General features: G+C 41.4%; 1 protein-coding gene across 1 annotated transcript; it reads left to right on the plus strand.

Annotated features, from left to right (window-relative positions):
- The first annotated feature begins 39,091 nt into the window (after window positions 1-39,091).
- SEMA5A (semaphorin 5A) lies at window positions 39,092-441,367 on the plus strand. The gene is made up of 23 exons (XM_080933845.1): window positions 39,092-39,110; window positions 132,351-132,451; window positions 189,031-189,228; window positions 229,393-229,492; window positions 243,008-243,053; window positions 303,280-303,342; window positions 312,102-312,200; window positions 313,615-313,828; window positions 325,737-326,022; window positions 329,278-329,413; window positions 335,551-335,755; window positions 362,734-362,941; window positions 372,086-372,203; window positions 381,197-381,378; window positions 384,276-384,419; window positions 393,904-394,051; window positions 422,916-423,141; window positions 425,211-425,429; window positions 429,865-430,035; window positions 432,181-432,336; window positions 432,995-433,042; window positions 437,111-437,322; window positions 440,125-441,367. The coding sequence occupies exons 3-23, from the start codon at window positions 189,105-189,107 to the stop codon at window positions 440,242-440,244; spliced, it is 3,225 nt and encodes a 1,074-aa protein (XP_080789971.1). The 5' UTR covers window positions 39,092-39,110; window positions 132,351-132,451; window positions 189,031-189,104; the 3' UTR covers window positions 440,245-441,367.
- The last annotated feature ends 135,349 nt before the right edge of the window (window positions 441,368-576,716 follow it).

The following is a 576,716-nucleotide window of genomic DNA, read 5'->3' on the forward strand; positions in this document are numbered from 1 at the left end:
TGGCTAGTGGAACTCTTTTTTTTTTTTTTTTTTAGTTGAACAATTTATTCTAAAAAACAAATATAAATGTGCAGATTTTAAAAGCATTTTTGTACAAAAGTATATGGATACATTTTTGTCAGTACTTGATTTTTTTTAAAGGTTTGATGGTATGCCTTAAAATCTTACTAGTTACAATGAGCATAAAGTACATGTAAAACAAGATGTAACCTGGAAATAGTCAAAGTTTTCTTGGTGTGTAAAGATTAAGCATAATGATTTCTCTTTTTGGCCTTTGCTTTTCCTGAACTTCATATAGTCTGTGAGTTGTTTCTGGGGTGTTCAGAGCTTTCTGGGGTTAGTATCCATTTATCAGTGACTGCATATTATGTCTGTTCTTTTGTGACTGGGTTACCTCACTCAGGATGATATTCACTAGATGCATCCATTTTCTTAAAAATTTTATAAAGTCATTGTTTCTGATAGCTGAGTAGTATTCCATTGTGTAAACTTACCACAATTTTTGTATCCATTCATCTACTGAAGGATACCTGGCTTCTTTCCAGCTTCTGGCTATTATAAATAGGGCTGCTATGAACATTGTGGTGCATGTGTCTTTGTTGTATGTTGGAGTGTTTCTGCGGTAAATGCCCAGAAGTGGAATTACTGGGTCTTCAGGTAGTACTATGTCCAATTTTCTGAGGAACCACCAGACTGATTTCCAGAGTGGTTGTACCAGTTTACAACCCCACCAACAGTGGAGAAGTGTTTCTCTTTCTACAAATCCTCACCAGCATCTGTTGTCATCTGAATTTTTGATCTTAGCCATTCTGACTGGTATAAGGTGGAATCTCGGGGTTGTTTTGATTTGCATTTCCCTGATGGCTAAGGATGTCCAGCACTTCCTTAGATGCTTCTCTGCCATTCAATATTCCTCAATTGAGAACTTTTTGTTAACTTCTGTACCCCATTTTTTAACAGGGTTGTTTGATTCTCTGGTATCTAACTCCTTGAGTTCTTTGTATACCTTGGATATTAAGCCTCTATCAGATGTGGGGTTGGTAAAGATCATACCCAATCGGTTGGCTGCCATTTTGTTTTCTCGACAATGTCTATAGCCTTACAGAATCTTTGCAATCTCATTAAGTCTCATGTGTCCATATTTGACCTTAGAGCACAAGCCATTGGTGTTCTGTTCAGGAAATTTTTTCCTGTAGCTATGAGTTCTAAGGTTTTCCCTACTTTCTCATCTAATAGTTTCAGTGTACCTAAATTAATGTGGAGGTCTTTGTTCCATTTACACTTGAGCTTTGTACAAGGAGATAAGAAAGGGTCTATTTTAATTCTTCTGCATGCCGAGTGCCAGTTGTACCAGCACCATTTGTTGAAGAGGCTTTCCTTTTTCAATTGAATGTTTACAGCCCCTTTGTCAAAAATCAAGTGACCGTATATGTGAGGGCTCTTTTCTGAACCTCTATTCTATTCCATTGATCCACATACCTATTTCTATACCAGTACCATATAGTTTTTAACACAATTGCCTTGTAATATAGCTTGAGGTCAGGGATGGTGATTCCCGCAGATATTTTCTTGTTGTTGAGGATGGATTTTGTTATTATAGGTCTTTTGTTATTCCAGATGAAATTGCACATTGATCTTTCCAACTCAGTGAAGAACTGGGTTGGAATTTTGATGGGGATTGCATTGAATCTGTAGATTGCTTTAGGTAAGATGGCCATTTTTACAATGTTGATCCTTCTAATCCATGAGCATGGGAGATCTTTCCGTTTTCTGAGGTCTTCCTCAATTTCCTTCTTTAGAGATTTGAAAATCTTGTCATAGAGGTCCTTCACTTGCTTAGTTAGAGTCACACCAAGGTATTTCATATTGTTTGTGACTATTGTGAAGGGTGTCTTTTCCCTAATTACTTTCTCCACATGTTTTTCCTTTGAGTAGAAGAAGGCTACTGATTTGTTTGAGTTAATTTTATATCCAGCCACTTTGCTGAACTTGTATATCAGCTGTAGAAGTTCTCTGGTGGAATTTTTGGGGTCACTCAAGTACACTATCATGTCATCTGTAAATAGTGATGTTTTTACTTCTTCCTTTCCAATTTGTATCACTTTGATCTCCTTTTTCTGTTTAATTGCTCCAGCCAGGACTTCCATTACTATGTTGAATAAGTAGGGGGAGAGTGGGCAGCCTTGTCTAGTCCCTGATTTTAGTGGGATTGCTTTAAGTTTCCCACCATAAAGTTTGATGTTGGCTGTTGGTTTGCTGTATATTGCTTTTATTATGTTTAGGTATGGACCTTGGATTCCTGTTTTTTCTAGGACTTTTTACAGTGAATGGTAAATTTTGTCAAATGCTTTCTCAGCATCTAGTGAGATGACCATGTGGTTTTTTCTTTGAGTTTGTTTATATTATCAATGTGGATTACATTGATGGATTACCATATATTAAACCATCCCTGCATCCCAGGGATGAAGCCTACTTGATCATGGTGAATGATCTTTTTGATGTGTTCTTGGATCCGGTTTGCAAGGATTTTGTTGAGTATTTTTGCATCAATGTTCATAAGTGAGATTGGTCTGCAGTTCTCTTTCCTTGTAGGGTCTTTGTGTTATTTAGGAATGAGAGTTATTGTGGCCTTGAAAAATGAGTTAGATAGTGTTCCATCTGACTCTATTTTGTGGAATAGTTTGGAGAGTATTGGTATTAGGTCATCAATAAATATCTGATAGAATTCTGCACTGAACCCATCTGAACCTGGGCTGTTTTTGGTTGGGAGGCTTTTGATGACTGCTTCTATTTCTTTAGGTGTTATGGGATTACTTAGATGGTTTACCTGGTCCTGGTTTAACTTTAGTGTCTGGTGTCTATCTAAAGAATTCATCCATTTCCTCAAGATTATCCAGCTTTGTTGAGTATCAGCTGTTGGAGTAGGATCTGATAATTTCTTGAATTTCCTCAGTTTCAATTGTTATGGCTCCACTTTCATTTCTGATTTTGTTAGTTTGGATACTCTCTCTTTGCCCTCTAGTTAGTCTGGCTAAGGGTTTATCAATCTTGTTAATTTTCTCAAAGAACCAGCTCTTGGTTTTGTTGATTCTTTGAATGGTTCTTTTTGTTTCTATTTGGTCAATTTCTGCTCTGAGTTTGATTACTTCTTTCTTTCTACTCCTCTTGGGTGTATCTGCTTCCTTTTGTTCTAGAGCTTTCAACTGTGCTGTCAAGTTGCTGATGTATGCTCTCTCCAGTTTCTTTTTGGAAGCACTCAGAGCTATGAGTTTTCCTCTCAGTACTGCTTTCATTGCATCCCATAAGTTTGGGTATGTTGTGTTTTCATTTTCATTAAATTCTAGAAAATCCTTAATTACTTTCTTTATTTCTTCTTTGATCATGCTATTGTTTAATAGAGCATTCTTTAGTTTCCGTGTGTATATGGGCTTTTTGTTGTCTTTGTTGTTATTAAAGACCAGCCTTAGACCATGGTGATCTGATAGGATGCATTGGAGTATTTCAGTCTTCTTATATCTACTGAAGCTTGTTTTGTGACCGATTATATGGTCAATTTTGGAGAAGGTGCTGTGAGTTGGTGAGAAGGTGTATTCTTTTGTTTTAGGATGAAATGTTCTGTAGATGTCTATTAATTCCAATTGGTTCATAGCCTCTGCTAGTTTTACTGTGTCCTTATTTAGTTTCTGTTTCCATGATCTGTCCATTGATGAGGGTAGGGTGTTGAGTTCTCCCACTATTATTGTGTGGGGTGCAATGCATTTTTTCAGCTTTAGTATGGTTTCTTTTATGTATATGGGTGCTCTTGTATTTGGAGCATATATGTTAATGAATGAGGGTTCCTCCTGACAAATTTTTCCTGATATGAGTAAAAAGTGTCCTTCTTTATCTTTTTTGATAACTTTTGGTTGGAAATTTACTTTATTCGATATTAGAATAGCCACTCCAACTAGCTTCTTGGGGCCATTTGCTTGGAGATTTTTTCCCTTTTACTCTGAGGTAGTGTCTGTCTTTGTCTCTGAGATGAGTTTCCTGCTTGCAGCAAAATGCTGGATTCAGTTTATGTATCCAGTCTGATAGCCTATATCTTTTTATTGGGGAATTGAGTCCATTTATGTTAGCAGATATTAAGGAACAGTGGTTGCTGTTTCCTGCTATTTTTGCTTTTAGATGTAGAATTTTGCCTGTATGTCCTTCTTCTTTTGGTTTTCTTGATTAGGTATTTTCTTGTTTTTACTAGAATGTAGTTCCCCTCCTTGTATTGGGTTTTCCACCTATAATTTGTTGTAGTGCTGGATTTGTGGTCAGATATTGTGTAAATTTAGTTTTGTCCTGGAATATCTTGATCTCTCCATCTATGGTGATTAAGAGTTTTGCTGGGTATTGAAGCTTGGGCTGACACTTGTGTTTTCTTAGGGTCTGCATGATGTCTCTCCAGGATCTTCTAGCTTTCATAGTCTCTATTGACAAGTCAGGTTTGATTCTGATTGGTTTGCCTGTATATGTTACATGACCTTTTTCCCTTACTGCTTTTAGTATTCTTTCTTTGCTTTGGGCACTTGGTGTTTTGACTATTATGTGTCAGGAGGAATTTCTTTTCTGGTCCAACCTATTTGGAGTTCTGTAGGCTTCTTTTACGCTCATGGTCATCTCATTCTTAAGAGTAGGGAAGTTTTCTTCTATGATTTTGTTGAGGATATTTACTGTGCCTCTTAGTTGATATTATTCTCCCTCTTCTATTCCTATTATCCTTAGGTTTGGTCTTCTCATTGGGTCCTGGATCTCCTAGATATTTTGGGTTAGGAGCTTTTTGGTTTTTGCATCTTCTCTGACTGTTTTGTCTATGTTTTCCATGTTGTCTTCAGCTCCTGAGATTCTCTCTTCCATCTCTTGTAGTCTGTTGGAGATGCTTGCATCTATGACTCCTGATTTCTTTTTTAGGTCTTCAGCTCCTGAGATTCTCTCTTCCATCTCTTGTAGTCTGTTGGAGATGCTTGCATCTATGACTCCTGATTTCTTTTTTAGGTTTTCTACCTCCAGGGTTATCTCTTTTAGTGTTTTCTGTATTGTTTCCATTTCCATTTTAAATTCCTTCTTCAATTCTTTCATCTTTTTCGTTCTGTTTTCATCTAGTTCTTTGATTTCTTTGAGTGTTTTTTTTTGTTTCCTCTTTAAAAGCTTTTATTTCTTTATGCTTTTCCTCCCATTCTTGTTTAAGGATCTCTATCATTATCTTGAGGTATGATTTTGGGTCTGAGTCTTCTTTTTCTGGAGTGTTTGGCATTCTGCTGTTTGCTATGATGGGAGAGCTGGGTTCTGGTGTTGTCAGGTTGTCTTGGTTTCCATTGGGTAAGTTCTTTCGCTTTCCTCTTGCCATCTTGTTGTCTGTGATTATACATGATCTTGTTGTCAGTGATTGGTTCCTGTCTCTCCTGTGTACCTTCTCTATGTCCCTGGATCTCTGCTGTTCCCAATAGCAGATGGCCTGAGCGTTTGATTCACATGCACGGGCCCTTTGGGTAGAAACCGAATCCCTAAGGCAGATTTCCTGCTCCCCTGAAGGCAGAGTTTCTGTTCCCCTGTACCAACGGGGAGGGACACTTTCTGCGTGCTCGACCCAGACCTCTCTGCACCCCGGCTACTCGAAGCACAGTCTCACCAGACCTGTGTCCCTGGATCTCTGCTCTTCCTGGTGGCCAGTGGAACTCTTTAAATTAATTAAATAATTATCCCTTATAGCCAAGCCAGAGTGGCCATTAGGGTGTTCTTTGTACAGATGTGCATTCTACAGGGTCAAGGGTCTAAGGAAGCCAACAGACATAGTCTCAGAAAAGGATACATTGCTGGAATTTAAAGTGCCATTTCCTAAATACAGTTAAAGAGAAAAGTGGGTCCAGGTGGCCAGTTTTCTGGGGAACTTGGGAATGTCAAGAAAACATGTCTTTGAAGAATATGGTGTTTCTTGGAGAAATGAGGCCAGTGTTGGTTGGCCATGGGCAAGTTCCCAGTGCATTGAGGGCTGTGGTAAGGTTGACAGGTGTTACCCATCCTAGAAACAGTCTTCAAGCATACAGACTAGATTCTCTAGCTGGCAGGCAATGTTTTCTCTCACACACTTCCACCCACAAACCTTTCCCTGTCACGCCCCTACATGCTGACATTTGAAATCTTTGCCAGTATCCTAAAAGGAATGTTGGCAAGACTCAGCTCCAGTTCCTTCTGCCACCTCTGTAGCCTACGCTGTGCTGAGCTGTGCAGGGTGAACGGGAGAAGGAGGAAGTAGGCAGAGATCAGCAGAGGCGGCACGTCTTCTGCCACCAAATTCTTGGTGGTGTCATTGGTATGGATTTTATAGTCACCAGAAAAAATTCACATAATCTGCAGAAGACTGGAATGATGCACTGCTCAAAAAATGTGGAAAATATGGTTTCTAGGCCTTGGAAGAAAGCTGACTGGAAATGAAGCCCTTGTTCTCAGAAGCAGCTTCAGTGAAATTGTCTACTTTAATTAAAGGCAGAACACTACAGCTCTCAGACCCACACTAGCTAGTTGTCTGCTAAATCCACCATCATCCTAAAATGCTCAAATACAAGGAAAGAAAGTAAGACACTATTAGCAGGACAAAGGCTAGTTGGGAAGACAGGAAGTGGAGGGAATTTCGTAAACCAAAGCCACATCTAGACACTTCCTATTGTCCTACGTCCCCTACATCAGGTGACTTAAGGCTTCCTTCCAAGTAGTCCAGAAAGAAAGAAATCCCTCAAACAAGCAGAGAGAGAAAAAGCTAAACATGAGGTGTGGATGAGCTGTAGTAGCTTTATCAGGGTTTGCACAGGTTACATACCTCCATCTTTGGCTTGATTGGTTATGTCATTTACACAGACTGGAAAGGAGTTGAACTGTTTCCAGCCCAGCCTAGCAAGTTCTGTCTGCTGGGTCTGTCTCCTGCTTCCTCTGAGACAACAGAAGGAGGAATGGAAGTAACCCCGTCAGGGTGTATGATGCTCCTGAGACAGTTTCTGGAGCTTCCCTGTGATCTAGGAAAGAGATGTTATTTCCACTTTACAGCGAGGAATCAGGTTAAGAGGTAAAATCACAAGCAAAAAAACTCACAAGTAGCAAAGGCAGGAAGATAAGGGTTCTTTTGTCTGACGAGTGAAGTCAGACTTTCTAAAATGTGATGACGGCTGGGAATTGGGCTGTAATTAACCCCGTGAGTCACTCCATCATTTCCTTCTCAGATAGCTTTAAGGAGGCCGTGGGAGCCTTATGGTGACCCTTGCCATGTTGACGTTTGCGCAAGAATCTCTTAAACATTTCCTCAGTCAGAAAATTTACCTTTGTCTTCTCAAATTTTATCTTACCTGGCAACTAACAATTATGTAGGTGCAATGTTATATTCTTATACACGTATGCATCGGAAAGGTGAGCAGATCAAGTTAATTAACATGTCCATCACTTCCCCTGCTGGGATGGTTGGTGTTAATTTTTAATTTGACAGAATATGAAATCGCCGGAAGGACAGATTCCTATGGGGGTTACCTTAATTGCAATATTTTATTTGGGAAGATCTGCCTTAATTGTGGCCAGGGATCCTAGGTGTACAAATGGGGAAGGGGGGCTAGGGAAGACTGGGAGGGAACATCATCCCGTTTCCTAAGTCTCAATGCCATGTGAGCTTCTGTTCCTGCTGCCTTGGATTCTACCTCATGATGGACTCTGACCCCAAACAAATCCTTCCTCCTTTAAGGAACTTAATCCAGGGGATGTAATGACAGGAAAAGAAACTAAGACAGGTTTTAATTTCACATGGGGAGAACACCAGAATCTGCTTTTTTTATGGTTTTGAGACACATTGTTAGCATTAGCTATGGTCAGTCCCCGTCCAGTGGGTCCTGTCTGATTGAATTTTGTACCCACTCAACAGCGTTGTTTTTATATCATGAAACAATGATTGGAAGCAATTTCCAAGTTTTTAGATTATCTGATATATTCTCACAAGGTTGCTTTGTTTTGAGAGGAGTGGTTCTTTTCCTCAGAATTTCATGGTAATAAACTAATTGACAATAGCACCATATGCTTCGATGTGCCATGGGATCAACTAATTCACGTGACAGATGGCCATCTTGGTTCTATCAGAAACATATGATCCTAGGTGCTCCCCAAACATATGATCCCAGGTGCTCCCCACTCATATCTGCACCCAGATCTAAGAGTTGGAACTGAGCCAGCCACAGCTTGGCTTGGATTCTACAAGGCTCATCTGATTCCACACAAAGCGTCCAGAGAAACCAGCTTCCTCATGCCCTGTCTGCAAATGGATTATTGATGGGTTTCTCATAGTTTAAGTACATCTCAGTGCAAACAATGCCTTGAAGTTTCGAAGCTGTTGAGTCTGCAGTACTTCAGCTGTCTGGATAGGAAGGCATGCCAAGAAAGGAAGAGGGCCATATGGACCGTGAGATTGTGTAGTATAGAGGAATTACCTGCCTGGGAGAATGAGGTCTAACAGTGCCAGCGAAGACCAGGCCCTCTCATGGGGTTCACCGTAACCCGCCCAGCTTAAGCCTGTCAGTTATGAGGAATGCATGGCAAAGAGCAACTACTTAACTTTGTAGAAAGCATTACAAAACCAAAGACTGTAAGTAACTAGCTTATGGCCACAAATCAATGCAGGAAACCCAGAATAGAAACCTGTCTTCTGGCTGCTCAGCCAGAACTCTGTCACCCTGTCTCCTTGGGACTGAAATGCATCCTTTTCCTTAGAACGGGAGCCATATTAACACAGTGAAAATGGAGGGTCATTCCTGTGACTGACATCACAGCAGATTAAGAATCCAAAATAAAAATTGTGATTATGTATGTGTGTGTGTATATGTGTGTATGTATGTGTGTAGATATATGTGTAGGCACATGGATATGTGTGTATGTATGTATATATATGTATGTGTGTGAATGTATGTTTATATATATGTGTGTGTGTGTATGTGTGTGAATGTATGTGTGTATATGTGTGTCCATGTGTGCAGGTATGTGTGTATATTTGTGTATGTATGCGTATGTGTAAACAGAAATCAGAGATAGTTATAGTCCATGATGAAGAACAAGGTTTAGTTCTTGTAGGACTTGTATGGGGAGCTTTATTAATCTGAGTTCTAAAGTTTTTAGAGGGCCAAACACAATTTATTATTGTTATCATAATAATTATTACGCCACTTCTCTTTTAACAAAATAATTTTCAATGGTGAAAAATATCTCCGTGCATCTTGACGCAAACCCTCTTTTAACCTTATGGGTGCCCTGGCTGTTTTGAAACCTGGTGAGGGAATTCGGAATGAGTATACATGCAGTGCATTTTCAATAATTTCTATTCTCTCTTTGCATACATACATTTATTTATTTATCTATTTATTTAGTATGTGTGTGTGCTCTCATCCTTATCTATCTATCTATCTATCATCTATTTATTGTGTGTGCTTGTGTGTGTCTGTGTGTGTGTGTTTGTGTGTGTTCTCATCCTTCACACTGTGTAAGTGGAAGTAGCGGACATCCTGCAGAAGTCAGTTCTCTCCTCTGGTAATCCTGGTTTTTCCCTCAGGTCAGAGCTTGGCTGTGAGGTTTTTAAATGCTGAGCCATCTCACAGTAAAACAGCAGGACTTCCCAGTTGTCTCTTCTCAGCCTGTCTCTCCCCTCTTTTCCTTAGTAATGCTAATCCAGTTTTCCTCTATGTACTTTGCCACCAACTCAATTGACTTCTTTGTCATGTCTCTCAAAGCAACATGTGGCCACATGTTTGGCCCAATACTGTATAAGCAGGAGTGTTTTGTGTGATTCCCAGAAGTAGCTCTGAATACAGCACAATCCCCTTCTTCTGCCCTGGGCTGTAGTGCCAGGGAACTGTTAGTGATCCCCAAAAAAACAGACAGGAGCCAATTTGATGCAAGTCATAGCAGGGTCTTTATTCTATTGGAGCTGGCCCTTTCAACATCTACTGGGGCAAAGCTTTCTACTGAGCAGCAAGTATGGAGGGGTGCTGGGGGGTTGTGAGTATGCAAGCATCTAATTGGGAAATTACTATGGCCTTCAACATAATTGGCTGCTTCTGGGAGTCATATCATGAACTTAATTTCTGCTTCTCTCTGCATTGGTGGTCATTAGGCAAGGGTACAAATCTGTTAGGGGAGTAACCTGAAGACACCGGTCTTGTTGGGGATTAGCCTAGAGACTGGAGCTAGGCTTGGGTTTTGTTGGGGGGCAACTTGGAAACTAATGCTAGGTACGAGTTAGTTTACCTAAATTCAAACTTAGGTCAGGTTCTCTAAAATAAAGTTTGAACTTAAAATATTTGCAGTATCAATCAACCAGAGCCCCCAAAGCTTCCAGGACTAAACCACCACCAAAGAGTACAAAGGGAATACCCATGGCTCCCACTGCATATGTAGCAGAGGATGGCCTTATCTGGAATCACTGAGAAGGGAGCCCCTTGGTCCTGTGGATGCTTGATGACCCGGAATAGGAAAATGCTAGGCCGCTGATGCAGGAGTAGGTGGGCAGGTGGGGGAGCACCCACATAGAGGCGGGGGCGAGGGAGGAGAAAATAGGGGGCTTGTGGAGGGGAAACTGGGAAGGGGGGTAACAGTTGAAATGTAAATAAATAAAATAACCAATAATAAAAACTAAGATTTGTCCTCTCAGACCATGTTTGCGACAGGTGGAACTCTGGGTTACTGTCTGGGTGCTGAAATCGTGAGATAGATACATTCTTAGGATAACAGGAGTTATCAGCGGGGCGAATGCAGGCTCTTGTTTGTCCTGTGCACCAATAATTGAGCCGTTATTACCAGCTTGGTTTTTTTTTTTTTTTTTGTTTGTTTGTTTTTGTTTTGTTTTTCCTGTTCATGCTAGTCCTGCTAGTTTGGGCTTTCCTTTCCATGCAGCTGAACCTGATCCTAGCTGATTCAACATATTCGATGGTGTTATTATTATCAATTGGGTCATCCTGTTAAAATTTGAGTTTCCAGGGGCAGGGAATGTGGGTTTTTCACCTTCTCTCACACGTCCCTCTCTCTAGGGAGTGATTGGTCATGCAACAGGTAAGAGGGATTAGGAGTCTTCTCTGCAATGTCTTGATAAGGATATATTCCCGTTAATCTAGCTTGCCTGGTGAGTGGGGACAGCCATGTGCTTTCTCAAGGTCCAATCCCCTAGTGCCGAGCCCACCTCCAGAAGTTTAGTACAAATCACTCATGATCACTTCTGACCTTGGGTTTGGTTCAAGCAAGGAATGGGCTCCTAAATGGAATTAGGGATCATTCTGCATGCCCAAGCCTGGTGCACTCTTTGTCCAATCCAAGCCAGTGTGCTGTAGTGACCCTTGTCTTCAGAGCATCCCATGAGGGATGCTATGTGGAGAGCAACAGCTCCTGGCCTTTGGGAGGATGATGGCTGTGTTGGAGAAATGGAGACAATTGCCTTTGTGTCATAGATAATCCAACAAAATGACCTGACCTGAGTCACTTTGTCATGGAGCTTTGCCCAGCAGATGCTTTTTGTCTCTCAGTGCAGGCTGGGAAGCCAAGGTCCTGAAGTTTCCCCACGTCACTGAAGATGTGCAAGTGACTGGACCAGATGTTGGAAGCTGTTCTCAGTCTCTCCCAGGCACTTGTGAATCTTACACATGCAACTAGGGGACAGGGCACAGGTGTGCCAGTATCTGCCACACGTGAAAAATGTGTATGGTGAATGGGGTGATAACCAATCAAAACAAAATGAGCCATGTCTCATGGGAGCATCACAGAATGAGTGTGATCGGGACACAACGGGACACGTGAAGGGAACAGGAACATGTGAGTAAAATGATACAGAGCTATGAAGGGGATTGGAAGGAATGGATTTCAAGGAACAGCATCTGCAAAGTGAGAATACAATTAATTAGAAATTGCTGTGTTCCAAAAGCACAAAGAGGGACCATATGAGCTCTAACCACAAAATTACCCAAGAGGCCATGTTTGCCTCAGTGAGGTGGATGCAGCCACTCGCAGTGTGCAAGCCCCTCAGACACAGGGCAATGAGAAGCACACACTGCTGCCCATTGAAATGAGGACAGTTGAGCGATCTCGCGACTACCGCCCAGCAATGACGATCGCCTGCACAGGTCGCCAGGGAGATGCATGAGTCTGAAGGTCAGCAGCCTCCTAGGCACCTTTTGACCCTTTGAAAACTAGCAGCAACAAAGCATATGTCTGTACATTGAAATGTGAAAACTGATCCAGAGAAAATACAATTTAACAACACCACTTAAATAGGAGACCTCTGTCTGAATCCAAAAGCAATTGTACAAAATGATCTAGATGGTAGCCATGCAGAGATAATTATGCTATGAGCAGAGATGTTGTCTTTATTTGCTTTACATTTGTGTGGGTGTTATGTGTTTGTGTATGTGTGCATGTGCACGTGTGTGTGTGTGTGTGTGTGTGTATGTGTGTGTGTGTGTGTGTGTGTGTGTGTGTGTGTGTGTAGGCTAGATATCAAATGTCTTCCTCAATTTCTTTCTACCTTATTTTGGAGACAGACTCTCTTATTGAACCTGGAGCTCACCAATTCATCAAGACCAGCTCACTCGCCAGCACCAGGGACCCTCCAATGTCTGCTCCTCCAGTGTAGCGGTTACAAGCTCGTGCCGCCATGCCTAGGTTTCCACACCAGCTAGACACTGAACTCAGGGTCTCCTCGCCTTGCTCTCCCTGGCCTCTGTTAGTGCCAGTCTTAATAATATATAAGTATAAATTTAACATTTCAGCTCCTCACAACTTCCACTTCAGTGGTAAGGCATTACAGTTGCAACTCAAAGATCAAGCTGATTTTCAAGCCTCTGAGGATATTAATGATCCTAAGAGTTCTGCAGGGAGAGAGATTACTGTCGCTCCTCCTTGAGAGCCGACTGAAGTTTAATTGAATACCATTTCCCTCGTCTCCTATGTTTTACATGACTTAGCAAGTGGAATGAGTATTCTCTTCAAAAGCGTTTGCTCTCAAAATACAGAGGCCAATAGTTTATCACTGGTAAAATTTATAGATGCTGGAAACTTTGCCAAATGTGTACATGCCTTAGTTCCAAGCCATGGCCGATTGGTCACGCTTGACTGAGTGTATGTCTTGAGAATTCATCCCTTCAAGCATCATTTGAAATGTGTCCAGTTCGTATTGCTGAATGACAAGCATTCAGAAGGAAGACAATGGCTTCTCAAAAAACAAACAACAAACAAAAACACAAACAGAAAAACCCATTCACCTAGAGTGATGGCTTTTGAGTCAAGTGATTTAACATAGAAGACAAGAAGGAGACAAATACCAGCTGTGGAGTTTGGGTGGGACAAACAGAAGAACAGCAAGAAGAAGCTTGGGATGTTGCTCTGGAGAGAGGGGGAGGGAGAGCATCCTAAAAGGAGAGAAATGGTGATGGCTCATGTGAAGCAGGGAACTTAGTTAATCGAAGCTTGCATCTGGGGAGCACTCTTCAGCTCCCTGGTGGTAAAATTTCTTTCACTCTTTGCCCTTATTTGGCTACAATACTTATTATTAGAGAATTCATCTCCTTTCACAAATATGTACTTTGTTTTCTTTTTAAAAGAGAGGGTAAGTGAATAAAGGCACCGACTCTGCAGAACCAATCAATTGTTCATGCATCTGTCCTTTTGACTTCTGGGAGATTGATTGATTGCCTTGGGTACCTGATTCCCTTTACATACCATTTCTATCGCCTTGAGAATCAAACAAACACCTTGCTCTCAAGCCCTGTGAAGATCTATGAGATGTATCTGAATTTAAGTTTCCTTGCCAGATCCTTCTCATCCAATAATCAAGGTGACCTGCGATGGTTATCTAAAATGCAGTCAGTGAGAACACTCTGTGTGACACCATACTGGTAGAAACATGTCATTTGTCAAAGCCTAAAGAACATACACCACTTACTGAGGAGCCTAATGTAGACTGTGTACTCAATTGATGCTGGCGGGCCATGGCAGGCTTGTCGGTAGTAAGGATGCTCCATCAGGTGGTGTGTGGACATTAGAGGCGGCTGTGCATGTTTGGGAGTCCAGAGGCATGCGACATGTATTATCACAGCCTTTTCTGCTTGAGGGGATATCAACACTTCTCTTCAAAAAATCATTTTAGAAGACGAAGGGAAAGTTTTACCTTTCCTACAACCTGAACTCGAAGAGTCACTTTGATGGCCTTAAAGTGACCAGGAAAAACCACACTCTCAAGGGTAAGAGAGAGAATCTTTGTCTCAATGGCAGAAGCGGAAAATAATGTGCCACCACGTATAGCCTAGCCGGATGATACAGGCTCCTTACTCCCTCCAACTTTAGACTTCCCGAAAGGAACATGGTGCCTGCACCATCTAAACCATTACATCCTTTGAGTTAAAAATGACTAATGTGGTGATAAACTACGGTTTAGGTAAATACCTGTAGGTTGATGTCTATATGCGGGTAAAGGCTGGCACTAGTTAGATCAAGGAGATACATGATTGGATAGTAGAGAGTGGGGCGGGGACAAAGTTTTGGTAAGGTGGAGGGAGAATCAACAAGAAGCCAGTGAAGGAGTATTTGGACCCAGGTGATCTTAATTGGCACGAGGTAGATACGATTATTTCTAAGGGTTTCTATGGGTCAATTTGTTTTATATAGGTGGGTGGTTTACATCTTTGTCAAATGGTTTGTAAGCTTATCCTGTGGATGTACTGTGGATTGAGAATTTAACATATACATCTGATTGTTAAATTATTGATTTTTGAGTCATGATTTTACTGGGCTGTGGAGCATGAGAGAGAAGATTCCGGATGGTAGAGAAGCAGCCGGGGTGAGCGGTTCCTGCCAGGTGGCCCGAGGCTCCGTGCAGATGTGCGCAGGGGGATGCCCGGGATCTGGCAGCCGCAGAACCGGCTTTTATTTATACCACCACAAATACTCAAAATATCTGATAAGAAATTAAAATTGTTGAATGAATATAATTTTAAATATTCTAGAAACAATAAAAATTTTAAGTAACTTTTTTTTTTTGTTGTTTTCTTTAGTATCTCACATTCTAACGTAGTTTGTTATTCGCCAGTTACTATTTTCAAAACTACATACGGGACGATCCTTTTACGGGAGTTTCACACCACTTCTTTTTCTCATTAAATTTGCATTTCCATTATATTTCTCTTCAGTATAAATGCTGGTATGTGTTTAAACTTAATTTTCTAAAATACCATATGATATTTAAAATGTCCTGTTCTGCAGTCTGAATAATTACTTCTGGATTTAGTTATCATTAAAATAATTACCACCAAATGACAGAACAATCGTGAAACCTGCTCACGAAATCCTGATAATTATAGGAACAGAGTATTTTTCCTGAACCAGACGCTTCCTTAGTGAGATGATTTTTTTTTCTATGCCTTATTCAATTTTTTCCCCTTGGCTCACATGTCTCTGGATGATATTGCTTATTGCTAAAATGAAAAGGGGGGTCCGCATTAATTCTCTTCCTACTTTTCAGTTCTGTGAGTTCAAGCGCCTAGAAAAGTCATCCACATAAAAAGATGGAAATAGAATCAGATGGTAATAGGTCTGTCACTCAGTTCTCTGAACTGCTTTCAAACACTGCTCCAGGAGTCATACAGCAAATCCATCACCCAAACTCACTTTTAATGATCTATCAGTTGACAATTCAATTAAGTTCTCCCTCAATTCAGCTGAAAACAAATCAGGAAACTAGAAAGCGATCTGACTGTACCAAGGAATCAACAGCCTGAGCTTCTCCCCTTCTCCAAGCCCCCCTTCCCACCTTTCTGATGTCATCAATAACAGAGAGGTGTGCCCTGCCCCCAGTCCCCCTTGCAGAGGACAGTGGATCTGCTCTGAGGTCCAGTGACTGTTTTCTAAGGGATGGTGACCAGCTAGCTCGATTCTCTGACTGTGCCGCAGGGGACACCCAAGTGGCCATCAGCAGGGGCTTTGAGGAGATGGAGAAGCGGGTGAACATGTCAAGGAGATTACATTCAATCTACTTTTTTTTTCTTTCAGGAAGTCCTGAACAACTTTACAGTAAAACAGATCGTAGATAGTTAACTTAAAATTCACACCCAGCAGAGAAATGTAAAAGGGTCTTCATGTCTGCCATTTAAGAGGAGGTCAATGAGTAACATCATCCAAGGACATGTAAGCACAGAGGAAAATGGGATAAGGCATAAATTTTAAAATCCAAGAAATTGTCTCACCAAGGAAAGCATCCTATCCAAGAAAAATTCAGAATAAATGTATGGATGGAAGGAAGGAGCAGTTGGGAATTATCTAATTTCTTTTCCGGGAATACATTTCTGGGGTCATCCTATTTAATATTTGTATTGTCTCTTAGGAGAGGAGCTTGTGCTTGGCGTGAGACACTGTGAGTCCTCAGCTCAAAATGTGGCTACAGTCTGAAACTCTGCAAGTGGGCTCAGGAGAATGAAAGGAATATTAATTAGTCAGTGTTACACAACAATGCATTGCAAACTAGAATACAAATGATTTGTGGAGAGAGAGTCAGAATGTTACTGTTGCAAAGCTGTTTGTGGAAGTTACATACTGAATTTTGAAGTAGCCCTACCATAATTTTGACATTCAGAGAAGGCAAGGTATAGAAGTATGTGGATCAGTACTTAGGAAATTTCCAGATGTGATGGTTGCCGGGCTCTCAATCCTAGCACTTGGGAGGCAGAGGAATTGGGTTTGAGGTTAGCAGCTCTATGTGGTGAATTCCAGACCAAGGCTGCTCAGGGCTACATAGAACATGTCTTATAAGACAGAAACAAAAGTAACACACGGTCTTTATGCAACTGAAGCTAACTAAGGACACCAGTGCTTTTTCTTCTGTAGCATAGAGTTGTTTGACAGAAATACTTTTCCAACTTGGGACCACATTTTCCAGCTAAACTTTGCATCTATATCTGGCCATAAACTAGGTTGTTGTTTTTTTTTTTTTTTTTTTTTTTTTTGTTGTTGTTTTGTTTTGTTTTAGCAACAAGCTACAGGAGAAGTTGATGCCTTCTTCATTTCAAAAATGGACCTAAAAGAAGATCTATCTTTCTCACTAATGTTCACTCAGTAGGCTAAATACAGGTGGCTTCCTGGAGCTACCACAGCATCTGGATGATAGGGGAACGAACCATAGAAGGAAGGCTTTGGGGTCTTTGAATTACAAATTGGTGGAAAACTCCCTATTTACCAGTTGTTTCCTCATGGGATTGATCAAGAACCATCCTGAAACCATTGTTTTACACATCAGAATGTCCAGCTTGCTACATCAGCTAGCAGCCCTGACAAATATGGGGATCCACTGAAAAATTCTACAGGCCAAATATTACTGAAGAAAACTAATTGATGCCAAGTTATTTTATATTTAAAGGAATATAGAGTATTTCTATTTACAGAAATCTAATGTACACACGTACTGATGTTTTTCAAACTGGCTTTTGGGAATCTGAACACATGTATTTTCCTATGAGGCAATACTCACACACATAAGCTAGCATGCAAATACCTGTGACCCAAAGCACTCAAGCACAAATAAAGGGTGAGTCTATCTAACACACATTATGAATGACTTAAAAAATATATTGTAGTTTCATTGTGTACCAAACAAACAGAACAGTGTTCTGTCCTGGTAACAAAAGGGTTAATATGGTTAATAATTGCCAGTAAATCAGATAGATTTGATTTGGGTGAGATGTAGAGAAACTAGTTTGTCTGAAGCATTTATTAATGAAGTTTGGGTCATACAAATGTGCCCATAATCAGCAGAGGAAATCCTGGACTGTCCAGAGCCCTTCACATACCTGTCTCCGTTCAGCCTTCCTTCCCCAGAGCCAAGTTCATTGATCCTCTAATGAGAACAGAGCCAGGATGAATGGCAGTTCTACTTAGAGCTTGCTGCTCATGTGTTTTTCATACAATTTATACACTAACTTTAAAAACGTGGGGTGTAATGAGTCTCTTCTCCGCCCCCCCATGTCTCTCTCTCTCTCTCTCTCTCTCTCTCTCTCTCTCTCTCTCTCTCTCTCTCTCTGTGTGTGTGTGTGTGTGTGTGTACATGAATGCAGATAATTCTAGGAAAGTATTAGGGGAAAAGGAGACTAACAGACAACAAAGCATGTTAGTCATCAAACATCCTCCGAAACTAACTGAACTGTAGCAGGAGATAAGTTGAACTACACTTGAGTCACTTACACTGGGCATCCCTTCTAGATGTATAGACTTCAGCCAGCAGTTCCCAGGTTTCGCTTCATCATCTAAGAAGTCAGTTCTGATGGCTCCCTGGGAAGGTCTCATGCAGGGCATGCTCATGCTATATTTGGTTCTACTTGAAGTATAAGTAAGTCCCGATGACCAGATGTTCCTAGAGCCAAAGGCAGCAAGGCTTCCTCCCAGCAGAGTCCTTATCAACTGGTGGGCTGTGTCCCTTTGGGGGATCAAACAACCTTTTCACAGGGTTGTTTCACATAGGTTTATAGATGGGAGGTCTCCACAGCATGAGGAAGTGTATTCAAGGGTCCCAGCATTAAGAAAGTTCTAGCACATAGCTGTGGTCAAACAGATCTAGTGCAGGGCACACCCTCTCTCTGTGAGCTTCTCAGCAATGCAGATGTCTAGCCAAGCTTTCCTTTTTCAGATTTTTATGGCTTTGACAAAATCCTCTGACCACAGTGACTGAATGCTTTTGAGGTTCAGCGCTCCCTGCCTTCCTGGTTATGTGAGTCTTCACCCTAGAGCTGACCATCCTCACTGTATTTTGCTGCCATACCAAATTAGTCAAATCTCAGGCTGATTTCCAAATGGTGATCTTCAACATCGCCTGTCCTTCCAGAGAAGTCCTTGAGAATGCTGTGATCATTTCCAAATAGGACAACTGAGGGTCAAAATGACAAGCCACAGAGCGTAAAGGTTTGGCTTGGCACAGCCTGTGTCGCCTGTCACAGCTGCTGGCAAAGCATTCCACAAGGTGAAGTCTGACTGAGGGAAGTAAGAGTGTGACAGTCTCACAGGAAGAGAGGCCGGGCTTCCCAGTGATAAGAGCTTGACATTACTCTGTCTCAGCCAAAACATTCACTTTCTCCCCCATAGGCAACAGCTGTCAGTACCTTGATTTAAAGCACCCCAAAACCCCTGTAGATCATGGCATCCTGTAGTTTTCTGCGTCCAATCTATACCCAATCAGCTCGACACAGACCTGCAAACACCACACCAGCAGCAATAACAGAAGTTAACTTTGGAGAAAAGTTGCCCAGTGAATGTCTCCATGAATCAAATCAAAGGATGGCAGGAGGTGTACTTCAGCCCTTACCTGGAGTCACCATCCCAGGGATGTCCTTGCAATTCTTCAGCTCCACTACTACTTCTTCAAAGTTTGCTGCAAAGATGGCTTCCTTAACTCCTGTCAGGACCACTTTCCAAGCCATTGGCCTGGAGTCTGAAGCAGGGCACACTGGGCTGAAGACCTTTCTTCCCGACTAAAGCAGAGACTCCACGCCCCATGTAGTGACCTCAAATCCCAATGTGAACGAATAGTCAGAGCTTCTCCAAGCAGTGATCGGTTCATCTACATTCTTAATATTTTCCATCTTTAAGAGGATTCTCTGGTGTGATTCCCTTCTCTCGTGTGACTTCACCTAGATACGGCTGCGTCCTTCACTAGCAGGGAGCCGAGGAACTGAGGGAATGATCTAGAATACAGGAGGAGAGGTTATCCTCTCCACGGCAGCAATGGAGCAACCTTTATTCTCAGAATCAAGACTTTTAAAGCAAGAAATGATGTATGGAGGTTTGAGAAGTGAAGGATCAGGACAAGGGAACTTTTTATATACTTTCTTTTTTTCCATTTTCTGTTATTCTCTTATCTTGCTGTAGCAGGCAGCCAGAAGGAAGTATATAAGTCACACTTAATGTTGGTTCAGAGCACTAGTAAAAGATACAAGGCTAAATTCTCTGGATGGATGGCTATAACTTTTTCAAGTAGACCGTCAAGAACAGAGACCTCACGGAATGTAGGTTGGCCTCGAATTTCCTTCATCTGCTCTTTCCTCCCATCCTGAAGTTTAACAGTCATAAGCACCAAAACAGAGAAGGAAGAATATGAGACTGCTAATATCTACACAACATCTGGAAATGGTAACTCACCTTAGACAGTTAGGTCAGGGCAGCTGGGAATTCTGGGAAAGCAATGGCATCCAATCCTGCATCTTTCCTTTCTTCCTGCCTTTTGTGTCTGTCTTAGTTTGGTTTCTATTGTTCTGATAAAACCTGCAATCAAAAGCAACATATCCTAGGTGACAGTCTACCTAGGCAAGTAAAGGCAGGAACTCAAGTAGGGCAGGCACCTGGAGGCAGGAACTGAAGTACAATCCATTGACCAGTGCTGTTCAATGGCTTGCTTAGCCTGCTTTGTGGTGTGTGTGTGTGTGTGTGTGTGTGTGTGTGTGTGTGTGTGTGTGTGTGTGTATCTGTATGGGTGTGTCTGTGTGTTTAAGTGAGAGAGATACAGAGACAGAGAAACTTCTTAACTAACATAGGACTACCTGTCTCTTTGGGTGGCACTGCCCATAAAGATCTGGACCTTACCACACCAATTATTTCCTCTCTGACTGCCTACAAGTTCACCTGACTGAGGATACTTCCTTAACTGGGACTCATTGTTCCTAGAAATGCACAGTTGTGCCATGTTGACAAGAAACAAACCAGTAGGGTCTTTGGACATGTCCCTTTCTGGGGCCCTTTGCAGCAACATCTCTCACCCCACTCCTACCACTCCACATACACCCTGGCCTCCCTGCCAGACAATTTTTGAATCTCAGAATCCCTGAGACGCATGGAATCTGAAAGTCAGTCATTATCTCTCTTGAAAATCAGGGTGAGAACCACTTTAGAATCCTGAGTTAAAAATGACACCGCAGCCACAGATACTCATGGCTGCTTTTATGAAATCAGCCTTTTAAAATGTCACCATTTTCCTCTGCCGGGTCAGTCTCCTGTTCTCCACTTTCTGTCGTTTGTGGTTTTATGCTAAGATAACTTTTGTTTTTCTTTGTTTGTTTGTTTTGGTGACATTCCTGTTTTCATGTGTGGTCTCATAACCGGATGAATTGATATGCTGAGATCCATCTTACACAACGTCAACCCTTGGTCTGTATGCATTTTAAAAGGGAACTGCCGGCATCCCACTATACAACAGAACACTTGCTTCAAGAAGAGATGTATCTATAGTCAGGAATCCTCCCCTCTCTGGGGAACTATTGACAAAGTTTAATTTATCAGGTCCAGCCTGTGTTAGCACCCACTATCCAGCCGGCAGATGCTGAGCACTAAATGTAGATTTGACACTAATCTCAGAACAGAAAGCACAACAGTTCCTGGCCTTGAAGAATCTACTTACCAGTCAGAGGGGGATGACAGTTGCCACAAGGAAAGGAAAGTTTGTAAGACTGGAAAGTTTGGTCCCTGGCTTACAACAACTCAAGTTGTAAGTTTTCAATTTTATGAAGCATAAAAGGATTTATGCAGGGCCAGAGCGATGGTTAAGAGCTTTTGCTACTCTTGCAGAAGACCCAGGTTCTTTTCCTGGCCGTTCCCAGCACTCACGTGACCCATTAGTCATTTGTTACTCTAAGTCCAGGGGACCTGACACCCGTTTCTACCCTCAACAAGCATCAGGCTTGAGTGTGGTGCACCGAAATACGTGCAGACAACAAAACACTCATATATATTAAAAAATAATATGATGAATTCAATGAAACTGATACATGTTGAGGCTGAGGAGTATGGGAAATAATTAAAACTGGAGAGCCAGGGGCAGGAGGATTAAAAGTTCAAGGCCAGCCTGTACTGTATTGCAAGAGTGTCTCAGTAAGTAAGTAAGTAAGTCAGTAAATGTCATTTGCATTTTGAATTTGGATGCCGGCCATTATCAGTAAAGTGTTTTTCTCATTGGCCACAGCCTACAGTGTGCTGTGGGACTGAGCTCCGGTATTTTCTGGGCTGAGTGTGGAAAGGTAGGTAAGGAGTTTGATAAAGAAGACAGATCCCCAAGAGGTGTACTTCCTGACACAGGCCTTTTAGCAAGGCACCACCCAACCAGTTGTCAACTCTTAGTTAACCATGAACTAGAGAAACAGCTTGAGGCATTTACCTGTTAGTTAAAGATGGACCAATGGCAGAGGCTTTGAACTGACTGAAAAACACAAGTGTAGACAGGTATCAGCGGATGGCTTTATACTGCCTCATGCCTAAACATATCTGCGTTTAGGGGCTACAGAAGAGCCTTCGGTGAACTGCAAAACCCAAAATCAACACTTAATGGAATATTATTCATTTCTTTTCCATCTGTTTACCCAAAAGATAAAGCCTGAACTTTGTACACATGGGTCTGTTTTCACGTTCAGAGCCTGCTGCCCTGACTCTTTTTTAACCCTCAATTAAAAAACTACCAGGAATAAAGCCCAGCGATTGTTTCTTTGTTCTGCTCCCTCTTTATCTCTCTTGGCCTCTGAACTCTGCCCTATTGGCTTTCAGTAGTCCTGTTTCACTGAAGCTCATTTAACCTTTCTTTCTGTCCCTTCCTTATCTTTGCTGGGAGAGACGTCTTAGTCCTTGGGAACTTTGCCCAAGGACCAAGTGTTTGTGCTCTGGGAAGAGAGCCTTGACTCTGTAGTTCAGAAAGTAGGTATGTGGGAGAAGGGATGAACACTTAGCACGGACAGTTCAGTTGGCATCCCTGAGATGCAGTAAGCAGACAGACAGAAGGAGGTTTAGAGTCTGATGTCCAGAGTCTGTCTCCACTCTCGGTTGCTAGGCTCCACTTGCTTTTCACCGTTCACACTGTGGTTGCAGGTTCATGGTTCCAGGGAGAAGCTGAAACCACTCAGGCCCCAAGCTTTACTGGAATGAGACCACACTGGAATGGCCCCTGAGCCATTACAAGGGGCCTCAGTGCTGCCTCCCGTGTCTTGCTATTGGCATTGAAGTCCTTTGGTGTTTTTGAGGAGGAAACCAACACTCATGCTTTGGCTTGTCAAGTCTACAGTGCAGCCCTGATCTCAAAGGAATTCCAAAGTTCAAGTTCGAACCTGTCCTTCCCAGTCGTTCACACAAATGCTCCTCTGTAACTCTTGACCTGCTTGGGATGATGAACCTGAGACACTTACAGAGACAACTGTCCTTGCCTGTACGTGTGAGGACATCTCCAACATTCCCAGCTACCCTGTGTTCATTCTTTTCCTGTGCTAACACTTTCCATTTAAACACTACCATTTTCTAAGGTTGTTGTCCTCTTTGATAACAGGCTAATTTCTTCTGTTTCTTAAGCATTTAGATCAGTGGCTCTCTTCTTGGACCAGCCGGTCCCAATGAATCTGGATAAAAACATTGCCATTGAGCTGTGACAGTCTTTGAGAATATCATTTTCCCATTGCTCCAATCATCTGCAGTTTCTAAGGGCACCAAAGCTGTCCTTGTGAAGGTCACCAGTGACCTTAGTGTGACTGCCTGCAGTAGGCCAGTCTCTCTTTGAGGAGCCTCACAGCAGCAGCAGTGGAGCTGACTTCTGCCCCATCTCTGCTTCTGTCTAGACATGTCCATTCAGATCTGTACACCCAGCTGCTCATTGGAGGAATACTTCCAAGCACCCTTCCCTGCCAACACAATGCTGTTTCCTCAGCCATGGGTCAGAGTAGCAAAAGGTTCCCCAAAGAAAGATGATGGAGCCAACCACTAATCAACCCCCTTGCTAAGTTTTAACAAGAGCTGCCAAAAGTCAGCGTTTGTTACTGGGTTTTATTCTTCATTTACTTTGGGAACAGTAGGAACAACTGAGAGCCACATTTCTTCCACTCCAATAGGAAGCCCATATTTGAAAATTGGATGTTGTGTGTTCGCATGGTGTCTAGTTATCTGGAGCTCTTGACATTGTGAATGAGGTTTTATTTTCAACACACCTAAAAGTTAAATCATCTCACTTACACTTTGTGAAAGCTGCTGCTCTTCCATTTTTTATGCTTAATATTTGTAAACAAAAAAAAAAAAAACTGGAAAAAATTCTGCAAGCGATATAAATGTATTTCACACAGATGCACCACACACAATTTTGAGGTGAGTGCTTTAATATGACTCAGAATTCTTTTTAGTTTAGACTGATTACTGAAGAGGCATTATCCTAAAAGTATCCAACTAAGCTTGTAAAGTCCACCAACTTGTGTTCACATAGGAATAACACTTGGGGCCCTTCTAGCTCTCCACACAGCACCACTGCCTACAGGAGGGAGAAAGTCAACTCTCATTTTTAATAAGCCAGGCAAAAGAGCCTTCCTTCTAGTGGAATCACTTAGGTAAAAGGACGTGATTCAAAGCAGACGAGAGCAGTTTCTACAGAAGTAAAGCCAGATGATACATTAGCAACTTGATCTAGATTAGCCTATTGTGCATACTACAATCAATTCAAGGGATGATGAAATTCCCAGGCAACAAAACAACTGTCACTGTCAGTGTCCCCCATGGGCCCATGTGTTTGGACATTTGGGCACCAGCTGGTGCCTCTGGTTTGGAATTCCTCAGAGTTGGCGCTTTGCAGAGGAAGTGAATCTCTGGGGTCCATTCTTTATGCTTTAGAGCCTGGCCATACTTCCTGTCAGGTTTCTGACTGTAAGGCACTATGAGCTGTTGCTTCCGATTCCTGTTTGGTCAAGCTGATGAAGCATTTCGATGGTGGGCAGTAAAGATACACACTGGGGTGACCAAGGAGAGGGTGTACATGCACAGGTAAGCTCAAAAGCTAGTGGACCAGCAGAATACATCCATCTGGCAAGTGGGAGTCCACGGATGTTTATATACAAGTGTCTTCTTCTGGGTTTTCTAGGTGGCAGATCCTAGGGTATATGCCAATCCTTGGGGTCTGTTCAGAAAGTTTGCTACTCCATTAAGCACCCACCCCACCATTGTATATTAGCTTTAATTGGTGGACTGGAACCTTGCTTCAGTTTATAGCAGCTGGACCTAGAGAAGCAACCATAAACCTCATGAAGAATGCTGCGTTTTGTGTGGAGGTCACACACGTGGAGAGAAGCTCTCACATCAGGATCACTTATCTTGGGCAGGGGTGGCTGAGATCGCTATACAAGCCATACATATTTGAATGGTTCCTTATACCACAAATCCCTGGTTCCTCTTCCTCCTCCTCTTCCACCTCCTCTTTTCTTTCCCCTCTTTCTCAAACACATGTTAGCATGTGTGATGATTGATATTGACTATTGACTGCCAACTTGATCTAGAATCCCTTGTAAGACACATCTCTGTGAGTGCCTGGAAGTGATTATCTAGAGCTTAACTGAAGTAGGAAGAAACTCCTCGGAAGTGAGGTGTGCCGTTCTATTGGCCAGCATCTCAGACTTCATGTAAAGAAGAAAGTAGGATTCTGAGCAAGGCGTTCATCCCTCTCTGCTGCCTGAGTGTGGCCGCCATGTGACCAGCTGCCTCAAATTCCTGCCGACATGATTTCTCTGACACGATGTGTCGAAACCTCAAACACTGAGCCAAAGTTAATGTGATTTTCTCCCTTAATTTGTATAAATATTCCTTAACTTAATCACAACAATGGAACTGCTTACATGAGGCATTGATAGGGACACCAGTGACTGCTGAGGGAGGAACAGGTCACTTGACAGGAACCAGGCAACTAGTATGTGGTGTGGCTTTGCCCCTAGTTAGATCTGCCAAGCCAGGAGGGACATGCAGCCATTCCAGCCATGGTATCCTTGCAGGTATAACACTGAAAATCGAAAGGCTTGAAAGTCTCTCCTAGTGCTTGATGCTGATCTCGGTGAAGTGATAGTAATTCCAGTTTCCCAATTTTATATTCCCGTCTTCAGTTCCATCTGCCTGCTGACCTCAAGGATGTAGTCCATTAACTTTGGAAGGAAAGAGCTTAGGCGATAAGTTTTACCCTTCATTATGACATGGAATCAAAGTTCTCAGAAGTTTCTGTCAGCTCACGTATGCGGCCGACACAGCAAAGCCCCATCCTTGTTCAGGGAAGACTGTGTCTCTTCCGTTCACTCTGCCTCTCAGTTTTTCTCAAAGTGAAGGGGGGATGGAGAAATTGCGTTTTGAAAGGAAATGGCATTTCTTCTCTGTCTAAATCTCAGTAGTTTAAAGAATATTTTAATTTTCCCACCCATTTTCCTAAACACAGTGAACCATGGGTCACGGGTGCTCCTCAGTTCATCTCTGACACTGAGCTATTTGTAGATATGTCTAGTCAGCCTGATTCCGATTTTACAACATGGGACTCCCTCTTTCCAAGAACCAGGCAGTGCCTTCTGCGAATCCCTCTGCCCTCTCACTCCCGTTGTCCACAGTCTCCAAGGAACAGTGTCTGTCAGGCAAAGGCTTCTTTTGTAGAATAGTACTTCATTAAATGCAACTTGAACAAGACTGAAGACTATATGATATAAAAACCATCTGATTTTCTCTAATTGCGTGAACTAGAAAAGGTTGCTGTACAATAGAAACACATTTTCTAGACTAGGATATGCCAGTCTTTGATTCACAACTGTCTGCCCACTGCCTCGGTACCTTCGGCACATATTGAAATAGTTGGAAGCAATCTAACATTGTGATATAGTCTTTCTTTTCTTTTCATAAGTAGGCCTTTCTGAGTGCCTCATACACAGAAGTCACTGTAACATCCAGTGCTGTGAATAATAAAAGGACCAGCTTCCAACTCTGATACTCCAGAGCTGACATCATGGATTTAAAAGCCAGACTTCTGTCCTGAGCATCAGTATGTCCTAGAAAGTAACTAAAGACAGATAATTTGGAAACTTGTCCATGAACTAATCCATTATAACAAGGTGAGGTTTTCAGACATTAATCTGAATTTAATAAGCTGTCTCTATGACTTTAAAGCACACTCAAATTTTAGAACTTTTGATCTGGAGTTGGGATTGGCCCACAGTGACCAGAGGCCAAATCTGGTATGTTTTTAAAAAATAAATTATTATTAAAACACACATTGTTTTCATATTATCTTGAGTTGCAACAGAGACTGTCTGACTCACAGACCTTAAAATATTTACCCCTGGCCCTTGATAGAAAACGTTTGCCAACCCTGATCTCATGCGGAGGAGGTGGTGAGGGCCTGATCTTTGGTTCCAGCAGTTGAGGGTGACTGCTTCTATCTACACCTCCCAGAGTCTAACCTGAGGAAATGATCTAGTTTACCTGTGCTTTGGTACACTCACCTGTAAGTTGGTGACAGGGACAAGTCCCACCACAGTCAGTCAACGTGAAGGTCAGGTCATGGGTATTCATATCATCACCTGGCCCTCAGAGGATCCTCTGCACCTGTTTGCTATTAGTCAATGAAGACAGGATGCACGGATACTTCATGGGCATAGCTATGGTCCCCTGGCATTCATAACTTAATTTATCCCACATTCTGTCTGTGCATCTTTGCACTTCCATGAAACAGAAGACAATTTACCCCAAGGAATGAGTGGAGCAGAATTCCATGTTAGCAGACCCTGGAAGATTCCAACACCCTCATGGTACTCCAGGGTGTGTTGGGATGACAGGGTTCCCTGGGGGCAGGTTCAGGCAAAGAGACTTTACTGTAGGTTTGCACTGGCACGGTCAGACAACCATGAGTTCTTACTGAGCTGGGAAGCTGGGATAGAGTCATGTGAGCAGTGGTCAGTAGCCTGGGTGCTACTCAGTGGGGAATTCGTTCTTGGCCATAGTACCGTCTTCCTCCACTGCTCCCTTCTGTTTCTGAGTACAGCTGTGAAATTGCATGTGTGTATGTGTGTGGGTGTATGTGAGTGTGTGTGTGGTGTGTATATGAGGGTGTGGTGGTATGTAAGTATCTGTGTGCTGTAGATGTATGTGAGTCTGTATGTGAGAAGTGTGTGTGTGTGTGTGTGTGTGTGTGTAAGGGGAAAAAAAGGAAGTAAGTGACAGAAATGGGGAGGATGGGGAGGAAGAATATGAATGTAGATATTCCGTAAAGAAATAAATTTAAACATTTTCAGAGCCTAGTACTACTATTAAGCAGAATACTTTAAAAGTCAGTTGATAAGGTCAATAGTTTTCCTGCTCTGAACAAGGGAGCAGGTATGAGAAGTCTCCTGATTGTCTAGGATTGTCAATGGGAAGCTTGTTTCAGTGTTGTCTGGGCAGAATGAGACACTCCGCAGGAAGCAGGCGAGCTTTAGAGACAGGAGGGCCACTGGGCACCAACATCTTTGTTTTTAATTTTAGAAAATTGTATTCATGTATGTAACTACCCCTGTTTCTTCCTTTCAAATCTCCCCTGTATCCATCTGTAATTCCCCCTCCTAAATTCACGCCTTTTTCCCTTATTTAAATTAAGGTTTCCCAATCTGATGGACTCTGATTACAGTTTCCGCTCCTCCATTATTTCCCCCTTACCTCCCCTTCCATCTGGATCTACTCCGTTTCTGTCTCTTAGAAATGAACAGGCTTCTTAGGGAAAATAATAAAGTAAAATAAGATAAAACAAAAACTAATGAATTGGGACAGAACAAAACAAGTGAAGGAAAAGAGTCTAAGAGAAGGCAGCAGGGAAAGATGCAAATGTAGAGACACACCTCTGCACATTTGGGGATTCCATAAAAACTCAAAACTGGAAGTCATAATATGTATGCAAAACCTGTTAGGTAAAAATAAATAAGCAAATAAACAAGCAGGCAAACAAACGAATGAATGAATGAATTAAAAAATGAAATAAAAAGTCCTGACAGTAATATGAGTCAAGGAACCTTAAAAAATGCGACTGAATTCATTTTCTATTGGTCACCAACTACAGGGCATGGCAGCTACTCTTAAGAGTGGATCGTCTGACCAGTCAGTCTTCCTTAGAAGAGAGTAAATTTGTATTTGCAAGTGATTATCAATTAGAGGCAGCTTCAGGTAACTCATGGGGGCCTGTGCCCACATCAGCAATAAGAGGTGATGATTTTTAATGAGTGTTCATCATGCTTGTCAAATTCTCCTGAGGAGCTTTTCTGAAATCAGAGGTCTGGACCCTTCCCCACGGAGATGGTGTGTATAAGGACAGCGATGGCGTGTGGAGGTTAAAAAGTCTCCAGATACTTCTGATCAGTCCAATCGGTTCAGGTTTATCACCATGTCTGCCAAGGCAGGGATGGAGATTAACATCAAATTCCATTGTACGCTTATTCACGTTGACTCTGTTGAGACTTGCAGAAGCGATTTGATGCAGTATCGAGGATAAATGGTTTGGAGTGATAACTATATACTTCTGAATTCCCTAGGTTTATAATTTAGAGCACGGAAGTCTTTCTGTTTCCCTCTGCATCACATGCTCAACATTATAAAGTGATTTTTGTCTGTTGAACTTCAACACCGCAGTCACTTACTAAAGATTTCTAGAATCTCAACATCAAAACTGAGCCTGCATCTGAGATTTTCTGTTCCAAAACTAATTAGTTATCTATCAGTCTCAGCCAACACAGGCCTCTCCTTTCTAACTCCCATTGACAGAGCTTGGAATACCATGCTCTCATGACAACAGTTCTCAGGTCTCAGCTCCTGATCTGCTTTCCAACCTATTGGCAGCATCATCAGTTATGTGTCTGGATGTTTGAGAGCCAGTTTACATCGCACAGTGTTCCTAAAAATACTTCTCACACATGTTCCCACTGAGCCTGCTGGTCCTGCCTCCTGTCTGGGTCAGTCATCTTCTGGTTGGGTCCTATCATTCCCACACCCTTACTGGGGATGCACAGTCATGTGGAGAGAACCCACCAGGCTGAGATGGAGTTCGTCTCGGGATAACAACCATAACCATCATATAGAGCCATAGAGGACTCATAAAGGCATAGGGCGGCTCCCCGGGGAGTTCATTTTTCTGACGTGCATCCCTTTTCTCTTTCCTAACATTCATACCCATTCTCTGCCCCACAGGAAAATCTTTCCCATGCCTCATTAGTTAGAAAACCCTGTTAGTTAGAAATCCTCAGCTCAGGTCTCTTTGTACATAAATAAAGATTCTATTCCCACCTCTGCCTGGTCTCCCTCAGGTCTACTTTCTCTTGGTAATTCTAGGAGGACCCTGCTCTCTCTAAACACGAGTCGTATGGTTTCTTAGCTCAGCAAGGCCATTGTCCTGGGATTACCTTGTTTTCCTACTACAGGGACACTTTGACCCTGTCTATAGATGCATTTCAAGCAACGTAAAACCACCCTTCCAGTGACCCACTTTAAAAAATAGCCCTCTGTGTGCATGTCCCTCCAGCTGCTACAGACTATTTCTCTGCAGGACAAAACACTTTAATGAGCTTCCTGCACCGACTCTCTGTGCTTCCTTTCTTCCCATTAACCCTCTTTATTGAATTATGAAATCCTTTGAGGATTAAGGAAAGGGTAGTAATCTAATGAGCGTCTACCAAAGCTGCCCTGTTTGATCTTAACATTTTTCAATATCTGGACTATTTTTTCTTTTTATATTAATGGTAAAACAAGATCACATATAAAATTGGTGGCCTTTGTGTACCTCTCTACAATCTTTCCCTCTCTTCAAAACCGGAAGTCATAAATTTAGCATTTATCATGTATGAGCCACTTAGCTACTGTGCATATATCCATAAATTATTCACGTAAGCTATTTGGGATTAGTTTTTTGTTTTTAATAAACTGACAGTAGTCTGAATGTCTCCCTTGCCCAAATGGTGTAACAGGATGTATATTTTCACCATTGTAAAAATCCCCGAATGCTTTCCCATGTGATTGTAACAAATCACACTTCCAAACTTTTTTTTTTTTTTAATACAGTATTTGGTGTTAGTTTATATTACCAGACTGCTCAATTGTGGTCAATCTGGCTGATATTAAATAACCCCTTATTTTAATTAGATTTTGTTGATTTTACAAAGGTTGAGTGATAGTTTTATGCTGATTAGCCATTCTTTCCCAGTGGACTGTAGGAGATTGAGAATCTTCCCTGCCTCCCATCTTTTGTTATTGTGTGCACTGATAGATCCCTAGGGCAAGGGCTTGCCTTTTAAGTTGTGTATCCTTGCATGGAAGATCTACACTTTAATGTGGTTTGCCGCATTGATTTTTCTTTATGATTGGTCTTTGTATCTTATTCTAAGAATTGCTTCCCTAGCCAGAGGTCATGTGGATGGCTGCTCATGTGTTTTCCTAAGTATTTAGTGTTTTGTCTTTTTAATTTTTGATTTCATCTACTTCGAAGTTATCTGAATGAATGGCTTGAAGGAAGCAACTCAGTCAATACTTCTACATCTGGAGAGTCAGTTGCCTTAGACTATGTTGTGAGTCCCTCCCCTCTGTAGCAAGACACATGCCACCTTTGCTTAAGGCCTACCTTGGTCATTCATGGACTTCTGCTATGCCATTGTCTTTGTTGACCCCTGGACTGATAGTTCAGTGTTTTATCTTCTTTAACTGTATAAACATTATTCAGTGGCTCCTACCAGCCTTTGTCATCGTCAACAAAAAAATCCCCCCCTTTTTTCTGGAAACTTTCTCCTGTTTTGCTTAATAATTATAGATCTTCTTCAGTTATGCAGAAAGATGAATGCGGGGTGTGTTCAGTATACAACATCCCACATGGTTCTTTATGCCAACTCATTCAGGCATGGTGAGACTTTCTAAGTTTACTCATGGTGGAAGTCTTCTACAATGTGCTCTTTATTTTGAGACTCTCTATTTTCCTAAGGATTTGTACTGAAGACCATTCACTGTATCCTCCATAGTTAAAGTTCATCTTTTAAAAGTCATTATTTCAGTGTTTAAGAAAAGTAGCCATAAGAAAGATCCTTCTCTTGACTTTTTAAAAAATCTTTTATAGAACAAGAATAACAGTATTGAAATTATCTTTTTTTTTTCTTTCTTCCACAGACTACACAGAGGTGTCCCCCTGCCACCCACATGACCTTCATGGTAACTTATTTACTGGGTGGTTTTGTTAAGGTTAAACATTGATTTGGGTCATCATTCCTTCCTTAGTATTTAGAAGCCAAATTTTCAAGGGAGTTATGTAGGTTGCCAGAAAGTTCCTCTTGTGCTCATCCGTTTGAGAAAATAAAACATATTTTATGTGATGCATGTTTACAGTCTGCTTTACTGCCTTGACACCAAGTTCCACACGTACATCCTACTCTTGATCTTTTTCTGACTTTTAGAGTCACATACTGAGCGCAGATCTGTTCTTTTTACGCATTCGTAGCTACGTTGTCCCTGTCCCGTGTTCCTCTACCTGGACCACAGAAGCTTCCCTTGCTGGCTTTTCACGGGATCAGGATGTTGCTAGACCACTGTATGGTAAGCTCATTTTAATAACATTCTGGATGGGAATGAGGAAGAGGTTGGAAGAGGGAAGGCATCCTTGTTGGAAAGGAGGCAAAGGACTCAGCTGCTTTGCGTCCCTACCTTAGTGCCTTGTGAACAGCTTCATGTACAGACAACGAGGAACCTCGAGGTGGTATTAGTCTACTGTTACCCATGTTCATCATGACCCCAGTCAGGACAGGATACAGGCCCTGTGTGGTTTTTGCTTTTGATCCCAAAGTGCACTGGGTGTCTGCAGTGCTATTCAGTAAATTAGGAAAGCAGGTAGAGGAGGGGAGGCCCAGGGCTGATGTTTAGGGAAGAAGTTTTGGAATTGCTACATTTTCCTGGTACCCTCGCTCAGCAGGATTTGCATTCTCAGATCCGAAGCAGATGGGCTGAATGAAACATGCCCGGAAGCTCCTGTTAGTTGGCTTCTTTTGCCACAGTGCCCAGACCTGAGAGAGACAATTTGAAGAGGAAAGATGTTACTTATCATCTGGGATGTTTCAACCTCTCATCTTGGGGAGTTGGGGTGGGGGCAGGGTGGAATAATTCACACCAGGATGCTTGGGGAGTGGTTTGTTAGTTCTTTGATGCTTCTTTGGGGAAGAAAGGGTTTCTTTCTTCTCACATTTTTAGTTCATTAGTGAGTGGAGTAAGAGCAGGCACGCAAAGTCTGGACCGGAGGAAGAAACTTAAACAGAAACCTTGGAGGAGTGCTGCTTACTGGCTTGCTAGCTCTCTGGCTTCTGCTCAACTACCTTTTGTACATAGTCCAGGACCAACTGCCTAGGGATGGTACCACCCACAGTGGGCTCGGACCTTCTATCTTAATCATTAATCAATACCTCACAGATATGCCACTGGCCCATCTGAGGGAGGCAGTTTCTCAACTGAACTTCCGTCTTCCCAGGCAACTCTGGTTGTGTCAAGCTGACGGCAAAGACTCATCAGTGTAGTGAGCCTTTCATATTTAGCTCACCTCCAGCAGTCCCCTCTCAGGCATACCTGCAGGTTGACTTTACTAACCCTCCTGTCTCCTCTCAAGGTGAAGAACGCAGAACTCCTGAGATTGCCAGGATTTATTTGAGAGTCCCTTTTACTGTCATCCTTGGCTCCTGGCCTAAATCCTGTTACAGAGCAAGATCTTGCCTGCGATTCAGCTGCCACACAGATCCAAGCAGAACCAGGCAGGGGAGAAAAGCAAAAAACATCACATCTATAAGCCAGTGTCTGCCAGACCCTCACCCAGTGTTCACCTTGCTGTCCCCAACTGAATAGCACAGCTTCATCTGACAACAAGAAAGTCTGCTTGCTTGTTTGTTTTAAAGCCAGGTATTTTGCAGTTCGAATAAAATCAGGTCTGGTGTCATTAGAGAGGATGCTTGTTGTGGGAGTGATGCTGTTTGAGGAGCCATCACTGCTGCCAATATGAGAGGAGGTGTTGGCATTTGGGGTGAGTGAAACTGACATGCTGAGTTAAGGCAGAAGTAGAGGAAGAGGAAGGAAGAGCAGAAAAGAGTGTTGACAGGGGGGCTGCAAGACCCCAGCAGTCTTTCTTCCTCACAACTGCTTGAGAAAACATGTCCCCTTTGGCTTAAGCCTACAAATGCCCCTTTTACTGAATTCAATGTCATTATGCTAAATTTAGTTGGTAAATATTGAAATAAACTGAAGGCAGAGAAACTGTGCTTCAATCTGAATGCATTTTCTTAGATTTATTTCTGAAGGTCTTCATGTCACCTGAAAGCTTCATTTCTAAGACGGAGGAAGGTAGAAGACATTAGTAAGTACAGAGTATCTTTTTCAAATAAGTACAGACACTCTTTGCTTATAAACACTCAAGACATATATGAGTCTCAAAGTCAGAAAATAACTCCAAGGAAACCCTAAGGATACTTTATCTTCATGTCAGAAACCATCTGCCTTTCCCGAAGATTCTCCAAGAGCCGTTTAAACTTAGCATCTTTCGTCTCCCTGTTCCATATTTCTAAAAGACAACTTGAACTGTTTTAAGGGCACCAGTTTTTTCTTAAGGAAATTGGGTTGCCAAAAACTAGAAATCTAACCACATACACACACAGAAAGATGAACCAAAATGCTTGTAGGTTTCTTGGATGCTTTGATTTCTGGAAATGCAGCCTAAGTACAATGTGAGGTCCCGCTGGAAGCTGGAAGAATCATCGTGTGGAGGAAAACACTTGTAAATGTTACAGAGAGCAGGCTCGCCTTCCTGAGTGTGTGTCTGGGTACATCCTGAAGCTACCAGCTGCTGTGGCCTGCACCCTTACCTGGGCCTCTTCTTTGTATGGGGTGAAAGAACCCCATTCTTAATGTGGGTTGAATTTGAGAGGACACAGAGAAGCAGAACTCACTTGGGATGGGGGAGGGCAGATTACTCTGTGTCAACCATCAAGAACAATCAGGGACAGAGTCCTTCTGATCAGCACTGGGAAGACAAGCCAGACCCCCAGATAAGACACAAGTCTATGGAGAGGATCATGCTGGAGGCTCACACATCCTAGCAGCCTGGAACTTTTATCTGAAGGATGGAGAGCCTGTGCCTATGTATTATATTCAGTTATGCTTCTTCTTGTATGTGTGTGATGACAACTTCTAAGCTCCCACAATGTTCTTTTAAAACAAATCTAGTCTCCTTAATACCACTCAGGGAGGGGGTACCAAAGGCCAGAGAGCTTTCTTGGGACAAAGGAACAACACTAAAGGGGCTTTGGTGAATCCCGAGAGACCACAGGAGGCTCTGGAAGTTCACACAATCTGTAACCTCTCTTGGTTAAAAGCCTTCCTCTGTGATAATACCCATGATAGCCACCATGGTGACATCCATAACTGCAACTGTGGATCTTCAGAGGACCACAGAGAACCTGAAACCGAAGCAGCGCTGAGCCATACTACAGTGACATCAAGCTCCCAGACTTGGAGCCAGTGTCTAGGCATGGTAAAATGGGCAGGGTCAGACAACAGAGGGAACCAGAGTGAAAAAGAAACTATGGAATGGTTACTGTAACATATGCCCAGTTTATCTGCAAGGAAACATAATGTAAAGAGGCCAGCACTGTTTTCTTCCTTCCTTTCTTTTTTTCTTTTATTAAATAACTTAATAGTAGTCTTGTTACATCGTAGCCTTCATGGTTAGGAAGCCTTCCCAGGAAAGTCGCCTAGGGTCCACAGCTGTGTCTTCATGTCTCCTGGCCACGCCCTCTTAGGCTCCTCCTTGCTCCGTTCTCTACGTTTTCATCAGGTACTGGTGGGGGAGTGGGGGTGGATATAAAGAGAAGACAAAATGGTTGCATTAGTTCAAAGCCATGCACGGCTTCATGTTCCTGAGCCGGATCTCAGGTGAGTCAGGAAATGGATGGCGTTTTTCAAGTCACATGAATCAGCGCCCCAGAATTCATCATTTTCACCGACTGCTTTCTTTCATAGTGTGTCTCAGTTTTCGCCCTGTACATAGACTTTCCTGAAGTACCTCTCGGTAGGTGGGGAGAGTGGGGAGCCTTTGGGAGAGGGAAGAAGGAAGGGAGGGGGGAAGGGAGGGGGAAATTTTTATTTTGATAACAACCAAACATTCTTGGCAAAACAACAAGTTCGTTTAGTTAAAAATCTGAGGATTCAAGGTGCCTTTAACAAGGATTGCTTTCTAAGAGGGGGAAGCAGATTCTGTTAGGAGAAGGAAATATTTACATATACTTTAAAACAACTGCATTTCAGAGCACCTGCTCGGTGCTAAGCCTCAGACATGTCTGGTTTGGCCACTTTAGTGCTTGTGACTGACATTCCTGCTGAGCTGGGTCACACTGCACGAGAAGACATGAGCTCAGAGAAGTTCACAGACTTTCTGCAAGTCCGTAGCAAAAGCAGTCTTAGTGTAGAGCCATGTTCCTTCCAGCGGTTCTCAGCCTTCCTAAGGCTGTGACCCTTTATTATAATTCCTCATGTTGGGAGCCCAGGGATAAAATTGGGTTCCTGCTACCTCATTACTGTAATTTTGCTGTTTGGAATCATAATGTAAATACCTGACCCCCGTGAAAGGGTCATCCACACGCAAAGCGGTTGTGACCCGCAGCTTGAGAACCACTGTTTTAGACCAAGAAATCACTCTAAACGAGAATTTGGTTTCTTGTTTATTAAAGATCTGTAATTCATTACCAGTAGCACAGAGTTTTATCAATGGCGCCTTACAGTCTGTAAAAGGTAAATCCAAACCTACACCCTGCCCCAGCAACACAAATTCACCTCATTTAGTAGGTGAAATTCCGTGGGATAATCATGGCACACAGTGCTTCTGCTTCCAAGTTAAGAGTGAGTTTCTTTGTCTGCTTGTACATTTATGAGATAAGTTATCTCTACGAGGCTACAGGCTGGCCTTGGACTCTCAATCCTTCTGCCACAGCCACTAGAGTGCTGGGTACACAGGCTCACTGTGCTGAACTCCTTTCTTTAAAAAAAAAAAAAAAGTGTTTTAAAAAGATGTGTTACTTGTTTTTAACAATTGACATTGAGGGACAAGGACAAAATTAGTTAAGTCCATTTGAGTCTTAATTTGTCTTTCTTCACCCTGTTAGGCTCCACCTCCCCACCCAAAGGCTATAAGGTTCAAGTGTAAGGCTGAGGTCTTCCACTGCCAGTCCCAAGAGCCTCTCAGGCTGTTGTGCCACGCAAGCAAGAGAAGGGGAATGTCGGGAAGGGTGCCAGTTCCCACCCACTTCTGAACCAGGAGGGAGAAGCACAGGAAGCCTGCTAACTTTTCCCTTCTAGGTCCTGAAGCCAAGAACTGCCACCTCAGAGCTGGAAGGGAGCCAAACAACTCTAGTAGATGCTTCCCAAAGAAGCCCCGGGAAGATGTCTGAGTTGGAGCCTTACCTATCAGGCTCCACGGTTCTAGACACAGCACACTCCGGGGTTGACACAGGCTCCCATGGACTCTTTCAAAAATGGCTTCCCTTATTTCTTTCATTTGAAAGGTGACAGAAACAACAAAGGGGTGGCAATTTGAGCTTCTACCCACCTCTTCTTGAATCTCAGGTCCTGGGTGAGCTGTGACACATTCCAGCTATGACCTGATCCCTGTTTAGCCCTATGGAACCCTCACAGATGCCCTGAACTGTGACCAGCTCCCCTATTCCTGAAATACCAGGATGTGAATGTGATCCTGCAGCTAAGAGGGTCGTCGATGAGGTTCCTTATGCAAAAGCACCCTGAAGCCACCAACAAGACTCATCATAAGGGAAAACGTGCACTGAGGGAAGGGGATCACATGTGGCTATAGGGGAAGGGACCCGCGTTTTCTTTATCCTGTAACTTTCCCTCTCAACAACCCTGTATGTTGTTTAGAACTTGGTGAGTTGATCACTTCCTTAGAAGGAGAACTGAACAACGCGTCAATAAAACAGCCTTCCCAAGGCATTTACTTTGTGTTCCAAGATAAACTTTTTGCCAGGATGCTCACTCAGTAAAGACCCATTTTACATGCATTAGTGCCAATGAACCCAGCTGGGTCTGCCCCTCTCCTAATGCCTATTAGGGCTACTTGGGAACCCTCTAGCTCTGTTTCCTTGGATGGCAGATTTATTCACTTGTCTCATCTATCCTTTTCAAGAACTAGCTAAAAGCCTTTCCAGGCCCAACTTGCCTGTAAGAATCCGTGGCGACTCCCTCAACACCCCCAACACTCACCCTAGTCTTAAGACGACACAGAAGAACTGAATCTTACACTCCCACCTTCTACCCACCCGCGGTCCGCCGAGGGGCACGCACATACCTGGAGCCTAGGCCGGCCTAGCAGATGCCACGTCTCTGGTTTGGGCTGAACTGCCTCCAGCCCTTTATACAGCCCATCCTACAAAGTAGCCACGTCGGAGCCACAGGACAAGGGGGCGGGTAGCCAAAGAAGGTCTCTTCCAGGCGAGGAAGGGAGCCCGTTAAAACTCACCACTTGGGTTAACTTGCACTCGGGAGGCACAAATATTACTCCTGGGGTGTGGAGGGAGCCCCCTGGAGTGTGTTTGGGGTGGGGGTCGTCCCATCTCGGGAAGAGGCGGGGCCAGAGGAGGGGCCTGGGAAGGTTAGGGGCGGGTGAGGTGCTCAATTTGCAAGCGGGAGGGGCGGAGTAGGGGAGTGCGGCTGAGGGGGCGTGGCGGGGGCGGGGCGAGGCGGCCCAGTGCTCCCCTCCCCGAGCGCTGGGCCCGCTCACCCAGCCCTAGTCTACTCGCCAGGAAGGCGGCGTCGGCAGCGGCTGCTCACGCTGTGTCCAATCCCGCGCGCGCTGCGCTCCAGCCGCGGGTGGGCTCCTCAGCCTTTGGCTGGAGGTGGCCCCAGCCTTGCGGCGGCCTCTGTATCCCACCTTCCTACTGCGGGGGCGTCCGGTCACGTGCAATCCTTCTTTGGGGTGTTCTCTGTTCCCACGCGCAGCTACTAAGCAGAAGGGTACCCAACTTTGCCACCTCTCCGGTCGCCCTCTCTCGGCGCGAGCCTGCCCACTCAGCTGCACAACTGGAGACTCCGGCAGGCGAGCTGGTCCCCAGTCTGGCGCGCTGTGAGCGGAGGATTGCTCTGGAGAAGTGGCGGGGTGCAGTGGTGGTTGCTGGCTCGACTTTTCTCCTTGCGCACTGAAGAGGACCCTTGGAGCAGCTCCGGGCCCCGGGGCGCTGGATGACTAGCAGGAGGAGCGCGCCCAGCATCTGGTGAGCTCGCCCCTCGCAGGGTCCCTGGGTGAAATAGCTAAGATCCTGCGCGTGTGTACTGGACCCGGGGCAGCATTAGTCCATTTGTGAGTGGTGTAAGTGGTGTAGGGTCACTCTGCAGACACCTGGGTGGGGACAACCTGGCAGAGGGGCAGGAATAGGACTAAGGCCAGAGCGGGGGCGGTCGCAGTGGAGATAGTGCACCGGCTGGAAGTTTGTCCTAGCCTTTCTCTGCATCCGAGCGTGGATTGGGAAGGTCCCGGTGCATCCAGCCAGTGGGCAAGCCTGCACCTTGGCCAGCACCTTTCAGGTACGCGTGGAGGGACGTGCACGTACTTAGCGCGAGGGAGGCCAGGCTCACTTGGTGGGATCTGGAACCAGGTTTGGTGGTCGGAATCGCCTACCTCCCTGCCCGGTGGACTAGGGGACATGTTGTGGCTTTCTGTACAGGGGCTTTGCGCTGTTCGTGAGAATCTGAGGGTAGTGAGACTAGGGCTCAACTCCGCCAGGGTGTTTTGCCAAGGAAGGGCTAAGGAAGGGGTAGCGAAGCCTGGGAGCTCATCAGCAGGGTGAGCTCCATTCGCGGAGCCCGGGTCTTCAGGCAGCCCCGCCGCATGTGTTCCATACTCGGGCTCCAGTCTGAAGCCAGGCGAAGATCGGTGCTCAGGATGTTCAGGGGAACTGTTGGCGGGGATTGATCCCCGGCGATCACCCCTGGTACTGGGCCAGCGCGGTTAGGTCCCGGTCCTGTCCTGGTCCTTCTCACCCCCCGCCCCGGGCTTTGGCGGGAAGCGCGTTCACCTCGGTTTTTTTTTTTTTTTTTTTTTTTTTTTTTTTGTTGTTGTTGGTTGTACCTGGATGCGGTTGCCTAGAGTTGGGTTTTAACTTTCCTGCGCCTGCGGCATCCCGCAGATCCCCGGCAGGGGGCGCCAAGAGCGAGCTTTCGGAGAGGATGCCACAGCTTGTTGGTGTTTTTGTCCTGGGCAAGTGGGTCAGGGGTCCTAAGCAACAGTAAAACACAAATTTTGCGGTGATTTCACCTTAAAAGGAGAAGAGTTGAGAGAGGTGTTCTTTTTACCCCGGAGAGCTTTTAGCCTAGTTAAGCGACGGAAAAGTTGGACGGAAGCCGTCTATCTGGAAAGGTCTCCTCGTAAGACAAATTCCTACAAACTCCTCAGGGCACACATCTTTCTCCTCTGACAATTGGACTTAACAAGATGGCAATTGAAACTGCGCGAAGGTATAAGAATTATGTCTAGTACAGAGAGGAGGTTCTGCTCCGGGGGAGCACATTGGTTAAAACACCGGGTGTTAAAATTGTTGCAGTTTATTTATCTTTATATTTTTAAAAATAGCTGTGTGCCTAGGCTTATCGGGAAGAGCCCTGTTTTTGAAGAGCAGATTGTTATTAATTACAGAAGAAGTCTTTTATAAGGCGACACAGAAAGATAAAACTAGCTCTTAATAGGAAACGTTTTAAATACCCAGTTAGGGTTGTTGAATTAATTGCTGATTAATGTCGATTTTCATGTTTTGCGAGAGGGAGAAGTGCCTTTCTTGGAGTGGAAAGTTCAGTGTTCCACTTCAGGCTTAAGCAGACATCTTCTGTTGTAGATCATTGAAACAACTTTTCTTTCTTGTGTTTGTTTACTCCAAAAGAAGTGTGCGTTTCTTTCTGCCCACTCACATTTCTTCTGCCTGCTTGTTTTACATAAAAAAGCAGTTTCAAATATAGGTTTTTTTTTTTTGCACAGATTTCCTTTGTCCTGAGTTTGCTTATTGTAAAAACTTTTGAGACAGTGGCTTACCCAAGATGCTGCCTGTAGTCACAGTGTGTGCTCATTCAGCTGTGAAGTCTATGAACTGGGGATCGCTTTTATGAGTCTGTAGTCAGTACATACTTTTCCTCACTTGGGGGGGAATGAATGATGCTCGTCATTTTATGCCTTTTAGGACGCTGCTAACTCATTTGGTTGTCTTAATGGCAAACAGCTGCAGGATTCCTGCTGAGAGCAAAGACTTTGGTCTTCTGGGTGGGGGAGCCTGCCTTTGACCGGAGGAAGTATTTAAGGTGTTCCGAATCTGCTGAAAATAAGCTAGTATTCATTCTGCCTTGTGTGTGTCTGTCTCAAGTGACATCCTAGTCATGTCTGAGGAGAATGAGAGAAATGGAAAAGCACGGAGTAAAACTGTTGACAATACCAGATGAATACAAGCATATTCCAAGTTTACCAGGAGCCTAGGTTTCATGGACCACTGGGAGTCCTTGTAGCTACTGGCTTCTCATAGGAAATTCTTTTCTATCCTCGCTTTAGCCTCTTGCTGGGGGACAGTTGTTAAAACCAACAAGCTCAGAATAGATGTCAGCTTCTTGGGGGCTCTATCCAGTGACGCTGCTCATGCCAGAGAGTACTACCTAGTTGAACCATTGCTTAGTTCCAATTAACTGGATAATTTATCCAGTCAACTGGATGCTCTTTCGTTTCATAAAATCACTGAAACAGAGGCTTTGTAATTACAAAATACAGGAAGGTGGAGGAGGGATGGGCAGGGCTTTGCTAAGAGTCCAGCCAAGGACACCAGACATTCCGCTGGCTAAAGGAGTGAGTACAGACTCCAGTGTCTGCAAATCAGAACTTTGCCCTAAAGCAAAGGCTCCTGTTTCAGATCATGCCATGTGCAGCACTGAACAAACGCCATTGTTCGAATTAAGTCCTAGTCAAATAACTCAAAAAAAAAAAAAGTAGAATTGTGCAACCATTGGAGAAAATTATTTCTTCCTATAAATCCGCTACAATTCTTGATTCTAAAATTATGCCAAATTAGTGTTATAAAATGTATCTGAAATTGTTGCTATAGTTACCCAGACAAATTACTTAGGATATAATTATAATACCAAGGTGACAAGTTTTTTGTGTTTAATGTTCAATAATGTTTGAAACATAAATTACCACGTGTAACAAATTGAATTACAACCAAGTATCTAACAGAGAGGCTTTTCTACCTTCTCTGCCCACCTGCACCTGCTTGCAAATCTGTGTGTTATGTTCTGGAAAGGTTTCTGGAATTCCCAGGTGAGTGTGTGTCAGTCTCTAAATAGTTTTACAGTGTTGGTGCTGTGGTCGGCAACATGGAGATTTTCATAGATGTTCCTTGAGTGCCTTCTATTGAGATGGAAAAGTCTAGTTGAGAATTACTCTTTTTTTTTTAACCCTCTGCCACTCCACAGCAATGGTCGGCCACAGATGGTGTGCCCTGCTGTTTGTGGTCCCCACCGATGAGGATGAGAGCGGCATGGAGATCGGTGTAAGTTATAAGCACCAACTCTGGGATATGCGTGAAGGTGGAGCTGGCATACATTTTTTATTATATTTGTGTGCATGTGTGTGTGTGTGTGTGTGTGTGTGTGTGCTATACATGACACAGTGCACGTGTGATGGTCACATGGCAGCTTCTGTGTCTGTCCTCCCAACATGTATTTGAGAGCCAAATTTGGGTCATTAGGTTTGGTGGCAAATGCTTTACCAACTGTACCATCCCATTTAGGGTACTGGTTATCCACATACACAAAATCTGTCCAAAACGCTTGTTGGTTCAGAGTTTAAGCAAGATGGAACACAACAAACGGAAAGCTTGATCCAAGAGAAGACACTGAGGCCTAAGTAATTTATTTTAGCACACTGGTATCTAGGTCAGTCCAGCAGGGGACTCAGACAGTCCTTGGAACATTTTGCCCAAAGTATAGCTGTCATCTTCTTCTCTTTCCTTCTTTGGTTCAAAATTTATGGTTGTTTGACAAGAGCAAAGATGAACACACTTTATTCCCATTCTGGGGTCCTCACATGTTTTCAAACATGCTCAGTATTGAACATGAAAAAGTAATTCAGTTACTCCTCTTTGTGTGTTTTGGCATTGGCTTTCTGATTAACAATCAATAAGAAACTATTTCAAAGGAAAATACCTTTGTTATAGGATGAGTCTCTTTTCTATTTGGCCTTAAGCCCACCTGGTTTTTATCTTCCAGTCTTTCATCCCTTTCCCTTTTGTCTCTGCATTTTTGTGGAATTGGCTGACCTGGAGTTCAAGCCAAGTGACAAAGAAGCAGACAATGGAACAGTTTTACTTTGCGTTGCATTTTTATGTACATTTGAGAGTAAATCCCATTACTGCACTGGGTAATTCAATTACAGATATATGTGATAAATAACCAGCCAAGTGATAATATCAGCAGCCGGCACTGCTGGAGAAATAATACTGTATTTCTGAGATATAAGATTAAACTAAAAAAAAAAAAGTTGTATGCAGGTGACAGCCAGAATTGTACAAGGACAACTTGGTCACAGGCAGTGAAGTCTCAAACTCATTTAGTTTGCATCCACTCAGTGTCTGGCAATGATGCATAACATACCCGTGGAAAGGAAAACAGTCAAAGACAGTGAGGATGCTTCTACAAAGCACCTTTTTCTGCTTTGCCTGCATTCGCCAAATAGCCACCGGTTCGCTCAAACTTCTGTTGGATCACAGGAGAGGTGGGCCGCACACGCTCTATCCAAGCACAGTTCCAGAGTGGGAAAATCTCTTTATGTGAAAACAGGTAGACAGAACGAACACCAGAGCTGCTTTATCTTTGGGAGAAGGCCCCGAAAACTGTCCCCATCATGAAGGATGCCTGGGGAAGGTTGCAATGTTGTATCCTGAAGCCAAGTGGATTTCAGAAACATAACTGATTTCTGATTTTATTCCAGGGAGCGAATACTTACATTTTCTGTACTGATTGTAATGTTAAGGAAGGAGTGGTCACGAGTAGCATACAGCAAAACTGAATAAGTAAAATTTAAAAATAGAATGGAAGTTGCTATGGATGTTAAATTCCTTTGGTCTAGCCAAGGCAACAGATTCAGCCATCATTCATTCTGGTTGGCCCATATGTGTCCTCCAACCATAATTCACTTAAGCTGTCTTGTCACTAAAGTCCTTACACTTTCTAGCCACATGCTTGACTTTAGGAAAATTCCCAGAGTTCCTGGTTTAGGGAAGCAATTTGCCCAATTGTGAAATGGAGTAGGAGAAGCTTCATTTAACTTGGGGTTCTCTGGTGACATTATGCTTCCAAAAGCCTGGCTCACCTACTTGAACAGAATGACGGTGACGACATCTCTGGCTAGAGATTCTGGCAGATGGCAGTGAGTGTCACAGGTCGGGGCAGGTAACACCACTGGCCCCATGTGACTCAGAGGCAGGGAGCAGTTTTATGAGGGGTCAACAGAGTTATTGACTGTCCAGACAGACTTGGAAACGGCTGAGAACCCCACGTCCACATTGGCTCCTCTCCCAAGAAGATGGTAAATGGACTGGGATGGGAAGCCAATGAGGCTCCCTGGCAGGATGGCCTGATGGTTGGTTACCAAATGGGGTCTCAGAAAGGACAATGCAAAACCCAGTGTTATGTTGAGGTTGTGATCTGGAGAAATGTCATGGGGACACAGGAAAGAGGTCCCAGAATTCAGAGACACCAATAGAACCATGTGAGCTTGCCTGTGTGGCTTTCCCCCCAATTTATGTCCACCATATGTCACACTCTTTCCTTTACGTGCAGACTGGGTCCATAGGCTTGGGCTCTATCTGAGGAGTAGTGAAGGTGACCTGGCTATAAGACCACATGGCTTTATGACCTGTTCATGGCTACCCCTGCCCGTTTCTAGCAGCCTGGTTATAGCATTCCTGTTTGGAATGCTCTTGGTGTGTTTGTCTGTGAGGCTTTCTGCCTTTGTATCTGGCTGCTTTAAGGTCCTTACTCATGCATGCCTTCTTCAGAAGGAGCCTCCAAATACACTGTCTAAAGCATCTCTTTTCCCTTTTCCTTCCATCAGCCTTCTTATGTTACTTTCCCATTGCCCATGTGTTGTGTATGGCTCTTCCTCGATTGCACTGACACAGATTGATTTCTCTGTTTGCATCTCCGTCCTGTGGAGTTCCTAGAATGGTATTTGGCATGCCTGGGGTTCTCAAGCAGCAGTGGGTCAATGGATGAGTGAGTAAATACATTTACACTGAACACACTATTGACTACAGTAGAGCATTGGCCACATATGACCTTAGCTGACTTACACAACACTATTTTCTTTTTCAGGTAACATGGTGGGTGAGCACTGTTTATACTCTTCATAGAAAGAAAAATGTTCCCGTAAGCTCAAATTGATTCATGATCACAGTCTTGGAATACATTGTTGTTTGAAAGCCAGGAACCGGAAGGACTGTGCACTCAATATATTCTAATATATGCTAATTATAGATTAAGTAGGTACTTGGTAAATGAATTGATGACCTTGCTTGGCTTGGCATTAGTATAAAATACTTTGTGTCTATTAAAACATAAAAAAAGTGAGACACCAGGAGGTTATTTGCTTATTTATAAACACTTCCCACCCACACAAAGTTCCAGGGAACAAATTGTATCCTCATTCCATATTTTCACACATTATGACTTCAGAATATTTTAGAAATATGCCAGGCTTTTCCATTTCATTTCTGAGAGCAGGCCAGTAAGTCTTGCCAAGTAGTTGGATGTATATATTTAATAGGCTGAAGCAGGCAAGTGGCTAAACGGGTTGTTTATTTCTGTGTAGTGGGTGCTGCTCAACAATGACCTGACTGAGCTTTTGATGTATGAGGGTGTGAGCCTCAAAACATGGAGGTGGGTGAGAGCAGCCAGCCACAGAAGACCACACCCTGTTTGATTCTATTTATAGAAACTTCTAGAAGAGGCGAAACTATGAAGATGGGAGGTAGATAAGTGGTTGCCGAGGGCTAACAGTCAGAACTGGAAGGAAGACAAATGGGATGCATGTCTCTTTCGGAGAATGGTGTGTGTGGTCTAAATGTAGGTTGTGGAGGTGGTCACCCACATGGACATTTAGCCAAATTCACTGACTTGTACACTTACAATGGGTCAGTCTCATAGTATGTAATATACCTTAGCCATCCAGTTCTAAATGGAAATTTGGGACATAAATTCTAAAGTTAGAGTGAATTATTAAACTTCTGGCAGCCTGAACGTAGTTCATGCTGCATTTACTGGAGGTTTTATTCAGCATTCCCATACATTTTTATAGAGTTAGTGTTGAGACCACTGGGCTCCAAGATGTACTATTTCTTTGATGCAAAGAATGTTCTTCTGGGAGTCTGTGGCATTGTGGTCTCAATTAGGAATATAGGTAAACACATGGGGCCATATAATCATGCTAATCAATCAGCTAAACTCATCATCGAACATAACTATTTTGGGGAAGGCTGGGTGAGTCCACTGATTCCGACTGATCCTGCTGTTTGGAGGGTGTGGCTTAGAGGAACACAGTGGACAACACAGAATCACATTGTATTCTGTGTTGTTGGAGCCTCCATCAAGGTCTGTAACTGACAAGGCAAAGCCTCTTCACTAAGTGAAGATACCCTTCTCTCAATGATCAAGGCCACCATGCCTGTGCCTGCCTGTGCACTTCTGAATTTTAACCCAGTAATATGGCTGCTCTGGCAAGGGATGACATCCAAAGCCCTTATAGGTCGGTTTGTCCTGTCTGGAATACAGATATGCCTCCAATCCCTGTGGCTAGAATACAGATATACCTTAGTACACAACTTTAATCCCAAACAATGTAGGTAAGGTTAGTTTGCAGAAGGCAGCAGACATATTTGAAAGTGACATCTAATTGACCAAGTGATAAATCAGAGAAAGTTTTGACAGAATGAGTCAGAAATAAGATATAAACAACTCTCACAAGAGCATAGGAACAAAAGGGTATTTAAGAGAGCCATGCAGAGGGAGAATGGGAAAAGAGGCAGTTTTATTGGGACAGTTTTACAGAGACCAGCTGTGGGTAAAGACAGAATGAGCCAGAAAATAAAGGAGCCAGAAGATCGAAACAGGTTGCCAGAGTTAGTTTGAGGTCAAGAAGAGCAATTCAGTGGGAAGCGGAGAGAAGCCGGATTGAATCAGTCAGCTTGGAGAGGAGTCTGAGCCAGAGCAATTGAGTTGAACCAGCCAGCCCAGAGTTCAGAAAGAAGTAGAAAGGGTGAGCTTCTTCAGCAGTAAGCCTCTGAGACAACAACAGCATCTGGCAAATGTTCACACTGACAGCTTGTTGGCATTTGTTTCGTGAGGCAGGCAACTTTTTTCTTCCTGTGACAGGGTCTTGTTATGTGGCTCAGCAGCAGGTATCTTCCAACAGTCAGAGCAAAAGACAGAGCACAAGGGCTCACATTGTTTCGCTCTTTCCTTTTCTCCAGCCATCCTTCCCTCCCTCCTGTCTTATTCTCTCTGCTTTTTGTCGGGTTCTGCCTGTGTTGCTCAGGCTATCCCAAACTCCCGGCTGAAGCAGGCCTCCTCCCACTTCAACATCCTCAGGTGAAAGGCCTCATGCCTGGCTAGAAGACAAGTTTTAAAAATGCTCCCAACCTACTCATATTTTATTTTTTTTAAGAGTCATGGAGCCATTTCTAGCTCTATCTATTTTGCTTCTCCCTTGTTTGGCACTTTTCTTCTTTGGTTAAAGCGTACTGCTGAAAATAGAGTCTGGGTGGAAATACATTCAAACTGCCTGTATTTTGCATCCTCTCCTATTGTCTCTTGGGAAAATGAGTGAATTTAGCCCTCTCCTATTGTTTATTGAGGCTTCCATCTGTCCATCGCCTTACAATTCCCCGTGCTTCCTGCCACAGGCTTGCTCAGCTCTCCTGTGGGTACCTTGCTCTCCCCACACCGGTTGGCTTCCACATGGTGACTTTATGTGGAAGTGTTTACTTTGACATAAGCAGTCTGTGCCAAGAACACCCTGCCTGGCTTTCGGAATTTGCCAGGGGCTGGTTGACCCTTTAGCTTGTAGACACCTCTTCATGAGTAAGGGAGCATTTGTATTTAGCTTTGTGCAGGGAATAGCAATGCATTTCTTCAATCCACACCCTGCTCTCCCTTCCCCACCCCATTTTGTTAGTCACTACAGTTGTGGGGAAGTTGAGATGGGCCATTCATGTCAGCATTTTTATAGAGCTCTTGGAGTTTATTTCTCACTGACTTATTCTCAATTTGTTCCTCCCAAAAAAGTTTATATAATCTAAGGCAACTTAAGAGTAACATTTGTAAACAGGTGACACTTTCTATTGCCAGTCCTGACCTATTGCCCCGTGGCAAATGGTAAGGAGGTATTTGTGACACTTATCTCTTTATTTGTGCCCATGGTTCAAGGATCAGTAGAATCCTATTGATGTAGCCATGATTTTTCCTGTTTTGTTTTGTTTTGTTTTGTTTGTGATGATATAATGCTCTCTAGATTTTCAAAGGAACTGGTTAGGCATTTTGTTAAATAGGTTGACTAATGATGACATGTCAGAGTAAATTTCAAGTTGTCAAGACAGACTTTTAGGTACAGAGTAACCAAACTATGAGGTTTTTCTTGCTTAAGAATCTGCAGAGGAGTCATTGACTTGTTTTGGCTCAGATAGCTGGAGTTGATCACAATCGTGTGTTATGTGCTGTGTGATGTGGAGCCATACTTCTGACCAGGAATAGCATTCTTACCTTAGGAAGTATTTACTTTTCCTAATTATTTACTTTCCTAGAAAGCATCTAAGATCTCACATCAAATATTGATTTTTGGATACTAGCAGATGTGTAGGATCCTAACTTTATCCGGGATTTTATGAGTTCACTTTCTTGTGAATCAGAAGACACCTTCTTCCCACTTTTTTCGGAAGTTTATAGTTTATGCACTGGTTCTGCATAAGCTGGTCCATACCTATAACTCCAGCATTTCAGATGTGGAAGCTGAAGGATTAGACATTTCTTAACTAGATAACAAGTTGGAGGCCAGCCTGGGCCACAAGAGATCTTGTCACATCCTGACACATGAGATCTTCCTCATATGTCAACAAAGGAAAACTCTTAACTCACAGGTAGGAGTTAAAGGCAGACATTAATTTAAGTTTAATGTTCCCAAGCCCCCAACAGTGGTTCACAACCTTCCTAACGCTGTGACCCTTTAATGTAGTTCCTCATGTTGTGGTGACTCCAAAACATGAAATGATTTCTTCGCTACTTCGTAACTATGGTGGTAAGCTCTCCAACCCAAATAAGCCTGTGCAAAGAAGACACAGCTCAATTAATGTGAATACAAGCTGTGCCTAGATTGAGCAGATCAACCACTGCACTACTCTGTTCCCCAGCTATGAGAACCCTTAGAACTTGTGGTTTCTCCAGGCCACGTGCTTCAGCTCCATCTTCCTTCTTCCTCCTCCACTCTCCTCCCCTCCTCTCTCTCCTCTCTCCTCTCTCCTTGATAACTCTTCAGCTTCACCTCCCCATCCCCTGCCCAGTCAGTGGCTCTAGCCTTTACTTTACAAGTTAAAATGGGGAAATGGGGAGAAAGCTCTCATGAAGTCACCTGAGTACACAATTCACTCCTCATCCTAGGCAGCTCCTCTTGGGGCAGGCATACTTATCATCAAAACACAAACAGCACCAGGGCAACGGACACATAACTGTAATCTTGCTATTCTTATGAATTAGAAGGTAAATATCTGATATTCAGGATATTTAATAAATGATTCCTGAAAGGATGATTTGACTGTCCCCCTTCCAAAAAAGAGTTACAGGTTGAAAAAACACTGCCCTACATAGAATGTAAAAATGATGTTTTTTTTTTTCCAGTGAATAACCTTAGTTTTTCAAAGGTTAAACTTTATATTCTTTAACACCATACCTCCCCCATTAGTATGATAAGGTGACTTTCTCTGTTAACTCTTCAGTCTTTTGTGTATGTGTGGGCATGTGCAGTGTCTGTGTGCTCACTGTGCGCATACTTATATTTTTGTATGTGTGGGCATTTGGAGTGTCTGTGTTTTCTACATGCTTTGCTATGTACATACATGTCTATGTGTGTGTGCTTGTTTTGTGCACACCAGTATTTGTGTGTGCCTGTGGAGGTCAGAAGTCAAACTCATTAACATATAGCTCCTCATGACAAAACTTGTTATTAGAGACCCATTTCTACCTTCCCAGAGCTGGCATTACAATTTCAAACCACAAGCCACTACCTGCAGTTTTTTTTAAAAAATTTTATATGAAAATATTTTGTTGCTACTTTCTAACTGTAATTTTGCTACTCTGGGCATTGGCCTCAGGTCTGCAGGCTTTTGAAGCAAGCATTTTGGCTGACTGAGCATCTCCCCAGCCCTCAACCAGTCTTCTATGTCGGCATGCTCACCGGAAAGGACCAGTGTGAGCCATCTTCCCTTACTCAACTATGCGGAAGGGGGTATGCAGGAACAACTGACCCAGGTTTGTCAGAGTCGGTGGATCTGGGAGCTGCTGCAGCTGACGTGCCAACTAGCAAGCCCTTGGTTTTCTGCCCAGTCTTCATCCGGGGCTGCTCTTCATCAGCACACCCAGTGCCCATTACTGGCACGGCAGGAATGCAGTGGCTGTTAAGTCCCATTTGTGTTCCAGGTGCTGTGCTGCCTAGCTGGGGAGGACCCATGTGTTCCCGAGGTCACATTCTCTTTGCTTGCTGCAGAGTGATGGAAACCGGTTTCAGCCTGTTTCCTCATGAAAGAGCTCCGTGCGGTAGGGCTCAGTGCTTTCCCGCATCCGGTCAACCATCCTTCCTTCGCTTCTGGTCACACCACGTGGTGCTGGACTGGAAGTTGATGTCAGGGATTCTCTCTACCTACCAGCCCGAAATTTTGTCCCAGTGCACAGCTAAAACCATCGACTGCATACCGTTTCTTCTATCTCAGAGTGTTCCCTGAATGCGAGCTGCTCAGAGAGGTCCTGGTGGGCAGGGAGTGGAGTTCAGAGGTCTGGGAGGGGGAGGAGTCTGAACACAGTTGTACGAGTCCAGACAGCATAGTTTGGTTGTTGTAGTTTCCAAGTCTGCTCTGAAGTCAGGCCCAGAGCCAAATTGACTTTCTGTCTGCCAGCAGTGATGGAATTCCTCGGTCCCATCACCAGCTTGTGAAGAGAAATCATTCAGGAAAGAGCGAGCTGGCAAGGAAGAGTCCCGGAGATTCAGTCACTTGAAAGCTTACGCCTGCCTGCAAATGGTGTTTAACTTGAGCAGTTTCTCCAGGCCCACCTGCTGAGTTTCCATCTCCTGGAGGTTTATTTTGGTACTTGGGAAAGCCAGTGAATGACACACTGTGGGGAACTTACAGGACATGTCTGAGAGGCAAGAATAGCAGAACGGCTTTTAGCGGTCTGCACTCCCTAAAACTTCATGAAGTCCGAGCGTGTCAGTCCATTTTCTATTACCTTAATGTAATAGACAAGACTGGGTAACTTAGTAATAAAAGAGGTTGTGGTTCTGGAGGTAGAAGGATGTGACACCAGGGTGGTTTGGCGCGGACGAGAACCTTATGATGGGTGGTATGGTAATGGTCGGAGAAATTAGGCAGGAAGTCACAGCCATGGGAGGAGCCAAGCAACGTCCCACTGTACTCCATCTCTTAGAGATCCTACTGCCTTCCCATCACCTCATGAAGGACCAGACTTATAACATGATCCCTTGGGTGACTACTTCATCTCGCCATAGCTTGGCGTTTAGTTCTTGCGGCTTTAAGAGGACGAAGTAAGACATCATGATGCTGTATCCTGATAAACAAACACCTGGGAGACATATCTTAAAGGAAAAGACACACATTTCTCACTATTTCTAAATGTATACGAAAGGAGCTTAATGGCTTGAATTCAGACCAAAGGTAGAGAGAAAATTGACTTACCTGGTTTGTGGACAATATATCCTGAAATTCAGATGGGAGGAGGCATTTCCAAGTGTTGATACCCTATGGAAAAAGAGAAGATGTTCTCATGTAGATTATAATAGAAAACATAGACTTCAGGTGCACACAGTGGGGTCACTTGATTGGTAAGTTCTGGTTGATGAAAAGGAACAGGAGAGACTGGAACACAGCACCCGATAGGTGAACTTCATTTCATCTCTGCGAATCTCTTAGAAACACACATACACACACATGCACACATACCCACACATACACATATACACACACATACACAAATACACATATACACACACAGACGCACATAGACACACACACACACACATACACACACATACACATATACACAAATACACATTTACACACACAGACACACACATACACACACATGCACACACATACACATATACACACACATGCACACACATACACATATACACAAATACACATACACACAGATACATGCACACACACATATACACACATATATACACACATACACACATATACATATAATACACACACATACACATATACACACATACACATATATACAAATACACATATACACACATACACACATATACACACATAAACACATACACACATACACACATATACACAAATACACATTTACACAGATACATACACACACATACACATATATACACATATACACTCATATATACACACATACACATATACATACAATACATACACATACACACATACACGCACATGCACATACACACACACAGACACACACACACACACACACACACACACACACACACACACACACGGTTTTTCTCATAGTATCTAAATACCTTGTTCTGTTTTCCTACTAGGAAAGACTCATGCTCTCCCAGTAGTCATGTTATACAGAAACCTAGTGATATTATACAGAAATGTGCTCTCGTTTCATTGTTCTCTCTCTCACGACACCAAGCACTATCGGCTTCCTTTCCTTTCCCACCTCCACTGAGCTTGCTCACTTGGTCGCACGGTTAAGGGTCAGTGTGCAAAGGCCTTGAGAAGCAAAGGACCTGCCAGTTAGGCAGCTGCCACGTTAGTGGCCCCATATCATCTCTCTTCCTATCAAGTTAAATAAATCTGCGCCACATACACTGACTCTTTCTGTTCTTGCTTTCCAAGCAGATTTGGGGTGTATTTAAAGGAAATAATTGCAGCTTGGATTTTTCTAGCCATTTGTGGTCCTATTAACTGCAGAAGAGCCAGGATGCATCACTACCCAATTTGGCACCTACTTCTGGAATATTGGCAGCCTCTGTCTTAGAGTGGCTCCATTGTGTCCCATAAAATAGGGTTGCAATTTCACCCTCAATCCACAATCAAGAGCACCTTTAAATTAGTGGTGCCAACACACACACTTTAACAGGATTAAGATTTGCTTTAAGTATCTTTCAATGATCTTTGGGCATTTTGTGTTTTAATTAAAGTTTACATTCCTCAAAGAGTTAGCTTTTGGGGCCAATCTTTGGGCCTTGAGGTTTCGAGAGATGGCCCCAAGTAGAAGAATTAGGGTTGGAATTGAAGGCACGGCACATTGTCATTAAGAGACCTAGACAGAGGGGTAATTAGCACATTGTTCATGGTAGGGACTTTTGAGAGGCCTTCGGGGGCCATGTGTCCTTGGGCTCTTCCTTAATTGCACTTTTGAATGAGCAAAAAGTTGGCTACTGGGTTTAATTAAGCCTGAGGGGCTAGCCGAATAAAAGCAAGTCCTATGCACTTTAGGAATGGCTGCTTTCTGCATTGTCTGTAGGATTATGTACATTTCTCTTTGTTCCTCTTTTTTACCCAGACACTAGGGTGACTCCGGTCACCTGGCTGTTTGGCCTGATAATTGTGGCATGACCCAAACACCTTACAGTGGATGTTAAGTATTTTAAAAGGGTAAAAGGAGTATTAGTGTCACATTAATTGATCTTTTCTTTGCAGATGCATACAAAACTAAAAACACAGATGCATTTATACAAATGAGATGGTAATAGAGTTAGAGACTGGTAGACAGCTGAAGGAATATGTCAGTGGTTGAAATACATGCTTGTCCTCCTGAGCAATTGGAGCTTTGTTAGCTGTCTCTCCATGTTTTAACTTCATCAATTCATTAAATTTACTTAACCAAAGGCACCACCTTTCAGTAGTTAGAGACTGATATGGGATATGGGAATTTGTATTCTTTTATGGTGAATATTTGAGGTGAATATTTGAGATGGCATTTTGTACCCCAGCTGTATAAAGTCCTCTGCTTACAATTGCAAACATTAAATCCTGTGTTAATAATTGTAACTCCCGAAGGAGACATCTATTAAAAAGTAACCTGTGGAAGATCCCTCAGACCTCCTTAAAGAATTCCTTCTTGCATCCCGGATGTGTCATCTTATTTGTAAGTAGAGGTGCATCTGTTGGTCTCACCGTAGGTTTTGAGAGTGGCTGGGCTATTTTCATCAGGTTCCAATGTGTTCAGAGCTGGATGGTTTCCAACGATCCAAAATTAGTAACGGCAGCCTAGACATCTCAATGTTGAACACTCAGACAGTTCAGCACATTCAGCGTCATTGGATTGTCACCTGAAATCCAACACAATCAGGGGTGGCTTTGTTCAAACTAATATATGGCTCTCTGGAGACAACCAAAGGTTAATCTGCAGTCTTGAAGTCTCTGTGCTGTGTAAGACTGGAGCCTGCACCAGCCACTAGAAGACTGTTAGATGCACAGCAGGGACATTCCGTGACACGGTGAAGGAGCATGGAGAACAGCTGAAATCTGCTTTTCTTTCGCTATTCCAAGTACATGAAAGAGAGGTCATAGGAGAAGGGTGGTGGGCAGAAAGCATCTAGTTGTCATAGCGACCTTTCATCTGCAGGAAAGGGAAGGAGATATACTGTTACCCTTGTGAAAACATCTGTGACTCATGTGTGGCTCCCAGTCATCTTAGACACACATAATTCTCTGGAGAGCATCATGTACACATCCCCCATGTGTACTGACAGACACACCACTATCACACACACAGCACAGTCTCCTCTACCTTCTCCATTCATTCTATTTTCCCCTAGATCTTTGTTAGTTTGTTTGTAAAGTAATCCAATGTTTACAAAAAGTCTGGGCTGATTTTAATAGCATTAGTCTGACGATTTTTGTTGCCTTACTGGAAATTCGCATGTAGGGAGGGTAGAAGAAAAAACGTCTGTGTCTGATTTGTGGAATACCCACTGCCTCCTAGTTGATGTTAACATTCCACGTAGCCCTGAATCTGGGGGACACTCTTCAGGATTTTTAGTTCCGTGTGTCTAGGCAGCTTTTTCTAAACATTCACTGATAGATGGTGTTCTCTTATATTTTTAAAGAGGAGCTTACACTGGGGTCTTAATACTACTGGACCAGTGATTTACTTTTATCGTGGCCTAGCCCCATGGAAGACACTGGGAGGAGAGGGGGCCATGTTGACTTCCAGGACATATGTCCTAGTTATTGGTCTAGGCTGGTGTTGTACCTGACCTATTGAGTCTGTGCAGGACCTGGGCATAGTTTCAGTCCCGCCACACCTGTTTTACAGGGGGGGGGGGTATCCTTTGTCCTGGCACAGATGCCATTTCTTTCTATTCTGCAGTGTTCCCAGGGAACATAAACCGATGTTCCAGGTTCTGTTCAGCACTGTGGAGTTGCCAGGAGGCTAAGGCAGGGTCACAGTGGTAAGAAGACAGAGGAAGACTGGTGTGGGACAACAGAGGAACACAGAAGTGTCCTTTAGTGTCTCCTCACCTTGGTGGGGCTTCCTCGCTGGGGTAAAACGGCTGGCAGGGATCTGGGGGAAGTGGCAAAGTCACCAGATTTCTGTCTTCCTGGTCTTTCAGGAGGCCCCCTGATGTAGCATTCCTTAAGTTTTCTCCCCATCTGGGTGTATACTGGAGACTGAGCTGAGGGTCTTGTATGTTCTCATTAACTGCTGTACTCCTGAGGTACATCCTCAGTCCTGTTTTCCCCTTTAACATGTGGCTGTTCCTTCACAGATAAGCCAACAAAGGACTAGTGCCTTTGCCTGCTTAAGATGTCATCTGTGTGTTTTAGCCAAAGCTTGAGTCTCTGGCATTTTGTTGTCTGTTTGCACATCTGCCTGCCTGTCTGCCTGCCTGTTTGTCTGTCTATCTGTCTGTCAGAAAGCACATACCATTTAACCATGCAGTTTTCTCCACGTAGATAAGTCCTTAAGTAAAAAATGGCTTAAGGGTTACTAAGGAAATCTTTTGCTACCCGCAGTCTTCTTTTGGGTGGAAATTACAGGGAAGTTTGGGGCTTCTCATCTTTTTGTGACATATGGTCTGTATGTCTCACAGAGTCCCCAAGTGAGTGCACAGCGGGTTTCTTAGCATCTCTCAAGGGACCAGGTTTGTGAATTCACTTTGGTGGCAGGATGCTCGTCCTTTGTGAAGGTGGCCGGCGGCCATGCGAAGGGAGAGGAAGGTGGGCTTTGCAGAAGTGTATGAGCTTCAGTAGGCAGAGTGCAGCAAACTGCGACCTGTGCCCCTTCCTTCACTGCAGCTCTCTAGCAGGACGTTTGGGCAAACTGGAATGCCTTTTATAAAGCCCAGCGTGCTGGTGAAGATCCCCAGTTAGTCTCTAGTCTGGAGAAGAACCATTTCTGTTTCCCCAGGCTCTCCTAGTGTGTACATGCCAAGGGGAATGTTGGACTGGGGCTGGTATTCATGGTGTCACCATCATGAGGATGGCACATGGCATTTATTTCCCAAGTTGTGAGCAGGATCAAGGCATGCAACAGCTATCTTTTTCCTCCCTTTGACTCAGAGAAACTTGAAAGACAGCCATTTCCTTAAGGGTAAATTTTGGCCAGTCCTTTAAAAATAAGGAACAGAACATTGCAAAAGAGTTCTTACCTCTTCTCCATGCAGGAACATTGTTACTGCTTAGAACTTCTTTCTCAGTTGGGTCTGTGTTTTAGTGTTGGGTATTTAGTTTGTATATGTGTACCAATGTCCCAATTATCCACCAAATCCTATACATTCTAGAGAGACTATGTGTAAGTATACATCCCGCCTATTAAATGATACATGCACATTTAAATGGGGTGTCTCGGTTCTGCCATTAGTGCCAGATCTGTGCATATGACTTTCCCTTAACTCTGAGGGACACCCTTGGCCTTATTTTGTTTTGTTCCTCGTAGTATAAGCCATATGTAGAGAAGGGTTAGGGGCTTCACATGTGATGTGCACCTTTAGGTTTGTTCCACTCTAAGAAAGCGACGAAAGCAAAGCTCCAGAGCAAGGAAGAGATTGTCCTGGCCCATGTCCCTGATGGGATGCCTCCCTCTGTGGCCTCCCAGCGCATTCCTGGCATTTTCCCTCTCTTTAGAATTGCGGCTGGCAAGTGAGCCTCCAAAGATAATAGCAACTGAGTATCCGAGTGTGATGCCCTCTGGATTTAATGGTCCTTGGGTTTCAGGCATCCATTCAGAAGGCAGGCTAGTCTGAATTGTCTGCTGGAGCTGGGCAGTTCACAGAGGAAAGAAGTTCACTGTCCCATGGTTCTGAAATCCGTGTATGTAAGAACACTATACACACTGTAGCACACTCATGTACTGTGTATCTAGTGAGGCCTCACCACTATGTAGTGCAAGTCTGATGAGCAGGGATCGAAGGGAAAGGATGCTTGCTGACAGCCTTCTTTGTGGAAGAAGTATGCAAGTCTTTCTTTAAAACAACCCGACCGCATCTCTAACTACCTGTTAGTACTGTCCCACTGATGCCAACCTCTCTACCTCCCAGCACCATCACACTGGCAGTGAAACTTCAGTCTGCATTCCGATGGGAACAAGCACAGCCAAGCCAAATGATACCTTAAAGTTCAAAGGACACCAGCAGGTACAAAAGGAGTGTCTGCGCATTTAAAGGCAGAGGACATAGCAACCACTGGGCTTATCAAAAAAACGACTCCTCGTCCGTGATCCATTTCTGCTCCAGAAAGCTTGTTCCTGAAAAGCTTTACGCAGAATAAATGAATAAAAATAACCTAAACTCATGGTCACTTACTTGCAGGATTTCACAAGGATTTGCGTCCTAGGAAAGGTGGTTTTGATTTGTTTATAATGCGGTGGGAAAGTTTGGGCCCAGCTCAGCCCATTTCTTTACACCAGGGTTAGTGTCTAGAATAGTCACTTTATCAGAATTCTATGTTTTTATTTATTAAATTAAATTACTGGAAAATTCTAATACATTTTTTAGATTGAGATGTACTAAGTAACTTTGGTTAATGGCTCAGGAAGAACATGAAGCTAAGAACGTGAAGTACTGTAGAAGGTGGAACTGTGTAGCTCCCGGTAGGCTGCAGGACCTGGGGCAGCTCTCCAGTAGGGCAGTCTGCCCACCAGGGCGGCAGAGTGGAACCTGTGACCTCTCAGAAAAGTGCTGACATGTGTTGGTAGCCAGGAAGGAGGCTGTGAACTTTTGCTTCAGGCCTGCAAAGAGAAAATGGCAGGAGGCAGACTTGGCTGCCTCAGATCGGAAGCCTGTTCCCTTAAGGGCTGCCTGCCATCCCTGTAGTCCAGTTGCTGTGGTCAGGGGTTCTGGGAGGCTGTGGCATGACAGCTGGTAGGGCTTTCAGAATCCGAAGAGCAAGGATGATAATAACCAGAACACCAGAACCATGTAGGCAGTGCAACAGTAGGCTCAGCTTGATGGCTTTCCCCTAAGTACCAAGTTCTGCAAATAAAACTGCCACACCCAAATACTGCCTAAGCTTGCCCATCTTGCCAAAGCTCAGCATCTATACTGTCCTGAAAGTCTGTGTTGGCTTCTAAAGCATAAGGGGGAGATATTTCTTCTCTTTGGCAGGAGCTTCTTATTTTGTTGCTCCTTTTGAAAGAAAACAGTAGAATCAATAATTGCTTGTAAACCCAGTTATGCAGTTCAAGCTGCCATTATATGATACCACGCTGCATGGCCTCTTGGGGGCCTGGACTCTACTGGGTAGTTTCTTGGGTCTCATCCAGTTGCAGCCACCTATGAGCTGGCCCTGGAGTCAACACGGCTGTCCTCTCACAGCTGGGTGTAAGAAGAGGCCTCATTTACATGACGGATGCCCATCTATTCTAGCCATGGCATCTATCCTTTATGCAAAGATGTGGGCTTCAAGACACAGGAAATGGAAGCTTCCAGCCTGTGCCCAGAAACTGAGTGTGTACTGACGGGTGAGGGGCAGAGTCCACTGCAAAGGAACATGTGGGCGTGGAGACTGTGTGGAGGCTGTCTGTGGGGAAGGTCATCTGCCCCTCCGTTCCTCCTGTGCAAAGTCTGAGAACTGAACAGATCGCATGTAATCCTGTGGGAGCCAACACAGGGTGACTTGAGCAAACACAACTTGTGAATGCCAAACGTAGCCCCTATAGAGTGGGGGATCTTTTGTGCTCTGGTGGTTTTTGTTTCATAAATATAAGCTGCACAGTTTCCTACAATATCAGTGCCTTCTAGGTGATTTCAATATATTGGCGGGACAAGGTAAGTATAGTGGTCATGAGGAAGGACTTTGGATGCAGGTTGTATTTGAAGCACAGTCCTGATGTGTCCTCATGGAGACCTTTGGACATCTGTTAAGTTAGTGGCTCATGGTTTGTGTTAGTTCTGTGAGCACTCGAAACTGTTCATGTTAGTGTGGGAGCATACCCCACAGTGAGCAGTCTTCAATGCCGATGGCTCTGTCTGACTCTTGGCATGAGCCAGTGAACAGAAACTGTTATAGCAGCACAGCGGTTTGATGTCTTTCTCAGAAACACGTTCTCTGTGCAGCTGGGTTGCTTTCCTGGCTGGGTCCACCACACATGGGAGCACCTCCACAGAGAAAGTGAAGGGATGGGGAGACAGCAGCGACATTGCTAAAAATATAACCAGGGCTGGGAGTTGCTGCTCCATTTTGCATACGAGCCGGCAGCTCAACGTTATCAAAAGGGCAGCCTTGGTTTCTTATCTACTCCTGCCCCATCAGATCCTTTGCAGACCCCAGGCTCCTGAGCACATCAAAGTTTTGCTTCGAGTGTACTTTCTACCCTGGAAGCTGTAGAGAGGAGGTGAGGAAAAGGGGCTCATGGCTTTAGGTATGATATAGATAGATACGGTATGGGTAAAAGCTGGATCTGCTGCCCAACACATTGGAGGTCTGGTCAATTCTCTTCCTGCTCCATCTGGCCTGAGTTGCTTCTGAACCCCCACAACTCACGCAGCTCTGAATTTCCTGTGTTCAGCCAGCACTTGAATTGCATTATCTTACAATACTCACAAGGACTGTGGTGTGCCATCTGTCCCCGAGAGATGGCTAATGTCAACGCCTGTCCTGCAAGCATAGGGAAGGAAGGGAGAAGCTCTACTCTTTACTCACGTGGAGTCTGTCACCATCCTGTTAAGGAGCTGGCCTCTGACTGCTCCCCGTCCAGCACCTCCTCTGGCCATCAGCAAGAAGGGAAGCTGGGATCAGAACATGCATGAAGTGATGCTACCCAGTACCTTCAGCAGCTCTCAAGACTATTGCTGCAGAGACTACAGGGGGCTCATCAGCATAAGGTGTCAGAGGCCAAGGTAATTTTCATGAGAAGTTGGGAAGCATCAATGCTGTTAGTTAGCCTCCCTGAGCTGGATAATCCTCATTTCTAAGCTGACATCTTTATCAGACAGTGGACAGCTATTTACATAATTGAAGGCACCGGTGAATTAATTTTGATAAAATCGAGGAGCCGTATTACCTGGGGACAGGCCTCGTAAATGCAATCTCCTTTATCTAAACATGCAAATGTCTACTTGGATATTGGTTTATGCACGCACATCCCACTTGGCTTTTAGGTAATCCTAATCTTAAGGGGTTCATCCCCACATTTTGTTATGCGGTAGATGGTTGGAGGTAACGGAAGGAAGCAGGCTGTCTGTGTGCAGTCTTCTCTGCCTGTTAGCTTCATCTTACTTCCCAGACATGGCTTTCAACAGCGCACACTTTGCTATGAGAGATACAGTGACTTACAGCTTTAGAACAGTCATGGTTTTAAGTGGAGTGGTTTATTGACAAGGAAAAACACAGCCTTTTTGGCCTCTCCTCTCTCTGACAGTGATGTGAATGGATTCCAGGGTTTCTGGGCCTCTTCGTAGCTATTAAAAATGGAATTGCCACAGTCATTACAGTTATTAATCTTCCTGTGCAAACCTCGAGTAAGATTACAGATTCCGAAATGTACTTTTTGTTCCGCTCTCCACGATTTTACATATATCGGAACAATTTTTCCTAAATCCCTGAGATTCTATCTCCATCCCTGTCTTAGTCTGTACTGAAAGAAAAGGCAATTCTCAGGTTCCTGCCCTAGGAAATTTGGATCTGAAGCATCCTTAACCACTTCTCCCACTTACAAGGTTCTCATTGAGGACAGGCCTGGAAACAAGTGGGGACTTTTTTTTTTTTGTTTTGTTTTGTTTCTTTGTCCCACTGCTTGACTGCTTGACTGTCCTGGCACTTGTGACAGGGCCAAGCACAGCCTTTATCATTTTTTTTTGATAAAGATGTCTGTCTCTTTGCACCTGTGTGTGGGCTGCTGCTCTGGGACTTGTGTCCTTGAATCCTAACAGAGACAGCTTAGAGGATGTGGCCTTGGGAGCATGCAGGAAGCTTCTCTTCCTTCTCATGGTGGATTAGGAAGCAGAGAACAGGAACGGTGAGTCAGGAGCTGTGTTCTGTGACCTGCCCTCAGCCAGCCATTTCTGCCAGCCAAGCTCCACGGCTTCCGAATGGTGAGAACAGCTTGATCTGTATGTGAGCCTGAGGGCGTTTGACATCTGAACCTGCACGTGACCTTCATATCAGCCTCTTCCTCAGGTTCTATGGCTCTAGGTCACCTCCGAACAAGCTGCAAACACAGTCCTAAAGATGTATTTTAAGCCAATTTCATCCTCTCTTAAAATTCTACTCTTGTGGCTTGAAAGCAGCCATTGGAAGCTTTCGTGTGTGTGTGTGTGTGTGTGTGTGTGTGTGTGTGTGTGTGTGTGTGTGTGTGTGTATGTGTGTGTGTGTATGTGTGTGTGTATGTGTGTGTGTGTCTGTGTGTGTGTGTGTGTGTCTCTGTGTGTGTGTATCACTGTGTGTGTGTGTCTGTGTGTGTGTGTGTGTATGTGTGTGTGTGTGTCTGTGTGTGTATGTGTGTGTGTGTGTGTGTGTGTGTGTGTGTGTGTGTGTGTATCTCTGTGTGTCTCTGTGTGGCCATGTTTCCATAAAAATGTATTTACACAAACAACAGTAGGCTAGGGGTTGCTGAGCAACCACAGTTTCCAATTTCTATCTAAGACCTTCTGAAGATGTTCTTCCGTTGTTCCACTGTAGCACACACTAGTGGCATCTTTGTGTAATCCACTTTAACATCTGCTGCTTAGCTGGTCACCTTATCTTCATCTGCATTGTGTGTGCCATTTGTGCTTTTTTCCTTCTTCCTCTATTTTGTTAGCTTGTTTTCAGACAACACTGTTGCCTTTAGTATCTTCAACATCCAACACACACACACATACACACACACACACACACACACACACACACACACACGCTTAGCATGTAGTTGACGAAAATGTTCATGTTTCTTTGTAATTGTACTAATAATACTTGAGAAGGTGAAAAGTCCTTTCAGTCTGAACAAAAGTCTTCATTATTTTGGATGGTTACCAGTAACATTTGTATTTCTTACCCTAGGCTACTAAACGAATAATCACCCCACATTTGGAGTTCTTTGAAAGCAGCAGTTTTGGATGTCACAGTTTCAGAATCATGGTGTTGCCTTTTGCTTCCTTTAGGAGAGCATTCTGAGCTCCGGACTCCACCACCCTTACCTATTCCACCCCATCCCTCACTCCTAGCTTCATGTGTTTGGAGACTAACATTTTTTGGCTTGTAGAAACAAGGATTCAGGATCTACATCTGTGGTCACATGCAGTTCTCTCTGTGTGGCTGGTGCCTTCACATGGGTTTTCTACAGAGACATCAGCAATTGGGTCCAATTTAATCCAGCATGACCTCACTGTAATTTAATTAACTGCATCTGCAAACTCCTTTTTTTCAAATGAAAGGGTCTTTGAAGTTCCAAGTGGACCTAAATGTGGTGTGTGTATGGGGGAAACTGTTAGACTTTATGCACCATCAGATGGTCATGTCCCTGGGGAAAGGAGCAGGAAATCCACACATTTTGATGTATGCTGCTATAGGGCCTAGTAGCTTCCCTGTCCCTTCGGTGCCTCCTGGCTTCCTTGCACTGCATGTGGTTCAAGGAATGAAGTTCCTGGTGCTTGCTAGCTGTTGCTCAATTTGTTCCTGCTGTGTGTCTGCTCTTTCTCTTGCCAATTGTCAGACACAGGTTGAGGAGGAGGGTTATTCAGTGGTAGTTTGTGATTTGTTGATATTGAGTCCTTCTTTCTCCTCTTTATTCCTTCCTCTGGCCTTTTGCGTATGTGTAAAAAGAGAAAGGGCTTAGATTGCATTTGTTTTGATTTTTGAGCTTTTCTAAGTCATTTTCCACCACAGTATGGAATAGTTGTGATTTTAGCTGCAGCATGAAAATGCTGTGAAGGTTTTGAAGCTCAAATCTTTCTTGGGACTGTGACAAAGCTGGAGGTGGAAGCAAACATCTGATATCACCACATTTCAAATGGGAACAGTGGGCAACTAGTGCTGCCTCACAGTAGCCTCTGGGGCCATCTGGCCACCCCACATCTCTCCTTGGAGCTTTAATTCTTGTCCCCATTAATATCTTGATTGAAGTCATTAGTTTCTATCATATAAATAAAGAATGGGATTTCTTGAGGTGGTATTAAACATTCTTATTAGCTATGCAAATCAAATAACTTTAATCACTCTCTAATTGCTTTATCACATTTGACAAAACACAAAAACTCCAAGAGCATACTTGCATAGTCTTTGGAAAAGAAAAAAAAAAATGTAATGCTATCTTAATAGCCAGCAAAGGTTAGCTGCATCTGTCCATGTATGTAAAAGGCTGGGCAGACTCAATTTCAATTGAAAAGCAGTTTTGTCAAGGGTGAAGAAGAATTCTACATCTGAGTGCAAAGGTATGACATAGAACCTTGCAGAAGTGACATAGAACCACACAGAGCCTTTTGTTGAGAAGCACACTTAATATGCACCAGTGTCTATTAAATATCATTTTGGTGCTTTTGCTTTGGATGAATGTTCCAGTTGGAAATCTTTTTCTCTTCTTCTCAGAAGGTGGGGAGCAGAAACCTGTAGGGGAGACTTTGTATGAGCTGCTTCTTTGTGAACTCTTCTCTTTTTCTCTGTGGTCCACACAGCCAGAGTACTCCTGAGGCGTGTGGTCCTTCATGACATCAGCCTGATTTTATCAAGGTTGTCAGCATCCTTCATGTTGTAATCTGTGGCTGTGTAAGTTCTGTGTGGCTGGGGAGATGACAGAGGAAAGAATTGAGTTCTGTTAAGGAATTTTTTGCAGGGTAGATGGGGTCAGTTGCATGAAAGGCTGTCTAAGACCCTTCTGGAACCTAGCTAGTCTAGATCTGCAGGAGACAGGTGGGACCCTGCTGATCCCTAAACCCATAGGGACAGTGAGGAGGAGCCTGATGGACAGCAGAACTTCCTTATGAAATATGATGCGTGACTCGTGTATTCACCAGCCAAGGCCGTTGTCCTCTTGGATGGATGGTGCATCAGTCACCTCCATGGAGATGCAACAGCATCCTCACCCTAAACACTGCACAGTGATAGGGTAACAGGGACTCAGGGGATGAAGGACAGAAAAGGCTCTTGCTGGAGTGGACCATGAATGTGGAAAGGATTGCTAAAGTTTTCCTGATACTTCGTAGGCTTAGAGGACAGAGCTAGAATCAATGAGAGTTGGTGGGGGGTGGTGTTGGTGTTGGTGGTGTGTGTAGGTACTTAATAATTCAGAGCCTTAAGGAAATGCAGTGGCTGGCTTTGGATCCTCTAATTGATCTGATTACCCACTTAGCGGGAATATACTGAACGGTATTAAATCCTGGATGATTCATCTCTGAGGTTGCTTGGCATTCATCCTTTGTGTCTGTTTGTTGAACTTTTTTTTTTTTTTTTTTTTAAAGTGTGGAATCAGTATTTGTGGGCAGAAGATATTTGGATCTCTTAAACAGGACATATTTCAAAGAACATTTTGAAGTACTTTGAAATATGTAGATGAGCTGCTGTTAGTCAGGGAGTTTCTGTTCATCCACTCACATCGCTTTGCTGTTTTCTCCTTGTGAGAGTTGCCTACTTGGTCTGAGCACTGATGGTGTGCCATTGATGAAATCAACACTTCAGTCAGCTTCCTCAGGTCACCCCCCTATTCTTCTTCTGTCCAGGACACCATGGGGCATATGATCACCATGTCTTGAGACCCTGCTACTCTGTGACTATTTGTCAGACGTTAGTTTTGGTGAACTTGCCAGCCTGGAGAAGCTTTGACTTGAGAGTTTGCATGGTGCTTCACAGTTGGGTTTGTATGAGTTTTCCTTATGAGTAGAGTGGAATTTTGGTTTTAATTAACTAACTTACAGTCATCTTTTGTTTTTATGTACACTTGTATCTCCATGTGCATGTGGACACATTTGTAGGTGTGTCCACATGCATGCATGCACACATACGCACAGCACACACGCATATGCAGAGCGCACACACATACACAGATGCACACATACACACAAATGTACACACATACATATATGTACACACATGCACAAATCTTTGTGCACATACACACAATCATTTTAGTGGTCGTATGTGATGATACACTCTGTCAGTATAATTTCTCCCTGATATTGCTAAGCAGCTGCTTCTCCCTCTCCTTCCCTCTCAGCTCCTACCTCCTCTTCTTTCCTCTCATCCCTCACCTTTCTCTCTCTTCTCTCAGACCTCACTTCCTGCCTGACCTTTCCCAAGTGCCCCCTGACTCTAACCTCCTTCACAACTGTGTCAATATCCGCCTCTTCAAAAGTCTCAGCCACCTTTTCTCTGCTCCCTCCCTCCCACCCCTTTCCTTCTACTTTTCCGGTTTCTGGTATGATTTGTCTCTTTGGGATTTTTGTCCTCTAGAGTCTGGCTCAATAGGATGCACATTTTTCATTTTTCTGGATTGAGCAGGTGCTCAAAAGATATTAAACAGCTGAGAGCTATGTGTCAGAGGTCACCACCTCAGTTCATGGTTCTTATTGTGTGTATACGCACATGTGTGCACATCCGTGTGTGTGTGTGTGTGTGTGTATGCATGTGTGCATCTGTGTGTGAGTGGTGTATTCACTCTGGACTCCCACAGGACTTCCTGAGCAGCCACAGTGAGACCTGATATCACTTGGCACCTTCACCTGTCTTTCCCACGGACTGGAGTGCCAAGGATTAGGAGACAGTGTGCTCCCCAGCACTTTCCTTTGTGAAGGTCAGCGTGTTGGTTATGGTATGAGTTTTGATACCATCTGCAGAAAGACATGCTCTACAAGAATAAGCAAGTGCTTTAATGAGGGAAAGGCATCAGAATGAGCCAAGGGAAGGGGAATCTGGCATGGAATAGGGTGGATGGAGCACAGGCTGATGGGCAATCCTGAAAAAGCAGCCTGTGCTGGTCTGAACTTGGTGTTTACAGTCTTGGCCTGTGCTGCCCCGCTCTTAACTGTGTGGATTTTGTAATAGTTTACTGTGCTGAGTTGTTAGTTCTTGGCTCTAATACATGATGCTGATTGGAAACATATCTGAGGAATTTTCCCTTCCACTTAAGACACAGAGTGCCCAGTGGTGAGCCTATAAAAGACTTCCTTCAGCATTAATTATGTGGTTTGAGAAAAATAAATGGGTAAATTAGAGAATTAGCACCGGATGGAAGCTCAGCAAAAATGGACAAACAGCTGGCTCAGGCTGGCTCAGGCTGGTTCTGGAGTTGATGAAATGCTGTTGCTTTTCTGGACCTGGAGTTGGATGGTGAAGTATGTCCGTCTTCCTCCCTTACACCAAGTGAGAAAGCGGTATCAGATTTACACACTCACATATGTGCTCACATACTTATAGGTGCTTATTTATTTTGGCCTCTTCATTAACAACATGCCCTGGACAGTATTTTGCCAAGGCTTTAGCATTACATTTGGATTGTAGTTGAAAGTAGGATTCTTGCTTTAGGAAAGTCATAGCTGGAATATGACTTTATGTGACATGAACTTTCTATCTTCTGGTCAGTATGCAACAATGAAGTGATGGCCAGTGATGACACGCTTTACAGAGAGTGGAAGACACGGCAATCCAGACAGGTGTGGGTGCACAAGTGAGTGCGCACATGCTTGTGCACAAACACATACACACACACACACACACACACACACACACACATACACACACACACAGAGTCAAAACCTAGCCTACTATGATGCTAGGAAGAGCAGAGCACAGCATTATATTCACGAATTTATAACATGCTGGAATCACTCATTTAGCCATGACAGTGGTAAATTCAGGTTGTAGGTGACCTCAAATGAGCCTTCACCCATGAAGCCTTTCGGGTATTTTCTGCTTTTGCATGAAATGAAAGTACACACTTAGATCAAAGATGACCTTGTCATTTTGACTATGAAATGACCACTGGGACTGACATTTTTAAATGGCCCTTCACTGTTCTCTGCTGTGACTCAGCATCTTATCAGCTTTGAAACAAAGCATCTGTTTGCTCCGTCTGTCCCGTGTGCATACTAAGCAGTACACACGCTTGTCTGAACAGAGAGCAAAATGGAATCTGATAGCAGAGCAGAGGCTTGGGAACAAGTACATAGGACAGGAGTGAGGGCATCTGGAGAGGCACATAGGAGGATGGTTGGGGGGCAGGGTTTAGTGGAGATCCCTGAGTTTGTCTTCCAAAGAAGACTCTGCTTCATTGGAGGACAAATAATGTCCTCCTTATTTTAATGTTTAGGTAGGAAATTCAAAGGAAAGGGTGATTGAGAGCAGTAGCAGAGATCTTGGGGGCCATTCATCTTCCCTAGATATTAATTATTTTTGAATTTTCTTGTCTTTAAAGCTGATGGTGTTCCACTGTCTTTACTTAAAAGTTAGCTCACCTCCAAAAGGAAATGGTTTTCAGTGAACAATTTAGCCGACTCAAACATTCCTTATCTTTTTTTTTTTTTTTTTTTTTAAATCTTCTGGCTACATGATTATTATCTTCTGGCTACATTAAAATGTAGCTTAGGAGTGACTCATAACACAGGTGCAAAAATATGATCTACCAATTCCACAGCAAGTGCTGTCACCGGTGGTGCCTGGGTGACAGGTCTATGTGACTGTCTTCTGCACAGTGGGCTCTTCCTTGGGGAATATTTGTTCCTGGTTGATTGTTTCTCAATTGAAAGAGTTACTTTGCCCTTTGTAAATGGCAAGGCATTTTTGAGTTTTGTCTGGTTTCCATAGTTACTACTTATTATTTTTGGAAGAGGCAATGAACTCATCTTTTCTCATGATGATACGAATCTTCCCTTATCCCAGCCTTTCTTACCTGTTGCTACCAAAGCCATGAGCAGAAGAATAAGACCCTTTAGAATAATTTGCTACTGCTTTTGTGTTCTAAATCTGGAAACTGAGTTGCTTTGGTTACAGGAAACCAGTATGGAAGGAATCAGCTCATGGCTAAGCTGCAGCCTACAATCTCAGTTTGCCTCTGTCTGTCTCTCTCTGTCTCCGTGTCTCTTTCTGTGGTGTGTGTGTTTGTACATACATGTGTGCTTGTGCACATAGAGCACATAGAAATCAGAAGTCAATGTCTCAGTCATTTTCCTACTGTTGTTCTGAGACGAGCTCTGTCAGCTGGATTGGCTGACCAGTGTGACTCTTGGGATCAGTTGTTTTCAGCCCCTCACCAACCCTGGGCCTTAAGTTGAGTGCATCTTGGGCCAGCTTTTATGTAGGTGCTGGGACATCCAAGCTGAATTCATCCTCATGCTTAGGTAACACAACAAATATTTGATCCACGGAGGCACCTTCCCAGCCCCACCCCTAGATTCTTTGGTGATATTTTCTTCACAAAATTGCTGGGCAAAGAGTCACTCACTGTAGATTTTTTTGAGTAGAGTAATGTTTTCACATAGTAATTAAAGACCTTTTGTCTAACTTATCCTTTGCCTCATCGATTATGGGACCTGATTGTCAGTGTTTGGAAGAGGAGACACAGAGTGAAGCACTTTTAGCCACTAACTTGTCCTCTCCATAGTTATCCCTCAGTTTCTCCCACCATGACATTGATACTATGGAAATGCAAAACCTGACTGAGGGCAATATGGAAGGAGTGAACTGAAATGTGTTCTCATTCACATCTGCCAGTTTCAAGGGGGTGAGCCAAAGTGAGAGTAGCAGGTGGGGCAGAGTCTAGTACTGTGCCTCTTACGCCTTTGTGGGGCCATGGTTCAGATTTCAGAGTAAACAGCTATGCTTCTTTTTATCATCATCGTCATCATCATCATCATCATCATCATCATCATCATCATCATCATCATCATCATCATCATCACCATCATCATCATCAGTATTTACCCTGCAGGTTGTTTGTGTATATACAGGATAGCTTCTGTTTCTGTGTTTTTATGGGATTCTTGAATTCCTGAGGGTGTCTCTGTATCTGTCTTAGTTAGGGTTCTGCTGCTGTGGACAGACACAATGACCAAGGCAACACTTAATAAAGGACACCATTTAATTGGGGCTGACTTACAGGTTGAGAGGTTCAGTCCATTATCATCAAGGCAGGAACATGGCAGCATCCAGACAGGCATGGTGCAGGAGGAGCTGAGAGTTCCACATCTTCATCTGAAGGCTGCTAGCAGAATATTGGCTTCCAGGCAGCTAGGATGAGGGTCTTATAGCCCATACCCACAGTGACACACCTACTCTAACAGGGCCACACCCACTTCAACAGGGCCACACCTTCTAATAGTGACATTCCTTGGGCTGAGCATATGCAAACTATTTCTGTATCTTTGCCTGTTTCTTGTACCTTTTCTTAGGCTCCTTTTCTTTTGTTTAGTTTGTCCTATTGCAATGTGTTTATTTTATCATCTTATATTTATTTTATTATTTTGTAGATGCCCATTTGCTCTTTAATGAGAGACCAAAAGGGGTGAATTTAGATAGAAGGGGAGGTGGGAGGAACAGAGAGGAGAAAACAGGGGAAACCTTTATCAGGATATATTATAGGAAAAAATGATTTTCCATAAAAGAAAAAGGTTCCTGTGTATATTTATGTTCTATACCGCATCTTTATTTCTGCTATTTGTATGTATATGTATATATTCATGGATGTATGTGTATGTATGTATATGATGTGGTATATGTATGGGTGTTTTTGTATCTCTGTAAAGGCAGGGCTTCACTTAAATTTAGTGATGTGTCCTGCTAAATGGATCTATAACATAATTAATATTAGTTGTTTGGTAATTTTTTTTTAATGCACTTGCTTTGGGTTTAAGAGTAGTATGTTGGGTAGGAAAAGAAAGAAACTGTGTTATACTGATTTCATGTCAAACAACTGCATGCAGATACGCACAAATGGTTCATTAAGAGAGGAGTTTCATCAGCATCCATTTGTGAGACAGCCCTGGTTACCTTGGATGCAAGGCTGATGGCCTCTGAGTACCTCACCGCTGCTTCTGGACATACCTGGATTTCAAGCATACTGCTTTGGGGAATACTAAAGAATTAAAAGCACAGCATCCCCTGAGGTTAAGATTTTATACTCACTTTGAAGCATTTCTTTTTTGTGAAAGTTATCACAATCTGAGCAACCTCGAGGCAGCCGTACTTTTGGGATCTCCACCAGCACCCCTGGGACTGGTTCAGGCTGTGATAACCCGTGTCTGTCCTGCTGTTAGCAACTGAGAGTGCTCCTATTTGTGCAGTTCTTAGATAACCTAGGAGTAATTAGGAACATTGCACATTATCCCAGCCTCTCCAGAGATTTCTCTGTTGCCATAACCTTATTAGGCATGCATTTTTCACACTTATTTCATGGATCTCTGTCAAACTTTCCACACACTTCCAATGTTACATAAGCTTCCCTCCACCAGGCTGTTAAGGAGTTGCTAATTTTTGTTGCTTTATGGACTAATGGCTTTTGGAAACAGTCTCTCATGAAGCACATGTTGGGTTTTCTCAGGCCCTGCTTAAGTGAGTTTTAGACATATATATATATATATATATATGACAAAAAGGAGGTATCCAGGCAAGTAGGGCTTCGTGATGTGGGATGCATGGGAGAGAGGATGTCTCTAGCCTCATGGCTGCCATTCTATGCCTGAGATTCTATAAGTCCATGCATCAGCAAGGTTTGCTAGAGATAAAGAAATGATAGGGTATAGAAATACCTCTCATATGCATGAAAACGAAGCATTGGCTCACGTGGCTATTCGGACTGAGGGAGGTCCTGTCTTTGGCTCTTTGAATGCTCAGTAACCAAGGAGTCCTGTCTCCTATTCTCTGTATGCTGGGTAACCAGGCAAGATGCTGATCCAATTCAGTTTAGGGCCAAAGACTCCAAACCTGGAGAGCTCATCCCCAAGAGTCAGAGGAGGATGGATGTACCAGTTCAGAGAGAGAGAGTGCATTTCTTCTTCCTCCCTCCTTGTTCTGTTTGAGCTTTCAGTGAATTACAGGATGGACAGCTAACCTGCTGAAGGCAGATTTCCATTACTTAGTAAACTGCATCGGTCCAGTATCTAATCAATTACTTGTGAGTATAGCGATGGTAAATTACTAAACTTTGCTCTTAAGCACGTCTCACAAAGAGTAGGTAAAGAGTGTAATTTCCTTTTGTAATTTCTTTGCTGTTTTTTTAAAAAAATGTGACTTGAATGCAATATAAAACATTTTCAGGAATATCACTTTAAATTTTATATCTCTGCTGGAAGAATTAAAAAAAAAAAAAACCCAAAGATTCCATTTCACAAGTTTACTTCTGAATGGTACATGGTACATAAGGATAAAAATTAAGTTTGAATGGAATCTGGATTCACAAAAGAGCACAAAAATATGGTCTTTTGTGAAGGGATCTTCAAAACCACACTTTCTTCTGGGGAATTAAAGTGGCTGAGATGAGGAGATAAACCTGTTCTGCTCTCAGAGCAGAAGAATGACCCAAAGGTATCCACATCTCAGAATTGCTGGATATGACCTTATATGGGAGGAGAAATCCGGCAGATGTGATTGGAGGTCCGGAAGCAAGTGATGGATGACCCAACATTAGCTCTGCCCTCAGTGTAACCACAAGCACACTGACAAGAGGGTAGAGGGGATTTGGCACTGAGGACAATGTGGGGGATTCACAGGCAGACTTGAAGAGGCTGCGCTATTGCCTCACGAGGATGAAGGAGCAACCGCAGGCAAGGGCCCAAGAATGCATGCAGCTCTGGGTGCTGAAGCAATCAGGGAGCAAAGATTCTTCCCGAGCCTCTGGACAGAACATGAACTTGCATGGAACCCATTTTGGATTTCTGGGAACAAGAGAATGAACTTGAGTTGCTGTAAGCTACCGAATTCATGATGATTTGTTAGTGTTAATGTACTGCCCAGGAAACTAACATGCTCTCCCAGTGTCTCAGTAGTGAACTTTAGACCTATGGGTGTTCAGCTTTTAAAATTATATGTAACATTCACATACAAGGCCTATGCAAAATTAATAGCTTCAATACCAATAAGTGGAGAAATAAAATGCAAAAAGAAGTTGCTACATTAACTCTGAGGTACAGATTCTTTTCAAAAGCTTCACAAGTAGAAGGTTGCCGTAAGACATGGCTCTTTGGCATTTTGCTATGAAGCCCTGTCTTGTTCCATAATGTCAGACAACTAGGGACTGTAAATTTGACTGAGTTCATTCTGGCCTCCCCTTCCTAACCTTCCCCTTGTCTTCCCAGCTCCCCTTTTCTTCCTCCCCACTTTCTCCCCCCCTTTTAAGCACAAACAGCGGTTTTCAGCCGACTCAAGTTTTCTGAAGGACCACTCCACGGGCTTTGAATATTCTTTTGACCTAGCAAAAGCTTCTGGAGCGTCCTGGGGGAGACATTAAACAGGAGCTTTTAGCTCTTTAATAACTTTATGGGAATCGAGAGGAGCTGTAGTCATTTTAAATGAAAGGCAGGCACGATTATGTCTACTGTCTAAGGGAATCTGAGTTCATTCTGGTCTCTCCTTCCTACTCCAGATAATTATATCATGCAAGAGGGGCTCTGCAAAGTTCTTAGAGGTCTTGGGACACACCTGTAACCTTGATGGGTGTATGAATTGTTTTCTTGACCTTGGAGATCTACTTTCAAATTACATCAGTGGAGAATGCACACTAACAGCATAGGGGTTATTTTAACCCCCACCTTACCTTTCCATCTTCCTTCTCTGAAATCAGGCAGTGTTGTTCCGACTTGAATTTGGTTTCCTTTTGTTTTTTCCCTTTCCCTTAATGACCCTCCCGCACCCCAGTGCAGAAGCACTGCACGATACACAGCATTCTAGAGAAATTCTGATTTACTGTGGGACCCTGACAGCAATGTAGGAATAGCGCACAGAAGAACACACGTGTTTAGGTTATGTTTATATGTCTTCTAAAATTAGATAAGAAATAATCTGCCGCCCGATGAAATCGTTGTTTTTGTGGAAGGGTTTGTTTGTTGGTGGAATGGAGAGCCATGGCATCTGAGGCCTCCTCTAATCCCAACTGCCTTAAAAGGAAAAGCAGGAGCAAAACAGAGCTTCTGCTGGAATAGGTCCAAGCTCTTCTTGAGATTCTTCCAGAATATTCTGCAGAGTGCAGCCAGATTGAACCTGAACGTTGACTTTTAAAAGCATTCTGCAGTTACTATAAGCACATAATTTAAAAAAATCAAGAAAAATAAGATTGCATTATGAATCAGATGACGAGTTTTTCATACTGGGGTCATTACTTCCTAGCCATGTAACTTCACACAAGTCCCTGTGATGCACTGAACTTCAGTGTCTCCTCTGGCAAGGAGCTCTCCTTATTTTGTTTCCTACTCAGGAGCTTCTGGAGGCCTTTGCCACTAGGTGCCTGGAAATAGTAAGGTATGCTGTGTCAAACAGAAGTGCTCAATTATGAAGTTCTTTTTCTTCATTGCTGGTTTGATAGGATGGGAGACTTTTGATGCACATGTTTTATTTTATTTTATTTTATTTTGGTGGGGTCACAAAGAATTAGGGTTTGCGATTAAATTTTGTCAAGCACAGGTGAGGGTTGTGCACATTCTTCAGCTCCTCACCTTTCTGGAAGCAACAGTCAAGAACCCCTCGCTTTGATGCCAGGAGTCTAAGGCCAACAAGTGCCTTCATTTACCCCCAATCTGAAGTACAACAGCTTTCTAAGGCTGTTGAATCTCTGGTTGAGAATAAGATGTCTGTACAAGGAAGAACCAAGCAGAGAAATAGCACATGCTAGGAGTATTATTCACATGCTATTTTTTGTGCTATTATTTAGCCTAATTTCTTTTCCTGCTGTTTTCTGGTTTCTAGCAGGGGGCTGGGGGTGGGGAGAGAGTCTCACCTTCAAAATTCCTAGTTAGAAATAGCTTCTGTGGATGGGAGGCTCTTAGCGTCTTTTATTGGGATTTCTGACTCTAGAAAAGTATGACTTGAGGCCCGATGGAGACGTTAAATGCATGTCACCAAATACGTGCTCGAAACTTGTTTAGATCAGCCCCCCTAAAGTCGTATTCTAAAGTTTTTCTCCTCTAACACTTTAAAAAATGACTTTGGATTTAAAATCCTAGTTAGGAGGAGACTTGATTACAAAGAAGAAAGTTGATGGATACTTGTGTTTCTTCTTGCTTGATCATTATAGAAAGACCATTTCAAGTCCAAGTTGAAATCAGGGGAAGACAGAGCTGAGGATGGCAGTGGTGAGGGATAAAGGATACAGGGTGATGAGTACAAATCTTTGCATCTTTAGACTCTGCCCAGTGACTCATCAGCTGCTGTGAGCCCCATGGGCAGGGAAGAGTCCTTTTGGTCCTGTGTTTCTGAAGTTTCTGTCTCTGCCATCATGGCAGACACTTCTAGGGTGGAAGTCAAGTTCTGCCTGGCTTGCTCCTTGACCTCGCCTTCTGTGGAAGACTGTTGGAGAAAAGGCTGTATTGGGAGTTGCCTTGTGGAAGCTTGGAAGTGTGGAAAGAACTCTGAGTATGTCCTAAAAAGATTAATTATCTTTTAACGCCCATGTTGTGTGGAAGGCACAGAAAAGCAAGTTTGACGTGAGAGTTGGTGCATTCCTGAAGAGATGACGAAGATCTGTGTGGGAAAAGCAGGATAGTGTCTAGATGGACTGTTAATGGGGAACCATTCTGTGCCAGATACCACATTCTCTGTACTACTGTGCACACACTTTTCCTCTCAGAGGCAGATACCACATTCTCTGTACTACTGTGCACACACTTTGCCTCTCAGGAGCCTGTTGACACAGAAGCACACATTAGAGGATAACCTGAAACTGATTTGAAGGTAACAGAGACAGAGTTACTAATACTGCCACTTTTGAGAGAGATTCTAGACACAGTTGACCCATTCCCATAGATTTAAGTGCTCGTGTATTTCGGCAATAAAACATAATTAAGTCAAATTGTGAAGGAACACACCCTTATAATGTACTGAAATTGTTTCCTTCCCGAGTTAAATATAACCCAGACTGAACACCAACTTTATTCTTTTCTAATAAGAATAAGCATCACATCATGAAGAATCATCTATTTGATTTTCTTATTCATTTTAGCCAGCCTAAGGCCAACCATTAACACATGTTCAGTAAGTCTCTCATTTGATGGTTATGTAATTCTTCCGTAAACGTTTATGTTTGAAACTAGTAATTCACAGGGGTTCCCTGTGACACCCATGGTAGGTGGTCTTGGGATGGCACGGAGCATGGCTTCAGTGTGACGGTGACCCCAGAATTGATGTTGGTTTCCCTGTGTGGCTCAGTAACGGGTCTTCTGTGTTGAAACTCTCCTTTTGCGTTGGCTTTTACAAAGTTTGTTTGTGTGGATTTCATCACATTCTCACAATATTCACTTGACACAATTGTCACTGCACAACACCACACAAGGAGCTTTTCCACTTCTTTTCTCATTCTACTTCTGTTTTCATGGTGCAGAACACACTATTCCCAGGGGGAACGCACTAATTTACAGCTTAAATATAGCTTCCTTCTTAAATGGCTTCCCCCTGCAGCAGCCTCCTTAACAACTGAACTGCCACATTGTCCCTGGATAGGTATTTGTGACCTAAACTAAAAAGGCTTCAATTACCCTTTATATTAATTATTTTGTTAATAATTTGGAAGTCTTCCTAAGCATTATAGCTTAATAGCCCATTGAAACCTTAAGTATTTATTAGTTTGTTTTATGGCAGCTAAATGTAGATATGAATAAAGGTGTTAGATAATTTTCAGAATGCCTAACCACTGGTTTGAAGTTAAACCAACATATGTGATTGCTTAACAGAATATCTCTATTACAGATAATATGAAATTAAATGCTTTCAACTGAATTGGCCCATCTCTAATGCTAAGTCCATCTCCAAGCGAGGCCAAAGGGGAACCTGAGTTATCTGGTCTCTTTTATTATCTATTTATTTTTTGTCTTTCTGAAGTTGCCAAGGACTTTTTGCAGGATCAGCGTCATGCCAGGTGACCTGTATTATAAAAGAAAGCTTTAGGTGAAGTTGAAGACCGTGTCCTAAAGGGCAGTTCCTCTTGATATCTTCCCTTGTTCTTTCTAGCTTCATTTTTGCCAATTTTCACCCTACGGTGTCTTGTGACAAGAGACAAATCTCTGCTTCAGTGAGTCTTGGTCTACAAGACACATTTCCGAGTGCTCTCTTTGAAACGGTTCTTAATGTTGATCACTGCAATTATGAACCAGAAAGCCAACAAACAGGGACGGTAAGATGTGGTGCCTATACAGAAGCCAGCACTGACCCCCCTTCCGGCAGCTAGAAATACATCACTGTCTGAGCTTTAGCAAGCTGGTCTTTTGGAAAAATCTGCCGGCAGAGAAGTTTTGGCCACCCTTCCAAGACACTGCTTCATCAGCAACCTTACCCTTGAAGGGCTGGGTGACATAGGTCTGGTCACTGGGACTCTAACTGCCTTTCCATTTGAAGAGGGAGAGGGAGTAATCCCTTGCCTGTGCTCGAGAGAAGCCAGAGGGACCGAGGAGACCTGACAAGTGTCACCGTGTCATCATAAAGCGTCCCTATTCCTAGCCTGTAGATCTAGTCCCTCTCTCAAGGGGAATGCAGTGATGTAATCCAGCTGCCTACACTTCCTGTTTCCCAAATGGCTGTACACTTGTAATTAGTGGACAAAAGTGATAACGTTTGGGTACAGAAAAGTTTTAGTTATACACATGTAGAGTATGATTCTTAAGAAGACAGATGCTAAATGGATTTGCTCATTAGGAAAACCAGTCCTACACGATATTTCTTATGAAATGAATTGCTTTTCCCGTTTGTCTTCAGTGAGCTCACTTGATCCAGGAGAGGAAGGAGAAATTGATCATCACATCCTTAGCTCCCCCCGCCCCCCGTATGACATTTGTTGCTCATTACTGTGCTCACACTAGATACTTCCAGACATTTTCTTTCAACTTATTGTAGCTTTTTTTTTTTTTGGGGGGGGTCGGAATAACAATTTATCTTCTGTCAAAAATTCATTTGTGAGACTTTGAGGGAATGGAGGGTTGGCTGTCTGTCTGGGTAGCAGGCACGGGGAACTGCTTGGGATAGTTGGACCCCTGCCTGAATACCAGACACGGTATGGGTTAGTGAAGGGTTTGGAAGAGATGACAGATGGAACAGTAGTTGTGTGCTCTGAGGGACCAGCTTGTCTGTCATCCTCCTATTGACACCGTGCAGCCGTCCAGCCACATCCTCGGTGTTAAGACACCATCTCTGCTTTGTGGACTGTGTCATGACCACATGCTTGCTTCCTTGTCCCCCTTCACTGGTTTTTCCCTCCTATCTTTACTTCAACCACGCTGCTGATCTGATTCTCTAGCACACTGACATTGTCCTTACAACTGCTGGGTGCCATAGCTACTTTCCTTTCTGGAAGCATCTCTCTCTCTTCAGTATTATATCCTGGATGTTTAATTGGCTGCTGTATTTAGGGCCATTGAGTCTGATCAGTCTGCCCCCTCCATTGTCTGTTTCTCACACTGTCCAGTGACACCTACTAGTTATGGCTCTGGGAAGGGGTGCTGTCATAATGGTGACCCAGGTCATTCCCCACCTCCTCGTGGGAACACATCCCTGCAGAACGTGGACTTTGACTTGCTGTCTTTGGCTGCCAGCAGTTCCTGCTGATTTAACCATGCTCTGCATTGGTTAAATACGTGGGAAAAATTTATGTTGAACTTTGTGACAATTATCTTTGTAAAAACAAATTATCTTTGTAAAAATTTTTTCTTGGCTTTCCCAAAACTTGCAAAGGGAAAAGATCATAATTTAAAATCTGCAAACTAAAAATTATTTAATAATGGAAGAAAATAGTTGGTGTCAATAGTCATTTATTGAGCCCAGTCTCTGTACTAGACATGATTCTGTACACTTGAGGTCTTAAATGATGGTAAATATTGGGAATTTAAAAGCATCTATGACATTTACTTTTACATTTACATTACAGGAAGCCATTCATAGTGTTCCTGGTATTTGAGGCAATGAGTTTCCCTATCCCCAGACATGGTGATGCCATAAGGGTGGCGTACTGGCCTTTCTTCATCACTGAGCATCATCCTGTGTTGAAAGTGTTTAATTAGCCAATAACAGTTTTAGGATGTTATTTAAATGTAGAAACATGACTTCACCCACTCCAAATTAGCCTTAGTCTATGCGTAGGTTGCCCAGTAGTACATGGCAGTGAATAGAGACACAGTCTCTACCTCTCTAAGCCAGTATAAAAATATGCTATATCTACTATATTCATAGTATATTTAGACAGCACTCTATGTCTCTGGCCATCTAGACACTGTCAATCTTGCCCTGGGTATCAGTTACTTAAAATCTCATGTGCACCAATTGAGTTGACATGGCCATGCATTTTTACTCTGGCTAGTGGGGCCAGTGAAATGGTCAGATCAGTGAGACCGTTCCTTAACCTCCGCATGGAACTCACTCCTGTCCTCCTTTAGTTGCCACAGAACCATGAGCTGTTGCCCTTTGGAAAAATAATCCTTGGTGAGATTATATATATATAATTATATATATATATATATATATAATCTCACCAAGGATTATTTTATACACACACACACACACACACATATATATATATAAAATGTATATTGTACATCTTTAACTAAAGATACTCAATATATATATTATATGCTATACATTATGTATAATTATATAAAATTAATATATTATATGTTATATATACTATATATAGTTATAACCATATAGTTATATACACACATATATAGTTATATCTATATATGTTTATAAATGTAAAGTTATGTGCATATATAGTATATATATGTAGTATATATGTATATATATGTAGTTATAACTGTTTATATCTCCCTCTCTGTATACATATATAATCTCATAATTATATATATGTGCATATATATATATGGAGGTATATATACATGCATATATACATATATACATTTACACACACATATATGTATGTATACATATGCAGACATACAGACACACACATATATGTATGTATGTATGTATGTGTGTATATATATATATCTCAGAGAGGAGAGAGAATAATAAAAGAAGAGCTCAATAATTTGAGTATTTTGATAGTGCTTGAAGAGGACATGGGAATAGGAGGAAGAGGAAGGAGAAGTGATATAAATAGAATTTCGTGTATGAAATTGTCAAATATTTAAGTTTAAAAGAGCCAAAACCCAAAGCAGCTGTAGCCACCCAGGTGCTGCATGCTTTCACCTCAGCTGTAGCAGCTGCTCCTGTGTCCTTGCCCTGTGTTTGGAGGCCTGGGCTGCACACCATGGTCTGTGCAGGATGTTCAGGGCAGTAGTCTATCCAGAATAGGGGTGAGCTTCTAATCACCTTGTGCCTAGGGTTATAGTGCAGGAAAGAGCCCAGGAAGTCAAGGAATAGAACCGACTCTGCTGTTTCTCCCCCTTTGTCTTCCTCCCGCCAGACCCTCTCGAAAGGCAATTGAAAGGGTTAGTTGGCTCTGCTCTTTTGCTGTAGGCATCCCGTCTGATAGATTTCAAAGACTTGCTGCCCTCCTTGAAGTTGACGCCTGTAGCGTGAGGGTTGCTCACCAGAAACATGCTTTCTGGTTTCTCTCGGAGTGGGCCACGTGCCAAATGTAAGAGGAGGAGATTAGTTCTAGGTAGGAGTGGCCTGGCTGGAGGCAGCCTATGGGAACTCTGCAAGCATGAGATTGCCTGCCTGGCTCCCGGCCAGGGCTCTTTGTCTCTGCTGGTCTGGACATGGTCAATCTTCCCCTGGGTATCAGTTTCTTAGAATCTCATGTGCACAGATTGAGTTGACATGGCCATGCGTTTTAACTCTGGCTAGTGGGGCCAGTGACATGGTGAGACCAGTGAAGCTGTTCCTTAACCGTAAGGAACACTTGGCTCATGTTGCAAAGAGGAGATTGCTGCATACGGCTTTTATAAGTTCTACCTCCACATGCAACTCACTCCTGTCCTCCTTTAGTTGCCACAGAACCATGAGCTGCTGCCCTGGGGAAAATAGGCCTTGGTGAGTGCAAGGGTAAACTGAATGTCTTCAGTTAAGAGACCTGGATACAGGAAACAACTCTCGACCATCTGAAGCTCAAAAAGAAGAAAGAGCAAAATAAAGAAGCCGTAGTCCTCCTTAGAAAAACAAAAATGAAAAAACAAAAAGAAAAAGAAAGAAAAGACAAAGGGAAAATGTTGTGTATTCATATATTATTATGTAACAAATTTTGTGTGCTATAATAGTATTTTATAAAATAAATAAATTAATAAAAAAGAATTCTGGATACTTCATCTTTCCCTTTCTTTCCTTCCTTCCTTCCTTCCTTCCTTCTTTCTTTCTTTCTTTCTGTCTGTCTGTCTCTCTCTCTCTCTCTTTCTCTCTCTCTCCCTTTCTTCCTTTCTGTAACAAATTCGTAGGGAATGGGCTCCAGCAGCTCTGGCTCTTCTCTGTTAGTCCTCACGAAGTGGGCTTCTCTGGGTGGTACAGGGTGGCACTTCAGCTGAACCCAGGTGCCCATCTCCTTGGCTTCCTTTGTCTTCTGATTGTTCTCCTTCACCTGCTTCAGGAAGCCATCTCTGCTCTTCGAGTGCTTGATGGCCTTAATCTGCACACTGAGGCTCTTGGACAGAATCTTGCCCTTAACTTGCTTGTTTACAATGATGCCCACAGCATGCTGGGTGACACTGTAGACTCTTCCAGTTTTTCCATGGTAACACTTATGGGGCATTCCTTTTTGAACAGTGCCCATTCCCTTGATGTCTACAATATCACCCTTCTTGTAGATTCGCATGTATGTGGCCAAAGGAACAGCTCCATGTTTCCTAAAAGACCTAGAGAACATATAGCGAGCGCCTCTCCTCTTTCCCTCTGTGTTCGTCATGTTGGCGAGTTAACTGGAAGATGGCTGCCGTGGCTGAAAAAGCACATTTCTCCAGATATTATTTTCCTGAAAAGAAATTTCGTGTGGAAATAACAGAACTGGCCCACAATGCTCATAAGTAGGTACTTAATCTATTTTGGTTCCCATTGTAGCCCTGGTAGTTTAAAATACTGACCCCAAGCCAGGAAAAAGTACCATGAAGATGTTTCCATTCTTTCTTCATGGTTAGTAATTACAGGGACAGTTTAGAAGTTAAACAAACCACAGTTTATATATGGAAAGTTTTGCTCTTTGTAGCAGTTGGGTAAATGTTTAGCTGTGTGGACCTGACAGTTCTCTAATGGGAGACAAGACCAATAAATGTTTTCATCCATCCAGGTGCACATACAGAGTCCTTGGGGGTGGTTTGTGTACAGAGTCATCTGGGGTTATCTTTGGAACTTGGACTCCTTTGCTGATTGTTGGGTCATCTTGGGTGTGTGGCTTCTGTCTTTATTCTTGATGGTTAGAGGCTGGAAGCTATCCTTTATCACCAGAGTGTATTTACAACCAGCAGGTGAAGAAGGCAGCAGATGAAAGGGTCTTATTTTAAATACTACTGTTTTTTTCAGATACTCTTTATAAAGATTATTGTAAATAATAAAAAAAAAATCTGTAAAACGTTCTAGTTCTATACAATGACCACTAACTCAGTGCTTGGTTTCTTTTTCCCCAAAGTCACTAAAAGGTTTTTTTTCCTCCTCATTACACTATTAATTTACTTTTATATTTATTTAGTTGTTTGGCTTCCAAAACTATTGATGAAGGATTCACAGGGAATGAAGACTGTGTATAGAAGAATGTTTAGGAAAACTCCAGGAAGTCTGGCAACATCTCAGAGCTGTTCTGGGGACTATGCTGTGAACATCTTCCCTTGAGGCAGATACAGTGTAGCTGAGACCTACCTACTGATCTCAGTCTGCAGCTATGCATGCAGGTAGTCAGGGCTTGATTTTGAATTTAAGCCTGTTCTCCATGTTGAATTATCTCTTGCCATAGCATCTCTTGTTGATTATCTACAGTGAAGACTGAAAAAGGGCCATGGGTTTTAGTGGATGTCCTAATTTCAGGACACTTTGCTGTATACCACAGTATGGGGCAGTTCTGTGAAGTCACCAGTGATGGGCGAGAGAAGCCCGGATCAGTTGGAGGAAACTTTGCATCTTGGTTTTATTATAAGGCAGGCTTTGAAGACACCCATGAGAAGCTCCTGTGATGAAACCTTGGAAATTCTGTGATTTCTTCAGACTGGGCTTCACCATGTCTTAGGAGCAGAAGTTTCCTCTTGGCAAGGCAGGCTCTCTGGGGTTGCCAGTCTTTTTACCTCGGTCTTCTGTGTGTGCTGAATCTACAAATGAACATGAGGCACACATCGTCATAAATACCAGGACCCGAACTAAAGAGCAATCTAGACTTTATAAATGGGCGATGAGCTGATGTGAAGATTTACATCTGGATGACGTCAGGCTGTGCCTGGTGATAACAGCCCATCCCGAAGAACACCTCTCAAGGGCATATGTCCTGATGGATGGTGAAGGTTTAAAAGAGAAGTGTCAAGTGGATGTTCGCTGATGAATTGTTTTATCCTGTGTATGTCCTTGTTTTTCTATTTATTTATAAACTTTTCTGTCAAGTAAAACTTAAGGGTGGCCGTCATTTGTTGTTGTTGTTGTTTGTTTTCCATTTTGGTCAGTGTCTCTTACCTCAGTATTTTTCTTCTCCTGTCTCCGTGTGCTCTGCAGACTTCACACGGTTTGTTTTCCTTTATTAGGGGTTACTTAACAAGTCCTCAATAGTCAGGGCACTTTGGTAAGTGCTGATGATTACCTATTGATGATCCTGGCTGCTTCTTTCCTGCTATAATTACAGCTTCCCCATCTTTATTGACAACAGAAAGCTAACACGCGATGAACTGAATTGTCTGATTCTTGATGTTGTATGAAATGACCACCGCCATGTTTCATGTTTCTTTATAGGTATTGTCCATGGAACCCACCCTGTATGTAAGGCCTGGCCTGGAGTCCAGCGAATACATTTCTCAGACCGTGAAATGTTTGGTTTAATGTGGGGAGACGCTGTAGCCAGACATTTAGGCCAGTGGGACACTCTGCATGGCCCCTTGGAAGCGAACCTCCCATGTGTGTTTGTTAAGTGGGCAGATCCCTGTGGTCCTGTCAGGATTGCATGCATCACCTGGCACGCCCATCATTGTCAGCCATTCCTCACTTCTGAAATGTGGTAATCAGGGACTTCTTGAGGATGAAAAGGATATAGTGAGGTTAGACAGGGAAACGTGGCATTAAGTAATTTGATACTCACTCTTAAGGTCATTGTTCTCTAAGTATTCCCTAGAAATTTATAAGAATAAACCTTTGGATTTTTTTTAAAGATTATATCTAAGCCCAGCCATCACTGACCCAATCTTCCCTCGGTGGCTTCTGAAAGTAACAGGAGGGTCCTCTTTACCCTGGGCATCCAGCAGGACATTTTGTGCTTTGATTTATATCTCTGCCTTGGGTGCACTCCTTTAGTGGCTGGGTTAGTGTAATTGCCACATACATGTATAGAGATCACATCCCATGGTGACTACAGCATGTGTCCCCTTCCCATCACTTTCTGTATTATTTGCAGCAGCTAATGGATCAGTTTGATGGAGTATATACACAGGACAAGTGAAATAAGTTCAGAAACAAGACACATACTGCCTAGTCAGTATTCAATACAAAGCAACCCATGACTGACACATCATGGGGGATTCATGGTTCAAGGTAATTCAGATCTTCAGTCTTGACTTGTAAAGGTCCCAGGTAAGTCAGGAAGTCGGGTCAGCCTTGGTGATTTTTGTTCTTGTATGGTAAACCCACTGGGACACAACCAACCAAAGTGTGTATAGCACGGTGCCAGTACTCCTGTGCTGTTTTTTGTACTTCTGCCGTGTGGTGGAATGAGACATTCTTGTGAGCACATATCAGAGATGAACTCTGATGCTAAATTTTCCCCAAACAGGAGCGTGGACACACTTGTAATCCCAGCACTTAGGAAGCTGAGGCAAAAGCATAGTGAGTTGGACACCAGCCTGGGCTACGTTAAGATCCTCCTAGAAAGAAAAGAAAAGAAGCACCCAGCACTTTGTCTTATTTGTTATACCTTCTACAAGTTCTGCAGGAAAGTTTGAAAAATGTTTTACCGCAGGGAAATATGTATGTATTGCAAACTTTGGTGTTTTCTCCAGAGTTGAGTGGATGGCGAATTCTTTCTCTGGCACAGCATGACTTTCTTTCAGGCTCTTTGTTTATTCACGATAGTGATGCTCCTTACAGATGTGTTGTTATTTAGGGACTGTCATGCACTGGAGGTAACAGACATACCTTAAGCGTGAGCCCAGGGCATGTGCTGTAAGGGCTCATGTACATGTGTCTGCATGCACCTCCTAAAATAAGCAAGTCCACACATGTGTGCAAATTATTTCATCGGGGGGACTTCATGTTAACCTTTGGTGTACTGGATAATGGAAAAGACTTAGGAGCATTTGACTCCATTTTTAAAGGATCTGCCATTGGCTTCCTTCTGGAAGGATTAGCTGAAGCCAGACAAACCAAACCTTAATCCTGCCACCTCTATTGCTCCCTAAGCCTTCCATGTCTCTTTGGACTACCCTTGGCATCATACAGTGTGAGACAACACCATCTGGGAAAGTATGATTTTGCTGACCAGAGCCTCAATCCCAGAGCAGGCCAAGTTCCTTCACTCACCTACCTTGTTTCTGATGTTCTCTTGCAACCTGCCAATCATAAAAAAAGACACCTTGGGTTAAATGAAAGATAGGAGGAATACATAGTTGGAATTGCTTGGAGCTGTCTAGCCCACTGCATGGAACCTGCCTACTTCATAGCAGACACCGAGCTTCTCTAGTGGTACAAAAGAGAAGGAGAAGAGCCTAAGAGCTCATGCCTGACCTGGAGAAAGCAGCCCTACAGTGAGTGACCAGCGTCCTCCTGACCATATCCCCAGCTATATGACCTCTAAAAATGGCCCTTGCCCCATGAATCATGGCTAAGGGCCCTGTTCTTCAGAACACATCCATTTCAACACCTCTGAAACTGAATACTCCTGTGTCCTTTAAGCCTGCCCAGCTTTATCCTATTCTGAGCTACAATTGGGGCAGAGGAATACCAAGGAGCCCTTGGCACATTGTGAATCTCATCAAAGAGTAGTGGCAGAAATCCAGCCTTTTCCAGTTGTCTCAGCTACTTGTTCACTTGGGAAAATAATAATAAGAGAAACTAGCATCAAGGTTAAAGGGTACCAAATTAATTTTCTGTTGTTCAACATTTTAAAATCAGCTGCATCTTTCAGTGAGGAGAATAAAGTCTCATTATAATGGCTACTTTTATCTTGGGATTAAATATGATGAAAAGTAATATTCTCTTAAGTATACCTAATTAGATACCAGTAGGTCTGAGGGAATATAGCTTTTTTATACGTATAAACCATAATGTCAAGATGCACAACCATCCTTGCAGGGTCAGAGGGTGCTGATGAGGAAGACAAGAAGAGGAAGACCAAGCCCTTAGTTACGTTTCCATAGAAGCAAAAAGGAATACAGGACAGGGACATAGTTTCTGATTGGCTAGTCCTAATACATATCTCTTTGCTACAGGGATGGGTATACTAATTACTATGTCTAGGAGTGATGAATACTGAGTGGGACCATCCCCTGGAGGATACAATGATAAATATATGGCTTTAGATTATTTAGTTCAGAAACATGGGGATGATTCAGCAAGAATTGACCAGCCTGGGGAAGTACAGTCTCCCTCAGCTGCCCTGTCCAGCTGGAAAAGTGTGTGAGGTAAAGTATTCACTTGTGTTCTTATATGGAAGTTTAGATGGATGATATGGAGTCTGGATCAGTGTCCCTGGGGTCAACTTTGTCTGTATTTTATCTCTAAGATCTTGTATAGAATGTACCATGGAGAGCTTCTGCCTCTGAGGATTATCCAGGAACCAAACTGCTCACATTCAATGGTCAGAATTGGGCCATACATTTAGTGTGAAGCTTTATGAACATAAAGACCTTCCTGGTTGAGTCCTGGTTTACTCCCTCAGCTTGCTGTGTGATGGGCAAGCATTTGATTTCTGGGTAGTCTATGCTCTTTGGTTGTGGTGAAACTTCTTCATAGAGCCATTTGAAGTTGACCTGACCTGCCTAACTCACTCACATGCCTACTCTCTTAACATGATGACTGCACAATCACAGATTTTGAGGAGCTGATTTCAGCAAATGTCTCTCACATTTCTCAAGGTGTGTTAAGAACTCGAAATTGGTTTGTTCTCTGTCACTACTACCATCAAAGCACTCATTCCCAGCAAAGTTGTCCCAACAGATGGCTATGCACTTGGACATACTAAACGACGTTATCAGTAATAAAGCATGTAAAAACTTTTAATGAAATGATGCTTGAAAGTAATTTAAGATACCTTAATAAAAACCATATGTTAAAACTCTTTATTAATACTAAGGTGAAATTAAGCTTGAAACATATTAGACAGCCCCACTGTGACAGAGCTAACCTGGATTAGAATCTAAACATTGTCAACCAGCTTCATGGATATGAGGTTATCATCCTAGTCTATAATTTCATGACTCTCAGAAAGTTGTGGCAAAAGACTAGACTAACTGGGCCAGTAAATGTGTTTCTACACAAGCCTGGAGAACCAAGTTTGGTTCCCACAACCAGAGTGGAAGGAGATAACCCACTCCTTAAAGATGTCCTGTGGCTGTCACATGTGCACTTTGACACACTATTGCCTCCATGTACACATGTAGAAATCACACACACACACACACACACACACACACACACACAGAATTATGAAAAGGAGAGAGTGCAGTCACTGTTCACTGCCAGCTCAAGGATTTGATTTTTTAACTGCTTGTACTGTTATTCATCTGCCACAATTTTATAAACACTGGTAGAGTAGTCAAGACTTGTAGGCTACAGGTAAAAAAGTCTAATTTATCAAACTCCAGACAATGACTTTTCATGCTTGCACGGACTATTAGTATCCCTCAAGTGTCCAGGATGGCCAGAGGTGACTGCAGTCCTTGCCAGCAGTGGCACCACACTGAACTGAGAAACCCGATTTCCAAAAGTCAAAGTCTTTCATGATGGCTGCAAATACTCATCCACTGCTTGCTCAAGCATGCAACTCTCCTCCCACTTTTTTTTGAGCATTAAACAAGCCTGCCCTTTACATTGCAAGGAGCCTCCATTTCTGTCTTCAAAGACTGAATACTTAACAAACATCCTTGAAAAGCCAATCTTCACAAAAGCTATGAATGCCTTCTCTCAGGGCAAGGCAGCCTTGAAAATTTCCCCTTGGAGTGTGTTAAAGCCTCTCCTTAGCTACCTGTGACTTTGCCCATTTATATCTTCAGACAACTGGTCGACCCCCAGAACTTCTACAAATGCTTCTTTTATTTTTTTTACACAGATGGTCATTCTCATCCTTCCCATACCCTGCATCCCTAGTTACTTTTCACTTACATGAAGTGACTGACTTATTTGCCTTTCCCACATCCCATAACCCTCTCAAGGCCTTCACGTCTAACTGCCAGTTCTAGGATTACTACTTAGCAGGCTCGCAAGAATAAATGTATACCTAGTGAACTGAGGAGTAAGTATGTTCCTGATATTTAGTAGCAAAGAGAAAAACATTGTTTATATTATTCACTATGTAAATAGCAGTGTTATATGGGAAATTACTTTTAAATAATTTGCAGTTCTTTTTCAATTGCTGATCTGAGATCGACCTGGTGAGGTCTAAGAAATGGCCAGATTCCCATTCTTTTATGACTGATTTTTAAGGTTTAGATATTTCTTCTTACTGCAAGTGTGTTTCATGTTTAGGCTGCTAAACTTCTACCAGTTGATTGGTGAGTGAGGCAGGAGGTGCTGGGTGTGGAGGAGCTTCCACCAGGCACTCATGACTGTGTGGCTTATTCATGGCTGCCAAGGCAAACATCTTTGATGTCTCCTCCGATATGGCGATATGGCTTGAGTGTCTGTGGTCCGTGGGCGAGCTGGATCACAACCAAACCCATGCCTTCTAACTCAGTCATCAGCAGTCTGTACATTCTACATTTCACATTGATTTTTCTCACTTTGACTCTGATAACAAGTTTTCAGGTAACACAGAACTGGAGTACTCAGAAGATGTTTGCAACATGAATATACACTGTAGGCTGCTGAATAGGTAAGGTGGAAATTTTCAGTAAGGAATGACTAATTATGTTTGGGATATCAAAGAACAAGTCACACATTTCCCACCCATTAACTGAAAAACAGATGGATAATACTCAGAAATACTAGCTAAAGTGATTACAGTCAAAGCCTGTCTCCTCATTCTTAGGGATAAAATTCGGGTAAGGATAAATATTTAAACTAGAAAAATGGAAATAGGCTTCTATTAGCCATTAATATTTATAACAAAGAGGATTTGGTTTAGGAATTTCCTTGGTAGTTTGTGACCATCCTTAAAGCACCTGGACTTTGATGGTCCCCTGGTGCTCTGGTCCTCCCTTTACCTTGGTGAAGACATTCTGCTAAGCATATCCCTGTCTCATCAGTGTGACATGTTAGGCTGGCTCTTCAATCATACAAATTTCCTAATGGTTCCTCAGTCTTGTTCCTCGGTATTATGTTGCTCATTATACGGCTTTAGTAGGAAGTTAGGAACTATGAATTTACTAATGGGGTACATTGATTTCTGACTGGGAGTAAATATCAATGTCCCAATAATTTCTCAATGTAACTGCAAACGAGGATTCCCCTTGTCTTAACCCACCCCCCCCCAAAGGGACTTAGGTCACCTATAATAATGACAACTTCAAAGAATGGAAAATATTAATCCATAGGACATTTCTCAAGGTTTAATTTTGCAACTAAATGCTGATAAAGCATGTATTATTTCTTGTATCTTGTCCTTTGTAGCTAGAGATTTTGGAAAGTGTAAATTTTCGATCCTGAGTCAGTGTTCTAGTGTACGGAATGACTTACTTGTGTGTGAGTTATCTCCCACAGAGTAGGTATTTCATCTGCATATTTATTATTAAAACCTGTGTTTTCTCATCTAAAAGGTGTACTAAAGCTCCTGCACAAAATCAAAAGATATAAGTATCAAGGGCACCTTGCACAGTCAACAGTGCTGTGTAAATGATAGTTTGATGGGGGAGGCTTTGAGGGGGAAGCCTACTCATTAGTGGGGTGTGTAACACAGAGCGGCAGGAGCTGGGCTGGGATGATGGCTGGCTGGGCTTACAGACCTCCTAGCTGCTCAGGGTGAGCAGCCTGGCTGGGGAGTCACCCAGAGACTGCTGATTGCCGTGTATGCTGAATTGCTTCCGTGTGTTCCAAGTGTCTGTTCAGAAACCCACATGGAAAGCAGAGATTATACTTAGATGTAGGAGTGGTCTGCTCCACCCTGGGTTTAGATTGGAGGTTGGACTTTATTGATACCCCTACTTCTGTGGCAGTCATCTTGAGTCTGAACTTCGGATAGGCTTTGGTATATACCCTTTGAGTCAGGCTGGGTGTCCCTATCGTAAACACTTGGAGTTCACGGTCTTTTCCCATAACACCCGGGTAAGGCAAGCGAGCATTAGCGAGAGTTACTGGCTACACTTGGCTCCATTTAAAAAGCATCAATGAAGTGCAGTTTTCATGGAGGATCTTTGCAAAGGCATATCTGGAAATGAACACAGTCCTTTCATATAAAAACTTCATATTTTAAAATCTAGCTACAAACAGTATTCGGGAGATACTGGAAATAGAGATCTTCTTTGTGAGTTTATTTGTGGACATTTTAAGAGATTAATTCAAACAAATTGTGCTAGAAGAACGTTTAGCTTCTTAAAAGGTCATTTCTTAATGGCTACTGGTAGATGTCACCTTTGTAAGTCTGGCATCTCATGGTATAAAAGTCATCATACACTCTGCTTTCTGTATGTACAGGTTTCTGGTCCTGGAATTTCAACCAAATGAAGATTAAAATTATTCCAGGCAAGGCTGCATCTGTACTAAAAAAAGGGGGGGGCTCCATTTCTCTAGTTGTTCTCATAATAACACAGTATAGCTTTCGATTCAGCATTATATGTATTTTAATATATGTTGTGTTAGACACTGTATGCCATCTAGCCGTGATTTAATGCACAGTGGAAGATGTGTGTCGGTTTAATGCAAATGAGATGTCATTTTGTGTGCTTCTTGAATATTCAGATTTAAATACCTAAACTGGTCAAGGATCCACTCCACTCCAGCCTTGGTTACGGAAGGACAGCTGCTTGTGTTTCCCTGGAGTCAGAGACAGTGGTAGGGAGAAGTTACTTGTAGGCATATCACACAGATTTCTAAGGAGAGACAAAAACAGTATCAGCTTTACATGTTTGTAGTGAGGAGAAATATAATTTTAATTCCATTATCAAAGGCTGTCAGGCCCCTAATTAGATTTTTTCTTTCTTATTCCCTTGCCCCTCCGCTTTCAATTCTGCTTTATAAATAGAAGTCTGTACCGACATTCTCCCCACAGAAACAACCAGTTAACAACTAATTAATCTTACCAGGGCACCATCCTTGGTGGGTTTTGTGGTGATCAAACTAGGCATGAGGGATTAAGACAGGAAAGCCATTGCATAAAAGCGTGTTGTTGAGTCTGTAACTTTGTGAATACACATGAATACATGGAGATGGCTGAGCTTCCATCAAGCTTTTCATGTCACATGTATGTTCATATTCGTTAACAGGCTTTTAAAAGGGGCAGTTTTATGTTCACAGCACAATTTGGGAGGAAGTCCAGATAGCGTTCACAACATCTGTGTCATGCGCCCCCACGTGAATGGGGCGTTTGGGACTGTTGCACATCCCCTTCACTGAAGCACTGTTAGCACCCAGCACCAGGCCTGGCCTGTGTCTCAGCTCTTTTGTGGGGGTGGTAATGTGCTGGCAGTGACCAGCATTGTAGTGCTATACAGAAGAGACTCAGCGCTGCGGTATTCAACCAGCATGTCCCTCCTGCCCCTCTGTGATTCACTACCGCTGGCCTTTCCAACTTTCTTTTCTGTTACTATGGTTTTTCTTTTTCTTGAATGTCACGTAGTTGGATATGTTCAGGATGTAACCTTCTCAGATTGGCTTCTCTCGGTGATTTGCACTGAAGGTCACTTCATGTCTTCTTTTAGGGTAGTCTCTCTCTTCACTCTCTCTTTCCCCTCTCCATCCCCCTCCTCCCCTCCCCATGTCCCAATTTTCCTCCCCATTTCCCTCCTCCTCTCCTCTCACCCCCTTCGCCTTTCCTGTCCTGTCTTTTCCTTTCTGTTCTGATTTTTGTGATAAATAACCTTTCTTAATTGAGCTACATTTTATACATTCATTTCCCGGAAGACACCTTGGTTGTTTTGGTACTTGTGAATGAGATAGAATTTTTCAAAGGAAGTTTCTTTTAAATAAAGGTTTTGTAAAACTGGTAATCAAATGGAGGAATAATATTACCCTCTCAGAGGCACATTGATGCTGTACACATTAAGTTTAGAATCATGTAGGAAACAAATCTCAGGACACATTTTTGAGGTCATTTCCAGGAAAGTGTAACCAAGGTAGGAAACCTACCCTAAAGGTTGGTAGCACCATCTCTGGCCTGGGGTCTGGGACTAAATAAATAAGAGGAAATGGATAGAGATCCAGCATCTGTCTCTGTGTTTGCTGGCTGTGGATGCCATGGGACCGGCCAGCGCACACTCCTGCTGCCATGCCTGTCTCCATGATGGGCAGCACCACCCAGCTGTGAGCCTGAGTTGAGTCCTTCCCTCTGCACTTCCCTAAGTGGCCTTTATCAGGTGTTTTGTCACAGGGAGCTTGAGAATTCAGCGATCGGTCCTTGTAAATGTGTTTCTTACATGCCTGGCTACAGGATTCTGAGCTCCCCTGTTCTGGCAATCACTGGGGTCTCTTCCAATCATGATCCTAGTTATGGAATCACTCACAAAGAGGCCCTGGTGGCACTTACCAGTTATTTGAGTTTAGAAAATTCCTGACCCTTCCTGAACCGTAGCACTCTCTTCTCTAGAGAGTTCGGTAATGTCGTATTGGCTCATCACACATCCTCTGACCAGGGAGCTGGTGAGTGGCTGAACTTTTTAAATGAGCTTATGGGTTTCAGGGGGCCTTCTCTCAGACTTCCATTGAATTCCAGGAAGGCTGACCACAGGGACTGTGAAAGAGAGCTAGAAGTGTTTGCCTAGTAACTGATAATCACACCAGTTAATTAATTGAGCCAATTAATTTTCATTTGTGGTTCCTTCTCTCAATAAATATATTGATTAAAGAGATCCACCAGTGATTGTAACACCATCTACTGGTGCCCTGGAGGACATTTGTGTGTCGTCCCCTTTTCCGATGGGTGAAAGGCAGTGGCAGTAACATTTCCTCTAATTCTTCGTTATTATCTTATGCTTATTATTAATTTGCCCTCTGTTTTGGCAGTGCTGGTGGAAAAGCGTTCGTACTGGAAGGGAACATAAAGGGATGATAGGAACTTCACTATTGCAGACAACGGTTTGGAAAGTCACCTTTGACTTGTCACCTCGGCTGTCACAGCACAGTAACTACAGGCTGGCATCTGTTTATGTATGCATCCTCTCCTTGCTTGAAAAACACTTCTGATAGCATATGAAGTTGACAGCAAGGTTGGAATGGTTTTTGCTTTTCTTTCTTTCTTTTTCGATCCTGCCTTAAAGAAGCAGTAGGTGGCTGACAAAAAGGAAAGGCCCGTCATCTTATTTTCACCTTCCTTATTGCTCGACATTGGATTTATGTTCTTCAAAAGTTGCAATGTAAGGATGGAGGAAGCTACATCAAAGCTTGGGTCGATTTAAATTAGATGTACTGTCCTTGTCTTTGTGTCTCTTTGCTGTGTGTGGTCTTTTGTGAAGTCAACTTGGATATATTTTTTTCCCCTTTAAACAATGTATGCAAGCTGTAAACATGGCTATGCTCTTAAGTAATTAAGCAGAAGAAAAGACAATTTTATTTATTATGTCTTTACTCGTAAAAAGGAGTTCAGATATTTTATATACGTTTGATTAGATAGGGATTTGGGTTGTTTGCGAAAGAAAGAGACATACTCTCTGTTCCAGTTTAAGTCCTTTGAGTGTTTGTTTCAGATTGTTTGTTAAATACCTTACTTGTATATTGTACCAAGAAAAGAGACATCTGTAGAAGCTGCTGGAGCCACAGGTTCAGGGGCTGAAGGTGTTGCTAATGAAGATTCAGTATCACATAGCCAAAGAGTAGAAGTTTTGAGAGGTACTTGAAAGTGGTCCACTTACAGCTAATACTCTCTTGGGTATTGTGCTGGATAGAAATTTGCACTTTGGATGACACTGTTAGAAACAATATACCCATCAATATGCAGTTTATCACAGCCACTCCCACTCAGAGCTCTCTCTTTCTGCTCTCCTCAGAGCCTCTCTTCAGGGATCCTTTTGTTTTTAAGTGTTAAACACCTACTTCGAGTTAGACAATTCCATCTGATTCTTTTCTGACCATGCTATTTGAAGAGCAATTTCCCTCACAATTCCTGATGCACATGGTGAGTATTGAAGATTGGACATGTTCACAGCATAATTGACCATTTCTGGCACATTCTGCCTTAGTAAAAATACATTTATTACCACCTCTGTGAATTCCCTGGGCTTCTACCTGCCTCATATTTTGTCCTGGCATAGGGCCTGTGTCCTAGGAAGAATTCTAAGGCTAAATGCATTTCATTTTGGCATCCTGACATTTCCTACCCTTTGCCCCATTTTTCTCAGGATAAAAGAAACTTTTGTGCCTGAGGCCTAGCATAACACCTGCAATTTAGTGATTATTCTGAAAACAGGTTTTATTACAAAACAAAACAAAACAAAATGAAAGTTCTGTTCTATTTTAAACCATTTTCATTTGAACTTGAGGAACCCACTGGAGTCTCCATTCTCCCTTCCCATCTAGTGTCTCCCACTTGGGCCAAAGCTGCTGGAGGACACACCTCTACACAGTTACTACTCAGAATGCCCCCAGAGCCTTCCAAGAAATGGCATGCAAATCTACCCATGGTCTCAGGCTATTTGGAGAGACAGCACAGTTATGAAAATGTTAACTGACCCCCTCTGTAACTAACCACAAAGTAACCAGCAGCCAGAAATGGCACTAATCAAGTCAGCAAACCACCAAAGATCTCAAAAATGGGATTTTTGAGGACCAGAGTGTATAGACTCAACAAATAGGTCAACTAGGAAATAGTCCACATTAAAATTCAGCCCTGAAGTAACCCCAGCAACGTATGTCATTCCCCTTCCACAACCTTGTAACCCGATGATGTATTTCAGATGTTATGAATGTGTTTCTGTTTTCAGAAAGGACCACTGTGGGCACATATCTATCTTAACCATAGCAAATAAATATGTGTCGTGGACACACACATGCCCTGTGAGAGAGTCAGACCACAACTAGCAACAGCTCTTCCCTAGGCGTGTGCCACATGCCCTGTGGCAACAGGCGTGTATACCATTCTCACTCAAAGTCAAACAGTGACGGTGCAGTAGCAGATCAGCCTTGGCTCTGCATCTTTCCTCGGCTGCTTCCCTGGATAAGGCAGTTGAATGATGTGGAATCACATCTTCAGTTGGCGCTTGTGCATCTTGTAGGATGTATGAAGGCCTGCATCCTTCCATACTTTCCTGAGTGATGTATGGTGATGTGAAATCATAGTTTTCAAGTGGCCTTTATACATCTCAAACATACGTCATGCATACATGTGATATGATCCTGGGGGCGTGGTTTCTATGCTTTCCTCTCACTTCCAGTATAAATGGCTGTGCTGATTCAGGCATATCTGGTGTGTCTGAAGTCGCTGCTCGGACACAAAACAGACTAAGTGGGGATCACATCACCTCTTCACCTCCTCTCCCTTCCGAAGGCGCTTCCTGCCTCCCCCTCACCTCTGCTGTGGAGTTCCATCACCTTCCACAGGCTTCTTCACACACTGCTTCCCTGTGTTCTGTGCGAACCTCTGTCCTGCACACTCTACTGTGCCCACTTCTTTTGTGTTTGCATTATCTCTTTCCGTCCACTCCTTCTCGTCTTCCGCTCAAACAGTTCATCCTATGGATTCTGCAGCTCACAAATGCCCCTTGTCTCCTTGTCTCTCTTTTATCTTGGAGGTAGACAACTTGGCAGTTCTCTGTGTTCATGTCATTTACGCCCTGGAGTATTCGTTTTATTTAATTGTCGACATTCTTATTTTGTGATGAAAAAACAAACAGTTTTACCTGCACTGTAGTCTTCTGTCTTTCCCATATGCAGTATGCTACCACCAACATCTGAACAAACCGAATATGTTGCTTTTGAGGTCTGCTGGTATCTGCTTCAACTGTTCAGTCCCATTTTAATTCATCAGCCTTTGTTCATGTTGATGCCGAGATCCGTAAAATTCTTGCGTTTCTTTTTCTCTTTTTTTACCCCTCTCTAGGGCAGCTTTTCCTCCCCTGTAGTTAGTGTTCATTGCTTTATCATGAAGGAACGGATCTCGTGGCAAGCTCCCCTTTCAACACCCGTCAGTCACCTCGGATCCCCCTGGAGGATCAGTCCAGGTACTTAAACTGCTGCTATCTGGACAGCTCTGGACACCAGATACATGCGGTGGGCATCCTCCCTTGGAGGTTCTGGATGTGGTTCCACAATTACACTGACTGTTTATCTTGGTCACCGTTTCTTATGTGTCTACATTTAGAGCACTTCGCAGGCAGAAGCTTTTCCTTTCGGCTGTTTAGTTCCAGTGTGGGGAAGTGGTTTCTCTGTTGGGGAATCTGTTCTCTGCATGGTTTCTATCCACACAGCACTTTCCCCTTATCCTCTTGGTTTGATTCTCAAAGCACCTATCATTCTAGTCATTTCTAGGGTCCTGATTATGGGAGAAGAGTAGGTCCTGTGTTCAGACAGTTGTGATTACCTCGCCTCAGGCCTGGTTTCTGACTGGACCAGATTCCCATAGTCTCCACAGTGCAACATGAAATACAATGTCCTCAGAGTTACAGTCCCAGTAAACAATGAATAATTGTGTTAACATAAAACCGATTTATGTTTATGCTAGTAAATCTCTCCTAATTTACATTTAACCCCAAAAAAGCGGTTGTTTATCTGAAATTTGAATCCCATTGCAAATCTTGTATTCCTATTTGCTGTGAACCCATCAGCCATGGCCAGCTGTGGGACACTTGCTCCTGACTCCAGAGGTCCTTGTACTAGGGTCAGAGGGCAGAGAAGAGAGCGACCTATGTTACAGAATCCCAGCCGGCAGCCCTATGGATATAATCCACCTGGGACCATGATCATGTGAAACTTAGTTCAACCAAGGCTGACTTGCCTGGTCTAGATGACTCTCATAATTCGAACTTCCAAGTGAGCTGTACCAATTGCTCAATAACACTGAACTGTGAGTTGGTTTCTTTTGATCAACATGCTGACACTTGACCACGAGTAATGTGTATAATGTCGTAGAGTCTACTGAGTTGCTGCCTTGCTTGAAATATAAAATATTTCTTCTATATAATTATTAAAACACATTCTTAAGTTGCATGGATACCATTCCCATTTAGTGTCCTTAATATCAAAGCTGTTGAATGTTGACAGCCAGTAAACTAGCTGTTTGCTTACAGCCTCCTGATGCCACGCTGAGTGAGAACTAGTGTGTTAGAAAGGGGAGCTTCTTTATAGGTTTTTGTTGTTTTGTTTTTATATTTCCTTGACTGTGGGTGTCCAATGAAATAGTGGTTGAAGCTAATTGCTGTTGACATCCTTGTCAAATGACCGTAAAAGTTATAAGCAAAGCTTTCTTGTTTCAGTGAGAGACATAGCACTCTTCCTTTGCCTTAATCTTCGAAAAGAATGTTAATGTGGCTATTAACAATTATTTTTTCTTTCGTCCACATGGAGTGATAGGAATTGTTTTGCTTTTCTTGTGGACTCTGCCTTACCAATCTGAATCCAGTCAATGGGAGAATCAGCTAAGGTTGTATTCATGGGGCTTCTCATCTGTTCAGGCCCCCGTGACTATGTTGACAGACTAGAATGGCTTTTCCCTCGATACGTTGGAAGACAGGGGACTCCTGTGCTTTTCGCAATAGAATAGATATGTGCTAACTTGCAGCCCTCAGCGCTGAGTGTTTTAATCAGTGTCCACATCTCTAGGTGACTGACATTGTTGATGGATAGGGGGAGAAGGAGAGAGGGAAGGAGGGAGGTAAGGGATGAGTGAGGAAAAGATTGAGAAAAAGGGAGGAGGAGAGGGAGAACAGGAGAGAGGGAGGGATGGAAGGAGAGAGAGGGGGAGGAAGCGTTGAGGTTAATAACAAAGACAGGTATTTAGGAGGTCAGCGAAATGAAGCTCCTGTATTTTACTTAGAGAATCAGTCATTTAATTTCAGTGAAATAAACATGTTTTGGGGAGACAATTTCTACATTTCACTTTCTCACAGGCATCATCTGCTGGATTCAGTGTCACTAGAGAGGCTGCAATGGATACACATGCATGTCAGCAACTGCTCTTCCTGTGGTAGCTCTGTCCTGCCTGTGATGATGAGAACAGGGCACAGTCAAGGGACTTAGACATTAAGTCATTAGACACTTGCCAGAGGCATTTCGGTGAGCTCCTGGTCTCGGTGTCTGTAAGTGCTCAGATCGTGGGGTCTCCTCCAATTATTGTAAAAATCAGGCCTCCGAACAGATGAGTGGGATTTCACAAGATAAAACAGAAACGAAACTCAAATAAAAGGAGAGAGAAAAGGGAGAAAGAAATAGGCACGGAAAGTACAAATGGAGGAATGGGAACTCCAACTGACAAGAAAAAAAAAATCTTTAATTTCTAGAGGTTCGTTCCTAGGTGCAGGACTAGCTGAGTTCCAATGGTCTATTCTCTTAGTGGGGACCATCCCCCAAGCCAGGTCTATTAGCTGTTAACAGCAGGAACTTGATAAGGACTTGTTTCACTGCATGATCCAGGATAAGACCGGGCACCAGGTTGTGTGTAAAGTCCACACAGGAGTGACTTGGGGCCACCAGTGCAGTGTGCATTTTCTGCCTCTTCATCCCGGTCCCAGAGGGGCCAGGGGATTGTTCGTCACTAAGAGTAATACATAGAATTTCTGCCTGACGGTGGCTCTAAATTTTACCTGGTGTAATTCATCCCCATTTGGGTCTCGGCGGAGGATGGAAAATGAGAAAACAGAATTAGAGAAGACCCCGGCCTAAGGTCTAATTTACAGGCTTCTCCAAGAGTCAGTCCGTTCCAGGGAAAGTGTGTGAATTATGAGGCCGCTGCTCTCGGAAGTTCATATCCTCTGCTTCTTCAGGCTTCAGGACCGCTGTGCTGCACAATTTCCATCTCAAAGGCAGTACGAGCGGATTTGTGATGTACGGTTTTCCTGATTAATTGAAGAATTCGCATGGTTTATTCGTATTCCCCAAAGCAGGGTCACCACCAAAAAATGCACCTAATTGGTTAAATAAATAACTCTAAGTTTCTCTGCCTGCAGCCTTTCCTTTATTGAATTATTAATGCTGTGTCCCCTCCAGATCAGCCGCAGCTAATGACGGGTTTGCCTCCAGCGGTTAATATTCTCCGATCACTTGTAAATTGTCCTGATGACTTACTTTGCTAACGTGTAGCTTGCATTATTGGCTCAGCTTTCAAAATGGCTTGGGATTCAAGAGCATCGTAAAAATTAAGCTATTTTCTGCATTGCAATTTTTTTGGTACCGAGTGTAAAATCTATCGAGTGTCTTTTTATCCCACAGGAATACTTCTTACCCAGGCCTCATTTCTCCCAAGAGTCCTGTTGATATGAGTGTCTAGAGATGGCTCTCGTTGTCATAGCAGGGGAGCAGGTGTGGTATTAGGGGTCTCCTAGCTAGTGGAGGGTGTATAGTCCTCCATAAAAGAGAACTTTCTGGGGTTGTGGTGGGGAGGGGACAGATGGGGCCTGTGGATCTAGGAGGAGTCGAGGGAGAGTTGAGTGTGATCAAAAAATATTTTACAAAGTTTTCAAAGAACTCATAAAGAATTTAAAAGGAGAAATATCTGCTTCTAAACATCCGCAATGCTAGGGCTGAGAACCTTGGTCTACGTTCATTCTAAAGGCAGAAGACGGACATTTGTTTGATGTCTGACTCAAGCAGTATTTGACGGGTACCCATTAGACTGTGTGTTGTGTTATTTTCATCTCTTTAACTCGTCCTCAGCATCTTCTGATGGGGGCGGGGTGGGTTCAAGTGAGGAGGAAGTCATCACCAAGTGCTCCACAACCTGAGGTGCTAGACAAGGCACATTTACTCTGCTCATGTCTCATGCTAGGAAGTGAAGCCGAGTTGGTATCTGAAATACTCAGGACCAGAAGTGCTTCTGATGGGCTTTGAAATATTAACATAAGAAGAGTGAGATATCTTGGGGATGGCACCCAGGTCTAAATGCAATATTCATGTATGTTCCACATACATCTCAAGCCCAGAACTTGAATGTAATTTGATAGAATATTTTTGGTGTACCTGTCTGCCTTAGGGTTACACTGCTGTGAACAGACACCATGACCAAGGCAACTCTTATAAGGACAACATTTAATTGGGGCCCAGCTTACAGGTTCAGAGGTTCAGTCGTTATCATCAAGCTTGGAGCATGCCAGCATCCAGGCAGGCATGGTCAGAAGCTGAGAGTTTTACTTCTTTATCTCGAGGCTGCTAGGAAAATACTGACTTCCAGGCACCTAGGGTGAGGGTCATATAGTCCACGCATACAGTGGCACACCTACTCCAAGGCCACACCTTCTTTTTTATTTTTATTTTTATTATTTTTTTATTTATTTTTTTTCTTGAACTTCACACAGTCTATGACTTGTTTCTGGGGTGTTCAGAGCTTTCTGGGGTTAGTATCCCATTATCAATGACTGCATATTATGTCTGTTCTTTTGTGACTGGATTATCTCACTCAGGATGATATTCTCTAGATGCATCCATTTTCTTAAGCATCTCATTAAGTCATTGTTTCTGATAGCTGAGTAGTACTTCATTGTGTAAATGTACCACAATTTTTGTATCCATTCATCTACTGAAGGACATCTGGGTTCTTTCCAGCTTCTGGCTATTATAAATAGAGCTGCTGTATACATTGTGGTGCATGCGTCATTGTTGTATTTTGGAGTGTGTCTGGGGTATATGCCCAGAAGTGGAATAGCTGGATTTTCAGGTAGTACTATGTCCAATTTTCTGAGGAATTGCCAGACTGATTTTCAGAGTGGTTGTATCAGTTTACAACCCCACCAACAGTGGAGAAGTGTTCCTCTTTCTCCACATCCTCGCCAGCATCTGCTGTCATCTGAGTTTTGGATCTTGGCCAATCTGACTGGTGTGAGGTGGAATCTCAGGGTTGTTTTGATTTGCATTTCCCTAATGGCTAAGGATGTCTAAGGGCCACACCTTCTAATAGTGCCACCACTCCCTTGGCCAAGCATATACAAACATGACACAGTTTTTTTTTTTTTTAAATATAACCTTCACAGAAAGTCAAGTATGTAGTTTGCACTGTGCTATCCTATATGTGCCCATACAGTTTTGCAACAATTTGGACAAACTACACACCATTTATACCTGGAGAGGATATTTATACCTTATCAAGAAGCTGTACCTTGTCAACAATTAATAGTCATATGAATAGTCCCCATGGATGAGTGGTTTTCTAACTATACAAAATTCCTACAATGTTCATTGCAAAGAAGTGTCTGAGGTTCAGAAATGTCAAGACATGTATCTGTCTCTCTGTCTAGAATGCCGTTGTCCTCCATTCATGACTGAGGAACGCTGCTGCTGCTGCTAATAGATTTGTTATTGAGCTCATTAAAAGCCATAGTGAAGAATGATGGAGAAGTATATCAACTGACATCATGAGCACATTTCAAAAAACAATCAGTGATGCTACCCAGGAAGAGTTAGGTCAACTTGGCTGGACAGATACTGCATGTCGGCCGAGCACTCTCTGAGGAGAACTAAGCCTGCATAGCCTACTGTTTACAGTCTTCTTTCCAACAACCCCCTCAAATGCCAACAAGTAGGGTTCCCCCACCAGCTGTCAGCCACAAATACAGTTTTTGATTATAGCCATTCTTACTGGGATGAGGACATCCTAAAGTAGTTGGATTTTTACCTCTTCCATGACTAGGTATATTAGACACATGAATATAGTTATTGGCCGCTTAAGTTTTTTCTCTTGAGGACTCTTAGTTACTAACCCATTTATTGCTTGGTATTGCTTCTCTGACGTTGAAGTTTTTGAAGTTCTTTATAAATTCTGGATTATTTGGCTCTGTCTGACATGTAGCTGGTGTTAGATTTTTCCTATTCTGTGGGGTGTCTGCCTGCTTGGTTGATGTTTCCTTTGCGGAGAAGAAACTCTCCAAGTTCATATGTCCCTCTCTGCTGATCCACCAGGATGAACCCTGTGCCACTGGAATTCTCTTCAGAAAGAGCTTGCCTACTTTAGTGACTTAACAACAAACTCCATGTCTCACTTTCTATTTTCAGTATTTCCCATCTTACATTAAAGCCCTTGTTCCACTTTGAGTTAAGTTTTGTACAAACTAAGAATGTTAATCTAATTTTATTCTTCTAAAAGAGGATGTTCAATTTTGTCAGGACCATTTGTTTAATAGGCTCTCTTTCTTTTTTTCTCAATTGTGTGTTTTCTTGACTTTTGTTAAAAATTAGGTAGCCATAGCTTTCTTGAGTTAAGAGTTTCTATATTATGTTTCATTGGTCAGATTATCTGTTCCCATGTTCCCATGCATGTTAGCAGCATGTCTCTGTTAGTCTAGCTCTCTAGTATAAGGTGAGGTCAGGTATAGTGATACCTCCACAGCTGCATTCCCACTCCTTAGGACAGCTTTACCTATATGTGACCTTTTGTTGTTACATATGAAGTCTTGGGTTATTTTTTAATACTTGTGATATATGACACTAGAGTTTTGATGGGTATTTCATTTTATAATTGAATTTGCATCCTTTAAAAACAATATCCGATCACTCTTCTACTCTGCTATTTGATATATAAACTATTCGTGAAGTATGGTTTCAAAAAATTCAAAAGGAAATACAAGAAGCAAGTGAGAACAGGAGAAAGCAGCAAACCTCTGTACATAGGGAACCACAACAATGAGACAGAGTGGCCAACCTTCTGAATATAGAAATACACATTGCCATCTACCTGTCCACCAAAACACTGGCAAAGGAAAAGGGTTTAAAAAAAAAGAATAATTAACACGGGAAATGGGCAGTGTGTACCAGAATTAGTATGCACGTGACAGACACTGATGGATATTAATGGAGTCTCAGTTCTGCTTCTAGGAATTTCCTTCCTGTAAATACCCACCTAATTATGCCAGAGCACACGTATAAAACATCCTAAATGCCCACAAATAGGTTTCTGGTTAAATTAAGTAAGACACAATAATGACCCTTACAGAGAGCAGCAGACATTCCTATGAACTCCGAAGCACATGCGTGGCATGTGGATAAACTGACCACATGTGATGAGTACCTGTATCCTCCTAGCTCTTTGTATACTTTTGGCTTCATGAACATACATGGGTGTATCTGAGAGGATGGACACCAACCTATTCTCATTTCCTGCTTCTGGAAAGTGATCTGAATTTGAAAATGATGAAGAAATGTGGGCTGAATTTTAATTTTTATAGGTCCTACTTTTAAAGTTAAGTCATCTGGGCAGGAAATTAACTGTAAGCTCATTTACTGAGCACCAATTAATTTCCATGTTAATTAATACATATGAACATATGAACAGGACACTGGGAGCTTTCAACAATAGTCATCATCCATGTTCACCTCATCTCATAATTTTGGATTCTTAGTTAGTTTCTCACTCTTGACAATTAGGTTAATATAAATAAAGGGTTCTGCGGAGGTGAAATTGTCATATTTATTTCTAAAACTATGAAGGCCCCTCTGAGGGCATGAAGAGGAAGAAGGGCCAGAGGCTTAAGAATAGATATTGATTCTAGCAGGTAACGCCCTTCATGCACGAGAAGGACTGTATTTAAAACTAGTGGCCTCTTGGGCGTGGTATTGCCAACCCTTAATCTAAGCACGTGGGAGGGAAAGGCAGGCAGACTTCTGTGAGCTCAATGCCAGTCTAACCTACATAGAACCTTCTAGACCAAACAAGGTTACACAGTGAGAGGCTATACAGTGAGATATCATCTCAAAACATCAAGAAAATCAAGTCAAGAGCAGGAGAAAATATAGGGTGTTGATGGTCTTGGTGAGGAGTTAAGGGCAGCAAAGGTAGGCAGGGGGCACATGGTGGGGGAAAGTGTAGATTTGGGAAGTTCTTCACTGAACTTTCATTGATACCCCTGCAGGGTGGGAGTAGCCATTTCTCTCTTGGTAGTGGAAATACTAAGGTGACTGTCAACATCTCATAGACTCTGGCATGAAGACAGATCCCACTGTACCTTGACCATTGTTGGGTGGATATTTCTTTCCAGAGTCTTAGTGAATTTATACAATTCCTTAATATTTTGTAGAGACTGGTCAAAAATTTCTGGACAAATACCAGATTTCTAATAACCTGGGAAATAAATGTATTTCTTGGATGGTTCTGCTAACTCTCAGTCTTTTTCAAATGAGATTTGGACTACCTGGTGGGAAGGTCCTCTCCTGTCCTCAGCTCATCTCCCACAGTTGGCATCAAGGGGTTGCGTGCCTCCCGTGAAACTGTCCCAGCCCAGCAGAGGATTTTTGTTTAGCCTTGACTTCTGGCTCAGCCAATTCTGACTGTTACATGAGGACTTAGCCTCACTAGGTACCCAGCAAAGCCTTTCCTGAGATGCTTTGGGTCATCAGGAGTCATTGACTAGTCTGAATGTTTGGACCCCAGTTGAAGGAATCAGTTTTTCACCTTCCAAGGGTTGATGAATTAGTGCCTCTTCTATCACTAATGTTTCTTACAGTAAACTCCTGACTTTTTCTTTTCTTTTGAAAAAGAAAGTCTATGGCATGAACTTTGCTTGATTTGTAAGAAACAATGGCCTGTCATTGGCTCTGACACTTTCTTCCCGTCGAGTGGCCTGCCTTTTCACCAGCACCTTTGAAGTTTGACTTGGCACTGAGGAATTCTCACCTTGGGTTCTCTGCTTTTCTAGTATCTTGACTCCTGTCCAGCTGACATGGTTCCTGTCTGAATTATGAGAATGTAACAGTTCTTAGCACAGGGGCTGATCCCCCGACTTCCCTGTCCTGAGGATCATCTGCTCCAGAGGCCTTCATGCCTGGGCTGAGCTGAGCTGACCATGGTTCTGCAAATCTATCCTTCCACGGTTGTATCTTCTCCTCATCCATGAACCTTCCCTTCAGTCTCCTATGGCTCCCTTTCTTTTCTGTCTTCTCCCTTTCTACCCATTGTTCTTCTGAGGTCAGGCTCTGGCTTTGGATTTCTCACCAGACAAGAGTTGTCTGACTCATGTTGTCCCTGTCATGAGGAGATACTAAGTTTTACTGGGCCTATTGGTTTGTTTATATTATCCATTTTCTTCTTACTAATTTCCAGACTTATCCAATAGTTTGCATTAATTTAAGTCATACAGTTTTAACATGAATGTATTTATTTTCCATTAATGTTTTCTTTTGTATTTTATTTTAAATTATTTAGGTTAATTGATAGATATAGTAATTGTTTTTCTTATAGTTTTTTTTTTTTTTTTTTTTTTTTTTTTTTTTTTTTTTATTTTGCTGCTGTATAACTAGAAAAGACAGGGGAAAAAAGATTCAACAAATAGAAGAGCCAGTAGTTGTGGATGAGGAGCTGAATGTTAGGTAGACATTAAAAATCCTACTGTAAAAGGATTCACTCTGTCTGCATCAGACTGTTTCTATGTAAGTCTCATCCAATAAATACAAACCTAGCATAAATGCGCTTTAAGTATACCATATACGTATGCATTTCTAAAACCAACTATGAATAGGGAGCAGATAAGAAAAAATGTACCATAGTGATAAAACCAGCCTTTGTTGGTCTGACTATATTTTTTTCCCCTTTTGAGAGATACACACTACTCTTACGATTGAAGAAAAATACAGCTAGGAAGGCATTAGTAAAATATCTGGATTTGAACAGAAAGTATCGATATGCAGGACTGCTCTGGTCTCTTCTAACACTCCTCTCCCTCTTGATCTGCTCTGTTCTGTATTTTCATTGGCTGTTGCCCCAGTTGAGTTGAGAATTTCTCTGTGTTGTCAGAACAACACAGGAAGATGGCAAAGATTTCACAGAGCTTGCTGTGCCCTCTGAAACCAGAGCAGGTGTCTTATTGCATTTATGCTCAGCATAGAATTAGTTTTCGGAATCACCACAGCACTACGAGGGGTGCCACAGAATAACACAGACCCTAAACCAAAAGTATTCCAGGTCACTAGGGGATACATTTCCTATAGTTCCTAGAAGCAAGAGACAAGTAGGAGACAAAACCAAAGAGCAAAACCCAAAGCAGGCACTGCTACATTTTACAAAAATGTTCATAGAATGGACACTTCTGGAAAAGAGAGAATGTTTCCATTTTGAGAGGCAGAAGCAAGAGGTGCCTATTTTTCTTTAAAGTTAAGAAATATTTGTAATAATTGTAGATCCTTCACCCTAGGCAACACCCAAGCACTCAAGGGTGCTAAAGTTATCTTTCTACTTTTTCTGCATTCTTTCTTCAAGCAAAATTGAATGTAAAAACATGCCACAGAGCATTGAAGTCTGAGCAAATAAATTTGCTTGTAACTGTGTTTTTCCACATGGAGTATAATGAGTTTTGTTAGAGGGGGTCCACACTGCCTCATTCCTGAGAAGACTCCTGTTTCACCATGAAACCGATGATTTATAAATCCTAATGATGCACATTTTAAAATATTTCAAAAAGTCTCATTTGTTTTCTAATCAGACCAATGACCATGGCTTTGACAGTTACAGTTTAAGTTTTCTAGAGGGACATCAAGACATGTCAAACACTCCTGCTTCTTGTCATTGGCACTGGGGCCTTCTAGTCTTTCTAGCAGTACTTAGAAGATAGGGTGATGATACTATTTCCCTGATTGGTCCAATTCCTGGTGTAGAGACCTGGAGAATCTGAGTGTGTACCAGGGAGAGGCACGTGCATTCTCTTCAGAGACTCCTAGCTAGGTCTCGAGGTTTTCCACTGGCTACCATTGCTATGATGGAGAAATCAGCACATCCTTTTAGACTTCATTTCCTGCCCTCTTCGAGCCTCTTGTTTCAGCCTTTCCTCAGACAGAGGAGCCTGGGGAACTGCTCCCCCTGTTCCTAGACAATGCCTGTCCTGTTTTTCTTGTGCCCGAGTAGAGACCAGAACCAGTTCTTCACTTGACCACTTTGTCACTTCAGCTTTCCTTTGGCTTTCTCCTCAGCCAGCTACCCTCACAGGTGATATAATAATATATAATAATAATAATCACCACAATAATAATTATTAATATTTTGATTTCTAAAAGCTCGATTTTTAACACTGACTTGGAACGATAAACGACTCATAGCTGCAACAGTGCTACTGGGTCTTATTATAGTGGAAAAATGACTTGGAAATCTCTGTTCATTCACATCGCAGATGCTTCCATTGATGGCCGGTTGGGGGTTGCTTGATGCTTGATGTTTTGTGTGGGACTGAGTGAGTGATCACTGCCATTTGGTAGAGCTGTGTGCAGCCACCACAACCCAGACATTTGAATACTATTCAGGGTTTAGAGCAAGACTAGAGTGGCTGGAATTTAAACTGATAGAGATGGACCGACATCATAAATGTATCTAGGCTAATGCCCCATGTAACCTAAGGTCACACGTTTTATTTTATTTTATTTTTTTACCATTTTTTCTTTTTTCTTTTTTTTTTTTGTGTGTGTGTGTGATTCAGTAAGTTTTGACAATAAATGTATATTCAGAAAATACTGTAATTCATTTAAGGGTGGATTTAACAAAGTCACACAATGAGGGCTGTTTAGTACCTACACCTAAAGTTATCAGTTGTCCTGGAAAGACCTAGACTGTAGGAAATGCCATCAGGGTGGGTCCCCGGGGGGGCCTATCTGCTGCTGGAGTCTTGTTAGAATCAAACAGTGCGCATTGCAGTCTTAGTGCTGAGTGCTCAGCATCCAAGCCAGACTCTGCTCAGTTAGCAAGTTACTAGTGCTTCCTGTGAAGCCACAGCACAAAACAGCCTTACTTCTCTTCCAATTAGACGGTGGATGTTGATGGCCCCTTTGTCTGGGCCCCCCGACTGCTGTGGGGGCAGCACATGCTAGTGAGGCAACGGGAACTTGCTGTTAAGTGTGGACTGAGATCGAAGTCACTCCTTGCACTCTGCTTTGAGATCCTCGTCCCTCTTTACTTACCTGGCCCTCTGGGGTATTCTAATGATTAAGTTAGAGTGAGCTGTCAGAGGGCTTTGAAGTTTTAGTGCCCTGAATGGTATTAGTACTAATAAAACTGTAGAACTTTCACCCAGAGTGTTTCCCTGTGTGTAGTGATTAGTAACTCCCTAGGTGGAACCAGGCTCTGGCGGGCCCCTTGCCAGGGCAGGCTGAGGCCCGTCTAGACCCTACACCCACCTGGGCTTCCTTCTGCCTGTAGGCCCAGGACTGCTGCTGCCTGCCCCAGCTTGACTCTTTCTGAGTGGCCTCAGGGGTATATTTACTTGATCCTGCTAAGGGGGAAAACCACCCAGGCTTGCAAGCCATTAACTCTTATGTCAGGAAACCCTTACTGGTGTGTGGCTAGCTACAGTGCATCTCCTTCACCCATCACACAGCTTCACCTTGGCACCCTCCTGAGCGTGCCTTGGAGGTGGCTGTTACTCAGTCAGTAACCTAGGAAGATGCTTTTCTGCCTGCAGAATGTTTTGTGCTAGGTATGATCCTGTTCTTGGCATCTGGATCCTTTTGTTTCTCATGTAATGGTTGAAGTAGGGAAAGGCTGGATGAAGCTGAGGAGGAGGGCTACCCTATTGGGAGACCAGCCGTCTTGGGATCTCTCAGACACTGAGCCACCAACCAGGCAGCCTACCTACACACCAGCTGATATGAGGCTCCCAACACATACACAGCAGAGGACTGCCTGGTCTGGACTCAGTCAAAGATGCACCTGACCCTTGAGAGACTTGGGGCCCCAGGGAGTGGGAGGTCTGGTGGGATGGGGGTAGGGTGGAGGACATCCTCTTGGAGATGGGGATGGGAGGAGGTGGTGTGGACGTGGAACAGAGGGTGAACCAGGAGGGGCTTAAAGTCTGCATTGTAAAAAAAGAGTAAAGAATAATTTTTTAAAAAATTAAAATAAAATGTTAAGTGAAAAAAACAGAATGGCTCCCATTTCGTCTCTGGAAAAAAAAACACTCTTTGGCCATTGAGTACTCATGCACAGGTGCTGAGCAAGAGGAAAGACAGTCACCTCTGCATTGCTACCTCAGCTGCCATCCCTTCCATTTGTCCACACCCCTGATGTGCTGTGATCTCAAGGACATTGGTTGACACCGTAGAGCCTCTCTTTGGGTATGAGTGGTTAGTAGGGTGGGTGATATTCTTTAGCTGACTATGTGGGGAAAACAGGTGTGGACAGAGCATTGGCCGCCAGCTATTATGACAGACTGCATTTAATCTCTACTGTAACTAAAGGGTAGAACGGATTCCTTTCACCCCTCTGGCAGGTGAGTTCCCTTGTCTTTCCATAGTTTCCCAAGTAGGAAATGTCAGAACCCACTTTTGAACTTTGCTCTTCTCTCTGGGTCATTCGGGTACCCAGTTCTGCCTTACCGGTTCTCCCATGTCTTCCCATCCACTTCAACCATATTCACAGTCTGGTCATGACATCCTCCTTACACCACTGGCCATTTTCACTCCTCTGGCTCATGCCTGCTTGCCAGTGTTGGCCCACCACTGCGCTCACATGGTCCCTGGGTCAGACTCAGGCCTTTGTTATCCCAACTCCTGACTCTTCTCCTTTGCATAGAATGTTAAATGGACCTTCCTTGTTTGCATGGCCCTTTGATGCTATTGAGAAAAATCTTCCTAGGTGAGTTACAGAGGTGAGAGCCTCTGGGATGATTGCAACACAGTATGAAATCAACATCAACTGTGCAGAGACAAAGCACAGGAACCAAACCTTCCAGGCACTGACCCTACTGACAGAAAATATGGGAGGATGTCTGCCAGGGTTGCTCTTGTCATTCGCCATCTGTATATCTGTATTTGCTACTGATGCTTAATCAAAGGTTGACTCCTGCCGTTCCTTCAAGGTTGAGTGATGTCTTGTGTTAAAAGTGACATTCCACAGGAGGTGGCTCCTAGATTCATGAGGAAAAGAGATGGAGGTCATACATTTGGCAAGAGCCTAGGGAAGGTTCTTATCCCAAAAAGGAAGGGGGTGGAATTTGCATTGGCAAGCTTTCTCAAGTAAGGGCTCCAGGAGAAGGAAAGCCAGAGGCTGGGGGTCAAGAAGAAGATCCTCTGTTGAGTGTATTGAAGCTGAGAGGAGCAGTGAGGCCAACTTGGTCAGTGGGCAGCATGATATTCTTTCTCTCTCTCTCCCTCTCTCCCTCTCTCTCTCTCTCTCTCTCTCTCTCTCTCTTTCTCTCTCTCTCTCTTTCACTCTCTCTCTCTTTCTCTCTCTCTGTCTCTCTCTGTCTCTCTCTGTCTCTCTCTCTGTCTTCTCTCTCTTTCTCTCTCTCTGTCTCTCTCTGTCTCTCTCTCTGTCTTCTCTCTCTCTCTTTCTCTCTCTCTTTCACTCTCTCTCTCTTTCTCTCTCTCTGTCTCTCTCTCTCTCTCTGTCTTCTCTCTCTCTCTCTTTCTCTCTCTCTCTGTCTCTCTCTGTCTCTCTCTCTGTCTTCTCTCTCTCTCTTTCTCTCTCTCTTTCACTCTCTCTCTCTCTTTCTCTCTCTCTGTCTCTCTCTGTCTTCTCTCTTTCACTCTCTCTCTCTTTCTCTCTGTCTCTCTCTCTCTCCGTCTCTCTGTCTCTCTCTGTCTCTCTCTGTCTCTCTCTCTCTCTCTCTCTCACCAGTGCCTTTATGTTACGTCATTCCTAGCTTTACATCAATGTTTTAGGAACACATTTTCTCTGACTTCAGGGTTGGGCTCACTCCTTTCCTAGTTTTAAAGACTTCCAGATGTCATCTTGTCACTCTGGGGTGACTCATCCATTTGTCTCAGCAAGTAGTATGTGCTACAGCAACACCATGCCTACCTGGCAGTCAGCCCGTTGACTTTAATTGAAACTATTTACCCTATTTTGACACATCATGAACTCATAAAGCCCTTTCTTAAGAAGTGAGTACATTTCTACCAACAGTTTCAAGTCAACCATGGCATTTATTTTGGAAAAGTTATTAAATTTCAGCCCTTCGTAGTCTTATTCTAGTTTTCAGAAGGTTACTATTTTCTCACATGAAAATTCAAGACATTCTGAAATGTTGACTCACAGATAAGCAGAGAGTCATAGAGGTCTCTAGTAATCAGCACTCACCAAGAGTATCTCTCCTCTTTCTCCTGTTTCCTGAATCAGTGAGTCTAGGGTGGGCCTCTGACTGGACGCTTTGACATTTTCTTAGTGATGTGGATGGGAACTGCTTTGTAGTTCATTCTGGACAAAGGGAGCTCAGACCTTCAAAACTAACAATGGACTGTCCCACAGGTGGCCCATCCATTTGCATGGCCACTGACCGTCACCAATAGCTGAAGACAGGCAGGACATGTCACCTGTTTGAAATGTAACTCTGATCCCTCAAGGCTAAGAATAGACCAGCAAACAGTGCTCACCTGGGAGACTGCTGGTAATGTCTGCCATGGTCTCCTGGCTTCCACACAGAGTAGGGAGTGACGGTGAGCATGCCTCACTGCCCATGTTGAGGCAGCAGCTGCCCAGTTGGCACTGGAGACTCCCTCCATTGAGGCTTTGCAACTTTAGATGAAGTGCAGAATTGGTTTGCACTGTAATTTACTAAAAAATCAAATTCAAAGCAAGACCTGGACTGTTTAAAAATACATTGAACATGATGCTAAAAATGTGAAAAGATGTTAAAATTATTTAAAAATAACGAAAAGGGGGCATGGGAGGGTAGATAATTCAGAGCAGAAAAGTACATGTTACGTCCTTCTCTGGAGACAGGAGTATTGCCAATGCCCACTTCTTTGCAGCTTTCCGAAGCAGGGAGGATGCACGCCCCTTGAAAAGTCGGACTTAGTTTGGGGTTCTGTCTTCTCACATAATTGCTTCTTCTCCAGTCATTCAAGGGTTGCAATAGACTATCTCTGGGTTGCATTTGAGGGCTTGCTTTTGTACAGACTGAGAACACTGCCTTTATTCAGGGGCAATTTTGTTTCCTTCAAGACCCTTTAGAAATACCTAATGAAGTTTTGTTGTCATGATTCAGGGTAGGGAGATGTTCTACTGGTATGTCAACAGACGAAGCCATGGATGCTGCTTATCACATAAAATGCACGGGAGAGATGAGAGACCCACGGCAAAATTACCTGGGGTCAAGTAATTCGGCTTGTGTGAGATTCAGAAACCTAGTTATATTGTTACCTATTTTAAACACTGCTGTAAATTGGCCTGCATTCTCCTTATTGCCACAAATCGAACACAGCAGGGGCACCATCCAGCTCTGGAGCCCTCCTTCCCCCTCAGGGCCAGATGGGAACACATTGCATCTAGGCTGGGAAGAACTTCAGTGCTCTCAGCATCTGTCACCAGCAAGGCCAGAGCACCTCCAATGTGCTCCTTGGTTTTCTTGGAGGAGGGAGTACTGCTCTGGAATAGTGGTGGCCTTCTTGGCTCAGAACACCTGCTGAACCCATAATTTTGCTGCAAAATAAAAGTATCCATGTTTAGCCCCACAGAGACCTTTTGTTTTGTTTTCCTGCTCCATACAGTTTACTTTCTGCAGCTTTATTTTTGTAGCAAGCCGACTACGATTTCTGCAGACCTAGAATAAGAGATCCTTTCTTGGGAGGTAGATTGCAACTAAGTTCACTTAAAAAGGAAACAAGTTGCTATGGAAGTCATTTGTGAGTCTTAGGAACTTCTTGCCCTCTTGACACCTTTCAGCGTAGGAGCTGTTATCATAGTTTTGTTTGCTTTTGCAAAATCGAAGTAAAGATTTCAAGGCAGTTAATAACAAGATTTCCCTTCACCTTGGTTGTTTTAGGGAACTTTTATTTATCACCGGTGTATAAGAAACTGTTTTACTCAGCAGAATTTCTCTATTTGACTGTGTCTTCCACAACAGAACTGTGTAAAGTGAAGAGTCCTTGAATGCACAGATAGACAGTGGACGCCTTTCATTGAAGTCATTATGGAGAAAGCTCACTGAATGTTTCTTCCAGGCTTGGGAAACACAGGAGTTCACAGATGAAGAATAGGGGAAAGTCTATGGTTTGGAGTAGAGTAGGGCTGTGTTGCTTAACCCATGTGTGTAGGTTACTGTGTAGTGAGGTATGGAAACCTGTGAGGTAAAAAACAAAACAAAACAAAAAAAAAAAAAAAAAAAACAAAAAAAACCCAAAAACTGTTTATTTCCTTCTTTGGAACAATTATCTCCTTATGGTTTTGGCCCTGTTTTTCTAATGAAGAAAAACTAATGTAGACACTATCGTTTAGAGTGGATTTTCTACCTGTGCAATTAGAATGGCAAATTCCATAGGTTTAGTGTTTGTGTGTGTGCATGCGTGTGTGTGTGTGTGTGTGTGTGTGTGTGTCTAGAACCATCTGCCCCTCTGCTGACTTGTTGCCCATCAAGAGCAACGTGTGCTGCCCAGACTTTTCTTTGATTACAGGTCTATGACTAGGAGTGGGATTTCCTGCCTAACTCCCCTCTGCATTCTGGGATTTGCTCTGGCTTAAGGTTTCTCAGGTCTTATCTGTGCCTTCACTGCTGAGAGTTGAGATGCACTGTTGTCCAGAAGGCCTTTTTCTTGGGTAGTCATCCACTGCCTCTAGCTCTTAGACCGTCTCCGCTACTTCTTCTGTAGTGATCCCTGAGCTGTGAGAGGAGATGTTGGTGATATATGTTCCATTTAGTGCTAACATTTTGTGTTCTTTATGTTCTGTGTCTTAGCCAGTAGTGGAGTGTCAGTAGTAGGCAATCACCATCGACTGCAAATAAAAGCTTCTTTGACAAGGGTTCAGAGATGCCGCAATCTATGGGTATAACAATAAGCCATTAGCATTTAGTTTTAGAGTGTTTCCAATTAGCAGAAAGAGAGTAGTATTTTCTCCCCTAAGACCTATAGCCTGTCTAGCCACAGGGTCTTGGACAGATACTGTGTCAAGTATGGGTTTTATCTTATGGAGTAGAACTTGATGCCAATTAAAAAGTGTTTGGCTACTCCTATGATGGTACCAAGAAGTCATATGGCTGCCTACTACTGTAGAGACTCGTATGTGTGTGCGGGCACACGCATGAGTGCCTGTGTGTAGGTATGCACATGCACACACATGTTCAAAGGAAGTTACATTATAATGAGGAAATCGTGACCCTAGTAGACACCACAGACTAACAAAGAAAATCCAAGTATCAGGAATTTGGTACCACAATTTCTTGTACTGGTAGGCATGCCTTTCTAAGTAGGTTGTTACTGTACGTAGCTCACTGTGTCCACAGCTGGTAAGACAGATGATCACTTTTCTCCTCTAGTAGCCTACATAGCACCTTCCAACACTATGTGTGCTAGTCTGCAGGGATAACCTTTCCAGGTCAGTACCAGTTTGATTTCTCCATGTTTAATGACTCAGGGATGTGGAATCTTAGTATCAGGGTATTGCATTAAGTTTTGTAGAGGAACCAAAAAGCAGTGACATTTGAGTATGTATGGCATCCCATTGGCCAACAACTCCAAAACGTTCCCCATTCCTGGTGCATATGTTTTTATTTGTTAGTCTATGTTGTCTAGTAGAGGAATTGTTACCCCATTATAATATAACTCCATTTTAATTGTGTGTGTGTGTATGTGTGTGTGTGTTTGTATGTGCCCACACATACTACTAGAGTAGTGACTTTTTGAAAAGGATTTTGGTGTTATTTATCCTTCCTTATATTATTAAGAATATTGATGTCTTAATTCACCGCTGAAAATTCTCAGATTCCTTGAGTGAGTTTTCATCTGGTACAGCTTCCTTCTCCTGACTGTAGCTGAGGGTCTTCTGCTGGGCTTTATGGAATGTCACTCTGAATCCAATCCCAATCATAAAATGAAAGTTTCTGCTATGGAACTCCTCAGCTTTCAGCAGCCCACTGCTTACTGGATCTCAAAGATGCTGATACTCACATGTACGCCCAAGTTGACAAGGCAGTTCAGGGCTTCTAAAACCTTTCACAGCAAACTTGAATCAAAGCAGGGGTCCTCGTTCCTGCAGTCTTTTCTTACTGTCCTGGGAGTGTCAGTGTCCAGACCCCTGATCCAGCTCCGGGGAGGAGCAGTGGCTTGCTGGACAGTCTGTATAAACCTGTGTGGATGACAAGGGCTCTGTGTGTTTGAGTGCCTGCCACTCAGATATCATTAATAACAACTTTATTATTACTTGAGTGTTCTCAGAGTTGGACAGCTAAAATCTGAGGGAAGGGTGTAGTTCACAAAGACTTGTCTTAGTCTTAGTTGTGTTCTTCCCAGATCTCGAACCACTGGAGTATGCAGGGCTCAGGCTTTTAGAAGGTCACAGGCTTGAAGATTCAGAAGGAACGTGGAGTCAGTAAGGAAGGATGTGTCATCCTCTCGGTCCCTTGTTCTCTGTGACTTGTCATTGCTTTATCCATCCTCACATAATAGCAACGCTGACTTTTAGACAGTGCATTTTCTTTCCCTTTGTCTCATTTCAGAGTCTTATCCTGTGACCCTTTTAAAATGGGTGAGCCAAGAGGAGCATCAAATTGATGTTTTTAATTTTCATCTTGAAAAGTTGCTAGCAAAAGCAGTGAAGTTCCTGATGGGGACAGAACCAGGGTTGGCAGTCACAAAATACTGAGGAAGAAAGTTAGGTAAATCGATCACCCCCCCCCCCCCATCTCTAATATTAATCAAGCGGTGCTCAAGTCAGCCATGGTTACCCTGTAGTAGATGACTTCTACATCCTTGGTCTTCCCTTAGCGTCACCAACAATCCTCTTTGTTAGAATCATCATGTTGTTGTTTTCTTGAGCCACGCTGTATGGAAGCAGAAACATCACATGCTTGTTTTGAAATCCTAATAACCTGCAACCTGGTTGCTAAAGAAGAAGCTCAGAAAATCGACAAACTGTCTCTTCTGCACATGGAACACAGGTGACCTTTGAACTCAGGTCAGAGAACCAGTTCTGTTTTGTTTTTTGTTTTTTATTTTTTTTTTGTGTTTGTTTTTGTTTTTGCAATGCTTTCCAGAGTTGTTTGTTTAAATAAGAAAGTGTGATTCCTCCAGAGACATTGTGGAGGGCTGGCATGTTCCCGTTTTTTTAAGTATCATTGGAAATTTGGGACCATAGATTGTATAGAATTTAGAAGCCATAGGCTTTTAGACCATTTCTTTCCAACTCTCTGAAACTGGTTTATATTTGGGCCAGTTCACTAAAATGGAGTTAGGACATTTGGGGAGGGAAGGGTATTACTTACAGCTCTAGAAGCTTGAAGTGTCCTGGGGCTTTGAGGAAGGAAGTATGCACTGGAAGATGAAAGGGAGCTTGTGGGCCAGTGTGAGCGGACAGCACTTTCTGAGAAGAACCATGATGCTAGCTGTCCTTAGGGAAGGGGAGGCCTCTCCACTGTCTTTTAAATACCTCTTTGAATGGCAATTTCCAGTGCCTTGGCCAAAATGATGTCTGAGGGGATCCGGTGCTTCTTAAAGTTTCCCCAGACCTGTATGTGGCCTCCCCTGCCCTTGCCTTGAATTACAGTGTTTATTTTTAAAAGCTTTTGTGGTTTGAGCCTTCTGCCTTTGTTATTGCAGCTGACTGACTGACTCAGCCTTCCTCCATTTTTCCCTCCTCCAGCCACTTTGTGGTTTGGGGTCCAGTTGGGCTGCATGAAGACTGGGCTAAAGGGACGGAAGTCAAAAACTGTGGCTATGTCTGCTGTTTGCTATCCAAAGTCTCAGGTGCCCTTTACAGTGCTTGTTCTGCTCATTAGAAATGTCCTCTTCTCTGTCCCACTGTCGGCTTGTTTCCTCCGAGTCTCCCGTGTTGTTATGCTGTGTGCCTTGTTTCTAATCACCCCACCCCCTCCTCCAACCCCAATTCTTACCTGTAACCTGGAGCCAGATGCTTGTCTGGGAGATTGTCATTAGCTGCTTTCAGAAGAGTGCCTTAGCTTCCCAAAAAGGCAGAATGTCATAGAGATAAACAATTCTTTCCTCTCCTGGCTGTGCTAGGGATGGAATATCCTCTTGTCGAAATGGCATATAGAGACGTATAGAGCGGGAATTCTTCAGGGTACCCAGGAAGACTTGTCTTATTTGGGTTGATGCCCTGCTTAAGCACTGAAGCTGTGGGCCTTAGAAACGAAGAGCTGGTCCTGCTGTCTCCAGCAGAGACAGGAGGCAGACACTTGACTCTCTATAAGGGCTTTCTGAGCTTGTCCTCACATCCTTTTGATGGCCTTCCTCCTTTATGCATTTTGTGTGCCAGGCTCTCAGACAGTGAGTCTTTTACCAACTCAGCCTTGTGTTTTAGAAAGAAACATTGTCTGTGGGTTTTAGTTGGATCATCAGCCATTCCTGTGTGTTTTGGAACAAAATTTGAGTGGGACTGAAACCTTCCTTTTCTATTGCCACAGAATCTGCGTAATGGCCTTTTAACTGGCAGACATATACATCCCAGTGTTAATAGAAGCAGATGGTATTTTAGAGACCGTTTGGATGGGAAAGCCTAGTAGGATGCTTATTTTAAAAGCATTGCTATGCAGTGCTGCTAGAATTGTAGTTTGAAAGCACTGAGGTCTACTTCAGCCCCTTTTGTAACATCACACTGCATTTCAGTTTTGTGTTGATGTGATTAGTCGGAATCCTAGAGAAGTGGCTTCAGTTCACAGTGATTGGACAAGAAAAAGCCAGGGCCAGTGCCGGTTGGATGAAAACTTGGTAACTGATTCCTGTCCAAAATATTAGAGTTCGATACGCTATTTATGTATCTGGTAAGCTTTTATCCCTTTTATGAGTGCATTTATAGCTAATTTATGTTTTTGTGATCACAGGCAGCATTCTATCTGACGGAAGAGGAGTGCGTGCACATCTGCAGAGTGTGTTTTGCTGGTGTTGACACATGTGAATGTATTCTTTGAATTTGGCTCACCTTTTAGCAACTGACAGTCTACAAATGGATGTAGAGAACAACACCGAATTTCTGTTGTTGTTTTGTTTGCTTCAATCACTAGAATGGGAGCCATGGGTTTGAAGGAAGCCAGTTCTGCCTAGAAGGGGTGGCTTGAGCTCCCATTGTGATGCAGAAAAGATGCAGCTGGAGAGGAGAAAGGAAGACCAGGAAGCTGTACAGCATAGACCTGTGTCTTTTGATTTTGTTTTGAATTTATTTACTCTTTGTTTTGCTTTGCTTTTTAAATATTAAAGATCTCGCTGTACCAGAGTGACTCAATTAAATTAAGATAAGATGTTCCTGGAGTGGAGAGCCATCAAAGGAACAGGGCTTGCTGTTCTGAACTGCTTTCTCAGTTTCTCTGTTGTACTGTGTGTTAGGAACACCTTTTCCCATCAGATGCACAACAGATGGGAATACATTAAAGGGGTGCTGTATGACCTGTGTTGGTATTTAGAGGTTCAAGTTAATGGCCTGAATCATCAGGAATATATTATCTCCAGCATAATGAGACACAATCAGTTCTTTTAGATTGTAATCATTGCTTAAATCCAGGGAACAAAGATTGCCCTTCTCTAATGAGAACTGGATTAGGTGGTTCACACGGCATTGGTGTAATTAAAGCCATAAGAAGCCCTCTGAGCCAAAACCTGGGCTCTTATTCCGCTGGTGACCTTAGCCACCAGCCCGTCCTACCTGATGCCTATTAACCGTCCTGATTTCTGTTTCTTTGGGGCCTCATTTTCACTGCAGGATGACTTCACAAAGGTCACTGTGTATGGTAGTTAGCACTGGCTCTCCCAGGTTGTTGGTAGCAAGGTGAGTTATGAACTCCTCTAAGACACAGAGCCACAGCTTGCATTGAGAATGTGTAGGCAGTTGTGTCTCTTGAGTTTCTGTTCTGTGACCCGCTGTCTCCCACTGTGCATCTGAGCTGGCTAGTCTTCTGTGTCATCTGTACTGACCCTACCCCCTTTTTTCCCCATCCCACCGTCTTCCTTCATCTGCCTGTGATGTTCTATGCAGAGCTGGGGAGCAGGTGCTGTTTTTCAGCTGTTGCCCATGCCCTTCAGCACATAGAACCCATTCTGTCATCTGTGGTATTTTCTCTACAGGGTCTGTGAGTAAGGAGGACTGAGTGTATTGCCTTTTCCTGCTGAGAAGTTGTTTTTCTACAAGAGAAACAACATTTAGAGATACTGATGTTGAAAGTTGTGCGCAGATGTAGGAACTATATTCTCTTTCTAACCTCATCCTTGCTCATTAGACATCACCTGAGAGCCATATGGGACCTATTTTGACTCTCTTGGTAGATCTCCCTACAAGACAGCTCTCAGCATGTTTCTTCTCCCTGGATGATCAGTAGCATCCTTCCGGAGTGGATTCTAAACTCTCCAGCTGCCTTCTGAGGCTCCACTGGGCAAGAACCTCATTGCTCTGTCCTGGGCTTGGTGGACTTTGGAGTGTCTGTAGTAGCTTCTCCAGGAGCTTGTTGAATGATGAAATTTGGGTAACTCCTTTTTTATTGTTTAATCCTTGTCTTGGTTATGGTTTTATTGCTGTGAAAGACATCATTGGATTGGGGCTGGCTTACAGTCTGTGGTTTAGTACATAATCATCATGGGAGTGTGGCAGCATACAGGCAGACATGGTGCTGGAGAAGGATATGCGAGTTCTATCTGTATCCACAGGTGGCAGGAGAGAGAGTGAGTCACTAGGCCCAGCTTAAGCTTCTGGGATGCTAAAGCCCTAGTGATTTGTATCCTCTAACAAAGCCCCTCCTACTCAATAAGGCCATTCCCCTAATAGCACCACTCCCTATGGACTGATGGGGGCCATTTTCAAATCATCACAATACTGTGCTCCAGATGACTTTGATCTCAAGTTGTCTTGAAACTTAATTACATTAAAAAAACAAAACAAAACAAAACATGCCCATGTCTCTGTCCTGTGTTAGTTTTTTTCTCCCAGCTGCTGGGGGAAGGTCTCTATGTACTGTAGAATATGAAAATAGCACATGGCAGATTTGGAGGAGTAGGCGCTGGCTCATCAGCAGTTGGCCAAACAGTGCATCTTTACCACACCCTAGCGTTTCCTGTAGAAGTCCTTGAACTATGCAGTTGTCACTAAAATTCCATGCTATGTCTTCAGACCTGTATCTCTTTTGCAGCACTTAAAAACAGGTTTCAGGTTAGGTAATTATCAGACAGTAATGACAGCAATGCACCCCCCCCCCCTTTTTTTTTTTTTTTTTTTTTTTTTTTTTGCAGAGTGATCAGATACATATCAAGGACTAAACAGCCCACAGGGCAAAAAATTTCTCCCCAATATCTTCTTCCCCAGTGGTCTCAGCTTTTTATTTGAATATGGAGTTTTGTCTATTATTTCATTCCCCAGAGTCTTCGGTGAAAGGGTGATCTGTGATCTCATAGTTTCTCTCATGGGCTGTGTGAGGAGCGATGGGCGGATTTTATATTAGCAGTCTGCTGAGTCGCTGGATGTCTGCTGCTCCAAGAGAAGAGATGGATGAGAAGCATGATGTGGCTCGAGCCTTGTAGTTTAACACTTGAGTTTATAGGGTTTGAGAAAGCAATCTCAGAACAAAGGAAATTCTGCGGATTGCTGCAGCTTGGCTTTATTTCTCCCCTCCTGCCTCCTTCTCTTCCAGAAAGTTATCTGAACCTTTCTTTTCACCTTTGGGGTCCATCCAGGCTTAGGCATGTTACTCTTGTGGGGTGCTCTTGCGTCTTTACATCTGAAAAGTGGTTGATGAGAATTGTTACCTGTGAATGAACCAAATCAAACCCATAATAAAGTCAAGGTTAAGAAACACTTTTGGAATAAAGCACAAAGTACTTGAAATATTTGCAAGAACTCTGTTATTTAATGGCTCCTATTAACTTGTCTGTTTATTTTTAACAAGAACACATCCATTTCTTCTAAAGCCAAATATTAAATCGGAGCTGGACAGTGACTCCAGACTTTTATATTTGATCTTATCCAAGAGGACCAGAAGCAGTGAAAATGATTCTTTTATATAACGCTAGCTGGGAAAAAAGCATGGAGGCTGATGGATCCCATTGGAGGGATACTCAGACAGCCAGGATTGGATGGGTTTAGAGCATTGGTGTACAAGGAGCCAGAGAACCTGAGTTCTAGAAGCAAAGTTGAAGTTTGGAGCAGGAGTTGAAGCTGTGGTGATGTGCTTGCTTCGTAAGCACAAGGCATGCATGCATGCTGCAGGGTTCCACATATAAACAAGAGGGGTGACAAAACCAGATACTAAGTTCTCATCCATGACCACCATGGATTTACTCTGTGACACTGAGTTTCATTAACAGGAATAATTCTCATCTATCAGTTACCTGGATATCTATACATACTGGTTTGCTAAGGGAACTGAAACATTCAATATAGCCTTTCAAAGCTAATGTTTATATTACAATAAGAAGCATTTTCCCCCAACTAGATACTTGAGCCATAAAGTTGCTCTTCTTGTCTCTTTCTACATCATCATGTGACAGCCCTGACAAGTCTTCTAGTCACTGAGACTCAGAGTGCGGAGGATGTGAAGGAGGGGAAGGGTCCATGCATGTATCTATCACACTTGTGGATGGACAGAAGAAGAGGCCAGTTTCTTTGCACTAGAATGTCTCCAGAGAGTTGGAATTTCATTCTTGAGTGGACGGGACACGGCCCAGCTACAACAAAAGCAGAGGGCTTGTAATAAACAGCACCAAAAAGCATCTTTGGTGACTAGAAACACTTGGGTGGGGCTGGGAATAAGCTGAGACAGAAGCCTCTAAGGTTGGAGTTGTGACTTTTCTCTCATTATCTGTGACAAATTAATCGGTGCACAACCCATGTCTACAAACGTTTGTCTGGACACCTACCCAAACAGTGTTCTAGAAGACCTGCACGAGGAGGGGACGATCTTTAGAATCCACTGGATTTCTTTGCACGGGTTGTTCTGAATAACACTGGAAAGGTAGAGATTGGGCTGGATAAAATGGCATCAATCTGGAAGGATCCCTTTAGAGGAATGCATTAGGTCAAGCTGTGCTGTGAATATCTATGACCAACATGAGAGGTGAAGGTGCACTGTCCTCATTTCGTCTTCACTGAACCCTCCTGTTTACTTTACCTGCTGTCAGGATCCAAAGGCGACTACTGACAGATGCCCGTCTACTGCAGGTCAGTGGGATCCCGGAGTGACATGGACATTGTAGCTGCTAGAGGCACCAGTTGCTGAGGAGAGAAAACTGCCTTCCACCAAGATGCTGGGGACATGAGGCTTTGAGGGAGACAGGAAGGAGGGCGAACAACTTTCTTGATGAAGCCCCTTAAGTGTGATATTAACCAAAAGGGCAGGGAAAGTGAGTTCTGGAATGTAGTCGTTGCATGGGCTTCATGGGAACCACCGAGGGCTTCAACCTTCCCGGGGGAGTGCAGAGTGGATGGAGAAAGGAAAAAATAGTAAGCCAACAGCGACAACCAGCTCCTGCTGCCCACGCTCATGGAGGTGGACATCTCAGGATGGGGAACCCTCCTCCTTATTGCTCAGCTGGGGAGCGGGAGTGCAGACTCAGGAAGTATGGAGTCTGGGTGAGCACTTTCAGAACTTTTAGTTTCTGTAATGTCCTTTCCTTCTGTCTTTGTTGACTCACATGATAGGATTCCATCGTTTTTAAAACCTGGATAGTATATGTGTTGTAGGACATGTGTTTCACATTCAGTAGTCGATGGAAGCTTGGACTAATTGTACTTCTTGTGATTATGAAAACTGCTTCACGCAATGTGACAGTTTGGCTGTCCCCTCCTCATACTGATTTCCTTCCCTTTGGATGTACAGCCAGGCACGAGAATTCTGAGCCATTTGGTACTTCTAGTTCTGAGTGTTCTACATGTGGTGTCTTATAACGATCATACCTGGACTGAAGACATAATTATATTCTCTTGGGTCCCTTGAAGAGTGTCCCTTCCTCAAGAGTGTTTGGATGTGGACTGGCACCTTTTGCTAGCAGGTAGTGTATTCATCTTCTCTGCTCAAAACCTCCATGATGGGTCTTTGGCCTGGGCAGATGGCATCATGAGTAATCAAAGGCAGGAGACACTAGTGAAGCTGCCTGGTGTCTCCACTGGGAAGGAAGCATCAGTACAATTGGTGCCGAGAGTAGGACGTAACTAAGAGCTGAGTTAAAAGAATCGCTTCTCTCTCTCTCTTCCCTTTCTCTCTCTCTGTCTCTCCCTCTTTCTTTCCTTCTTTCTTTTTATTCTTTCTCTCTTTCTCCCTTTGGTCACAAACAAGTATAGATTCAAGATACAGGAAGATAAAATCCAGCTGGTCTATTGCAAAGTAGCCTGCTTCTTATTTTTGTCACTAATTTATATTGAGAAATGACAAATGCACAGAATAGCATCTTTGAGGCAAGATACCCACCCATGCAGGGTTACATTCTCAATAAAACGTGAACAAGTGTTTGGGTGGAAGAACTCTTACTCCTGAGCAACTTGACTGTGTGTGGACCAGTGCTCAAGCGAGACACGGGTTTTACTTTTCATGTCTTGGAGAGATGACTATTCTGGAAAGACTTCTCATTATCTGCCTGGATTTGCAGAAACATCATCCCATAGAGTCTTCCAGGCAAAATAACTTGAGAGCTCAGATTACCTTATCTACATAAGGCAGGGACATTTGGCTCATACCTATGAGACAAACAAAGGTGCTGATGAACCAGAGCTGACTGCACACATGGCTGCTTTCTCTTTGTAGGTTTCGGTTGTCTTTCTGTACACTGAGTTGAGGAGAAGCATCTTTTTTCATTCTTTATGCTGAGTTTGTAGCAAGAAACTTGGTACAAACCTCCTACTTGTTATTTTTGTAGGAAAATGTTTTACTGAATGACTTAACACTTGTCATTTCATTCACAATTCACTGGAAATCTCACAGCTAGCCAACTTCCCAAGGCTAAATAAGCCTTATTTCTCATCAGCCCCACCACCCCTCAGCAGCAGACGTCTGTCTGCCTTATGGCTGGGTTTGCTTCTTATACTTTTATAGAGGACTGTGATTAGGGTCAGCCTGGGCCTTTGCTTTTCTGTTCAGCAGAATTTTGTTTCGATTTTTATTTTGCACGCGAGTGTGTGCTTGCGTGTGTGTGTGGGGGGGGGTACAGCCAGTGGCCTTGTGCATTAGTAAACTGGGCCAATGACCTCTAACCTCAGTGTTGCTGCATCTTGATGTAAAATTAGCTTGCTGTTTCAAGCTGCTGCTCACAGGTTGAGCCTTGGTAAATAAGTTGTTCTGAGTCTGCGTACTCAAGAGGCCACGGTGTGAGCGGGCCTCTGCTCCCTTTCTTTCTCAGTGTTGACATGCTAGCCTAGAAGGATGAATCAATTTAGCTGTCAAAATAAAAGCTAAAAGTCCAATTGCCCATGCAAATTAACCACTTTGTGCAAACACTTCAAAATTGCCTGCATGAAAAACAAGCTTGCTCTTTGAGAATTTGGCTCATGGTAACCTAAATAAGGATGTATTCACTGTTACAAAACCCTGTGTCCTCAGAAAGTCAATTCTGAAAATCTCTTACTCTGAACAGTTTCCTGATCTTTGGGAACACGTTTGCTTTAGTAGTGGCTAGTGGCCCTCTCTTTTTTGGTCTATTCCCATGGCTCTTTGCAGCTGAGAACATAGCTCTCTGCACTGCCCCACTGGGAGGCATTCGATAGCAAGTGTTTTTCTCTAGCTTTATTCCAGCCATTGAGGCAATGCATTGGTTCCAGGGTCAGCAATTACTACCAGCTCCAAGTGCTCGCTGAAGGGTAATCTTCAGGAAGACTAAGTGGAAAACAATTGGATTTCTTTCTTCCCAAATGTTTTCAGGATTGGCCAGTACTCTCAGAACGGAAATTGTTTCTGTCTTCCCTTTTCTGTAGATTCTCGCCTGTGTTTATTGTTTATAAGCCACTGCATGCTAACTTGACTCTTCTGTAATGGAGGGAGGCATCTCAGGCTGGACTTGGGAAAGAATACTCTTAAGAGGGAAGTAGGAATTTGTCTGCTGGGCTTCTCACTGTCTAGATGGAACTTTTAGCAGTGCCCACAGCTCTGTCCAGAAGTTAGAATTAGTCTCTGAGGGTCTCAGAGCCCGACTGTTGGATTATTACATTGTAGGTTGATGTAAGGTGATACATGATTGGACAGTAGAGAGTGGGGTGGGGACAAAGTTTTTGTAAGGTGGGAGACAGGAGGAAGGAGAGAAGAATCAAGATGGAGACAGCAGAAAAGGATGGTTCAAATCAAGATGAACTAGATCGATTTTATCTTGTCTAGGTCGGAAGTTTGAATCTTTATTAATTGGCAGTGAATTTATTGTTTGGATGCATTGTGGGTTGAGAATTTAATGTATAAATCTAATTGCTGAATTACAGGTTCCTAGCACTTTGATTTTACCGGGTTGTGGGGAACAGTGCGTGAAAACAATGGCTGAGAGGCAGGTGGAGCATGTGGATCCAGCTGTTTCCCACATGGAGTGAGAATTCATGAGGCCCATGGCCCACTGAGCGATATGTGTGTGTCCCAGGCATGATAGCCACCTGCCTAGGGGACCTCGTGGAGAGGGCAGCTTTCACATCTCTTGGCAGAGTAGCAGCTGGTTCCTCATGGTGCTGGCACTAGTGCTGGTTAAAAGGCTACTATTTTAAATTACTGCAATGTTACACGTTGGCCTGGGGTCACAAGTAGTCACATGGAAAGGGGCTGTCCATGAGGCCTTGGTTACTTTGGTTGCTGGCCTCTAGGCTCCATGAGCCCATCCCAAGATATCTAGAGATCTAATATTGAAATCTGAAGATTTCAGCATCTAACCATTGTCCCTTTCAAAGACAGAGGAGACAATTACCAAACAGATTATTAAATGGTTTTGATTAATGTCTAGTGTTATTTCTCAAGAGCACAGTTAGCTGGCTACCCGGGACAAGGTTGTAATTTGGCAGGGCCAGCTTCCAGATGAGGAATTTCTGAAGATCAGTGGCCTGCCCTGTGGTGCTTTGCATGCAGGTCTTGGTCCAATCTTGAAGTGGATGCATAAAAATGGCTGTTGAGCTGCTGGACAAACATGGGTTTGCTGTCTTAGATGTCATGTTTTCTTATTACCATTCTCACACCTTCTTTTTAGATGCATATATATTACATTGTGTGTTTGTTGTGTAGGATTGTGGCCTCCTACAGTTTGCTTTGTGTGAACCTATGCTTTTGAGGGTGCTCGTTGGGGGTGCGAGAGATAGCTGGGAGAAGAGGTTCTGCCAGTGCAAGCAAAAGCCTAAGAGGCTCTGAGAGGTAGCCCTCACCTTCCTTGTCTGCTCATCCCTGCCTACTGCTGGAGTCTGATCCAATGGGATCTAATTGGTACCGTGTGGACATTAGTTAGAAACTGTAGTGTAGTTGCGATTCTTGTTAATTCTAGCTGCTCCTGTCACTCAAAACCAGGTGACAGATTATAGACAGCTTGTTCCTCTGTAGCTACCACTCCACTCTCCTTGTAAACTTTGTGTGTGGATGGTGAAATTTACTTTAGAATGTAAGTGATGCGAATGTGCTCACTATGGGAAAGTGTTCGATAGTTTAGAGGAGAGGGCTGTGCCGTGCTCTGTCTTTTGTACCTAGACTTTACTCCCTTATCTCTCCCCCTTCTCCACCATCCACTCTCCTCTCTGACCTTTTTCTCTTTACGGCCTTTACTCTGTTTTCTTTCCACACCTTCCTTCCTCCTGGATGACAGACCATGCTAATGACAGCATCCTCTTAACTCAAACCCCAGTGACCGGCCCCGTTCCCACCATGCTGTCTGGTAGGACATACCTTTCTTTAGAGAGGGAACAAAGCAGAGCGATGTGCCCAGGCCTCATTATTCAGTTTATCATTTCATCTCTGTGAGCCGTCTGCATGTGCATCTGCATGTGCCTCAGAACCTTTTCTCACTTGGACATGTGACGTAGTGGCACCATGGGTGTCCCTTCCCTGCTTGGCACTGTTCTCCCAAAGCCATTCCTCCCACATCAGCCGACCTCTGGGTTTCATGGTCACCAAGGCAGTGCCCTGGAGCTCACACACTGGGAGGCTATGGTCCTCCAGTCACACCATGTTTCACCTCATGGACAGAAGAGTCAGATCCTCATTGTTCATCTTACTGTAAAATTCAAGAGCATTCACTTCTGATACAATGCATCTCGAGTTTCCCCCAGATAGAGCTCATGGTTTTCAAAATAAATGGGCCACGGTTGATACTCCTGTTTTTAAAAAAAAATGTTTAAAAATTTATTGTAGACAGTTAAAGTTTATCTAGGAAGGTAAAATATATTTTGTTTATGGATTCATAAAATAACTGAAATGCTATTTCTGATTTGTGAGCTTTACATGTTGCTTTTCTGGGTCCAAACCTCACAGCTGGCCATGAGGGAACCCTTAGCCAAGTCTGCAGTGAAACCTTTAATAGGAGTCTCTTTCTTCAAACCTTCTCATTCCAGACTTATACTGTCCCTGACATTTCTCCTGTGTGTTTTACATTTCTATGTAGTGATGGAAATTCAGCCTTAAACAAACAAACAAACACCAAAACCTTTAAGGTCTTTGAATTTGATCCTTCCTTTTTCAGCATTCTTCTAGACAGGTTCCCAATCTAACCTGAGGATCACTGAAGTTTTTCCTAGACTCACAGGACCTAGAAAAGAAGTTATGGCTATGGTTGATTCTAGTGAAAAGAAAAGGAAAGGCCAGAAGTGGAAAATGTGTGGTAGGAGGGGACCTGGGAGAGAGAGTCTTACCTTCTGCACGCCTCCTCCTCCATGTGGGGTCAAATGAACAGTTCTAGTACCAAATTGTCACTCAAGGAAGTTTTTTATTGGGAATGGATCAGATAGGTGTGGCTGATTGTCCATGTGGTTGACTATAGTCTACAACCCAGACTGAAGTCAGGCACATAAGTATGGCACAAAGGGTGGTACCGATTCCATTGTTACCATAGAGTATCTGCCGTGGATTATAGCATTATGAAATTCAATCAGACAGATGTCAGGCAGAACATTAGAGGATAACCCTCTGGAGCTGGTGTGGACCAGACTCATCTTTGCAATTTGCAGTGTCAACAATTTCTTCATATCTTCTAATAATGAAAGGTCTGGTTTAACCACTAGCCTGCCTCATGTCTCCCTGTCCTATCCTCAGCAGAACTGCCATGATTAGGTTTTTCACACCACACTTACCATGATATTCTACGGAACCCCAGTGCCTCTTTTTTCCTTTGGATCAAGTCTCATCTCTTTCTGCAGTTGAGTTCCCTATAGTCTTTTTGTCATCTCCTCTGCCCATCTATCAGAGGCTAGTGTGGCTTCTTTCTGTCTTTATTTTATTGGCTGTGTGTGGAGGTAGCTTCGATGTGACAGTGGACACACCACCCTGCCTGGCACTGCTCTGCTGTCTGGACATCTGGGAAGAGGTCAGCCCTCCTTGCTCCTCAGCCTCTTACAGGAGATTCTTTGTAGCTTTGCTTATTTCTCATGATGCATGATAAAAATGGCCGTCTTTCTGATTGTGGTCCTTAGTTCTCTGTAGTCCCAATTTCCTCCTTAGCAGAATTGCTTTCTTTTAACCATGTCTTCTTCTTGTTTATTCTTATGGAGCCCTTTCTGTGGTGGCCCTTTGCAGGAGCTCCATCAATACACCAAGCATAATTGATGGTACCAGGTCCTCATGCTCCTACTAAGTGTGTGTTGACCAAGATGGTTCTTCACTTCCTGCTGATGATCCTCAGGCACTGCTGATGGGTTTGCTGTTTGCTCCGCCTGTGATTTATCTGTTGGGCATAGGACATACTTCATCACCTCCTTACATAGTCTACTTCCTTCTCTGTCATCCATCGAAGCCCATGTCACCTGGCATTTCCCCCCAGGCAGCTTTTCTTAACTATTTTATCTGCAGATAATGTTTCTTCCAGCTCCCCAAAGAGTTTCATGGCATTTATTGAATTATGTAACAGAAGTAACACACAGTGTCTGGTGTGATTGCCTGAGAGCATAGTTCCTGCCAGGTTTGTATTCTAGCTCCTTCCTGTATACTGATATCAGGATGTGTTTGGGGTATGGACCTGCTATATAGGATATACACACTGTTGCCAAGATAGTCCCTCTGGTCATTTATAGTTTTCTTAAACCTTTATTTGGTAAAGTCTCTTTTAGATACAATAACACTAGGTAGAAAGTGTCTACATTCATTTAATATCCAGCGTGAGCCCAATAATTAATAAGTCCACTCTACCTCCTCCTGAGCAGAGTGGTCAGAGAGAATAAAGCATGTATATGTTAAAAGCCAGACACTGATGTGTACTTAGCAAACTGTACTGGATGCTCACATTTCACGCAGTCACATCCACGTGGAGACATTTTAAGAACCCATGGAGGTAGTTATGGGATGAAACTTCTGGGAAAGATTATTCGCGTATCAACAAGAGTTCTAGAGATGATGCTGTATTTACATTCCCAAAGACAGGTCTTTCCCCTACAACACTTCTGTAAACCTCAGAGGCTGCTCGTATCCAGGTCAACACCAAATAGAAAGAGAAAAGAGTGACGTCAGTGGGCCATAAGACCAATGGGCAACTGATGTTACTAAGTCAGGTGTGCATGCTTCTGGGTTACTGTAACCTCTTTCCTTTTGACTCCCTTCAGGTTTCTAGAATACCTTTGAATGATCTGTTACTTATAGATCTGTTCATTTATGTCTTCACTGTCACCAAATCCTGTGAGCAAGCTAGGCTTTTCCATATGCAGGAATGCTCCTGTATCTTGGCTCCTGCTAACAGCATGGCAAGCTGCTTCGGACGCTGCACCTGAGCCCATGCATTCTTGCCTACACTGTGTGCCTTTGACCTGTTCCGAAAGCTGTTTAAGGCCTGGCTGGATAATTGGGGAGACTCAGGTGAAGGTTGATGTTGCTAGTTTAGCTCTCTGAAGTATGGCTCCTAGCTCTCCACCTCCCTGTTGGGACAAGCATGGCGCTGTTGCTGGCATTGTATTTGTAGTCATCTGTCAGGTTCTGAAGAGAGCTGAGCTTTCCTCAACCACGGGAGGTCTGTCTGTTACAGTTGAATATTCAAGAGGGAAGGGGGCAAGGTTTTACAGTGAGATGTCCCCTTTTGGGCTGTCCCCTCTGGGGCTGTCCTGTTTGAACTGAGCAGAGCTGCTCTTCTGCAGTACCAGTCTCTAATTCTTAAATTGATCTTTTTGGCTTCATCTTCTATGTCAATTAAGAAAATGTTTTGCTCCACAGGCGTCATTCATGTGCTCAGTGAAGTCCTACATCAACTTATCTCTGACCTCCAGACACAAGCCCCATTGTCCACTTTTAAACGTTAATCTTATGTGTTGGCACTAGTAGATAGCCAGAGCCATAGTGGGTACCAGTGGATCTGTCCAATGATGTTACTCATGCCTGGACTATGATCCAAATAAGCAAATGTAAGAGAATTTTAGTAGTCATTGTTATAAAGCATATTGTAGGGTTCAAGAGAATTAACTCATATATCCAGATGTGCTGTTTAATATAACTTCCTAGTCAACATTTTGTTCTCCTGCCATTAGGAGATATTATTGGTGATGAAAGGGCGGAAAGGAAGGAAGAACTGGAATGTTGTACTTTATTTTCCTGGGCTGAGCATTCATCTTTACCGTTGGGAAAGATTTTTTGACCCTTCCTTTGGCCTCAAAGAGTTGCATCTGTACCTTATCCCTTCCAAACATGATGTCACGGGCCATGAAGACCCTACCGAGACCTTTAGAGTTGGCAGTGTTGCAGGGCAGAGCTGCACCTGGCCTGCTTGGACTCCTTAATGGCCAGCACTTCCACACGCTGCTCCCAGTCACCTCTTGGCTTCTCTCAAATTCTCCATATTTTCCATTGGGCTTTCCTAGAAGCCAGAAGCCTTATTGAATCACTGTCCCTGTGTCCCTGAAATCCAGGACTCCCCAAAAGGCATGTCAGCAGATTGCATTTGGTAATCTACAGCTTCCAGCAGTTGTATTAAACTTTGGGCTATTTTATGGACCTTGGCTTTAAGCTGGTTGGCTTTTGATCATCACTGATATGTGCCACATGGGGCTCATTGAGTGGAAGAGTTGCCGGAATGTTCTGGAAGGATCTTCTCATTTTTATCATCGTCATCCACAGCTGCTCCCTATTGTGTGGGTGAGGAGTGAGGACATCCGCGTACTTCACATGTACAATGGCTAGAAATTAATGAGAGAAGACGAGAAAGACACGTGATGAATAAAGAGAAGGGAAAGACATGAGCTGTTGTTGAGCAGTGGACAGGGCAAGTGTCACCTTATGCCATCAGTGAAGGATACTTGCTGTGTCCACTGCTGTCCAGTGAAGGACATCAGAGAAAAAGTAGGGGGTCACCTACTTCAGGTTCTGGTGTATATGTCTAACATTACAACATGGCTTTCCTGCTTTGACAGAATCAATTTATGGGGAGATCCAGTAGGTTTTCTGGCTTTTGGTAAAGTAGATTTATTCTGTACTACTGGATAACTTTTCTTATCAAACCTTATAATTGTACAGGAAGCACAGGGACATGTGACAACGCAAACTCAAACCCAGGGGCAGTTTATACTGTGCATACTCTTAAGACCTTTGTGCAACCCTTTTTTTCTGAGTATTTGTGCATAACCCATGCAGTGCACGGGCACCATTTGGTTTTCAAACTTTTAAAGGTAATCCCATGAATTTGAAATAACGGTCCCTTTGGATGTTTCATGAGCATTTTTTCACATGTTGAACAGCACTAAAATTTTTATTTTCTTAGCATGGAGAAACAGCTCAGCAGTTAAGGGAGTGTACTGCTCCCGCAGACAGCCTGCATTTAGTTCACAGCTCACATATCAGGAAGCTCACAAGTGCCTATACCTTCGGCTCCAGGGACTCTACAGCCGCCAGCCTCTGTGGGCACCCACAGTCATTCGCATCTACACCTGTCCCTCCAGGCAAATAATTCAAACTAAATTACATCTCGGAAGAAAACCATCAGCATTATTTTTTAACGTTATCCTTTTAAAACTGATAAACCCAGCAGTGTCTCTAACACTAGGCTTCCCATAATCACACTCACCAAGCTCTCCTGCTCCTCCCCAGCGTTTGTACAGGGCATTGATGGAACTTTCTAGCATTTATAAGCAAACTGTGGTGATTTTCAGTATGAACTAACTAGATCTCCATGTCTATTTCTCTCTCTCTGTTGAAGGGCTGGTGTGTGACAACTGGGCTTGAGTACCCATGTGGCTGTGCAGTTCAGTGTGATTCATGACGGAAGCCACACGTCTGTCTCTACCCTCTCTCTCCTCGGTAAGTGAGCCTCCTGAGTGGGAAGTGCCTAGACCCAGAGAGAGTGCTACACATTTAGACTAGACGTCTCTTCGGTTAAAAAAGAAATGGTGGTAAATGACAGCTTTCAGAAAAAAGAACCTTTATTTTAAGGTAATGCTATTTGGGTCCGAGTGTAAAACCACTAGGGAACCTCTGGGACAGGAAGAGAGCGGGTGACTCACGGTGACCCCCAGTCACAGTGTGATTGCCTAGCAGGATTTCAGTTTTGTTGTTGGAGCGGTGTCCCTCCTCATTGCACTTTCCTGTTGTGGGGCTTCCTCAGATATCCTGTACCTTCCGAGAAAAGCCACCAATGCCCACCATGTAACGCAGGGACATGCTCATTCTGGTAGCACAGAGACCAACATCTCGCCTTCCAGAGCTCAACTTCCCATCAGCAGTCCTGACTGTTGAGACATCGAAAAGTTCAGCTCAACATCCTGCATTTGTGGGAACCCATCTTAGGAGTCTCATGTGAAGCCTGTGGCCACCTTCAGAAGGACTAGAAGAGGGAGGGAAGGGGGTGGAGGTGCTGGGGGAGAGGGAGTGAGGGAGGTGAAGGGGAAGGAACAGGGAGAGGGAAAGGGACAGGGACAGGGGCAGGGAAAGGGAGAGACAAGGCTCTATCCTGTATAAACTAGTCAGTGGGAACATTCCACTTTATTACGTTGTTTCTCAGTGCCACCAAACCTCATTGTAGGCAAGTTTATTGTGCTTTACAGTTTAAAAGCAATTGCTAATTCGGCCATCTATGCATTCTATGTACTTTGGACTCACAGTTGCGAGACAATGTCTTCAGGCCCTGTTGTTTTACATCCTGGTCTCTACTAAATGGATCTTAAGAGCTCAGTTTCAGGTATGCAGAAGAACACTGTGGACACTGAATGTCCTGTCCAATTCCTACATTTCCCAGGACTAGCCTAGCTGCTGCATTTTGTGTCTTTCTGTAGCCCATATAAGTTCAGGTTCACAAGGTATCTAAGCACAACTAACTCCAGCACCAGAACATCTCAGTCCCTCCTCCACAGAGAACCACAGAGCCAGAGAACTGGAAAAAGCCCCAGGGATATTAAGGAGTCAGGAAGCTGTGATTTCGATGTGCAATGGCCAGTAAATTCTAGGAGGATATTATTAGCTCATGCAGATTTCATGGGTTTCCAGGCCCTGTGCTGGGGAAAAGTCATTTCATTCTTGCTTCCAGTCTTCGAAGCAGGTGCTTTCATGATTCTTAATGATAAGTAAACTGAGTCTCAGAAAGAGTTCATAATTTATCTAACCAGGGAAGGGCAGAGACAGGATTGGATTCAGGACTCCTAACACTAAGTCCAGAGGCCAACTTAAAGCATTGGGCATGCCATTCTGAAATGAAGACAGACATGCACTATTATTATTATTATTATTATTATTATTATTATTATTATTATTATTATTATTATTATTATTTTATTCTGAAAACTTCAGGGCCCTTAAAGAAAAGTATACAACATGTACTAAGGAATTGATTTTTTTTTTTCAAATGACTGATTTGTCAATCAGAAATTGGCAAAGTTCTCTTTTGAAGAGGTAGGGGAAAAGCATGTTACTGTCTACAGGTCTCAGATTCTCTGCTATGTCAGCTCACCTCTGCCTCTGCAATGTGACAATAGCCACAGGCGGTATGTAAATAAATGAGTCTGACAATGTTCCAGTAAATCTTTATTTACAAAGTTAGGAAGGAGGCCGAATGTGGTCCCCCAGGCTGTCTTTTGCTGAGCTTCTGTCTTTGTGTTCTGTGGATTGCTTAAGGATCTCATCACAAAAAAGATGAGAATGTATCAGTAGCCATTAAGTCTCCTGACAACATTTAGCGTGGCCGCATGGAATCTTATTACAAATTTTAATGAAGTCTCATTTGTTCCTGCAAAACCTTGGAAACACAGGCATAGAGGCCTCCATCCCTTGATGAAGTCTACATGCCCCAAATGTGTTAGGCTAAATTTTGGTATTGAAACTATAGCTATGTAGAGTAAAACATGAGGAGTATTTTTCACTGGGCATGCTTGCACATACTTACTCATGCTTACACATGCTTACACTTGGCTTTGTTACATACATGGCATGCGTGGCTCATTTACAAAGCAAGCTGAGTAGCATCTCCTAATTACCATCTTGGGCCTTTTCAGTTCTGGACTGTGTTCATACTGCTACTCATACATGTAGGAGGACTATGAACTGTACTTATTTTGCTGAGAGCAAAAGTGGGTATCTACTGGACTCACGGTTTTTAAAACAAGAGATAACCAGGCAAAGAGGTGGTTTTGTTTGTTTTTGTTTTCTGATAGTCTACTTCTTCTTCTTCTTCTTCTTCTTCTTCTTCTTCTTCTTCTTCTTCTTCTTCTTCTTCTTCTTCTTCTTCTTCTTCTTCTTCTTCTTCTTCTTTTCTCCTCTTCCTCCTCCTCTTCCTCCTGCTCCTCCTCCTCCTCCTCCTCCTCCTCCTCCTCCTGCTCCTCCTCCTCCTCCTCCTCCTTCTCCTCATCCTGCTCCTCTTCTTCCTCTTCCTCCTTCTTTTTACACATACATACAAGTAAGGGGATACAACCTGACTAGGTTATATTTACATATTTGGAATATGCACATAATTCTATATGATGACAATAGATGTAAACAAGGTCATGAATTTGAAAGAAAGCAAGGAGGGGGAGTGTACCCAGGATGGCTTGTGGGGAACAATTATATTACAATCTCAAAAACTAAAGGAATAATTTTAAAGTACTATTTTTTCTTTTAAAAGGGCACCCAGGTGTGTTTGGCTGTAGTTTATTACTGGAAGCTCAGTTGCTCTGCTTCTTTGAGGAGTTAAGTCAGACTCACTCATCTTTACATCCTGATAGAATATAGCTCCTATTACATGCCTTTGCCAAGGAGCTCCTCACTCCTGGAAATGAGCTTTAGTAACAGTGGGACAACTTTGTAATTCTGACTATGAAAATAAAAATGCTATGGCATCTAGAGCTGAGGGAAGCAAATTGTAATTTACTATTTCTGTTTATTTTACGATATATTTATATTTATGTAATTTCTGTACACAGTTTATATACCTAGTGAAGTATACTAGACTATATGTTGTACTTTGAATATGATATCTCTGAAGTTGAGGGGTTTATATTCTTAAAAATATATTTTTTAATACTTATGTATTTACTCATCTCATATGTGAGTGTGTATGAGGCGTGTGTGTGTGTGTGTGTGTGTGTGTGTGTGCACATGTGTGTTTGTGTGTGTGTGATTGTGTGTGTGTGTTTGTGTGTATGCTTGTGTGTGTATGTGTGTGCACATGTGACATAGTGCCTGCAGGGAGTTCAGAATGCAGCTTGCAGGAGTCACTTGTCTCTCTATCATGTGGGTCCTGGTAACTGAGGACAGATTGTGAGGCATGGAAGGAAGTGGCTTTTGTAGGCAACATTGTTGTTCTAATTGTGAAGCATAGATCTTGGGTGCCTAAGCAGTGCTGCATGAATCCTAACATCTGCACAGAACCTTCGTCTAACTGAGGGTTGATTCATTAGGCAGAATAACTGTAGCTGGTTTAGACTTTCAAAATAAGGGTCTCAGACTGTCAGTTGGCTTTTAGACGTGTTAACAGATAATTACCCTTCATGAACAATGTGCTAGTGAGTCTGTTTTGATAAAACATCAGTCCCGCTGGGTAGCATCCGTTCACAATTGTTTCCGTATGATGACACTCATTCCCTTTTCATATTTTTCATTGTTTCTCGTTTTGTTGATGTTATTTAAGTGGTAATTAGCTGCCATGCTAGGATGGAGGATGGAAGCAAGCATGCATGAAGATACGCTCATGGATATGCCTAGTTAGGAAGACCCAGTGTTTTGTGATAAATATTTTATAACTAACATTTTAAGGGTGATATTAACTCGATGTCATTGCTTCATTCTTTTTGATCATTTAACTTTTAAAAATCCCACATTAATGGCTTTTCCTATCTTTCTTTTTCTTTTTTGCTCACTTTTAAAAGAATATTTAATTGTATTATTTTAAATTATGTATATATGTATGGGTTTGTGTGTGAGTATGTATACGTCTATGAGTGTAGGCACCTGCAGAGACCAGAGATCTTGGATCTCCTGGAGATGGAGGTACAGGTGGTTGTGAGCTGCCCAGCAAGGCTGTTGGTAACTTACTTTGGGCCTTTCACATGAGCTCTTAACTCTTCACTGATCATCCATCTCTTTAGATCTTCTCTTCTTTACTAGTAAAAATCACCCTCTAATTTTAGTATCAAAGAATATGGGGGCACCCAAATACCTATGTAGGTAGGAAAGGCTTGAGTTTTTCTTTCCTTTATCTTATGGTGGAGACCCATATTACTAGGCTGTTGACATTTCTCTAGTATTTTGTTAAGTCCTCTTTGTTCAGAAAAAGAGTAACTTCTGCACTTTGGGGTGTTCTGCAATCTTTCCCTATCATCCAGAAGTTGTAAATCTAAGCATAAAGTAAATATTTATAGACATCCATGATGTTGGCCATCAGATCTGGATTTTTTGTTGGCAAGCTTTAATGCTACATGACATGTTTCACTGGGGCACACACACACACACACACACACACACACACACACACACATAAACACACACACACATACATACACACACACACAAACACATGCATACATACATACACACACATACACACAAATATACACACACATACACACAAATACACACACACATACACACATACACACACACTCAGGATTAAACCACTGTAGCAGTTTTGCTCATTGTCCCTGTCCTGTGTATAACTTCCCCCAGTGTTTATATGGTATGTATAAAGCTCTAAGACCAAGTTGTGAAACTCACATGTGATGCTGATGTCTGCACTCTGGTCCAGTTACTCATCTATGTTGACAGCCAATGGTGGACTTTCGGTGATGGTCTGGACACACATCTTTGTGCTCCCCGGAGGCTGAGTCTCTAAGGGACCACAGCTCAGCATTCTCACCTCCTTTGCTACTTCTTGAACATAATAGAAAGGACACAGGTTTACCAGCTGTGAGATAGGCCATGACTTGCTTATACAAGAGGGAGCACTGGACAAAGAAAGAAAATACCAAAATAATGTGCTGACCTGGAGGGAGTCTTTCTTTTGATGCCCTTTCCCCAGTCTGGGTTTTATTTCATGGTATTCGCATGTGCACTGTTGGGATAGGGTACATTGCTTGCTTACACATGCTGAATGGTCATATCTTAGGGTAAAGCTTTAGCCTGCCATTCTGAATAATGTCACTCCTTATTATGCCTGCCCTTTTATCTGTCCATCTAGTGGAAATTCTCTGCAGTGTGATCCAGAGAGGCCTGCATAGACCTGTTGGTTAGCCCCATTCATTTCGCTCTGTGCTACTGAAGTTCTCCAGTGGGAGAGTTGTCTACTCTCATTATTCACATTAGGATGCACCAGAATTCCCATCCCTCCCCCGTGAGCCTGGCCTCCCTCTCCGTTCTCTTCAGTTAGGGCTAGTAGCCTTCCTCCTCTTTTGTTTATGTGAGCGACCGCCTGCAGGTCACCAGCTTTATGACTGTGCTGAACATCTGTGAATCCTCACAGATGTGTGGTGAAGCCCACTGTCCATTGTCTGTCCAGGATGCACTTTTCAAGGCAGGGTTGGGGTGTGTTTACTCTCAGACATGCATTAGTAGGGCAAATGTGTATAGGGTTAAGTGCTGAGATTTAAAGGTTTTCATGTGCCCAACATGGCACTGCCCTTGTCATTGGAACTGTAGTATCCCTTGATAGCACATACCCCGAGAAGAAAAGTGCACGTGTTTTGGGTTTAGGTTTCATTGCCCTTGGGAATTTCCTGCACCATCTCCACATCAGAGGACTGTCAAAGCTTCTTTGCTGCAGGGGTGTGGTCTTGAACAGGTCCCACTTATCCTTCACTTTCATGTGGCTTTTGTGTATCCGTGTCTTTGTCAGTCAGGCCACAAAGGGTTGTCATTTCACCCCATTTGCTTTTGCTTAAAGCCTGGAAAACGATCATTCTGGAGAAGCCAAAAGCAGAAAAAGCAGCAGTCGGAAAGATGGTCTGGCGATTCTGGGAAGTAAACAGTGCTGTGATTGCCTCACACGGTATCCAGGAATATTTAGCTCTTGTATTTCATTGCTAAGGAGGAAGGGGGCAGATCTAAGGTAGTTGCAGTCTATAAAGACTTTAGACTATTTTTTTACACATAATGTATAAATGTGGGTGACTGCCCTGTTCTTAGCCCAGAGGCCACACTTCCTGTAAGGACCATTGTTTCTTCTTCCAGGCTGGAGGTTTCCCTGCTATAGGGTAGTGAAAAGGCAGGTACCTATTGAGTTGTACAATCCCAGCAGCCCACTTGGTGGCTACTCTGGTTTATTCTGGTCAAGACCATGACCCAAGTGTTACTGAGCTGTGTTTGTTCATTTGCTCCTAGAATTTTTTAGGGCTCCTTCTTTCTTTGGAGGTCATCAGCTTTTATTACCATCCGTCCATTATTTTTCTAATAAGACTGGGGCCATCTACAACCTTAAGCACTGATTTGTGAACCCTAATTTCTGGTGTAGCCATGGCCCATTTATCCCCTGTTTTCTGCAGGGAAAGATCCTTAAAAGCATTTGCATCACATGTTTCCAGGCCTTGCCTTCTGTCCAGCTTCCTGGGAGCCCACCCTTTACCCTTCTGCAAGCGCCTCTTTGCTGCTGACACGCTGCTGCTAAATTTGTGTGTTGAAGTTCAGTTGACTTCTCACTAAGTGGTCAGCAGTATTTGTGTCCTCGATCCCTCCTCTCTCCTCGATGGAGATTCCCATTTGTTTACACACCTCATTCACTCTTTGCCAATTTCATACATGAATGGTGTGAATGTCTGCTCCATCTTCATCCTTATTTCTTCTCTTTCTCCCCCTCCCCCGTCAGCAAGTCTTCCTCCTCCTGTCTGTGTGGCCCACGGAGGTTAGTAGAGTTTCTTGCCTGACCGTGGGTGAGAGATCACGTACTGGAGCAAGAGAAGTTTTCCAGCGGCTGCACCACTCACCCCGCTTCCCAGACAGCTGCTGTCTTCTCCTTCACACCCCATCTCTGCTCACTTTGTCTCAGCCTTGCCTCTCTGCCATCCAGCCATGTGAGTCCCGAGTGGTTCAGTGCCTGGCTCCACGGTTCTTACTGCTTCGGTATCTGTTGATTTAGTGCCATTTAAACACGAATGTCTAGCCCTGCCCGGGCCTGCAATCCCACACTCTAGAACTGTCCATTTAATTGCCTATCTGGTCTCACAGATTGCATATCCAATTATGGTTTTGAATAAGTAGCATGCTAAACCTGAGTTCCTTTCCTTCTTCTCTTGTTCTGTCTTCTCCATTATACTAAAGGCAAGTTCATTCTAGTTGCAAAGGCTCTTGAACTGAAATAATGTTTGCTTTTGCTCTTTGCCTCCTGAATTATACTTAGGCTATCAATAAATCTCAGAATTGATCCCCAGAGATTATCTACTACTTCTCAGTACGTTCTCCTCCTCCTCCTTCTTGCTTTTTTTTTTTGATATTTTATTTCCTATTCCCCCTCCCCTTGTTCTTATGAGGGTGCTCTCTCACCCTCCTGCCCACTCCCATCTCCCTGACCTGGCATTCCTCTACACTGGTGCATTGAGCCTTCCCAGGACCAAGGGCCTCTCCTCCCATTGATGTCCTACAAGGCCATCCTCTGCTACATAAGCAGCTAGAGCCATGGGTCCCTCCACCTGTACTCTTTGGTTGATGGTTTAGTCCCTGGGAGCTCTAGGGGGTCTGGTTGGTTGATATTATTGTTCTTCCCATGGGGCTGCAAATCTGAGGATATTTTTCTTAGTGATGTGAGTAGATTCCTCATGATCTCCCCACATCTGCTGCTCTTCCAGCCTGTGGTCAGTCTCCCTTTGCCTTCTAGATGTTTCTGCAGAGAGTTCTGCTCAGGGTGCTCCACTGACTGCAGTTCATTCAGGTAATACTTTCATTGTCTGGAGACCCCCACCCCTTCTTCATCCCTCACCCTTCTTCTCACTGCTGGTCCCTTATTTCCTTTCTCTACTGTGATGTGGCTACTGGCTCTTTACAAATTATGTTTTGTTGGCTGTGGTATTCTATTTGTATATCAATTAGACTGAATGACAGCTCCTACTCCAGGTTTTCTCATTCATAATTCCTGGTGTTACTCCTGAATAAGTTACTAACTCTAAAACAATCTCACTAACTTCCTTTTCTGACTTGTTTTTTTTCCACCTTAAAGTATTTAGCAGTCTCTGATTTATTCAACATATTGTTTTATAAGTTAGTCTACCTCCTGATCTCCCCCACAGTAAGCTCCACTAAGGAAGGGTGTTTGCATATTTTAGTTACACATTGCTTCATCCTTTGGATGAGAATGACCTCAAAACATAATTGGTGCCAATAAGTATTTAATGTATAGATAGATTCATTGAAAAAAATGGCTGACTGATGCATTTGGGAGGTTTACCAAGCTGAATAGATAAAGACTTGTTTCTAATTTGGTCGCACACAGTTGGGACATCTGTTAGCTTGTGTGAAAGAGGAAGAACGGGGCTCTTCCTGAATCTCAACCAATTAGCACATTTGCTATGCTTTTCCAACTGTTTTCTAGCAGGTAGACCAGTTCACCAGTCCGAACTCCCCACCCTCCATGGGCTTCCCTCTCCTTTTTACGCCCAGATAAATTAAGTAACACTTCATCTCCATCATTTTGCTTGTACAGTTTTATATAAAGTTGCAGCTCTTGTCAGACTGTGCATGCCTCTTTCCTTCTTTTTAAACTGCTCGGTCCCAGGCCTCATTACCGTGTTCATCTCCTTGGTACTGAAGAGTAGCAGGTGCTGGCCTATGTCACATGTGTTATTTAGTTAAGTTACTAGAATGGAATTTTATGATGTTTAGCTTATCTAATCATTTGAAGTATGATAAAATGTGGTCCCTTAGACTCCCAAGAGTGCTCCCACTTATGTGATATGTTTATTAGTCGATTTTACAATAAATGAATTAGTTAGGTTTGCATCTCAGCCTTGTCTGCTCATTGTTGAACTCTACTGTCTTTCTGTCTGGTCTTTGAGGATTTCCAGTGTGAGTGACCACCCCTTCATGACCATATTGTTCCAAAATCTTTGTCTTGTTTTAACGAATGCTGTTTTGTTCTTGAGTAGGATTCTTTTCAATTGCAGGCAGCCCTCAAACTCATCACCTTCCTCAGTTTTCCTGGCCCTAGGATATTTGTCCTAGAGCTCTGTGCATAGGCTGACTATTCATTCTGACAAGGAGTGAAGTGGAGGTGATGTGTGAGACATACATAACCCCGTGCGGTCCTCCCATGAACTGGAGGGTCAGGTGTCAGTTCCTTCCTGGAGTGTAACATTTCATAAATCAAGTACTTGGGCTACTATCAGTGTCACAGCAGAGCTTTGTCAGGATCATCTTCAAGGAGTCTATGTTGTTAAAAATAGCCCAGCAGGGCATGGCTGCTAGGTCACGGGGTGAGGCAAGCTCAGAACTCTCAAGTTGTTGTTCCCGTAACACAATTAACTGGATGTCCACGTGCAGAGAACAGTATTGATGTGAAGGGAGAGAACATGATGTTCAGAACCAAGCACTGTCTGAGGTCAACTGGATGGACAGGAAGATATTGATAGGTCAATGAATAGATAAACAGCTAGAACAGCTATTAGTATAGGCATAGATACATATGTATATATATATATATATATATATATATATATATATATATATATATATATATTCTTTATTTCAAATTCAATTACACATTCCCTTTCTGTGTTTCTTTTAGAATTCCTTCCTTCTTAAATCAGCTTGATACAATAAAATATTCCCCTGACCCTACAGTTTTTGCAGCTTTTTTTTATCCACTAACTTTATATCTTATTTATTATGTTGCATTTTCTTAATATTATGCTATAATTTCTTAATATTATGCTCTAATTATATATGACATAATTGATATTATGTCAATAAGGTCTTAGAAGTGCCTTCTGGAATGAATATCTTACTAGTACTGAAGATAAAACATGAACCTTGACAGCCGAGATAGCTACAGTCATGTGTGAACATCTGTGTACATCCTCTTAGGGAGTGTTGCAGGGGTTTGTTCTCTGCGGGAGATGATTTGTTCTCTGGAGCAAATCCTAAATGGTCAGATACATTCAAAACTAACCTTTAATGAGATGCTCGTAATTTGTGACGATATCTTTGATCAGGAGCAGGGCGGCATTTTTTTTTTCTGAAGCACATACACATCTCCCATGTATAGGAAGTATCAAGTAAGAATACAGTGTGTCACCCACAGTGCCCTGTCACCCACTCGGGATCAGAGGGAAGGATCGGATGCCTTGGAATGTAACAATGATTACACAGTGAGATGGCTTAGTGGGTAAATACACTTGCTTCAAGCTCAGTGGTCGAAGTCCCTTCCTCAGAACCTGGTGGAAGGAGAGAACCAGTTTCTACAGGTTGTCTTGTGAACACCACGTGTGTCTGTACACATTCCATGTATTTACATCTATACACATGAATAAATAAATTAAGGTTTCTTAACAGTAACAGCAATCCACACTTTAATAGGTTTATTCTCGGAAATGGTGTAATTCTGATAGGTCATTCATAGTAACGGCCACAATCATTTGAGGGTTCCCAGCACACCAAGCGCTGATGCGTTGGTGTCCTTTCAACAGTCTTATATCGCTAACCCTGACTAATGGTATCCCCAGTTCAGAGATGATGGGGGAAAGCTGTGGACACTAAAGAAATGCACCAAGGTTATGTCAAGATCACTAAGGTGGCAGAGCCTAGTGCACAATATTGAATTTCTTTCTTTTTTCTTTTCTTTTTAAAGACATAGTTTATTCAGTGTCATGATCAGACTGTTACATTTAGCACTCAACAGCGCAGGTGGAAAAGGTCTAGAGTAAACCTTTCGTTGGAATGCTTTAGACTTTCCGCAGAACAGAAACTACAATAACATGTTATATGATTAGTCACAAATACAGTCCTGAAGTTTTTGCCCACACACATGAGTATTGTATGAAACATGTCTTCTCGGTAGAAGCTAGGCCCTGTCGCCTCTGTGCTGGGCTGAGTTCACAAATCTGTTGTAACCTGTAGCTTTCCTGTGGCTTCTTTGGCTCTTCTCTCCTGCTAAGCTTTGTTTCCTGGATACAATGAGAACCTCCTCCCGCTGCCATAGCTACTGCTGCTGCTGGAACCGCCATGGCCACCTTGGTTTTATGGTTTAGCAAAGTGCTGGCCTCTGCCACCATAAGGGCCAGAGCTCCTGACTCCAGAGTTTCCTCCCTTCATCAGTCCAAAATTTGAAGACTGGTTGTTGTAACTGCCAAAATCATTGTTCAAAAATCTTTCCTTTATCGACAAATCCATTATAGCTTTCCCCACTGCCACCATATCCACCACCACCACTACCACCACCAAAGTTTCCAGAATCACTACGACCTCTCCTGCTGGATGAAGCAATAGCCATCTCTTGCTTGGACAGAGCCTTTCTTACTTCACTGTGTGGCCATTGACAGCATGGTATTTCTGAATCACCATCTTATCCACAGAGTCACGGTCATCAAAGGTGACAAAAGCAAAGCCCCCCTTTGTTCCACTGCCTCTGTCAGTCATAATTTCTATCTCTTCAATTTTCCCATACCGCTCAAATACTCTCATAGGCGATGTTCTTCTGTGTCTTCTTTAATACCGCCAACAAAGATCTTTCTCACAGTTAAGTGCACACCTGGTGTCTGAGAATCTTCTCTTGACACAGCTCTCTTGGGTTCCACAACTCTTCCATCCACCGTGTGTGCTCTTACATTTATGGCAGCATCCACTTCATCCACAGTGACGTATGTGACAAACCCAAAGCCCCTGGGTCTCTTGGTGTTTGAATCTTTCATTACCACGAGGTGGGTGAGTGTTCTCCATTGCTCAAAATGGCTGCCCTGACTCTGGTCGGTTTTCCAAAGCCCCGCCCTCCGATGAAGAGCTTCCCCTGCTGTTCAGGCTCCTTGGGAGACTCTGACTTAGACAAGCTGGCAGGGTGATGAGATCCTTCAGCAAAGCTTCCTCAGCAGTGTGAAAGAACAGAAAACAATATTGAATTTTTAAATCTAGCCTGTGTTTTTACTGCGTTTACTTCCAAAAGGTCTCTAGGGAATGCCCTTGGGAGAATATTATGATAAAACAAAACAAAAAATGAAAAAATAAACAATCAAAAAACCCCAACAAACTATAGACTATTAACCCCTCTATCTATTTAAATGTTATTGATCAATCAGCTAGCTACAGATTTCTACAAATACAACTTTAGTTTTATTTCTTGGAGCTTGCAAATATTTTGGGGATAGGCCCTCACTCCTACTATATAATTATCTTGTAGAAAACATATGATTGGTGGTTGATTTCACATAAAAATCCCACATGCAGACATCTGTATAAACAAATGGTGCTTCTGACCCATCTCTTCCTGGACATGGGGGTCACCAAGGACTTGCAGGCATCCCATTTACCACTTTCTTGAAAATTATAGGAAACCACATATTGAGAGCTCCCATCCTCCCCCCTTTCTAAGCAGATGTTTGGTGAGCATACTCAGTAGGAGTCTGCTGTCGGCACTGGGATGTAGTGGTCACTCACACTGATGGGCTTCTGACTCTTTTAGTGTGCCTCAGGGCATCACAGCAATTACAGTGAACAACAGATGTGTCATACCTGCATTCATCTGGTAGAGTATGAATAAGAGGCAATCTGGAATCACCTTGTAGAGAATGAGGAGGCAATGACCCAAAGAAGACCAATAAGGCAATTATTGTATGGGGGACCCTGTCAGCCAGGACGTAAAACTTATGTGTTTACTGCGGAGTTGAGGAGTGCTTGGAGAAGGTGGTTGGACAGGATTGGTTGGCATTATCAATTCGTTCTTTAAACTGGCGTGGTTATCACCAGGACAGTAAGCCATAAGGTAGAAGGGATGAAGCATGAAGGCTTAGGACAAGTCTGTCTGCCAGAGACCCTCCCTGTGGCACGGGTGAATGTCTCAGTGGAGGTAGAAGAAAGTGGGTCTTGATAGTTTTAGAAATTGCATCTTTGTTACTCAGCCTGAGTACAGATGGGAAAATAAAGCACAGGAGACGGTTGGGAACGCAGCAGCATGGAGGTCTTTGTGCCCACTGATCTCCAGAGAAACCAGGATTGGTAAGCAGGCAGCCTTGTCTTTTCAACGGGAAAGTTGTAGAAAACAAAGCAAAAACAAAAAACAAAACAAAACAAAAAAATAAAATCAAACAAAAGGTGTTCTTCCATTAAGAATGCTAGGGTAAGAAGCCTGGATCTATGGTACCTGTTGGTCCAGGCCATTCTGAGCTCATACAACCAGGACTGGAGTTGGCTAACAATCTAAATGACCTGTATCTTATGGTTATGACCAAGTCCAAGCCAGAGCCTTCCCTAGGCACTCGATAAGTACAGGTAGCTTATCTCTAGAACTCATCTTCATGGACAAAATGGTGTCCTACGACGAGTTTCCATGTCCTTAAGCATTATTGCATACCGAGGATTGTACTATACTAGGAAATTCTATTTTACTGTGTTTTAAGTGTGTTGACAATGAACTGCCTGGCTTCAGACTCCCTCAAGGCTTGGTCCAGGTTTATGAAGTCCGTCTACACTGAATTTCCATCTGCAGCTCTGCAGCTCACTTCTCTGCCCACCACAAGCACTGGCAGGGTCCCTCTCACCATAACAACCCCGAATTTAAACAAGTAAATAGCAGACCATGTCTGAAGATAGAAAAGCCCTGGGAAGGTATAGATTTAGGATAGACAAAAATCCTTCCTGGGCTGAGATAACATTTCTTTTGAAGGGGTTCATTTCTTATTCAGATGGAGTAAGTGCTTAGTCCAAGCAAGTGTGGGCTGTTGTGAAATAATTGGAGCGTAAAGTACATATTTGTGGTCCCTCCTCAGTGTCCTTACCAACAGGAGTGACTGTAGAAGAGCCGTGTGCTTCAGTCAGAATTAGAAGACATAATTAGGGTGCTGGCACCAGTAGGAAAGCTCTTGATAATATTTTGTTTGAAGTTTGATTCTTCAGAAATGATCGCAAATGTGACAGAAAGTTCCTGAGGTTATTCTGTTCTTGAGAGATGCCACTAAAAGTCTTAGCAGTGGCAACCTCTCATGTTTTACTACTAGATACCATTCTGGCTATGGGAGACAGAGCAAGTGAGTATTTAATGTGAGTTTCTTTTAGTATCAGTCTCCCCCTTTACTAATTAAATTTCATTATTTCTAGGGAGGCACAGGTCCAGGTATGCTCTGAACTCAATGTTTTTTTCCAGTTAATCTGTTATCAAATTGCACTTTTAATAACACATCAGTGTTTGCTGCATGCTTCTCTTTTACATTGTTTTCACTTTAAAAGTTACGTGTAAATGTGTTTTGCTTATACATATACCTGTGAATGCGCTGGCTAGCTTTTGATCAACTTGACACAGCCTAGAATTAATGGAGAAGAGGGAGCCTCAATGAATGAAATGCCTCCATAAGATGGTAGGGAATCCTGTAAGAGATTTTCTTAATTAGTGATGGGTAGAGAAAGGCCCAGCCCAGTGTGGGTGGGGACACCCTCCAGGCAGTTGGACCTGGGTTCTATAAGAAAACAGACTGATCAAGCCACAGAGGAGCAGTCAATAGTGACACTTTTCCATGGCCTCTGCATCAATCAGCTCCTGCTTCCAGGTTCCTAGCCTGTTTGAATTTCTGTCCAGACTTCAGTCAGTGATGGACTGTGACGTGGAAGTGTAAGCCAGATGCCTCTCTCTCCTCTAATGTGCTTTTTGTCATTGTGTTTTAGCATAGCATAGATGCCCTATGACAGTGTGCCATTTCCTGCCTGGTGACTACAGAGGCTGGGATAAGTCATCTCTTCTTCAACAGTTTAAAGTTGGCAGCTGCCAAGTTGGATGCTGGGAATTAAACTATGGTCCTCTGCAAGAATAGCTAATGGTCTTTACCAAGGGGCTATCTTTGAAGCCCCTGCATACTGCTTTTAACTTTCTGTGTCTCTCTTCCCCTGCTAAGGATCTCTTATCTCAGAGACGCCCAATGAGTTCTGTGAGTGTGGTCAGTGACCTCCTTTCTGGCAGCAGCATAACAGCACGTAAGCTGCCTCTGCACATCTCCATGAGTGCTTGATATGATGGGATGGGGGTTTTGTCCAAAGTTGTTAATAAAATGTAGCGCGTGGCAGTGCAGGTAGGAAGCCAAGAGTCTTTCTTACAAAGATTTTAGTTAAGTCTGCTCACGTTGTAAGAAGATCAGTCCTGTGAAGAAAGGATGCCTGGGTTTTACCAGTCGTGTAGAACTTTGATTTTCTATCACAGAAGAAACAATACATTTTATCACTATAAAGCTAATGACCCACATTTCTCATTGTTAGTGAAGATGAGACTTGGGGTTGGCCACTGAGTCCCTGAGGCAGATGTACTTTACTGTAAAGTAGGGTGTATGGCCGGAAGATGAGAAGTAATGGCCTGTGAACTTTCAGAATCCATGGGAAGTACTCTGGCGTTAGGATATGCCTCGCTTGTACTGTGTAGTCAGTGATCAATAGTCTTTTCAGTTAGTGTTACTGGGAAAGTCGATATCCAAAAGCACAAAAGTAAAACTAGGTCCTCCAATCTCTTCCCAGCTCTACCGACTCAGAGTGGCTCACAGATTTCCATGCAAAGTCTATAATAATGGAACCATTAGAAGGAAATGCAGAGTAAACACAATGTGCTGTCCTAGTTAAGGTTTCTTTGCTGTGAAGAGACACCATGACTATGTCTTATAACAACTCCTATAATAGCTCTAATAAAGAACAACATTTAATTGGGGCTGGTTTACAGTCTTGGAGGTTTAGTTCATTATCTTCATGGTGGTAAGTATGGCAACATCCATGCAGACGTGGTCTGGGGGAGCTGAGAGTTTGACATCTTCATCTGCAGGCAGCAAAAGGGGACTGTGTCACTGGGGGTAGCATGACACACTTCCTCCAACAAGTCCACACCTTTATTAGTGCCACTCCCTGTGGACCAAGCATTCAAACACATAAGTCTTTGGGGTCCATACCTATTCGAAAAACCATAGACAGAAACCATCAAATGAGATGGATCAAAATATGAAGCTTTTACAGAGCCAACTGAAAGAAGCATCTGAAAGGATAAAGGAACAACTTGTACACTAGTAAAACAAAATGGCAAGTATGAGTCTGACGAGGGGTCCATCTCCAGGGCATGTAAAATACCCTCTACCACAGAGGAATAGTCTGATTACACATGAACAAATGATAGAGTAAGCTCTGTCACAAGGGAAATATACAAATGGACACTGAATAGAAGAACACGTCACTCTCTCTAAATAGTGTTTATGGGAAGGTGAGTTCCATGGTGGAGAATGGTAGGACGGCTGCTCAGTAGGTGGAAGAGAACTATGACATCATTCAGCAATCTCCATTCCTTGAATACTGTCCAAAGAAAGTTCATCAGCTTATCCAAGAGGTAACCACATGCCAATTTATTGCTGCACTGTTCACAAGAGCAAGACATAGCACCAATTGGGCTATCCTGTGGTAGATGCGTGGGTTAAGAAAATACGTAAAATGTGAGATGGAACATTAGTTAGCTGTAGTATATAATGAAATCCTTTCCTTGGTGATAATATAAATGTATCTAGAAGACAGGCATTAAGAAGAATAAGTGAGGGCCCCAAAGACAAACGCTGTGTAGTCTTAGTCATCTGAAAATCAGTAAAGCTTGATCTCCATGAAGAAATATAATGACTAGGGGAATGGAAAATAAGAAGTGTAGCAGAGCCAACCAGAGCCATGGAAGATGGTTGTTATGGTGGGAAAGTCTAGGATTCTCCAACACAGTGGGGTAACTGAGGATGACAACAGTATGTAATTCAGGAAGAACTAGATTCTAAGCACACAAATATCAAAGCATTGAGGAAAAAGTTGAAAATGTTCATTAACATGATCATATATGATTACCATGTATCAACTGAAAAAAAACACACTGCGCGTTCTAACCATTTCCTGGCTCAAAAGAGAGACCTAGGTAGAAATTGCCAGGCTGCCTCTCCAGTTTGTCCAATGGTTGGAGATACTTCTAGAAGAGGCATAGGCTCTCTTCCAACTCTTTCTCTGTCGGGCATTAAGTTTCTGACACCAGACATCCTCCTTTGAACCTCTCCTTAGAAGATCAAGCCAGCTCGCAGGATTAAGACCCTGCAAGTGCCCCCTTAGACATTTGATGTAAGATACCTGATACTTCCCCCTTCCTTCATAGGAAAACCCTGCACAAATCAATTATGCTTCCTGTGCCACAGCGTGTTCTTCTCATGTGTGTGTGTGTGTGTGTGTGTGTGTGTGTGTGTGTGTGTTATAGGATCTGATGAACAGTATCATTCAAGTAAACTCTAGTGGAGAATGTTTGAGGGTTTACTCCAGGAATTGGGAAAGAAGACTGACTCTAACATTGACCCAGGCCATAGCTCCTTTGTTGGCCAATGTTGCTGCTGTGGTTTACAGAGTGGAGGTGCTCATGAGGCTTAGACTGAATGGTGCCTGGTAGAGGTTCTGCTGGGCTCATGTGTCTCCTGCTGGGGCATCTTGTGTGCACATGTCTCAGCAAGTAACAGAGAAGCAAAATGCCTTGGCCCAGCTACAAAGACCCTTCATGATTTAGCAGCATCTTGAACCAACATGGCCACCAAGGCCCCCTGAGCAGATGCTTCAGCTAGCTGTCTGTCTGGCTACACATGTGCCAACAGGATGTTGGGGGATTCATATCAAACAGCGTCTTCAGCAGACATAAGTTTTCTCTTTGTGATATCACTGATGGATGAACGTTGCTCTGTGTCTTTATCTTGGTTTGCTTTTGTCAGTTCTCTGTTGATTCTACGAAGCTGAGTCCCTTGTCAGACTTTGATTCTTAACAAAAATGAAGTGATTCGTAGATGAATAATCAAAAGTACCTTGGGTGTCATTTATAATAGTACCACACTTGTGCCTACATTCAGGAAGAGGTGAAGCCTCTTTCCTCTTTGCCGTTAGCACAATGTGAGACAACTGAGGTGCTGGAGGTTTGAACCATCAGAAGAGGCTGTCTCGTTGAGGCATGTTTTAAATCAGTGTGGGAAGGGAAGCCACGGGACAGTCCACATCTAATGATTTTTGCTTCCTTGTGTTTTTTTTTTTTTTTTTCTGGACTCAGAATTTCAACTTTTCCTTACTATGTTCTTCAGAGTGATTGTATGTCTCCCTCACCTCTGTCCTTCCTCCAGAATTGAGAGCTCTCACCTTGGACAGGTTGTGTGTGGGAACTTAATATATATATATACAGTGACTCTTTCTTATCAGTACCAAAGACAGGTTCAGTACAATTTTATTTCTTTTTTGGGGTGTTTGTGTGTGCATGTGTGCAAGTGTGTATATCAGATCTCTTGTTCTTTTTCACACGTAGAGAACCTACAATTAGTAACCCCTCCCCCCAAGTATCTGTGAACTGTGGATTATCAGATAAACAGGATAAGGAATATTTTTTGCAGGCCAGTAGGAATTTCTGGAAAAGGCAGGGATTTGACTGCCCCGTGGGAAGGGCACACCTCATGACTATGCCATTGAGACTGGGCACCTGGGAAACACTGAGTCCTTCTTCTGCATCTGGGAAGTGCTGACGACCAAATGTCTGTGCAGATTTGGGGATTCTGAGACTCAGTGTGATGAGATGTGGGATGTTTTTTTCTGTGACTTGATCATGAGAAGAGCACTCCCATAGTGGGAACACATGTAGGAGAAGAGATCATGCTGAGCGGCTATCTGTTCTTTACCACATGAAGATGGCAGGAGAGATATCTGACTTCACACTAGGCAGCATGAGGTTAAATCTTCCTGTGCCTTGAACTGAGACATTTCATTCTCTAGACTAAAAAAGGACATTTTGAGATTTTAGGCCACTCAGTCCCCTGCCATTTGCTACAGAGACTGTTCTCAAGTAGTTGTCATAATGAGTGGCAGAGAGGCAAAGGTTACATAGACCTAAGTCCTGTGGCACAAAGACATGGCATAAAATTGAGGAGGGGGTTGTCTCAAGAGGAGTGCCTAATTATAAAACCATAAATTGAACCTTTGCAATCCATCTTGTTTGCAAACCACTGGAGTTAATCCTTCATACCTATTTGACAAATTAGAAGTGGATCCAGGGACCAATTGGCTTAGAAGCTGTGGAAGTTAAAAAAAAGCACAAAATTAAAGACACAGATTTATATGAGAAACTAAAACCATACCAGTGCGGATGATGTCCATCAGTAAATGGTCAATCTCTTTGCCATATGAAACCAAGTGAGGCTACATGTCCAATTAGAACTTACGGTACGTAATGTTAGTAATGTTAAAAATGTTATCTTAACATCATATGCCCAAGGATGACATTCACTCTTGAACTCTACAGAAACTCCTGGGTACAGAGAAAAAGCCGTGGCCTGTTACAACCATATGCCTTAGGCTCGAATTCTCTCTAAGCTGTGCTTTTCTTGCTTTGCATATAGGAGAATGAAGAGAGACAGTGTCTAGAAAAGCTGCTCAGTGACTCTGTCTGTCTTCCTGTTTTAGTAGCCTGAAAAACTTTTAGTGCTAAGAGCATCTGGACCCTCCAGTTTCATTCACTCTTAGAAAGCAAAATTTTCCAAGATCATGTGCATTGTGTGTATGTGTGTGTGTGTGTGTGTGTGTGTGGGTGTGTGTGTGTGTGTGTGTGTGCATAGTGTGGTGTTTATAAGCCTGGCTCTGTTGACATTTTTTATTAGACAGTTTGTTTTCGTATGGGAATTTCTTCTGTCTGGTTTTGAGCACCCCCAGTCAGTGCTTCCTAGTTCCCATTGCACCAATGTATGTGACAGACGAAATTGTTTCCAGACACCAAACACTCCTCTTGGAGAAGTAGATCTCTGTTTTGAACCATTAGTCTGAGTGTTCCTAGGGAATTAAGGCAAAGGGAGATGCAGGGCATGATGCCATGCTCATTTGGATGGTTGGACATCTGTGAAGGCCAGGCCTTGGGCCCAGTGGATTACTATTTGACATTAGTGTTGACTTCGGGACAGTAGCTGGCACAGGGGAACTGCTGTGCAGGAGAGACTGTATCTTGGTGACACCTCCTCGCAGGTTTGTGGAAGGTGCCCTGCCTCTGGACCTTGCCGCTCAGATGAATAAGGAAGTGTCAATGCTGATGGCTTATGTTGAGGTCTTTCCTAGAGATGTGTGAAATCAGAAATAAGTTTGCTTGGACTCCAAAGCACCAATGCCCAGTGCTTGTATGTATCTTTATGTGAATTACCTGGACAGAGGGATAGGACAACAGAGCTCACCCTTTAATAGGAGGCATGCAGAGAATTTCTCTGGACGTTCTGAGTTATTTTTGTATCGGAGGACCCCACTTACTATCACTGATTTGCCCCCCTCGTTTCAGGAGCCTGTCAAACAGCCCACCATATGCTGCCAAGTGTGTCTCTTAATCAGGGAATTCTGTCACTTCTGAGGTAGCGTCTCCTACTGAGCTCAATGCCACTTTGTGTTGCCTTTGAAGTGGCACATTATATTGTGCTCAACTTCCTCAATTCTGCTCCAAAGGAGAAAGTCATACAGCAATAGGTTTCACAGTCTATCTTCCCGGAGACGTCTAAGACTCGTTGCCAGTTCTAGCGCCGCAGAGCATTATATGAGCCTTATATGAACAGGGGAATCTCTTTGAAATACAGCGAGGCCATAAACCAGCCAGTGAATTATAAGATACCGACGGTAGTCTTCTTGATTTGATAGGTGTTCAGTGGGGCTTCTATTACATATATTTTCCATTCGCTTTAAAGGAAAATTCCACCCAATTTGCTTAGCCCAGCCATCTGGAAATACTTTCCCTTTTTCTTGACTTTTGACACTATGCCAGCCAAAGCAAAACTAAAAGGGGCTAAGAAAATTATTAAAAATACTGATTTAATGCAATTAGTGTAAAATGAAAAACAGTTTTTTTTTCTCTCTTTTTTTTTTTAAGTACAGGATATATTTTGAGTTAGATTAAGCTTCTCTAAGACTTTTGAGGTAATTATTTGTCCTGCCTATGTAAGTGAGCAGTTGGTTTTCTTACCTTGATGGGCTGTTCACTCCACACCTCTAGTGTCCAGCCCATTTTACACACATCTGGGCTCAGTAAGCACAGCTGCTTGATTAAGCAGGCAGCTTTATCTCCCAAACAAGCCACAGCTGTCCAGTTGAGACCCCAGGAGTGGAGTCAAGGTGCTTCTGTTCTGCAAAGGGACCGCTGATTCTCTGTGACAGAAAACTGGCTTCAGATCACTGTGTCTTAATAGTAACTCCTCAGAGGAATTCCTTGGGAGTCGTTACCTCACCATTCGAAATACAGAATGGTTGAGTCACATGTCCTCTCTGCTCTCACATCTACCCAGTGCCAGGGTGCTTAGACCTTTGCTTTCTTTTTATCGAGAATAATGGTTTTGGTGGGAGGCCAAGGCTGTGGGACACTGAGAGCCATTGGTGAGATGGTACAGCTGGAGAGTGTCTGGAAGAATAGATGTCACAGTGCAGGTGTCCCATCCTAGACACGTCTGTCTGTTACTTCCACCTCTCATCATGGAAACTGTGTAAGGCTCAGGGCCGTCTGTGCTTCGTGTATAAAGGTGAAGCACATGAAGTTGAGCAGTTCTTAAGAAATGTTCAGACAGTAGGGATTCATCCCTGTCTGTCTGCGAACCTTAAAGGTGATGATCTCCGTTCAAGGGAAAATCCCCAACACATTGATTCTCTTGGTTCTGACTGACTGTGGTTGATATTCTTTTTTTTTTTTTTTTTTTTTTTTTTTTGATTAGTAAGCCAGGCAGGCTTTGCTATAACCTTTGGGATAAGGTTTTTGTTGCATTTTGGGTGATATTCCCACTAAAGAATGGACATTCTCATTTGTGATTGGTTGCAAGTAGAAAAATGGATGGAGTCAATGACGCCTAGTCATTTGCAAATGTACCTGTTTCCTTCTGCTAATATTTATACAAAATCCTGGGTAGATAGAGCCCTGAATATAGATCAGTCATCACATGTAATCAGAGGAACATCATTTTATCTGATGCTCATGCAGTGTAACTGAATTGCACAGAGATCATTAGAAAGAACCAGCGAAAAATGATCACAGAGAAAAACATTTTTTAACATGTAGTTGAATCACTAGATCTTGAAGGTAGCTGAATAATTTTCCATATCATGCTTCATTTATTATAAAGGGAATTATTTTTGCTCAAGACTATTCTTTGAAGTCAAACATTATTAGCATGATATACGATGATTATAATAGGACCCGTTTATGCAAGTAATATGAGTTTTCTTAAAATAATTACATAATCAATTTTCACATCACAGTGACAAAGAATTCCAGAGCCCTTTTAGCTTTCACCCATTTAGGTCAGAAATACATTAGCTAAGTATGAGTCAGATCCTTTAGATTAAGAAAATAAGTGTCCTGTCTCATATTTTCCAATGACTTCCATTGCTTCTATGTAGATTTCTCACATCTCTTTGAGGATCTACCTTGCTTGAATGTATCGTGATTTACTGAGCTGAGCAGAAATGTAACTTCCTTGTGAACTGAGATGTTGGGATCACTTAGACCACAGGGACTGATGAAATATATGTAGAATATTATGGGATTGGGCTGTCATTAAGTTTTGGGTTTTATCGGAGCCTTTGTTGTCCATATATGGCATTATGACCTTTCCGGTGCTGTCCATAGTGCCCCTCCCCCTCAATCTTATCACCGTGAATACATAGCTAAGAGGAAGCACAGATAGCAATTTGATTTCTCCAAGTTATGCAGTAATTTGCAAAACTCATTTTGGGAGTTCCTCTGAACTGCTCTATGCTGATCTTCTTTCTGCCACACCCCAGGAGCCCTTACTACCTTTCCCAATCCATCTTACTTCAGGGCTTAGAGACCTTTCACCATGAAGATCCTCTGTGTTGCATCCCAGTGGCTTTCTCCATGTCTGTGGGTATCAGTCTATTAGTGTGAGTTCTACTCCACCCTGCCAATAGAATGAATCTCTGTACATGTAGAAACACTCCTCACTTTCCTCAATCTCTATCCCTCCCTTCTCTTCTCCCTTTCTTACATCCCAACTTTCTTATATTTGACTATTAGTGACAGAGTCTTACTGTATATCTCTGGCTGGCCTTGAACTTACAATTTAGGTGTACACTTCGAAATCCACAAAAAAAAATTTCCCCTATTTCTTTGTAAAAATAATTATTTATTCTCGTTAGCCCATAGAAAAGCCACATGGTCCCTGGTATTTTATTTACAAGCTGTAATCTTAGATTGGGTAAGCTTTGAGCTATTTTAACATACATTCTAACCATATGTCCCTTGTTACTTAATGTTTCTTCTGGTCCATCTCTCTTGATGGCCTCCTGGTCTCTTGTTTTCCTTTCTTCTTCTTTGGGTGTCTCCTGAGTTCCCTCACTTGATTTTTAAGTCCCACCTTTCTTTTACTCCTGCCCAATCACAGTCTGTAGCCCTTTATTAACCAATTAACTTTAAACAACGGAGCAGGGTACACATAGCAGCACTTGGAACACTTGAGGTTCTCCTCTTCAGGAGTGACCAGTCTTGGGCGCCAGTATTTGAGTACATTTGAAGAGCATTTGAATACACAGGAGTACCAGTCCAACCCCCAGCATGCTTTGAGCACACAGTTACATTCTTATCTTACCAGTTTTCAGTCTCTCATTTCTAGTTTTCCCTGTATGTGTATCTTGTGTGGGGTCGTGGGTTTTTCCCCATAGATGGCATATATCCAGTTAATTTGTGATCTGTATTGTCAGAACATCATTGGATATTTTCCGGGAGGCAACCCCATTTCCCCCAAAGTCTTCTTGATCCCTAAGAAACCTGTACCTGACAGTGTGGTCTAGATCCTCTATCTTTGAGGATAAAGATTTTGTTTAAAGTCATGCACACATTTACTTTGCAGGCCTTTCACATGGTGGATTATCTGGAATGACACAGAGTTAGATCAGTAGCCACTGCTGACAGCTGGATAGAAGGGCGGTCTGTTATCGCAGTTTGCTTTATTTCTAGGAGAAAAAAAAAATACTGGGTGAGCTTGATACAGAAGAAGATGTGCATTAAAGAAATATGAATTAAAAGTTAATGGGCCTTTGTTTTTGTTTTCTTTATGGCTTTGTGATCTGACATTCTGAGTAATATTATGTCAATCAGACTAATGCAAAAGCATCTTCATGAATACTTACACAGGATAATCTAGACGACGGTGAGTAGCAACTTATTTGGTTGAAATAATTCTGTAAGCTTAATGAGAACAATCAGGAAGAGGGTTGGGAAAGGGAAAGAACTAGCACTGGACCATGTTCACAGTGGCGGTTTGCACTTGGAGAGGGGTCTTGACTATCACTCTGGGTGATGTGACGGACCTGAACAATATGGGCGCTGGGGACTTTGTATAGGATACTTGGATGCGAACCTTGTATCTTCTTAGGGCAGTTCGAGACTGTAGACTGAGAAGTCCTGCCACTGTAGTACTTGGAAGCAGGAAAGCCATAGAGAGAGCACGTAGGGCTCATGTGCAAATCTCTCTTCATGTTTGTTTTATTCTCATGGTTGAGCTAAGTGGTATCTAATTAAGAAGATTTATTAAGCCCAGGGGCCTTTCAAGATAATCAGTAGCGCATCTCACATGCTAGGCATGCTATTCTATCTCCACATTTCCATTGTGCGGCCATCCCATCCCGTTCTTTTGGGACAGAAATAACTAGCTTTGTACCCATGAAAATCAAGAATAGTTTTCAGACTAGTGTTGCAAGTTATTTTAGTTATGGTCGCGAAGTGTACATACTTTTTCAAATTATCACAGAATGAAACAAGAAATGTCATTACAAAAACCAAAACCAAAACCAAAAAAAAAAAAAAAAAAAAAAAAAAACCCAGTCCAGATGGAAGTTGTCATTCTCAATAACTCAAGAATAAATATAGTGGAGGGGTGGGGAGTGCTCCATTGTGGAGATGTCGGCAGTGCATATGTCTCTGCCGTAGTTACAGATTGTTTTATTTACTTATTTATAATCAGTGAAAAGAGAAGTTTGGATGCTTTACAAGATAAAGACAAATGGGGAAAAAGAAGGACCTGGGAGATTTAGTGCTGAGTACTCCGGGGAATCAGGCAATAAACCAGCAGCAGGAAAACGGAGCAGGGTGCTTTCAGATGTGAAGAAACGGAAGGGCCCAGCTCTTTAAGTTTTATGTCTCACCAAATAAAATGTTTAGCTATACATTCAGTAATTTTAATCTCTTCTTGGTGGCTTGTAAGAGTGTACTGCTGCTATTCATCTTATTAGATTTTCCTACTCATAATGGACCCACACATTCTGTAACTCCTTGTAGAGTAGGGGATGGCCTTGCATACTTAATCTGAACCAGAGCCATTGAAGATCCCAGTTGTGGAGGCTACAGTGTTTAGAAGTCTTATCTCTGCCCGGAGGCTTTGGTTTGGGTGGCTGTCTGGGTGGCTGAGGGTTGAGTGTCTCCCTTTAATGCTTCCTCTTCCTGTGTCTGAGCAGGTTTTTACCTGTATCCCAGTGCACTAACGAGTTCTCAGTCCCCAAACAGAGAAGAAAAGGCTTTGCTACCGGGGGAAACTGACAGGTATTAAGGTCTCTGAAGGTCAGCCAGCCAATCAGTTACAGACGTGCCGTGGGAGCGTCCACTGCGTGCTTGCCTGCACACAGGTGACTATCCCTTCACAGGTACGGATGGAGAGAAACAAGATGCTGGTGGCTGGTGTATGCACCTGAATACACACAGGGACTTGCAGTTCTCACTAGTTCTCATCCTAGTAGGATACCAGCGATTTTGTTACACAGTGTCTTTGATGTCAACTTGTCTAGGCAATCATTTCTTCATCATGGCATTCTATGAGGGTCTGGGGACTCCTTAGATAAGAGACACACAACTTAAAAAAAACTCTGTGTGTGTGTGTGTGTGTGTGTGTGTGTGTGTGTGAGAGAGAGAGAGAGAGAGAGAGAGAGAGAGAGAGAGAGAGAGAGAGAGAGAGAGAGAGGAGGGATTGGAAGGAGGGAAAGAGAGTATTCATGTATGTGTGTCTCTCTCTGTGTGTATAGTGATATACGTGCATAAATGTACCATGTTGCACAGGTAGTCAATAGGACAACTCTCTCCTTATGAGTTGGTTCTCTCCTTCTATCATATGGGCCCCAGGATTGAACTCAGTGGCTATTTTTGTGGCAAGCACTTCCACCTGCAGAGCCACCTTGTGAGCATAGCAGTGATTCTGAATGTGGAGCAAAGGTGACTCTATCCACCAACCTCCAACTGTAGACACGTGCCCAAACCTAGAAACACTGTTCTGATTGTCAGTGACTTTTCTTGTGTTATGGGTGTCTTATGATCAGAAGTAAGCAGTATTTTCAAGCTTTCCCAGCTAACTAACACAGAAACTTAGAACCTGGTATGTGGTACTTACTGCAGGAAGCAATTCTCTTTTCTTCATATTATCTAAAATTCACTTCAAAATCTATTTGAAATCTGTATTATACAGAAAACATACACAAGTTTATTTACACATATACAAACACACACACATTCACACACAATCTGTGTCTTAGAATACTTTTGTACTTTTTTGTTTTGTTTTGTAGATACATATTTTAATTTATCTTTTAGCGCTAATGATTTCTTATGATTTTTTAATGTACTATTTTATCAGTTCTTAAAAGTAAACTTTTGATTCATTTTCCAAATTTGGCAGTAAGTTTTTTTAAAATAGTTGGTAAATATCAAAAAAGATTTATTTTTATTTTTCAATATATTTGTACAATATGGTCTTGTAAATGTGACTGCAGCTGCTTCTCTTGTGCACAATAGAGAATTCTATCCCCTGGAACTGGAGTTGTGGGTGGTTGTGAGCCACCTGATAGTGTTCTGGGAGCTGACCACTGAACACTTTCACATTGTTAAAAAAACGTAGCCTAGAGCTACACATACTTTAAGTAGCCAATAAATATTTATGCTTAAGTTCAGTGTAAATACAACTCAAAATGTTGTCTTGTATCTAGAATTCTTTTCAGTGAGTAGGGAAATTGGTTTCCTTTTAAATCTTTTTCTGAAGTAGAAATGAGTTCAGATCTCACTGGATTTGATTACTGACATGAGGTTGATTTGTTTCATGTTTGAGAAAATAATTCTGGCTTTAGATGTTCCTGGGCCTTAATTATTGTATTTAGTTTAAGATAAATCCAGAGAACAATCTATACGAATATTCCCCATAGCCAACCTTGCTGAAACCAGTGCTATCTTATTTAACAAGTTATAAATTAATATCGATTTTTTGCTGAACTTGACAGTAAGAGATTGCCATTAGGCAAATATTCACATTTTGACAAATCTGTTGATATGGTTGCATAGTCCTTTGAGACAGAACCTATTTGCTGATGATACTTTAGCTATGTTCTATGTATTTCTAGCAAGTTCTTTGCTGTTTCTTTGGTCACATAATGCAAAAAGAAAACAGCATTGTCACACCGCAGGAGTGGGAAGACAGAACCCTGTTGCTTCCTGCTTGGTACAGAGCGAACTTGGATAGTCTACATTTTCACTTGCCTTTCTTATCAGTCTGTGATTCACATCTTGCTCAGCTTGTTCACTCTCGCCGTGTCCTGCACATCTTTCAAGTGGTATATTGTGGTGGTTTATATGATGGTTTGTATATGCTTGGTTCAGGGAGTGGCACTGATAGGAGGTGTGACCTTGTTGGAATAGGGCTTAAGAGCCTCACCCGAGCTGCCTAGATGTCAACATTCTGCTAGCAGCCTTCAGATGAATATATAGAACTCTCAGGTTAGCCACACCATGCGTGCCATGATCCTACATTGATTGTTATCGGATTGAATCTCTAAACCTATAAGCCAACCCCAACTAAATGTTGTTCTTATAAGAGTTGCCTTGGTCATGGTGTCTGTTCACAGTAGTAAAGCCCTAACTAAGACAATTTGAATGAGAAATGCCTCCCACAGGCTAGAGTTTGGAAACTTGGCCTCCAGCTGATGATGCTGTTTGTTAAGGTCATGGAACCTTTAGGTCATGGAGGCTTGCTTGGTAAGGTACATCACTCAAGGGCAGTTTTGAGTGGTTTTGAGTAGCCTCATGGCCCCACTAGTGATCCGTTTTCTCTGCATTCTTCTGTGGTTGAAGATGTAGTCTCTCCTCTTCTCTGGTACTCCAGATGCCTCCTGCTATACCTCCCAGTCATGATGGATTTTCCTTTGTAAATCAAAGGCAAAGTAAATGATTTCCTCTATAATATTGCTTTTGATTTTGATATTTTATCACAGCAACAGAAAAATAACTAGTACACAGAACAAGAATATCTGAAGTCTCCTATTTAAAAGAGACATAGACCATCAACTGTACAATCTGGCCTTTGAACATCATCTCTCACGGAGGCAGTGGGGTTGATGAGGACGTCCTTATTGTACCTGCAGATGTCACCTTGCAGGGGAGACTCACTTGACCATTGGCATTTGTCTTCTGTCTCTCTAGCATTAGCTGTAGTATTTAAGTGCCGATTGCCCCCTTCTCTGTCCATGAGGATCTTTAGGTCCTTATTTTCTGTTATTCAATTTAACAAGGATGGGTGGAGGTAACACAGACCAGCAGAACTGCTACCTTAGGATATTCAGAAAATGGAAATGTAACTCTTGCTTAAAATCAGAAAAGGTATTGTGGATGAATGAAAAGCATGGGGAGCCCTGAGTTAGAATTCATTAACAATATTTATGGGAATTTTTATGCTGTCCAAATGGTGAGCGTTGTACACCCTGGGGAATCTGTGTTTCAATGTGGCCACTGTTGTGCAAAGCCAACAATGCTATAATGAGGAGCATCTTTTGCATACTGATTTGTTCCTGACATGTATAAACACAATCTCCAAGAACATTCCAGGACTCAGTGTTGGGGCCTGTTGCTTCATGGAGTGGTAAAATAATATCTTGCGTAATACTCTGTAACTCTAGAATTTGCTTCCAAACCACAGGGCTCCTCATTAAATGGGTGAGAGAGTGTGCCCTGGGGAACTCCTCACCTGAGTCACCCTTTCCTTGGGTGGCTAGATAATCTGTTCTGGAACTTAGTACCCATTGAGAGAGAAAGAGAGGCAGTGTGCTGGCTCATTGCTTGTTGGCTTGGGGTCATAAAAGAACATTCTACTTACATGGGTTCAGTTAGACCATCCAACTAGCATTTCTTTATTTATCTGCCACTATTTCCTCCCTGTGACCTTGTGATCTAGCTGTGAGGAGCTGGTATCACCAAGCCTAGTCAGATGCCCCTGACAGTAAGGAATGACTTTTGATGGTCGTTTTACTGTTTCTTTTGTTTTTGAGAACACAGTATAATTATATAATTTCCCCTTTCCGTGTCCTATCCCAGGAACTCCTTTATATACGTCCCTTCCATTCTGTTTCAAGTTCATGGCCTCTCCTTTCATTCGTCATAATTACATGCAAATTCATAAATCCACATACATTCCTGAACACAACCTACTCCATCTATATAAGGTTATCTTTAAAGCATGCTTTAGTGCTGACCATTTGGAATTCAATAACCAGTTTGTGGACTCTTCCCTGAGATTCCTCAGTTGCCTACAGTTCTTCAACTAGTCTTTTATAAGGAGAGATTTGCAGTCGCTCCTCACTGCAAATGCAGTTTGAGGTAATTTGATTAAATATGGATCCCGAAGATAATAGCTTTAGAGATTTGATCTGTGTTGCTGAGTCTGTAAATGGTTAGCCTTGATTGAAACATTTATTGCTGGTATAAGAAAATTATGGGCTCCTAGACGACAATTTGTACTCTATTTTTCTTGAATTTAACACAATATACTGTAATACAATGAATGATATAAATTTATTTTCAAGCATTTGAGTTTTATGACTTAGATTACAAAAAAGTAATCATTGGTACATTCTGGCTGGGCTTCCTGTCACATAGCTAATGAAAACATGCATCAGGAATGTTTGAGAGTTACACATTTCACAGGGAGAAAAAAGGAGCTTAAGCAGTTGGATGTCTCCTATGGGGTCTGGGCACCACAAGTTTCTTCCTTGGCGTTTGCACTGGTAGCGTCAGCATCAGTAGCAGGAGCTACGTGTGCAGTTCTTGCTTTTCTTTTTGCCTGAAGGTTTTCTTTTGCTTCATTTTCATTGTTTATAAAGTTTACTCCTCTCCACGCCGAAAAGGAGAATCCAAAGAGAAATGTGCTATTTTTTCAAAGTACGAAATAGCTTTACAGTAAAGGTTCAAATCCCCACGGTATTGTGGCGATGTGAATGTGTTAATCTCTGCACTGAGCTGAGATACGTGAAGAATTCAATATTATAATTGTCCAGAAGCCACAGGGAAACAAATAATGTCTGAGTTTCATAACCAGGCAATTGGGCCTTAGAGAAGTGGACACTTGTGCATCATGCGGCCAGTGGCCTGATCAAAGAGCTGTCATTTTCGGTCATATAAAAACATATATTTGGGTTTTTAAAGGCTGCATGAAACAGTGCTGATTCTGCCCAGAGCCATTGGTGTGGAGGAGGTGGTGAGAGTCAAGAGAGTGGCTACTATTTGCTGTGACTCCGGTTCAGCTAGTTACACTGGACCAATTCTCATCTTTTAAATGCCTCAAGGAAACCCTCATCCTGTGATGAGAGTGTTTCCCAGAAATCCTTCCATATGCAGAAATCTAGCCCAGTGGTCGAAGGATTAGTTTGTTATGGATTCCTAGAATGGTGATCGCAGGCATGTATAAGTGTTCTGTGATCTGAAATAATCTTGACAGTTTCCCTCAATCACAACCTCATGGCCTGGGAGGACAGGGGAATGGGTGGATTCATGGGTAAGAGCTGACCAGAGGCCCTAAACATCTGTGAGGCCTTACCAGAACACAGGTGCCATGTGCCTGGGGTCTTGGGTCAAGAAGAACAATGTGGTTCCTAAGATGGCTACAAAGTTCCAGGGCAGGAAACATTGTTTTCCTGACACATGGTGTCCTGTACTCTGCACCATAAAGATCCATCCGTAGGGTGATTTACTCATGCAGGAGATTGGATGTCTAGAGACTTGGGTGAAGCTTTGCAGGTATAGTCTTTCTATGGTCACCAGTTTGCTCTCCGTGAGGTACTGACTAAAGAAAGGCTATCTGCTTTCATTTCTTTTAAATCTGAGAGATTTCATGGGTGCACGTTAGTTGAGACAGCTGGTCCTCCTATTGTATTGCCCCCCCCCCCAACTTCTTCCAGCCTTTTCCTAGTTCGACCACAGGGGTCCCTGTTGTCTGTCCATTGGTTAGTCAATACTTACTTCTGTCTCAGTCAGCTGCTTGTTGGGCCTCTCTGAGGGCAGCCACGCTCCTCTCTGTATGCACACCACAGCGTCAGTAACACTGTCAGGCCTTAGAGCCTCCCCTTGAGCTGGATCCCAAGTTGGGCTGACCACTTCACCTCCTTTCCCTCAGTCTCTTCTACAGTTTGTCCCTGCAACTCTTTTAGACAGGAATAATTCTGGGCCAGAGTTTCTTACTGTGAGATGGCAGCCCTGGCCCTCTATTTGAAGCCTTGTCTTTCTACTGGAGGTGGGCTCTACAAGTTCCTTCTTCCCTCTGTTGGGCATTTCATCTAAGGTCTTTGAGTCTGAGAGGCTCTCACCTCCCAGGTTTCTGGTACATTCTAGAGGGTCACCCCACCTCCTGCCTCCCAAGGTTGCCCCGTTTCTATTCTTTCTGCAGGCCCTTAGGGCTTTACTCCTGCCCCCTCGAATACCTGATCATGTTCTTCTTTTTCCCTTCCCCTTCTCTCTCCCACTCAGATCCATGACCCTGGTAATGCCAGAATGAAAGAGGAAATTGCTACTGTGTTGAATTTGACAGAGAAGTCTGTATATAGGTACTGGGGATTGTCTGAGGGGTTGCATGGTACATGTTTGGGAGATGAATTCCTGAGTACAGAGCTGGGTCTCTACCAGCACAACTATTAAATAACAAAAATAGGTAACATAAATTATCAGGTAATTTTAAACTTTAGTTAATATAAATTTTAGCATAATTGGCAATTTAAAGTACTGCAAGGTGTTTAAAGTAACTGGTAAAATCAGTTCCTTCATGAATATGTATGTGTTAACAAACGTGTTGATAAAATGCAGTTAAAAATATGCTTTGAGCTAAAGCTATCGAATAAGGTTATCAAGTTTGCACTGATTTTTAAATGACCATCCAAATGTTTTTTTAAATATCAATAGCTATTATGAAGATTCATGAAATTTTATATGAATATTTTTTATTTATTTCAGGTATGTGTATAGGGATGAGGCTATGGGGCCATTAGATTGTAAATATACAGGGACTATACCTATCTGTTTGTCTATGTCTGTCTGTATGTATGTATGTATTTTTCTATCTATGTATGTATCTATCTATCTATGTATATATCTATCTGTGAGGGTAACACACAGACACAGACACACAGAGACACGCACACACACACATACAAATACACACAGAGACACATACACATATACTCAGAAACACACACAAGCACTCACGTAAAGCACACATGCATACACACACGCACACACACACACACAAACATGCACACACACATACCATATGTATGAGTAACTATGGAGGCCAGAAAACAGCATCATATCTTGTGGAGCCAGAGTTACAGATGATCATGAGCTTCCCAATCTGGCTGCTGGGAATCAAACCTGGGTTCTTCTGTCTCTCCTTCCCAGGACAAATATTTTAATAGCACTTTACATTTGAAATGCACTGTGTATTTTTTAAAGCTGAAAAGTATCACCTTTCCCCAGTGGTGATGGTACAATATTTTCACAAGATTATCAGGCTGTCTAAGGATATATATCTTTATGCATAGAAGGCACAGTGGTTCTCAGTAAAGCACACCCATGTATAAGGCTTTACGATGCACTTTGTAAACAGCTCAACCCTGGGGACTTGGCGATTGATCTCTCTGAGTCAGTTTCTTGTCTAAATTAAAACATGTCTGTTTTTGTCAATGGAACATAACTTCTCATCACACTCTGCCATTGCATCAAGACAATTATTGGTGTGTGTGTGTGTGTGTGTGTGTGTGTGTGTGTGCGTGTGTGTGTGTGTGTGTGTATGTGTGTGTGCTTTATGCGGGTGCTTATGAATTTGTGTTTCTGACTATGTGTTTGTTTGTGTGTGTATTTGAGTGTGTGTGTTTGTGTGTGTGCTAGTGAGTGTGTGTTTCTGAGTATATGTGTGTGTGTATTTGTGTGTGTGTGTCTGTGTAAAATGCTAATGTTCATGTGGAGAAGACTTTTCACCTGGCAGATGGAAGGGATTTGTAACTGGCAGTTCTGAGATGAGATGCTATACATTTGTGCCCTCTGGAAGACTCCTAAGAGATTGGTTTCTCTGTACATGCGCAGCCTTGGCTTTGCCTCTAAGCTTCCCTCCTATAATCTGTAAGAACAACCATTAGACACAGGAGAGAGAGAGGGAGATTGGACTATAACGTTATTTTGAAGGTTGTGAGCACATTTTATATTATCTACAGCATGATATGAATGGGAAACTCACGTGATAAATGAGATGCTGGCCATGATGTATAGAACAATTTAGTTCTGACTTTTACTTTGGGACTTACAGGTGGATGCCACCAGTACACTTAATTTTGGTCTGAAATTTGGTGTCACACTGGTGTCATATTTCTCTAGGTTTCTGGGCTTCATAATGTTTTTTCTTGATTTGTGTATTACTACTTTTGCTTTTCCAAGTGGGTTTGTTATCAATGTACTTGTTGGATGAAAAAAAAAAAACCCACCAATTTAAATTCTAGTTTGCCACTGTATTCTTGTAGAATTTCTTGAGAGAAGATATAATATGTGCTTATATTTTAACTCTCTCTGTTGATAACAGATCAGCCCCCCCCCACCCAATAGAAACAGGCAAATATCAATCTATGGGTACCTGGTGTCTTGGTGCCATTGAGTAAGGATGATGTCATTTGGGTTATGATCCATCTTTGTCAAGATAATTAAACATTTTATTAAAAAGAAAAAAAATCTTTGACACCATATTCCAATTTTTGCACAATCAACAATACCCATGGGTCACACATTTTACTAAGGAGGGAAGTTGCAGAGGCTTTCTTTATGGACCTGCAAGTAGAGTGCTAAGGATTCCTTTCTATATCACTTTCACAGCAACATAATACAACATGCACTTTACAGCAATTATATATAAATATCACAGTGATATTTACTTGGAGTAAATGTGCCAAAACACCCCAAACACCAAAACTTATACAGAATTGCATATTCTAAAACATTCTGATGACCAGACAAATTTCCTCCACAAATTAATCAAAACAGTTGAGGTCCGTACTGTCATGTCTAATGGTTGCTATGGTTTTCCAGTGCACTTCCGTGCTTCATACTGATTTGTTACATAGAGCCTTTCTTGAGTATGGGAAAAGCTCAGGGATTATCTCTATTTGGAGATGGAAATAGAAGACGTGCCATCAGGTAGCAGTTCAGCTGGAATTTGAAACCTAGGAGTCAAAAGCCCAAGACCAGGACGCTAGGAATTTTAAGGATTCTGTTATAGAATTCAAGAAATGGTCTCATTCTCTAGTTAGGCTGTTTTGGAACTTGTCCTGTTATCCTTATCCTCACTGTCCCAGAACTTACGCCAATTTGTCCACCTTAGCCTCTGACTACTTGCATTTTCAAACTTGAGCCTGGTTGTTTATAGGTTTGAATGCACTTAAAAATGTGGTGTGTGTGTGTGTGTGTGTGTGTGTGTGTGTGTGTGTGTCTGTGTGTGTGTCTGTGTATGTGTGTGTGTGTGTGTCTGTGTGTGTGTGTCTGTGTGTGTGTCTGTGTGTGTGTGTCTGTGTGTATGTGTGTCTGTGTGTGTGTATCTGTGTGTGTCTGTGTGTCTGTGTGTGTTTCTGTGTGTGTGTGTATGTGTGTGCGTGTATCTGTGTGTGTCTGTGTGTGTTTCTGTGTGTGTGTATGTGTGTGTGTGTCTCTGTGTGTGTGTGTGTGTGTGTGTGTGTGTGTGTGTCTGTGTGTCTTTGTATGTGTTAGGGGTGTGGAGTATGTGGCCCATGTGCCCTCATGCCAAGCACAGAGGAAGGCATTGGATGACTTCCTTTATTACTCTATGCATTTCTGCCTCACCACAGGGTTCCTCATGCCCATCTTCTTTGTTGGAGGAGTAGGCTGGCTGATGTGACCATCAAGTCTCGGGATTTATCTATTTCTGCTCCATCCTCCCAATGCTTGGAATTGTACTTACAGGTGCACACAATTATGTCCAGTTTCTTATATGGGTATTCGAGAATCAGAATCCTCTTTCCTTCAAAGAAAGATTTGATACCTGTTGAACCATTCCTCTAGCTCCACGGATAGCTTTGTTTTTACATGATGCATGCAGTATTAGACCTCTACCTTACACATGCATTATTATGGCTTGAGAATATACAATGAAATTTCATGTTAACAGAATACCCTGTCTTCTTTCTGTGTCTACTCATTCCTGCTTTACTCTTCTTATGAGGGGATCAGGGCTCAGTAAATCCATTGTATTTAAGGTAGTGACAGTCACACATGCGTCCAATGTCCCTAAGTTACTAAGCACCATAGCTTATCAACATGTACTCTATAACATCTTAATTGTTTCCCTTGGTGATTGTGGGGCTGACATGGGGCTTAGGGTTACTGCTAGCATCTCATGAAAGGATAAGACCAAATGTTTATTGCCATACATAATAGTGTTGATGTGACAAGGCTAATAAACTAGTTTCAATTCTTCAAATAAAGGTGGAGTTTTCACCCAGACCATGAATTAATGATAAGGATGAAGAGGGTTTTTACCTGGAATGCTGTTCATTGGCACCTAGCTTCTGCCTATACGGCAGATCATATCAGAACTATTCTTCACCCATCTGCAGATGGGAACTCCCTATTCTGTTGGGCTAGCACATGGTTTGGTTTGGCTCTGCCCTGTCAGAATGTGTAGATTCTGGCCACTCTTCGTCAGACCCACTTAGGTTTTTCATCATTTTACAGTAACTCTCAATCCTATGACTCAGTTCCTCATATTAGCCTGGCAAGCTTGAGCTGAATCAGAATATTGCCTTTAAGTTGTCTGATAAAATAATCTCTCCTCATTCATTTAGTCTACAGGCAAATAATTGTCTTGCTTTAAACTACAAAATTAGTGAATGCTCACTGAAATTCAGTCAATATGTAAGAATATTTTAAGACATATTCTTGTTACCTTGGAGTAACCATACTTGACTTTCTACCCACACATGTAAAATATTTATTTGCTTTCTTTCAGTCAAAAAATGGATCTCTCTCTCTCTCTCTCTCTCTCTCTCTCTCTCTCTCTCTCTCTCTCTCCCCTCTCCCCCCCCCCGTTTATAAATGTGCATATTTTGTCTTTACTCTATATTGTTACTGAATTGATATGCCAGAATGTTGAATTTTACTGCATTGGTTTTGCAGGCTGCATTATATCTAATGTTATGTTTATATCATAATTTATTTGATCTCATTACTTAGAATCTCAGTCTATTCATTTTAAACAAGTTAACGTGTTTGTGTCCCCCGTCCTGGCAGCTTCTAATCTGAGGCTTTATGGCATTGCTTTCCCAGGAGGATGCTATTAAGAAGCCGATGGTTTCCAGCCCATTGAGATGGTTCCTGTTCTTACAATGCTCACTGGCTGTACACCCTGCTTCCCTATTAGCCTGTGCCTTGTTTTCTACCATTGCTGCTTGCGTAGTAGGTTCTTTCAGTGAATAGTAGAGATTTTCTTCGTGAGGCAAATGCTGAGAGGTGAGGACCCACAATAATAAGTAACCATTTCCATGCTGAGAGGACATTAACTCTCAAGTCAGAAGAAGCCAGGCAACATGGAGACACCTTCTAAAGTTTTTCCCATAGAAGGTGACACTAAACATTCTGATGGATACTAAGGGTAGTTTGTTAGTTAAAGCGAGGCTTCCACTGGAGGAGGTGATAAGCACAGATGGAAATGGAGAGTTGGTACCTGATCTGGGGTTCTAAGGGAGAATGCGGATTTACTTCTAATATAGACCTGGTGGCATGTGTTCTAGGCAGCGGGACAGGGAGAGGCCTGAGAACAGTTAGCATGACAGTGCTGTTAGTGTGCCCCATCCATGACCAATGCTTCTTTTTCATGCAACACCCATCTATTTCACATTTTCAACATCAGGTTCTTATTTCTGTATCCTCAGCTTTGTGTAGTGTTATTGAGTTCAAATACTTCTAATTTTTTATTCCTTTTATTTTTATAAATATTGATTTACATATATCCCTACCTATTTATCTATCTATCTATCTGTCTGGCTGTCTGTCTGTCTGTCTGTCCGTCCGGCCATCCGTCCACCCACTCACCCAACCCACCCACCCACCCACCCACCCACCCACCCACCCATCCATCCATCCATCCATCCATCCATCCATCCATCCATCCATCTATCTATCTATCTATCTATCTATCTATCTATCTATCTATGAGATTCTAGTTTTATGTCAGTTTTCTGTTTGGGGAATTTTTGTGTGTTTCAAAGCTGTTGGCCATTCATTTGAGAATGAGAACACACACCATGAGGATGACTACGTTTTCAGTAGACAGTACACTTGGAGGTTGCTTCTAAGATTTTTCTACTATGAACAGGACAATTATAAATTTTAACGTGTTTCTTGAGCAGATGTGGAATTTGCCCAACACCAACACAGCATACTCTCACAGCTGTTGTAAGACACCGAACTGTTCCTGTTGTCTCTGTCTAGGAGGGTACTAATTTGTTTCCTGTGAAACACTTTTTTCATAGTCTTGCTTGTTTATATTCATCAAATCTTATTTACAGCTTCCTAATTCCTGAGGAGTATGCTGACTCCTTTCAAGTTGGTGCATATGATTTTAAGCTACATGTTCTTTTTCAAATGTGTTCTGGAACATGGGAAGTGAGAGCAGAGAACAGCAGCCACAGTGTTCTCATACTCTGTGGGTCTGAGCAGCCGGCCACTCTCAGCACTGTAGCCTACTCTGCACCAACATTCATGGGCAGAGGAGTCAAGGGTAAGGGAGTTTGCAGCCTGTACCTCCATGGCTGCTCCTTAGCCTATAGATGGAGTAAACAGCCATTCATCCATCGTGCAACAATGTTTATGACCTTCCTTGGTTGGGAACTATTTGACAAGCTATGTGTGGTTTCATTACCTCCTTAGGAGTTGTCTCTTTGAGCTCCTCTTTTTGTATTTTCTTTAACCTCTCCACCATCACTTGACTTTTAATGTTTTGAAATATAGATGCAAGAATATGTTGGAATCACTTTGAAACCACAATGACCTTCACTACAATATCCATGGCCACCTTTCCGCATTCCACGATAATGAACTGAAGAACACAGTACCTTCTGTTCCCCGCACGTATACATGTCACAGCAGAGCATCATGGGCTAATAATTAGATGTTTGTGTGGCCACTCAGTTAAGGTCTATTTGACCTGCTTTTGAAGTCTTTCATGTAGACTATTAGAGAGCTAGCAGTTTTCTGTAGATTCTATTGTGAAACTCACTGTAAGTATGGTTCATTGATTATAATAAACTGAGCAAGTTCTTTGCCTTGATCTGGAAGGAAGTGCTTAGACCTTCACAATGAGCTAACCTGTCATCTAGAAATCTTGACATCCACCCCCTTCAATGCCTTCTAAAGAAGACTTACATGCATGCTACTATGTCTTAGGACCTCGGGATCTATAGAGAACAAAAGAAAGTCTCTGTCTCAACTTGTTTGTGTCCCAATGCGTTAAATAATATTTAATCAAATATATTAATTGATAGCCAAAAATAAATTTGGACCTCTCAGTATCCTTTTGATGACTGAAGACAAAATCATTGGGAAATATTTTGCTGTCATTGACCAAGTCACACTGTCTTATTCTATTCTCATTCATTCTCTCATAGCTTTCCTGGCTTGACTTTTCTTCTTTGAAGGTACTGACTATTTTTGTCTATGCCCTTGTGGAATATTTTAATGTATTTCTTGTTTATTGGATATGTTTAAAATGGAAAAATAATGTTTTATATAAATGTATTACATGTTTCAATTATGGGGATTATGACCTCTTTCTAAATAGATCTTTGGTTACAGGTTTTAAAACACCCCACAAATTATCAAGCATATAGTTTTATGTAGTTTTAAATGATATGAAACAGAGATGTTAACTGCCTCAGGTAGAAGTAAAAGGAAGGAGTGTGTGGCTTGGAAGTTATATTGAATAAAGGCTGAGTCACAGGAAGAAAGCACTGGGAAGAACCTACAGAAGACTTAAGTCCGAAGAGTCACCCAGAGCTTCTGCAAGGTCAGAGGCAGAAGGAAGCTCATGTGCATACGTGCGCCTGTGTGCAGCTGGCGCTAGTGAAGGAGAGAGCTGGTAAAGGAAGGTCCAGGAATGGTTGCACTGGCCACAGCAAAGGGATTGTCATGGTGTCAGTGGTTTTTACATTCGGGAGGTTCCCTGAGGAACTACAGTCAGATTTTAAGCAACTATCATCACTTTATCAAGCTCCTTTGTAGTTTCTCTGATTGTAGCACCGAAAATAAAAACCAAAAAGCAATTTTTTTTTTAACATTGAAGACAGGACTTAAAGCACAGTGATCAATGACCAGTCTTTCTGCAAACCCGGGGGGAGGTGGATGTGAGAGAACAGGGGTAACCCTGGAGAGGTTGGACCAAGAAGATGTGGTTAGCTGGAGACCATGGCAGCATCACTGAGCAAAGGGCACTGCTTGGTGCTTATTCAGAACAATGACAGCATTTACTCGTGACTTGGCATATTAGCCAGCACATTAGAATAATAATAAACAGGACTTCAGATCTCAATAGAGAAACTGGGGCAGGTACCTGAGGCTAAGGAGAGGTGATATTAGTGTTTTGTTTTTTTTTTTTTTTTTTTTTTTTTTTTGTACCAGTTTAAAGACATTTCCTTGTTTTGAGTAAGTATAAATGAGGAAGTCAGTAGACAGTTCTTCAGGCAGAGGCTACCAGATGATAGAAGGTACCAGAACACTGGGGTGGCCTTTGGAGAATCCTGATGTGCTGGCATTCTGGAAGGCCTTAAGGTAGGCTAAAGCTTGATCAGTGGGGTCACTGGCTCCATGGTCTGTGAATGCCTGTACAGCTACTTACCCATGTTCCATTCCCAGTGAAACACATATCCATTTTGGAAACAAGGGCCAGACATTCAGCACAGCAGCATGGCCAGAGACATGCCAACTAAAATGTCATTGACTTATGTCTCCATGTTTAGAAAGTAAGAGTGACAGTGTATGTACTATACAGTTATTTATAGAAAATACATATATAAGTTCTATCAACAAACCTATTTTGTAACTTAATAGACATTATTAGTCATTAGCTACTAAAATCTGTCTTTATTATTATCTCATTAATTTTCATTTTATAATGTGTTTTATCTTTTTGTACACATTTTCCATAAATATACTGATGTTATTAACTTCTGATTTAGTTTTGACAGATAGGATTGTAACAGAGTCAAGTAAACATGTCAACTTTCTGTGTCTGATATTAGTGTCCATCGTAGGTAGAATTTGAAAACATCAAGTAAGGAAAGTTTTCACTGACTAGTCTATTTTTTTTCCCAGTGCATTAGCAGTCTGATTTTAACTCATAATATTCCATGATATTTATCTTTCAACCTAGAATAATTACCTTAATCAAGTTCCTCTGCCCTGAACGGTAATGTCTCTCCTTTGTTCTTGTTTTTTCGCATGGTTCTGGTGAACGATGAGAATTGGAATTACTTATCCAGACCCCAAGGGCTTTTGTACATGGCCGTAGCTCCCTTCTGTTCTCACAGTTCCAGCCCCCCCCCCCCCCAGAACTCCTCTTTCCAGCTCCTCTGCCCATAATAATCCCTTCATCCTTTTGACCATTAACTGGAAAATTATGACATTTAGAAAGGACATTTCTCAAAACCATGGGAATTCATGTATTTAGACCAGATGTTAAGAGAATTTTAATAGGGGATAAAACATCTGTGACAATGAATGGCAGAGCCACGGAAGAAAGGGATGTGTGCACAGCGTTTTAATAGAAGCATATGCATCCTGACAGAGGTAGTATGTGTGCATCCAAGGACTCAACTCTCAGATGCTGAATGAGTCCAGAAACTTCACAGCCTTGCTTTAAAATGAGGCTGGAAGTAGTCATTATAACTTTGGACAATGAAGTCTATAGTAGAAATAAGTGGTAATGTACTTAAGTGTGTGTGGGGGGGTAGCAGAAAATCTAAAAATGGCTACAAGGATGTGATGTGTAAGAACGAGAACTAGAGGAAGTCATCTTGACATAACCAGAAGAAACAGGCCTGGCTAGGGTGTAGAGAGATGAAAGAAAGGAGTGGTAAGTGGGTCCTTAGATGATGAGTTGTATGCCTAAATATGTACGTTCTTGTCTATCATAGGCAGCAGGAGCGACTGAGACAATCAGTAAAGGTAGGTTAGGTTCCTAGTAGATGTAGTTCTTGTGGTGCATTTATTTAAAGATTCCCCTTTGATTTATAGGTCTACATTATATGGAGTGGGGATCATTTTTGGGATGATGCTAGTTATTAAACATCTGTAAAGCCACTCAAATTGGAAGAGGAGCTTCACAAGGGTGCGCTGCTGGAATAAAGAAAACCAATATACCAGAGAGTATCGGAGAGGATCAAGGGGGTACTGTGGTCAGGAAGTGCACCTTCACTTATAGGGAGGCTGAGCCATGAAGTTCCAGATATAGTCAAGAGAGGGAGATTGTGGTGCTGCGGACCCCAGGGAAGCAGGGCTTAGGGAGTTGTCTCTGTACTGGGCGCATCGCCAGGGTCCAGTTATATAAGCGTCATTGCACCCACAAGGGTCTTTTCACCTACACATTGGACTCTGCTCTTGCATGTTCTTTTAGGGAATACAAATAGGAATTGTCACGAGAAGGTGCTGTCCCTATGTGGCTTGTGACTACTGAGAGTCACTTACACCATGACTACTGCCATGTGCCCTATGATTCCCATGCTTTAGAAAACGAAGCCATGTTAGTCCTTTTGAAATCTTTTCATATGGCTATGTTGCCTGAAGTCTCCATTATTTAAGTGTATTTTTCCTTAGAAAACGCTCTTGTTGGTATCGCTAACAGAAGCAAGATGAATGAACTTTTGCTTGGTTTCAAGATAAAATTAATATTATCTTTGAGCAAATAATAATTTCATCTAATGGAGCCCATTTATTTTTATCATTCCTGTGGGCAATCTAGAGCTAAACAAGGGGAAGAAGGCAAAAGCGTAATAACAATTTCGTTTGAGGAGAGGAATAAAATAAGGTCACTGGAGCTGAACTATTATTGAAATATATTAGTTTAATGTTTTCTTTTCCCCAGTTTTTACCATAAGGTCGTTTTACATGGCCATAAAATTCCTTCTCATCAGAGTTTGTGTGTGGTGGACCTCTCTGGATAACAGTCTGTTCTTATTTAGTAGCCGAGTGTGGCAGCCTGGTGCCTTTCGCCACATAAGTCTGATAAGTGATTTCGTTAACACATTCTTAAAATCATTTCAATAACTACGTATGGAAAGTTGCTTTTGGCTGAACCTTGTCAGGTGTTTGATTTTTTTAATGTACATAAAAATTGAAGGTTTAATGTCCGATGGCTATCCTGACTACCCCTTTAGGGTCAATAAAGCACATGGAGGCTCTAATCTCGATGTATAATAATAGTGTGCAGTCAGCATTCTGGATACATATCTATTGCGTGGAACACTGTGTTAACTTAGTGTTGCGGTTTGCCCAACTCTTCGTTTAATTCCACTCTTTTTCTGAGTTTCTAGAATATCTGATACAACAGCAAAGAGAAGCAAGGACTCAGTTGGTACCTTCCTGCCTGTGCCAAGCATGAAAGCCTTCCAGTTTCCTGGATCATTTTTTCCCTGCTGCTCTGAACTTTCATTTCAATCCTGTCTTACAAAGCACAGCTTCTGTCTTTGTTTCTATCCAATGGAATCCCTCCTGGGTGGATCTAGTTTTCAACCTTCATTTTATATTTACCAATGTTCACACAAATAATCTATGCTGAAAGGATAAATATGAAACATAAGAAATAGACGTTTACCTGTTTATTCGTAATCCCCGCCTGGGAGTACTGACTGCTTTCCGCCCTCACCCCAGCCCTGGTACGCAGCATTAAGGAAGGGCGTCTTTTAATTCCGCTGACTGGATTAGCAATGCCCTGAGAGTACCTCTCCTCTCTGGGCCTGTGGTTCACCTCATAGTATTTACTCTGCAGACACGACTGAAGTGACTAGTCCATCTAATCTCTTGCTTATAAGTCGGTAGCTTCGTAGACTCAAACAGAAAGGCTAACTCCATCAGCACAAAGCCAAGGGCTTGCAGGTCCCGTTTTGACATGATTAGCTACCCACATTTGACCTTACATACCTTAGGAGTGTGGTTGAGGTCTGGCTTTGTGAGCTACAAAGAAAATGGATAGGCAGATGTTTTTGAAATCTCCTTTGACTACCCAACTTCTGGGAGAGACTAATTCATTGTCTCATGTGGACCAAGGGGCTAAGCAGACTCACAGTGTGACTCTGTCAGAGGCACGTACTGGCTGAGTCACAACTAAGTAAGATTATCTCTGTTTCTTCTGACTTGTTTGTGCAACCCATTTCGTATGCAGGAGCTCATGAACTTGGCACCCAGACAATGAGTTCAAACCATAGCTTGTGATAAAAAGAAATAAAAAGGTAGACATGTAACCATTAGGAGGCTATCCAGATAGATCTTTGAGGAAAAGTAGTTAAGTGCCAGGCACTGAGTTGTTACGAAGTTCTGGCTGGAGCTGCCAGGCTGGCTGAAGCAGGTACGTGCTATATCTGGAAATAGAAAACTGCTTCCTCCTTGACCCTTGGACCACTTGAGCAGAGGTGAGAACCGCGGCATCAGCACCATACAAACGAGTGTGCAGTGTTTCCTGTGAGGTGCTTCAGAGATGGTGAAAGAAAGCCAGGAGGGTTTTCTGGATGCATGGCCCAGATTCAGTTTGCAAGTACCTGGTTGTTGGTAAAAGGTGCAGAATCTTTTGAAGGGTTCAGAGAATCGGGAGAGATATCCAGAGCGTTTGGGTTAAGGCAGGCTTGTTCCCTGACATCAGGTGCAAACCGGATGTGGAGCATGGTCTGGCGCAGGATTGGAAGGAGCATGAAGTATGGCTCACCCCACCACCCAGAACAGTACAACGGATGAAGGGATTGATTTGAGATATGGCTACTTCAACAGAGTGCTCTGTCCCCTCTTTCTTTTTCTTTGTGTGTGCGTGTGTGTGTACTTCAGAGGTGACAGGATCTGTGTAGTTTGTAGTTAGGTGACACAGGTACAGCCAGATGTCCTGGGTCAGCTTCAGCTTTCTGGTGACAGGACTGCTGTATTTCAGGAGAGTTTGGGACAAGGCTTCGAGTCCTCACTGAGATCACCTTTCTGGATTAGCTCCCTCTCTTAACTGTCTTGTCCTCCCACCGGGGCGATCATGGATGCTGTGATGTAAGGCATAAGGCAAAGGCGGCTTTGTCTTTCTGAATCTTGCCAGAACATCTGAATATATCAAAATGTTCAAACCCAGCCCCACAGCCTCCCCAGAAAGGATGTACATTAAGCTTGTGCTGGATCTGTTTTTATTAATAACTGGTTAGATACTGCTCCCTAAAGAAAGCTCCCCATGTACGCTTTCATTCTTTTGATTCCTTTTTGATCTGACAGCATTTTTTATTTTCTAAAAGGAACAGTTATTTTTCTGTCCCCCACGTCTATTCAGCTGCAGTGTGGGTGAGATTTGGAAATGTTATTTATCACACAAACACTTCCATACAGAGCCGGGCTTATTTAGATCCATCCTATAGAGCTACCCTCCCACGTAAGGAAACCAAAGGAAAGCTTCAGGGATTCTGAAGTAAATTCTCCAAAGTGCGTAGATGTCACAGTCCAGATTTGCCTTCTGTAAAACATCATCATCACAACAAAGCCATTTTTATTAAGGTTGCTGGATATATATCTATTATTTTGAGGCTGGTAGGATGGAATCAGGAAAAAGAGTACATTATTGAAGTTGAGTCTTTAAAACGCCTTTCAAAATAAAGTTCTCCAAATGCAGCAAACAGTTATAATTAGCGTGGTTCTCAGTTCTGCTGACAAAGTACCAAAATGCTGCAATGCACTCACATGGGAGATGTGTGTGAGCATGTTTTGTATGGTGACAGCTCCAGTTCTAAGGACAGAAAGACACTGACACATCTAAATTAGGGGCTTTCAGCAAGGTGCCCCTGTTGGCAATGCCTAGAAGTGGTGTTTGTTGGTTCATTTGTTGTTGGCAAAGATGCATAGAGGCCTGTGATGTTGGAGAGTGCACCTAGCAGCCCTGGGCCAAGGATCACCTTGTTGCAATGTCAGTGGCCCTAATACTAAGTACTCAGAAGTAGATAGAGATCCAATCTCAGAGGCAAGACAGCCCGTGGCATCTTAAGAGATGTGGCTTCAGCTGTGGAGAAGGAAGACCTACCTGCTACTCAGTGTTGAGCCTACCCAGCTCTGGAGAGCAGCCTCTCTGTGATGAATGCTCAGAAAACTCAAGCTCCTACGTGAAGACTGTTAATGTCTTTGTGACTTTACCACAGAGACAATGTGTAGCAATTTATTCTAGGGGAAAAAAAAGTTAACACTGTATTCTGAAAATTATAGCCTACAGAGTACCTTATTGAAAGTGCTTCTGGGAGTTTCCTGTGTCAAGCATGTCATCTCATCAGGTCATCTCAGACTCCATTTCCTCCATGGTGCTTCCCTCCCTAGCTATGTCCCTAACACTGCATCTGTTTGAGTTATTGCTCTCCTCCTTTTGTCCACGAGACAGAGTTTAAGGCTTCCTGTAGCACAGAAAAGATTTATTGTAAACAAAGGATGCTGGCAGGTATGGTAGCTATTCATGGCCTGCTTTACTTGCTGTTGGTTGAATAGTGACCATGGCCTATGGGCCATGTAGACAATGCTTGGCCCTCTGCCTATGGCAGTACTGGATAACAGTAAAACCTTCAGGAAGTGGGACCTAATAGAAGGAAGTTATGCTGGTATATGTCCTCATGAGGATATTAGTTGCTGGCTCCTTGAAAGCTCTTTGTCCTGACTGCCATTAAGTCAGAGGTCCCCCTTGTCACCAGCTCATGAGGTGTGCTGTTGTCTTAGACTAACAGCAATAGATCCAAGTGATCAGACTGGAAAGCATGAGCCAAAAGAGTCTTTCCCATTGTGTGAATATTATTGCAGATACTTGGTTCCAGTAAGGGCACCTGACTAATTGAATAGTTAACGTAACGACATTCTCTATTGGTTTAATGCTGACCAGCTATAGTTGTTTATCTCATGGGAATGAGCTCCATTTTGGAGGTAAAAACAGGGCAGTACTATGTGGCGTTTGCTCTGTGATGTTTTGGGTGACAGCCATGGGCATAAATGCTCTCATCACACCTATCATGGAGCTAGGATGGACTGTGGGTGGGACCACATGCACCTCTTCTCGGTTCATCTTATTGCCAGGTTGGGTTTATTTTCATATACTGCTGAGCCAATTCTATGCAGCACTTCTAGAGCAGCCACCATAATACTCCAAGCATCCTTGGTCTTAACAGAACCAAGCCATCTCTTTTTCTTTTATTGAGAGTAGGTTTTTCACATACGATATGTTCTTACCAAGCTTCCCCTTCCCTCTCTGCCTCCCAGTTCCTCCCTCCCTCCTCCTCCCCCATTCATATTGACCCCCTTTTTGTATCTGGCTAGAAAACAAGTAGGCTTCTAAGGGATAATGATAATACAAGGTAGAAAATAAAATCAAAATAGGACAAAACAAACTGAAGGAAAAGGCACAAGGAATGGATATAGATTCAGAAACGTAACTGCTTTGCACATTTAGGAATCGCATATATATGCAAAACCCATAGCATAAAAAAAAGAAAAGTGAAAATAAAAATAATTTTTTAAAAAGCCCTGACACAGCATTGTGAGACAAGGAACTTCCAAAGATGCCCCTGAGCTTGTTTCTCTCTGCTGTCTACTGTTGGGCATGAAGCCCACCCCTAAAAATAGACTGTTTTCCCAATGAGACCCTGTCTTAGAGTTTCTATTGGTGTGAACAGACACTGTAACCAAGGTAACTCTTATAATTGATAACATTTAATTGGGGCTGCCTTACAGGTTCAGAGGTTCAGTCCATTATCATCAAGGCCAAAAGCATGACAAAGTTCAGGCGGGCATGGTGCTGGAGGAGTTGAAAGTTCTACATTTTGTTCTAAAAGGAACCAGGAGAAGACTGTTTCTCCCCCAGACAGCTAGAAAGAGGGTCCCAAAGCCCGCCCCTATAGTGACACACTTCCTCCAATGAGGCCACACCTATTCTAACAAGGCCAAACTACTAATAGTGCCACTCCCTGGGCCAAACATAATCAAACCACTACTGATGCCTTGAAGAAAACTAATGTTTCATTTGTAAGTGGTTATCAATTGGAGATGGCTCTGTGTTAGGATGTGGGTATGTGCCTAGGTTTTCTTTTAGCCTTAGGGCTCTATGTCATGTAGATTTGTAAAGGCCCCGTAAAGACTGCCTTAATTTCTGTGAGTTTGCATGTACATTGGTCTTGCTGATTTACAGGGTCTTTTATTCCCTTGGGATCTCCAGCCTCTCTGTTTCTTACATACTTTCTGCCTCTTGTTTGTGGTTCCCTGAGGTCAGAGGATTTGATGGAGACATTCAGTTTAGGGCTGAATATTTCTATGTCTCTTACATTCTGCATGTTGTTTGGTTGTGGATCTCTGCATTTGTTCCCTGTTCCTGCAGGAGGAAGCTTCTCTGATGATAGTTGAGCAAAGTACTGATTGATAGATAGAGCAGCATATCAAGCTTTGGGCCACCATTGCTCTAGCTTGTCTTAAAAGGGTTAGTAGCTATGTTGGCATATATGTTTCTTCTCCTTTAACGGGCAGTAGATTACTTCCTGGTCCCAAGTACACTAGCCTATAGGCGTGAAGTTCTAGACAGGCCCTGACTTGACTTCTCTGTGTTCAGTGAGTTTGGTAGGTGCTATTTTCAGAAATAGGGCTTTGCTCTCACTTTATGGAGAGCAACTTACAGACTTAAGAACAGGCCAGATGTGTAAGTTTCTGTGGGACCACTTTGGGGAACAACTCAATTATTTGTAACCCATGCTTGTTACTGAAGCTTCATTTGTTGAAGAGATATGTCTAATTGTGGCCATGTCTCCATTATTTGGCAATTTAATTCAGAATTTAGTAGGCTTCTACTACATTAGGTTTCCATATGTCCCCTGAAGTGGCCCTTACTTTTGGCTGTCTCTCCTGTTTTTCTTCCTTTATGCCTCTCTTTTCCCCACCTCCCCCTTCAATCCTCCTGGTTCAGTTAATACTTCTCATTCATCCATTCATCCATCACTATCCGTTTTATTTCCTCTTCCTAGGGAGTTGTGCCCTTCTTCCCAGTCACCTACTCAGTATATGACCTCTAAGATTTTACAGACTGGGACATGGTTATTATTGTTTTAACAGCTATCATCCAGTATAAGCAGATACATACCATATTGTCTTTCTGCATCTGGGTTACCTCTTTTAGGATGGGAATCCTAGTTCCATCAATTTACTTGTGAATTTTACAATTTCGTTTTCTGAAGATGGAGTAGTATTCCATTGTGTAAGTGTACTACTTTTTTAAAAATAATTTATCTATTTAGGGACATCTAGGTTGTATCTAGTTTCTATCAATTATGAATATAGCAGCAGTGAACATGGCTGAGCACGTGTCTCTGAACTAGGATGAAGCATCCTTTGGCTATATGCCCAAGGGTGGTATAGAAGGATCATGAGGTGGATTGATTCCTATCTTTCTGAGGAATGGCCACACCGATTTCAGGAGTGGTTGCATATATTTATGTTCCCTCTGGCAATGCATGAATGTTCTCTTATGCCCATTCCTGCCTTCATGAGCTGTTACTTGCTTTATTGATCTTGGCCATTTTAACCAGCGTAATACAACATCTCCAAGATGTTTAGATTTGCACTTCTCTGATAACTAAAGATGAACATTACTTCAAATACTTCTCAGCTATTTCAGTTTTATCTCTTACTCACTGTTTAGATCTGTACCCCCATTGAAAATTGGGTTATGTTTTCCTGATGTTCACTTCTATATGTATTTTGGGTATTAGCCCTCCATCTTTGTGCAGTTGGTAAAAACATTTTCCCATTTTTTTAGCTTGCCTCTTTTTTAAACAATGATTTCCTTTGCTGTGATAAAGCTTCTCAGTTTCATGAGGCTCCATTTTTTTTACCTGTTAATGTTAGTTCCTGTGATAATGATGTTCTGTTCAGAAAGTCTTCTGTGCCCATGAGTTTATGGGTATTCCCTGTGTTTAACTCTATTGGGTTCATTGTATGTAGTCTTAGTTTGAAGTCTTTGATCCACTTGTAGCTGAATTTTTTTCAGAGTAAAAAGCTTATTCAGATTCTTACATGCAGCCATTCAGTTTGACAAGCATCATTTCTTGGTGATGCTGTCCTTTTTCCAGTGTGTATTTTTGGTTTCTGTATCAAAACTCAGGTGCCACAGGTGTGTGGATTTATATCTTGGTCTTTGATTTGATTACATTGATCAACATGTTTGTTTTTGTTTCAGGACCATGTTCTTTTATTACTGTAACTGGAAAATTGTTGTTTCAAGATCTCTATGTAATTATGCTATAATTTTGAAGAGTATTGCACTGAATCTGTAGATCACTTTTAGTAAGTTAGCAATTTATATTAATTTTGCCAATTACTTAATTCTGCTAATCCATAAGCATGGGAGATTTTTTCATCTTCTGGTATCTTCTTAAAATATAATAATTTTTATAATATAGCATTTCTTGCACTTGCCTGGTTAAATTACCCCAATGTATTTTGTATTTTTGAAGCTATTAAGGAAAGTGTTTCATTCATGATTTCTATCTCAGTCCATTTGTCATTTGTGTATAGAAGTCTCTGGTTGTTTCTGAGGAAAGTTTGCATCCTGCTACATTCCTGAAAGTGATTATCAGTGGTAGGAATTTTCCTGGTAAATTTAGGATCATTTGTGTATACTATCATATCATCTGTAAATAAATATACTTTAATATTTCCCTTCCAGTTTTATCTTCTTGGTCTTACTCAGTTGTCTTTTTGATTGAAGTGGTTTAAGACTTCGAGCAGTATGTTGAGTAGGAGTGTAGAGAGTAGCCACTGTAGGTAATCAGATAATGGAACCTACTACAAGAGAAAGGCAATAGCCTTGACCTCATTGACACCACAATGTCTTATTCCTGATTTTAGTAATAGCTTTATCTTCTCTCTATTTAAGTTAATGGTGAAAATATTCTTCTAAACTCATATTTATTTTGTTGAGGTATATTCCTTTATTTCCAATCTCTTCAGGAATTTTATCATGAATGAGTATTGGATTTTCTCAAAGGCATCTGTGCAGCTAAAGAGATGATCATGTAGTTTTTGTGTTTAATTTTCTTTATAGGATGATTTACATGTACTGATTTGTATATGTTGGACCATTCCTGTATTTCTAGGGTAAAACCTATTTGATAATGATCTTTTCTGATGAGTTCTTAGATTTGGTTTTATTTTATTGTATATTTTTGAATCTATGTTCATAACAGAAAATGGTCTGTAATTCTCTTCCTTTACTAGATCTTTTTGTGGTTTAGATATCTGGATAACTAGTGCCTCATTAAATGAACTTGGCAATATTCCTTTTGTTTCTGTTTTGTTAAATAATTTGAAGAGTATTGGCATTAACTCTTTTTTGAAAGTCTGTTAAAATACTGTGCTAAAACCATCTGGCCCTGGGCTTTTATAGTTTAGGAAATATAATCATTGATTATATTTTAATATTGATTATGGTCTTTTTAAATTAATCACTTGATCTTGATTTAACTTTGACAGGTGGCATGTCTCAAGGAAATTATACATTGTTTTAATACTTCTCCAATTTGGTGGCATCCTGCTTTTCAAAGTATGGCCTTATTATTTGCTGGATTCCCTTGATGTTTGTTATTATACAACCCCCCCTTCATATCTAATTTGTTAATTTGCTTCTTCACTCTCTTTTAGCTAATTTATTCAAGGATTTGTCAATCTTACTGATTTTCTGAAAGAACCAACTCTTTGTTTTGTGGATCCCATGGATTGTTTTTGTTTGTTTGTTTTAATTTTATTTATTTAATGCCCGTGTATGATATGATGGAGAGGGGGCAGAGAGGGAAGGGGCACAGCAAGTGCTCTGCTACAGAGCTGGTATATGTGACTCAGGATAGGATTTTGATAGTGAACATTGTCCAGTAGGGTACTTACTTCTCTGGACTGTGTGGCTAGCAGGTGCCTAGGGACTGCTTCCTTAGCCACATGTATTTAAAGATCCATCAGTTGATGACATTTGATGACTTCAGTCTCTCGGCAGAAGGAAAGGGGAAGATGGGCTGTTTCTCAGTGGGGTTCTAGACTGTTCTTTAATGGGAAAAGTATTTTTAGAATTTTAATTCAGGAAAATGCAGAAACTGTGAACCTGTGTATGACAGTGCTATGTGTTTGAGAGGTTACCAGCTTTGGGACAGACACCCCGTTCTTACCCCCACTCCCTCATTCTCTTTATGTTTTCCTCCCCTAGAAGCTCTTTCCTTACTGCTTTGCTTGGTAGTTCCTTCATTTGCCTTTTGCTCTGTTTGAGCATTTCACCCAATGAGAACTTCTAGACTCTTTTACATTATGGAGAACCTAAACCTTTTGCCTGCTCTGGGACTCTTAGCCTCACTGAGTCTTACTTCTTTATATCTGTGCCCCCATTGCTGCTTACTGATGCTCCAAGGCTTGCCTCCTCTGCACCGTGTTGCTTGGCTCTTTTACATTTTTGTACGTGCATGGACCGATATGTGTGTGTGGTTGACATTCAGCAAACAATAGTGAATGAGAAACATCCAGATCTAGTTACTGTCACCCATTCCAAAGTTTAGCTCCTTCACATTTACCATTGCTTAAAGTTCTGATCATCACTTACTTAGCTGTCAGAAATTCCTATTTATTTGACTAAAAATTTAGAAACTGTTACATTACATATACTACCAACTTGGTATATTCTTCTATTTATCAATATTATAATCTATGTTATATATAAGTCTTATATGTAATATGTATGATAATATATTGTATAATATAAAATATCCATTTTTAAAAGGATGAAACCTTTTCTCCCTCCATTAACTCATTTATTCTGATAGCTTCCCATTTCAAATTCCTGACATTTCTGTCATATACACATCTCCAGTTCTCTAGTTTTTTGACAGTGTTTCATTATGCAGTTCATGCTGGTAATGACCTCATAATCCTTTGGCCAAGCTTCCCAAGTGCTCAGATGCCAGGCAGGAACTGCCTTCCCTTTCCCTTCTTAAATCTCCTATCACTTCTCTACTCTCAACTTTTTCAGAAGTCAGGCTGAATTTAGCTACCAGTGCCTCAGTCCTTTTTTTCTTCCTTGTAAAATAATCTCAGGAACTGGGTGATTTCTCCAAGAAAATAAGTTATTTTTGCTGGGGGCTGGAAGTCTGAAATCAAGGGCAGTGATGGATGAGGTTCTCTCTGCTGTCCCTTCCTCTGTGGCGTGCCCACCATGGCAAGGTGACGTCCACAGGAGCATGGTGGAAGAGAGTCAGGGAGGCTGCAGGGGCCTCTCCAGCAGCCACTTGAGGTGTAAGCAGTTGCTCTTGTGTAAATAGCCAGATCACTCTTAAAGGCCTTTTACAGCACACTGTTGGACTGACCACTGATAGCAGTGTCCCCAGCCTTTACGTGTGAACTTATTTTATGACATTTTCTCTGGCCATCTAACGGAAGAGGGTTATAGTTTGCTCTACTTTCCTTGGTCCAGGTTTTGTTTCCTTGTTCTCTTCTGTTGCTTTGTTTTTGTTTGTGCTTGTTGTTTCTTTCTTGCTCTGTCGAACTCCTCCACATTACCTGTTGACTGACTACTTTTGGCCAGCTTGCCTATCATGCTTCCTCTCAATGGAGATCATCCTCTTTTACCATTTAGACCTTTCCAGGTTGTATGTGCTCTTTCTGATTTTTGTTCTTGTCACCTGACCTGAATTTTATAGGATATTCTAAAGTATCTATTCAGCTTCTTAATCCTGACTTGCACAACATTAAATAATTATATTTTCTTTATATGGGGCCATCTGTAATTACTATTTAATGAATAGCAGCCATGTCCTGATATATATATCACACTGAGTCTATTTGTCTCTGTTTCCGTAATCTGTTGGATTAGAACAGTGGACATTTTAATATATTTTATATACTGGTGTTCAGGGATTTTGAAAGGGCTCAGCTGGCATATTATTCTGTGCTTGCAACACATGCTAAAGACGCTCGGCGTGTTCCAGGTTTAATCTCAGCAATGGTTTCTGAAAAGCTCTTCATGGGTTCCAGTTCTCAGACCACCTACCTGGTCTCTCTCCTGAGACAAGCACGGGGAATCTGACTTTTAAACTGGTTCCTCCCTTTTCCAAGGAATGTAAACTAGACGGCAGAAACTGGCCAACAGGCTGTAAGGTCTGGCAATAAGAAACTGTGACTTGTGCTGTGTGGCTTGCTAAGCAGGGTGTTACAGAGCATCTCCTGCTCCCAGGATAGAGGCTGCCATCCTGATGGAGGAGCAGGCCAGTTGACATCTGTAGCCATTTTGACCAGCCGTACACTTAGCTACTGTTTCCCTCTGACAAAGTCTAAAGCCACAGTTTCTTTTCTTTATGTATTATTGACCAATTGCTGTAAATTTAGATTAACTTGTTCACCCGTGTACCATTCTGTCTCTAATTTCCTGTCCAGACTGCTTCGTGGGCTAAGAGATGATAATCCCTCACAACTTACCACAGTTTACTTGACATACCCTGACCAATACTGTGACATACCATGACTGATACTGTGACATACCATGACCCATACTGTGACATACCATGACCGGTACTGTGACATACCATGGCCCATACTGTGACATACCATGACCGATACTGTTTGGCCTTCCTGCGCTCTTTTTGCATTACCTGGTTTCTGTACCAAGTACAACACAGCATTCCAGAATATGCTTATGGCCTCCTTGTACCTGCGTACCCACTCCTCAGATGTCCTCTCATCCCCCCCCCCCCCACAGAGAACACCTTCCAGAAATTTCTATTTCCTCAAATTCTCTTTATCATTCAATGTTAAATCTCAGATCTGACCCCTAGGTGAGCCAATCCTTGGTCCTGATAAGTGGAAGGGGCACCTGCCCTTCACCCCAAGGCACTGTCTCTTAAAGATAAGAGCTTGGGTTACAGTTATCTGTATACGCCTGCCTTATTTTAGAGCATGTTTTGTTCATGGTCTTGAAAGGGTCTCAGTTTCTAGCCTCATCCTTTGATTCTACCGGGTAGTTGCTCTACCTGTGTTCTATTTGAAGCACCCTTGGCCACAGGATTTGCAGATACATAATGTATAAATTATTAATGTCATTGGAATGATTGATATGAATTGTGAGCCATAACATTAATCAGATTATTGGTAAATGGCAGACTCTAGCCTTATTAAATAGGGTCTTATGGATGATAAAGAGAGACTGACTTCCTACATGTCAACGTATTTGCATAAGCAGTTCAAGGTAGACTTACCAGAAAAGCCCCAATATTTATCACAGGGATTGGTCACCATTACTTGAGAGGGGTGGGACCTAGAAGGGCTTAAAGTTGGATTGTCTCAGATTCAGTTAGTTTATGAACACATCTGTCTTAGGGTGTCTATTCCTGCACATACCAGAACCAAGAAGCAAGTTGGGGAGGAAAGGGTTCATTCAGCTTACACTTCCACATTGCTGTTCATCACTAAAGGACGTCAGGACTGGAACCCAAGCAGGTCAGGAAGTGGGAGGTGATGCAGAGGCCATGGAGGGATGTTACTTACTGGCTTGCTCCCCCTGGCTTGCTCAGCCTGCTTTCTCATAGATCTCATACCAGCCCAGGGATGGCACCACCTGCAATAGGTCCTCCCAGCCTTGATCACTAGTTGAGAAAATGCCTTGCAGGTGGATCTCATGAAGACATTTCCTTAAGGGAGGCTCCTTGCTCTTTGATAACTCCAGCTTGTGTCACCTTGACACACAAAATCAGCCAGTACACACACACACACACACACACACACACACACACACACACAAAAATCTATACTATATACTTATACACCCGTGGGCCTCTCCACTCTCAGGGATGGTCAGCTGATATAATCCATATAGACAATGGGAGCAGAGACATAGAGGTGGGGGAGGGGTTCAGAAGCCATGAGTAAGAACTATGAATGACCACACCTGGAGGAGCAATAAATAGGATCCACTTTACTCAGGGTGATTCAAGGTTTATAATGTTTGTGGGACTGAAGGTAGGGACATCCAGGATGGGTAAAGATCATTGGCTCAGGGCTTAAAGTACTTGAAATTCCTCATTAGAATGGAGAAGCATTTCAGGAATCTCAGGTGCTGTGTGAACTGGTACTTATCAGGAGAAAGGAAATTGATCCTATAATCTAATTGAAGTTTCCTGACATTCCTCAGGTAGAGGCATATGTGTAGGGGTTAGAATTCCCTAGACAAGATCAGGGAAGGAGAAACCCTGCCAATTAAGGGAGTCTCCCAAATGGCGCTGAGCCCAGAGGCTATCTGGTCCTGTAGGGCTTCAGCTGTAATTAGCAGAGTTTGCACACACTACCTACACATACACCCATACCCCCCCATACATACCAGTACACACACACACACACACACACACACACATACACACACACACACACCATACACACAATCTATACTATATACATATACATATCTACCCTACCCTACACATACACACACAGAGAGATCATCAGACACATACCAATAAACACACACATCAATACACACACATATCTATACTTATAGCCATATGTGAGCTATCTGTGCTTTCTAACATCACGTTTCTTTATCCCATGTCGTCACATGTTACAGACTTAAAAGTCAGAAGTAGCACTTTTGGAAACCACTGTCTACCAGGAAAACAAAACCTGGACTCATATTCATATTGCACTGTCTTGTATGTTGTAGGCGCTTTTCACACATGAGGAGCAGGCGAGCTTCGTAGAAGACACGCTCCCAGAGTCAGAGACCCCTTGCCCACCATGAAGGGAGCCTGCATCCTTGCATGGCTGTTCTCAAGCCTGGGCGTGTGGAGACTTGCTCGGCCTGAGACCCAGGACCCTGCCAAGTGCCAGAGAGCAGAGCACCCCGTCGTCTCCTACAAAGGTAAGGAGTAGGGTATGGTGATTGTAAGACCATGAGTTAAATTCACATCTCGTGTTTAATCTAACATCCATTGATACTGCTTTTTTCCCCCTGTGATTTCACCTGGGGAATTGGGAATGAAAATGAAAGTAAGAATGTCGTGTCTAGAAGGAGCTCTTCCTCATAGAGGATCTCAAGAAGGTATTTCTATGATGTTCATGTTCTGTCTTCGTTCAGAAGCTGTGGGGCCGCCCAGCCGTCCAGTCAGGGGCCGAAACCCCGACAACAGTACTGCACTAAACATTAATAAGTTAGGGAAGAAAAGAATTCTTCTTTGGCCTTTCCTGGAGAAGCCAGAGCCCACTTTTCCTTATCTACCATTTAATGAGGTGGCATCCATTATGACTCAAGTGTGTTCTCAGCTCAGTAGCATGAGTTGATAGCACATTCTCCTTTCTATTCTCCAGGAGGAGTTTCGTCAGGTCTTCATGGCCTAAACACCTGACCCTTACACAGTAGGAAAACAACTAAACAGCTCAGCACGTGCTGCCATCAACCCAATGAAACCCTGCATTTTATTAACTCCTTTCCGTGACTTTTCACTAGCTTTAAGACTTCAGACCACAGAGTTCATATACACATGTAAAATAGAAACAGTACTCTGTCTCCACATTTATTAATTTACATTCCACTTTTTTTCTCATTTAAATCCCTACCCATGATTTGTCCCACACCTGTAAAATTACATTGATGCACGTTCAGGCTATCATATAATTTTATGTGCATTTCAATCTGTAGCTATTAACGAAAGGAGCCTGATGATAATATTACTATTATTCCAGACAAGGAAAAGCTCCCAAGTGAAAATTTCCTAAAATTATAAATTGTACAGTCTCATGAGGACATGGATTCTGTTAGGTCAAACAAGAATCTATCTGAAGTACAAAAAATAGAATTTTTGGGGTAGTTCTTGGATGCCTTTAAATTTTTTACCACAATTTTTCATTTCCCGTAGGGGGGGAAGCATTTTTCTTTAAGAAAATGGAACTTCTTACCCAGTTTGCCTTCTGTTCATCCTGATTGTTTTCAAGTTCTTGTGTGTTCCCCAGTCCCTGTAATTCTGAAGAGTCCTGATGGGAGTCACACTGGCATCTTTTTGACATCCCAGTGCCTGTCGGCTCGTCCTTCAGGCGGCTGGCAGTTCCTCACAGGCACTGGCTAATGGAAGGACACCGAAGCTGTTCTGGTTTTAGCATCTTTTCTTCATCTACTAGCTCGAAACTTGTATATGAAGCAGCTGTCCTTGGCCTGCTCTTCGAACACCCCTGCAGCACATCTGGAGCAGGAAAGGCATGGCCTGGCTTCCCTTCGCTGCAGTCTTTGTTGTGTTTTCTTTTGGTAATGGCTCCCTGACATCCAGCTGTTTTCCATTTGTCCTTACAGGAGGTTGGGGAGGTTCTGTTCCCTGTTGTTTCTCTCACTCTATTGACCAGCTTCATATCCACACATGACTTTTCATGTAAGGAATAGATTTTCATTCGTTGCTACTTTTTTGCCCTGGAGCTGTTAGAATGATCCCCTCTCAGCTGAGGAGCATCATGAGGTTGGATCTGAGCTCCGTGGTAACTTTCAGTCTCTTGGATCAAAGATACTCCTGTTCTCTGACCTTCCTCACATAGGTCTTGGAATTGTCCCTCCAGCCATTAAGGCTCCTTAGAACAGCATTAAGCAAAAGCATGTATGAAAATAAATCCTATGAACTTCTAGTGAGTCCAGGCCATCTTTAGGCTCTAGAGTATGAACCTTTGACACCTCACCCTCTGTTTATTTCTCCCATGCACAGAGTCTCTGTGCCTCTGCAGAGCAACACTCATTTTCTTTCTTTTTATACAGTGTGTGCCCACCACTCCATCATTACAGTGTGTGCCCACCACTCCATCATTACAGCGTGTGCCCACCACTCCATCATTACAGCGTGTGCCCACCACTCCATCATTACAGTGTGTGCCCACCACTCCATTATTACAGTGTGAGCCCACCACTCCATCATTACAGTGTGTGCCCACCACTCCATCATTACAGTGTGTGCCCACCACTCCATCATTACAGCGTGTGCCCACCACTCCATCATTACAGCGTGTGCCCACCACTCCATCATTACAGCGTGTGCCCACCACTCCATCATTACAGTGTGAGCCCACCACTCCATCATTACAGTGTGAGCCCACCACTCCATTATTACAGTGTGTGCCCACCACTCCATCATTACAGTGTGAGCCCACCACTCCATCATTACAGTGTGTGCCTACCACTTCATCATTACAGTGTGTGCCCACCACTCCATCATTACAGCGTGTGCCCACCACTCCATCATTACAGTGTGAGCATCATTACAGTGTGTGCCCACCACTCCATCATTACAGTGTGTGCCCACCACTCCATCATTACAGTGTGTGCCCACCTGCATTAGTATAACCTGCACCACACCAGGTTTTTTTGATACTCTGCCACTTTGTCATTTCCAGAGTAGCAGCTCTATGCAAACTCTTTTCTAGTAGTCACTGGAACCCTTTAAGACTTTTGTTCCCATTTTCTTTGGTTTTCGGTGCATTTACTTCACAGAGGATTTAAATCCCTATCACTACTTTAAAGTCCTGGAAGCTGTCTCATTCTGTACAGTTATGCCCACAACCCCAAACTCAGTTTATTCCGATTCCTTTTCCACTTTTACTTTTTAGAGAATGCAAGTAAAATCATCAGAGTGAGTAACATTCATGGAGATCTATTCTTTCTACCCATTTTCTGCACTCTGACTTCCTCTTTGCATTCACATAACCCTCTACGTATACTTCCTGGTTTTTATTCGTTCATTCCTCAGTGATGCAGACATCCTTGCACATGCAAACATGATCAAAGCTGGCAATCTTTCTTACAAGGCACATAGCACTTGGCACTCTGTAGTGACCCCAGCACTAGGCTGAGCACATTTACCCCAGTGTTCCTGTGCTGCAGCTCTCTGCTAGGATGTGTTCCAGGGCTGTCAACAGCTCATCGCTGAGAGGTGCACTCAAACAATATCGAGGACTGGGAATTCTAGGTTAAAGGGTAAAAGCTCCTGGGTGGTTTGCCGTTCTGATTGTGTCAGATGAAGGTAGCAATGTCTGAGGATCCGTTTCCTGCAGACTTGCTGGCAGGGTATTCCATCGGGGTTTGCGATCGGCGTCCACCTCACAGTTCATAAATGACATCTCAGAGAATTGGACATTATCTTTTCTCCCCATGCTAGGCAAGTACTTCACTGTTGAGTTATTTCCCTACCTCTTAAGTTCCCTATTTTTAGTTTTGGGAGAGCATGTAATATATATGTTATATAAAGATTACCTGTTACCAACAGCATCTACACCTGTGCTAAATCTTGATTCCATAGGGGCCAACTTCCGGTCTCTCAGGACCAACAGCTCTTTGCAGCTCATTCTATTAGGTGTCTTTGCCATGTGTAGGGAACCCAGGAGAGGGCCAAGGGGGTAAGATAGCCACGGCCCCAGTACCATTTCTGGAAGGTTTCCAGAAACTTCTCCTGGCAGAGCTGAGTCCCAAATAGCTGCCAGAAGAAGTTTCTGAAACCCACGAAGGGACTGACCTTCTAAAGAAAGGAAATGGGCAACGCCATGAACTGCTGAAATGGAGAAATGTGCGTCCTGGAAAACACACAGCACAGAGTGAGTCCCAGCATCCGTATTTAGGCGAAAGGGAAGTAGGTGAAGTAGGTAAGGACTATCCCAGATAGAGCGAGCTTAGATGTGCAGGACAAGGTGATATTTGAAGATCACTGGGAGGAGGGAAACTTAGCCCCGGGCAAGCCCATCCTGAGGCTGCTGCTGTGATCAGAGGCAGTATGGAGAAAGAACTGAGGTCTGACTGCTGACAAATACAGGAAAGCGGAAGTGGACATGGTTCTCGAAACCGAAGAGAGCTGTGGTAGAGGATACAGTGAATGGAGGCGCCAAGAGATGAGGATGCTCCATGGATATCTGGGGTCTTCACTCCAAACATGGTCCACTAGGGAGGCAGATGTTAAGGCTAGAATAACTGAACTGAGAAGCCTGCAGTCCTCTGAGCCCCAGAAGGAAGAATTTAGTTGAGAGCAGCTCCAGACTTCAGCGAGGGATTCTGTAAAGATGGAGTTGGCCATGGAAGTCTGATGGTGCGGAGTTCAAATTCAGTATGGGCCAGACCCCAGAGGCATCATCTTGTCCCGGGTTTGCTGGGCCTTTTCTTTTAGCTTTGCAAGTTTCCATTTGAAGATCTGGACAGTTGGTACCCAACCCGGCAGTTCTCAGTGTGCTAGCATATCTGGGCATTGCCTGCCCGGGGATGATGCGAAAGTACCACCAACGGGCAATTTCTTCATGTTTCCTCTCACAGTGTGCTAGCCAGCAGTCTCCTATGAGGATTTGAGTGAGACTCTGTTCTCTCTGATGACTGGAGAAGGCTTGTTTCTTGTGGACTGCCTTGGTTCACAGTTGCATTGACCACTCCCCCAGGCTTAGGCTATCTGCTCTCTATGATTTCCCTCTGTATCTTTCTGTCTTCTGTTGTATCATGACACTTTGTATTAGGACTAGCCAAATCCAGTATTACCTGGTCTCAGACAGTTCACCTGGAAAAGCAATATCCAGACTGTGGCACATCCACAGGTGCCTTTGTTTAAGACTCAAAGGGATGCTTTTGTGTAGGCTCAGAACAGACTGTATCATATTTCATAAGGGGAGAGAAAGTAAAACAGGCTTTATGTATAGATTAAATGTGTGGATCTGTGGAGACAAAAATGTTAGTCGTGCAGGGGCAGGAAGACAGGAAACAGCTCTGAAAAGGGCATTACTGAATAAGCCTTAGTGAAGATGGGGACAAGCCAGGTGAAGGGAGAGGCTAAAGAGAACAAGGAGAGGGGGAGGGCAGTGTGACCCCAAGCTGTAGGGATGGGGCAGGTTGTGGGAACAGGTGAGAGGTTGGTTGGTAGGAAGCAGATTCCACCTCCAGTGAGCTTGACTGATGGGGGAGGGGGGAGGGGCAGGCACCCAGGATGCAGGACAGAGAGTGGGTTGAAGTGGGGTGGGAGTTCCTGGGGATTAAACAGGTGATGTTCAAGAGACTGGGCGAAGGAAGGAAGTGGTGCTCTGAAAAAAGATAAGACTGTAGATAGAACATTCAAAAGTTTCTCTGTGGATATTAGAAGGCCTCAGAGTAGCTCACTTTGGAGCTGACAGTTGGCAGGTACTTTATCACAAGAACACTTCTGTTTTCTTTTGTAATGTAGAACCAACTGTGTTTGAATGTTTGAGACATTGTTCCAAAACGCTGACAAGGGTAAAGGCATCGGATAGTCTTGTTTAATGTCTTGATTTCCACATGCTTTTAAACGTCATGATTTAGTGTTAGGCCCTGGCAACATTCTGTATAAAAGGTTGTGAGTGAAGTAAATCATATGCCAAAGCAACGCCCCAGTGTCATCAGGCACATTTTGTCGGTGTCTTGATGGGCCGTCCTTTCCTGGCTGGGCTGAAGATTCTGGCAGTCCTGTTCCCCAGCCTCAGTGAAGAACTTGCCACTGTGGGATTCTCCATTCTCACTGTTTTATTTCACATGCTCTGATGGTTTGCTGCTGCGTTTGAAGGTTGCAGCCTTTGCTGCAGGCTCTGGAAGATTCCCTTTGAATGTGCAGTAGCTACTAGTATGTCCTAATTCATTGTCAACATTCCCTTTCCACCGATGTGCCTGTCCTTTCCCTAAACGCCTGTTCCAGTAACTGGGGAAAGAGAGTGGTCCTTCACAGCGCGTTTCTTAGTGTGCTCACTGAGAGCCATAACCGTCACGGGAATTAGCCCTAAATGTTTCAAGTCGACTTGAGGCAATTGTACCTTATTCTGTTTCTGTTTGTTTATTGATTAAAGTTTACCCGGCATGCTGGCTATGTCGAAAGCACATTCCACTGATTGAAATGGACTTATAGCAAACGCTTTACCTTAATTCAAAAAGAAAGAGCCCCAATGATTGCATCAGTCCGTGCTCTGCAAAGCCATAGGCCTTAAAATCGCAACCAACTTGGGGCACTTCATCAGGGTCTTTGTTGGAAGCATTTAGTATTAATGCCCAAGATTGCTTCTGTCTTCAGAACCAGGCAGGGCACTATTGATTTCAACTCTCGGGGCCCAGAGATCTTTATTTTTAACTCTTTTGTGACCTTGTAGAAGGTCCTACTATTTACAAGTTTATTGATTGACCTAGGAATTATTTCAGAATTTATGGAAAAGCTTATGGATGCTTGATAGAGGATTAGTAATACCTTGCCCCAAGAGCTTAGGCAGGACAATAAGAGGAATTGTGTTTGCCAGCCATGGATATTAGCAGGAGTAGGCCGGGAGTAGTACCTTATCTGCACATGGCACCCTAAGTGGTCAAATAATTTAAAACTTGGACTTCTAATCTTATACCACAGTAAGGGTCAGGATTTTTCATGGATCTTGTATTTTTCTTTTGGATCATGTAATTATATTTCAACAAATTTATACATATGTTATAAGCATTGCTTTGTATGTTATAAAAATTACTGAGCATGTTTTTAATGTGCTGGCCCATTGTGCTTGGTGATAGGTAGGATCAGACCCTTCTTGCCTGAAAGCTACTTTCTGTTTCTCTCCAGGATGCTGAGGTCCTGTTCTTGTTACCCCCATTAACTGCCATGTCTGCCCACTTTTCCATTCCCTCCCACTCTTCCCTTGACATCCCCATAGACTAAATGGCTGCTGATACTGGATGGCCTCCCCTTATCTCTTGCTGTTATGGCTTGAGAAAATATAAACTAGTCAGCATCAGCTATCCCCAATGGTAGACCAAAATTACACTATTAGCAAACAGAATGTTGGTGACAGATGTGATGAGAACACTGCTTTGTGCTGGGCTTCATGGATGTCTCTTACCTATCTATGTGTGTCCCAGAAGTCCATGTGTGTTTCTTAGTGCTGTATATGAACCCTGTTTCCCTCTGTCTTCCCTGGCTCCATGTATGTGTGTGGCTCCATGTGTGTTCCTGGGTTCCATTCACATCCCCTGGCTCCTTGTATGTCCTTGCATGGTCTATGCACATCACTTGGCTTCATCTGTATCCCCAGGTCCATGTTTTCCTCCTGACTCCATGTGCATCCCCTAGTACTATGCAGAATTGCTGGCTCTATTTGTGTCTCTGGTTATATGTGTGTCCCATAATTTCACACTTGTCTCACAGGTACATTTATGCTTCCCTGTTCCTTGGACTTTCTGTGTGTCCCCTGACTCCATATTTTCATGAGTCCATGCCCCCTAGCTTCCAAGATTTCATGGCTGTTTCCTGTCTTCTCAGCTCCACATTTTTTGGACAATTTCTTATGGTTTATTGAATATCCCATGGTTCTGTGAGTATAACTCCCAATGTGTGTAACAACAACAACAACAACAACACACACACACACACACACACATACACACGCACACATATATATTCACTACATATTTTGATCTTATTCTTTTTCCTCCCACAACTTCTCCAAAATCTTTTCTACCCACCCGACTTCATTGTTCTTCATCTCTGTCTTTCAAAAACAAAAGTAAAATAAAACAAATAAACAACAGCAACAACAAAAATAGTGGATAAGATGACAAACACCAAAACAAAATATGGCACGAGTCATCTGGAGTGGATTCTTGGCTAGTTTTAGCCTCCTTTACAGACTCCAGTGATCTTATTTCCAGGAGAGGAGCAGACACAGGTGACTTTGAGAATCCCTGAAATGTTATCCAGTGGTGATATTTCTTACTGTATTCATCTCTGTCCTGACTCACGCCCTACCGAAATGGCTCTTGCAAGTGTGTGTGTGGTTGCATAGTTTTGTGCTATTCTCTAGAAGAAGGAAATATTAATTTCATTAAGATAAAATGTATCATAGTAATTAATTTTAACAGTTTTAGTGTGTGTGTGTGTGTGTGTGTGTGAGAGAGAGAGAGAGAGAGAGAGAGAGAGAGAGAGAGAGAGAGGGAGAGAGAGAGAGAAGGAGAGAGAGAGAAGAGTGAGGCATGCTTGTATTCCTTGTAGCCTATGAGGAATTTCTCCTGTTTGAGACAGGAGAACTGAAGGTTTCATATCCATATAAAGAGAATTAAAGAATAACCAGAGTGTGCTTAGTGTTAACACTGGTCCTAAATGAAACTTTCTTTTTCTCTGTAGAAATGTAGGTTTTCATGCACCAAGTTTATTTTCATGTGTTAGTATAGGAGACAAGTGTTTACTTATTGCAGGACACAGTCACGAAGTATCTTTAATAAGTCCTCCATTCAAAGAATAAATTGTCCTTTGTGACTGTGATAAGATATCAAACTCACAAAGTCAAAATATGCAAAGCGTTTTGCAAATGAAGCCACTAAGTTATAATGGCAGTGCCCATTAGTTAAGCTAGAGCTGTCTGGAAGGCACTTTGATTTCAGAATATGTTGCCAGTGTTCTGTCTACAAAAGTGGAGTGTTCGACCATAAAGGCATGGAGACCTCAGATGAAAGATCTGTTTGTTCTTCCTGTAGTTTTGAAAGTATTAATAGTTTTCATGTTATATTACATTTTATAACCCCTGCATTGATATTCAGTTTTCAAACTCATTTTGAAGGGTATTTGGTTACATCCTATCACTTGGTAAGATGCAAGATTATTTCATGACTTCCAATAGATGGCTTTATAAGTGATGTCAGTCAAACTTGTACCAGACTGAAGATTTCATAATGCTATCATCAAGATCTTGATTTAGAACAACTTCCTTTGACGTAGACACACCATTGCATTTCATTTATCTTTATGAATATTGTGACTTTTCTAAGCAACAATGCTCAGTTTGTTTGTTTCTTATATTAAGAGTTAAAAATAGCTTTCCCATTCTGTGTGAAGGAAGGAACGGGGATAAATGCAGGGTAAGTTTTAATTAGGTAGTCCTTTCTTGGCTCCATTGTTTTCCTTCTCATAGTAGCTGAGCAAAGGAAGCAGCCATAGTTAACTTGGCCAAAGATTTATTCTACTGGGAACATGAATGGGCTGAAATGTCTGTTACCACAAGGACAAGTCAAGGACCAGGTACTTGCTAAGTATTCCTGGCATGTCTTTTAATGTCATCAGTTCTCTTATTTTCTTTAGTCTCTCTCTTGTGGAATGAAGGAGAACCATGAGGTAGATTCTCATGTGTAGGAAACATTCAGCTTCTCTTTTCTAATGTTATGTCTAATGTCATCCGGGCCAAGAATCGCTCAACTCATAAACAAGAGCAAGGTTTATCTTACGATGACATTCATAATGGCTGTGTGTACTCGGAGAGCCAAATGGATGCATTCCTCCTATAGCAGGCTCAACAACGATTTGTGTGATATTTGACCATCCCCTCCTTGGAAGTACATCTGGACAGCATGTTAGATAGACTACAGAACCTATTAGGTAAAATCAATGAAGCAAGACCCTGAAGCTCAGAGTGGCCTCACTGACTGCTCCTGGTGGCCATCAGACAGTGATTAACAATGGTCATTCTTGTTGGTACTTTTGATTTTTCTTCCACTCAATGTTCTGGTTTTAGCACAGGGAGCATTTAAGCTCCTGCTTGTTTGAAGATAAAAGGAGAGGTCCATTTCATTAATAATTCAATCAATATTTAGTGAGTTTATGTTATATGCTGGAAATTGTTTTAGCCACTGGGGTTACCCCAGCCAGCAAAGTAGAGATAAATCCTGGTCCACACCGACTTTCTGCTCTATTAGAGAGACAGCCAATAATAGGCTGGCATTAAGTGGGCTCTCTTGTGGAGCTGAGAGAGAACGCAAAGCAGTGATCTCATTGAAGGGAGGGGTTTGAGGCTGTCACCATGGTAACTAGGTCTATCCGATGGCCTTTCTTCCCTCTCAGCCCCCATTTGATCTTTTCTTCTGCTTATCCATTCTTTATAACCAGCAGGAAGTTATTGCAGATATTTGTTTCCTATTTGAAATGCAAAAAATTATATAGCATGTGACTGACAGTCCCCTCTCCTGAAACACCATTTGTTTATGTTACAAACCTGGGGGCAGGTCTCTTTTCACTTTTTCCTTCTACAGTGCATGGCACATTGCTTCACCACCCTTTGTTGTCCTGCTCTCGATGCTGGTCAGGGTGTTACCCACAAGGCTCAGGCTCCATCCCTTCAGGTTCCTGTTAGGGTTGTGAGTGGTATAGGGCACCAAAGAAGCTGAAGAAGCAAGAGGGCACAGACTGTGTGCTTGCAGCAGCAGGCTGATCCCAGACTCCACTGTTCTCATCTGAAGCAGCTTCTAAAACACGCTAGCGGGGATAGGCTTATAATTTCCAGGTCTACTGAGATCATGAATTACCTTGGTGTTTATTCTAGTTAGATTGACCCTGCATGTGATTTTGGGTCATGCAATAATGTCATTTTTTGATATTTAAAAGGATCACTTAGTCTGCTATGCTAAAGATGTATTGGACCAACCTCATTAGAGCCGATCGAAAAGTCAACTACAGAGTAGCATATGAAAATCACTTTTGTAGTTAACTGATATTATTCTAAATAACCAATAAGTCCAAACAATCTCAGTGGGAAATCTGAATTATTCCCATCTGAATAGTGAGGGGAACATTATTTATCCCAATCTGTGTCCTGCTATGTCAGTACCTGTTGCTTCTCTCACGGGTTTTAGGTGCAGGTAGGGAGATGTTTTAAAAGGCAAGTTAAACTTCTATAAACTGAAGGCATCTTTAACAGTAATTTAACAGTAAATTAAAGAGGGGCTGGAGAGCTGACTCAGTGGGCAAACAGCTTGTCATACTTATGTGAAGACCTGAGTTCAAATGCCACCACCTGTGTAAAGTAGGTCATGGCAGCTCAAAGCTGTCATGTCAGCGCGCCTAATGTGGGAAGGGCGACAGAACAAAGGAATCCCTCTACAGTCTCATGCCAACCAGCTGGGACCACAGAACAATGACTACATTGTTTGGACAAAAGAGACACCCATTAGCCAACAATGTGGTGGGAAAGAACTCACACCGGAGGTTGTCCTCTGACCTTCATACATACATGAAACACAAACAACCCTCCCCCTAAACATGGGAGTAAATTGTAAATATATAAATATGAAAGAGAAAAAAGACTATAAGAAATTTAAACTTTTCTTTTTGGATAAAACTAGAGAAATCAACAAATTTCTTACCAAACTGATGAGAGAAAATAGAAGAGACATGATTGGGAATGCACAGGGACTCACCAAATTAGAGCCCTAATGGGCAGTGATAGAAAGCAGTAAGCGAAACCTGTCATCCCACAATTTTTCCACTTAGGCAAAAGTTCTTTGTAAGATAAGACATCAGTCTCAGGAATGATGCCTTCAGTGTCACTACTGGGGAGAAGAGCTGATGCAGGAGGGTCACTTTGATCTAAGGGTTTGAGTTCATCCTATACAACACAGTGTATATGTAGTGTGTGTGTGTGTGTGTGTGTGTGTGTGTGTGTGTGTGTGTGTGTGTGTCTGTGTGTGTATAGTTGATAGCTCAGAATTTTCCAAAATGATGTTAGCAGGTTGAAGCAGGAGGATCTCAAGTGCTTTGCTAAGAGCATGTTGTTTGTACAGGATGCTGTGTCTCTGAGTGAACAGTAAAAGCACAGACTATAGCTATATGACAGGGCACTGGGCTGGTATGTGTAAAACCCTGGGTTCAACCTCGATACCACAAACATCAGTCATATACTTTCAAACTTGCATGACTTAAGTTATGGATTTTACTAGAAACTTAAGGAAAAAAAAAAAACTCATCAATTCTTCAAAGTGAACACTAAAACCAAAGCATAGGCAAGAAGTAAATGGTACAGCACTTCCTAGCTTGTGTAAAACCTTGGGTTCAACTTTAATAACACATAAACACACACACACACACACACACACACACACACACACACACCATTAATATGACTTCAAAGTCACATTACTTAAATTCTGGATTTTACTAGAAACTTGTGAAAAAGTCACCAATTCTATGAAGTCCTCAGGAAAGCAGAAAGGGACAGAATGCCTTCTAAGCAGCATAAGCACACGGTGTTGTCTTGATATAAAAGCCACAGAAGTTAGCCCAAGACGTAAAAACCACAGACCTGAATCCCCCATCAGCATAGCCACTTAACCGAGCCTATATCTCTGTAAAACGGATGGTATACCTGCTCAAGCTGGTTTTATCCCATAAGTGCAGGATGGGCAGTATTTCAAAGGTTTACATTTGAGAAACAAATCTATGCAATTAATGCCTTATTTCACTAAAATTATAATAAGCTCATCTCAGCCAATAGAAACTATAAAATTCTCAATACGTAAAACCAGGGACTGGAGATGCTCATTTGACAGCTGCAAAGGCACTTCGGAGACTCTCAGAATCTAGCATGATGCACTGGTGGAGGAGTGAGTGTTTCCCCCACAGAGGAGTCTCCCTGTGGTGTCAGGGCTTTCTTGTCACCGTCAAACAGAATATAAAATAGAAATTCAGTAAGTGACATTAGGCTTGGAAGGAAGCATTTGAAACTAAGATTTGTTTAAAAAGATTTCCTGTATGGATCGTCCTAATTGATGTTTTTCAAAAACCCTTTGAAGCAAATGAGCTTCTCATAATTTCAAGGTGCAGAGTAAACATAAGGAAATCGAAGCTCTGAATATGACATCAAGCATTAACAAAAAAACCAACTTATGTCATTATCACTAGCATCTAAAATGTGCCAGTCTAAGAAAGTCTGTTTGGGTGCAGTGCACTGAAGTCGTAAAGCTTCCCAGCCATAGAGATGAGCACACTGTGGATAAACGAGGCTTAAAGGCGCAGGCTCCACTCTACGTTGTAGTCCCTACATTGCTAGAAATCGTGAAAAGCTCCTTTGCCCCTCAACTACTGACATAGCAAAATTTTGTATTGTAAAATGAGAAATGAATTCATATTTTACTAACGTGGTGCATACTGGCATTTTTAATCACAGATGTTTAGCAGGGAACCAAAGTGTTACATAGGGAAGAAGATCTTTTGGCCTTTCAAATGAATTGCATTCCAAGAGATTTGCATTCTTCTCTAGAGTTGGTGCATTGTTTTGTTATCTAGCCTCAAGCAGTACAGCACTGGAGCACTAAAAGACATTCCAATTCATTAATGCACAGGTTTGGGAAACCTCGGCCTGAAGTCCTTTGGCTTTTAAGCTATTGCATAATTCTATTTTGGCTGTGGTCCACATGTAATTAATTGATTTGACAACAATCTCAATCACAAACACAGGGGTGGCCCCTTCATTGGATGTAAGTCAGGCTGTCTGTGCTTTGGTCATAATATCCACAGTGCCACTGAGGTCTCAAGGTCTGTAATTTGTTCGGGATCCCACGTGGAATCGACCTCTGCTTCCAATTGTCATTTCACATTCTGGTGGCCTCTGGAAGCATTTGGAGCCAGCCAGCAGCAGGTGTCCGGCATTGCCAATGTCTTCAGTCATCTCTTTCAAGTCTGAAATGAGAAATGCCAGATCCACCCTTGGAAACAGGATTATTTACTTATAAGCGGCCAGGGATATGATGCATGGCTGCCCTTAGGTGTTAGTGGAGAGGAAGTGTCTGGTAGGAAGGAACAGGAGAAATTATTTTTGCATCTTCTGACTCCAATAAGCCTGGGGATTGGGTGAGACCAGTGAGGCCGTCCCTTGGGTACACCTGTTTGTGTGCCAAATCACTCAGCAACTTAACTGAAGCACTATTTAGGGTAAAATAATTTAAGCATATTTAGGAAGATGCAAACATTTAAATAAGAACAAGACTGGTACAGGCTTCCACTGAGCCACGTTATGGCTCCAGGGCCTCCTAATGCCATCATTCCCTACACAGCATGGTCTTCATTGTCCAATGTTCATATTTAAAATATTATAGCGGGGGCTGAACTGGAGAGATATTGACTCAGAGGTTAAGAGCACTGACTGCTTTTCTAGAGGTCTTGAGTTCAATTCCCAGCAACCACATGGTGGCTCACAACCATCTGTAATGGGATCTGATGCCCTCTTCTAGTGTGTCTGAAGAGAGTGACAGTATATTAACATATATAAAATAAATACATCTTGAAAATGATATTATAGCAACGTTGTTTGTCCTGGTTGTTATGTTTGGGATGGTCTTATACCAGCCCTGAATTAACAAACTGAGTTTATCAGAGAAGAAACTTTCTAGGATCCCCAGTTTGTCTCACAGCCTTGTAGTGGTCTGTGTATTTTGTGGTGCTCCTGCTTGATGAATATCCATAGAGATTTTTTTTTTCCTTATGGAACACAGCCACCACCTCTGCTTTGTATCTGAACGCCTGTGAGTCTCTAAAGGACACGGTATTTTCTGAGAAGACTGCTTAGTGCACTTTGTTTGCACAATGACTGGTAAGCCACTCTATAAGTGGACATAGAAAGCAGCCCAAGTGGATGCTTCTCAACTAAACGTGAGATATCAACAGGGAAAGTGGCAATTCCCTATCCTTGTATTTTATATGCTAAAATGAATACAGAGTGACTGGAAATGCCAGTGGTTATCCGTGAGCAACATGGAAGAAAAGACTGATTCATGGGTAATTTTCAGTGCTTCCTGAAAGGGATAATGGGAATTTGGCTCTTGGAAAGTAGCTAAGCATATTTTATAGAAATGGCATTAAAACTGGGTACATTGTAATTAAACAATGGTAAACCCAATACAAAATAATTTACCCTTCTACAGCTTAAATCACACTACATCTTTGATTTGATTAAATACTGTTTGATGTTCATATGCTATTTATTTGAAACCTCTTAAGCTGTTTTTCCCTCAAGGGACATGTTAAAAGCAAGAGATTTCTCAGTGGAAAAGCTTTAAAGTGCAACGGGGATAGTCCTTGTGAATGTGTGCTGCTCTCTTTAGAAAGATCTATATGAAGAAAAAAAAAAAAAAAAAGAACCTCGCCTATGGTTTTGAATCCTGATTGGTACAAGGTACAAAATAAGTTTGTGTCAGGGGCCAGAGGCATTATTCACACCATTTTTATACAATGTAAGTTTAATATTCTCAAGGTATTCATGCAAATTTGCTCACTGTCTCCTCTGATTTAATTCAGCTCTTGAGGGCAATGTTTAGAATTTAGAGGGGAAAAAAAAGAGAACATATGGAAATAATAAATTTATACGGTCGGTTATTAAAGATGCCTGCTATGAAAAAATTTGACTCACACAGCAGTGAAAAGAGGAGAGGAAACTCTGTAGTGAGCGTCGCACGTGTTTGTCATTATGATCTTATTTAAGACTTCCCTTCCTCCGGAGCCAAACATGGACATCTCAGGGTTTTTTTAGCAACCAGTTTTAAGGCAGCCAATGAAGCCCTGTGTGTTCTCAAGCTGTATCCTGATACACCCTGCCTACTTCCATATGCCCCATTGTTTCCCAGCCTCCTGAGATGCCTTTTTTTGTTTTTCTTTGATTCAGTCACCCAGTGCACGAATTAAAAATAGTTGTGGCTGCAACAGAGTCGCTGACCCTTTGTAGCACCGTGGCTCTTGGCAAGGGCCATATGTAGCTGTTGCTAGATGGGCATGGGGGAGGGGGGAGAAGGAGGGGGCCATATGATTGGATGGTATTCTGTGGCTTGCTTTGTAATTCTCTGAGTCTCCCATTTTTCCTGCCTTCATACATTTGTGAAGCTCCAGTTGATATCGCCCAGAATTTCACACTCCGAGTGCACAGAAGCGATCTCCCTAAGGATGTGTGATTCTGTTATGTGGTGGTGACTCTTTCCATGACTTTGAGCAAAGTTAAAAACATCTCCTTGTTCTGGAGAACTTTCTTTCTTTCTTTCTTTCTTTCTTTCTTTCTTTCTTTCTTTCTCTCTCTCTCTCTCTCTCTCTCTCTCTCTCTCTCTCTCTCCCTCCCTCCCTCCCTCCCTCCCTCCCTCCCTTCCTCCCTCTCTCTCTCTTTCTTTCTTTCTTTCTTTCTTTCTTTCTTTCTTTTACAAGTAACACCACTCTCTGTCTTTCTCAAACTATCCTCATCCATGTGATTTGCTTCAGACTTACTCTTGCTGTTGGGATTCTGTAAACCCCACCCCTCAGTTACCTAGCAACAGCCAGGTATGCTCCGCCCCAGTGACCTGACACCTGCTTGCCCCCTCCTTTCTCTCTCTTGTTCTCTTGCTCTGTCTTGCTCTCTTTCTTGTTTCCTTGTCTCTCCCTGCACCTTATCCCTCTTCTTTCCCTTCCCTTACCCCACTCTTGCTCCATGTGCTCATAGCCTGCCTCTATTCCTCTCCTCTTCTACTCCTCCATTCCTCTCTCTCTCTCTCTCTCTCTCTCTCTCTCTCTCTCTCTCTCTCTCTCTCTCTCTCTGCCTCTACTACCCTCTTAACTCCCCCATGACCTAAAGAAACTCTATTCCGTACTATAAGGTCATGTGGCTGGTCCCTCAGGGAGAAGGGATTCACAACATGGATCCCCCAGAGGCTTCCCCCTCACCTCCAGACCTCACTGCACCTCCATGGGCCATATCACCCCCACTCTCTTCATCCTTTTCCTAACATTGGTGCTGAAACCCGGGATGTCATGTTTTAACAACACTTACCCTACATGAGAATCATGTCTTCTGCCTTTCTGCTCCTGGGGCTGGGAGAACAGGCCCTAACTGTAGTGTGCAAATCAGTTCACAACTGCAGCTGCTTCTTGCTCTGTGTTTATTATTGTCTGTACATTAATCCTTCAGTGTGTGTGTGTGTGTGTGTGTGTGTGTGTGTGTGTGTGTGTGTGTGTGTACTGAACCAGAACTGTCATCAGATACAGCAAAACAAAAGCCATCTGTCTGCAAGCCATGATAGTTTGCCTATGTGTTTTTATATACTCACACATTAAAAGATTTACTTCATTTACAGTCAGAGATCAAGTACCTCTGTCCACGTGACCACATCAGGCTATGTGTGCAAAGCTTATGACAAGACAAGGAAATCTCACAACTGTCTAATGAGCTTTGGAGCACCACAGTCATGGTGGTGAGCTGAGCTTTCTAACTGCCTAAGTACAAAAAAACAGAGATGCAGAGGTGGCTCAGTGGTTAAGACCACCAGAAGGCCTAGATTTTATTCCCAGCAGACACATGGTGTCTTCAAACTGTCTAAACTCCAGTCCAGGGTTGGATGCTGTCTTCCTGTCTCCACAGGCATGGGTGTCATGTGCAGACATACATGCTGCCCAAATGTCTACCTGCATCTGCTTAATTAATGACAAACACTGGACTGGAATTTTTTCTTTTCTTTTTTTTTAAAGCTTATTTTATTTATTTACATTCCAGCCTTCACCTCCTCTTCCGGTTCCCTTCCCCACTTCCTCATTCCATTCCTTCACCCCCTTGCCTCTGTAAGGGTGCTCTCCCCACCAGACATCCCCCTTCCCTGGGGCTTCAAGTCTCTTGAGGACTAGGCATTTCTTCTCCCACTCTGCTGTACCTGAGCTGGGCATCTTGGACCAGTCCATATATGCTGCCTGGTTGTTGGCTCAGTCTCTGAGAGCTCCCAGGAGTCTGGATTAGTTGAGACTGCTGGTCTTCCTATAGGGTAGCCCTCCCCTTCAGCTTCTTCAATCCTTCCCCCTAATTCAACCATAGGGGTCCCTGACTTCAGTACAATGGTTGGGTGTAAGTATCCGCATCTGTCTCAGTCAGCTAGTGGTAGAGCCTCTCAGGGGACAGCCATGCCAGGCCCCTGTCTGTAAGCACACCATAGTGTCAGTAATAGTGTCAGGCCTTCGTGTCCCTACATGAGATGGATCCCAAGTTGGGCCTGTCACTGGGCCACCTTTCCTTCAATGGACTGGAAATTTTATTGCATTCAAAACTAAGCTTACATAATGAGACTGTTATAGGGAAATCCCTAGGGCTCACACAAGATATTTTATCATGTCCAAGCCTGGCATTTCTTGGCTGGGCACCATAGGCACCTGGATAAGGAATAGCCATTTCTGCCTTAACTTCCACCGTGCACCCCAGGAATTACCCAGTAGCTCACGTTTACCCAGCACTGGGACATACATCAGCGAGTGGGAATGTGTGGGCCAGATCTGAGACTGAGAGTGGGGATGAGCCTGTGCTCTCTCTGGTTTCTCAGTTTCCCTTTATGACAGCCTGAACTGTTTGCAAGTTTTATTAATAGCTCATGCTCTATTTTAGTGAGTCAGGCATAGGAAGTAGGCCGTAAAAACTGTTTTTCCCTCATGAGGTTTAAAATGTTATTATTTATCAACATGAAACCATTAGAATAGCATGGGGGTTAATTCTCTCTACCAGTTTGGCATAATGTCCTAGTGACTCTGACTGGAAGGCAGAAGAAACAGTCTCTAGGTAAGATATTCAGCAAGACAGTGTGGTACACAAGTAAAGAAATACCCAAAATGCATGGGAAGGAAGGTCCTGGGAGAAATAATTAAAGGAGGGACCCCAGAATCCTTCAGAGAAGCACAATTTCAAAGACTTTACTGGTTGGAGCTTTAAAACATGTTTAGGGATAAGAGCAACACTGTGTGTGTGTGTGTGTGTGTGTGTGTGTGTGCCTGTACATGTGTGTTTATGTATGTAGTTGTATATATCTATGATTGTATGTTTGCATGTGAGTATAGGTCTCTGGTGTGCATGAGTCTGTGTATGTGGGTGTCCCTGCATTTGTGTTTATACGTGTGAGTGTGTGTGTGTGTGTGTGTGTGTGTGTGTGTGTGTGTGCCTGTACATGTGTGTTTATGTATGTAGTTGTATATATCTATGATTGTATGTTTGCATGTGAGTATAGGTCTCTGGTGTGCATGAGTCTGTGTATGTGGGTGTCCCTGCATTTGTGTTTATACGTGTGAGTGTGTGTGTGTGTGTGTGTGTGTGTGTGTGCCTGTACATGTGTGTTTATGTATGTAGTTGTATATATCTATGATTGTATGTTTGCATGTGAGTATAGGTCTCTGGTGTGCATGAGTCTGTGTATGTGGGTGTCCCTGCATTTGTGTTTATACGTGTGAGTGTGTGTGTGTGTGTGTGTGTGTGTGTGTGTGCCTGAGCACTTGTGTGTATGTGTGTGCATGTTTATGTGTTTATATGCATGTGTACATGTGAGTGTATTTCTCTCTCCCTCTTCCTCTCTCTCTCTCTTTCTCTCTCTCTGTGTGTGTGTGTGTGTGTGTGTGTGTATGTGTGTGTGTGTGTGTATGTGTGTGTGTGTGTGTGTGTGTGTGTGTGTTTGGTGAGTATGTTGTCCATGGAGAACAGAAACTCAGCCCAATCTATAGAATAACAACCCACAATTTGCTGTTCTATCTACAAACCGGAAGTTTAGGAAAACTGCCTGTTGACTTCTTAGGAAGAGGAGAGGCCCTGACTAAAGTAGAAATGATCATATGCAGGGAAGCCAGGGCACTGAGCTTTCTCTGGATTTCCACAGGGAACCAGAACCAGTGTCCTCCCAGGCTGAGGGCCACACACACTAGCACTGCCTCGCTTGTGGTTCGCCCTCTAGTGTGTGCCTCCGTGACAGCGCTTCCATAGTTCCTGGATCTGGGCTGGAGGAGACACAACTGGGTAAATTGGGTAGTGACAGGCTCAGAGTCACAGACTGTGTGTTTATGGGGCAGTCTGTGTGGCGTGGAGAGAAAGGCCCCAGATTTCAGGGATAGAACATTACTGTGGTAGATCAGCCCTGAGCGGTGTTGAAAATGCAAAACTGCTATACGTGTCCTGTCAGCGTGACCCAAGCTGGGGTAGTAGCACAGGTGGATGAAAACAGACCCGGGGACAAAGAGTTTCTGAGTAAGAAGGAAATTCTGATCTTACAGCATGAAGAGAAGCATGAATGAAGCCGTCGACAAATGTAGAGTCGGGTGCTTATGTAATCATTTACCTAAGTCTCAGGACACTTGAAAGTTAATGACTCAGAGCTTCATACCAGGAAAGGCAGGGGCTGTGTTACATTTTAAATAACTCCTCATTCTCTTTAAACAAAACCATGTTTTCCCTTATTTCAAGGAGGAAACTGTATGATAAATTAGATTAGACTTTGCAGATTTGACTTAATGAGTGAGATTCTTGTCTTACTTTCGCTCCTCAAAGCGTTCTTCACAGACACGAGTGGAAAGAATGGGTACATGTTAAATTATTCACCTCTGAGGAATACATTACTCTCCCTGACAGAGGAAAGGATGGAAGGCATTTACATTCACAAGATAAATCAGAAGCCAGTAAACAAAGTTATCAAATAAAGTGCAAGAGTTTGTGGTGTGGGTTTCTTTTTCTGCTTGGCCTTTTATTCCTTGGATAACGATTGTAAAATTGTTTACATGTAGATGCCCCATTTGATTATTGAACTCCAGTTTCCATCAGGCTCAGTGCAGTGATTCTGTCTTATTTTCTTATTTTCATACAGTCTGAATGATATCTCTCATGAGTATAGCTTCGAAGGTGATGCGTTTCTCTGAAAGCTGTTGTCTTGTTATAGCAAATTTCAGAACTTAGTAAAAAATCCATTTCCTTGGGGAATCCCACTCTTCCTGTCATTTCTTAAGCCACTTTCTCTTCACTAGAGTGCTTTCGTTTCTTTAATCATAGGTACTTGACGAAATACCTTTACCTCTACTTCAAATGTTGAATGCATATCTGCATACACAATGGTAACTTTCTTTAGATTGGCTGATGCATTCTGTCTGTGCCATTAATACAAGAAAGCTGCGTCTCTCCGGATGCTGTTCCCTGTGTTAAGTCCTGGGCTATCTGAAAGCTCGGTGCTCTCCTTAGATTAATGAACAGCAGCCTGGATGAGACAGGATGTCCCTACCCTGAGGGGAACTGAGGTTCATTTGGGCAATCTCCCTGAAATACACAGTCCTGAGAGAGATCATGTCACAGTGAAGTTTATTCCTTATCTTGAATTCAAGCAAGCAAACAAACAAACACAAACAGAATACAAGCAAAACTTTGTCATAAGCCTACATAATCCAGTGTCGGCCATTGACAGAAACTCTGAACCCTACCAATGTGATCCTAAGAAAACAAACTCCCAAGAGATACCTTACACAAATGTTCTCACTTCCAGGGTGATGCTATCTTCAGCTTCCATGGTACTAATCTTGGAACTACATTAGCCATTTGCTCTTAAAATATAACTTCCCGAGGTTCATTTTCCCCTTTACTTTCAAGGAGGCAACTATTTTAAGTGTCATGCTAATGTGAATACTTTAGTGCCTCACAGAGTATGCAACTAGGTATAGAACACAAAAGAAGCTGTGAATAGCATAATTTGAATTCTCTAATCGACAGGCAAGATGCAACGTGGAGGGATAATATTTCTAGATTAAAGGTTACACCGAAACCTGCAGGAGAGAAGGGTTGGGTTATTTCAGATCCCATCTGTGCTAACCCTTCCACCAGCTCTGCTGAAGTCTAAACACACTGGAAAACTTTCTCAGGCTACCTTGTCACACAGGAGGAAACCAATGTGGGGTCAAGTTCTGATATCCTGTGTGTCATCATATAAAGAACAACTTCCCAAGAAACCATTCTATTACAATTCACAAGGATCATTCCCATACCCGCACTCAAACAGCTCCTCCCGGATCCTGACAGTGACCACATATTCTGTTCTCCAGAGACTGTCTTTTCCTCCAGGTATGTAGCTGAGAATGTGGTATAACCAAGAGACATAATCTGCCAACTGGCCCATGGTCTCCTGTTGATGGGACAGAGAACAGGAAACTTCTGTGTCTGATGGCAATGTTTTCAAGTGTCACTTAGGTGTGATGGGCAGGAGTTGGCATTGTACATGTGTTTGTGTGCATGTGTGTGTGTGTGTGTGTGTGTGTGTGTGTGTGTGTGTGTGTATTCTGGGGCATCATGGAGGGTGTTAGTTGCTGGTGTGAAGGACCAGGGTCATGCATCAGAAGGTGTTTGTACTAAACCCTAGTCAACCCCCACAAGCTCACCTTCTAGGCTCCTCGGGCTCCCCCATTTGTTCGTAGGATGAACTATTTGCAAGGGGACTCAAATCAGAGTTTGCTCTTTGCACAGTTCTGGTAGGCCTCAGTGCCTAAAGCAAGGGACATCTTTTCTAGGTTACAGATGAATGAAATGCAGGAAAGGAGTTTCCAAGTCTAGTTGGAAGCACTCTGCTCTCTCACCTCAGCTTTGCTGCCTTACTTTTCAGTTTTGTTTCTTCTCTCACACAGCAGGCACTTCCTGACTAATGTCTGCCTGTCGCATGTGAGTGCTGTGTTTGCTGAGGAATGTAGTGGGTATTGGATTCCCTGAAGCCAGATCTGCAGGCAGTTGTGAACTAATCAGCTTGGGTTATGAGAACCAAACTCAGGTTCTCTGCCAGAGCACCACGATCTTTTTTAACCCACCAAACCATCCCTACAGCTTGGCAAATGCTCTACAAGTGCAGCTGAATTACCTGCCTGTTTTGTGGCACTTACTAGTCGTATTATTTATTGGGTAAGCTTCGTGTGGCAATCCCTCCCATCTTTATTGAAAATGACATATTGTCTGAACAGCTAAATGGAATCCTATGTTTCAGGCCCAATAAAACAAAGTTCAGGCATTTCAAGTGTATTGGACTCTCCCTTCCCCCCACTGACTCAGATAAATATACAGTCTCTCTGTGGCACCACCATTCCAGGAGGTGTCTGAACAATAGGTTACGGAACACTATGTAAAAGGAAGCAAGGGTGGAGGGATCTCTAGGTGTTTTCTGACCTTATAGAACCTCATACAATTGACCAAAAGCACACAGTGGGTGATGAGCAGGATTGGGTAATAGGGTTTGGGAAGATTCCATCCATAAGAATGCCAAGGCACCTTTACAGGGGTGAATAACCAGAGGGCCATGGGACCAGGGTACCAAGGGAAATATTTTTGGTTTCAGTCAGGTGCCCCAGTGTGTGTGTGATGAGAAATAAAGATGGCATAAACCAGCATGGTGGCAATACAGCGGAGAGGCATGTGTTAAAGAATTCTAACCACAGTACTGTGTTTCCATGTTAGTAGAGCGTCAGTGGATTTGGCTGGGACCATCTCTGTCTTCAGGCCGGTGTAATAAAAATCCTGGAAAGGGTAGTGCTCATCTTCCCCGAGCAAACAGTGCAAGTTAGAAAAAATGAGACTAGAATTTTCCATTATCCATCAGTACCATACCATGTAGCATGTGGCCAAATAACGTTGGCGGTGTATGTTTGGGGACATGAAAGGCAATGTTCCCTTCACTGCACTGCATCTCTGTCTGTCCCTACGGATCAGGCTGGTCATAGCATCTCAGGAAGTCTCTCTTCTGGAGCCTTTCCCCTCAGTGTTAAGGGCTACTTCTTGGCAACAGTTCTTTCCAACTTCTTGTCACTACCAGCATTTGAAGAGAAGCTAAGTATCGTCTGGCAAGGGTAAAGATACACTGTCAGCATCCCCTGACCCCAAACATCTTTACTGTAATTATGTTTATGTTTAAAAAGAACAAAAATAGAAATGTTTATAAGTGCTAGGGAAAGCAATAACAAATGCAGGCTGGAGTCATCAGCTTGGTTGGTTTTGTTTGTAAAGACAGTTTTTGCTAATTATAGTCATCCTGCAAAGGTTGTGTTATTATACTGACCATATGTAATTAACTAGACTTCCCTCCCTCTATGGATGAAAATAGAACGCACAGCACTTTTGCCCATGTCATGGTCCTAAGCAAGTTCTCTTTTAGTCTTCAGTAGACTCAGAGCAGAATTCATCTTTACTTGAGGAATTCTCAAATCTCTGTATGGCATTAAATTTAATAGGGCTAGTATATAAAAAATAGAATTATAATTATGGAAAGTCAGTTTAAAGGGAGGGTGAATGGTAAAATGAAATGAGATTTTTAATGGCTTGCCAAGAGTTATAATTAATGAGATGGGGACTTGGCCACACATGTGACCTTCAGGTAAGAAGCAGACAGAGCTGTGTGTGAATGGGTTTAGGAGGAGCATGCTTTTATAGAAGTTAGGGATTCTCTCCACCTTCTTAACTCTGCCTCCCCATCCTCCAGGAAAGGAGGCAGCTTTGAGGCCCTATCAAGTGCACCAGAGAGTCACTTGAAGATCAGACAGTGACATCTTGGAGCCCCTGGAAGAAAGGTGTTCTGTTGTTACTCAGTCCCTCTGCTTGATGGACCACTTGGATTGTGCTCATGACATGAAGCTGCTTTTCCTAACAGTCTTAATTAGTGGGTCTGACCTGCTTCAGAGTCTGTCTTGTACTGAGATTTTCTTTGAACACTAGTTGCAAACAAAGAAAGAAAAAATAGCACAATACAAGCAGGCTCGCATGCCCAATCCATCCTGTGGCTCAGCTTCCATGCACACCACATGGGCTCCTAAGGCTATAAAGAATTGTTTTTGTCTGATTAAACACAAGTCCCTTTGAACTCTATGGGGGTTTGTTTCCGCTTATACTTTCTTATAACTTATTATGGAGTTATCTTCTTTTTTCCCTTTTCTCTGGGTTTGATTTGGAAGCCAATGTGTCAACAAGTCAGCCAACCTCACCTGCTTCATCTTTTTCTTAAACTGAAAAAAAATTATTTATTGAATTTCATATCCTGAGGGACAGGGAGGCAGAAATCAATGTCTCTGTTTGCAATCCCCAATTTCTTTTCTTTTTCTTTTTTTATGTATAGAAAATTGGTTGACAAAAAGACAGAAGCAAATCAGAACAAAGCTTTAGCAACTGGTGCATAAAGGGGGTTGGAAATGCATCTAAGTTCCATGCCCAGAGCCTGCCTTTCCAGGTAGCCCAGGGGCAAGAACTACTATGGTTAAGGTAACTGCTGACCTGGCTGACAATGGGATTCTGGAGAAAGTTTGGATGAGGGAGTATTTTTGAATCTTCATGTCTAGAAACGGAATTCACTTTAGAAGCAGATGGAAATAAATGACATTCTGACCTGTGGGTGGAATTTAACAATTAGATTAATTCTTAGATCAATACTATAGGAATTATTCATTCCAAAGCTCTTCTGTGAACTAGCGAGGTTGTGGATCGTAACAGAGGACAACCTGAGCCTTATCTTGAAGTATATGGTATTTCTTTTATTGTCGTTGTGTATTTTCATTTGTTTCTTTGTTCAATGATACATATGTCGATTTTCCTGACCCACTAACCCTGTTCTTATTCTGACCTGCCCCCTATGGGTGCCCTGTGTGCGCTGCCTTAGTAAAGACCACCTGTGTCTTGGCATGTATCGAATCTTTTCTTTATGTGCATCTACCCCTGAGTTGCAGAAGCAGTGAATATCCACAAGTCATATACCCACTGGGATTTCTAGAAGGCTGCTCCATTTATTCCTGTGAGAAGAAGCTTTGTGATTGTTCCCCAACCTTTGTTTATCACCCCATCTCAGAATAGGAACTATAGGTGGCACGGCTGTACTGCAAAGCATGGGTGCCACCCAAAGTTGCCTAATCATTTCATACAGCTTCCCCCAGACGTGCTCTCTTCCCTCACTTCTTCCCTGGACTCCCTGCTGTCTCCTGCATCCTGTCTTCTGCAATTATACCCTATAAGCCAGCTGCCATGACTTTAAGAGTTTGTGTAGTTCTTGTCTTCCTTCCCCTCCTATATAATGCCTCGGCTTCCCAGGCTTTGCAACAGGACCTGTTGTTGCACATATACACACTGCTGATGACTATTGGATCTTCATTATTTTAGAACTCAGACACAGCCACTCAAGGCTGTCTGTGGTAACAACAGTGCAATTGACGATTCACAGTCATGACCATAGTCCTGCTGAGCCAAGGTAATGACTAACTTTTTAGTAGTATGTTTGTGTCTTTGTCAGACATAGAAACTTGGGTCTTTTACTTTGGCTTGCAAAAGAGCATGTGCCTTGCCTCCCTTTTAGCTTTCCTCTCTCTGCCCCTCCCCTGTTCCATTACCCATGGATCCACTCACCAAGGAGCACCTCCTGGAATCCTCTCTTATAGTCTTCTGGGGAGCTAGTCCTTCCAATCCTCATTCCACCTTAACTGTCACCTCCGGAAGGTGTTCCCCCTGTGTACTCCATTTCACATTCATTCACTTCACACCATGAACCTGTTCCTTCTCTGTTGCCATCACAGTATTTACTTCTTTCATGGATCTGCCTCCCTCCCCGGGCGTCTCAGGCTGTGAATGCAGCAGTAAGCTCTATGCCCTGGGTTGGCTGTAGTTTCTAGAGTGGTGTCAAGCATAGACTTGGTCAGTATTGACTGCATGAAAGGTTGAAATGATAGCTAAGCACTGTGTCTGGTGGGGCCTGGTCTACTAGGGCAGTGACGATGATAAATACAGTTAAAAAGAAGCTCAGAGCTGTGAAGTCCCTGAAGTCCTCCTCTGGGATATGCCAGGACATAAGTATCTGAGCGTGTCAAGATACTAAACAGGAGCTTTGGAATGAGCCTGTGACATAGAATTCACAGCACCCTAAGGATCTCGGCCATGCCATAAATACAGCTTCTAGTTTGTCCTCACAATGACTGTGTGGTCTGCTGGGACAGAGGAGTTGCTGTTACACAGCCAGGCCTATGGATCCTGTCAGGTTAGTATCTGCAAACGAAAACAAGCAGATACTCCAAAATAAACCTAAGAAGCAGAGCAGAAGCAACATTCCTTTCCTTTCCACGTCTCTTTCTGGACCTCTTTGTGGTGCTCAATGTTTTGAGGGCATGGGGCAGGCAGAGAGCTCTCTTGGGGGTGCTAAACCGGGGCAGAAATCCACGGCTACTGGAAATAAGACTTCTGAAGCTGTAAATATCAGCTTTATGTTTCACGTTCAAAAAAAGATTTCTTAAAGCACCTGAGGTGGTTAGCTTGAGGTAGTTGCTACTGAGCAAGCTGAGTACAAGGCCTATGCTTCTCATGGCCAACAGATACAGACCCAGCAGCCTACGGCAGGAGCCCTGGACCGCTTGGTCTTCTCTCTCAGATGAAATGGGACAATGGCAATTAGCTGTGGTTTCAAATGGTTTTGTGTTACTGCTGAGAATGTGCACTGACTTTTGTTGTTGTTGCTGTTGTTGGTTTTATGAGAAGGGTAATGATTCTGTCCATGGCTCTCATTTTTGACAGAAGAGATGAAAAACTGTTCGTATACATTCTGCAGTCTCTCCTGCCTGGTCTTGCTTTATGGTATGTGATAATATAGATAGGGCTGGTGACCCAGGCTCTTTCTAAAACAATCTGTAGTGACTCCTTAGCAAACAAGTTTCATTGGGACACAAGCATGTTCATAGATGGTGAGGCTATGTTTATACTACATTAGAAGAAGAATCTAACGTGCAAAACCTAAAACATTTTCTATTTGATCTTGTATCAAAAAGCCCCAATATAAATATTGATCCAGTAATGTGATTTCTTCTCTCTGTATGGCTTTTATAATGACTTGGGGCACACATAGCAATGGATGTAAACCATGCTTCTTTCCAACTCCTCTGAAAGATTTATCTATCATTCATACACACCACATACACACAAAGGGGCACACACACACACACATACACACACACACAGAAAATTGTTCTTTTGGCAACAGAGACATAAACAAACAAACTCTGGGCAACTGTATTCAAACTTCTTAGTTAATAACAGAGCAAGGTATCAGCACAGATTTAGAAAGAGTCCAGATCACCAGATACCTACAAATTATCACATACCGTACAGCAGTGATTGGCAGTCACAACAGTACAAGGTTTTATCCCATCGCTTTTCTACTGGTCTGAGGTATGATGGGAGAGAAGTGAAACATAGCCATGCCCAATCGCTGAACAGCAGACCGTGGTGCTGCCTGTATCCTGAGAACAAAGGAAGCCATTGTAAGCAGACGGTGAAGCTTGGCAGCTGGGGATTGGCTGCATTTGAGTAAGTCCATATGTTGGGAGGTCCATGGGGCCGACCGAGTCCCGGAATGTGATTTCTTCTCTCTGTGTGGCTTTCATAATGAATTGGGGCACATGGCAATGGATGTAACCACTTATTTCCGATCCCTTGAGAGATTTATCTGTCACAGACTGCAGTCTGGATTTCTGTTCTGAATCTTAGTGGTACTTATTCAATAGAATAATGGATATTAGAATGAAGTATGTGTTGATTATTGTAGTCTGTTGGTAATTTACTGTTTTTTATGCAAGTGTCTGAAGTACAAATAAGTATGAAATCTATCTTATTCCCATTTCTGAACATGGGAGTTCTATAACTCCTATGAAAGGAAATAGAAGTGAATGTTACTAAGTACGTGACGGATGGCATTGCCCTGTTTTCCAGTCATAAACATGTCACCTCCTAGAAAGAAGGTGGCTGCCTTGGCTCTAAAGAGACATAATGTCCCATAAATCTATGGACCAGCCACTAAAGGCATACATTTTTAATTTTAACAATATTTACTTTTCTCTATATTTTTAAATGGTCACAATAACATCTTTATACACACATAACATTGGTCCTCATTTGTCCTCATCCACCACAACTTGCTTTTAAGACCTTTAAAAGATTTTTAAAATCATGTGCATGTAAGTGTGTTTCGAGTGGAGTATCTACGCGTGAGTGCACGTGCCTATAGGAACCAAAAGAGGGTTTTAAGTCTCTTGGAGCTGGAGTTATACGTGGTTGTGAACTTCCTGATGTGTTTCATGACAAGCTCAGGTTCTCTGCTAGATTACTGTACATGCTTCATCTCTGAGCTATGTTGCTCTTCCTACCTCTTACTGTTTCTGTGTCTGTCTCTTTACACATGTGTGTATATGTGTATGCAGATATGTATGCAGATAGAGGTATATGTTTATATCTATCCTCTATCTATTTATCTGCCTATCGGTCATCTCTCAATCTATCATCAATTATTTGCCTATTATCTATATCTATCATCTGTTTTATCTGTCTCTCTATCAGTCTACTGATCTATCATTATAAATCATCTATCAATGTGTCCATTATCTAACAATCAATTTTCAACCTATCTGTCTCACTTATCTATCATCTATTTTCTATTTATTATCTATCATCTAGCTATCATCTGTCATATACCATACTTCATCTATCTCTGTAATCTGACTAGCATCTCCACATGAAACAATATCTGTGGTGATGAATATTTGCACCCTTGTCTTGCTTTAGTCCCTACTCCCTCCCTTTTCCCTCCATTGAAACATCTTACTACATTGCATAGTAGAAAGACTCCTTCTACTGCATTTCCTTCTGCATTTAAACTTAGATCCTTCGTGTGAAAGAAAACACATATGCTGGTTTGAGAGAGAATGTTTCTCATAGGCTCACCTATTTGAACAGGTGGCCCTCTATGTCAATGGGGATTGCCTTTGAGATGTTAAAGACTGGAGTTTCTTGTTTGTGTTCTTGTTTTCTGCTTATGGCATCATGATGTGAATTCTTATCTGGCTGCTCCAGCCTCTATTTCTCCTACCTTGCCTGCTGTTTCCCTGGGATAATGATGGACACTTACCAGTCTTCAACCATAAGCCTAAGTGAACTCTTACTTCTATAAGATTCCATGATCAAGGTGTTTTATCACAGGGACATAAAGGTAACTAATTGTGCATGTAGCAGTTAGCTGCAGCCGCCTTGTTTCCCTTAGCATTATAATGTTCACTGTGATACTACTAAAGAGAACTTGGATCTGTTTTAATTTATTTAAATAATCACCTAAGTGAGTTAGTAACTTGCATATATCTCTGACTCATTTAAACCAATTAACAGTATTTGAATATCATACAGAAAAATATATAGTTTTTTAATGTACAGTGATTATCATAATAAGAGGAGATAACCTATAAGAATTTCCAAGACTTACAGGTTTGATAGTTGACAAGAAAGACTTGCAATACTATGAAAAGCTATTACTCTTTCAGTCATGTTTTCCTAAATTGGTGATATGTTGATTGGAATTTTAAATTACAAAAGGTACTGTCCTTGTTTGCTTTCTGTGGCTGGGATAAGTACCATGGCCTGCACCAATAGGTAGAGAAAAGGGCTTATTGTCTTACTCATCTCAGTCACAGTCTACCGATGAGGGATGCTAGCTCAGGAACCCAAGCAGAAAGGATGAAGGAATGGTACTTACTAGCTTGCTTCTAGTCTCATACTCTGCTACCTTTCTCACACAACGCAGGGCCATTGTCTAGGGATGGCATTGCCCCTGCGGGCTGTGCCCTTTCACACCCATTGATAGTCAATGCCCCCCTCCCCTAAGGCACACAGCCAGCCTGAAGGAGGAATCTTACTAACTGTGGTCTCTTTCAGAGGTTGTCTAGGTTGTGTCAGGCTGACTAACAGTAAGCAGCAAGGGGCATCTGACAAAGTCCAGGAGATGCTGGAGACAGTTTGCTCCACATATAACTCTACAAATGGTGCTAAATTATCCCCAAAGTCATAGTTAACAAAGTGATTACAAAATGGCAATCTTATGACTCACTCTTGTTTTCATCGGGACTATCTACTGGGCTTGGAGCATCTGTCTGAAAGATTTATGTTCATATCTCTATAGCCCCTCCAGGGATCATACTGAGACAACATAGCCAAAGGCAAACCATATTCACATTGATAATGTAGACTATACAACATACATAAATGTTTTCAGGTAAATGCAAGAAAAAAAATCATACCAGTCAGGAGTATATTTCAAGGACTCAGTTATGATCTAGCTTCTTTTAAAGTGCAATTTGTCTAAATACCATTAACCTGGTGGATTAGCATGTTAAGAAACAACTTTTAACTTGATCACTTCACCCCAAGGTATAGAGAGGTCTGCACATGAGCTTCTGGACAAACTTGGCATAATTCAAAGAACCACATTGCTCCAACAATGTGTGTGGAGAATAGGGGAAATTTTGATTGGGAAAAGCCTCTGATTCCATTTTAATGGCCTCAGTGATAGTTGGTTCAGAAGATGTCTAGTTCATCTTTTATGTAATCATAGTTCAAGGCCTCTGTGTTATCCAGGAAGATTGCTTTTGCAGTCTTTAATGGGTGTTGTGCCAAATGGAATACACTAGATATGTACAGGTAGTGAGTTTGAGAAGCAGCCACTCTAACTGAAGAGGTAAAGTAAGTATGAGGAACACACTGAGGGTGTTGGATAGAAGGCTATGTAGGTAATACTACATGCACAGGCATGAGTACCCGAGTCATACAAAAAGACAGGCATGGGGGTATACACTTTAACCCAGTGTGGTAGAAATAAAGAGAGCTGATTGTTGGTGTGTGCCTGCTATTACGCCTAGCCTAATCAGAATATCCCAGTCCCTGGTGAGAGCCTGCTTCAAAAACACTGTGTATAGCCCTTAAGAAACTGAGGCTGGCCTCAAGTATCCACAGGCCCCTTCACACACGTATGCCTACACATTTCAAATCTCTATACAAGCATGCCCTCTTTCCTCCAAAGAATATTGAACTTCATTGAACTTCAAACACATTCTAGAGAAGCAGTAAATATAGCACATCAAGGTTTATTTGGATAATATCAAAATACTCTAAGTAAATTGAGTTAAAGCATAGAATTAATTTACCTATTATTATTAGCCTTATTATATGGCCACTAAAGATTTCCAAATGATATGTATAATATATTTGTTGCACAGAGATTCAGGAAAACACTTAATACCTTTGTTTGTCCTCATGGGACCCATTAATATCTTCTTCAGCTTATCTTTCCTGTGTCTGTTCTTTTGAAGCTAAATTATGAATGTGACTTTGTTTCCCAATCAGTAACTACAGTAGTTTCTTTTATATAGCACAGACTTAATAAATATTCATGACCACATAAATGAAGTACTGGAATTCCCACAGTTGTTGGTGCAGATTGTCATAATGATACGATCTGGGGAAAACGTGGGCCTATCCTGGAAAATATGTTCTGTTCCCGTTCTAGTGTATACCAGGAATCTCTGCTATGCAAAGTGGCCACCTTGGGACTTATTAGACATTTCTCCAAGCAGGGAGACTTCTTTTAGTAATGTGGTGTGTTTCTTGAGTTCTCATAGCTTGCTTCTGAGTTCTGCAGAGGTGGTATATTACATCAAAGTGTGATTTCCAGGTAACGGGAAAAGAAAAGAAATACCGAACATAAGGTCTTCAGATGGGGCAGGAGGGGGAACATCATGGCTTAAGCAAGTGAAGTATTTTCTAAAGCTGAACTCTGATTGTGAATGTGGCAATGTGAGTATCGCTTGAGGATGTGAACTAAGCAGCCTTCAAACACTACTCTGAAATCCCGTATAATACTTAGAGATGATTGGCTCTCTTAGCACTAGTCAGACTTGAGGTTGCTGTGGCTTCTATGGCACCCTTTGAAGCTACTCCTAGCATGTGGATGGGATGGGAGAGGTGGTGGGGGAAGATAGTGCCCATTAAATGGAAAGTGCTCATTTTCCCGATTTTACTCATATTAGCGGCGCGTATAACTCTAAAGTCATAAATCTAAGGAAAATTACTTTTTAATGTCCCCTGGCACAACATTAAGATTTTGCAATTAGATTTTATAGCTTGCAGTCATATGTTATGGGTTACAATGCAAGATGAAGACCCTTCAGTAGGACAATCTCACACATTTAAGACAGAGCAGGCTGGGCACTAGCTTTATTGGGGAGAGCTGGTGGTTTTAGGCTAATCTTAGCCTAGAATTTCAAGACTCACTTTGCATATGAATCCCCACTACTGTTTTCTAAAATGTTGACTATAGATTGCTTCTTGTGAGAGTTACTAGCAATTAAAAAAATTTTTAAAAAAGCAGGCCATGTTAGTCCATATCTTAAGGAAACTGCTAGAAGGGATTTAGTAGACTTGACAATTACAAAGCTCTAAACAACTATGAAAGGAAAAGGCAAGTTCATTCACAAGATGTCCCTTGAGCATCTTCCTGAGAAATTTGGATTATTACCTTTTGACAAGTGTGTCTAAGAGAAGCATATAGAACTCAGAAGTACCTGGGCCAGTAGTTGCCTGAAACTTTTGTTGTTGACATTTAGCTCCTAAGATATTTTAAGTGTTTGTCATAAGGGTAGAGAAATTACAGAAAAGTGAACTGAATTTCAGATTAGGAGTGGTTTCAGAAGGTAGTGGTCTCTTTTAGCTGACTAGGTGAGGAATGGTTGGTCCCTGATGAAACATTTAGTTTTGACTTCCTTCTAGACACACCCATGAGTTTTGGGTCTTGAAGTCCTTGTAAATCTAGTTTTAGGAGTGATTCTTGCTGTGGAACACTGACTACTCAAGGGGAACTTGGCTTTTGCATATGGGATAAGATGATGTCTAGAAAAGGGAGCTATAAGAGAAACAATGGTACCATTTAGTAACCAGGTGACTGTAGAGCAAACCAGTGCATACATGCTGTCCTTTTTGTCTTATGGGCTTAAAAACATTTCACTCCCTTGGTTTGTAATCATAGTCTTAGCGTCAATTATGTTGATAGGGCAAGTTATGCAGTCACTGAAACTGCAAATGAACTTCACAAAAGAAAGAGGCTTGCCAAGGGCATTAACTATATTTGAGGTAAGATTGCCTTTTTATACCTTAGGAAAAATGAGCAAAAGACTTTCCAAAATGTTCCGTGTACCCAACCCTGCACTGTTTCTGCTGTGCCCACAATAGCCAAGAGCCAGCTCTTACATCTTCGCCAGTGCCTACATCAGGAACTCAGGGTTGACTGCTTATGCATCTGGAGCTATTCAGCTCAACTTATTCAATCTTGTCTTCTTCTTGCAGAACCTTTCACATCTTAATAAAGCAGATCTGTACATAGTGGGCATTTTCATCCTCAGTGTTTATAAAAAATTTGGATTCTAAAACTTGGATAGTGAACATGGTAAATGTGGTATGTTCTCTCTCTCTCTCTCTCTCTCTCTCTCTCTCTGTGTGTGTGTGTGTGTGTGTGTGTGTGTGTGTGTGTGTGTGTATGTGTGTATGCATGTGTTCATGCATGTGTCAAGGCATTGGCATAGAGATCAGAGAACAACCTTGGGTACCAGTCTTTGCTTTCCACACCATGTGACAAAATGTCTCATATTGTTTATCACTGAGTATGTCAGACAAAGTGGCCTATAAACTTCTTCGCCTCTCCCTCTTACCTTCCTGTAGGATTACTGACATCATAAATGTAGCCTGATGTGTAGGGATTTCTATGTGGCTTCTGGGCATCAGAAGAACTCAGATTTTCAGACTTGCATGAGCCTTCTCCCCAGCTCTGAACGGGCTCCCCCTCAGTTCCCTTGATACACAGATCATTATTAATATTAACAGTAGTGAAAGTGGTAGCTCTTGTGTGCAGGCTGAAGGAGAGGTTGGCTTTGTGAGTCAGGCTCCCTGAAGCTGTGCTTCTCTGTTGCCTAGTCTGCATTTGGAAACAAAGTAGATATTGATCTTGCTTAACAATGTATCAATAGAAATAAATTTACTCTTGAAATGAAGAGCTCCCTGTTTTTCCTTTTGTTTTCCTACTGTGGAAATATGCTGCTGCATTTTTATGCCTGCAGAGGTTTCAGAATACAGCTCCATGACTAGTTGAGTTTATGTGTCCTTGGCTTTTGATCTAAGCACGACTTCTCTCTCCCTGCTTCAGTTTTCCAGCCTGAGATGAGGCAGCAGCGAGGGGAATATGGAGAGTCAGAGGCCAAGCTGTTTATAAGGGAACCTAGAGCCAGCCATCCTGCTGAGATTTTGCCTGAGCTGGTCTGGAGCCGGTGGTCCTGTTACATATTCTCCACGCGCAGCTTCAGTGTCAGAGTCAACCAAGTAGCTGCAGGAGGCGTGGTAGATATGGCAGGTTTTGCTTTGTGCTGCAACATCTTCATCGGATGCACGTTGCTTTCTTTCTGTGGCCTGGGTAATATCTTCCCATTATCCCCAGTCCTCACTGAGGGTACATTTTCTCTGTCCCCGAACTGACTTCGGAGTGAAAGGATGAGGTAGGAAACTGGAGCTGCCACACGCCAGTCCACCCTTAGCCATTCCGACAAATCCAGGCACGTCGAGCAGCTTAGAGTTGCTGCTGCCCACCCCAGTCTGGATTCACTGCCTTGTTTGGATCAAGAGCTGCTCCTCAGCACAAGGATCCCCTTTGTGTCCATATTTTCAAATTTCTAAAGTTTCCCAGCTCATGGCACCATTACCTACATTATTTCTGGAACGATTTTTGCTTGGTTGTGATAACAGGTTTTCTATCACCCTCCCCCAGTATAATGAAAGGGGTTCTGACATGCATATGTCTATCCAGCACACAGTTTAAAGCTCCAAGTACTTTTGACCAAATTTATTAACCCTCACTCCATGTTGATAAAAAACAGTTTTCTTGAAAGTGCAATCCATGTTTCTTTTAAAAACAGAAATTGCACACTTTTGGTAAAATAGTGACACAACATCACCAGTGAGCTCATGTTGTCTTAAGAGTGCACAGATTGACACACCTGACTTTGTGGTGAAAAATCATTAGAGTCATATGTCAGGAATGATGTTTGTGTTAAGGTTGGGGTTTCCAGGGTTTTCAAGTGTCATAAATGATACATGTGGTGTTCAGTATGAATTTGTAGGTTTGTGTGTGTGTGTGTGTGTGTGTGTGTGTGTGTGTGTGTGAGAGAGAGAGAGAGAGAGAGAGAGAGAGAGAGAGAGAGAGAGAGAGAGAGAGAGACTGACTTCCCTTCCATTCTCTTGGTGACCGTGTTAGCCATTTTTGGCAAGTTTCCTTTGGTCATACAAATCTTATAGGTCTGTCAGAGAATTTCTTTGGACTGTCTCTCTGACTTCTTCGTCTCTCTTGACCATCTGCAAACCCTGTTCTCTACCCACTGTTCAGGCTCTAGAGTCTCCTCTCTTGATCCACATCAACTTGATTTTGCCTAGGTAATCTGTTTCTGTTCATTTTATGAATTTTGGAAATCAATATTGATAATGACGTATTTAGTGCTCTTATTAACATCTGTTATCATGAAAGTAAATTCTATATCTTATGATGCTAAGACTTCTGGGTCTTGCTCGTATTTATTAGATGCCTAATTCCCTCTGTCTCATATGAGCACATATATGTGTATATAAATGTGTATATTTGTGTGTCTGTATGTGTACATATGTATTTTGAGTGTATATGTGTGTGTATGTTTCTATATGTGTTTGTATGTACATGTTTTTGATTTTCTGATGCTGTATATATTTCTTCATAATTTAAGGTGTTTTTCAGTTGATCTCTGAGATTCTTATCTTATAATGCTATTGATTCGACCTTACTACCTAGATTATCATGATAATTACAACATCACACTGAGATCAGGAGCTATACCTTTTGGTCTGGAATAACTGCTGAATGTTTGCATTATATATTCCCTATTGATTTTGTCTTAATGCACACAAACCTAATTTTGTTGCTTCTCAAGCATGCCATATGTCAGGGATCGTTATCCAATTAGTTTATGTGCTGTTAATAGCAAATTAGCACAACCAAATAACTTTTAAAGCATTCCTGAACACTAGATACAGTTGTACATGTTGGGGAGAAGTGACCTAGTTATACTGGAGATGTTAGAGCGAAGACTGACTTAGGAAGGAAGTAGACATTTAAAAAGATGAAACTGGGAAAATCAGAGCCCTGGTCATTAGAAGAAGATAATGCCTTGTGACTCGGGCCTGTAGAGAACACTGAGAGGCCGTGGTTTGCATGCAGGATTTAGTTGGAAAGGTTGCTCTGTGTACAAGGACCTTGACAGGTTCAGTAAGAAATGAGGGAATATGGTGTACAAAGTTGGGGCAGACAAACACAGATCAGGAATACCATAGTCAACTATAATGAACAAATTATACAGTTTGGTTGATTGTGAGTGAGTGATGCCTGAAAAGGATACAGTTTGTTTTTGGGGGGTGGGCATGTGAAACATGTTGGAATTTGAGTGGATGAAGTAAAACAACATTGACCACTATATTGTTACCGCGAGTCGTTTTCACTTCTTACTCCAGTTTCTTGACATGTCTTGAGGGTGTTTTCAGGAGCACCCTTGTTCTCTCTTTAGTTTCTCAGAAGAAAAACTCAGCCTGAAGTCCTTCTCTCCTTCCCACTCCTGCTGGGCATTGCATCTTTAATTGGTGTGTGCATGGCCAACAAGCTGCCCGATCCTTTCCTGATATTTGCAGTGAGTTTCCCTGCTCTTACTTGGCTTGTTTAGCACCACAGCAGCAAGGTCAACCTTGGCTTTGATTTTCTTTCCCTCTTCTATTTAGAAGAGGACCACGTCTTCAGCTGGAGCCTGCAAGTTATGGCAAACGAAGGCTTACACTTCCTCCAGCCTGCGAGACTGTATCAGGGTTCTTTGTGGGTTTCCATCTGAGTGCAGATGCTTTTGAACTTACATATCATGTCAGCACTTCTGCTCTGAGTGATGTATGAAAATGTCTCTGTTGTCACCTTCTCCCTGTCAGCTCTAGTGGGACACTTTCTCATGGTTGCTGATCTACGAACTTTTAGTAAATCAAGTCATGCCCCTTGAACATTGACTCCTTGGTTTAACCTGATAACATTTCTTAAATTTTCTACTTTGGTCTCACTCCAGTAACCAGTCTGACTAAAGAGACCCTCACATACCTCTTTGCATTTCTGCTTTCATGCCTACCACCGAAAGCCGGTGGTATTTAGTGTTTTTAATAGTTGATATTCTTATCCTCACCCTCTATACTTTCCACAGCGCCCTCTCTGTCAATGTCCTGTTCTATCCTCAGGATCTTTGCCTCAGTAAGTTAAGTGCTCACTTGAAAAGTTGTAAGAGTTTCTTGTTGCATCTCTTATAATGTCCAAATTGAATGGCAGTTTCCCTATAGTGCATAGGAAAATATACCTCTAGATTTCCGCTCCAGTGGTTCTTAAGCTGCTGTTGCTTTCTTTTTCCTTCATTCTTCCTCCTTAATTTGATGACTCTTGTGAATGGCCTTACTCATCACTAGTCTTTAAATTCAGACCTAATGCAGTAGCCACCACATAAAAACCACCATTTCCATGCTGTAGACACCAGGACTTTGGTTTTGATTTCCCATCACCTGGAAGCACTGTTAGAGTAAGAATGGCTATCGATAGATACATAGATAGATAGATAGATAGATAGATAGATAGGAGTAAATGTAGCTAGGTAAGGAAGGAATAGAAAGAAAACATGGTCCTCATGTTAAAATAAACGTGGTTAGATGAGGGGCTGGAAAGATGGCTAAGAAGTTAAGAGCACTGGCTGCTCTTTCAAAGAATAAGGTTCAATTTCCAACACCCACATAGAAGCTCACAACTGTCTGTCACTCTAGTTCCAGGCTACCCAACATCTGCATGCAGACATACATACAAGCAAAAATACCAATGCATATAAAATAAAAATAAATTTTTATTATTAAATAAAACAAAAAATCATTAAAACAAAACAAAAAATATTTTATACAAAGTGTGGTCTCTCTAATGGAGAATCTACATGAGCTCAGGGAAGAGCAATATTGTGGTCTCCATATTTCTTCCTTACCTGCTCCTCAAGGAAATCTGCCCTATGATTCTGGATGACTCTTTCTTTTCACTGGGCCCACTAGCCTTTCCTTTCTGTAGTTGTAAATTTCCTACAGCTCTATAAACTATATTTATGTTTATAGAGATATTAACACCATTGCCCTAACTACATTATCAGTTCTTAGAATTTTCATTTACTAATAACATTTTATAGTACTGCTATCTGGTATTTACATAGTTAAAATGAATAGTAGTTTTAATTAATTTGTGATAAACATAAAAAATGTGTGTAAAATACCCAAAAGAAAACAGGGTAGCATTTACATTAAAATTTCAAAACCCAGATTTCTGTAAGCTTAGACCAAAATAACTTTCAGTCAATATCAATTTCCAAGCAACTGATAATGAAGATATCTTGCTATCCACTCACAAGGATACCTCACTTCACGTTTCCCATAATAGATCTGTTTTGATCTTCAGTGTCTGTTGAAATATATTATTGCCTTTCTTTAAACCAATAACAGCATTGGTTTGACAGTTGGTGTATGCCCATTTAGTCAGTATGATATTATTCAAACACTAAATCAAAGGAAACAAGCATCTGATTATATGGTTGGTTGCCAAGGAAGAGGAGAAGGTATCTGGAAGCTGGCAAGCAATGTGCTGCATGTTTCTTCAGTGCCAGGAAAGAGGCAGGATTCAAGGGAGTACATTGCTCTTCAGAGCTCTCATTTCATCTCAATGAGACCCTGTGCTCAGACAAAATGGACAACTCCCCTTTTTAGCAGGGCTTCCTCTTCTCTATCAGACCTTATCTGGAGAGCCCAATCACAATATCCTCTACCTGAGGGATGTCACATAGTCCTTGGCCACATCACAGAGAGTCCCCCTTTCGCTGCCTTGAATGCAGCAATGCTTGCACACCTGGAGAGAGCAAGCAAAACTCAGAACCATAAGACACTGGCTGGAGGCCTTCTAACAGGAGTTATTAGAGCTTGTTTTACAAAGTGCCTGTATCTTTAGCGTGGCTGTTTGCTGATTTCCCTTAGAAATCATGGAAAGGAATATTAGGCGGAGCTGCAAATTTCTCATCTACAAAGAACCGAATGTGTTTAACACATCTAACTGCAGGACCAAAGTAAAATGGAAACACTCATCTGGAAAGACAAAGACACCCATGTTTGTCTTTGTTTCTAAGCCCTGTAGGGTTAGTGAGCATGTAGGCCCCAGCCTTGGGGTCTCACAAAAAATGATCTTTCCCATTCTGTATCCCTTTGATGGGTCCTGTGAATGCTCATCTGCAGCCAAAGGAAACCACACATCTGGCTTGTAAATCGCAACCAAGCCTTGCCGTCTGTATTGTTCTTTATTGGGTGTGTCCCCTCTGTGTTTTTCAGGTTAATGTCTGAATTATGTGATATCCTGACAAAAGCCTCCAGGGGCATCTAGTGATGGCACCAGGGGACCGCCAAGTCCCCATTGCTCTGCCTGCTTCCTGACATGCCCTTTCTGTCATTCTGGAGGCAGGTCATCCATTTTGTTTTGTTTTTTTTGTTTTTACCTTTTTTTTATTTGTTTCTTTTTTTTTTTTTATTTCACGTTTAGAAATTGGCCCCTGGTTACGGGAGTTCAGAGCCGAGAATGCTGTGGATTTCTCGAGGTTAACATTTGACCCAGGACAGAAAGAACTTGTCGTAGGAGCAAGGTGAGAGACGCTGCTTTCCCTCCACAGGCATTTCTGTTTTCACTGTGTATCTATGCGTGACACCTGCATTTCTTGGCTGAACTTAATGTTTATTGAAGAATGTAAGCTCATCCAAGGATGTAGTGCTATATACATTCCATGTGGTACTTGTCATGTGGTACATCCTCAGAGAGGGAGCAGATGTGCTCCTCTCTGCAAGCCTGGGTCAGCACCCCTCCCACCCAGCAGCAACTCTTCAGCTCTGAATTCATGAAATTGGCCAGCCCATTATGACAGAGGAGATTTCTAGCAGGGTTCTGGTCTTACTTTAAAGGAGATAAAGTTATGTTAGATATGAGAAAAAGTGAGACAGGAAGTAAATAAACTTGTCCAAAGCCAGGGGCCATGTGGGAGATGGGCCCCAGTTTCAAACCCAGGCAGTTAGATCCAATGAATCATGTTCTTGACTTATCTGCATGTTCGTCGGCCATAAAATTCTAGACACCACAGGCTTCCATGTGCTTCTCAACACCCTCCAATGCCACTTTGGTGACAGTGAATTGCCCATTGCCAGGAAGCTGAGAAACCAGGGGAAATATTGTCTGCTCACCCCAATGAGAGACAAAGAAGATTCCTGTGCAGAGTCAGCATCTGTGTACTTCTGGACATAGGAGCCCAACCCGCACACTTAAGAGCTCTCTACCTCATGCTCACTGGTATCTCCTCTGAACGTGTGTGCAATTTCTACATTCAGAAATGTGCCGTATGTAAATATGAATACTTCTGGAACTGGAGGAAGGCACCTGGAGCAACAGATTGTCACATTAGTTGCTTTTCTGTATGGTAAGACAGACCTGATGGAAGCTGAATTTATATTGCGCTGTGGGTTTTCTAGTTAATGGAAGTATGTCTCCTAGAGTCATCTTCTTTCAGATCCTATGGATATGAGGACTCTACACCGCAGCTCATCTATAGGCTCTGAGCAGCCCAGATGTATGCTCCTATGTTTTGGTAGTAGGGTATGTAACTGAGACTGTCAGTAAATGAGTAGAAGGTGGCCTGTGGTCACAGGTGGCACTTTGGAGGACTGTGAGGAGAGTGTGGGTATGAGACAGACAGATTCCTGGTGCCTTTTCCTTCTCTCGCTCCCATAGATAGAACAAGGGGAGTTCCTGATGCTAATCTCAGCCCACTCTTTAACTGAGAGTGTAGGCTATACATTACAAGGGTTTTAAGTTGACTTTGACCTCCTGGTGTCTAGACTTTTCCTTTCCTTTTGAAACCACAGTTAACAAAATTCTTGTTTTATGTAATGGCTGCTCTTGGGTGCACCATTGGATACCAGCCCAGTGTCTGCTTTGACTACCAGCATCTGCTTGGTGTCTCATGTCTCTCATAATTCCCCACATGGTCTAAGCCTATGGAATTATTTAAGCTTCCCATGGGTATTAAGTGTGTTTTCTTGCCTCTAGAATTTGGTTTGAATATTTCCAGAATATTGGCTACTCCTCAGTCAGCTCAAGCCGTTTTTTCTTCTTAGGAATATCTTTCTCTTAGGGAAGGGCCGTACCCAATATCCTCCACTGGTCTTGAACTTCCACATTACCTACTTTACATGGTTCCATGAGTACTCAAGGGTCTACTGTTACCACTGAACTGCTAACGATATTGTATTGTTTCTCGATAAGTGTCATCTTCTTCCTAGGTAATAGTTGCATCAAGCCTTTTCTTTGTTTGCTTGTTTGGTTCCCTGAAATGTAACACATTTCCTTCCTCCTTGTAGAAACCCAAAGATATAAGACTAGGTGACAAGCTTAACACTAAGGTTTGATTTGTTCCTTTATATATGTCTGGAAAAATATTAGAAAAACAGATTAAGAATGACCCCAGTTTTATTCCAGATAGTTACATATGGAACAAACATGAAAAAGTAAGTCTAAATATCTCAAGGCTTGCCTTTAACTCTGACCCAAGAAGAAAAGGCCCTTTCCAGAAAATCAGGAACAAATATGGCCCAAACAGTGTTGATCTTATACACATTGGTTAGCTTTCAAACTGTTTTAAAAGGCTTTCTATTAGCTTGACTGAAGAGTCTCCACCATCTCTGAGTGACTGGGAAATTTGGCATTTGGTTAAGACACCAGCTTCTCTTAAGGGATATTAAGAAGACACAGAGTAAACCACAGATTGTGACTGGATGTTTCCTGTGCATGCTCTGGGTACAGTAGCAGCTAGGGATGGTTCTCAGTGAAAAACCATCCTTGATCATCTTCATCTGAGCAGCTCTGCTGGTCTCTCTAGCATTGCTTTCCAATGGACCGGTGCCTGAGTCACCCTGGTAGGCAATGTTGTGTTGGTGTCCAGAATAAATACCACAAAGTACAGTATGTTCAGTGACACCTGAATTTCAGTAATCAAAGCGTGATATTTCATAGTAAGTATACTTTGGGAGGCTGGACACCCTAGGGACAATAATTTAGAACAATGTTTCATGCATTGTAGCTACTTGATAAATGAGAAAGAACCAAGAAACTAAGCTGGGTTTCCTAAACTCTATGACACTGAGCCTGCTTCTGAGCTTAATTTTCTTATCTTTAAAGTTGGTATGGTTATTATCATCCCTTCCAGCTGTTGTGAGGATTAATGAAATAGCCCATGATAAATTCTAACTATATTAACAAGCTCCCAGCAAGCCTGCAGTGTGAGGAAACCAAGCACTTTCCAGATGTATCCAAATTCATGCACATCAGCATTTCAGGCAGATAACCCCAAAGGAAAAAGGGAGAAATTTCATCAAGGAAATTTGTTGTGATTAGGCTCAGAATGTTTGAGAGGGAGTCTGACCACTTAAAAAACTTTAAAATTAGCCTAGCCCTCGGTTTCTTATTTGGGAAGGCCTGACCTAGCCAGACAAGTTTGGATAACGTGTGTTTTTCAGAAACCAGGAATGGTTGAAAAATCTGAGCTGTGGAAAATCGAATGGGTATCTTTATTTTGTTCCCCATTAGCACTAGATGCTGCTTCCCTTTGTAAAGATGATGCTCTATGTCAACGAGATTGAAGTCAGTTAAAGATGCTTAGCACTCCTTGATAAAATGAGCTTATCAGGTAGAAGAAATATAAGTCCTCAGGCACTCGGAGCTTGTGTAACAGCAGAACGTAGATGAATAGGAATCCGAGCAATTTTCAAAACGATTCATTCACTAATGATTTCCAAGGTGCACATTGACTTTCAAATGAATTTAAGTACATCAGTGTTCAAATTCTGCCTCACCTTGCTTCTTTACCGTTTAATAATGCCCACCTTTGTAACTATTATACTTGGCCATCTTTCCTTTAAGGGAATGTGGAAAATGCTGTAAGACATTAGGAAATCAACACTTGCCAAGCATGGCCACTATTCACCTTCTCATTATTTGCATCTGGTATTTGACTTCCATGTGTTTTTATTCTTAGGGGAATATGTGTCTCCTGAGTGTAGATTTCTTGTCACTAAACCTACCAAAGTTCAATTTCATGGAATGAAAGAAGAAAGGAAAATCAGAGCCAAAGAATATGCAATGGCTTGTGGTGTTTGTGCGCTTAATCCTGAAAGATTGGCAGTAATACTTCACAAGCTACAAGGCTCAGTTCTTCTGTAGATAGATTTGTAGCAGCAGATGTAAGAGAGGCTGATAACATTTATATTTTGCAAATGAGTTCTTCTTGTGCTTTGGATCCAGTCTTAAGGGGTGGTAAGCAATGATCTCTAGACACAGGTTTCTGTGTGATGCGTTGAATTTGAAGGGTGATTGTCTACAACGGTTGACTTGACGAACACAGCATGATGTGCAGTACCAGTTGCAAGTCAGCTACACTTAATAGTGCAAAATGCTGAGCTCTTGTCATGAAAGAATGCATCATCAAAGCTCCTGTAGGGTCCTTGCCAGTGAACAATAAAGGCCATGAAGTTTCCTCTGTGGCTGTTTGGACACTTCTTCCAGATGGCTTTCTAAATGAAAACATTGTTTCACCTGTATCTCCTTGTAAGATGTAATTCCTTTAAATTCTGTTTGTTTCATAGGCTATCAATTATTTACTTTCTATATTTGACATCTCACACTTTTATTCTTCTAAAGTCTCCAATGTAATATAGACATATTCAGTGATGGGTATATTTTTACATGTACTATTTTAGAATAGACCCTGACGTAAACCAACCTTCATCCACAGTCCAGCTGACTCAACTATCTGTTATGTAACGTGGTAGAATTGAGACCCAGAAGCCAGTGGATCAGATAATAACTGTGATTGATCACAAATTTGATGATTTGTTTTCTGAAAACACTTGGGCTTTATTCATCCAGAATTCTATCAGGAAACAGGAATGCTATGGCTATACAGAATAGACAGATGCTGGGTCTGGGTAAGTCTCCTTACACACATGATTTGATGTGAGGACAACCAATAGTGCCACACCTTACACTGATCTGTGTGGATCAGCCCATAGTGTACTTTGTACACCAACCTGGTGCCAGGACCACTCATACTATGGGTACATACATACTGCGCACTTGATCATTCCAACCCATACCTCAGAGACATGCATTAAAGTCTCTAAATCACCTTTCTAATCAATAGCCATTCTTCTAGACAGCTGAACATGTCTATATTCCTACACAGAAAAGATTATAGAATTGCAATCAGCATAGCCTTTTGTTTTGTTCTGTTTTTTAATAGAAAAAAATTAAAAGACTTCAATTCACTTGAAAACCTAAGTGCTCCTAAGGAAGAGGTTAGTTTTCTTTAGAAATTACAGTGAGCTGATCGGTTGAATAATTTCAGTGTATTTTCTTAACCATTTGTTTCCTTTATGTTCAGAATTAACACAGAAGGAAAGAGTCACAAACTTTCCCTCTGGCCAAATTTACTTTATGTATTCAGAACTGCTAAAAATTGTAAACACACTAAAGTTCTATGTTTACAGAGCACCTTCACTGATTCATATTCTGGGTAACACAGGCCACCAGCAATTTAGTTCTTTAATGTTTGTGTCTGAGAGATGAAAAGGGACATATTTATAAGATGTTCTTCTAAGCAATAAAACAATGTATACAGTTGGTTGAACCATGTACTCCTAGACTGTGGTTACCTGGCAGTTTCTAGTAGGAGAAGCAGGTTCTTTTGATGGTTTGTCTTAAACTGATTTTAGCTTTTCCCATAGGATGCCAGGGTACTGGAGCTGCTTGTCCCTAATAACCTCCCAATGAATTATTTTAAGATAGCATGTGTTCTCATAAGACTACGCCAAATGACAAGGCAGGCTCTGTTTAATTAAAATGAGGGCTGTTTTTTCCCTTCTTCACAAAACAAATACTCTATGACTTCTCATGAAGGTATGTCAGGGGGAGGCTGTTTTAGATCCAGGTAAGGTTAACTTTTCCAAAATTGCCTAGTGCCATTCTCTGTTGTTGTTTTTTTTTTCCAGATAGCTATGATCCTTGTTTTTGCTTTAAAATTTTACCCAAGATTTAACCTGCTGGAAGTATTTTATCATTCAAATCAAACACAGAAATGCTTATAGGATCAACAGTTCAGCTTTCAGCAGACATGTCTCTTCCTGAGTTTGAAGGATGAATTTTAGTCTAGCTTATAAAATTTGAAGTAACACATGCCAAGGAATGAAATCAGTGATTAGGAGTGAATTCAGGAAGTAGTGGCCTCACCATGCAAAGCAACCCAAAGGGGTGGCCATAAGGATGCTGTGTTCTCATTAATTCTGACTTGGAGAAGCAGGTGGAGATGAGGGACAGATGCTGCTGCTGATTCCTTGTCCTTTCTGTTATCTGACCTCACCTGAACCTTTACTTTGGGACTTAATTACATTTTCTTTTCCTTTCTTTTCTTCCTTGGGGCTGGTGTCTCCTGAATACTGGCACTTAACATTCTTTGCTTCATTAGCATGGCTCAAGGTGAGCCATCATTTTATTTTAGGTTAAAACAATACTGGATCTGTCTCCCTCAGCTATCTGCAGGAACTCAGTTCATGAGCCAAGGTCTGAAGTCATATCTGGGCGGTCTTAGTGAGATGTAGTTATCTAAATAATATCTTCTGTCTAGGGAGTGTGCTCTCTTGGATTGTGACCAAATTCTCTCAGTCTTTGGTTACACTTTCCTGCTGAGTGTTAAAAACCATACAGTTAGTCAAAACTAATATATATTTGTACTGCCCAGGCTACTTGAGGATTTAATCCTCAGGCGTGACTTGAGCTTGAGATAAGTGGAATAATTAATTCTTTGTACCAGGGGCCTACATCTGCCTTCTTGAGTCAACTATTACTACACAGGCACCGCCTCCTCATTGCAGCCTGTGACTGTGATTAAGTTGTTGTAAATATGATAGACATTGAGTGCCAGGAGAACTCTCTTCTGAGCCAGTTCTGTGTGGGGCTTATCAGAGTTTATTAACTTATATATTTCCTTCTTACTATCCTTAATTTACTGACAATTAATTAGGTGAGTTACTAGTTGCTACGGTATGCTGTGAAATATGTTAGGTATTGGTGAACTGAAGCATGTTCAGCTCCAAGTACAAGAGTCGGTTGACCGTGGCCTTTGAATTCTTTTTCTGTCTTTTGCAAATAAAGTTTTGTTGAGACACAGTCTTGTGTCTTTATTTGCACCTTGATTTCAGAGAGTTTGGAGCTATAACCACAAAGTTGAGTATATATAGCATGAGCCATGAAGGTGCAATATTTTCTACTATGGATTATGGGAGATTCCTGACTTTTGGTTTAGCAAGAGTGATAAGGGAGCTAGTGATTTCTTTGTGAACAGCTTTAGTAACCCTGAGGACAATTACAATAAACAGATTTGATGGTACTCAGGGAAAGGAAGGCTGGACTGAGAAGGCTCCCATCCAGGTGGGCCTTGGACATGCTTTGATTACCAGTAGACAGTTCTCACAGAAGAACTACAGGATTTCTGAGTCTGGGAAGGAAGAAGTTGGCATGTGAGTGCCCATAGGTGATTCATAAAGGAAGGTTTTTATGGGTGGGGACCGTGGATCAAAGACAGGGCTGGGAATTAGACTTCTAATGTAGGGATTGGCAACCTTTCCTCAGGCTAGTGGCTCTTACCTAGTCCTTGTAGACTGTGGAAGTATTTCCAGACTTACTGTTTGGTTCATTCGGATCCCGTGCTGTGTGGCAATGGGGAAGAGCTGCTGACAGCAAAGCGATGCCCCAGATTCTCACACCTGAGGGCTTATGTGCTCACACATGCACAAGGGGATGATGCTACTGCACATTGTTAGGAAAGACCCTGATGGGCTTGTGGTCACATAAGAAAGAACTTGGAGAGGAAACAGGTACAGACATATTTCTAGAATTGGGCTTGACAATGATTGATGACAAAAAAGGTGTCTGAGGGCGAGGGTCCAAGGAGACTTCACTGGGATTCTGTGGGAATACACATGTAGGCGAATGAGCAATGAGTCTTGTTACTTAAATCTAAGGACTAAAGCTCATGTTTCAATAACTGAACAGAGCCCAGAAAATTATTTTACATGTAAATAATTAAAGTGACAAATGCTCCTAGGAAATCACAGGTTAAAGGAGACAGAAATACTCAGTTGGAATTGTTTTTGAGTTGCTGAGTTTCTCTGTTGACTAGAAAATAGGAAATAACAAATCATACATATATGAGATGCATGAAAGAAGCCATGTGTATCCAGTCAGCATGTGGTCATCCAACCTTCAAAGATCTGCAAGTTGTATTAAACAAGTAAGGAAGGTAAAATGATTAGAGTGGTTGTTAATGGTGTTGACTTATAAGTTTTGTTCAATGTATTTTTCCCAGAAAAGCTTTCTCTGATTTTTCTCTCAATCTGTGAGGTTTGCTAATAATACTGGATTCTTTTATGGAAGCATTAAAAATCTGCCTTCATCACTTCCTTCTAGCTAAATCAAAAGCTGGCCCTCTATTTCTGAGGCCTTTTATTGTTATTTTAAAAGAAATATTCTTATGGATTTGTGTCACTTTGTTCTGATTCTTTTTTGCTGTTTTTGGAATGGTATTGCTCTGTTCCCCAGGTTGGTCTCAGACTCACTTGGCAAGCCTGTCTTGGGCTTCTATGTGCTGGGACTCCATGTGTGCACCACAAGACCGTATTTCCCTTTGTCTTATCATACCATCGGGGTAGGTGGTCTTATGCATGCTGGAAAGTGGTCCAACACTGAGTTGTCTTTCCATCGTCTGGTTCCATTTTCAGTTGGAGGGACTGAGCCTAGTACCTTGTTTTCATGGCAAGCAAGTGCTCTACCTCTGAGTCATGTCCACTTATACCTAAGGAGCCTGTCATTTAAATATGTCAGTGTGATAGTTACATGATTGGGCAGAAGTTTTATTTCTGAAGTATATTTCTAGTATGTGACACTTTTAAGGGTTAAAATGAAATACCCTTTTGTAGATAGAAAATTAAGTGATCCAATATGATACAAGGGTACTAGTGAGAGTACTAGTCATAGAGAACAGAATATAAATACACAGGATCAGAACTACTTAAAAACCTTCTAGTAACAATAACTGATTCAATGCATATTTTCAAATATTTTATTTAAGATAAGTTTTAAAATATTTTATTATTCTGGGAGCGTATAAGTTTGTTCACAAGTACAATGCTCACAAGGACAGAAGAGGCTGTCATATCCCACAGAGCTGGCACTACAGGGAGTTGTAAATCTCTTGCCATAGGTAATTGGTCCCTGAAAGAACAGGCTGAGGACGTAACACTGAGTCATATTTTAAAAATATATTATCAGAAACCTCTCAGAATTAAAAATCCACAATGTAAATATTATCAATTGAAAAACACCATCATTGTACTTGAACCATCTGTCCCTGTCGGAGGAGCTGATGCTTGTACCAGACTCATGAAAGTAGAGGTGGACGTTGCCCTTAGCAGTCAGCATGACCGCTGGTAGGTGGCTCATGGTCCAGTGCGTGGTCACATCCCCATGCACGTATGAGCAGTGCTGATTCTTGTCACGGCTGCTATTGATGGCAACTAAACAAAGGCCACCAAGGGGAGAGATAGACTGGGTGAGGAGCAGAGGCGGGAGGAAGCGGAACACACATGATGGCGGTCATCAGCATATATTGTATAACTGCAGGGATCTAACAAAGAACGAAAAATATCACTTAAAACTTATATATAATTAAGTTTAACTTGTTAAACACCTGTGAGAAAGCACAAGGAAGAAATGTTTTCTAGAATAATTTTGATCACACACAAAGATACAGATGTTTTAGAATAGACGTAGGGTTGGTAAACATAGAGTTAGAAAGGGTCATTCTAAAGAAGTTGAAGACCTGTATCATGAAGTACCATTCAAATTCCGTACATGTGTTAAAATGCCTGATCTCTTAAGGATTTATACTTAATGTTTTTATGGAAAATTTTACGATTTGTATTGTATATCTATCATCTTTCCAGCTGATTCACATATTTAAACTTTGAAATCTATTAATGTAACTGAAAACTCGCTTATCTTGTCAAATACCCTTGTGTCAAGCCGCGTGCTGTGGGGTATTGACAGCCATGCTGAAGGAAATGTGCTGTTGCCAAAGCAGGAAGAATGATCTTCATTTGGATACAGGCCAGGCACAGTTCTCAGTTAGCAGAACCTTCCCAGACTTACTTGTCTTGTGATAATTCATAGGAAATATAATTTGTCTTCAAATTGTTTCAGGACCAACTTGAGACTAAGCTTTTGTTAAATAGCAGAAGTTTCTTGTCTCCATTATTAACATGTTTCCTATGTATGTATGTATGTATGTATGTATGTATGTATGTATGTATGTATCTATGTATGTATGTATTTGTGTATGTATGTATGTATGTATCTATGTATGTATCTATGCGTTTGCATCTCAGGCCCCATTTCTCTCAGGGTATAACCATGGCTTTTCCCCTTAAACATTGCCTTCTCACTTACAAGCACACCTGTGCTGTAACACCTTAAATAAGTATGTAGACTTTTCCCTTTGCTTTTATAATCATACTCATCAGAGGCCAATTGAGTTATTCTAAAAGAATGTCATCTTAAAACACCCGTGTCTTTCATAACTAATGGTGGTCACAGTTACATTTTATGGTGTCTCTAGATGAAATGAACTTTTTAGTTAATATGCCTTTGATGGTCTAACCTTTTCTTTAACACCCTCTGGGCTGCAGCACTTTACAGGATGACAGCATTCAGCTTCCTCTGGTAAGGATTGCACTGTTGCCCCAGAGACTGGATTGTTATGTTTTGTGATTTGTTGCTAATGTGCCACTGGGGGATGAGATGCGACCCAGTGATAGGTCTTCTGTCCTAGAGTCATTAAGATCTAAACTCTGAGACAGAGAAAACCTATTTGGACATTTAGAGGGGGAAAGGATAAACAGGCTTTAACATTGTCATTTGGCATCTGCCAAAGGCAATGGCATTGTGATTTGAATTAGTCATCTGCATCTGTGGACTCCTCCAATAACATTACTCATAAAAGTAATCTGGTTTATTGCATTTGGATGTGTATTGTCTAATTTTATTCCAAGACCTTGGGAACAAATGTCTAATTTTACTCCAGAAATACTAAGGAGAAACAAATCCATATTTTTTATCTAGTTTAGCCATAAAACCAAACCAAGTTTACCCCTTAGCAAACTGCTACTTCTTATTTCCATAATGGGAAGAAAATATGAAAACAGAAAAGTTCCTTTAAATTGTGTCACCATACAGAGAACAATCTAACATCTTAATCTTTTGTACCAAGGCCTCTTTCCCTTGAAGAATGACTATGGCCCTCATTACTACCTGTTTACATCTAGAGGTGTTATGAAGATTAATGGAAATACTTAACGCTTTGAGCTTCTCCCAAATTGCCCCATTAGAGAAACAGACGCTAAGAGCAACATTTGGTTAGCATCTCTGGTTGGCTGCGAGCCCAAATCATTACTCTTTCATGTTGGAAAGGGTGGTGGCCTTTCTCCTGGACCTCACATATATTGTTTTCCCACCTCTGTGCTTACACAATTGCAAGATAAAGTGCTTGCTTCTTCTGCAGTGCCCTGGAGAACAGCCATTTGCTGGGGACATAGATCTTACTTTGTGGTGTGAGCGGCCCAACATCTGGGAGTATCAATTTTTTATTCCTTTTAGAAGATTTTCTTTCTTTTTGTAACCTTTAACTTCATAGGTCACTGACCCAAACTGTAATACATCAACTTGTCTTGAGAGATTTAAGGGCCTTCTTGTTGCCTCGCAGGATTGGAATTTTTGTGCAGCCAAAGTCGTCTTAGGTATAAGCTTGGAAAAAAGAGGTTTGAAAAAGAGGTTAGAGGTGTTTCTTTGGATCCTTTGGTCCAGTGGAGGGGAGGGATTAAAAGAATCCCATCAGCATTTCACTTGGGATTTTATCTGGGGGAATAATCTTGAAATAGGTGGGCACTGTTGAGGCGGTGCCACAATGTGCAATGTTACACATTTGCAGAACACAAAGAAATATCAGAGAGCATTTGTGAGATCACCTTGGTTTTCTGCAATGCATTATTTATTAAACAAACATTTAAAAGTCACTTCTACACTGGGTCCTTTAAAACAAAAACAAAAACAAGCAAACAAAACCCACAAAACAGAGCAAAAAATCAATGGCTTAGAGAGATGCAACCAACCAACTTGAAAACGAATGTTTAGGTAGACACTGTTAATTCATAAGGCTATTCATGGTTCGGGTGACTTGAGCTTCAAACTGCCCATGTTCTTTGTTTTATCAAGACAATGGCTTATATTGGTTTTTCAATACCACATGCTCAGCCCCAAAAGCATACACATAAGTAACATAATACAGACCGAACAGATTATATTTAGGGATAGGCACATAAGTATGGAAAAGTTAGTGAATTGATGCAAAAGACTTGAAAGAGAAACAGTTTGGGGGTGAGTGAGGACAAGGGGAAGAGATGACTTAATTACATTATACTTTCAAAAATAAAAAAAATAGACTATGGGTTATAAATATTGTCTTCGAATATTGTACTTATTAACTGGACTTACTCAAATCAAGATATTATTCTCTGTTTTGTGGGATGAAGTTGTAATCATACCTGAGAAGATGATTTTGAAATGTTAGTTGAGGGAAATATAAACATTTAAACTGATTTCCAAAAGTTCCTAAAATTCACCTTGACATGTTTGTTTTTTTAAATTAAAATTTATTTTATATTAATTTTTTAAATGGCTGTTGGTTACCTTCCCATTGCTGTAACAAACTTTTTGAAATCATCAATAGTGTAAGGATAAGTCTTTTTTGGCTTACAACTTTAAGAACTTTCATATGTGTCCATCTGCCCCTCCCCCCATTTTTATTCTTGGTGGAGAGCTTGGTGGACAAGGCTTGGGCACCTTATGTAGACTGGGCACAGAGACAGGTGAAGCTGCCCAGGGTTCAGTATCTTCAACGGCGACTTAACTTTTTACTTCGAGGCTATGTTCCCTAACAGTTCTATCTCAAATGTTATCCCCTTTCTTGGTTTCCCCTCTGGAAAACCCCCTATCCCATCCTCCCTCCCCTGCTTCCGTGAGGTTGCTCTCCCACCCACCTACCCACTCACCCACTCCTGCCTTCCTGCCCTAGCATGGGCATCGAGCCTTGGCAGGACCAAGGGCTTTTCCTCCTATTGATGGCTAACAAGGCCATCCTCTGCTACTTATATGCTGGAGCCATGGGTAACCTCCCTGTGTACTTTTTGGTTGGTGTTTTAGTCCCTGGGAGCTCTGGGCGGTCTGGAGAGTTGATATTGTTGTTCTTTCCATGGGGTTGCAAACCCTTCAGCTCCTTAAGTTCTTTCTCTAACTCCTCTATTGGGGGGCCCTGTGCTCAGTCCAGTGGTTAGCTGCAAGCATTCATCTCTACATTTGTCAGACTCTGGCAGAGCCTCTCAGGAGACAGCTATATCCTTCTCCTGTCAACAAGCGTGTCTGTCTTAACATCTGCAGTAGTTCTGGGTTTGGTTGCTGCACATAGGATGGATCCCTAGGTGGGGAAGTCTCTGGATGGCCTTTCATTCAGTCTCTGTTCCACACTTTGTCTCCATATTTCCTCCCTCGAGTGATTTGTCCTCCCTTCTAAGAAGGACTGGAACATCCACACTTTGGTCTTCCTTGGTCTTGAGGTGCATGCAGTCTGTGAAACCTGCTTTCTTAATGGGGAAATCTATGTCTCAGTCATACCACAGTCACAGAAGTGAAGATGTGAAGAGGCAATGGGAGCTTGTGTCCATCTCTCATCAGTGCATTGCATAGTCCACAGCGTTCTCACAGCTCTCAAACACACATCTCCTGACAAGTCAGTTCCCCCTGCTCTCTGGTTCTGCGTGTTGTGTTACCCATACTAGTACAAGGATGATAACCCCCACATCATCACCTGGTTTCACCTCCGTTCTCAGCATGTTCACGGATGCTTTGATTTCGGGGCACTACTGAAGGTAACATGATCTCTGTTTGTATTTTGCAGAAACTATCTCTTCAGACTAGAGCTTGAGGACCTGTCTCTCATCCAGGTAGGTGCGGTTCATTTTGTTGAAGCTTTCATTTTTCACCTCAAGGATCTGAAGGCAGTTGTGCAGAAAGCTGTTAATCGGGGTGAGCAGGGTGCATTTCCTCTGTGGTCAAGACTCCTGGACTCTTAGCTGCCTTATTTGATGTGAGTCACCACCTTCTTTAATTCCCAATTAGCCATTTCCTCCTGCATATGGTCACTTCATTCCCTGGGTATCAGGTGGTGACAATATGAAGGACATGGGTTAAATGCCCCGTCAAGCAGAGAGAAAATGTTAGCCTCTGAAAATGAGTTTATTTTCATTGCCATGTGCAGACTGGGTTTGATATCCTTGTCTGAATGCTTACTGTGGTGCCCGATCTGGTCCCCTCAGCTTCTTTGCTTCCTCTGGTCTTTCTGAAGGTACGCCAGGCAGGGTCTTCTCGAATGGATGATGAGAGCAGTACCAACATCTCCCCTACCCCTGTTCCCAAGCTCTTCCAGCAGACTGTTAGGATCCTTCGGCTTTAGATAGCTTAGAAAACAGTCTTGAAACAATTTTAATAATACCCCAGTGTCCTGGGCTCTAAGAAGTGACTGGGGAGAAGTTGATCTTTTCTGTCTAGAATGTTGGTGCTTGTAAACATTAGAAAACATTAGAAGCAGAATTTAATATCAGGTCCTTTTATTCCCCCCTTGCCAGTGTCTTAAAATCAAACAACTCCACAATCAGCAAATATTGCTATTCTTGCCTCTTCGCTGGTCATCAGACTCAAGCCTTATTAATACTTACCGGTTCCTTCATTGGCAAAATGGCCACAACCTACCTAATCCATGCACTATCTGTGTAAGAATGAGCAAAGTCATTCAGAGGAGATGAGGCATAGCTATTGCTCGACAGATGTGTTTTGCTTCTGCTTAAGCCGTGATAGTGAATAAATACTTTGAAAATAAATAGTTTTTTTCTCATACTGGACAAGAAATAACTTGAATGCTGCAGTTTAGTGTTTAGCTGAAGTCGTCAGCTAAGCTAACTGGTTGTTAAAATTGAGAATTTATTAATAGGCAGTCAGAGTAATCAGCAAGCTACAGGTACCACCCCTCTTAGGTTAAACAGAAGAATGTGGAATCATAGACTGGATAATGTCACTTATATTTAGATCTAAAAATGAAGAGTCCAAAGAAGCAGAAAATTGATAGAGTGGTGACTACTGAAGGCTTAGAAACACTTCGAGCTTAGAAAGGCCTTGGCCAAAGTTTGCACCCTTCCAGTTAGACGTCAGGAGTAATTCGAAGAGATGATTATAGGGCTTGATAACTACCATTACAATACCTATGCTGTGAACGTTTATATTGTTGAAAGCAGGCTTTAAATTTTCTTTCCACAGAATCATAATAAATGTCTTAGGTAATATACAGATTATGATGCTTGAAGCTATTTTACTGTGTAGACACAAATAATGAAATCATCTTATGTTAAAATATATATGCAACCTGATTATAACTGAAAACCAAGCAGCAGTTTAAGAGTTTCAACACGATGGTAAAAATTATCATAAATAATGTTATAGAATGTAGGCCATTCGATATAGAGTCTGTTCATTTCTATTCTCTCTCACGGTATCATGTTGTATATAGGATGTCATCTGTGAAATGGGCTGTGACCCAGAGATAGCTCAATAAGACCTGTGTTCAATCCCAGAACCAATGTGATGAGGCATCTGTGGAGGTGTGCGCCTATAATCTCAATGTGAGGAAACTGGACCTCTGGGCCTCGTCTTACTGCTAGCCTACTTACTGAATTCAAGGGCTGTAAGACCTTGCACCAAACTGGATTTTTGGTGGCTTCGTACATGCAGGAATGCATGGAATCTCACAGAATTTTGTATCCACACAAATATCAATATGTACAGATTCCCTCACACAGGTACAGAGTGAGCCTGTAAGTGTGCACAGAGGTACCTGTGCAGAAAAAGAAAAGCTATTTATTCAGTTATTCTTGTTCTAGCTTTCTGGGTTTAGAGGTTCGAGAAGTGTTAAATTACAGGAAAGTGAGCACAACTTACAAAAACAGACATCTCTCCTGTGGGAAGCCAGTGTTTCTTAGAGAAATGATGGTTCTGGGAAGGGAGAGGTTAGTATGAGATTAGACTGAAGGAGTTTTAGAAAAGGAAGAGTGCCTCAAAGATGTGATGGGATGCATGGACTAAGAAGCCATCTTGGTAATGGGCTCACTGCTTGAAGTGAAGAAATTGATTGCCAAGAAACAGTAAAAGACGCAGATTATTGAACATTGAATCAAATAAGAACTCTTGAGCATATGTTAACATTAAATTAGAAAAAATTAACAAGGCAAAAAAAGCCAACTAAAATATTGAAGGAAAAATCTAATAGAAAATTAGGATTTGGAAACAGTCACACTATAAATGGAACCATGTAAACATGATTTTTGGGTGGCAAATTTATCTTACAAGTTTGATGACAACCGGGATATTGACAATCTCATGGTACCTATCTACCTAATAGTTACTAATTGCACTTGGAAAACTAGTACCTTGTCAGTGAAGAACCCTTTTATGAATCTATAACCAAGCAGTGTAACATGACTTCAGTAGCAATGGATCAAATGTCTGTGATTAGTTGTACTGAGGATACAGCAGGGTTTCCATGACAACCCACCAAAACTTATAACCAATCTCATTGTAAGGAAATGTTGCAGTAAATAAAATAATTAGGTAACCTTTTATCCCGCACTAGTGCCAGTGAGCCGCATGGCCCTGCAGGGTTTCTTTCTCTCAGCAGCTCCGCACTGCTCCCAAGTACTCGCAGACCCAGGCTTCCGTTGACCCAGGGGGTCTACTCTGCCACCCATGGCTGCTTCTGACCCAGTGGTCCAGCGTGCTATTTTCAATCATTTCCCGTGGAGCCTGGTACACACACACACACCGATTCCATGTTGAGCTTGTGTGTCCTGTCTTTTCGGCCACTTAAGTCGCCACATGACACCAAATACTCATAACAACCTGTATTTATGTGCGGAGAATATCTCCATCCGCCGCCATGTTGGCGTCCAGCTCCTTCCCCTTCTGCCTCTTTCTCTGGCTCTCTTGATTCTTTTTCTATCTCCTTCTCTCCAGCCATACCAGAACTTTGGCCCCGCCCCACTCTCTACCATCCAATCATATATCGCCTTGACCTATCTAGTGCCAGTCCTCACCTGCAGATAGACACCAGCCTACAAGAAAACATCACTCTAGTCCAGGTAAACATCTTAAAAAAAAAAAAAAAAAAAAAAAAAAAAAAAAAGACTGACCTTTCAAATATTGGGATGTGTGTGAAAAGAGGACTACTTTATCCAGAAAGAGATCACATTAACATGTCTCTTAAGTGTGATACTTAGTCCAAATTGATTCTTAAAACAAGCTTTTTCATGCTGCAAGTGACACGTTGAGACAGCTCAAAAATTTAAAGGTCAGTAGATGAGATAAAAACCGTGTGTCTTATAAATATACAAATATTAATTCCTTGATGTGTACAAATATAACAATAAGTGTGATGGAAGAGAATGCCCTCTTTCTCTGGAAAAGGATAGCAAACTGTGCAGGCTGCTATGGTTTGAATACCCAGTGTCCCCGGCCCCAATAATTGGCTTCTGTATCTCTACACTTGTTCTTAGCTTGTGGTACTGTGTGGGAAAGCTGTAGAATATTTGGAGTGCTGTCTTATGGAGGAAGCTGGCAGAAGTGCCAGGCTAGAGGTGAGGGTGGAGCTGGTTCTTTATGAGCCAGTTCCACTTTCTGTTCACTTTTTGCTTCTTGACTGTGGGCGCAGCATGGCTAGCTGAACTCCTGGCCCTGCTGGAGAGGCTTCCCTGCCATGATCCATGAGCAATCCGTCATCCATGACCAAATGAAATGTAGCTGACAGGAGGGGAGAAAGGGCAGTGTGTTCATAAGCGACTCATGAGCAGCTTACATTGTAAGCTGTGTGTGTGTGTGTGTTGTTGTTGTTGTTGTTGTTGCTACATACATTAATGAGGAAATCAGAATAAATATTACAAATACTCTTAACATTTCTTGACTTTATATCATAAATGCAGAAAGCTCCAGGTATGTGACTGCTGTTAGGCTGTGAATAGGAGTGTTGCTGGGGCAAGGAGATACTAATTGCCTTTCCAGCCATCACATCTTCTTGCCAGGACTGCCTCTGACAAGGTCACTTGTAGGTCACCGACAGCAGTGCACAGCCTTACTGAAAAAGTCAAGTATGTCAGTCTGGCTACCCAGCGCACCTCAGTCTGCTCTCATATGGTGACACCCGAATGATGGTTTTCAATACGACTCTGATGACAGGAGCCAAACGTCATCCTCACCCCACAGCGCTGACTGGCCACCTGAGGCAGGGGAGCTCTTCTCTTTTGTGCCTGTTTCTATGTCTGTAGGATTATAGCTTTTGGCTTACTTAGTGTTAAAAAAGATAAAGCTGAATTCTTTCCAAAACTATTTGTTTCTCATGTGTCCCTAGGAAACAGACCTTGTTGGTTTCTATGAATATTTTATTTTTATTTAAATTATTTCTTCCAAGGGTGAAAAAAAAATAAAAATGGCACTGGTTGGCACTTTCAAACAAAGGACTGCATTGTTCTTATAAATGGGGCATCTGGGAGGACTGAAGACAGCACTGGCCTTAAAGACACTTGCTGCTCAACCCAATACCCAATGCTTGATCTTGGGAATCACATGGAAAGCATACATACGTGCACGCATACACACACACACACACACACACACACACACACACACACACATACACACACACACACACAGGATTCGGGAAGAGAGAGAGAGAGGGAGACTTGGACACATACACTACTCACACACATTCATATTCATATGTTTACACAGACAATCATACATACTCATATACACATAGACACACACACTAATATATATCCTCACACACAGATATGTTTACACATACAATCACACATACTCATATACATACATAGACACACACACTAACATACATCCTCACACACAGATACAGCCTCACACATTCAAGGCAGTCATACAAACACACAAACACAGTCAGATACACACATATACACACTCTCATATACAGACCCACTCACATATACACAGTGACCCACTCACAGACACACACATACACAGACACACACAGAGACACAGACAGACATAGGTGAGAAAGATAGTAGGAAATACAGTGACATACAGTTTTAGATAATTCTATATTATCTGCTATTCTCAATGGAAAACAATAAGAACCTATGGACCAAGGAGGTGCATGTTACTGTAGCCCAATGCTGCCAATCTAGCCTGGGATCATTACTCGTCTGTTCATGTTACTATAGCCCAATGCTGCCAATCTAGCCTGGGATCATTACTCGTCTGAATTCGTTGTGTAGCTATGAAGGCGTGCACAGTTTTGTTTCTAGCCTGCTTCGACTCAACCACCATGTTTAGGTACTCAGCACTGCTGTTGGACAGGGCAGTGTGCTGAGAAGTTAGATGTTTATAACTTCTGTTATTTTACACGAAGATTGTTTCCTCCTAGAGATTTGTAGACCCCGTTTATTTCTTCCCTCTCCAAAGACAAAAGAAATCAAACAAACAAAAAACAGTGCAAGAACTGACATCAGCTTTGAAAGGAAGGAAAAGCATGGACACCAATGAAGTTGGCTCCTGGGCAACCATTAGATGCTGTCTTGCTTCCTTCGCTCCTGCTAGATGCCATGGCCCCTTGTGTGCTGTCTTGTTCCCTCTGTTCCTGCTAGATGCCATGGCCCCTTGTGTGCTGTCTTGTTCCCTCTGTTCCTGCTGGATGCCATGGCTCCTTCAGGTAGCTGGTGTCTAACTCATCTCTTCCATTATCTTGAACCTTTCTACCTTCAGTGTCAAGCGGCTTCTCCCAAATCAAGTACCTGCTCTTACAGCCTCTCCCTGGATCTCACTTGCTTCATCTACAAAGATAATTGGAACTTCCACCCTCACTTGAAGCATTTTGGTTTGGATCCAGTGACCCCAGGGAAGGTTGGCAGGTGGCCCTGAGGGGTTTCTCAGTGCCATATCTTTTGTATCTGACAAGTGCTGTCCCCTCAGGAGGCAATCGCTGGGTGCTTTATTTGCATCTGTGTGCTGGTTCACTGCTTTAGGGTACCAGGCAGATGGGAGACCACAAACAACTAATATAAATGTCCTGATCCCTTGGTCCAAAGCATGCTTCATTCCTCCCTTATCTTTACTTAAATTACACTTATTCATCATGTGAGGGGAGGGTATTTGTGCACATACTATGACAACTCCTGAAAGTCAGTTGTTCTCCTGTGCCATTTGTGTCCTGGGGATAGAAGCCATCCCCTCGGTCTTGGTGGCAATCACTGGTACCTACTGAGCCATTTTCCCAGGTCTTACTATGTCTTTTTAAAGTTCATATCACTGGGGTTTGAGATAGTCTTCTCAGAAAGGAGCTGATAATGGCATTTGAAAATGTCCATTCTTGCTCCATAGATGTCTCAGTACTAGGGTGAACAGGTAATTCCGGACTCTGAAATGACCTCTCTATACCCTGGTCTTTGTATTCTCTATGGTCTCTGAAATGACCTCTCTATACCCTGGTCTCTATATTCTTCTCTATGGTCTCTACTCTTTTATACAGTTACTTTGCCTCCACGTCTTAACTGTGCATGAGCCTCAGTGCTGATCCAGGACATGTGGAATGATGCCGTTTTCCTCTAGTGGTCTTCAGAATTCAAGAAACTCCAGCTGGGCTAGGGTATTCCATACCACACTGTTGACTGTTACACATTGGTATCAGTGGTGAAGTTTGGATTGGTGTATTCTGCGAGATTGAACATAATGAAAAACCTCATTATGAGGTCATCGATCCTGAGAGACCTAATGCAAGTGGCTGGAACCAAGTAAACAAATTCTCTCAATCTGAGGCTACTTTTTCCTCATTGCACTAGTCAACAGAGACATCAGAAACAGTCTTGGAAAGCCGTGAGCAGAGATTCGGATACAGCCACTCCTTTACATTCTCTGAGAAAATGAAGTAATGGATACAAATCTCCACTATCACCAGAGGAATTGTCACATATATGTATGCCACGAAGTAGCTACCTGTGGTTGTTTTCTATGAGGTCCACCTGGCATCCTTTAATATGCAAGAGGCAACACCCAAGAGCCTCATCATAGAAATAAAATGTGTTCTCCATTAGTGCCTTGAGAATCCAGCATTAGTGTTGGGCCACTTAGAAGCCATCTTTGCGATGGAGGCAGATGTCCTGGCTTACTGTTATTCAGCCATGCCCACTAAAGACCAGTCATTTCCAGGTAGAGCTAAGAGTCTACCATATATGTCTGTCCCTCTCTGCTTTGTGTTGTAATGACAGCTTTGAAACACTCATCATATCGGTTCTTGCCTGAGTGAAGACATTTGTTGTAGAAGAAAGACAGTTCCAGGAAAATATAAAAGCACAGCTGCCCTGAGCACTGATAACCACATTTGCCAACCTGGGAGCTTGCCACTGTAGTCTTTGGTCCAGTACCCACTGATCTGATCCCACTGGTCAGGTATGGAAGAGTAGGAGGGAGAGCTCAGCTCACCATCTTTGGGAAATTGCACAAATTCTGCTCCCCGAACCCCCAGCCCCGGTTTCCAAAAGAAAGGAACTTACTGACAGTTCCTCACAATGACAAATACAAGGAGAAAACCAGAGATCTGTGTACCAAGTCACCACTGGCTTCCATATGAACTTTAAACATCTTGATCTCTCTTACTTCATGGTCTTTATTGTAGAAAACATTGTCAGAAGCTAAGGCAGGTGCTAGTTTCTTTCTCTGTGATTGGGAATTGACTTTTAACTTGTGTCCATGGTTAAAGCTGTTCCCAGGCAGGGCAGCTTTTCCTCCTGAGGTATATGACAGCATCTCTGGAGACCTTTCATGATCATGACTGTATATATTCTGCCCTGCATGGTGCACTACCTTCCCACCCAGAGAAGCATCTCATTTTGCATGGTTTACAGCTTAGGGTGCACACTTCTTTGCCAATTGGTTGCAGCCTGAGTTACTGTATATTCCTAATAAATCAGATAATGATCGGAGAACTCAGGCTTAGTACTTGATTGCATCTAGAAGATTTGTGATATCCTAGGGAATTCATCTTTTTACATTTTCTTAATATATACAATCCTAAACATATTTAAACCCTTGGTGACCATGTCTAAAGAATCTACTGTGATTCTTGGGTTTAAATTGCCTTCTTATATTAATATGAGATTAAATTTAAAAATGAATTAAGTCAATTTATAATATACACTCTAATGGGTCATAACACTCTGATATAACTACCCTCGGCTGGAAAGCTTTAGAATCTAAAGAATGATTAACTAATTAATAATTTAGAATAATTATTTCAATGAGATAGTCACATTGATTAATTTTTTAAATTATGTTTTGTATTTATTGAGTTGGGAGAGCCTGGCCTCCCCTGTGACTCTGAGAAATCATAGCTCCAAAGCATCACCGCCCATTTGTCTTTCTTCATCATGTGTTCTAAAAAATATCTTCGTTTGCTGGAAGCAGGAAGAGTTGATTACATTCTTTCGAGGGTCAGAGGACTAAGGCCTGTCTATCATAAAGCTGTAATACACAGGAGTGTGCCTGCTCATTTGCATATCATCAGCTTCCAATCATGGCTGTCTGCGGCTGCTAATCAGACCACTTGAGCGGTTCCAGCACAGATAATCAGAGCCTGAAGTATTTATGTTTTAATCTTTTAAGAAAAGGTGTTTTCTTCTCCTGAGTGATAAAGAACTATCCAATGAGTGTTTCCTGACAGACCGGAGAGCAGGGTGAGTCCAGTGTGAGTCATGGCTCTATGGTTTTGTTCTTACTGTCTCTTCACTCTCTCATACAGTGTTTGCTTGATGAGTTTCTCTGTTTTTCAAGACTAATAGCCTGGAGCCCACCGAGCCCCTCCTTTGCCATCTGCTTCAGTCTCTTAGGTCTTGCTCACTGCTCAGGACCCCTGTCAAGCTCTGTTGTATCTGACAGTTTGTTCAAACACTTTCATCCCGCTCCTTCGGAACCTCTTGGAGGATCTGCTATTGAGAATGAGTAGCCGTGCGATACCCAGAGCCTGGCTGAGGCTTCGCTGCTTCCGCTGGGGTGGACTCTCCTGATCACACAGTCTCTTTCCCTAAGGCTCTGTTTCATGTTGTCTTTTGGGTGCTAGTGTCAGTTGATACCATCCCATCTTCACCCTGTCCGTCCCCGAGTAGCCTACGGGTGATTAGAGGTCTCTTTGACATCCATTCACAGTCTAATTCCACTTGCCATAGCATGGTGCCACATGACACTTGAGCAGGAAACAGCAGACAGCTAGGAGGGAGAGCAAGATGTGCCCCAAGGATGTGTGCTCTACTCTCTTCCTCCATTCTACGGATGTATTTTCATTTTCACTGTACACAAACAGATTTATTCACGACTCTGAAATTTTTGCGAATAATCAGCATGTTACCACGAATAAGCCACTTAACCTATCTGGACCTCAATTTTCTCCACAGCGTATTTTGGAGAGGAAATTCAAGGCATGGGGATTATCCCTGAAGTCCTTGTCGGTATTGGATTTTAATCAACACCCGCTCATTTTTCCTTCAGTCATTGAATGATTCTTATTTCCGTGTCCTTAAGGAAAGCTATCCCTATTAACTTGCTCTGATGTTTACTTGGTCGAGCTTTAATGTAATTCATTGGGGAGTAGTGCTGCCAATCACAGAAAAGACTGGCTGAGTAGTTATTGAATCCCTGCCATGTGTTCATCTATTAGAAAGCAGCTCCTCATTGGCAGAGAGTCACTGAGGTTTGGATGGTACTGAAGCTTACAGAGTAGCTCAGGCTCAGGGCAAATGTGACTCCATCAAGGTACCCGCTTCATATGTAGTTGAGCTCAGCATCGGCTGGCGTAGAGGTTACAGCCGAAGAAAGGTGACTGCTTCACCTCTACCTAGTAATGCACTCAGTTGGACTGTTTGGGGTGTGACCTATTGTTTATAATGACTGCAGATGTCCATTTGTAACTGTAATTTACATTGGAGTTTCAAGTATGAATTCACAGTGCATGATGTACTGAGGTAAGTTTTCAGGAGCTGGGAATTGTAGAATAATGCTGAGAAGGGGAACAGGCAAGATGCTCTCAGAGCTGGAGTGCACCCTCAGCCAGATCACATGGGGAAGTGAGGATAATGAATAGCTCATGATGGCCAAGAGGATACCCATTTACATACAATTCCTCATGCCCTGCAATTAATGCTACTTCCTGATCTGGGGCAGCCAAAGACAAGGTTCCCTGCTCTGAACACCCACCTGGGACACGGCTCAGTGGTTTCAGGAATATTATTTAGGTTTGTTTAGTGTTCTAAACTCCGACTACACAGTCTCTTGTACTCAAAATCAACCAACCAACCAACCAACCAACAAAAACAAAATCACCTTCATCAAAAGAAATGAACTGTTTTTATGTCTTTGTTTCTGGCCATATTTTGAATTTCTTCTTTCAGGCAATCTCACGAAAAATAAAATAAAAATTAAAATAAGTGCATACTTTTTCTCAGCTGTCTCTATCATTACATTTAATGAAATGAAGTTAGGAAATGTCTCTAAGCCAATGGCAGACACTGCCTGATGACCACCAATCACCAGGCACTAGATAAATGGAGGGTTCATTCCGCTATCTGAATTCATTTCTATGTGCATCTTAAAAATGGCCTGGTACCTGATATAACTGCTTAAAGCTTAAAATTCTCTGCCCTGTTTCCATTTTCTTTACTTTTTCTGCCCCTCCCCAAATGCTGACACAGGTGGATGAGCTGGCACACCAGGAAACCCCATTGTTTCTAACTTAAATAATACACTTCTTATTTGGGTAAAGATTACATACTGTGGAAGCTGGAGGTTTGCTGTTACCTAGAGGGCAAGTAAGAAGTGAAAGGGAAGCTCCTGAGAAAAATAAATGAGAAATATGGGTCACATTACCCTAACATTCTTTAGCCTGAATGGATTGAAACTCCTCAGGAGAGGACTGTGAACCCCTGTGTCATTGGTCATCTTGAGTTTATTCAGGACCATGACAGGATTGGACAGAGCAAGTGTAGATACAGCTGTATGGGACTCTATTCTTATTTACCTTGTCTATCAAGTACCATTTCTTACCGTGTGTTGAAGCTTTAAGACTGTATGTTACTTCTTTATTAGATGAAAATGCTTCAGCTATTTATATCAGTTCTCGTGGTCTTTGGTCTTATCAGCCTTTCATCAAGTGTTCTGGCAAATTTGATGTCAACTTGACACACACCAGAGTATCCAAGAGGATAGAGCCTTGGTAGAGGAAATGCCTCCATAAGGTGCTTCTGTAGGGGATTTTCTTAATTAGTGATTTGATATGTGAGGGTTAAGCTCATTGTGGGACTAGCCATTCTTAGACTGATGGTTCTGGCTTCTATAAGGAAACAGACTGAGAAAGTCATGATTTGCAAACCAGGAAGCAGAACCCCTCCATGGCCTCTGCATCAGCTGCTGCCTTTAGGTTGTTGGCCTGCTTGAGTGTTCCAGCGCTCCCTGCTTGCAACAGTGAACAGAACTGTGAGTGAAATAAGCTCCTCACTGAGTTGGCTTTGGTTACCGTGTGTCATCGCAATAGTAATCCAAACTAGACCACCAAGTGGGACCACGTTACACTGTATGGGTTGGCTGAACAAGTTAATCATTGAATTTTTCCATATTTTCAAATTTTAGGAGTATTCAGACTTTATGTAGATATGTTCTAGAGCACACACAGTAAAGATTGCTTGAAGACGTTCCTTGCTAAGAGTAGTGTTTTCTGTGTAAACATTCACATAAGTTAAAAGGGTATCTTAGTATTTTTCATAGAGTACTTATATAGAAATTCAATCACCATTTAAATAAATGTGCAAAATTAAAATATATCTAATTTTCAAAAATATACCTATGATTATAGATAGTAGAGGAAAATCTGTCTGATCACCTGTTTGTCAATCAATACTTTATTTCCACAACTTTTGAATAACAATGGAAGCTTCTAGGAACATAAGTATATATGTTTATATTTACATATATATGAATGTATAGCCTTTAAGGAGTCTTCATATTTTGAATGGGTTTATACACACAGAGAGAAAGAGAAAAAGCATGTTTGAAGAGGTAGCTAGTCAGCTACAGAGATGATTGATAAACAGATGATAGATGTTAAAATATTCAAGAACAGAAAGGTTTATTACATTGGAAATGAAATTGGGGAAGTGTAAACTAAAATACACTGAAAGGGTTTGATAACATCCAGAGTAATTACTTCAGAAGAAAGAGAAACACTGGAAAAATTATAAAATGACACAGATTAATAGCCCCACCTTGCATGGCATCCAGCTTAGAGCTCCAGCAATTCAGTGCAAGGTGGAAGATCGGTAGGTACCAGGGTTCTCACCAGCTATGTCATGTTGGAGCAATAGAAAAGATTTAAAGGACATTGCCATGCAGGAGAAACTTTAAAGGACATTGCCATGCAGGAGAAACTAAAGCAGTACAAAAGTCCACTGGGCTTTTTTTTTTTTTTTTAGAGAAGCTAAGCCTTGAGTAGACAGTGGCTTCTGATGAAGAGGAACTACATATTCACAAAGGCAGTGCTGACAGTTAGCTCAAGTCTCAATGCCTATGAACACATGGTATCTCTGTTATAGGAGGTTCTAAACCTTAAAGTTATATGGGTCCAACGGTAGAATTTCTATCCTAAAACAGGGTAGAATTAATGAGCCATGTTACTGGAATTCTGCAGATGAAAATTCTTGAGTAAAAACTGGAAAGCTGGATCACAGGAACCAGAGTGAGGGAGTAGCACTGGAAAACCTTTCTATTCTATGAAACTCATCCCAAGTCACCCAGTAGGTGCCTGAGCTGCGTGTCACAAACCCTTCAGGTACTAGGTTTGTCCACATGTAAATAATAGTAGTATGGTTGGCTCATCGATTAGGCATCTGGCGGAGGCACAGAAGGAGTGGTGCAGTCAGTGGGGAGATGGCCCAACTGGGGCAGCTACTGCTGTGCAAATGGGAAGACCTGGTTTTGCATCTCCAGGATCAATGTAAAAGTTGAGCTTTTACATGAGCACATGATTCCAGCACCTGTAGTTGAGACAGAAGAATCCCAGGTCAACCAAGTTCAGAACAACAAAAACAGCGCACCTGATATTGATGTCTGGTCATAATATTGGTATAAACTCCCCCAGCCCATCCCCACACACATACATACAGCACTCCTCTATATTTATACCCAGATGAGAATTATACAATTATACACTGTGGAAATATATATGAAGCATGTGAATGCTGTGTCTACCTTTCCAAGGTAATAGGTACCCAGAACCACCTCTGTCTATCTCATAATTGAAATGAAAAGAAAGTGCCTCACAGTTTAAGAGAATACTGGAATGTATGTAGAAGAAACATGTCATCCAGGGAGAAGGCATGAGTTTCATAGTTATGATAATTTAATGTGCTTATCCCTGGGGGAGGCTAACTCTTCCTCTATGAGCACTTTTAATTGCCTGTATATGAAGAGCAACTATGGTCCAACCTGACGCAATTCTCTCTGTCCATGCTGGGATGTGAGCATTGGTCTTGTTCGGGCCTTGTTTGCACAGTCATATTATTGAGATTCTATGGCCTCAGCTATCCTGTCATACAGAGAAGACACAGTCTTGCACCAGATTTATTGGTCCTAAAACTAAACATACAAGCAACACCAAATGGACTCAGAAGGCTTATATGTGTATTATGTAACAATAAGAATTAATGGCCATGGATTTGAAAAGTGCAGGAGGAAGAGACATGGGAGTGTCTGCAGGGAAGAGGTGGAATAATGGAATCATATTTTAACCTAAAAAGTAAATACGTTTGTAAAATTATTTTAAAGACTCGTTCATTTTGTATTTCTGGAAGTTTTTCTTTTAATATTTTCAAAACACAGGCACTTTCATGTAACCAGAATCCTGGGAAGTGAAACAACTGGAAAGGGTCCACTGAATATCAAATCCTCAGGCTAATCCCCACTTGACTAGGGGTACTGTGTGTGCCCTGTCTTCAGCTCACCTGCACCCAGCATAGTCAACCTAACCAAAAAGGAACCACTCTTGTGGTTTTTATTTAGACTGTGTCAGGGCACAAAAGCAGAGTGGATGTAAGAAGACACAGAATTGTATGTCATGTGTGTATGTTACATTGTATGTAACAAACAATAGAACGAAGCTTCCAGTTAACGCAACCAGCTAAGTCAGCAGGAATGACTTAAAATCACATTTCTCAACACATCCAAGGAAACAGACAAAATTTGAGACACAACTGATTTGAACCAGACTTTTATCATTATTCACACACACACACACACACACACACACACACACAGAGAGAGAGAGAGAGAGAGAGAGAGAGAGAGAGAGAGAGAGATTTATTGTTTTTATTGTCTCTATTTATCTATTTATTATTGTTTCTCTTTTTATCCTACAGGTCCTTTATGTAGAATCTATATACTATAGATTTAAGTTCAGTATTTTTATGGTATTCCTGAGCATATGAATGAATGGATTTCGGAATGTTTCTGTTTTTTGATGACTTTTCTTGGGCTCTTCTTCTCCTGGTGGTTTATCTTGTCCTATTCTGAAGTGTTAGTTTTGGTTTTTTCATATTATCTTATATCCTTTTAGGGTTTTTTTTTTGAGTCAAGGTTTCTATATTATATTTAGTATAGTGATATTGGCATGTTTCTTTCACAGCCCACTTTAATAAGTGTTCAACCTCCCCTCTTGTTCAGCAGCAAATAAAGGGAGTGAAAAAATGCAGGGGAAGTGGACCTGTGTAGAAATAGTTCTTTGGGGCAATTGAAATCTTTGTTGTGCTCAGTACAGTTCAGTACCAAACAGCAAACAGTAATCATCAGCTGTAGTCCATTCTCCTCGGCAGACATGACACACAAATCAGACTGGGCACTTCAATCCAGTAGAAACTACTAGGTTCACAAACCAGCCAAAGTGTCAAGAAGCCCCAGGAACCCCACAAGCATTTATTTGGCAATTTTTTTCTCTGTGACTTCACCACAATTGAAGCTCAGCAATGAAATGCAAGGCAAAGCAATACATCATGCATGTCACTAGTGAAGACTGGGGAGCCAAACCAATGCTCTAGCTCCTACTGTCTGTAGGGTCATATTTATATTCTTTCTGAATACCATGCATCCTTTCAGGTGTTTGCTATATCAAAACATCCTTTCACCAGTGACTGCTTCAACAAAATTTTCTCTCATGTGTTAGCTTTATTAAAACATTCTTTCACTTTTGTGCCCCAGCAAAATATCATTTGATATAACTGACTTTCCAAAGAAACTAGAACTTTCTACTTTATACTATAATATAATATAGTATAAATTATTCCTTAGGAACCTGATTGCTTTGTAATGTGATACAGAAATGATGTGAATTCTGATTGTCTGGGATTTTGAGAGAAACAGGGAGGAGTAGAGGGAAAGGAAAAAAATCACAATCAAGATGTATTATGTGAGAAAAAATGGCATCATCAATAAAAGGGAAAAAGGAAAAAAATGAAGGTACACATGCGAACAGGGTGTAATTAACACATTATTACGGTCTGGAAATAGAGACTCACTTCATTGAAAATGGAAGGAGATAGTTGGGTTACACATAGGAACCAGGGGGTTGCACTGCAGGCCCTAGGACAATGCGACTTTATAGCTTCCAAGAGCTTCCTTCTCTCTAGGAAACCAATGATAGTTAGTACCAGAGATATTAGCGTGCATTTGAGGACAAACCAATTTGTAAGTGAGCTTTCTGAGACAGAAGTGACTACATATACAGCATGGTATCAACTCTAGAAAGAACATTCATTTTGAGGAAATGTCTTGTTTCCAAAACCATCTGTATGTAATATTTAAGTACATGGTTGCAGGTGGGTAAGCACAGAGTGCCTAAACAGAATTAAAATAGATCCGTACTGAGAATTTGGAAAATGGGGAGTGTCTTTATAAAGAAATGAAATTTATTTCAAAGGAATAATGTTTCCAACTTAATAAAAAGCTACAGAATTTTGTTAATAATGCCAATATTATTGTGTAGATTTCAAGTAAAAGATTAAAACTAACAAGTAAAAGATTCAGAGTTCTTACTGTTCATCTCCTAATAGGTGGAATGAATTGAAGTCATCTCAATAATAGATGAAGTACAGCTTATAGGATACACACTCTTCTTTCTTATCATATAGATTTAACTTAGAATAAGGACAAGGTTTGCATTAATGAAAGTGATAATATGAAGAAATATTCCCTCAGTAAGACGTCGATGAAATGACACAGACCTTTGCAGGAGACAAAGTATACTTTGTGCAGACGATTTACCAATAAAGTTAAAGGAAATTGGGATGTTTCTGAACATATGAGCTTTTACCCGTGCTGCACACTCAGGATGGGAGAATGGCTAAATATGCAGAGATTAGTGTTGTCAATACAAAACACAGAAGTACAATCACAAGTTATCCTTGGGAAATGGAGATGGAAACCCATATCAGAGAGAGTAGCTACACCGGAAAAGTGTGTCCCAGATGCAAACTTCACAGGTGATGATGTTCAACATTTGTTTGAATATAAGCAACATGAGAAAATTTGTCAGAATATAAAGATTCCAGCACTCATCTCTGTGTGGCTTCTCGGGCTCTATTATTTTTATGATACTATCCATTTTCCATGATGTATACTTTATTTTTCCCCAGCAAGTGATTCCCGTCTTGTGACTGGGATGTTTTACCTCAGCCTGGCTCAGCCTTCCCCTCTGTGTCTCTTTGAGAATCATGCTAAAAGGAAGAAAGCTTCCACACCTCTTTTGGAGTCTCCAGTGTTTGGTGAATGTAGTTTTCAAAGTTTGGTTTGGGCTTCTTTTAACTCTGACTAGATGAGTTCTATAAAGGATTGGGATTAAAATGTAATCCTTATACTCAATGAGTTGACGCCCTATTTTTCAGACTTTTTTTTTTTTTTAAACTATGCATTGTAAAAAAACGTTCTAGGACCTGGTATGTATGACTAAGAAATATAAAATACAATCCATCTCCCATCTTGTCAAGTTAACTCTGTATTGTCTTCCTCTTTCTTTTTGTCCTCTATCCTTTCCTCTTTTGTTACCCCCCTTCCTCCCTCTCCCTGTCTGTTTCCTAAACTGCATTCCTTGTCAGCATGTGGGTCATGATCTGCACAGGAATAGCATATTATATTTTACATTATAATTCATAACAGTAGCGAAATTATAGTTATGAAATTGCAACAACATAATTTTATGGTTTGGGGGATTCGCCACAACATGAGGAACTGTATTAAAGGTTTACAAAGTTCGGAAGGTTGAGAAAAACTGTGAACTAAAAGTAAATGTTAAGTGGCTATGTCTACTTCTTTCATGGTTTGTAATTTCCTTTTATACTTCATTATAATATCCCAAATGACAGACACTATCTGTACATATTGTTATGTATGTACATGGATGCATAATTTACAAGTTTATAAAAATGCAAAAATTTGTAGTTTGTCAATATCTCATTTCTTCTCACATAGGTCTTAAGTCTAGGGAAAGAAGCTGAATGAGTGTGTGTCTTTTCCGCTCCTACCATCTGAATACATCCTCCTCTATGCGGGCAAATAAACTTGAGACGCATAATCTTTACAGCAACTGGTTCTCTATTAGTTTATAAAGGTTTTTCCTTGGTCTAAATGTTTCCAGTATCAATGGTAGTTTTTCTGAATCTGCTCTGAGACCCACATCTTGATGGTCTATGACATCTTCTCTAGGCACTACTTCAAACAAACCAGATTCATGAACAGAACATATATGTTCATAGAAATGAGAGGGAACGAGGTGTGTTGTCTCAGTCACTAGCCTTTTGACCCTACTATAAAGGAAAGACAGTTGCTAGATACAGTGTGGCTCAGTGCTGTATCATGTCTGTAGAGAGATATCTCGGTATCTGCAAAGCAGCATCAGGGTTAACTGAGAAATCTCACAAGCTTCATCTTATATGGGGTAGGGGTATCCATTTTTGTCTGTGTCTGATCTTCCATGGAAGTGCAGGGTTCTGTGATCCTGGCATTATTACCAAGCACTACACTACACTAGAGCAGACAAGAAAATGGCCCTGGAACAAATACTGTGCCGGAATCCCTGGAACCTGTAATGTGTCTGTGTGTGGCCTAGATGAGACTATGTTAAAGAGCTTGAGTTGCAAAGGGCATCTTGGAGTACTTCTGAGGCCCCTAAGCACGTTTCAGTTGTCTTTCTGAAAACTATGAAGGGGTGAATTGAACACTAACGCAAGGGGAGGAGGCAGCAGAAATGAAGAGACATTGCATGAAATCGGAATGATGGCTCCACAGTAACATTATATCAGCAGCTAGAACCTAAAAGGGCCAGGTGACTAGGACTTCCTCACTCAAGCATCCCCGACAGAGTACAGCTCTGCCTGTCCCTTAAGTACCACCCTGTAGTACTGGTTTCTCCTCCCTAGAATTGAAATAATAGAATTACATTCCCTAAAGCCACCGTGATAAAGGTCATGTATCACAGAAACCAATATTACCTCACATACATGTTTATCAGTCAGAAAAACCATAATATTAGTCCGAAAACTGCTAGTCTGGGTTGCTATAATCAATGGCACTGCAATATGCTCTTAAAAACCAGGATTCCTCTCCTCATTTCACAGACCCGAGCCCAAAGCCTGAGACACACGGTAGACACTTTGCAGCCTTCCGGTCACCATGTGGAGTTTGTTCAGAAATCAGACTCAACAAGGTCATTGTTCCCAGGAACTGGCAGCCTAGAATCCTTTTGGGATACTTTGAATTCTATGGGTCTGTCTGGGCGTGAATCTTGTTTTCACAATTTTTGCTTTTCAGTTACACAATATTAATTTTTTTCCTCATGCTGTTTTTTATTTGAAGCTTGAAACACCTGCCAGAAAGTTAAGCTTAAAGGCTTGGATGATATGTTTTTTTTCCCCTTCTGGAAGACATTCACATTAAACCTTCCTAAGGTGGTTTTACTGGCACCGTTCACATAACTTGGAAACAAATGTTTATTCCCTGTAATTTGTCAAGTCTGGAATCAGACTCTTGTCTTAGTGCTGGGTCTAATCTATGTTCCATGTGTAAATTTCTTTTGCTAGAATTCATCATTTATTGAGGGAGCCATTTAGCTCATAAGCAACACACTTAGCTTGTAAATAGGGCTTATTTGGAAGTCATATTAAAACCAGTTTTGATCTTAAGAAAGAATGTGAAGTAGATCTGAACACATAGTTCATTAGGGAATAATATTTTCCTCAGGTTGCCATGACAAAGTATCACAAATTCTGGGGCTAGCAACTACACAGACCTGTTCTCTCAAACAAAAAAGTTCCTGTCACCAAAAGTCTGAAATCAGGATGGAGGCCATTGAGTTGTTAAGCTACTCCAGCACCAGATATTCCCCGGCCTTCAGTTTCACTTACAATATCAGCTCCCCATTGTCTTCATAAGAACTTTTCCATGTCATAGTATCTCATATGTTCCTTTCCTTTTAGGACCCGAGTCACTGGAAGTAAATCTACCAGACCAACTCATGATGATCTTACATACGGTTATGTTCTTTATATGTCTACCAGAGAACACACCTTTCATAAAAATGGGCTCATGTTGTCAGGTTCCAAATGAGTGTGTCTTCAGGAAGTATTCACACTGGTGCACATAGTATGTGGAGAATCCTCAGGAAAGCTCTCTTGCTCCTTGTATGTTTGTTTGGAAAAGATCCTACCAACTCCTGGTGACTTGAGACTTCTCTTTGGAAGGCTTACAAGAATATACAAAAAGAGTTTTCCTCTTTGTATGTCTCCATCCTCACGGATGTGGACACGAATGCCAACCCTCTGTTTTGGTGACTCCTTTCTGCACTATCCCATGTAAGGCAGAGAAGGCAACATCTGTGATGACATTGTTACATAAAACAATCTTTCTAGCTATAGCAAATGTTTCTTCAGAGAAGCCTGGAGATGAAGTGTGGGCATTTCATCACCAAGGCAGTAAATGTTTGCTGGGAGAAAGTTAAAAAGATAAGAGAGGCAGGGAGTTGGAGGGCACAGGGACCAATTGGAATTCTGCCTCCTTCAGACCTGAAGTAGGAGGAATGAATTCTCTGCGTAAACAAGACAGCTGTGGAATGTTGAGTGTAATTGCAGCCCACCCAGAACCTTTCTTTGAGTGCATCCTCCTTCAACTAATGATATGTCTGAGCTGATTTGTCTCACATATTCTGGATATGATTCTCGAGGTCCTCAAGGGGAGACAGGATTGGTCTCGCTATGCAGCACAGAGGGCACTGCGGGGTTTGAGTCTCTGAGAAAGGAGTGGTGCTGTATTAATTCTCTTCATCAGTGGCAAATTTCCCTTTTCTCTCTGCATGTTACTTTGTACTGTGGCAGTGTTGGGAACCTCGGGTTGTCACCCAAACTGGGCCCTTGATGAGTCTCAAGAACATTCCAGTGGCACTTCACCCACCTTTGGGCAACTGTAGATAATCCACACAGGGAAACTGAGTGCATCCCTGCCTGTCACCCTCACAGTGAACACTAATGTCTTCCTTAGGATTTGGATTTGACTTGCTACACTTTAAGCCAAGAGGGCAGAGAGAGGTGTCACACATCAATGGCTTCCTTCCCAAAATCTGTTTCAGTGACAAGTGTTTGCAAATAGGGAAATTCAGCCAGAGCCTGCACAGAAAATGATGCCCATTGTTGATTCTGGATCCTGACCCTGCCAAGGTTAAGTTGGAACACTGGTAGAGCTTTCCTGCCAATTCCTCCTGCACGCACCCTCCCTACTTCCTACTCATCATCCAGGGTAGGAGACTGATAACAAAAAGGAGTTATCTCTGACAACATTCCTCAGGTCCAGGTTGCTATGATAAACTACCTTGAAGGAAAGCAGCTTAAGAAGGAAAGGGTTTATTTGAACTTCTTGCATGGAGCGCACAATGGCAGGGAAGCCTTGTTACAGTAGCAGGCACAGGAAACTAGCTGATCACACTTCGGTCCTTGCAAAGGAAGCAGGGATAGAGTAGAATGAAGTTATGGACCTTTAAGTCCCACCCCTACCGATGCCCTTCCTTCTGCAAGTGTCCACCTGCTAAAGGTTTCTTAAACTTTCACCAACACTGTCATCAATGGAACAAGTGCTCAAATACAGGAGCCTGTGGGGGACAGTATTCACTGAAGATGCAGGGCAACCCTCAGATTTTTCACTTCCAAATTTCTTCTGACTTCTGTTTTTGCTGGATCTCTTCGAGCTAAATTGAAACTTCCCAACAGTTTTCCTCTTTTCTGTTCTAGTCAGCTTTCTATACACCAACAGGGCTATCCAGATAATTTCCAAGGCTCCATTTAGTTCTAAAATGTAGAACTATGAGAGTAAAGCTACTATCAATGTGTCCCCCACCTTTACTAGGTCACCGTGAGTGTTTAGTTAATATTGAAGTTACAAGTCTAACTCACTGTGTGCTTTTAATTCCCTGTGGTCTGTGACTTGATTTGCCTAAATGACTCTCTAAATGTATTCTGCACCCCTAGTAGCTCCACGAGAGATGACTTTTCTGAGCCTGATAGCTTTCTTTCAATACTGAGCAGAGCAGAAGCTAATCACTAAAGTCGTAATGATGAGGACATTTGAAGAGCATATACTGGGGCCATTTTAAAGTGTTTGAATTTTATCACCTCTCTTAGGCTCCTATACTGTGTACACATTTCAGTTCCCATCCCAGAGGTCTTAAAAGTTAAAGTGAAGTTTAATCTGCAGATATTTTTATTCAAACCGTGTTCCAAAATCTGTGCCAACTATTACAGACCTCATTTATTATTCATCATTACTAAAATAATGTGTACTATATTAGATTTTATATTTTATTTGTGGAACATCTGATAAAAATTAAAGTAAAAAAAATTGGATTAGGATTCTTCTATTCCACCCATCTATATCCGGTTGCTAGGCAAGCTGTAATAAAGTAACAAGAAGTTTATCAATTATATGAGACTCACTGTCTCATCACTAAGCCGGTCCGAATCAGAACTCTGAGCCTTACAAGGAGCACATATTCAAAGGGGCATCTAGGGGGTCCTTCTATCCCTCCATTGTTGCAGTTAATAAAAATGGTTCTGTTGCTACTGGACCCGTGGTCTCACTCTGCAAGAGCTGCTCCAATGTGTTCTTCTACATCCAGTCCTCTACAACCCAGTAAAAACATGACTCAACAATCAATAATTTATCAAACAGATTTATATGTTAAATTCTCAGTTCACAATACATCCAAACAATGTGGTCACTGCCAATTAATAAAGATATAAACTGCCCACCTAGATAAGATAAAATCGATCTAGTTCACCTTGATCCAAACCATCCTTCTCTGCTGTCTCCATCTTGAATCTCCCACTTTTTCCTTCTCTACTACCTTACCACAACCTTTGTCCCCAGCCCACTCTCTGCCGTCCAATCATGTATCTCCTTGAAATCAATCTGCACTCCACCTTCCACTGGCTATTAGCTTTGGTTGTAAGTCAGGCTTACAGACCCACAATTCTAGTCACTTGGCAGTCTCCTTCCAGAGCATTTTCACATTATTGCCCCTTGTGTACATCTGCATTGGGGTCCACTTTACTTTTTACAAAAGAAAGCTGGTCATGGTGGTTTAATTCTACTCTAATAAGATGTTGGCTGTCACTCTTCCGCAAGAGGAAATTGTTCACAATTTGTTGAGGTGATGTATGAAAGCAGGATATGTGCAGTGAGGGTGCATTTTTACTTAATAGATGGCTTTTCTTACTTTTTTTTTTATTTTTTGAGAATGTGAATGCTTATAATTTTTGAAATATCTATTTCTAAAAAAGATAGAACACAAAGAATTTTCCATTTCCATAGGAACCCTGAACACAATACCCTGAGCTTTGTCACACAGACACATTCAGCCTAATTCCAGGAGGACTCCATAAATATATGACATTTAACTGTTCTCAAATCACTAGAATTTTACCAGTTGCCATCTCATCTGTTTGGTACAGATGGCTATATGTTATAGCTAATATGTTTGAGAGTTAATTAGACCATACCAATGATGTTAATAGGTACTTTATAACCATAGAGATTAGAAATTGACTGTATTTCATGTGACAGTATTTTTATGATGTTTAGAAATACTTGGTGTTTGTAGACTCCACTTTTTTGTGATTTTACTTTTGAGTTTTCTTGACCCAGCAATACCTCCTTTTAAAATAGCATGCTGGTTTATGTAAGTTTAAATGCTTAACTCTTGTTTTTCTCACTATAGTTTTTTTTAGTAGAGGTTAGTGGTCATGCATTTCATAGTTGATAGTCATGCATTTTATAGCTGATAAAAATTATATAACAAAGCGACACTATTAACTTTTCTGCCGACTCTACTTAGAATCCTAGAAACCATGGAGTGATATTTGAATTTAAAAAAAAAAAAATAGTCTCCACTTAAATCTTCTGAATATGTATAATGTAATTTTCTAGATATATTTTTTAATAAAACTAGGAGAACATCTTCTAATCTTATATTTGCAATTTGTGCTTTAGCTAACATGCATGTGACAGATCAAAAATCAATTTAAATTTATCCTAATTTTGGAAATGAAGATAGGAATATAACAAAAGATATTTTGTGACTTAATAGTATCCCAAAATCTACCTGTATATAATGAGGTCAGCTGAGATCAAGAATTATGTAGAACTTCAAGACACAAATACTGTTGCTAAAAGTAACAATTACAGATCACCAAACCAGTCACCAGGAAGCTACAATGTTGACACATCTGGGTTCAGAAGTCCACATGTGTATTTCTCTGTGTAACTTTCTCTTGTAATTTGAAATGAGAGAACATTTGTTGTTGGTTTTTTTTTTTTTCCTAGACTTGTGGGAGGAGTTAGGATAAATGGCCACTTTTAAGGTGAAAGAGACTTTGTCAAGACAATGTGTTTATGGGAATGGAAGTAGTTTCCTGAATTTCTTCCACTTGTTCATTTGCAATCTCTCAGGATTTAGAAATTATAAGGTAAATTGTTTTGGCAAATAGACTACATTCTGTCAAGGGTGAAAGACACACCAAGAACTCTCTAGGTGTTCCTGTTCTAATAGACGAGGTTCAGGAGCTTCAAATACTAACTGTGTTTGTGGAGATGCTGTCGTGGGGCTCTCCAAGTTTAACTTCTAGATTATGGCATAGCATGGTGCCAGAGCGGCTGAGGGACAGCAGATGCCCATAGGCAGTCATCTTCAGACAGAGAATTTGTAGCTCAATTACTCCCTAGAGCCTGGACCGCTAAGCATGCTTGGCTTGAATGTTTCTAGCTGTGGGGAAATGCCCATGAATTATGGGAAATTAATCAGCATCTTTGGCTTTTACATAGTAGGTACCAGTGACTCTTCAATATGCTTATTGCAATAATGATGCTTTTAGACATGACCATATGCTCCTGGGATGAAACTGGCCTTCCTTGTGAGTCACTGATTCACGCTCACACCAGTTTTTAGTCATCCATAGAACTCACACAGATGATTACTCTTTGTACTGCTAAGGAATTGGGTGTAAAATTTCAAACAAATCTGATTTTCCACACCAAATTTCATTAATAAATCACCACAAAACCAGACCTCCCTTCAAAAATTCTTCTGGTGTTCATTTTGCTAAAAATTCCTTTTTGTTTATAGAAATGAAGCAACTTTAATTCATCTCCCCCTCTAAATTTTTTCTCATTAATAATGAGACAATAAAAGAGAAAGCACCAGGGACCTTGAAAGTTGCTCAATGGATAAGGCACTTTTTATACATTCATGAAGACCTGTGTTTGGAACTCCAGCAACCATGTAACATGGTCATAGGCATGGGAGCACTGAGCTTTTAATTCTCATATTCCAAGCTAAGGTGTGAGGTAGAGATCTGAGTTTCCCTGCAAGCTTGCAGGCCTAGTGGTCTGGGAGCCAAAAAGATCCTGTCTTCAATAAGATGGAAGGCAAAGACAGACAGAAGGTCATTTTATGACCTCCATATGTGCACTGTGTATGCTCCCCTGGTACCTCATACACACACACACACACATACACACACACATACACACACACACACACACACACATACACACACACATACACACACACACACACACACACACACACACACACACAGAAGGAAGCCTGGTTTGTGCTGTAAATTTCCTCTCCCTCCATTTCCTGGGCACATTGCTTTGGACAGCGTATTAATTCTTGAAAAGATTTCTTTAAGGCTTTGTTCTCAGTATACCTGTTTGATTTGTGAATTTCATAGAACAGGTTCATACTACTACCTGCTAAGTTTGGAATCCCCTGATATACTTTCACAAAAGGATAGTGGCTGGCTTGAAGTCATACAGTGAATGCATAAACATGGGGAGATAGCATTTCATTTGATAATGAGAAATGATGCTTGTTTTAGTTGGAAATTTATTGCCATGAAGAGACACCATGACCAAGGCAATTCTTACAAAGGAAAACATTTAACTGGGGGTGGCTTACAGGTTCAGAGGTTTAGCTCATATGGTCATGGTGAGGAGCATTGTAGCATGCAGGCAGACAGGATACTGGAGATGCTGAGTTTTTCATCTTGATCTGCAAGCAGCAGAAGTTAATTGTGAGCCACCAGGCAGGCTTGAGTTTCTGAGACTTCAAAGCCTAGTGATGCACTTCCTCCAACAAAGCCACACCTCCTAATAATGGCACTTCCTATGGACCTATGGGAGCCATGTTTGCCCAAATCTCTACAAACCTTATGCACTTTATCTTTTTAACACTTGACATCGCCTGACTACTGTTGCTGCTCTAGGCAGCTGTGAGTAGTAAGCCTGGTCAGAGGAGGAGTGACAGTCTTCCAGGTTTCCAGACTTGATGAATCCCTGTTAAAAATGACAGCTGGTGTGACAGTAACAATCTTGTTAAAACAGATTTTGAGATTTATGAAATTATCATATTAAATATTTCATATGTGCTTTTTAACCCCTGCCTTTAAAGCTCAAAGGGGAGGTTGAGCTCAGTTTTGTAAAAATCAGATGAATTTTGAATTAAAGATTTTGATGTTACTGAGGATTGGGGTATGTTAGGCATTTTTAGAAAGGAAGAATTATGTGTGTAGATAACTCTGGAAAAATAGTTTATTGTAATGTAAGACAAACTGCCAACAGTGACATTACATGTTGGGTTGTGGCAAATACTTGTAACTGCTTTTTAAACTAAACTCAAACAAATTGATTGTAAAATCTGATTACTAAACAGAATTTTAAGTCACTGTACCATCATATCATGCTATTAAATAAAGATTTAAAAAAACAACTTTTAGTTAATTAGAATCTAAAATAAATTTTATGTTACAATAGCTTCCATTTTATTTTCATATTTTTCTCTTAAAATCACATACATTTTAACTAGATTATGCACATATATTTGCCCAGGTGTCTGTTTACCTGCACAGCTGTGTGCTTAAATCCATAATTATAGGCATATGTGCTGTGTTAATAAGAAAAGCTCAATCACTGATTGGAAACAAATGTCAGATGTGATGGACAGTTAAAGCCAGAATTTGGGAAATACCTGTAAAACCGGACTCATAATAAAGATGTGTTATGACTGCCATCAGCCTGTCTTCTAGAAGCTTTAACAACTGATGAAAATGTCAGTTGGGTAAGAGTCTCTTTCAGTGTGAATGGATCTCATTTGTAGAACAGAGGAAGACCAGAACTGGCCAGTTTTTCTTCTTCACTTCAGCTTTGTGTGTCCTCAGTGAGAGGAAGTAGATTCTTTAGCTCCTGCTGGGTCCCTTTTGTCAGGACCTTTGCATTCCAGACCCAGTCATCCTGAAAATGCTTTTTGCTAAGTTTGTTTCTATTTGAAGATTTAAAAAGAATCCCACCCACCCCTTCCCCAGTTGTAGAAGACCTCCATCCCGGAAACTGTACTTACTTGCAGATATGAAACCTCCACACAAAGTTTCACATTTCCCTCCCTCTGGACAGTTCCCTCCTCTTTTTTTTTTTTTCTTTTTTTTTTTTTCTTTTTGTTCTCTCTCCATACCTCCATTCTCTACCTCCTCTTCCCTGGTTGCTTTTACCCTTCCCCACAAGGCAGCCTGTATGGCCTTTGCCTGGTTTCTGCCCAGATTACTTGATAGGACCAATAGAGCAAGGCTCAAGACTTCTGTGGCCTCCTTGACGTCCTGATTCACCCACCTTCCCTACAGAAGAGCCTAGAGTTTGTGGTGGATCCTAAGAGAAGATCAGTGTCTCTGGCCTACCCTGTTTGCTGTCTGGCCCTCAAGGCACCCAGCTCCTCCAAATGTCCTTTGGGGTTCCTGGAGAACCTTATCTTTCCTTCTTCCTACCTGGATCTTTGTGTATAGTCTTGTTAGACCTCATTTTCAAAGTACCCTGTGAGCTTAGTGCCCCTGGATTAATAAAGTATTGTATAAATACATGTTAACATTACTCCTAGGTTTTAAAGGTCTTTTTAGATAGTGTACATGCTCTGTGTGTGTTTTTTAAATTTGTTTCATAGCGCTTGCAAATTGTCATTTCCATTAATGTTTTTGAAGGGAGAGACATTTTGAAATACCTCGTTTTGTTTTGTTTTGCTTTTTTTAACATGGTATCATTTGTTTTTGTTTAGAGTTTAAGAAAAATTAATTTTAAAGTGCTTTGGCTTATTTGATCAGAATAGTAATGGCCCAACTTAAGCTATAAAGGAACAGCTAGTGTGTGTGTTGAGGGTTTGGAGGTGGCATGATCTAAGTTAAACTAATATGGTACAAATGCACCCACACAGCCGGTATGTCAATGGGGCTGAGTTTCAACAGCACTCTGTCAGCTCATGGGCGGGTTTGTCCTCCTGGTTGTGCTCCGCCTTCTTGAGGAAGATAGAAAAGCATAAAGAAATGGATATTTCTCTCTAAAGTTGTTTGTGTGTGTGTGTGTACACATACACACATATGGACTTAAATATCTATTGTGATTTAATTAGTAATATTTTGGGAAATAAGCTGAATAGTATGTTGTGTCTAAAAATAAGATTTGGTACAGTTTTAAGAAATTCTTAATTATCCTTAATTAGCAAGTGTTATTACACAGTATTTTGCTAATTATATTAATGCTTATTCAAGTAGAGAAATGGATATTTATATTAGTTTGTCACACGTGTGTATATGAGTGTGTGCAGTTTTGGGTATGTTTATATGTGTGTATGTGAGAGTGTGTGCTTGTGTGTCTGTGTATGTGTTTAAGTGTGTACATATGCATTGTGAGTTTATGTTTGACTATGTGTGAATGTGTTTCTAGTGTGTATCTGTGTGTGTATATGTGTATGTGTATATTGCACTGTGAGTTTGTGTTTGACTGTGTCTGCATGTGTTTTGTGAGTTTGTGTACACATATATACATATGTGTGTGTAAGTATATGTGAGTGTGTGAGTCTCTCTGTGTGTGCAGGTATGTCTATGTGTACATGTGTGAAATTTGCCAGTGTCTTTGTATGAAGAACAGGTAGAGGAACAGAAGAGAATTTGGAAACTGATTCTGGTCTTCTGAAATGTGAGACAGCAGGGCTTACATACCATCCTCTTTATTGCACTGGGTGAATGTAGAAAGGAAAACAGAAATAAGCAGCCATCAGATAGAGTAATTTAGGTTGCAGTTACCATAGCAAACTGTGTTAAAGGGTTGAACAGTTCAAAACTCAGGATCAGGTAGTGCCTTGCTAGGATCAGAACTGGCATGGCAGAAGAAGAGATTCCCAGATACACAAGTCCTCTGTGTCTTATCTGCTGCTATCTGGCTTTACTTGGGTTATTTTTGAGATTAATCTCCTGTTTTCCAGTATTCATAGTGCTTAATCATATTCTTGTGAATAGGTATGTAAAGGTCTGGGGAAGATTCTGAACGATTATGTTCAGTGAGACATCATGGTCTATTCAGCTCTGAGCAAGGATGCTGACTATACTCCCGTGATTTAGGGTCTCTCATGAAGGAGCATCTCCCAGCCTTGAGCAATGTGAACTGTGGAGAGAACCTTAGATGCCTGCTTCATGTTTCCAGTGAAGTACATGAAAAATCATAAGCAGACACCACGTAAATACTGGTTCATATGTCCAGATAGACAGAGGAAAGAATGGGTTCAGGCATCTGAGTCTGGAAAATAAATTAACGAGTGGCAAGGGAAAAAAAAAAGATGTAGTATAATATAAATGTAACCATCAGCCTTTAGAATGTAGTGATCTGAACGTGAATCTTTACCAGTAACTCACTGACTAAGATTTACATAGCAAGTACCTTGTCTAGTTAGGGGCCATAGACACCTCCATGAATATCTTTCATAGGATGTCACACAGTATCACACCTTCACATCCGTACTGCTCAAGGAGGTGAAGCAGACCACTAGCATCCCGGTAAGCATCATACAAAAGGCAAATCACATCAACTGACATCCTGTGGTAGGCTTCTCTAAAAATTGTACTTCTGGCCTCAGTTTTCCTGCCCCATCTGGGCATTTTGAACATTCCTTTTCTTGCTGTCTTAAAGCACTTGGGTAGAAATTCTTTACGAGGTCCCTGCTACTTATGCTGGTTTAAAGCTTACTCCCCATGTTGGTGGTCTTCACCTTGTACTTCAGATGTAAATGGTAGAATCCCCCATAGGTACCAGGATCCATTCCCCAATAGAATGAAGGACAGACACATTGACTGGGCACCTGGCAACAGCTGCTGTGGGAACATGCTGAGGGCTGCAGTCTGGTGTTGAAGCACTCAGTTTAGGGGTTTCACATCTCAGGACTCCTGACTTTGACTAGCCTGTGATTCCTGTTCATGCTAGTTGGTTGAGAGAGTAGACTCTCTTGTTAATGGGATGCCTCGTTGAGAGGGGACAAGCTTCAGGTTCTTCAGGCCTTTCAGTGGAATTCAAATAAGATAGGCGAGAGGTTTGAGGTACATTGAGATTGAGAAGAAAGGTGTTGGTACTGAGGCCTCTTGTGTTTTTCAGAATGCTATCCTACACTCTGGAGTTGAATCACTTGTCTCGAAAAGTGCAGGTTTTTTAAATTTTTTCCCCTTGTGAGTGAGGACATTTCCTAACAAACAACAATACAAATGCCTCTGGATCAAAAGGCATCCTAGACAATAGTTGGATGGAAAAGGAGACTGTGGGATTATGTCTAAATGCTTTTAATAACAGAGAGGAGTCTTGGATTGTGTTGGAGGCGCTAGGAATTTAGCACACAGCTGCAGACATCTCTTCCTCCTCCCTTTGCCTTGTTGTTATTATTGGAATAGAAGGATGTGAGAGTGATCATCCTGATGGGTGCTGTGCCCTACACTGGCAAACTTCATCTGGCTGATGAAGAGAATGCCCCTTCCTGTGCCAGGATCCTGCTTCCTGATGCAAGGGTGGTGGTGACAATGACCCTCCCTCCCCCTTTCCTAGAATAGAACTTCAATTGAAGCAGCAAGTGGGACTGGAATGATGACAGCCACTTATTTAAGCTCATTCTTTCTGTACCAGGAGCTAAGACCAGGAAAACAGAAGAGAAAGCTCTTCCTAATTTTCCATAGAGAACTTTATCTGGGCCCTGGTCTATGATTAGGTCCTATGAGTTTGTGAGCATCTCAGAGTTTTACCCTAAGGAAGAATTCTTGAGTTTTAAAGGGGGGGGGGGATTCAGCCACTGATGATTATTAAAAATAATGGATAAATTGAACAGGTTTAAAATCAGACCAGTCCATTGTTTTAAAAAGGGAATGGCAGTAATTATAGTCTTCGCTGGCTCTTTGTTCACTCCTAAATGATGGCTTCTTTTTTTTTTTTTTTCTTCTAAATCATAATTCATTCAAGATGTGTCTACACTGAGCCTTTTCAAGCAAGCCAATCTGGATTTGAATTTCCATTATGAAAATGAAGGCCCTTTGCTTTCTCCTTGTCAAGATTAGTTTCCTTCAATATTCTACATAAGCTACTGTTCCATGGTCAACTGGAAATTGCTGCAGCATTCATTACCAGGCATTTTATGAGTATTCAATAAGGAGAAAAAATTCAAAAAAGGAAAGTTATTATACATATACATATATATATCATATATATTGCACTATGATTCATAGGCACACTGTAATCATCCATCACATGGCCCCTGAGCTCTGTTTGTACCCATGAGATAATATTTGATGATTCACAGAAACTTAAGAGGCAACTGAAGAATAACTGAGAAATGGTCACTGGGTTGAGGGATATGCCTTCTTTTGGACATGTTCTGTTTAATATGACATGTCTGTGTCACTACGGATTTATCTCACTAAGTTGCCTGAGTTGAGAAAATTGATTAAAGACAATTAGGCAAGCCTCAGTTAGCTTGTTGCAAGGAAACATGGGTGAAGTATTAGACCCAGCTGATAAACCAGTATAATGTTCAAACTCAAGGTGGTACAGTTTTACACTGGAGTCTGGTTGGTTTTTGTAGTAGAGTTCTGCCTGAACACTGTGGGATGACAGGAGCATCCCTATCCTTGGCTTCTAGATGTCTGTGGGTACCCACCCCTCTTTTGAGCTGTGAGAACAAACAATGAGGTCTTTGGCAAATGTCTTCTTAAGGAGGGGCAAATCAGCCATCCACCCATGGGACCACCAGTAGAAACCTAATTTTAGTATAGAGAAAAGCGATTTTGAATGGAGGCTGTCAGCTGGGTTGAATTAAATGTCTGAATGAAGTAAAGGTACTTATTTTTAGTACAGATAAAGTCTGTGCTAGAGGGAAAAATGGAAATTTTATTCTAATGATAAAAAAGATATATTATCAAAGTACAATTATTGCTCTGTGTTTTATGTATTTTAAATTCTACTTGGAGCACTGAATATTAGGAATTAAATTTTGATAACTGTTCTTAATTCAGTTGTATTAATAAATTTAGCTTCTCTTCTATAAAAACAGAGTTGATAATGATGCATACCCCATGGGCAATTGCACAGCTTGAACAAGATTTTTTAAGGTTATTTTCATGGTGCCTAAAAAGCTTTGGGTTCATAATTAATAATATTCATGATGAATTGAGCTAAAGTAATAAATGACATTCTATGCATGTTGATACCACACAGACAGACTGTGCATTTTTAAAATTATGCTTCTTAGCAATCAGAACAGTAATATTCAGGTCTGGGAAAGATGGACAGATGTGCCATCACATTTTAGCAAACTGGATTAGTATGTGTGCTCTACACATAAAAATCTTTTTTCGCATTCCATATTCGAATTTATGTTTGTTTTAGAGTTGTCTGCTTTGCAAGCCCACCAAAGTAACCACATATCTTAACAATTAGTGACAGAACTTTGAGTGCTGTGTTTATATCTAGCTTTCTAGCATGACTTGAGGCTGGTCCAATAGATAAGGCTTTGCATCTTTCACATAGCCACCGGTGATGACGAGGGCAAGGACTTCATCCAGGAAGCAGAGCCTCGGGGTTAGTGTGCCTCAGCTTTGAACAAGCTTAACCGGATGGAAAATGCATTCTGTTTTCTCACCGTGATGATTGGTGCTTAGCTGCTGGTCCTAAAGGTCTCTTCCCCTTAGACTTCTGCATGATTCATTGATCACAAGTGACAGGCACAAGAAATGTATGTCCAGGCAGAGTCTAGAAAAAAATTGGTATGCTGTAGGTAGTGCTTGACATCTCTCTTAACAATGCACCTGATAATATTGAGTAGGAAAATACCTGTCACAACTGGTGTTACATAAAGATGTATCATGTAATCCAGGACCTGAGACTAATCAATGTATAAAACTCATTATCAAGATTCACTTTGTATGTATATACATACATACACATACACAAATGTGCCTCCTCTCCAATTCCTAGCCTGAAAATCTCATGAGAAAAGGCACAGTTTGAAGGAAACAGTTTCAAGATGCCATCCCTCTGTCATACTTCCTGCTGCATCGGGGGTTCTATCACCCATTTTTAGGACAAGAAATTAATATTTCAATCTTTGCAAACCAAGAAGTCTGACCAAAGATACCCCTTTGTCTCAAAGAAGAAAACAGTTGATACAAAGCCATTAGTGAGCATTTAGATATTTCAAACCATTCTTAGTTGGTGGACGAGATTGATACACTTGCTACATGAGCCTACCCACTTATGTAGGTAGTACAAAATACTACCTACTGATTTTGTTCTCATTCTGACTCACATTTTGTAGGTCCTTTCTTTCCTCTTCTAACAAGAAGCTGCAGGTTAAACAACATGTTGTAGCATTTATCTAGGTCAAGTGCATTGATGGCTGTTCTTCAGCTCCTAATCACAGCCACCTCTAGTCAACTTTCATGGGACTGGGAGATGCGCCCCTGAAATGAGTCCTGTGTTTCTGCGCAACCTCTTTTTGTCACTATCTTTAGTCCCAAACAGATACTCTTTTCTACTCAAGACTCTGGAAAAGGCTATTGTATCAGGTGGACGGGGGGGGGGGGGCTTGTTATGCTCAATTTTTGTGACATTATCTCTCTGCATGTTCTCTTTCTTTTCACATAGATGGAATATGTGTTGGGATGCTTGGCTTTGAGAGTTCATGCCATGAGAGAAATCATGAGAGTTTAATGATTCTCTAGGAAATCCAGTATCTTAGCATGGGATCTCATTCAATGATAGATTTTCACAGATGAAGTATAGGAAGCAAAAGCTGGGTGTCTGTGGGGCAAAGGGGTTCACCCTTCCAAGTCCCCTACAGTGCTTCACATTTGGACTGTGTGCTGAGCACTTTCTGCCAGGTGTCCCTCAAGCCCACAAGTTCCACTAGGGACTGGATACATAAGTATATATTCCTGGAAGGTATGAAAACTTCAGGTTGTAGTAGATTGCAAAGAAAGAAGTATTTTTTATTTTGTTTTGTTTTGTTTCTTTTTATTAGATATTCTCTGTGTTTCCATTTCAATATTATCCCCCTTTATCCCCCTCTACTCCCATCTGCCTCCCCCTTCCCTTGCTTCCATAAGGGTGTTCCCTCTCCCAACCGCTTACGCCCACATCAGCACCTTGGCATCCCCTACACTGGAAAAATGAGCCTTCACTGGACCAAAGACCTCTTCTCCCAAGGATGCCAGACAATGCCATCCTCTGCTACATATGCACCTTAAGCTATGGTTCTCTCCATGTGTACTCATTGGTTCCTGTTTTCATCCTGGGAGTTCTGGAGGGTTTGGTTGGTTGATAATGTTGTTCTTCCAATGGGGTTGCAAACCCTTTCAGCTCCTTCAGTCCTTTCTCTAATTTTTAATTATCTAATTTGCATCCTAGACAGAATGGACTGTGCCTAAGGTAGAATGATATTGCCTACTGAAGTGCCCCTCCAGGCACCGGTCAGGCTCAGCTGCTCTGGACTCCAGTGCCAGCATTCTCTCCCGATGCTGCCCTGCAGCCATTCGAATGTGCTCGGAGCTCAGTGCAGTGTGTTATTGATGGGATTGCTTTCCCACATCAGACCTAACCTTACCATGTTTGTGTGGACCTAATGTGTTCTAACATCTTACTTACTGAAGTCCAGCATATAGAAAGGTAGACCTTACTGAAACCCTGAGACTACTATTGGACAAATGTATCCCTCTTTCGTTACCATTTTGGGGGAAATTATACTGGAAACATTTCTGCCCCATTTTAACATTACAGTATTCTCAAGGACATTGTGTTCTTTGATATTTTGTCCATATTTTCAAGTGAGCAAAGAAATCTATTTAAAAAAAATTTCACGTCTGTGTAGCTGATAAAGGCAAAGGCAGAGTGCATATACCATTTTTCTGTTTATGAGTTCCACAGCTTTCTCAGAATCTGCCTCCTGAGTCACACAGTAGTCATATCTCCAACACAGTAGGTTTGCTCTCTCAGTATGTATTTTTTTCATTGTTCCCATGTCATCAAACATAACATAATTGGGCTTTTGTATATTTCCAAATTCTACATATGTCAATTCAGTCAACCACGAAGTAACAATGGCCAAGAATAAAAACAAACAGAAAAATATCACTGTGCTGAATATGTGTGGATCTTCCTGTTCAGTCCACAAGAAGAGGCTATGATGAGTGCTTACAGAGCAAATGCTTGATAAGAATTATAGATAATGATGGGATGTAAAATACAGAGAGTGTGTTGTGTGCAAATGCTCTGTGAGTCTATACCAAGGCCCTGAACATCCCCATATTTCAAGATCCAGCAAGGGATCCCAAAACCAATGCTTTATTGGAACCATGTCACCTGCCCTCCATATTATCTACCTGCCTTACATCACTTGCCACCCATATTACCTACCAGGGTGCACCTCTGTCCTTAAGCACCAACATATCATTGAGCATCGAGAGTGGCAGGCCAGGGTGCTGGTAACCTGATGTGCTGCAGGGGAGGGGCTCAGTCTATCCCAGAGCTCTTTCTTCAAAGCACCCTCTCTGTTTTCAGTTGAATTTCTCTTGTTCTTTTTAGTATGAAGTTCGTATAACTGGGAGTAAAAACTGTTTTATGTAACATCCACAAAATAGCTCCTGATGTAAACAAATACTGCATTCATGCCTTACCATGAACTTGCCATCTTTTCTTAAATGAATTGAAATATACCTTCTTGAAAAATAAGTCACGATGCTTAGAACACAAACAAAATTTATCCTTAACTTATTAGACAGTTACAAATCAATTGGTTGTTGCTGATTAATTATCTAGACTAAGTAGCATTTAAAAATCTGTGATAAATTGTGGTAATCTCTTCAAGTGTTAGAGGTGATTATTTATGAAATGTGATATAAATGAAGTTCACGGCAGTTGAAGGAAAATAAATTTCTTATTAATAGCCAATTATCTTTCTCTCACTTTGGTATTCAATATGTCTTACTTTTGTGTTGACTCTAAGTACTAGGGACAATGATATTTATTACGATGGCATTTTTACTTCCAATATAATTAAGTCTCATTTACATTTCAGTATAGCCCTGTCATATTACCATTCACTGACAGAGTCCAGACTTCATTGCAAAGTGAAAATGATAAAGCACGTTTATATTTCATTGTCTGGGAGTTTCAGGACACCATTCTCTCTGGTTTTTCCTCAACAAAAGTAGGTGGTCTTATCAGTGCCCGAGCGAACATCCTTCATACAGAGCCACCCAGCTCTCTACATCTCATACACAGAGAAAATATAACTTCTCTCTCAGCCTGAATCAGTCTGTTTTTTCATTGCATTGAAAGTATTTGTGCTTAATCCCATGTGAACCTCTTGATTGACATCTTCAGTATTTATCAAGTCTCCTACAGATAAAAATCTGCTAAGAGATTTGCAAGAGTAAATCATAATATAATATATCCATTGCCAACAGACCATGGTAAAAACCTACTACATTCATCAGGATGTAGGTGCCTTGAAAAGATTATTATTTATTAAGCAGTATATACAATTTTATGGTATTGAGTATCATATGTTAGCATTCTGTGATAGACCTTGTCATATCTGAAGGATTATTCCTGGTTTTGAATGAAACATTTAAAAATAAGATGCTTACTGTAAGCTGTGCACAGAATTAAACATGAATATCATCTATATTAAACTCTATGTACTCAGCGACCAATTAAAATGTCATCAGTGTCATATTTTGTAAATATTGCCTTATCTATTTTCATGTTCACTATTGGTTCCAAGTTACCTAGAAACCCACCACAGAAGATGTGTAATTTCTTATTTTACTGGGTATCTGAGGTCAAAACTTGAAAGTGAAACTAATCGGAAGGTCAGAGGCAAGACATGGGAACAAATTAGATGCCGTAGTCTGGGTAACTCATGGAGAAACTTGAGTGTCATGGCTGCAGAGAAGGAGGGTGGTTTGAGGAGATACACATATACAAAGAATACAAATGTGGGCAGAGGTAAAAATTCCATTCATATCTCCAAAGTACTGAAGCAGAAAGCATGAGTAAAAGTTATGAGTGAGAAATGCCAGCTCTGTCTAAGGAAGGACTTGCTTTTATCATGTTGACCAAGGATGTATGTGATAGTTATAATAAATTTTCAAATGACTGGTACCATTTTAGCCGATAAGGCATCAGTGTGCTGGCATGCTGGTTAGTAAGGTGGGCGAGATTTCAGTGAGCTTTGATAAGATGTGCCTATCTCTAAGTCCAAGGCCATATAGACAGCTTAGTTCTCAGGTCAGTTTCTACTGGCTGTTGTTTTGTTTTTAAGTATATTGATTTGAACCCATGGTCTCTTGGATGCTAATAAGTTCTCTACCACAGAGGTATAGGCTTAGCTGTAACCACACATCACTAGTTTTTATTTTTTATATTATATTGCAATTACATGTTTATATCTTTCCTAAATCTAAATCCTCCCAAACAATCATCCTTGCTTGTTTTCAAATTTATAGCCCCTTTTTAATTATTTGTTGCTATATATTATATATGTCTATATTTATATATGTTTGTGTGTGTATGTGTGTATATTCCTACATATGTAAGTACAACACCGTAAGTCTATATAATCTTACTTTTATATTTGTTCTCAAGCTGACCATTTTGGATTATATAACCTATTGGTGTATTTTGAACCGAGGCCTCAGCTAAGTCACCCAGAGGACTTTTTCTCCATCAGGGTCAGTTTTAAACATGCATCCCCCTGATTCTGCTTCAACTCCTTAGTTTTTGTGAAAGCCAAGAGTCCAATATATTGTGCATATTAGAACCCTGTGTCAGCCTTCATCTCTACGGTGTAGAAAAGAGTACTGTATCAAGGTCCTGGAGTTTGAGCCAGTAACCTCATGGCTTCCCTGGATCTGCCCTGTGCCAGCTCAGCAGAGCACACATTCTGTGAAGCAAAGACTCACTGAATTGGGATTGTTTAGGACTTGTCTGGAGGTTAAATTAAGAGCAGTAATTAAAGTCTCTCTCCTTTCCTTTATCCTGCAGTGAATTCTTCCTGTCAGTTCTGAGGCTCCTCCTGCTCAGAGCCCAAGTCTCACAGTTCCCCACATTAAAACTCCTTTGGTGTATATGAATTTTGATGAATTTGTTCTGCAGTCTTCGAGGTGCAATGTTCAGAAATTCAAGCTTTCTTGTACGGTTGGCTAGAATTCTGATAGCCCCCTATGCTGATCTATCTCTCCTCATTAGACTAGTGAAAACATTGTGCCCTGCCAGCCTCTTTCCATTGACAGGATGGCCATCATTATTTCGGATCTCTTAAGCATCTTACGCTCTTTTTCTCATGGAAGAGGTTGCTTAAAAATGAAATCAGCATTTTTCTTATACTATTCTCAGTGACCTGATAAACATGTCTGCTTTAATCCAACACTACACTAAATAAAGATGCTTTCAACCAATTTATAATGATAGAGACATTTAAAATCTGTGGGGTCTCAGCCCTGTGGAGATTGTTAAAAATAACACACTATTCTACCAAACCATGCCTCTATGAGTTTTCTTTATTACTAGGATTCCAAGGACATTCAACTTACAGGGTACCTAGGAAGGAGAGAAAAGCTTGTGCTATGAAGTGAGTCCTCATGGAGCAACAGAGCAAGTGCGGAATTCCAGGCAGCTTTCTCTTCTGTGGCACGGTTAGCCTGCATTCACATCCTACATAGAGATTCCTCGCTATCCTAAGATGCCCTGGAACAGATACAAAGCATCAGTGTGTAAAGCTCACTTTGTGGCACTGAACACAGGTGCCTTTTGTTCCCAGATCGGGAAGTGTGCACCGAGTGGATATTTTCTGGTGGTAGGAGATGGTGTGGGAGTGGTTTAGAGGGAGGGGAACCGTGGGGCAAGGAATGTTAAAACTGAGTAATTCCTCTTTGGTCTTCCTCCGAAAAAAAAAAAAAAAAAAAAAAAAAATCTGCATTTCTCAGATGCCAGACTTCGACATGAGAGCAGCACTCCAGACAAGTGTTTCGAATTCTCACCAGGCAAATCTCACTTGGTGGAGCCTTGTATGGATCCTGGAAACACAGAGGAAATAGTCTTGAGATAGCCTGAAATGAAACTGAGCCAGCGGCTCACTTGAACTTGACCCCCTACTCATTTTTACGGCAGTGGTGACCTGCCTGAGACCACGGGGAGGGATGAGTAATGACACAGTCCAAAGACAGGCATCAATACAGCCAAATATCCAAAGTATTCAAATACCAGAAATATACAAAATAAAGGTATCCAAAAGCGGGCATTTTAAGTCATACAGACTGAAATTCTGAACCAGGACAAGGCTACACACTCTGCATGGACACAGACACGTTCTGGCTATAAAACACTGTGAGCAACTAGCAACTGTGGGGGGGGGTGGCTCTGTGGGCTGCCCTTTATTTCCAGTGGGAAATGTCATTCATTTGTTTGGGTGAATCTCATGGTTCTCTATCATGGGTAAAATCAAATGGGCTTTGTCATTTGACAAGGAGAATTAGCTGGCTCTCAGACTATAGCAGGCTGAGGGGACCCTTGTTAGGATAAGGCCTTCAGGGGCCTGCTTTGAGCATCTCCTGGTTTCTCAGGAATCTGGGGCAGCACTTGGCACAAATCACACCTGGAAGGGATATGTTTATTTGCATCCGTAACAGATAGCTTTGGTTACTTGGCTCACATATATGAACATTTCCCTTTTTTCTTCCTGATATTCACATAGATATACAGTAAAAAAATCCCAAGAATTAAATTAGAATTTTAGATAAGAATGATTCCTATTTATCACTCTAGGGCTTAAAATAAGGACTATTACATGATTCTTGTTCACACTCCATTAATCCTGGTGTGGCTTTCCCTATGTCCAAGGTTGCAAATATCTGTATCTGGTCACACATTTGGTGATGGTGAATGGTTAGATGTGTTATCTAAGAGCTATATGCAATTTGTAGATATCTCTGTCTTTAAATGATCTGTACTTTCCTTTAGTGTGTTTCTGCTCTTAAGGTGTACAGAATGCATCCTCAGCTAGACCCATAGTGGAAGGTACCATTAGGGGGACATCACATTCCCAGCCACAGTCTGGGGCCTCGAGCCTGAGAACTCCAGAGTGTTTTCACTTGAACAAATGCTGATTTCATTTCTGTTTTTTTTTTTAATTAAGAAAGGCCTTGCTTTAATCACAAGACCTAACAGCACGGTTCCAGAATTTCCCTAGAACATTATTGAAGTGAACTCCACTGGTTCTCAGTGGGAGTGAGAGCCTTTGATGTTTTCACAAGTCCTTTGTGCCCCATTCCTGCCACTGTGCCCATTTCTCCTGCTCATCCTAGAGTCATCCTTTCCCTGCTCACCTCCGTCCTTGTTGTTGAATGGTCCAACAAGCTAGATTACTCTAGGCTTTGAAGATGTGCTCTACCCATGTACAGCATTATTGAATGGGAGACCATGGAGCCCCGCTGGAAGTAGTGGGTCTTAGTGCTATTTTAGTTTCCTGTCGTACAACACGGTTCCTCCACTTAGTCTTCAGTTTAGGTCTGTTTATACCGGTCATTTTAATTCCATATTTCCTAAAGGGAAACTAGGCACAAAGCCACCCTTTAAGAGTTTCCAACTCTAAAATCAGCTCAACAGACACTGCAAAAATAGGTTGTCCAGCTAAGTTGAGTTCTTATCTAGCTCCGCAGGGGAGACAGGGTGAGATGAGGCAAGAATGTGTTTGAAAAAAAGATAAACCATTACAGTTTGTGACCACTCTTTTAAAAGGACACACAGAGAAATGACTAGTAAAGGACAAACTAGGCTAAGCGAAGGCCACTTCAGATCAGCTGGCATGCTTAAAAGAAAAGGAGGATCCTGTGAGGGTAACAGAGCTGAAGATGCTTGTACAAACGCTTGGACCACTCATGCAGAGCATTGTTGGGGAAACATAGTGTTCTAGTACCTTCATAGAACCAATTCAAGTCACAGATAAGGACTGAGTTGGGGCTGAGGAAGTAGCTCTGTTGGTAAGTGCATTCTGTGTTTGATCTCCAGCATTCACATTAAAATCTGGTTGTGTTGATACAACTCCTGTAGTCCCCACACTAGGGAGATGGAGGCAGGGACATCCCTGAAGCTTGCTGGTCTCCATTTATCTAGAGAGTCCCAAGCTAGTGAGAGATGAAAAACACTAAGGTGTTTCCTAAGGAATGATACCCATGGTCAACATCTGACCTCCAATTGCACAATTAATTATGTGGACTTATGCCTGAAGATTTACAGACATACAAAGAGAGAAGGGGGGGGCAGAGAAACACCCACACCCGAGAGAGAGAGAGAGAGAGAGAGAGAGAGAGAGAGAGAGAGAGAGAGAGAGAGAGAGAGAGGAAATATATAGGTTGTAACATAATGACACCAAGAACCTTGGTCGTGTAGAAAGCCAGCATTCAGTTCTGTTCCGTTCACATGTAGCAAAGATTTTAGAAATTCTTAATGCATGGCATCACTCCAGCTTTCTCAAAATATTTCAATAAGCAACTTAATATTCTGAACACATTTTGTGCTTGGTTGGCAGACATCTGTATCCCCACCCCCTCCTGACTGACTGGATTTAGCTTTTTAAGTCATTTGGAATCCCATGGGCATTTATTCGGAATTTTATTTTTAAAGCTCCCTCAGAGGAAAGAGTAATTTCTAGTGAACACATGTGGAAATGTTGTTACTATGGACCTTTTGTGAATATTAAAACCAAATCTTTCCCAGTAGCACTTTACGTTCCTCCCTCTCCTTCTCGCTGCTCTTTCACATTACTGATGGATAAAATAAAGGATTAGAATGGTATTAAAGGGGGATTTTCTTTAAACAATTAAAGAAATTACACAGTTAACAACTTCGCAAGCTTATTGTACGCAGACACTGTACTGTACTAGATGCTAAGCATAAAGTCCTCGGTAACACCTTTTGATGTCACTGCTGAATTGTGTCCAGCCACCAATGAGAAAAAAAGTGAGGGTGAGAAAAACAAAGAGATTGGACTGATCTTTCTAGATGGTCCCTAGCCCACATGTCCATACTCCAGGGTAGGGTCTCATTTCTTTTTCCATTGTCCTTCATAAATGTCAAGTCCCTAAGGGTGCTAATGGCCTGCCTATTGAGCCTGAAAGGGAAAAGATGGATTGAACTGCAAGCCTTCCTTATCACCAGCTTGCCCAATTGGCTATCCATCTTCATTAGCTAACATAAAACCAATCCCAAGACTCCATAAGTCTGATCAATATATTTTTATCTGATATGCCAAAATTTTTATGACCTAGTAAAATTTGATTATATGAATCTTTTAGTACATGAAAATGTGCTTAGCCATCAAAGAAGCTATATGAAGAGGGAAATTTCTATAACTTATCCTTTTCATATTCTTTCCAAGTCAATAAAAATATTTCTATTTTCCATTAGTGACATAACATCTTGCTTGGCATCTCGTCTCCCCAGTGCCTCATCTCAGACCTCCACAGTTAATTTTCTGGACTTAGTTCAGTTAAGCATCCTGCAAGTCAGAGCCTTATCTTCTTGCTTGCCTTCCTGCATCTGTTTGTTATGCCCTGCTATCAGGTGCAGCCTATGATGAAGAAGCAAACCGCTGACCCTGGGATGAGTTGTCTCCTTTGCTATCTCCAGGGTTTTGGATTTGGATGTGAGTCTTTCTAGGGGACTCCCACATCCTTACTCATTTCCAAGATGGTTCTGAAGCTTGTGCAAATGTCCCCAGATAGCCCTGTCACTCTTGTCAAATATAAAGCATCTGAAACCATGCCCAGCACCAAGATGCAGTGCAGCATATTTCTCATTCTAGGTTAGGAACCATATATGATGCCTTTAAGCAAAGAGGAACGAGATGTTGAGAATCTTTCATTTTCACTGTTTTTCACTGGCTCTCTGTGCCATGAGAAGACTGGTTAGTTGTTTCGATCCCCCAGGACTCCCCTTGCATAGAAAATACACAAATCAGATGTGTATTTTCAGTTAGGAATGCAATGTTTATATTGCATTTGAATTTTTAGGTCAGACTTAATGCATAATTAATAAAGATTGTAAGTATTCTGCACTCCTGTTGGATGGGCAGTGCTTTACCATTAGAAGAGTCATGTGAATATGAATGTGGCTATTTCCCCCACACTGTGTCCATTGACAACAACAAGTAGACCCACCAGTTCCTTGATTGAACTCTTTAGTTGCTGAACACAGAAGATTCCACGTTGACTGTTCCTACTGAGAAACACTGGCCTAGAGTTTATCAGTGTACCATATGCACCTTGATGCCTTCACTACACCCTAATGAAGGAGAGCAGGTGGCATTTCTACGTCATAGAAGAGCAATGAGTTCAGATGAGATCAGGAATGCAAGTGAATTGTCCCAGACTCCACATCCATTTGAATATAAGATGTAAAACTCGCTGTTTCTACCATGATGAACCTCTCACTTTTCTGCACCTTTAAGGACAGATTATCTGTGTCTTCTCCAGCTACCAGATTAGTCATTCTTTCAGCATGGATTCATTGAAAATGCACTCTGGGGCAGCCAGGTTTTAAATGCCTGAGAGTAGACTATCAAATTACATTACCGGTCTCCTGTGAGAAGTTGTATGGTCACACAAACATTTAATCAATTAACCGTAATTAGGAAAAGCATTGATGAATGGTGTGCAGGCGTGCCACAAAGAAGCCTGAAAGTGGAGGGACTAACCCTGAAAGACTTTAAAGATGCTCATGTTGACCGGCTATACCCAGTACCTGGGGTTGAAGCTTATACCTAAATGATAGGACTTTAGGCAGGTGAAGGAAAGGCAAAGGAGCTGGTGAATACACAGACATAGAGCAGGGGGAAAGGTCTGGCTGTCTGAAAGCATGTAAAAGATTTTGAAATGCTCCCTTGTTGTGCTAAAGTGGCAGAGGAATGCCACCAAAGACTGAGGACAGAACCTTCCTAGGCTCAGTAGATGAGGCTGTGTCTCTGAAGGACATGTCTAAGATGGTGGCAAGTTGCTAGAAGGCACCAAGCATCATCTAATTTCCATCTTCTAAAATCCTCAAAGTTAGGAAAGTGTTATTGCGTAGCAAGGTTGGGAAAAGGAAATCATTGTATCTGGATGTAGGGATGTCATAATTTTTGGGGGGGTGGATGTTTCTTGTTATATCAGAGTAATCAGAATTTATTGTAACATGAGAAGAAAATAAAGGAGGAGGAGGAGGTTGAGGAGGAGGAGAAGGAGAAGTAGAAGAAGAAGGGGAAGAAAAAGAAGAAGATGAAAGAGAAGGAGACGATGAGGAAAACAGCAAGATTAGGGTGTGTTTATCAACTGGGGAAACAGGACCTGAGGGTGAGGAAGAAAACCCAGGCAGGGTGGCTGCAGAGCATGGGAGGTAGGGATCCAGAGTGAAGACCCTTCTACTCTTCTCAGTGCCAAGAAAATTCTTGGGGAAAAGTTTCATCCAATAGTCAAACTAGTCAAACGTCAATTTTGGCATTGCTCTCCAGGGATGATAAGGATAATAACGTAATAGGTTTCCTAATCTTAATGTTATAAGTTTGGGTAAGTCATTTGTCCCTCTGACCAAGAGTTTTTACATGATACACTTGGATGTTATATTCACTATCATGGGCATCTCCTTGATGTAGACCCTGTATTATGATTAGCCACCTGGAAATCAATCTGCAAGGAATTGTGAGTCAGTTCTTCTATTTCCTCCTCCCCCAAACATAAACTCAAATATACATGAGAGCCACATGTACCCCTGTTGTAGTAAATATTAAGAAGTGGCTTACCCTTTTATCCAGAGTTTTGCTGGCTCCTGCGGGGCCATCTGGCACTACGGGGATTTCTAACGTGGCGCTCCATGACACCAGTAAGAACTCAGGCACAGTTCACTCTACAGCCTCTGCTGCTTCTGTCCTGGGTGGATAAGACTTCCCCAGCATGTTCCTCCACAACCTGGCAACTTATCAAACAGGATTATATGTTAAATTCTCAGTCCACAAACCTTCTACATGATAAGATTACAGCCAGTGGACAAAGATATAAACTGCCCATCTATATGAGATAAATAAAGCCAGAGAAACACTTAGAAATAATAGCAACCTTATCAAGCTAGAGAAACATACACATCTGCCTCCATCTCCTCCTTTAATCTCTTTCAATCTCTTGTGCTCCTCCAGACTCTATCTTCACCTACCTCTCCACCACCGTCCAATCATGTATTGTCTTAACATAAACCTACATATCTCCATAGATGATCTCTGTCCTCAAGCACAAATACATGTAAGATGGGAAGAAATCTGATAACTTACCATTATCCCCTCTTCAGCCGTTCAGTCTGGAGCAGCAGATGTCTCTGCCAGTTCCCCAACAGCCCTCAGTAGCTGTGTGCATCCTTGTACCACCCTGCCCAGTCTGTGTCTCACTGCTGTTTCTTAAACTTGGCTTCCTGCTAAAACCAGCAATGCTTATGACTTTTTTTCTCGTTGCTTAGATGCCCTGCTTTCTCTTTGAGTTTCCTGTGGGATTCTGTTAGAAACTTAGCTCTTTCTTGACAGAAACAGTTGTACACAATGTACCTTAGTTGTCTTTACACAGCATTGACTGCCTTAATGTGACCATCCAATCCTTCCTGAGTTTCAGTTGCAAACATGTTTTGGGATTCTGTGAACTTCACATGCATTTCTGCTTCCCACATCTTACCCACGCTGTTGTTAACTTCAGCGATCATCTGTATTCTCCCAGCATCCCCTATCGATCCATCCATCCTCACATGCCCACTCCCACCCCACCTCTGTTTGTGGTATCAGCCTCCTCTTCCTGCAGAGTTATCTGTTTTCATGAAATGTAACCAGGCCACTGGTTATGGGATCTGCATCAGTAACTTCAACTGAATGTCAGAAATGCGTCTATACTGAGTATGTACAGACTTGTCATTAATCCCAAAACTATGCACTGTAATAATTAAGACAACCCTGCAGATTCTGCGGGTCACCAGCGGATTGTTTAAAATATATAGAAAACTATGTGGTGGCTGCATGGAGCTATGGTGCTGTTTTATCTGGGGATTTAGGCCTCTGCATATTTGCATATTCATGTGGAATCTGGACTACATCTGTCTCAGATACCAAAACACAACTCTATCTCTTTGCTTTCCAACTTGTATTGGAATTATATATCTGTTATCTTCAGTTGGCTAAGAATGTCAACAATGCAGCAGGAGGTTTTAGATGGCCTTGGTCATGTCCTGACCATAATAGGATCTCAGTAAACATTAGTTGAATGCATTTTTTCAGTTAGAACAGCAGACACAGGCACACACACACTTCCATTTTCACTAAGAGCTAATAGTGCCTTTCTTGTGATATTTTTGTGGCGTAAAACTAATGAACTGATGGAGTGAAGCTTATTTTATACTACATATCATATGAATTTTTAGTATTAAATGTAGATGGGAATGTCTTTACTCCTACTTGTTATGGAAAAGCATAGGCTTACTTTTCCATCTTAGGACTGCTAGTAATTTTTTAATGCTAATATAGAGGCAGTGCCAAACCCACTTTATCATGAAAAGAACTTACCTCTCTGAGAACTGGGGTAATTTGAAGGCCATGCAGGCATTGGCTGAAATGTCCACAAAGATCATCTCATTTTGGCCATGGCCATAATTAGAAATCTAGAAATGATGAGAATTGTGAGATTATGAGGCTTTGTTTTTCCAGTGTGACGTTTAGAATAGCCAGATCTGTATTTTATATGTTCATTTTAAAATTTGTCAACTAAGCATGTGGGTTGTATGTTAGTGTGACTATAAATCTAATAGATTATAATGGTATTTGTCCAAACACCATTGAAGGTAGATTGACCAAAATAGTTATAGATATGGTAAGTCTTTGTACAAAAAAAAAAAAATCATTGAAACTATTGAAGACAGAAATACTTTGCAAAATTAATAATCATTTCAAAAGGACTCGGAGGTCTCCAAAACACAATGGGGTATTACCATTGTGCTGCATGGCCTGCTATAACTACATGGTAAAACTCTCCCTCTGAAGATACCAGATACTTTTGCTAGTAGACATAGAGAAGTCAATTTTAAATGACTTGGAAATGTCTTCCCTTCTGGCTGGTTTTCCTAGTGTCTGAAAGTAATATGAAGGCTAGAAGGAAGGAAGAAAGAAAGAAAGGTAATGAATGGTCTTAGGTCTTAACCAGTGCTTAACACCTGAATGCTACAATACCAATCTGCCAGGTAGTGTCCATCCACTAGTAAAAAAAGTTCATGATATGGCAGCAGATTTCTGATTAGATTTAAGATCTGCACCATAGGAAGCAGGCTTATGCCTGGTACTGTAATTAATTATGTTTAAAAGTCTATGCTCCAGTCGCCCCAAACACTTGCACCTATGGGCAGCTCTAACTGGACATGGCAGATTGTAATTATTAACCACAGTATAATAATAATATTAATACTTGAAATTGGAAGGGGTATGTTGTGGAACATGGAGAGTATTGGAACAAAAGAGTGGGGTCAGTAATGATCATATTTCATAGAATATATGTATGGAGTTCTCCAAAAAATAAAGAAAAATTAAAAAGCACTTAAATACCTTCTCATTTATATTTGAGCGTAATTCATTAAATCATGGCCACCAAGTAAAAACATGTATGGGAATATATAAAAGAAAGCTGGTGCATTTTGACATATAAATTAGCTTTTGAAATATGCATTTTTATTTTTTGAGAGGTGTATAAAGGTTTCCTTAATGATCTGCCTTAATCATACAGGTATCCCTTAGGGAATGTGGCACACAGCTGTTTGCATTAAAGACTTCAGAGCTATTAAAGACTCTGTAGGGTCCCTAAGGAGTCCACAACTATCCCCCTAAACTTTAGCACTTACCCAGGTGTTAACTAATCAGCACCATACCTCCTAGGGGAAACTCCTGGTGTGCAGGACTGCAGGAATACCACAAATGACCTGGACAGAGCCCCAGGTGATCACTGCTACCAGTAATGAGAGGGTGGGCGTGTCTTCCCCCTTGGGGATGTGAAAGGATGGGATGGGAGTGGCTACCATCTTTGTATATGATAGAACCTGACTTTTACCACTTAGGAAGCATATGGAGTTTCAGAAACTCAATTTGGAACACCAGTGGGCTACCATGATGTGACCATCCTCCCAGCTCCATTTGTGGACACAATCCCACCTGGTGACCTATCACATGTGAATCTATAGATTCTATAGTCAAACTATAGAACTTTAGACAGAAAACCAAACTAGATCTATTCCCAAATTGGGTTTCTGAATTACATTAGAGGAGATAAAGAAAAACTGTCCCACGGATGTATCTTGTAGGCTGCTAGTGCCATAGTGACAGATGTCTGTGAGGCTAAGCATCATGTCAAGTAGTTTTGATAAATGTACAGAACTGTAGTGATAAAGTTACCTGAGTTAAGGTTGGTTTTGTGTTTTACATGTACTTTGGGCGCTTAGATGGGGGAGGGGGGATCAGCATCCATGAAAAGAAAACATAAAAGAGGCAGATATCTCTCTAGCCACCTTCTTAGCCAGAGTCTGTCTTTTATTACAAAGAGAAAGCAACATGTGTTTCTTGTTACAACACATTCAAAGCAGGCACACCCAGCCTTTCAACAGAGCTTTGTTAAACTGGGAGGGAATTAGGGGTCAAGCCAATTCAGGCAAGTGAGTTAACAGACCCAGAACCAGGCAGCTCTGACTTTGAAATCTTCTTATTCAGTCGCTTAGCAGCCTTGATGTACATCTTCCCACCTGCCCCTGAATGTAAGACTCATGATAGGGCCATGAGTGTAAGACCATTGAACATGGGAGGGGAGACACCAGCTTCACGTGGGTCACGGGTATATGTACAAGCTGGAATTTCTCCTGCCTCTTGTCCTGCTGGCCTTGTATGGCATTGCACTGTTTTTGATTTGCTCCCTTCTGCACCATTTGTCCTCGGTGATGCGAACCCTAGCTTCCTGGGGGTGTCTTAGTTTCACACATTTGGATCCTGAGTCAGGATAAATTCACAGTGCTACTGTGAGAGTTGGTGGTGGAGACTCACACTCACAGTAAGACTTTACGAAGTCAGTTATTCCCGGTATCACTTATAAGGAGCCTTGAGTTTTTGCTGTTGACATTCAGGGCTGTAATGGGGACGTGCTTCAGCTGGAATTCTAAATTCTACTGAGAACCGTGATGCTGGTTGGCTGAGGTCAAACACCCTTTTCTGACTAGATCGGAGGCAGAAGGAAATTAGCATTTAGTAACATTTTCTTTTCAGAATTCTGAGAGAAATGTAAGACTCGCAGACCTAAAACATAATTTGCTCTGCTTGCCTTATTTGGCTGCTCATAAATTCCACCTCCTTAGCCTCACTGTGTGTCCTAGACGGTGAGTTACAAGTTTCCCCTCATTTTTCATTTCTGTTTGTGTCATTTTTTATATCATCTCATTTGCTTGACTTAGGACATGAAATTCTAAGCAAATAAATCACTGTGGTGTGACTTTGAAGAAAAGGTCTTGTGCTGAACTACTTTGGATTCCTCTGATGTTAGGGGTACCTGTCATGTGATTAATACGGCTTGGGTTCTGCTTTTTTCTTTTCTTTCTTTTTTTTTTTTTTTTTTTTTTTTTTTTTTTTTTTTTTTGCCCTGAAAGCTAGAATTTATTACCAAATACTAAAAGTATGTTTGTTTCAAAGGTGTGATAAATTTGTATGAGTTTGGTCCTTTTCAATTAACCATTTTGCCTTCCTACCATACTTTTCTTAAAACGGTTATTAGGTTGCTTCTCTGAGCAGAGGTAAGTTATTTACAAGGTGAAGAGAAGACACATTGCCCCTGTTACTCAAATCCAACTGGCAAAGCAGATGGGAATTCACTTCAGCCGAACTGGAAATTTCTTTGTCCTTGATTCTAAGTTTTCAAAGTTTCAAAGGTTTTCTTCTGTCCATGACAGGCCTGGTGCTCTGTCAGGCTTTCCTTCTTGTTCTTCCCCGACTGTCTGGCTGTACATGCTTGCAGTGGCCTCAAACCAACCTTCCCTTTATCTCTGCCCCTCTCGAGCCTTTGATGAAACCCCCCTCTGAATTACTCATCTCACAGTCAATATCCTGCATGTGTGTGCATGTGAGTTCACACACACACACACACACACACACACACACACACACACACACACACACACACCTGACCTCTATAGTGGTCCAGGAACTCCTTCATAGACTGTATGTAATGCAATTCAAGGTCTGCTCCTATGTGAGTGTCTAAGGGTTGCCATAGTAAATTACTTGCACACTTGGAGGCTTGTGGCAACATAAACTCATTCATAACAGACATTTAAAATGAATCCTGTGATACAAACCCAAAGTGGCATCTGGGTGGTGTGTGTCCCTATTGCCTCCTCCTGTGAGAAAGTTACATCCCCTCAGTCCCCAACTCAATACCTAGACTCTATTCATCTCTATAAAATCTTCTTTGACCAAATAGTGCTGTTCGTAGACCCAGGCTGTTGCTATGGATGTTTCACAAGGACAGCATTTATCTAGCCCAACCATTTTATACTTTCAGATTCTGCCCTGTATTTTACAGTCTGCTCATAACCATACACCAAAATTCATTATGGTATGCAATTAATTTACCCCAAATTAAACTCATTTCATGGGAGGTCGGGTTAGGATGAAAAATCTGACAGTTAATTGTTAAATTATAGCCCATCTCATAACAAAGAAGCTACTTCAAATAGAACGAGAGGGTGAATTTAATTTTTAAAAAGTCTGCATTGTCAATCGATGTATAATGACATGAATAATTTTTTTAGTCATCAATTCCTAGTTTTCTTTCATTTCAAAAAGTTTCGGTTTTTAAGAACTCCTTTTAAACAAAAATTCTTGCTAGTAGGGATAATATTTTAAGACTTCTGGTGTAAAAGTAATAAGATTACAAAATAAATAACAATATTTGACAAAAAATGATGAAATTGTTTTGATTGTAGGTGACTCATTAGACTGACAAATGTAATATGCAGGGTGGGTAGAGAGACACCAAGTTATGATTTTATTTAAGGCTAGCTTGGTGAAAGACATATCCATAATTGTCATGAAGTTCTCATTAAACATCTTTCTATAATTGTAAACAATGCTTTCCTTGGGCAGAAATGTATTCCCCAGTATGTATTGTTGAGAACATAAGAGTAAAATATGAATATATCCTGGAGAATACATCTCAATATCTGTGTCTCTTAGCTGAAAGTCAACGCTCTTAGGAATAAGAAAGTATAAAGCTCATGAGTGGCGCTTTCCAAATATCTTGAAAACAAGTAGATCGATATGTTGCCAAGCTGCAAGTGAAGTCAATCTTTGTAGAAGATGTGTCTCGAAAAGTACTTGTGCGAGGGTTGAATAATGAATTCTGAATGGTTCACTGAGCATAAAATATTTCCCCAACAAAGATGCATAATTTTTTCTTTATAAGTGCTCTGGCAAATGTAGAGTGCCCAATCTAGCCCAGATTTCCAAGGAAAATTAATGAGATCTTAACAATTGTTTGTTTTCCTGAAGCTAGTGTCAGAAGAAAAAAATAAAAAGGAAAGAAAGATATAAGATTCAAAACAACAAAGAAAACCCCATATTTTTGCATCTATATTGGCAATTGATCTAAGAGTTCACACCAGAAGTACTTTGCTAGGATTCAGCCAGGATATTTATTTGATAATAAAAATCAAAATAAACTGGTGACTACAGCTTTGTGGCTTTACATTACAGCTGAGAAATGATCACACAAAATGAAAAAATGAGACACTCCTGAAAACTTGAGTCACTCTAGTAACATCAATAAAATAGAAGACGAAGACAAAGGCACAGAGGACACCTGCATCACCATCTTTCTCAAGCTGTGAGGGCTGCCCCTTCCCACAGCTGCCCCATGCTGCCTCCCAACAAGCTCCTTCAGCTTTCTTGCTAGATACAGTCCCATTAAAGCTCCTTAACCATATTGGACAATCAATCTCATCACGTGGCTCAAGAATTCACACATGTACCAAGGTCAAGCTGGCTTGGTTCAGTTACTAACTCTGTTAGCTTGTGATTGCCTTTGCTCCTCAGATTTGTAAACACAAGTGTTGCCTGAGACCACGCAACTTCACCGTTGTGGAGACAACTGTAATTCCGGCTTTGTGGTACCAAGTTACTTATTCCTAAGAGTCGCCCATATGCCACTTTGGGTAATTAAAAAAAAAAGTTTTAGAAGGTCTCATGTGCATGTCCCTAAAAGCATTCAGATAATCTTAGGTGACCCACCTATGTTAGATAGTTTTCACAGCTTAATTCTTTCAGGATACCTCTTTATAGATGCACAATAAATATTATTTCAAAAAAGAAAAAAACCATTATTTTTATTTGCTAATTTCTATCCAGTATCATATTTCTACTGTCTGTGAGAAAGAGCATGATTGAATGTTTGTAAAGACACACATTTGGCAACCATGAACAGAGAGCAGTCCTGGTACTCGGCTGCTGGGATGTCAGGACTTACATCCCAAGCTTGATTCCCACTGGCTCATGTCAATGGGTAATACTTACAGGAACTCCTGTATAAAACTACTCATTCCTCTAGTAATTGGAATTCCACTAAATTTTAAGCTTACAGAAAGGACAAGACCATATTCAAGACAGTCTTATTTGAATTCATAGAAATAATTTATTTGAAACTATGGAGGCAAGAATATTGCTCTGAACCTGTAGCTAAGAGCCACCGTTGGGGCAAACCATCCTTACCACTGCGTGTGGCTTCTGTTAATGGAAAGAGTTCTGAGGTGCTACACCTGTTGGATGCTTCCAAGCCGGCCACCATAACTTCAGGTTCTGTCCTATAGAGTAATGTTTCTTGACGTAGGGATAGTTACTAATTGTTTTCATTCCCAGTACTACCACAGTAGGTTCATGCCTGCTGAGGGATGAGTCTGTGGGAACCCACCCTGTCTCACTTTTCTTCTATCACCTGGTCCAGTCCCCATCCTTGGAGTGGCTCAGTCCCCAGAGGCACCTATTTCCCCAAAGCCCTGGTTTATCATTTGTACTTCCTGAGACCCCAGATTTCAAGAAGTTTGTTTCTGACACCAGTGAATGACTTGTACAAAAATTTAAACTTGGGCATCCCTCTCTCAGTAAGTAAGCAAGCTTTGCTCTTACAGCATCCGGGTGCCTTTGTTTACTGCACACCTGGGGTAAGGGGATCCAGTATTGTCTCAGATTCCACATGCACATAAGGGAGATCCAAAGATAGCCTTATTTCCAACTCCGTAAGGGGTGTGCATGTGCATGTTTGCAGAAGTAGAAACCAGAACAAAGCAAACAGGTTGCTGACAGTTCAGTCATTGTCACAGGTGACTGCCTCATGCTTTCCTAAAGATTCACTGTATCACATACTGACAGCCCCCCTTAGCCTAGCTTTATCCTCCTTATGTCTGGTTTACAATATCAGTTAAATAATATAGTTACTGCTTTATCATTTTGAGAATCTCTGTTGTAGATGATCCTTCCCCTTTCTTCATAGGCTGCTCCTGTGTACTTCTGGTGCAAAATCAGGAGGAACTGTGTTAGTGGCTGTATGTAATGAGTTCACTCAAACAGCTTCCAAGCTTCATCTCCCATGTGCCTCTTCCTCATGGTGAAGGTTGGGAGCTGGTGGGATAGTCCGGAAGCAGGTTTGTCACTGGTGTACAACATTCTACATTCATTTTTCTAGCAACTATCCAGTGTTTGCTGATTTTGTGTGTGTGTGTGTGTGTGTGTGTGTGTGTGTGTGTGTGTGTGTGTGTGTGAAATTGCTTTAGGTGCTATACTTGAGTGAATCAAACAACTCAGCCTCCTGATGAGGCACAGATTGGAGGACAGACTATACACATTGAAGCTTTTGTGTTTGGGATTTAGGGCTTGTGTTTGGTATTTTCTCCACTGAACCAAAGGTCATACAAGCACTGCACAAGTGATTACCACCGAAGTAAACCCACCCCAGACAGAAGTCCACACATACTCATGTTAAAAAGAGTTGAGCATAAGTTTGCAGGAGGCATAGGCCATGGCTATATGGGCTCCTTGAGTAAGATCATTCCAGAAAGGGAGGTCAGGTAGTCCACAAGCTATATATACAAGGCTGTCCAGATCAGGGCTGCTTTCAATGGTCATAGTAAGAGCCATAAGCCACCTGGAACAGAACAGACAGAGCAGTAGGAAAGATGAAAGAGTTTTCTAAATATCTTTGGTTTCCACTGCTGGTGGAATGGGGTTGGCGATTTCATCTAGGAAGAAATAGAACTCTGTTGTTGTCTTAAAACCAGTCTGTGTCTGAGTTCTCAGACCAGCCTAGCTTTTATAGGTCACACCCTGGCCAGGCAAGTGTTGCATTGGATGAATCACAAGCTGCTTAGAAATCAATACTTGTTCTGTGAATGGGTCCAGAGTTTCAGAAATGAACACCTTCTATGACATGGGGTTTGTGATTAATATATATGGAATGCCAACAGCTCTGACCTGAGACATGCACACATTTGTTATGCTTCAGAGATGTATATTTTTTCCTGAATCACAGCAAAGAGAAACAGGAAACCACACGAGTGAAATACACAAGAGGCACTTGACAGTCCTAGTAGCAGACAGTACAGGCTCAACTTCAAGTTTTACTGTTAGTGCACCATCTGAAATCAGTGGGACTTTGGCAAGTACCCAGACAATACCTTCATCCAAATGGTCATAGCAATTGTACGTGTCACATGAATTATAGACAGGTGAGTGACAAATGTATAAAAACTCCCCTTCTATGGCATCAACGTTCAAGCACTTGTCTGTTTTTGCGTTAGACATGGGAACTAATTTCACCCAGAGCAATGGCCCTTATTGGTGAATCATTGTCAGTCCACATGTGATATGGTACTGGGTTTGCTATTAGCCAGCTTAGTCAATCCCACCATGAATCTCCAATTGTGACCTTATTTGGAAATAAATCTTGCTCATGTTCTATAATTAGTATGAGGTTGTCATTACTGGTTTGTGTTGGGCTCTGATACAGTGGCTAGTGACCTTACAAGAAGAGGGAATTTTGTTTCAAATACAAAAAAAAAAAAAAAAAAAATGACCTTGTGTTATCTGAAAATTGTTGTAAGTACAAGCCAAGAAATACCAAAATCCTTTTTCCTGATAAAGGCAAGGATGATGTTCTAGGCAGAGTTCTCCCAGATTCTAAAGGAGCAATTCATTGCTACCCCGACACTCAGCTTCCAAATCTGTGAGAACAAATTTATTTTGTGAAAATCACAGTTTATCATACAGCCCAGGGAAAACTACAGCATTATCTATATTAATTAACAAAACAAATACACAAAGAACATTCAACATGTTTGGAGCCATTATGCATTTAGCCAAAGTGACTTCAATTTGGTATTGTTTGGAGAACAGCAAAGGTTTCAGTGTATAGTGGTTAATAATATTTTAATACTTATGAGATTAAGATACTGAATTGCATATTAGTGTTAGTGCATCAAGAATTAAAAACAAACTGTAAGAAGATATTTGTTAAGTTCTAGACTTACAGTCGTGAGGGACTGCCTACGGGAAACAACAGGGGTCTCTGACATAATCAGAAAGGGAAGTACACTGTGGATCCAAATGAAAATGAACAATCACATTTTATGGAAGACATCAAGGCAATGTTGGGTATTGGACAGCTCTCCCAAAGTGACTAGAGTGTTTTACCTCTGCACAGTTAGAGGTATGTCACTCTGGAACAGACATAACTGCCAAATGAAGGTAAGTAGTGAAGGCGACCACATTCGAGGTTGGCTAGAATGATGATCTATTCAGACACCGTGAAATCCCATCTAGTTTTGAGTTTCATTTCAGTTTTGCTTGTGTTGATCAAAGGTATGACCCCCCCACAGTCCCTGACAATTTGTTTACACTGATGGAGACAATTAACAGTCTCCCCTGTGTCACGGAAATACATACATAAGAATATGAATGTAAACATATGAAAAACACACACACACCCCCACGAAACCCTCAGGTGGTTGTTAATTTTTGGTGCTGTGTAATTAAACTAGTTTTTTTAAATGTTATCTTTTGCCAGTATCTAATTAGCAGAGCCATCTGCTGAAAGAGCAGTGGCCCATCTGCCTTGAATGTTGTTCTCATTGTTATGAAAAGCATCCACCACTGCTAGTCCCTGTCTAATTAACTTCTCTTGCTGTGGAATGTGATAATACACAGCTTTGTTTATACACTTCTGAGAACCGTGGGTTTATATGTATGGAACAAGTACATAAAAAGAGCCAATCTTTTTCTTCCCAGCATCTGACTTACACTTGAGATCACAGCTTCATTTGTCATGACTGGAGCGTGTCCCTGTGCAGAATGATGAGACGTGTTCTAGTCAACTGTGCGACAACAGATTGTTTCTTACATCCCTGGGTTTCTGTAGTTCTAAAATCTTCTGTTGTGCTGGGTGCTTCTCTACTGATGTGATTGCAGCAAAATTTTAAACCTATGTAATATCACAGATGATAGTCATGTGTCTTTATAGAAAAATAGGCTGCATCTAGGACCCCTAAGTTTTTATAAATGTGGATCTTCAAGATCATTGACACATTGAGAATCCAAATAACCACTCATATTGTTTCATGTTTGTCTCTGACACGTTTAATGGATAATAAACGTTGAATAATGGAATATTCATATTTCTTTTCTCTCCTGTATTAGAAAAGATAAAATGTCACAAAAATTAAGATATTTTTAAATTAATTTTGAGAATGTATGACTCAGTTATACTGATGTTGGAAACGTGAGATGCCTTAACATTTGTTTTGACTGCCAGGAAAAAAAAAAGGTTGGGGGCTGGAGCACAAACATAGATAGAGGGAATGTCAAACAAGTGTATAGAACAATCCCTAAGTCAATTGCTCTAAAATAATAACACACATACCAATACACAGTTTTCGTGAGACTAGAATAGAGTCCGAGCCAAAGGTCTTTCACTGACAAGAATGGGTCCTTACAATAAAAGACAGAAATGAGCTCCACAGGAAGCTGAGCTTGAACGACAGAGTAGAAACTGAGAGGTAAAATTTAATGCAAGATAATTATGTTAACCCCTCTGGTTTTCTCCCGTGGAAACATGTTTTCCATAGCTGCCAGGAGACCAACAAGGCTGAGTCTAGTTTGGTGAACGAAAAGAAAGATGCTATGAGATTAATCCAGAACTGTTAATTCTCTTGAAAGTCTAGAAAATTCTCCCTTTTCAAGTTCATTTCTTATACAGTTCTGCGATACCTAACAAAATGTGTTCCTTAATATCTTCTCTTAGTGAATTTTCATCACTAATAGATAATTTCCTTTTCCCTCTCTTCATGAACAATGTGAGGCCATAGAAAAGCTGAACAGCCTGGTTCCCTATTTCGATCTAGATTTGAGTCTTGTTGAAAGGCTAGGGGTAGAGAAGTACCACCCAGAAGCTTCCCCTCCTCTTCGAATGAGAGAAACATCAATGTGTTCTGTTCTACTATTGTCTAATAAGCATGTATGGGTAGTTGCTGTTTTTCAGTATTCTGGACGAAGTGATGAAATATTTATGAAAAGCTCGTACTCTGTTTTTGCTATTTCTTTTCACTCTTTGTCCTTGGCCAATATTTATCTTGAAAATGTGAAGGCTACTTGAGCGCCAGCTAGAATTGAGAAGCTGTTTGTTTACCAGCGGTAGTAGCAGTGAGATCTAAGAAAGTTGATGGCATTTTATTCATCTTCCCTCCTAATCCTGGGGCTCACCCTGATGCCATGCCTCTTTTGATTATTCAGAAGATTATTAAAATTTCTCCTTTTTTTTTTTACGTTCCTCTCAGGTCTCCCACTTGGTAGACAAGTGCTCCATCCTCAGCTCTCTGTTCAAGGTCCCACCAGGTTGCTTATCCTAAGCATAACTCCTGTAAGGCCCAGGCAGGCTTAAAACTCATCATCCTTCTTGTCAAACATACATCAACATGTATGTCTTGTGTGTCTCCATGTGAGCACATGCATGAGATGTATGCAGTTGTATGTGTGTGTGTGTGTGTGTGTTTGTGTCAGAGAGAGACAAAGAGAGACAGAGAGAAGGAAAAGAAACAGAGAAAGACAGAGGGGTAGGAGAGTCAACTTTGGGTATCATTTTTCAGGTACTCCTGCCGGATGCCATCTCCTCAGGACTGGGACTGTAAGCAAGTCCCCTCACACCTGACTTTTGAAGCACTGCTTTCACACAAAGCTCTAACTAACATAGCTGTCTCACCATTCCCCCATATTTAACTTTAACCACATCACAAGTCAACAAGAGCCATTGAGAGCACCTCCGCCACTGAAGTGTTTCGCCAAATAGATGTGTTCATAGCTCTGTAACCGGAACTTCTTCAGTTCAATGATATCTACCCCTTTGGTAATATAAGCTTAAATTCATAATGAGTTCTTTGTTGCTAAAGGAATGTATCAGCTCATTGATTCTGTTTTACATTTAAATAAGAGCAAAAATGTAACAGGGAGTTTTCTGTGAACAGATGTAAGCAAGGAGCATATTAAAGGTCACGCAAGGGTAACTGTGACTTTATTTTCATTTCTGGAGTCTACACATCACTGTGTGGCTGCTCTTCCCTCGGTGCTGGCATCTTCACTGTTGATGGGAAGATTTGCCATCCTGGGTGGAATCCAAGGCAGTTCCTGCCTGAGACACTAATTTTCTACACGTTCACTGCCTCCAGTGCACACTGACCGGGGAAAAGACCTCAGTTAACACACTCTCTTTTCCGACGTGGTCGGACTGACTGCGTTCTTGACAATTCCACATGATCATCATTAACAGACATGGCACACTGCTCCTGACGCTGCTTCTGTTTGAGGGACACCCAGGGGTCCTGTGTGGATTGCTTTCTCACAGTCTCATGTTGTGGAGAGGGATAGGCCATCCTGCACAGTTGTTATGACTGACTCTCTAGTGCATCACTGTTTGGCAACAGCCGTCTGACCTTCTATTCTCCTAAGTCTTGGAGAATTGAGAAACAAGTCTTCCTGGCAGTTGGTGGAGGCCAGTATTTTCCTACGTATTATCTTACTTTTGTTTATACTGGGTTGGATGTAGGGGTGGTTTTTTGGGTTTTTTTTTTTTTTTTTTTTTTTTTTTTGACATTTTTCTGACCTAAAAAGATTATTCCTCATAAGTTTTCCTGACAATAACTTCACTTGTCCATAACTGAATCTTCAGAAATCTAATTTTAACACTAGAAAAGAATTACAACATAAAGGTATTGAAAAAAATGTATAGACTTCCCACATAAACATCTAGATACCACAAAAATAGTAGAAAAGGACAATAATTTGATGATCAAACTGCTGTTAAGTGACTTACAAACTTAATTTGTAAATCACCTCTGTCCTGGAAACCTGCATTATCACCTTAAGTACCCCAGTTCTCTCTGTGAATCAGGGTGCTAGTGTACCTGTGGATGTGATCAGCATGGCTTAGACTTGAAAGCTTGGTAAAGTATTAAACATCATGGTTTTAAGTTGAGCTAGTGCTGTGAAGATTGAAAATAGTCCTAGTGCACAGGATTCAGTCATGCCGCCCTGGCATGGATAGCAGTATTGTGGTAGCTAGAATATGCTATCCCTGGCGTTATCCAGGACTGTTGATGAATGACAAATGGTGCAATAAGCTCTGTGACTTTGAGTAATTCAGTTGACTCTCTTTCATGGTCTCCTTTGCTGGGAGCTTATTCTTGTTTCCCAAGAAGTAATCAATGTGCTCACCAATGTGTCTAAACGAACTGCTAGTGTGACTGTGGAACAGGCTCTACGAGGACAAGTTGTTTGAATGTCTTAATTTGAAAGTTGAATATAATCCTGTGACTTGATATCCTGTATTTGGTATTAATTTTATGCAGGACTGAATGTGCTGGCACCAGGGTGGACAAGTGTGATCTAATCTAGTCACCAGGAACTGATTATGTCCCTCACCCCTGTTTCCTGGAAGTCTTAACCTTTGTTTGGTCTCTTTGCAGGCCGTGGAGTGGGAGTGTGACGAAGCCACCAAGAAGGCCTGTTACAGCAAGGGCAAATCGAAGGTAAGGACAGAGCAATATACAGACACCCTATGCTGCGCTGAGGACTGTACATAACATGTCTGGTTCCCTGCAAAGTAAGGCGTATGTCAAGAAGATGTGTTCCATGTCTCAACATTCAATGGGAATGAGTCACAATAAACATGCATTTCACAGAGGGTCAGAAGCAAGCTAAAACCTAATTTATACTTTCAAAATAAAATATGACATTGTTAGAAAAACAAAGGGAATAATTTTAAAATAGTACTTAGTTTGCCTCTTCTATATTTTGTAGGTAACTACAGGAAGTAGTTGAATACTTATATTATCTTGTATTTGGCAGTACCAGGAGTACAGCACCTTGTATATAACAAAAAAGTTTTGGATACTTGCTCAATAAAATCATTGCATCCAAATTTAACAAGGTATATTCTTGATGGTCTGCTCTATCTCCATCAAAGTTGAAGTCTGCTTTTCCAACCTCTCATGCACAGAGCACGGTGGGTCAAAGATGGGAGTACACTTTCCCGCTCACCTGCAGACCTGTCACACAGCTAGTGTTTGGTGACATGCATGGGAATTTATCTTCCCAGGAACTCCATCTGTCTTGAAAGAGTCTTTTGTTTCCTGGGGAAATTGTTCTGCATCTGCTTCATAGGTTTACTGCCCCTGCTTCTATCAATGGCTCTGCCTCTCCAGTACTGACTGCACTTTGGATCATGGGGAAAGTTGGGTACATGCAGAGGGACAGAGTTTTTCTCAGGGTCAAGAGCATAAGGACCAATATAGCAGATAAAGTGAGCAGTGACAAGTGGTCCTCATCAGTGAGTCGATAATGAGTACAAGGCTTTGCCTTTTCCTCCACTTCCACTTGCCTCCTGCCTTTTAGGAGGACCCTTTGGAGAATTGGGTAATGATTCAGATCTCAGGGATGCAGAAGAAAAAGTGATGGTAACAAATCACAAACTAATTCAGAATAAAATAAATGAATACAGAGAGGGAGTGAGGGATGGGAAAAAGGATGAGAGGAAGGAGGCAAAGGAGGAGGGAATTATGGGAAAAAATCTAAAAACTGATAGACATTGTTTATCAAAAAATATTTAATTATCAAAAATACCTCTGAACTAAATGATTTACCAAACTATACTAGTAGCTCCTGGTTGCAAAGTACCAGAATATGAAATACTCCCACATAAATGGGTATAAAACAGTATAAATAAAAATGTACCAGAGGACTCACTAACCTCCTTAGTGAGTTTTGTAAAACAGCAATGTATGGAGATATGACATCTATGTGGCCAAGGACCCCCTGTGATGCTGAGGCTCAATATAGTAAATGTGTTGTAGAACTGGTACTTACTTTCACCAGCCAGGTTTTCAGAGGATGAACCATTCTCTTGTGTGACTTTTCCTGAGGAGTCATGAACAAACATCTCCCAAACCTCAGCGAGTGGGGTCATGAGCCTTGTAAGTTTCCTGAATCTTGCATGTCATCAACTCCCCCTTACTAGAGAAGGTTGCACGCTTGAGGGGATGGGTCCCTTTTCCTAAAGTTCCTATAGGTTTCCCTTAAACCCTGCATCCTAAGCAATAAGCTGAGTCAGGTAGTGTATTATTGCTTCTTAGGGAAATTACTCAATTGAACACACCCATCCATGTTTCACCTGAAGCTGTGACCTACAGTTAATTTTGTATTTAGAAATTAAATAAATTTGTTAGAATAGTCTTATTTGTGCCTAGTAGGTAATACACCCCTGATCCAATGAAGGGACCAATTGTCAATACACTAAATTGAGTTTCCCTAATACCAATAAGGGAAATGAGGAAAACAAATGTACTTACATAAAACCATCCTATTATATTTCATAGATTTAGGTTGTAATGGATTAAGAGTAATGGCAAATTTTGGTAATTATAACTCTGTGTGTTGGATTTTTAAGACATATTAAAACTAATGAAGATAAATTTCATACACTATATATTATGCACAAGATCAATTACATTTTATTTTAGGCTGCATTAAGTATGATGATGAATTTATCTAGAGTTTCAAAAGGCAGTGTTCCATTGATATCAAATTTAGTTCATGCTGCTACTTGTTGAGTGGATCCCTGCCTATGATTCTAATTCCTGAACAGGCTGAGTTAGGAACATTAGAGTCCTTGAGAGAATGTAGACAGCCTGATATAAAAGTGAGGCCCCAAACAAAAACAAAACAGGACAGAGCCAAAAACATATCAGGAATGGTGTACAGTAGAAACTCATGGTTACAAAATGAGGCAGTAGCTTCATTAACATGTTAGACTAGGTAACACTGCAGCCTGGTCCAGGAGATGAAAGCAAATGACACCTTTTCTCCCTACCCAAAGAGCCCTCTCCCTCATTCACATCTCTTCTTCCCTAAATTGGCACTTGCATGATTACAACCCAGTGAGGAACCCAAGCCCAGCACCCAGGACACACAAAAGAATGAAAACAGGACAATCTTCAGTAACAGGAGAATGCACAAGAAGAGGACTGTCAATGGGCAGGTCCTGAATTCAGATTTCAGACACCCCAAAACCTCCAGGCTGACAGAGTATAGAATGTAAGGCAAGTAATGATTCAATCTGACTAAAATATAGTGTCTTTGGAGGAATGGAATTCAGACTTTTCATGGTGGTCATGAATTTATAAGAAAAATTCAAATACTTTAATAAATTTGCTTATGCTGGACTATCCTGAGAATGTGCACAGAATCACAAAGTCTCCCTTCTCCCTGTAATAAAAAGAACAATGTGCAAAAAAACGTGACATTTTAAAAATGTAGAAAATGCAAGCATTTTGACTGAACTCAGTTTGTTCCCACTCTTTGGAAAAGCTATGTGTGCTCTACTCGCTTGGCTTATACGTCACAGGGCATTTCACTGCCCAGCCCCTAAGATAGAATGTCTGGGAGGAAGTGGCTGAAGCTGCAGGGGCCTATTGCCAGCACCCACCTCTTCTCTACTGAGAACATTCCTCACCTGTCTGCTGAGCTCAGGATAATAAATATGACGACTTTTCTCCCCTGGCATTGCTGGGTCAAGTGCAAGCAGCCTTCCATGTAGTTGGGGCATGGAATTTATAATCTAGGGAGTCAAGGTCATACAAATTTACCCAAACCTTTGATTAAGGCTTGGAAGGAAAGTAGATGCTGAGATTGCAGATTCTGAATAAGGTCCGAGCTGGAAATTACTTCTAGATTCTTTTCCACTCTCTGTGGCTCCAGTGTTCTAAGTATCCATAGGCATTAAGACTGGGGGGAGAATCCATTTTTATTGATGCAAAAAAAAAAAAAAAAAAAAAAAAAAAAAGCCCAGCATAACAAGACCCATTGCATTTCACTGTCTTTGAAACATGTGTTATTGAAATCAAACTGTAGAGCTCTTTAAATACATTTCACATAAATATTATTTTAGACACAAATGGCCAATTGTCTCAGCATCTAACAAGAGTGCCTTGTCTGTTGCTGGGTCTTATGTCTGGACTCAGCTGCCTCCCCCGTGGCATTTAGGGCCACACAAAGGAAACATAAGTAATTATTAAGAGAGTGAAAGATGCTTTGTGCTTTTATGACATTTCATAATTCTCAAAATGTTCTTGTTCATGATCTCGTTTCAGTATTTTTGACACTAAGTTCTTAGAATTATAGTGCTAATGGGCGGGAGAATTTGGAGTAGAATCCAAGGCTTTATGTGTTGTTACTCTTTTTTGTGTCCAATGGTCCGGCCCCCTCAGCTTCCGAAGTATGCTTTTGAAGAGCCCAACTCCTAGTGGCTAAGAAAAGAAAGACATGTTACCTTCAGCCTGGGAGTAAGGTGCTGACAGGCCAGAACTTGACATTTTTACCTGAAATGTTGATGTTCGGAATGGCTATGAGTTTAATCACGTGTGGGGAATACTCTGGTACTCTAGACCCACATATTATGTTACAAAGTATGTGTTACACATTTGCTTTAAGCACTAAAACCCTTCATCTTGGACCTAGGTACCTCGTGTAGATTGTGTATACCAGATACCCTGTGTGTGTGGTTTTTATTAAAGTATTTTTCTTTACATTGTTCCTAAATAACAAAAGATCTGTTTACATAGCATGCATACTATATAGATACTAAAAATAATGTATAGATAAAAACATATAGTAAGATATGTGAAGCCAGAGGCAAATTCCACATCTATTTGTATGAAGGGTTTGAACAGCCTTATACTTTGTTACCTTATACTTTGTTACTGGGTTACATCATAAAGATGTATATATGAACATTCATCTGTACACACAAATATAGATCCACACATATATGATATTCTTCTTCATCACCTAAATGATAATAAATATATCATTAAAACCATTAATACCATAAAGGTGATAAGTACATCATTAAAAGAAAGACAGGTTGTTTTCTCTGTTAGCACTGTGGGTAACATAAAACTGTCACCTTTCCAACATTGTTCTCTTCTTGGAATTCATGAGTGGTCCACATACTGCAAGGGACACCAGAGGGTCCAAGTTGCTTGACAGCCATATCTGCACATGGCTACACACCCTTTGATAGACACAACATATTTGATAGGGGAGGAGGAAATGATGAAATGTTATAAGACAAAATACATAATTTAAAATAAAAGGACCCTAAAACACATTTTCTCGTTTGAAGGCTGGAGGCCGTGCCCATGATCCCAAGTAGGCAGTGTTTGTTCCCCATCTGGAAGTCTTTCCTGAAACTTGTCTGTGTTTTTCAGCTATCATTAAAATAAGATCTTCTGGAAATGAAAAACAAGTTGACCCATGCACAGACCACAGGCACATATGGGCCGTTTTAGTGTTGAAGTGGAATTATCCAAACATAGATAGATGACGCTCCTTACCAACCACAGAGGCCGTGTGGCAGCTGGCTTTGGATGACCCTGTGACTGCTGGAGAATCAGAATTCAATAAGACATCTTCATCTGTTTCCACAGTACAGAGATGGAATAGAAAGAGGACATCTTGATAGAATGTAGAAACCATAGACATTTCAATACGCTTCTCTGTAAGAGAAACTGTTAAGAGCCCCCTGAAGAATTATTTACCCACACATCTGCCTATATTTCGAAGTGGTGATCCCAAGTGCTGTTTTGGGCAAGGCCAAGTAACCTATAAAGAGCTGAATTTGCTGCTAACATTAGCATCAGAACCCATGTCTTAGAATCATTGTCATGGGACCGACTGTTAACATCCTGGCACTCTCTGCCAATTTTGTTCATTCTTAAGTTCAACTCTTTGATCTTGAGATTATCTTGTGCCTTGATGTTAAATATCTCTGATTTTTTCTTTTCCATTTTTGCATTTTAATTTGCTTGAACATGTCTCAGCCTTTCCTTTAAAAAAAAGGGGGGGGGAGTGTTTTAAGAATAAATTTTTCAAACCCAACTCTTTTCAAACCAGAGGTGGTAGTTTGTCAATTAAAGAAAAGAGAATCATTAAAGGAGGTGCTGGGGAAGGATGTGAGCTGATCTAAGCTGTGGGTGAACTGTGATAGAGACACATAGATGTGGCCCACCTCTGGATGTCATGTTTGAAGGGCCTGTGAGTGAGCTCAACCTGATTTGATCCAACTGGTGACAATTCAACCTCTTCTATGCTATGAGGATGGGAGTTCATAGGACTGGGGTCTTCTAGAATAGATTCTATTGCCCTCAATAGGTCCCATTCATTACAAGCCCTCTGGAGTTTCTATAGGCTGGGTCTGTCTCCCATCGTGTCAGAAAGATGGATGATGCTCTGGCCTTCTTCTCTGACCACCAAGGTTCTCTTCATGACTTCCTTCCCTCCCAGTACTCAGTTGGGAAAACTAGTCAAGGCCTGGTGAATTCTTACAAAGTCCTAATTATTAGAACATGCTCCATTACCCTCTGCTCCAGTTGAAAAGGTTCCCTGTGCTTTCTCACCTTTGTCTCTTCAATTAAAGAACCACTTGAGCTTTCTGTGCCTCTCTCTACAGATTTTTGCATCCCACACCCCTTCTGACCTCCCACTAATCCACTAGGCTTGTGGCAGCCTTCTGTCTCATTGACACTGGGTTTTTATTTGGGGATTTGCATAAACACCGGTTTGTTATCTCTGTTGCTCTCTTTTCTTTCATAATTGACTGGATTGCATGTTTTCTCCTTGCCAGGTCTGCAGAAATCAGCAATGGGTCATGTCTTTACGCTTGGAACAATTTCCCCTTGACCATGTTGTTTATAGCAGAGTGGTTCCCTCTGGTGAGACTCTCCTTGAGCTGACCTCTTGCTTTAAGAAGAGAATTTCTTTCACACCTTATACTGTTCTTGATAGATCAGATAGAAATGGATGTGCACCCTATATGCTGTTTGTAACTTGCTATTCTTCATCACTGGGTCATTATCAGGACAGTGTGTCCACTTCTGCTATCAAAAACACTCAGGTCTGGGTTTTGGAAGGTCCAGGTAGAGTTGCTTCATTCAGACAGGCCTTTGTTTCCTGTGGTTTTCCACCCTTTGATCTGTTGGTTGTAAACCCCTAGGTTTCTTTGCCTTGGTCTCCTCACCCCTGGGATTGGGGACTGTGTGATTCCTTGATGCCTTTACTGCTGTTCTTTGCTGGATCAACTTTCCTGTTTTTTCCTTAGTCAGCAAAGGATTTGGGAATAAAATAAGCTTTTTTCCCCCTCCAACTGTTCTAACTGTCTCAGCTCCCAAATATTTACAGTTATTTATACTTATTTTCTAAATTTTGTTTACTTAGATTTTTCTATTGTGTTTCTCCCCCTGCCCCCAAACAGTTTTGTCAACCCAGCACGCATTGCTGTTTTTATTAGCAACAGAGCAAAGAGAATCATATGTTGATATCTCTCTTCCCTTGCAGAACAAGTTCATGCAAGTGAGCAATTTGCATTGTATGAGCCAGGCTATGCAGCAGATCAGATAATGCAAACTCACACTGCTACTGAAAGGGAGGCCCACGTGACCAGAGAGCTGAATTGCTGTACTATTGAATCTGGTTTGTCAGGGTTTCTCTGTGATTAAAATCACCAGCATCCTAGCACTCTGTGCTGGTCCCATAGGGAGATCCTGTTGATGTATTACATTCTGCCTTTGTTCTTTCATAGCTCAACTTGGTCCAGGCACAGAGGGGAAAGAGCTCAGATAGAGAGGAGCTCTCCACCCACCTCAGTCTTCCAGGTGGACTCTTGAGTAGTCCTTTGACAACAAACATAAGGCCAACTCACACTCAGAGTATAATGCATGCTCCTTACCCTGGCCTATATAGCATTTTCTGTCACATGGTGAATGTCCCATATTCTGTGGAATTTCCAGCCAGGTGCTGGGCTCAGGCAGAGTCCATATTCCTGGCCTAGTATGGCCTTTGTCATTTGTTCAGGGTAGTCCTGCATGAGTCCTTCATGCACCTCTGCCTGGTAGTCTCAGCAAATCATACTCTCCCCTTAAACTTCCTCTCCAGGAAATCTTTCACACCCTTGCCTTCCCTCTCCTTTTTAGAGCAGTGGCAAGTGTGTCTACTCAATTTAGCATGCAGACAGCTATGGAGTAAGTGTTCTGGTCCTGGTTTTACTGTGTAAACTGTAACTTCTAGTACAAAGAGTGTCAAATCAGTGAGACAGCAGAGCCTCCTGTCACATGACCCTATTTATTGACAGCTCTACTTGTGTTCTCCAATGAAAACAATGTTCCATTCTTTTTCCTTGTTGTAATTCTGGGAAGTGGCCACTTGTTTGCACGTACACCACTGCTCTGGAGATAGAGTGCTTCCCTATGAATGCACCTGTAGGACATTCCTCAGCCCAAGGTTCTTCCTCAAGGATTCCGAGCAGTACTTCCGTGCTTGTAAAGGAGATAAAAAATTGTTTATAGACATTTGCTATGTATTTAATGCAGTTTTAATATGTTTTAATTATACAGAAATGGGCTTCAATATAAAACTTCTATGCGTGCATATATTATACATTGATTAATCCCAGCCCATTACCATCAACTTATTCCAATATGTAGTTTCTATATGCAACCTTCTGAGTGGGAAATGTTACATCTCCAACATGGTTATAAAAGGCTTGTGTGTCTTCTTTTCCTTTTAAAATTATATTATAATTACGTTATGTTCCCATTTTCTTTCCCTCCTCCAAACTCTCACATATATCTATCTGTGCTCCCTTCCAAGTTCATAGCCAGTTTTTTATTCACCAGTGTGATATATCTGTGTGTATAGTTGTGTATGTGTGAGTATATTCTTAAATACATTAATACAACTTGCTAAGTCCATACACATGTTATTTGTATTTATGTTTTCAGGACTGACCATTTGGTGTGCTCTTCCCTAGGGAAGACTAGTTTTCCCTTTCTCAGTATTTCTTAGTCGAATAAATCTCTTTGCATGAGGTTGAGGCCTCGTGAGCTTTTTAAAGCAACCAATACTTTCCTGAACAGTGTCAGATAAGTTAATATTATTTCTTTTCCTGTAAGTATCCAAGAAAGCTTAAAGTTTGTAGTACAATTCAAAATGAAATTGTGCTTGTCCAAAGAAGACATGTGTATGGAAGATATAATCGTGAATATTTCCCTTTGCAAGAACAACCTATAGAAAAAGTGTCTGCATACAGACATAAGGTTTATCAGCTTCATTGCTGCCTTCAATCAACGCTTGGGCGGGGCTATTTTATCTTTGCCTGGCAGACATAGATGTCCATACTCGACATCCCTCCTGCCATCAGGACTTGTTAATGTGTTTCTTCACGTTTGATTTTCAGGAGGAATGTCAGAACTACATACGTGTGCTCTTAGTGGGCGGGGACCGGCTATTCACCTGTGGGACCAATGCCTTCACACCTGTCTGTACCATCCGTTCGGTATGTGTCCTTGTGAGCTTCAACGAACTTACACCAGGATCAGCCAAACTCAATGCTTTTCAAAGCCCCATTGTAAAAGTGTTTCTGTTTACCAGGGGAAGTACCTTTGCAGTGTTGCTGCATTGCATAAATACTTGATGTGTTTGCATCTAATCAACCAGGACTGTCATTTATATAAAAAAGGAGAAACTAATTGGACACGACATATTTCAGCATGCTTTGAAACTATTTCAGTCAGCATTTTCCCAATGAGTGGCCCTAAGCATCGATCATAAACATATTCTTCTTTTTTATTTTCATAGTGGTAGAAATATTATCAGTTACTAAAGTGCTATAAAATCACAACTCATATGGGAAGAAAATATCTATAGACTGGATACAAGGTATGCCAGAAATAAAACGAGCAAACATCCATAAGCAATGTATTGTTATAACTGTTATTGTAGATGGGAGTTTCATCTTACTTGTTTCCCTGTAGAAGCATAGCAGATCCATTAGACATGCATGCTATCTTCTTAATTCAGGATATTAATTTAATCTTCTCTGAGAAATATAACTAGGAAACACCATTATGTTAATTTATGGATATTACAACTCCTCTTAAAACCTTAGCTTATCATCTAGTCTTAGTGTTCATTATTTTAAATTTTAAAGCCATCCTCAACATCTATGCCGTGAGGTTATTACTTAGAGGAAGGGGGTAATTTTTTAAAATGAAAGCCATGAGATGTAAAGCCTTTATGTAACTTCCCACCCTGTTTCCAACAGTGGAAAAGAGGGTGAGCTCGCTATTCCTGCATGAACCATCTTCACTATTTTTTCTAACTCAGTTAAAAGTCAAGAACCAAATTGAAATTGAGTCTTGTCGAAATTCTACAGTACAAAAGAAGAAAAATAAAAGCTATACTCATCTTTTAGTAGATGGCAGCCAGAATCTTGGAAGCCAGTTGATACTTGACATACGTGCAGATTTCTCAGGACTAAAGGGTAGGAAAGAAAAATATATGATTATTGACACATGCATATCACTAGGTAGCATTTAAAGACATCTTTTTTGTCAGATTAATAACATAAACACAGCTTCTTTTTATGATTCATATATGAATAAATATTAACCTTGGATTTTTCATTAATTTAGAAAGCAGTTGACATTCACATATCATATGTCAAAGCCATATATACAATAATCTTGCTTTATATTGTATCACTAGAATGATGCTCTATAAACACAAGGATGGATTCTCTGGCCAAGATTATACAGAGCTGTTTTCATAAAGTCAGGAAAGTTTTCCATCCCACATGTCCCAAAGCAAACATGGGACACATGTGTCTAACAATGGTATAAGGTAGAACGTGAGCACACTGAATGGAAACTTTCTGGGTTAACAAGTTTTCTTCTCATCTTCACCCACAGTTAAGTAACCTGACTGAGATCCATGATCAGATCAGTGGCATGGCCCGATGTCCCTACAGTCCCCAGCACAATTCTACAGCTCTCCTCACTGCCAGTGGTGAGCTCTATGCTGCAACAGCCATGGACTTCCCAGGGCGAGATCCAGCCATTTACCGTAGTCTGGGCACCTTACCTCCTCTTCGCACTGCGCAGTACAACTCCAAATGGCTCAATGGTAAGTCTTTGAGTCATACACACCCCCATCCTCCGAGTTGTTTTGTTTGCAGTACTTGGCTAGTTGTTGCTTAAAATTGTAGTTGCACATTATAAAGAAGAATCAAATCTTCATCTTCAAGGTACAATGCATTTAGTATTGATAAATAGCAGTACATTCTTTAGTACTAGGAGGAGAAGTAATACCTCCATCACTGTAAGCCAGGATAATAGAGCCGATAGTGTCAGACAATGTGGACAAGACCACTCATCAGTGTTCAGCTGTTTCTTCCTTGTGTTACTGTTTAAATCCTAAGAAGTTGAATGTTGGGTCATATGTAGTTGAATGTAGGCTCATATGTACTGCTCCTTAATGCCTACTTAATATATTTTGAACAAGACATTAATATATGACATTTTCAAGCAGTATCAAAAATCCATTTGCCTACAAGTAACTCCAAATAATTTGACAATTTTAAAAATGTTACCAGTGTATGCGTCTATCCTTCTGGGGCAAGCATCTTCAGAATTCAAGAGTTCATCGGGACCCAACTCTTGTCAATTTAGAGTTTGCCACCCACAGCTTGCCAAGTTGGCCATAAGAGCTTCCATGCTTGGCTCATGAATGCAAAGTCAGCGCTGCAGTCTCTAGCTTGTTTGAAGGAGTGGCAACAGCCTTGGGAAGAAATATCACACTCATACCTTTTCTCTATGAAACTGGAAATTATGAGAAAGTACCAGTCAATTATAAGGAAGAAACAGATCCTCTGTTAAATAAACAACCAGAGAATGGGCAGGGGCAGTTGTACAGATGTGTGTGGCTGTCTGGGTGTCCTGTGTGAAGCAGCACAGATGCACATGTGTGTGTGAGTGTCCTATGTGCTCTCAGTCGTCATCCCTGCCTATGTGACTACATGCTCATATGAATGGTGCCACACTCAGAAGGACAGAATCTGTGCATGCTGTGGAATTCTTCTCCTGAACACTCATCTAACAGTTTGCAGAAAGGGGTAAATCTTGATCTTTTCACTAGTATAGCACTTACTGTTTTGCAATTTCAAGATCTTCAAAGATTGGGTGGCTTTATACCCAACACAAATTATAGGTGTAGGTATACATCTACACCTCATTGAGGCTACTTTTGCATTCAGATAATTCTTTGTTATTGGAAAGGTATTGTATTTGTGGAGATTGTTTAGTGTCATCTGTGATACTGGCCTACTAAATCCTAACAGTATTTCCACCCCCTTAAGTTATAAAACAAAAATAAATGCAAATATTTTTAAATATTGCCAAGGGAAAGTTGTCCCCTTTGTAAACCACTTGCTTTCACTTAGGAATATCATCCATCTGTCTATCTTTGTCTATCTACATATCTGTCAACTAACAGCCCTATCAATCTATCTTCTGTCATCTGTCAGCTATTTATCTTTCATGAGTCATTGCTAAATGGTACAGCCAACTCAACCATCCCAGTTTGCCTTTAGAGCATCCTCATAGAAAACCCCACGCTGTCACCACCAAGCCTCTAATAGCCTTGCTGACCTACTATCCCAGCAGACAATGTGAGTATTTTCTGAACTGAAGCAACAATTGGACTCCCCTGATTGATACCCCTTCTTTTGAACTCATTTCAACCTAACCCACCTACTTCCTGCAGACAGTCCCCTGCTGTCTCTGAAGCCTGCATTGGTGTATCTTAAAGCTGGTTTTCTATGCATGGACAATTTTCACTGGCTAAGCAGCATATGCGGTTGAAAATCAACCTACTTTCTTTCCCATGGTTGAATGCTTTGATCTGAGTCTTTCTTCAAATGTCCCCTGCTCTGTGGACTGTCACCCTGACCATGTAATTTAAATGTCCCATCTTCTGCTCTCCATCCCTCGTGGCCCTTGGCTATGTTCAATTTTAACATTCACTACTATATATATTTTTTTTACCATCTTACTTCTCCCTTTGAACAAAGGGGCATTTGCCCATCACTGGAGGAAGCTCCCTTGTGTGCTGCCTTATTTCACACCTGCAGAGGTGTGTGCTTGGGTTTGCTTGATGATAATTGAATGAATGACAGCCATAGTCTATGTTACAGAGTTCACAGAATAAAATCTTACCCCACACCCTATATGAAATATATAGAAGGCAACTCTGTCGCAAAGGAGGGGCCCTCATGAAGGGAATGGTCTTAAATGATCACAGTGCAGAGAGCGGCCTCACCTCTTTGATCATGTGCGATCTGTGGAGTTGGAAATAAACCAGCATCCAACGTGAAGCATGCTGGGACCTCAGCTGGCAGAGTTCAGCCCCCGGTCCTTTGGGAAAGAAATTTCTACTCTTTATAGTAAGCAAACTGGTATTTTTGTCTTAGTAATCTGGATGGACTGAGAAAAAAAATCAATAAAACAATAACTGACTTTTGTGTTTCCCTCATTAGTGTGTGACTTTCTTCAGGGCAAGGGTGAGGTAGGGCCATCTTTGTGGTCTAAACACCTTAGGCTCAGTCAGTGCTGGCTGAATGAGTTGGAGATTAGAGCAGTTTTTAAGTAGAATAAATGGTGTTGTTACATAAGGCAAAATATCTCTGTTGGAACCTAGAATCATAAAGGAAACAAAACTAAATTTAAAAAAGAACTCAAAGCAAGACAAAAACCAACAATTGTACATTTCCCACTGACTCAGGGTCCAAACATTAATCCCCGGCTCATGTGCCCCACTTCACCAATAAGCAATCACCTATCAATAGCCAGTCAATTCAGTGTAATTGACTGAATAACAGTATTCCGTATCTGTAATATTAAGTTGGGTGTTTGAAGGTGAACATAATTTTCAGAGCCAGATATTTTTCCTTTGTGCCAAAATCACTCTTAAAACAAATTTATGTGTTTAGAGAAATTTCTTAACAGCTTTAATGCATTAAAATATTAATCATTACTAACCCTTATTAAATGATTATTGTAAGGCAGGGCAATAAATGTTTAATAGCCAAAGATTAAAATAGAAGCTGTAAAACTTGCCTTCATGAAAGTGACAAGTCAGATGGACAGAAACAGGAAACCTATGGGAAGAAGCAGAGAGGGTGTGTGCCAGCCGGTTTTGTGTGATCGGGTTTGGAAACTGGGGCAACTATATCTTAGCATAGAGCATGGAGAACAAATGTGTGAGTGAGCTTTTAAAACAAGTGCTTGAGCTGGGTGTGGGTGTTTTCATATTAACACCCAGGGACTTGTTTGTTTCCTCATTCGAGGATCCATTTGCTTAGTTGACATGCAAATTCCCGAACTCCCTGGAATCTAAGATTCTACCCGTGCTTGACCCACAAAGGACTCACTTGGGATCCACAAACATCATCACGGTACAAGTATCATGTTCTGTGATGTGTACCACAGGGCAGCACAAGAACATTTTAGTGTTCCTCCCAGATCTTGTTCAACAGAAGGATGGATGAGGACGAATATTCTATGCAGAATTGATGTTGCTTGGAAATCCGTACAGATTGCCTATGATTATCTTGGTTATGCACACCAGTATCTTAATAAGTTCTCTTTTTTTGTTTAATCTGCCTGTTGGCACAGCTGCTGTAGTCTTGTTGCCCTACTAGGTACCTGGGGGAGTCTCAAAGACTGGGTAGAACAGTTCACTTAGAAAAGAAACCCACAGGCAACTCTTTAGCAGTCTTCTCTGCAGTCCTCCAAGGGAGATCCTGGTCTTCAATGTCCAGATGTCATCCTGACCACACCTAGTGAAGACCTAGGATTTAATAACAGTTCCAATTTATAGCGCACTCCCCTTGCCCACCACGATCTGCCAACCCTCTCAGTGTTGAGACTCACATTTAGATACACTAGCATCATACCCAGGAAATTCCGTCCCACTGATACGTAACCCTGTGTGCAAAACTGCTACAGAAGAGAGCCACGTGTACTTCCAGATTGTCTTCCTGGGTGAAGCATCACAAAAAGGATACAATGAACCGAAATCACCCGGCCAAAAAAGAAAGACAAGTTGGCAGAATGATTTAACACAGCCCTTTATGGGATGTAAGAAATCAATTTTGATACTGCTTTTGAGAATAATGTGACACTAACTGAGCACTGAGTGTCTGAAAGCCCCGGAGCCGCAGAGCCCCTTGGTTTTCTCAGGAGTTTCTGTTCTGGCCAACAAGTCACTTAGAACCTGTGGGTTTTAATTTGTACATCCCAAAGGAGAACGGGTAATAGACTTCAGTAACGGCACAAACTGCGCTGATTTACATGGAACTCCACATTAAAATCCATACAGGAGGAAAGAGATCTCTCTCCAGAGATAATATGTAGACATCCCGTAGCACTGGTGTGAATTAGAGAAATGTTCCACACTCATTGTCTCACAGTGGGAGCCGCTTCCTAGCGAGTCTTGCATTCCTTCTGGGCTGGCTCTTATATTACTTCCTTTCTGTCTGCTTGGGGCCCTTTTGTGGAACATTTTCTTGGTCCAAATCACAGTGCTATCTCTCATTGTGAGATTCGCATTTGTGTTTCCCAGTGGAGGGCTTCCTGCTTTAATGCACTCATCATGATCTACAAAAGACAGCTCACCCTCTGTGGTTTTATCTTTGCTTGTTTTGTTTGTGCTTTTACTTGGGCCCAATCAAACAAGGAAACAGAGATAGGACCATCATATGGTATTGCTTATTCTGTTGTAGCTTGTCAAGAAGAAAAAATTGATTAAAATACAGTGTTGCTGCAGAGATTGTCTTTCAAATGAATTTCATGTGTTTTACTTTGAATATGTATATGTATGTATGTGTATATATATGTGTGGGGGGGGTGTATATGTGTGTGTGTGTATATATATATATATGGGGGTATATGTATGTAAGTACATATATATAGAAAGAGACAGCATTCCAATATTTCTCATTATCTTTTAATTCAACTAAGCATTGCAATTAAAAATTATATATTGAATGTAGAGATTAAATTATCACCTGTTTTGAAAAAAAATTGATTCTAAAAAAGCCAAAAGACCATCAGAAAAAAAGAGCATTGCAAATAGAAATGTTCCACTGTAAAAGTGCTTAGACATACTCAAGAAATGTGCTAGAGCTAATGAACCTGGAGTCCTGCAGCTTGGAGATGTGATAAGGAAGGTTGGTAATGCAACCAGAGGCTGCACCCGGACTGAAGGTAGACAGCACAGTGGACGCCAATGGCTTTGTTGCTTTGAGAAGGAATGATGTCTAAGCCAAGTTCCCCTAAGAGCTGGGGAAGTCTAAAAGAAAGCAGCTATTGTCTAGATGGCTGGTCATGAGTATGTGTGGTGTGTGTGTGTGTGTGTATGTGTTTCTCCCTTAGTACAAAGTTCAAACAGACAATAAGTTACTCCTTCTGGAATCATTAAACCCCTATAAACAAAGCCCTGCATCCAATCATATTCCCCACGATCCATTGCAGCTGGTCTTGTTTCCCACAATGCATTGTACTTGGTCATACTCCCCATAATGCACTGCATGTGATCATACTCCCCACAATGCACTGCAGCTAGTCATACTCCCCACAAGCGTGTATCAAACAGTCTCTTGACTCTTTCTGCTTTACTTCTGACTTGCCTTCTGCGGGTGGATGATCACATGACTGTACAGGATAAGCAGGATTATGCTTTCTCATTTTACTGCCACCTCAATCCCACAGAAATCTGAATGCCCACACCCAACTCTCCATTATAGATTACTAGTCTGTCCTGGATTTCTGTCCCAAATTTTATGTCCTAATGCTGGCTCCATTCTGATCCTGTCCACCCTCATGGTCTTCTCTCAAATGTTTCCCTCATTTGAGTATTATCCTACCCCTGGTCTATAGCCCTTTCTGACCTCAATCCTACCCTTCTCCCTCCTACCTCTGGCTACTGCTGTTGATATCCAGGGTCCTAGTCACCATTGCAGTTACTCATTGGGCTCTGTCTTGTTGGTGCATTTGCACTGTCCCAGGAAATGGGCAGTATGTATCTGTTTTCAAAGGATCCAACAAATACCCAAGACAATATAGGATCTGTTCAGTGAGCTGGTGAGGGAGCCAGGCTACATCTGGCATTGAAGGCTTTGTGTATAACGCAGTCTCTGCAGCCACATTGCTCGGACTACCTGGAATCAGTAGTGCCCTAATTCTATATGCAGAACCGAAGCATAATGGTTGTCACGTAAATAGAGATGATCTGTTTACTGCTGTGTATGTTTCTTCAACGTACCTAATGAGACAGTTATACTTTTTCTTCTGTATTTTGATTATTGGCCAATCAAGTGCTTGGCATTAGTTGTGCATTCTCTTTGAATCTCATAATGATACTTCAAGTGATGCATCATTATTGCCATTCTATACAGAGAAAATAATGGTCAAATAAATTGAATAAAAGTTCATACAGCCAGTAGATGGAAGTATTGAGCCGTGTATACATATACCTCAGTAGTGCACGTATGTGATACACATGAACCTACATGCATGTGCACACACAGATGTACATCATCTATGGAAAAATCTATCTGTGATCTAATGAAAATTGTAGGAAAAGATCTATACTCATTCATTAAGGGTTAAGGGACATTTAATTAACTTTAAGTTAAGTTACGTAAGTACCTACATGAAGCTGGGTGGTCTAAATAAATCACTTAATGAGGTTAAACTTTATTTTGAATGTTTCTACAGGCCATTTTGTTGTAGTTGTGACAAAGGAAATGTGAGGTGATGAGTCTAAAAGGTATACATTTGGAAATAGCTTTAATGTGACACCTACAGATTAGAATGATTTGCTGCTTGTCATATGTAAGGAGTGTTTCCGTGATTGCATTTTCCTAATTGTGAAACATCCTTCTATTGGTAAAACTCGGCCTTGATGCATTTCTGCTTCTCACATTCCCATCACGTGCATGATCCGTTTGCTCATTCGTTGTATTATTTGAAGGTCTGACAAAAACAAATTAACGTGAAAGGAGCAGGAAGGCCAAAGGATGAAACAATATCATTCGCCATTATTTCTTGTGATCTTCCTAAGTGCCAGCCCTTCATCACCCAGTCCTTCAGAGTGTCTCTTCAGTGCTTCCAATGCTCATATAGGTTGACAGAACATGGCCCTTGCCAATGGTTCGGGCCAGAGCAAAGCTACAGAACTTATGGGCTCCATGCCCAGTAATGTCAACGTTGCTGTCCACAAGCATTTTGCAAAGTGGCCTTTTGCTTACCAGTGATTTTTTCATGGACTTTGATTCTAGTACTAATTACATAAACTTGAAAAATTGGGGTTCTTTTAGTCCTTCATGGACATTCTCACTGATTCTCTGTCAGTAACTGCCCGTGGAGCAGCCTCCAGATGAAGCCATTTCAGAATGCTGCATTCCCTCGTAAATACTTTGGGCATTGGAGTTTGATTCTGTGTGGCCAGATTCCTCTCTGAGGCTTGTTGGTGACATTGTCTCATTGTGCACACGTATTTCTGCTGAGAGTCACTCCGCAGTGCTCTGCACAGTCGTCATCTTGTGAGGTGTAGCAGGAGTCTGAGATCACACTGGCCAGTCCTCATCATCTTTCTGACGTATGTCGCATAATTGTCTGGAGTCTGAAATTCAGTGTTTCACATGCAAAATGACAATTTCTCCGCTCACACAGTTTATATATGCATGCTCACAGCTCTGTCTCTTTGAATACGGAGTTGGTCAGCGGGAAATCTTTTATTTGTTGGTAGCTTTGATAACAGCGATGTATAAATGATTTCTGAGATCGCTCTTTCTAGTATCCATCATAGACAAGAAAGCGATGCTTGATTTATGGCTTGTTCAGTTCCTTCAACAGTGACGCATATTAGTTTGCAGTGAATCACATTTTAATGAGAGACAAACATAAAATAATGGAGGAAAACAGTGTGCATCTTGTGATTCAGCCTGGTGAGATCGGGGTCCTCTAATTCCAGATTTACATCAATAAACACAGGACATTTGACTGCCTGAGGGTTTTTTGTTTGTTTGTTTGTTTGTTTTTGGTATTTTTATTGTATTTGGAAATGCAACATGATGCTAGATGAGTTACGAAAGACCCACTTTTGAAGAAGCAGAGCTTCCTGATTTAGCAGCCGGTCACACAGACAGGGACTGGTCATCATCCCAAGGTTCAATGTGGGGCAGCAGGGCTTGTTTCCAAATGGACTTGGTTCCAATGCCAGCTTGACCTGTACAGTGCAGTAAACTACAGAATAGTAGCTACTACAGGCTCAATACAAGTTCTGTTTTGTCAAGCAAGAAAGGAAGGTGCATCTGAGCATTTCTATTGAAATGTATCAGTGTCTTTCAGGCTTTCCACGGACGAAGGAAGCTATGGGCCTTTGTGCTACGTTCCAATGGGAAACCTGCGTGAGACACGTTGGAAGGGTTCTAGGAGGGCACTGAGTGGTCGGTTGTAGATGTTCCCCTTAAACCTGCAGCCCTGATGCTGCTCGCACGCTCCCAACTCCACCCTTGCTAATTAAGCCCTTGAACAGTTTGGCCTCAGCTTCCCACTGTCCCTTCTTCCTTTTCCATCCATAATGTTTCTGACCGGTGAGGGGCAGCGTTCCTTCCAGACACTTAACCCGTTTCCCTATTGCATTCTAAATCCTCCTCAGCTTGTACCAAAGCAAACCTAGTTGGTGAGTATGGCTCGTCATGCAAGAGTACTGGCCAAATCCTAATGTGTGTGTGTGTGTGTGTGTGTGTGTGTGTGTGTGTGTGTGTGTGTGTGTGTGTGTGTGTGTGTGCAGTGTATAGGCACAGGCCTGTGCAGGTACAGAAGTCTATATTTGAATGTGTGGAGGCCTCCGATGTGTCTGAAGTGTCTTATGCTCCAGCTCTCCACTTTATATTTGGGAATCATCTATTACTGAACTAACAGCTCAACATTTTGTCTAGCAAGGCTGGCCAGTGAGCTCCCGGGACGCGTGTCTCTGCCCTCAGACTGACATGTGCTTAGGATTTGAACTCAGGTCCTCTTACTTTCACAGCAAGTATTATTCTTATCTACCGAGATATCTGCTTGGCCACTGCTGATTGTATATTAAGGAACTGGGAGAATATTGTATTTAGTTCTGTTCTGCTCTGTTTGACAGCATTTCCTTTTCACACCTTTTGTACCTGTAAATGAATGTGCAGGCTCTGAGGTTAGACAGTCTGATTTGGGGCTTCCTGGCCACACACAGTTCTGGCGTGTGAACTTGACTGAGTTATTAAACCCTTCACTAAAACAGCATCTGCAACACAGCACCTATATCTCTGTTTCTTGGGACTTAAGCGGCACAGAGCATAGTTCACAGGATAGCACCAAAGCCAGCTCCTCCCGAGGGACTCATTTTCATTACAAAGTCAAATGGAAGAAACAGGGTGGATCACTTCCTTTGTGGAAACTCTCCTACTCCACAGTTGTGATGTACTAGAGATAGATGTCACATTTTGTCATATATCTGACCCCACAGTAATGGCAGAAGTGACTATTTGTAAGAATGTTTAATAAATGTTGGTGAATCTGGTTCATGCTTTCCAGTGGAATATTGTTAACCTTAGCCCCAGGCAGGGCACATACAAGTGCTCTCTCTATCTTCTCAGATTTGTTTTTAATCATGTGCATATGTGTGTGTGTATGTGTGTGTGTGTGTGTGTGTGTGTGTGTGTGTGTGTGTATACAAACGATACCCTGGACCTGGAGTTATAGGTAGTTGAGAGCCTCTTGACGTGGATACTGAAAGCCAAGCTTGGATTCCCTGGAAGAGGCCTGTACACTTTTAACTGCTAGGCCATCTTTTCAGCCCTAATCTTTTCCAGATCACACAGGGTTTACTGTTGCTATTGATGCTGGTGGTGGGTGATTTGCCTGATTTAGGTATAACCTTAAACTATAATATGGCCATATGAACTTGGGCACTGGGTATATTCTGAAATGAAGCTATGCATGCAGGTGACTCTTTTCTTTAAACACTAAGTGTAGTTTTGCCATTGGTCCCTGTCTTTGGTTTTGGCATCTGTTTCTGTAATAGTTCTCTCTTGGAGATGCTTCAATAGCATTACTTTAAAAAAAAAACTCTCTATTTGTGTATTATATAGTCATCTGACTTAGTGAATGTCTCCCCAGGATCCTAAAGTGTCTGGTAGCATGTCATGCTTTAGTGCAACCTAGTTTGTTTATTTCTAATGTTTTAGGTAAAAGCAACAGTGACCTAAAAGCAATGCTTGGTGCCATAGACATTCAACCACTTCTTGTCAGGATTTCTGTGCATCCTTTTATTGACTTAATTAGCCTAAGGATGATATAAAGAGCTAAGCGGAAATAGATGTGCTAAATATATGTGTGTGTGTGTGTGTATGTGTGTGTGTGTATACATATATATATATATATATATATATATATATATATATATATATTAATGAAAAGATGTGTTAAGGCATTTTCAATGATAGAGAGGTGATTGACAACCGGTGCCAGTTCTGGCCATGCTGAAGGTAGAGTCAGTTGTGCTGTTATGCCCTGACTATTCCACCATTCCTGCTCTAGATAATCTGTGTGTGTCCTAACATCCAGGGCTTATCTGCTTCCCAGATGCAATCAATCAGATATTGTCAAGTACAAGGCCAGGTGAATAGCTCCATAACAAAGCAACTGTCCCTAAATGGCAATCCTTGGAGATACAGCTGCTAGGACTCCTCTTAATTCTGAACATCAAAGGTTACTGCCATGATTATCCTAATTACACCATAAAATTCTCATGTTTACTGAATGAATTGAGTTGCCTTGAAAATAAATGAAAGGGAGGTGGGACCAGTTGCTGGAATTTTTAGGGAAAAGAATTAGGGCAGGGAAGGGTGTGGAAACTTCTCTTTTCCTCTTTTCCATTATCTTCAGGCTCGATATGGAGGTAAGAAGATGATACTCTAAATGCCATGAGTAAAATTCTGATCCCTATATTCCTAATAAGCGTGATGGTTTAATATAGGTTTTGCCATGATCTTAGCATTTCTATATCCGTATATTTCTATTGGTTAGGAAGCCATAAAGCTTCCAGACTGTCTCAACACTCATTTTCCCTCTCCAGGGATTCCCTTGGTGACCTAGAAATCAGACAACAAGGCTTGATTGTCACAGTTACTGGGTCACCATAGTAACAGTGGATGCTAAAGCTAATTCAGGGTCTTAACCTTATGGTATGTGACTTGACTCAGTTTTCATCTTTAAAAAATCACTTTCAGGGCCTTAGTGAAAGCACATAAATTATTCCCAGTAGCATGCGTGTGTACATAACTTCCCTTGCCATGCACACCTGCTACTTTAGAGTCTAGAATTCCCCAGTGTATTCAATCCTCTGGACCTCATCTTTTTCCTCTCTTTCTCAAGTATAAGGGAGGATTTTCAAACAGCCAAACATGTACTTATCTGTGAACATGTATTACTTACTTGTTTGTTTTACTTCATTGTTAATTTCTTTCTTTTATTTTTTGAGATTACAATATACTTGGATGATGTTCCTCTTTCCTTTCCTTCTGGCAAACTCTCCCATATACCACCCTCCTACCTCTCTTTCAAATTCATGGTTTCCTTTGTCATTAGTTGTTATTACATTCCTACGTGCACCTGTATAATCTCTATTCCTAAATAGATTCATAAATGGCACTATTGCCTTGTGAACTTGAGGGCAGACTTAAATCAGGATGACTGGGGGAGATTACAATGTTGACCTCTTATTAGGACACATGCAAATCCATGAATGGAAATAATATAGTATGTATCAGGAAGGTGTTCGCAGAACCCCTCATGTTTCTCTTTTTCTTCTTGTGAGTACTAGTTGTGGTCAACTGGAATCATATTACCTTTGAGGTGAGAAAGGTTATCAGCCAAGACTTTTAATGAAAGGAACAGCTCGTGACAATGATATTTTCCCCTCTTGTTTCCAGAACCAAATTTTGTGTCTTCCTATGACATCGGGAATTTCACCTACTTCTTCTTCCGAGAGAATGCTGTGGAACATGACTGTGGGAAGACCGTGTTCTCCAGGGCAGCCCGGGTCTGCAAGAATGACATTGGAGGACGCTTTCTTTTGGAGGATACCTGGACCACCTTCATGAAGGCTCGTCTCAACTGTTCCCGCCCCGGCGAGGTGCCCTTCTACTACAATGAGCTGCAGAGCACGTTCTTCCTGCCAGAGCTGGATCTTATCTACGGCATCTTCACCACCAATGTGTAAGTAGTTGGAACTGTTTGTCTCCTCTCGCTTCCACTTTTTCTGAATGGGCCTTTTGTTCTTTGACCTCTGAGGGTTTAAAGGTCCACTAGAGGAAGTCTTTCTTATTTTCCTGGGCTAACAGCCAAAGACCCACCAAAAGAGTCTTTTCTGCATGAATTAAATATTAGGTAAAGATATATGCTTCGCAGGACTAGTTTTAGGAAAGGAAAGCTCATTCAAAATATTTTTTATTTGTCCTTAGGAAAAAGTAGTATCGAATTATTGTGTTATGGATTGCACATTCCTGATTAGCCAGTGTGTTTTAGATACTTTATGAAGTGCCAATACATATCAGATGCATTTTTTGTAGAAAAGTTATACATTTTTGCATAATAAAAACAGCATTGTCTGAAAAGTCTGAGCTTTATGATCACATCATTCTTGCCTGGACCTCTGCAGTTACTTGAAATGCAGTTGCTATTTTCCTCTCATAGCTCCTAGTGTCTCTCTTGGGAAGATGTTACTAACCTCACAACAGATAGTATTTGCCTTAGGAAAGCTCAGAACGTTTCTGAACTCTTAGTCTTTCCTTGGTGGGATGTCTCATGACCCTGCATTGACTTGCCTTTCCTTAGCTGTGGTTCTGTGAGGAGCTCTCAAGAGTATCTGCTGCCTGTGTGGGCGTCAGGGTGGGAACTACAGGATGTTCTCCTCTGTATGAGTAGTGCTGGTTACATAGTTCTACACTTCAGGCGCTGAGTTAGAGCTCCAACTTGGAGATCTAAAAACTTACACGAAAGTCAAGCAATTGTTTCCAAAGTAAAGAATTCAAAGTAGAGGCAAGAAAAGTACTCATAGGTGGAATATTGATCCACATCCCCTGGCTTTATTCCTGTTTCATTGTTGATGGCTGACTTGTATCCTGGAAAATCTTATCTCTGCCCTAAGTAGTCATTGGGTTACCCTGTGATGTTTTCTCTGTTCTTTTTGTGTTTTCCTTTAATAGTTATATGTAGCTGTTTTATAGTATGGGTGCATATGTATTTATTCAAATATGTATGGGTATACATGTTTTCCAGCATGTGCATATGCATGAGTTTGAAGGCACAAACTTGATGTTGAATATCTTCCCCCCACAGCTGTTATTTACTGAGGCAGGGGACTCTCACTGAACTTAGAACTAGCCAATCCTAGCATTCTCTCTTTCCAGCCTGTCTCAGGGATCCCAGGCTCTGTCTTACAAGTGTTGGAATTACAGGTAGCCACTCCTTTTTGCCTGGCTTTCCACGAGTTCCAAGTCCTAGTCTTCAGGTCTTGTACTAGGACAGGAAGTGCTTTTCCTATGGAGCCATCCCTGCAGCCTTTCCTTGACTTCACAGGTCTTTGGTATCAGAAGAAGCCTGCCTACAGTACCATGGTCTCTGCTTCCTTTTTCTCTAGTCCTACCACTCTCAATGAGTGTTCATGTTCACTGGATATAAGTAGTCATCAGACGGACTGTTTTATTTCAACATGACGTCAGAACACTGTAGTATGGCTGGCCAGCCACCGCCCCTTTCCCAGTGGCCACTTCTATTGTCGATCTGCTTCTCAGCCCCAGAATCGGTTTTACTACTGAGGATTTTCTTTTTTTCATAAAAAGACAATTTCTGGTTCCTAAAGTTGATTTGCTTCTGGAAGCCTTGTCTGAGAAATGGTGTCAGCCACACAAGCTGAGTGCTCAGTTGCTCAACTGACATCAGTTTTATACACTATGGGACCTTGGCTTATATAGCTCTCCATTTGCTGGCCAGAACTGCAGCAAAAGCTCCTGTTTCCAGAGTTCTGTAGGTCCTATCCCCAGGGTTATTTTAGAGTCTGTAGAACCCTTGTGAAGAACTAGATGGTGTTTGCACCAAAGCTCAGCAGGAGGATCAAGGTGACATAATTCCTGTGGATTGCCACGATGTGTCAGGTAACTGGCTACAGCTGACCCTTGCTGTGTTGTGTGTCTGCTCTTGACCCAGGATAGTTGTTTCTCCGAGTGTCACTACAGTCCAGCTATATGCCCCAAGTCTGTTCCCTCCTTAAACGTAGATGTTTACATTCCCAAAGGTAGTGCAAAGGAAGATAAGGGCAGCAGACTGAGTCAATCTGAACACCCACTTCCTTTTCATCTCCTAGCTCAGTGCTAGACTCCCAGAAAAGAACATCTGTTATGCACACTTCTCACAGAAAAATCACAAAGAATTGAAATCTCAGTCTTTGTGGCAAAGCAGCCAGGGTGCCAATCCCTACCTATGGGTCCATGTCAGGATCTCGCTGAGCAGGCTTCATTTCCATTAGAGCTGGCTGTCCTTTACCGTGGGACGATTCGGAGACTGTGCTAAGGTTAGAGAAGTGTGCAGGGCTCTGTCCTTCCCCTTTCTTCCTGGCTTGCCAGGTAGTTAGATGTCAAGTTCTGAATGTTTTGTGATTTTTCTCTAAGGTGTAGAAACAAACAAAAAAAAAGGACTTATTTCTGACCAAATATTGTCTCAGTGCATTAATATGGAAAATACATCCATGTCCCTCATTTGGTCTTCATTTTCCTTTGAGAACCATAGCCCGCCTGAAATGCAAATTTGAGAAAGACGCATTTGCCATCCCCATGTTCAGCCAAAGGGCACTGACCTTGCAGTGCATCTGCCTGTAGCTTTCTAGAAGAGTCTGTATTCTGAGTTAAGTTTTCCCAACTTCCTGTCAGTGCTCTCTTAATTTTTTTTCTCATTGACCCATTAGATTTACAATCCCCTTTAAATAATCAATGAGATAAATCTGACAGGCAGTCCCTGCAAAATACTTTTCTTTTATTATTTTTCAAAGGATGGCAGACACAAATACCTAGAGATCTAACAGAAAGCAGAGCTTGGCCAGCTGCCACCTAAAGCAACCAGAGACACAGGTGAAAGACAAGTAGCAAACCGGATGGATGGCTCCAGCCACTGGAAGACAAAGCCTGTCCTCTCTAGAATTTAAAATCCCGGAATCTTTTAAAGAATCCCTTGTTGCTCCTCTTGTAGCTGTGTGAATTTAGTTGGCAGGCTCCCGTCTACTGTGGATCCTTACTCCGTGATCTGAATGTTTGTCTTCACATGAGAAAAGCACCAGGAAGCCCCAGGCATTGCCCTGGACTCATCCCCTTGGTATATAATAAAAGTCTCAAGTGAGCTTGAAATAGCTAAAGTTATATGCTACTCTGAGGTCACTGTGGGCTCTGACCAGCCTGGTCCCTCTCTCTTCTCTTTCTCCAGAAACAGCATTGCTGCCTCCGCTGTCTGTGTCTTCAACCTGAGCGCTATCTCACAGGCCTTCAATGGACCCTTCAAGTACCAAGAGAACTCTCGCTCAGCCTGGCTGCCTTATCCCAACCCCAACCCCAATTTTCAGGTAATTTCAGGGGAAGAGGGCATTACGAGTATCCTCCATTAATGAATGAAGAAACTCAACATAGAAAGCCTGAGTAATTATACCTTGGCTGTATGCGCAGTGCAGCTGGAGTCTCCTGCCCCCTGCAGGATAGCACCATCCCGGGCTTAGTGAATATCAATAGAACACAGCCTTTTGTGGACTATGGCGCCTAGACAAGAAAAAGGGGGCCTTTTGTGAGTTGTGGTGACTGATCCTTAACTGAAAAAAGGGCAGTCTTCTCCAGTAGGCTAGGAATTTGGGCTTCAATTAGTGCTAATGATGATAGACTGTGTGCCCCAAATCTCTGTTCCTTAATGAATGATGTTCCAATGAATACAGCCCAGGACACAGAGCAATGGGTCTCCGCAAACAGAACTGGAGCTCTAATTGGCAAGTATGGGGAGGCTTCCTGTTGGGAAGGTGGATTGTGGCAGTGGGCTGCTGGGAAAAGAAGCCTGACCAGTGCTTCATCTTTCAGTCCCGCAATTAGAATGTTCAAGCTGTGATGTCTTTGTGAATCAGCCCACCTCCAATGCTCAGAAGCAGAGATCTGGCAATGGTGCTGTTTATTTTGTTTGTCCAGACTATGGGGATATTTATCTGCTTAAGCTACTGTAACAAAATATCGAAGTTTAGATAGTTAAAAAAAAAAAAGAGTTCCCCGTTTCATCATAGTTTGGAGACTATACCTTCAAGATCAATGTGACAGCAGGATCTTGTATGGTGAGGTGTTATCTTTCTTAGGGTTTCCATTGCTGTGAAGAGATATCATGACTAAGGCAATTCTTACAAAGCCCAACACTCAGCTGGGGCTGGCTTATGAGTTCAGACGTTCAGTCCATTATCGTCATGGCTGGAAGCATAGCAGCATCCAGGCAGACATCATTGGAGGAGCTGAGAGTTCTACATCTTGTTCTGGAGACAAACAGGAGAAGACTGGCTTCAAGGCAGCTAGGAGAAAAGTCTCAAAATTCACCCCCACAGGGACTTTCTTCCTCTAACAAGACCATACCTACTTCAACAAGGCCATACCTTCTAATAGTGCCATTCCCTGGGCCAGGCATATTCAAAACACCACAGGTATTGAAGATGACCAGATTTTTCTTGTATCATTCCTTAAAAGAATCATCACTGGTTTTTCTTCTTGCATTTCACTGGGTCGGACTCCTAGAGCATCAGATGGTCCCTAGAGGTTCTGTCTTTAACTGCCGCCATGCTGAGGGATAGGTTCTACGTAAGAATCTGGATGCCACAGACACAAGAGTGGTCTTTCCTGTAGGCCCGTTACTACCAACACAGCAAAATATTTAACATTACCAAGTTCCAGACACTTAGTCCAATGTGTCACCTGTGTCATCAATGCCACATGTATGACACTATTGTATGTACAGAGAGGGCCACAGAGTCTTGAGGAAGAGCACATAGCCAGGGCCACAGCTGGTTAGTGATTAATCTTGTATCTTATCTCTTCCAACAAAGGCAAAATCCCAATCTGAATGAACTAATTTTTTGTTATTAGCAGTCATTGATAGTGATCTAATTGAAGCCTTCCTTCCAGTTTTGGTTGGTTTGCCATAAAACCCATGACTTCCAAAGAAACTTTGGCTTTAGAAAAAGTTCAAAATTTTACACTTAGATTTTGGTAAGCATCAATCAGTTGGAATTGAACTTTTTCATTTCTTCAATATTTTAAGACTTTTGGTAGAGCGTGGGGGTTAAGAATAAGTACCATGTGTATTGTATTTTCCCTTTACTGTTTTTCTTGGGCAAAATGATTAGTATCTTCTCATTACTTTCTTGATGCACAAAGTATGGAAGGATACATGTAAACTTTGGAAGTATCAGCCAATGTGCTTGGTTGCTGAGCAGCATGTTTGGTTGAATAGACGCATGAGAACACTCTGTCTGTAGTCTTCTGTGTCCTTCATGTTCAGTAATTACATATTTCTGCTGGATTTTCTATAAAGAGGAAAATATATTATCCCTTTAAAAATCTGTCTTATTAATACCTGAAGGTTAAGAAAATGAACAAAGACACTTTGATTTAGAACATCCTCCACTGCATCCTCTGTAGACTGCAGCTTTTCAGGATGAACTGGGTGACTCAGCAAACTGGGTAATCCTTCACAAACTCCACGAAATGCGTATCTTTTAGCTCATGCACCTGGACATATCCATAGCACATATAAGTCCCCTCATGTGTTACAATGTCAGAATAACACTGAAGGCCTTGTTTTCATTTATCAGTGTAATTAAGTCCATGCTGAGTAGTGACAGAGACATGCACAGAAGGGTACACATGACAAGCACGAAGCTGCTGTAGCTTACATCATCCTCTGAGCACGCATTTAACACTTCCAAGAAACTAAAGTTACAGATTGTGGGGGGGGGGTGTATAAGTGTGAGTGTGTGTGTGTGTGTGTGTGTGTGTGTGTGTTCCAGATATGTGTTTCCCTTTCTAGATTATATTAATATCCACATTGTTATAGGTTCCTGACTGACGTTCCAGCTCTCACCTAGACTGATGGAGTAGAAACTCATTTTTCAACCAATGATCCCCCCTTAGACATAAACAAGTGTCCCAACATTGAAAATAACTTATAATAATTAATGTTTATTATTCTTCTTATTGTTATTGTTTTGGCTTTCACCTTGACAATTAGAATTTTAGGTGATACTTTCACAATAGGGGAAAAAATGAATTAACTGGAGGAACTGATCCAGGAAAAAGATCGAGGAAGAGTAATACATCCTACATCAAAAGCTCGGTAAAACCCATAACACAACAAAAGCTACTAGTCGCCCTGATCAGCTACAGTCTCAACACCACTCTCAGTGACATTTGTCTGCCCTAGTAGAGGTAGGAGATCCTAAGCTCCACAAAATCATCAGCCACTTAAAACACTGTGCAACACAGCTGGAAAACAGCTAGGTGACAGGCTCCAAAACCTTCTACAGGTTTTATTACCAACACTGAGAAATGATGCAGCCCTAAGGAACATGAGGGAGGGCAGGAACAGTCTGGGAAGGCTGAGGCTCAGGCTGAGGTTTACCTGCATCCTGAGAATCCAAGAATACACACATGTCTTGGCAGTGAACTGTGAAAGATCAGGAGAGCAAGTAGGTGTAGACACCATGGAAACCATGCAGTCTAGGATGAAGTTGGCCCTTTTTGAGCTTGACCCTCAAGCATGGGTGTCTGGAACAGGGATTAATGCGCTACCCTTCAAATAGATAACATGTGTGCATTTATTGCTTCCCTAACAAATATAGAATTACTGCTCTTGAGCAATTGGCATGGCAGCTATTGAAGGCTGTGAGCGACATGAAAACACAAGCTATATTGTGTTTACCAATTTCTGTGGTTTCTTCTCATATGGGCTCCCTAGGGAAGCAAGTACCTGAGAGTAACTAGGGCAGACCAGTAAGGTTCAGCTGGAAATTCGTCAGACCTTAGAGAGCAGAGCGTGGTGAGTTTGCTATGCAGAAAGAAATACATGCAGTGATTTTAAATAGTTTCCAAATATTAAAAGAGAATTCTTGGGTGAGATATTTATTATAAGATGATAATAGGAAGAAGCTGCAAAAAACAGTTCAAACTTAGCTGGTGACAATAGGAGCAGACAGCTCACAGGAGACATGACCCTTCTTAGCACTCCAACTGCCCCATAGGCTCCAGTATCTGTTTGTCAAGGGGAGTGGAGGTCCTCACTTTTAGACTATACCTGCTGGTTTTCAGCATGCCATCTGTCTTAAAACAGCATGAACATAGAAACATTATGTCTATGAAATTGAAGCCAGCAGGTAAGTCACTGTTGCTACCCACACGTCGAATATTGCCTTTGACTTCAATGTAAGTTGACTACAACACATTATCACCTTCAGAATTAGCTATCACATGTTTCAGACCAAGTGGTAATCTTTTTTACTTTAAAAAACTGTTTCTAGGGGCTTGGAAATATGGCTTAGCTCTTAAGAGCACACATTGCCTTACTAGAGGACCCCAATTCAATTCCCAGAACACAAATGAAGAGAGAGGTCTGACATTTCTGGCCCATGTGGGCACCTACACTCGTATACACACAAACATACACATGCACATACACACATGCAGAAAAACACACACAGAGACACAATCAAATACGAACACATACACACACATGTAAACAAACACACAAATGCTTAAAAGTAATAACAAAATATTAAAACAAACACACACATTCCTAATAGATAGTGTGCCCATGCTTAGAGTGCTATTATATAAAGATAATATTTGTATAAAATCTATTGGTACCTGTTGCAGTAAATATTAAAAAGTAGAAACCTTCTTATCCCACTTGAGAGAAACATACATGTTTGCTCCCTCCTCCCACCTCCTCTTCCACTTTTCTAGACCTTTCCCAGCCTACCTCTCTACTGTCCAACCATGTATCACCTTAACATAAACCTACAGGTACAGCCTAATCAGACCCCAAAACAACTGCATGTGTAATTATTTGTCCATTTATCTGTCCCATTACTCATTCACTCATTTCTCTATGGATCCCGCAGCTCCATGGACCATGGATATCCTGCCAGCTTTAGGACAGATGCATTTACAATTGGTTGGCCAGCTTCTAAGGAATGTTGTCTTATCCCTGGCATTTACAAGGACTTTAATTTATAAATACTTTCCTCACATTACTTCACATCAGCCTTGAGATATGAGCTGGGAGCACAGCTGCTGCATTCCAACCATTTAACATTTAAGAAGACAAACCAAGAGGCCGGGACTCCCCTGCGGCCACCGGTCACCTTCTGCAGGCCTCAGCTTTACCCTGAACACATCCTTTATGTGATGCCAAGGTGCTGCAAACTAGGATGTGAAGGGAAATTCATCTGGCACCAGTTGTGTGCAGTGCATTTAACTCCCAGTTTCTCTGACTCCACAATCGGCCTATCGTTTTATGGCATATAGGATATTCTATCAAATGCTACAAAAATATAATTGACTTTCAAAAAGTAATTTCCATCATCTACACCTAGACCTCTAACCTGTTATAAAAAGCAAGTATTGGAAATGACCGGTTATAAATGGTAGTTTCAGGCCGTGAGGACCCCGTCACCCCTGCTATAGGGAGTGGGGCTGAGGAACTTCATTTCCTAAACCAACCTTTACAGATTATAAAGGGAATGAAAAAGGCTGGTGGTAGTCTCCTGGTTCTTGCTGGGCTCTGAGAAATCAGCTCTCTCTCTCTCTCTCTCTCTCTCTCTCTCTATCTATCTATCTATCTATCTATCTCTCTCACCTGCCCTCTTACCTTGTCCTTGCCACTCACGTTGTTTATAACACCCACCAACATCCTTCCACACAACTCAGACTAATCCACAAAATTTTCTGGGCTTGCATTTTCTCTGTGTATCCCAGACCAGCCTTATTATTGAAACTTCCTGCAAATTGCTCCTTCCTTCCTCCCTCTCCCTCTCTCGCTCGCCACCTTTCTTCTCCTCGCTGCTTTATCTCTTCTCTCATTACCATCTTGCTATCTTGCGGTACAAATTCTCAGGTTCTCAACTATTACTTTAAAAATCTCCTGTAATCAGAAATACAAATAAACGTAGGCCAGCCACAGTATTTGTGCAGCCCACAGGAGAGATGTTGTTTACAGATTAAGATAAACAACAAGGTGTCACCGTGGAGTTCAGGGTTGTCTGTGTGACAGCCAGAAAATGCATGAGCTCCACGGCTTCATGTTCAGTGTCAGCTCAACTTCATCAGTCAGATACAATTGCATTGCCAGTTGACAGACAGCTCCCAAGAGACACGACAGACCAAGATGAGATTGTCCGCATCCGCTGTTCAAACTAGAGTCAACCACAGTACCTGCTCCATTTTAAAACGTCTCCTATTCTCTTTACCATACGTGGAGAGATTGCAAGGATGATGACTTTCCATCTACAGAGGGAGAACAGGAGGGATGAGAGAGTCAATGGAGATGGAAGTATTGATTGTGTTGCACACTCAGCAATGCATCATGGTTTGCACCTTGTTCTGTTTACGCCTCCATCTGGTAGCCACATGAGCGGCGGGCATCCAGGTGGCCAGCTTTTATCACCTGGCCTGTCTTCTCTTGCAGTGCGGCACTATGGACCAGGGTCTGTATGTAAACCTGACAGAAAGAAACCTACAGGATGCTCAGAAGTTCATTCTGATGCACGAAGTGGTGCAGCCGGTGACCACGGTGCCCTCCTTCATGGAGGACAACAGCCGCTTCTCCCACGTGGCCGTCGACGTTGTGCAAGGCAAGGACACCCTCGTCCATATCATCTATCTGGCCACAGGTAGGGACTCTGCCTTCTTTTCCATGGTTTTCTGCTGTCTTCCCATTCAAGGTCTTAAATTCCCAACACTTACCTTCAAGAGTAGCCATGTGTCGGTATTGTCCAGACAAGTGGAACCCACAATGCAAGCTTGTCTTTGTTGACCTGTCCGCTCTCCTTGCGTATCTTGTACTCTTACACAGAGGGCAGTTATGATACATTGATTTAATTGGGAAGCTCTGAGTGCTGACTCTGAAGTCCTGTTCCCCAGTTGGTTCTTCATCCAACAATAAACATGTCCACCAATAGAAAAGGGGGAACCTCCACCTTGGCCACTTCCCTAATCCGGGCCTGGGGTAGCAGATAATTCCTGTGTGGGTGTGAGTGTGAGTCCTGCTGGGGACAGAATGCAGGGTGGCTAAGCCACATGCAACACTCATGCTATACTGCTAGTCAGAATTTTAAAATCGGGGACAATGCCTCATTTCTTAACTATTCTTGATTCTCATTGGTTCTTGGCATGACTATCGACATTTGACTAGTTTAAGACATTGAAATGTCTTGTTACAAGATACTGCTGGGAAAAAAATGTTTTCTGGAGATTTCCATGCTGATTTCTGACAAAGGCATAGCAGTGCTCATCTCAAGCTGCTCCTGACAAAGGTCTGTGGAAACATCTGAAGAATGAAGCGTGTGCACACAGTGTTTCATACGCAGGGCAGGCAATGGTACTTATCAAGCTGTAGATAGCAACTAGATTTCTTCAAGTAAATTCTAAAGTAAATGTGGAGCAGAAAGCAGGCTCTATCTCGCTTTATTACTCTGACAGTGCAGATGTATATCCCTGCTTCAGCTTTACCTTCCTAGCCCCAGACAGAATGATTTCACTGTGGAATGGCTTCCTCTCACCCTTTGAGCTCTGTGGTGTATACTTGGCACTTCCTTACAATGCATGATTACCTGTTTAGGTGGTTGTGAAGTGTGTTACTCCTTCATAGAATCTCTCAATTTATCTCGTTTATTTATCACTCCTGAGATTGCAATGATGTGTTGTCTTTCTACTCCCTGTTGAATTCATTTGGTACACTGGTTATCCGTGGTGAATAGACTGTTGCCTTCCTATGGGTCACATTCTTAAAGGGACATGCAGAAAACAAGCCAACCAATAAGTAAAATGCATCCACAACAAGGTGATAAAGAACAGGTGAGATGGGAGCCAGAAGAGGAATGTGGTGATCAGTGTGCTGGGCAGGGGAGGAGGCAGGGGTGGGGTGGGGTGGGGTAGGAGGCAGGTCCTGTTTCCTGGCTGGAGAGGTCTTTCAGTGCTGCGTACTCTAGAGGGAAACTGTGAATGCTGGGAGATGTAGGTTTGGTTAGCATAGAACAGTGCGACTGAGTGGTCAGTAATGTAAGGAAAGAGAGGGGGGCACTATTGGATGAGGACAAGAATGGGTGGAGGCCAGTCAGTGAAAAGACTGGAGAGAAGAAGGAGGATCCTAATGGCAAAGTCATGTGACATAACTGCTCAGAGCAACAGTTTTCAGAACGAACTCAAAAGAGGGGTGAATGATAAAGTATCTGGTTGTCATGGGAAGTCAAGAAGGGAATTCTTCTGCTTCCACTTCTCCTCCTCCAATTCTTCATCCTGTTGCTTGTCCTCCTCCTCCTTCTTGTTTATTTGTTTTAAGAGAATAAAAAAATTGCTTGCTAATAAGGGATTGTGTCTTTTTCTGGCATTGTTTGTCCTTTAAAGACAGAAGGTTGCCGAACACATGGGAGATTGTTAAAGTGGATTGGATCGTCCCAAAGGTATTCTTGGCCTTTTCACCATAAATGTTCGTGTTAGTACAAGACAGACAAATTCCTGTTTGGACTGGTAGAGACAGCTGAGGTCTGACCTGACTGTGGTAGGGGATGCCTAAGGGTGGAGGCAGGCCAGACCATGCCTGAGCTCAGAGTCTTCACTCTTGTTCTCGCCAGAAGTTAATGCATCCTCAAATGTCAGGAACGTTCATCTCCTAGTTCTGGACAGTAGGTTCAAAAGTAAAGTGTGAGCTGGAAGGTGTCTGGGCAAAGCTGTGCTCCTGGTTTAGAGATGGTTAGCTGTTCACACCATCCTCATAGATGGAGAGGAATTTCTGTGATGGGTCTCTTTGCTTAGATTTTTGAAAATGGTCTTGTGTATCCAGACCAGTCTGAAACCTACTGCATAGCCTAAACTGACCTCAAAGTCCTGACCCTGCTGCCTCAGCCTTAGGAGGCTCTGCTTCCTGATACACTTATGCTATTGTTGAGGCCGTCCACATACGAATTTGCATGACACAAAGAACTCCATACCCACAGGTGTATAACATTTGAGGATCTTTTTTAAAAATAACATAGCTGAAAACAGCCCAACACAATGAAATTACAGGACTGAGACAAAACCGCAACTAACATCAATTGGCTTTAAAATAGAAACTTCCACATGGAAGTCTGATTTGAATGATCTTGTGGATTGTCTAATCTCCTGTCCCCCATGTCATAAATGTACCTCATTTAATTGCATTTAGATGATCCACAGCAGGCCATCCTGTGACTTTGTTCTCACACTTCATACGATTAAAAGTATTGGATAAAGTGCTTTAATCAAGCTTGTGCACTTTTAAGACGGCCGCCGTGGTAGTACCATACAGTGCAGACTACAGTATAACTTTGACAGTCATTGGGAAACCTAGTGTGTTATTGTATTAACTTGCTGTGCTGTGGCATTACCTTATTGTATTATCTGGTCCCAAACCCTCAGTATCTCTGGGTTTTGTGGGTTAGTGTTAGCTTAAGCTTGGGAGCTACAAAGGGCCCAGGCTTATGGGCTCTGCCTCTGGTTTACTTTTTTGTACCAAATTAGTTCTACTGACTTAATGTTTTCCTTTTGTTTCAATCTGTTGCTCATTTAAACCCTGAGTCTTTGTATGTACCTAAGTACTAGTGTTGGTAGGTGAATGTTATGTATATATGTACATATATGAGTGCTTGTGTGTGTGTGTCTGTGTTTGTGTGTATGTGTGTAACTGTCTTTAGTGAGTCTCCATTGCTCACAAGTCAACTTGTTTTTCTCTCAGAAAGAATTTTTCTACTAAGTTTCCAGTCTGGAATGATGATGTCCTTCTCTAAACCTTATACACAGCTGAGGATCAAACACAGACCATTCTCCTGAAAGCTAGAGAGGCCTGCTAGACTCATTTGACCACTTTAGCTTTGGAACCTCTGTAAGCTACAAACATGTTGCATTAACTTCTAAGTGGGCTAGTTACTCTTACAGCATGCTTATGCATTTTCAAGGAAAGTTTCTTATATTAAAATTACAACTCACAGTAAAATTTAATTTTATACATATTATTTTTAATAGCCAAGTGCATTGTCTCTCTTATTTCTAAGGTAATAAAATATGTAAATGTATTTTGAGAAGCGATATTTTGAAAAACAAGCTGCAAGTTGCTTTGTACTGAAACCGCACATATAGTGCTGACTCTTGATACCTTGGCTTGCAAAGAACAGCGATTTTGTCTTTTCTGATTCGGGAGGCTGATGCTTACGTGGTTTCTTCTCTGTACCTTATCCATGTGTAGACAAAGACACTTGTTTCCTTGGACAAGAAAGCCCGAATCCTCCTTGTACAGTTTTCATTACCTGTGCAGTTTGACCATAACTTCTCAAGGGACAGAGAGCTTGCTGTTCCACTCACTACAGAGGAGGTGACAAGCTTGAAAGGAGACTGTGATTAGCTTTCAGATTACTCCTTTGGTGGAAGTGTATTTTCTCTCCACTCAAAGAAATGCAAATAGACCTCATGCTGGCAGGGACCATTTGAGAAGCTACAGATAGCCAGAGTTTCCTCCTGGTGCCCAGTTCTTCTCAGATGTCATTTCCCTGCTGCCTATCTCCTCCCCAAGCTCTCCGGGGTCTGTTTCTTCTGTCTCCATCTGTCCCCTGACTCCCCTTTACCTAGGCCTGACCCTGTCGATGGTTTGCCAGTCACTTCTTTGAAGGTTGTCTGAAGCAGAGCCTCTGTGCATTTTGAATGACAGCTCCTTTAGAACAATTAGGGCAGGAACTCTCAAAGTGAGTGAATCTTAAGTGCATGAGCTTCCTGGTTTGTCACAGAGACTACACCCAAGTCCATTTGAGCACTGTAGGGTGGGATTCCTCTGCCCCCTAGGCTACACCTCACCTGATACCCTGACACCCCTATCCTGGCTGAGTGAAAGCACTTCAGGGACCTTATTTGTCTCCTTCATCTCATGTGGTCCAGACTCTGTGATTTTCCCTTGGCCTATAATGTTCTCATTCCATGTTTCATCTTTGGACATATTGCCCTGTCTCACAGTTTCTCCTTTCCTTCTATGAGTGGCTGTTACAGTTTTAGTTTTATCTGGCTCAGTTCTGCTCTCTTCAAAATTATACTGAAATTTAATTATATCTAACTTTAACATAGGCTAAGTGTAGATTGTAGTAATAATTGTACAACTCAGAATATTGTGAAAATCAAAGCCAGCTTTCTGTCAGGCAAATTATGTGACAATAATGGGTTATTCACAGACATTTATATTAAAGCCCCTTCATTTTAAAAGATGAAGAAAAAAACAAACATTTTCAAATGTTGTGGGGTTTTGTTTTGTTGTTGTTTTGTTTTTTGTATTATGAATTTGCAAAGTTCCCACAGAAAAGTCAACAGGCGATAAATGACCCAAAAAGGAATGGCCCGCTCCCCACAAGTTTAAATGCTTTTAGTGGTTTGAACTAGGGACTTGAGCTGAGTTTACTAGCTTTATAATCTTGCTTTGTCCAGCTGTGGATTTTTATCTTAGAATAAAATATTTATTAAAACGTTTCAGGAAACAGAACTGGCTCAGAGCCTTTAACAGAGAGACCCTAAGCTCACCAGACTATAGAGAAATAGATGGCGCAGAGACATCCACTGAAGGACTGATTGAAAGTCCACTAACAATAAAGCTACTTTGCAAAATATGCAAGGGACAAAGAGACAGAGACAGAGGAGAGAGATGAGGTAGGGAGGAGGGAGAGAGAGATACATGAATGGAATAATAAAGCATATTGAAGTTTTTTTTTTTTTAATTCCTGGAGAGAAGGGAATTCTGGTCTAAGTTAAATGATTATATTCTAACCCTATAGCAACTGAAGTTAATGTGAAGGTAGCCAGAATGGGTGTGTGCAGTGAGAAATAGCACAGATTCTACACGGGCAGGGCCCACAGAAAGTGTCTATGAAACTGTAAGTTGTCATGTGCTATTTAACCTTCCCAAGAAGCAGCTCTGGGAATTGTCCCCATCTCCATTTCAGACCCAAGCATGTTTGTCTTTAAGTGTTCTCTAAGGGCCCTTGTGTGAGAGATGAAGGAGAACAGCCACAGAGAGAAACCTTGTACCCTTGAGAACAACAAGAAGGTGAACCATTTCCCAGGGGGATCATTATTATTTGTCCCTTACTGGTGTTTGTTATTTCCTTAGGAGCACACTAGAGGGGACACTGCCATGCCAGAGACTTACTTCATCAAGAATCCTTGCTGAATGCCTTAGAGTCTTTCCCATTCGATTTCTGGTGAATATTTTAAGTGCCTTATTTGGTGGTTGTATTAGTGACGGTTGCTGTGAGGAAACACTATGATCAAGGAAGTGCGTACTTCTATATATGTTTATTTGGGCCCAAGGTTCTGAAGGATTGGACCCCATGATGGTGGAGTAGATCCAGAGATGGCAGTCAAGGTGTCAGAGGCATGTCTAATGGCTCACCTCCTGACTCACAAGCACAAGGCATAGAGAGCAAACTAGAAATGGCATGAGTATTTACACCAGCAGTTTTAAGCCTGTGGGTTGTGACCTCTTTGGCAAACCTTTACCTCCAAAAATATTAACATTATGATTCATAACAGTAGCTAAATCACAGTTGTGAAATAGTAGTCAAATAATGTTATGGTTGGGGGTCACCACAACATGAGGAACTGTATTATAGAGTCACAGCATTAGGCAGGTTGAGAAGAACTGTTTAAACTCAAAGCCTGCCTCTAGTGACATCCTTCCTCTAGCAAGGCCACACCTTCTAAGTATCCCCAAAGAGTACCATCTACTGGGGACAAAGTGTTATGGTGCATAAAACTATGGGAGACATTCTCATTCAAACCAATATACAAGGTAATACTTTCCTGCCTGTCTACTTACCTACCCGCCTGCCTGCCACTTGCCATTTGCTTGTTTATAGTTAAGAAATTCACTTCTTTAGGATGAAAAGACGGCTATTTAGATAATTTCTCTGGGCTGGATATCATATCTATATAGGGAACCAATAAATAGCCCTCAAGGCATCATTAAAGAAAATCTCCTGAGGTAAAAGGATTGAGTTCTCATATACCAACACATACCACATCTCAGTAATAATGATTGCAAGTAAATTAACAGATTTTTACATTCTAAGGGTAAAAAATTATAGAGATATTTAGAGATAAAATGCCTACAAATGCTTTATTTAAAAAAAAAAATGTTCAGAGGAGTCTCCAAATATTCTGCAGCTGGCTAAGTCTATGAACCATCAAGAAATTTCTAAGGAAACTAAAATGTGATTCAGAAATATTATAATCACCATGAGAACAGAGAAAGCTGGAAGGAAAATAAAATTTCAGAGAATGGAATATAAGGATCTTCTTTAGGACATGAAGCTACACTAATTAGAGGCTAAATTCATCCAGAGATGGAGATTTGAGAGGAAAAGAATAAGAGAACTGAGTGCGAGATTTTAAGCAGAAAAGAACGTTTAAAAACACTCACACAAAAATAACATTTCTCAAGAGATTTATTATAAGCTAATCTTCCTTTCAAAAATAAATGTGCATTGAGAAATTATGGGCATAACACCTGTCATAACTACTTTTAAAACCAGAATGTTTCTACTCCTAGACACAAGAGAAAAAAATGGTATGGGAAAAAAAAAAAACATAATCAGCAAGTAAAATCATTGGTGGCTGAGAATCTGTTCCTCAGCTGGCAAAAAATTAAGGTGTTGCGTTTGACCATGATGGGAGCAAGACTATAACCTGGTATGAATACAGTGCATAGCCAAGGTTAGCTTACTGGACCATAAGTATGTCCTCAGCATCTTTCCACTCCCTTTCTTAATCCTCAGTGATTTTCTCTGCCTCAGCTGTGGCCCTGGTATAACTACACTTCTCCTGGTGATGGCTGCCAAGAGTCTCTGTTTCTTCTTGTCATGCCTGGGCCTGAATGAAACACCCTGTGATGGTTTAAATATGCTCGGCCCAGGGACTGGCACTATTAAGTGTGGCCCTGTTGGAGTAGATGTGTTGCTTGGGCTTAAGGCCCTCACCCTAGCTGCCTGGAAGCCACTATTCTGCTAGCAGCCTTCAGATGAAGATGTAGGACTCTCAGCTCTTCCTGTACCATGCTGGCCTGGATGCTGCCATGTTCCCACCTTGATGATAATGGACTGAACCTCTGAACCTATAAGCCAGCCCCAATTAAGTGTTGATTTTGACTTGCCTTGATCATGGTATATCCTCACAGCAGGAAAACCTTAACTAAGACACACCCCAACACTGAACATGGGACTTGTAAGATATGAATGTATTGATTGTAGGGTAGTCTTGATCTAGTCATGGCCTGGGCCATTGGTCTGAACCAAGGTTCCTAGTAGAATGATAAAATGGATGCTTCTTTGTGGGTCAACATAAAGGGTACCTTCGTGGTACCCAAACACAGCATTACTGCATTATTCTCTATTATCTCTCTGTCTGTCTCTATCTGTCTGTTTGTCTTTCTCACTCTAGACAGAATACAAAGAGACAGATATCCCCTTTCCTTTTATTCATACAACCCTGAGCTTGTATTAATATTGACACAGTATCTGTGGTTTCTTACAATAAGGGATCTAGAAATGGCTAGAAGCCATGGGGACCTGTAAAGTATCATGGTTTCTTATGTGCACATATCAATAATATATTATATTAATAATATATTAACTTATTATCATGTTAAGAAACTTGGATTTTTTTAATTCAAGTTTAATAACAACTGAAAATGTTTTAAAGAAAATAAGTAAAGGGAAATGTGTCATGAGTCCAGCAACTGCTTGTTATAAGTCCTGAGGAAGAATTGGAAAAAAAAAACAAGTATAGACTCACCATATTATAGGTGAAATGTGGGCTAGATTTAAGTAGTATCTATGCCTTCCAGTCTATTTTGCCATAATGCTAGATATTATATGAAATAAATAGACACTTCAGTTGTCACTGTAGTAAATTAGATAACAAAGTCTAGACTGTAAACATGGCTATTTCTCTCAGAAACAATCCAAGAGAAAGTGAGGTTGGCAGGCATGGCTAGCAGTTAGGCATAGTGAGGCAACTGTGGTATGCTCTTTTTTTAAAAAAATCATTGTTACTCTGTATGGTCATGGCTGGCCTGGAACTCACTGTATAGAGCAGGTTGGTCTCACTGAGATCTTACACTTCTATCTCTGGAATTCTGGGATTAAAGATATGCACCACCATGCCCAGCCAGGGTGTGAATTCTTGTAACAAGATTAATATCCACTCATCCACCCCTACCAAGGTAAAATGTGGTTGGGAAAGAACTATTGTGGGTAGGTGGAGCACTTAACAGCTAGGTAAGAGCAGCTATGGATTAAGTCCATGAAGATAAAGTAGTCAGTCAGGTAGGTCTCAGGGGTGTTTTGTTATTCAGAAATGGGTTCAAACCAGAATGATGTATGAATGTTCTTGATGTGGTCAACAGATAAGCTTTCATGAGTAACGAGAAAAATAGACCTTTTAGGTCAAAACTCTCTAGAGAAGGTTCATCCCTGAAGATACAGATGGGTATCCATCCTCAAGAGGTTCCTTTATAGTAAAAGCCAAGCAATAACGCATTAGTTAAATGTCAAGAGGGATGCAAAAGTGAAAGACAGAATGGGGATCTGAGGGCCTCAGTGGTTGGCAGTTATACAAGAGGGAGATGGAAAGAAAATATAGAGTGTATTAAGCTCTGGTGGTATTTGCAGGAACATGTTTCCTGTAGAATAGCCATGGTGAAGATAAACAGGGTAAACTGAGGAAGTGATAGGGTTCAGGACCTAATGGAATGATGCCTCAGAAGATATTCTTGGATATCACACCAGAATCATGAAGACAGAGGATGTGATGTTTACAGAATCAGTTCACATGAGGAACAACATCAGTTCAACTGTCCCTGACACAGGAAAGGACACTTCTGAAGGTATCCATCCAATGTTGGTCCAGCTGTCTCCTATGCTTGCTGAATCTTGGATCTCTCCCTGGAAGTTGGAGAGGAGGTTGTTTCTTTCCAAGGTTCTCTACAACCTGGGCAGAGAGCCCAAAGAAGGAGGACTTGCAGAGAGGTCAAGGCAGTCTACAGAATGCAGCAGCTTTGAGAAGAGGAAGGAGGCAAGATGGTACCTTTGTTCTGCATAAACAACAGGATAAGGAATATAAGGACCTTTTCAATGAGAAAGACCAACTACTAGAGAGAGAAGAGAAAGAAGAGGAGAAGGAAAAGAGGGAGAAGGAGAGGGAGAAGGAGAAGAAAAGAGGAGGAGGAGTTTCCAATGTGAACAACTTGAACTCATTATGCCTAGTGGTTTGGTTTAGGGGAAGGGTGGCTTTCACCATTTGTTGTAGAAAACAGAGCCCATGAATTTGATTCACAACAGTTTCCCTGAGAGGGGAGAATGTGGAAAAACCTGAGGCAGAGGCTCCAAGGAGCCAGAAATCCTCACAGGGAAGAGAAAGGAGTTGGCTCTGTGTAGATGGATCCCAGACTCACTGCCTCTTCACATTGCTTAGCTGTGATTACCACAGATGAAATATGGTGAGAGGCCTCCACCCACAGTCCTCTTCCTTTCCAAGTGCACTTTGAATAGGGAACATGACATTTTTATTGCTACTTGTTACGAATCATTATTAAAGTCAAGAAAGCAGTGTCTTCCAAAATGAACATGTAGATAAGTAGCAGACAAACAACATTATAAAAATTTCATCTGCAAAGGATGAATTTGCCAACAAGTTCAGCAAATGCTGAAGTCCCAGTCCTGAGGTGACATCTGTGTTTTGTTTCTGGTACTCACTGTGGAGTTTTTTTTTGTTTCCTTCTGAAGGAAGCCTATGGGAGAATACATAAGAACAGGCCCCTCTCTTCCCTTTACTGTGGTGGAACAGAAATCAATCTAATCTACTTAATATAGCCACACTTGGTGAGAACTCTCAGTATTTACAACAGTTGAGAACTACTTAGAGAGCTTGAACAAACTAGGTATGAAGAGCCTCAAGATTCTGTCCTTTTCAGTAGAAATTATATATCTATGCCTAATTCATATTATGTGTGGGGTTTTATGCAAGAGGTGCTTGTAAGTTGAAAGAGGTCACTGTCTAACATAAGTGCCTACTTTGAAATGCTAACAGACAACTGAAACTTAATTCAAAATCAAGTTTGTTGTGAACCTGAGGCATTTTTTCAGCACTAGTCCTGTCTCCTGTCTCATTGTACAGCGTGACTACAGCCTCGGTTTTGAAGGTACATCATGAAACCTTTGCACTGTGCACGATTCCCTTCATACCATGTGCACCCCAGAATGCTGCCCAAGACTCTGCCACATATGTGTGAGAATATTAGATGTGGCCTGCCTATGCATGTGAATTATACTGATATTCTAGAAGCCTAGTTGTCTACTAATGGAAAACAAATCCTTTTCATTGTTTTTCATCACTAGCCTTCTTCAACACATATCAGTATTTCTTTGGCTTGGAATATGGTAGAATATCTGAAAAATTGCTGTTTGACTTGCTGACGGGAGTTTCATAAGAAACCATTAAAATATAATTTTGTAAACAGCCCTAAACATACTTCTGCCATTTTGTATGCATATTTTTGTGAAGTAATGCTCTAGAAAATGAATAATTATAAAATCAAAATATTTCAGGAAATGAAAATGCAGCTAAAAAATTCAGGGGCAATTTAATACTTTATGTAAAAATAATCATATCTATTTCATTTTGTGCAACTTTTGCTTTCATAATTACTAACTGGTGAAAATCAAATATATAGTAAGGAACTGCATTTCAAAAATCATCATGATTTATTGTCAACAAATGCTTAATTTCAATGCATGTTTTAGATACCTTATAGACCAAGTAAAAACTCACCAGGAAAAGGGGGATTATGAATGGGAAAACAATGCAAGAAGCTCTGGGATTTTCTGTGATAAAATAGCATTGCTCAAGTAAAACTTAAAAAGGAGTACTTTGTTTGGGGTCAGAACTATCAGAAAGAAAAGAAACCTGTTCTGAAGGATCTAGAACTCGAAATGAGTGTGTGTGTGTGTGTGTGTGTGTGTGTGTGTGTGTGTGTGTGTGTGAGTATGGATGTGGTGTGTGTGTATGTGTGTGGTGTGTGTGTATGGGTGTGTGTATGGGTGTGTGTGTGTGTGTGTATGTATGTGCATGTATGTGTGTGATTATGTGTGCGTGAGTGTGTGTGTGTGAATGCGTGTATGTATGTGTGTGTATGGGTGTGTGTGTGTGATTATGTATGTGTGTATGTGTGGTGTGTGTGTATGTGTGGTGTGTGTGTATGTGTGTGTATATGTGTGTGTATATGTATGCTCATGTTCATGTGGATATCAATGACTGGATGTCTGTAGTTAGTAAAAGCCCACAAAAGCAGTTCCCAGCTAAGCCTCATAGAAACCAGTGTTTACATTGCAGAACTGAGTAGAGGTTTTTATCTGACTTTTCCTCATTTCTTTAGGGTCAATAATGAAAATCTGGCCATTATCTGAATATGCGAACATCCTCATGGAATTCTCACAGTGCAAAAAGTGATCTTCCACGTTAATTACTAGGGCGGGGGCTTCAGCTGGACCCCTTAGTGATATGATCATTTAATTAATTTTAAGGCTCTGACCTTGTGCTTATCAGAACACTGGTTAAAAGTGGAAAGAAATAGTTTCAGCTTCAGAGGGCTGGGCTTGCCCTTGGTAAATTGGGTCTTTTAAGGCCAGTCTTTACAACTACCTGCTGTTCCTTGAAATAAAGTATAATTTCCCCCTCTGGTTCAGAATCATGTTGCTTAAATATTGTCAGCATCTTACAGCATCTCTGGGTACTTTACCCTCCTGGTTTTGAGTTAGGAGCTGCCTAGGTTGGGCTTTATTAAATTCCTGACATGAGGACAAGGCATTGACAGCTTGCTTCAAGGACACTGTAATTTCTATAGCTGAGTCCCTCAGATTCTAGAACCTTCCTTGCACTGGCTCACCTTTTTCTTTTCTCAGCTCTGACTTCTTACCTAGTTTCAGTGACTTGGGATTTGATTCTACCCCTGTGTTCTATAGATCTTTGAGACATTCTCTATTGGAGTACTGAATGTTGTCCTGTGAACTAGGGCTTGTATCATGTCAAGAAACAAAGAAACATCCCTGTGACTTGTGGGCACTGGCCACCTTTCAGTCCCATCTCTACACCCTTGCATCATACTTTCTGACCCTGAAGATGTTCTTTGTGTCTAGATATGACTGATTTGGATCAAAGGTACTTCCACAGATACCCAAATTCCAAACTTCAGTTAACAAAACAGCAAATTTGGTTAAGACTTGTATGTAGGCTTATATTTTTTAAAACCTACTTTAATAAGTGTACTTAAATGCTTTAACCTCCCATGTAGTCCACCACCCACCAGATGTTGTAGAAAGGAAAGGTTAGTAGGGCAAAGAAGAATATGAACCTGTGTAGAAATAGTTATTTGGAGCATCCCAATCTGTGTTGTCAAGGTATCAGCAGTTCACACACATCAGCCCTGGTAGCTGAATCCAATTACAAGCACCATTCACGAATCAGCAAAGGCAGTTCAATCCACAAGAAGCCTCAAGGGTATACCAATTATCCCAAGTCAAAGCCAGCAGAAGCATCAAGAAGCTACCAGAATACCACCTAAGGTTCTTTAGTGCATTTCTTTTCTTCCCCTAAAAGTTACGACAAATGATCATAACCAAAGAAGGCAAGGTGACCCATGACAACCAGAGTCAGCAAAGCCCAATGAAGACCAGCAAGGAGTGGCAAGGGACACCATATAGCACAGCATCACTGACTGTATGTTCGATTGTATTTATACTCTTTCCAAGCATGACGTTCTCACAAACATGCACTCTAGCAATACATTACATGCCCTATTTCCAGGCAGCTTCCATATATGTTCTCAGCAAAACATCCTCCCATGTGTCTGCTTCAGACAAAACATCCTCTCATAAGACAGTTTCCAGCACCACATCACATGACACAACTGAGTCTCTGAAGACACCAGGAATCTCCACTTCACTTGTAACTTGCCCTCTATCCACTGCTGCTGGATTAGTTTCCACATACTGGAGATACTAACAAACCTACAGCCACAACAAGATTTGAAGAGCCGAATTGGAAATCACCACTGAAATCAATAGCTTGAGGGACCTTTGATTTATTAGCTGAATACTCCAGCTTTCCCCTCAGTAACGGAGTCATACACTAGAGCTATTCTACACATGTGAAACATTACACTCATGTGCCATGCCTGTCCACTAGGGAGCAGAAGGGTTCTCCTGACTCTCAGAACTTTGTTTCACCATCTCTGGCTCCTAGAAAGTGCACAAGGCTCCCCAAAAACTGTGGCAATTAATCCTTTGGTTTATGTTCACCATCCTGAACACATTCAGTAAGTGTTTCTTTCACTGCTGAACACAGTCTAAACTCTCATTGTTTGGGGTTTACTAAGAGATAGGTAGCTATCTGCTGTCTTTTTTTCTCTCCTACCTTTCCATGTCCTAGTTCTGTCCTCTTAGAAAGAAAACAATGAAATCCCAATCCATGCCCAGTATGGAGCCTTTTCTTGAGTCAAAACCCTTTATCCCCAAACTCTATCCATATCTGATGTTGAAAAAAGGAACATATGGAGACTCCATGCTAATGTTGTAGAAAGCTAGTAGTATCCTAGAAAAACAATTGGCAAAGTAATACATACATACATACACACACACACACACACACACACACACACACACACACACACACACACACATATATATATATTACTATGCAGCTATCCTTCACTAGACACATAAACCTGGATGGTATAGCCTGTTACACATGGGACCCCAAGGAAATGACACAGATTGTAAGGAGCTGTAGGCAATGGTAACACTAGGAAGTATTTATTTCTCTGAACCTCAAAACTACCAGACAAAGACTAGATAATAAAAATTGTTCAGCTCCATTATCAAGCCAGACACCACTGTGTAGTACATTTACTATACAGTCCACACCTCCCACATATGGAGCTAGGGAGTGAAAAGTAATTCTGCCAAGTGATACCTTTCCTGGGTCCAGGAAAGTCATGGGCCTGATGGTTCAAACAGCAGAAAAGCTCTGAAATTGAAAGGTGTTGTAGCAATGCCATGATCCAGATACCAGTAAATAAACTAATGAACGTTTAGTTCTTGTATAGGTGCAAACGCCTGGCTGTTTTGCACCACAAGTGAACTTGGGCAGTGTCAGGTGGTGAACCACTCTTGAGGGGCTAGCTTAAGCAGCTGAGCTGTCTATGGGTCCATTGTTGTAGAAGGACCCTGTCTTTTCCTGGGGAGGTGGCAATGGCCACTAGGCTATAAGTCTTGATGAGAATTTATATGTAAGCCGTGTGTATATGTTTGTGTGTGTGAATGTTTGTGTGTTGATTATCTGTGTGTTTGCACATGAGTGCAGACATGTGCATGTGCATACCATAGTTTACTCTTCCATATCTCTCCTCAGGTGTTATCTACTTTGTATTTGAGATGTCAACTAGCCTTGCTGATTAAACTAGGCTTGCTGGCCAGCAAGACCCAGAGATCCATGTTTCTCTACTTCCCTAGTACTGGGATTCTAAGAATATATCTTTCTTCTTGACTTTTTAAAGTTTGGGAATCTAACTCAGCTATGCATGCTTATATGATAAGCATTTTTACCAGGTGAGTTTTTTTCCAGCCCAAGGATTTTATACATACACACATATACATATACATATACATATACATATATATATATACATATACATATACATTGCATATATATAATGTAGAGGTAGATATTATATATATATATATATATATGTACATATATATTATTAGGTATCTGGGTGAGTGGTAGAGTACTTTCTGAATATCATGGTAAGACCCTAGGTTCCATCTGCTACACTTTAGAGAAAACAAATGTATGTAAGGTGCAGCACTTGATATTCTGGCGTGTATGTAAATTGTACACTGAGAATCACACCATCAGACTAACAGATATGCCCATTGCCTTGTTGTGGTAATGGCCTTTTCTTTGGGGGTTAAATGGTGAGGACAAATGACTTTTCTTGAGAAATGGCAAGTATCTTGTTGTCAACCATTGTGGCAAATCACCAACTAAGTGGCAGTGAAGCACTGGACCCTTAACTTGAGGGAGTTTGCAAGCTGAGTTGCTGAGAGATTGGCTACATGTCTCTGAAGACTGAAACAAATTCATGCTAAGTGTAATTTCTCTAATGTTAGCTAATGCACTTCATCACAAGGAGGGCATTTATATGAAATGAAGTGTTTTAAAAAGAAATGGACAACGTGGTGCAGAGAAATTTTTAGCCCACTTTTCAAGCATACACTGAGTTAACTTCATCCCTATGGGCTAGGAGAAAATGGGAACTATTGTAACCACTAATCACTATGTGACAAAATATCTGAAAGGAATAAGGGAAGAGAGGACAGATTCCTGTCTGCTTAAGAAATGGGGGCTAGAGTGTAATGGCTCCAGGAGAGCTTCTGGAAGCAGAGAGAAAGTTTGGTCTGGAACTGAAGCTTGGCTGCAACCTTTCAGTCCCACCTCTAGAGCCTCCTAGATCCCAGCTAGGTCCTATATCCAAGATATCACAGCCTCCCTAAACCATGCCACCATTTGGGGAACAACTGTTCAAGTGCATGAGCTTCTGGAAGACTCCAGTTTGGGAAGTCGCACTGCCTACTGCACAGTTTTTCAGTAGAGTGAAGAGAGAGGTCTGTCCATTTCATACCACCCGTAAGTCCATGTTCACACCTCGCCTACAGGCTTTGCATGTCTCTGTAGGGGGCTTAGCACATAAGATAATATTTTTGAACTGGAGGGAGTACGCTTGGCCATGTCACTATCCTCCTTATCATCATCAGTGTCGTGATTATGACTAATGTACAAAAGGTGCTTTGTAAGAAGCAAGAAATGAGCCAATTGCCTTATATAATGCATGGTTTGGGGCACAAGGATGTTCAAAAAAAATCACCTTTGTAAATGCTAATTCTCTGTGGTACTTCTTCCTTCTCTTGCCATCTGTGGTGATGTGGCCTGAAATCAATGCATCAGTGATCACATGAGTACCTTAGACTCCTTGCCAAGGTCTGCCTGGAGTTGCCATTAGTTATGTCTATACTTGCCATACTGCATCTCTGCTGAATCCCCATCTCTAAGGCTGCAAGTGGAATATCCACTTCAAGATCAACTGAGTATACATTCTGATATTATAAACCTTGGGAACCAGCCTTCTACACTAAGAGGTCAGCTTCTGCCACAACTTCCTTTTCAAACCACTAAACACATCTGCTCCTTGCCTTTCTGGTGTGTTTCAGGAAGAACATGTCATAAGCCGTAAGTAGAAATCAGTGGACAATGTCTCTACCTCATTTCTTCAAACAAAATGGTGGAATTTCAACTAGGTGATTCTTTGCTATTATTCCTGATTAACAATTATACACGTGTGAGACATTCAAAGCTGAGCTTACAGGATATTTTTAAAGGCAGAAATAAGAACCACAGCAGATTTCTTCATTTAGGAAAAAACCTCTCTTGGCACCTGATTGTGTGGTCAGTAGACAAGTATCAGGGATGAGAATGAGGCTTTTCACTTAATATCCGGAGAACCCGACACCATATAAAAATGCAGGTGTTTGTGTTCTGTAGTTTGATTTTACCATCTACCTGCACTGGTACACTGATGTAGGTCAGAAGCAGTTTGGGATACAGATGACAGGTACCAACTCCTAGAGATGCTTTCTGGAGGATAGGGCCAGGGAGGGCCTTCTTGGGATAAAATGAACAATAAACAATTCGTGCTGTTGGATAAGGGGTCTGGGTGTTAGGAAGTCAAGCTAAGGCAATCAGTCCCATGGAATTATGGGTGGGAAGGACATAGATGAAACTGCTAAAAGGTGGGATAGTCCCATTGAGTGTTCTATCCTAGCACCAAAATTCTTGATATATAGTGCCAAGACAGACTGGGTACAAAAAGGAGCCCCTTAGTTCTGTTTTGTGTTTCCTGAGGTCTTCTGCATTGTAGGACACAGTGTGAGGTGCAAGTTCTTTGAACATGTATGAAAAGTTCTAGGCCAACAGTAGAGACCTAAGCTTCTCTTCAAGGCCAAAGGAATGGATACAGCCATTCTTGAAGAGCGATCACAGACTAAGGATTCCAGACAGCTTGGTCCATCACATGTTATTTTACAACAGGCGTTAGGAAGCAACTCAAAAGAATGACAATATATTTTTCCTTGATTATTGAGGAAAGACATATCATTCTTTTAAATTAATGTTTCATAGGTGTAAATGTGCTTATCACAGATTTTCTTAACTATCTTAATTAACAATAGGAGCTGATACAGTGCAAATCCCACTACTGGGGATGAGGGAATAATTTAGACTTCGGTATTGCCTGGTTCATGTCAGACAAGGGCTGCCAACTGGGTGGTAGTTTTGTAATTCAGATACAATAAATCCAAGGAAAAGTAATTTCCTTTTAGAAACCCAAATTGCTTCCTCAACAGAATGGCTGGAACTAGATTTAAGCTGTGAGGTTAGTTGAAAACTTTAGAAAGGATGCCCGTGGGACTCCATTAATTGCACTCTTTTGTTTTTAATGTGATATGCTTTTTATTCACAGGAAACTGCAGTGGTAAATTTCCTGTAAGCACCAGCTTAGATTCAGCCTGCTCAAAGGCCGTTGAAGTTTTGTTTTGCAGGGCAGTCAAATTTGCTGTTAAAGAAATATCATTGCCCTCAGCTTGTGTATTGAGTACTAATGGAATTAGAAAGCTGCTGTACTAGGTCTTCAGCCACGGGCCAGGCAGTGGTGACGAAAGGCTAACGATGGCTGACTCTCAGTTATCATCATATTATTAATGGCCCCAATACTGTGAACTGGGTACCAGGATGAGAGACAGAGTTTACACAACTTGTAAATGTTAGAGCTGGTTGCCTGGTTGGTGTCTGATCCACCTACTGAACTATGTGCACTTTGCCAATTCCTGCTGTGTGTCAGGTACTGCTCTCCTAGCCAAGAAGGCTCTAATGAACCAGATAGCCTGTGTGCTGTTGACAAAATTTCTCAGCCGGTGATCACACTCTTTTTAGGAAAAAATAACTTATATCTGATAAGAGTTTTCATTAAAATCAGTTTTTTTTTGACATGTACTAGGCAGCAAGACCTACTTTTTTTTTTTTTTTTTGCCCTGAATTCCCCTTCGCTATATAGATGTAATGCTGACTCCAAGTACCAAGAACAATTTAATCCATTTGTTCAAATTTCAAGTGAAGAAAAAGAACTTTGGTAATGTATTAGTTGTCTGCCACATTGTGCTAGCAGCTAGCTAAATTGATGAACTTTATATATAATGATCTGTTGCTATAGCAACAGGCTGCCCAGTGAGTGGGAGAAGGTATTTCATCATTACCTCACTGGTAATGCTTGGCTGGTGGCAGATGCAAATACAGAGGCTTTCTATAGCTTTGCTGGAACTGGGTCGATGAGACAAACACAGAAAAATGCCTCCGGATTACAGCAGCTCAGAAGCAAACAGAGCCTAGTGTGCAGAGAGAAACAAAATCACTTAGCTTCCTGCTGAGTGGTCCTGGAAGCCACAGTGAATCTCTGACCATCACAGAGAGTCATTGTCCAAGGTGTGGCATGCCTTTCTGAGGTTCCACTTCTGTTCTGGGTTTGGTGATTGGAATCTTGATTAGGAAACATCCCCTTAAAAATATGGCAGACTCTAGACAGTGCACAAATGATAAATTAGCACCTTGTGATAAATGCCTCCATCCTTATTCGCTGTCTTGAAGAAATGTACCTGCTGCTGCTGGCAGGATTGTTGTTCTTTCCTTACGAAATAAAGGAGTGTCTCTGCATCTTAAATGGGTGACATGTCCATCTCCTAAAATGTTTACCACATTTCAGACAAAACATGTTCATCCTATGTTTTAGAAATGTATTTTACTGCGGTTCTTAAAAATGAGTTTTCTGAGTCATCTTTAATTGGCCAGGGATCATAGGTGCATTTGGATGAAGCCATGTTTCACATGAAGTCAAGTGGCTTCCCTCTAAGGCTTGCATTTCTATCTCATTGTATTTACACTGCAATGGGCTGAAAATTATCTGATCAAAAGCAAACATCAAGACAAATATAGTTTCCACACAGGGAGAATGAAGGTGGCATATTAGCTTGGCTTTTTTTCTCTCACTTTTCTCTCTCCGTCCTTTGTGTCTTAGCTCTCTTCCTGCAAAATATGTTTTGATGTTGTGAAATGCTTACAAAACCAAAATTCTAGAAACTCTGTCCTCAGGAGTTCACACAAGGGCTAGGCAATTAGTTGAGCCTTGTAATGGCGCTTGGTACACAAGATTGTGTTCAAATCCCTAGAAACCAAGTAAAAAGCTGGTGTTACATACACCTACCTGTTAACACCAGTCTGGTGATCAGAAACAGGAGGGGTGCTAGAGCTTTCGGGCTGCCAACCTACCTCAAGATTCAGGAAGGCGCCCAAACTCTCAACTCAAAAAAGTAAGGCACAGTGCTAAAGCAGATTACCTAAGATTCTCCTCAGCAAGTGTGTGTGCCCATGTAGTCACAGATCTACACACACGCACACACACACCATGCCACACATAAACACCTCCCAAAAGCCTCTGTGTATGTGTGACCTCATGTGTCTGTCTGTCTGTCTGTCTGTTTCTGTCTCCCTCCCTCCCACACACAGATGAAATGGCATAAACAGAGATGTTTTCCTCAGGTTCTTCACGGTTCACCTGTGATTTACTACTGATTCTTTTCTCTCAAAGCCCAGAAGAGACATTAACACAAAGGTTTGAAAACTAGCATCTTCTATGTTAATTTTTATGTTTTAATCCAAACACATTATGTGTCAAAGTTATAGTAATGTGTATATATACTTAAGTATGTGATAATATGAAAATAATTTTAAAATAAGCCTCTTCTAAGTATGAGCCCTGTGATTGTACAAAGTTAAATCATTTTAATCTACCATTTCATTTACTGTTGTACTGCGGTTATCCTGTGCATGGTGGGCTTTTACCATTGCATTGAACTCCTGTTTCCTAATGTATTAAAATTTGATTTATAGTATTTTAGAACAAAAATGTAGTTTAAATTGCTCTGAAAAAAAAATGTACTGGAATACCAACTCTACATTTTGTGTTTCTTGACTTTTGGTGTGGATGCAGTCATTAATCTGCTGAGAGCACCAGAATAAATACTCTGGAATCAGGAGTTGATAACATCCGTCAGGGATGGAGGTCTGAGGTGAAATGACTCCAGACTTCCTCCCTCCATTGCTGTCCTCACCTTGTAAATGTCTTCATCTCACAAGTCCCCCCTATGCCTATGTCTGTAGGTTTGCTGGCCTCTTACTAATGGAAGGACACTAGTCATGTCTGCTGAGCACCTACACTGATTATATATGTGACTTGAACTCTGTGTATCCAGCACAGTCACATCCTGGGGTGCCGAGAGCGAAGATGTCAATGTTAGAATCATGGATGGGTACCCCTGGATTCATGGCAGTCCCTCGCTTATTAGATGTCATGCTTTCTCACCAAGGAAGGATAGTTGTACTTGATTGTACTGAAATGGACTAGTGCTTTCTAAGTGAAAAAAAAAAAGAATCTTGTTAAAACTATTAAATCCACTTAAGCTACTACAACATTAGAAAAGATCCACTAAAATTTTTGACCAAAAGGCAAAAATACAATTAAGTCCCAGTTATTAATAATGAAATTTTGCACATAACACCTGACGTATCAGAGGACTTGGATACATAAAGGCCACGTTCTATTGTAAACATTTGAGCATGTGTTCAAATCGTTAAGCTTTTTCTTTTTAAAACTGAAACAGAAGTACTTCACTTTTGCTTTTATTGTTATTGGTGGTGGTAGGCAATTGGTCCTTTTTTTGAAGTGGTTTTGTTGTTCTCCTTGCTTCATTTTCTCATGGGAGTTATGGGTCATTAAGAGCCTTGTGGGTCAGTCAGACGTGATGAAGACTGTTTCTAAGCTGTACTGGTCTCTGCCAAAATTTCCACTGCTGTCATTAACAGGCATCTCAAGGAGGCCTTCCAGTTTCTGGAGGAGTAGTTCAGAGACACAGTGTAGTACAGTCTTCACTTCCTCAGTCTTTCATCCTCTTCCCTTACTCTTAGAAATGTTCATCTCATGTATAATCATGTAGATGTGTCTTTACCTACCTGCCTTAGTTTTTAAACATAAAAATGGAAATGCCATCATGCCTCTCTGAGTGGGCCTGCAGTGCTGGCGAATGTTCCCTCTATTGATATAATGTGACCTTTTGTGCCTTCTACTTTATCTTGTGCGCCTTATCATATGTGACAACAGCTACATCTATTTTTCCTCCAACATTATTGGTGTATTCTCATTGAGTATTTGAGTCTGTCTTTATCTTTGCCAATGAAATTTGTTTCTTATTAGAGTAGTTCTTCCTAAATTAATTCCACTTATGAGCCCATTTCACTTGATAAATTTCCAAGTGACTTGAGGCATAGATACATAAGAAATAGATATATAAACTAAACATTTACTGGCAATAAAGCATGAAGAAATGTGTTTTAAAGTTAAACAGTGTATGTGTGTGTGGGTGAGTGTGTGTATGTAAATTTTTTTAAATGTTGGTTGATATTTGAAATTTCAGGATAAAGAAAACTTTTAACATTTTCCAGATTTAATTACTACTTTGTTTTTATAATCATCAGTGCTAAGACTAGCCATTTCAGAAATGGTTGGAAAGTCTGTTAAAATCCAAAGCCAAACTTTATTTTAAAGTTTTTATAAAAACCTATCATTACACTGAAATAGCAGTTTTTAAAAGCAAACATTATAATACTATACAATGCAATCCAGTGGTGAAGTGATTTGATAACTCATGCTGGGAAATAATTATAGAAAGCTATTAAAATTCTATATTTTTATAAATAGACCACAATAAGGCAGAAAGCTTTGTACGCCCAGTGAAAACACTACAATTCATAACATACAGTAGTCTCAAACCCTAACAAAGGTGCTTCATACAGCACTTATAGCTTTCTTATGGCATGAAGGCATGGATAATTTAAAGTACTCATGGTGTGTGTTGAGAATCAGAGCTGCAATCAGATTCTACACTGTGACATGGTAAGTGGTGGGGATGCCCCTGATTCATGTTTGATGAGTCTTTAGAAACAGAAGTGGAGACCAATGGGGACGATTTGCTGAGAAATAACAGGAGTGGAACGGAAAGCTGGGGGGGGGGGGGAATCTTCTTCCAATGCCTACATGTGTGCACCTGTGTGTGCACACAAACATCTTACTGTCCCGTTGTTGGTGTTTTGTCAGTGCCTACATTCAGCTATCCTATGACATGCAGGGCAGAGGACAAACATAAGCAACAAACCATTGGATGGTGTTTTTATCCAACCAGCTAGACTGTATGTTTAACTAAATAGTTAAGACCATTACATGCTGGGTTACCACTGGAGATGGACTGATTCTTTACATGTCATCGGTTGCTTCTCTGAATGATTCAATGGCATCCTTTTTTTTTCCATTCATATAAATGGTTTTCCGATTTGCTAATTTGGTCATGATTAATTTCTTTTTTATTATTTATTCAAAATATATTTTTCCTCTGCCACAAAATTAAAACTTCCTTCCTCCTCTGAATTTATTTGTTTCTTTTGCAGTATCAGGTTGACCATGAATTGCTTCAGTTTGTGCTTTTCTTGCAATATAGTTGTTCTTTATCAATTTCAAATGAGAACATTTTTGGAGGTAATGATCCTGGTTGGTAGCTCTCCATTTATTCTTTATTCTTCTGCACTGTGCTTGCGCTAAGGTTTCTACTAAGAGTTCTGATGTTGTCATGGGTTAGTCTATGCATTTGAGGGACTGTTTTGTAGGTTTTAATAGTCTTTCTTTATTCTATAGTCTTTCAGTTTTAACTACGATGTATGATGTAGACCCAACCACATCCATTTTGTGTTAAAAATTTATTTATATACAATATACAAGATATTAAAATATATATATTTATATTTTCACTTATTTTCATGTGCTTAGAATATCTCTGCCTTAATTTCAGTTAGGTGTTCTTTGTCTTCACTGAAGATTTTTATGCTTGTTCTCTTGATTATATCTCAGTGATCAACCATTATGTTGTGGTTGTAGTTGTCTCTGAATGGTTGGTTGGTTTCAATATGTAGTTAAAACCAGATACTATATCATGCAGGAGAGAAAACAGCATCAATAATGTACAGTGTGTTAGAGTGTAAGACCCAGAAATAACTCAGAGGAAATGGTGTTCTCTAGACACAACAGGACACTCCACTTAGGAACTCAGCAGTTGAGACAGTACACCCAAGACCTATATCAGCCTAAGTCAAATGAAATGGTAGTGTGGAAGTTGTATAGGATAAATGGGTATATAAATGCCACCACTGGCTGAGGGGATATGGGGATTTGTTACCTGGTGGTAAAAGGAGGATGGATTTTCTTTTCAAATGTGACCCCATTTAGACCAAACATACTCTACAACCAAGAGTGGTTGGATAATGCAAATTGTATTCAATGTGTTTAAAGGTTAAAGAAGAGAACTTACATCTGTGTAGGTAAGCATATGAGGGTAAAGAGGTAGAATCTGGGAGGGGTTAAGGAAGGAGAGCTGAAGACAATAAAACGGTGTTTGAAATTCTCAATGAATTAATAAAATATCATTTAAAAAAGATAATAAGAATAGTCAATGAAAAACAATAGCAAATGAGTGAAATGAAGGACAGAATTTGTGGAGAAAAACCACACTTATGTAAAAGGATGGGAAATAAAGGGCTGGAGAAGAATGTCGTGTGTACAGAAATAAAGGTCAGAAAACAACATGGGGTAAGAATGGCTATATGACACAGAGTAATGGAAGCAAACTTTCAGTAAACATAAGAAGGATGAGAACAAAGAAATCAGGGGTTTCAAGTGTAAAATAAGGTCAACATAATACTGTATAGGAAAATGAGAAAAGCTGCTTCATAACAAGAGGCAAAAATACAATTAAAATGAAGGTGAATAGAGGAAACTGGCTTCTTACTTATGCCCTGATCCTCAAGATCACTGTGAAAGAGGGAGACAATGATAGAGGGAGTATGAGCAGAGAGTAAGGATGAGTGAGGCTCAGACACGGGAGGAAAAGTCAGCAAGGATACGAAATCAAGCTTTAATTGTAATTATGTGGCTTGGAATCACCTTATAATAATCCTATCATTGATGGAATGAGAATTTATAAGGGAGTATCATGTTACCAGATGCCCACCGATAAAGAGAATCAGCAGAGCCCAGGGTCATAGAATCTTCATAGATTGTTGGTGGGGTTGTAAACTGATATAACCACTCTGGAAATCAGTCTGTCAATTCCTCAGAAAATTGGACATAGTACTACCTGAAGGTCCAGCTATTCCACTTCTGGGCATATACCCCAGAGAAACGTCCAATACACAAGGACGCATGCACCACAATGCTCATAGCAGCTCTATTTATAATAGCCAGAAGCTAGAAAGAACCCAGATGTCCTTCAGAAGATGAATGGATACAAAAATTGTGGTACATTTATACAATGGATTACTACTCAGCTATCAGAAACAATGACTTAATGAAATTCTTAAGAAAATGGATGCATCTAGAGAATATCATCCTGAGTGAGATAACCCAGTCACAAAAGAACAGACATAATATGTAGTCACTGCTAATGGGATACTAACCCCAGAAAGCTCTGAACACCCCAGAAACAACTCACAGACTGCATGAAGTTCAAGAAAAAAAAAAAACATTATGCTCAATCCTTACACATCAAGAAAACTTTGACTAATTCTGGGTTACATCCTGTTTTACATGTACTTTTTGCTCATTGTAACTAGTAAGACCTTAATGCACACTATCAAACCTTTGGGGGGAAAAAAAGCCAAGCACTGACAAAAATGTATTCATATACATTTATGCAAAAATGCTTAAAATTTGTTTTTATCTTTGTTTTTTAAAATAAAGTTGTTAAAAAAAAAGAATCTTCATATATGATCTTTCACTCAAATGCTAAGAACCAGTTGGCTGAAGCACTGGGTAGGTGTAAGTTAATTTTATATCCAACCACTTTGCTGACCTTGTTTACCAGCTGTAGAAGTTCTCTGGTGGAATTTTTGGGGTCACAGACATCCTCATTTCAGCTTTCCATGTTTGCTGAATATTTTTCAGTAATAATATATTTAACCAGCTATTGTGAAGTACAATTAAGCAGTTCTTACTGATACTATGTACATGATATGAAGTCAAATGTAAATATTTCATGTTTACATTTTAAGTAAAGTCAAACTAATATATGTGTGCCCATAAGTTTTCTCTTTAAATGTAGATAGTTGTATTATCTAAGACTTCCATAATCATAAAGGTACAAAGTATAAAGTATGATCTCTTTAGTCTTTCCCATTTATTTGGTTGAAGCTCCTTCAAGCCAAAGCTTCCTAGTTTTATTTCTGCTTTTAAGGTAACTTCTAAGTGTGGTTCCCTGCATTTATAAAACAAGAATCACTATGACATAAAGCTTGATATCATGGTGAGTTTATTCAGTTTATACATTCAAGATGGCTTCGGGTGGCACCGATAGTTAGTGCTTTTGCTTTAAAATATCTGGATTTTGCAGACAAGCAACAGTGCCTTCAAGTTCCTGTGCATCTCCCTCACAGAAGTGTTATCCAACCTCCCCTAAACTCTTGATGGGTGAGCTAAAGCAGTAGTGAGTCATGACTCCATTGAAAGTTGAATAACACGTTTACAGGAGTTGCATATCAGGTGTTTATATTCCGATTTATAGAAGTAGCAAGATTACAGTTATAAAGCAGTGACAAAATTATTTCATGGTTGGGAGGTAGCATCACCAGTCACCACAATATAAGGGAGTATATTAAATTGTCAACGCATCAGGAAGGTGGAAAACCACTGACCTAATAGGAACATCCCTCATTGCCTATCTGCAGAGTCTGCCTGGAGCAGAGGCCCTTACCACAGGAAATACGAAATGCACGAACCTTGGTCCAGGAAGACCAGAATTAGTTCAGCCATGAGTCAAGTTCAAAATCAACCCCCCCCCCCAAAAAAAATAACCTTGTATTTACATTCCAAGCCACTTTGCTTCTTCTGTAAATGAGTAGCAATCCCCATGCTGACATCAGTGACCCAAGATTGTCCCTGTTGGAATTTTCTCTTCTGGCATTCTGCAGCTGTTTTAATCTGCAGTGTGGTTTAGCATGCCCCTTGCTCTGAGGCTTGCAACAGAAGAGGCGAGTGGTAGATCAGCAATTCTCACCACGGGCTTCACCGGAGTATCTATCATTGTGGAGCTTTAAAGAACATCAGTACCTGAATTCTCCATCCAGTATGGCCCACCCAAGAGGCCTCTGCATTACTGAAAGATGCCCAAATGACCAAATGACCTCATGGGCTGAAGAATTGCAACCCTGTGTGCTGTACATTTTCTGCTTCACTGAGGACAGCTGTGCTACCTAAGTACTCTGTTTTCTCCCTGTCTTGTTGTCTTTCCAGATTATGGCACCATTAAAAAGGTACGGGCTCCCCTGAGTCAGAGCTCGGGCAGCTGTTTGCTGGAAGAGATTGAGCTTTTCCCAGAGAGGAGGAGTGAGCCCATCAGGAGCCTGCAGATTCTCCACAGCCAGAGCGTCCTATTTGTGGGGCTGCAGGAGCATGTGGTCAAGATCCCCCTGAAGAGGTGCCACTTTCATCAAACACGCAGGTAAGGAATCCCAAGGCTGAGGGCACCCGTGCCAGCCTTTCAGGTCTCCGGCAGTGAAAAGGCTGTAGAGCCCGGCATCTGTGTGCCCATTCAGCTCCAGGATACGGGCTCTTCATTGAAATGGGTTCTTGTGGTGCCACTAACCTGGATGTCTTCAGAGGAACCATGGGGCTAACAACTGTGAGCAGTAATAGGTGTGAAAATCAATCATTCAGCATATGATAACTCTCAGTGGTAATGCTGGGATTTAGTGCCCCAGCATAAGTTAATATTTTATTTGAATACAGACACATACATACACAGAGGGAGTAAGAGAAAGACAGATGAACACACACACACACACACACATGCACACACGGGGGGAGGGGATGTAAGATGAAGTAGGCTCATGCTCCTCTTACAGCCCTCTAAGAAGAAACATCAATACTGGCCCAAATCTCCATTGCACTGGATCATCTATAGCATACTCCTGGCTGCGGTTTACTCCTAAGGTCCCGTTGTTCTATAATCAGTTAGGTGGGGGAAGGAAATCCTAGAGGTACAGGAAAGCTGAGTGCCTTAAAAGCTTTCCCATTCCCAGCTCTATCCTCGTATTTTCTTACATTTTTGGTTGTGAGCCTGGCCTTCAGTGGCTGAGCCATCTCTCCAGACCTATCCTCCTATTTTCTAGGGAACGTCCAGTGTTGTTTGGAAGCACTCAGGCGCAGGTGCTGAGGAAATGGAAGAGGACTGTGAACACTAGTTGACTAGCTCTGTAGTGTTTACAGTGTTGGAAAGTAGAAATGTACTATGGCCTCTGACACAATACTGCTCTAGAGGACCATGGTAGGTTTGTTTATAGCTATTCCCCTAAGAAGGCATACCTGAAGGTTTATGTAGAAGTGACATTTTTACTACTCTGCTTGCAAGACCCTGCCATGCGCAGGGCATTCTGTTTCTATACAGGGCACCAGAGGCAGGAAATTCATAGTACACACCTGTCACTGATAATTATGTCATGGTTCCCATGGTACTACAGCCTCACTGTCTCTGCTCACACATGTGACTTGCTATAGAATCCAATGGGATGATGTATACATTGTGAAGTCTAAAGATCTCTGCATGTTCCTCATGTAGACTGAACCATTGCAATGTTTCTTTCAGGATGGTTCTACAAAATGAAATCTGTATAGCATTTCCTTGGTTCCAGAAAGACTTGACAAACAGTATCAGGATAGTCCTGAGAGTTGTATTGTGAGCGTGTTAGTGACATTATTAGTTGTTAGTGACATTTATTAGTGATCTTCTTCTCCATATGTCCAATTTCTAACTTTAACCAGTGGCTGTCTGAATCTTGCTCTGTGTATGTTTCTGTAAGTCTAGTCGGAGGCAGAAGTGACTCCTTTCTCGGTGCTGATCATTTGCTGAATTAAAGGGATGGTTGAGGTGTAGCCAAGAGACACATCCTAGCCAGGAATGGCTGAAAGTAAACCAGTTTTGCAAGTCTTACTTTGTTAGATGTGTTCTCCTGGAGACTCCTGGGGTCAGAACAGGGTCACAGGCAGGATTGTGGTATTGCTAACATTCATGGACTCGGAGTGCAGTTGCAGAACACGAGACAGTTGCCTTGACTGCACTTTCGTTTAGTGAGCATAGGTCAACTCAGTTCCTCCAGCTTGGAAAACCAAAGCAGAGTCTGTCATGCCATTGTCCCCATTGGAATCCCCAGGGGCTGGAGCCACCAGGTGCCGGTACCATAAGCGAGCAGTTCTTGCTCCTCTGAGGAGAATAAGGGCACATGTGCACCTCCCTCAGCCTCCATCGTAGAGAAGAGGCGCATGTGGCTGAATCTCCCTTCTGTTTATGTTCCTCCTGCTCAGAGCAAAAGGACAAGCAGGCACAGCTCCACTGTGAACCTACACACTGGGCTTCTGTGTGCCACAGTTGGGACGCTTGTGTTTGGCTCTTAGTATTCCCTCGGACAAGGAAGTTCTAAAGACTGTGGACCAAGCATCTCTCTGTGTGTCTTCCATTGTGCTTCTCTGGGCCCTTGTCTTCATGTGGAAGGATGAGAAATCCCCCCTAGTTAAAACTCACAAGAAGATTCTATTTTGTAAACACTGTATGCTGGGATTTTTTAAATGATTTGTAGAAAAAAATAGTAGTTTGTTTTTTAGAGAAACAACTTTTAAGTTTCCAGAAATATGCCTCATGAAGCACTTTGATTAGAAATGGGCTGATAACAGGGTTGCGTGATAGTTCATTTGCCGCATGCTATTCTTTAGCAAACTATCGATAATTTGGTTGTTGTTTTAGGAAATCAATTTCCTAAATGAAACTTTGCAATATTTAAAAAGAGGAAGTGGAACTTATACAAGTAATTAGCCTCAAATGTAAATATGACACTTGTGAAGGAGAAAATTGTCTGACAAGAGTCTTTATGTTTTTCCTTTTGTTGGTTGTATTTTTCAAAGACTTTATTTAATTTCACAGTAGGTTTTGCATTTCTGCCACGTTTGCCTTGATTATTGAATCAAGTCTGAAGGTCTCATTGATCATACGAAAGTTGGAAGTCCAGATGTTGGTTTAGTGTCCCACATACCTCCTTCTGTGACTCCCTCAGATAAGGGCAGACTGTCTGTCCCCACATCCATGCCATATGGATTGCTCAACCTGTGCAGGGACATCACCACAGGTAGAGGCTGACCTTGTAAGCTACTGAGTTCACTTTCTGCTACATTTTTTTTTCAAGATAGACTGTCTAGGGCAGAGTTTCTCTTTGAAAAACAAAGATATTTATGTTACAAATCGTAACAGTAGGAAAATTGCAGTTATAAAGTAGTGAGGGAAAATCTTATATCGTTGGGAATCAACACAACACTCAGGACACTATTAAAGGGTCACCACACTTAAGGACATTGAGAACCACTGCTTTAGGACCAGGAACATGGGACTTCCAAGCCAAGATGTCTTCCTATCAGCTTCCTCATTTTTGCCCTTGCCCTATGGCAGATGAAACCAGCATGCAACAGGTTCCGAAAGCATCCCACACTGGGCATCTGTTCCAGTTTTTCCCAGGGTAACCCTGCATCCTGCTGATGGTCTGCCGTTTGACTTCATCATAGCCCAGAAAGCAGCATGCTAGCGGGAGCGCTTCTCTAGAAGTTGTTTTAGAAGAAAAAATGTCCTAATGTTATTGTTTAGTCAAATTTTATCACACAGGTGACAAATATAGTTATTTTAATGTGAGAATGGTTAGATGCTGCCATTTAATAAGTCTCAGAAAAGTCAGGCAAAGGACCAAACCAAACTCGAGTCCTTGAAGTTGCAGTCATCTCTGTGAATATCATTTCCATGTAATGACTGAGCACATGTTTATTTACTTCATAATACGAGCTGATATTTACAAGGTTTTGATATACCTGGAATCTAACATTCTGGTCAGTGTTGGGCAATGCCTCGTGAGTGCCACCTCCTGGGCCCTTGGTTCTTGGTGTACACTGCCAGTGTTAATTTGTAGCCTTTGAAGAAAGGAAAGTCCTGGGTGGCAGAACACAGGATGATGGGGACACAACAGCATTAGCTAATCCCATCGTGGCCTATCCTCCTATGCGGAATCACAACCTGGCATTTAGAGTGTTGATAGACGTGGACATTGTACATGGAGAGTTTCCCATTTCACCAAGTCAGGAAGCAGAGGTGTTCCTAGTCATATCTAAACGTCAGGCTTTTCTCCCTTCCCACCTGAAAATCCTGCAAGTCCTAAGATAGTTGCAGCTCTTCAATTCCCAGCAAATGTAAGTGTGGAAGATTAGTGGGAGGGCTTCTGACACACAGTTTTAAAGTTGTTTCAAGAACTATATGTACACTGACTAGATCCACAGCTCAGCAAATGTTCTTTGAAAAAAAAAATACCCCAAGGTACATGATTTCTGTAGCAAAGAATGAGCCTTTCCCTGAAGTGCGGCCACCATGACAAGCCAAGGCTGTGGGATGAACAAAGCTTGACAATAAATAGACGTGTCAAATATATGAGCTGCTTCTGAATTCAGAGGGTTTATGATTTAGACAATCAGTCAAGACAAGAAAAGAAATTATCCCTTAGACACAGTACTGCAAAAAAAAGACACCAAAAAGTAGAGTCTGGGCCATTAGAGAAGTTGGCAATGGTCTCTTACATGAAGCAGAACAGAAAGCCAGCATCCCTGCAGAACCCCAGAGGGGTAAGCCCAGCAATGGGGTCCAAGTTGTAACAATCAGCCCTAGAGTTCACAGAGGAGGGAGATGGTGAGGGAATGACTTTCTAGCAACGCCAGGAAATCCCACTGTTCCCGGATCTAAATATTTCGCAGCATTCCGCCGCAGCTTATGCAGTACATCTGTTGTTACTGAGCCATATCTTATGGCTTGGCTTCATGGACATAGGAACAGTTGTCATGGTGCTGGAGTGAACAACATCCCTGTGTTTCTTCTGTTTAGGTAAAACTCAGAGTGTGTGTGGTCTATAGACTTCCACCTACTAATTCCTGAGTCAAAGCAGTATGTATTTTGCCTGGATGTGCTTCTATCACATACGATAATGCAGAAACCAGTTATTAAACTTAATAAATAAATGTTGAAAAGATTTATTATAAAACCTATTATTTTTCTGAATTTCATAGAATTTCAGTACATTGGAAACTCCTGTGTATTCTTTCTTTTTTTATCTTCTTTTGACACTCATTACCTATGTAAGATCAAATTAGCACACCAGAGCTTGCATTATATATATGAGAGACCCACCTGAATCTAAGAGACCATGTGTAGGCAGCAAAGATTATAGCCTTAGAGCAGAAACTGAGACCCACAGGTTCTATTTTGCTGCACCATCTTTAGCCCTAGGCCTGGCTTAGCTTCTGTCTCCAGGTTCTTTTGGCCTTCAGCACCATGAACAGCTCAAAAGAGGCTCAGTATATGTATTTGATGAATTGCCAGGTGGGCTCTGTTCTGTATTCTCTGTTGTCTTCTCATAACCTAGTAGAGGGTGGCTAACATTTCGTGGAGAATTAGAAAGGTAAGGTGATATGAATAGCAAAAAGAGTGGAAGTTCGTAATTCTTTGGTCTTTCTGTTTTATGATGTAATTGGGATTGAGAAGAGCTCTCCCAGGAACAAATACAGCCATAGGTGAATCAGAAGATAAACACCTCTAGAACTGTATTTTGACAAAACTAGAAAGAAAGATGGAACCATTAAGAAAAACATCTTGGGCTTCACTGGGCAGAGCTGGTGTCTGGCCAGTCTTAATTCAATCACTGTATGGTGTCATTAAGGAAAAGGACTTAATACCTCATTAAGAAAATTAGTGTGGAAATTAAGTACTGTAGCACATCCATTGCTTTAAAGGGCAAAGTTTTCAAAGGTAGATGCAATCGGTTGACACCATTATTAATTAAATGTTCTAAAGACACCATCTGCCCAGTTGCAAAGTATACCACATGCTGAGAAAATAACAACATCCTCTATGGTCCCAGTGAGACACCTTCAGTTAACTAGTTGGTATCATGCAAGCATCCAGGAGGAGCTTTTGACAAACACTCACTTTACAAGGTAAATATTCCCCTTCTACAATTAATTTATTGACTTCCAAATCTCAATGTCGTGAAACTTTAACCACACTGGCATCCACCCGCTTAGCCTGGGAAGCATATGGATTTCCTTCAGCAGCTCATTCACCATGTGTTTACAGCGCTTAATCCATTCTACACACGAAGCCACTTTCTGAGTGCTTGATGACAAATGATACATCTCTGACCCTGCCTGTGTGGGGCTGAGAGACTAATGAGAAATTCTGCCATAAATAAAATTATCTGAATATCTAATGTAGAATTGAGTCAAAGGTTCCTGGGGTTGCATTACATTTTATCCAGCAAAGATGTATCATTATACCAGATTCTATACCATGCTAGGAATCAATCTCCTCACCTAATGTCCAATTATTTCTTAAGCCTTATCTGAATTATTACTGGTTTTCTACTTCTCAACTTCAGGAACTAAGCTCCAGGTCATCGGCAACACATTCAGTAATTTTTCACTAAGTGGGTGACTCTGGGGCTATTAAATGGTGACTGTGGCAACTTCTCTATGCATGCAGTGATTGTAACTGTTTAAATATAGAGGGAAGAGAAATCACATGAACCCATGTGCGCAGCAGTACAGGACTCTCTGTAAAAAGAATCCCAGGAAGAGCCATGCTGGGACACAATGTCCTTTAGCATTAGCATAATCCCCCTTGGACCTTACCAAGGTGAAGAGGATACTCTCAAACTATGGTGGAAAACAGAACATAGACCACTGTGACCTCCACTAGAGCTAATAATTATACATTACATTATTGCTCAATTTGTGCAAATATTAGGAGAGGGCATGGGCTCTATTATGTAGGGTAGGAAGCATGTCCAATCTGAGAGGTGTCTCACTAAAGATAGTATCGTATTATACATGCAAAATCACTAATATTGATCATTTTAGTGACTCTCACAACGTAAGCCTGCATGCACTTCATGATAGAAGAACTTCTGGCAGTAACACGTATTGCTACCTTGGTTACACAGCAATAACAAAGAAAATGTACACACAGCATCCTATAGAAGAGCTGTGGTCTACCCATCTTCTACAGTGCCAGGTTCTCCTCCCTATAGCTCTGGACCATATGTGTTTTTCTCCCTTGTCTCCTATTTCAGTGTAATCATGCTGCCACTTCGGTGGCAGAGGTAGCATACGGGTGTCTAAGCACAGCCCAGTGTGCTAAAAATAACCCGTAGGTAAAACTGACTCCTGTAGGTCCTGAGTTTCCCTTAGTACTGCAGTAGCTAGTCAACAGTGTGGGAGTCTCCTTCCTGTTGCATATTAAAAGGCATCATGTTGCTGGCCTAAATGGAAATCTAAGTAGTCGCTGTGTTCTAACCAGTCATCTAGATAGTTTTATTTGTCAGTGGAGAAGCACAGCCGAAAGGCCTTACTAGTAATGCACACTCCTATCTGATACCTACTCCACAAGCCTCCTGCTTTTAAGCGTCAGGTGCACAGCTGTACAAACAACTCCATGGAAAACCTGGGCTTCAGCATCGCCCATGGCTCTAGGCCTGCCCCCAAACAGCAGCAGTGCCCAAGCTCCCCTAAGATTTTTTTATTGCCCTATAATTTACTGAAGTCATGATTTTAGAATACAACCATTCCGGAGTGCTGATAAAACTATATATAAAAACATTATGAACTTGGGACTCATTTGGACCCTAGACAGAGTCAATGAGCAAAACTCAGATTGTCTGTGTGATCATAAGAGCCATAACAGAGATGGAAGTTATGCATTAGGAATAAGAATTCAACACAACATGGTTCCTCTTCTTTCTTGATGAAGGGTTACTGTCAGTTAGTGTAGGTCTGTTTGAGATGGTATTTCCCACCCTTGTCTTCTATCCATTGAAAGTTGGGTCAAACCTCCCTTTATCCCACATACAAGTCAAAAATCAAACACACTACCTGGTAATGTTGCTCATGAGAGTGCTTGCTCACTGCCCCAGGGCCTGGAATACCAAGGGAGGAGGATATCCAATTCAAGATCAGCCTTCTCTAAAAGCAGACAGTGCACCACACAAAATACAGTGCGTTAGGCCAGTCTGAGCCAAATGGAAGATAAACTGATGGGTCCATAGATTGCTTTTTACACAGCTGCACCCCTTGTGCCAGATCCTGCTCTGTACAGCGAGCTCTTCGTGAGATATTTATCTGTCTGAATAAGAGACTCAGGTGTGAGAGAGAAGCATACTTTCTTCTCAGGATTCTGGTTTCCCTTTGAAGGGTGAAGTATTTAAGACTTTAATGGCTTCAAAGGTTCTTGACTCAGTCCTCAGACTTTGGAGACTGGCCTCTGTTCCTTCACACTCTAGTATCCCGCCCTTCTGAGCTCCTTTCGCCGGAGTCTTGGACAAAATCTTCTGTCTCTTCCCATGTGGAGAGAGGAAAACTAAAGATTTGTGGGGAGCGTTGTGTTTGATTGTGCTCAACAGTGCCTTGCTCTTTTCCTAACTGACAGAATCCTTTCTAAATCCTACTGCTGTAATTTTCTTGGCCTGGTAATAATTCAAAAGTTGATAATTATCCTGCAGCATATCAAATGTTAACATATTGATCCTACAATAGCAAATATTTAAATCTAAGTGACAAAATTATTTTCAGAAGAGAAGATTAAATAATATTCATAATTGGGTTTACCCAAATTTTAGACAGTGTTGTTGTGACTTTTTCTAATCAAGTATCTTAAACTCATTGATTTTTTTTATCTTTATTCTTATTGAGTTTAAGAAGAAATAAAAACCAAAAAAGAAAAAAATAATGCCACTTTCATCGTGGCTACCTTCATTGGAAACTCTTCCACATGGCCTCTTTAAGAGACCCAACTTCCAAAAATAATAACACCTAAGGATTGGTTTGGTGTGGACCAAGAGGAAATTATAACTATGGGGGCTTTCTATTGAATGGGCATTTGTGTTTGGATAGCAGTTGTAATATTTAAAGAGTAATGGAACGTTAAAACGACCAGACCTTCAGCACCGTAGAAAGATGAAACTGTTATTACAGGCAGAGTTTCAGAGCCTTAAACCTTCACTCTAATCCAGGAGACGTGTTTCAGACCTCCTAGTGGCTTTGCACTCAAGGAAGGTCCTGAGCAGAAGTTCAAGTGTCTCACCTTTGAAAAGCTGTATTTATCCTAGTGTTCATATTACTTTAATAATAAAAGTCATAAAAGGAACATTAGCCCTGTGAATGGTGTAACTGTGCTGTAGTCACTCATATTTGTGAAAACGGGATCACAGGAGAGAAAAATCCCAAGGTGAGCTGCGTGCTGAACATGTCATTCTCTCAGCTTCCTTCTCAGGAGCTACAGGCATAAACGTGTTACTTTGAGCTAGTTCAATATTGGGTCACTCTCAGCTCCCGTCTGTCCCAGCCAGGTAATGTCAACACAGGAAGCAGGCGATTTCCAAGTCCTGTCCCGAGTCCCCACCTCACTTAGGTCTGCTTCTTAGGTCACACGTGGATGATCTGCATTTCCAGAAACATCCTGTGGGTGTTTTCTTACAGTGGAGGAACTACACAGTCAGTGTATTTTCATGTGTGCTTTCAGTGCCTGCCTCGGTGCTCAGGACCCTTACTGTGGCTGGGATGCGGTGATGAAGAAGTGTACCAGTCTGGAGGAGAGTCTGAGCATGACTCAGTGGGACCAGAGCATCCCCACCTGTCCGGTATGTGCACTTCCTGTCCAGTTTCCAAGAGTATTGTCCATGGGAGGCAGACCCACAGAGCTTACCTGTCAAGTAGGTCCATTGTTGCAAGCCCCCCCCCCAAAAAATGTGTTTCTAGGCTCAATCTATTCCTAGAATTCAGGAGGCCAAACCTGATTCAGGACGCTTTCACTGTTTTGTTGTTGCTGTTCTTTGTTGTGTTTTTTTTTTCTTTTTTGCATTTTATTGGATATTTTATTTATCTGCATTTCAAATGTTCTCCCCTTTCCCCCTCCCTCTGCTTCTATAAGGATGCCCCCTCCCAGCCACACACTTCCACCTCAATGCTCCTGCATGCCCCTACACTGAGGAACAAGTCTTCACGGGACCAAGGGCTTCTTCTCCCATTGATGCCAGACAAAGCCATCCTCTGTGACATATGCCGCTGCAGTCATGGCTCCCTCTTTGTTTGGTGGTTTAGTCTCTGGGAGCTCTGGGGGTCTGGTTGGTTGTTGTTCCTATGATGCTCCAATTGGGGTCCCCGAACTCAGTCCGATGGTTAGCTGCAAGCATCCAACTGTTTTACATTGATTTGAAATACTTAAGATTCAACAGCCCTGTTGAGCATAAGATCATGGTTTTTACTGTTTTTACCTTTTTTTTTTTTAAAAAAAAAGAGTTTGGTGTGAACTCTTGTTCTTGTTACACTAATAAAATGTGAACTTCCATACTGGTTCATTTCCCTTGGGTGCTATAATTCCAGAAGCTTGACATGACTGCAGATTTGAAGAATAAGTTAAAGGACTTTACTGTGGCACCATGTGGATCAGACTCACAGACCATGGTCAGGGTCACAGGCAGGCCTGGCAAAAGCAGCCCTGTGTGGATTCCTATGTGGGACCCCGAGGGATGAAGAGTAGCTGGCCTGTATTTACAGCCAGTCCCTGAGTCCAAGAAAAACAAGTATCACTGCTTGCTTAGCTGGTCTGCTTGGGTCCTCTCTTACAGAAAACAGTTTTCCTTTACTTCTGTCTCAGGCAACAAGACATTTCTTTCGTGTGTTCTAGCACAGGAACAGAAACTGCTAACAATAATATACTCTAAGTAGGTACTGGGGCAGTAAGTCACTGTGTGTTACCCAGCTGTGGATCTATGCTTGCTGGTTATAAACACCTCTGCAAAGATTTACTGCTCCCTGGATGTATTAGACACACCTTAGATTTGTCAGTGCAAATTCCAGAAGATGCCCCTTCGAGATCTAAACCATGTGCTAAGGAAGCTTGTTCTTCAACTTGGAAGGAAATGGAGCAGAGAGAAAGTTGGAAGGTCAGCATCCTTCCCAGATGTTGCTGTGGGTGGTGAGTCTTTTGCACAAAGAAGCCTGTGTGGACATCCTCACATCTAGGCATTCAGAGCTCCCATGTGGGGTTAGATCAGAGGTTCTCAGCCTGCGGGTTGTGATCTTTTTGGGGGGATCAAATGACCCTTTCACAGGAGTCATATATCAGATAGCCTTCATATCAGATATTTATATTATGAGTCATAACAGTAGCAAGGAAGTAGCAAGCATAGTTATACAGTAGGAACAGAAATAACTTTTGTTGAGGCTCGCCACCACATGTGCAACCATATTAAAGGGTCACAGCATTAGAAAGGTTGAGAACCACTGTCTTAGAATCATTTGGCTTTGTAGTGCTAGGTCTTTGATTTTAAAGTGGAAATCCTCTTCTATATCTTTAAAAAGTGGTTTGAAATATACCAGGAACTAAAGAATCCCTTTTTCAGTGCTGACCATGCACAAAGGCGTGCACCCTATTTTTTTTTCAGAAGGTACAAACGTAATGAACCACATCCAAAATGTCAATCTGCAGACACATCCTCACAGTCAGTCAATGCATCTTCCTGCACACTTTTGTTCTTGCATTTTAGTGGTTAAAAAAAAAAAAAAAAAAAGGAGCGAGAAGCAGGTAACATACCTGTGGTTTTTCTTACATGGTAAGAACATTTCTCCCTGTACCCACGGGTGACATACCCAAGCCTCAGAGCTAAGATGATTATGCAGAGGAAAATTTGGGAAATTTAACCCCCCCCCCCCGTGTAGTTGCTTTATAGCAGATGCATGTCTTGACTATTTTACAGTAAAAATATGAAATGGAGGGATCCAGTATTTGAGACATGACCAAAGAGTTGTCACCCATATTGTCTCAAGCCAACGAGAAGACAGATCCTGTTAACTTCTCAAGGCAGTATGGGCATGCTGTGATACTTAATGACAGCTCTCAGATATGACTACAGACCCAATGGCCGTTACACATAGCAAGTTCTGTCTCTCTAGACATTAGGCGTGTCTATTGTATAGAGCTCCATCCTTGTGCCAGATGGATTTGGTAAGCTAAAATGTGTTTTGTTTTGTTTTGTTTATTTTAAAAAAAAACAGCTATAATCTTGTTTAGGTTTAATTTTTTACTTTAAAATGTTACTTCTATGTTATTTGTTCTTTTCTTTCAGTAAACTAAAATATATTATTGATGAGATAAGTCTGTGGTACCCACATTTCATAATTTTGATATATTGGCTTTAAAGTGTTATATATATATATATATATATATATATATATATGTATGTATGTATGTATGTATGTATGTATGTATGTATGTATGTATATATATTGCTGTCACTTTCAGATAGTGTCTAGGGTTGTACTTTCTATACTGAGGTCCAAACCCAGGACTTCAGAGTAGATGCCCTTTTACGTTCAGTGTAAATGCCAAGAAAATTTTACAATCAGTAAATATTTCTCATTCCTTCTGAAGGTTGTCTACCTACATTTTTACCCAAACAAGTGGAACTTGATTTTTTTTTTTAATAAGCTGAGGCCTTTGGAAAGAAAACATTTTATATTTTATGTAAAAGTATATGTTGAAAGAAAGTGATCTGATTAGATTGGGTTCATTTAGTTATAGACATATTGATAAGAAGTGACACCCCAGACACACTTGTGGACTCACCCAAAAACTAAGCTCCTAAGTCAGGAGAAGCGGTCAGCAGTTAGAGAAAACGCACTGCTCTAACAGACTGGTTTCCAACAGCCATATTTGGAGGCTCACAATTTCCTAAATATCTCCTCCTGGCCCATATGGGCACCCGCACCTCCTTCCACGCTGATATACGCATATACAAATAACTAAAAGGAAGACTAAAATCTTTCCTCCACCATACTCAGGGTCGGTGACACGGCACCTGTGAGGGCCTACCATGGACATCCCACTTAAACGTCCCACACTGTGCCTCACTCACACCTGCTTTACTTTGCCCACGATTCTATAGGAAAACACCCAACACTGAGTTCTTCATAAACCACAGACATACATCACTCACAGTTCTGGGAGCCAAAAATGTACAATATCAAGGCACCAGCATTTGTTGTGATGAGAATTCCTTTCTGGGGCCCCACATGTGGAAAAGTGGGGCTGAGAAGGTATGTCCCCTAAGTGTCACAGGCACTAAGTACAAATCGACCCTATTCAGTAGACTGCTAGCGACTACACAAGACTATATCTTAGTCTTCGGCAAAGGTACAATTCTTGCTTTTTAATTCGTCTGGAGAGATAAGCTTAGGGTGGATATTAAATTGATGTCATAACATAAGGCAAAACTTCCTGGGGAGCTTATCCAATATCCTGCTTGGTGTAGTTACTGCATGTAGATATAAAAGACCTTGAAAATAAAGAAAGATCTAGTAATTCTGAAGAAAAGATGTCCAGATGAAAATCTAAGACTTCAATTTAGCCATAAGAAAACAGTAGTTGGAGGCACCAATGGTTAAAAAGCTTGCTACTTTGTTCACAACTACCTGTGACTTTATTTTCAAGTAATCTAATTACTTCTTCTGCCCTCTGTAAATGTACACACACACACACACACACACACACACACACACACAAAGCAAGAACATAAATATAAAGAACATGGCTGAACATAAAAATAAAGTGTGCACACACTAGGCCATCAGAGAATTAGTGAATGAACAAATCAACATGAAAATATTATTCTTAGTAACAAAAAATGAATCTTCTTTGCCAACCCTATGAAATTCACTGTATCCTTGCTGTCTGGGGAGATAAAGTTGGTGCCCCTGACTCTCAGGAGCCTCTTGCAGGAGAAAGCTGTAAGAAAATCATATTGCAGAAGGGTATCTGAGAGTAATTCATGGGCTCCTTAAATAACTTTTTTGCACTGATCTTTGGATATGACTTGGGATGTGGTGAGGATTCAAGGAGGTGACACATTGAATCCCCCCACGGTTGTCACAAGCTGTTGATGTGTGGTACACGTTTTCCTCTGGCTTGTATTTAGTAGGATTTGTATTTAATTGTACACATTCTAAAAAGAAAATCACTTCAGAGAAACATGGAGAGAACTTTGGACAGTTTATTCTAAAGTGCCTTCTTTCATTTCCCTTTTCCTAATACTAAGACAGGACTCAGACCTTGTCTCTGAAAGTCAAGTATCTGCTCATGGTGCCAAATGCCAGCAAATATGCCTTTATTTCAGGTGTCGTTTCAAGGAAAATTTTAATTATGAAAAATTTAAAATATTCAACGCTCCAAATTGAAAGCCCAGGATGTGAACCATATTCCCAGTTCCATTTTCTAGGCCAACCTTCAATCTAAGACACACAGCATCCAACCACGCATGAGACTGAATGGGTCACCCGGAGTTCATGGCTCGCTCGAATGCCTCCCCAGTGTCTGCAAGTTCTTCTGGCTTCAGAATGCAACATAACAAATAAACCTCCACAAGACTGGAACAAACATCCTCTCCTTACGGACGCTTCCTCCCTGCCAGACGCAGTTAAAGCTGCCTTCTTTCCCTGTACCTTAGTCACTGTTACCACATTCTTACCTTGTGTGGGTTCCAACCAATGGCTTCCCAGTAGGGCTGCTTCCCCTTCCACTGGCGTATTAAACAAGTACTGTGGGTTTTATTTGCTGTCACATGTCAGGTGACCCCTCTCCTTTCCTGTGCAATTGTTATTCCCTCATCTCTTCTTTGGGTGTATCTTTAGGAAGATAATTCTAAAAGCATCTCTTGGCCTAAAACCCTCATTTCAAGCCAGATGCACAGAAAGAGCAGAGACGTGGTGGATCTCAATAGGAAATGAGGAGGATGGTTGCCAGGGACAATGAGAGATGCCTAGGGACACGTTAGGATGTCATAAAGGGTGAATGTTACATTACATTCAATGTTCACATGCCAGTGCTCAAATGGGGGGGGGTTAAAAAGCAGAAACACTTTTCTCATTTAGGAAAAATAACTTTTATAGACACCCCTACCCACTCATGTTAGGTCGTCCACAAGAATTAGGTCCTATGTTTATCCTAAAACCAAGCACTGACCGGTCAGCAGGAATCCATATGTGTTGTTTACCTTCTCACTGCTGAGACAGAGCAACTGTGAGAGCAAACTTCAAAGCCAGGGCTCCGCCTATGCATGGCAGTGGCTGCCTCTGACTCCCATCTGGCTCCAGCAGTCCTACCAGCCTTCCCACCTGCCAACGTAGGATGGCTGAAGCTCCTTGCCGAGATGGTCCCTGGGTTCAACAGCATCTCTTTATCTTTCCCTAGTGCTCTCTTGTCTCATCACCTCCGTTCTACTCACTGACAAACTCACACGTGTATTCCGTGGGATGTCCCACCTACCATAGCTACATCACTTCCTGTGGTCTTTTGTTTGTTTGTCTATGTGTAGGCTTGCTTTATCCTAAACAAGAAGTAATGTTCTAGAGCTTCTGCTTCCTGCCCAACAACAGGTCTAGTTCAGGCTCTCATAAACAGAGACGCTGGTCTGTCCGTGAGGAAGAGTCATCATACGTAAGATGTTCTGGTTGGGGTAATTTGTTCAACTGGCTGAATGCCCGTGGTCTGTTTGTAGCTCTTCAACTCATCTTGACTTACACGTTTGCTTAGGTTCAGAGCTAAGAGCTGTGATACACTGCTTCCACAGAGGTCTGCCTAGGAGGGCCTGCCACCCATCTGCCGTGCACAGAGCAGCCGTATACCCACCACCAGCGGGCATCACGCAGCTCTGAGTTCTGTAGTCCTTGTTTCCTAGTTTATCAGCTCACCCAAGAGCTCAGTCGGCCGTCTGTTTCATTCCTGAACAATGCCAGCCAAGAGTACAACCTTGTCCATGATTTTTAAAATTATACAATATTTTCAATGTGAAAATGCCCACAATAGCAGTATCTCACCACCTTCTTCTTACCTACAGCAAGAATTCTTGTTCCTTAGTCCTCTTCCAAGAAAAATGCCTGTGGCCAGGTCTACGGACACCTGAGCACAGTTTCTTGTCATCCATATCTAGTGTGCCTTGAGACCCTCACATGAATGCCAGTACAGAAGCATGGACCTCATCCATCTGTGAAATCAGAGAGGAAGCAGCATCCCTCCTGCTGATGTGTCTGTTACTCGGGGCAGCCCTGGGCTGGCTGCATGGTCAGCACAGGCGTGCCATTTCCTGTACCCCCAGCACGGCTCATGGGTAGATATTTCCCTTGATGGACCCCCCACCCTGGGCAGGTGCGCAGTAGAGTCTGCGAGAGTCTTCTGGTCAGTACCCTAGGGCACAGTGCTGGGGAAGAACTGACTCTACAAGTTTCCAGGGCAGCTCCTACCCATCTCAGACAGTCACCACCTTTACAGAGAGCAGCAGTGTTCTGTGTGAAGAGTCAGGCTAGTGTGGGCTGTGTATATGGGTATGACACAAATTGATATGCTCAGTGGATGCCTATTTTCTGAACAGGAGACTTTCCTCATCAAAAACAAGAATAACAGTGTTTATGTCGCACACCAGGGTCTGTGCATGATTATCAACAGACCTAGGCAAGTGATGGGGAGAGGAGATTGGAGCATCAGTGTGAAAAATTTTTCAAGTAGGGACTTTACTAATTTAAGAAGAGACTTTGTCAACCCAGACACTTGGATCGTCTTGTCACACAAGGCATGTTACTTCTTAGAAGCCTGTGGTTTCCAGGGAGCCTGAGGTCCAAGTAGGAGCTGTGACCAGAAGTGTTATTTATGGGGACAAGGAAGCTTTCTCTTGGGAAATGTTCCTTTGTTTGTCCACTTGCGACTCTCAGATGGGGCAGGCCCAGGCCCTCCTTGTGGGCACAGCTTATATAGAAATAAGAGAGATTGGTAGGAGGGTTCAATTCTGCCCACCTAAGGAAATAAACACCATTAATGTTGACTGGGAAAGAGAAGGAATAGACAATCACCCTGCAGAGCCGTATCTGTCTCGGTGGATTGTGACTAGGCAGAGAAAAATCACAGCAATGTGTAAACATTTCCCATGGTACTTAGAGAAACCATGGATCAAAAATCCTGCTGGTTCTGGGGCTCGCCCCTTTCACACACTTGCTGGCAGAGGAGAGAGTCAGGAGCCAGAGAATGCAGGAGAAAATACAGTTCTCATCTTCGCAATGTCTAAGATTCGCCCGCCTCTATAGTAAAGTGAAGAGGCTGGGCCTGGGGTCCTCTTAACCTTTGACCCCAGGAGTACTGTTTTTCCAGAGATCTTCTATGGCATGTGTCAGAAACCTGCTTCCTCTTGAGTGTTCAAGAACTGATGCCCCAATCACACTCAGACCCGTCACTCCGCATTCCGCTGCAGTGACCTGCAGGCGTCTCCAAACCTCGGGTCTCACTTGGTGTGCCTGCCTTGCATTCCTTCTTCCAAACCCAGTGACAATAAGATATCTGTCAGTGGCTCTCACTGACAGGAACTGGCACAGCCATGTGACCCTGTGCCACCTTTATGCCTCTGCCATCACCCGAGCTGTCTTCGGCATCAAGCATCTCATCCAGCTGCTTTATGGGTTTCTTTCCACTCCGTCCAACTCAACACAAGCTTGTTGTCCATCCTCAGCAGCAGCCCTGAACAGTCCTTAGCAGCTATTACATATAGTCATAAGCAGGTGCCAAGCCCTTCCTGGCTAGCATACAAACTCTGAATGGTGCCCACAGTATAGCATTGGCAAGGAGAAGCCTGAAAACTGACCTCACTGCTCATGGGGACACTGAGATGTGCTTGGCATCAAACATTGTCACTTGGAAGTAACATATGAGCCCAGCCTGGATTCATCTTTCATGGGCTTTGGTTGTTTTGAGCCAGGCATATGATGTGTATATCTGTGGGTTTTTCTTGTTCCTTGCATTACCAATATTGGTGGGCAGTTCTACCAAAATCTCATTCCTGAGTCATGAACCTTTACTCTTCTACTTCCTCTTCTAATGCCCTGTTGCTCTTCCTCTCCCTCTGCTCCTCATTCCTTCCTCTTTTTGCTTCTTTCCATCCCCACTCCCTCTTTCTCATGATCTCTAGCAGTGACCTACGCAGCATGACTTTGAAATCTTCCCACACACACTGCCAACTTTAATTTCCTTTTAATGAATATTTTCTTTATTTGCATTTAAAATGTCATCTCCTTTCCTGGTTTCCCCTCCAGAAACCCTGTAACTCATCCCCTATCCCCTTGCTTCTATGAGGGTGCTCCCCCACCCACCCACCTACCCTCTCCCACCTCCCCATCCTGACATTCCCCTACACTGGGGCTTCGAGCCTTGACAGGACCAAGGGCCTCTCCTTCCATTAACATTCTGACAAGGCCATCCTCTGCTACATACACAGCTGGAGGCATAGGTCCCTCCATGTGTACTCTTTGGATGGTGGCTTATGCTCTGGGAGCTCTGGGAGCTGTGGTTGGTTGATATTGTTGTTCTTCCTATAGGGTTGCAAACCCCTCCAGCTCCTTCAGTCCTTTCTCTAGCTCCTCCATCGGGAATTCCGTTCTCAATCAAATGGTTGGCTTCGAGCATCCACCTCTGTGTTTGTCGGGCTCTGATATTCTAAAACAGTTGTGATTGACACGTGAGAGATCTTTTGTCTCTGTGTCTTTTTTTTTTCCACCAGCTTTAGCTTTTCTAACACCAATGCTTGCGTTTGCCTTCCAGACCAGAAATCTCACTGTAGATGGGAGCTTTGGCCCGTGGTCTCCCTGGATACCCTGTACACATACCGACGGCACTGCTGTGGGATCCTGCCTCTGCCGGTCCCGCTCCTGTGACAGCCCAGCTCCACAGTGTGGTGGCTGGCAGTGTGAGGGCCCCAGAATGGAGATCACCAACTGTTCCAGGTGTGTACAGTATCATTTTAACTCCGATCCTGGAGGTATCTGGGCAGTCAGTTTTTAACACGGGCCATCCTTTAGTGGGTGAAGATGGCAAAAGGGGGGATACCCATCACTTAGTGATTATATCATTTGTGAGGAAAATTTCAAACTGTAAGTTAAGTAGTGGATTAAAAACTGTTTATAAGCTCATCACTGGATAGGAAAATATTACTAATTTACTCTATATAATTGGCTTCTTTGATGAAAATATCCTTGACTTAACCTCTTCCTGGAATATGTGATGGGTCATCCCTTATAGAGTGTGAAGCATTAGCTGGAATTTTCTCCATGCTGTGGTAGATCAGAACTCAGCATACCCCAGCTCTCTGACCTCAGACCATTAGAAACCAGGTCAGTCCAGATGCTGTGATGCACTGGGGTCATCAGAGTTGTCTCTTACTCTTTTCTAACTACACTCAGTCCTGCCGGCTTCCCCTGTAGGGCATGGCACCTGGAGAGCTTCTCGGGTCAATTGCAAGTCACTTCTTCACTTGATTACAAACAGTCCATTTCTTAAAATGGCAGCTGATTTTCATGAGCCTAGGATGCAGAAGCAATGGGGGAAACTGTCTAGGAAGCAACTGACCAAAGATCGATGGGGTGGTTGAATGGTGTGAGAGCCCAGGACAGGAAGGGTGGGCAGAGCAGGGTGCGCACAGAAAAACTTGTGCTCCCCAGCAGTTTTCATAGTGGGTTTCCATCTATAGCAGTTTCAGGGTGGGTTCAATCACCACGTAAACTTTATGGTAGCCAAGGAGGGCCACAAAGATAAGGTTATGTAGTAAAACAGGAAACAGGACATAGGTTCCTGGACTTCCTTTGAAGATGACAATGAGCTATTCATTCCTGAGAGACAGGGGTGCTGCCCTGCCATTGTTAGTCACTCTGGCTTCAGCTCTTGTCCCAGCTGGAAAGCCGCCCTCTAAACAGACGTGACCAGCTTATTTCAGGTTAAAACCGTAAGGGAACCAGCCTGTTTCAGGGATGTTGTGGAAGTGTAAGGAGATGACCAGGATCCCAAATCTCTCATGTTCCCAGGGATGACTCCATGAGACTGTGTTTGTCCCCTATTGTGTCTCTCAACAGCTTCTAGCCCTATGCAAGACCAAGTAGATACAATAATAGTTACTGGTAAACTTGCATCATTTATTTTCTGATCTCCTACACTCCTGCTGGTTTTAGAAACTTTTATTTACCTATTTACCCATTACTGCACAGGAAACACAATCTTCATATTATAAATATAATATGTCAGTCTTTATATAGAATATGCCATAAAGCCACATATTTTCAAAAGCTTGAGAAATTAACATTTTAAAAGAATATTAGAATATGTTGTAAAGTTTTAATAACCCCATGAATTATTTTGACAATGTGTAAGGCTGTGGGTAGAAGGATATTAAAAAGAAAATGGTTTGTTATTTTTATGTGTAATGCTGGATGTGGTCTCTGTTTGATAAAATTATCAACAATCAACAACTTACCATGCATCAAACTATGTCTGTTTTGATCGGTTAGTATTAGGTTTCAGGTGGTAAGCTAGGAAAACTACAAAACATATTTAAAACTTCTCAGAAAGCTTCATCTTAAATACAGAATTTATTAATTATATCAACTTATATATTTAAACTGATATCTTTAGTATTACCATTCCATACTTTTGTGTTCTTAAAGGAACGTACGAAGGGAAAGTAAAGGCTGGTGTGAACTGATCTTGTCCCAAGCTCATAGAAGTAGAGTAGCTGAGGATACAGGATGCCTGGGGGGTGTCTGTGTGATTGACAGGTAGAAGTTCTGAGACTGAAGAGAAGACCCAGAGGTTAAGAGCACTGGCTGCTCTTCCAGAAGTCCTGGGTTCAATTCCCAGCACCCCCAGCATTATAGATAGTTCCCAGCTATCTGTAACTGTAATCCCATAGGATCTGATGCCCTCCTCTGGTGTGGAGATGTGTACAGATAAGATATAAAAAACATGAATCAATCTTTGAAAAGAGAAAAAGAAGAAGTTCCACACACAATACCCAGAGGAGCTTGGACCAAGCACTACAATGAATATTCTAGTGCCCCCAGTAATAAAATACCCACAGCTTATTTTTAATTGCCTAGAAATTTGTCTAAGGGAGATTTCAAATTGCAAACACTGAATATATCGGTACTTTATGAAAAAGATTACTCCACTGAAAACTGTACGTTAATAGCAGCCTATTTTGTGAATAACTTTGATGAAATAGATTCATCTTGTTTTTCTTTTATTATTAAATATACTCTATCATTCTATACATACTATAGCATGAATGCATATGACCTTGTCTAATTCTGAATTAAATACTCCCCCCTTGGTTTTTTAACAAAACTGCTGGAAATAATTGAAGAAAATTCCACTTGTTCTCAGCTCGAATTCTTTCTGTAAGGCTGTACATGCACACTGCTCTTAGATTTAATAGAATGTGCTGTATGTGACTTTGGGTGTTTTTCTATTTTGTGGGCACTGTTCCTGTGTTATAACAGATGTGTCAGAAGTCAAGTAAAATTGGAGATTTTATAGGTTAGGGAATCACGTCTAATACTGTGCAGTAAAATACCATTCTAATAGGTTGAAGATTTAATAACTAAAGTTCCTTAACTATTTCAAACATAGTAGGTACATTTGGAATAGTCTGAGCTTTTTCACCAAATGCCAGTTGTAAGGGAACTCAAAGCCACAAAGGTTACCAGTGTGCTCTGTTCAAAGACAGTTCCCTCCTCCAGGAAGCCACACATCCAAATGGTTTGCCGCTGGTACAAAGGCTTTAGCAATAGATGCAGATGGCGTTTGACTGAGCTGGTTCAACTGAGGTACTGAATCACTTCCTCTCCTGCAGGAATGGAGGCTGGACTCCCTGGACCTCCTGGTCTCCCTGCAGCACTACCTGTGGCATCGGCTTCCAGGTGCGACAGCGCTCCTGCAGCAACCCCACGCCCAGGCATGGAGGGCGCGTGTGCGTGGGCCAGAACAGGGAGGAAAGGTAGGTTCCAAGTGTTCCTGCATCCGCATCAGCGCACTGACTGCCCTTCCGGCGGAGCCAGTTTCACTTTGGGATCTAGCTTATTTTATTTATGGCTTCCTCTCCGTTAAACTAACCCACATCTTAGTTTTCTGACATCCTTCAGTTTTGACCTAAGGTTCGTCTGAAGAGCCTCATTCTGGTCCAGGTTCCCTGCATGTTTGAACTGGGAATCCAATCTGAAGTTACTTAAAGGCTCAGGAACCGAGGGCACCTGTGGGCTGCGCTTTTGTGCACCCAGAAACTGTGCCTGCTGGAGAATGGTTGTTATTTCAGTTAGCCTGTCAGAAGCTGCAAGTCCCAGCGTGTCCTGGTGATAAAGAAGTTCCCATTAGGCTGGGGGTATGAGGGGGCAGGCATGTGAGAGAAAACTTAGAGGAGGCTTTATCTGTGTACTGCCTAGTCTGACAAACACTGCCACGTGCTGCAATAGCAGCCACAGGGCAAGATGGTTTTCATGAAGACTTTCGGGGTTCAGTGCTCTATCCGGACTTCCCATCCAAGACTTGGATCCAATTCAGGGTTTTTATTGTTTTGTTGTAGAATCAAAGTCTATTCTTTGTTTTTTTCTCTTCCATGCCTACTGAATATGTATTCTACTCTGTCCCTATTGTGGGTGAAAAGCTGTAGGTGAAGTTCACAGCATTTTTAGGACACACACACTCACCATCTATTTGAAAGCCTTCCGGGGCCTTTTAATGAAAAAGAGAGCCTCCTACTTAATAGCACCGGTTCCTGGAGTCTCATATTCCATGTCCATATGTGGCTATGTATTCTTACAAATGGAGCAGGGTTTTTGATTTTTACATAGTTTTACAGTGGGCATTGAGTATATCTTGATAGCGACTAGGAAGACCATTCCTCTTCTTCTGCCATTGAATTTTTTACTTACCAGTTATGATTATATTCCTTTTGACTAAGAGAGAAAGAAAAGCTGCTGTCACACACAGACAGGGTTTGTCATTTCTGAGTGGGTCCCCTGAGACAGTCCTGCGCCGACTGTCTGCAGTGTTCCATTGAATACCAGTTGATAGAGAGCTGACTAGTGAGGACTCTTCCCATATTTCCCAACACCCCACTAAAATGAAATCACTTTCATCTGTGCAAAAGCTTCTCTGAGTCTGGGTCACAGACACAGGAGGGACAAGGTGATAGAAGAAAAATTTACCTCCAATAATAAAGAATAATGTGAGAATGTGGACTATGTATGGTTTTCATAAACTGATGCATCTCTATTGACTATTCTTCTAAAGAACTAACAGGAATTTCAGAAGAAGAAGAGAAAACAAATACTTTATGTTCCACAATCTCTGTAAACAAAAATATCTTAGATTACTTGCTGTGTTAGATGCTGAGATCACCACACTAAAGAAAACCTGTCCTGATTCTGGCGGTGGTGATACTTGATGATTGGATGAAGGAGGGAGGGTACACAATTTTAGGGACAGGCATATGAAATAATTAATAGAATTTTGTGATATTTAAATAGCTTTAAACTCACAGAAGCCAAGAATGGTGACAGGTGAATGAACTGATCCTCTCCCTAACTTCAATCAGTGTCAGCAATATAGTTAATGATTTCTGCAAAAAGGTTATCGATGTGTGACCTCAAGGACAATCTCCTGGGAATTTTCACATTACTTTTTTTAACTCATGCTATAAGATGTATAGATACTCTTTCTTATTCTAATATTTATCGGAACAAATATCTTCAGGAGCCAGAACTTAGTAGAGGCCTCAGCTGTCCAAAGGTCACCCATAAGGTGGGATAAAGCAGGCACAGGTACAAGCATCAGAGTGCCACTGTGGTGTTCTTCTACTGTTCGGTCGCTATGGCTCCATCAACTAAAACAAAAACAACAGGAAATTACTGCTCCACTCTCTCAGTGCAACCTCAGATACTGCACCAAGCCCTTGACCATTGAGCCTTCCTAGTGCTGCCTCCATCTCCACACAAGCAGAACTTATGCACGGATTACCTATTCACAGGACTCATCCAGCCATAGTGGCTCAGTAAGAAGGAAATCCTGGGCCTGCCCACACTGCAGAGAGGGGGATTGTAGGGTGGTGGAGCAAGTCTCATTGGCATCATGTTAGATTCTCCCTAGTGTAGACAAGTCTCTGTCCCCAAATCTCTCATAACCTACCATCTGCCAAATACCTTTCATCTATTTGCTGGGTCCCCAATGCCATATGCCATTAAATCATACCCCCAGAGTGCAAAGTACCACCCACCATCTAAGGAATATGATTGGGGCTCTGTTTGCAGTACTTTGCTGTTTTTTTAAGATTTATTTATTTTATTTATATGAGTACATTGTAGACACTGTAGCTTTCTTCAGACACACCAGAAGAGGGCATCAGATCCTCTTACAGATGGTTGTGAGCCACCATGTGGTCACTGTGAATTGAACTCAGGAGCAGTCAGTGCTCTTAATTGCCAAGTCGGACTTCTTGATTTGTCCATTTCTATCCAAAAGGACAAGTTAGCTGTCATCGACATTCTCACTATATAGCAGCAGCGGTAGACAACAACAAACAACAGCTGTGACAGTTTCTTCTCCAAAAAAAAAAATGTAGAAATGAAGGTCACTTCAGTCTTTTCTCCAAAGGAATCCTGAGTGCAGCCAGCTGAGTGTTGGGAGTTACTTGGGACGTGGGCATCCTGCTCCATGGTCCTTGGGTCAGCCTTGTGAGCTCAGCTCCCGAAAATCTCTTCCCTTTGTCCTAAGCAACTGGGAAGTTTCACCAGAGCTGGTAAAACTTGCACATCACTGTCAGTAGAATGTTGGCCCCAGGTGCACATGCAGCAGAGGATAGCATTCTCTGGCATCAAAGGAAAGAGAGGCCTTTGGTCCAGCAAAGGCTCGTTTTCCCAGTGTAGGGAAACACCAATGTGCTGAGATGGGAGAGGGTTGTTGGGAGAGGGAGCACCTTCACAGAGGCAATGGGAGGGGGAGAGGATAACATCTGAAATGTAAATACAGAGAATATCCAATAAAAATAAGTGAAAAGAAAAGAAAAAAGAATGTGCCCAATGGCATTTCCTTAGAAGTTCCCATGGTCCCTTCTGTCTACGCTGTTGAAATTACTCTCTAATAAACTTTAAAAGACTTAAGTAAACCTCCTTGGGATTTGTTCTAAACAAAAGGCACCGTCTCAGACCTTTCTGCGATAGTCCTTCTCTGACTTACAGTCCTGCTGAGGTAGCTAGAACACAGCAACTGGTAGCTTGCTATGCTCCTTCCAGTGACTAAGAGGGCCCCTGAGTCACACTCTTGCTCTTGGACTCTGGTAGATTCTATGTATTGCCACAGTTTGCCCTCATTCTTCAAGCTTGTGGAGGTTTCCTCAAGAAGTTAAACAGGCATGCTCCAGCTTTCCCTGCAGTGTGTGATGGCATGCAGAAAAATGATCCCAGTGAGATCTCTGAGTGCCCAGTCAAAAGGAGCAGAACTCTAGAAGAATTAGAAGGAGAAGGAGTTATGGCTTTGTTGGAGGAAGTTTGTTACTGGGAGTGAGCTTTCAGGTTTTAAAAGCCCATGCTGGACCCAACATCCCTCTCCCCCTCCTTCATCTCTCTTTCTGACTAGAATCAGGATACTGCTCTTAGCCAATGCCTGTAAGCCTCTGTGCCCCAACAGTGATGATAATAGACTGAACCTCTGGAACTGTAAGCAAGCCACAGTTGAATGCTTTCTTCTCTAAGTTACCTTGGTCATGCTGTATTTTCACAGCAGCAGAAAGGTCACTAAGACAGCACTCAAGTGCTAGGCAGCTACTTCTTAATTTTACATTTTTTTTCTGCCATTTGCAAAGTCTGATCCATGTGCCACCCAAACTTTGTTCTCTTCATAGTTCACTCCTTGTCTTTCTCACTTCTTGGTTCTACTTCTCATATTACCATAGAGAAAAATTTTAGGTTTGTCACATATTGCAACCACGGTATACTAACTCTTTAGAACGCTGTCCCATTTTTTATCATGTTAAAATATAAGCAACATATATTAGCCACTTAGCCATTTTAAGTACATAACTCATTGGCATTAATTAAACTCACATTATTGTGCAAAAAATCACAACTCCTCATTTCTAAAACTTTGTCATTATTACTAAGCCATATTATCCCATTACCATGTTCTGCGGGTCCCCGGAAATCCTGTTGACTATCCCTCCTGTTAATTTACATATTCTGTGTGTCTCATATAATTGGAAAGCTTTAATGCCTGTCCCTTTGTGTCTTGTTTGCTTTGCTTAGCATAATGTTTTTAAGCACCATTAGTATTGCAACCCATAGCAGACCTCGGTTTCCTTCTGGATGCATGACAGTATCCACTTGTCTGACTACATCTTTTGCTTATTCCGTTTCCAATCTGTGGACACAGGTCATCTCTTCCCCTTGCCTATTTAAACAGTGCTAGAATGAAAACTGGCTTGTGGAATTTCCTGTCCCAACTATTGTGTGTAAATCACAGTGGGAGAGAGTGCTGCTTGCGTGTTCTGCTTTAGAGGGGGGCCAGACTACTGCCACTGCGGCTTCACCGTGGTCCCTTCTCACCAGAAAGTGTAGACTTCTGGCTCCCCTTCATTCCTGCCGGTGTTTATTATTGCTGGTTTGGGTTTGGAGCCGTTGTACTGGCTGTGAAGAACTGGTTTCTCGGCGTGCGTTAGATTTGAATTCTACTAACATCTACGTGATGCTGAGCACCCTCTCCTGTCTATCTCGTTAACAGACATCTCGATTCCCCTTGTTAGTCAGTTTTCTAACTGAGCTTCCTTTATGTTGTAATTCTGCATTCTATTTCCTTTCTAGAACCTTCTCTGTCAGGTTCTACAAAGTCTAAACTTCTAATATTCAATATTTAGAGACTGAGACTTTTCTCCACCCCCACTTCTCAAAATTCCCACTTCTACCTACTTCTGAGTCTTGGAACCATTTTCAATGCAATTTTTTATTGTGGTTCTTGTTGTTTTGGTACCTCTTAGCACTGTGCTCCATGGTACGTAATCTATTTTAGAGTGCACATTTATACTAAAATTTTTACTGAATTGAACTTGTGTTTCTGTGAGTTCCAAGACTACACACAACCCCTCTGCTTCTGTGGATGCAGGCTATGTGGAGGCTGCAGTAAAGAAGCCACAGCTTGGTCCTCAGAGGCACACCTGGGCCCAGATGGCTTTCTAGTTTGTGCTGTTGTAGGCAGCCTAAAGTTCTAGTAGGCTGTCAGGCTGAGGCCCTCAGTTTCTTGGTGCATCTTTATTAGAGGGCACTGCCCGTTAAAGTTAGAAAGAGAGATATGTTTTTGAAATAAAACTACTATAATGTTATATGATACAGCCACAGAAATAACATCTCCTGTCCTGACAGCTATAAGTAACAAGCCTGACCCATATTCAGGGGAGTCCATCAGTTGTGAGTTCCAAAAGGTAAAGTGTATAAGCTCATATCAGAGATTGCCCCACGTGTTTTCAAGTTTAAAGTCTCAGAGTCTGCACAGAATGTATCAGATGACATCATACCTTTATGGAAATGTTTCTGTTCTGTGATGAGCTAAAGTAATACCCAATATAGGCGTTACTGCTTTCTTCTGGTGTTCTGTCCTAAACCTCCTAGTGTGGTTTATAGATGCTCAGTTGTCTGGTGCCATGAAAAGGCTTAATTCTTCTGGAATGTCCTGTAAAGGGATCACCAGGAAAGGGGAATCAAGAAAAACGGGTCCTCCGTAGGTCTCAGTTAGGCTGGGCTAGTGTAGATTGTCATGAGGAACCAACATAGACTCAACCAGGTCAGAAGGAAATCTGAGGAGGAGACAGAGTTGGTGCTGTAAATCTAGCCACAATGCGACTACAGAAAACCATTATTTTTTTAAAGACAATGTGCTTATGGAAAAATTGTTGATTTATAGAGAGACAGTGCTAGGTCATTAGTTAGCTTTTAAATGAAAAATAACACCACTCATGAGAAAAACTGAAATCTTAATTTTTAATGCTCCATAAAATGTGTTCATGACTCTCCATGACTTCAGACACTGAAGACCCAATAGAGTCAGTAATGTGTTAAAGACATTAGCCCATTGTTTTTATAAGACTGGCGAAATGGGAATCAAATGCTGACTCATTGGGCAAATATTTATCTATAATTAATAACAATCTAAGCAGCCTGAGATATCCCAGTAACGACTTTCTATGTCACTGTTGCTTAGACAGCTCACTGAGGAGGCTGCCTGTAGGAACATGGTTGAGGTCAGGGTACTCAAAAATAAAATGTTCTTCTCATATTCACAGAGAATCCAGATTGAGAACCTTGGCAGCATTCAGCTGCTATCCTCTGTAGGTCGGAATTCTGCATAGAGATAGCCAAGACATTTTTGTTCCTCTCTGACCGTTCCCACGACAAGGGATCACCTCTACTAATCTTCATGTAGCTTGTTTCACAGGAGAACTGTAGAGTGAGAGAGAAAGAACAGGAGATATGGGTTGCTAGTGGCCTTAAGTCCCAAGGGATAATTGATTAACACTACTTCAAAATCCAGAGCTCCACGCACAGGTAACCTTACAGGAGATTTTTTAGCTGTAATAACATGCTGAGCATTCTCAGCAGTGGCCTGCTATAGGCGAATACAAGAAAGTATTTGTGCACGCTGATTTATTTTGCTCTGGGGATATGGTAGCACAGAGCTGTGCTCCTTATTAAAAGTCAAAAGGGTTTTAGAGGCATTTTTAGTGGGGTTTCCTTTGCTTTTTCTGCTGTGTGTGTGTCTGTGTGTGTTCTGAGTGTGTGTCTGTGAGTACCCATGTTAATTGAGAACTGAAACTAGGGGAAAGTAGGATAACAATACCTCATATTTAAAATGTCAATGAGTTGGCTTTTAAATGTGAGATGCCTCCCCCACCCCTTGTTCTCCCTCTTGTGAGCCTCATGTAGATATTTTGAGTTAAATGTGAATTGTTTTGAAATATGAGTTTTCTTGATTCCCTTTAACCTGTTCTTACAATAAATAGCAGCTTCTTTCTGGAACTTTCCAAACACCTGCATATACATGAATATTTGTGTACAGTAACTCTAGACTCCTATAGATATTTGCTACAAGAAAACTTCATACTTAACCTTTTCTTAACTCACATTTATGCCTGGAGATGTCTCTGTTTCTCTCTGTGTGTCTCCTTGTGTTTCTCTGTATCTCTGTGTCTCTGTGTATCTGTGTCTCTCCTGTGTAGACGGTTTCTACTCCAGGTGAGCACATAGAGTGTCTAGTGGCATTGACCCTGAGAACCCATGCTTTAGGCGTATGCGCTGTCATCTTTACAACGATACCACATATCTTTCCCATGGTGAATACTGAAAAGACAAAGTATGTCCACTGCACAGGGCCAACGTGTCCAGGCTGTTGGATGCTAACGTGCTTTGTTGGGTCGTACTAAAGTATCCTGAGACTCCCCAGCCGTGACATTGTCTCCTGCCTCTCCGTGGAAGTGAGATGGGGGCTCTGGATACCACGGCGCATCCTTCATGCATTCACACAGTTGCTTTCGGATACTTCTACCATGCCCAGTGGCATCAAATGCCATCTACCTCAGCTCCCCACCATCCTGTGTATGTAACCCATATCGTTTTTCTGTCTTATTGATGCAGTCGGACACCACTGGCTAATGTTTGCTCCGTTGTCTCTTTCTGTTTGTGACTGCACCTCAGGTTCAGACTCCAGAATCAGCTCAAAGAGCTTCTGATGGCTTTGGGCTTTGGCCACCAGTGGGAAGGGGCACCAGCGATGAGGAGTCTTTAGCCTCACTCTGATGGTGCTATTTTACTTGCAGAGTTCTATGAGGAGTTTCTTGGTTTTTCTACTATTTGTCAAAGATGGATGGATCATTTAATCTCCTCGTGTTTTCTGAATAATTTGACTTTCTTGCTCAATTCTTTCTTCCCCCTTTAATCATAATCCAATTCCTGAGCAGGTAACTATGCTCTATCCCTCATCCCATCATGACTTTCAGCTTGTCCTTTTCTCTTTACACCTTGTGCTCATTTCTAATGTCTTGTTCTCCATCAGGGTTCCATCTGTTTGATGGAAAAACAACCAGACGTTCCAAGAGTATCTGTCACGGAATCATACAACTCCTTTCTTACTTTCTGGTTACCAGTTACTCTTCAGATGTACTTTTCTACCCCAAAATACATCTGCTTGGAGGATCAAGAGCAGTTTTGGTGTCCAGTAAATGATAAAAGTAACAGAAGTAGTCATGACGGTATTTTGTGCTGTACACATTATGAGAGTGCATTTATTTTCTCTAGTCATCTGAAGCTGTGAGCATCTAGTCAGCAATCCTTTTGTACCTCTCTTTGCATAGTGCTCTACACAATCTAGTTGTCATTAACAACATTGTCATGAAGGTTGCTAGCTTAGGCCAGTATGTCTGAATCTTTACTGCCTCTTTCTTAAGGAAGATGTCCTTGCAAGTGGAAGGATATGGGGGGGGGGGGTCTTATAATCCCATACTCCCTAGAGGCTAAGTCTAGATTCAGTAAATGGACAAATGGAGTTAAATTACCAAAGTTCTGTAAATCATCAAATGTATCATTAAATTTGGCAACATTCACAGTTATATTCTTCATAGGTTCTACCACTTGTAGAATGCCAGTCCACTGCCCTATTATGTTTGTTTGTTTCTCTCATTTCACTCCATTTCATATGCAGTTATAAAGATATTAGAAAAGTTAAGTCATCATAGACCTAAAGAAAAGTTGAAGTACTTAACTTGAAAATTGGCCAAATGGGTGTATGTATAAAAGTACAGAAATGAACTACTATAAAATAATTCTACCTTTTGTAAACATATAATAATAATATATTTAGTGATTTGTGGTCTTTTAACTAGAAATCACTTGAAGATGTTCTGAGAGCCTAAAAAAAAAAAAAAAACTTGAAAACATAAGCTAAGCAGTAAGGGTCACAGGCCTTCATGACAAGCTTATGGTTAAACTCTTTGTCTTCAGAAGATTGTCACCTTACTTGATTGAAAGATAAGAAACTCAGAGGGAAGCTGTGCTGACTTTGAATTCATAACCTACGTTATCGTTTGATGTTTATGCCTAGCAGATAAACTCCCTACCTAGATATTTTCTGTTTGCTCCTATTTTGGGGTGTCTATTGAAGGGTTTTGTTCTGTCTTGTTTCTCCCTTACTTGGCTGCACAGGAAGTTCCATCCTGCATTGTGAGTTTGGCATTCTCTTCGCTGTCTGCCATGTATCCCATTGTCTGTGCACACTCAGCATGGCCAGCACCACATCTGCCCCTGTATGGTGCAAGCACTCCAGACACAGAAAGCCCCTCATGCAGAGCATGCCCATCTGTTCAACATCTGGCACAGGGATGGGAAGTGAAAAGGTTGGTGGCCTCTTGAGCACTAAACAATCTCCTTTTCCTCTGGGTTTCCTCGTTACAGATACTGCAATGAACATTTACTCTGCCCACCACACGTGTTCTGGACAGGCTGGGGACCTTGGGAACGTTGCACAGCTCAGTGTGGGGGTGGCATTCAAGCCCGACGTAGGACCTGTGAAAATGGGCCTGACTGTGCAGGATGCAATGTGGTAAGTACTCACCTTACTCCCACAACCCATCACCGAGAACACAAACTTGAAACCTCCTATATGTCCTGCACATGCAAGATGCTCCCAGCACATTAGATGCCCATCACTCTTGCTAGATGCTAGCACTTGGCCATCTGCCCACAGCAGGGGCTGTGCTCACACTTGATCCATTGCCAACACTGGATACTTTGTACACTATGATTTGCAGAACTTGCATGCTCTGTGTACAGAAAATGGGAAGGCATCACATACTCTATGTTTTTGAAGATCTCAAACACCAGCTCCTGTTTAAACATCAACTCTCCAGACACTATATGTTTTACAAACATGAAGTTCTCCTTAAATACTGAGTATGTTTGTCCATGTGCCTGTAGCTCAGAAGTTTTAGAGGGCATGAATCACACAAACAGCTCATGTTAACAAGCATGTGGAGGGCATGGTGGAAATTTAATTAGCATGAGGTAAGCATTCACACATGTAATAAACTGACTGAAGAATCTTCTAGTTCTAAGTACAGAGCTATGACAAAATCTTGTGCCGAGATAACTTTGGTCACTCCATTTGGTCTTGTTCATGATTAACTTGTGCTGGGCTCCCAGGAACACAGAATACAATGTGGACATTACACTGTGTTGTGACAGAGAAATTGGCACCATTGTCAAAGTGAGTTGGTAACACACCAGAGAGAACAAGGGGTCACTTGTGGTTTTGTTTTTCTTCTGCCTTAGCAGGTCATATTTTCTTTAACACTTAAAACTGCCAAATAAAAATTAATGTGTGCAGACTCTTTTCTAAGGGCCCATTGTTGTGTGCCCTGCTTTTTCGGTCAGGGTGGCTGAGCACTGAGTGTGGCTGGGAGCTCCCCTTCCTCGCCTTCCCAGTGCTGGCTACAAGATGGATGAGATGTAGTCATAAAAGCTGGGTGGAGAAACTCAGCATAGGATCTGCTGACTTGGCATTCTCTCTCAGTGGCCTTTGTGGTTGGATCTTTGATACCTCTACCTCTTGTTCCCTGAGACTAAGCAATGTCTTTTTATGCTGCTGTAAAGCTTGTTTTATGAAATATATAACGTGAACGACTCCTGAGAACCAATGGGACTTTGGGGACAGGAAAGGGGTTATGAGGTACTATATCAGCTCTTATGCCAAAGAAGGAGGATTTCCTTACTAGGATTTGCAAGTAGGTTTCTTCTTCCTCATAGGGGTAAAGATACTTTACTGTTGCTAATAAAACAACAGTAAGCCTGAGCTCACTTTAGACTATGAGAAAAATGTTCATGAAGTATCGATAAGTTATATAGATATATGGGTGGGTAGGTGGGAGGGTGGGTGGGTGAGTGGGTGGATGGATGTATGTTCGATGGATGGATAGATAGATGGATGGATGGATAGGTAGATAGATAGATAGATAGATAGATAGATAGATAGATAGATAGATAGATAGATAGAATTAGTGAGCAGACAGATGATAGACGAATTAGATGGATATATCTATATCTTTATATATGTGTGTGTGTACATGTGTATGGATGAATCATCTATCTATCATCATTATTATGAATAAATAAAGATGATATATAGCTATATAGATAGATACATAGATAGGTAGAAAGAGAGAGAGAGAGAGAGAGAGAGAGAGAGAGAGAGAGAGAGACCAAAATTTAAATGCTACAATTTAAAATTAAATATTATATCTAAATGGTAAATCTCTGAAGATTTTTGGGTCTAACAAAAGCCTTCACTCTCTGTTGAACTAATTTTCTCCTGTTGTACTTCCTGTGTAGGCTCTGTTCCTGCACATAAAATTTTTCTGTAGAAAATCATGAGATAAGTAATTCTGTGCCTATATTCTAAACATTTTACAGACCACAGAACTCATAAAGCAATACACAGCATTCTCCCCCCTACCCCCACCTCCTTTTTTCTCCCCACCCTGACATTTCCCCTACACTGGGGCATTGAGCCTTGGCAGGACCAAGGGCTTATCTTTTGACTGATGCCCAACAAGGCCAGCCTGTGCTACATGTGCAGCTGTACACTTTGGACAGTGGTTTAGTACTTGGGGGCTCGGTTGGTTTGTATTATTGTTCTAATGAGGTTGCAAACCCGTTCAGTTCTTTCAATCCTTTCTTTAACTCCTCCATTCTGGACCCCTTTCTCAGTTCAATGGTTGGCTGTGAGCATCTAGCTCACACGCAGCATTCTTGTTGTAAGTTGATGTCAATAGTAACAATAATATACAGATTAATCCACAGAGAGGCATATGAATGGAATAAAACTTGACCCTTGTAAAATTTCCAGTTCATGTGGTAGGTTTGACTATAAATGCAAATTCTGAAGGTATTCCAAAAGGTTGGTGTTTGCTTATTGTTATAGTGCAGCACAAGGGTCATAGAAACTGTCATATTAGAGGAACATATTTTTGACACAGAGGGGAGGCCTAGACTTCATGTGTCCACTCAAGTCATATTCACCTGCCTCTGGATCTCTGTATCCTCAAGCATCAAGTCATTGTGTCTGGAATAAGTGCTTATGAGACTCAGGCTCCCCTTCTGTGGACGCTCGCATACACATCACCAGCTGAATGACTGTCTATACACAACAGTGTTCCTCCCTTGTGGCTGAGCTCTGATGACCTAAGAATGTGGAGTCTATGGTACTTACAGAGAAGTTAGTTAACCCAACTCCAGGTTAATGAATCACTAGAGCATCCTGCATCCTCTCTGCATGCCTCACAAGTCAAATGAGAGAGATGGGTGTGTGCCTAGAGCCCAGCTACCTCAGGTTGTGCTTCTGAGTTCACTGGAGCCCTGACTAAGTGCTGCTGCACACCTTTAGGTCGGCAGCGTCTGTTGAACCATAGGGCTCTAGCGCTTGAGAAACACTGAGACATGATTACACAACAAGATATTGTGCCCTTGTTTGTGGGTGTGTTTTGATGTATCATTCATAAGCAACACTGGTATTTTCTTTATTTTGAGAGTTTCGCACGTGCATACAATATATACACCTTATTATCACCTCCAATTCTCCCTCTATTGCCCAATATGTCTCATTTCTCAAAATCCAGACACTGCTACTCATATTTCCAAGGTATGAGACAACCCACTTGAGTGAGGGGAAAATTACCAGTAGCCTTGCCCTCAATAAAGAATTATTCTCCCTTCCCAGCAATTGTCCATTTCCAGTAGCTCCTTGGCTAGACACTCTTTGAGTTTTAGTAACATTATCACCCTTTCAACCATGGCAACATTATAAGGAGATTATCATGAGCATAGAAAGTGAAAGTAAATGAACACATATCAAAAACATCAATCAGATGGTCTGACTAAAGATTATAACACAGGAAAGAAAGAAAATACAGAATCCCAGAAGCTGTATTGTGTGAGTATGACCAGTTAGTTAATGGAACCCTAACCCCCTGAGAAAGCAGCTGTCTCACATACAGCAAAAATAATTCAAAGACTGAAACAGTCCGAGTGTGGCCTGTATTAATTTTTTACTGAAGTATCATACAAAGGATGAAGCAAGGCAACAGGAGCTATGATCTAAAATATCAACAGGGAAGAAAGGACATAGTTATGTCCTGGATATAAGAGGGGGTCACAAAGAGCCCAGTGAGGTCGAGAAGAAAGACCTTGAGATCAATACAATCCAAAGAGATTCTGTGGAAGTTAATCAGAGCTGGTTGAACACACTCAAGTGTGTTTGTATGCAGGAATGACGCTATAGACACATTCAGAAGCTGGTAAAATGGGCAAGTAGGTCTTAGGTGGGTTTTGATGGACAAAATAACGAGAGGATATTATAATATGGCCCTTGTGTTTTTGTTAGCACGTTGGAGTTCTCAAAATACCCTCATATATTCCCTGTTTAACAAATCAAGAACCATGAAAAAACAGTTAAGTCCCTGAACCCTGGCCTTGAGCTCTACTTTTTTTTTTAATTTATTTCTAGAGTGTCCATAGACTTTCCCTCAAGACAGAAATGTATAAGCCAGTTTAGTTTTGAGAGGCCTTATGATCAGAATAGAAATTATTTGAGATTTTCATAATATTCATTTTTTTTAAATCTGAGTTGTATACAGTGTCCTCTGTTCACCTCAGAGGTCTTCCTGTTCATCATCACAATTGTAGTTCATAAGTAAGTCACCTGATGTTTTTATTCCCTCATGAATATGTATTAAAAATTTGCAATAATTGTGCTGTCTGTAAGTTGTCAATATTCTGAAAGACACTAGAGACTATCTTTGTAATCTTAATTTTTAAAATGTTTTCATCCCAACTTCTGATACTACTAACAGTTTGCTGAGTATAAATAAGCTAATAGTATAGTATAAATGGTGTAATTTATAAAATATACCATTGAATATTTTCTAAGAATTCTTTGGTATAGCTTAACCGAATCTGACAGAATTTTGTTATCAGGGACAGTCATATCTGTTGTTGAATTCCCTACATTTTCTGGATCCGGTGGCAACAGAATATCGTTTTATAGAAAAGTCATAACCCCATTTTGAGAAACACCTGTCTTCCTTCTTTCAAAGTTGCTAAACCAGTTGACAGCACCCATTTAAATTTTAGGACTAAAATGTCACCAATTAACAATGGCTTCTCTGCAACATTTTTTCTCCTCAAATAGTACACTGCTGCTTCCCTGCATTACAAATAGACAGGGAAAGAACCCAGAAGACTGAAGTTTACACACTTGAATAGGGTTTGGACATTGGTTGGTGGCTTCCTTTCAGTGAGTTCATTAATATAATTTGAGTCTTAAATACTCTACAGTTGTCTATGTGATGTAGATTCATCCTCTAGCCCATGGTGCTACTGGAGGTCATAGAACCTGTAAGAGGTGCGGTTTATGTGAGAAAGTTAGGCTATTGGGGTTGTATCCTTGAAGAAGGTACTGGGAATCCCTCTTTCATTCTCCCCTCCACTTCTTCTCCACGACATAAAGTTGGCTCCTATGTTTCCTCTGCTGTGGCATCCTGCCTCTTCTCAGCATCCAGAGTGAGAAACTAACCAAGCTCTGAAATCTCTGATGAGTCAGCATACTTCCTTTCTCTGAATCAGTTGGTCACACCAAGGAAGTAACAGAAAGCACAATTAGTGTCCTTTGTATAATGTTAGGTGCTTCCTCATCTAGAACAGCCTAGGATGGAGGGAGAAACCCCACAAGGATTTTCCTAGGAAGTGTTCTACGCTCTAAGATCAACTTCTGAATCTGTGATTACTGCTCCATTCACGCACATGAATCTTTTTGCCGATGTTGTTCTCAGTCTCTGCCTTTGTCGGTGTCTGGAAGCCTTTCTCTAGTAAACATAATTGGCTATAACAAATTTTATCTGTGATTTATACATTATGATTTTATAAGTCTAAAAAGGCAGTTTTCCTAAACAAAGTTTGAGAACTACAGTCAACTAGTTAATTCTAATTATATTCAAACTAAATGTTTTGATAAAATAATATTCTATTACTATTTGTTATCATAACTGCTACTGGTGGGTTTTGCTTAAAGAAATTACAAGGGAAATTATTAGTTATTTCAGTGAGTCAGAGATGTGCAATTTATGTTAAGACACCTATCTTGAGGGTCTGGAAACTTGGCATTAAAAAAAAGAAAGATGGCTTGGTTTATGGTGTATCCGGGCTCAAGGCTAGACACTCAGACAGGGCCATTTGCTTCTCCTCCACATCCTGTGATCTCTTAAAAGTAATTAAAATAATTAAAGATTCAAGTTTCCCATTTAGACCCCAACATGCAGAAATCAATTTAATCACTCAAGTCTGATGAACACCAAGTTTGATGAGGTAAGCAATATTAAAAGCTGGAAATGCTCCAGTCACACAGAGTGCAGTGTCCACACAGCTTGGGTTCTTGTCAGGAACATCCCGATCTGGAATCCGGCCTTCTTCCACAAAGCGACTGCCTATATCAACCAGGTTGAGCACTACTTTATCCCAAGGAGGTATTATTTATCACATGGACATTGGCAGAATCCTGAAGTTGGAGGGCACACCGTTGATGCCACTCCGGTCCTGTTCTGAATGCTTGAATCTTAATGACTTCTTAAATGCCTCAGCAACTTCCTGGCCCCACCCTTCAGATTGGATCCTACTATGCGTCACGGTTATTGACTGAGAGCAGCAAGCCTCACAACTTGGTTTGACCTCTATGTCACATAGAACTAGGCAATGCCTTCGAGCAGAAAGATTGTTTGACAGATAGATCTACAGTAATGAGGAAGAAAGAAAGGAGCGAAGAAGAAGGAAGCAAAAGCCCCTTTTGGTGCCTGTGATTAAGGTCACTGGGGTGGACAAGAGGGATCTGATTGCCTTTTGAAACAGAAAAGCCAGATGGGATGGATCTTCATGGATTTCGTGGAGGCAGCATGCTACCAGACTGCATCCTGCAGTCTCTGGAGAATGTAGATAAGACTCAGCATAAAGAACTAACTGTACCCTAGTGGGTGAGGGTGGATGTAAAATGTGCACCGCCTTTCCAAAGCAGTAAAGGCAGACGGTTTGCCTCATGTCACTTCTGACTTCATGAAAAGAGATTCTGAGCATGCTGGGACAAAGCACTGAGAACAGAGTTTCTGAAGCAACTGTCCAATGGCTGGAATTTAATGCTGCTGAGGCTCCCATGGCCTGCAAAATCCCAGAGACCCCCTGAGAAATTTCCTTCCATCAAATACTTGTGAGTACTTATTATTAGACTATATCATCTCATTTCCTACCAGACATTTTTATTCATCACAGAGATTTTCCATTCTTTGGAACTGTTTCTTTCCTTGGCTATATGCAAAGCAAAAACTGCCTGGAATTTCCAGACAAGATCACTTTGATTTTTAAAAAGAGACGCAGGAAGGTCAGGGTCCTTTATTCCAGAAGTGAGTATCAGGAAGTGAAACTGTACCTGCTGCCCACTCACTGGCATCCTAAAGGGATCAGAATCAAAGATGGAAGTCGGAACAGCAGGCTGTAGAGGGCCAGCCTTGCTATGCACAGGATGAAGTTTGATGCATGAGATCAAAAGTGTTTCCTGGCTTCAGCTAGTTTGAATCCAATTCATTTTAGCTGCCTTTCTAATGTCATTAATAACTGATAAGAAAAAGCATGGGCTTCCTTAACAATGACTGTAACCGAATGAGCTAGTACAGGATTTTCATGTGATGTGTTATTGGGAAGATGAAACATGATCTTGACCATCATGGTGACGATCAGATGATGAACTATTCCGTTGTGCTGTGTGTAAGGGGCATTTACTTATATTTGCAAGTATTCTTCTCAAGAGAAATGATTGATAACCGTAGCAGAAACTGAAAATTACTTCTTTATAAGCATGGGAATGTGAAGCTCACTTTCTTTTGTTAGGAAATAGCTCGGTGGAAAGCTTGAAAATATGAAAGATTGTCAAAATAAAACCACCACATGTTGTTAGATGTGGCTTGTGCATTTTGTAAAAGTTAATGTCAGTACACAAAATTGAGTAGTGGGGTAGATGGCCACAGAAGAGCACATTTTCTCAAATCTAGCTTTCCAAAGTTTGGCAATCAAGTTTAAGAATGATACATAATACAGATGGAGAGAAAAGGAAAAATGATGGATTACAGGAATTAATCCATCACAACTCTGCCTCTAGGACATATAAATGATCGTCTACAATCTTTGGAAATTGCTGTTGGTACTGAGATCTGGAATATTTCACAAAAAATGTTTTATTTATAGAGTTAGAAAGCTCTGTTGCACAGATTTCTTTCTGTAAAGAAAAAATACTACTTTTCTGTCTACAGTGATTCAAATACTGTAGGTGGCAAAACTAATTAAAAAGAGTTTTTATGAAGGAAATGTTTTCCAATGGATAAATGGTATAAATCATATACACATTCCACAGATGCATACATTCACACACACACACACACACACACACACACACACACACACACTTTCCTTTTAGAATTCACCAATCAATTTTGTGACAGAGATCCTTTAACAGTTAATATTAAAATACCTAAAGTTCAGATGCAGAAGCTTGGCAACAGTCCTTCCTCATGTTTGCACAATGTTTGAGATTTTTGTCAGGACATAATAATTTCTCCAGAACGAGTAGACCGTCTAAAGCCACAACATATACAATGACCCGCTGACGAGAATCTTTATCACTTTAATATCATCTTTATTAATTCTTTTTATTAATTCATGCATGCATAGAACACATTTTGATCACAATCACCCACAATTCTCCCTATAACTCCAGCTCCCAGCAACACCTCCCATGTGTCCACACACATCACTGAGTGGTTTGTGTTGCTCATCTATGTAGGAGTATGGGCCCACCAATCTGAGCATGATTGGCCTACCACACCAAGGCCCAAACCTTTAATGAAAGTGAGAACTGAGCATCTCTCTGTCATAGCACCCATCTGCTATCCACAGCTCTTCAATGAGGAGTGGGAGCTCATGAATACTTTACTAGAGTAGGTAAAGTGGCTTTGTTCTCTATGTAAGTGCGCTGAAGAAATTACTTTAAACACATTCAAACCATCTCCATCTCCAGTTGTGTCCTCCATCTTTGACTTAATCTCTGCTGACAATGCCGTGACAGCGGCTGATGATCTGGATAGAGCGTTCTCGGTACCTTTTAGTCCATTGAAAATCCCATGTCCAAGCTGGGGGCTTATTTTCTCATCTTATCTGTTTCTGCTCTTACTGGACATTGTTCATTAAATTAAGAGATTGCATTTGCAGTGCTTCTTTGACCGATTTCTAAGATGTCCATGTATCCCACAAAGACCTTGGTGCCCTTCTTGGGGACAGTGCAGAAGTGCAGGACTTCCTGTTCCACTACACAATTTGTAACATGGAGGATGCTGCCTGCGTTCATTTTCAATGGGCTGTGTCGTTAAATATTTCAGCCCATCCTGCTGCTACTCACACTGGGGCCATGGTGCTAGTCTGCATTTTCAAGCCTTACAGCAGCTTGGACTGGGTGGTCCTATCCACGGCACGTGAATACTGAGTCTTCTCAATCAGTGTACAGCAAAGGTGAAGACGCGGAAAGCGCTGACTGGTGTAGGTTCCAAGCTTTAAGGACCAGTGCACTGTCTCATAGACACAATTCCGTAAAGCAAGCATAAGCAAAGCACACAGATGCCCTGCTGATTATCGCATCTCCACTCCCTGAGCACCATGCTGCCCGTACTGTAGTCTGCATGTCTCTGGGAAAGGCTCCTATGTCTCAGAATCTTAGTAGATGTTCGCCTGAACTTTATGCTCCTATACCTTCATTCTGAGTTTCATGACTCTTCCTCATGTTCTATAATGTAAGCAGTAAATATTAGTCCCTCAGCCCAGACATGGACGGTGTTCAAGGCAGGGAGAGTGAGAGAGAAGTACTACACACAACTCTCAACCAACGTGGCCTAGGAGTCAGTAGCATCATGACAGAGTTCAAGAGACAGTGCCGGGCAGGCTGGAAAATTGCTCCCACAAATGCAGCTGTACCCAGAGGATTTTAAAATAACTTTGATAGCACTCCCTTTGGCTCCTTTCTGTTGCAGATGTAACGTAAATGTTTAATTACATCTACAATGTAATTTAATATGTGTTTTCCTTAAGGTTTTAATCTTTGTTTTCATTTCATTTCCATGCCTCTTGTGCTATTATTTAACATGTATAATTTAAGTTGTTAAAAGTAATTCACGTACGTAATAATTTTCAAAGCAACTCATAATTAACTAAAGAAGAAAGCAACAGATGTTGAAATGTGAAAAAAAATGCTTAAAACATTGAATATTTTCCACAGATGCCATCGTTTCTGCTTTCCCGATGTTTCACTTTAATAGTCCTAAGGCATTCTAGCAACACAAGCCTGATTCCAAACACTTGTAACGTGAACACACACGGAAGTATCTAGCCACAGCTACCCCCACTAGCCTGTTTCATTAATATTTTTGAGTTGGAATACCCAGTTAGTCTTCTGAAGCAATTCAACATTGTCAGTTACAATCCAGATGATGAGTCGCACTGCTCTGTGACAGGCGGTTCTGTCTGGTGTGGATGTTGTGATAGATGATGTCATGATACCCAGGTATCTTCTCATTTCACTTCACGCCATGTTTAAAAATCTTACTGGCAAGATTGCATGGTGTTCTGCTTTGAAAGAAAAGCTGCAAGAAAGACCTTTGGAGCTGGAGTTGGCCTACTTCATGTCTCATCCTTGCTTCATTTTATAAGACACATCGTGTGAGACAAGAGCATCCAAACACAATGACTTGGCATCTTGTGTCTATTGTGAGGGTTGACAAGCTCTATGTCTGCCCTAGGATATACTAATCCCAGCTACTGCTCAATCGGAGGCTGTTAGAGAACAACCCACAAAGGCAGGAACCCTGTTGTCGTCTTTCTGGAGAAAGAAATGACTGTAGCTGAAGGAGAGAAATTCTGGAATCTTCCGAGTGGTTGATTATGCCTCTGAAACCAGAAGCACATGGACCAAAGCTTCTCAAAGTTAACAGAGTATGGGACAAAAGTAACAGGAGCAGTGAATCCAGACACCAAGCAGGACCTGCTCATGTTTGCCAGGCAATTTCAGTAGAAGGCTTACTTAATGTATTTCTTTCTCTTATCTGTTTGCAACTGCTAATAGCTTTTACTGATAAGGCCTTGACATCTGCAACTGAAGAAAAGGAAGAGAACTCTGTCTCCTACATGTACCTTCTTTGAAAATTAACTTATCTCCTCCTTGGAGAGACCTCACCTGGTACTGTTTACTGCCAGGAAGTTTTACGTGTGGAAGAAAAGGAAATTCTCAATGATGGATTCACATCTGTGAGGTGCCCTGTGATGGGCACAATGTTTGTTCGAGTCACTCTCCTCGAATTCAGTCACCAGGGAGTGCCTCGCTCCTGTACTTTGTAAAGGATCAGTGCTGTGGGAATGAAGTGGGTGAGTGAAGGAATTCTGCAAAGGTCATGAAGCCCACTTTCCAGCTTGGGCAAAAAGTATGCAAGAGGAATGGTTTGGAAATAGTGATGTTACAGATGCAGCGGAACAATTAGAGAAAGTAAGAGCTGAAAGGGTGTGTCATCTGTGGGTGGGAAACCAGGCTGCTGAGCACGTGTAAGATCTGTTCATGCTGACGTTTAGACCATGAGTATGACATATACCGTTACAAGATACCTGCAATATTCTTTACTCAACCTTGGAGAGTGAGTCACAACATTTATGGGGGTTCTGAGCAAGCCTTTCAGCTGCCCACTCTGGGGCAGCTCTCTTACACTAATGGAGCATCTTACCTTTTCTGCTCCATGTTTCTACAGTATAACTCCTTCCATGTATTCATGAGATGCAAGCAATATCATACTTCAAATTATTTCCTTTAATACAGACATATTATTGGATTTAAAGAACCTATCAAATGATGTATGCATGTTGTGTATGTATATATGTGTATGTATGTGTGTATGTACTTATGTGTGTGTATGTATTTATGTGTGTATGTATGTATATGTGTATGTGTGTATGTATGTATGTGTGTGTATGTATGTGTATATGGCAAGTAAGCTTGTATGCATATACATGTAGTCATGTTATTTTCTTCAGTATATACATATGTACTTTCTATACATGTATAGATATATACTTTCAGTGTGTACACAAGCATGTAGGCAGTATGCACTTAATCGCTGTCATCCTTTCAAATTCCCTTACAACTTCTATCTCTGCTACTTCCAAGGCCTCTGTTTAAGTTAGAAGACAAACTTAAGATAAATGGTCCTTAAAAATAGGTCATAGACTATGGAACTTAGTCCCATTCTAAAGAGGGCCATCCTATAATGCTGATACTCGATTTTTTTGTTTTATAACATTAAAATTGGTCTCAATAATGTGTGGCTTTGGGTAGTGACTTTCCAAGACTATACAGGCTTCTAGAGATGTAAGTAGATATCAGAAATATAGTGTCCCATGAAGAACTGCTTAGCCCTTTCACATTGCCTAACACGTTCCTTCACTGTGGTCTATACACAGCTACCCGACCAGCCCCACTTGGTCCCCTCAAAAAATAAGTCCTAGCACATCTGTGTTTGAGATGCAGCTTTGAGAATGGGCAGCACAACTCTGACCCAAAGGTGCTTCAACCGAGGGGATAATGGACCAAGAGAAAGGAGCCTGACTAAGATCAGAGAACAGTCCACAGGTCACCACACTCAAGTAAGGATGGAAGGACCAAGTTAGCACCTTCATGTTTGCTATGCATAAAATGAAATTCCCTGGACAAGCAGGTCACTATTGCTGCATTTGCATGACAGCTGAGAGTTTTTAGGACCAGTGTTCTCTGGGACCTTTCATGAAATATGTTGCTCAAACATTTGCTGCCTCTTGAGATGCTGGCATTAGAAGCCAGCTGGCTGCACCACTGGTATTGCACCAGGAGTCTTTGATGGGAATCTGCCTCTGCACTGAAGATCCTACAGGTTTACTCAACATCTCCTTAGGGACAGGCCCTGGTTTACAGAAAAGAAATTTGCCTGAAGGTTTTTCATGCATGCTCTGCAAATCTTTCTGGAAGACAACAACAACACAAATAAGTAAAAATAAAACAACAACAAAAAACAGACAAAAAGCCTAGCTGTAATTGTACATGTATATGTATATGTATACGTACATGTATATGTATATGTATATGTATACGTACATGTATATGTATAAGCATAATTGCTTTGGGCAAGGAGAGAGCTGGGAGTGAGGCTTTCTACATGAACTTTTACAACAGGACGTGTATTACAATAGGGACTTTTCCTATTCAGTCTGGCTCTGTGTATGACAGGCATTTTCTTGTCACAGCTCTAAATCATAACCATGTGCCTTTGACTGTGTCAAGATCAGTTCACTGAAATGGAGAAGATAGGAGAGGGCCGGACTGTCTAATGTTCTTCACCACTAGAGCCTTAGTGGTTCCCAGGAGCAGGCACCCTGTCTCTTTGGCTCCCTCACACCCTTAGAATTTCCCAGTGCCCAGCATGAAGTAATTGCACAGTGAGTGATTTGTTAGGTGTTATGTGAGAAGGTTGACATCATTCCAACTGAGGTTGAAATGCCCCTTACTTGGGACCAGCAATGCAATCCATAGTCTTTCCAGGCAGCCATTGTCTTTGTAACAATGCAGGCAGACAGGAGTTGTTACAACCTTTTAATGTAAAGCTGCCTCATTTATACTGTTGGGAACCTTTTACTTGGTTGCCTTTGGACTATAGTTAGTTAATGCATTGGATGTTAAGAAGCTAGGTAACAAAGCTAGCTGCAGGCACCAGAGCTGAGAGAATTTTGTTTGAAAGCAAAGGCTTCCGTAAAAGGTGTAGGTCTGATGATGATGGGGATTAAATAAATAATGTTGTCCTTAGGACTAGAAGTAGGTGTGACCAGAATCCTAATCTTCAGGGTAGTATATGTTAAAAACACATCTCTTCTGCCAAGAGTTCTAACACCACAAGCCTAGGTCTTGGCAGGTTTGTACCCGCTACAATAAAGGTTCATGGCCTCTCTCTGAGTACAGATAGACATCCCTACACAAATCTCACGGATCTTTTATGCAGTGCACAGATCATAGATATCTTGCACTACAGATACATACACACACACACACACACACACACACACACACACGTGCAAGATACATATAATACGTTCACATCTCACTTATATTCCTGTATTCATGTTCACAATATATTTGTGGGTAACAAAATGGATGCTGTTGTAAAGACTATATCCTCTAGTAATAGCACCAAAAGAAAAATGCCATAGCAATTTCAACAAATGTAGAGGACACATTCGATAAAATTCGATGTTCATCCATGAGAGGTTACCATTGAGGTTTGGTCTATTGCTGTGCATTGTAATGCTAAATTCTATACCTGAAGGTCTGGGCCTATAAGGGACTTCTCCTTTTTTTCAACTTTGGTTGTGTAAACCTTATTCCTTGATTTAAAACTATGGGTTAAATAAAAGTGGCTATAGCATGTTACTGGAGGATTTAAGGTAGGTGGGCTTGGAGTGAGCTGGTTGCAGGAGGAGAGAACAGGGAGAAAGGAAGTCACATGAGGGGAAACGCCCATGAGCACATGACCAGGAGAAACAGCAGGTACCTGAGGTACACCACTAGGGAGGAAGCCAGGCCAGCGGTTAGAATAGTTTAGGGGTTGCCCATTGTCAAGCCAGATAAAATAACCATAGTCGGAGTCTCATTTGCTTGTAAGCTAGTTGGGGATAAGCTTAAATTGGTTGAACTACAGGTTACCAAGAAGAAGCTCAATAAAGAGTGGAAACCACTTCTCCTAGATCACAAAGGAAACCTAAGAAAGATTTACAACAACAGAAACCTTTCAATTAAAGCAAAGAAAGAGGTATGTTCCCTGCCAGGATTGGCATCATTCCCTCATTTCATCGAAGCCAAGTAAAAGGAGTGAGAATGTAAAGCTGGCCAATGACTTGTCCACGAGATTCCTGCTGCCTCTCTTGCCTGTGTCTCAAAGACTGGAGACCGCTGAGTAATGGCTGTTCATTTGACAGCACTGTGCCATTGTTTTATACTGCAATCTCTGCTGAATAGGACCATGCTGAGTCTCAGCGGGTCACAGTTGGTAGGGGGTTTCTAAATAGATGAACTTCTGGACTCTTCCCACTTGACCTGTAGAAGCTTCATCTTTGTTTCCTTTGACTGTTTGATGGGTTAGTCCTTCCCCAGCTGATGGATACCATTGTGAAGTTAACATAAGTCACCCATTGAACTCTGGTTTGTCTTCTGGAGTCTGGACCCCATTAGTGTCATGTTTGACTGAGGAAGGGAGGGCTCCGGGTGCTGGTGCTTGCCAAGTTTGTACTGATATATAGCAAGCGTTGTCTAGAAATAGAAGAATGAAAAACAGATTGTCACTATCTGATTCTCGAAATCTATGAAGGAGGTGCCTGTGCAGACAGCTCTGTAAGGATTCTTTCCAGTGGTCTAGAAGCAGTGGTGGTGTGCAGAAATAATCTGTGTGAGTAAATGTAAAAGAGGGGTAGATTACAGAGAAGATAGTGACATCAGCAGAGCCGAAGAGGCCTGGAGCCACAGCATTCTTTTATAGGTCTTGATGGTAGCACCAGCGAGCATATGGATCAAGAGGACAGGAAAGACTGATGTATATTTGAGCAGACATTTTGAAATATCAGGAATCGTAAACAGTTTGGTTTATACCTTACTGGTTCTGTGAAGCAACGAAAATGTGAAAATGCTGACATGAATAGCTGCTATGTACTACCTATGTATCACACCCCATGTGTGTGTGCGCTTGTGCATGTGTGTGTGTGTGTGTGTGTGTGTGTGTGTGTGTGTGTGTATTTAGACTTCCCACTGCTAGTATTACCGTGAATGCTCACGTATTCCATACTTGAACAACCTAACATGTTCCTCTGCTAACAGTTTTTAATGCTTTGGTTGTACATAGAGTATAACATTTTGTGTTGAAATCAAATCCTGGAAAACATTTTAAAATTACAAAAAAAGATTTACTGGTGTACAACTAGTACATCTCTAATCACACTCACCAAGAAAGGTTTTTGTTAATTTTTTATATATAGATATTTGTAAGAATAGTAAGCAATTTAGAGACACTGTATTCATATTTTCAAGGAGCATATATTTTTACACCACCACTCCCATGAAAACTTTATCTAAATGAACAACATTGAACATAATTGCTTAAATTTTGTAATATTTTCCTAGAAGAGAGAATAAATTTAAAAGTTATTCAAAATGGGGATTCTAAGTATTTCAACCAGGTCCTTTTCCATAGATAAGAAAAATGATCTTGAAGGAAAAGACACTTTTATGTTTATTAAAAGAACATTCTAAAACAGGAGATTTCTGCCCATATGTTCCAGTGTAGGGAATCTTAAACAAATGACCTCCATTAGACTTTATGCTTCAGTAATGAAAATAATGGTGTGTGTGAGTATGTGTGTGTGTGTGTGTGTGTGTGTGTGTGTGTGTATCTGTAAAGTGGGTAAGATAAGGGAGAAGTCTTGTACAGCTCAAAATTAGGACTTTACTTACAGAAAACATTATGATAGATATTTGTGACTAAAATATGGATTTGGAAGAAACTTTTTTAATTATTTAATCACCACTTTATATTTTAGGAGTGTAGAGTAGAAAGAATCCCAAATCATATTTAAAGCAATAAAAATCCATCGTGTGAAATAGCCTGTAAACATTAATTTGGACAATTATCTTATAGGAAATGTCTAGATCAATAAGATGATCTATAACATTGCCCTATGCAAAGTATTTTAAAGTCTGAAAATGCTTAGCATATAAATTCAAGTGAAGCATCTCAACCATCCCAAGTCTATGCGAATCTCTGTGGAAAGGCATTGAGGATGGCAGCTGGGACCGGGTCCAGGGAAGAAAGCTGGTGACTGACTCTCACAATAGGGCAAAGACTAAGGTGCCTGTCTGAATTTTCTTTCCAATAGACATAAGCACCGACTTCCTAGTGCGGTGGTTTGAATGGGAAGTGTTCCCCATAGGCTCACATATTTGAACCTTTATCCCAGTTAGTAGCACTATTTGGGGAGTTCACAGAACCTGTAAGAGACAAAACCTTGCTGGAGAAAGCGTTCCTGAGGTCTAGCTTTAAGGTTTTACAGTCTTGCTCCTCTTTCTCTTCTCTGTCTGGCTGCTTCCTGTGGGGGAGGGGCTGATCTTTCTGCTCCCTCTGTGCCCACCACACTCAATCTCTTGTGGCCATGCCTCCCCGCTGTGTTGGACTGAACCTTCTTTGAACCTTAAACTTACAGAAACCCATTTCACCTCTAAGTGTCCTTTGGTGATGTATTCTGTCACAGCAGCAGAGAAGTAACTAATACACTAAAATGCCACACAGGTGGAATGGGGAGACCGTGAGTATGGGATCACAGAACTTGGTTGGAATGCTGACCAGCAAATTCAAACAATGAGGGTAACACTAAAGGAGATGCAAAGTTATGCTGTGGCAAATGTAAATAAAAATCTAATGTGTCAATGTTATCATCAGTATATGGTTCCTTCTGTAACCGAAGGGGATTAGTTCATGCATGTGTGCATGCACACGCGTATACACACACACACATACCCTTTGTATATCCAAGGACACCTGCATCTCTGACTTGAAATGGCACACTGTTTACATATAACCTGCACATGTCGTCCTGGATATTTAAAATCTCCAGGTTGATTATAATACCTAATCCAATGTAAGTGCTCAGTACAAGCACCTGTACTTCGTAGTGTGGTGATCAAAGGCAAGAGCAAAGGATGCCTGTTGGGTTACAGGTGTCAGTTTTAAAGTCTGTTCAGTCTGCAGTATGGAACCTGTGTCTATGAATGAGTAGTTGGAATGAATAAGCTCAACCCCAGTGTAGTCACAAAGAGTTGAGGTAGAGAGGGGGGTGGTGAACTGTGCGTCTTAGAAATATATCCATCACAAATGCTCAGACAGATTGTTCCATTATGATGTCACTTCCTAGAAACAGAATACTGGTACCATGGAGAAGAATCCCTTGCTTGCAGATCATCTCAGAGAGGGAAGCCATGAGCAAGGTAGGGAGAGGGAACCCCACTCAGGACAGAGATCTCGGAACTACCCCTGACTGTGGTGAGTGAAGACCAGGACAAGCTACCCTCAACCTTCAGTGTTTCAGTTTGGATCTCTGCACGGACATTCACCAGACCCCAAGTTTTTATAAAAATCAGATCCCTGGTGCTTTTATCCTTATGGGATGCAATTAATACTTATTCTTAACTATTTTGGCAGTTTACTGGTTTAATTTTTAAAAAAAAAAAACCTATTTTCTGATATGAAGGCTTAAAAGTTTCTCAAGGTGCCAAAGAATGTTTTGAGATTTTTCCCCCCATTTGTTTTTTTTTTAGCATCAATCACAGCAAGCATGGTTCCTTAACCAGAACTGGCTGCTCAGAACAAATACACTGCTGGCTGCCTCCCATCTCTACTGTTGAGATTGACAAAGACTGTATCACCTTAGCATGAAAGCAGGTTTGCCTGCTGGATACAGAATGCAGGAAGGGCTGCCTAGGACTGTCTGGAGTTTGTGTTGCTGCTATATCATATGCCCCTTCCATTTGGATTCCCTAATGCACACATTCTCAAGCATGTCCCTGGAACATTACATATTTATTTTCATTGTTAATATTTAAGAACCCTTGAGTTTAGAGCTCCGCACTTGTCACATAGTATGGATGCCCCCAGAGTGTTGAAAGAGAGGTGTATGATGGATTGATAGTGGGAATGCATGAACTTGTATTTTCTTAAATGTTGTTAAAGAGAGTATCATTTAGGCAATATTTCTTGGACTTGTAGTTTGAAGATATAAAAGCTTAAGGTTATATATTTAGATCATTATCTGTTAGTCCTGGCAGGAAAGATTGCCTCCGCAATAAGATTCTAGTTAATCAATGTCATTATAAAAAGAAAGTCATTTGAATATTCTTATTTAAAAAGAACATAATTTCTCATAGTAAAATTACCAAGAGAAGAAAAAAAAATGTAATTCCATGGAATTTTTAATGGAGAAATATGTCGATTATAAAAGTATGTTCTTAGTTTCCCAAATGCATTTAATCTAGCATAGAGCATGAAAAAAAAAGGTTTAAGTGTTTCCCAACAATGAATGAAATGAAACAAGGACTTGACCTTAGCTGTGCACACTCAAGATTCATCATTCATGATGTGAAGCTTTTAGATTAAATATCCTTACTGCTGTCTCTTAGGGCATGAAATTTTTATCTAAATTATGAGCCTGTAAGAAGACAGCTTTATGTAAACTCAGATGAAAATCAATTTAAAAGACAATCAATTTCTACCGCAGGATCCCATCACAGAAAGACTGAAATGATTCTCATGGGAAGGTGGGTGCAAGTTAAATTTAAACTTGCTTTCCCTGCTAGATTAAAAAAAAAATCTAGAATACGTAGTCCTTACAGGCTACGACAATTATTGATTATTGTGACTATTCTTAAAATAGGTGCTCCTCAAGTCACCATGTCTGGACAACACGCAATAATTCTATATTCCTTGGGATGGGGCTGCTTCCGGCCCATTGTGCAGAACAAAGTGGTTACATGTGAAAGAAACTCATTATTGTTCATGACAGGTGCTAGTCACAGATACATTATTTTGCATGATGTTATTACTCCTTTCTTACAGAGGAGACAGCTGAGACACAGGGTGGGGTTGCAGCAGAATTGAGTGCTGGGTCAAGCGGCTAAGCTCTTCTGCTTGTCAGAGATATCGTAGGAGTGAACACAAAGTTTTAAACACTGACCAGCCTTGAATCAACTGACTCAGAAGAAAAACCCATTGGTAGGAAAGTCTGTAAAGTGCCCCTTCCCTGCATGTCTGGCACTCGCCGAGAAGTCATAGAAGAGAGGGGGATTCATTAGATGGCTCTCCACATCAGAATATAGTGAGTAGGCTAGGAATTTGATGGAGAAGTGGTTTCATTGTCAACCCTTGAAACGCTAGATATATTTGGCAGAAAAGGCTAACTTCTCTCTTTCTCCTGTCTGTAGAGTTACGATCCTGATCTTTGTGTGAGTCAATGGAACCAACTGTGAATCAGCCCAACAATAGAATCAACGGTCACTTTGTTTATTGTGAAGTAGTATCATCTCTGGTGGCTCTTAGATGAGCTGCTGTAGTTATGGTCCTAATTTGTCCTGATGGGCATCTTTGTAACAAATGGCTCCCATACCAACTCTCTTATTTCTCACTTTAAGAATCCCCACACATCTTACTTGAAGTTAGTGTTTCTTGGTCCTGCTTGGCAATTTATGTCTTTGTGTATAAAAGGAGGGCTTGGAAGCAGAGGAAAGGGAACAGTTGGGACAGGAGTCAGGATATGAGAAGAGGGGATTAAGAATATAAGACTGTAGTAAGAAATGTCCATAATATTTCTTATAATTAATAAATACTAACAAATATTTTTAAATGTCTCTGTAGCATTGATTAGCTTTGTATAGAGACCCACTTTAGGAAAGGCTTTGAAATGGAAGCTTCGTTCTTCAAAGAAAAAAAGATCTCCTTCTGCTAGAAGACCATAGATCTTGTGACCTAATCAATAATTACAGATCTCACCAACTTTCTAGAGAAGATGGTCATGCAGTTGGGAGAGGAATTCTGAAGATATCTTAGAAGCTGTCTCTCACGCTATGCGTGGCTACTCTGTGAATGCTCTCTTAGGATCAGAACCGTGGCTCCATAATCAAGTGGTCGAGGGTCTGTAACAGATGATAGGACAGCTGTTTCCATGGTTTCATGTGGGATTGATTGACTGGCCCATTACATGCAAATATACAGCTCTTCAAAACTTAGGAAGCCAAAAAAAAAAATCTACGAGTATGTGGGTGTACTCACAGCCAACATAATTTTCTGGCAAGAAACCACACAGATGGTGCTTTTGTCTTTGTTTTTGCTTATTTCCTCAAAGTAATTTGCAGTGGTGATTCCCAAGTATTCCTATAAAAACAAGGTTCAAGATAGTTCTACCAGACTTATCTCATTAACAAACCTTATATCATATGCAAAACCCCACTGAACTCTTCCTAAGAATGTTTAAAGTCTGTGTAGGCTCTTAAGTGGGCATAGCATCCTGAGCATTTTTCCTGGGAGAGCATAGGAGTCCAGATAAAGTAAACAGACTTAAGGTCTCCTGTTTACTTCCCTCAAGGGTTTGTGTTCACTTTTACCCGCGATGAGGGAATTTCTCATCTCATTGCAAGGTATTTGCCAGAGAAACGGTGTGTGCCATCTTTGCCTTTCACTCTTGGAGACTAAAAATTTAAAGCCATTTTAGTGAGAGGATAAAGTGGATAGATGGATCTTCTCATTTGAGAGTCAAGTTTATAGAGGCAAGAGTACCTGCAAATCACAGCCCTGGCCACAACAAAAGACTCCAACAGCACCACTGATTTTCTTATTCTCTTCATCTGTCTACAAAAGTATTACCAAAAACAGAGTGTCTAGAGCAGTGTGTAAACATATATATTCTATTGCACATAGACAAATGCATGTACACGTGCATGAATGCTCCACATCCTTTGTATGTAAGAAAACACAGGAGTTCTTGTTTGTTATTATGCAGGAGAAAGAATCCAGCCTCAACACTGGTAAAAATTAATACATATTTTTGGACATTCTGAGATGTTGGGATTGTTTCCCCCTTGAAGTCACCATGATTCTCATTACTCCCAGGTTTTACCATATGTCTTGGTTAGGGTTTTATTGCTATGAGAAGACACCATAACCTCAGCAACTCTTAGTAAGGAAAACATTATTCTGGGTCTGACTTACAGTTCAGAGGGTTAGTCTGATATCATCATGGTAAGAATCATGGTGGCATGAGGCAGACATGGTGCTAGAAAAGGAACTGAAGATTCTACATCTGGATTCCCAAGCAGTAGAAAGAGAGTGACACTGGGACTGGCTTAAGCTTCTGGGACCTTAAAGCCCACCCCTAGGTGACACACTTCCTATAAAAGTCACACCTACTCCAACAAGGCCACACCTTCTTAAAATGCCATTTTCTATGGGCCAAGCACATGAGGACTATTCTTATTCAAACCACCATAGCAAGGAAGCCCCTGAGGTGTTGGGCTCAGTTCACCCTTCTCTTAAACAGCTGTGATACCCATTGTCCCCCCATGGTTTGCCGCAGAAGCTCACTGGCCCAGCCCATGAAACTTCCCTGCAGGTAAAGTGACACATCAGAGGCCTAGGAGGGATGGCCATGGAGGGGCTGTGTATGCTTTCTTGAAAAGGTTTATTATATCTAAGGCTTTTCTGGTGGAACCCTTAAAGCATTTTAACTATAAAATTCTTTCATTTGTATCCTCTCTTTTTTAACCTATTTATGTCTTTTTCTTGCATTACCACTCTAAGACCCCAAGCACTAAATGGCATAAGAGAGATGACAGTGGACATTGCTTTCTCTTTCTTAGTTTCAAAGCAAATAACTCAGACTTCTCCTGTTTGGTATAATGTTGACTATATGTTTTTTTGTTGAAAAAAGGAGCCTTGAGACTGGGGGATGATACAAATGGGAGTGTTTGGAGGTGCTGGGTTTGGAGAAGAAATTACTAAGTCACACTTTATTTGAAAATTCTGTTGTGATTTCTAATGCTTCATGTGCTAATTTTAAGTTTTAAAGCGTACAATATGTCACAAAATATGCTGTCACCCAGGAGACTCTACTGAAATACCCGCTGCCATGAGGGACAAAGAAAACATGAGTGGATCCTCATGTAAAGTCACTCGCAACTTTAGTCACAATTTTCACATTCCCTTTGTCTTTTGCTATGCTGTTCTAGCCTATAGCAGTGTAGCAGGAATGCAGGAACAGACTCTAGGCTCCTTACAACATCTCTGTCTGTTCTAGCAGGAACTGGGGGTAGTGTTAGTGTTGATTGCTGGGGTGCCTTTCACATTCAGGACCTTTCGGAATTCAATGTTCACATTCGGAATTTAAAGGCATGCACTTTGGTATTTGGAACAGCTGTCTAAACCGACAGCAAGAGTCAGTGTGTAGAAGCTTCTTGGTATTAGGAGACCATCATGAGCACTCAGCTGGCAGGGGATGAGATGAGTTCCTGATGTCTAATAACATGAGGACAATTATATAGGGGGTAAGACCCACACGCTTGCTCTTCCCTTATCACCCAGTGATTTGCAGACCCCTCCGGTTCCTATAGAAGGTGATTCTAACTCCTTCACGTTCAGGTCCTGAACCAGCAAAAATGTACAGTAGACAATGACACTGGTTATAAAGGAATTATGTGACCTTAAAGGATGAGAAACATGTTTGCTCACACATACACATGAGTACTGTAGTACGGAGTTGGTGCACTGGATGGCTATGTGGTGGGAAATAACACCACTTGTTTGACAGATATTGTCATTGTAATACACACACACACACACATCAAAGATATTTGTTCAAATGACAGTGGAAAGGCTGGTGCAGGCTTTGTACTTGAAAAACATTTGCCTACAATGACTTCCATATGTCTATTCAGTTCCAAACATCCAGACACTAAAGACATGAGAAATACTGTGATATCAACATGTGCATGGGCTTGTATATGCACACAGAATGTACACATATGCATATGTGTATTTGATTTAGTAAAGTCTTGGTAAGAACATTCACATCTACCTCTTCGAAGATGTGCACATGAATTTTCATCTGGTGTTGATGTCATACTAGTTGTTCCTATAAAGAAATCTAGGGTTCACTCTTCCCTTTGCAATACTACGGGTGTAGTAAACAGTTAACATATCACTGTCCTAGTTCCCCATATCCTCAGCTCACTACTTAATGTGTTCAGTGTTTCTCCTGGCATGTGCGACATCTGGAACATAGTTATAATTGGTCTGTCAATATTGCTGAGTGGAGTTTCTGTCACCTGTGTTTCTGCATCAGTTTCAACGGGCTGACTTTTCATAGTAGGTTGTGGGATTTGAAATCATTGTAAACCATAATTTTAGAATGGATGCTTGATACTGTAAGTTTGACCTACTTCTGTGATGCTTGTAGTTAGGAAAATATACCAGAGTGCTGGGACATGCCTAAATTATGTAAATCCTGTTTGGTGACTTGGGTTCTTTCTTTTACAACTGTTCACTGGAGCAGGGCAACATTTAGTCTCTGGTAAGTCATCTTCCTCCCTGCAGAAGACAGATTCTTCCTGGTACCCAAACAATGGCCTGCAGATTCAAAGCTTGCTCCCACAGCTTCTGAGAGCCAGCCCAATTCCCTGCCAGTATTGGTTCATGTTTTGAGGCAAAAATGTTTTCTCCTGTGTTTCTCTTAGGTCATGCTCACCTCTGTGAACTCTCTTTAAATATATTTGCTCACATTTGTTCACTTGAAGCCTTTGAGAGGAAGCCGTTTGCATGTTTAGTTTGTGTGTGTGTGTGTGTGTGTGTGTGAGAGAGAGAGAGAGAGAGAGAGAGAGAGAGAGAGAGAGAGAGAGAGATCCCTGTGCATACCTCTCCTTCCTGACTATAACCCATCTATATCTCCTCCACTTCTTTCCAGGTTTGAACCTGAGACATCTTTCCATTCCCTTGGCCTCTTTCAGGAACCTTTTTAAGGACTGCTGCCATCCTCCTGACATTCCCACCATTTTGAACACCATACACTATCCACTCTCTCATTGCCTGACTGTGAACATCTCAGAAATGGTTGTTCCATGCGCCTTTGAGATATTTTGACAAAAGACTGCATCTGTTTCTCTGTCTTGGTAGTGAGCAGGACATTCTACGATCACGTTAGTCTGAATCAATGTCTCTCCGTTGCCTGCCTTCCTAGGTATCATTAAATTAATTCTCGAAACTTCCTTTTGATCTTTTCTTTGTGGTTTCAGGTGTATTTGCCTGCAGAAGGACCCATGCTTGGGCACTTTGCTAACACAGTTGAATTGCTTTCTGGTTTCTTTTACGGAGGCTAGCTTTCTGTTTCTGCATGCCAAGCTTACTTACTGAATGGGAGAACTTGATAAATGCACACAGAAACCACAGATATTCCATATGAGCATAAATTGGTTTGTGTGCTCAACTATTGATGAAAAGACTGTAAAGATGCTTCTCCCACTTTGTACTGAGCATATGGCATGAAAATTCTTCTTGGATCATCTCCATCTCTCTACTTTATTTTTAATCTATAAAACACTTTAGTCCCCTCCCCAAGGAAAAGCAAACAGCAAAACAGGAGGCTCCACTTAACCATCTAAATTTGCTAACCAAATTTATGTGAATTCATCTTGAATAGGCTTATCTGAATCATGATCAACACGTTTTACCCATTTACCAAGCAAAGTGTGTAACTGTGCTTCACATTGGTGATGTAAGATAAAATGTGAAGGTTATTTTATCCCTGAAAACTTGTGGTGTATAGTGGAGGCAGAATTTAGAGCAACCGTAAAGCGTTAGTGGCATTTCTCCAGTTTGAGCATAAAGTGATGAGTAATACTCATCTTCCCCTGAAGGAGAAGAGAGGTGGTTAATATGGGACAAAAAAAAATGAGCCCAACAGGCTACACTTAAAGAACTCTGTAAATGAAGAAAGGGTGGGGCAGCTGAGGATATCATAGATTTCTGGATTAAAATTTTAAATGGATGGATTTATCATTGCTGGCTGATAATCCATGGAGAGCACATTAGGAGAACTTTCTTTAAATTGCCTTACTAGCTATTCTTATCTATTCATTTCTACCAGAATAGTAAGACTTGTGTGGCAGATAATACTAATTAAGTCCTTAAAATTGTTCTTTTAAATCAATATTTCTTTATTATTAAATTGTGTGCTAGTCTTTTAAATTTGAATAGTTTTTGCATCTATAAGCCAGTAAACTATAGCGTATAAATTCAGCTAAGCCATCTAAGGGATCACAATTGAATTGAATCACTGCATAATTTGAGAAATTAAGGTAAAGAAGATTGGCCTCACCATTTTCTAACCTTTCATAATTAGATACATCAAGCAAAATGCAGCCTCAGAGGCTGGAAAGCCAAGTCCTGAGTTGCATGCTAAACTTTTGCAGAGAAGGCAAAGATGGACATAGATACAATTATTGGAGACTTAGACACAGTGAGCCCAATTTGATGTTTGATACAGCGAGCCACAGTCACTGCTAGGAATGTGCAAGGTTCTGTACTTCTGGAAGATACCAACTCAGACATTGGAACCCACTTTCAAATGCAAGTGCTACCCACAGATTTCAAAGGCTGGACATTATTGGGTGTGAAGAAGCCAGAGACTGTTGGGGGTAACCTCATAACAAATAATGACCTAACTATTATACAAAGCAACTTTGAAGTCCCCGGGGCTGAAAAACAACACAGTTCACAAATCGACCCCCTCAATTGCATTTTAAGTCTAGGCTTAAATTCGGGAATTTCTGAATGCTTGCCCAGCCGAGCTATCCTGGGGTATCAGACAATAGTGTTGTGTGGTTCTTTCAATCTAGCACGTGTCAGGACAGGCACAGGAGGGTTAAGATAGAGGCTTGCTCTCTTTTCTCTGATAGCCTCTCTGCCAAGTACGGGAGAGACAGGCACTTAAATCTACCTGCTCGCTCGTCCAACTGGGTTTTTCACTGGGGATGTTTTTCCATTTATCAGGCAGCATCCAAAGTCTTACTGCCCTCACAGAAAAGTGAAGTCATTCATCTTTCTCTTTTTGCTGGAGTGAGGATGGTGTGAATTGGTAGGAATGGCTCAGAGGATTGAGTCAGAGAAACAGCAGCAATGGTTTTACTTGTTCTTTGTTAAATTTCTCTTGCTCCAAACATGACTCCCGGGTACTTCTCATTGTGTAAAAAAGAAGAAAATTATTTGAAGACTACTTGAAATAATTAGAACATGTAAGATGAGATTGCATTAGCCTTCCAGTTTAATCTGCTGTCACCGTCACACGGGGATGACCATTTTGTCTGCTGCTAGAAACTCCCTATTACTGTATTAGGGTGATTAGTTTTTCACATCCTAACGCCAGAAAATGGAAAGAATCTGAACAAGATTTCATAGTTTTCAGTGAAAAATAAAAGTAAATGAATCTAGACTGACAGAGATGGATGTGTGCAAAGAAGAGTTAACATAGCCGCCACCCTAGACTCTGAGCCTGGAAGGAGCTGCTTTCCAGGTGCCCATTGGTCAGCCTTTAGAAACTGTTTCAGGAATGTCCAGGCTGGTCACAACAGCTGCCTCTCTGTGCCCAAACTGTCTATGGAAACAACACAGAAATTAATCAATTAGGAATGCCCCTAAAAAGTCAAGGGAAATAAATAAAAACACAGGAGATAAAGGAGGAGATGTTGAAAGTTGTAGCTAAGGGATCATATCCTGATGATAGAAATTCCAGTAAGAACACGGGACAGGGAGAGAAAACATACATCAAAGCCAACCGAGAAAATTTCTAAAGCAACAACAAAGGAGCTTCAGTTTATAGATTGAAACCGTTTTCCAAAATAACCCAAATGCGGGTATCGGATGAGGTAACCTTGCCTTTCTCAACTGAGCCACTGAGAGGTTGTAAGTGCAGAGGAAATGTTCCTTTCTGGAGGAAATTCATTTGGACCTACGTATTGTAATGCAGTGCCATGTTGATGCTATGTGAGATGAGAAGGCATGAAGTGTTTGTCTTGAAGACATCCTTACTTATGATGGCACTGTGGGATTTGCTCCAGCAGAAAGAGAGCTGACTAAGGAGGACAATGGCTTTCCCAACGAGAAATGAAAAAGAGACAAATCTAGCACCAAAGAGCATCCAGCATAACTATGCTCACCTTTCTATTGGGATTTCCTTGACTATTTCAAACATGAATATGTTCTTTTTTATCTAACCTACCCCAACTTTCCTCCTGTCATTTCCTCCCCTATATCTAGACCTCATTTCTCTCCAAACATCATATGTCCCCTTTTTTTAAGATTTATTTTTTTGTTTGTTTATTTGTTTATTTATTTATTATAAGTACACTGTAGCTGTCTTCAGACACACCAGAAGAGGGCATCAGATCTCATTACAGATGGTTGAGAGCCACCATGTGGTTGCTGGGATTTGAACTCAGAACCTCTGGAAGAAAGTGCTCTTAACCTCTGCATCATCTCTCCAGCCCATGCGCTCCTTTTTTAGAAGCTTACTGTTTGCCATATATGTGTGGGTGTAAGACCATCAACTGGAACATCAGTAGCTCCTCACAGGCCACATCCCTGAATACCAGTGGTTCCTCAGATAAGGGGAGGATTTCATTAGCATCTGCATCATCCATGCTGGGGTTGGAAGGCTCGATCTTGAGCAGGTCTTATGCGCACAGCCACAGCCACGGTACGATCATGAGTGCAACGTGCTGCCATGTCCTGAAAATGACTGAGCTCTTGCTTTATGCTGGTTTAACATTATTTTATAGCTTTACGCTATGCTCATAATTGGATGCACCGTGTTTTCAGTTTTCTCTTAGTGAAATAACCTTCGTGGCTGAATGGAGGGATTGTGACACAGACCTGTCTCCGTGGCCCACTGTCTATTCCTCATTCTGTACCCATAGTATGTATTACTCAGTGCATGGGTAGATGTAGTGGGTGTGTTTTTATCACCTATGTCCTACTTCCATCTTATCCAGGCAGTGTGTCTTACTTGATAGATCTTCAAATCTATTCTCTACTGAGTTTCCAGGCCCCTCCAACCTGTAGTTATGTGTAGGCATGAAAGGATGGAAGAGAAACTGAGAAATGTCATAAATTAATATGACAGAGGTGTAAACTTTGCAGGTTGGACATCATGTCTTGTGCTGTCTGGATAGTTCATTATTCCAATGCTGTGAATGTGTTCCCGAGGTTGCTAACATCCATTAATCACAACTTAAATCCTCTAGGCTCTAAAGAGCATATTTAGCCCTAACACTTTGATAAAATAGCTAAATAAATACCAAGATAAAACAACATTGTGAATAAACTTATCATGCAAAAGGAAGATATCTTTTTAAGAAGTGGCCTTTTTTTTTTCCACACGCACTTTTGTTTACTGTCTCGTGTTTATTGTCTGCACAGGAGAAAACACTGGTTTCCTGTGGAGATGACTTGAGGATTAACTACTCTGTTAGGAGACAGATTAGCATTGATGTGGTTTTGATTTTGTAAAGTACTTCTGAGTATCTAAGGCTCCAAAGTTTTGAGGACCCTTGACATAGCCAAACAGGAATCCCCCCTCCCGCCTGCTAGCTGTGTGCTGTAGGGGTGAGACATGCTGTGTATCCTCACCTCCAGGAATACCAGCCTTGTAACACCAATGCGTGCCCGGAGCTGAAGAAGACCACGCCGTGGACCCCCTGGACACCCGTCAACATCTCTGACAATGGAGGCCATTATGAGCAGCGGTTCCGCTACACCTGCAAAGCTCGCCTGCCAGATCCAAATTTGCTGGAAGTAGGAAGGCAGAGGATCGAGATGCGGTACTGTTCCAGCGATGGGACCAGCGGCTGCTCCACAGACGGTAAGGGCGTTCTGTGGGGACTGGCCATTCCAGGGAAAGCCTTTGTCTCTAATAAAACAAAACAAAACAGAAAAATAGGGGGAGCCCCCGTTCAAGCAATGTTGTGCTTATGCTATATCCAAAACAGTCTGTGTGAGATTTACTTAGCATAACATAAAATCATAGTTGGAATAAAAATAGTAGTTTTTTATTTTTATTAGATGTCCCCTTTCTCAACAAAATAAACAAATACAGTAGAAAAGCATTTCTTTTCTTATACCATAAAGTGACTTTTCTGTAAAATAGCACATTTGATCTGACTAATAGTGCTTTGCCCTAGTGGTTTTGTTAATTCCTTCAGTGTGGTTGGAGAAAGCCCAAGGCCGATGTAGTCCCATCCCCTGCCTAGCGGACATACTGCCTGTGAGGGCACCTCGGGCAGATCTGCCCTGAGTTCATCTGTGTCCCCTGAAGGACTGGGTGAACCATTCTCCTGATGGCTTCATTATTTGCTTTGCTCTTTCTTTTTCTCTAATACTTTTATCGTATAGCACAAAGTATTTTCTGGTTCTTAAAAGAAAAGAGACACTCATGGGGAAGTTTCCAGAGAATGACATCATGAAAAAGACCATTAAATCTCCTGATAGAACATTCACTGAATTTCTCAACACTCTGTGATGGTGATCTTACTCGATTCTCACAACTAACACAGAGAATGTTGTAGAACAATTACTTATTTTCATAGTGTCCAGACTTAGGGAGGGTCCCCCCAGTGATAAGGACTGCTTATTGGAACATACGAATAGGGTGAAATGTTTTGTAAAGTGTGGTGACATGTCACACTGAATGGGGTTGCCTTGGCGGGCCCAGGCTGAGACATCTCCAGTCTCAAGGTACCAGCTATATGAGCAGTCTAGTATAAAATGAAGTTTATTCAGGGACATGAGAAGGGGGGTTGGGAGGGGGTAGAGACAAGAAAAAGAGGGAGCAGAGAGACAGAGGGACAGGGGAAAAGGAGGGGAGGGGAACAGGGAGAGAAGAGAGGAGAGACAGGGCCAACCAGGAACACATAGGAGAGAAGCAGGAACAGAGCGAATCCAGGGAGGGAAGTCGGAGAAAGGGAGAGAGGCCAAGCAGTCCCTTCTATAGCAAGCCAGACTGGTACTTGCTCTTGGTCGTTGCTAAGTAACTATTGTGTGAAAGCTAGAAAAATGCTAACATACAGCACATTTATAGAGGGCGCTGTGAGTTTCTTCTCCTATCTGAATCCAGCTCTAAGGGATGGGCCACGCTGCTCTCCCGCTCAGGTCCCCAAGGGTTCTCTGGGAGCAGGTAGCCTACCTGTAATTTCAATCAGGGTTATTAAATAAAATATGAGAATGAGAACTCAAAGATGAATTTCAGATATTGTTTCAATTTTTTATTTAATCCTATAATTTCAGCATAATTATATTTCACATAATTTTATAAATAAACCTATACCTCGTGAAGTTTTTTGAAGTCTATATAGAAAACACATATCCTAAAATATTATTAATTATTCATCTTATTAATGTTTAGCTGATCTTCCTTCATTTCATTTGCCAGAAATTCTAACCTTTTCACCAAGTCACTGACAGACTTTTTTTGCATGGACCATGAACACTTACCTATTGTGGCATCCAAGCAAAAAGTTGAAAGTGAATCATGGTATATCTTTTCACTGAATTTATTTTCCTTCCTAAACACATATTTTTTAATTCCTTCCATTGTCAGATACATATAAAACCAAAGCTAGTATGTTTTAAAGATTAATAGCATATATTTATTTAAAAAAATAAAAAACCTTTCACAGATCATTAAGTCCAGAATTACCGATGTGGATTTGCTCTCCACAGTGTCTTAGCAAACTCACATGGAGTGCCATGTGCATCTTAATTGGACAGTAACTGCAGGAAAGTCTATTGGAGACTGCCATTCAGCTGCAGTGGGTTTGGGTTTTGAAGTGTGAATGGGTTCAGTTGATTATTAGAATAATTCTAGACATAAAGCACACACCCCATACAGCAGCAAAAATTCCCATCAAATCACACTCCGGGTTTCCTTGGCAGGACTGTCTGGAGACTTTCTAAGAGCTGGGAGATACTCCGCCCATACAGTCAACGGGGCATGGTCAGCCTGGACTTCCTGGTCCCAGTGCAGCAGAGACTGCAGCAGGGGCATTCGAAACCGAAAGCGTGTCTGCAACAACCCAGAACCCAAATATGGGGGCATGCCATGCCTTGGCCCATCGCTGGAGTTCCAGGAATGCAACATTTTACCCTGTCCAGGTGAGTGGATCACGGTGCGGGAAAGACTGGGAAAGCTGCGTGCTTGCAACCTTTAAGTATGGAAGCCACTGGAGACCTCTCTTCTTTTGAGAGCTGTGTTCTTAAGAATTGTGTGCAGGGATTGCCGCACGTGTTGGGAACTGGACAGGATGAAAGGTAAAGGAGTCCTGGATGCCTAACTCATCCTGCTGTTTGGCCCAAATCATTACCACTGGTTTAAAATCTCCCTTTGGTCTCTCTTCAGGGATGCAGGCAGCCAGGGTGTGAACTAGAAGCAGGAGTTGGCATAGAGGACTTGGAGGTGTGGTGCCAACTAGATTGTTCCCTTTGGCTTGCTCAGCCTGCTTTCTAATAGAACACAGGACTACCAGTCTAGGGATGGCACCAGCCACAATGGGTTAGGCCCTCCCCCCATTAATTATTAATTACAAACATACCTTACAGGCTTGCCTATCGCCTGATTTATGAATATTTTTAATTAAGGTTCCCTCCTCTCAAATGACTTAGTTTGTTCCACATTGACATAAAACTAGCCAGCATATGCTCAGATCTTATGATCTTAACCCTGTCACTAATAGAGATGATGCTTCTTTAAAGAAGTTTGCAGAAATACATGCTGTCTCCAAAATAAGTGTTAATCACCTTCAGGATCCAGACAGACACAGCCTCACACTTAATTCCCTGATACTTTGCCCTTATATCCCATTGACAATATTTTCTGAGCCTTGAATGCAGTCTTTATGCTGTAGATATTATCTACCATGACAATTCTGTATTTTGATCCATTTTGGTTTTCTGTAATACTCTCTGTCTACTGCAAAGTGAAACTATCTATTGCCACTTATCTTTGGCTGCAAGTATAAATATTTGGAATATAGATAGGAAGTATGCTAACTATAAGAAAAGAATAGTTGTATGGTTTCCTCCTCCAAGATCTATGACTTCGGCCAGCCCTAAGTATCTGGCTAGCTTCCAGTACCAGGCATTGTTGTTGGGTCAGCCTGAAGTCCAGGTAGAGAGCTTTTGGTGACTGCCAAGTATGTGGGTACCACTACAGCACCTGAAGAGTTATCGTGATGTCAACTGTTGTGCTTCCGAGATGAGTGGGATTATTTTTTGGAAACTTTTGTGTTACCTTCTGGATATCATGAAAACTAGTTCTCAGGGAGCGTTTGAGGGTAGATCCACTTCAGGACCTCTGGGCCCTGTGTATCTTCAGAAGTCGAGACTTACCTTACATCACTGAAGGCAACCAGGTGCAACAGTAGTCTATAGTTTGGGAGTCTCTTGGATAACCCCCACTAACAACCCAAAAGAGGGCTTTTTAGTCTATAAATAGTTTCTAGCTCTTCTGGAAAGCATTGTCTGCCCAGATGGGAAATTGTTATTTACACTATATGTAGAAGCAGTATACATAATTTATACTACAAAGTATGTATATATGTATTACAGATATTTTTAAGTATATAGTTAATGTTGTGATGCCTTATGAGCTCCTTCAGACATTTTACTGCTATTTTGCCCTCCTGAATTTACCTCCCTCTCCTCTCCATCATTAAAGTACCCATTTGCCCACCACTTTCAGATCACATGTACTCTGCTATTTTCCTCTCTGTTGCTCCCCCATCAGCACCACTCCATGGTCCCTTTCCACTTTCCTGATTTCTGTAGTTACTCCAGACTATATACTCACAATGACAATTTGGAGCTGAAGACCAGACTAGAGAGAACCTTGGTCTTTCTAGGTCTGGGTTACACCACTCAGTATGATCTTTCCTAGTTTCACCCCTTTTACCCATAGCCAAGGGTTTCAATAGTGCATTTGCTCCTGCAGCTGTGCTATTCCCCCGAGCCCTGTATGCTTGAATTCCTCCAGCCTCGGGATAGTCTTCTCCAGACCACACAACTTTCCCGGCCAAACTGATGCTGAGATGCTGGGAAAGGCCACAGGGTTGCTCTTTCCCACAGCCCCTGTGGAAAGATTCCTCCCCTGGGTGCTTGCAGGCAGCGTGGGTGTTATCACTAGATTTGAATCAGGGCTGTGAACTTAAGCCAAGGAGAATGTCATAGGAATGCCATCTTTCTCTTTTCTAGACTCCAAACTTAATTTCTTATGTGCATTAGTAGCCTATATGGATTCCTAGAGATGCTTGGACTTGGCCCTGGTCCCTGGGGGTAAATGTTTCTTGTCTATATCAGGAACAAGTATCATCTGTGGATACTTTTAACTTTATTTTTGTTGACTTGCTGTTGAGCCAAGATTATGTGTACATGGCCTGAATATCTTAAAATAACTCTGTCCTCATTTTCTTTTAAAAGCCAAGATTCCTTTGTGGAATTACCCATATCTTTCAAACAGGGGCTAGGCAAATTCATGATTGAATGTATGAAGATAAACTTTTTCTCCCATGTCCTATAAAATTCCTAAAAATGTGATCATGTGTAACTCAGCTATGAACTGGAAAGAGTTCTGCACTGTGTAGGCTGAGCTATAAAGCCAAAGGAAGCCATATTTAAGGCAACTTTTACCTGATTTGGAGCATTTTCTTCCATACAAACTTACATTTTAGCCCTACTAGATTGCTGGTGATCAATTACAAAATGCACTACCGTTTACTAATGTTCTCAGATATTGCAAGCAGATGAATGGGTAAGAACACTTGCTATGCAAGCCTGGGGATGAAAGTTTGAACTCTCGAAATCCATGTAAATGGGCGTGTCTTCATGCACCTGCAACCTCAGCACTGAGAGAAGGGACAGGCAGATCTCAAGAGCTCCCTGGTCAGTAAGCCAATTCAGAACGGCCATCTGAGTGCAAGATTCCATGTCAAGGCAATAAGACAAAGAGAGCATGAAAACAGAAGGCGCCCGGTTCTCTACTCTGGCCTTTGTGCAGCCCCATGAGGTTAATTGCTGCACTATGGTTGTAGCTGATCAGCAGAGTGCTCATCTTGAATTCTGGAGGCTGTGGCTCTATCTGCAGCACTAACATACATACATACATACATACATACATACATACAGTCAAGTACATATGAAACTAATTATTCTTTACCTTTGGAGCCTGCTTCAGAATAATTTGCCCCAGCACTAAGAAGCACCTGACTGTTTCTGTTTATCCGCTTGTTAGTTTGGTTTTGTTTTTTTTTTTTTTGTTTTTTTTTTTCTCTCCTTGCTGGCATTTGATGCAGCTGTAAAGACTCTAGCCTGTAGACCTTGACTGACAAAGCTAGAGACAGCAGATGGTTCTTTGTTGCTATGTGCATTCAAATGAGAAGAAAGCAACTTCAGAGTCACCCATAAAACCCAGCACAGTAAGCATACGTTCTTTTGATAAGATTTAATTCACAAGGTTCTATTTGTTGTTTTTCTGTTAACAATAAGGCCCAGGGGAAAGGAACATGGGGAATCTGATGGAAGGGCACAGTGACTCAAACTTGGAACTCTGACAGGTGTGTTTTCTCTGGAGAACAATACAGAAACCTCTGGTGTGTGGGGGACAGTGTGTTTTCTATCTGTAGCATCCTTATGTCCCTGAACAAACACACAAGGAGACAGAGTACAGGACCTCTACACAGTGCTTCTTTGAAGGAGAAAAAGCCCTACTGTTCCTCAATATAGACTGTGTAGCCCAGGCTTATGAATGCTGAAGAATCAGTACCACAGGTTCCTCAAGACTTGCAGGCTGTAAATGCTCCATTTTGTCCCTCTGCGCACCCACGGTGGGGCTGGTACATGGGGGTTAATTATGCAGCTTTCTCCTGCTCTGCTTCATCAACGCTAACTGTACAGTTTTTGTCTTATTGTAGTCATCCAGTATTTAACTAGAATTGCAACGATGTTTTTCTTATCCTTATCCACTCAACTATTTAATATATAAAGTTCATTTCAACCAGAATAGTTCCTTGTACTTAATTGCTTTCTTTCCTTGAAAGAATAAGGATCAAAGCTTTGGGATGGTTGTCTAATCTTCTAATGAATTGGCCTTATTTAGGATAAGTTAAGTGGTAATTCAAGCCATGGGCAGAATCTAACATGGATGGCAGAATATGTGACTTGGAAGGAGGTCTGTTGCCTAAGTCAATGATCCTTAGCTTTAGGACTTTTCAAGCCAGCTTGATAATAAAAACAGCAATGGTGAGAACTAGTTAGTTGCTTCATATTATTATGGCATGCTAGAAGCTTTAAATCACTTTGAGGGTGCTTAGAAGTTATATGTTTAGAAATAGTTTCTGAAGAACAAATGCGGGAACTAGAAGGTTTGGAAAGGCTCTTCAGATCTGTATCTATCACCAAGCAGGAAACATCAAATGCCCCCCACACCACGAGTGGCTTGTGCAGTGTGTACAACTGCCTTCTATCTGCAGATCCTGTCTCTATGATGGTCATGTTGGTCTGGAGTTAAGAAGTTCTGTGTTTTTGTGTCCTTTTCCAGTGGATGGTGTGTGGTCTTGCTGGTCATCCTGGTCTAAATGCTCAGCAACCTGCGGGGGTGGACACTACATGAGAACCCGTTCATGTACAAATCCAGCCCCAGCGTACGGAGGGGACATCTGCCTGGGACTGCACACAGAAGAGGCACTCTGCAACACACAGACCTGCCCAGGTACACAAAGCATTGCTTACTACATGACCTTAGTGCAAACTTACTTTTCTTCATTTTGAATGATGAAATTAAAGATAGCAAAGTCACCGTAAATACTTGAAATAGAAGAATGGATAACAAGCCAGCCTCACACTGTCTCCCCCTAATGTGGTTTAATAACTCATTGTTGTACAGCAAAATAGTTCTCACACTGTACTCTGTTCAGTTTACAAATGGGAAAGTGTATACATATTTTGGAACATCTAAACTACTGTCTTAGTCGAGATTTTTTTCCTGCACAAACATCATGACAAAGAAGCAAGTTTGGGAAGGTTTATTCAGTTTACACTTCCACATTGCTGTTCATCACCAAAGGAAATCAGGACAGGAACTCACACGGTACAGGAACAAGGAGGCAGGAGCTGATGCAGAAGCCATTAGGATGTTACTTCCTGGCTTGCTTCCCCTGGCTTGCTCAGCTTCCTTTCTTATCATCCAGGTCTACCAGCCCAAGGATGATACCACCCACAATGCGCTCTTCTCCCTTGATCACTAGTTGAGAAAATGCCTTACAGCTGGATCTCACGGAGGCATTTCCTCACGGGAGGCTCCTTTCTCTGTGATAACTCCAGCTTGTGTCAAGTTGACACACAAAACATCCAGTACAACTACCTACCTAGGAAATGTACCCCAACTCAACTTTGACCTTGCTAACTTACACTGGTGACTCAACTTGCTTTGCTGGATGAGAGAGAAGATTGCAGAAGACACAATGGAAAGCAAGCCAGCAATTGTAGTGTCCCCACACTGGTGTGTGGGACTCAGTGGGAGAATCACCTGTGGCTTCCTGTTACTCAGCCCGTCCCAGCACATCATGTGTTGGATGCTTGGAACAAGTCTAGATATGTTCCAGGGGAGCACTGGCATTGTGTGACACTTCACACAGGGTCAGGGGTGTACTCAGAGATGGTACAGTTAAAGAAAATATGACACATGAAATCCAATCAGCTGTTAGAGAATCAAAGCAAATAAAGCAATAGGAAGCGGTGATAGGAGGGAGGGAGCCTGTTCGGGACCATGGTTGAGGGAGTTCTGGGCCCTGCAGTTGGCAGAGAATGAATCAGACAACCCTTTACCCGAGACTGGAACTCTGACAACCAGAGCCACTTGGGGTGAAAATGGAGTACTTTCCTAGATTTTAACAGTGACACACTTCATTAATATGTATCAAAGATATATTTAAAGGGACTTCAAACCAAATTCTAATAATCATTCTAGAAAACAGTCTTTTATGCCCTTGAGAGGAAAAGGTCATTTCATTTGTGTGAATCAATGAAGAACTTGGATTTTTATGTGCCCCCCCCCAAAAAAGTATATAGCAAAATGTCTTTCTCATATTGGTAAATATATTGGTGAATAAGAAATATGAAGAGTTTATTCCTTAATTTATTTATGGGTCCCATTCCTATTTTTGAGTATCTGTCCATCTGGATGGATTGAAAACTGTCCCAACAATTTCTCTACCTTAGAACAGAAACGTCTTGCCCATGCTTGTCTTTTGGCCTTGACCCAGAACATGGGGGTTGACTTTATTCATGTCACCATGACTGACATAAAATAAACTCTGCCTCAAGGCCAGCCTGGCTTTGGCATAGTGACTTTGCAGAGTTGTTTTTATTGCAAAAGAAAGATACTTCTTTCATTTAGAAACCATGGACTTCCCATTAGTGTGAGACGCTGGCCAACGTGGTTCCTATGGGAAATGTCCAGTAAATAATCTGAGGACATCTTTGTTGGGGGGTTGCTCTGGAGGAAACGGTGACTGTATTGGTGATTTCTGACTCCCAGAAGTCATGTTTGTCTCAGGAGTTAGTTTATTGACCATTTAAATGAAATCACTCACAGAATGGAAATGACATGGGACTTAGATTTAGAACACTTATTTCATATGCATTATATCTGGTTTAAATTTATTAGTATTTTTATTTATCCTCATGAGGATTTATTTACTGGGTTGTTAGAAACTATGACCACATCTTTTTTTTTTTATGCACAGAGCCATTAAATACAGTGTGAGAATCTAAAGAGCTGTGTAATTTCACAGTGACTTGGTGTTGGTCAGTATCACCCGGTAGCCCTGCCTCTCTCTTCTTCTGGTCTCTGCAGAGAGCTGGTCAGAATGGTCAGAGTGGTCTGTGTGTGATGCATCTGGTACCCAGGTCCGTACTCGGCAATGCATCCTTCTGTTTCCTGTGGGCAGCCAGTGTTCCGGAAATACTACAGAGAGCCGGCCTTGTGTATTTGACTCTAATTTCATCCCAGGTAAGGGCAGAGATGTTTATCAGTGTGAATGGAGTCATTCTAATATCCAGAGAGGAAATAACCCTTTGGGTCGAGATTTTATCTGCTCTCTGAGGCTGTCTTTGATGACTTAAAAATGATCCTGTCAACTGCTGTGGTTTCAAGGTAACTAGAATTTAACACAATATCTTATATAAATGGTTAATTCTAATATAGTCAGAGGATTTCACTACAAAATTTTAAAATGAATTTCTTGTTTTAATATCACTTTAAATTCTTTACTGTAAAAATATAATGTACTTATTGCAGAGAAAGGGGCCATTGTCTTTATAAAACTGTCAATATACCAAGGAACACAGATGTCTGTCACTACTGTTGCCTTGAAAAAGAGGTTGGCAGTTCTTTCTCCCATAGGCCTTTTTTAAGTGGAAAAATCAACATTTAGTTATCATAGAGAACAATCAGCTGTTACCCTGACCCTGTAGGTGTCTTCTTCTATGTATATAAGCCACTGAACACCAATTCTGTGCATAACTAACCAACTCTGTGATAATTAGCCAAGCTTTTGTACCTTAGACTCATATTGAATTCAGTATCACTGGTGCTTGCAAATGAAGCTAGATGCACATTTTTTTCTCCCAAATCCTTTGTGCACTGTGATTGGATTTCTGTTTTCCAGAAGTGTCTGTGGCAAGATCCAGCAGCGTAAAAGAGAAAAGGTGTGGAGGTGAGTTCTCCTGCTAACAGAGCTCTTGTAGGGACTCTGATGTGTTGCAACCTTTATCTTCCCGGCGTGTTCCACTGTTGGATGAGGATGGCAGGGCAGAGAAACACTTTGATGATCCCCTCATATTAGTCATGATGTCTCAGATACTGCACTAAATGCTTCTGGAGACAGATGTGTTCTATCAGTGTCTCGCAAAGCTGCCTGTAAGAGAGACTTGGAAATAGGCTTTGAAAGTTAACATTACTTTCAATCCCAGAAAGGAGACTTAAGGCATGTGCTAATGGTCACCCACTGGTGCCATTTAGAATTAGCCTCTCTTGTCATGCTGTCTTTGGGTGTGAGCTAAAGCCAGCATATCACTGCAGTCAGTTGAGTGGAGAATGACAGTTTTCAGGGGAAAACTGGGACTTTTACCAAAAGAGTTGTGAACATTGGTTTTAATCTGCACTATATAAGTGAGGACCATGGATCCCAACAGATCCCCGAGGCTTCCACAGCAGCCCTGTCAGGGGCATACTCTTGGTCAGCACTAGCATTTTGACCAGACAGTATGCTGACCTTCAGGGAATGCAGGTTGTCAAGGCAGAAGTACACAATCTGTGCTCTACCTTCAGAGAGGTCAATACAAGCATGAGGCTCCCAGGGGTGGCACCTCTGGCTTGCTGCCAGGGTCTCTCAATTTAGCCAATAGCATCAACCTGGTGATGGTATTAGCTAAATCTCAGAAAGTGTAATTACTCTCCATTGTTAGGAAATGGACTGTTGGAACCGTTAAGCTACTGGCATTGATGTTCCAGCATCAGCAGGTAAAATGGATCTTAGACAATAGCTGATGGGTTTAACATAACTGATTGCCTAGCATGAGTGTTTGGGGAAGTTTAGAAAGATGGTATAGGTGTTTTATTTCCATTAGTGAAAAACCATCTAAATGTTGTGCAGAAAGCAATCCAAATGAACCAACTGAGTGGTTGGTTTCTATTCTATCCTTATTGTCCAAAAACCATGAAAAAAATGGGCTAAGAACCAGGATACGTAGTGCAAGGGGTCTGCCACCAAGACTAATGATCAGAGTTCCATCCTAAGGTCCTATATAGTGAAACAAGAGGATTGACTCCTAAAAGTTGTTTTTTGTCCATGGTACCTACACACACACTTACACACACACACACACACACACACACACACACACACACACATTCGGTCACACACACATATGCATGCATTCATACACACACTCTCTCACACACAATACATAAGTTAGTGTTAAAAGAACAATGCATATTTTTATGGAAGAGCCACAGTGTGCAGAATCTTAAGAGATTTAGTAGGCACCATTTTTCCTTCTGCAGATGATGTGCTCCTATTGAGATTCCTTTCCACTCAGCTATTTTTAGTTGCAGGAGACACAAAGACTGAATAATCTCATCATAAAGATGTCAGCTGGCCACAGCTTCCCCAGGCACCTGCAGAAATAATTCATCTGACTAATGACGCACATCTGCATAAGGAGACCATTGTACATCTCCCATATGCAGAAATGAAATATGAGTTATCATGGCAGTAGAAAGTATTTTTATCAGTATGTGGCATGGACTCAGGGGAGTGCTAACTGCTAAAACAGACAGAAATGAGAACTCATGTGAGATCAGCCTTGCTCATCATCACTATAGCCACAGTCTTCAGAAAAAAACAGCACAGTTCTGGTGGTTGCTGGTAGAAAGGGTGCAGAATGCTTTATGCCCCAGTCACATGCAGAGAGTGCTGTCCCACTGCACTCTCTATGACAAAGCAAGAAATGCCCAAGTTTTGTAACTTTCCTTTATGGTCTTCCCATTAAATGTTCTTGTAGGATGTTCTCAATACATTATCCAACCACAGTGTTATAGACTTCTATGGTAGGAACTTCACTGTTAGTTTAGAATCCATAGGAATATGTGTTGATCGCTGCTGATTGTCAACCCAATAAGAATTTCTGTCTCTCGGGGATCTGAGTTCTTAGAGCATGGTATCCAGGAATAAATAGACACATTGTACTGGGAAAAACTCAGGGTCAGAGGGCATGTAAGAGATGTTTAACTTCTACCATGTATCACGGGTCAGGTCCTGATGACACGCTTCATATTTTTTAAGATTTATTTATTTATTATATATAAGTACACTGTAGCTGTCTTTAGCCATACCAGAAGAAGGCATCGGCTCTCATTACAGATGGTTGTGAGCCACCATGTGGTTGCTGGGATTTGAGATCAGAGCTCTAGAAGAGGAGTCAGTGCTCTTAACCAATGAGCCATGTCTCCAGCCCCATGCTTCATAATTTTAGGCTCAGCTTCTGCCCTGGTCTTTTTGACCTGTGACTTGGGATAGGGATAGGTGTTCTGATAGAGTGTTATGGCCCCAATGTCTAGTGTCCATTGGTAAATACTAGCAATCGATCTTTTCACAAGTGCCCGAGCTGCCATGGTGCTAAGGTAGAGCTTCTGCTGAGTGGCAAGTGTCAAGAATGGGCAGAGAGCATAGGGAAGGTGGCTCTGCAGACTCTGGGGGAGGAAACCAGTGGGAGTCAGTTAAACACCACATGTCCCTGGGCTGCTGAAACATCTATGCCCTTCTTCTTTAATGCTCTCACAGCCTTTCTCTTGAGTAGAGGGGTTCCTCCACAGTCACACTGATGCTCAGTAGCTCTTCCACTTGGGTCTAAGGTTGGCAGATTGTGAAAACCACCAGATGACTTTGTATTCCATAACAATACTTGTGGAAGACAGCAGGGGCCCTATCAATACTTCCTGAGCTATGGGGACAACTGGAATGCAGTTAGTCCTCTAGTGCCAGCGCAGAGTAGGAGAAAGGAAGCCACTGCTTCTCATGATTCTCACTTAGTCCTGCTCTGAACACTGCGGGAAGGTTGGGAACTTCAACAGCAGTGTTTTCCCAACAAACATGGAAGTTTCCAGATGATTGTTTCTTAGGCATTCCATAATGTTTAGTGTGTTGCCAGAGGGCCAATCAAACCATTCCTGTTCTTGAGATATACATAATTACAATACACATTTTGAGTTTCTATTGCTAATAACAAGGAAAAAGCTCAAAGAAAATAGGTGCCTAGTAAAGAGGCAAACAATGAATCAAAATAGAATAACTCAAATCCAGCTTAAAGATTATCTTTGATTCCTTTAGCATGAATCCTTTATTTCTTAGAGTAAGACAATTTTTATAAGATCATCTAAATGCTAGTTAGAAAGGTACTCTATATGCAGTACTACATATACATACAAATAGACAGAGACAGATAGAGTCACGGAGAGACAGAGAAAGACAGAATGACAGAGAGCAGGTGAGAGTTATAAGGCTATGCATTATCTCTAGAAAGTTACTGCAAAAACTGACTACAGTAGCTGTTTGAGAAAAAAGAGGGAGCTGGGTAGTGGTAGCAACGCCTTTAATCCCAGCACTCAGGAGGCAGAGGTAGGTGGATTACTGAGTTCAAGGCCAGTCTGGGCAGGAAAGCCAGATCTGCCCTGGGAAACCCTGTCTTGAAGAACAGAAGGGGGGACTTCTATTTTCTTCATAACATTCTAGTATTGACAAAATTTGTATTTACAAAAATACAATTGGCAATATTAGAATTCATGTAAATAAGAAAAAATGTAATGAAGTGAAACACAAAGGAGGAAATCATGTGGCTAACAGGAACGCAGCACTTCAGAGCTCACAAGAATTCTCCCTCTGTAGACTACAGCCATGCTAGATAGTCTCTTAAAGTCTATACACACACTTCCTATAGAAAATTCACAGTCCAGTGGTCACCATACTCTTGAAGACTCTCTGAGATCTCCAATTGTAATACTAACAATGTTCAAGAGGTTTGAGGAAATTATTTAAATCTATAAGAACAGTAATTAGAACCAGGCTGGTTACTGTGGACATGATTTTCTAGACCCTGACATTTCCCAAAACTAAACTACTTTCACATCTCTACCTTGGGATATATATTACCACCTTTCACTTGGGCACTTTGAGAATCGAGTAGCATGTTTTTCTCAAGCATGATATGACATTGGCCTTTTCCAGAGTTCAACATGTTTCACATGATGGCAGTGGGGCTTAGCAGTTCCATCCTCGGCTGCCTGCTCACCCTGCTTGTCTACACCTACTGCCAACGGTACCAGCAGCAATCCCATGATGCAACTGTCATTCACCCTGTCTCTCCTGCCGCCCTCAACAGCAGTATAACTAATCACATCAACAAACTGGACAAATACGACTCCGTGGAAGCCATCAAGGTAAGGAATATGCAGTAACAGCTGCAGCTGGTTAGGCCACAAAAGCAGGTGACCCTAGGCCTGCCAGCCCGGCTCAGTGGTGATGGGTATAGTGATGGATAGAGAGAGCCCAGAAACGCCACACCTTTGGGTGTCGGCTGTGTGCTCTTTGAAGAGTGTAGACAGTCTGTAACTTTGGTATATCCCCTGTAGTAGTTGTAGGAAGTCTGAGAGTATTGGCTTGGTACACTTGGGGGATGGAGGAAAGAACTTTGGGATTTTGTTTTCTTATTTGCCTGCTTCCATTGGAAATAAAAGTTAAAAAAACAACAATGACATAAAATGCTGGTAGATAGTAAATCTTGGACAGTGTCTTGCTCTGCTGTGTCTCTGTGTGTTTCGGTGCCTCCAGCCAAGGACTGAGCAGGAATATAAAAGCCACATTGTGGCACCAGAAGTCTATACGCATCAGGAAATGAACTGAGCTCCCTTTAACCTCAGTTTACCCCTGTATAAAATGGATATAATAATGCATAGCTCCATGTTATGAACTTTCAGTGACCTCACAGGAGGGCCAGCATGGGAGCTGCTCTTCTTACTGTGTTTATATGAGAGGTCTTGGTATAGCCGGACAGACATAGGAACTTTTGTGCGTTGTACATGTCTTTGGTTATCTTCCATGCTCACGAAGGTAATTCTCCTAAGCCAAGAGTTCTGTGTTCTTGCTGAGTTAGATGTTTCCCTTAACATTCTTAGCAAGTGTTGGCATAGCCTCTCCCAGCTATGATGGCTAACTTTGAAATCACATTCCCTTGTATAAAAACACATAGTACACCCTACACCAGGAGTCAGGGAACACTGTGGAATAGGAGGCAGAAATGATGTGAGAGCAGGAGAGTTGGGAGGAGTGCTGTGGAATGCTGTCTGATTGATAAATATACTACGCCTATCACCGTCATGGTCCCATAGGACCTCTGCTTATCTATACAAGATCAGATGGCAGCAGCCCAAGCATAGATAGGTGATCTCAAGGTCCTACTTTATTCTGAGTAGCTACTGCTCGTGGGTTGTTGCTGAGAGAGAGAGAATCGATCTTAACTGAGGATATGATGCATGGGAGAGTTCTCATGCTCCTGTGGACAGCTCTATGCTCATAAACATATGGGCAGTATTAACTGAACCTAGTAGGTTCAACAAACAAACAAGCAGTCAAGCAAAAATGAAGTTGGGAAGGAGAAATGTTGGGGTGATAAGAGACAAGTTGGGATAGGGGAAAGGAGCAAATACCATATTTTATTGTGTGAAGTTTTAAGAATTGTATAAAATTTAAAAATATAATCTTTATGAAAAGATGACGGATTAAGGAGAAAGTGATCTACAGTAGGGGAGGGGGTTCACTCATGGTCTCTGAGAAATGAGCTCTAGTGTTAAGGGGAAACTTTAGGTCCTAGCCTTTGAAACAAAACTGGGTAACTGGATGCCAACACATCATTAACGCCATAGTCCTGCTATTTTAGTCAGTAGTAGGCAACTGAACTGGCCTGTGTTCTCACCTCAGGTGCAGTCTCCCATTGTGAGATGATGTTATTGCCGTGATGGGAAGGACCCTGAGTATGTGGGTGTCTGCCTAGTCTGCACTGAATCCCTCAATGGCTCTGTTTGACTAATTGAACTTAGCCTCCATTGGCCTGTTTCGTCTTTATCTTGTTCTTCTCAGTGTTTACCTTTTCCTTGGGATATTTTGGCTCTTTGACCTTAATCTGAGTCACAGAGAGCAACAGCAGACACCTCTTAACAAGTGCAGAGTGGTGCACCTGGACCTTAAATCATTAATAATCCAAGAGCTAAGAAATTGCCTTGTGGCAGTTTTTGGTATTCAAAGATCATTATGCTTAATCCATACTCACCAAAAAAACTGTTTCCATGTTACATTCTGTCCTCCATGTTCTTTATGGTTATGGTAACTAGTGGGATTTCAATGCAGGCTATCAAACCTCTAAAAGAATTAAATACTGACAAAAATATATTCATATAGTATTATACCAAAATGCCTTTAAAAAATCTGTATATGTATCTCTCATTTTTTAAATAAAGTTGTAAGAGACGAAAAATAAAGGCTGTATAAAATGAAAAAGAAACAAAAACAAATGCAGAGTGAAAAGGGATTAAGGCATCTGAGCCAATTTATGTGCTCAAAGAAGCTCTGTGAGGTCTTTGGCAAATGATGATGTCATCTGCTTGAGGAGACTACGTGCTTTAAGCAAGTGGCTCAATGAATGGAAGATAAATCTGATTAAAATACAGTTGTAAATTTCTCAAAGGGTTAGTAAGATTATCACATTAAATGCAGCTCTCTCTCTCCCTCTTTCCCCCTCTCCCTCTCCCTCTCTCTCCTTCTCCCTCTCCCTCTCCCTCTCCCTTCCCCTCTCCCTCCCCCTCCCCCTCCCCTCCCCCTCTACCCCTCTCTCAAAATCTAGAAGCACATCAGAGCATTTTCGGGTGTGGACGGGAAGTTGGACCATGTATATAAATTTGCATGAGTCTTAGAGATTTTCTAGAAAGTAAGACTTTGGATTTCTAATCCTTGCTCCCTCAGTTCCATCCTGATTAAAGTGCTAACGTAGGCCAGATGCTGTTGAAGACAGCCACCCTCCTCCAGTTATTAACCAAGTCTTCCTTGGGGCAAATGAGCTAAGAAGGCGGTAAACGAGAAGGCACTTTCCAAACTAAGAGAGCCTTCAGAGAGCTCAAATTCAACACCGTATCTCCTGGTTGAAACACTATTTACTGAGCATTCTAAATCTTTTCAAAAATATTTTACAGGCCTTTAACAAAAACAACTTGATCCTAGAGGAGAGAAACAAATACTTCAACCCACATCTCACTGGGAAGACCTATTCCAATGCCTACTTTACAGATCTCAACAATTATGATGAATACTAGCACTTCTTCTGCTCACTGCTGTGCTCCGTGACTGCCCATATTTCTGAGGCTTCAGAGATGACGTGTGAATCCATTTCAAGTGCATTTCAAACCAGGACTTTCCCACCGCTACCAAAAAAGCGCACACCCTTATGCCTAAATGTGGTGTTGTGAAAATCTGGTCTATTTGGTTGTTGCAAAGTGAGCCATGGTGTGACATTTTGTGTTGTGCTCATCCCAAACTCTAACTGGTCTACTGTTTCCATGAGTTTTATTTCATAAATGTGCCAACCACGTTAGAAAGTGTCTTCGGAAACATAGCATTGTCATGCTTTTGAGTATAGAGGGTCAGGATGCTTTAACTTGGAAACAAACAAGGAAATAACCAGGCACTTTAATCTGAGAGATGCCTTCCCCCAACACACAGGGTCCAGAGTAATTCACAGAATGAATGTGTGGCTACTTCCAGCTCCCCCAACATGGGTGACTCCATGGGTTCTCGGAAACAGCTTGTTTGCACTTGGAGTGATTACTGCCAAGGGATTCCATCTGCCCTGCCAAGTCATGGTCTACTGATACCTTCTGCTTTGGTCTGGAGCAACGATTGTCATCACTGATTGGTGAACACATGAAACAGAGAACAGCCAACGAGACACACAGCAGTGTTCTGCAGCCTGCAGTGAAACTAACCTGACTTTGACTTTTGGATTCTGTGTCATCCCAGGAAGCTCCTTGCCATGCTGGGGGCCTCAAGGCCACCTTCCTGAGTGCTGAAGAGCTAGTCTGAGCATTTGCCAAGACTCCACTCCCTTCCCTCCCGCCCTCCATGAGGAGAAAATTCTGACATTTATGATGAAAAGTATTGAAAGTACCAAACTGTAATTGAAAGTTACTTTTTAAAATTTTTTTGTGTTATGCAGTGTTGAATTAACTGATGTAGTGGAAAGCTACTTTTTTATTTTTATTTTTTGTGTGTTATACAGTGTTGAATGAACTAATGTTAATCAATGGCTTTTTTGTTTTGGGGATTTTTTATTATTATTCAGCATCTTTGATGTGGCTAATGTGCAGCAATGGCCCCTATCAAGAGCATTAAAGGTGTGTAAAGCTGTCCCTCTGGAGCTCAGTGCAGTCACCCTGAAGTGACACTCCAGTACCGTAGACTCCTCATTTGTCCCCTGCTGCCCCAGCACCAGAGTAGGGAAAGGCTCTGGTGTCCTTTACCTCAGTTTCTGCCTTTCTGTCCTCCAGCTTGCTGAGTCCCAGTCAAGATGCACCACAAGCAGTAATGGAAGAGAAGGCCAGGATTTCAGTGACCCCTCTCTTTCATCCTGGTGGTTGAATGTTCCAAGGCTAAAGAAGGGTGGTTAGCATCTGGTACAGAATGTATAGGTACTGATCTAATGCATTTTAAAGGTGAAGACAAATGGTTTGTCTGCACCACTGGTCACCGAGATAAAGGCCTGAGTAGGCAGTTATATGTGTTCTTGTGGGTATACAAACTCTCAGGTCTGTGCGAATGTCTACACAGGGAGTAAACATTGGGTTTTGATGAGGATATATTTTCCCCCATAGAATGTAAAGACTCAATCTTAGAAAACATTCCAAAAAAATCTTATGATTAATCACACATTATTCTCATATAAACACATTTTTCAGACTTAACTGTGTTAAAATTGAAAGTCAAATGGCAGCTGGGCTCTGGGAGCTGTGTCATTGAGAAACAGTGGCATATGGGAGCATCAAGATGGGGCACTGTGTGTGCATGGTCTTCATTGCACACTCATTTTTAAAATCCACACTCACCAGACAGAAGGTGTCAGATGATTTATTCATTGTCTCTGGGGTGGATTTTTAGTGGATGCTTCAGCTCCTCTCATGACTTTCTTTTAAGCAAAGAATAAATCCTCCTGGAATAGCACTATTTCAGTGTTTTAAAAATAATCTCCCCTTCTTGAGTATTTCTCTAGTTTAAAAGGTCATTTTCTTTTCCCCAGGAAGAAGAGTACTAATATTTCAAGAGCATGCAGCTATGATAGGTAATGCTTCCTAAATGATCTGCAATCTGGCCTTTATCAATTTGATATAATAACCCCACCCCAGAGTTCTCACTTTCGAAATAAGACAGTTTTCTGATATTAGTATTGGTTTTGAAAACTCTCATTATTGGCTGCCTCGTTCTCTCTTCAAATCCCCACCTCCAGCCACCAGTCCTTTGCGTTTATCTCACCGAACCACTGGAGCAATTCCTTAGGAATGCCTTGAGCTACATTCGGGTTTTCACTATGTGCTTCATGGCTTAGTTTCTGGAGGTGTATAGCTGTAGCTCCTGGTGCAGTGTATGTCACACTCTAGATCTCTCATTAGCACATAGCACACACAAACACACACACACACACACACACACACACACACCTTTGAATTAGGCTGTAATATGTTAGTCGTGTTTTAAATTCCAGACTGCGTTTTCCTTCCCTACTTCCTCCCTCCACAACCCTTCTTCCTTTTCTTTATTCCTTCTTTATACCCTATGTGATGACATTCGGCAGGAAAAAAAAAAAAAAACTATAATCTTTGCACACTGCATAGCCTGAGGTATTTCCAAATACGCTGAGGACTTTCTTGGAACTCGGGTCTCTGTTACCACCAACTGAAGCTATTTTGGTGAGTCCTAAGGAATTCTGGGACAGCGGGTAATCCTCTGCTTTACAGAAAAGCTCCTGTCATCAGAGTCCTAGACTTTTTCTTCAAAATTTTCCAGTGCGAGCTAGGCACTTTTATGCCTGTGCCCCTTAAGACTTACTCATGGCCCTAAGCATCTTGGTCCTGTTGGATGCACCAAAAGGCATATTAATGTAGATTCTACCTAAAATTAACATGTATGTTGATGAAAGAGAAGAGGGTTTTTTGAATGCACGATGAAGGGACAGTGACATTAAAGGAACTAATGCGAAGTCAGAAACCGAATGGTTGTGAGGGTATCTGCCATGGAGATGTCTCTGTCACTAGGAAGGACCAATCTATGTATTCCATATGGACCCCATTGACTCACTGAAGAGAATGGAAACATATGTGGGGTGTGATATGAAAAGCCAAGGGTCATATTCCTCTCTACTGATTATCCTGCATGCCCCCTGCCAAGAGTGTGACCCACAACCAAGTATTGGAGTCCTGACATTTGGACTCATCAAGTGCTCTGGGTACATGAGTCTTAGGCAAGGGCAGCATTATCTCCTTATTTATCTATAAAGGAATAAAAACCACCAATGTTGACTGATACCTGTATCAGCAAAGGTTCCTTAATCTTTGCTAGAATCAGGTCTTGACTTCAATACTGTAGGCAGTTTCTCATCAAAGGGGAATTCACCTATGGGCTATGTTATTGTGGTTGAATATCTCAAGAAATGTCATCCTAAAGATGCATCAGACTGGCACTGTCAGTTTTTCTGAACTCAGCCTACTGGTATTTGAATTTGCATATATCCACATATTTCTTTTCTGAACTTTTTTTCTCCTTTTAGACTAAACCACAAATATTTCCTCCAAGAGATCAAGCCAAGTTCCTCATCAAAATTTCCCCCAGGGTCATCAACTTTTTTTAAATTTAAAGTATCCTAGACTCTTTGGTGGTCTGTTCGTGTTTTATATTACACTTTGGAGCATACCAAGTGCAGTGCTACTGTTTCAAAAGACAATTTGGGAGCCACAACTAGAAATACCAGATGCCATGTACCAATGGGTGATACAGTGAATAGTGTCAGCATTAGATCAACTGGTGCCAGATTATGTCCAAGTCTCCTGTCTCAAAAACATCATGCTTCTTGGAGATGTCAAAACAGTAAACTTAGACTCCTTTGTAAATTCTTTAGTGTTTTTCTAGAATCTAAAGATGAAACTGGGCATGCCCAGTTTGTCCATGCTATCTTACGCCTTTATTACTTCATGGAGCATCTGTGAATACACCATTGCTAATATTCCAAGGTCTGTTATTACCCATGGGTATGCGATACTATCTTCTATCAGTTACTGAAGAGCATTGTGAATACTCTGCTTCTTTGAGAAATGCATATGAAATGGGAAAACCTAAGTTAATGTTCTTGTTGACCTAAGAGATATGCCACAGAGAATGCTGTGTGAGAAATAACTGTCTGGAGCCCAGAGATTGTTTATCTCTGCAGCTTTTCAGTTGTTATCACTAATTGAAATGATGTAAGAAGATTTTCCAAGCTCTATAAATACTAATCTATGGCCTTAAGGTAGTTTATGGATAATCTTATGAAATGAAGGAAATGTGTTGCATTGTGATTTGCTACTGTTCCCTTTGGGGAACAAAAACCCTGTGGATAATGTACAATATTGAATATTGACTGAAGTTGTGAAAGTTACTCTTTCTTGTGGGTTTCATATCGTAATGTTGCATTATCAGAGATTTGATACACATTGCTCAAGCAACATGGAAACCTGTCTCTTAAAATAGTCAAGACTGCAAAAACTGTGTGCAGTCTCCTGGATACCAAATTCAGAGCCTCGTACAAATTGTATAGTTCATAATGAAAGCCCAGCCCTAATACATAATCTCTTTGAAAGATGATATCCTACCATTTATACTTATTATCCATGACCACAGCCTATATCAACTCTGTCCCCACACAAAAATGCTTCGCTGGGAAGACAATGTTCATGGCACTAAGTTGATCAAGGATAAGCAGCAATGGGGAAATCACTAAAATGCAAATCAGGCAGGAAAATCTCCACCCATTCATAACCCATCAAGGACCTAAAACCGGTAGATGAGCCATAATCTCATCTTTCTCTGCTTCTTGGGAATTTAATACCAACTGGTTCCAGTGTTAGACAAATAAAAGCAAAAAGCAAAGCCTAGGCTTTGGTAAACAAAACTGTTCTTCCATCAAGACAATAAAGGAGAAGATGTTATCTGCAGATGATATTGACTTTCCTGTACAGAGTTGCTAGTGCCTTTTATAAGCTATGTGCCGTTGCTTGTCCTGGTTATTGATTGTTCCAATTAGAAGCCACTCGGTTGTATACCCTTCGAGGAAGTCTACTCTGTGTGTCTCTTTGAACTCAGGAACAGAAAACAAGAGAGATGTCTCATATTTGAGTGTGGTTTTGCTCACAGAACAGGATCAAGAGTGCGTTATGACCAGAGCAAGTGACCCTGTTCCAGCCTGCAAGAACTGATATCGCTTTAACTTTTACATCTTCATGGAAATGTATCAGAATGTGTCCTGTGGTTAGAGAGTCAGCTCTGTTTCTGTAGAAATCAGTCAGGGTTTCTGTTGCTCTTCTTGTACATACATAAGGGATACGGGGAAACAGATGCAGGCTGCTTACAGGGACACTGATTGTGAAATGAGAGCCAACTAGAACATTATTTGGGTTGTTTTGTCATGTTTTGAAAATCCAATATCAGAACTGCTCAAAAGTTCACAAAATTAGTACTATTCGCTTGAGTTTGAAACATTAGCAGTGTCTTCTATGCTGAAGTTGACCACTGATCTCTTACACTGTGACTGTGGACTCAAATCAGCTTACAAATCTGCTTCCAAAGCATGCACAGTGGGAGCTTCCAACCACTGGATCACCTTGATATTCACCTCATCCTCCAATAAGATGCACCATCTTTTCCCAGTGCAAGATTCTGCAGAACTTGTGACAACTTGGTTTTGACTTTCCACCTGCTATGCTTCCTTGCCTGCTTTGTTATAGAAAATAAAATTGTTTGGGATTGCACATTCATTGAAATTTCTTCTAGGCCAACTTCAGCCCTTGGTGAACTTGCAGACTGTTACTGATGTTAAGATTAAAACTTCAAAGGCAATATATATTAGTTACCACAGAACCATTTCAAGAGTAAAATGGCCCTGCATTTCCCCATCAGTCTCCTGAAAGAACAGCCACTTGGTTCTGTGTGGAATTGCTGCTGGCTGGTAAATGTTCTCTCTCTGGTACAATAGGCAGCCCACACGATTAAACCCTTATATTTGGCTGTCCGTACTTGACCTGAAATCTTGCTAGCCATGGGCATTGATATTTTCTGCAGCTACCATTTTCTGTTTCACTCATTAACCCACTGCATTGATAGTCTTCCTGAGAGTCGGGCAGGCCCTTGCCTCAGATTGTGCTTAATGACACCTGGCAGAGATCTTGTTTTCAGAAATCACTTTAAGACCATAATTATATCAACACAGGCAGGGAACTAATTCTGTCTTTCATGGAACCAATTATGGAAGTTCCAAAAAGGGGTGGGTAGGGGCACTTCCCAACCAATCAACCAAACCAAACTCACACCTGTCTAGCCAAACACTAATAATAAGAGGAACCATTATTATGGCATTGGAAATGTCACCTTATATCTGCCCTAGGCGCATTCCAATATCAATGTTCTCCGCCTTCCTCATCACTTTTAACACTGAAGTCATAAAATGTTCCTGCATTTTGCCAAGAGCACAGCACTACTCCCTTCCCAGACCTCCCTCCCCATCCGGCTCATCATCTCTCTGCCAACATTTTGTGGAAAATAAAAGAGTCCTAACTATGTACAGACAAAGTGTATTATATTTTTTGTACTTAATGTTTTGTGTAAATAGTTTGCCTTGTTCAGTTGTATGTGAGTATTCAAATAAACCCTGACATTTAGGAAACCATTAGTGGCATTTTTCTTTTCATAGACTCCCAAAGTCTTGAGTCAATCCACTTGAGGATCGAGTGTCATCAGAAGAAAGGTGTGGGTGACCTGCTGGGTGAGCCCCCATGACACACATGTTTGGCCTTCCCTAACCTCTTGAAGGATAGGCAGAACAACCAGATGGACTCACACAGATCAAGTCATCAGCTTTTATCAATACTCCTGCAGCAAATGGGAGCTGTATATAAGGAAATCCAATTCTCTGTTTGAGGGCTGAGTATCAGGTCGACTTCCATGGATGCGTTGACAATAGGCTTGCCCTCCAGCACTACTCCAGATGTTATTCATTGTTGCCTATCAAGGTTTTTCCTGAATGAGCTGATGTCAGGTAATCACCACAAGCAGAGCTAGATGCTTGATGTTGAAAATCCACACTTTGCAGAAAGACCCATACTTCAATATCCACTCAATATTTTAGTGTATTTACATCTATTTGATATATTTAAAATATATGCATGTATTTATATGATGTATATCTATAAACAAACATGGCTCCTATCAGATTATATATATATATATATGGATCCAAGGCAGCTCCATTAATATAGAGATCAAATATTAACATGATAAAATAAAAGTATATAAACCTATCAATAGTTGTGAAGATAAAACTATTTTAAACCAAGAAATAAACTTTTCAAAAGTCTAAAGCATTCCCAGAAGAATCTCATTTTAGCTATTAGTTTAAAAATTAGGAAATAAATGCTATTGAATCACTTTCTTTTTTGCATTTTTTAACATTTGTGATGTCCACAATCTATATTTTTATATTTAGATGGCTTTGTACTGCTCATATATCCCTTTCCTGTTAGAATGCTCTTCACCTGATCTTTAAAGAAACAAAGTTAAAATATGAAATGAATATCTCTGCACCTCTTAGAAATTAATAATGCAATTTTCTATTTAAAGTGTCTCTTCAACCAAGTTTAAAAAGAACAGCAGAAATGATTGAATGCATTGACCCCACAGCTCTAAATAGTTAATGTCAGAGAAAATTAACCTTGAAATATTCTCTGAAAGTATCATTTCCTGACATTATTGTTCTTCGGTGGTGCTTTTAATAAAGCACATGGAAATGATCTGAAAGGGCCCTTTCTTGTAATTTTGCTTCCAGACACTTCACTGTAGCTTTTACCCCATTTCAGGGATCTCGGAGCTGGGAGCAGAGCCCTGAGTTGGCACTTGGGATGTAGAGTGAATATTACAAACAAGTAAGATCGTAAGTACTGAACTCGGGACAAAGGGAGCTCAGTGATAACCCATGTTAAGCTTTTCCCCAACAGAAGGAATCAGAACTCCCAGAAGGAATGCTATTTATGTTTTCAAACATTCTTAGCATAAACTCATCAGAGATGCCTGAATTAGGATTTTCAATTTCATTTAGGCTTATATGAGTCAGATATTTGTGAAGGTCTGGTTTTAAATTGTTTATCACAATCACAGTGATGTGAGGTAAAAAAACACTTTCATGTTTCTACCTCTTCACTTTCTTTTATTCCACTTAGAATTGCTGAGTCACCTCCTGTTTCCTGCTAGTACATACATGTTACATGATCTCTCTGTGTCTCTATGGAATCTTCACATTTCTTAGTGGCCATATCTCTCTTCCTCTGAGAGAAGAGTGGTAATGGAAACCACACAATACTGTCCATAAATGTACTCCTTTCGGGAGAAGAATTCAGGCAAGACACATCTCACAAGTTTCCTGCACCCAGTATCTAAAAATAACAGCTTTCCCTTTCTCCAGCAGGTTAATTTTTTACTAGATACTCTGTATTTACATTTGAGATGTTATCCCTTTCCCCAGCCCACTCACATCCCTCCTCCCCCTCCACTTGCTTCCTCTTTAGCAAAACAAAAACACCTCCCAAAAGAAAACAAAATAAAAAACTCAAACAAATTAAAAAAAAAAAAAAAAAAAAAAAAAAAACACTTTCCTTTGGGCACAAAGTCTCCTTTTAATGGATTGATGGGGGATATATTTCCACCCTTTATAAATGGGGGAAAGAGGCTCTGAGGACCATAACCAAGCACAATCATGGTTCCAATTCAGCTTGCATACTCCTACCAAGAAGTCTTTCTTCTCTCACCTTTGCCTCAATAGATTTCTTCCCAACTGGAAAGACAAAGTTCCATACCTCCTCTGAGAATACCCACAGCGTCTATAATGCCTACGTTTTTTAGAAACTTCTTCATGCTACAATATTTGCCCTATTCCACCTGCATTTCAGAGGTAGTTCTATTCTTATTCTAGAACTGCACACGTTCACAACGTTAGAAAGCCTTCAGTCATCCAGATGAGGTTAGAAATCGATGGGTGGTGTGGTCCATGCCCATTATATGGGTTGTTTTCTGGGCTTTTTGAGTCTCTATGAACACAGTTCTAAGGAAACAAACAGGAAATTTAGAACATGCCTCGAACACATGCATAGCAGGGGGTCACTCACTAATCAACTTACATTTAAGATCACCTGGTACTTCCCAATTCAGAACCAAGTTAAAAATAGAATGCATGTAACAGGGACACAGAGAAGTGTAACTCTCATTCCTCATCTAAGAACCTTCTTGCAGCAAGAGACTATTATAAACCACAAGTAGTCAAAGATCAGAGAGCAACTGATAGTGTGTCCAGCCCCAATGGATGCATCTACAACACAACTCCTGCACCCACACCCCAAGGAACAGTGATGAAAGTGGATGTGGAAAGACTGTAAGAGCTTTGTGCCTTCTGTCTATGATAGGGAAGCTATGCATATGAATTCTCAACAACATGGCTACCTAACAGGACTCCAACAACAGCTGACACATCAATGTAGGTGCGGGAGATCTCACAGGACCCCACCCCTAAATTAAGAGCTACATATAATTAACAACTGCTGAGAGAGGGAAATGTGGTTTTCTTCAGATAGCAGCCCCCAAGCTGGTTATCGAGTACCAAGCGGTCATCCATAGAAACATACATCTGGCAACACTGAACAGAAAAGACCCTGACTTTGGACAGGGAGGGAAGAGGAGGGAAGAAAGTGATACAATTATATTTTAATTAAATAAAAACTAAAATAAATATAAATCCATGCTTTGCTTCCCACCTCTATCTCTTTACCATCTGGCTTCTTTTTAACCCATCTTTAACCCTCCCAGAGGGAAACAAAGAGAACAGCCTGATTTAGGTTACTGTATTGTGGCCAAAGTTATTTTGGGATCCAAGCTTCTCACTGGAAAAGATATTGTCCATACTGGGTCATGTTCTTCATAAGGCTTAATAAGTATAGTTCAACGACATAACTTACTGACAAATGTTCCACTTAGTCTAAATATGGTATCTGAGATTGAGACCTGATATGTTGAGCCTGTTAGTTCCAGAAACATTTTGTTTGAGGAGAAGACAGACCATTTTTAGCAGGAGTTAACATGCAGAACACTAGCCCCATAACAAAACACTGTCAGTTACTAACAAATACAGAGCTTGATATCAAAGCATACAATTGGCTATTGTCATTTTTGTATTTTCCTAAACAAGCTTCAAACTTGTACTTGAAATCAATTAAACCATAATTCTTTGGGAAAGATCATTAAATCATACATTTTACATTGAGAATATTGGACAAACCATAAAGACTTTGTGTAAATATCTGGTATACTCATGAACTCAAGCAAAGATTATCTCCATGGTCCCTGAATCTAGCCGATAAGCACTTAAATCTAGATTCTGTATATAAGATAAAAATTGTTACTTGTCTTAGTGATTCTGGTTGTCTATTTACATAATGATTTCCACATCAACCAATTTACCTAAAACTGTCATTATTTCACCTCTCTCAAAGGAGAAATAAAATCCCCAGTGTGCATATGAAACACATTTATTCACCAAGCTGTTGATGGGTGCCTAGGCTCATCTTTCTTACCTATTGGGAAGAGTGAAGTAATAAACATTCACAGGCAAAGCTCGCTATGGTATTCTGGCTTAGGTATATTTTCAGGAGCGATACACCTGCTTTCAGTTTGAAGAGGCACCCCATATTGATTTCCAGAGTTGGTGACATATCCTCATCCACAGTTTTATAATAAAAAATCCCGTTTTTCTGTGTTTTAGCTAGCATTTTGTTCTTGCTTGTTTTCTTAGTGACAGTCATCCCTATTGGCCTGAAATGGAATCTCAGTACAGTTTTAATATTTGATTTCCTGGTGGCCAACAAGGTAGAAAATTTTTTTTAATATTTGTTGGTTGCTTTATCTTTCTCTTTTGTGAGATGTCTATCTAATTCATCAGCTTATTTATTGATTGAGCAAAATTTTTAATGTGTGTTTAATCCTCTCTAATTATCTGTGAAATTCAGATACTAACTCAATGTTGGAGATAAAGTTGGTAAAGATTCTTTTCCATTCGACAGTCTTTCTCTTTAGCCTTGTAAGATTTTCTTCACTGTGTAGAAGCTTTTTTGTCTCCTGTGATCACATTTGTCAGACATTGAGACTATTTCCCCATGCTTAGAGTTCTTTTCAGAAAGTATTTGCTTAATGGTAATATCTTTAAGTATTTTCTACAAATGGGTTTAGAATTTCAGGTCTCACATTAAATTGCTGGATCCATTTTAAATTTACTTTGGGGCAGAGTGAAAGACATGGATTTGGTGTCACTATAAATTGAATATAGTAGCTATGGCTGTAGCTCTTTTTCAAAGTCCTCATTACAAGGAGGAGGCACAGAGTTGGTCCTGGGCCGTATCTCTGCTTCATGCCTCCCACTTGCCCTTGGTGATGTTTACTGGGTTTATGTTCCCCAGTTTCTGGTCTACAAAACAAGATGAAAAGAGGATCTTATATCCCAAGGTTACTTCAATGACTCATTGACCTAACACATACAAAGCTGATCTAAAAATGCTTGTCTCAGTCAGAAGTGCTCCCAAAATATGGGCTGTATGATGTTTTAAAATTTGGTATTTTATTAAACACTGATGCCAACTCCAATTTTAAGCCATTAAAAGAGAACCTCACAGGATATGAAGAAGGGAGATATATTTTTAAACTGAATGTCAAACATGTCTGTGTTTGTGATGGGAAAAAATTGAGTCAGAGTTTTCAGAAGATGATTTGGAGATTGTTGAAGACACTACGTATCTCATCTACTAGATAATAAGCTGGATCTGAGCTAGATAATCTCTCTCCAAGCTAGCTTTCAAAGTGCCAGGAGATGCTGTGCTTGCTACTGAGGAGAAAAAAAAATCAATCGTCCTATCCTTAGAAATAGGATCACAAGAGATATGGAGATAAACAACCAGCCTCTGACATCCCTTAATGGGAGGAACTAATCCCTGCTACCGTAAGCCTAGTTAGCAATCTATTATATATAAACTCAGGAGGGCAATGTACTACTATTGTTAACTAAACTGATACAGCATAAAGCTACCTTCTAGATATCTATGATCATGCCTACAGATAACAGCTATGCCCAGACTGTCAGAGAAGTGTCTTTCTCCACAATGAACATTAATACATAAAGATGCTGAGAATAAGTGGTATCTGTACAATCCTCTCTTGGGCTCAGGCAATATTGCATAAGACAGGCAGGAAGTATATAGGAACTAGAGGGTGGAGTGGAGAGAACTATGATACCCCAGCCCCTCGACTCTATACAATCACTGCAATCACAGGTTCTTGTGATTTCCCACACCGGGCACACACAATACTGGCCTTCTCAGCAATCAGCCATGAATGGGAAAGATGGTTATACGGCTCTTCCACTTATTGCTAAATTATTGGATATTGGTCAATTCTGGGAGAGGGCGGATCATGTTACTTGTGTACCCACTTCTGAGCCACCACCACGCCATGTATAACAGCTCCAGATGCACAGTCACAGAGATGACCCTGATTAAACTCATTAAGTCACAAACAGAATGAATAGATATGCAGGTACAAAAGATTTGTAGGTAAAGAGGAGAAATATGAGAGTTTTTAGGGAGCTACAGAAGAGTTGGGAGTAGGAGTGGTCAGAACATATTAGTTACATGGGTGAGATCATAAAAGAACAAATGAATGACTAAAACAGTGATCAAAAAAAAAAAAAAAAAAAAAAAAACCAGAAAATTTGTCCTTATCTGTTACACTGGTAAAGTGGAAATTCCTGGTTTTCTTAGAAACTCAGTTGTATCATGTGATATTTCTCTGGAAAATGTCTTATGAGAGGTTGTTTTGCTGAAGCAGACACATGAGAGAATGTTTTGTTGAGAACAGCCATGTTATTCTCTGAAAGTTGCCTGGTGAAAGGGCATATGATGTTTTGCTGGAGCAGATGCTTGTAAGGAAAGTGATGTTTGGAAAGAGTATACTATATGTATAATCTAGTAGAGATGGTGAACAATGATCTTGTATTGGTTTGCTTTGAAACTCTGTTGGTCATCGCTGGGCTTTACTGAGGCTGAGTCTTGCATTGATTCACCTTGTTTTCTTCCTTTGTCATTGTTTGTCATGACGTCATAGAGAGAAAGGTACCAAAAAATTTCTGGTAGTTTTCTGGCTGCTTCTTGCCACTTCCTAGGTTTTGAAAAATCTAAGTCTACCCACTGGTGATACGGTAAAAGGAAATATTTTTATTATTGACGTTCTTGATTGTCAGAGCCACCCTGTGTCCTGAACTCAGACAAAATGAGCAGACATTTTTAAACACCAAGTTCATCTAGTTAATGGTATAATCATTAACATGTATTATTTAAACAGATAATGTGAATCTCTTTAAGATTTTAAAAATTACAGACAAGATCAACTTTTTTTTTCAGTGATGAAGGTGGCCAGATCTCTTGATATCATGATTTGAGTGTCACTGAGAACTGGTGATGAAATATAATTGTCATTGTCATACAAATTACGGAGTAATACATTCAAAAGTAATTCTATCCTGGGGGCTTTGCTGTCTTGAATGAGCTGTTCTATAGTGGTAACTTCGGTTGGCTAAGAAAAAGTGAGAGAGAGAGAGAGAAAAGAGAAAGATAAGAGAGAGAAGAAGAAGAAGGAGAAGGAGAAGGAGAAGGAAGAAGAAGAAGAAGAAGAAGAAGAAGAAGAAGAAGAAGAAGAAGAAGAAGAAGAAGAAGAAGAAGAAGAAGAAGAAGAAGAAGAAGAAGAAGAAGGAAAGTTTGCTGCTAGCCTGTCTGCCCTTGACCTCTCAGTCTCCAGGCATATTCCATTCCTTTTCTGTCATATGTTGACTAGCAAAAGTCCCCTTCCCAGACACTAGATTCTAGACTTGAGCTTTCCAGTCTCTAGAAGGTGAACCAAATATACTTCTCTTGTTTGTAGACTTCCCTGTTTGTGGTTTTCTATGACAACAGCAGAAACCAAACTAAAACAGAAAGAAATGTTTTAAAAGGCATGTAGCTATAAACTATTCCCTGTATTTTCTGATATTGCTTCTTTGCTATTTTTCTTTTACCAAAAACAAAACAAAACCACAATCTGAAAAGATTTACTACATTAAAAGCAACAAAATTCACATAAACTCTCTTTTAGAAGATGGAGCACAAGGCCACTATCAACCTACATAGCATGCTCGTGAGTGTGGATGGGAACGTCATATTCTCAGGACTTATAATTTTAAAGAGTTGATTAGTGTGTTTCTCTGCTTCATATTTTCTAACATTTTTGAATGTTAAAAACACTTTGAATGTTTAAATCAGAAAAACTTATGAAATATACTCAGATCTAGGTTGTGAATATCATGATATCTCCCAGTAGTGTTGTAATGGTATGTCGGGATTCTGCAAAAAGAGTGAGAAGGAAAAGAGAAGTTATCTGGAAAAGAAAGTTATAGGCTCTGTTCATAGCATTGATTGAAAGCCATTAGGTGACCCATTCATTTGATACACCAACACAACTACAAAGACACTGGGCCATGTTCTGATGTTTGAAATCAGTAGAAAGAAACATTCTTCATTATAGAAAACTAAAACAAAAGTAAACATGCTTTATCTCTGGTGATTCAATTCAATGACTAGTCAACAAAAGTAATTTAGAAATTTGCAGTTGGGATTTATGAACATGGAGCGCACCAACAGTGATCTCATCTTGTCTTGAGGACAGGGCCATGTCAACATCCATTTAGTGAGCAGTACACCAAGGGCTGACGGCAACACAGCTGCTGGTGCATCTGGCCTTTGCTGGAATGATCACAGGCATGGCCTTAGGCAGATGGTTCAAAAAATTTTTTAAAACTCCTCTAATATAGGGGAGGGTTAAGGATCTGAGTCCTAGGGAATGAAAATGTAAGAGTTAATAATCTTGAGGTAACTTAACCTACATTTCCTCTTCTACTTCTCACTTCATTTTTAGACTATTCTGTAAGTCCCATGACTCCAGGAACAGCATATTTAAAAAGAAAAATCACCAAAGGTAACCAAGATATTCCTTTATAGGTAGCATGGCCAGGATTATACAGAAGTAAAGACACAGGCTAATTATGATTCATCCATAGAACTTTCAAATCCTCTCACTTACTAGAGGAATCAACATCTGGCAAAACACCACTGGAAGAGGTTATTCACTCTGAGGCCCAGGGGTGTAACCAAAGCCCATAGAGAGACACCGCATTATAGAGTAATAGGAAGAGGTCAGGAGGGGCACCGCATTATAGAGTAATAGGAAGAGGTCAGGAGGGGCATGCCAAGAGAATAAAGCTCCTTGGTCAGGAACCTGAAGCTTTGGCCCTGCACACTATGGTGTTGAGGCCAGCCAAGGTCAGCTAGCTAACCCAGGAGTTCAGGATGTGGTGTGGATGTTTTTTCTTAGTGATGAGCTGATGTACTTTTATATCCATCTCTCTACATCCCATAATTTACTCAGGTTACTACAAGTATCACCAAAATACCAAAAAAAAAAAAAAAAAAAAAAAAAAAAAAGGTCCAGGTAAACCTCTTTGCTGAATGGTGTAATAACATGTGGGGGTTTGTGCAGGTCATCCTTTGTGGGACAATAAGCTCTTACCCCACCCCAGGAAACGTGCATTTGTATCTAGCAGCCTCAGGGGTAAGAGCTCATGCCTTTGCCAAGCTTAGTAAATCTAACGGAATATAAACAGATTAGATGCGTGGAAACAATAGAGAAAAGGGGAGTTTAGGAAAAATTCTGTGGCTTCTCTCAGTCATATATCCATAATGAGCCAGACTTGGGTACATTTGTTTATAAAATCTTCATAGCATAAAGCAAAACCAAGCTTAGGTTTTGTGACTTGGCATAGAATTCTCCTGAAAATTCTGCTGATTGCTGTCTTTTTAGGCTGTGACTATCAAATCTAGGATATTGCAACGGTGTCTTTGAACAAGCAGGTGTCTTGGTGTCCTTAGAAACAGTGCTTGAATGTTACTTTAGTGGTGTATCCGCTGCATCCTGCCACCCTGTGGCCCCAGAATCCACACTGCTAGTATCAAAGCAGAATTCAGGAAAAAAAAAAGACCTTTACAGAAGGGCTACCTAAGATATCATGATTCTCAGGGCTCTAAGAAAATGCTTAATGCATCCTGAAGTAAATATTTTATTCAAACAGGATACAGACAATTAGATGTGAGATTTAAAATTCTCTGTATAAGGGTGAGAGGTGAAGTAGAACCTGACAGTGTCTGAACAAGAAAGGTGTAGTATTAACATTTACATGAATCCTGAGCCCCCATGCATGTTCTCCCCACCCCCTCCCTCCCTCTCTCTCTCTCTCTCTCTCTCTCTCTCTCTCTCTCTCTCTCTCTCTCACACACACACACACACACACACAGTGAGAAGAAGACTATTGCCAATAAGTTTTTTTTCCACACAGAGGAGAACGTGCCTTTAAAAGTTTCATAGAATGCATAAGGAAATGTGATACCAGATGGAAAAACATTATTCAATCAAGAATGATAAATGATGAAAATAGATGAATGTTCAAATATAAAAGAAGCCTATCTCATAGATGGTCTGAAACACGGTCTCACAGGCTATGTGTTTAAATTTGTATGTATAGCATGATACATATCTAATTCATGTTTATCATTAATATGGTTGATGAGAGGAAGAATCGTTAATATAGTTGATAGGAAGAACAGAAGAAAGGTTGCCTATGCAGGTTAAAGAAACACACCCACATATTCAACATTATAGCGAGCATAGAGATGTCAACGTGACTTAATGATATAAGGAACTTATTTCAAATATGAATGTGAAAAAATAGATAGGTCAATATAGAAAAAAAAGTGTAACAATATGTAGCAAAAGTGTGATCCATTTCCGTTGTCAACTTAACACAACCTAGAACCACTTACAAAAAGGAGCTTCGATGAGGGATAGTCTAGACCAGGTTGGCCTGTGGGTATGACTGTGGGGACTAACTTGAAAATGGCAACTGAGGTGGGAAGAGCCACCTGCTGCAGTGGCACCCTCCACTTAGTAGGGGATTCCGGAGTGCACAGGGAGAAAGAGAGCTGAGTGTTAACATGCTCACAATAATTCAACACCAGACAGGATAGCACAGCTCTTGCTGTGGGTGGGATGCAACACGTTCCTTCAACTTTCTGCCATTGTGATTCCCCAGCAATGATGGATTGTAATAAGGAATCCTGAGTCCAACAAATCCTTTCTCCCTTAAGTGGTCTTTGTCAGGATATTTTATCCCAGTAACTGTAACCAAAATGTGTACAATAATTATGTTACTTTGTGGATATAAATTAGCAGCTTATTGTCAAAGGTATGATGTTAAGACCATAAAGCTTCAAACACTTCAACTTTTGTGACATTGGGATACACAAAGTTGTGAGAGGACAGAAGAAATGTGACCAATAAAATAAAATGAGCATTAAAATGACCCATTTTGTTGCATGAAAGATACGGTTATATTTTGTCAATTATTCGTGTGTATAGTGTATACATTTCTATATTGTGCATGTATGGAGCCAATTGTTTGATACCTGAGGAGGGGTCTAGGAGCTAAACTACACTCTGTTTAAAAGAAGCAAGATCTTTCAATCATTGAGCCATCTTTTCAGCCCCAGAAAGACTTTGTTAGTAATGTGAAAAGTCAGCCATGTTCTGGGAAACAGCGGCGGTATAAATGCTCTTGTCCAGGCTGTATACCAAGAATATCTCTTTAATACAGCTAATAAGACACAAGAGCTGAACAAACCATTTACCAAAACAAGACATCCCTGTGTAACAAGCACAAAGGAAAGTGGCTGCATCATCAATCACCTGGGGAATGTTAAAGCCAACTTGAAATACGGCTATGTTCCTCCTACTACAGTGATTAAAGTCAATGACAATACAAACTGTAGGGGAGGATTTGGAGTGCAGAGAAGTGCAGATTGTTGTTAGTAATCAAAAATGGAATAGCCACATTAGAAACCAGTTCAATGGTTTCTTATCAAGCTGTGTGTTTATTACGAAGCACCGCAACACTTAAATATTTACTGAGAGAAATGAGAACATATGTACATAGGAAGATTCACATGCCAAACGCATAGGGTAAAATTAACAGTAGAAAAAGACTGGAAGGAGGCCACACGTCCAGCAGTTAGTGGATGAGTAAGCAGATTGTGGTATACCATAAAATGGAATATGCCTTGGCAATAGAAAGGAATAAACGCTGGCATGCAGCAACAAAAAGGAAGCCAAGAGCATTATACCAAGTAAAATGAGCCAGTCGTCCTTAAAAATATATAGTATACCTCATGGTTCTACTCGTAAGACATTCTGAAAAAGAGAAAATCATGGTGACAGAAAAAGAGATTTGGGCTTCCCTGATGCTGAGAGGAGAGGGTGGGAGGCTCTCTCTACAGAACCGAGTGGATATGTTTTGGTTGGCGATTTAGACTGTTACAGCTGTAAATCTCAAATTGGTAAAACTCTAATTTACTTTAAAATGTACTTGCAAATTTAAGTTTGTGGTACTTGTAAAATTCAGTAACACTGCTGGAGAAAACATCACTTTAAGTTAGGAGAGCTGGTGTATGCCTACAACTCCCACTCTTGAGAGGTGGAAATAGGATGAGGCGTGGCAAGGGCTGGATAAACAGTGAGCTGCAGGCAGCTGTGGGTACAAAAATAAAGGCCTAACTCGAGAAGAAAAAGGAAGTGGAGCAGAGACCAGAGGAAAGGCCATCCAGAGACTGCCCCACCTAGGGATCTATCCCATAAGCAGACACTGTTGCTGACGCCATGAAGCGCTTATTGACAGGAACCTGGTATAGCTGTGCCCTGAGAAGCTCTGCCAGAGCCTGAGCAGTACAAATGCGAATGCTCACAGGCAACCATTGGACTGAGTACGGACACCAGAATGGAGGAGCTAGAGAAAGGACTGAAGGAGCTGAAGGGGTTTGCAACCCCATAAGAAGAACAACAGTATCAACCAACCAGACACCCCAGAGCTCCGAGGAACTAAACCACCAAGGAAAGAGTACACATGGAGGGACCCATGGCTCCAGCTGCATATGTAGCAAAGGATGGTGTTTTCTGGCATCAATGGGAGGAGAGACCCTTGGTCCTGTGGAGGCTAAATGCTCCAGCGCTGAGGGATGCTAAGGCGGTAAGGTGGGAGTAGGCGGTTGGGTAGGGGAGCACCCTTGTAGAAGCAGGGGGGACGGGTGATGGGATAGGAGGTTTGCGGAGGGGAACTCAGGAAGGGGGGCAACATTTGAAATGTAAATAAATAAAATAACCAATAAAAACTGTCTAGAGCCATATGACAGCAGTCAGGCTGAAGACTCCCAGAAGCATGCCAGCCACCGTGTGGTGATGTGCCAGATGAGCACCATTAAGGTGAACAAGTGTGTGGGGGGTGAGGAACAGCCTGATGTGAGTAGCTTACAATGCCATCTGAGGCCATGGTCAGGTACTGGCCCATGCTGCAGTCAAGGGTGAGAGGTAGGTCTGCATCTATGGCCCAGAAACAGCAGGAGTCTATGTTGACATCCATGGCCCATGTTATCACCAAAGGCCATGTGAAGATCCCTGGTCTGGGCTACTTCCTGGAGCCATCTTAATGTCCAAGGATCCTGCCCCTCACCAGATGTGGCACACTGAGAAGCGGCCCCTCCCCTTGCCTTGTCAACTGAAACCTGGCCAGCTGGCCCTACCCAAGCAGCTTGGGAGACCTTGCCCCAAGGGCCCCAGACCCATGTTAAATGCCATGTTTCTCCAAGTCTCCAAAATGTAAACCCTTCAGTGCTTCTAAAAACAACTGCTGCATCTTTTAAAACAATTCTTTGTCCAGTGAGTTGATTCCATTGCATCTTCACAGATAATGAGCTCCAATGGCTCCTGCTCATAAGAAGACATTGAACTTGCACAGAGCTTGCTTTTGAAATAATCAAAGAACCTTATTAGAAGATGCATTCTTTCCTGAAAGCAACAGTTTCCATGTTTTCTTTTGAACACTTTAATGTTTCCTGAAATTGTTACTGGAATTGTAATGTCAAACACCTGCAAGTGCTGCTGTTCAGGTTTCTTGGAGTTCATGCATCAAATAAAAAAATAAAAAACAGAAAGTTTCAATGTTTTCCAAAGAGATAATTCAAGTCTATCCTCAGAGAAAACCCCTTAAATACAGAAGCCATGATTTGTGGCTCTAGAAACATTGGCAGGTCTTGGCCAGCTGTCTAGTCACTGCTTCCTCTACTCACAGGCAGCTGTGGAGTCACCAGCGCTGATGAGCCTTTCTCTTAACTGTGACAAAAATCAAATGAGTTTGTGACCGTTTTTCAGAAGGTGCTGGCCCTATATTCAAAAATGTACCAAAACAATAAATGTTAAGATAGTCAACTCATGGCAGGCCTCCAGTTTCATTGAAACAAAACAAAAAAAAAAAAAAAAAAAAAAAAAATTTAAATAAAGTCACTGTGTCTAGAGGTGACCAGATTTCACCCTTCGGAAGGGATCTGATCAGAGCGTCCTAGGGACATAGAAGGTTGCTCCTGGGCTCGGGTGTGTGTGTGTGACCTGACAGGACCGTCAATGGCATTTTCTCTCTTCTCCTCCTATCATTCAAGTTTAAACCAGATGGAAATGTTTCCCAAATGATCCGCATAATCAGAACTCCTCCTGAAAGAGTTCTAGATTTTCAGAAGAATAATCGAACTACTCAGGTCACATTAATGGTCTCCAAACAGTACACCTAGAAATAGCCAGCGTACTCAATAAGCTTCCCAAATACCTGCTGTTTATTCCCAGCCAACCAGGTTGACAGAGAAAAACAATATGCTTCAGAGTTAAACTTCGTAAAGGGGTTTTAGGTAACGTATAAAACCATTTCAAATTTGCGGTTTTATTAAAGATATTGAAGAACTTTCGTTGTCGGTATTTGGACACTGCCTGTGGCAAATCCTTTAGAAAATAAGGAGATAAACACAGAGCGTGAGAATGGTGAAGGTACAGTACTGTGATTGTAGCAGAAGGAAAAGAGACGAGGTCAGCCTGCACAGTCCACTGGCCGCTTCAAGAATATTGATGCAAGACCCTGGCGGAGATTGGGAAGGCCCATTCCACAGGCTGACATACAAAAGCTCTATTCCAGAGATGAGGCCGTGAGAGGTAGTAAGAAGGAGATGTGTTCCTATGTTCTACTGGGAGACGAGCAGGTTATATTTTGACAAAGGAATAGGGTGTGTGGGGAAACATTCAAATCTAAGACGTTAAGAAGTCACACTAAAGTGAGGTCTAATGGAAAAGGGATGTGTGGCTTGGGTTATTCATTTTCCTGGAAAAGGGGAGTGATGTGATTCAGATGAAGGCATCTAAGAGGCCAGAACCAGCCATCAGAACCAATCAGTACTCACTAGTCTTCTCTGGGAGATTATCTAGACTCATCATCCTGATGCATGTGTGTTTATAAACTATTTTATCACAGGCATATGCCCATGCATGTATTTTCAAGTGGATTTTCTTTTGCTCCTCTGCATTCTGATATTAGCTAAAATGTGCCAGTTAGGAATGCTAGGTAATGCCGGATCCCTAAAAAGAGAGACTGTGTGTCTCCCAAAAGAAAACTGGAAGCTTCCAGGGCAGGCACAGAGGTTCACGAAGCTGCTCAGGGCAGACACCTTCAGCCCTGCTCTTACTACAAAGAGAGCTCTCTGCCTCAGTTTTCCAGAAAATGAGGCCAGGGTGGTCCTGCAGCTGAGTGGCTTTTTTTTTTTTTTTTTTTTTCTGAACCCATGACAGAACCACTCCAGAAGTAGAGGCAGAGAGTCCTCAACAAAGAATATCCCTGCATTGCCTGCCATATTATGCATGATTAAAAAGGTAGTCTGTCTAAATGTCCGTGAGCTCTATGCCTGGATCTCCAGCCACCCGTGGATTTAATTACTATGAGCAAGCCTGTAGAGTATTTTCTTAACTGATGATAGATGTGGGAGGGCAGCCCACTGTGGGTGGGTCTACGCCTAGTCTGGTGGTTTTGGGTTCTATAAAAAAGCAAGTTGAGCAAGTCATAAAGAGGAAGCCAGGAACAGAAGTCACAGCTCCTGCTACTAAGCTGTTACCTTCTCTGAGTCCCTGCCCTGACTGCCTTTGAGAATGAACTGACGCTTGAGAGGAGAAATGTCTACATAGGCAATTGCTTGTTAATTTAAAAGCTGTAGACCATGGATTGGCTGGATTCTTTTGGACTTGGAAAGAGCCTGATTGGAAAATTGGTGGGAAGAGCGCTTGAGGGAGAGGTATGTAGATAGATCTCTCCACATTAGCAAAGGATGTTAGATGCCTGTATCCCGTGTAAACGTGCATTAAAAGGTGATTTCAGCACAGAGGGAGTTCAACAATAAAGTTCAATAGGATGCGTCATTCAATCAAGCTTCTCCCTTTGTCCATTCCTGGCATTGCCAGGCGAACTCATAAACTAAGTAGCCATGATGTCAGAGATGGTGGTTATTCATGGGCTCCACAATATGAATTTCCCCTCACCAAAGTTGGCCTGGATCTAGCTGCCGAATGGGAGATCTGCCAGCAGCAGAGACCAATGCTGAGTATCTGATATAGCACTGTACCTCCGGGGAATCATCCAGTGACTGGATCACTTGAGGTGGGAAGACCTCCACTAAATCTTGATGATTCGAAGTAGGAAAACACCCTCCATCGTCTGTGGGCAGCCCACATAAGCGGACATGGAAAAAGGAAGGTTTCGCCTTTTGTCTGTTTGCCCCCACTCTTGCTGGCAAGTTCGCCTTATCCTGCTGCCCAAGACAGGCTAAGATGCCCTGCCTCGTGACTTAATGACTAACAAATTCTCAGCCTTCCTTCAGAAGATGGCCATCACCAGTACACACTCTAATAACCTTCACCCCCTTAGTACATACAGATTCTATTCTATATGGGTCGGCTCTATTCCTACAGTGAATTTTCACAAATATATATGCTGAGAAAACAGGGAGATTTTTCTGGCTATTCTTCCCTAAATTATCCACTATACTTTTGAGATAATATTTATGTTGCATTGGGTATTAAAGTAACCCAGAGATAACTTAGAACAAGGGAGTACATGCATACGTTATATGCATATAAAATAATTTAGCATACTGTGTTTAAAATCCAAAGGGCTCCAGGACCCTTTGTCCAGGCTACCTTTAAGAAGAAGAATAAATAGTATTATGAAAAAACTAGTATGTTTCAGAAAAACCCCATCACCTATGCATTACCTGCACTGCCCTTCCTGCTCACCATTCTGGGCAGGCAAGACTCCCCTGTCAGCCAATTCATGCAAATATGTCCTTGAGTATATTGAGTTCTTCTGATTGAACACCTACCACCCAACCATGTGATCTTTGAAAGTCCAGAGAGGAGGCCCAATGTGTTCCTTCAAATAAATACAAGTCTTATCCACCTTCAAATTCCCACTGAGAACTGGTGTAAAACCCACAGAGGGTCCTTTCACTGGTTGAGACTTGTCTGAATCTGCAGGACTCTGGGCAGGACTGAGAGCAGTGCTAAGATGCTGCCAGACAGACAGAGAGCCATGCTTTGTATGGCTCTTAGCAGAATGTTTACACCTCAACTGCATGAGCATGAAGTCTAAGCCACCTCTCATGCTTACCACGGAGGAGCCAGGGCAAATGGAACCATTTCATCTCCCGAAGTTTTCATGCTCCTGTCTCAGAGCTTCCTTTGCTAAAATCTCTGCTTTCTCCTGTTGAAAATCAAGCAACACAGATAGGATTGTAAACAGATTGATCCCTTTGGAGTGTCATTGATCACAAGAGGAAAGAATTGCACTATATGCCTATTAGCCCACAGATGAATTGATTTTGTGTTTCTGTAAATTACTTGTAAATATTTTGCAAGTGTCCTGGTGTTTAAATGTGTTTGAACGAAGGAACCAGAGTGGAACAAGGCACATGAGGGATGGAGAGACAGGTTGTGCCCTCACTCTGAAGCTGCTGGATGGTTGGTTAAGAATGCCAAGGTACTGGGGTGGAAAAGGTGATTGGGAGAGGGAGCACCTTCATGGAGACAGTGTAAAGGGAGGGATAACATTTGAAATGTAAATACAGAGAGTATCCAATTTAAAAAAAAAAAAAAGAATGCCAGTGACTTAGAGGAGTCATAAGCCAACAGGAAGTACAACAGAACAGGAAGGTGAGCCTTCCTCCCAAGCTGCCTTCTTACATTTTGTTTGTTTGTTTTGTTTGTTTGTTTGTTTTTGTTTTGCTTTTCTTCCATCTGTTATTTTTTTCTTAAAAATTTAAAGTAAAATACAAATACCAAGTCATGGGTTCCATGATTGCATTTTCGTTAGTATGTTACTATCTGTCCCTCTCTTCCCCTGACTTCTTCCACTCTGTCTCCTCCTACTCAGGTCACACACTGTCCTCATGTCACATGGTTCCCTTACCCTCTTGTTTTTCTTCTTGTTTTTTTTTTTCCTTTTTTAAATATTTTATTATTTCTACAATTTTGACAGATCGACATAGCATCTATGAATCTCAGTTTTCCTAGCCACAGACAAGAATAAAATCTGAACTTGAGTCATAGGAAGACTATATGAAGCATGGTTTCTAAAGTTAGGAACATGATGCTTAACAGGTTAAAAAATGTTCAGATACTTTTATTATTTTTAAACGATTTTTTACTAGACAATCATTACATCCAGACCTTCTAGGCCTCTGAAAAGCTTCCAAACCATCTCTTGTGTGTGTTGTGTGTGTTCCCAGCACCAGGCTGGGGAGGGAGTGACCCTCCAACAGGATCAATCTGTGGATCAATCTGTTTACAATCCTGCCTGTGCTGCTTGGTTCTGAAGAAGAGAAAGCAGATTTCAGTGAGAAACTCTCTGAGACAGAAGCATGAAAGATTTGAGAGAGAACATAGTGATACTCACCCTGGGCTCCGGGCTATGCCTGAGAGGTGCATTTAGATTTCATGCTCATGCATCTAAAGCATGAACCTGCTCTGCCCCATGTCAGGGCACCACAAGCAGCCTGGCTTGAGTGTAGCTTGTCTTCTGGGATGTGACAAGGTCTTTCAGCAGCTGCAGAGTCCAGTCTGGGTGTGGTACATTTGTTTTTTGTTTAGTTTTGAGGTGAGACTCACCTCCTTTTAGATGTCATGAGGAACTTACAATGTCCATAACCCCCCTAGCCTTACAAAGCTGCCAAGAGTGAGCTGCTTCCCTGCTTCCTCTGTGTGTAGTGTTTCTGTAGAGGATATGCAGTATGGCGTGTTTCCAGTGTCTGCCACAAAGTGAATGTGTGAGAGTCTTAATGCCTTGTGTGTCATATTTAGGGTCTAATAAAGAGAGTAGATGGTTAAATCAAGGATGCTAAAAACAACAAAATAAAAAGGACACTCAGGAATGGCTTCACCCTCTGTCTTCTTCCAGTTGCAGACACAGAACTCCCCTGTCGTACCTCTGCCCCCTTGAACTTGTGCTTCTAGGAGTCCTGAGAAACAAATAAATCCTTTCTTTACACATCATCCAGTTTCTGGTATTTTGAGTACATCATACAGTGGTGTCTCAGGAAACTGACTTAGAGAACATTTCCAAGCAGGTATCACCTAATGTTTTTCTGAAAAAGTTTAAGTTCCAGGTTTTTACATATTAAGCCACTCAAGTTTGTTTTCTAAAGTCACACAGGAGCCTAGGGAGGAAGAGGCATTGGTAGAGTGATTGTAGCAGACGCAAGAGGACCTCCACTCACACCCAAGAAGAAAAGCAAGAATTATTGCAAACACACCACACCTGTCATCCCAACGCCAGAGAGAAAGTTCCTGTTGAAAGTAGAGGCCCGTTGACTGAGCGCTCCGCTCAAAGTTCTGTGAGAGAGATCTTGTCTCAAACAATCCGGCAGGGAAGTATTTCATGTAGACACTGTTTGGCCTCCACACACCGCCACACGTGCAGGCCACTGAGTACAAAAGAGAAATGTGATATATCCCTTTACAAATCACTTATAGATAGATGCTCAGCTTCCACAGTCTAATGCTTGGACCTTGCAGTTTTTGTTTAAACTGTGTTGCATCAGTGTCTGGGGACTGGAATTTATCTTTGCACTCAGAGGTACCTCTACCAAAGCCCTGGGAAGTACAGCAAAGGCTCAAAAGCATCTAATGACTCTGGGCTCTGCTCCTTCTTTTCTATCCCCAAGTGTAATGAAACAAGAGATTGATTTTCTTTGGCACCACCTAAACTGTAATTTATTTGTCTTTGGAACAAATACTTATGTAGGTGAAATTAAAAATCACTTTCTTGAACCAGGGTGTGTAGCTCGGTGGGAGAACGCAAGGCATCTTGGGTTCAACTTCTCACGCCACACACAAAGAAATATAAATCTCATCATGTTAAATCAGACTTGTACTTTTGAAAAATGAAAGAAATTTGAAAATACCTTCAAGTGGGTTTGGATTAATAGTACTACAGTGTGATAGTTTACATTATTTTGAACAAATAATATTTAGACAAAATAATTCCACCACCCTTTGATATATACCAGCTGATTTCCAACACCCACAGATAACTTAACATTATATTAACACCAGAAACTAACATTGGAAATAGAATTAAGAATATTAAACATGTGACTCTGAGGAGAGGCTGTCCTAAGATATCCAGAGACCCCCGTAACCACTAGCCTCTAGAGTTGTTACATACAAAGCGCTGTGCTGTGAGCCAGGTCTCACCAGCTGTAACTGCTCTTGAAGAAGGAGCAAGAAGCCATGAAGCTCATGTGAACACTCACTCCAAAGTGAAGTAGGCAGGACACAGGGTTTCCTTCCCAGAACTTCAAATTGGCTAAAACCCATATTGGCATTTTTTAGGCTCATGGGGTACTTTTAGGCTTTTGATTTTTACATATGTGATGATAAATTATTGTGGTTTAGGATACCAAGGGTTTGGTAATCTGTTACAGAAACCACAAAAAAAAAAAAAAAAAAAAATAACAATAGCCCATCTCCTGTCTTGCTTGTGGGGATTGAAGTTTCTGATCTTGTAGAACCGTCGGAGTGTTTGTTTTCCCATTTCTTCTTGGTCTGAGACCACGTCTCACAGCAGTGAGAAGATGATGGTCCTCGCCTGCACAGACGGGCACAGCTGTGATAGCGGGTATCTGTGGTCTACCTTTTACGGAGCTGCCTTGTCCCCCTTGTGGCAGTTAGGTTTTGCTAACAACACAAACTAGAGTCATCTGGGAAGAGAAAGCCTCAAGTAAGGAAATGCTTCCATTAGACTGACAAGCAGCGGGCAGGTCTGCGAGGGCATTTTCTTGTTTAAGGAGTGATGTTGGAGGAACCAGCAGCCTTGAGCATCCTCATCCCTGGGCAGGAGTTTCTGGGGTGTGTAAGAAAGCAGTCTAAGCAAGCTATAGAGCCAGCCCAAGCCAGTGAGAAACATTCTTCCGAGATGATTTAATTACTGCCCAAGTAGCTATTTGTCATGGTGTTTATTAGAGCAATAGAAAGAAAGCTGGGACATTGATAGTGTAGCTTCTGAGTTCCCTGTCACCAGAATCCCCTCCATACAACACTTGTTTCTACTACAGATGTCCTTCTCGTCAGCCACCTCCCATGAGAGCTCTGGTCAGATCAAAGTTATAATAATCTGCATTTGTCATGAGACATAAGGGCAACTCAAGGAAACACAAGGCCTTCCAGCAACAGTGTGTTAGTTACACTGGGCAGAGGAGGGCAACATGCATCTCAAGACCAACAGAAAATGGGAAGCAATCCAGGGAAATGCTCAGCCCACCAGAAGAGCATGAGGGAGGAGGTGAGGGGTGTGTTGGATTACCTAGGCAGAGCTCTGCAGGCGGTGTCAGCTGCTGGATTTAGAACAGTAGGAGTCCTGCTCCTTGGAGCCACATTGTGAATAAGGCACTGTCAGTGTGGCATGTCTGCAGAGTAAAAGGGTCAGTGGAGTCATTAGCTCTAGCTGTTTTCTGGCATGTGTGTGACCAGTGTGTGGCTCTATATAGAAATATTCTTCTTCAACTCCCAGGGGTAAACTGAGAGGACAAAAGGGGGGGGGCGAAGTCCACACTAACTAAGTCTGCCTGCTGCTAATTGAAGTTCAACTTATGTTCAAGGAATGAGAGCAAGCCAACACTAGCCCACAGGAGTCCATTGTGCTTCCCACTAAGACGGTGATAACTGCTGCTTTGTTTGTAGGAGATGGAGCAAGACCCTGTGTGCAAACAGCTCCGACTAGACAGTTCCACGCTTGAGCGTGACATTCTCCACCCTGGCCTCTTTGTTGACAAATGGAACACCCCCTTCATTTTCCAGTTTGAATCTTTGGTAACTGAAATATTATCTGTTTTCCAGGACAAAATCGGTTATAAATATTAACTCCACTGAGCTATTTCGATCTTCACACCAAAAAAGACTGAAGCAGGTTCCATTCTTCTTATTTTGGAAAAGGTTGTGAAGACCCTAAATTTCCAGTAAGTTAGCAGTGGGGTAAATGCTCTACTTCTTTGTTGACTTATTCCATACAGTTCCTGTTACCGGCTGTGGTACTCACAAGTGTGCACATGCGTTTGCAATGTTCCTGCAGTATCCAGTTCGAGACAGATTCCCAGGATCACACAACAGGAACTGAGAGTCACCACTTTGTCAGGCTGACTCAAGCCAAGAGCACTTTCCAGGTGAGAAAGCAAGTGGTTAAGGGCAGGCTCCGTTTCTCCCAGCATCATGTCTACCCAGCGTGCAGAGGGCCAACTGTGAGCAGTTACAGTGGGCTCTGCTCTTTACCAAACTGACTGTTTCAAGAAGATACATACGCTGTTTCAGTAAGAGCAGTAGTGAGGAGGGCTCTGCAGACACAACCTGGTGTGAGATGCAGAGGGAGTACGGGATGTGATGTTCTCACAAGCATAGGCGAGGAGGGCTGTGAGAGTCCATGCAGCCAGTAAAACTGTTAGGACTGAAAATGAGGAAAACGGGCTTGTTCTTACAAATTGTTAAATGGATGTAGAGTTGGATTTCACAAATAATGAATCTTATTTTGATTTAGGGGGACTGGTTAAAAGTGGATTTCATGGCCGAGTAGACATTTCCATATTTGAGATGAGCCAGGGTTCTACGGCCAGTTCAAAGGAGAAACAGGAATGTGAATGGGTTCTTCATCAAGAACCAATTTCTCATTTTTTAATAGAAATCAAATCATAGATGTAAACAACAGGGATATTTTTTATTCATAAACACAGCAAGATTCTGTACCCAGAATGCTCTATAGATGCTGTTGGGGTTCTGTAAACCCCACCTCTCAGTTACTTGGCAACAGCTAGGTATACCCCCACAGTTACCTGGCAATAGCCAGGTGTGCTCCACCCCAGTTACCTGACAGTATACAAGGGGATGCTTGCCCCCTCCTCTCTCTCTCTTGTTCTCTTGCTCTCCCCTCTCTTGCCCCTCCTTTTCCCATTCCCTTTCCTCCCTCTCTCTCCACATGCTCATGGCTGGCCTCTGCTTCTCTACTCTTCTCTTCTCTTCTCTTCTCTTCTCTTCTCTTGTCTTCTCTTCTCTTCTCTTCTCTCTCCCTCCTTCCCTCCCTCCCTCCCTCTCTCTCTCTCTCTCTCTCTCTCTCTCTCTCTCTCTCTCTCTCTCTGCCTCTACTAATCTCTTAATTCCCCTCCCCATGGTGTGAGTAAACTCTATTCTGTACTATACCATCATGTGGTTGGTCCCTCAGAGGGAAGGAATTTCCAACATGGGTCCCCCAGAGGCATCTCCCTTGCCCCCATGCCTCGAAGTACCTCCATGGAGCATACCCCCCCCCCACACACACACTTTCTTCATCTTTTTCCTAACACTGGTGCCGAAACCCAGGATATCATCTTTTCTTTTTTTTTTTTTATACACATCAGATGCTACTTTACAAATGCAAAACAAGAATGAGATTATCACCTGAAACAAAGACAAAGCCGGGGGCATTTCTGTAGGAGCATGATCGTTCTTCACTTGGTCAGGAAGCCTTTCATAACACGAACACTGAACGTTTTATTGATGCCTATACATAAGCTATATATTCAGTCAACACCCATTCCTTCTACATACCGTGGGTGGTCAGTATCTATTGGATGTTTCAAAGACAGCAAGTAATGAGACAGTGCCTCTGTTCCTGATGCAGTGACACCAGTCCAATATGGGACATTACACATGAGGCAATTGTGCAGTGCTAGGGATGCAGCTGACTGCTGGAAGCTGGCAGCCTCAGTGGGAAGATCATGTCATTGCTGCTTTCTGTACACTCCCTCTGAAAAGTGCCCTGATACCAGTATGTGGACCCCATCTGCTCCTTAGGATTAGGGTTCCTTCCTGCTTCACTGGGACATTCTTTACCAGCCAAGCATTGTAAGCTGCTTCCTTTAGCGCCCTTGAGTCCAAGCTTAGGAGAGCTTGGGTCATGTGAAGAGAAGAACATTTTAGTGTTTATTCCTTGGCTCCCCTGCCAACCGTGCACGGGTGGCCCATGGCTGTGTACTACCTGTAGGTTATGTAGGTTACTGCTATTTCCGAATGAGCCTTCACTTGCCTGTTTAGAGTGGAAGCAGTTCCCATCACTTGTGTGACTATAGTTGGAAACACATGTGATGCATAACACATGTGCGCACACACACACACACACACAGAGAGAGAGAGAGAGAGAGAGAGAGAGAGAGAGAGAGAGAGATGAGAGAGAGACCCTGAGACCAAGATTCTGAGAGAGGGTGCAGGTATTGGGGGAAGTAGGTGGAGAGGAAGTAAGGGAGATTCCAAATTGAAAAACAAAGGTGGCATAGGAGGTTTACTGTGGTGGAGGTATGTTGCATAGGCCTGTGGTTTGCAAGTGCATGACATGTGGAGGCCAAAGTAGAACGCCAGGCATTTTCCTCTGTCCTTGACCACCTTATTTTTGTAAGACAGTTACTCTCTTACAAAAGTTAACAAAAAGTTAAGTTACTTGAACCTTCAGCTCATTGCTTGATTAGGCTATCTGGACAGCCAGTTCCAAAGATCTGCTTTTCTTTCCTCCAAGATTTAGAGTAGCAGGCTTTACTTTGTGGGTGCTAACTTTGGTACTTTTGATTGCATACCAAGCACTCTAACCCCCACTGAAACAGTTCTTCACCTTGACTCTGGCTTCTAATAAAGAAGTCCTGTTAAATAGCTCAGGTATATGAACTATGTCAGGTATGTTTTTGTTCATAAAGAACACAATCTAAGAGAGAAAAGTACATACTAACTCAAGAAAAAGATGAAGATCTACTTCCTCCTTCCTCCCCTGTTCTTTAGCTCCTTCTGTTTTCTTCATTCCAGAGTCACACTGGCTCTCAGGTTTAGCATGACAAGGAATGGTAAGGGGGAAGAACAAAGGAGCTGACAGGAGCTTGGGAGAAGATTGCCAACTGACTGACTATTCAGTGAGCCACATCAAGGCTATTGTTTCAAACTCAGTGTAAAATATAAAACCTTAAAAATTAAGACCTCTGTAAATCTGTTAAAAAACATTTCAAGAACTAAATTTTACTCACAAGATTTTCACTGAAATCATTTTTCACTCAAGGAGGAGTGACCACACTCACGTAAAATACTGACTTTTAGTGAGCAGGATGGATTCGTGTTTGTGATGCAGTGTGAATGGGGAAGTCTCTTCCCCTTCATAGACTTTTGAGTTGCAGGAGAGGACCAGGGTGGAGTTGACTCTCACTGGTAAGACACTAACATCATTTCCCCTTGCATTTCTATTAACATGCAAACAGATGATGGAATCCTGGAGGACCTAATTCCTAACCAAGATGAAGGATTTTGCCCATGGGAAATCCTGGTAGCAGCTACTGGATAGGGAGAGAAATAACTGTAGAAATCTCAGAGGCATTTAATTGTCAACTCCATCATTGGAAGAGTAATAGCAGCTCATGCGTGTCCCTGCTGTATTAATGAGACAGAATTTTCCAGGGTATGAAAAGGTGTTCTTACTTTATTTATCAAAATACACAGTTAAGCCCTGGAGACCTGCTTAGCCAGAATATCGGCTTCTGTTGAAGAATTTCCCTGTCTTTTCCTTAGACCTATTTATCTCTACTTGTCTGTCTGTCTGTCTGTCTGTCTATCTATCTATCTATCTATCTATCTATCTATCTATCAATCATTTGTATGTCTGTCTATTTACCTTTTTCATGTGCATATGGAAATATGTACATGAGTATCACATAAGTTATGTGTTATATTCAAATAGATAAGCATAAAAATATATGTGGATATTAACCTCAAACCAACTTGATGGAACAGCTCACCATAAACTTAGTTGAGATTTCAGAACACAGGAATGTTGATACTGTTCCTTAGTCTTGAGAAAGGATAGGTTTTGTGTGTTAGCAACAAATGTGCAGATGAGGAGAGCACCAGGCAAAGGGCGTGACAAACAGGCATCTGTGACTTTACAGGACACAGCATTCTTCAACACTTCTGCTTGGCCAAATTGAGATGAGGATGCAGGTGACCTGAGATGCTCTTGGAAGGACACAGCCCTGCCTGGTCTCTAGACAAAGGAGAGATGTCATCATACGCTTCAAAGACTCAAAGGGAGTTCAGATAAACACAGAGGGCAGCCATCCCAGTCCTGACTCTGGGAGTCACTTCACTATTCTTGCCTCAGTGGGAGGGAAAGGCCACGGTATCAGCCCCAGGTGTGCCTTAGATTTTATTCTTTCTTCACTCCAAATGTCAGAAATGGAGGCAGGGATGATGTCTCAAGTGCTAAACTGCTTGTTGTACAAATCTGAGGACCCAAGCTTGGACTCCCAGTCCCCACATAAAAATTCAAGTGAGGCAGCTCTGGCTGTGGGGACTGGGGGAGGCAGATTCAAGGAGGCTCACCAGGGAGCCAGACTAGTAAAATCAGTGAGCATCAGGATTAGTAAGACCATCCCTAAACAAGGAAAGAAACAACTGAGAAAGACAGCAGATGTCATCCTCTGGCACACACAGCCCCCCAACACACACACACCACACAACACACATCACACCACCCACACATGTACATACATACACACACATACACACACACACACCACACCACACACATACACCACACATACCACACACACATACATACACACACCACACACATACATACCACACACAGACATACCACACACATCACACCACACACATCACACCACCCACACATGCACGTACACACACACACACACACATACCACACATACCACACATACCACACACACATACATACACATACACTACACACACATACACACACACACACACACCACATACCACACACACAGTTGTGGTTGTCTTCATATCTACCAGTTATTTGAGCGTTTATAATTTAAGTAACAGGAGGATGTGCCTATGTCTAGTAAAAGGGTTACAATGCAATATTTCACAGTTGACCTCAGTGTCCCATAATGAATAATAGTAGTTCATCACATGAATATGGAGGTACATGGCACAGAATGACAGAATGTCCCCAAACTCCTAAGTTCTGTTTAAAGGTTCACAGAATCTTTAAATCTAAAACCCACACATTTTTGTTGTGGAAGTCATGACAGGAAAACATCATAAGGTCACAGAATCGGAAAAAAATGTTATCCACATATGCTCACCACACACTTGTCCCTTGAAGCATAAAAACGTCTTTCCTTGATTTTTTTTTTTCCTCATGTGGTAAATACTGATTTGGAATTAAGTTTCCTTAAAGGATACAAATATCAGACCTGAAAATTAAAGTCGCTATTATGCATAACATATAGCAGGGTGTTATTTTTTTCAATATTCTTCTACAGTTCCATCATGGCTACAGAGGATTGCAATGAGGCACTTTTGTTTCTTCATCCTGCTCTGGGAGGTGATTTGAGAATTCATTGGCATCTCTGTCTTTCCTATGAGGAGTGATAATCTTTCAGTGATGATGCATTCACAGAGCAATAACCACACAGCAGCGCATAAAGCAGGTTGGGGGCAGGCATCACAAGTGCTTCCCTGTCTCTGTGGTTCATTCTTAGACTTTACCTCTGTGGCTCCTCTCCACAAATCTGTGGTAGAGAAATGAGTGGGTGATATTACAGTGAATTTTTCTAGCAAAGAGATAAGATTACATCACCCAAGGGCACAATCAGGAAGTGAGAAATCTAAAAGTTTTCCTTTTCCTTCCATACACCCATCTACAGTCATAAGCCAGAAGCGTTGATCAATAATCAGGAAGCTTTATTTGTGCCCAGAACACAGGTGAGTCATCCTCATGGAACATCCCCAGTGGTCTGGGGAGTGACCAGGGAGAAACGGCAGTGACAGTTGAACACACGAGTGTGTTAAGGATCCTCCTCAACTCAACACTTCCTCCAATGGAGATGGAGAGCTGCTGGCAATGTCTAAGCCTGACAATGATGATCAAAACTGTCACCTGGGAACAGCAACAGGAAAACAGTCCCGGTCAAGTGGTACGGAGATGATGGCTGCCAGGGTGTAGCACCCGGTGGGCATTACTTAAGCACTAGAGAGCACTCATGGCCAGGGAAGGAGCTGAGATGTTTGAGAGCTTGTGAAGCATGCTCAGAGTCCCGGGTTAGAGCCCTGAGGCCTTTTAAATCAGGCGTGGCTGCACAAGCCTAAACTCTTGATCATCACAGCGCCGGGGACGCAGAGGCAGGTGGACCAGAAGTTTAAGGTCATTGTGAGACAGTAAGTTCAAGGCAGGTAATAAAACTACGTGAGACTCTGCCCATAAATAAATAATTGTTTTTAAAGCAAGAGGTTAGCATTGCACAAATTATAAAAACGGAGCACACTAACTTCTAGTTGAGGTACTTCCACTGGACTGTTCAAAATGTGACCTCCACCCTAACCTCCTGGCTCCACTTTCCCATATGCAGACTTCTGTCTTACACAGGCAGTTTCTATTTTATACACAAGAAAGACTGTAAAGCTCAGATTACATCATATAGCTAAGCATCTCAAAAGGAAACAGTCTCTAGAATCAATTCCCCTCCCTAAAGAAGCCTCTTCTACTACCAAATCACCACATCCTGAGAGAGGCAGTAACCTTTGCCCAAGTGGGTCTTCTATTCACCCTTGATCTAGGGTATGTGAAAGCGATAAACTAACCGGCAAATTCTGAGTTGGGATACCAATAGATCCTTGCTTTTTGCTGTCTCTGCATCTTTGAAGATTAACTTGGGCTGTTTTATCTTCACTGTGAGACCCACTAGTTCTAGGAAACACAAGCAACTGAGAGAACAGATGGGAAAACACTGTAGTGCAGCATTTCTCGACCTGTTGGTCATGGCCTCTTTGGGGGGTCACATATTAGATATTCTGCATATCAGATATTTGCACAACAATTCACAACAGCAGCAAAATTATAGTTATGAAATAGCAATTAAATAATTCTAAGGTTGAGGGTTACCATGACATTAGGAACTGTGCTGAAGGGTCACATCATTAGGAAAGTTGAGAACCCCTGATCTAGTAGTGGGATACTCCGAAGTAACTCAGTAGCACCCTATTTCCACTGCTAAATACAAATCACTCCTAATGAAGGCCGCAGAACATGCCAGTATCAGTAGGAAGGATCCCATTAACACACTTGGCTTTCTTGCTTAAGCAAATAAGTTATACCAACTAAGTATCTCTTGACAGGCTCACCCTCTGGGAAGGGGAAGAGCTACCATGGGAAGTGCTCATATTAATATAGTGGGTGTCATGTTGGTGTGTCTCAATCAGCTAGATGAGATTGGTGGTACTAGGTGCCACGGTCTTGTAATTATTTATTTCCTGTGTAAAATCGATGTAAATTGTCATCTGTGGGAGTCAGCTACTATCAAGAAGTGAAAGTTTCTTCCCAATACAGGAGGATCTCGAGGTCACCAAAACATTATGAATATAAAGATGTTTAAGATAAGCAGGATATGATTGCTTCATAGCTTTGATCAAATTACTAGTGAGACACACACAGACAAATCTCTGTGAGTTCGAGGTTACCCCAATATATATAGCGAGTTTCAAGTTGTCCAGAGCTACATAATACAGTGAGACTATGTCTCAAAAAATGTCACCAACAAAGAGAATTTTAACTCTGACTGAGAAAATCACAATTTTGGGACTTTACAGTGACTCGGGTAGTAAACACTCCTGATGAGCCAAAATCACTCTGTGACACAAACCAGATTGCTGTTTTGAGACCTTTGGAAGAACATGGCTTTCTGAAGTTCTCTACTTCCACTAACTGTTCTGTGTAAAGGTCTTCTCCACCAAAGGATGAGACAGAAACACGTGTTACTGAGCAACTTGTAAGAAGCACAATGGGTAAAACAAAGCAGGTCAAGACTTCAGGGACAGCAGAAGTGATTTGGAATAAAACAGCATACGTTACAGTTCCAGAAATCCCATAAGCTGCAAGTCATCTCACACAGAAGGATTGTAGGACAATTTATTAAAATGGTCTGGTATCTCAAGAAAACCATAGTTCCTCGAGGACAGACAACAGGGAACATGGTCTTACAGTGTGCCAGATATAGGAGTATATTGTGTATTTTGTGAGAACACACAAAAAATAACCCTCAGAAACTCTCCCTTTGCCCTAAAGAAGTACAAGTTATTAAACTCTTACAGAAATGAAAGTCAGAGGTGCTTGGCCCTTTAAAAGAACAAGAGCAGGAGGTCAAGCAGGGAGCACCCAATAATTTGGTTTATATATTGTGACCTTAACCCATTTGCAATTTGCAAGCTCAGAAATGTTTCCCCAGAATGTGAAGCTGTCAAAAGTGAGAGAAAGGATATTGTGTTGAGAATCGCATGGGGAAGGGATATCCAGTCCAAAATTGTGTGGTTTGTTTTCTTCTTTAGTGACAGGAGGAAAACATGTCCTTGTTAGTAAAAATGATGTGGTTACAAAAGAGAAATGTGCCCTTAAATATTTCTCAAATCCTACCTCAACTTTTAATACTTGCTAGTTTTTTTCAGATCTATAAATAGGTCATAACTGATTATATTATATAAGAACCATTGGGTTTGCTTCTCTTATATTGGCATAATTTAAGAGACAGTAAGTACACTCAATAATTTGAAATGTTTCTTTAATATTCAAGTTAACATTCTGCTGTTAATGAGCTCCTTTTAAATTGCATGGTTCCTCAGAGAATACACTTAATATAGTCTAGTCTCTTCTTGGGACTCTTGATAAAACAGTTTGCATAGCTCCATAGAGTTAGTTATCACAAACTCTGAAGAAAGAAGACGACAAAAAAAAAAAAAAAAATCAGAGCCCGAGGAAGACAGCATAGCACAAATTCTTACTTCCTTTCAGATCTAACTTCATTGAGACCATGGTTAATATTCTCTGTAAAGCTGAGAGTGTTCTTCTAGCCTTTCAATTGAAGCTGTCCAAGGATAGGCCTGAATGAGGGCATCAGCAAACCACAGCCATTTGTAAGCCATACATTTCTGAACATTGGTGTGTTCCTGTTATTTCCATTAGCGGCCCAAGAGGAGTGAGACGGCATGCTCAAGAACGATGTTTGGTCTTATATGAACAAGGTTAAAGTAAGCCCACAGAGGCGTTCCAGTCCGTCCCCCAGTGTGGCAGTAACAAACGCTTGCTCTAATTGTCACGCTCCACCTCATCCCTTTGAGATAAGTCTATTACAGAACCTGGAGTTAGATTGGCAGCCAGCAGTTCCCAGCCATTCTCCTGCCTCTCTGCCTCCCATGGTGCTGGAGTTACAGATGCTTTTTCCCCACAATGGGAGCTGGGAAATGTAATTCAGGTCTTCTTGCTTGCACAGTAAGGGCTCTTGCCCACTAATCCAACTCCCTAGCTCATAACAAAGTAATTTACATGATTTTGGAAACGGTTAGTAATAACCTTTGTCTGTGCTGTAATGTTTGTGCCATGCAATGAACCATAGACCTAATAATACACAGGCTTATAGTTCTCTGTCATACCTGCAGCACACATCACAGGTTTCATGACATGAGTATAGCGCACAGCATCTGGGTCCTTTGTGAATAAGATAGCAGATGATAATTGTCTTCATTAGGGATTTTAATGCTGCAATGGAGCACTGTGACCAAAAAAAGAAAAATGAAGAGGAAAGGATTTATTTGGCTTACACTTCCATTACCACTGCTCATCACCAAAGGAGGTCAGGACAGGAACTCACATAGGGCAGGAACATGGGGGCAGGAGGTGATGCAGAGGCTATGGAGGGATGCTGCTTAATGGCTTGCTCGCCATGGTTTGCTCAGCTTGCTTTCTTATAGAACCCAGTACTAGCAGCTCATGGATATCCCAATCACAATGGGCTGGGCCTTCTTCTAGCCATCATTAGCTAAGAAAATGGCTGACACCTGGATCCTAGGGTGGTGTTTTCTCAATTTGAGATTCCCTTCTTGCAGACAAATCTAGGTTATGTCCCACTGACATAAAACAAGGGAGGACGGCACTAATGTTTCCAGAGCTTTAGTTACAGACAACAAAGGAGAAGAAAAAAGCAGAGATGAAATGTACAGAGATGGAGAAATGGTCAGCTCTTTTGTCAAGAAGCTATATTACAAAGGGGGATAATTTATGGGACGAACACATACATCTCTCCATGCTGAAGACAGCAAACTTATTCACTAAAGAAAGAATACTGTCAGGCATTAGAACCAATATCCACTGTGTAGTCTGAGGAATGGACAATCCAGGCTTCCTTCAGATGAAGCAGATCTCGATGCTTCTTCTTCATAGTCTGATTAGCACCCCAGGTGTTCCACCAGCTCTTACTCTGTACCACGGTTTTGAACAAATTGCAGCAGAGAAATTAAATTGGCCACAGCAGAACTCGTAGGGATCATAATTGAAGTACAGCATTAAAATGTACCCCCTGAAGCCTCCTCAGAAGAACTCTGGCTTTTGGGCCATCTATGGAAAAGCATGCTTGACAAGTCAGATGAGGAAGTAAGAAGCCCCTGGAATGATGGGGTGAAGTCTGTCATGTGAGGGTGCTGGTGTGATCCCATCAGGAGCAGTGACAGGGAACTGCAGTTGACACCATGTTTAGATGGTGCATCAGTAGTACAACCTACAGGAAAAGAGATAATGATGAGGAAAATTCTGGATTACTTCAGTTCTAATCTGTTTATACAAATAGGACTAGCCCCAAAAGCCTTGTTATGGCTCTTTGTATAACGAGTTTATATAAAATCCTCGTTTCAAATAAATTAAAATTTTAAGTGCTTATACACACAGACTGGGGTTCACTTTACATTTGCTTTCCTGTGTCTGGTTGGTACCTGGAGTGCTTGGCCTTGATCTTGGAACTGTAGTTATCTTAGAGACTAGATTTTTTTTGTGAAGAATCGAGGTGGAGTATCAGGGTACCGCAGACACCTTGTATAAATGCCTTCAGGAAGAATATGCAAATGAACCCTGGACTTGAGTACAAAGTGAAAAGAGACACTATTCTATCCTGCACCGAGTAGATATGATAAATCTTAATGAAAAATGATCTCCACAAACCACGGATATAAAAACTACCGATAATTTATTTACATGAAGTTAAATATCAAATGTATTCTGCCAAAAGATGCCAACGTAAAGGTCAGTGGAAAATTATTCCCCAATGAAAAGAAAATGTTAGAAGGAAAGCAATAAATCATATTATTATCCTAAACACTTGAGGCCAAAATAATCCAAAGAGATATAAATCACAAATAGTTATACAGTTTTGGAACCAATGGCCCCATCCCCAAAAGTAAAGATTCATGGATTATGTGAGTGTGAAATTCAAGCCTGGTACACTGGGGGAAATGGACTTTACTGTACACTGTCCAGACCACTTACAGAGGACTGAAGACCAAAGTCTGAAAAAAACTATCCTGAAGAAAGGCTTCTTTTATTCTCCTTTTATTGTTTTTAGTTCTTTTTTTTTTTTTTTTTTTTTTTTTTTTTTTTTTTGAGCTGACTTGTTTGTGTTTCCTTAAAATGCACTGTATTCTGTGCTTCCACGAGCAAGCCTAGTAACTCGTGGAGCAGACTGGATTGGGAGAGGAGTGAAAGATTGGGCTCCAGCCTTGTATTTTATGTAATGCCGTTTTCAGACACTTTGCCTCCACTGTGAGTTCCAGCACATGTCTCCTGAAAGGAGTGTCAGCTACAGTGTGGGGAGAAAAGCTTAAAGGAGGATAGGTCCCATTTGTCTGGAAATACGAAATCAGTCTGAGTTTCTAAACAAGAGATGCTAGGTGGGCAAAAATCTCAAGTGGCCGAGGGGTAGAGAGAGGACCCTGGATTAAAAGTCTGTGTAACGGCGAGAATCCCAGGACCTGAGACGGGAAGGCTCCTGATGTTTCAGTACCCTTTGTAATAGGACTAAGAGGAAAATGTGAACTTACTACTGAGTTACAAAATAAAGATAATCACCATCATCACAGATGCATAATAATTCAGAAGCAGATACTGCGATTAAGAGTTAGGACTCCTTCACAGGGTTCTGGATTAAACTGCCTGCCAGTATTGCTGAAAGACCATCCCCACAAAAAGAAAAGGACAGAGGAAAAACAGTCTGCAAAAAAATGGTTTTAGCACCTATCTCTTTATAGTAGATAAAAGGCTTCAATGCTTTTATTCACGAAACTCAGATGAAACTTCAACGCTCGATTGGCAATTGTCATTCATTTCCAACTTTAAAAACAACAGCAATAACAAAACCAACAACAGCAATAAAAACAAAACAAACCACAGTCTCGAGCTGTAGTGAATGGGGCGGAGGTGGGGGTTGTGTTCTAGAGAAAAATGGGTGTGTCCTGTGGCTTTTGCTGAAAGGCAAGTTGAATTCAATCCTCTATTTTTTGTCTCAGCTCTAGTGTTCTGTGCGGTACAAATATTTAGCCCTATTTAGTGAATATATGTGTCTCACTTTATTTTGGAATTGGTCCATGTTTGTCTTCCTGTTCAGCTCTGTCTTTGAGCAGATGGCCGAGTTCTGTGAGTATGCTCTGCTCTTTTGGCCGAGAAGTCTAATATTTTTACAAATGATGATTCATGTTAGGGTTGTAAAAGCATGGAAAAGAATGGCTTTTGAAAAGAATCTTAAAATTGCCATTGGCTTTTGATTAAACCTGCTAAGAAATGGCTTGCTTGTATTATTCTGCAGATTAATGGTCTGATAGATTCGACAATACATCATTAGCAAATCTAAATGCATGGAAGGGAGATATAATAGGTAGGCATTTGAAGTATTGCCCGGCTTATTTTTTTTTTTATCTTGAATATTAAAAAGCACAAGAGACCAAATTTGAATAAATGTTTCTTAGGTATATCTGAGAACTAATTTTACTCATAAGCTCATTTAACCATAAACTTTTATTTTAAGAATATAGTAAATACATTTCCCGCATTCACACAACTCACACTTAGAATCACTTACTTTAAAGCAGTTAGTTAGATAATCACATTACTTGAGTTCTTGCCACCTGGTTAGAATTTAGCTGATGTTTGGATATCTGTAATACAATATGTGCTCAGTTTTATGAGTCACTCAAAAATGACCATGAAAGCAAATGTGAGGTCGTTCACTGTTTGAGAAATGAATTTCTATGAGAAAACAATGGATTTATCAGATGGGTTTTTGATGGGTTTTCATTGAAAAGAAGAGCAGTGGCCAATGATGTAAACCTGTGTTATTTATTGTCTGTTGTCTATGGTGGAGGGTAATGATGTCTAAGAGACTCCGAAGTACAAGCCACGTGGTAAAATGTAGCAGGCATCATTTCAAGCCTGCTCCCATGAGTCAGCTGTCACAGGAGTGGATGACAGACAGGGACATGACAGATGAAAAAGAGTAATATTTGGAAGTGCCTCTGACTGTCAACAGAACCAGCAAACATTTGTCTTTAGGGAGATAGCAGGTTAGGAAACTCAGCAAATGGAACACCTTCACCAGAAACAGAAATTATAATGGGCATATTAATTAATTAAAATTCTAAGTCAAAAGATATGTAGTTTCCAAGATGGAACAGCAATTATAATGCAGGGCAGTGTCCTCTATTGTGCTCTCTAATGCGTTCCAACTCCGAACAACTCCTGGAACCTGTAGACCCGTGATAAAATTCACTTTATTATTTAATAAGTGAATCAGTGGGAAGGCACAGGTGTGTCAAACACAGTGAACCTGAGACAACTTCGCGGTGTCTTGAGGAGCTTCTCTGTGTATTGAACTTTCTGGAACTAATTCTTAGAAAACAGAAATAAGACAGTTGACTCCCTCAGAGCACTGTAGTTCTCGGGTGTCAAATTCATGGCATAACTAGTGTGAGCCCTAGGGGTGAGCAGGGGCAGTGCACACATTTCAGTTCTCTCTTCAGTCCTACAGATGTCTAACAGATGAGCTGCAGAAGCCCCCACAGACCAGAAGCTGCATCAAACAGCCCCCTTAAACAGTGAGCCGTCAAACTGAGAAGGCTGAAGGGACTCAGCTACCCAGGAAATAACACAGCTCTGCCTCCCCATCTCCGGTACTTTTCTACAGACTCCCTTCTCCTTTGCCCTAACTGTAATGACCAATGTGTGACACCAGGAGGGAATAAAGCAAAAACCCTGGAGTGCTGATGGGCCTGTAAAGATGAGAAGGGATCCGGGAGGCCATGCTGGCATGGGAGCCCGTGACATTCTATCTGCGAAAATCTGCAGGCAGCAGAGGCTCAGTGGACAGCCTCCCATAATTCTTTTATGGTTTGTTTTCCTAATGTATTTTGAATATTCTGACTGTACCATGATGGAAATGAAACTGTAATATATTCCCCTTTTTTCCCATTATTTTGTCAAGCAGTAAAAATTTTCCACATTGCTTCACTAAAGTTGAGCAGCCGCTAGAGTTTCTTCTCTTTTTAATGTACTTCAATGTAGTTATTCTTCCATGTATTTGGCTATTTGAAGAGCTGGCTAAAGATGGCAGCCAAGTTCCTGAACAGAATTTGGCACCTCTCCATTATGCCAGGATTCCCTCTCCACTTTCTTGATGCCATATTTATCTAGACTCTTGGGCCCATTTCTTAAGCCAGTAAGAAATGTACCCATCCTTAGCAGGAGCAGGGACTGTCTCTGACTCTGTTGACCACCTTTGGATGCCTGCCCCTTGACTGCGTTACCTCACTTAGCCACAGTAGGAGAAGATGTGTCTAGTCTGACTGCAACTTGATATGCTAGGAGGTTGATCTCCATAGGAGGCCTTCCCCTTTTCTGAGAAGAAAGGAAGGACAAAAAATGGGGGAAGGGAAAATCAGAGAGGGACTGAGAGGAGAGGATTGAGGAGAAGTTATAATCATGAGGTAAAGTAAATAAAGAAAAAATGTATTTATCCAAGGTTCAGGCAGAGCTGAGTGATGTTTAGTTTCTCCTTACCTGCATTCCTGCTCACTGTACTGGGCAGTTTGGAGGCTTAGTCATCCACACAGGGATTATCTGAACTGAGAGTCAAGCAGGCAGGTGCCTGCACTCCACATGAACGCCCATGCTCTACGTTGTCCCAGAGACCGTGAAAGATGCATTTTATCATTCTGTTTACTTTGCTTCTTTCTTATACTAGTAAGTACTAATCAAGTAAAATCAGGTCCTAGATATTGCCTGAGATTTGTTACTTCTAATAATTCCTTTATTTATATTTTATTCTTAATCATCTCAAGAATTGACAAGTTTTGTTTTACTATGGCATTTGTATAAAACATAACTTTTTGGTTGATTCTTCCTTTACTAGCTCCTTTCCTCCGTCTCCTTTCCACCTGTCCCTACTTCCACCCACTGCACATGGTTCTCTGCCTTCCCCCCTCCCCCCTCAGGACTTTCATGTGATGTGTTTAATTTTTCTTCCCATTCTCCTTTGTTATAGCTCATTCCTCCACTATCCCAGAATCCTCTAAGCTCTTGACCTCTACCCCTGTTCATTTCCACAAACACACACCATAAACATTAGAAGCTAAGATCTGCATATGAGAAAGAAGACGAAGTACTCATCTTCTTGAGTCCTATTTTCTGCAATTTTACAATATTATATTTTTAGGGTTGAATAAAACTAAATTGCATATATGTATAACATTCTTCCTATGTATCCGTCAGTTGGGGTACATGTGAGTTGATTACATCCTTTTGCTCTTTGTACATAGAAAAGTATTAGAGGTGGATATGAAAGCATCAGTATGGTAGTCATCTTAGTCAGAGATTAAGTGCTATGAAGGGACACAGTGACCATAGGAACTCTCCTAAAGGCAACAGTGCAGAAGTTTAGACCATTTTCATCATCATAGGAAGTATTGCAGCATACAGCCAGATATGTTGCTGGAGAAGGAACTGATAGTTCTACATCCAGATTGACAGGTAGCTGAAAGTGTCCTGGTTTGAGCATTTCCTCCAATAGAGCTACACCTACTTGAACAAGGACATAACTCCTAATAGTTCTACTCCCTGGCACTGAAGCATTAAAACTGTGAGTCTCTGGGGCCTGTTCTTATTCAATGCACCAGAGTTGTAAACAGAGGCCTTTGGTATATGCTCAAAAGGGTTATAGTTGGGTAATATTGAAAATCTACTTTTAGGTTATTTTGGGATATCACCATACTGATTTCTACAGTTGCTTTACCAGTTTATACCCAGCAGTGTATTTACCAGTATTAATAAACACAGTCTCCTATTTCTTTTCATTTCTGTCCTTGTCCCCCACTCACAAATACATAGATTGCCTACAGTGCATAACCTCTTGATTTTTTTTCTCAGTAAACACGCTGCAAAGTAGATTCCAAACATTCTCATAGTTAGCATAAATTAATACATTTTGGAATCTATTTTTGTAACAGTTTTAGATTGTCCACATCAGATGAGAACAAAGGGCCTTGACCTTTGCAAGCTTAGAATTCGGTGACAGTAATTACACTCAAAATATGCATCTCACTGGAGCCATTCACATTGTGACTTTTCCTCCAGCAATGCTCAATATTATAATCCACTTTTGTTATTTCATTTCAATAGCTTTCCATTAAAGTATTTTAAATAGTTCTCTGGCACAACCCTCTTATTCAAAAGGATATCCTTTCTAAAACTTTTTACTTTAAAAATGTATACATTTTAATTAGAAAAGCATTACATCATCAACCTTCTTCCCTTTTCTTCTGCCAGTCCCCCCCAGATATTCTTCCCCAACCCTTTCCTTGCCCTTCACTCTCCAACTGATAGCATCTTTTTTTATTAATACTGGCACGTGTGTGTGAGTGTGCACGGATAGACAAGTATAATAAATACAAATAAGTACGAATAAATAAGTACAGAAATAGATAAGTTAAGTTTTTGTCATCTGTGTGTGTACAGTCTCAGGGATGACCAATTTGTCCTGGCAACACCAGTTAGGGAGCCCCACCCTGGAGGAGGTAGTTCTCCCTCCCTCAGCCGACATTGTGTGCCTATTGACTTTAGTGTTGACATCCTGCCATTGTTCCCTTCTTGTTTGTGGAGACATTTCTCTGAGAGACTGTCTCATCACAGACTTCCTGGCATCCTGGCTCCTTCGGTCCTCCTGGTCCCATAGATACTGTCTATGATGGAGATGTAGCCATTGGGGCTGGCTTCCCACCATATGTTGATTTTAGCATTGTGTCCAGTGTGATTTTATGTGAGGATCTCCTAAAAGGAGGCTGCTTTGATGAGGATAGTGAATACACTTATCTGTAGGTGTAAAGATGAGATTAAGAATGTATTAAGGCAGTTCCTAAAGTTTTAAAGACAGGTGAGTAGGAGATCTGGGCAGCAAGGAAGCAGAGAGATCTCTGCAGAGTGCACACGGAAAGCGCACCCCCGCCCTGCCTGATCCAGGGACCAGGAACACAGCATTGGAACCTGTTTCCACCCGGCAACTTTGAGGCACAATACAGGGCTCGGCCCATTTGCCACCCTGACCAGCAGATCCTAAAGTTTTAAAGACTGGTGAGTAGGAGATCTGGGCAGCCAGGGAGCAGAGAGATCTCTGCAGAGTGCGCACTGAAAGCACACCCCTGCCCTGCCTGATCCAGGGACCAGGAACACTGCATTGGAACCTCTGATTCCACCCAGTGACTTTGGGGTGCAGAACAGGGCTCAGCCCATCTGCCACCTGGATTAGTGGAGTTCCAGGGACACAGACCAGATACAAGGGAAAGGCAAGAACATATCACTGACAACAAGATGGAAAGAGGAAAGCGAAAGAGTATATCCCAAGGAAACCAATACAACCTGGCAACACCAGAACCCAGATCTCCCATAACAGCAAACAGCTGAATGCCAAACACTCTAGAAAAAGAAGACACAGACCTAAAATCATACCTCAAGACGCTGATAGAGATACTTAAACAAGAAGGGAGGAAAAGCAAAAAGAATCAGAAAATTTTGAAGAGGAAACAAGAAAAACACTCAAATAACTCAAAGAACTAGAGGAAAACAGAACCAAAGAGATGAAGGAATGGAAGAGGGAATTTAAAACGGAAATTGACACAATAAAGGAAACACTAAAAGAGATAACCCTAGAGGTAGAACACCTAAAAAAGAAATCAGGAGTCACAGAAGCAAACATTTCCAATAGACTACAAGAGATGGAAGAGAGAATCTCGGGGGCAGAAGACAACATTGTAAACATAGAAAAAACAGCCAGAGAAGATGCAAAAAACAAAAAGCTCCTAACCCAAAATGTCCAGGAGATCCAGGACACAATGAGAAGACCAAACCTAAGGATAATAGGAATAGAAGAGTATCAACTAAGAGGCACAGTAAATATCTTCAACAAAATTGTAGAAGAAAACTTCCCTACCCTTAAGAATGAGATGACCACGAGCATAAAAGAAGCCTTTAGAACTCCAAATAGGTTGGACCAGAAAAGAAATACCTCCCGACACATAATAGTCAAAACACCAAGTGCCCAAAGCAAAGAAAGAATACTAAAAGCAGTAAGGGAAAAAGGTCAGGTAACATATAAAGGCAGACCAATAAGAATCACACCCGATTTCTCAACAGAGACTATGAAAGCTAGAAGAGCCTAGACAGACATCATGCACACCCTAAGAGAGCACAAGTGCCAGCCCAAGCTGCTATACCCAGCAAAACTATCAATCACCATAGATGGAGAGATGAAGATATTTCAAGACAAATCAAAATTTACACAATATCTGACCACAAACCTAGCACTACAACGAATTATAGGTGGAAAACCCAATACAATGAGGGGAACTACATCCTAGTAAAAACAAGAAAACTCCTAAGCAAGAAAACCAAAAAAAGAAAAAGACACAGAAACAACTCAACCTAAAAAAGCAATAATAGCAGGAAACAGAAACAACTATTCCTTGATATCTATTAACATAAATGGACTCAACTCCCCAATAAAGAGACATAGGCTATCAGACTGGATACATAAACAAAATCCAGCATTTTGCTGCATATAGGAAACTCATCTCAGAGACAAAGACAGACACTATCTCAGAGTAAAAGGGTGGGAAAAAAAACTTCCAAGCAAACAGCCCCAAGAAGCAAGCTGGAGTGGTTATTCTAATATCAAATAAAGTAAATTTCCAACCAAAAGATAAAGAAGGACACTTTTTACTCATTACCTGGGAAATCTGTCAGGAGGAACTCTCATTCCTTAACATATATGCTCCAAATAAAAAAATCACCCACATTCATAAAAGAAACCCTACTAAAGCTCAAAAAATACATTTTACCCCACACAATAATAGTGGGAGACTTTAATACCCCACTCTCTCCAATGGACAGATCCTGGAAACAGAAACTGAACAAGGACACTGGAAAACTAGCAGAGACTTTGAACCAACTAGAATTAATAGATATATACAGAACATATTATCCTAAAGTAAAAGAATACACCTTCTTCTCAGCACCCCATGACACCTTCTCGAAAATTGACCACATAATTGGACACAGAATGAGCCTCAATTGATATAAGAAGATTGAAATACTCCCATGCATCCTCTGAGATCACCATGGTCTACGCCTGATCTTTCACAACAACAAAGACAACAAAAAGCTCACATACACATGGAAACTAGACAAAGCTCTGTTAAACGATAGCAGGGTCAAAGAAGAAATAAAGAAAGAAATTAAGGATTCTCTAGAAATCAATGAAAACGAAAACACAACATACCCAAACCTATGGGATACAATGAAAGCAGTACTGAGAGGAAAACTCATAGCCCTAAGTGCTTCCAAAAAGAAACTAGAGAGAGCATACATCAGCAACTTGACAGCACAGCTAAAAGCCCTAGAACAAAAGGAAGCAGATACACCCAAGAAGAGTAGACGGCAAGAAATAATCAAAATTAGGGCAGAAATAGACCAAATAGAAACAAAAAGAACCATTGAAAAAAATCAACAAAACTAAGAGCTGGTTCTTTGAGAAAATCAACAAAATTGATAAACCCCTAGACAGACTAACTAGAGGGCAAAGAGAGAGTATACAAATTAACAAAATCAGAAAGGAAAGTGCAGACATAACAACTGAAACTGAGAAAATTCAAGAAATCATCAGATCCCACTACAAAAACCTATACTCCACAAAGTTGGAAAATCTGGAGGAAATGGATGAATTCCTAGACAGATTCAAGATCCTAAAGTTAAACCAGGACCAAGTAAACCATCTAAATAATCCCATAACACCTAAAGAAATAGAAGAAGTCATCAAAAGCCTCCCAACCAAAAAAAAAGCCCAGGTCAAGACAGGTTCAGTGCAGAATTTTATCAGACATATATTGGGGATATAACACCAATATTCGCCAAACTATTCCAAAAGATAGAATCAGATGGAACACTGTCCAACTCATTTTTTGAGGCTACAATAACCCTCGTACCTAAACCACACAAAGACCCTACAAGGAAAGAGAACTTCAGACCAATCTCACTTATGAACATTGATGCAAAAATACTCAACAAAATCCTTGCAAACCAAATCCAAGAACACATTAAAACGATCATTCACCATGACCAAGTAGGCTTCATCCCTGGGATGCAGGGATGGTTTAATATAAGGAAATCCATCAATGTAATCCACTATATAAACAAACTCAAAGATCAAAATCACATGGTCTTCTCACTAGATGCTGAGAAAGCATTTGACACAACTCAACACCCCTTCATGTTAAAAGTCCTGGAAAGAACAGGAATCCAAGGCCCATACCTAAACATAATAAAAGCAATATACAGCAAACCAACAGCCAACATCAAACTTAACGGTGGGAAACTTGAAGCAATCCCACTAAAATCAGGGACTCGACAAGGCTGCCCACTCTCCCCCTATCTATTCAACATAGTACTGGAAGTCCTGGCTGGAGCAATTAGACAGCAAAAGGAGATCAAGGGGATACAAATCGGAAAGGAAGAGGTAAAAACATCACTCTTTGCCGATGACATGATAGTGTACTTAAGTGACCCCAAAAATTCCACCAGAGAACTCCTACAGCTGATAAACAAGTTCAGCAAAGTGGCAGGATACAAAATTAACTCAAACAAATCAGTAGCCTTCCTATACTCAAAGGACAAACATGTGGAAAAAGAGATTAGGGAAAAGGTACCCTTCACAATAGTCACAAAAACTATGAAATACCTTGGTGTGACTCTAACTAAGCAAGTGAAGGACCTGTATGACATGAACTTCAAACCTCTAAAGAAGGAAATTGAGGAAGATCTTAGAAAATGGAAAGATCTCCCATGCTCATGGATTGGAAAGATCAACATTTTAAAAATGGCCATCCTACCAAAAGCAATCTACAGATTCAATATAATCCCCATCAAAATTCCAACCCAGTTCTTCATTGAGATGGAAAGATCAATGTGCAATTTCATATAAAATAACAAAAGACCTAGAATAGCGAAATTCATCCTCAACAACAAGAAAACATCTGCAGGAATCACTATCCCTAACCTCAAGCTATATTACAAGTCAATTGTGCTGAAAACTGCATGGTACTGGTACGGAAATAGGCACATGGATCAATGGAATAGAAGATCCAGAAATGAGCCCTAATGTATATGGTCACCTGATTTTTGGCAAAGGAGCTGTAAACATTCAATGGAAAAAGGACAGCCAATTCAACAAATGGTGCTGGTCCAACTGGCACTCAGCATGCAAAAGAATGAAAATAGACCCTTTTTTTATCTCCTTGTACAAAGCTCAAGTGTAAGTGGATCAAAGATCTCCACATTAAACCAGATACACTGAAACTATTAGATGAGAAAGTAGGGAAAACCTTAGAACACATAGGCACAGGAAAAAAATTTCTGAACAAAACACCAATGGTTCAAGCTCTAAGGTCAAAGATTAACAAATGGGACTTAATGAGATTGCAAAGTTTCTGTAAGATTAAGGACATTGTCAAGAAAACAAAACAGCAGCCAACAGAATGGGAAAAGATCTTTACCAACTCCACATCAGATAAAGGCCTAATATCCAAGGTATACAAAGAACTCAAAAAGCTAGACACCAGAGAATCAAACAACCCTATTAAAAAATGGGATATAGAGCTAAACAAAAGTTCTCAATTGAGGAATATCGAATGGCTGAGAAACATCTAAGGAAGTGCTCAACATCCTTAGCCATCAGGGAAATGCAAATCAAAACAACCCTGAGATTCCACCTCATACCAGTCAGATTGGCCAAGATCCAAAACTCAGATGACAGCAGATGCTGGCGAGGTTTCGGAGAAAGAGGAACACTTCTCCACTGTTGGTGGGGTTGTAAACTGATACAACCACTCTGGAAATTAGTCTGGCAATACCTCAGAAAATTGCACATAGTACTACCTGAAGACCCAGCTATTCCACTTCTGGGCATATACCCCAGAGACACTTTAATATACAACAAAGATATATGTACCACAATGTTCATAGCAGCTCTATTTATAATAGCCAGAAGCTGGAAAGAACCCAGATGTCCTTCAGTAGATGAATGGATACAATAATTGTGGTACATTTACACAATGGAATTCTACTCAGCCACCAGAAACAATGACTTAACCAAATTCTTAAGAAAATGGTTGCATCTAGAGAATATCATCCTGAGTGAGATAACCCAGTCACAAAAGAACAGACATAATATGCAGTCACTGATAGTGGGATGCTAACCCCAAAGACTCGCACTGCCCCAGAAACAACTCACAGACTTTGTGAAGTCCAAGAAAAAAAGAAAACAAAACAAAACAAAAAAAAGTTGAATTAGTAAACCTATAATAATTTTGGTCATATGTTAAAAAAAAAAAAAAGACAGTATAGAACTCACCCAAATTATGTGAGAATTTTCACCCGTAGTTCGAAACTAAGAAGTCTGTACACCAGAGTAAATGCAAACACATTTTAGGAAAGGTATTAATAAAATAAGATGTGATGCTTCGGATTGAGAGAAGGACAGAAATACTTTGGACTAAAGTTCTGGTTTTACAGTATTGTTTAGAGAATAGGTATTTTTTTGTTGTTTTAAATATGGTATACAGAGTTAATGACCAAGTTTGATTTATTTTTTTAGTTAGAAAAAGAGGTTACAGATTTTACCAGAATCACATGGGAATTTTCACCTGCAGTTCAGAACTAAGATAGGAGTCTATGCACCAGAAGTGTGAATACAGAAATATGTTAGAGAAGTCATTAATAAATAAAGATCTAACACTCCAGATTGAGAGAAGAACAGATCGAAATTCTTTATAATAAGATTCTAGTTTTACAAATTCCTTACTTATTAATTTGTAAGTGATAGTATGTTAGTTTGTTTTGTGAATTACCCTGCTAAGGCCAAGTGGCTTGTCAGATGCCAGTTAATGAGGGTTTATGACTATCTCAATTGTTTATATTGTTTCAAAATGGATATGATGTTGAGTTTTATGTTTATATTATTTCTCTGGGAAATAATACAAAATAGAAGATATTCTAGCTGCCAGCTAACCAACATGTTATTTTCGAAGTAAAATTTTCTATTTGTGTTTTTAAAAAGTCTGATTCAGCTCTGTGTGCTTTCCAGTGTTATATGTATTAGATTTGTTAGAGGTAGACCACCTGAAAAACTAAATTCAGAAGCATTAAACAAAACATTTATTAATACTGAAAAAAAAGAATGTATTAAGGAGTTATGCTGCCCCAGAAAAATGAAGAGTTTCTTTTCTAGGGTCTGTGCCTTCACTAGCACCAGGAAGTTGGCTAGGCTTCTAGTACCAGGGATGGTTTTGATTTGTTTTTCTATGACTGGACCTAAGTTCAGGTAAACAGCTGAGAGCTGCTTCTTGTACCCCTTTTGCCTACCTTATCATGCTGGTCAATGTTTTGGTTCACATATGTTACAGTTGGGTAGTACTGAGGTTTGGTTGTTGCCCCAAAATGGGAAGGGGCTTCAACCTGAGAGGAAGAAAAAAGTTAATACAGAAGGAGACTAAGTAACAACGTCAACGTTGATAAGACCTCAAAGAATCATATAATTTTATATTGATCTAAAATTAAACACAATATATCCAAATGCATGTATATAGAGAAGAATACTCTCAAAAGCACCTCCCATTTAAACAGTTTTAAATGAGCTCATGGTTTTCTTGATTTACCGAAGGTAGTAGAACTAGGTTCACATGATCCTGACAACAGGTTCTGGAATTGACAGTTAAACATGTCAGCTCTGTGAAGGGGTTTTCAACCTCATCGGAAGAACAACATTATCAACCAACCAGACCCTTCAGAGCTCCCAGGGAGTAAACCACCAACCAATTAGTACACATGGGGAGACCCAAGGCTCCAGCTGCATATGTAGCAGAGGATGCCATTGTCTGCCATCAATAGGAGGAAAAGCCCTTGGTTCTGTGAAGGTTCATTTCCCCATTTTAGAGAATTCCAGGGTGTTAAGGTTGGAGTAGGTAGGGGGAGAAGCATCCTCATAGAAGCAGGAAGAGGGGGGATGGGAGAGGGAGAACCAGAAAAGGCGATAACATTAGAAATGTAAATACATAAACTATCCAATAAGAAAAGAAAAAGAAAAAAAACACGTCAACTCTGTATTCACTATTAGTTTCAATATCTGAGTTTCTGGTGTGTGTGTGTGTGTGTGTGTGTGTGTGTGTGTGTGTGTGTGTGTGTGTGTGTACAGTGTTCCTCACTGTTACATCATCTCATAGTCAATGAATTCACAGGCCATCATTGCCTGATTGTGTAGACATGTCTCCTATGGCCTTACTACAAGTGTTAATTTAAATTTCTCTTATTGGACAGACACTCCCAGAGGGAGAATCTTCTAAACTGTATAAGGAAAGTCTTCAGTAGAGGTAGATTAGAGACTGGCTTCTGAGCATTTCTCAAAGTTGAAGTATGTGGTAATCAGCAATGGGGAACTAGAGAGCTGGAATCTAGAGCCTCTTGGCAGGCTTGTCCATCATGGTCATAGACTCTGTCACTCTCAGTGTGTGAGTTGAGTACTAGATAAATGGATGAGGCCCCAAACTTTTCCTATTTAAATCAAACCCCTTGACATCACTCCTGAGATTCACTGAAAATGGTTCTCACGAAACTGTATGAAGTAGTATGTTTGAGATCGTGGACACTGACAGTAAGATAGCACCATACTAGACTCTGAAGAGTTGCCTCACGACCTCGGAGACAGTGTCCTACAAGAGCTACAGGACAACGCAATTTACATTTTCTAGTTCTCATTTCATTTACAATCACTAAATATAGCATCTCCAGAAATTCATTACTTTGTTCCCCAAGTTTTGTTTTCTTGGTAAATATTGGTTTAGTTTTATTTTACCTTGTGTTGTTTTGTTATCAGCTAGTTGACTTGTTTAGCTGGAAAATCACATATAAAATCTGTGTTCTCCTCTCGGGTACCAAGGCACAGAACCACAGGAGAGCACTATGGTTTTCAGATGGGGTCCTCCCTGTGGCTTTTGGTCATCCTCAGGCTACTCATAAGATTCTGGGGAAACTGCAGGGGGTTCTTCAATAGGTTTGTCCTGTGGCCCTGTTAGTTTCTTCAAGTTCTTCCAACAGAATTTCAGCTTTCTGGTTTTAAAAAAAAAAAATGAAGAAAACAGGGAGTAAGGGATAATATTGTCAAATTCAGAATCAGGGGGATGTAGAAAGTTATTCAAAGAATAAAAGACACATAAGTCTATTTCTATGTGTATAAATCCATTTGCTTTCAATTTGTGCAACGAAATTACCTTCTGAAGAATGAGCCTCCTCTTTCATGTATTTTCAAATGTGGGCTCTGCATATAAACAGGTAATTTTCTTGTTGACATGAAACACGGCTGGTGAGTCCCAGGAGTTATCAGGATTTCTTTTCTATGAGAGTATTTTAGGTAAAGAATAAATTGAATGTGTTTTAAAGTTAAGTGTATGAAAGGATGTGCTGGGGAACTGAGCTTATGTTCATTGTAGGGAAGAGAGAGGCTTTCTAGTGAGCTCAGTGGGTTGGGGGGGGTAGTAGGAAGCTTCCAGTAGGAGAGCTTTTCTATAACAGGTCTCTCTGACCCATTGACACCAGTAACACCACAGCTGGTGTAGGAGAAACTGTAGTGAGATCTAGCCTTCTCACATCAGGAATACTGCAGCAGCTGTGGGCTAGGATGACCTACTCAACATCAGGAATATTACAGCATATGTGGGGTATAATATAGGTGAGGTCACTCCCACTCACATCCGGAATACTACAGCAGGTGTGGGACAGAAACAAGTGTGCTCTGGCTTTCACATACCAGAAATGCTATGAGATAAAGAATGTTTGTTGTCATAGATTCAAAATCAGTTTATTTTCTGATGATCTAAGAATGGGTTATATGAAATAAGCCAGGTTTGGAAAGACAAATGACACATCATAAGATAAATGAGGAGGAGTATTTGGGTGAGATGAGGGAGGAAGGATTATAGAAAGGTTGAGTTCTGGTTCTCCCTTGCAGAGTAGGCTGATTATGGGCGAGGAATGCACAGAGTATCCAAAGTGGGTTTAACAAATGCTTTTGAATGTTTTCATGACAAATAAAAAAAATTCTAAGAGATTATCCCAATATGGACATTATATACATTTGATTTAGTCTGTTTTCCCACATATATGTACATTTTAATGTATAAATTAAAACACAAAAGAAGAATGTTGGAAATTCTTTTAAAGAACCAAAACTTCCTAAATAAATAATACTGATAGTGGCATAAATGTAAACAATGCCGTTCTTATTTGTAAATTTAAATATAAGACATTTTTCTTAGCATGCATTAAATCTACTCTAAACTGATTTCAAAACATAGCTTCAAGCTTCAAGGAGGAGGCTGTTCCTGAAAAACTCACACAAACACAGTTCCACACTTGTGACTTCCTCCCTCTCTTTCCCTTCCCTCAGCCAGGAAATATCTTCATGTCATGTACTCTGGCTCTGCTTTGGCCATTTTTGAAATTTGTATGACGACAATCATAGAACATGTTCCTCAAGGTGCTTTGTTCCTTATGTGCCGCTGAGGTTTTCTTAGGTTGTGTTTTCGTGTGTGTGTGTTGATATTTGTTAAGTAGCTTCCTGCAGTTTAAATGAATAGCCAAGTTTTTATTTAGACATCTACTTTTGATGGCCCATTTAGGTAGTTTCACATTTTCCCCATTATAAATAATGTCACTGTGAAATTCTTATGTTTCTTTCATTCTTCACTTCACTTGAATTTAAGAGTATTTGTAAACTTTTCAGTAGGATAAGACATTCATGTGCTCAGATTTCTCCCCAATTTTCAATGGATATTTTATATCTTAGTTTCTCAACTTCAGTCTTAAAGGTATTTTGACCCACAAAGTCATCTATAGAAAAGGCTGCCATGTAATAATTTTTAGAAAAGTCTTACCGTCTACCCAGTACATGGATAGTTCTCTCTCCCAGATTGTAATAACCACTGAGGTCTCTAGAAGATTCTCTAGGAGGCAAAATCTTTCTTCCTCCTGTTTCAAAAAGCAAATATGAATCCACTGTGTGTACTTTATCAGTTCACAATTTGAAATGTTTTATCTTTGTTTATCTGCCTTTCGTGTTTGGTATGATTATTACCTATTTTAGAGACATCTTAAATTTATTTTTATTAACTCTATTTATTTTTAATTGAAATATTTCATACAATATATTTTATCATGTCCTCTTTTCTACAACCTCTCCTGTTATGACCTAGTTTTAAGAAAGAATAATCTACCATGAAAGGTTTGATTTTTTTTTATGTATAACAAACAACCAGACAAAGCTACATTTAGATTTTTAGCTTCCATCAAAATAAAAATGGCCTGTGGATTTCCAAGTCCTGCTTGTCCATGTGGAAAGGATGGAGTCACATGGTTTCCTGACCTGGAACAGAGCCATCAGGTAAGTGGTCCTCCATGAGTGTTGACAGTTGCTGGGCATGGGGCTAGTTGTATATTTTATTTCATGCTCCTCCTTCAGGAAATATTCACCCTGTCATGATTATTGAGTGATGTCCTCTCTGCCAAAGTTAATGATTCCTTGATAATCAGAGACAGCATGAGTCCAGAAGACAAGGGTGCATTTAGTGTCTCAGCAAAATAGTAAATGATGAGAGATTCAGAACAGCTTTAAAGGCTGTGGAAAAAAAACTCTGAAAACATGAGTTCAAAAACATATAATTTCTCAACTATGCAAAATATAATATGCAATATGAATTGTATAAAGAGCTTCATGGACCTAAAAGAACAAAGGCAGCTGCACTATAAGCCAGCTTGCCAGCAGGATACTAAGGAAGGAGGTAAAGAGACTTAGGAAGTGCTTATCACTAGGCAAGATCCCACCCAACTAAGTTCATTGTTTCTGCTTACAAAAGCAGGCAGATTCCTGAGTTCAAAATCAGCCTGGGACTGAGCAAGTTTAGGATTAGGCCTAGGAATTTGGGGATGCTAATTTCAGGACAGGATCACACCCAGCTAAACTTATTGTCTGTGCTTTCAAAGGCAGTCAAATCTCTGAATTCATTTGCAATGTTAAAAAAACAAAAGAATGTACTTGATTTATTCCAGGAATCAGGTGACTGAGGTCATGGATTGCTGATTCATGGAACAATCAAAAGGGAATATGCAATAACAGACTGAACTGATATGTAAAGACTGGGCTTTGGTCTCTGAGAGCTGAGTTATTGGAGATCTCCAGAGAAAGCAAGACACAGGCTGTCATATTGTACCCACATTTGACTTTGAGCCTTTCTTTTTGCTGTTTTCAAATACTCTTTCTCTCAGGGACCTCTCTCCAAGCCCAGGCTGGTCCTTGGCAGTAGATATCTGCAGATTTTACACATGGGCATATATTTTATCCAAAGTTCTAAGGGTGTCTCTGAAAGTTTACATAAATTACAAACCATTATTCTGTTGAGGAATCACTTGTATCAGTTCTCTCATTGTTTTGAGTGTACATCAGTCATGCATGCTTGTTTGTTAAAATATTTTTCCACATTCATTATATAGTTTATGGCTTCTTGCAAATATACTTCTCATTTTCAGAGTGGCACTTTTAAATATCAAGGAAACAAATTATTCCTATTTCATAGTCATATATCACTGTAATGAAATTTTTCTCATCTCAAGTCAAGAACTAGTTCTAAGAATGTCATCTATGTGTCAAGTACTATGTGGAGCATGTTGACACCTGATGAAATGCATAAGAAAAAATTGCATGATAGAACTCATACTACCATTATGGTCCACAGAAGATAATATACATTCTGCCTGGGAATGAGGTATCTTGATGTTAGTAACATAACTTTCTGTTTATTTTACCATTTACTTCCTCATTTATCATTTATGTACAGTATTTAATTGAGAAAGATCAAATGCATCCTGGTTATATAATGTGATTGGTAGAAAAATCTATTACATAATGATTACCCAATCAAATTGGTTAACCCACCTGTAATACCTGTATTGTGTATTAGGTTGTCACAATTTGTGTATTATCTAACTCTGAATTGCCACCCTTTGACTACGAATTCCACAATAAGACTGACCTTGCCCTATCAAAAAAATCTATCATTGAATAAACTAGAAATCTTAATATTGATGAGAGCTTGGAGAAAAGGACAACCTAAGAATGCTATGGTTGGTTGTGTAGTGATAGAGCCACTGCAGAAAAGTTTAGAGTTTTCTAAGACAAACAAAAATCAAAGAACAATTCTATATATAGCAATCCTAAGTAAAGACACATCCAGTGGAAATAATTGTGTATTTAAGAAACAATTGGCATGCTCATGTTGTTTGTGGTAATCATAGTAGTCAAGAAGTAGAAACCTAAGCATCCACTGATGATAACAATAATTAAGAATGTGTAATATCTGTATTCAGGTAGTGCAGGACTTTTGGGGTCCCTCTTGAGGTTTAATAGTAATAAAGACATGGAGAAGTCTATATAGTTTAAAGCTCTTTGCTTGTTTGTTGGAGCCCTCTCTCAGCTAGCCTCCTAACTTAATCTGACTTCTCAGGCACTGTTGTCTCCCCATGTGGTTCTCACAGCTCTTCCCCCCTGCTCTGTACCCTTCTGCTTCTGTTCTACCTGCTTCTCTCTTCTTCCCCTCTGTGTGCCTGGTTGTTCTACCCCAGCCTCAGCTGCCAACTCTTCATTTAACAGAAAGCCACACTCCTTATTGATCTAGTCCGAACCAATCAGCATCAGGACAACGCCTGGGCCATCTCTCTTTGTTGCCTTTGGGCATTGAGGGCTACCAGATCTTCACCACTGCTGCTCTGCTTGCTTTTGAACATGATAATCTCAGAGAGTCCTCTTTTGGGGTGGTTCAGGAAGTGGCAAATACTTATGTATAGAAAGCAGGTAACAAAGCATGGAATGGACAATACCAAATATCCTGCCAGCACTGGCTCTGCCTGAAAAGCAATTAGCCACTGAAAAGACAGGACCACACCTACAGATGGGTACAGGTCGTCCCAATATCTCCCCTTTTAGTCCAAGAAATAGCTTTATCTCTAAATCAGTAAACCATATACAATAAGAGCAAATATAAGAACTATCAGGGTAAGAATTATATTCACAATGGCCAGTCCATTTGTATTTGGAAACATTAGAGAAAGTACTTCGTCATCTATCCTGTCTTGTGGGTTCAAAGTTCTGTAGAGAGTTTGTGTTAAATTAGTGGGAGAAAGAAATGTGAAGCTTATGTACCTTAAATATTTTTTATCAATATTTAAGCTTTCACATCCGCTAACTTTCACTACCTGCATTTACCAACCTCAAAATACCTTCTTATAACTTAAGATTTCCTACGTTCATAACTTGCATTTCCTACCTTTAAGCCATCTTCTTCTACCCTAAAACACGTTCTTAACTTCTTCATAACTTAAGCCTTTATGTCTTCCTACCTCTTTTGTGAATTTCTCTTTTCTGAACTTGGTAACAAGGAAGATTTTAAGGCAGACATGTAGCTCTAGGAGAGTGAAGCCTGTGGTCTGAATGTTACCTATGAAGGTAACTAAAGAGGTTGCAAATGATAAACTGATGAAACTATCACTAGTCCTCAACCCCATCAGAGACACAAGAAGGATAACTATCACCTGAGTAAGCAGAAAGTACAGACCAAGCAGCTTCCTTGTCTATCAAAGACTTTCTGGATACCTGGACAGTCACCCAAGGTTTCTCTATGGATAGTGGGGCATACATTTTCAGCCCACCAGACCCAAAAGATTTGACAGACTTTCCTGTGAAACTATACATCATTAAAAGAAAGAGAAAAAAACAAAACAAAACACATATTTGTGACAATGTAAATGAATGTGTAGGAAGTAACTAAGAAACAAGCTAGGTAGAGAAAGGATATAGAATTAAACTGTGTGGAACATAGGAAAGTGTTAGCAATCACGTACCCCCGTGAACAGCCCAAAAGGGACCCCGTGACAATGTTGGCAATCAGGTACCTTTCTAGCCAGCCGCTGAAGGACTCAGCACAACATGCTTCAGCAAAAGCTGCCCAACAATTTCCAGTGCTGCCCTGTCACCTCCTGAGCATGCTCTATGGCCCTGGTAAAAAGCTGCCCCACCCCCTGCAGCCTCTGTACCTCTTCCTTTACTTCCCTCCTGAGGTCTGTTGAATGGTGTGACTTTGTCGGAACTGCCGCTTATTTCCATGAAGTGAAAAGGTGTGAGCCTCAAACTGGCAACAGACAGGAAGGGGCCTAACAAGATTCCATCCTTCTACACAGTTGTTGAAGATAAGGCTAGAATAGGGACAGCGCTTAATTGCTAAATGGCTTTGAATGTCTTTCTGAGGGTTCTGAACACATGCTGTCAAAGTAATTTACTTAAATTTAGCTAAGAGTAAGTGAAAATTACTCTTGTTGACAAGAACAGGGTTCACATATTTATTTGCCTGTATATATATATATATATTTTTTGTTTCAGGACTACTTTATATTCTAAAAATATGTAATACATTTTTCCAAAAATTTTGTTTAAAAATTTGCATTGTGTAATACATGCAGCGTCATAAATGCCACAAGCATAAGAGAAACTTATTTTCCAATATGACCCCCAGTTCAGTAAGAAAGGCCTAAGTTCTGGGAAGTGATAAGCCACCTTTTACAAAGCAACAGGGGAGAAGGGTTTCTTTTGGCTCACATGCAAGGGTGTGGTCCATCTTATCGGGAAAGGTGTGGGAGAAGAAACTTGGGACAGCTGGTCATAGTAAATCAACAGCCAGGAAGCAGAGAGAGATGGATGCTGGTACTCAGATAATTTTCTGTTTTTTGTGTTATTAATTAACTCTCTCCTTGAGAAGAGCCAGCCATATTTAAGGTGGGGCTTTCCATCCTTAATTTGTCTTAATTTCCATCCTTAAATTATCTTTAAATGGATGAGCCCTAAGAGGTGAACTCACAGGAGTTTGATATTTCTTCAAGGGTATGCTTAAGCCACACCCTTTGTGTTTCTCTTCCTTGGTGTAAGAAGTCAGGGGCACCATGGTGCAGACCCAGGTTTCTACCATTGTGACTGCAGATGCGTTGTTTGTGGAAAAGATGGTTCTGGGATGAGCGACAAGATTGAAAGCACTTAGTAATTTGAGCACTTGGGTAAAAATATTTCTCAACACTGGACACTGTAAGTACAACAGCAAGTGTTCTTCTCCACCTTGGGGTTTATTGTGGGGAAGACTGAAAGTCTCTGAACACAACTAGAAGGAATTCCTAGATCATGTTCCCAGGATCAGTCTGACTTTTACAAATGGAGTTTCAGGTTTCCTGGGCCATCACTTTGCCCTGAATGAATCCTTACTCTTTCTTCCTCTAATTCTGTCTCCAATACCTTAGATTAATATTTTAGTATTTACACCTCAATAAAACATGCCCAAAGTACTGTATTTACCATTTATAGTGACATTAAAATGTCATTTCGACAAAAATCATAGTATTCATGTAGACCGATTACAGTGTTTATGCTTTAATATCTGAATTTGGCAGAGTTTGCATTTACCCATTTATGAGAAATGGTCCTCCATGCATGAAACTTAAATGCATTTAAATCAGTAATTCTATAGTAAATGTTTAATAGCTATGGTCTGATGAAGCAATTGCTTGTCAGTGTTAATGTGCGAGCCATTGGACGCACAATATTTAACAACAGTCTAGGCTTTGATTGCTCATTATTAAAATAGGACTTGGCTATGTTACAAATCATTCTACCCTCAGTTTAAGTACTTCCATTGCTGCCAACAAATGCATTCTGGACAAGAGACTTTAAAGGAGAAAGCTCATTTTCTCCATAAAGTAACATCTTACAATATGCAGAAGAGCCTTAATTGTTCTGGGATGAATTTTGATCTAAGAATAGTTGAGTTGGCCAATTTCCTGCCGTATTTTATAGCTTCACTTTTGTTAAATAAATATTCTCTTTGTTTTTTTCGGAATGACAGGGAACCCCCGCAGAAAGGACATCTGGTAGATTTGACTCAGAAATATTTTGACAAAGGCTATGATGGCCTGTGGTAGAGAGGGAGCAGCATTTTACTGTGTCAGTGGCTTTGCTGAGAGACATTTCATCACGCTGTGCGCTCCAATTAGCCAGTTGTCAAGTAATTCTGAGCCTGGGTGTTCCCTGGCAAGCACTGCTTTGTCTGTTGGTCTAAGGACCCAAGGAGAGTCATCCTAACGATGCTGACAACGGGCAGATCCTGAATATTCCAACAAAGAATCTTGCTCAGCTTCTCCACACTTAATACGAGGCGGAGTGACTTAAAGAAGATGCTCGTTTGGCTCTCGTTTTTGGTCGCTGAACGTTCACGCAGCATGGGGCAGGTGCTGAGGCTGCCCCATGAGCGAACAGGAGTGTTGGGGAGAGTGAGAGAACATGTTGTCATCAGGAAGGGCCCACTCCTCGGATGTTTTGATGACAATTTGGTCTCTAGAAAACTGCCTTCCAAGAGCAGTTCTCCAGTGGACGAAGGGGCTGTGCTTCTCTGAGGCTCCACTCCCAAAATGTTCTCTCATCTTCCATTACTGCTCTTCTGGAACACAGTGCAGGAACCTTGGGAGAGAACACACTTGACCCAAAACCAAGAGCATATTCTCTCCGAAAGCTGCATCCCTCTACTGTGGAGTTACTGTAGTCTACAGTAAGGATCCCAGATTGTTTCCTCTCCTGCCCAGGCGCCTGGCTGTGAGCTATTTCTCTCTAGGGCTTCCAAAGACAGCTGGGCTGTAGCCACCAGCCTTGTGCAGCAGATACTCTTTATGCTCTGACAAGCCTCTAATCTCTCAAGATTCTCTAAAAGGAAGAGTACCACAAAGGTTGGTAGGAATCTGGCATTACACTTGCCTCTCTTCTCCCTGGGGCATGTATGTGAGCTCTACTGGCCATGATCGAGGTAGGAGCTGGAGGACCAAAGGTCTCTCTGGACTCAACCCAGGAAGGCATTTCTGCCTTGAACAAAGGTGTGCACAGGCTTGTGCGATATAAATACATTTTGTCCTGTAAAGTGCACCCTTTGATACCTCCTCTCTCGGTAGAGGGCTTCCCCCACAATCCCACCATCTTCTGTCACCCGGCTTCTTTCCCTGAGTTATGTTTAGTCATTATCTCTGTACTGTGAAAGTTGGTCATGTCCTCAGTGTACAGGGGTCCATGAGCAACAGACCTCACCAACAGTGAGTTAACTACCAGATCACTGTTCTTACATGTTGCCCTGGTAACAGAAGGCAAACAACAGATATTCATCGATTAACACTCCTGTAACTCTGGTACCCCATGAACAAAACAATAGGGGGAATAAGTCCCCTGAAGCACTAAGAAAAGCACCCTGACTAGAATTTGCTTACTCCTACTGCTTGCTAGATAGATAGGATATTTGATTATTGGACATTAAAAACCTAATTGTTAGAAAAATATAAAAACTTATTGATATTGTGTTTCTTAGATGAGGTTAGATATGTCTCGAAGAAATGCAGTTTGGGTGTACACAACGTTCCTGCCCATTTCAAGGCAGGTTGATTGGGAGAGGTGTTACATTTTTTGCCCTTTGACTCGAAGCAAAATCATCTGGATGGCTTCGATCTTGTAAAGGTTGAAGTGGTTTCTTTTATAAGCTACTGGACCTTTGATGGACTTCCCACCCCTTTTGCAAGAGTCTTTAGAGAGGGAGCTCCAGTAAGAGAGAGGGGTCTTGAAAGCTAGACCAGTGGGTAGAATAACACCGATAGATATTTCAAAGAACTAGCAGTTTGATAGGAGAATTGGGATTGTAAATGGATATTTTGTATAAAGTTAATAAGTATTAGATAATTTAGACAGTTACAGATAGCTGTTGAAAATGCTTCCAGATAGGGGTCTATGCCTTTTCTCTGTGGCATGTCTGCACAGTCTGGTAACAGTGACACTGTGACAGCATACTTTCCTACACACAAGTGCAAGCATCAGGAATTGACTCATTGGTAATTAAAGGAGCAGTAAAAAGAAAGGTTTACATTTCAGTACACTATCTAATTTGATTTTGATGAGAATTATAGGAAGAGATCACAAGGACAGTCCCTTGATGGCAAACTTTGAACAGTTGACATATTGAATTCTTGTCACTGGGATACTTTAAATATGAAGCTATAAGCAGAAGTCCTGGCAGAGCTTTAGACTTCCATAGTGGCTTAAGATTCCTATACTCCTTTTTCAACTACTCCATCCAACACTTACAATAAAGGTGCATGGTTGTTTTCTATTGTTTCCAACAAAAATGAGGATTAGAATGGAAGCAATTTATTTTAGTTACTTGGCCAATAATTTTCCATATAGAATTGAGTCTAACTTAATATTATGTCAACATTATACATAAACCAGGTAATATAATTTAAAAATAAATCATTGGCTCTTTATCAGTTACCAGTTTCTTAGATTGCTAGATTGATTGCATCACTAATTAAAATATATAAACTGAAAAAATATTAGATCACATGAAACATGAAAAATAAATGTTCTGGTTTTGATATCTATTGTAATCAATCTACACTGAGATTAAATTCTAACAGGAGGTATCCAGATCTCCACCCTCATTAACCATTAGTGTTCAAAGTGTTCAAAGCCGTCTCACTTGGTGGATACTCTATATCATTACACCATGTGCAGTTCACGGAAGGGATGTGGCTGCTCTGTATGGGCTTTGGGTAAATTCACCCACTTGACTCCCACAAGTAGCATAACAAACCCATGATGCAGACTCTATGAATATCTTCAGAGTTTGGGTTTAGGGTACATTTAACGTGATCTAGAAACTTCCCAAAGCCATAGGCTGATAAAGAAGCAGAAACCGGCTTTGAGAACAGCTGGACCCATGGTCCTTGTTAATTACATGAACAACCAGCCTCACTGTAGCTAAGGGTGTGCCCATTCATGGAAATGCTGGGCTCACAGAAACCAAATTCCATTTCTCTTGCTCATTTTGAAAATGGCCTTTGATCAGAGAACTTAATTTTATGGTTTATAAATACAGAGAACAAAGCTTAAGAAGGAGGCTCCTCCTTTCCATTGTACCACATTTAATAGAATTGTGTTGCTCAACTTTCAAAGTCTGTCTAGAGAAAATTATTAATTTGTCCAGGATCCGGGGTCGGGGGAGGCAATATAGATCAGCAGTGGAAACACTGAAGTTACAGAAAACATAGGTGCAGTTAGTTGGTGAGAAGTCAAACAACTGAAGTCATGCAGCTCTGCACACAGCAGGTGAGGACAGTCCAGTTTCTGAAGAAGATGGAGACCCTCAGCAAGGAAAGCTGACTCAGAGATGCCCCGGTGAGAAGCTAGGATCTAGGGAGGACAGTAGTGCCTGCAGGCTGGTACAGGCAGTGATCTGCCACTGGGGAATGGCCCCTGCTCCAGTAAGCTACTCACCTCTATGCACCACCAAGCTACACTAATTAATCTGAGTGGGTCACCGTAAAGGAAAGTGAAGCAAAAGACATCAAAGTAGGAGGGAGACTTGCTCAGAAGACTTTCAGCAAGAATGTGGAGGAATGAAGAGACTATAGAGGGCAAAAATGACCAAAATATATTATATACATGCGTGAATGAAACTGCCATTGAATAAGAATTAATTAATCAATTAGTTAATTAATTAATAACTAATTATGTTACAGAACGTTCCAGAGAAAAGGACGACATTTTAGGGGGAAGGTCTAAGGTAGAGTTAAAGGCACAATTGGAGCCAATTTGAAAAGCTCATGGATTAGTGAGCGCACCAAGAGGATGCATTTTTGAGTAGAAAGAGAAGGAACAAAAAGAGCAATTGCATCTTTCTAAGAAAGAGCAGAGGTGAGGGTGTTATGAGTAATGGTCTCAGTGCACTCACCCACAATGATGCAGGTAAGTTCACGCTGGTCTTATAGACAGAGATGCCCACTGTTGATGAAGATCCGGAGCTTTCCCATGCTGCCCATTTTGATCTCCTCTGTGGTGTGACTTCTCAGTCTGTTGGAAGTTTAGACACTGTGTAGCTGTGGGAGGTACATGTTAGTTCCAGTTATTTGCACATGTGACCACAGAAGTACCATGTTTTGGGAGACAAATTTTAGATGCATTTTCAAGGAGTCACACTGAATTAGACTCTGAAATAGGCCAATGGAAATGCCAAATATTTCCTCTTATTTTGTGGGGTAGTTCCTCCTGTCAGGCTTCCAAATCATATGCATTTTAAATTATAGCCACAGGCTGACTTTTAATAGTGTTTCCAGGGAAGGAATGGGAGGCCAAGATTGTTTTCTGGAATTAATACAAAGTTGCCTGAAAACTTAACCTTCTCATAATGAATCAGGCCAAGCTGGAAACATGATAAATTTAATTATAATTGACTCTATGTTGCTATTGCTAACATTTGCATATTCATCAAGTCCCATGAAATATTTTTCTCCTACTTACTTGAGTGTTAAAACAGAGTAAAAGCCAATGTACAAGAAAGGGAAATAATGAATTTCTCTCTAATTAAAAGGCAAGTAAGCTGGGTAGTGAACTTTCCAGACTCACTCCAATGGGAATTTGTCTTTCTCAGTGTACATTAGCCATGTGAATAGAACTAACCTGGTTGAGGAGCCAAGGCCACGAGGCCTGCCTACACCACAACCAGAGTGTAGCCAGGAAAGGCTGAGCTTGATGATTGTGCAGAACAGTGGAAGGAGTTCAGCCCAGCCTTGCCTGAGATGTATCGCCGGAGAATGTGGCCATTTTAACCATACCGGCAATCATTAGAAGATGCAAACAGGACGAAGGAAGACTCCGGTTGAGTTTGAATCCTCACATGGTGGCCAGTGCACATCCCTCACAGCTGGCCTGGGTGCATACCTGTTCAAATGATGGCCAGGGCTCCCTGCAGGGGTCGTCTGCCTCTCAGGCGACCCCACAGTCCTCTTCAGAAGGCCAGGAACATCCTGAGTGGGATGGCTCATGGACTCTTTTCTAATGTCTTCTACTGGACAGGAAATTATCTAGAAGTCAGAAAATTCTGTATCAAACTGCCTGGAGCCTCATGGCTCATGTGATTAGGCTCAGCGGAGATCTTCCTGCCTGTGGACTTGGGGTTGTTTCTGTCCAGAAACAGAAACTGGGCTGCTCACATACTCTTTTTAATGAAAAAACTTATTTTTGTATTCTAAATGCTCTATAATCTTGAAGTGAATTTTGCTAAATGCTGATGTCCAATCAAGCTATGTAATTCTCCAATTGAAGTTATCAGGGAAAGAACCCCATTTATATTAAAATGGAAATTGTGGTCAAAAAAAAAAAAAAAAAAAAAACAAAAAACTAACCTGGTTGCTTAGGCTGGGAGACTTATGAACATGTGGGGAGAAAAATGGAAGCCACTGTAACTGCGTTGCTGGAAGTAGAATTTTAGTGTCATACACCAAGACCCAAGATGTTTCTGTCTTGGTGTGGATAGATCCTGTTTCTGGGCCACACCTCTGAGGGTCCAGCCATTGCATCCCTTCATCCCCTGGACCACATAATCCAAGGCATCTCAGGGTGTTATATTGAGGATGGAGTTTCCGGGATGGAGATCTGGTCTTTTTCATTTGCAGTTGGATAGAAAAGAGGTCCCCATGAGCCCTCTTTTAACACAATAAGGAAATTTTCCACTGAGTCCAATGTTGCCTGGCAGATCATTTTTCCACCCTATCTAAACACTGACAGTCAAGTAGGACTGAATCTGAAGGATACAGATTATGGGGTCTGGGCCCCTTGCATGTAGATATGAAGTTTTCTTTTTCTCCCTCTCTTCCTCCCTCTCTCTCCCCTCTTTTCCTCCCTTCTTCCCTCCTTTCCTATTGGCTGCTGAACTGTTTTTTTTTGTTTGTTTGTTTGTTTTAAATCAAGGTGAATTTAATATAACAAAAAAATAACCACTAAAAATTCATGGGCTATTTCATTTTATAGACTTATAATGTGAGATCATTTTACGGACTTATAATGGTAAAACCACAGACAATGAGAAACACAGCTCTATCAGGAGTTTTGGCTTTTTTTTTTCCTGCTTCTGTATTCATGAAGACTGTTAGGGAGAGATGGCTAAGTGGTTAAGGGCACTGGCTGCTCTTCAGAGGACTCAGATTCAATTCCCAGCATCTATGTGGCCAACAACCACAGATGACTGACAACAATTGGTGACTCTAGTTACAAGTTATCCAATGCCTTTTGCTCACCTCCACACATATGGCATACAGACATATATTCAGGCAAAATACCACACGATAAAAAAATAATAAGAGTATAATATTTATATGACAGGAATTTAGGTTGTTTCTTTGTCTGTGGAATCAAAGATCTTTGTCAGGCTTTTTGGAAGAATTGTGGATGTTAGAGTAAAGCAATTTTAAAATGATGATTATTATTCTGTATATATTAATTGATGCTTTAAATGAATATGGTAACAGTTATTCTTTGACCAGCTAGTTTCCCAGATAACTACACAGAGACATTAATATTTCCAGCTTAGGCCATAACTGGAAAGAATCTTAACTAGCTCATCTAAGTTAACTTGACCACCTAGCCCCATTTAGTCACATGGCTAGCTGTACCTTCCAGACTGTAGTCACATCTGTGTCTTCTCATGTCTTCTGATAACACTTTTCTCTTTTTCCTTCCCAGAGTTCCTTTCTCCCTCTTAGGAGGTCCTGTATTTCACTTGTCCAGCTGCATGGCCATCGGATTTTTATTAAAGCCAATTCAAGAATGCCTGAGGTAGGGGAGGAAGGGCAGAGAAACAGTTCTACACAGTGTATCCCAAAAGAAGGACAGGGAATAACCTCAAAAATATGAAAAGATTAAAATACAGGAAATGGTAAATGATAGAACGGACTCCTACTTTACCGGGCAAAATGCAAAGCAATTCATTCACAGCAGGGATAACTTTTCGGTGGTTTCTCACAATATTACACATCTTGCCAAATTAATATAAGACCCAGTATTTCCACTCTTAGGCATATACCCCTAAGAGTTGGAAATGGACTCAGACATGCTCAAAGAAGCCCAGTGATTCACTATGGGGCAGACTCCAGGAATGCATACCTGTGAGAATTCTAGTGCTTGTGAAAACACTCCAAGAAAACAAGACAAGAGTCTTGGGACCTCAGTTTCTTCAAAACATGAAATCGGACTTGGAATGTGTTTTCATTCTTCTCTCAGGTGTATCAGATAGGAGTGACTTTACTTCAGACTACTTACTGTTGCTTGCTGCTGTTTCCAACTAAAAGTGTAAACATCCCTTCATATTCCTCCAGGGAAAACCATATTTTCACCTTGTGAGGATGGTCCGTGTGGTTTGATGCAGCTTGAACTCACGAGACCTTTACTCATGTGACCTTTCTTAACCCTGAGAGTATAAATTGTCTGAAGCTCTAAAAAGTTTGGCCCCTTCATGAGATTTTAGTCTGTCCCAATTATCGGCTCCATTCTTCCAGGTCCCTCTCTTTCTAGAATGGTGGCACATACAAGCCAAAAGAGGAAAATAAACCAGGGCCTGCTAATAGATAGATGAGTAGATGGGTAGCCAAGGTGATGTGTGTGTGTGTGCATGTGTGTGCATGTGTGTGTGTGCATGTGTGTGTACATGTGTACAAAAGAGACATAAAGTATGATGCTAGTTAAAGGATAAATGAATTTTAAATAGTTTGGGCTAAGACACAGAAGTTAGACATGAAAGGCTCTACATTCCATTCTGTACAAATAATACATGAGCCCTGAGTAAATATTCAGCTGTAACCTCTGGGTCAGACTGAGGGCATTAGCAAGCGTGAGTGACAAGTGAGTGGACAGTGTTGGGTTCGGACAAATTATCAGGTGATCACACGAATAAAACTTGAGTTTATTAGGAGAATTAAGTAGAAAAACCTCACTGCCTCAATGATACCTTAGGATACGTATTTGTATGAGTATGACTGAACACATTATTAAAGAGGAAGCAACAGAAGCTAGTGATGTTTATTTAACTGCTTTTGTGGTGGTGGTGTTGGTGAAGGAGGTGGTGGTAGAGGTGGGATGATGGTGGTGGTGGTGATGGAGGTGGTGGAGGTGGTGGTGATGAAGGTGGTGGAGGTGGTGGTGATGGAGGTGGTGGAGGTGATGGTGATGGAGGTGGTGGAGGTGGTGGTGATGGAGGTGGTGGAGGTGGTGGTGATGGAGGTGGTGGAGGTGGTGGTGATGAAAGTGGTGGTAGAGGTGGGGTGATAGTGGTGGTGGTGATTGAGGTGATGGTGATAGAGGTGGTGGAGGGGGTGGTGGAGGTGGTGGTAATAGAGGTGGTGGTGGAGGTGGTAGTAAAGGTGGTGGTGATAGAGGTGGTGGTGGAGGTATTGGTGGAGGTGGTAGTGGAGGTGTTGGTGGAGGTGGTGGTGGAGGTGGTAGTGGGAAGAGCCGTCATCAGGAAAGAATGAGGTACCTTAGGTTTCCTGTATCATCTGCTTAAGGACTGTCTTTGGGTTTCTAAGTGTCGGAGCATTGGAAAGTGAATATTAGAGTCAGGGAAAGGTTCCTTTTTTTCTTTCTTTCTTTCTTTCTTTCTTTCTTTCTTTCTTTCTTTCTTCGTCTTCTTCTTCTTCTTCTTTTCTTCTTCTTCTTCTTCTTCTTCTTCTTCTTCTTCTTCTTCTTCTTCTTCTTCTTCTTCTTCTTCTTCTTCTTCTTCTTCTTCTTCTTCTTCTCCTTCTCCTTCTTCCTCTCCTCCTCCTCCTCCTCCTCCTCCTCCTCCTCCTCCTCTTCTTCTTCCTCTTCTTCCTCTTCTTCCTCTTCTTCCTCTTCCTCCTCCTCCTCCTCCTTCTTCTTCTTTCTCACACTGACATAGCCACCTGAACTTCCCCCTTCCCATGGAATGAAAGAGGCAACAGAAGAATTCCTGATTAGGCAAGGACAGGGTGATTGTCTTCTAAAGTGGGTCACAAGAGGGCTTCTGAATATTCGATGATTTGCTCAGTAGGCATGTAGCCTGATGAGAGTAGACATACAAAGGAGGCTGGATTGTGAAGAGTTTTACAAAAAAAAAAAAAAAAAAAAAAAAAAAAAAAAAAACAAAAACATGAATGGCACAGGGGACTGTACCTGTTCCATTGATTGTAACCGAAAGTGTTTGTCTGTCCAAGAACCCAGCAGTGCTCAGCTGAGATCTGTCACCATGCCTGCTTTTGTTGCTGCATGAAGTAGAATTTTGAAGTGACCAGGCAAATGAGGATCAGAGTAGATTAAAGTGAGACACAAATGTGTGATTTCTGACCTTCTATATCTTGGAATAGCACATACATGAGACAGATTTTATTCTTAGAGTTAGAGATGAAGGTGTCTACTGAGTTGCTATTCCTTGTTTCTGATGAAAAAATTAATAATGACATTGTAAAGAACTATTTTGTTCTTAAAGTGGTCCACCATCTCATTATAAAATGAGATACAGAGTAAAAATTATGCCAATTTTATTGTATCTTATCACATATATGTGTGTTGTAGGCACATGATACATATGTACATGTGTATTTTGATCTATGTGTGTGCATGTATATGTGTATATGTGTTTTGTATGTATGTGATGTGTGAGGTATATGTGAGTGTGTGTGTGCATGTATATGTGCATATGTGTTTTGTATGTATGTGATGTGTGTGGTATGTGTGTGTGTGTGTGTGTGTGTGTGTGCATATACTTGCATACACATATGTGTGTGGGGGCAGTTGCCATAAAGGAATTTGTGGAGACCAAAGTTTGATGCCAAGACGTTTGCCCTAATTTTTTTTCTACACTTTTTTTTGAGATAGGGTCTCTCACTGGACATAGAGGTCACAGTTTTTGTTGGACAGGCTTTTCAGAGAATCTTCTGGGTCTACCTGTCTCTCCCTCCCAGCACTGGGGTCAGAGTTGCACACTGCCTTATTGTTTTTCATGTGGGTGCTGCAGAATCTAAACTCAACTCCCCATGAGTGCACTTCACCCAGTGGGCCATCTCCCTATTGCCCCAAATCCCAAGTCTACTTCTTAAAGGCTTAAATCAAAGGTGGCTGCTCAGAATGCTGTTAAATGTTGTAGACATTTTAAGCATGAGAAAACTGAGGGTTGTCTTGAGTAACTGGTAGCTTTTACAGGAATTAGAGCTCAGGTTACTGAATCCCAAGATTAGTGGTCTTTTCTTACCCATGCATTTTCCCCTATAAATGTCTTTTTTATTTCATCAAAAAGCAATAACTTTTTAGTAGGAAACTGGGAAGATTCTTTTTTACTATCTCTGTAGTAGTGACAAGTGGCCTTTGAGCTAACAACTCCCAAGATAGGCTGTTTCCAAACTCTAATTGAAAATTTTACATGTATTGTTTATAAAACCCAGGTGTTAGATACAGTGATTTTTGTATGAAGAAATAATATCTATTCTCTTCTGACACATAAACTGAATGTACTCCATATAGGTTTTCAACCTACTGAACACTTTAAATATTTATTCTAGCAGTATTCTTTTCAATAAGTAGCCCATCTTCTTATATCATAAAACATTAGGTCCTTTGTACTTGTAAGGTGTTATTTGTATGTGTTTTACTTGTTCCAGAATGTTTGTTGCTTATATTTTCCTTCCTATTGTATCACTCTCTCATATAACAAAATGACAACATTCTCCTGAAAAGATTTTATTCCATGTTAATTCATCATTCAGTGATCATACATGTATTAATTTATATAAAGACACTCAAGATAAAGGATGAGACAAATTAAGCAGAGTAAGATAAAGCCATGTTCACAGCCTTTTACACAAAATGCATATAACACTGTCCACTTTACACACAGAGAGGATGCCTAGGCATTTCAGCAAATGACGGGAGATTCTCTGAAGTGGCAAATGGTTCCAGGCACCACACTATGCTACCTCCTGCTAATCTTTGTCTCAGGCAGCAGCAGCAGCCCTCTTGGCTAGTCTCTGCTTCAAACTCTGTTCACATTTCCAGCATCTGCCCCCTGTGGTTACTGTCACAATTTCCAGTAGCCTGACAAAATCAAAACTCTAGAAGCTTGTAATTTATCAATTAGATTTATATCAGTAAATTCTCACTCCACAGAACATCCACACAATAAACTCAGAGACAATTGTTATAAATTGCCCACCTACCTAAGACAAATTGTCTTGAAATAATCCACCCCTTATAAGATATTTATAGCTACCTGTGGCTAGTTATAGCCATATGGGTCCAGGTCATCATCCTCATTCTCCATCTTCACTTCTCTCTCCTCCTATCGATCCCACCTTTCCAAAACTCTGCCCACACCTATCTTGTTCACAGCTCAACCACAGGCCTCACCTTATCTTGTGCCTGCCCTCACCTGCACATAGACATCAACCACATTTCACCTTTTCTGTCTAATGAAGAAAGAACTTTTCTCTCAAATATAAGCTGAGCACACCATTACCATTCTGTAATTTACAAAGTACAAAATAAACCTAATACCCAGTCCATTGTTTTTGTCAATTAAATAGAACATTTGTTACCTATCCTAGCTTAAGAAAGGCTTCAAATCCACATGTTATGTCGTGGATAGCTTCTATATCTGAAAACTAACCAAGTTAAATATGTATTCTCATTGTTAAGTAGCCTCTGTAGGCTACGAGACTATAACTAGTCTTCAACCCCATCAGAAATCTGAGAACAGCCAATACTATTTGAAAATATATGAAGCCTAATATGACTTCCAGAACTAAGATGGGTTTTAGAGACAACTGCTTACCGGTACAGTCCCCTGTTAGCAACACGTAAGAGCATCAGTCTTCAGGCTTCTGCCCAGGAATCTGACAGACTTTAGTGAAACAGAAATTATTAATGACTAGCTTATTCTGTCTTGGCAGAACTAAGTTGTCCCAACCTGTAAATTGTGTCCTCTCAAGAATAGTACAGTTCTGTAAGAGAAATTTGCCTAGTGGCTACTTAGCCACAATATATTACCTCACCTATAAGTAGAGATCCTCAATTTCTTCTTTGAATCGACAAAGGGGGAGCTGTTAGAAGCAGATATGTCTCAACAAATGATAAATGACATTAAATGTCACATTTTGTAGATTTCTGGTGTTGTTGAAACCATCTATGTAAAGTAATCTGGACTGTTGTCTGTTAACTACTCTTAAGTTATCTTGAAAACATCGTAACAGTAAAGTCAGAGCCATAAATTTGCTTTCTGGCCCTTAACTCCTATGCTTAAACATCTCAGGTCAGTTTACAATAGCAGTTAGAACTGGGTCTAAGCTTTGTATTCTTAAATGTGCTGTATAGGCACAATGCCTATATGAGAGTAACACTATTAATCCTAATTTTATATCAATAAGAAATTCATACTAATAAAACCTTAAATTTGTTTCAAATAAATTCCTTACCAATGTAAGAGATTGTACCTCCAACTTAGTAACAAATATAAAGATTTTTACCAAATGAGATTATGGCTGTACAATTTTAGCTAATTCTCCCTTAGTAAATTATGACCATTTCTAAATTTCTAAATTCCCCAAAAAGACAGCCTCAAAAAAACCACCCTCGGCATCCCAAGTCCAGGACATTGGGTTGACAACTCTTCACAACTTCTTCAGGTTGAATATGAGCATTGAGATGTCTGGGGGTGAGGTAGGGAAGCCGAGGGAGCCAGCCAGGCCTTAAGAAGGCCGTGACAATGATTGTTGTAGTTGCTGACGTCTGTCCTGACTGGATCTGGCTAAAAGTCCCTGAGATCAGGAGTTTAACCAGGTCAGTTCAGCATATCTGACAATGAGACTCACCAAAGCTGTAATTTTGATGTTCTCCTTCTTCCTACACTGAAAGGCAGTACTGGAAATGTGTCCCGCACAGGATTTAACCACTGTGGGAGACTTCTACACTGCCTAGAAGCAGCCAGTTTCTAACACTAATCAGTACATCTTGGAGATTTTAAACCCATCTCAATGCTAGGACAACAAAGTGCTTTCTACCTTGCTCCAGCTTACAGATAGATGTCTTTGTACCCCCATGGGATGGAGAGACAGCTAAGACATAATGGGCGTAGCATAACACAAGGCTTTGTCAGATCCTGTCTTCTTCCACATTATCAGTTCCATTGTTCATTCCTCTCAATTGTCTAAGGATTTCTTCTTCTAGTACATTGTGATCATTTAGAATTCACGTACCTTGTCTCAAATTGAAAGTATCATTGGTCAGTAGAAGAATTCTGGTTAATCAACAAGTTATATTGGACACAAAACTAATCCAAGTTCAAGACATAAAAGTTTAATTACATAGAGTGGTAAAATTGAAGAAGAAATATCCAACTACTTGGGATCATCTCAGCCCAAATATGATCTGAATGTCTCTGTGTGCATGTCTAAAGTGTGTCCCCTAGTTCCATGTACACATTTCTTTCTATGAACATACACTTATAGGCACATTTCTCTACCAATCTCAGCCCCTAGTACCTGCAAACTCTACCTCTGTCCCCTGGATTTGCCTGCTCTGCTCTTTGGATTCATGGGATTGCTTAATTTTGCTTTGGTGTATTTGACTTTTATCATCAAAAATATTTTCATGTGTTTGTATTATGGAACAGCACTCTGTTCCATTCCTACAGCTGGACAGCAGCGCACAGTGTGGAAGAATATATCCAACCTATTTACTCTTCAGTGGAAAGAAATATAAACTGTTTTCATTAATTTACTATATGAATAACGTATTCTGAACGTGTAAGTTTGTGTATGAATATTTGCAGCTCATTGTAGTACCCATGGGAGAGTGGAATTGCTACAACATGGGTAATTACGTGTAAGTTTTACTGTTCTTCAGAAAATATCATTTTATTTTTCCACCAAGATTCAGGAAGGTTCCAATATTATCACAAAATCGATATCCATATTCTATTTCCTATTTTTTTAATTACAACCATTAGATGTGAACATTTCATTACAATTTTTATCAACAATTTTCTAATGATTAATAAATTTGGGTGCCTTATCATGATCTAGTTATATGTTTTCTTTGGAGAAATGCCTGTTCAAATAGTTTATTCATGTTTATAACATTTAAGTTCATTAGAAGATTTTATTTTATTTAACAGTTTTATACTTAAAAAGTAATAAAATGTATAGTTCTTATTTAAAAAATCCAGCTATGCATATGGTACCACCTACTATAATACATCAGAATAATACATTTAAAACTAACTTTGATAGATTAAGAGGGTCTTAATATAAACTTAAATATATAGTTATTCAATTTTTAAGTGTCATTAAATATCTTATGTCTCTTCCAAGATTCAAAATATCATTTACTCCTTTTGACAAATTTCCCAGGGCTTATACTAGGATAAGGAGCTTTAGAGAGGAAGATCAAGGAGGTAAATTGTATTTGCTATGAACCTTGAGTAGACAATGGGCATGGCACAGCACAGCCCACAGCCTCCTGGGAAGGCTTCTCTATTTCTGTTTCTCTAATCCCATGTTGCTGTCTTTAGGAGCAGGTCACCCTGTGCGTCACAGCTGTACGTAATGTAGACAGAGCCACATCCCCTCCATGATAGATTGGTTGACCCCTGTGAAAATGTTGTCATTTTCTCCCTGGTCACTCCTTCTAAATGTTAGACAGAAGTTCTCTCTTCTTGTGATTTCTGTGGTTTTGTGTACAGGTAACACTGACTTCATAGAATGAAGTAGAAATTATTCCCTCAAATGTTTATTAGAATCTTTTTATTTTTAAAAATGAATTAAAGACCTTAGGATACATTATGACATCTTTAAATTATAGTAATTATTTAAGAATAATTTAACTAATCTTCATGCATGAATATATTTTTTAAACTTTCCTCTCTTTTCAATTCTTCATTTTAATTCAATATGATTAGAAAATATATTTTAATCTTTTTTATTCATTCATTCATTGTTTATTTATTTATTTATTTATTTTTACACTCCAGATTTTGTTCTCCTCCTGGTCCACCCTCTGACTGTTTCACATCCCATATTTCTTCCCTGCTTCTCCCTCCCCCATTCTCCATGCAGATATCCCTACCCTACCCATCCCACCAGACCTCTAATCTCCCTGGGGCCTCCAGTCTCTTGAGGATTAGATGCATCTTCTCTGATTGAACCAAGACCTCTGCTGTATATGTGTTGGGAGCCTTATATCAACAGGTGTCTGCTGCCTGATTGGTGATCCAGTGTCTGAGAGATCTCAGGGGTTCAGGTTAATTGAGACTGCTGGTCCTCCTACAGGGTCACTCTCCTCCTCAGCTTCTTCCAGATTTTTCCTAATTCAGCCACAGGGGTCAACAGCTTCTGTTCATTGGTTGGGTAAAAATATCTGCTTCTGACTCAGCTGCTTGTTGGGTCTTTCAGAGGACATCATGATAGGTCCCTTTTTGTGAGTGCTCCATAGGTTCAGTAACAGTGTCAGGCCTTGGGGCCTCCCCTTGAGCTGGATCCCCTTTGGGCCTGTCCCTGGACCTTCTTTTCCTCAGGCTCCTCTACATTTTCATTTCTGCAGTTCTTTCAGACAGGAACAATTATAGGTCAGAGTTTTGATTGTGGGACAGCCATCTCATCCCTCAATTTATGCCCTGTCTTTCTGCTGGAGGTGGGTTCTACAAGTTCCCTCTCCCCACTGTAGGGCATTTCATCTAAGGTCCCTCCCTTTGAATCCTGAGAGTCTTTCACCTCTCAGGTCTCGAGTACATTATGGAAGGTCCTCCCAAACTCCTACCTTCCAAGGTTGCCTGTTTCCATTCTTTCTGCTAGTCCTCAGGGTTTCAGTCCTTTTCCCCCACCCAATACCAGATCATCTTCCTCTCTCTCTACCATTTTCCTCCCAGGTTCCTCATTCCCCACCCCACCAGTTGCTTTCTTCTTTCTCCCAAGTGGGACTGAGGCATCCTCACTTGGGCCCTTCTGCTTGTTGACCTTTTTGAGTTCTGTGGACTGTATCTTGGGTATTCTGTACTTTTTTGGCTAATTACTTATTAGTGAACACACACTATGCATGTTCTTTCGGGTCTGAGTTACCTCACTCTGGATATTTTCTAGTTCTATTCATTTGCCTGCAAAACTCATGATGTCCTCATTCTTAATAGCTGAGATGTGCTTTATTAGAGCAACACAAAGTACCCGAGACACTGGGAATTCATCAGGCAGAACATCCAATATTTCTTTGTTTTAGGAACAAACTGTTGTGCTTTGGAATGTATCTGGAGCATATCTTGGGTATTGGTTACCTTTTTGTTGCTGTGATCAAAAAAGCTAAATGCATATATACAGCTAAGAAAACAACCAATGTAATGAAAAAGAAACCCACAGGGTGGGAAAAGAATCTTTGCCAGTTACATATCTGGCAGTATTAATATTCACAATATTAAAAGACCCACAGGGCCGAGCCAGACAGAGTCCCAGTGCTGTGAGGGGAAGTAGACACAAGCTCCTATGCCTAAACTCTCTTCAATTGATAACTGCTTGCAAATGAAAATTAATTCTCTCCAATGCAGCCTCACTGGGTAGCTAATCCCATTTAAGGGCAGGCTCCATGCCTCACAGTTGAAGAGTAACACAAAATGAACTCTGTGGTGTTTATAGAGATTTTTTTTTTGTCTCATAATGCTTTGTTTGGGCGTATTCTTTACCCTAAGAGTATTTTGCTTATGTATTATGGTTTCTGATTTTTGTATTTTTTAAAATGGAGTTTGTATATTTGCATGTGTGTATGTGTGTCTGCCTGTGTATATGTTTCTTCTTTTTCCTATTTGTTTTGTTTTGTTGTTTATTTATTTCCCTGTTTGCTTTCTACAGAGAGAAAGAGGGTGTGAATGGGGAGGTGGGAAGGATCTGGAAGGAAATGATGGAGTGGGTCACAATATAGTATATAAAAGTATTTTCAACTAAAAAGAATAAAAAAGGGGGTCATGGATCTATATATAAGGTCCTTTATAGAAGAAATAATAACGTCTAAGTAATCCCTCAAAAAAATAATAGCTAAGTAGTATTCCATTATGTAAATAAACCACATTTTCTGCATCTATTTTTTTTGTGTGGGACATCTGGGTTCTTTCCAGCTTCTGGCTATCACTCATAAAACTGCGATTAACATAGTAGAACACGTGCCCCTGTGGCATGGAGGGACATCGTTTGGGTATATTCCCAGGAGTTATTGCTGGGTCTTCAGGTAGATCTATATCCAATTTTCTGAAGAATTTCTAAATTGATTTCCAGAGTGGTTGTACCAGTTTGCAGTCCCACCAGCAATGGAGGAGTGTTCTTCTTTCTCCACATCCTCACCAACATGTGCTGTCACCTGAGCTTTTGATCTTAGCCATTCTGATAGGTGTGAGGTGGGATCTCAGGTTTGTTTTGATTTGCATTTCTCTGATCACTGATGATTCTGAGCATTTCTTTAGGTGCCTCTCGGCCGTTTGAGATTCCTTTATTGTGAATTCTAGGTTTAGTTCTATACCCCATTTTTTGATTGGGTTGCTTTTTTTAATTTTTGTTTCTGGTTTTTTTTTTTTTTTTTTCTTCTTTTTGGTTTTTTGGTGGTTAGCTTCTTTCAATGTATAATTAAAGTCTTTAAAAATTCATTGACAATTGTTTTATGCATAGCTTTGCCTATCCTGTAGATCCCATATATATATATGTATATATATATATATGTATGTATGTATATGATGAACATGTTTATTAGATCCAGCTGTGCTGTCTTGCTGTTTAAGTCTCTTAAATTCTTGGTGGCTTGTCTAGTTGTCTCATGCATTATTGAAAGCAGTGACCTAAGACTGAGAGGAACTCTCTAAGGAATAAGTAGCAATAGTCCCCAAGGCTGAGATCTGAACCTTGTTGACAAAACATATTTGTGACTTAGTATTCATTTTCCCTAAATGGCACACAACACCACTGATGCCCTGACTCCTTGGCAGTGCACTTTTCCAAGCTGCAATAGGATAGAGCTTGCCCACAGCTTCTGTGATCTACATTCAATCTGCTGGAAACATGACTGGCTATACCTGACAGAAATCTGTCCTGTTCCTACTACAGTCATCCTTCCGAACCCTGTGGGTCAGAAATACTTCAAAGACACAGATACAGGGTTGCAAGAGAGGAAACTGGGCTGGAGAGATGGCTCAGCGGTTAAGAGCACTGACTGCTCTTCCAGAGGTCCTGAGTTCAAATCCCAGCAACCACATGGTGGCTCACAACCATCTGTAATGGAATCTGGTGCCCTCTTCTGGTGTGTCTGAAGACAGCTGCAGTATATGTATATATACTATTATTTAATTATAATATATATAATTTATGAATATTAATATTTATATATAATATATAAATAAATATTAATATATAATATATAGTAATAATTTAATATAATGTAAATATATTATATATATTTATTATATATATTATATATATAATAAATCTTTAAAGAAAGAGAGAGAGGGGGGAAGCTGAGTTTTGACCCAAGGGTCAACAAATTGTTGGCGTAAGGCAGACATGACGTCATGGCTTGCACCTGCGTCCTTCTGTGTGTCCTTGAACTTGAACACAATAATCACATGACTCTATTTCTGTCTGAAACATTAGAGCTGCCATGTGTGTGGCAAGTTGAGGAAGTTCTAACAGTTCTAACTACCCAGTCTGACCTTCATTCACTGAAGCTGTCATGTGTCCTTTTTCACAACTAATTATTCAAAATCGGCAGGATTGCATTCAATATTTTGTTGCCTAAATTCTATGTATAAAAGTTTCTTCAAACAACTTGTACATAATACAAAAATAAGAGTGAAAGATAAAATAGTACATGTTGATAGCATATATGTTAAATAGGAGAAAATTCTTATGATCCTCATCCTTAAAATCAGCCTCATTTGTAACTGATGTCTTCATTCTCCTGTGTACCTTCTACTAATCTGTCCATGTTTCTCTTCCTCAGGAATAAATAGCCAGGCAGCTTTCTCTGTGTAGTGAGGTTGTTCAAACCTTCATTCTTCAGTTCTATTTGAATGCCTGTATTTCTTCATTTAACTGTTAATATTAGATGTTGGGGTGCCAAATGTCAGCACTGAAAAATGCTCTGGATGTTGGACACAGACTCTTTTGCCCTCCATTGAGTAGCAGCAATGAAGGTCAATTAGGTCATTAAGGTCAATCCCTACAGGTAGCACAGTTGCCTCATCATCATCTTTTGCCTTGGTTCAGAGATGTAGGGTGGCGTGTCCTGATGCCTGTCTTATTTTACAGTTTGATACACCGTTGCTGTATGTCTGTAACACCATTTCCCATGAGAAAGAGGGCTACTGAACTGTGAGTTCAATTCCCCAGGCCTGAAATCAAAATATCTGTCAGCTAGTTGGTCGGGAAAATTTGGAGAGGAGATATGTGTCCTTTATCCACACTTGATTTCTAGACTCAAATATTGAGGGTTTTGAAGAGATTGCATGATGTAGTAATCTCTGAAAGCACACATGCAAATACACATGCATGCACACACATACATACAAACACACACACACACACACAACACACACACACACACACACACACACACACACTATAAGATCCATCTATTGCATCCTTTTTAACATCATGTTCTTTGGGTTCTATGCTTCAATCATGATGTAACTGGGCCTCAGGTAAGCTGTCTCTTGTCTAGTTAGGCTTTTGCTTCCAAGTGGTGGGGTGTGATGACACTGGGTAGTCACATGAGAGACACTGCTGTGCTCATGTCTGTGAAGGGAGCTCCTGAACCCAAACATTGTTGTGCAGAACACAGGCCACAGAGATGGATTCTGAGTCTATGAATGGAGATGGCAAGGCACAAAGCACCCAGAGCACATATATTCTAACAATATTAATTGCATCACTAGATTTTATAAGTACAGAAATGAGTATCTTACTTTTAGCTTTAATAGTATGTTTGTGTACGGCAAATGTGACAAGCCCTCAGCGAATCTTCACTTTTTACCAGCTTTGTAGTTTACGATTTGGAGATATACAGTTTTATAAAGTCATGATGACACTTAAATGAAAAATATACAGAATATTCTGTAGTCGAAAAAAGAAACAGAAAACATCAAGGTCAATTTATAAAAAAAATGAGTTAATGTAGCCTAGTTAATGTAGCCTATACAAAACCAGCCTTTTCTTTGAAAGTAATTATCTAAATAAACTCAGTAATGAGGGAGAAAAATATTGGAATCATTTCATTAATCTGCATCTGTATAACTCATGTAAAACCGGAACACTACTTATATTGAACAAAGGGTCCATTAAGTTTGAGGCATATTAACTGCTAATCTCGGGAAGACAGGAAACATATACCTCACCGGTGAAATGGGTTCTTTGAGAGCCAGAGAGATCTGAGAGCACAGTGAGCCACACACATGGGAGAGGGCTGAGCTGCCAGCAGAGTGCAGGGATATTTGTATCCACATAGCCACTTGCTGAGTGAGCCACCAAAGGCATTGTCTTATTTCCTGGATTCTCAAGGCAAGATGTCCTTTGGGTACAGCCAGGTCACAAGTCAGAGAATACTAGACTAACAATAACTTTGGACTGTAGAACTATCCAAATCCTGAGTGGGAAGTAATATGGCTTGTGTAGACTTGGCCCAGGGAGTGACACTATTAGGAGGTGTGGCCTTGCTACAGTAGGTGTGGGCTTAAGACCCTCATCCTAGCTGCCTAGGAGTCAGTCTTTCACTAGCAGCCTTCATATAAACATGTAGAACTCTCAGCTCTGCCTGCACCATGCCTGCCTAGACTCTGCCATACTCCCACTTTGATGATAACAGACTGAAACTCTGAATCTATGAGCTTGCTCCAGTTAAATGTTGTCCTTCATAAGGCTTACCTTGGTCATGGTGTCTGTTCACAACAGTAAAACCCAAAGACAGATGTTTGTGCCAGGAACTGGGGCATTGCTGTGACAGGCCTGACCATGATTTTGTTTGGAAGAATGTGGATTTGGGGACTTTGGATTTGGGGATTACAGTTAAGTGACTAGAAGGACCTGAGAAAAGACTTTGAACTTTGAACTTTTAAAATTGTATAGACTGTGGGGACATTGGAAGTTGGACTAAATGTTATGTTTTTATTATGCTGTGACTAGATAAGGCTCCCCATAGAGTCATGTGTTTGAACAAGCCTATGGGGGCCAGGGAGTAGAATGTGATAATTTGTATATAATTGGCTCAGGGAATGACACTATTAGGAGGTATGGCCCTGTTGGAGCAGGTGTGTCACTGTGGGTATTGGCTTTAAGACCTTCGGCCTAGCTGCCTGGAAGTCAGTCTTTCACTAGCAGCCTCCAGATGAAGATGTAGAACTCTCAGCTCCTCCTGCACCATGCCTGCCTGGATGCTGCCATGTTCCTGCCTTGATGATAATGGACTGAACCTCTGAACCTGTAAGCCAGCCCCAATTAAATGTTGTCCTTATAAGAGTTGCCTTGGTCATGGTATGTGTTCACAGCAGTCAAACCCTAACTAAGGCAGCAACCCTCACTGAAACTATGGTAGAAGGGGGAAAAGGCTATAGGAGTGGAGACAAACTAAAACCAAAAAGATATTCTCAACCTAGAAACTTCATGTTTTAAAATTTGAAGTTAAAATATAATTGTATTTCTTTCTTTTCATTTTCTTCCTCCAACCTCTTCCACATATGCCCTTGCTCTCTCTCAAATTATTGTCCTCTTGCCTGTTTTTAATTGTAACACACTTGTGTGCATGCATGCATATATAATATTATACATATATATCATGATATATTTTATATGATAAAAGTAAGTGATCTGATTAGAGGACTGCCTTCTCTGATGAAAAAGTATTCTGAGGTAGTAATTTTTGGTATCCCTGGAGTAAATGGATGAACCCTAGATCTGTGTATAGGAAAGTCCCAAACACTGAGAACCCATCCTCTTCTGGGAGTGGACCTTGGCTACCTTTTCAAGGAGGTCTTGTCATATTTGATATAACTAACCTCCTGTGGTTGGCATGTCATTACTGGACTGAGCAGGTCCAGATTGCCCAAGACTTCCCAATTTACACACACGCATATGTGTACGTACAAGCCATGAGTGTGACGGGGGCACTAGGAAAAGGCAGTGAGCTTCAGAAGGGTGAGGAGGATCAGAGAACAACGTGTGATCACAATGTATCAAATACATCGTAAAACCACACAAATAGAGTATTCATTATTAAGATCAGAAGAAAGGAAGCGCAGCTCCACTTGCTGGATGCTTGGTGCTGTACACAGCCTCAGATGAGTTTAACTTGATCATCCTTGAATCTGTGGCACAATGCCTGTGAACTTTTCCTTCAGTCTCAGTCAGAAAGCATAAGGTTTCTCTGAGGTAACTAACTTAACTGACCACCATTATTTTTCTTTTTTTAAAAAAATTGATGTCTAATTCAGTGTTTGTGTTCTTTTTAATCTTTAAGAGAATATTCAAAGCACTGATGTACAGAAGATTGTATTTCTGGACGCTATTACTAACTCGAATGCCGTTGTTTGGTTGTTGGTCAGGATACCATACTTATCAAGAAATTAGCTCGACTCAAACCCTCAAGTTCCAATGTTGTGCATATCCTCTGAGTGTGTTACTCTGAGTGTGTCACATGCCTTGTTCCAGAGTCGAGGGCAATTTGTACACTAGAGTTTTATTTATGGTTCATTCATTCAGAGCACATAACACTTAGACATGTTGTACTGAATATTTGCCTTTACAGCTACTGTAAGACAGTGAGGCTTCGAGAAAACAATACTGTGCATAAGAAGTAGGTTAAGGGTGACGTCATGTTTATCTTCCATAGGATTCCTGTCCAGCTTCGGACAGCAGTGTGTCTAATTCCACCAGGGAACAGAAGCACAGAAGACATGATAAGTGCAAAGAAGGATAAAGGTGGGTTTGAGAACATGCCTGTGAACATCCTAGCCTACAGGGCCATGTCACAGACAGGGTATTTAATAATGGTATATTTTCAAAGTCTGACCTTTGCCGTTCAAAGGTGCTGGCACGGTTGGTTCCTCGTGAGGGAAACTTTTCCTTTCTTACAGACTCATGTACTGCCTGTATTTTCCACATAATGGGAAACGTGCTCTCTGGCATCTTTTTGGTTTGGTTTTGTATAAGGGTAACAATCCCATTAACACTTGATCTTGTAATCTTTTATAATCTGAATTATTTCCCAATGGCTTATCTCTGAATACTATCACTCTAGGGACTAAGGTTTCAATATATGGATTTTTGAAGGGCACAATTTAGTCTGCAATATCTAGGCTTTCTTATTATGTGATTCTTTAACCACACATCACTCTGTATGACTGGCCTGAAGTGTGGCAAAATTCAGAATGTCCAGTATGTGAAGACCCAGGCTGAGCACTTGGTGACATGTGCAAGAAATATAAAGGTTTAGCAGGTCAATAATGTGCTCAGTGGTTTTGCAGAAGGCATCACAACAAGGTTTTGGAAAAGTGTCAAGAGATTTGTCCAAAGATGAGGCTGGAGGTGCTCTGCTCCTTGAAATAGAATCGAGTGGGTTGGACTAAAGAGACTGAGATTGTTCTAGACCTGACCAGCTTGGAGACCCTATGACATCCATACTGTTTCAAAGAGCTCTGAGTAAGTGCTACAGTAAAGGGGACCTTGGCTGCTGCTGCTAAAAGGAGCAGGTTGCATGCTGCAGAGTATTTGAAACCATATCACTATATTGTATTGATGATCCTACGGTCTGAAATGATGCTCCTGATTGGCTCATTGCCTCCTATATTCAATGACTGGGGACCCCAACTACTTCCTGCTTTAAATTTTCTTGTTCAGCTTCTTTATTTCTCGTCCATGATTTTGAATTTTATGGCTTCCCAGGGCCAGTACTTACCGACATGAAGAGGGAAAAGGCATTTGCTCAGACATTTTTGGAGGTTTCAGACACTACATAGTCTCACATACAAGTGATTTAAATGTAGTTCTATGGTCATGTCAAAAGAATCTGGAAATTAGAATATAAAAATTCTATTCTTCAACCACATACCTCAGGACTCTACAGTTGGTATCTATGAACTAATAAATATGTGTCATAAGTAGAAAAATCCAGGCTGAGGTGGACATGTAAGAATACAACACCCATCAGAAGTTGTATAGGAAACTTTGCAGAGAGAAAACACTAAGCACAAACGTCTGTATTCTAACAGCTTAAAAACAAGTAATGAGGTGGAAAGTCTAGCTTGGGCCAAGCCACTTAGACAGGTAAGATTAGCTATCACTCCTCATCACTTCTTTTTGAAGTGGATGGGGGCTATTATAGATATCCACGGTGTTCAAAATGCAGACAGTTCAGGGGCTGTGGAATGCCCAACTACAATCGGTGCATCCCCAACAGAATACATGTAAGACTCAGGGGGCAGGTCAGAAGAGGGCCAGGCTGCCTGCTGTGAAATGGTCTCTTCCAGACATGACAGGGGAATGACATGCTACACCCATGAAATCTAAACAAGACCCTGTGGAACTGAAGGCATCCTGTTCCTTGACAGGGGCACTGTTTTTCCAACTGTAAAAGACATTGAAATGAGCCCTTAGGATTTGGAAAAAAACTTGCATAACATGTTTAATAAAATATCTACATAAAAATACATTTAAACATTACACTCACACTTAGGCAGAACTTATAGATCCCTAGTTCACAAATATTACCATTTACTGTATTTTCTCTACATTCACGCGTGCGCGCACACACACACACACACACACACACACACACACACACAAATTTTTTTCTTTTTGCTCCTTTATTGTGAGAATAATTTTATCCCAAATGTAATTATCCAATTGGATAGAGACAAGTGATAATTATGCCACGGTTAGGCCTGATCTTTAAAAGCCAATGAGAGACCCTTCACTGTGTCCCTTCTTGGTAGCTGGGAGGTCTTCAAGATGAAGTGACCTTCAGAGCCAGGTTTTTATATTGACCATGTTTCAAATTGCATCAGACCTTAGTGCGATGAACCAGAGCACTAACTAGCTTCCTGCTGCTTTGTCACCAAGACCCCAGGTCTGCTTTCTCATGGCTACTATGGCTATCCTTGCAACCAACAACTAGTTCTTGCTCACAATCTTAATCCCTTCCTTGTTGAAAAGCTGCTCTGTATATACAGATAGGACATCAACGTTATGTGCCAGCTAAGCAATCTCTCTTCAATGTGTTCATTATGTTACAAGAACACTAGGCTCTGCTCCCCTGGTTAAAAGTTCTTCATTATCTTGCTGCGGAGAACAAAGGAACTCACCTGCACAAACAGAGCCTGGCAGGGGTTCAGATTTCAAGCTCCTTTAATTTGCTGGTGCTTTGCATCTTTCCTTTGAATGTAGCATCAAGCAAAGGTGAAAGATGGATGGACGTCGGTTCTCAGAACGGGAACCAGCCTTCAAGGGGTTCCTTGATCCATTGCAGTCCTGCCAATTAGAACACACAGCCTCCTTGTGGGAAGCCTGTGTGCCGAGGTGTCCTCTGCCAGGAGATGTTGAGTGGCTGACATAAATGAAGAAGGACACAGCATGCTCCAGGGCACACTGCTGGAAAGTTCAGCAGGAGGTCACCCAGCCTTTCAGCTCTAGAGTTGAGGCTTGGGGTGGGGGGTGGGGGACTTTCAATGATGGGAAATGGCTTTATTCCTTTCTCATTAAAATGACTTTTGTGTGACCCATCAGTGTCCGCTGTAGTTAAACAAAGCTGGCTTGCTCCTTACCTCTGCAGGTCCTAAATCTATTTTAAAAGAAAAATCAACATAGCATTTTCAAAGCCAATATTGCTTTTGCTCGCAGTCAGTGTTTTTAGCAAAACAAATCTTGCCACAACATTGCCTGCTTCTCTTCTATTGAGGGAAACCTGCAGAGAGAAGTCCACCACTATTCTAAGTATTTTCCTTAGGCTTGCGTTGCTCTCAAAAGGAGTTGGACTTACAAGTTTCCTTGTTCCCATGACATTTCCTACTCATACTGCACATGGATTCCTGTTGCTGCTTACAGGGTGTCTAGTGATAGAGATTAAATGGGTAATAAAATCATTAGAGTATGGGTTATCTGTAAGAGTGGAACCAGAATTCGGTTGTGTAATTCTTCCATATCCACTCCTTCCCCTGAAAAACTAAACTTAGAATCCTGTGCTTCATGGCATGATTGGCGCACATTAGTAGAGTTACTGCAATGGGATGACTCCTCTCTTAAATGTAGTGATTTCACCCGTGTTCCATGTGGAAGGCAGCCATTACTTGTTTATTGGATGTAAAGGGGACATCCACATGATGACAGTGTACCATGTAGACAGAGGGTGTGCCGATCTCTAATGTGATGGCTTTCAGAGGAAAAGACTGTAGCACCTAGGGTAGTGTCACCTCTCCCCTTACATAGGAGAGTGCATGAAAGTTTCAGGCACTGTGTGATGCTGAGGTACAGTGAGAGAGAGCTTGAACTCACAATGCTAGTACTCGGAGTTAGGCCAAATGCGACAGGGCGCTGTATCCATTTAAGAAAGGCCAAGTACAAAATGTGTTTTCTTTTTCCTATACCTTTGAATTCAACCCTAAAAAAATTAGAGTTTTCTCGTTGTCATTTTCTCTATGTATGTAAGAAGTAGATGCCATGAGTGTTAGACACTCTGTCACTGCAACAGAATAACCAACAAGCAACTTACAGGGACGTGTGGGCTCTACCAGCTCAGGAACGTGGTGAAAAGTACTTTAAATCATCCTGTAAGTTAATCTCCTGTTGCTGTCATTAAATACCACAATGGAAACACCTTTAGAAAAGAAGAGTTCATTGTGTTCTGTTCCAGATGTAGGATCTGTCATGTGGGAAAGCATAGCATGCTGGTAGGAAAAATGAGTTAACTGAACATGTTCCCATCCACATCCATGGAACAGGAGGAGAACAGAGTATGAAGGCCAGGCTACAAACCCTGGAGTCCACCCACAGTGACATACTTTTATTATGTCATACAAGCTTCTACCTCCTAAAATGTTCTATAGCAAAACCAACAGGGACAAGCATTCAAATGCCTAAACCTTTAGGGGACGTTTTTTTCAAGCCACTACAATTATTGAACACAAAACCAGGGGGGTAAAGATTGCAGGGATGATCCATCTATAGTCTGTATATAGCTCCATGTGACCTACTTTCTCTAAGAACCCCACTTCCTAGTTACGCCATTTTCCAGTAGCATCATGATTACTATGAATACATTATAGTATTTATTTACTCATTAGGTCACAGATCCCCATGATGTATTTACCTCTTACACACACACACACCCAGACATATATTGTTCTAGTCTTAAGCCAATCAAGTTGACACCAAAGATTAGCCTTCACACTGCCCTTGCATGCATATGCAATACATAAAGGAACAACAAGGGAACACTGTTTTAACAACTTCATACCTAAAAAATATGTATATGTATTTTTCCTATGTTAATAACTAATGGTTCATTTTAATCTGGATATAATGTTTTTACGCTTGCAAGGAAATTATTTTGATAATGATAGTGACTGAAGTCATGGCCTTGTGCTTGCTAAGCAAGGACTGTATCACTGAACTACATCACAAACTATTGAGAAAAAATTTTAAAGTTAATTGGGATTTTAAAATAATCCCTGCTTGAGTCAAGATTGGTGCTCTTAGACTCATTGCCATAGTACTATAAGCAAAACTGAGGCAGGAGAATATCTAGGAAGTAAAGAAACCTTGAGTCAGAGCCCTGCAGTTTTCAGTGATGTGCAAACATGGTCAAAGTCTTAGGGAGAGCATGAACACAGTCGACTGTTAGGGTTGCCCAGGGGAATGGCCAACCTGGTATGGAAGTCCTACTGATAAGCCCAGGGTCTGTTTCCTAACCATACATTCTCTAACATGATAGCTTTCAGAGACAAAACACCAAGTATTTCCAGTATCCTGAAGCAAAAAAGAGTTTGGAAGACTGAAGTTGGAACCAGCAAGCAAGCAAGGAACTGCTGCCGGACTCTCCACCTTCCCCATGAAGATCTTCCCCTTCGCTCTTGGCCATTTTTATGTGATACCCAAAGTCAATTTGACATGCCAGCTCTACCCTGCTCTGTTCCTATTGGATAAGGGAAAACATAAGTGTGAGTAACCACAGTGTCCAGAAGCATTTGAGACACAGTTGAAACAAATACTATCGAAAGAGAAAACCCAAGAATCTGCAGGGAAGAAAAAAAGCGCTGAGATAAACTTAGAGGCATAGAGAATTCCCCAAACCTAGAGAAAGAATCATTCAAGCACAAGAGGCATTTACAACAACAACTCATGGTCAGAGAAGAGCTCTCCTTGACATTGTAGGGAAGCAAGAGACACCATGCTGCAGTAGGGCTGAGGTCTCATCTGCTAGACTGGCTCTTTATCTAAGCAATTAGATTCTTGGCTCACCTGTTCACAGCACAAAATTCAACCCCTTCCTTCTATCCTGAGAGTAAAATGCTTTCTGCTATATAAAAAATTTTTGCTAAATGTTGTGAAAATATAGTAATAGTCTAACAAAGTCACCCCTTAAACTCCAATCATATGGGGGAGACAATGGGACACCGATAGTATACTGTGAACTAGCATATCATTAGTTCTTTCTGTGAGGGGAAAGGTAAGAGTAGATAAAAAAAAAAAAAAAAAAAACAAAATTGGATGGATACATGAAGGGGAATAACAAAACCACAAACAATTTTAAAAACATAGCAAAGTTAGAAATACCCATAAAAGTCTAGTTTAAAAAGAAGAGGAATGGATAAATTATATAATATTTTTAAAAGGCGAGGCATTGGGAAAGCTTCCTCTGGGTCTTAGGGTCAGAGTATACCAGGTCTGTGCATGAAGGGGAAGGAATGTGTAATTCATGCTTTTACTGAATCTGTATTGGGCGCATATCTGATGTCTGCTAATCCTGTCTCCACAGATTTCCTTTTTCTGGAATAATATTGAGTTCCTCAGTTTTTCTCAGCCTCCCGAGAATCTCCAGATTGTACTTTCCCAGAGTAACTGATGCTTTAGCTAAGTGGTATCTGAGAAGTGTGTTGGGAGCATGGGAAACAACCACTTCTCTAAGAGCCCTACAAGTAGAAGTTCTATCTCCACACTTTCAGGACCCCCAGAGGTCAATGCCATTGCTAGAGAAACACAGCTGTACTATCGTGTTTACCTTTGGAATGTCAAGGTCCTGGTGTCTACAGACATGACATAGGTGACTTTAAACTCTAATCCACCCACTGGACTCAGAAAGTCTGGGATCGGGTAATGTGATCCCCAACTGCCCATGGCTGGCAAGTTATTTTTCCCTATACAGGTTTGTAGTTCACTTTCTAGCCAGAGCTGAGCCTACCTGCCAAATGTACTCTTTGTCAAGTCATCTCAGACCTTCATCCTCTTCACAACATCATCCCTACAGGCACAGTCTTTGGAAAGTCAACTGCTTTTCCTATCCCAACCCTGAGAACTGGGCAGCCAAGACCTTGTTGGGCTTTCTTCTCTGTGTATCTTTTGTTTTCCTGTTCTTTTTCAGTACCTTTCACTTCCTACCTTTTCTCTATAGGATGTACTCTATATGGTCTATACTTTACTATGAGTCTGTCCTTTACTGGCTCACAGGGAGACAGTCTCTAGTCTCCTATCATACTCAACTAACATCCTTTCATGTGACAGCTGGAATTTGATTCCAGGTGTGAATTTTTCTTACAACGTATGTTATTCATCATAGCATTATCCCTGGCCTTCCTCCAGTGACTGGAGGTCCTTATTTGAGAAGGTCAAAGTGAGCTTCGTTTTAAGAAAAGAAGGAACTTGGAATGAAGCAGAGGTAAAAAAAAAAAAAAAAAAAAAAAAAAAAAAAAATGAAGTCCACATTTAATTAAATGTGAAAACCTGCCCTTTGCCAATTCATGGTTTATAGGCAGAATCTGGGATATTTCAAGCTGAATTGTGTTAAGTTTATAATCTTCACCTTCTCTCATATCTTTAAAACGCTTGTTCAACAGTCCATGGGATTTTTAAACACAAATTCTTAGCTTAGATAAAAGGTGTTATGTGTTTTTGAGAAAACAATCAGAGGAAGCAATGGGCTGACCTTTCTAATTTCTTCTTAGTGTTTGTTTTGGTAGACTGACATCAGAAAACTCCCTGGAAAAACGGTACCTGAACCTGGATGTTTTCTTAAATTTTTTTATGGTTGTGATTTTCTTTCCTTTGATGCTTTTACATAATGTGTGCTAAGTACAGCTGTCCCCTTTGGAAGAATATGTGCGTGGTGGGAAGATGGGAAACTAGAAAGAAAAGCTTACAATGGATCACAGGTTCATGTCTACTTTGTTTTTCAGAATTTCTTACACATTTCTGCTCTATTTGTGTGAGAATTTCAGGAAATCTGTTGTATAAACCAATTTACATTTCTCTTCTTGTGTGCCTAAGACAATTGTGACAATAGTTTCTATGAAGAGCAGTTAAATACCAGCTCTGTGAAGATTCTCCCCATCCAAGAACTATGCAAACATCTAACCTCCACACCTGTCAGTCAAAGGCCTTCTCTGTGCCCTGATCCATGCTCTCTTCAGTATTTAAAGCAATGATTAGTCTTTGTGAAACTGCCCCTCAGACTGCAAAGGCTACAATGCCCACCCTTCTGCAAAGCAGAAGCATGTTGCCTTTGTTTCAATGTAACACCACTGGGGTAGGTTGTGGCTCTTGAGCTGACAGTGAGCTTGTTTTCAGGCATCACTAGCTTGTCCTACAGGTAGAGTATAAGATTTACTGAAGCTGATCTCAAGGGCAGAGATGCAAGAAAGCATACAACAATCATCTGTTCTCTCTGTCCTATACCTTACCTTCCATAACTATAGCCAAATTGCCAAGATGCAGCACCTCCATCCTTCTGAGAACCTACTTATTTGTGGAGTCATGATGTAGGGGACATGTATGACTGCCATAAAGTAGATCTCCTTCAATTAAGAAACTGCCTTGTTAGGAAGTACAAGCTGGGCTGGCATCCTGTGCTCTGTACAGAAATTTCAAGCCAGTAGCATGGCTGCTCTGGCAAGGAATCACATGCAAAAACCTGGGACTGTGAGCAGCTGGAATGACATTTAATCCCTCTGGCTGGATACAAACATACCCTTAGTACACACCTTCAATTCCAAACAATGGAGGTAAAATTAGTTTGTAGAAGGAAGCAACCATGTGTGAAAGTAACATCTAACTGAGGGGCAGACCAAGTGAATAATCAGATTTGACAGAATGAATCATAGATAGGATGCACCTAACTCTCACAAGAACAGCACAGGAAAGAGAGGCTACTTAGGAACAGTGCTGGAACAAAAAGGGTGATCTTTGTGTGTGTGTGTGTGTGTGTGTGTGTGTGTGTGTGTGTGTGTGTGAGAGAGAGAGAGAGTTTCACTAGGATAATCTTACAGAGATAGATTGCAGAAAGAAAAAGCTAGATACAAGTGAAACAGAATAAGGCAGAGAAGGCAAAAGAGCCAGAAGATTAGGACATATTACCTCAGTTAGTATGAGGCCAAGGAGAAAAAAATTAGTGATAAGCTGCAAAGAAGCAGGTTTGAATCAGTCAGCTCAGAGAAGAGTTTGAGCCAGATCACCTAAGTCAAACCAGCCAGCAAGCATTCAGAAAAAGCTAGAAAGTGTGAGTTTAGTCAGCAGTAAGATTCTGAGATGACAAAATATCTGGTAAATAAAAGTTATATTTACATCTGGCAGAATATGGCTTTTAAAACAGGTTTGAGTAGGGAATTCAATTTGGATTTCAGTTTTAGGGCATGAGCCCTGCCTCTGGATGACTTGGTGTACATATGCCATGCCAGGCCTCACAATGTAGGATGCAGCTTTATGATCTCATCTCTCAAGCTACTAATCTTTCACCTTCTTGTCAACCCATTTCAATAGGCTGTGAGTAACAACCCCATAGTCAGTGCTCAGTGAGAGGAGTTAAAACTAAAGACATGGCCTTCAAAACATGGCATGAGATAAAGAGTTACCTGTCTATACAACAATGCAAGAATTGGTACAAAAACTTCATTAAAACCTTAAGAGAATAGAAAATAGCAAAATGGTAATAGGAAAGGAAGACATCAAACTGTCCATGTCTGAAGATGTCAAAACCCTACAATTAAAAGTTTCCAACAAAAATCTTTGGACTTTCATTTCAGTTAAACAGCAGTCCAATGATATCTAGAATCATGTAAGAGGCAAGCCTCTGGTCATTCATTTACCAGGCTTATCTTGAAATGTGGCTTGACCAGCAGAATTAATATGGCATCATTATTTTATGTGCTGTCATTGATCAAGAAACAAGTCATTGATCTCATGATCATGCAGATCACGCAACATGGAAGATGCTTCAAGATACTGGAGATGCCTGCTGTAGGAGGGAAGGAAGTCTAGGATATACTAAGAAAAGCTGTAGCCAATTAGTGGAACATGCCAATAGAGAAGTTATATGTCTTTCAGGTTAAGTTAGAAGGGTGGGACCATGTTACCAGCCTTTCGTGACAAGGAACTTTTAAAGACATTGCCACACCCTTCAGTGTTGTGGTGTTTCTGTAGGATAAATTCTATGACAGTCAGAAATGTTGATTGATAGTAAATAACTCACTACATTTTTCTCATGTGCATGACTGCCCTCCACTATCAATTCTTTTTTTGCTGGTAAGGTCTGAATGATTGAAAGGGCTTCACCAGATTCCTCACACATACAGGCTTCTATTCAGAATGATTTTTTTTTTTTTTTTTTTGTAATTTTTAAGGGTCTGAAGAAGTGTAAGCCTTTTATGAACATTTTAACATTTGTACTATTTGACTGCAGTTTGGACTACCTTGTGTTGATAAGTGTAAGAAAGCTTATGTGGTGGTTTGACTATGTTTGGCTCAGGGATTAGCACTACTAGGAAGCATGGCTTTTTTGGAGTAGGTATAGCCTTGTTGGAAGAAGTGTGTCACTTTGTGCCTGTGCTGTAAGACCCTCATCTTAGCTGCCTGGTAGTCTATCTTCTATCAGCCTTCAGATGGGGATCTAGACCTCTTAACAATTCCTGTACCATCCCTGCCTGGATGCTGCCATGTTCTTGCCTTGATTATAATGGACTGAAGCTCTGAATCTGTGAGCCAGGCCCAACTACATATTGTTCTTATAAGAGTTGCATTGGTCATGGTGTCTGTTCACAGCAGTAAAACCCTAATTGAAAGAGTTTATTAAAAGTTTCGCAACAGTTTTCACATGTAGCATTTCAGTCTAGTATTAATGATGAGGTATTTCAGTTCTTAGTAAGTTCAAAAGACCTTGACAGATTCTACACACTTATGTGGTTTCTCTCACAGTTAAATTCTTTGATGTTACATAGGATCAGGTAATAGATTGTGGCTCATCCTTCACACTTGTAATATTTTTCTCCAATATAAATTACCTGGTATTTAGAATATGCAGTGAGACATCTAAAGTCTTTGCCACATTCTTTACCTTTTACAGTTTCTCTCCAAAATGAATTCTTTTATGATCCCTAAAGTTTTTTTTTTTTTTTTTTAAGGATTGTTGAGCACTGCTACATTCTTTACCTTTGTAAGGATTTTCCACATTGTGAGTTAATCTGTTCTGACTTAAGTATGATTTTGTAGAGAAGGCTCTTCCACATTTCTTGAATTTGTAGGGTTTCTCTCTCGAATGTGAGTCAAGTTAGAAGAAAGAGTACATAAAGTTCTAAAGGCTTTGGTGTATGCTCCACAATTGTAGACCTTCTTCTGTATGCCTTCTCTTGTGTTCTGAAAGCACTGATGGATAATGAAAGACCTTGCCACATACTTCACACTTGTGTGGTGTTTTAGCTGTACAAATTTTCTTATGTTTATAAAATATTGATTTTTAATGGAAGGCCTTGCCATATAGTTCACATTTATATGGTTTCTCTCCTGTGTGATGTCTCTTATGTACAGAAAGTAGTGATGGAACATGGAAGACCTTGCTACAAACTTCACATTTGTAGGGTTTCTTTCCTGTATGAATTATCTTGTGTTTAGAAAGTAATGTTGGAGCACAGCAGACCTTTCTATATATTTCACAGTTGTAGCATTTCTCTCCTTGTGTTCAGAAAGTATCAATGGAAAACAGAAACACTCACCACATTCTTTACACTTGTAGGGCTTTGCTATTTAATGAATTTTCTCTTGATTTCTAAAGACATTTTTCTGCTTAAGGGCTTTGCCACATTCTTTGCACGTTTAGCATTCTTCCCCTGGTGAGTAAGGGTTAAAAAATGAATGGAAGCAGAGCAAAATTCTTTATATTACACTGATTATTTTCACAAACAAATGTTTATTCATACTTGTATTTGTATATATAAATGATAAGCCACATTCAAATGTCTATAGCTGTATTCAATGGAGTCAAATTGTAACACAAAAGGTAAAATCATGTAACCTCCCACCTAAACAAGAAGACCATGAGAACATAGAATATGGGAACAAAGAAATATTAAAGTGAAATATATAATGAAAACATAGCATCAACAACTTATAAAACTCACAATAGTATTATGCAAATGCAAATCAGCCCATTAAAAATACAAGAATTTTATGACTAGATAAACAAAAGGATAAAGAGTAGTCTGACTTGGAAAGCATTTGTATTTGTGTGTGTGTGTGTGTGTGTTTTTTAGTTTTGGGTGTTATTGAAGTTAGGATACATAAAAAGAAGTATGTCCATACTATCATTAAATAATAAATTTCAAGGATTTAGCATAAGAAGTTTTATGCATATTTTATGAAGAAAAATAAAAACCAAAGTTAATGATCCCTTAGAAACAACAGAGCTTTGACAGTCATGGAAAACGCATGATAACCTCATTCGTAGGGGAAAACAAAGCTCATGAGACATAGTGCATCCTTAACACAGGACAGTTGTCTTTCTTTGACAGAGAGCAGCAGAAAATGAGATAGGTAGAAATTATTTGTCCCAGAATACTGTATCTTAATGGCTTTATGTTGGATCTTTGAATCTCCCACTGTGTTCTCTGACCCCCCTCCTGTCTACAGACCATGGTACATGGTGGTGGCTATTTATCTCTTTACATCTGAAGGCTCTTGTCTTTGTTCCAGAAATGTGACCATGTATGGCTTAGAGGAAGCGAGTCCTGTTTGTGGGAAAAAGGAAACAACATTGTTAGTATGTTCTCCTGGGAAATAACATATTCTTTCCAGAATTGTGTGTATAAGGATGAGAATATACAATAGAAGAGTATAAAATATTATTATGTGTTCTCTGAAGGGCACATCAGAATGATCAGAAGGAATTTAGCATTTGCAGATCCTGAGCTACATTTTCCTCAGACACATGGAAAAATTTTTAAATTGGAGTTTGCGGTAGTCTCTTTATAAAGCATCATTTACTTTCAATATGAAGGACACACTAAACAGGGGGTGTGGAGTGGAGAGGAATACGAACACAAGAGGAAAAATCTAAGGTTTAGGAATCATTTTAATTTTTTAAAAAAGTAGTCTTGTGGACCTTACTGTCGGAAGCAGAAGCTCCAATGAGATAATGTACAAAGGGAGCAATTTTCATGTTGACAGTTAATTAAGAATCGTGGAAGCTATCCGCCCCCAGGGACACAAGGTCGCTGTAATTCTCTAGCATCACATCTCTGTACAAATTCCACTGAGTAGGACCTAGACATTCCCACCCTTTTGCAGAGAAATAAAATGGCCACATTCACGGATGACAGCATTTCCTGAAATTAACAAAAAAGCGACTACCACATGTTATGCTAATTACAACCATCAATAATAATAACACAGACACCAAGAGGCATCATGTGCTGGAAGCACTTCTGATATAGGTACATAATATTGCTGAAATACTCCTCATGTGGAGCTGGGGTAACACAGGATTCATCTTTGAGGGAAGTGAATGGCAAAAGGTCCTAGAAACTCCTATGCTTGTTGTAAAAGAGGAAGGAATCCCACCTTGACAGTTTACTGCCTGGATGGTGGTGATACCACAAGTGAAGGACGGTGGTAGATTTGTTGTCTTTGTCTTTCCTTACCTTCCTAAAGCATTCTCTGATTGGCTTTAATAAAATGTAGATTGCCAATTAGCTGGGCAGGAAGTGGGAGGTGGGACTTCCTGGGTGGAAGGAAAGAACTCTAGGAGGAAATATGAGGAAGGTAATTTGGCCAAGAGATATCAGAGAAGACAGATGTGACTATAGGCCTAAAAGGGATAGGTAACCACACAGCTGGATATGGCTAGGTGGTCAAGTTAACTTAGATGAGCCAGTTGATAATGTGCCCAACAAAGGCCTAAGCTTTTAAATATTAAAAGGAATCTGTGTGATTATTTAGAGAATTACATTGGAAAGGAATAACTGCCACCATATTAATTTCCAGTATTAATTAATATATACAGAATATATATTTTTTAATGAAGGGCACCCAACAAATGGCAATTAGAATCCAAGCTTACAGCTCTTTCTGCTAAGTGCCGGCCAATACAACACAGCAACACCTGACTTCCAAGGACTAACACACAAGGTTTCACTGCCCACACTGTTAGATAACAACGCTGGCCCCTAGACTTAGAATATTCTTGTTTCCTTGCTTCAGGTTTTTTTTTCAATTGTTTTATCTTTCCCTAAAAGCTGGAAATAGAAAGGATATTGTTTAGTGTTACTAAAACAGAAAATTTTCTATTAAAAAATTTTTAGGTAAATTCAGAATGCCATTACTGTTTAAATGTGTTGTTTTCTAAATTAAAGAGCTACAGTGAATTGGGACTGAGATGGAATATTTGAGCAGTGTCGCGGTGGTGGTGGCAGCAGTGCATACTTTTAGTCCCAATGTACAGGATATGGAAACAGGAAGATCTCTGTAAATTCTAAACTGGCTTGGTCTACACAGTGAAGTCAGTGCAGGACCCTCTGCTGATAAGATACAGCAATTGCAAACAGTCTAAAGTTCAAAATGACACCCTTTTTCCTTAAAGGTAATATGTAACCTTTTACTTAGTAAGAAATATTATGTCCTTAATGGTTTAAAAGATAAATGCATATTAATTTTAAATTGATATAAAGAGAAAGTGGAGTACAGGTATATTTATCCACATAAGGTATGTTTATGATTTCAATCTGTAAGATGATGCATTTTCTGTTACCAGAACACATTTTGCCCTAGGAAAGAAATATTCTGCTCTTTAAGGATCCAGAGTTAGGATTGGAGCAGGATTGTTTCCTGTTTTTCTTTCCAGGAGAAGAAAAACATCCAACTAAGGAATCCAGAGATCACTGGACAAGAGAAACATCTGAAGAGTAACACTGTGAAGTTTATTAACTGTATTTCACGTTTATTACCAGCTTGGCAATACAAAATTCAAATTCCCTTGGTCAGAAGAGATAAATAAACATAGATGTCATAAAGACAATGTGATATTGCTTTTATGTGGACAAGAGATTAATGCCAATTGAGATGGCATGGACTGGGGACTCCCTATTCCCAGTGAGGTAGGGTGTCAGTACTGCTCTGAGCAGCCAGCCAGTCTCCTTGAAAGAGGGGCTCCCACAGGAGAAGGCACAATATGGAACCTTGGCCAACACTTCTGAGCAGGTCCAGTGTGCTCCAGGGTAGGTTTGGGAAGCCAGCCAAGGCAGGAGGTGTGTGTTGCTGTCACACTTGTTATCAGTGTTGTTGCTGATCACCCTCTGCCTGCCTCTTTAATTCTGTTTTCCACTCTATAGTCCTTGAACAGTTATAGGGGACAGAGATTCTCACAGTCCAAGTTGAGTAGTCCATGCCTTCTTCTCAAGGGCCTTCTTGCTCTATTAGGTATCAGGTATATTGGTACGTTCATATTCTCTCTCTCTATCTCTCTCTCTCTCTCTCTCTCTCTCTCTCTCTCTCTCTCTCTCTCTCTCTCTCCTTTCCCATTTCCTTTCTCACCTCCCCCTTCTTCTCCCATCCCCCCTTCCCTCTCTCCTTTCCCATCTTCCTCCCCTTCCCTCCTTCTCTCCCCTTGCCCTCTGTCTTTGAATCAAGATTATATCTCCGCTGTAGTGATAATGAACTAACCCTCTGAAACCATAAAGCAAGCCCCCAGTTAAATGCTCTCTTTTAATAGGAGTGCTTAGGTCATGTTCTCTTTTCACATCAAGAGAAGAAGATTAAGACACAGGTAATGCATGGTGAGAGGAGCTAGGAGGAAGAAAGAGACAACAGGGAACCAACCATTACCTCAGAATATCTACTCCACCTCTGCAAACAGTCATCCACTCAGAGAACAGGAGCCCTTCCAGACCTGCCTTTTAAAGGTCCCACTTCTTAACAATGTAGAATTGAGTAGGGTTTTAGTCTATGGATGTTCCAAATTCAAACAACAGTCACCCTATTTTGGAAGTAAAGATACAAGAATTTCATTTTCAGAAGACAGGCATATTGGTCAAGTTGCAATGACAATTTCTACCTCAGATTAATTCCGTTCTGACTCCGATCACTTCAGATGGACACTTTCCAGAAACCAAACACAATGAATAACACTGCTAAGGTAGTGTGTGAGGTTCAGCAAATACTTGACTGATATTTAATTGGCAATAACACTTTTTCTGTCTTACATTGCCTATCTCTTTTATACTTCTGCAGCCTCAAGTGTAAGTTTTCCTTCCACAGGATAAATTTCCTCATTAGTAATAGATTTATTAACAAGCAGGTGTGGTATATTAACCTCATTATTTTAATTTTCATTTTGTACTTGGAATTTCAGCTGAAAGCCATTTACCTAGTTAATTGTTTCAAGTATACACTAATAATAAATTTCAAACATGAAGTGATCAACAAAATCACTAAGGGAATATTAAATCCTCATAAAATTCTCTTGCAAATCATATCATCAATACTCAAGCCATTGACCATCACAAAACTGTATCAACAACTTCTCCATTTGCTTCTTTGGTAGGTGCTGATTAAAGTCTATACCCTAAAGAATATTCTAGAAATATAACTGCTATTTCATAGACCCAGTTTCAAAAAATTTTGGAATATTTCAAAAGGTGTATATTTTCTAGAATTCACAAATTGAAGTAATTATTTTGTAGTGGTCCTATGTTAACAATGGTTTCCTGTTTATGTTTAAAACTCTATTAAAATCATCTTTTTCATGATTAGTACTAAATAACTGATATACTCAAAGCAGTGTAAAAGATACTTTTGAAGTTTCAAGGTCAGTTTCATGAGCTAGTATAAATACACAGAGGGAGACGATACCGAATGAGATGCTCTAAACTGTGTTATTATTAGGAAGAAAAACGTTATCTTGGAAAAATTGTCCAATACTCAATATTTACTTTACCTGAAGTCCTGGATTTACAACCCTTGGCGTAGTCATAATACTAACATGTTCATGCCAGATCTCACAATAAGTAAATGAAAATTATGGGACTGAATTTAGCTACCAGAACCCCCAGAATGTTCTATCACAGTATGACTCTTTGGTGCAAACCTCTGAACTTATTGTTTCTGTGTTATCTACCCAAAGACCAAATGTTCACCCATCACAATTAATTGTCACAGCTGCATTCTAGGCAAGACGTAGATGATCTTCATGATAACTGAACCTCAGCTCTGATTTTGAGTGTAGCCTGTTAGTAGTTTTCCTAGCTTATATGAATTCTTGCTCCAACAAAATCCTAATTCCCTAGCACAGACCACAAACAAACTATAATTCATCACTTCAAAGAAATATACCCCTGGAATATCATTTAGCATATTCAAGCCATTAGTCTGGTAACATTCTCTTCATAGAGAATTCCTGGGTTGGACAGTGACTCCCAGGAACCCCCCCCCAAAAAATATCATTAGTTATTGCTGAAGTTCATATAGAAATTTTAAAAAGTATATTCAGAGTCCCTACAAGAATGTGACAAAGAGGTAAGCTGGACTGACTTCTGTTAGTCTCTAACCATGTTATAATCCCCATGTGAGTAGCAGTGTTCAAATCCAAACAAATTAATGCATAATGATATTTGATTTTACATTGAACCAGAGATTAGTTAGGCTGAATGCATCAAGAGTCACTAGCAATGCCAGGGATCAACTCTAGATACCAAATGTCACTGGGATAAGAAACCTGTGACAAGATCGAGTGAATGTGGAACCCATGGTCATTGTCTGGATGAGTAGCTGTAGCCCCTGGGGAAGGGGGAGGGAGCTGAAATGAGCTGGAACCAGCAACTAATGCCTCTGCAGGATGAACTTTCATGCTTTGATCTGTGTTTCCCCTGCTGCACAGTGATCTGGCAATCTCCGATAGCACACTACTTCAATACCAACCAACATCTGAAGCCACGGTGATCCCTCTAAGTCTCAGATCAGTCGTTATTATGTTGTCTTAGCTCTACTTCATACTTACAGAATTCTGATGCTCTACTACAAACCCCTATTCTCACGGCTCTACTACAAACTGCAGTTGGGAAGCTCTATCTGACCCTTATTACCCTGACCAAGATCTTGTCATCTCACAACTGCCACAACAAAAGAAACTGGTGCTTTATCCTACATAGAGAGGCTAAGAACTGAAAGGGAGGAGGTTTGGTGAGAACATCAGCAGCCTTTGAACCTGGCTCTCAAGACTTGAACTATGTCCTGGTACTGAGAAAATAACTCATGGAGGTCAGCAGGTTCCCATGACCCTGCTTCTTATTCTTGACCAAATGGAAAAAGCATAAGTGCAAAGCACAGAATAAAGAAAAAACCTTCTATCAGTAATTTAATCAACAATTTAAAGAGGGAATCCATTATGATAGACATACCCCTAACAATCTTAGAAGAACTGAGAAAGTAATCTCTTAAGCCTTTGAGAAGTGGTTTAGGTCAGCTTGTCAATATGTCCGACAGTTTAGGATTATCATAGCACCATCTATAGCTAGAGACAAAAATAGCTTGTATTTGCCCAGAATAGTGATTAGGAGCTTTCTAGAATACAACTGACTCATGCATTTCTGTGTCAAGAGGAAGGATGTGCCCACACATCCTGTGAGATTTAGCATCACTTCTGGGAAGGCTGGCAATGCCCAACTCATTAGAAGGTTGGAGAGTTGTGCATTGTCTTAGGGCCATCATCTAATGAGCAGGAAAACATTGAGTGCATGAGCATGCTCCTATCCACAGGGAGAGGGCTGGCAGTTATGGAAAATAATATATCCAGTGACAGAACAGCATCTTAGAGCATCCACAAGGAAGGGCACGGTGACTCACAGAAGAGGAGGAGTGGCTATGAGTGAGTGATATGAGTGGGGTAATGTCAGGGTGGAAACCAGTGGGAACTTGGAGGAAATCTATGGAGGAAATAGAGGGATAACTCTGGAAAGTAGACAGAGGGATGAACCGAAAGGGAAGGTCATATAATCCTGAGAGCAAGTGTCTAAGCCACCAAACAACCAGAGTCCTGAAAGATGGACTCTGACATATTTCCTACAATGAAAACATTTAATCAAAGGTCATCTCTCTGCTCATTCTCTAGACTAAGATGTGGACTTACTAGAGACAGAAGTCTGTGCTGCATACAAAAAGATGGCAGCCAACATGGGTTTGCTGAACATTTGACTTTATAGAAACTATGGGAGGCATGTGGCTATCCTCCACAGTGACTGTTGTAATCAAACAGCCAGCACACACATAGCCCATGTGTAGTGCCTTTCTTCCTGAACCCATATCTCCTGCAGCTCTTGGCAGTACTTTTATGGATTATTGAGGGAGCACAAGATAATCTCTCTGACCACTATGTGACTTGGTGTCAGGCTCAGAATTATTGGTCTTTACTTGGAATAATACATATATAATATATACATCATTCATACATGCATACATACACACATACTCCCCTCTGGGGAGGACACTTATCTACCTAGTATACCATAACTTCAGACTCCCGAGGAATAAATGTTTGGGTGCCAGTTTGACAAGTGGTAGACTTGTGATGGTTAATATTATTAATAAACAGGGTTTATAATCAACTGGAATAGAGATGCCCTAGGTATAGGTGTGAGGTTGTTTCTATGCCGAGTTAACTGATTCTATGGGCCAGAATCCTGGTCTGGAGAAAAGGTGAACTGAGTACTAACATCCCGTGCTGTCTGCTGCTTTAGTGCAGATATGATATGAGCATATATCTTTGCTTTCCCAGCATGAGGAACTGTACTCCTAATGTGTGACCCAATTAAACGCTTGTTTTTCTATATGGGTTTTGTCAGGTATTTTCTAATGGTGACAAGAAAAGTCATATTGTAGTATTTATTTATAGAAACAGAAAACAACTAAGATAACACTAAAGGTTTTCAAGAAAAGACATAAAAATAAAACTTGAAAATGAAATACAAATTGAACGGATGAAAAGAGATTTTTGTATTTAAGACAATAAGTAAATTACTGGTTAGTTAAGAGTAAAATAAAAACAAAGATTTAAATAAAATGAGTCATGGAATGGCATAAAATAGAGCTGTGAGCTTCTCTATTCTGATGATATTGAACATAGCAATGAGTCACGCAATTCTGACAATCTTCTTCATGTTCACCACAAGAAAATAAAAATCCTTACAATGCCAGCTATTAATAATACAGTTCTTGGGAACTGCAAAATACTTAATTTCAAATTGTTATACCAACTTCTTGTTCTGAACAGGATGTAGCAGTGACAAGCTGTTACCCCTACCATGTAAGTCAGAGACTGGGAAACTCATCACACAGGTAAAGGATTAAGATAAAGAGGAACTTAGAGTTGAATGAGTAGCTGAATTAGAATCCTATATGGACCAAAGTCCCCTTCATTTAACCTGTAGACTAGATGTTAATTTTCTAAGAATATCTGACAGTCCTAGGAAGGGGATGAGCCTGGATCAGAACATAGGAATCTGCTTTGGAAATAAAAAGCCACCATACTTTGCATTTTTGTGACGCTGTTGAGATGGGCCTATCTACAAGTAGGTGATTTATCTCTGTATTTGGAGAACACTGTGTTGACAAAGTCAACCAGTGGTTCGGGATGAGAGCTGACTTCCCTTGATGTTTTTGAAGACAGTGTTCTAATGTGTTATGATGCTAATCTAACTCTGTCCCAGCAGAGCTCCTGTATTATATTATCTTGTCTGCCAATGGCATTGTGGGGAGTGAAGAGGTGATTGTATCATGAAGTTTCTTCAGTAACAGATTATTGGCTCAACACATTTATAGCTGAATGGGATATGGTCATAGCTTTGTTTCAAGAAGTACAACATGGAGAGATGGGGAAGCACATTGGGAGATATGGTGTGTTCTTATGTCTCCAACTCATTTCTGTTTTTCTGCTTCCGGGCTGCCATGGAACAACTGGATATACCCAACCAAACGACCCTGCCATATCCATCTCAATCCTGAAGCCACGGCGGTGGAAGAAGCCGACCCTGGTCTGAACCTGATCATGCACAAAGGTGGCTTACCTCCTCCTACACAGTTTATCTCAGGCATTCTGTCACAGTGACATCAAGTTGACTGAGATAATACTAGAGATTACAGCTACTGGAAACCATGGGACTGGTCTCTGCCGTCACCATCACCAGCTCCTGATGTACTTGAGGTCAGCCTTCATCAAGCTCCCCCCAGTAAGGGGAGAGTCCTCTTGGGGTACAACTTTACAACTGACTTCCCATAGATACATGTTGATTCAAAATTTCAGCAGGTTCCATTCATTTCAGTTTTTCTGTAGAAACACCAAACTTTCTTTAAATTATGTTTGCAAATGCAGAAGACATATGCTCATAAAGAATCCATGATCTAAGAGTTAGCTTTACGGTAAGGTTGTATTGACTACAGAATAGAGTTTAACATCATTCATGATGTTAATAAATTTTATTAAATTAAATAAAAATTCCACTGTCTGGTAAAGGCTGGTTATCAGACACATACTGAAAGCCATGCCTTTGAAAGATAGACCTCGAAAAATCAATATGAATGCTCTTCCAAAAGATTAAAAAGAAATTCTCCTATTTCCACTCCCACTGCCATTATACATCATTCAGTGAAGCAAAGCATAGATTTGAGAGCATCGTTGCCCTTAGCATCCTGCTATTTGACAGATGTTCACACTTCATAGATGTTCCTTCCAGTGCAGAGATGGAGGTGTCAGTGGCGTGGGAACAAGAAATGAAGAAACCAGAAAAGCGCTTTTCTCTATAGGTTTCACGTCCCCATAGAAAGTCAATTAGCGTCTGTAAACAGGTTGTTGGGTAGTGTTGAAGACTTCTGGAGCATGTTGAAAACAGAATCAACGAATGCAATCAGCCTCTTCTGCAGTCTGTGAGTAGTTGTTTTATGATGTCACACAACAATAATGGGAATATCACTGAATGCACATTCCCAAGCATGGAAAAGTCAGGAAGGGGCAGTGTTGACAAGATCAGAATTAACCATGCTACAGAAACACTCCTCTGGCTGGGTCACTGTCAGGTATAATTCTGACTGAGGTGTCTTCAGGTCGACTGTCCCTTTACATCAGCCTTTTCTGGAAGAATCTGCAACACTAATGGTCACTGGCTACTGAGAAATATTTGGGATCATGAGAGATGACGTGCTTCTTTTAAGTAGACGCCCAAGAAGAGGAAAAGCTCACTTTTCTGACTGTCTTCGATAAAATTCAAATCTAACTTGGATATGGTTCTAGGAGAAGGGGAGGGTTAGGAAGAAGCAGAGAACTTTGTTGTGTGTGGCCCAAGGGGGACGGAAGGTGGAAGTTATGGGGAAAAATGTAAAATGGAAGTAGAAACTAAAAGAAGATAAATACCATGAAGAGACTGAGAACAACCAGGATTTCTTAAGAAATGTTAATTTTAGCCAAATTAGTTTGGCTATTAAATTTTTTTCTATGCAAACCATGATACTTTAAAATCAAACTTGATAGGATAATTAAGGTTTTCATGTGGAGGAATAAAATAGAAGAGGAACAGAGAAAAATCTTTGATGTGAAGAAGGAACAGTCACACTTGCCAATTAAAATGCTGTAATGTGTCGTCAGCACACAGGAGCAGAGAGACTGAGGCTCGGCATTAGGGCGTTTCCATCCTGCATACAAATTAATTATGTTCCCCTTTATTATTTTACTTACCCTCCTCCTCTTCCTCAATCTTATCAGCCCACCACCTACTTACTCCCTCTAACCTGCAGTGCGTATCCTTGTGAGCCTAGGTTATTTCATTCTGACCTGCAGTGCTTATTCTTGTGAACCTAGGTTATCTCACTCTGACCTGCAGTGCTTATTCTTGTGAGCCTAGGTTATCTCACTCTAACCTACAGTGTATTTCGTTGTGAGCCTAGCTTATCTTACTTAATGTGATTATCTTCATCTTTATACACTTTACTGCAGATGACAGTTTTCCTCTTCTTTATGGCTGAGGAGTTGTATTCAGGTTGTTTTTTTAAAAATGGAATAGCAGGGCCCAATGGTACACTGCTTTAATCCCAGCACTTGGGGAAACAGGGAGGTGGATATATGTAAGTCCAAGGCCAACCTGGTCTACAGTGAGTTCCAGGATAGCCAGGGCTATACAGTGAGATGATATCTTGAAAAAAAGCAAAAGAGGAAACTGTCATATTACCAGGGCTGGGTATATAGGCAAATGTTCAGCGCACAATAAAAATATTCTAACACTATATTTATATGTACTACCATTAATAGCCAAATAAGAAAATCAAACCAGATACTAGTCAGCAGATGAATAATACACTTTAAAATCTGAATTTACTTTGATAGCATATTCACATTTATAAAAATTTTTGTGTGTTGAAAACTTAAGAAAAACATTACAAGAACACTCTACTATAAGACAGGGACTTCATATGACACGATAAATAAAAAGTTTCTAATGACAAAGGCATACTACACTTTTCTCAGGCACACATACACACAAAATGAGTTCTATTGCTATGTTACACTAATGTAAAGGCATCAAAGCATGACGCAGAGGCACAGCAACATCTCATTTCCTTAAAATAGATTTCACTCCATCCGACTCCAAGCACCATAGTGCTGGCACCTCTGGTGAAGCTCCAAGGCCCACCTAGGACAGGCCAGCATCCCACTATTGTGTCCCGAGTTGTGTGAACTCCTGCACACTCATGCCTGTACACTGGAGGCATGGCTGGGGGAGTCTCTGAAGAACAATTAACTGGGCTGCTGTTGATAGATAGCTGTGTAAGTTGTATCAAAATCTGTAGAACAGAGCATCTCAGTACCTACAGCCAATCTACTCCCCGCTTAGAAATCAGTGGCCAAAAACCTGGAAGCCTCAGACCTTCTTAGAAAAAAAAAGTGTATAGCACCATCTCAGAGTGGGGTACACCTACGCCTTAAATCATTATTAATTCAAGAAGATAGCCTTGTGGCAATTCTTGGTATTTAAAAATCATTATGTTTAATCTTTGCACACCAAGAAAACTTTGACTATTTCCACGTTACATTTTGTTTTACATGTACTTTATGCTCATTTAACTAGTGAGATTTCAATGCATACTGTCAAACCTCTAAAAAAAATCAAGTACTGACAAAAATATATTCATATTGTTTTATGCAAAAATGCTTTTAAAAATCTGTACATGTATCTCTGTTTTATTAAAATAAAGTTGAATAAAAAAGAAAAGGTCAGTGGTCAGAAAGCCTGTATATACAAACACAGACATAGGTCTGTATATTTTACTGTGTTAACAGTTAAAATATATGGTTTCAATCTTATATGCAATTTTGGAGAGATGTTTTATTAACACATACATGCATATACATAAACATACACATATACATATGTGCATATATACATATACACATGGCACACATGGTATTTATATGCCTATCTGTTTCTGTCACTATTTACTTTGATAGTTTACTGAAGATAAATTTCAGTATGAGTAAGACTCATTAAAATTACAGCATATATAAGAGCGCCAGAGGGAGAGTAAATCCAGAGCATCTTTCTAATGTATTATTTGAAAATGATAGAAGTCCAAGATCATCATTAAATTTAACTCGGTATTCTGGATCCATATAATTATAATGAGGGATAATTAGAAGTCATGGCAAATATTTGTGTAAAATATTTTCATTACTCTGCTATTAATAGATTAAAGATAGAAATAATTACATACTGTTCATTAGGAAAAGGTTGCAGTAGATTATGCTGTAACAGAAATGAGAATGCCCTTGGCTGGCCTGATGGGAGATTTACATAAATGAAAAGACATACTGTGCTCCCGAAGAAGATTCATTAACACCGATGTGTCTATTATTTTGAATAATTCTATGGGCTAATAAACTCCTCATTGACATCCAGTAAAATATTTTGAAGTCTGATGAGCATTTCTGAAACATGCCCATATGTAAACCTATACAGACACCACGGGGATGAGCTGACATGGACTCTAGAAGGAAGTGACAGTCACAGACTATGACAGTGTGCACACCCCAGTGTGGTTGTCATTTACCTTTGCAATGCTGTTCTCATGCCACAGCTAGCCCTTCTCACTCCTTTCCCTGGAAGACCGAGGACATGCAGAGCATGAAAAGGGTCCGTCACCAAAGTCCTGAAGACACTTTTCTTCCATGTTGTGGGCCAGAGGACGTTGTAGTGTATAGGACAGGAAGCTGGGTAAGGTCACTTCTACAGGACACCAGTGCCTGCTGCAGAAATGCTTCTGTGAAAGGGGAATAGAGAGAATGAGTCTCCTCAACAGTAAAGCACATGAAAGTCAGTGCGGTCTGATGAAAAGCCAGCATCTCATCAATGCATGCATGTGCACAGTCCCATAGCCGTTCATATACTGAAGTGGGCATTTCATGATAATCTCCTTAAGTAATGGGTGATTTATCCATTTTTAATCATGCACTGAGAATGGTCCTATTCTCATTGTTGTGATGCAAACAGAAGGTCCAGTTTACCATACCATTCAAGAATGTAGTCCCTAGGCTGCACCCTTCTGGGCTCTTCTTTTTAAATTTCTTTTATTTATTTTTAATATTAGTTATTTACTTACATTTCAAATGTTATCCCCTTTCCTGGCTTCCCCTCTGGAATCACTCTATCCCATCCTCCCTCTCCCTGCCTCTGTGAGAGTGCTTCCCCACCCACCCACCTAGCCCCTCCCACCTCATCACATTGGCATTCCCCTACACTGAGCTTTGAGCCTTCACAGGGCCAAGAGCCTCTCCACTCCTTGATGCCCTATCAGACCATCCTCTGCTGCATATGTGGCTGGAGCCATGGGTCCCTCCATGTGTACTCTGGTTGGTAGTTTAGTCTCTGGGAATTCTGGGGGGTCTGGTTGTTTGTTTCTTCCTATAGGGTTACAAACCCTTTCAGCTCCTCAGTCCTTTTTCTAACCCCTTCATTGGGGACCCCATTCTCAGTCAAATGGTTGGTTGAGATTTTCCAACTCTGTACTTATCAGGATCTGGCAGGGTCTCTCAGGAGACAGCTAGATCAGGTACCTGTCAGCATGCACTTCTTGGCATCCACAATATTGTCTGGGTTTGGTGACTCTTTATGGGATGGATCTCCAGGTGGGGCAGTCTCTGGATGGCCTTTCCTTCCGTCTCTGCTCCACACTTTGTCTCTGTATTTCCTCCTGTGGATATTTTGTTCCCTCTTTTAAGAAGGACTGAAGCATCCACTAGTTGGTCTTTTAACTTCTTGAGCTTCATGTGGTCTGTGGATTTTATATTGGGTATTTCGAGCTTTTGGGCTAATATCCACTTATCAGTGACTGCATACCAGGTATGTGTTTTGTGATTGGGTTGCCTCACTTAGGATGATATTCTCCAGTTCCACCTATTTGCCTAAGAAGTCATTGTTTTAATAGCTGATTGGTACTCCATTGTGTGAATGTACCACAATTTCCGTATTCTTTCCTCTGTTGGATACAGAGAAATTCATCTGGGTTCTTTCCAGCTTTTGGCTATTATATATAAGGCTGCTATGAACATGGTGGAACATGTGTCCTTGTTATATATTGGAACATCTTTTTGGTATGTGCCCAGGAGTAGAATATAACTGGGTCCTTAGGTAGTACTATGTCCAATTTTCTAGGGAACTGCCAGACTGATTTCCAGGGTGGTTGGTTGTACCAGTTTACAATCCCAAGAGTGGAGGAGTGTTCCTTTTTCTCCACATCCTCGCCAGCAACTGTTGTCATCTAAGATTTGATTTTAGCCAATCTGACTGGTATGAGGTGGAATCTCAGGGTTGTTTTCATTTGCATTTCCCTGATGACTAACATTTCCCCGATGTTGAACATTTCTTTAGGTGCTTCTCAGCCATTCAATATACCTCAGTTGGAAATCCTCTCTCTAGTTCTGTCTCCTGTTTTTTAAATAGGGTTCTTTGATTCTCTTTCCTCCTTCCTTGGTAAAGCTGTAAAACATCCACACATCTGAAATATTTTCTTCTCCGGAGTCCGAATGTAAATATGGCTAAATTCCCAAGGATGCTTCCTCAATCATGAAGAAATGTTCTGATGGTCAGACAACAGTAAGGGTTGAGAGCAGTGTTGACCTCCCAGCATTCCTGGAAACCCCTGTGCTTTCTTGTACCATGACGGACAATGTCATAAAGCAGTGCAGGGGAGAGGGGCAGAGCACATTCCAAGAAAGGAAGCCAAAGAACCCGGAGAGACCAGTCTTGTTTTCTTAGAACCATTCCTTGGAAACTAACTAGAATCCTTAAGAAATGTTCTAATTCTTTTAAAGCACAGTACCTATGAAGTCATACTTTCTGCCCTGCCCCACCCCACACCCCATAGGTTCCACCTATACCTCTTGATACATTGTTGTGTCGTGCAACTAATGTCTTGCCAGCAAGAATGACGCGCGGCAACAGGATTCTTCTGCGAACAATCTTTATTGTACAGTACTCTTGAGCAGGGGACCCCGAGGAAGAAAAATACACTGCTTATATATGCCCAGGAGACTCGTGTCGATACCTGATTGGTGCACCCTCCAGTATCTCATTAGCATGCCTGAGAGAGGACTGTGACGTGCATGGTACATGCGCACTACGTCTCTCGGGCTGGACAACAGCTCTGTTTGCTGAGTCATCAGCAGGAAGCCGGCACCATCTTTGGGTGCGGCACAAACGGCTACCAACACTGTTGTAACACAATTCCCGGAGAAACATGCCAAAAAAAAGAGTCTCCTCATCCCAGAAAGAAAACTAACCACAGTCCAGCAGTAAGGATATCACTAAAGTTCAACTTAGCGAACCAAAACATTTTACTGGATTAATTAATAGGATGAGTGAGCGGTCATCACAGAAAGTGACTCAGATAGCTTTATTAACCAAAGCTCACTCCAGCGTGGGCAATGGCTCACAAAAGCTCAAAATAGCCAGAAGGTAGTTTGACAGTTTAGAGAGTCTCTTTCAGACAGCTCAGGTTTTGGAGCCCTTCTGGGGGTTTGTGCTATCAGTCCTTACAACTTACATTTGCTTGGTGAGAAGGGGCCTGGTGAATCTGCTCAAGTTTGGGGAGCTTTGGAAGCTACTGAGTTGTTTAGCTTCTGTGGTTCAAGCTCCCCTGAAGGCTGCCTTGCTCTACTGTCCATAAACCTTAGAAAATCCCTGTGTTAGGGAGCTTCCCCACCCCCACCCCGACTGCCAATTTTATCCTCAAGAAAATTGCTACACAACACTGTTACTTGGAGGATGGAGCTGCTATCCCAGGAAATGTTGAAGAACAAAAGATCAAATAAGATACAAACCATAGCAAATAACCATTACAAAATAGAACAAAACCAGTGTATCTCCATGCTAATGAGTATGGAGACCATTGGTTAGGGGCAGATTAGCCTTGTGGATGTTAGTGGATGTTTCTCAGACTGAAGGGAAACGCAGCCATTTGTAAGCCTGTAAGAATACAGGACAAAGCAAATGGCACAAGTAGGAAATGCATGGCCAATTCTTCCTTCCTGTAGTTCCTTCAAAGGGAAACTAAGATAAAATGATCAATAATGACACCATTCAATAAGATTTTTTAAAAAATCAACTCAATGAGGCAGCTACATTTTACACCTCAGTTGTACAGAAAAACAAAGTGAAATAAAACGAAACCAGGAGAGTTCAGTGGTCAGATACCCTATCTTTGATCACGTTCCCAGCAAGCAGTGTCAGGACTGGATCTGACCTGCCTGGTGTATTTGTTTTTCATCATTATTGTCCTGCTCCACTAACGATGTTCTAGGACGTCAGAGTGATAAAGCCCTCACATTATTCTTACACACAGAAGGTAGAAATGTTAGACTATTAACTGTGGCTAATGGTTTTACATGTCTAGTCTGGCTACATTTAATTCTGTACTGTCTATGGAGAAAAGAGATTTGTTTCCTGTGTTTCATTGGACAGTTTCAGTTCTTTGGAACTCTTCGCTATTCACTAAACATTCACAATATTGTCTGTTTCAGGATGAACTTTATTCTTAGACCCATCCCTAAACAGAGACAATCCATAAACCACAAAAGCCTTGGGCATGAAATATTGCCCATGCTTTGCAAGTGTTCGGCTGTGACTTCACGCTGGAGCAGTGCTTAGGGCTAAAGCCACCGGCACAGTGAACAGCTGCTGTGCAGGTGAGAGATCAGCGAGCTTGTGTTGGTTGGTAAGCAAGTTCTATTACAAGGGACCCAGAGAATTTCCTTTGCAACATCTATATCCAAGACACTCAATTATGTACAAATTTAAACCCATAAGGAAAGCTTTCGGGAATGTCAACATACTTTACAAGACACTATATATTCTTAGACTTAAGGGCTGACTAAGACGATGACACAGTTTGCACATGAGTGCCTTTGACATTGCTGTAGTGTGAATGTTATAATTAATCAATATCAGCACATTATTGGAATTGCAAACTTTATTCCAATTTCTCTCACTTTTGACCCAACGTTCTAATTTCTTTTCTGTTGCTATTGTAAAAATCAAAACCAAACCAAACCAAACCAAAAAAAAAAAAAAAAAAAAAAAGCAACAATTAAAAAAAACCCCACTATAACAAAAAGCAACATTGGGGGGAAAGGATTAATTTGGCTTATATTTTCCTGTCATAATCCATAGTTGAAGGAAATCAGGGTAAGAACCTGACTAGGAACTCTGAGCTGCAACACTGCAGAATGCTGGTTGCTTGCTCACCCTTAAGTTGACTCCCTCTCTGGCTGGCTCATATGTTCAAGCATTGTTAGTTTTCTTACACAACTCAGGATTTGAAAATGCATAACAAGGGATAGCAAAGGGGCTTGACTCATTGTAAGGAGATCCCCTCTTATGTTTCAGGGAACCACAAACAATAAAACCCTCAAGTCTTCAGCTGATGACTCTTAGTCACCTAGTTTCTAAAAAGAACTAGCAAATTTCTTGTACTAGTCACTCTGAAGCTGAATTCTTTTTCCATGTCCTTCAGGCTCAGGTACAGGACCTTTGCAGGCAATTTTCTTCTTAGATGCCTTAAGTCCCTTCATAGTAGTAAAGGTCTTGTTGCCAATTGTCTGTGGAAATCTCACGTGTACAGAATCCCTGGTCCTACCAGGGAGCTTTCATCATCCAAGGAATCAGGCTCAGGGTAATGGGTACAATCTATGTGTCTTAGTCGGGGTTTCTATTCCTGCATAAACATCATGACCAAGAAGCAAGTTGGGGAGGAAAGGGTTTATTCAGCTTACACTTCCACATTGCTGTTCATCACCAAAGGAAGTCAGGACTGGAACTCAAGCAGGTCAGGAAGCAGGAGCTGATGCAGAGGCCATGGAGGGATGTTACTTACTGGCTTGCTTCCCCTGGCTTGCTCAGCCTGCTTTCTTATAGAACCCAGGTCTACCATCCCAGGAATGGCACCACCCACAATGGGCTGGGCCCTCCCCCCTTAATCACTAGTTGAGAAAATGCCTTACAGCTGGATCTCATGGAGGCATTTTCTCAACTGAGGCTCCTTTTTCTGTGATAACTCCAGCTTGTGTCAAGTTGACACAAAACCAGCCAGTACAATTGACCCCTTATCAACTTGACACATAAACATATCACTATTCAGCCTCAACCCTTACTTCCTTATTCATCCCCAAGATCTAAATAACCTTCCTTCAAGAGGGAAAAATATCAGGGCACAGTAACAATCAAAAGCAAAACTAAACTCTAACCATCCAATCTAAGCATCCTGGACTCTTCCAAGGGCTTGGGTCACTTCTCCAGCTCTGCACTTTGTAGCACACACCTTGTCTTCTAAGCTCCAGCTGCCTGGTCTCCACTGCTGCTACTGTTCTTGGTGGTCATCTCATGATACTGACATCTCCAATCTGCTGTAACTAGGTTTCACCAATGGCCTTTCATAGGCTCTCTTCTAGGTGTCAAGCCTCAACTCCTTTTTATGACCCCTTCAGTCCTGGGGCATTAATTAAAACTGAGGCTGCACAGTGCCAAGCCTCAGCTGCTCTTCATGACTCCTTCGTGCCTTCAAAACCAGTACCGCCTGGGTAACTAACATATTACCAAGTCCAGCCACAAAGAGTCTGTGTTCCAGAGATAGCACGAGGTACAACCTTGGCTATCTCTGGAACACAGCCTCTTTGTGCTCTCAGAAAATACTTCTCAGAAGATTTTAACCTCAGTGATGCTGGTCTCTTCTTAATCACCACTAATTTCTTAGCTCCAGCTGACCAGCATCAATAGTCCCAGTAATGCAAAGGTTTGGCTTTAGTAGTTCTGGTAGCTTGTTAATCACAGCTGATTCATCAGCTCCAGCTAACCAAAACCAATGAATCTTCACAATCAAAACAGCAACAGCCCTGATAAAAGTCTTTAATCTTCCCTCTGAAACTTCACAAGCCAGGCCTTCATCCTCCACACTGTTCTCAACATTATCTTCCAAGCTCCTTCGGAATATCACACAGAGCCCTTAATATCCCAGTTGTTCTTTTAGCATAATGTTCCAAAGTCCTTCCACAGTTCTTCCTAAAACATGGTCAGGTTGCCACAGAATACTCCACTATGCTGGTACCAATTTGACTTAGTCAGGGTTTCTATTCCTGCACAAAATGTCATGACCAAGAACTAAGTTGGGGCGGGGGAAGGGTTTATTCAGCTTACACATCCCCACTGCTTTTTATCACCAAAGGAAGTCAGGACTGGAACTCAAGGAGATCAGGAAGCAGAAGCTGATGCAGAGGCTATGGAGGGATGTTACTTACTGGCTAGCTTCCCCTGGTTTGTTTAGCCTGCTTTTTTATAGAACCCAGGTCTACCATCCCAGGGATGGCACCACCCACAATGGGCTGGGCCCTCCCACCTTGATCACTAGTTGAGAAAATGCCTTCCAGCTGGATCTCATGGAGGTATTTTCCCAACTGAGGCTCCCTTCTCTGTGATAACTCCAACTGTGTCAAGTTGACACAAAACCAGCCAGTACACTATGATTCCGTCTCCTCAGTGGAAATGGTCTATGGAACGCATTGGGGGACAGGAAAGGAGAGCACTGCAGAGGAACCCAGGAATGAGTGTCTCTGAAGTGAGTCAGAAGGCAGGCTCACTGACTGGGCTCTGTGAGGTTTTACACAACTATTTCTCAGCAGATGTGCACACAGTGTTCATGAAGAGCTCCTGAAGGGAGAGATCAGAATCCACACCAGACAGAGGGAGCAGTGAAGAATCAACACTGCTCAGTAAAAAGTGATGACGCTTTCCAGGTCTCCTTGGTACATGGAGGAGCAGATGGAGGTCATAGAGGGATTGCCGTACCCCAGAGAAAGTGCTAGGCACAGGTGCTCTTCATCCGGGGTTTTCTCTGTTTTTTTCTATTCACAATCACGGTTTTATAATAATGTCTAGTCAAGTCATGTTCCTGAGGCTGTTCTTGAACTCTCTACATAGCTGAGCATGACCTCAAACTTCTGATTCTTTTGCTTCTTCCTCTCAAGAGCTTGGGTTTCATGCAGGCACATACCACCATGACTAGCTTATCATTGCTTGGGGGACTAGGGCTTACGTGCTTTAACTGACTTTTCTACGTGTGCCTTCATCCCTCCCCAGTGCCCCGCCTACTTTCTCACTGCAGTTGTATTTGCTCATGTTTCCTCCATTGGATGGTTGAGTTCCTCTCTGGGCACATTATAAACTCATTCCTCTATCAATTTCTTCATAATAATATGCTTGTCGTTTTGGCACGGATGATCTAAACTCAATATGAATGTCCCTTGGTACTTTTATTGGGCTTATTAGACATATTCTGGTCGAGAGCTCTCTGTATTAAGACATTTCACAGCCTCTCTCACAAGTGGTTTGTCGGAGCTCTAATCATCAATGAGTGTCAGATCTAGCAAACTGGATGCTAGTCAGGAGAAAGAGCAGATAAATCATACGTGGAAACAAATGAGAAGCAGCCCAGTGAGAGGAGCCAAAGCTATTGATTCTCAGTCTGTCACAGGCAGCTAGAGAGCTAAGCACTGTGTTTGGCAAGGAGTCAGAGGCAGCCAGAGGAGACGGGGATACTCTTCAAGGGTCTGGTGTAAACCCATGGGCTGCAGACAAGCCAGCAATGCAAAGGTACCCCATGGGCTGTTTGGAGGTGTGTATCTGTCTTTCTTCTCCTGTTGGTCTTAAGCAGAAAGAGGAATGAAAACTAAAAATTCCTTTTGCTTGTTTGTCAATTTCTGGCCCTTTATGCTCAGTTGTTGCAGGTCTGACAACCCAAGTTCTTGTGGAAAACCAGGGGTCTGGTTTTTAACTTGCTAAGAGCACACTAACTTCTGGGCTCACTACCGAAGACATTTTGGTTTCCAGGCTGCGTGTTCTAGACTATGGGTCAGATGTCTAGCTCTGTCTTTGGCCTCATCACTATCCGCTCAGATGTGCAATATCTTAATAACTAGTTTCTAAAAATATCATTGTGCCCTCAGCTTTTCAATTAAGTTGGAAATGTGGTTCGTGGGTATTTTTCTGGCTCTCCGGTGTCCCCAGATGTAGAGGTGATTCACAGAACATCAGTCATAGCCTGTGGTTCTTTAAAGCCTGCTTCACGCTGGAGCATTTCGTGAAAGATGTGGGGTTTCAGCTTAGATTGCAGTTAATTTTAAATTAAATGAGGTAGTGTGTTTGGTGTCACACAGATAAATCTGTGAAATGTCAAACTTAAATGTATTTCTGCTCTGGGAAATATTCAATAAGTTGGAGAGAAAAGTATGAGTCAGTCAATTTAAAAATAGGTTTTGCTATGTGGAAACTCTGGTATTTTGCAGAAAATACATTTATTTCCTATATGATAAATGAAATTAACACAAAAACATAGGCTTTGGTCCCCTCCAGCTGTGGGAATGTTAGGATTGCTGGCTGAGACGCAAACAGGCTTAGTAGAGTCAGACAGAAGATATGCAAAAACGGAATTTCAGTCACAGTAGTCACACAGAAGATGATGTTTATTTGAAATCACATTTCTACGTCTCTGAAGAGAAATGGTTTACGTCATCTTTCTGTCTCCAACGAGCACTAATATCTGTACTGTGCAGAACCTGGGAGGGTACCAGTCAGAGAGCATTTGCTTTTCTCTGCAGTTGAATCTGAACCCCTCAGAGGCAGAAACAAGTTGTGTTGCTTGTGGTTTTCATATCAACTATCCCTCCTCACATTCTCCCCCAAAAGAAAAGAAAAGAATTGTTTCTGGATTCCTGGAGGATGCCTTTCATTTGCTAGATCAATGAATGTAGCGACGGAGAAATGAATGATCGAATGGTTTCCCTCCTTTTCTCATTTTTTCAAAGTGTTACATAAACATTTATTCCAAAGCTATTTTATCCGCAACATGTTTAGAATACAATCATACATAATTTTCTCTATCTCCTTTTCCTATGAAATTTGAAGAATGGTAGCTAAAATAAAGAGTTCCTCCAAAGGACTTGGGGGCTTCGGGACGTGAATAATTTATCAAAGTGCATCCAAACAAGAAAGGGGGGGGGGCTGTGTGTTTTAAAGCAGAGAAAATGTCAACAGTGTTGTTTACACATATGGCAGAAAAGGTCACAATCAGAATATGAGCTTCTAGGGCCACAGTAGGGAGCTGCTGCTCACTGGACTCGGGATCAAAGGTAATGACAATCTCAGTGGGGAGATTTCATCAACATTTCAGCAACAAGGATTTCATATGGCTGCCAAACTCTATCTAAGAGTAAAGGACTAAAGGATGGAAAGAAATTTCTGTGTTTTGGTTTCTTTCCAGACCTTCCATTTCCTGTTCAAGCTTCCTTCCAGCTACAATCTCTCTAAGGTAACTGTGAAATGCAGGGACCAGACCTGTGCTGGAGAGAAGGCAGAGGAGGGATAAGGAGTGAAATGGAGACCAATAGGCTCCGCCTAGGACGAGGGATCTGGCTAAGTAGATTGGAACCCAGGCATCTGTTGGTGACTAAGATGCTAAATATTGTAAGGAAGCCCATTGCATCAGAGTATTTTCAACCATCTGGCGTTCAAGAAAGACCAAATCCAACCTCTTTCCAACAATTTGAGAAATCTAAAACACTTTTTAAAAGATCTAACTTCAAACCAGGTCTATATTTTCTTTTTCTTTCTCTTCTTTTCACTCTCAAAAGTACAACCACTGTGAGTCTGTGAATTCAGTTTAAGGCGTGTCTTCCCCACTGCAGTGGTAGCATTCCAGACTGAAGACACCATCGGATTTATTCCCCTTTCCTGATGTACTTGCTGAAGTAGGCAGAAGATAATTAAGCATAACACTGGACGTGCTTCATAGCACATGAAGCTGCAATGACAGGAGATTTTTCTTACACCTACACACACTGATGATCAGCCTACACCCTCGCTCCCCATTTTACAGTGGGCTCCTCTTCCCCAGTCAGTTACTAGCTATTTGTCTTAGAGTATTATTAGATAATGGGAGAGGATAGAGGAGGAAGACCAGGAACAAAGGACAGAGGATGAGCAGTCATCAAGAGGTCAAGAAAGACAGTCTTGTCAAAGGCCAAACAAGACCCACTAACAAGCTATTTAGAGACTATAATCTTGAACGAGGAAAAGTCCCATTAATGAACCCTCAGCCACTGTTGACCTTGGCAAATGCAATTTCGAGACAGTGACAACACAAAATGATTTCAAGGTTATAACAAAAGGCACCACTTGGTCAGTGAATGGGAGGGAAAATGAGTGGGGTCACTGTTCTTTGTAGAAGTTGATTACAGGAATCTGAAGCAAAGAAAAGTGTAGCAGCCATTCAACTGTGTGAGGAGGGAAAGGATGAGAGAACTTGGGATTGACTGCCTTTACAGTCCATGGCTGGTTGAATTTGCTTTGCACATAAAGAGTCAGGAGGCAGGAGGCTGAGAAAGAAGCCACACTTAGTGAAGCGGCTTTTGGTAAAGTCAAAAGACTAACAAGAAATCGAGTGGAACTCTGTTTTTCTGGCCTCTGAGATGCATGACAGTTTAACCTCAGATATTTGCCCACATTTCTACACGAAACTGAGGGAAACAGGAAGGAAATGTAGAGAAGGCTAATGCTCAATTGATTGTTCTTGGTTGTGATTCAGGATTCTGAGACAATCTTGTCTAGACTAGACATTATTATGAAACCTTGATTGTAAATGGAACAGAACAGAGAAAACAGTAAATGAAGACCACCTTGCTAAGCTCTTTCTCTGGGATGAAGCAATCCCTCTATGACGTCTTCCTCCTCTATGTACCAAGGAGACCTGGAAAGCGTCATCACTCCTTACTGAGCAGGGTTGATTCTTCACTGCTCCCGCTGTCTGGTGTGGATTCTGATCTCTCCCTTCAGGAGCTCTTCATGAACACTGTGTGTACATCTGCTGAGAAATAGTTGTGTAAAACCTCACAGAGCCCAGTCAGTGATCCATAGGCCATTTCCACTGAGGAAATGGAATCATAGATTGTGCCCATTACCCTGAGCCTGATTCCTTGGATGATGAAAGCTCCCTGGTGGCACTAGGGATTCTGTACATGTGAGATTTCAACAGATAAATGGCAACAAGACTTTTACTACTATGAAGGGACTTAAGGCATTTAAGAAGAAAGGTCTGCAAAGGTCCTGTTCCTGAGCCTGAAGGGCACGGAGAAATAATTCAGCTTCAGAGTGACTAGCACAAGAACATATGCTAGTTCTCTTTAGAAAGTAGCTGTCTGTACTAAGAGTCATCAGCTGAAGGCTTGAGGGTTTTTATTGTTTGTGGTTCCCTGAAACATAAGAGGGGATCTCCTTACAATGAGTCAAGCCCCTTTGCTATCCCTTGTTATGCATTTTAAAATCTCATATCGTGTATAAGGTATCTACTTATGGTCTGCTTTTTCCTTGGACGGAGGTAACTCCATACGACAAACTAAATAACATAAAATCAAGAAGCCAGAATATAGCAAGGTTATTTAATAAAGCCTCAAGAATTATTATTTTACATTTACTTAAAATTATATATATATAACATGTATATAACATATAACATATATAAACACATACATTATATACATGTATATTTATCTATACACATATACATGCAGAATATATACACATATACTATATAATATTAAATATTAAATTATTAATTTAAATTATTATTTTATTTTAAATATATTAAATGAAGTTATGCCTTCTGGGTTGACAATGCTTCTCACAAAAACTATAGACTAAAAAATGCCATAGAACCAAGCAAGGGGGAAAAAAAACCAAGAAACAAAACAAAACAAAACATTTTAAGTGGTTGGTCAGGGCAATCCAAATTATTCTCTAGATAATATAAGCTATTGCTTTTGCCCTTGAAGGCCTGTCGAGGTTAAAGGTGCTGAAGTCATAGTAGCAATGACAAACATGAGAAGACACAGCAGCAGAAAGAAGCAATTAGGAGACAAAGCCCTCAAGACAGCCTCTCCAAGGTACATCTATAAAAATGGTGGACGGTCTCCAGTAAGCTTGCTTGCCCACTGTAGTTCCTATGCATGGTGTCTGCCAGGATTCAGAAAATACAGGACTCAGATTATTTGAGCTGGATCCTGCCAGAATGTGTCCTTCCTACAATTTACTTTTCATTGTTCCAGACAGTATTATCCAAGCCACCAAGGGATGGAAGCAATTAGTATTTCTAGACATCTGTAGTACCTATGAATCAAAACGATGGCAATATATACATAAAGATGCAATAGTGCCACTCATGTTAGTAGTTACCAACAGCTGCTAAGTGGATTTAAGGCCCACTCAACAGGAAGGAACTCATGCCTGATAATAGAAACCTAACCAATTATCCAGGGCTAGGGAGCTCATGCATTTTAGAAGAGCATCCACTGTCACTTTGACAAACCAGCATAGTTCCTTAACAACAGTCTAAATTTTATCCTTATTCCCATAGGTAAGTGTAGCTCCCTCCTTTCATCCGAGAAGCTTCTCTCTATAGTACATGGATCAACTACTGGAAAGCACAACCGGGCACAATACAAAGATCAATGGATCATGGATAGCCCAGTCCCAGTGAATACATCTGCACTACAGCTTCTGTCTGTTTAGCTCAGGGACCGCTGAGGATGGGGGAAAGGCAGATTGTAAAGCCATAATACCAAGAAGTGAACTTTATGAGTGCCTCTTTTGTAGTGGCTGTAACGAACCAGACCTGAACAATAACAATAAAAATGGATATGCTAACATGGAAGGAGAAAAATCTCATAGGGCCCCACCCTAGACAAAGAACTACAGGCAACTACTGATGGGTGAGAGAGGAACAACTACCCTCTCTCATCAACAAGCCTCTGATTAGTTATTTAACACCAAATGGCCAGCTCTGAAAACATAAACACAAGTCAAATGATCTCCGTGGTTTATACACATATGTAAGACTAATGATCAAAGAAAAGAAGCTTTCAATTTCAGAGTGGGGGTGGGGAAGGCAGAGAAGCATTAGAGAGAGGAAATCTGGGGGGCGGGGATAGAGGGAGGAAAGATGATATAGTTGTATTGCAACCTCATGGGAAGATAACAATATTATCATCCAACCAAACCCTCCAAAACTCCCATGGAGTAAAACACCAACCTTTGTGTGCACTTTGAGAGAACTATTGACCCGGTTGAATACGTAGCTGAGATAGCAGTGTCTGGCATCAGTGTGAGAAGAGACTTTTGTTCCAGAGAGGGCATGTTTTCCCAATGTAGGGGAATTCGAAGGCAATGAGGTGGAGAGGGTGATTATGAGGGAGTAAACCTTTGTGAAGACAGCTGGAGGGGGAGGGGAATGGGAGCAGGGCGGGGTAAAGGGATGATATCTCAAATGTAAATACAGAGTATCTAACTTTAAAAAAAAAAGAGGGAAAAAGGGAAAAATGTAAACAACATAAAGTAAGAAAGCCAAAATAGTAGTGAACGTTGACTGGGACAAAAAATCAAAGGGGTGGTTGGACAAATCAGCCGTGCAAAGGTTGGAGCTCGGAAACAGGATCTAAGACAGGGAAGCACCAGAAGAGGAATCTGAAGAGAAAATTTTTCAGAAAATCTCATGCACTAGATCCTCCAAGCTCAATCTTAATACTGACAGCTCTACTCAAGGTGCCATGATGGTCCCCATGCATGTCTTAAGTGCGGTCAGACCAGCATCCTCTCTCTCTACACATTAGATTCCATCCATTTAACCACAGGTGGAGAGAATGCAGTCGGAGTGTGGTAGAGCTTAACCAGAGGATGTTTACATGTTTATCCATAACAGCTGGACATGGCTGACTAGGTACACATTTGTTTTAGAGTCACAAGTCCTGTACTAGTTCCCACTGGCTCAGCATTTTATGTATCCCCTGCCCTTTTACTTAATTTCCTTGTCTAAATACACCAAAGTCTCTAGAAGGAGATATGATCTATGGGTATCAGACATTGTCTTGAGTCAAGAGCAGGTGAACCCAACCATAAAGCAAATGCTAGTGGGGACCCTAATTCTTTCATTCCTCAACTTGAGCTGCAATAGAGAAATCTCCGAATTCCTAACACTTCTACTCATGAGGGTTATGTGAGAACCCTGGGAAGAACAAGCTGGTTACCCTCAGCTGTGTTCTGTCCACTACCAGCAAATATGCCAAGCAGAGCATACTGCATGCAGGGTGGGCAGGGTGGAAGCAGAGGACAGTTGGCTTGCAGCTCACTGAGCACACTTTTCTCTCCTTCCAGTCTGTGCCCCATTAGTCCTCATCAAAAAAAGATGGATAATATCCCAAGGAGGCACCTGCCCATTTCCACCCTGAGTTCACACAAACCTTCCAGACAGGTAGTGTGTGAATTGTCCGTGTGTGACCTAAAGCCTTAGATTCCCCATCATCCAACCTCTTACTCTGTAGTGAGAGGTCATTCTGCACCATGTTGGCTTTGTAGATGTACGTCTTCTACCCTAGCCCAGATGACATCACTACAGCAGGATCCCAGCACCTGGAACATCATGTATGTAGGTGAACATATGAGCACAGGACATTTTCTAGACAGGATCTATTACACCAATGCTAATGCCACACTCAAAGGCAGTAGCCTCCATGAGTGTCTATTCCTTTTTATTTACCTGCATCTCGACTTTCTCTTCGAACACTAAAAGCACTTTGTAGAACATTTTTAATATTTAAAATTCGAAATGCTATGACACTAAGATATCAATGTAGAATATTTACTCAGGGCAGACTTTCTTCTGTTTGATTTCTGTCGTCTTCCTTTTTGTGATTCTAGCATTGTGATTTCCCTTTTCTAAAACCTTTGTCACTAAGCAAAGTGTGAAAGGAAATTGAATTCAATTTGTTTTATTTTGCATTTATCAAGCATCAGAAGGTTTGTGTCAAAGATCAACACTTTATTTTTATTAGAAGCTGCAATGTGTACTGAGAAAATGAATTTATTTAAAGAAAAATCCATAATGCAACAAGTGTTGATGGCATTGAGGTGCAGTTTTCTGTTTTCTTTAGAAATTATGACTGGTATGTTAACTGTGATGGGTTATTAGAATAATGACAGATGTTTATTCTTTTGAGATCTTATGTATTTTCTCTGTGTTCTGAGAATGGCCAACATCAGGAAATACAGGTGGGTTCTTGCTTTCTTACTCCTTACTCCTTCCTTACTCCTTAGGATTGGGGCGAAGATGTATTAAGTGTGGAGGGTTGAGATCTGATGCTGGCCTTTGCAGCTAAGTATATGCAAAAGCATATGCCCTTATGAAGTAGATCACTAGATAATATTTTTAAAAGCCATTAATATTTGAGTTTTACTTTTAATTTGATGTGTATTTCAACTGTAATATACTAATATAATAAATTACATTTTATAAGAGCCATATCTGTATCTTAGGGAAAAATATAGATAAGAGAGAAAAGCCTACTTGATATTTCTTAAGCAGTTATTTTTCTCAGAATGAGGTTGCCTTTAGCAATTTTGCTAATAACTTATTAATGAATGTTAATCATAAAATAGATGAACAAAACCACAAACACCAAATATCAGCAAAAAATGCAGTGATTCATGAAAGTTTTGAACGTCTAATATTAATTATTTAGTGTCTTATTTTTAATATTCACATTTGCATGCATTTACTTTATTTTACTATAAAACAAATATTCAGGATTTGTGTGCAAGGAAGTAGAACCATATAAAACCTGTATGTGATTGGGCTTTCTGAATGTGACACAGGTGTGATGCTCTGTCATTCAGTCCCTCATTTCAAAATATAAACCACATGGAGTTACCTGAAATGTCCTCACCATTAGTTCTTGAACACAGCTCTAATTAGATGGAGTTTATTCACAATTAAGTTACTTATAAATGGCAACCTGTGAGTATCCTGACTGATAGCATGAACATGACTTTATTATTTTCTTGTGTGGGGGGTTGCCCCCATACTGGTGGCTACCACAGTGCTATAATCACATCATATGCCCCAGGGATAGAAAGTTCTGACCATGTATGAACACACAATTAAAACGTTTTTCTTAAAGCATTACATGTCCTCCTCTATTACATGAAAATGAACCATCTCGGGGGCCTGACACTTCTTTCTCTTTACAACATCTATACTTTGGTTTTTGGATCTACTCAGAACCAACCATCTGTTTTTTAATGAATTTTGAATAATGAAAAACTGCTTAAACAGAAACACTTCTTAGTATAGATAAAAGAAAAATTTTTTCCACTGGATATAATGGTGAGTTATAGAACTTTTCATCATTAGAATGTAGTTTGCCAGTGAAAAAATTATTTGACCAATATAAGGTTATTTATTCTTTCTCTTTCTGTCCTTCTCGATCCAGGGACTCTAAAGTCAACAAGGAAAGGTCATAGGACAAAGCTGTGCTGCAGATGAAATATAAACATCTTGGCTGCTAAGATGCTGAGGTGACACTGAATGCCTGTCACCATTTTATTGGTTATTTTTGTCTTTACTCTGGCTTGAATCTGAAACTATGAAGCTCACAAAAATGAAAAGAATCAAACCATGAATAATAGGTTCTACTAGATGAGAAAATTACTATTTGCAGTCTTTTCTCTGAATTGAACAGCAGCTGGTGCCATCTAATACCAGAGATGAGGTCCCTAGATCAGCTCCAATTCTCCCTTTATAGGTTGAAAAGGGCCGGAAACCACCATGCAGCAGAGAGGATCAAAGCAGAGAACAGGTCAGGAACGGCACAGTGTCCTACTGATGCTTAGGGCTGCAGTGTTGTGCTCATGAAAACTGACACAGGGGAAAATGGCTGCCGTCCAGATCTGTCTGCAGCTCACAGACTTTCTGGTGCTGAGCGGAATAGGAAAGGATGGCTCAAAAATTAGTGCTGAGTATTTCCCTTGGGGGCTATGAAATTTCAAAGTTTGAACATTTGGCAGTGAAGGCTGAAGATAAAGCTTCAAGTGCTCACTGAGGTCCTTGTCTGTGGCGAGCTCCAGTCTTTTTTCCTATTCGTGTGTGCAGCCTTACCAATGAAGGCTGTTTGTATCTCTCCGAAGACGTCAAGACAAGCTCCCAAGCCTCGAGTGAAAGAACTGCTTCCTGGGTGGAGAGGAAGTATTTTACCCATTCCCCCAAGTCACCCACTGCCTGGTTATGGGCCGTTTCTGCAGGACAAAGAAGAGACAACATACTCCTCTATGCTGATGCATTGCTCAGTATGTCTGAAGAGGCTTATGGCCCCAGAGTCTAAAAATATCCAAACGATTTCTCAATTATCCCCCTTTAAAGCTATTAACCTGCAGTGCTCCATCCACATGATGAGAGTGTGGAGGTCCTGGAAAGGCAGACTGGCAAGTACAGGGAACACCATAGATACCTGGTGCTGTTACGGGTGATGTCCTTCTACAGATGGGTCAGCTCTAGACAGAGAACCCAGAGCTTGGGTGCGTGTGCTGAAGGACAGGGGGAGAACAAAATGAAAATGTGTTCTCAGGATCTCAGCTTCCAGTTGGAAGAACTTCCACACCATCTTCCCAAGGTCCCCAGGGGAAGGATGAAATCCCAGCACGGAACATGTGTGTGAGGTCAGCCAAACGCCAGGCCCTGTATTTCCCTAGGAAAGCGCTGAGGGGGCTTACTCCACTCCATCTTCATCCTGCTAAACCTGACCCTGACGCACGCACCAACACCTCCATTGCCCATGCCCTATGGCCACACACTAGTACTTTCAAGCCAGAATTCCCACCTACTGAGCCTTCCAGGTGTCCCCTCATAGTCTCCCCAATCCCCCCCAATATCTGCACAATCACAAGTGCACCCATTCATGCCTGGCCACTCACAGTTATCACACACACAAAAGCACACACACACACACACACACACACACACACATCACATGCATATGTCACACATTTCAAACGTTCTACAGGAACTCTCATCCCTTGTGCTTGTGAAGAGGTATGTACACTTCCTCTGCCCTTCTCTCTCTCTCATCAGCCGTGGGTTTCAGTCCCAGTGGATGCAGAACCTGCACTGTCAGGAGAAAACAGGCAAGCTGAGATTTCACTCTTTATTTTATCACCATAAACAGTGCAATTAACCCCCTTCATTGTTTCATGTGCATGTGTAACCAAGCACTGGAGATATGTTTGTTGGGACCCTGGGGTATTAAATGCTTGAGGAACTTAGTCACCTGTAACTTTCTAGCTCATGAAGTTCCTGGTACCGTGTAGAGAACATCCTTTCCTCAAAGACATCTGAAAGTCCCTTGCAATCACCAGTCTTGGGTAAATATTCACATCTTAAATGTAGGAAAGAAGCAGGTACCAGGTTCCAGGGAGGCAGGGAAATTCACCGACATACGTACAGGACCCCACAGCTGGTTACTCCCGAGCACAGCCTGTGACTCCCAGGAAAAGGTAAAGCATTGTGGTTTCAGGACTCTTCCCCGAGACTCACGGCCAGTGCTGTGGGGCTGTGTGAGTTTAGTCTAAGAGTGCAGGGATCTTTGTCTTCTAACCCACTGAATGTTCTATGTAGTATAATAAAATCATTTTTAGATCCCTGGAGTAATTTAGTTATGCCCTTTCTTCAACAAAATTTCTGCACAAAAGGTTTTGTGCTTGTAGGTTATGAAGGTCATAACCCTTAAAGTATGTGTGAGACAAATTCCTGATCACATACCATATATGATACTCTATAAAAATAATGTGCCAACTCTATATTTCAACTCTATATAGGGAAAACATCTATACAACAACAAAATGACAGATGCATAGACATTGAGGGGTAACATCATGTGTAACCCTAGAATTATAAATAAACATCTAAATAATTATCCAAAGCAAATGGACTGCTAGTGGATAGATATCTCAGTGGTTAGAGGCACTGGTCAAGACTGACAACCTGAATTCTATCTTTGGAATCCATGTGATGGGAAGAGACACCTGTTACCATCTGACCTCCACAACTTGCTGTGTGTGGCCTGTACATGCACAACCCACTAAATTAACAAATGAGAAAAATAAAGCTAAAGCTATCATATAAAATTCAACTTACTATGCGTCATATTTTCTAGAATAAATAACAATATAAACAAAAAAAATAAAGTACCAAATAGAGGGGAAATAGTAAGAAATGTATTGTCAACTACAGAATTCTAAAAACTGATATAAAAAATATAAAATAATTGACAACAAGCATGAAGGTGTTCATAACAGATACGGAAAAACCACGAAAGATGCCAAGGCCATAACCCTCGCCAGGTGTCAGAGAAATGAAAATTAACAGACTAGGGGTCATGTTTTTAAAACCAATTTACTTTGAAAATCCAATGACTGAGCACACTGCGTGCACACATGCACAAACACAGACATACACACTCATACACACAAATACATACACACACTCACACACACAAACACATACACACACTCACACACACAAACACATACACACACTCACACACACAAACACATACACACTCACACACATACAAACACACACACATACACATACACACTCACACACACACACACACACACACACACACACACACACACACACCACAATGCCATGTAATGTAGTAGACGGATATAACATCCAGCTACTGATTGTTTCCAATGATGAGGGCTGTGGAAGGTAGCATCCAAGCATTTTAACACACTTTTTATTATTATTTGGGTTTTATAACATGTATAATTATTGTAATTTTTATTGCTTTATGTAATGGGAATAAGATGGCCTCTTTGGATTTGGGTAACCAGCTTCTATTAGGTTGAAACTCTTAGGGACAGAAGCAGAATTTGGCTCCAGTTGGTCTGTTGATAAAGTACAGGTTCTTAGTAGGCATTTAGCAGTCTAGTTCTGTGTACTTGACAACATGATGGTGCCTTGCTCGACTGCATTCAGACCTAAGAATGCCCTTATATCTGCTGTTTGATAGTCATGGGCCTGAGATCCTTTGAAACATCCTTTCTGAGTTATGAGTTCCATCTGACTCATCCCTGTAGCTGCAAGAGAGCACAGGGGCTCAACATATCCCATTCTGGCTCCATCACTGGGCGCAGATGGGAAAAGAATGGGCAGGAAGGTCTCAGTTCTTCACATTTGCCAGAGGAGACCCTGGATTTTAAGAAGCAACATGTCTAGTAGGTGCTGTGGTGAGAGTGAGGTATCTGATCTGCCCAAAGATAATCTGAGTTTTCCTGAGGAAGGTGAGGCTGTGTGTGCCCATGACCTGCTCCTCTGTCTCTGCCTCGGCCGACTCTTCCGACAGGTTCTTATGACAGCCTCTGTCCTCATTGTGTGGCTACAGATCTAGACCATGCTTGGTGAGTGAGAGAAAGAGAACAAGCCCGTCTGTCCTGTTTTCTGGTTGTCATTCTATGCTCTGCTGGTTAAGGGGAACTTTAACAGCATTCGAAGGAGGCCTGAGAGCCCAAGAAGAACATAAAAATGTTCATCTATTGATATGGGTAGACTTGCCGAAACTTAGTGTGCTGGGGCAGAGAGCGGGAGGCAGGAGCTAATGACTTTCTTGAGGGCCTTTCTTTGTCTGAGATGAAAGTCAAGGATACTTAGAATTTGTGTATTTTCATAGCTGGAGCAACAGACACCGGAATCTCATGTTTCTATCATAGATAGAAAGCTAGAAATTAAAAAAAAAAAAATGTTATGGGGAGCAAAAATATCCTACCAGAGCACTACATATTTCTGACTTCCCTTGTAGTTTTCAAATGAATCACTCAGTTGGGTCATGTAAGGAGGTTCCAAAGCATGTAGTTAGGCATGTGGTTACTCTGAAGCAGGGACCAAATTGGCCAGCAGGCTCTGGCACATTATCTATACAGCAGCCCCAAACTCTTGCTCAGCAAGGACATTCAGAACAACAACATTCAGAACAAAACAAACAACTTTTCTCCTTATTTTAGAAAAAGATGAGCTTAAATTACACAGTAGGTAGGGTTCTTTCAGCCCTAAACTCTATTCTGTAAGTCAATGTCTTTAAAATGACCGCTTTTATTTTTCTTCCAAAATTTCCCGTTTAAATCGGAGACCGTAGCTCTTACCAGGAAGAAACCATGACGGCGGTCTTCTGGTCCTAACTACACATGCACTGCTACTCTGAGAAGTTAAATGTGTTCATTTATTTACTGGTAACAAGAAAAGCTACAGGACATTCTTTTTTGTCTCCATCTTAGGGAGAACAAAGCTGACAGACAGGAAATGACCTCTGACTTTAATGCACATGGCATACATGGCATGCGCTCACGCACACACACAGACATATAAACATGCATGCACACACATGCATATGTGGGGAGGTGGGAGTATTTTTAGCTTTCTATGAATCCTCCACACTGCTGTCCATAGTTCCTCCATCAGTCTGTGCTCCCATGAGCAGTGAATACGAGTTACCCTCCCCACAGCCTCGCCAGTGTTTATTTAACTTGTCTTGTTAAAAGGCATTTGTGACAGGTGAAATCCCACCTCAAAGCACACCTCTATTTTGAAATCTCTTGATGACTGTAGATATAGAACACTTTCAAAATACTTTATGAGCCATTTGTCCTCGTTCTTTTGGGAACTCCCTGTTGTTTTATGTCCTATTTTTGTATCAGGTTATTTACTTTCTTGATGTTTAGCTTCTGAGTTCTTTGTATAGTTTACATATTAATCATCTGTCAGTGAAGAGTTGGCAAAGATTTCTGAAGTCCCTCCCTTCACTTAATTAGCAGTTTCTTTGGAAGTAGGAAAAATTTCATGTAATTCAAAAGAAATTTTGAAGTAAGTTTCATGAAGTCCCATCGGGAGACTGTTGGCCTCATTCTCTGAGAAACCAGAGTGCTGTTCAGAGGGTATTTACCATTTCCCACCTGAACTAGATCACGAGGCCCTATTGTAATTTTAATAAGTTTATTTTGATGTGTATGGGTGTTCTGCCTGCTTGTATGTCTGTGTACCACATGTGTGTAGGACCTGAGGAGACCAGAAGAATGCATCAGATTTGGAACTAGATTTACAGATGGTTGTAAGCTACCATATGATGCTGGGATTTGAACTCTGGTCCTCTGGAAGAGCAGCCAATGCTAACTGTTGAACCTTCTCTGTAGCCCTAATGATACAATTCTATCACTAAAGACAGCATATACTTGGATTGTAGAACATTTAGAAATAAAACTGTATTCAAGCAGAAAGCTTCCTCTCTGTCTGGGATGGTGTGGATATCACTGGCCTTACTTAGCTTGGGACCCACTAGCTACAATAACAACATGCCTGTCAAGATATGCACACTCCTGCAACAGTGGCACTGAAGAGCTGACCAACGTTTGCTTGGATCTGAGACAGTCTCCACAAGAGCAAACTCTTGCCTGGTACTATAGACCTGGCTGAGAGGTGATGGCCAGAGAAGTAAGGCCCTAGGGGAAAACCTACTCAAGTGAGCTTGCTAAATATGCATGGGGTCAACCTACCTTCTAAATATTTATGTTTCTATCCATAAATCAGTGTCCTTTTCAACCTTGATCAGAGGAGTTTTATCTATCTATTCTTTATTAATTTTTTTTGTAGTGAGTTAATATAAACTAACCTAAGTTGAGAGTCATCCCAAACTGACTGTGGAGAATTCACTGAAATGAAGCATCTAGATCGTCATCAGGGAGGAGAGAAGGGAAGAGGCCGAGGTTGAGGAGTGCTGCTCGGCAGTCCTCCAGATACCCCTGGGCTCTTTTCCCCTAACTGACCCTGTTTAGATCCCACCCCCATACCTTCTCACCATTTCTCATTATAATATTTTCTGCAACAAGAATCCACCATGTCAGAAGCCTACCTTCACTTTTTCCTGTTTATCTTTGTTCCCCTAATCCTCTTCATAGCTAATGTAGACCCTATAACAATCATTATTCTGCATTGAGATAGGAGGACATGATGTGGACCTGTAATTAAGCAAACATTTCTTACGTAGAATAATATAAATGCAACATAAGAGAGAAAACTGAGTTGAAGGCATAAACATTTTTGAATATATGCTTTAGGGGAAATTGTGTAGACAAATGAAAACAAGACAGTCATGTACAAAACTGGGAGAAAATATTTCAGAACTATTTTCCTAGTAATTAATTGGTCGCCAACTGCCAAGGTGCAAAATAAAATCCCAAAACAGACAAACCGAAAGTGTGACACTGAACTTGTAAAAGGTATTCCAAGTAAGGAACAAAAGATAATTATTCATTAGGGAGATGCAAATTAAAACTGCATTAAACATTACTACATATTCATGAGTAATCAGTCCAGCCCTAATGGCAGAATGGAATTCAGGCAGTGGTTGTGATTGGAATGTGTACGCACATTCAATTCCCCGGATGGCTTGCATTAGTCTGTTTCCCGGAGTAGCAATAACAGAAACCTCACCTCAGGGGAAGCGGTGTGGGAATTTACCACAGCACGAGTTTACTTGCAATTAAGTTTGCAACCGTTTCAACTGGGAACATTTAAGACAAAATTGTGTTCTATCACATATTTTGAGTTGAAGTATGTTCTTAAGATTGATGATTGCAAAAGTGAAAATATCGTTTTATATATATTCTCTTTATTCTTGAGGATTAACTCATCATACTTAGCTTTGGCTTGAATGGTATATTCATACAATTTAAGGGTCATAAAATATGAATAAGTGTGTCACAGAATGCAGTTTTATCAGTACTACGTTTATGGGTAAAATATTTGAGTTCTTCTCTAAACGTTATTATGAGAGGTTGTGTTTCATTGATCATACCTTAACATACAAAACTTACATGTGTGAGAGGGCATCTACATAAGTAGATGAGTAAGCACTTGTTTTAACAGTGTTTACTATAGGATCATTTACAGTCACCTTTCTGGCTCAACTAGCGTCTCAGTTACGTTTTCTCTCTTTTGGATACTAGCTTATCTTTTTGTAAATTTGAGTTTTATTTTTCAATTCCAATAGTTAGCTATTTTCTTATCCTGTCTTTATTTTTATTAAACTGTTTTTGAGGATGTGTCTCCTTATGTGTCTCAAACGTGTGTACCTCAGACTGTTACCTCACCCACACTCCACTCTAACGTCAGCCACAGGATCGATGAGAGTTCAGGTCCGTGACACATGCCTCACTTACTTTGCTTTTTAATTTTTCTTTAATTATTTAACATTTCCTTTGTGGGCTTAGTTGATATAGCAGCAACTGTAATTTTAATTTCTTTAAACCTTTGTGTGTGTGTGTGTATGTGTGTGTGTGTGTGTGTGTGTGTGTGTGCTTCAGCTGCTGTTTATTGACATGCGGGTGGGCACTATAGCAACAGGCCCTGAGACACTACAGAAGACAAGGTGGGGAGTGGAGAGTCACAGTGACAGCAAAGGACGCACAGGAGGAGGGGCGAGGCCAAAGCTGTTGGGAAAGCAAGTCAGGGCCAGGGCCAAAAGTCATCTACACAGGAACCCTCGGCCCCACGCCCTCAGCCCCTACTCATATTGTCTCCTGACTCCAGGCTAGGGCTGGGAATTCTCTGGACAACTTTCTACAGGCGCAAAGTACACAGAGATGGTGCTGCCTCCTGTGATGAAGTCAGAGGGTTTCCAATCCTGCGTTCCTCCACCCTGGCTCAGGAACGGTCATATAAAACAACTGGGCTCTATTGTGTGTTTCAGAGGCATTCATTTTTCCTGGCGTCCCAGCCCACCAGCGCCACACCATGGCCCAGAGTGAGCACTACAAGCGTTTCTGGCCTAATGAATAGAATAGGGAAGGGGAGGGAACAGGGGCTAGAAGAGGGGCTTCAGCCGGTCATCAAGGTACAAGCACTACACGCATGGTGTTGGTGAAGCCAAAGACACGGTGCCACCCGGTCAGCACAATGACTACATCTCTGTTCTTGAAGAAGCCTCGGACCTTCCCAGCAATCATGGCCAACTTGACACGAAGGTCAACATCCTCAGCCCAAGTATCCTGTACAGCATCCTTCCACAGCGCAGGGAAGATGCCACTGTATAGATGGACCTGGCGAGCAGTCTGGGGATTGCTCGTCACAGCAATGATAGGAGCCGGAGGGCGGTACCTGGCCACTTGGTGAGCACTCCTGCCAGACTTGGTGAGCCCGGTTATGGCCCCTCTGCAGTGCTTGAAGGAGGCCTCCACAGCGCCCACGGAGGCAGCTTCTGTGGGGTCGCTTTGTTGGGTGCCAGGCGGCGGAGTTCCTCGAGTAACTGCAAGTGGTAGATGGCCTCTGCCTCTCGGGCAATCGGGTGCTGCATGCGAACCGCCTCCAGAGGGTAGTTAGTCCCCTTTGGCTGTTTCTCCGGATGCTGCACGGACATTCTTGATGGGCTCTGCATGGCGTTGCGGTACATATTTAAAAAGCGGTGACTGGTTCCAGTGCGTCAACTCACCACGCTGCCCCCAGGTACTCTCTGACCAGGGCAGTCTCACCCACGTTAGTTCCAGCAACGGTAGGCCGTGTAGAACTAATACTATTTTTATCTCACCAGCGGCCACTCTCTGGATAGTCTCCCTCCTGACAGAGGGCCACCCGCGAACGCCACCCGACAAATTCAAAACTCCAGAAACTTGTAACCCAACAATGGCATTATCTCAGATTTTCTCAGTACATTTTACACTCCACAAAATGTCCACACCATAAACTCAGAGCCAAATGATATGATATAATTTGCTCATCTAGAGAAGACAAATGATCCTGTACAAATCCATCCTTTATAAAGTATTCATAGCAACCTGTAGCTATACAGAGATATGAAGAGCCTTTCATCCTTGTCTTCCTCCATCTTGCCTTCTCCCCTGGCTTCTCTTCCTTTTGAAAACTGTCCTATCACAGGCCTTGTGCCGGCCCTCCTTGCATAAAGACAACACCCTACACAGATATCTGATTTCTTTTTCTCCTGTTTGACCCTGGGCTCTTCAGATCCAATCGGTTGATCAGGTTGTTATTGATTTCTATAGACATTTTTGTCCTTTGGCTGCAAGAGTGAGGATGGAGACCAGACTGGATTATTGACAGCCAGACTATGTTTTCCATAATTAGGCCCCCAAAGGTTTTATGTGCTTTATTGCTTTCCATAGCTCATTACTGCACAGCATTGTTTCTGAGGTGGTTCTCTCTGGATAACTTTAGCCAGTAGCCTGTGTGAGGTCTCCAGAAGGGAGTGTGATGCTGAATGGAGGGAGGGATAGAGCTAGCAAGATGGGTCAGGGAAGGATCGGCCAGGCCATGAGTGTCTAAGGAATAATCACTCTGAAGTCAAACAATCTGTAACTTCAATTAAAAAAAAAACAGACTTATTCTAAAAGGAAATTATAAGCAGATGAGAAAAATTATCGTAGAAAATCTACTTCTGAGATTGCTTCAGCCAAATATCAGACATTTTTGGTTGAAATTGGAAGC

This window comes from Micromys minutus (assembly GCF_963924665.1).
Source record: "Micromys minutus genome assembly, chromosome: 20".
In the NCBI taxonomy this organism is placed as follows: domain Eukaryota; kingdom Metazoa; phylum Chordata; class Mammalia; order Rodentia; family Muridae; genus Micromys; species Micromys minutus.

What these genes read in the sequence shown, in the direction of transcription:
- SEMA5A (XM_080933845.1), top strand. Translation starts at nt 189,105, where the DNA reads ATGAAGGGAGCCTGCATCCTTGCATGGCTGTTCTCAAGCCTGGGCGTG. An exon ending in CAACATTTTACCCTGTCCAG is followed by an intron (nt 425,430 to 429,864) that starts GTGAGTGGATCA and finishes GTCCTTTTCCAG; the next exon opens with TGGATGGTGTGTGGTCTTGC. An exon ending in TGACTCTAATTTCATCCCAG is followed by an intron (nt 432,337 to 432,994) that starts GTAAGGGCAGAG and finishes TCTGTTTTCCAG; the next exon opens with AAGTGTCTGTGGCAAGATCC.